A 576,716-nucleotide genomic window follows, 5' to 3' on the forward strand; every position below is an offset into this window, starting at 1 on the left:
ATCCCTGGATTCTGGTCTCTCTAAGCCCAAGGTCTGGACTTTGGCTGGACTTCTTGGGCAATAGGTCCTGCTCTTATCGATGCATCTTGCAAATTTTAAGGACACATTGATTCCAATCAAGTGTTTATTGGTGGACTTAGTCCATCACAAAACTTCAAGACTTGTTGGGTAATACTCATTGTCGAGGAATATTTCAAGGAAGTAAATTTTGAGTAGTATGTCTCCAGAGACAGGCCCAACTGCCTCAACTTAAAGAACTCATTCATCTTCTAAGTTCTATACGTAGGTGGCATATACCCTCCCTGCATTGCTTCCTTTAGTTTTTCCCAAGTTATTGTGCTTTCAGTATGACTGATTGGTCTTTACACCATTGCTTCCACCCTAGCCTAGCTTTTCCCGTGAGCTTGAGCTTGGGAATCATAGCTTGGTTCACAAGTTTTGTTGCGGGTACATTGAAATAGTCCTCCATGGATTCAATCCATATTTTGGCATTAGTTTCAATAGTGTTCCCTTTTCTGTCAAATTTTGGTGGTTTAATTTGTTTGAGAAGAAACTTCTTCTCTTGTGCCTCTACTGGGCTTAATGCGAAAACAAGATTATGGATCTATGCTTGGGGTTGTATTTGGTTACCAATTTAAATTTTTTGTGTTAGGATTGCCTTTACACATCCCTATATAACATAAATCAATGCACACATACTTTCCATTGCTACTATGCAAACATTCGAATGAACATAAATTCTTATTTAACCGTAGGGGAGCATTAAGTCTCAAGCACAATTATTCAGAAATAGTTAGGGTCTGGCTGAGATGATTATCTTTTCAGGTGTTACATTAATGCTAGGTTAATAATTCCCTATTGAATTCAGCTACAGGGATAGAATAGTAATATGGATTGGGGGAATGGATTCTCAGGAAGCAATAAGTCATGGGAAGTTCAAGAAATTTGTGTTTCTGATAGCCATGACATTCATATTGCCCCATTACTTGAATTTTGTCTGTTGGTAAAATTTTAACCACCTCATCATAGATGTAGCGGTTTTGATTTACTTGCTAGTATCCAATATGTAGGGTGGAGTTCACACGAGCCTCATGGAAGATGAATGACTTGATAGTCTTCAAGTCTTCCAACCACTTTAACCTCTTTAGATTGTTTTGAAGATAGGTGAGTCACGTGGCATCTATGTGGCAGTATCGCATGCTCCAAGTCCAACGCCTTTCCACATACAGTAGTGAGGGGTTGTAGAGTCGATTCAAGATTCCCATAAAGTTAGACTGTCTGTGATAGCTTCAAGAGTTCATAGCTATCCTAAACATGATATGAAATACAAGGAACTTGCTCCACGCCTCGTAAGTTTAGAAGCGGTAGCAATCCATAAGTGAGTAAAAAGAAAAACATTTTCTCATGAATACATCGCTTCACTCTTCCCAATTTTCTCCTAATTGTTTTATTTGTTGGTTGGCTCTAATACCAACTATGATGTGCCCATCTATTGGTTGTCCAAGCACGTTTTGGTAGTCCATCAAGAAATGTGAATCTAAGTGTCGCCACCTAGCACTCCCATGGAATGTCACGGGGTTTGTCGCCTAGGGATTCTCGAGTTTTCCTTGCAATGGAATGTTCGCAGTTGAACCCACTAGGATCAACATGAAACTTGAGTCCCTAGTGGTCAAGGTTTCGTGGTCATTCTACTTTATGCAGAGTTACCCAATCCGAAGCAAGTCCATACCCCACTTGGTTCAAGGGGAAGTAGAAATGAGAGGAATGCATCGCTCCACCTCTCTGCCTGTAGGGCATAATCCCATTCCGGTCCCCAAAAATGGTATGAATTCAGGTATTAACCCACACTTCCTAAAGGTCGAATGATGGTAAAATCTTGTGAGAAGCCTCCCAGTTCTTTGGAACCACCCTGCCATAGGAAAGACCTGTCGGGGGTTCTGCCCACCCACTTCCATTTAGTTAGCTAATTAGCCCAATCACATTTATGTGTGACATGTAAAATCAGCTCCCTTAATTAAGCCTCTTAGGGAATAGGGTTCGTTCACATAATCTTATGGCACTGACATGAAAACAAATTCAACTAGGTTCCTTGGAAGTAAACTTAATAATAGCATTTTATCAAAGATACAAGTCTTGTTCAAAAGGAAAAATGTATGCAAACTGTGAGGATGCACTTTATTTCCTCCAAGATTCCACCCTTGCACTAATAACAAGGGCCTCGAGAATCTATCTCGAGCCATGCAGATCGTTTGACTAGGACCCAGAGTCAAGGAATTTATAGTCAGAGCCCCCTGGCATCCAAGCATCCTCCTACTTTCAAACCAGCCTGCAGAGAGACCTCTCATGGCGGGTCGGATCCATGTTCCCGTCACGGCTATTTAGAACCCCTTTGGCTAGGGTTGGCGGCCAACTGGGGGTGGTTTGGCATGCCCTTCAAAAGCTCAACCTAATTCATTATTCTCATTTATTTTGAGTTTGGGGTCACATAATATTTTTACAATTGGTGTTTCTAAATTTACAAGTACAAACAATGGTGCAGGTGAGTGGGACATCTACTAAGTTGGGGTCACTATCTTTGACGCTTAGCGTTTGTCCTTCTTTCCTTGGCGGAAATTTTCAATATCCTCAAGGGGTTAGGAAATACCTTCTTTCCAACCGCACTCATGTGTGATAGGAGTGAGCAATTATGCAATTATATCTATATCCAATAATTCTCGGATGGTAGCTGTCTTAGCTTGCTAGCCTTTAATCTTGTCTTGGAAAAAATGACACTCAAACTATCTTGTATTAGCATCGGGTTGCGTCATCGTTAAATGTGTATGAAGTAACAATAGATTGGCTCAATTACCTTTAATCCATAATTAAGTCAAGTTAAGCCCTATATAGGATTTATCTCATTGAACTGCTTGAGCAACTAAGGTTAGCACTTCACATGCGTGTGTTATAACTATCTTTAAGATGAATCGCTAGTAGTGCAGTTGAAACCGTCCATGATACCATGTAACCTAAATGCAATTCCTTCTTGGGACAATGATGCAATGCGGAGTTCTACTCTTGGGAATTTCATTTCAAAGCACTTACACAAATCACAAATAGAGGCTTGTATTTTTCTTTTGTACAAGGAACACGAAGTCATCAAGCATATTGCATGTGCACATCTCTCTAAAGGATTATAGGAGCCCAACACCTAGCTTATTATTGCAATGACCTAAACATACTGAACCTGTTATTGTAGCACTTGCAATTCTCATGGACTTGATTCAAGATTTTACTCCTACCTTTCCAGTTTAACCAATTTCATGATGCAAAAGTACGATTTTCACTTATTGATGGATATGCTTTATCATCCCAATAAGCCATTTTTCAGTTTCTTTTACCTCTTAAACATGCCAATGCTAATGCATAAATCTAATGCACTACGAGTTCAACAATAAAGTCCTTGATTTCAATGTGCACAAATGCAAAATCTTTTGTGCAAGTTGTTCGTTCTAAATCATGGTAGAGTGCAATAAAAGACCATTTTTCAACATGCCTAATTTGGTGGTTAGTTAAGATAGATTTTTAATAGAACACTTCCCCCTTCTCAATGAAGTAGATCCATGTTTCTTTAAAGAGTTCCCACAAAAATAGGATGTATGGGGTGCACTTGATTACCAAGTGACGCAGTTCCTTGACCCTCAGCTCCATCGGTTGAAGCGGGATTCGTGATCGATTGGACCTTGCTTCGCTTGGGAGGCATCATATAATTTGGCTTTTGCTTTGCGGCTACACACCCAGGCTACAAGAGAGATGTTTCCTCGTGGGAGGACATTGTTTGTGAGAACCCTCTCTAAGAGGGGGGAAAAGACGGCAAGCTTGGAAGGCTTCAAAGAGGGAAAATCTCTCTCTCTCTCTCTCTCTCTCTCTCTCTCTCTCTCTCTCTTTCTCTCTCTCTCTCTCTCTCTCTCTCTCTCTCTCTCTTTCTCTTACTCTCTCCCTCACTCTCTCTCTAGTTAGACAGCATGTGGGAATCACGATCCCCAATCCCCTCCTTCTCTATGCTTAGGGCCTTTAATAATGTCTTGGGGAGGGAAATTAGGTAAGGTATGGAGCCCCCCCCCTATTCCCATTAGGGCGGCTAGCCGCCACTGCCATGCAAGGTATGGGGGAGGGGGAGTAGTTGCTTCCCTCCCCCCACATCATCACGTCCTGCACCAGTCGAAGGCCACTGCAACCCCCCTTCGACCTCACCAGAGCTGGAGCTTCCCCCATGCCTGCACGTCATCAAATGGTAGCCCCCCTACGTCTACCACTTGGAGCTCCCCCACAACCACATATGACTGCTCCCGATGTGGTTGTTTATTATTATTTTTTTCTTATTTTTTTAAAAATTAAAGGGGGGGAATGGAAAATACATGCGGGGTGGGGAAAACAGGGAAAATATTGCATCCTTCCCCCCTTCAAGAATCGCGATGTCCTTATCTCAAAAGGAATTGGGGGTATTGTTGGTTGAGAGTACTCTCGTCAATCCACGTGGCATCTTCTTCTAAAAAGTCCTTCCACTAGATGAGGTACTCCTTGAGGATTCTACTCAATCTCCTTTCTTGAATTTCTAGATTTCTAAGTGGCCAGAGCTCAAGGACTCCTTGGCTTGGCATTACAAATTTTTGATCATTGAGTACATGGTTAGGATTGGATACATATTTCTTTAGTAGGCTAACATGAAATACATTGTGAAATTTTACGTTCTCAAGGAGTTGGAGTTTGTAGGCGTTGGGCCCTAGGCATGGGCACTAGGCATCTGAGGATCATGTAGGGTCTGCAATACCTTGGACTCTGTTTTTAAAATTCTTGTCTAGCTAGATCTGCATAAGCTTTCTACCTATCCTTAGCAACTCTAATATCTTGTCTGATGGCCTTAACCTGCTCATCCATTTCCTCGAGAATTTCCTTAGAAGCTTCTACCCTTAAAGTAGGATCTGAAAATTTCAATGGGGTATGCCCATACAATACTTAAAAAGGTGTCATTTGATTGTTTTATTGGTAGGAAGCATTATAGGTGAACTGTACTAATGGTAGATATTGGATCCATTTCCTGGGTTCGCGACAACAATAAGCTCTAAGGATATCTTCAATGACTTGATTGACCCTCTCTGTTTGGCCATCAGTTTGAGGGTGATAGGCTATATTGAAAAAAGATTTGGGTCCCAATGGCCCTGAATATCCCTCTCCAGAAGTGAGATGTGAAGAGGGAGTCACAGTCACTAATGATCCTTCTAGGCAACCCATGGAGTTTGAGTATCTCCTTGATGAATAGTCTGGCAAAATCTGAAGCTTTATAATTTGTCTTGACTAGAATGAGGTGCGCAACCTTGGTGAGCATGTCTACTATAACCATAATTGAGTTGTAGCCTCCTTGCAATGAAAGTAACCCAACAACAAAGTCCATGCTGATAAATTCCCACTTCACTTGGGGGATGTCGAGAGGTTGTAGCTTCCTAGGCATCTTGACATGTTCGTCCTTAATGCGTTGGCAAGACAAAAATTCCCTGATATATTTGAGTATGTCTCCCTTAAGCCTCCCCCAATGGTAGCTCTTTTTGACCTATTGAGGATCTTGACATATCCGGGATGGCTTGAAAAGGGGGAGTCATGTGCTTCCCAAAGTATTTTATATTTGAGTTTCTTGCTTGGGGGCATGCATAATCTTGTCCTAAAATAGACAAGTCCCTCATTGACAAAGAATTCTTGATGTTTGACCTTAAGTCTGGGGTTCTGGTCCTTTTCCAAAATGTCCTTTATCATCCCCAAATATTCTAGATCATGGCTAGCTTCTTCCTTGGTTAGTTCAAGGATAGGGTTGCTAGGCATTGACACCATAGTTGCCAATAATTTGGCCATTGAGGGTTTCTCCATGATAAGAGAGTTGAGGAACGCCTTGCAACTTAGGGCGTCAGCGACCACGTTCTCTTTGCTCGGTCGATAACTAATCTCAAAATCATACTCCTGCACAACTTCTATCCAACAAAATTGTTTCATGTTGAGGTCGGGTCTGGGTGAAGATCCATTTAAGGCTCTTATGGTCCATGACCAAAGAAAACTTGTTACCAAGAAAGTAATGTCACCAAATTTTGAGGGCATGAATAACTGCTAGGAGCTCTAGGTCATGAGTGGCATAATTCCTTTCATGGGCTTTTAGCTTCCCTGAGATGACCTTCTTGCATTAGAACACAACCCAGTGCAAGTGAGCTAGCATCTGTGACAACTTCAAATTCCTTACTTAAGCCAAGGAGCTTCAGAATTGGTGCTGTCACCAAGCTATGCTTGAGTTGATCAAAACTTTCTTCTTCAGAGGGCATCCACACTATGGAAACTTGGTTTTTCAGTAAATTTGTGAGGGGTGTTGTGATTAAAGTATAGTCCTTAATGAAGATCCTGTACCAACTTGTTAATCCAAGAAAGCTACGCACTTATTTAATAGTAGTTGGTGAAGACCACTCTTGGACATCCTTAACCTTGGTAGGGTCTACAGAGATTCCTTCATTTGACACAATAAATCCAAGATGTTCAATTTTCCTTTTGAGAAAGGCATACTTTTTCTTCTTAACATAGAGCTTATGAGTCCTCATGGTGTCAAGGATGATGCAAACTTGGGATTCATGATCCACCTATTCCTTGGAATAAACCAAGGTGTCATCAAAGAAGACGAGTATGAAATCGTCATCAAGGTATGGTGTAAAAATGTCTTGCATTAGCCTATTAAAGGTGGTAGGGGCATTAGTCAATACAAAGGACATTATTGTGAATTCAAAATGACCATATCTGGTATTGAATGCCGTCTTCAGAATATCCTCATCTTTGACGCAGATTTGATAATACCATGACCTCAAATCAATCTTGGAGAAAAAAATTTCTCCGTGTAGTCGATCGACTAACTCATCTATCCTTGGAATGGGATATTTATTTTTGATGGTCACTTTGGCCGGGCCTCTATAATTGATGCAAAGTCAAAGTGCACCATCCTTCTTCTTTTGGAACAAAACTAGAGCTCCCCAAGGTGAAGTGTGGGGGCGCATGTACCCTTGGTCTAGTAGGTCTTTGAATTGTTCTTTTAACTCAATGGCTTCAGGAATGGACATCTTGTAGGGCCTTTTCTCAAATGGTGCAGCTCCTAGCATTAGCTTAATCTCATGATCCACGTCCCTAGGCAGTGGCAATTTAGTCAATTCTTCTAGGAACGCAACCACATATTCCATTAACCATGATGGTTCTTCATTGGTGTCTCTACCTGATCTTGTTTGTTTAGCTTTATCAAGTAGATGGGTAATCCCTTCCTTATTCCTTGAACTATTCGCATTGCCTTAGCTAATTAGATCTTTGGTTTACCTGTTTCTCCTTCTATTCTAACTAGCTCACCCTTAGGATTCTGAAAGGAGACTTGACCCTTTCCACAATGAATGTGAGCATCATTGGGGATTAGCGGATCCATCCCGAGTAGGCATTCATGGACTCCTAGATTCATTACTCTAAACTTAATAGTTGTGGGCTTGTTTTCGAGTAAGAATTTCACCTTAGTAGTTTGTCTAGTAGTGCAAGTGATTTCTTGCTATTTTTTAGTTCGACAAGCAAAGTGGATGCAGCTACAGTGGTTATTCCTAATCTTCTTACACAGGGTTTTGAAGGAATGAGTAGTGCCACAATCAATCAAGGTTTCAAAATTTTTACAATGGTGGTCCGATGGCATTTGAATCACCAAGAATTGGCGATGTGGTCCCTTCTTATGGAGAGTGGCATGAACGGTTGCCCTCTCAATCTCGGCTTCCATGCACGAATCTTCTTCTTCGTCGAATCCTTTAGTGGTAATATTGGAAGTTTTTGCCTTTCCCAATGTTGTAGGACTACCATGACAAGTAGCCTTGGCTTGGCCTCCGAATTTCCCTTGACGGCGGTCTCCGCGAAGTTTGGGGCATTCCCTTTTGAAGTGCCCAGGCTCATTGAAGTGAAAAAAACGTAGGCTTTGCTCACTTCTTTGAGTGGGAACAAAGCTGCTGATTGCATTTGCTCTCGACTTCTTTTGTTGGCCTTGAGTCTATCCTTGCACCCTTTTGACTTGAGCTTTGGACATCCCTGGATTCTGGTCTATGTAAGCCCAAGGTCTGGACTTTGGCTAGACTTCTTGGCAATATGTCTTGCTCTTATCAATGCATTTTGCAAATTCGAAGGATGAATTGATTCCAACTGAGTGTTTATTGGTGGATTTAGCCCATTAAAAAACTTCGAATCTTGTTGGGGAATACTCATTGTCGGGGCATATTTCAGCAAGGAAATAAGTTTTGAGTAGCATGCCTCCAGTGATAGGCCCAATTGCATCAACATAAAGAACTCATTCATCTTCTCAGTTCCATACGCAAGTGGCATATACCTTTCATGCACTGCTTCCTTTAGTTTTTCCCAAGTTATTGTGCTTTCAGTGAGTTGCTTGGTCTTTACATCATTGCTTCCACCACATCCCAGCTTCACCGGTGAGCTTGAGCTTGACAATCATGGCTTGGTTCACAGGTGCTGTTTCGGGTGCACTGAAATAGTTCTCCATGGATTCAATCCATATTTTGGCATCAGCTTCAACAGTCTTCCCTTTTCCATCAAATTCTGGTTGTTTAATTTGTTTGAGAAGAAACTTCTTCTCTTGTGCCTCTACTAGGCTTAGTGTGAAAACAGGATTCCGAATTTGTGCTTGGGGTTGTATCTAATTACCAGTTTAAACTTTCCATGCTAGGATTGCCTTTACACATCCCTATACAACTTAAATCAATGCGCACATATTTTCCATTGCCACTATGCAACCATTCAAATGAACATAAAATTCTTATTTAACCGTGTGAGAAATGTGGGATCTAGAGCATGGCAAAACTGGAAGCTATGGAGGATGAAATGAGAAGTGTGGACTCATGATGGAGAAGATAAAGACACTGTTCGTTACACAAGTGAATTAGGTTCCAAGATTGAGACTTGGACTCATAAACACAATCTTGTGTATGTGGACAATGACATTGACACTTCACTGAAAAGAAAAGAGTACTATCATTGCATTAAGAAAGGAAGCAAGTACAATGCTTTATAGGAAAGTAGGAAACTGCAGTTTTCACCATTGTGCATATGGGATAAGTTAGCTTGCATATCCTTGACCCTGAGGCTCCATACAAAGAGGCTGTTTAGTGAGTGTGATTGCTGATTCTCAACACCCCTCCTCAATCACAACTAGAAAGGCACAAAGTGTGTAGAGGCTATAATGAGAACCACCTGCAAAGTGTGGGCATACCACAAACATGGAAAAACACCAGAGGCTGTCACAGAAAAGGCTAAGTGTGGGTACCATAAACATGGTGGACATCCAGAGGCTGTAACAGGGGCCTCACAAAGTGTACAGGGACTGTAATGCCAAGTTACATAAGGAGTTTACAAAGCTTATGGCAGGAAGCATTAGGGCAAGGAAGTACAAGGTTTTTAAAACAGTCTATCAGAATTATGAGAGTACAAGGACTGATGAGTCTTGTCCTTCCGATCCTGGTGGTCTTCATCTTGATCTTCTTCTTCCTTTGCTCCATTTTCTTCTTCTTCTTTGACTGTGACTAGATAGGCCTTTTGGGATCTCTTTCTTGCATTGCAGAACTTCTCGGTGTGTCCGGTCCTTTTGCAGAAGTCACAGAAGAGCTGATCCTTCTTGCCTTTGTACCTGTTGCCAACATATAATACATGCTCATCTCTAGAGGTACTTGGTTCTTCTTTGCTTTTAAGTTTATTTTCCTCTTCTAACAGTGATGCTTGGATATCAACAAGTTCAGGATTTGGCATGTTGATTAAAGTTGTTGATACATTATTATATTCAGGAGGCAAACTCTTAAGTAGAACACCGATGCAAACATCTTCATCCATTTTAATGTTGATTCCTGCAAGTTGGGTTAGGAGTCCTTCCATGTAATTGAGTTGTGTGGCAAGTGATGTACTGGACTTCATTTCAAGTCTGAAGAACTCAATTAGGAGACCATACTTTGATGATTTAGATTGTGCACCGAACAGGGTGTCAAGTCTTTTCCATGTATCCTGTGAGGTCTCACAGTTATCCACATGGTGGATATGACTGTCGTCTAGCTCCAGTTTGATAATGGTCTGGGCTCTGTCATCATTATTTTGCCAAGTAGTTGCAAGGTCCGCGTCCCGAGGTTTCTTCTCTTTGCCATTTGTGATGGCCCAGAGACCCTTTTTCATCAAGATGAGCTTGATGCGGGTTTGCCAGGTGTGAAAACCGACTCCTTTGAATCGAGCATTTGGAGAGTCTTTTCCCATGTTAGACTTACGGGAACAGTAGCAAATCAACTTCAGACTTATTATATTTGAGCAGCAGAAGAGTTGGTTGAGAGACACAAGTGTTAAAAAACACTAACTGAGTGTCAATGAATACCAAATCTGCAAAGTCCTTTACTCTTTTTAAATCCAAGTGTAATCTTCCCCTTCTTGATTTGATGCTGATACCTTCAAATCTGAGTGACAGTACTTTAATGAACTTCAGAGAGTATTGCTCAGTGATTAAAATCACTGTTGATAACTTCAGTGAGAGAAACAGTGAAAAATGTCAGAATTTTGAAGCTTTGGCTATGGCTTTTGCATTAGGGTTTCTGGGGGCAGCCTGGTTTTTTGCTGATTACAGAAGCTACAGTGAATCATTTTCAAAACTTTTTTCATCAAAATGAAGCTTGAATGATGGGCTATCAATGCTCTATCATGGTCATCAACATCACGACCTGTAGCGATGGCGGCAGCAGCTCGAACGTTAGCAGGTACAATTTTGACAGATTTCCGCTATTTCCGCAATGCTGGGGTCAGGGCGCAGTAATGTAGTCGATTTTTGCACCAGGATGAAGCGCCTTGAGTAGAGGAACAATCCCTAGAAGAAATCGTGGGCTAAGATGTCCTGTAGAGTAAGATATAGAGGCTCCAAGTGCTGTATGTCCTGTCTGGCTATGGCAGACACAGAGCAGAGATTGACAGTTTAAGCAATGCTGAGCTACAGATGGTCAAATGTCCTAGATTGATGTGATATAGGGAAGCTTTGTGAGTTGGGGAATACTTTTCTAGAAGGAAGCTCCAAGAGATTTGACCTGTGGAGTGAGATATAAGCAGCTCAATCTGACAGGGTGCTGTTGGCTATGGCTACCATGGAAGCTTCAGTGAGAGTAGAGTTGGGAGATGAAGTCATGAGCTGACATTGAGCTAAATTGAGGTTGAGAGGAATCAAGAGAGGCTAGAGAAGCAATGCCATGCCCAACTGGGCTCTGATACCATGTGAGAAATGCGGGATCTAGAGCATGGCAAAACCGGAAGCTATGGAGGATGAAATGAGAAGTGTGGACTCATGATGGAGAAGATAAAGACACTATTTGTTACACAAGTGAATTAGGTTCCAAGATTGAGACTTGGACTCATAAACACAATCTTGTGTATGTGGACAATGACATTGACACTTCACTGAAAAGAAAAGAGTACTATCATTGCATTAAGAAAGGAAGCAAGTATAATGCTTTATAGGAAAGTAGGAAACTGCAGTAGGCACCATTGTGCATATGGGATAAGTTAGCCTGCATATCCTTGACCCTGAGGCTCCATACAAAGAGGCTGTTTAGTGAGTGTGATTGCTGATTCTCAACAAACCGTAGGGAAGCATAAGCCTCAAGTACAATTATTTAGGAATAGTTAGGGTTTGGCAGAGATGACTTTCTTTTCAGGAGTTACATTAATGCCAGGTTAATAATTCCCTATTGGATTCAGCTACAGGGACAGAATAGTAATATGGATTGGGGGAATGTATTCTCAGGAAGAGATAAGTCCTGGGAAGTTCAAGAAATCCATGTTTGTGATAGCCATGACTTCATGTTGCCCCATTACTTTAATTTTGTCTGCTGGTAAAGATTTAACCACTCATCGTAGATGGAGTGGTTTTGAGTTACTTGTTGGCGTCCGATGTGTAGGGTTGAGTTCACACGAGCCTAATTGAAGATGAATAACTTGATAATCTTCAAGTCTTCCAACCACTTTAACCTCTTCAGATTGTTTTGAAGATAGGTGAGTCAGTTGGCATCTTTGTAGCAATATCCCGTGCTCCAAGTCCAATGCCTTTCCACATACAGTAGTGAGGGGTTGTAGAGCCGATCCAAAATTCCCATCATGTCGGACCATCAGTGATAGCTTGAAGAGTTCATAGCTGTCCTAAACATGATATGAAATATGAGGAACCTGCTCCATGCCTCGTAAGTCTAGAAGCGGTAGCAATCCACAAGTGAGTAAAAAGAAAAACATTTTCTAATCAAAACATCACCTCACTCTCACGATTTTCTCCTAATTTCTTTATTCGTTGGTCGGCTCTGATATCAACTGTGACATCACCGGGTTTGTGGCCTAGGGATTCCTAAGTTCTCATCACAACAAAATGTTCGCGGTCGCGAACCCACTAAGATTGACCTAAAACTTGAGTCCATAGTGGTCAAGGTTTCATGGTCATTCTACTTTATGCAGAGTTACCCAATCTAAAGCAAGTCCATACCCCACTTGGTTCAAGGGGAAGTAGAAACGAGAGGAATGCATCACTCCACCTCTCTACCCATAGGGCATAATCCCACTCCGGTCCCCAAAAATGGTATGAATTCAGGTATTAACCCACATTGCGTAAAGGTCGAATGACGCTAAAATCTTGTGAGAAGCCTCCCAATTCTCTGGGACCACCCTGCCATAGGACAGACTCGTCGAGAGTTCCGCCCATCGGCTTCCTTTTAGTTATCTAATTAGCCTTATCACATTTATGTGTGGCATGTAAAAGAAACTTCCTTAATTAAGCCTCTTGGGGAAAAAGGTTTGTTCACATAATCTTATGGCACTGACACAAAAACAAATTCAGACAGGTTCCTTAGAAGTAAACTTAATAATAGCATTTTATCAGAGATACAAGTTTTGTTCAAAAGGAACAATATCTGCAAACCGTAAGGATGCACTTCATTTCCTCCAAGATTCCGCCTTGCACTAGTAACAAGGGCCCTCGAGAATCTATCTCGAGTCACGCAGATCGTTTGAGTAGGATGACTCGGAGGTAGGAAATTTATAGAGGCCAGAGCCCCCCTGGCATCCAAGCGTCCTCCTACATTCAAACCAGCTTGTAGAGAGACCTCTCGTGGCAGGTTCGGTCCATTATCATGTCATAGCTATTTAGAACCCCCTTGGCTAGGGTTGGCGGCCAGCTGGGGGTGGTTTGGCATGCCCTTCAAAAGCTCAACCTGATTCATTATTCCCATTTCTTTTATGATTTTAGGGCCACACAATCTTTTTAAAAGTGGTGTTTCTAAATTTACAAGAACAAAAAATGGTGCATGTGAGTGCTCGATCTGCTAAGGTGGGGTCCCTATCTTTGACACCTAGCATTTGTCCTTCTTGCCTTAGCAGCAATTTCCAATATCCTACGAGGGTTAGGGAATACCTTCTTTCTGACCCCGCTCTTATGTGATAGGAGTGAGCAATTATGCAATTGGATCTATATCTGATAATTCTCGGATGGTAGCCATCTTAGCTTGCTAGCCTTTAATCTAAGGTTCTTGTCTTGGAAAAAATGTCAGAACTATCTTGTATTAACATCGGGTTGCATCACAGTTAAAGGTGATATCTTCAAGGTTGATTTATCTTTATCGAGGCCAGATGTAGAATAGAGACTAGTGAGTGTTTTACTTCTCTCAAGGTCCCCCTATGAAGTAATAATAGATTGGCTCAATTACCTTTAATCCCTAAATAAGTTGAGTTAAGCCCTATATAGGATTTATCTCATTGAACTGATTGAGAAATTAAGGTTAACGCTTCACATGCATGTGTTATAACTATCTTTAAGATGAATCACTAGCAGTGCAGCTAAAACCGTCTGTGATACCATGTAACCTAAATGCAAATCCTTCTTAGGACGATGATGGAACGCATAGTTCTACTCTTGGGAATTTCATTTCAATGCACTTATGCAAATCATAAATAGAGGCTTGTATTTTTCTATTGTACAAGGAGCACAAAGTCATCATGCATAATGCAAGTGCGAGCTACATCTCTCTAAAGGATTATAGGAGCCCAATACCAGCTTATTATTGCAATGACCTAAACATACTTTAACCTATTATTGTAGCATTTGCAATTCTCATGGACTTGATCCAAGCTTTTACTCCTACCTTTCCAATCTAACCAATTTCGTGATGCAAAAAGTATGCTTTTCACTTATTGATGGATTTGCTTTATCGTCTTGATAACCCATTTTTCAGTTTCTTTTACCTCTTAAACATGCCAATGCTAATGTGTAAATCTAATGCACTACGAGTTCAACAATAAAGTCCTTGATTTCAATGTGCACAAATGCAAAATCTTTTGTGCAAGTTGTTCTTTCTAAGTCATGGCAGAGTGCTATAAAACACCATTTTTCAACATGCCTAATTTGGTGGTTATTTAACATAGATTTTTACCAGAACACTTCCCCCTTCCCAATGAAGTTGATCCATGTTTCTTTTAAGAGTTCCTACCAAAGTAGGATTTATGGGGCGCACATGGTTACCAAGTGATGCGGTTCCTTGACCCATAGCTCTATCAATTGAAGTGGGATCCACGCTCGATTGGAGCTTGTCTTGCTTGGGAGGCATCGTTTAATTTGGATTTTGATTTGCAGCTACGCACCTAGGCTACAAGAGAGATGATTCCTTGCGGGAGGAGATTGTTCATGAGAACCCTCTCTAAGAGGGGAAAAAACACGGCAAGCTTGGAAGCCTTCAAAGAGGGAAAATTTCCCTCCCTCTCTCTCCCTTTTCTCTTCCTCTCTATGCTTAAGGCATTTTATAGTGTCTTGGGGAGGGGTGAATTAGGTAAGGTATGGAGCCCTCCTATTCCCATCAGGGCGGTCAAGTGGATGGCCGCCACCATGTAGAGTATGGGGGAGGGAGAGTAATCGTTGCCTTCCCCCCACATCATCCCGTCCTCCACCAATCGATGACCATAGTAGCCCCCCCTTCGACCTTACCAGCAACTGGAGCTCCCCCCATGTCTGCAAGATGTCAAATGGTAGCCTCCCTTTGTGTTTACCACCTGGAGCTCCCCCACACCCACGTATGTCTGCTAGCAGCGTGGTCATTTATTATTATTTTTTCTTTAAAAATTTTTGTTAATTAAAGGGGGGAATGGGAAATACATTTGGGGTGAGTAAAAGGGGAAAAATATTACACTCACTAAGTCAAATGATACATAATTGACTATACTAATTGAGTAGCACTATGATTATGTTGATTGTAGGTAGGTGTAACAAACCAAATGTATTAAGTGATAAGTCAATGTCCATGTGAGTATCATAAAAACTAACAATGTGCTAAGTATAGACATAGATCCATCCAACTAGGCAGTCCATTATCAATTTCTACATGTGTTGAGCTTGCTATCTCAACACTCCCCCTCAAGGTCAATTGTACTCTACAACTCCAATAAGCTTCGAAATTTTGAAGCTTCTCTACACCACCCAATGTAAAAAATATCAACTATGTGATTTTGTGTGCTAACATATACCAAGTCAATCTCTCCTATAAGTATCTTCTCTCTCACAAAGTGGTACTGTATCTCAGTGTGTTTTGTCCAAACATGGAACATTGGTTTCCTAGCTAACTGTATGTTGCTCATGTTGTCACAATGAATAACAATTGGATCATCTCCTTACACATCTAGATCACCCAATAACTTTTTTCATCCATACCATCTCACATGCTGCCATAACAACATCTACGTACTCAGTCTTTGTACTCAATAAAGAAATTGTAGGTTCCTTTTTACTACTCCACCTAATTGCTACACTACCAAGGGAAAAAATGAATTTGCCGCTTAGTAGATCTTGTGTCTACTAGCCAAATTTGCATCTATGTATCTGAACACTTGTATATCCTTAACTTCCTCATAAAAAAAGTCCACAATGCAAAGTGGACTTCACATACCTCAATATGTGTCTAATTGCATCTACATGAGACTTTCTAGGCATATGCATAAACTAGCAAGGCCAACAACATAACTCAAGTTTTACCTTGTGATAGTCATATAAATTAGACTCCGTAGTATCCTCTTGAATATAGTAGGATCTTTTATCTCATCCCCAACATCAGTACTCAAATTCACATTTTTCTCCAATGCCATTAAAAGAGGCTTGCATAATATTTTCATAAAATACTTGGACAATACAACCAAGTCATACTACCTTTGGGACATCCATATACCATCATCACAATACAAGTGAGACTCCTTCCTTCTCTCCCACAATCTTGACAACAGGATCAAGGTGTTGGGTCGTTATGAAAAGAACGGGTACCAAAGGAAAGGATACCCTAATCTTCCAATGACCTATCAATTCCTGAAAATCTATGACCCCAATCCATACTATTACTCAGTTCCTGTAGCTGAATGTAACACAATCTTATTCTCCTCAAATTAATATATCAGCTTATTCCATCACCCCAAGAATAATTGTACTCAAAAGGGCTATGCCCATATGAATGAAATAAGACTTCTTTTTATCAATGATTGTCTTGACTGTGAATATTGATAAAGAAGTAAAGTGATTTGGTCACTTGGCTAAAAGCTGAAGCAGACATATAATGTAATTCCTACTGGGAAGAAAGTTGACTTCGGTCAAATTTAGGGTTATGAATCTAGGTATCCATGAGTGTTTGCTCGGAATGGATTGGCTTAAACCTAATGATGCCCACATTCATTGTGGAAAGGGCCAAGTTTCCTTTTGAAATTCTGAAGGGGAATTGGTCACAACTCAAGGAGAGGCTGGAAAGTCGAAAATTCAATTGGCCAAAGCATCTCGGATAATAAAGGGAGTTGGAAAGGGACTACCTGTCTACTTGATTAAGCTAAATAAGCTAGATCAGAATCAGGAGTCTAGTGAACAACCTTCGTGGGCTAAAGGAGTACGCATACGTATTTCCCGAAGAGTTGACAGAACTTCCTCCTCAAAGGGAAGTTGACCATGAAATCAAGCTAGTGCTAGGAGCTGCACCAGTTGTAAAGAGACCCTATAGAATGTCCATCCCGGAAGCAATTGAGCTGAAGGAGCAACTCAAGCAACTATTAATCAGGGTTCCATCCATCCTAGCAGTTCACCATGGGGAGCTCTAGTGCTGTTCCAAAAGAAGAAAGATGGAATGCTTCGGCTATGTATTGATTACAGAGGGTTGAATCAATCAACCATTAAGAACAAATATCCTATTCCAAGAATAGATGAACTTCTTGACAGTCTTCAAGGTGCAAGGATCTTCTCCAAGATTGATCTCAAGTTTGGATACTATTAGATAAGGATCAAGGAAGAGGATATTCCAAAGACGGCATTCAACACAAGATATGGACACTTTGAGTTCCTAGTCATGTCATTCGGGCTGACAAATACACCTGCCACCTTCAATAGGTTAATGCAGGATATCTTCAGGCCATATCTTGATGACTTCGTACTCATCTTCTTCAACGATACCTTAGTCTACTCCAAACAGGAAGAAGATCATGAACCCCAGCTTCGCATTGTCCTTGAGACAATGAGGGCACACAAGCTTTATGCTAAGAAGAAGAAGTGTGTATTCTTCAAGCGACAGATTGAGTATCTGGGATTCATTGTATCAGCGAAAGGAATCTCAGTAGACTTGACCAAGGTCAGAGACATTCTGGAGTGGACAATACTATCAAATAAATACACAGTTTTCTTAGATTGATAGGATGGTACCAGATCTTTATCAAAAACTATGCTTTGATTGCAGCACCGCTGACCGATCTACTGAAGAAGCAAACATCGATTTTATGGTTAATTGCTGAACAATCTAGCTTTGATAGACTAAAGAAAAGTTTGGTATCAGCACCTATCCTCAAACTTCCGGACCTTAGTAAGGAGTTTGAAGTGATAACTGATGCTAGCACACTTGCCTTATGATGTGTGCTTATGCAAGAGGGTCATCCTGTAGCATACTCTTCAAGGAAATTGAAGATCCATGAGAGGAATTATGCTTCCCACGATCTGGAGTTGTTAGCTGTCATCCATGCTCTCAAGCTTTGGAGACACTACCTGCAGGGTAACAAGTTTACCCTAGTGACAGATCATAAAAGTCTCAAGTGGATATTTACCCAGAATGAGCCCAACATGAGGCAACGTCGATGGATTGAAGTGCTGGAGGAGTATGATTTTGAAATCAAATGCCGGTGTGGAAAGAAGAATGTAGTTGCCGATGCAGTTAGTCGCAAGGCATTTCTAAATTCTCTAATCTTGCAAGATCCATCAACAGCTAGATCTCTAGCCACAAAGCTATCCATGCCAAACAACCCAATACTTAAGCTAGCTAGAAAAGAAGCATGCCATGATCTAGTCTATCAGAAGATGCTAAGGGAGATCCCTATCAAGGATCAAGATCCAAAGCTACAGGCTAAGTATCTAGAATTCTCTATCAACCGTGGACTTGTCTATTATAGAACGAGATTATGTATACCAGCAAGCCATTCACTCAAGCAAAAGATACTTTGGGAAGCTCATGATTCCCTTTTTTCAGGACATCTTGGCTATGCCAAGACCCTCAATGCAGTTAGAAAGAGCTATTATTGGGAAAGACTTAAAGGTGACGTTCTCAAATATGTCACTGAATGTTTGTGTTGTCAACGTATTAAGGCCGAACATGTTAAAATGCCAGGGAAGTTGCAACCACTTGACATTCCCCAAATGAAATGGGGATTCATCAGTATGGACTTTGTTGTTGGCCTGCCCCAAGTTCAGGGAGGATACAACTCCATTATGGTTGTGGTTGATATGCTCACCAAGGTTGCACACCTTATCCCTATTAAGACAAACCATAAAGCCTCAGACATTGGAAGGTTGTTCATCAAGATATTCAAACTGCATTGGTTGCCCAGAAGAATCGTTAGTGATCGTGACTCACTCTTCACATCACACTTCTAGAGAGCTATCTTTGAAGCCATTGGGACTCAACTCTGTTTCAATACATCTTACCATCCTCAAACCGATGGTTAAATGGAGTAAGTCAACCAAGTCATTGAGGATATGCTAAGGGCACATTGTTGCCGCAAACCCAAGAAGTGGATTCAATACTTGCCACTGGTTGAGTTTGCCTACAATGCCTCTTATGAACAAAGCATTCAGATGACCCCTTTTCAAGCATTGTATGGGCACGACTGTCGAAGTCCTTTAAAATTCTCGGATCCAACCCTAAGAATTGAAGCTTCAAAGAAAATGTTGGAAAGATATGGATGACCAAATGAAGTCAATAAGATAGGACATCCAAGCCGCCAAGGATAGACAGAAGGCATACGTGGATTTGAAACGTCAAGATAGAACCTTCACTGAAGGGGATATGGTCTTCATTCGCGTACGCCTAAAGAAATGTTCCCTATCCCTAGGTGAATGCAAGAAGCTAAGTCCAAGGTATTGTGGACCCTACAAGTTTCTCAAGTGCTTAGGGCCTAGTGCTTATAGACTTCAACTCCCTGAGAACCTAAAGGTTCATAATGTATTCCATATCAGTCTACTGAAGAAGTATGTACCTAATCCTAGCCATGTACTTGATGATCAACAAGTTGTAATGCCTAGCTAAGGAGTCCTTGAGCTACGGCCTGACAGGATCTTAGATGTTAGGGAAAGACAATTGAGATCCAAAACCTTGAGAGAATGTCTCATCTAGTGGAAAGATTATCCCGAGGAGGATGCCACCTGGATGGATGAAAGCACTCTCAACTAGCAATATCCCCAGTTCTTCTCGAGATGAGGACATCTTGATTCTTCTAAGGGGGAGAGAATGTAATATTTCCGCTCGAAATATTAAAGAGCTTTGATCACCGCACGCCTGCGCAAAAGCTGTGAAAAGTTATCTCCCACATCGTAAATATTGGCAGCTAAATCCTTACCCCACACGCGCAATAATGAGCCCATCCGCATTGTGCAAATGAGGCGGGGCTTAAAAAACCGCAAAGCCGCGTGAGAACACCCCTCTTGGAAAAAAGGGGCAATTTGGATAATGGGTAAGATTAAGGCAAATTTTTTAATAATCACCCCTCCCCTCAGCCGATGCATGGCAGGGGGAGAGGGAGTGTGTGGAGGTGTGAGTTAAGTGGAGAGAGAAAGTGTGGTGTGTGGGATGCATGAGGGGGGAGGCATGCACCAGCCACGTATGTGGCTACCTCTCCCCCCCCTTAGCATTATAAAACCACCCTTAAGTGTGGGCAGAGGTACCATCGGAGAGAGAAGGAAAGAGACTGCCGTGCTGTTGATGAAGGAAGGAGGAGAAAGAGAAAGGGTTGCTTGCTGTCGTACGTGCCGCTGTTGGCCGTTGCCATCCCACCACCACACACCACCTGCAGCCGTCGGGTGCTGAGAGCAGAGTTTTGATGCTGAGAAGTGCTTAAAAATAGCTAAAAATTACGAATATCAAGGGAAAAATATTCAACGTCGAAGGCGGCGGCTCGACCTAGGATGATTTTAAGCGTCAAAGTGCTTTAAAGGTGCCCGAGCAACACTTGTTGATTTTTGATAATTTTTCAAACTGCCGTGCGGGTTGTCAAGAGTTATCGGCCAATGCGGGATGTCAAGCCGGATGCCCAGGATTTTTCAGAGCTCAATTTGGAGTCCAGACGAGGAAACGGCCAAGAAACCGGGCAAGATTTGAAAAGGTGGACCAAACTTTGGTCAAGTGGTCATGACCTTTGGGGGAGGACATGTAGCATTTGATGTAGCACAAATCGTGGGCAAGAGGAGGCATGAAAAAACGTGGGAAGAATGGTGCCTGTATGTGCCCGAAAAATACGCTCAATCCTTGCTCATGCAATCTCCAGCCTCAATGCAACCTACCCAAGTGATCATTGGCAGTGAATCCCCTCTGGATGCTGATCATTTCACCGCCCTTCGCTCGCGCAATGGTGGCCTGGTTGGGAATCTCTAATTCTAGTCTTTCTCTCTCCTCCCTCTCTCTCCCTTAAGGGGTTGTTCTTATGTGGAAGAAGACAATGAAGAATGATGGAGGAAAGCTTGTCCGAATGAGACCGGATTGCTTCACGGTGGATGAAGATATGACGAATGCTGATTTTGAAGATGCTAGACATTGAATGAGGGCTAACACACAGTCCCATAGCAAAACCGAGATCCCGAGACACAAAGCCTAAGCGGTAATTCAATTTTTATGAAGAAAAAATGAGTTTTTATGCTATTTGGTTGATGAAATATTGTTCCCATGGGCTGATTATGCATTATGTTGTTGTTTGCCATGAGTTTGATCAGTTTATGCTCAGAAAATCAAAAAATCATAAGTGTTATGACTGAAATTAGTGATATAAAACCCGTAAAACACGCGTTTAAGAGGCAAAATGGGGTTTTTTTGCAAAATAAAGGGGAAACATGAGATATAACATCAATAAAACCTGAACTTTTGCTGTCAAAGAACCTAAGGGCCATAGCCCACAATTAATCTTAATTTCTAGTCATTTTTTATTGAGAATAATAGAGGAAAAATACCAAAAAATGGTGGAAAATTAGTTTTAAATGGGAGAAAATTAGGAAACGATAAAAAAAAAATTCTAGAAAATTACATAAGTGTTTGTGCAATGTATAATGAAGGTAGAGCATGAGGTTAGCCTCGGTTTACCCTCATTTCTATGTTTTTGTCCGTATTTATTGCTTTCTCTACAAAGAAATACACATAAAATGACTCTTACACCTATCAACGATTGCAAAACATTAAACGGTAGGGTGAGAGGGGAGTTTGAGCGTCAAAGTACAATCCTAAATCTAATTTATGTGTTGCATCATGGCTATAGGACGTTGTTTTAAAATAAAGGAAAAGGCAGCATGAGCGTAAGGCTCGGTGTCTCTCCTCGTTTCAATACATAAACGTTAGCATGGAAATTATGAGAAGATTGGTTTTGCAGGATGCACAATGCTGATTTTCTATTGTTTGTGCACTAAACCATTCACATTATGCACTATGCATGGTTCGTGGTATCGAAGGAAAAATCTCCTAGACTGCATAGCAATTGTTTTCTTAGGACTTTGACCCACAATTGAGAGTGTGACATTATCCTATTTATTATCCTTTAGCTATTCATTTGAATGGAGCGACCCTTGTAAGGTAGCTTTTGAGGATGTGAAACAGGAGCTAGTAAGAGCACCTGTTTTAAAAGCACCTAAAAGAGGAGAGGTGTTCTATATATTTTCAGCATGCATAGTATCAGCTGTTGTTTAGCCCAAATCTGGGAGGAAAAGTGGTATCATCTGATAGTCTTTGCTAGTCAGAAATTGGGCATTTCAGAGATCAATTTTACCTACATGGAGAAGTTGTGTCTGGCAATGGTCTTTGGGACTAAGAAATTTAGGCACTACATCCTCTATGAAAAGGTAGTGTTCTATACGAAGGCGGAAGGGCTTAGATTGCTTATGAACAAGCTGCAGCCACCTGATCGTTTGGCAAAGTGGTTAATCACTTTGCAGGAGTTCGATTATGAGATTAAGAGTAAGCCACCGAGGTTGCAGGGTATTGTGGAATGCCTTGTGGATTTCGGGGAGCCAAAAGAGACTTTGGCTGAAGGAAGTGATATTGAGGAAATGTTTAAAATTAATACAGCTTCTATCCCATCTTGGTATGCTGCTATTACACACTATCTATCAACAGGAGAGAGGGGAGTTGGTTTGTCAAAGTTTGAAAAGAGGAAAATTAAACAACAGGCTTTGAAGTTTTCCTTGATCGCAAGGACACTATATCGGCAGGGTGTTGATGATATCTACCACCGATGTGTGATGCTTGACGAGGTTCCTTTTATCTTAGAAGAGTGCCATGACTCTGCATGTGGAGAGCACTTCGTGGGACGGTTGACGACGCAGAAAGCTTTAAGAGCCGGATATTGGTGGCCGTCCATCTTCCAAGATTCTTTTGAGTATGTAAAGAAATGTGATACCTGTCAGAGACATGATAGTAGAGAGAATAGGAAACGTCCACTTACGCCCATCATGGCTATCCTTCCATTTGAGAAGTGGGGCATTGATTTTGTGGGTCCTATTACCCCATCGTCTACTACCCAGAAGAGGTATATTATAGTAGCCACTGATTATTTTACAAAATGGTTAGAAGTGCGGGCAATGAGGCAGGACAATGCAAAAGAGATTGCAAATTTCCTTTTAGAGCAGATTATCTGCCGCTTTGGTCCACCGAGAGAATTAGTGTCGGACCGTGGAACCCATTTTTTGAATAAAGTGATCAAAAGCTTGACAGAAGCTTGGCAAATCAAGCACAATAAAATGACTCCTTATAATCCGCAAGCATATGGGCAGGTGGAAATTACTAATAAGCAGCTTGTGGATATCTTGTCTAAAATAGTCTCTGAGAAGAAACGAGACTGGGACAGGAAGTTGTATGTGGCAGTATGGGCGTACAATACAACGTTCAAGCGAGCTACCGGCCATACTCCATTTAAATTGGTTTATGGGGAAGAGTGTGTGTTACCCCTTGAACCGAATTGCCGACCATACGGTTTGCAATTAACCACTCATTAGGAGATGAGGATTCCCTTTTTGAACATTTCACGACCATAGCCCACCTGGATGAGCTGAAGTTGCAGAGCTTATTACACCAGGAGGTAGCTAAATGCCGTATGAAGCAGTTGCATGACCTCAGAGTGAAGAAATATACCTTTAAAAAATGGCAATTAGTCCTCTATTATGATGCGCGTAGGGAGTTGTTTCCAGGGAAGCTGGAACCTAAATGGGATGGCCTCTACAAGATTGTCAGGTTAGGGAAAAATAGGTCTACGGCCCTATTAGCTGATCTACAGGGAGTAGAGTTTAAAAATAAGGTTAATCTTAATAAGATTAAACCTTATTATTTCTAAGTATGCTAATACAAAGAAAATGCATTGCAGGTCCAGACTGGGGATGATTTGAGACTTGCAAAAGAGCTTAAAGCCGATTGATGGGTTGGTTAATTCCTTATTTGGAGCACCCATATCTGGAGCAGAGATACCATCAGGGGAAACTTATTTGGTGGAGCAAAGGATATAAAGTGATTGAGCAAGAAGACAGAACCTTTGTGTGGGAGATCAAAGGCTTCTGCCATCACTGCTTACGACTGTTGACAAGTATCCCTGTTGAGTTCAATGAAGAAGGTGGGATGGAGCCGTCAATTCATCCTCTTAACATGCTAAACTATGATTACCATAATTACGAATAGAGGAGTTCGTGATGGCCGGCTGTGTAAACCCATTATGGATGTATACATTATATTTCGACAGAGCGTCCAGGGGCCCTAATAAAAAAGGGAGTGTTGGAGTAGTAATCCGAGATCCCCGACGAAGAGTTACGATGAAGTTAGCTGCTTATCTCGGGGTAGGATTCACTAACAATATGGTGGAGTATAAAGTCTTGATTATGGGACTGCATATTGCCAAACAAGGTGGTATTCGTCGGTTGTTAGTAAAAGGGGATTCCTAATTGATCCTGAATCAGCTAGATGGGACGTACACAGTGCAGAATCCCATTCTTTGTATGTATCATCGAACTGCTATGACCCTACTTGAGGAGTTTGAGAGAGTGTCTTTTCAGCTGATTCCACGTTACTGGAATCAGTTTGCGGATTCACTGGCAAATCTTGCTTATGAAGAAGACCTTTTCTTTAATTGTGGTCCTGGGTTGGATATTATGATCAATGATGAAACAGGACCCGGTTGCTTGTGGGAAATGTTATCAGAGCATGCGATATATGGCAGACAATGGTTGATGTAGGTGATGCAAACAGTAGCCGAGACCAATCTACCGTTATTATCCTGGACCCATAGGTTGATTAGACAACATGTTCTACGTACGCCTCTTGCTATATTTGTAGGAGGGATGGGTCATAACCTTATGCATTTAGTTTAGGGCTACGAGCCTATTTTTCTTCCTTGGAAAGGAGCTTACTATTGTATATCTATGCTATTCCAGGGAAGGATATGTAGGTGCTATTTTGTTTTATCTCGTTAGGCCAAGAGGGCCCATTTTTGCGAGGTTTTAAATGTTTTATTTCGTTAGGGCAAGAGGGCCGATTAAGTTTTGTATTGAAGTGCTTTATTTCATTAGGCCAAGAGGCCAGTTGTCTATTTAGTGCAGGTACGGTTAATGGTTTCTTGTTTTAGTTTTGTGCTAGACAGGTACGGAAGAAGAGCTTGGAAGGAGCCTTTTGTTACGTAGAAGCTTCTCGTGGCCCTATCTAGGTGATATCTTTCCTTTATGAGTACTGTGGTTTTTATGTTATATGTGTTTGTATACTTGTTAAGGGGTTTTTCGTTTCTTATGGGGGACCGGCGTCCAAGGCATTAAGTACCCAGGGTTAGGTTCAGTATGTTTGAGGGAGGTCTGAGTAGTTGTTGCCTCCTGTAAAGACATTGTCAGGCATTGAAAGACTTGTTTTAGAAGGGAGTCCTAGTGACCCTGTTCTACTAGCCTGCTAGGAAGCCATTCTAGGAGTTCCTGTTAGTTGTGAGTGTTGAGATATCGAGCTCCACTCGTGATATGCCAGGGTGACCATTGTGCATTTATGTCACCGACTTGTTAGTTGCAGATACGGTTGGTATACCGCTCATGAAAAATAGCTAGATGACAGCTATCCTTATCTACTCTAGTTCGTGGTTCAGTTAGTATGCCACCTTAGTTAGTTGAGTTTGGTTTGAGACCCATATATAGGGTTCTTCTATTTCTTTGTATGAGACTTCTTTTTGGCTTACACAACTAAGAAGAGGAAAACTGTTTTTCAGCCTCCACCTGTGTGTGTATTCCCCCATTGTGCAAGCAAGAAAGCTACAAGCGAGACTCCTTTCTTCTCTCCCACAATCGTGACATGGTATCAGAGCTTTGTTCGTGGTAAGGATCTCAAGAAAGAAAGCCAAGTTTGCGGTGTTTTGGTAACAGGACCAGTGTTGCTTTCATTTTTCTGTTTTGGGAGCAAGTCTCTGCAGGTAGCACAGCCGGAAAGTGCAAGAGTGCATTGTCTCAGATTGAGACGCCCTTCGCGGTGTAGCAAGAGGGTAGTATATGCTGCAGGTGTGGGCTTTAGCCCTTGTTTGCTCTGTTTTTTTTATTTGAGGCCATTTTGGGGCCTGTTTTGGAGGCGGAAGTTTTCTACACGCACTCAGAAAAATGTCCTATTTTATGATGTGCGACCACCGTTCTACAGGTCGGTGAAAAGTTACCATAGAAATTGCATCGTATGCCTGTGTGCAGAGACATTGGGAGTTACAGAATCATCCCAGTTGCTTGTTGATGCAAAATCGTCACTAGGAAGTGACTGTGTGGTCAAATACCACTTTCGTCAGTTTTGCAGATTTGCCCTTGTGAGACTGAAGCTGTGTTTTTTACAGTGACAGAATTGTTTGCAGTGTTCTGTAATGGCGTCTGATTCTCTTTCACAGATTGTCACTCAAAAGCTTGATAAGAACAACTTCCAAGCATGGAAGCTTAGAATGACGAATTTCCTTATGGAAAAAGGATATTGGGAATTTGTTGCAGGAAATGAAGAAGAACCAGTTCTTCCTGATGTTCCCAATCAACAGCAAATGCAGGCATTTAAAGGATGGCATGAGAGAGCCAAAAAAGTTATGTACTGGCTGTCTATCAGTATTTCAGACTCTATGATTGTGCATATTCAGGATGCAAGTACGCCAAAGGAGGCATGGGATACTTTGTCAAAAATGTATAGCACAAATACGCAAGCCAGGAAAATGCAGCTCAAGCAAGAGTTGCACAATGTGCAAAGAGAAAGTATGAGCATCAATGACTACCACATGAAGGTGAAGAAGATTGCAGATGCACTTGCTTCCATTGGGTTGCCAGTGGAAGATGATGATTTAGTTTCTGTGACCTTGAATGGTCTAGGAAAGGATTATGCACAGTTCCGAACATCCATTTCCATCCGTGAAAGATTTTCTGATTTTGAGGAGTTGATTGCTCTTCTAATTTCTAAGGAGCAGAGAAATGGTGGTGCATCTTCTTCAGGAGGAACTTCAAAAGAAACTGTCTTCTACTCAAATGCTGGAAGAGGTAGAGGCAGAGGTAGAGGAGGTCGATCTAGAGGCCGTGGTAGAAATCAAAATATGCAGCAAACTCAAGAAAACCAGTCCTATGGAGGAGGACGTGGTAACTCTAGAGGCAGGGGGAGCCAAAGAGGTCATGGTGGATGGCAAAGAGGCCAAAATGCAAACAGCAATGTTGAATGCTACTACTGTGGTAAAATGGGTCATATGGCTAAAGACTGCTATAAAAAGCAAAATGACATCATGAATGGAAAACTGCAACAAGGAAATTATGCATCTTCTAGTAGGCAGGGTGATGACAGAAATGAGCATTTGTTTATGGTGCAGCACATGACCAATTCTATGACAAGTGCAGAAGAAAGCAACAATGTGTGGTATGTTGACTCAGGTGCATCAAACCACATGACAGGTCATACAGAATGGATGCAGGATGCAAGGAAAATGGAAAAACTAGGATTTGTGGAGACTGGTGATGATACTGCACATCCTATTGTGCAGATTGGAAAAATTCCTTTGTCTATGCAGGATGGGAAAAAGAAATACCTGTCGGATGTATTTCATGTCCCGAATATCACCAAGAATCTGGTTTCTGTTGGTCAAATGGTTGAGCAGGGCTTGCAGGTCAGATTTAATCCTCATGGATGCTTTGTTGAGGATATGAAAAATAAAGGTCGCTTGATAGCAAAAGGAAAGAAGAAGGGCAGAATGTTTACATTGGATGTAGACATGCTTGAATTGAGTGCAGCAATGTTTGCACATGGGACCGGTGTAGTTGCAGATATTGATATCTGGCATAAACGCATTGGTCATGTTAATGTACAGCGACTTAAATCAATGCAAGCCCAAAATATTGTTGCAGGGTTTCCTAAATTCAAGGTTGTAGAAATGCATAAGGTATGTGAAGCCTATCAGTTTGGAAAACAGGCAAGGAAACCATTTCCTAGACATGTTCAAGAGAGTAATAAGCCATTGGAATTAATCCACTCTGATGTGTGGACTACTAAAGCTCCATCTCTTGGAAGCTGTCATTATTTTATCACTTTTATTGATGACTATAGCAGGAAAATTTGGGTGTATTTTATGAAAAAGAAAAGTGAAGTTTTTGGGCATTTCAAAACTCTTAAAGCTATGGTTGAAAAAGAAACAGGCCTGCAAATAAAATGCCTAAGGTCAGATGGAGGGGGAGAGTACCTCTCAAATGAGTTTGCAAGGTTCCTGCAGGAGCATGGCATAAAGCAGCAATATTCATGCAGTCATATCCCACAACAAAATGGAATTGCAGAAAGGAAAAATAGGCATATTGGAGAGGTATCTCGTGCCATGCTCAACGAAAAAGACTTGCCAGATTTTTACTGGGCTGAAGCAGTTGCTACAGCAGTCTACATAATGAACAGGACTCCCACTGCAGCAATACATGGCATGACTCCAGAGGAGAGGTATACTGGTAGGAAACCAGATATTTCTCATTTGAAAATTTTTGGTTGCATTGCCTATGTTCATGTGCCAGATGAGTTGAGATCCAAGTTGGATCCAAAATCCGAGAAGTGCATCTTTATTGGTTATTCTCTATAGCAAAAAGGGTATAGATGCTATAACCCTTCTACTCGTAAGTTTACAGTGAGCAGAGATGTTGTTTTTGATGAGATGAGTAGTTGGTATAAACCAATAAATGTGATTGATAATGTAGATGCACAAAATGGTAATGCTGCACAGAATTCACAGCAGCAGTCACAAGATATTAGTGGACCTGGAGCGTCCTCTAGCAGTGGTTCACATTCTTCTCCATGGACAGGCAGATTGAGATCAGGAGAATCTTCTCAAAGCAATGCAGATAGTGGTATGCAGGTATCATGAAAAGGAAAAGAGAAGGTAGATCAGCCCATGTTTGATGTGAATGTAGGCCACTCTTATATGGATGGTGAATCCAGTGGCTCAGAACAGAGCATTGATGATGAGTTGGGTATTCCTTCTATTGTTACACCTGGAGTAAGGAAGACCAGGGATGTTTTGAGAGCACCTGGGGGTGAACCTACTTTGCGCAAGTCTACCAGAGCTAGGTATCCTGTGGATAGGCTGAAATATGATGGATTTATAGCCATTCACTATGCATATATGGTCAAAGTGATACAAGAACCAGAACCCACTTCTTTTGAGCAAGCCATGGGAAAAGAAAAATGGAAGAAAGCCATGGATGAAGAAATGGATGCCTTGGAAGCAAATGCTACATGGGAATTGGTACCTTTGCCTAAAGATAAGAATGCAATTGGTTGTAAGTGGGTTTATAAGGTGAAGCACAATGCAGATGGTTCTGTGAACAGATACAAGGCAAGATTAGTAGTCAAGGGGTATGCACAAACATATGGCATTGATTATGAAGAAACATTCAGTCCGGTTGCAAGGATGGCAACTGTAAGAGCAGTCATTGCTATGGCTGTATCAAAGGGATGGTCTTTACATCAGATGGATGTAAAGAATACCTTCTTGCATGGTGATTTGCAAGAAGATGTCTTTATGGAGCAACCACCAGGTTATGTGCATACTGTTCATCCTGAGTTTGTTTGCAGGTTGAAGAAAGCCTTGTATGGCTTGAAGCAAGCGCCTAGAGCATGGTCTGACAAGATAGGATAGTATCTTGTCACTATTGGCTTTCAGATTTCCAAGGCAGATTTCTCACTTTATGTGAGAAAAATAGAGAAAGGTATTATGCTGCTTGTCATTTATGTTGATGATTTGATTATCACAGGTGATAGTGATGAAGATATCCTTCATGTGAAAATGCTATTGAAGCAGAAGTTTGAGATGAAGGATTTGGGAGAGCTGCGTTATTTCTTGGGCATTGAGGTGATTAGATCACCAAGTGGGATATGGCTCTTGCAGAGGCAGTATGGATTGGACATGCTATCCAAATATGGGATGACAGGCTGTAAGCCTATTTCAGTTCCTTTGGAGCAGAATGTGAAGCTGAGCGCAGATGCATATGAGCTTCTGGAAGACCCTATGTACAGACGCATAGTAGGAAGTTTAATTTATATGACTATTACCAGGCCAGATTTGAGCTATGCTGTTGGATTGGTAAGTCACTTTATGCAGGCTCCAAGGAAACTGCATTTGGATGCGGCTAGATGCATACTCAGGTATGTGAAGTCCACATTGCAGTATGGACTATTTTATGAGACTGGGGTTCAGATACAGTTGCATGGATACACTGATGCTGATTGGGCTGGTAGTATTTCTGATAGACGATCTACCAATGGATATGTGTTCTCTTTTGGGAGTGTTGCAGTCACTTGGAGCAGCAAGAAACAGCCTAGAGTTGCATTGTCAAGCACAGAGACTGAGTACAGGGGTGCAGCAATGGCTGCATGTGAGGTAGCTTGGTTGCATAAGCTACTTTATGATATGCATGAGCCTACAGATGGGCTAATTGTCATTTATTGTGACAACATGAGTAGTATAAACTTGGGAAATAACCCAGTCTATCATGCTAGAACAAAGCATATTGAGGTGCATTATCACTATGTGCGGGAGAGGGCTTTACTAGGTCTTATTGATCTAGTTTATGTCAGCACAGAGGATCAGGTAGCTGACATATTCACGAAGGCATTGGGCGCAGAGAAGCTGCGCAAGTTCAGAGACCTGCTTGGTGTGCAGGAATTGGGATTGAGCTTGAGGGGGAGTGTTGAGATATCGAGCTCCACTTGTGATATGCCAGGGTGACGTTGTGCATTTATGTCACCAACTTGTTAGTTGCAGATGCGGTTGGTATACCGCTCATGAATAATAGCTAGATGACAGCTATCCTTATCTACTCTAGTTCGTGGTTCAATTAGTATGCCACCTTAGTTAGTTGAGTTTGGTTTGAGACCCATATATAGGGTTCTATTTCTTTGTATGAGACTTTATTTTGGCTTACACAACTAAGAAGAGGAAAACTGTTTTTCAGCCTCCACCCGTGTGTGTATTCCCCCATTGTGCAAGCAAGAAAGCTGTAAGTGAGATTCCTTCCTTCTCTCCCACAATTGTGACAGTGAGGCCGTTAGAGAAGCCTGCAGAAAAAAAATAAAGATGATAAAGGAAAAGAAAACTTGAATATCTTAAAGACAACAGAGGTGTGTAAAAAGGGGTTCTAACCCCCTATAAAAATAGAAAAGAAAAGAAAGGAAAATTTATGAGCAGTTGATCATCGCCTTGCGAAGGCCTGGTAGGTTCCTGGGGACAAGTCAGACCCGGGGCCGATGCCTTTTCTTCCTAGGGGTGGCTTCTTGCTAGAAAAGAAGAAATTAAGGAAGGTTGGAGCTAAAATAAAAGTGAGCATCAAAAAAGGATTAAGTGTCGCCTTGCAAGGGCTTGGTAGGTTCTTGGGTGCCGAGTCAGGTCCTGAAGCCGATGCCCTATTCTCCTTGGGTCACTACACTCAGCTCCCTCCTTTTTACATGCCTAAGTATGTCAATAAAATAAAAACCCTAAAAGAAGAAATGTGCTCAAAGAAAATACTTCTTGATCAGAGGCTATAGGAGTCCTTGCCTAATAGGAGCTCCTGGTTGTGTTGTCCTTAGTTAGGTAGGTAGTTCAGACCACTACTTAGGGCAACCTCTTTGATAGTTCTTTCTGGTTTGGCCTGTCAAGATTGTGGGAGAGAAGGAAGGAGTCTCACTTGTAGCTTTCTTGCTTGCACAATGGGGGAATACACACAGAGGTGGAGGCTGAAAACAATTTTCCTCTTCTTAGTTGTGTAAGCCAAAAGAACTCTCATACAAAGAAATAGAAGAACCCTATATATGGGTCTCAAACCAAAGACAACTAACTAAGGTGGCATACTAACTGAGCCACGAACTAGAGTAGATAAGGATAGCTGTCATCTAGCTATTATTCATGGGCGGTGTACCAACCGCATCTATAACTGACAAGTCGGTGACATAAATGCACAATGGTCACCCTGGCATATCACGAGTGGAGCTCGATATCTCAACACTCCCCCTCGAGCTCAATCCCAATTCCTGCACACCAAGCAGGTCTCTGAACTTGCGCAGCTTCTCTGCGCCCAATGCCTTCGTAAATATGTCAACTACCTGATCCTCTGTGCTGACATAAACTAGATCAATAAGACCTAGTAAAACCCTCTCTCGCACATAGTGATAATGCACCTCAATGTGCTTTGTTCTAGCATGATAGATTGGGTTATTTGCCAAGTGTATATTGCTCATGTTGTCACAATAAATGACAATTGGCCCATCTGTAGGCTGATGCATATCATAGAGTAGCTTATGCAACCAAGCTACCTCACATGCAGCCATTGCTGTACCCTGTACTCAGCCTCTGTGCTCGACAAGGCAACTGTAGGCTATTTCTTGCTGCTCCAAGTGACTCCAGCACTCCCAAAAGAGAACACATATCCACTGGTAGATCGTCTATCAGAAATACTACCAGCCCAATCAGCATCAGTGTATCCATGCAACTGTATCTGAACCCCAGTCTCATAAAATAGTCCATACTGCAATGTGGACTTCACATACCTGAGTATGCATCTAGCCGCATCCAAATGCGGTTTCCTTGGAGCCTGCATAAACTGACTTACTAGTCCAACAGCATAGCTCAAATCTGGCCTGGTAATTGTCATATAAATCAAGCTTCCTACTATGCGTCTGTACATAGTAGGGTCTTCCAGAAGCTCACCTGCATCTGCGCTCAGCTTCACATTCTGCTCCAAAGGAACTGAAATAGGCTTACAGCCTGTCATCCCATATTTGGACAGCATGTCCAATCCATACTGCCTTTGCAAGAGCTGTATCCCACTTGGTGATCTAATCACCTCAATGCCCAAGAAATAACGCAGCTCTCCCAAATCCTTCATCTCAAACTTCTGCTTCAATAGCATTTTCACATGAAGGATATCTTCATCACTGTCACCTGTAATAATCAAATCATCAACATAAATGACAAGTAGCATAATACCTTTCTCTGTTTTTCTCACATAAAGTGAGAAATCTGCCTTGAAAATCTAAAAGCCAATAGTGACAAGATACTGTCCTATCTTGTCAGACCATGCTCTAGGTGCTTGCTTCAATCCATACAAGGCTTTCTTCAACCTGCAAACAAATTCAGGATGAACAGCATGCACATAACCTGGTGGCTTCTCTATATAGACCTCTTCTTGCAAATCACTATGCAAGAAGGCATTCTTTACATCCATCTGATGTAAAGACCATCCCTTTGATGCAGCCATAGCAATGATTGCTCTTACGGTTGCCATCCTTGCAACTGGACTGAATGTTTCTTCATAGTCAATGCCATATGTTTGTGCATACCCCTTGACTACTAATCTTGCCTTGTATCTGTTCACAGAACCATCTGCATTGTGCTTCACCTTATAAACCCACTTACAGCCAATTGCATTCTTACCTTTAGGCAAAGGTACCGATTCCCATGTAGCATTTGCTTCCAAGGCATCCATTTCTTCATCCATGGCTTTCTCCCATTTTTCTTTTCCCATGGCTTGCTCAAAAGAAGTGGGTTCTGGTTCCTGTATCACTTTGACCATATATGCATAGTGAATGGCTGTAAATCCATCATATTTCAGCTTATCCACAGGATACCTAGCTCTCGTAGACCTGCACAAAGTAGGTTCACTCCCAGGTGCTCTCAAAACATCCCTGGTCTTCCTTACTCCAGGTGTAACAATAGAAGGAATACCCAACTCATCATCAATGCTCTGTTCTGAGCCACTGGATTCACCATCCACATAAGAGTGACCTGCATTCACATCAAACATGGGCTGATCTACCTTCTCTTTTCCTTTTCGTGATACCTGCATACCACTATTTGCATTGCTTTGAGAAGAATCTCCTGATCTCAATCTGCCTCTCCATGGCGAAGAATGTGAACCACTGCTAGAGGACGCTCCAGGTCCACTAATATTTTGTGACTGCTGCTGTGAATTCTGTGCAGCATTACCATTTTGTGCATCTACATTATCAATCACATTTACTGGTTTATACCAGCTACTCATCTCATCAAAAACAACATCTCTGCTTTTGGATCCAACTTGGATCTCAACTCATCTGGCACATGTACATAGGCAATGCAACCAAAATTTTTCAAATGAGAAATATCTGGTTTCCTACCAGTATACCTCTCCTCTGGAGTCATCCCATGTATTGCTGCAGTGGGAGTCCTGTTCATTATATAGACTGCTGTAGCAACTGCTTCAGCCCAATAAAAATCTGGCAAGTCTTTTTCATTGAGCATGGCACGAGATACCTCTCCAATATGCCTGTTTTTCCTTTCTGCAATTCCATTTTGTTGTGGGGTATTACTGCATGAATATTGCTGCTTTATGCCATGCTCCTGCAGGAACCTTGCAAACTCATTTGAGAGGTACTCTCCCCCTCCATCTGACCTTAGGCATTTTATCTGCAGGCCTGTTTCTTTTTCAACCATAGCTTTAAGAGTTTTGAAATGCCCAAAAACTTCACTTTTCTTTTTCATAAAATACACCCAAACTTTTCTGCTATAGTCATCAATAAAAGTGACAAAATAATGACAGCCTCCAAGAGATGCAGCTTTAGTAGTCCACACATCAGAGTGGATTAATTCCAATGGCTTCTCACTCTCTTGAACATGTCTAGGAAATGGTTTCCTTGCCTGTTTTCCAAACTGACAGGCTTCACATACCTTATGCATTTCTACAACCTTGAATTTAGGCAATCCTGCAACAATGTTTTGGGCCTGCATTGATTTAAGTCGCTGTACATTAACATGACCAATGCGTTTATGCCAGATATCAATATCTGCAACTATACCGGTCCCATATGCAAACATTGCTGCACTCAATTCAGGCATGTCTGCATCCAACGTAAACATTCTGCCCTTCTTCTTTCCTTTTGCTATCAAGCGACCTTTATTTTTCATATCCTCAACAAAGCATCCATGAGGATTAAATCTGACCTGCAAGCCCTGCTCAACCATTTGACCAACAGAAACCAGATTCTTGGTGATATTCGGGACATGAAATACATCGGACAGGTATTTCTTTTTCCCATCCTGCATAGACAAAGGAATTTTTCCAATCTGCACAATAGGATGTGCAGTATCATCACCAGTCTCCACAAATCTTGGTTTTTCCATTTTCCTTGCATCCTCCATCCATTCTGCATGACCTGTCATGTGGTTTGATGCACCTGAGTCAACATACCATACATCATTGCTTTCTTCTGCACTTGTCACAGAATTGTTCATGTGCTGCACCATAAACAAATGCTCATTTCTGTCATCACCCTGTCTACTAGAAGATGCATAATTTCTTTGTTGCAGTTTTCCATTCATGATGTCATTCTGCTTTTTATAGCAGTCTTTAGCCATATGACCCATTTTACCACAGTAGTAGCATTCAACATTACTGTTTGCATTTTGGCCTCTTTGCCATCCACCACGACCTCTTTGGCTCCCCCTGCCTCTAGAGTTACCACGTCCTCCTCCATAGGACTGGTTTTCTTGAGTTTGCTGCATATTCTGATTTCTACCACAGCCTCCAAATCGGCCTCCTCTACCTCGTCCAGCATTTGAGTAGAAGACAGCTTCTTTTGAAGTTCCTCCTAAAGAAGATGCACCACCATTTCTCTGCTCCTCAGAAATTAGAAGAGCAATCAACTCCTCAAAATCAGGAAATCTTTCACGAACTGAAATGGATGTCCGAAACTGTGCATAATCCTTTCCTAGACCATTCAAGGTCACAGAAACTAAATCATCATCTTCCACTGGCGACCCAATGGAAGCAAGTGCATCTGCAATCTTCTTCACCTTCATGTGGTAGTCATTGATGCTCATATTTTCTCTTTGCACATTATGCAACTCTTGCTTGAGCTGCATTTTCCTGGCTTGCGTATTTGTGCTATACATTTTTGACAGAGTATCCCATGCCTCCTTTGGCGTACTTGCATCCTGAATATGCACAATCATAGAGTCTGAAATACTGATAGACAGCCAGTACATAACTTTCCTGGCTCTCTCATGCCATGCTTTAAATGCCTGCATTTGCTGTTGATTGGGAACATCAGGAAGAACTGGTTTTTCTTTATTTCCTGCAACAAATTCCCAATATCCTTTTCCCATAAGGAAATTCGTCATTCTAAACTTCCATGCTTGGAAGTTGTTCTTGTCAAGCTTTTCAGTGACAATCTGTGAAAGAGAGTCAGACGCCATTACAGAACACTGTAAAAAATTCTGTCACTACAAAGAACACAACTTCAGCCTCACAAGGGCTAATCTGCAAAACTGACGAAAGTGGTATATGAACACACAGTCACTTCCTAGTGACGATTTTGCATCAACAGGCAACAGGGATGATTCTGTAACTCCCAATGTCTCTGCGCACAGGTATACGATGCAATTTCTACAGTAACTTTTCATCGACCTGTAGAATAGTGGTCGCACAGCATAAAACTGGGCCTTTTCCTGAGTGCGTGCAGAAAACTTCCGCCTCCAAAACAGGCCCCGAAATGGCCTCAAATCAAAAAAATAGGGTCGCCGAGGGCTTAAGCCCTCGCCCGCAGCATATACTGCCCTCTTGCTTCACCGCGAAGGGCGTCTCAACCTGAGACAATGCACTCTTGCAATTTCCGGCTATGCTACCTGCAGAGATCTGCTCCCAAAACAGAAAATGAAAGCAACACTGCTCCTCTTACCAGAACACCGCGAGCTTGGCTTGCTTTCTTGAGCTCCTTACCATGAACAAGGCTTTGATACCATGTCAAGATTGTGGGAGAGAAGGAAGGAGTCTCACTTGTAGCTTTCTTGCTTGCACAATGGGGAAATACACACAGAGGTGGAGGCTGAAAACAGTTTTCCTCTTCTTAGTTGTGTAAGCCAAAAGAACTCTCATACAAAGAAATAAAAGAACCCTATATATGGGTCTCAAACCAGAGACAACTAACTAAGGTGGCATACTAACTGAGCCACGAACTAGAGTAGATAAGGATAGCTGTCATCTAGCTATTATTCATGGGCGGTGTACCAACCGTATCTACAACTGACAAGTCGGTGACATAAATGCACAATGGTCACCCTGGCATATCACGAGTGGAGCTCGATATCTCAACAGGGCCGTGTTGGAACAGTTGGTTCGTGACTAGATCCGGATCTTTTATCAGATTATGCTAGGCCTACTCCTTGTGGCTATCATGCCTTGGTTTTGTCAGGGGGTAGGGTGAGCATTGTGCTGTGTTTTAGTATGTATCTATTTTGTATCAGCTTGATGCTTCCTTTGGTTGTTTTGTGCAGGTCTATTGTGGGATTCAACGGGATGAGTCACCCTATCCCATGGTCGCCAATGAGAGCGGAGTTTTGATGTCGAGACATGCTTAAAAATAGCTGAAAATTACAAATATCAAGGGAAAAATATTCAACGTCGAAGGCGGCAGCTCCAGCTGGGACGATTTTAAGCGTTAAAGTGTTTTAAAGGCGCCCGAGTGACACTTGTTAATTTTTGATAATTTTTTCGACTACCGTGTGGGTTGTCAAGAGTTATCGGCCAATGCGGGATGTCAAGCCAGACGCCCAGGATTTTTCAGAGCTTAATTCAAAGTCCGGACGGGGAAATGGCCAAGAAACCGGTCAAGATTTGAAGAGGTGGACATTAGAGTGGTCAAATGGGTAAGTGACCCTTGGGGCCAAAATTTCATGCCACATGAAATGTTGGCGTGAAAAAAAACGTGATGAGGAAGAAGAAGGCGTGGATTGTATGGCACCGAAATTTGCGCTTCTTGCTTGATGGATCATGATGGGTGGCTGCAAATAACCCCCTGACCAACATTGGGCCTTGATTACTCTCTGCCTGCTCGTCTTATCGCCGTCCTTCGCCCGTCAAATGGTGGCCTCAATGGAGATCTCTGATTCTATTCTTTCTCTCTCCTCTCTCTCTCTCTCCCTTAAGGGGCTGTTCTTGTGTGGAAGAAGAAACTGAAGAATGATGGAGGAAAGCTTGTCCAGATGAGACCGGATTGCTTCCGGGTGGATGAAGACATGAAGAGTGCTGTTCTTGAAGATGCTCGACATTGAATGAGGGCTGACACGCAGTCCCATAGCAAAACCGAGATCCTGAGACACAAAGCCTAAGCGGTAATTCAATTTTTATCAAAGAACAAAATGAGTTTTAATGCTATTTGGTTGATGAAATATTGTTCCCATGGGCTGATTATGCATTATGTTGTTATTTGCTATGATTTTGATCAGTTTATGCTCATAAAATCAGAAAATTATAAGTGTTATGACTGAAATTAATGGTATAAAACCCGTAAAACACGCGTTTAAGAGGCAAAATGGGGTCTTTTTGCAAAATAAAGGGGAAACATGAGATATAACATCAATAAAAACCTGAAATTTTTCTGTCAAGGAACCTAAGGGCCACAACCCATAATCAATCTTAATTTCTAGTTATTTTTTTATTGAGAAAATAGAGAAAAAATACCAAAAAATGGTGGAAAATGGGTTTTAAATGGGAGAAAATTAGGAAACGATAAAAGGAAAATTCCAGAAATTTACATAAGTGTTTGTGCAATGTATAATGAAGGTAGAGCACGAGGTTAGCCTCGGTTTACCCTCATTTCTATGTTTCTGTCCGTATTTATTGCTTCTCTACAAAGAAATACACATAAAATGACTCTTACACCTATCAACGATTGCAAAACATTAAACGGTAGGGTGAGAGGAGAGTTTGAGCGTCAAAGTACAATCTTAAATCAGATTTATGTGTTGCATCATGGCTATAGGACATTGTTTTAAAATAAAGGAAAAGGCAGCATGAGCGTAAGGCTCGGTGTCTCTCCTCGTTTCAGTACATAAACGTTAGCATGGAAATCCTGAAAAGATTGGTTTTGCATGATGCACAATGCTGATTTTCTATTGTTTGTGCACTAAACCATTCACATTATCCACTATGCATGGTTCATGGTATCGAAGGAAAAATCTCCTGGATTGCATAGCAATTGTTTTCTTAGGACTTTGACCCACGATTGAGAGTGTGAGGTTATCCCTTGCCGTAGGGTAGAGGGTCGGTTTCCTAAGGGACTGTGAAGTGAGGAAGCATGGTATATCTCCTGAAAATACGAGAAATATAAAAGAGAGGAATTTGTGTTCGTTTGTGTTATATGTTTTGCAGCGCATCAAAGGGCCAATCCCTGAGATGTAGGAGAGCTGCAGTGGGGCTTCGACTATTAGTTGGTGGAGTGCCTCCTATGTGTGTGTAACGAGGCGTTATGCCATGTACTTTGGGATCTCCCGCTGAGGAGTTTAAGGGAAATGTTGGACTATAAACTATAAACGCATGAATTAGCTTTAGGGCAGTTTGTCCTTTAGCATTTGATTGACGCTCCTGGTCCGCGAGGTCGTGAGGGTGTTTGTGTGTCATGAGCATGAGGTCGACTAGTGCAATAGCCAGTGCCGGCCCATTTTAGGTCCCATCATCCGCGATGCAGCTAAATTCGTAAAGCACTACAATGAGTGCCAAAGGACCAAAGTGCCTATGCGGAAAGACAAGATGGAGTTGACCACTGTCATAGCCCGACAACCCTTTGAAAAATGGGGCATCAATTTTATTAGACTATCAGTCCTGCGACACAATATTCCCAAGCTCGCTACATCATAGTGGCAATCGATTATCTAACGAAGTGGGCAGAGGCACGAGCCACGAGGAAGAATGATGCTAGAACCACTGCAAAATTCTTGTGGGAGCAGATCATTTCACGGTTTGGCTGTCCAATCGAACTTGTAAGCGACCAAGGCACGCACTTCATTAATGAGGTGATTTCCCACCTACTCTCTACCTTCCTAATAATTCATCGAAAGTCCTCTCCCTATTACCCTCAGGCTAATGGCCAAGCCAAATCCACGAATAAAATCTTAGTCAACGTGCTTACAAAGGTAGTGTCTACTTCAAGAAGTGACTGGGACAACAAGCTAATGGCGGCCTTGTGGGCCTATCACACAGCTTATAAAACGGCTGTAGGACAGACGCCTTTTAGGCTGACATACGGAATTGAAGCCATTTTACCCTTACAATTCTTCATCCCTAGCTTAAGGATAGCAGTCCAGGAGCGTTGGGAGGGAAGAGAGGCTTGGACCAATCGCTTAGTGGATTTAGAGCGCCTAACGGAGACCCGACTCCTCGCCACTCACTCTCTGATTTGTGAGAAGGCAGGACGAAAGATGTGGTTTGACAAGCATGTCAAACAGCGAGACTTTGAACAAGGGGACCTTGTTCTGCTATACTCTGTAAAAGGACATAAACAGAAGATGAAGTTTCGGGGGCTAGGGCCTTTCAGAGTATGCATGATTGGTAGAATAGGGAATGTTGAGTTAGAGACACTTGAAGGAGAAGGAACAGGCTTTTTTAATGGCAGCCACATAAAGAAGTACTATCATCCTTCCCATCCATTACATGAGCCACCCATGCTAGAACCCCCAATGAATGTTTGCATGGCTACTATAACCGACCTTACAGATCAGGATGAAGAAGCAGTGGCACCGGCATATCTACGAATCACAGTCACAGCAAGAGCGATGTATTCTTTCAATGCCTTGATTAATGAAGGTGCCGACTACAACATCTTGACGCATGACGATTGGACACGCATTGGTCAACCGAAACTAAAGCCCACTAATGCCAAACTCACCCCGTTTGGGGGTAATGCTTATTCACTCCTAGGAAAGTGCAAGATAGTCGTTTCTATCGAGTTTGAAAGTTTACCAGCTTTCTTTCATGTGTTTCCTGACACTAAAGGAGCTAGTAATATGTCACTATTAGGTCGTACTTTCAAAAAGCAAACGAACTGTAATGTGGATTACAACCTAAACCACATTCATCTTGCTATAGGCAATGTGTGTATAGTGACGACTTTCAGCAAGGGCTGTCTTGACTCCTCCACCATTACGAAGCCACCAGTAGAAACCCCTATGACCACGCTTCAGCCCAAGTCTAAACAGAAGAAAACTAAGGCCTCATGCCAGGCTCTCGACCCTAGGCCCAAACCCACCAAGAGTTCTCACAAGGCCAAGGAGTCCAAGCTTATATGGGTGCCAAAACGGCAAAGACCACATCCAGGTAGACCACCCAAACGTGATTCTAAATGCCAAAATAATCAGCCATCACAGCCTAAGAGGCAGTCTAGATGCTATCGACGTAGACACACAACCACGCCGCGATGGATCCCCAAAGATCTTTTGCGAGCACAAGGATACTACGAGGGAAACCCCTGGATTTGGGTGCCTAAAAATGGCAAGTTTAAAAGCTCATCTACAAGCAATCTCACCCCAGTGAGGGAGGCTTGCACACATGGTGCCCAGGGCATAGTCAGCAAACCCTTGCCCGCTATGGCTAGTAAGCCCCAGCTCATCTATCGACCAAAGCAAACGCCACCAGCCTTAGACTTACCTAATCCAGAGAACTTAAATACCCACATGACTGCTCACTCAGAACCCAACACAACTCCCATGCCCCCAGAGCTTCCTACAGCGCCTCAAAGTGCTTTAGAGTGCAAAGCCACACCTGTGACACCAATGATGGAGTCACCACTATCTAGTCCATTTACACCATTTCCACCAACAGGTCTTAAACCTTCCTACGTGGTATGACCTTTCCTTTCCTTGGCTAAAGACCTCGCCGTGACTTCTGGGGATGACTTAGTTACCTGCATCAAGATGTTGGACAAAACTTTCACTACATTCACTAGAAGTTATGAGAGGCTAGACCTAGGTCTTCTTGACAAAACACTTGCTTCGGATGTTCGTGCATTACCATGCACTTGGAAAGAATACGAACTTATGACCTGTAAATTCCCCAAAATTGCTGCTGAACTGATAGCAAACGACGAAATCTCAAAGGAGCAAGCTACCCTCAGAAGACTAATCACTTCATATCATAAGCCTCCTCGTTCTGTTCCTGAGTACGACTTGTAAGAGCTCACGCAGATGGCAAGCTCACCTTCCACGTTCTTGCAGCAGTGGTTTGCTCTGAGAATCCAATGGGAGAAAAAAGGTTGCCGGATAATGACCAATGCTGAGCAATGCAGGGCAATTAAAACCATCGAATATGACCCTACTTATATGGCACCTATCTCATTTAGGGTTTTGGCCATCACCCGCAACCAGCATTTAGCAGACCATGTACTCGCTCACCCTTACATTGACCAATTCCTTACGGAAGAGGAATTACATGTTGCAAGCCGCCTTAATACTGGAGATCTCTTTCACGATGTCTTGACCTACATCTCCCAAGTCTCCATCCAACCATCTGCTCTTGATTGTCATGCCCAACTTGAATACAATCCAAGCTTCTATGATTGGTTATTGGCTAAGTAAGTCAATCCACAAAAAACAGCATTTGCCTCGTACTTCCTATGCTAATCCTAGGAAGGATTCCTTGAAAGATCCAAGACGGGGGGGGGAGCAATGGGAGCAAGAGCAGAGCAAAATGAGAGTCAGCAAAATGAGAGTCATGCTATCTAGCAGAATGTTATGATTAATTGAGTTTCAATGGAAGATACTGCAAAGGGAAAACAATAGCAATTGCTGCTTTGAGCCTGTCTCTAAAATTCAAGCCTCTAAGCAAGTATACCAATTTTTGACACATACATTTTTCTCTCAAAATTGAGTTTTGTTAGAAATAAGCCGATTTTTAAGCATTAATGTTGGCATGGTGTGTTGACAGGTAACCACCATGGCAGGACAAGACAAAGGGAGCAAACTCCCATTTTCTGAAGAAGAGATGACCAAGTTTGGCATCAGCGTCGAGACACGAGGATTTAGTCAATTCACCTTCAAGCACACGCTGAACTTGGATGAGGCCATCTTGGAGGAACCTGCAGTCAAAGAATTGGTGGACAGATGCCACCTCCACAAGTATGTGGAAAAGATGGGGCAGTCCGTGGATTATGGCATGTGTGCTGAATTTCTGAGGAACTTTGACAAGGGCAGGAACTATGGCACTGTCACAGTGAGGACAGGGGAGCAGGAAAGAAGAGTTGAAGTGCCCCTCAATGCGACAATCGTAGAGAAGGCCTTGGGGCTCGTACCCAAGAAAGAGAGGCAGCCGAGAAGGGATGTTTATGCCATGCTAGGGGTAAAGAAAGAAGAGGTGTACACCGTGGATGGAATCAGCTTGGCTGACATCCCGGATCCAACAGTGAAATTGCAAGCAAAGATGATCCACACACTCTTCTTGGGCCAAACGTACAATGCATTGATGAACAGGATCGGGGTGCCATTGTTAGAAAGCATCGCAGCAGGAGTCCCTAAGGAGGTAGACTGGAATGGGTTCGTGCAGAAAACCATTCAAAGCTCAATTGCCCTTCTCACTTCAGTGGAAGCACCAGCAGGAGGAGAATCCCCTACCTCAACAACAGGCTCCACAAGGAAGAAACCTGCCTCAAAGGCGGCTACAATTAGATATGGTGGTGTTTTGACAGCCATCATAGATGAAGCAATGAAGGATATTGGAGTCAGGGAAGAGCAAGCTGCACATCAAAGCCCACCGCATCAAAGTCCACCTCACCATGAAGGAGAAGAATCAAGTGAAAGAATGATAAGTGACAAGGGAGAATAGGAAGTGCTTAGGGTCTTGCCGTGACTCTGCATCTGTGGGCAGCAGGCCTTTTCAATCCTATTCCTGGCACGATCTCGGCGAATTTGCTCACTAGCATTTGCATCATGTTCATTAGCTGTGCTGTGTCGAGGGGAGATGTGGGTTGTGTGGTGGTTGCAGTTGTGGTTTCAGTTGTTGTAGGCACAAAAGAGGAAGGAAGTGGATGTAGTAGGGACTTGCCCTTGCCTACCACCACCAGAGCTGCTTCCACACTTGAACTAGCTTCGGCTTTATGACAAGGGCTCACAGGTTTGAGCTCTCCACCCCCGTGGGTCTCTTCCACAGATCTTCGTGTGCCTCTGCCAACTCGGCCAACTACTTCAGTCTCTACTCTTCAACTTCTTCTTCCGCCCTTCTTTTCCTATCCTCTTCTGCCTTCTTTGATTCTTCGCTTATCTTTGCAAGCTCTTCCTCCTCTTTCCTCCTTCTTTCTTCCTCAGCCCTCCTAGACTCTCTTTGAGCCCTCTTGATTTCAGCTCGTTCTTCTTTGCTTAATTCCTCTTTCCTTTCCTTATGTCTCCTGTCCCCTTTCTTTTTTCCTTCTGTTTTGCTTGCTGGAGGCATCAACTGCCACACCCCATACTCCCATGCTTGCCGACACTGACTATGACGTATATGTGGCTGAGCTACTGGCACAACTAGACAAGGCAAAGGAAGAGAAGAAAGTGGCCTTGATGGAGCTAGAAAAAGAAAAAGAAATTTCAGCTGCTCTTAGGCTAGAAGTTTCAAGGCAGGGAGCCGACCGACGAAGAGAAATGAAGGCCCTGCAGGACCAGCTAGTAGCAAAAACAAAGGAAGCCCAGGACAATGAAAGCCGCCTTAGACAAAGGCTAGAAGACGAAGAGCAGAACCTGGTGGTAGAGCAAAGGAGTCTAAAGCTACTAGTGCAGCAATCCAATGATCTACAACAAAAGGTCGCTCAAGTGGAAAAACTAAGACAGGAGGTTCAGGAAGGCGAAGCCAATATACCACAAGAACATACCATGGAGCTCCGTTTGTGGCAGAAGCTAGAAGAACAAAACAAATTAATAAGTGAAATCGAGTTTCTGAAGAGTGAAGGGCCAAGAGTCTCAGCAGCAAAAGCAAAATGGCTACAAGATGAAGTGCAAAGATTACAAGATGCATTGGAGACCTCCCAGGAAGATGTAGAGGCCCTCATGGCCATGGCTTTCAATCAAAAAAGGCTATTCCTTGCTAAGATCCAAAGCCAAGAGCAGCTAGTGCATGAAAAATCAGAAGTACTGGCCGAGGTGCACCAAAGGCTTAGCATTGTAGATCAAGCCAAAGGGATTGCTAAAGAGCAACTGGCTCAGAAGTTAAGAGAAAGGAACCAGTTTGTGGTTTTTAACAAATGAGTAGCAACAGGTAGTGACCACCCTGGTGAGCCACAAGGGGTTCCTGCCATCATGCAAACTAGTACAGAGGGTGTGCCGTTAGACTTGCCCCTCATCTTGATGGCTTGCTCATATGCCTCATGATCTGAGAATGGCAGGTCGACTGTAGCAAGGACATGTATCCAATCTCGCTCATCCTCTGGGCATGGGACATACTTGGTCAAGTGCCCATAAGACTTATTGACTTGAGCATTACCTTTGAGCATCACAGAGATGGCATCCAAGTCGACTGGTGAAATCTTCAAAGTGTCCATCTTTACCCTCACAGCTTTCGTTCTATTTCCTAGGAAGATCAAGACGTTACCCCAATCTTTGATAACTTTGGCATGGCGCATCCAAGGTCGGCCTAATATGATATCGTAGTTCACCCCCTTCATGACTATAAAGTAGAGAGCTTGACACCTGCGATTTTCATTGGCCAGTTTTTAAGTACCCCGAATGGCTTCACTCTCATGCTGTTTGTTGATGTGACATTAAACCGAGTGGTCTCAACACATGGGTTTCCCCAAGTCTGAAGTACTGCGTGGCTCAGCACACTAACCCCGACTCCTGTGTCAACGATCCCCTTTCTCGTTATGTCACCTAAGGCTAGGACCGGTAACACTGCATGCATCTTCGTGCCTTCCCAGAAGGCGTTAATGTGCAAGGATTTTAGCATAAAGTGCAGTGTTAGGCTCGGTATTTGTGTTTTTGCATCATGGTTGTGCAGATCTGCAGCTTGTTCTCGTGAATCCTCAACCCACTACTTGAGGTCTTGCCATAGGGTGAGATGCTGCTTAAGCAGGTCTCCTAGGCTTAACGTCACAGGGATGGTCACTAACATGGTAAGGAGGCTGTTGGCTACTCGTATCTCTCCTAAACTGGATTGTCCTGGCCAATGGCTGTGAGACTGACTTGCGGGCCTGCAGCATCAAGGCTTGGCCTAAGCGATGCTGCTTGTGGTGCAGTCGCATCTCCTGACTTTGGTCGAGGGGGTGAGACTGGCGTGCTTATGCTGGGGAGATCATCGATCTCGTCCTCTAGGATGGGCTCAGCGTCCCTTAAGTGCTCTTGGGCCTCTTTCACCCAGTCCTTCACTTTCTCTATGGCCTCTAGTTGGTGCTTCAGATGTGGGTATTCCCCCACCTTGGCACTTTCCTTTTCAGCCATCATAGGACCTGAAGTTTTTGCCACTACGTCCGTGACCTTCTTTCCAACACGCAGAGTTGTAGCACTCTCAGTTTTTCAGTGGGATCTTAGCTTCCAACCTCTTCTTTCTCCACCTAAAGCTCTTCTTCTCTATTGAGGCTACATCAAGGTTGCTAGGTCCTGGTAGTGATATGCCCGCCTGCTTTGTCTGGGCACGGGTCATGCCCCGCAACAATGGGATAGGTGTGGCCTCCCCATCAAGGTTCTTGACACCAAACAACCCCAATGAGACAAATGGTACGTTGGCTGAACTTAAAGAAGGTTTCTGCTTTGGAAAATTGACGAAGAGATGGGTAATTCCGCACTCAACGCACCTTAGGTCATCTTTCTCTCTGTTCTACTGCTCCCTCTCAAGGCAACCCGATGAGACATGACCTTGGTGACCACAAGTCCAATAGATGATTGAATCCTACGTCTTCCCTCCTAGGCCTCTACCTCGTCCTCTCCCTAATGCCATCACCTGTACTGGTTGATAGTCCATAAGGACTGTATTTCCGTTGTCATCGTGAGATACCTAAGGGTATAAGTAAGTCTCTTCCTCATTTGGCTCTTCAACATAGTGGATTGGAGCATCACTCGGTGGATGGGTCACATAGGGACCAGGCGATTTAGGTATGCCTGTAGGGCTTATGTCCATCCTAGGAATAGTCGGCTTAATGTTATTAGGCACAGGAAGGGCCGATGGGGCTCCCCTTCCGAAGAGTGGCTGCGGTCTGTTCTCTAGGTAAGGCTGGCCGTATGGTTGTGAGTACAAAAGTCTTCTCGGCAATCTGCAATGCGCGATGTCGTGACCGAACCTGCCGCCGCAGGCGCAAGGTCTCGACCTAGGGTCTTGACACTCGGCTGGCAAAGGGTTTCCGCCACAGTATACAAATTGGATGTGTGGGTGCATTGGTCGTCTCAACATGTCTTGTAGCTTGGCTATCTCCATCTTGACATTAGCCAAGTATTGGTTTGTCTCGGTGGTTTCCCCTTATCTTGGGATGATGGGGCTGGTCGTTCACTAGAGGCTGATGCTCTCTCTAAAATTTGCGAGTTGGTTTCTTCTGAGTTGGAGCTCCTGGAGCTCCGCTCTTTCAGCTGATTGTCAACTTTGATGGCTTCCTCGAAAACCCTAGCTAGCGCATCTCGCTACAAGCTCAAGTTGCCTGCCAAAGCCTTATACAGTTCCTCGTTTCAAATTCTGCTAATGAATACAATTGAAACTGCTCTTTCAGTTGGCCGTTCGCCCGTAGGGATTCTCTTGAAGAGACTCCTCACGTGGGTTACATAGTTGCAAATGTCCTCCTTCTCTTTCTGCTTGACATTCATCAGTCGTACTAGCAGGTTGTCAGAGTATCTAAGCTCTGCAAATCTCTTAATAAAGAGATTCTTGAGGCCATTGAAATTGGCTCACTCTGTAGCATCTAAGCTTGTATACCAAGTCCTACCCTTGTCACCTAAGCAGAGCCCAAATGATTGAGAGCGCTCAGTTAGGTCGTTAAGGTTGTTGGCTTCGCAGACTTGCTCGAACTGCTCTACAAAGCTGTATGGATTGCCGTGGGGTTGGTACTTATCAAGCTGCTTTGCGACTATTGGGATTTTAGACTGGCTCTTAGAGCCTTGGGTTGCTCCTAATCTTGCCAACAATGATGTCGCCAATGCCGCGGCACTTTGCTCTGCTGCGGTGTTGTCTAGCAGTCGCTTCATGAGAAGCTTGCTCAGCGTTAAGTCTCTTTCTAGCTCTGGGTACTTGCTTCAAACCATAGCATGCCTTCTATAACCTTGTAATATTCCGTTGTAAGAACCCCCCCTTAAAAATCAATTAAAAACAAAAAAAAATTATGACCCCCCTTGGCAACGCCACCAGTTGGCAGAGGGAGGGGGGAGCTAAACGGGTAGTCCACAGAGGTAGAGGAGGGCATCATGACGGCGAGAGGAAGTTGACATGGCGATGATGGATCTTCCAAGGATGATGGAACCTAAAATGGGCCGGCACTGGCTATGGCACTAGCCCGCCGACCTCATGCATACGATAGACAACCCCACCACACGGCCTCGCGGGCCAAGAGCGTCTGAAACTCACTTTGCACTAAATGCTTATGAAAATTTTGTGTTTTATCCAATATGTAGTCCAACGTTCACCTTCCCTTCTCCTCACAGGGAGATCCCATAACATATAGGCATAATGCCTCGTAATACACACATAGGGAAGCACCTCTCGGCTGATTGCCGCGACTCCACTGTGACTCTCCTATACCTCGGGGATTGACCCCAAGATGCGTCGCTAACACATATAACATTTGCAAAAACTCTAGTCTTTCATAATTCATCGTTCCAGGAGAAATTGATTTGCCTCACAAAACTTTCCCCAACAGAAGCATCCGTCTAAACCTATAGCTTAGGTTTCCTATCCTCTCAGCGTTGGTCAAAGTTTATCAATCAATTGCAATGCATTCTAGGATATACCATGTGGCACGCTTGATGCAAGGTGTATGAAAATTGTGCACAACCATTTCATGATTAAAAAACCAGCCATGTGAAGTTCAAAAACTAGCCCTTTCATGAATTTTGACTAAGCGTTACGTGCTCCGCTGCTTTAGGGACTAGCACCGGAACTTCCGTGCTACTAGTCGCATATATTTAATTATGGAACGATCCCTAAATGCTATTCACAAAGAGGGAAATAAAAATTTGTATCTTTTCAGCAATTAGATTGTCACACAAACTTCATCCCCCTCACCGTTTAGGTGTTGTTGCGGTGCATAGGTGAAAATGGTTGTTTTGTATAATTTTTGTATGTAAAAAACAATAAATACATACTATAACATAAATTGTGAGGCCAAACTGAGTCTTAACCTCATGCTTTAACCTCGCCAAACATTCACGCACATAAATCTTATTTTTCTATATTTTTTGAGTGCAAAAATCCCAATTTTCTCTATTTTTCACTATTTTTCCTATTTATTTTTCATGAAAAATAGGTATTTTCTGATTTTTTTGTATTGGCTCATTATTTTGACTGAAACTTAACATTTTCTCTGATTGTTTTCCATTTCCATCCCTTTCTCCCAACTTAAAATTTTAAAAAAAACCACTAATTTTCATTAAAAATGATATTTTTTGGGTTTTAAAGAATTAATAACGGCTCTAAATCATTACAGGTTCTGTATTTCTGTAATTACAGCCCTCAAACATGATGCAAAAAAAGTTCAAACGAAAATTCATTGCATAAGAACAACATTTAGACCATGAAACAATAAAAACAATCAAATTTCTTTGTAGAATTGAAGCATACCGCGTGTCTTGCGTGTTGCGGGTTTTTTAATAATTATTATGGACAGCCCACAGACCACCGACCAGCAACCATTCTTCAATGATGAACCTATTTCCTTAGCCTCCTCTTCATCTTGAAGCAATCCGATCACAATCAAACAAGCATTCTTCAGCCCCTCTTCTTCTTGATTTCTTGCACATGAATTGCCTCTATGCAAGAGAGAGAGGGAGGAAAGAGAAAGACTGGTTTTTGATCTCTTGACTTAGTGCATCATTCCTCGATCCGTTTGTGGTGATGGAGGGCGAAGGATAGAAGCATCTCAGGGCCAAGAGGATTTCTCCTGCCTCCACCGATCAGAAAATCCATAAAAAAATGGGAGAAAAATGGGGCGCAAAAAACTGACGCCCCCCTCCCCCCCCCAAACATTTCATTTCGTGAGCATTAAGCTCTTTGTTAAGAGCTTTTAAGCTCTTAATCAACTTATCTAGCTCATGCCTTTTGCTTTCACAGTTTCAGCAAGTGGTTTTTTCACTTTTGAAGGGACAAGCGATATCAGATTCGAGATCCGTCTGGACGGGTGGTTCCGTGGCATTGAAATCTACAAAGCTGGGCCTCATCATGCTCTTCCCAGCTTCCAGATCCAATAGCTGCTTCACAAACCTGAACCTTGCGGGGATTGAATGGGGGATCAAATGACCTCGGAATGGAGATCCAAGACTTGCATTGGATTCCTGACATCATTTTGCATCTAGGAAAACTCCAGCTCGGCCATCCGCCACCGTTTGATTTCCATGAAAATAAGCACTAGCGCTTTAGGGACTTGTTGCTTAAAATCGTACTGATTTCCACCGCCGCTTTGACGAAGTCTATTTTTTCCCTAATATAATTTTTGGCTATTTTTAAGCACTTCTCGTCATCAGAAATCATCTGTCATTGGCGACCACGGGAAAGGGTAACTCAGCCCGTCGAATCCCACGAACAAATCTGAACATAAACAACAAAAAGGAGCATCAAGCTGATACAAAAAATACACAACACAACACATCATAACTCATACCCTACCCCCTGACAAAACCAAGGCATGAAATCCACAAGGAGTAGGCCCAGCATAATCTGATAAAAGGCTCGAAGCTAGTCACTAACCAACTACTCCAACACATCCAAGCTTTAAAAAAACTATCAAAGAGGTCGCCCTAAGTGATGGTCTGAACTACCTACCTAACTAAGGACAACTCAACCAGGAGCTTCTACTAGGCGAGAACGCCTATAGCCTGATCAAGAAATAGTTTCTTTTAGCACATTACTCTTTTAACCTCTCATTTTCCATACTCGGACGTATAAAAAGGAAGGAGCTCAGGGTAGTGACCCAAAGAGAATAGGGCATCAGCCTCAGGTCCTATCTCGGTACCCAAAAACCTACCAAACCCTCGCAAGGCGCGACAGTTAATCCTTTTCTAATGCTCACTTTTATTTTCGCTCCAACCTTCTTTTATTTTCTTTTTTTATGGCAAGATGTCACCCCAAGGAAGACAAGGCATCGGCCCTAGGTCCTATCTCGTCCCCAGGAACCTACTAGGCCTTCGCAAGGTGATAAACAATAGCTCAAGGATTTTTCTCTCTTTCCTTGTCTATTTTTATAGGGGTTAAAACCCCTTTTTACACACCTCCGTATATTCATATATTGTCTTTCATATCTTTAGGGTTTTGTCTCTTTCCATCATTATTTTAGTAGGCTTCTCTAACTGCCTCACAACTAACAGGAACTCCTAGAATGACTGCCTAGTAGGTCAACAGAACAGGGTCACTAGAACTCCCATCTAAAACAGGTCTTTCAATGCTTGATAATGCCTTGCAGGAGGCAAGGACTACTCAGAACTCCCTCAAACATATAGAGCCTAAACCTGGGACTTCATGCCTTGATTGCCAGTCCCCCAACAAGAAAGAAAGCCCCCTTCAAGTACACAGATACGTATAACGTGAAAGAACAGGCACTTGTAAAGGAGAGATATCACCTGGGTAGGGCCACGAGAAGCTTCCACACAACAAAGGCTCCGTCCACGCTCTTCTTTGAACCTGTCTAGCACAGGACTAAAACAAGAAACCATTAACTCCACCCGTACTAAACAGACAACTGGCCCTCTTGGCCTAAAGAAATAAAGCATTTCACTGCAAACTAACTGGCCCTCTTGGCCTAAAATGGACAGTTCATTCTAATCCATGAAATATATGATCTCCTTGGCATATATAGCACATCCTATCAAACTAATCAGGATAGCATAGAATAGGAGGAATAGCCTCATGCTACTCATGCGAGTTAGCTAAAAGCTTGATCTATGCTCTTTGTAGATTCACTAGCCCAAGCCTTTCTACTGATATCTCAGTAATAATGGCCATCTCTTCTTAGGTACTATGAGCTGAATGAATGACATCATTAGGTTGATATATCTCATCCCCTTGGTGGTCATTCAAACGGATCGCTTGTTCCAACTTTCCAGTAACTCCTCCTATAGGGAGAATCATGGATTTATGATCATTCAACTCTTCTCTAGTTGGACCATTCCATATGTCACTAATACGATCCAAACTAGACAGAGCTTCAAGCCTAGACCCATCACATAAATGCATCTCAGGGCGGTGGTCCCTATTGTCAGATGTTGCATTATGGCCTTTAGTCGCATCCTCTTGGGAATCCATCAAAGCATGTCCACATGCGATTCCTAGCCCTTCATCTGACACACCAACAGTATTTTTAGGGGTTTTGGGCCTCCAAATCCATCTCATATTCCTTTTCATATTCTTGGACTGCCTCATCTGCCCACATATCATTTTTGAAATATGACACACCTTGAAGCCAATATAAGAAAATTCGAATGTTGTATCCACAAGAAGGGATGACCATTTCCACATGACATTTGACGCTCGCAAGTATCTAAGGATTGCAATAGGGCTTAGTTTACTCTTGACTTGCGAGAGGAATGAACAAAAGTTTCTATTACAATTTCTTAAGGGAGTGAAACCCTAGAGTAAACTTAGAAAGCCCAATAAGGTTCTAAGGAGAAAAATGGTTACCAAATAACCAATTAAAATCCTAGGTTGAATTATTTAAGACCCGCGATCCCAAGACAAGAACCCTGGACTAAAGGCTAGCAAACTAGGTAGCTACCATCCAAAAACTATCTAATATAGATCCAATTGCGTAATCGCTCACTCCTATCACATAGGAGTGAGGTCAGAAAGAGGGTATTCTCTATCCCTTAGAAGATCATCGAGATTGATGCCAAGGCAAGAAAGACCCAAGAAGGGTGAATGCTAGGTGTTCAAATATAAAAACTCCACCTTAGCAGATGTCCTGAGCACTTGCCTTCATTGTTGTTTGTGCTTGTAAATCTAGAATCACTATCTGTGAAAGGAATGTATGACCTAAGCTCATAAAAGAAATTTGAATAATGAATCAAGTTGAATTCATGGAGGGTGCGCCAAGCTACCCCCAGCTGGCCACCAACCCTAGCCAAGGGGGTTCTAAATAACTGTGATGGGAACATGGACGCTTGGATGCCGGGGGGCTCTAGCTTTAAATTCCCTGCCTCTGAGTCCAACTCAAACAATCTACGTGACTCAAGATGGATTCTCAAGGCCCTGTTACTAGTGCAAGGGCAAAAACTTGGAAGAAATAAGGCACATCCTCACGGATTGTGGAAATCATCCTTTTTAAATAAGACTTGTATCTCAGTTAAAATGCAAATATAAATTTTACTTCCAAGGAACTAGTTTGAATTTTTTTTGTGTCAGTACCATAAGTTACGCGAATGAACCATGTTCCCTAAAAGGCTTTATTAAGAAGGCTAATTTGAAATGTTACACATAAGTGTGATAGGACCTAATTAGATAGCTAAAGAATACCTATTGAGGGAAGCGGGTGGGAAAAACCCCCAACAGGTCCGTCCTACGAAAGGTGGTCCCAGAGGACTAGGAGGCTTCTCACAAGATTCTACAATCGTAGGATCTTTAGGTATTTTTAGGTTAGAACCTGATTGATGCTATTTTAGTGGATTGGAATGGGACTATACCCTACAGACAGAGAGGTTGAGCAATGCATCCCTCTCGTTTCCCATTCTCTACATAAAGTAGGATGTCTAGGACTTGACACTAGAATGGTGTCAAGAGACCTTGACTACTAGGAACCCAGATTTCAGGTCAGTCCTAGTGGGTTCATTGCGTTGCGACTCAGGAAACCCTAGGTGACAAACCCTGTGACATTCCATGGGAGTGCTGGGCGGCATCGCTTAGGTTCCGCTAAAAATGTACTTGGGAAGTCAATAGGCGGGCATGTTTACAGTTGGTATTAGAGAAAACCAATGAATAAAACAATCAATATAGGAATAAATCGGGAAGAACGAAGTGATATTTTCAATAGAAAATATTTTTCTTTCTTTCACTCGCTTGTGGATTGTTGCTACTTCTAGACGTACGAGGCATGGAGTAGGTTCCTCATATTTCATATCATGTTTAGGATGGATATAAACTCTTCAAGTTATCTGACATGATGGGGATCTTGGATCAACTCTACAACCCTTCATCTCTATATGTGGAAAGATGTTGGACTTGGAGCATGGGATACTGCTACATAGATGCCAACTGACTTGCCTATCTTCAAAACAATCTGAAGTAGCTAAAATGGTTAGAAGACTTTGAAGATTATCAAGTTATTCATCTTCCATGAGGCTCGTGTAAATTCAATCCTACACATAGGATGTCAGCAAGTAGAACAAAATTGCTATATCTATGAGGAGGTGGTCAAAGTCTTGCCAGCTCACAGAATTAAAGTAATGGGGCGAAACGATTATCATGGCTATAAAAAACGAACATCATGGCTATCAAAAATGGGGATTTCTTGAACTTCCCACGAATTACCATTTCTTGAGAATCCATTCTCCCAATCCATATTACTTTTTTGTCCCTATAGTTGAATCCATTAGGGAATTATTAACCTAGCGTTGATGGATCTATTGAAAAGAAAATCATCCCAACCAATCTCTATCTATTCCCAAATAATTATACTTTAGGCGTAGGCTTCTTTATGGATAACGAATATTTTTATGTTTATTTGATTTGTTGCATCGTATTGATGAAAAATAAACTGCACATTGAGATAAGTTGTGAAGAGATGTGTAAATGCAATCTTAACGTGAAGATTTTAATGGAAAACTAGATACAACCCCAAGCGCAAAACTAAAATCTTGTTTCTGCACTAAGCCCAGCTGAGGCACGAGAGAAGAAGTTTCTTCTCAAACAAATTAAACCACTATAATTTGATGCAAAATGGAAGACTTTTGAAGCTCATGTCAAAGTACGAATTGAATCCATGGAGGATTACTTCAGTGTAGCAGGAACAGCACCTGTAAACTAGGCTATGATTGCCAAGCTCAAGCTTACTGGCGAAGCTAGGCTCTAGTGGAAGCAATGATGTAAAGACCAAGGACGTGCATGCCACTTGCATATAGAACTTAGAAGATGAATGAGTTCTTCAAATTGAAACAGTTGGGCCTATCTTTGGAGGCGTACTACTCAAGATTTGTCTCCTTGTTAAAATATACCTCGACAATGAGTAATCCCCAATAAGTCTTGAAGTTCTGTGATGGGTTGAACCCACCAATGAACACTTTGTTGGAATCAATGTTTCCTTCAAATTTACAAGATGCATTGAGAAGAGCGGGACCTATCACCCAAGAAGTCCATTTGAAGTCCAAGAATAATAGACCTTGGTCTCATAAAGATCAGAATCTAGGGATGTTGAAAGCTCAATTTACAAGGACACAAAGATAGATTCAAGAGGCCAATGGAAGAAACCAAGGGCAAATGCAATCAGAGACTTTGTCCCCACCCAAAGAAGTGACCAAAGCCTCCGATCTTTGGGTGGAGACTTTGTGCCCACCCAAAGAAGTGACCAAAGCCTGTGATGTTTTCACTGCAATGAATCTTGGCACTTCAAAAGGGAGTGTCCCAATCTTGGAGAAAATCGCTATTAAAAAAAATTCAATGGTCAAGTGAGAGCTACCCATAGCAGTGGTCGTGCAACAATGGGAAGGGCAAAAACTTCCAATATCACCACTAAGGGAATCAACAAAGAAGATGACCTGTCCATGGAAGCTGAGATTGAGAGGGCATCAATTCATGCCAATCTCCATAAAATGGGACTGAACCACCAATTTTTGATGATCCAAACACCATCAAATTAACAAGGTAGGAAATTCAAAACCCTGATTGACTATGGCAGCACTCATTCTTTCATCTCACCAGCTTATGCAAAAAGATTAGGGATAACCACTGTACCTACTTTGCTTGTCGGACTAGCAAATGAGCGAGAAATCACTTGCACTAGACAAACTGCTAAGGTGGAATTCCTACTCAAAAACGAGTCCACATCCGTTAAGTTCAAGGTAATGAATCTAGGAGTCCATGAGTGCCTACTCATGATGGATTGGCTAATCCCCAATGATGCTCACATCCATTGTGGAAGGGGTCAAGTCTCCTTTCGAAATCCTAAGGGTGAGCAGGTTACAACTCAAGGAGAAGTAGGTAAACCAAAGATCCAGCTAGCTAAGGCAACACGAATAGTTGAAGGAATAAGAAAAGGATTACCCATCTATCTGATCAAGCTAAAAAAATTGGAACAGGTAGAGGACTCCAATGAAGAACCATCAAGACTAAAAGAGTATGCAGATGTGTTCCCAAAAGAATTCATTGAATTACCACCACCTAGGGAAGTGGATCATGAGATTAAGCTAATACCAAGAGCTGCACTAGTTGCAAAAAGGCCCTAAAAGATGTCCATTTTTGAAGCTATTGAGTTAAAGAAACAACTCAAACAGCTATTGGACCAAGGGTACATACACCCTCGCAGTTCTCCTTGGGGGGCTCCAGTCTTGTTCCAAAAGAAGAAGGATGGTACACTTTGCCTTTGCATTGATTATAGAGGTTTGAACCAAGTAACCATAAAAAATAAATATCCCATTCCAAGGATAGATGAGTTACTCAATCGATTGCAGGGAGCAATAATATTCTCCAAGATTGATTTGAGGTCAAGATATTACCAATTCCACGTCAAGGAAGAGGATATTCCTAAGGCAGTGTTGTTCAATACCAGATATGGTCATTTTGAATTCACAGTAATGTCTTTTGGATTGACTAATGCCCTTGCTACCTTTAACAAGCTAATGCATGATATTTTTAGACCATATCTTGATGATTTTGTACTTGTCTTCTTTGATTATACCTTGGCTTATTCCAAGGAAGAGGAGGACCATAAATCCCAAGTCCGCATCATCCTTGAGACCATGAGGACTCATAATCTCTATGCTAAGAAGAAAAAGTGTGCCTTCCTAAAAAAAGACAAATTGAATATCTTGGATTTACTGTGTCAAATGAAAGAATCTCTGTAGATCCTACCAAGGTTATGTCCAAGAGTGGCATCCACCAACTATTGTTAAGGAACTGTGTAGCTTTCTTAGATTAACAGGTTGGTACAGGATCTTCATTAAGGACTATGCCTTAATCACAACACCCCTCATAAATTTGCTAAAAAAGCAGGTTTCCATAGTGTGGATGCCCACTGAATAATCAAGTATTGATCAACTCAAGCATAGCTTAGTGACAGAACCAATTCTGAAAATCCTTGACTTGAGCAAGGAATTTGAAGTTGTGATGGATTCTAGCTCACTTGCACTAGGCTGTGCACTCATGCAAGAAGGTCATCCTATAGCCTATTCATCAAGGAAGCTAAAAACCCATGAAAGGAATTATGCTACCCATGACCTGGAGCTACTAGCAATTATTCATACTCTCAAACTTTGGTGACACTATTTGCTTGGTAACAAGTTCTCTTTGGTCATGGACCATAAGAACCTCAATATGAGGCAATGTCATTGGATTGAGGTTCTGCAAGAATATGACTTTGAGATCAGGTATCATCTTGGAAAAGTGAATGTATTCACTAATGCCTTGAGTTGCAAAGTGTTCCTCAACTCTCTTATTATGGAGGAACCCTTGATGGTGGAACTATTGGCAACCATGGTGTCAATGCCTAGCAACCCTATCCTTGGATTAGCCAAGGAGGAAGCTAGCCATGACCTAGAATATCTGAAGATGATAAAGGAGATTTTAGAAAAGGACCAAAACCCTAGACTTAAGGTCAAGTATCAAGAAATTATTGTCAATGAGGGACTTGACTATTTCAGGACAAGATTATGCATACCCTCAAGTTTTAAACTCAAATAGAGAATACTTTGGGAAGCACATGACCCCCCCATTTCAAGCCATCCTGGATATGTCAAGACCCTCAACACAGTTAGAAAGAGCTACCATTGGGAAAGACTTAAGGGAGACATTCTCAAATATGTCACACAATGTTTGTCTTACCAATGCATCAAGGCAAAACATGTCAAGATGCGTGGGAAGCTGCAACCTCTTGACATTCCCCAAATGAAGTGGGAATTTATCAGCATGGACTTTGTTGTTCGATTACCTTTAGCTCAAGGAGGATTTAATTCAATTATGGTTATAGTAGATATGCACACCAAGGTTGCACACCTCATTCCAGTCAAGACAAACTATAAAGCTTTAGATATTGCCAGATTGTTCATCAAGGAGATATTCAAACTCCATGGGTTGCCTAGAAGGATCATTAGTGACTACGATTCCCTCTTCACATCTCATTTCTAGAGAGGGATATTTGAGTCCATTGAGACTCAACTCTATTTTAGTATAGCCTATCGCCCTCAAACTGATGGTCAAATGGAGAGGTCAACCAAGTCATTGAAGATATTCTTAGAGCATATTGCTATCGCAAACCCAAGAAATGGATTCAATATCTACCATTGGTAGAGTTTTCCTATAATGCTTCTTACCAACAAAGCATTCAAATGACACCTTTTCAAGCTTTATATGGGCATGATTTTCGCACTCCATTGAAATTTTCAGATCCTATCTTAAGGGTAGAAGCTTCCAAGAAAATGCACGGGAAAATGGATGAGCAAGTCAAGGACATTAGACAAGACATTAGAGCCGCCAAGGATAGACATAAAGCCTATGTAGATCTAAATAGACAAAATCGAATCTTCAAAGAAGGGGATATGGTTTTTATTCATGTACAACCCAAGAAGATTTCCTTATCATTGGGAGAATTTAAGAAACTGAGTCCAAGGTATTGCGGACCCTACAGGGTCCTCAAGTGCCTAGGGCTCACTGCCTACAAACTCCAACTCCTCGAGAACGTAAAGGTTCACAATGTATTTCATGTTAGCCTAGTAAAGAAATATGTATCCAATCCTGGCCATATACTCAATTATCAATAAGTTGTAATGCAAAGCCAAGGACTCCTTGAGTAGATATAATCGTAAACATTTGAGAAAAGAGATTGAGGAGTAGGACCCTCAAAGAGTACCTTTTCTAGTGGAAGGACTATCCAGAAGAAGATGGCACATGGATTGACGAGAGTACTCTCAACCAACAATACCCCCTATTCCTTTTGAGATGAGGACATCTCGATTCCTTAAGGGGGGAAGGATGTAATATTCTACTATAAGGACCTCCCCTTAAAAAATCAATTTTTTAAAAAAATTACAACCCCCTCCTTGGCGACGCTGCCAGTTTGGAGAGGGAGGGGGGAGCTAAACGGGTAGTGGACGAAGGTAGAGGAGGAGATTATAACGGTGAGAGGGAGTTGACATGGTGATGACGGATCTTCCAAGGATCATACGGCATGAAGATGGTGAGAATGACAATTTCGGTGGGGGGAGGGGCACACGTGTGCACCTCCAATCCCCCCAATATTCTTTCCTTCCCCTTAATAGCCACAGGGCCATGGGTTAATTTGGGGATCTTGTGAAGTTAAGGACCCTTGGCACAGCGTTCCACCCCCCAAATTAATACCCATCTTTTCCCTATATAATCCCCCCCTTAAGCAAAAAAAATGATAATTCTCCTATTTTTCACCCCTGCTACTGGTTTGAGAGAGAGAGAGAGAGAGAGAGAGAGAGAAAGAGAGAGAGAGAGAGGGAAGGGTAACCTTGGAGTAAGAGAGCAAGGGGGAGAGAGAGAGAGAGAGAGAGAGAGAGAGAGAGAAGAGACTCAAGGGAAATTCCTTTCTTGGACGAAGCCTCGAGTAGCCTTTCTCCCGATCGCCATTTCCTGAGATCTCTCCATTGACTGCCTCTGTTTGAAAAAGGATTACGAAAGTTAAGGCAAGGCATAGGGAACTCCCACACAAATGAGTGCTTGGAGAGGAGTGAAGGCTGTATTCCAAGCTCTGTAATGGCCCCGAATCGCAAACTCTTGCAAGTAACTAGAACGGTCGCAACTACGAAAGGAGGAGCGAACAAAGATGCCACCACTAACATGAACGGGTGATCGTGTATAAATGCTACTTTGACACTCCAAAACAAGGTACTGCTACCATGTCTAGTACTTTGAACTGAATAGTAAAGCATGGACATCATTAGGAAGAAGTCATACTTCACATCGTGTAACTTGCATAACTCAAAAGGTAGTTATAAAGGCCTAATAACCATGAATTTCCAAGAACAGATTAAGCATCTATGGGTTGTTGTAGTACTAAGCCGAGTATTAGGTTTGCACTTTTGCAAATGCATCATAGATTTCCAATGTATATAAATATTCAGTGTAGGTCAATTGCATCCTGTAGACCATTAGAGTGAATTAACTCGCATTTACGATAAACTCATGTACACTCGCACTTAAATACTTAGGTCACGCTTTATGATTTGCATAAATGAACTAGAAGTAATTCTCATGAATGGGAATCCCGCATCGTATCATCAACTCAAGAAAGGCTTGCATCTAGATTTGCATGGCATCATGGATAGCTTTGGTTGTACTCCATAATAGGGATGCATCTTAAAAGATGGATTTAAGATGCGCATGTGAATTGCTGAACTTAATTGAAAGAACTGGTTTGGTAAATGAAATCCTATATGATAAAGTAAGGCTAGGGTTTATTTCAACTCAGCTAGGATTTAATCATAAAAAGGTCAAATTATTGTTACGATCATATGCTGACTTAGAGTTAAGTAACCACGCTCTTTAGTTTCTATCCTAACGACTAGCAAAGATGAGTCCAAAACACCATTGGAGATATCATTTTTGAAATATGATGCATCTCAAAGCCAATACAAGAAAACTCAAATGTTGTATCCACAAGAAAGGATGACTATTCGCCATGTGGCATTTGATGCTTGCAAGCATCTAAGGATTGCAATAGGGCTTAGTATACTCTTGACTTGTGGGAGGAATGAACGGAAGTTTCTGTTACAAATTCTTAAGGGAGTGAAACCCTAGAGTAAACTTAGAAACCCCAATAAGGTTCTTAGGAGAAAAATGGTTACCAAATAACCAATTAAAATCCTAGATTGAAATATTTAAAACTCTCAATCCCAAGATAAGAACCCTGGACTAAAGGCTAGCAAACTAGAGCAGCTACCATCCGAAAACTATTGGAATATAGATCCAATTGCATAATTGCTAGCTACTATCACATTGGAGTCAAGTCGAAAAGTGGGTATTCTCTATCCCTCATAAGATCATGGAGATTGACACCAAGGCAAGAAAGACCCAAGAAGGGCAAACACTACATTCAAAGATAGGAACTCCACCTTAGCAAATGTCCTAAGCACTCACCTTCATTGTTGTTTGTGCTTGTAAATCTAGAACCACTGTCTATGAAAGGAATGTATGACCCAAGCTCACAAAATAAATTTGAATAATGAATCAAGTTGAATTTATGGAGGGTGCGCCCAGCTACCCCTAGCTGGCTACCAACCCTAGCAAAGGGGGTTCTAATTAATCGTGACGGGAACATGGACCAAACCTGCCACGAGAGTTCTCTCCGTGAATAAGTTTGTATGTAGGAGGACGCTTGGATGCGAGGGGGGATCTAGCCGTAAATTTCCTATCTCTAGGTCCTACTCAAATGATCTAGGTGACTTGAAATGGATTCTCGAGGCCCTATTACTAGTGCAAGGGCAGAAATTTGGAAGATATAAGGTGCATCCTCACAGATTGCAAAATTTGTCCTTTGTGAATAAGACTTGTATCTTAGTTAAAATTCTAATATAAAGTTTACTTCCAAGGAACTTGTCTGAACTATTTTGTCGGTACTATAAGTTATGTGAACGAACCTTGTTCCCTTAAAGTTTTAGTTAAGGAACCTGATTTTAAATGTCACACATAAATGTAATAGGACCTATTTAGATAACTAAAGAATGCCTATTGAGGGAAGTGGGTGGGCGGAACCCCCGACGCGTCCATCCTACGGAAGGGTGATCCCAGAGGTCTGGGACGCTTCTCATAAGGTTCTACAATCATAGGATCTTTAGTTATTATTAGGTTAGAACTTGATTCATGCCATTTTAGGGGACTGGAATGGGACTATACCCTACGGGCAGAGAGGTTGAGCAGTGCATCCCTCTCGTTTCCCATTCTCTTTGAATGAAGTGTGGCATGGGTCTGCTTTGCTTTGGGTATTTCTACGTAAAGTAGGATGTCCAGGACCTGACATTAAAATGGTGTCAGGAGATCTTGACCACTAGGAACCGAGATTTCAGGTCAATCCTAATGGGTTCAACCACGAACATTTTGTCGTGAGGCGATGGACTCAGGAAACCCTAGGCGACAAACCCCATGACATTCCATGGGAGTGTCGGGCGGTGTCACTTAGATTCGTCTCTCATTGGACTGCTAAAAATGTGCTTGGATAGCTGATAGGCATGTACGTTACAAATCTACACACATATGTGGGATGTTCAAAGTCCTCTCGTGACCTGCTAGCTACTCCATATATACCTCTTCTTATAATTCACCATGTAAAAAGGCATTCTTTATATACATTTGCTACACATTCTTAGCTTTGGCTACCAAGGTAATCACACATCTAACAATTACCATCCTAGCAACAAGACTAAATTTCTCTTCATAATCTATGCCATGTGTTTGAGCATAGCCTTTTGCAACTAGCCTAGCCTTATACTTGCTAATAGAATCATCTGCATTATGCTTAATTTTTTACATCCACTTATAACTAATAACTTTCTTACCCTTAGGAAATTGTTTTAGATCCTAAGACTTATTGGCTTCTAATGTAGCCATCTCCTCATCCATGCTACATCCTAATGAGCATGGCCAATAGCATTCTCAAAATAAGTGGGCTCAATATCCTCAACTACCTTTATCATATAATCGTAATGGTGAACCTTCAAAACCAAATCTTTTAACAAGGTAGCTCACCCTACTAGACCTATGTACCAGTGGATCACTTTGTGGAACCTTTACATTACCATGTGCTCTCTGTACACCTGGTGACCTAATTGAAGGAATACCAAGCTCATCATCCAAACTTGATGAATCACTGGAATCTCCATCAAACCCCAAATGACTAGCAGATGCATCATTACCATCAAACACTTTCTTATTCCCTTTTTCTTTACTTACAATACTAGTAAATGCACTTGAAGATGTGGAATTACTCCTTAGTTTGGGACACTAAGGGCTTATTGTAGATGTAGTACCAAATGATATTTCTAGCCACTAAGGCTCTACAACTCTTGCTTTTCTTTCTATACATAACTATCATCATCATCATCATCATCATCATCATCATCCAATGCATCACCATTAGATACATATCAATTTCTCATCTAATTTAAAAAAACATCCTTGCTCACTCTCAACTCATCTATGACAAGGCTATAATAATGATACCCTTTCTGCACTAAAGATATCCCCAATAAAAATAAAATTTTAACCCTTTGGATTAAGATTCTTTTGCAACTCATCTAGCACATGAAATATATAAATACAACCAAACACTTTTAAGTGTGACACATCGATCTTTTGGCCTATAAAGTATTCTTCACGGATTATTCCATGAATTGAAATTGTGGGAGTTTTTTTTATAATATAGACATCAATATGAATACTTTCAAACCGAAAATATTTTAGCAAATTCTTTTCAGCCATCAATGCCTATGCAAATTTTGCAATATGTCTATTTTTCATTTCTACAATCCCATTTTGTTGTGGGGTATTCTTTAATTAAATTGTCTCTTTATTCCATGAGACCTCAATAAGTCACTAAACTCATTAGAGAGATACTCTTCCCCTACATCTAACCTCAAACACTTAAGTTTCAAGCCTCTTTCTATTTCAATAGTAGCCTTAAAAGTTTTGAAGTGCTCAAACATGTCACACTTTTCCTTTATTAAATACACCAATAGCTTTCTTGAACAATCATCAATAAAAGTAACAAAATATTAACTACCACCAAGATACATGTTTTGTGTAGGCTCCCATACATCTGTATACACAATATCAAGTATATTTCTACTCACATATTTATCATGCAAAAAGTATTATCATACATGTTTACCAAACTCAATGCTTCACACACTTTACAAAATTTTCCAACTCTAAAAGAAAACAACCCTATAACCAACCCTTTGGACTATATTAGTTTTAGCCTTTGCACATTTGCATGTCCAATATGTTTATGTCATATTTCAATGTTAGATAATGACTCCTTTGCTTTTAGCATACATAGTGGGATTTCCAGCATCTAAGGTGAATATATGGCCAACTCTACTTTCTTTTGTGACCAACTTGTACCTATCATAAAAGTCTTCCACAAAATAATATTTAACATTGAATTAAACCTGCACCCTTGCTCTATCATTTGGCCAATAGATACTAATTTTTAGTGATAGATAGTACATGTAATACATCTAACAAATTCTTTTCTCAACCATCATGCAAGGACAAGAAAACTTTTCCAATGTGTAAAATTGGGTGGCATGAATCATCACTTGTGTGCACATAATCTGGATTTTGTAAATCTTACATCTCTCTAAACCATTCAACATAGCTAGTTATATCATTAGATGCACTTGGATCAACATACCATATATCATCATGTGTCCCCTTTCTTATAACAGCATTCATCATCTGCATAAAAAACATACGCTCATTTTTGTCATCATTTTGTCATGAAAACAATGCGTAATTTTCTTACTCCAATTTACCACTATGGATATTATCATTCTCAGCATAACACTAGGTGTAATATGACTTTTTTTTCCATAATAATGACAAATAATATCGGAGTTTCTAGAACCTTTGTTCCACCATCCACCTCTTTCTCTAGAGATCCCCTTGCCTCTAAAGTTTCCATGGCCTCCTGAAACCTACATTTCATCAAACTCTTGATTTAACCTATTTTGTTGGTTATCATCAACACTTTCCATACCACGGCCTCTTGAGGAGGATTCAGTATGTCCTCTTTCTAAAGTTGAGTAAAATGCTTGAATCTGTTCACCACGTCTTTCAAATGATTCATCATGCATGTTGATCTCTTTAGTAATTATGAGAGAGACCAACTCATAAAAAACTAGAAACCACTTCTATACATATACAAAAGTGACAAATGATTTCCAGGTCTTCTCATTGTTGAGGCCAACTAAAGTAGATGAAACCAAATCATCATTATCAGGTATTGCATCAATAGTTGCTAAGGCATCTGTAATGCTTTTCACTTTTAAAACATACTCATTTACAATCATTTTCTCTTTTTTCAAAGTAAACAACTCTTGCTTGAGTTGAATCTTCTATGCCTTTATATTTATTGAAAACATGTTCTCAAAAATTATCCAAGGTGCATGTGGAGTTTCTACATTTTTAATATATCCCAACATAGTATTATCAGTAACTATAGATAGCCAATGCATCACCTTTTTGTCTTGCATTCCATTCTTTCCACGCATTTAACTCTTTTGCAGTCATTGCAAGATTATTTAGCTTTGGCTCCTTTTTTTCATCTAATAAAACCTCATAGATATCTTTTCAAATAAGGAATTTTATTATATAAAACTTTAATTATGGATAGTTTTTCTTGTCTAGCTTCTCACTAATGGGGTCTTCTCTACCATTATTGCAAAATTGATACAAAAAAACAAGTAAGTCTTCAGCAATCTTTCACAACAATTGCACAACAACATAGCAAGTAACCTTTTTCACAAATTTCTTGATAAAATATGTAATCTATAACTTGTTAGCATATAAAACTTGTGTCGTCTTCCATGAAAACACCTAATAACTTATAGATTTAAAAATTTTAACTTGTGCTCCCACTTTTGGTCAACACAATTGAAATTGTAGTATATCCTAAAACTGATGTCGGCAACCTTGTAGGTCTAAAACAGGACCTGAAATGGCCTCATATGGACAAAAAAGCAATAGCAAGGCTTGAAGGACTTATTTACAGAATATACATAACTTTTCTTGCACACCAAATCTCACAACAATATGAGATTTTCACTCTACACTACTTTCGATGTCTCCACATGCATTATCCAAGAGAAAGAGTTGAAGAGTGGGAGAGTTTCTTCTTACCCGTTTCTTGCTTGCTCAAATCCTTGTTTCTTTCCCTTTACTTGAGCCTTCAAAATCAGCCTATCTTGGTGGTGTCACTTTAATACTATGTCATGAATCATGTGGTGGGGGGAACTTTCTTGAGTTGCTATGCCAAACACACACCATATGGACACCAAGAAGCTCACTCAAGGATACAACAAGAGAGATGGAGAAAAAAAAAATCTTACTAGTTTCTTCTTCTTCTTTCATGTGCAATACAATGCACACAAAGTACATACAAAATAAAACATAAAAGAAAGTAGCCCACTAAATTAAACAATGCATAACTAACTATACTAATTGATTGGCACTATAACTATACGAGTTGTAGGTAGGTGCAACAAACCAAATATAATAAGTGGTAAGTCAATGGCAATGTGAGGATCATAATGACCACCAACATGCTAAGTGTAGATATGCAGACCCATCTAACATGCATTCCTACATCAATGTTTGCACTCAGGGGGTTCACTATATATATATTCTCTATATAACGTGCATTCATGGCCTATTTATAAATATCCTAACTTGTGAATATTAGTAAAAAAAAGTTGAGGAGATACTAATATAAATATGTAGTCTATAACCGAGTGTTTGCACATGTTGAGCTTGCTATCTCAACATAGAGTAGTCTATCTCATGTGATAACAACAAGGATCTAAAGTAGAAAAGGAAGAAGAAAATGCATAAACTAAAGAAATAGTGAAAGGAAACCCACTAGTATGTGCCAAATACCATTCCAAAAGGAAAAAGAAATCATGGCTATCACTAGGGGGAGGAACTTGCTACCTTGGGGAGATGAGAGTCTCAAGCCTTGCCCATGCCCTTGAATTTTAGAATGTCTAGAAAACTCAAATTGGTGCTACCTATGATAGTGATATAGTAGGTGATTTATACACATGAAGCCTTGGATAAGAGTTGGATAGATTAAAAAATATAAAACCTAGATCTATGGCAATAAGAAGAAGAGGAATATTAGTATAACAAAGTTGAGGAGATACTCAAAATAGTGCGGCATTTTGAGGCACAGCCAAAGCTAGAGAAAGGGCATCTTAGAAATAGACAATAAAGCTTAAATAGAATTTTGCAATGCCACATACATAGAAAGGAGAACCCCCAACTACTTGCCCTTCCATAGAGGTATGGAATGGACTTCAATCTTGACCTCCATGGCAAGTATGACTTTCCATTTATCTGTAACATTAGAGCCATATGGACAAAACACTACCTCAAGTTCCAAGAGTGGCATTTGGTCCCATCCTTTAGGTAGTTTATGGATAGCTTCTCAAATTGCATGGATATAGCCTTTGTCACTACCTACAATTACCTAAAGCTATAGATATTATTATTGAACTAGAAGAGAGCTGCACAGGAGGAGAGGTGGCACCCATTATTTCTTTATGTCAATGTAGAAATAGGTAAGTATGACATGGTTATGCTCATCCTCCTTATGTTTCCAAACTTCTACCTTGTGAAATACACAAGATCTAGAGCATGGCAGATGCGAAAGCTATGGAGGTTGAAAGAGAAAAAAGAAAATCATGAAGACATTGACCCTGACTAGGACAAATTGTTACACAAGTGAATTAGGTTCTAAGATTGAGACTTGGACTCATAAACACAATCTTGTGTATTGACAGTGACATGACACTTTACTGGAAAGAAGAGAGTACTATCATTGCATTAAAAAAAGAGTGCAAGTACAATGCTTTATAGGAATTGAGTGGTGGTACTTTCTCCTACTGTGCATATGGGATTCTGGTCCTGAGCCCTCACTGCTTCTCACAAAGGGACTAAAGTAGGTGTGATTGCAAATATCTCAACACTCCTCCTCAATCACAACCAAAATTACAAAGTGTGTAGAGGCTTTAGTGAAAGCAACACCTGCAAAGTGTGCGCACACCATAAACATGGCAAAAACACTAGAGGCTGTCGCAGAAAAGGTTAAGTGTGGGTATCACAAACATGATGGACATCCAGAGGTTGTAGCAGGGACCTCACAAAGTGTACAGAGGCTGTAGTACAAGGGGATAACTGAGGAGTTTACAAGTTTATTTTTGATGCATTAAGATTAGGAAATACAAAACTAAAAAAGTCTATCTAAATAGAAGGACTGATGAGGTTTGTCCTTCTCCTGGTGGTCCTCTTCTTCTTCTTCTTCTTCTTCCTTTGCTCCATTTTCTTCTTCTGCTTTGACTGGAACTAGATAGGCCTTTTGGGACCTCTTTCTGGCGTGGCAGAACTTCTCGGTGTGTCTGGTCCTTTTGCAGAAGTCACAAAAGAGTTGATCCTTCTTGCCTTTGTACCTGTTGCCAACATATAATGCATGCTCATCTCTAGAGGTACTTGGTTCTTCCTTAGTTTTTAGCTTCTTTTCCTCCTCTAACAGTGATGCCTGAATATCAACAAGTTTAGGATTTGTCATGTTGATTAAAGTTGTTGATACATTACTATATTCAGGAGGCAAACTCTTAAGTAGAACACCGATGCAAACATCTTCTTCCATTTTAATGTTGATTCCTACAAGTTGGGTTAGAAGTCCTTCCATCATGTAATTTAGATGTGCGGCAAGTGATGTGCTGGACTTCATTTCAAGCTTGAAACACTCAATTAGGAGACCATACTTTGATGATTTGGATTGTGCACCGAACAAGGTGTCAAGTCTCTTCCATATATCATGTGAGGTCTCACAGTTATCCACATGGTGGATATAGCTATCGTCTAGCTCTAGTTTGATAATGGCCTGAGCCTTATCATCGTTCTTTTGCCCCCCCGGACCCCTGCCAGGGATGCAATGCGCCTCAAGTTGCTACCAGCTTAACCACTCTGTCTAACCCAAAGATTAGATCCACAACAGTCACCTTTTTGCCATCCGGTCACATAGACCTCATCTGATATACAAGTCAGGACTCAACCAATGTCTGGGCTCACATTTGGCTTCTCCTCATAATGGGGGCCTTACAACTTTGAGCACCATGGATCATTGGTAGCACCTAATGAGGGTGGGGCATTGATCATATCTAACAGGGAGACAGCCATATACCATCATCACATCTGATCACCTCAATGCCAAGGAAGTACCTTAGCTCACCTAAATCCTTCATCTCAAACTTCTTCTTCAAAAAGTCCTTGACTTCAGCAATCCCACTATCACTATCACCTATAATAATCAAGTCATCTACATGGATGACTATGATGACCAAACCTGCATCTCCCTTTCTCACATAAAGTGAGTGATCAACATTAGAAACATAAAAGACAATATTGACAAGATACTCTCTGATCTTGTCGGACCATGCTCTAGGTGCTTGCTTGATCCCATAGAGCGCCTTCTTCAACCTGTACACATACGTGGGATGCTTTAAATCTTCATAACCTACTGGCTGATCCATATACACTTCTTCCTGCAAATCACCATGCAAGAAGGCATTCTTCACATCCATTTGCTGCAACCTCCAACCTTTGGCTGCTGCCAAAGCAATCACACATCTGACAGTTGCCATCCTAGCAACTAGACTGAAGGTTTCATCATAATCTATGCCATATGTCTGGGCATAGCCTTTTGCAACTAGCCTAGCTTTGTACCTACTAATAGAACCATCTGCATTGTGCTTAATCTTATAAACCCACTTACATCCAATAGATTTCTTGCCCTTCGGCAATGATACTAGATCCCAAGTCTTATTGGCCTCTAATGCAGCCATCTCCTCATCCATTGCTGCATCCCAATGAGTATGACCAACAGCATCCTCAAAACAAGTGGGCTCAACATCCTTAACTAGTTTCACCATATAAGCATAATGGTGGTCTACATAACCTTCAAAACCAAATCTTTTAACAGGGTATCTGACCCTGCTAGATCTATGTACCACCGGATCACTCAATGGAGCCTTTTCATTACTATGAGCTCTTTGTACACCTGGTGTCCTGACAGAAGGAATGCCAAGCTCATCATCCAAGCTCTCTGAGCCACTGGAGTCTCCATCAAGAACTGCATCAAAGCTATCTGACACTTTATTCTTTCCTTTGTCTTTACCTGTAGTGCTACTAGATGCACCTGAAGATGTAGAGCTACTCCTTAGTCTCCCAGACCAAGGACTACCAGATGATGTCTCTGGTCTACTAAGAGTTCGTGATTCTTGCTTTTTAGCCTGCACATGAGTGTCATGATCATCATCATCATCCAATGCATCACCACTAGATGCATAACAACTGCTCATTTCATCAAAGATGACATCCCTGCTCACTCTGAACTTACATGTGACAGGGTTATAACAACGATACCCTTTCTGCTCTAAAGAGTATCCAATAAATACACATTTTTATGCCTTTAGATCAAGCTTCTTCCGTAGCTCATCTGGCACATGAACAAGTGCGATACATCAGGCTTCTTGCTAGTAAAGCATTCTTCAGGAGTCATCCCATGAACTGCAGTTGTTGCTTCCTTCTCAGGCTTTCAACCTCAACTCCTCCTCCATTAATAATGCACAAAACTCCTCAAAAGTCAAAGCTTGAGGTCTTACCTGAGTACTAAGGGCAGTTACTAGTCCATCGAACTTTTGTGGACAAATCCGAAGACACCTCCGAGCTAGCTCTTTGCTAGTCTTTTGTATCCTAGCGCCAGCCATCTGGTTGCGCTGATTCTTAATCCGAGTGATGAATGCTTCAACCGTCTCTCCTTCAGCAAACTTCTCCGCTGCTAGTTGATTCTCCAAGTTTTGAATCCTCGTTTGGTTTCGTGTTTCATACTGACTCCTTAGTACATTCCAAGCCTCTGACACTTTGGTTGTATGTTGAATCAAAGTCAGAACACTATCAGAACAGCTTGTAACTAAGGCACACAATGCATCTGCATTCCTTCATTTCCAAGCTCGTAGAAGATTTGCATTCGGAGGAATCATCACACTAGGATTTGATGGGTCAGGGGTAGGCTGTGGTTCTGCGTCAGTCCCCAGCACAGTCTCCAGAAGCTCATAAGAATCAAGGATAGTTGTAATTTTGAACTTCCACAAGGTGTAGTTTGTACCATCTAACTTGCCTTCGCTGAAGGTTGGTGGATGAATCCTCAGTGTTTGAATAGCCGGTACAGCAACACCACCTCCTGCACTGCTTCTTGATGCGCCAGAACCGCTTTTGAAAGTCGACATAGTTTCTCTTTGCTGTTGAAGCCTTTGCCTCTTGCACACTCTCCGATCTCTAGAGCCCCCTGGGCTCTGATACCATGTAAAATATTACACGGCACAGCGAACAGAATCTGAGAAAGAGATAGAGAGTACACAACAGATAAGAGGAGAATCACTAAATTCTTTAACTCCAAACAACTGATACAAAGATGGCTCTGTCCACCCTTGCACTTCCACTGTGTGAAGCTTAGATGGCAATCTAGACAAAAGATAGGTGAAGAGCTTAAGGCTAGCTGGAACAACAACTCTGACTGGGTGAAAGATGAGAGATGGCTGCGAAGGGGTTTAGCTTTTATAGCCTGCGAAGGTCGTTAGGTCCTACCATATGAGCCTCCACTAGTCGGCCAGGGAATATTCTAGGGAATATTCCCTTTACCATCGGGCCGGGGGCGCTGCCCCCGGACCCCTACCAGGGATGCAATGCGCCTCAAGTTGCTACCAGCTTAACTACTCTGTCTAAGCCAAAGATTAGACCCACAACAGGCACCTTTTTGCCATCCGGTCACATAGACCTCATCTGATATACAAGTCAGGACTCAACCAATGTCCGGGCTCACATTTGGCTTCTCCTCATAATGGGGGCCTTACAACTTTGAGCACCATGGATCATTGGTAGCACCTAATGAGGGTGGGGCATTGATCATATCTAACAGGGAGAGCCATATACCATCATCACATCTGATCACCTCAATGCCAACGAAGTACCTTAGCTCACCTAAATCCTTCATCTCAAACTTCTTCTTCAAAAAGTCCTTGACTTCAGCAATCCCACTATCACTATCACCTGTAATAATCAAGTCATCCACATGGATGACTATGATGACCAAACCTGCATCTCCCTTTCTTACATAAAGTGAGTGATCAACATCAGAAACATAAAAGACAATATTGACAAGATACTCTCTAATCTTGTTGGACCATGCTCTAGGTGCTTGCTTGATCCCATAGAGCGCCTTCTTCAACCTGTACACATATGTGGGATGCTTTAAATCTTCAAAACCTACTGGTTGATCCATATACACTTCTTCCTACAAATCACCATGCAAGAAGGCATTCTTCACATCCATTTGCTGCAACCTCCAACCTTTGGCTGCTGCCAAAGCAATCACACATCTGACAGTTGCCATCCTAGCAACTAGACTGAAGGTTTCATCATAATCTATGCCATATGTCTGGGCATAGCCTTTTAAAACTAGCCTAGCTTTGTACCTACTAATAGAACCATCTGCATTGTGCTTAATCTTATAAACCCACTTACATCCAATAGCTTTCTTTCCCTTCGGCAATGATACTAGATCCCAAGTCTTATTGGCCTCTAATGCAGCCATCTCCTCATCCATTGCTGCATCCCAATGAGTATGACCAACAGCATCCTCAAAACAAGTGGGCTCAACATCCTTAACTAGTTTCACCATATAAGCATAATGGTGGGCTGCATAACCTTCAAAACCAAATCTTTTAACAGGGTATCTGAGCCTGCTAGATCTATGTACCACCGGATCACTCAATGGAGCCTTTTCATTACTATGAGCTCTTTGTACACCTGGTGTCCTGACAGAAGGAATGCCAAGCTCATCATCCAAGCTCTCTGAGCCACTGGAGTCTCCATCAAGAACTGCATCAATGCCATCTGACACTTTATTCTTTCCTTTGTCTTTACCTGTAGTGCTACTAGATGCACTTGAAGATGTAGAGCTACTCCTTAGTCTCCCAGACCAAGGACTACCAGATGATGTCTCTGGTCTACTAAGAGTTCGTGATTCTTGCTTTTTAGCCTGCACATGAGTGTCATGATCATCATCATCATCCAATGCATCACCACTAGATGCATAACAACTGCTCATTTCATCAAAGATGACATCCCTGCTCACTCTGAACTTACATGTGACAGGGTTATAACAATGATACCCTTTCTGCTCTAAAGAGTATCCAATAAATACACATTTTTATGCCTTTAGATCAAGCTTCTTCCATAGCTCATCTGGCACATGAACAAGTGCGATACATCAGGCTTCTTGCTAGTAAAGCATTCTTCAGGAGTCATCCCATGAACTGCAGATGTTCATAATATAAACAACAGGAATTCCAACATCCAGAGTAAGCATACGTCCAACTCTACTTCCCCTTGCAACTAACCTGCACTTGTCATTGAAGTCTTCTACAAAGTAGTCCTTTGCATTAAATCTGACTTACAGCCTTTGCTCTACCATCTGACCGACTGACACCAAGTTCTTTGTAATAGATGGCACATGTAATACATCTAAAAGAATCTTTGTCTTACCATCATGCAAGGACAAGGGAACTTTTCCAATGTGTGAAATTGGGTGGCATGAATCATCACTCGTCTGCACATAACCTGCATTTTACAAATCTTGCATTTCTTCAAACCATTCTGCATAGCTGGTCATATGATTGGATGCACCTGAATTAACATACCAAACATCATCATGTGTTCCCTTTCATGTAACAGCATTCAGTATATGCTGCATAACAAACAAATGTTCATTTTTATCTTCATTCTGTCGTGAAGACGATGCATAGTTTCCTTGCTGCAACTTACCACTGCGAATATCATCTTTCTTAGCATAACATTGGGCTCCAATATGACCTGTTTTGCCACAGTAGTGACACACAATACCAGAGTTGTTAGAACCTCTGTTCTACCATCCACCTCTTCCTCTAAAGCTCCCCTTGCCTCTAAAGTTACCACGACCTCCTAAAACCTGCATATCGCTAAATTGCTAATTCAATCTATTTTGCTGGTTGTCATTACCACGTCCTGTACCACGGCCTCTTGAAGAGAACCTGCCACATCCCCTTCCTCAATTGGAGAAGCTTGGACCTGTTCACCACTTTTTTCAGATGTCTCACTCTGCATGTTGATCTCTTTAGTGATCATAAGGGAGAGTAACTCTCCGAAATCTGGAAATGGCTTTCTGACATATACGGAAGTTACAAAAGACTTCCAAGCCTTTTCATTGTTAAGTCCACCCAAGGTAGACGACACCAAATCATCATCATTGGGCACTGCATCAATCTCTGCCAAGGCATCTGCAATGCTCCTTACCTTTAGTGCATACTCATTGATAGACATCTTCCCTTTCTTCAATGTATTCAACTCTTGCTTGAGTTGAATCTTTCGTGCCTTTGTATTTATGAAAAACATACTTTCAAGTATAGTCCAAGCTCCATATGAATTCTCTGCATTTTTTATATGTCCCAGTATATTATTGTCAATTACTGCAGACAACCAATACATGACCTTTTTGTCTTTCGCATTACATTCCTTCCGTGCCTTTGTCTCTTCTGCAGTTGGAGGATCACTTACTTCCGGCTCCTTTTCTTCACCTGAAACAAACTCGTAGAGGCCTTTTCCAATAAGGAAGTTCATGACACGGAACTTCCATGAAGGGTAGTTGTTCTTGTCGAGCTTCTCAATGATGGGGTTTTCACTGTTCTTTTCCATTATCACAAAACTAATACCAAACAGCAAGCAAATCTTCTGCAACCCTCGATCTGTAGTGCACAACAATACACGAGACAGCCTTTTTCACTGTCTACTCAACAATACATGCAATCTGCAACTAGTTTATAGATAAACCTTGTGTTTATTCACTGGTAAACACCTTTGAATTTACAGATCTGAAATTTGTAACCTGTGCACCTGTATACGGCAGACACAGCTAAAATTGTAGGGTATCTCAAACTGTTGTCCGCAACCTTGCGGCTCTAAAATGGGATCTGAAATGACCTCGGATGGACAAAATAGTAGCGGGTAAGTCCTAAAAGGTATAGCTGCAGAATACACAATGCTCTTTGCACACACCAATCTCACTACAATCTAAGATTTTTGCTTTGCCCTACTTCTGGTGCCTCCACAGGCACTATCCAAGAGAAATAGTGGAAGAATGGGAGAGCTTCTTACCCGTGGCTTGCTTGCTCAAACCTTGCTTCTTCTCCTTCACTTCAGCCTTCGAAATCAACCTCTCTCAGTAGTGTGGCTCTGATATCATGTCAAGAATCGCACGGTGGGGGGACTTGCTCAAGATGCTGCGTCAAACACACACAGAATGCATAAGGAGAAGCTCACTCAAGAGACAAGAAGAGAGATGGAGGCCAAAACGTTTTCTTGCTGGTTTCTTCTTCTTCTTCCACACACTTTTCAATATACACAAAGTATAGATAAGATACAACATAAAGGAAAGTGGCCTACTAAGTCAAACAATGTATAACCGACTACACTAGTCGATTGGCACTATAACTATGCCAGTTGTAAATAGGTGTAGCAACCTGAATATAATAAGTAATAAGTCAGTGACCATGTGAGAGTCATAATGACCACCGACGTGCTAAGTGTAGACATATGGACCCATCTAACCAGGCGGTCCATCATTAATGTCTGCATGTGTTGAGCTTGTCATCTCAACAGGTTCAGGTAGGAGGTATTCACCCATTGAAAAATACTTTTTTTTCTTAGGGAGTTGGCTTACAGTGCCCACTGTCAGGGATTGTGCCTCTATTTTCTTGGGAAAGATCTATTTGATAGCTTCATCTCCTAATGTGCCATGTGTTATTTTGAACCAATCTTTTCTTGCTCTTGCTTCAAAAATCCAAGGTCTTCCCAGCAACAAAAGAGGGTATTAGATCCCGTAGAAATTTGTTTTGACCAATAGATATGTCAAACACCAATAATCTTTTCCTCTGAGGGTTGTCTTCAAGTACAGGAGAATGCCTAAAGGTTTGATTTGCTTTGGTCTGCCAATCAGATAAACCATTGCATAGGTTGTGTTCCTTGCAAGCCTAGATGCTTCATTTTTACATCCGTCATTATGTTTAATGATGAGCCTCCATCAATCAATGTGTCTGCTATAAAACATCCTTCAATCCACACACCAATCTCTGGGGTTCAAGGATCCAAGAAGGCGTTAGCTACATCCACTTCCTTCACAGGCTCTACGGCTCTGTTGGACTTGGTTGCTACATAGGAGCAATCCTTAGGCCTCTTCTTCTTGTCAATATGCTTTTGAATTTATTTTGATAGCTAGGAGACCACATCAATAACTTTCAAAATGTTAGGTTTGGTTTAAAAGTATCTGGGTTTTTGATAAAGTCATATTCTTTGAAAGGATCCACAGGATTCTCTAATTGGCTAGGGAATGGGACCACACCTACTTTTGTCTTCTCTTTTTCTTCTAGGAGCAGCATGATGGGACCTGAAATGGGCTGGCACTGGCTATGGCACTAGCCAAACCTCATGCTCATGACACACAAACACCCTCACGGCCTTGCGGACCAGGAGCGTCAATCTAATGCTAAAGGACAACCTGCCCTAAAGCTTAATCTATGCGTTTATAGTTTATAGTCCAACGTTTCCCTTAAACTCCTCAAAGGGAGAACCCTTATACATTGGCAATGCCACGATCACACACACATAGGAGGCACTCCACCGACTAATAGTCGGAGCCCCATTGCAGCTCTCCTACATGGCAGGGATTGGCCCTTTAATGCGCTGCTAAATATATAACACAAACGAGCACAAACTTCTCTCAAGGTACCAATATTTTACGTTCTAGGATGTACCATTCCTCACTATAATTTCCCCTTAGGACCCAACGACTAACCTATAGCTTAGAACATCCTCTCACGCTCATCGTTGGTCACAACCTAAGGAAGACATGTGCCATGCATCCATGAGGTTTTCTGATACCTTTTAATTGTTATGCTTAATGCAAATCGTGTATGGATATGTGCTCAGACAAAAGAAAAATCAGCATCGTGCATGGTGCATAAATCATAAGGCATTCTTTCCATGAATTTCACTAACGTGTGCTGCGTTGAAAGGAGGCACCGAGCCATATGCTCATGCTACCATCCTCTTTATTTAAACCGTTTCCTATATACCAAGTGCAATGCATAAATCAAATCTTTTCTTTATCTTTCAGCGTTTCAGCCCCTCCTCATCTAACTCTTAGCATTTTGCATCATTAATCGGTTAGATAGGGTTTCTATGCATTTTTCCCTTTTAAAAGAACAATAAATACGCACAAAACATGGAAACGAAAACAAACCGAGGCCAAACTCATGATTTTCCATCGTTATATATTGCACAAACACATATATAATTTTCCCTGATTTTCCTCAACCCGTTTCCTATTTTTTCCTAATTTTAAACCAATTTTTCTCATTTTTTGGGCTTTTTTCCCTATTTTTCTTTAATAAATAATGACTGAAAATGAAAACTGATTGTGGGCTGTGGCCCTTGGATTCATTGATAGCAAAAGCTCAGATTTAGTTGGTGTGACATATCATATTTCTCATTTATGTAGCAAAACCCCCAATTTTACCCTTAAAACGCGTGTTTTCCATGTATTTTAACACTAATTCCGGCCATGTAGCCTTATATTTTCTGATTTTCAGGTTGCAAATAGTTGAAACTCATGGCAAACAATAACATAATGAACTTCCATCCCATATGAACAAGGTTTCATAAAACAAATAGCATAAAAAGACCATTTTTCTTCATAAAAATAGCATTATCGATTATTTTCAGGTCTCGGTTTCTTGGTCTTGATTACGGGACTGATTTCCAGCATGCATTTAATGCTCAACATCTTCAAAAATAGCACTCTTCATGTCTTCATCCATCCGGAAGCAATCCGATCTCATCCGGACAAGCTTTCCTCCATCATTCTTTATTGTCTTCTTCCACACAAGAATAGCCCCTTAAGGGAGAGAGAGGGAGGAGAGAGAAAGACTAAAATCAGAATTCTCCATTCAGGCCACCATTGGACGAGTGAAGGACGGCGATATGCTCGGCCCATAGGGGGAATCAAGGCCCAAGGTCTGTTCCATGGGTTATATGCAACCCCCCAATCATGAGAGAGAGGAGAGAGGGCACAAAATTTGGCGTGAAGATGATGGTGCCTCCATCTCCTCCTTCATCTTCTCTCTCCACGTTTTTTGATCTTGTGTGCTTAAAATTTTGAAGGGGGGTCCAAACTCAAAAGGCATGCCCAATTTTGGCCTCCCAAGTGTCCACCTTTTCATATCTTGACCATTTTGTGGCCATTTCCCCGTCCAGGCTCCAAATCGAGCTCTGAAAAATCCTGGGCGTCCGGCTTGACATCCCGCATTGGTTGGCAACTCCTGACAACCCGCACGGTAGTCTGAAAAATTATCAAAAATCAACAAGTGTCACTCGGGTGCCTTTAAAGCACTTGACGCTCAAAATCGTCCTAGCTGGAGCCGTCGTCTTCGACGTTGAATATTTTTCCCTTGATATTTGTAAATTTTAGCTATTTTTAAGCGGTTCTTAGTATCAAAACTCTGCTCTCATTGGCAACCACGGGGTAGGGTGACTTAGTCCATCGAATCCCACAATAGATCTGCACAAAACAACCAAAGGAAGCATCAAGCTGATATAAAATAGATACATATTAAAACACATCACAATGCTCACCCTACCCCCTAACAAAACCAAGGCATGACATCCACAAGGAGTAGGCCTAGCATAATCTGATAGAAGGTCCAAAGCTAGTCACTAACCGACTGCTCCAACACGGCCAAACTAAAAAGAACTATCAAAGTGGTTGCCCTAAGTGGTGGTTTGAACTACCTACCTAACTAAGGACAACACAACTAGGAGCTCCTACTAGGCGAGGACTCCTATAGCCTGATCAAGAAGTATTTTATTTTAGCACATTTCTTCTTTTAGGGTTTTTATTTTTCCATACTCGGGCATGTAAAAAGGAGGGAGCTGAGTGTAGTAACCCAAGGAGAACAGGGCATCTTCCTCAGGTCTTGTCTCGGTACCCAAGAACCTACCAAGCCCTCGCAAGGTGACACTTAATCCTCTTCTGACGTTCACTTTTATTTTCACTCCAACCTTCCTGACTTTCTTCTTTTCCAGCAAGATGCCACCCCTAGGAAGACAAGGTATCGGCCTCGGGTCTGACTCGGCCCCAGGAACCTACCAAGCCCTTGCAAGGTGATGATCAACTGCTTATAAATTTTCCTTTCTTTTCTTTTCTATTTTGGCAGGGGTTAGAACCCCTTTTTACACACCTTTGTATATATTTATTGTCTTTTGGGATATTCAGGGTTTCTTTTCCTTTATCCTCATTTTTCCTTTTTCAACAGGCTTCTCTAACTGCCTCACAACTAACAAGAACTCCTAGAACGGCTGCCTAGTAGGCTAGCAGAATAGGGTCACTAGGACCCCCTTCTAAAACAGGTCTTTCAATGCTTGACAATGTCTTTATAGGAGGCAATGACTACTCAGACCTCCATTCAAACATACTGAACCTAAACCTCGGGACTTCATGCCTTGGATGCCGGTCCCCAACAAGAAAAGAAAATCCCCCAAAAAGTACACAGACACATGTAGCATAAAAACCCGGTACTCATAAAGGAGAGATATCACTTGGATAGGGCCACGAGAAGCTTCCGCACAACAAAAGGCTCCTTCCAAGCTCTTCTTCGAACCTGTCTAGCACAGACCAAAACAAGAAACCATTAACCGCACATGTACGAAACAGAGAACTGGCCCTCTTGGCCTAATGAAATAAAGCACTTCACGACAAAAACTGATCGGCCCTCTTGGCCTAATGAAATCTAGACGTAATATCCAAAGCAGCTAGCCTCCTAGCTTAAAAATAGATAGGTCATTTTAGTCCACGTAGCATATCATAGGTCGACTAAACCCATGCTACTCATGCAAGTTAGCTAAAAGCTTGATCTTGTATTTTTTGATCTTAGGTTTTTTTTTTTTGGTAGAGCTGCAAGTCCAAGCCTTTCCACAAATAACTCATCAATAAGGCCAATCCCTTCTTGGGCACTATGAGCTGAATGAACGGCCTCAATGGGCATGCATGTCCCACATTTATTGTAATCCGAATAAACTGGTCATTCAAGCGACTGAGTGGCTCCTTTGCGAGAAAGAATCATAGCTTTGTACTCATTCGAACCTCCCCTATTTGGGTTTTCACATAAATCAGTGCTGCGACCCAAACTAGGTAGAGCTTCAAGCCTAGGCACAACACATGGGTGTATCCCAAGGCAATGTATATTGTCAGATGTATATCCAGTCTTATCCTCTTGGGGGTTAGACAAAATATATCCGGATGGGATCCTTGGCCTTGCATCCAACACTCCTGCCATACATTTGGAGAATTTGGGTCTCCAAACCCATCTCACATTTCCCTTAATATTCTTGCATTCCCTCAATTTGCTGCACTGGTCTAATGAACTCAATGCAAACTTATCCCTATGGCCAAATGGCCTCACATCCTTATGACCTTTGTGAAGCACAGGTGGACTTTTAGCATTTTTCATCCTCTTTACAAAAGATGTCTTTACTTGCGTACGTCCATACTGCAAATTTTTATCCCTAAGAACCATGCTTTCACTGAAGGGAACAGCATTGACTCGGAAGCATGATTCCGACACCAAAGGTCTCTCAAGAGCCTTACTAGTAACAAAATTAGAACCACAAATAGAATGCTTATCAACACTCATAGGCCCATAGGTTCTATCCATATTGCCATCACAACTACCTCTCGTGGAAGTGTTACAAGCCATAATGGGACTTACATGGCTTGGCACCTGTTCACTGAGAGGCATGTCATTACTACTCATAGGATGGCCATTTTCTGCTTTGAGATTTTGGCCACCAAGGTTCCCCTCATAGGCTGCATTGGTATCAACAAGTGACCTTTCTTGCAGAAATGGTTGGAAGCTAGGATGCACTTGTACTGAGTGGGAAAAACTCCAAAATTTTTCCCAACATCTCTGAATATGCCCCTCATAATCAATGGCATGCATTTTTGCTTCCCTTAACTACTTAGGATTCCGCAGTTCCACTTGGATTTGCATATTAATCTCTAAACTATTCAGAAAGAGCTCACATAGCACATCATCTGGAAGTGCACTGGCTCTTCTTGGCCAAAGCCTAAGAGTACTATCAAAGGCTCTAGCATACTCTTTGACAGAAGGATAAGGCTCCTGTCTAAACTGCATAAGCTGCCCTAAGACCTGAATCATAGGGAGCTTCTTTTCATACTCATCTAGAAATCTATCACAAGACTCCTCAAATGATCTGATTGACCCTCTTGGGAGGCTCCAATACCATTTCCTTGCCTCTCCCTTTAGGGTACTTGGGAATATGAGCATCCGATGGATATCGTCAAACCCACTTGCAATGCAAGTTAGGTCATATTCTCTTAAATGAATCATTGGATCCTCATTTGGCAACCCATAAAACAATGGGAGATCCCTATAAAGAGGAGGGCATTTAGTCCTCTCCTTTGGGATCAAGACTGGGTCATCAAAATCTTTGTATTCCTCTTGACCTAATACCAGCCTGTTAGGGTCTTTAATCTCTTCCATTTCCACCTTTACTGGTGTGGAAGAGTCGCTAATTCCATGAACTTCCCTTTCTGCCAACTCACAAAGTGGTTTAGGGAGTCCAACACTATGCAATAGGGAATCTATCCCATCATTTACTAGTGGTGTTCTAGTGAGCCTATTCTCATTTGCCACCACTTTGCTAGAACTTAGGATAGGTCCTAATGAAGTCTTCCTTACTAACAATGGTTTTCCACACACATGGACATCATCCAATGCTTTATGGATCTTGGCAATCACACTACTGTACCCAACTGCGTCGGGCACTAGCATTGGATGTATCTTTACATCATAATCATCATGTCCTCCTATGTGCATATTAACCATCGTTGTCACAGTCTTTTCTATGACATTATCATCATGAATGATCATAGATGACTGTGTCATCTTAGCACTACTTTCACTTTCCCTTTTCTCTAATCTCCATGGGTTGTTAATCTTAGAGGTAGCTCCATGGGTATTTTCCCATAGTGACCCAAACTCAAGCATGGTATCACTTTCAGGGCAAAGGGTAAAATAGTCAATCACCCGACGTGTCAAAGATCTCACTAGATTGTTCAAGATAGACAAAGTATCCTTTGGGTGTTGGGGATTTCTTGGATTGACCGTCATACTGATAACCAAGGTTTTTATCAGACTAACTTAATATCCACCACTTCAAGGAGGCTATCGACCAATAGAATAAAGCTAACAGGTCCCTTATGAGACCAAGATTCAGAGACCGCCACTTATCGGCAGCTCCAGGCAGATGCACCACTGATGGGACCCGAAATGGGCCGGCACTGGCTATGGCACTAGCCGGACCTCATGCTCATGATACACAAACACCCTCACGGCCTTGTGGACCAGGAGCGTCAATCTAATGCTAAAGGACAACCTGCCCTAAAGCTTAATCTACGCGTTTATAGTTTATAGTCCAACGTTTCCCTTAAACTCCTCAAAGGGAGAACCCTTATACATTGGCAATGTCATGATCACACACACATAGGAGGCACTCCACCGACTAATAGTCGGAGCCCCACTACAGCTCTCCTACATCGCAGGGATTGGCCCTTTGATGCGCTGCTAAACATATAACACAAACGAGCACAAACAACTCTCAAGGTACCAATATTTTAGGTTCTAGGATGTACCATTCCTCACTATCATTTCCCCTTAGGACCCAACGACTAACCTACAGCTTAGAACATCCTCTCACGCTCATTGTTGGTCACAACCTAAGGAAGACAGGTGCCATGCATCTAGGAGGTTTTTCTGATACCTTTTAATTGTTATGCTTAATGCAAATCGTGTATGGCTATGTGCTCAAACAAAAGAAAAATCAGCATCGTGCATGGTGCATAAAGCAAAAGGCATTCTTTCCATGAATTTCACTAACGCGTGTTGCGTTGAAAGGAGGCACCGAGCCATATGCTCATGCTACCATCCTCTTTATTTAAACCGTTTCCTATATACCAAGTGCAATGCATAAATCAAATCTTTTCTTTATCTTTCAGCGTTTCAGCCCCTCCTCATCTAGGAAATGGGAACAAACCAAGGCCAAAATCGTGCTTTGCCATTGTTATACATTGCACAAATACAGATATAATTTTTCCTAATTTTCCTCAGCTCATTTCCTATTTTTCCCTAATTTTAAACCAATTTTTTCCATTTTTTGGGTATTTTTCTCTATTTTTCTTTGATAAATAATGATTGAAAATGAAAACTGATTGTGAGCTATGGCCCTTAGGTTCATTGACAACAAAAGCTCAGATTTAGTTGGTGTGACATATCGTATTTCTCATTTATGTAGCAAACCCCCAATTTTACCCTTAAAACGCGTGTTTTCCATGTATTTTAACACTAATTCCGGCCATGTAGCCTTATATTTTCTGATTTTCAGGTTGCAAACAATTGAAACTCATGGCAAACAATAACATAATGAACTTTCATCCCATATGAACAAAGTTTCATAAAGAAAATAGCATAAAAAGACCATTTTTCTTCATAAAAATAGCATTACCGATTATTTTCAGGTCTCGGTTTCTTGGTCTTGATTACGGTACTGATTTCCAGCATGCATTTAATGCTCAGAATCTTCAAAAATAGCACTCTTCATGTCTTCATCCATCCGGAAGCAATCCGATCTCATCCGGACAAGCTTTCCTCCATCATTCTTCATTGTCTTCTTCCACACAAGAACAACCCCTTAAGGGAGAGAGAGGGAGGAGAGAGGAAGACTAAAATCAGAATTCTCCATTCAGGCCACCATTGACGAGTGAAGGACAGTGATATGCTCAGCCCACAGGGGGGAATCAAGGCCCAAGATCTGTTCCATGGGTTGTATGCTACCCCCCAATCATGAGAGAGAGGAGAGAGGGCACAAAATTTGGCGTGAAGATGATGGTGCCTCCATCTCCTCCTTCATCTTCTCTCTCCACGTTTTTTGATCTTGTGTGCTTAAAATTTTGAAGGGGGGGTCCAAACTCAAAAGGCATGCCCAATTTTGGCCTTCCAAGTGTCCACCTTTTCATATCTTAACCATTTTGTGGCCATTTCCTCGTCCGGGCTCCAAATCGAGCTTTGAAAAATCCTAGGCGTCCTGCTTAACATCCCGCATTGGTTGGCTACTCCTGACAGCCCACACGGTAGTCTGAAAAATTATCAAAAATCAACAAGTGTCACTCGCGTGCCTTTAAAGCACGACGCTTAAAATCGTCCTAGCTGGAGCCGCCGCCTTCGACGTTGAATATTTTTCCCTTGATATTTGTAGTTTTTAGGTATTTTTAAGCACTTCTCGGCATCAAAACTCTGCTCTCACAGCAACATCTACAATTCCTCTCCTTGAGGAGGAACTTGAATATCCTTTATCTCCTAGACATCTGGTTTTGTCTCTACAATTGTCTCTGTAGCTCTCTCTGGCTCTATAGTGCTCTGTAGTACATTGTTCTGTGCTGCACAATTTTGTTTCTCCCTTGAAACGTTGAGCTTCATAGTCTTGGCAAAGAGAATGTTCTCTTTTGAAACTACAGGTTCTCCCTTATTTGCTTGTGTTATTGCAACAGTTTCCAATTCCACCAAATTGGAAGCAAGTTCTTGGGTCTTCTATTGGGTATCAAGAGTAGCTTTCATAGGAGCTATACTTGGGCAGTCTTTTGCAATAATGCCTTCTCCTTTGGATCAACTACATAAGGGCTTGTAGTCCATAGATCTTCTAGGGTTTGGATAGTTTAGTGATATATGTTCATTTTCTCCACATCTATAACACTCCACCTTTGATCTCTAGCCATCATTAGACTGTCATCCTATGTAACTCTGAGAGGTAAACCTCCTTGGACCAAAATGAGAACCAAACTCCCTAGGCTTTTGTCCAATCTTCTAAGTGGCCATTTTGGATTCTAGCAAGTTAAATCTTGCTTCTTCATCTTTATTTCTTCTTTTGCATATCTCCTTCACGGAGTAAATATCCTCTATATGATTCTTCCTCAAATAGTATGAATAGATGGCTCTAGGAATGGTTGGGTGGTTTTCAGGTACATTCAGTGGCTAAATGTCCTGCTTGATGGCACTTTCCAATCCATGCATTAGAACACATCACATCTCTCCCACATCTTGCAGAAGTGGATATATTGGTGGTATTTACCTTCAGCTTCTGTAGTTGTTCTATAATCACATCCATAAGCTCCTTCTTGATGCTTGCGACTGAATTGGATAGGTAGTCCTTTAGATTTTCACCTCTTGGAGTACTTGCAGTAGGGTTTTGAGAAGCTTCTATGATCACCGCATAAACTGGTTGAGTTGAACCAGAGGGTCCTTTGTTTTGGTTCTGATTCAGAGCTCCGGTTGAGACTGGGGGTTGTTGATTCTAGTTGGTAGGATTCCATTGTTGTTAGGTCGCCATTGGGGGAACTGTCTAGGGCCATGGCTATTGTAGTTGAACCTTCATTCAAAGCACTATCATTTGCAATAACCACTGTGGATTCAGTGCATTGTATTGTGGCACTGTTTGCATTGGGGGGTAGGGGTAGGGGTAGGGGTAGGGAACTATCCTTGGGGTTGCATTTGGTAGGTATACCATTCCTGATATGGGAGGAGGTAGGACTCCTCTTCTTGAGGTCATCCACAACCTTGCTTCAAATTCATCATACAGTCTTGCACCTTCCACTACAGCTTGCACATTGACTAGTCTTCTCAATTCCACAAACTTGCAAACTTTTGGTTGTAGGCCTCTTAGGAATGCTCCCTTGCGGATGCCTTCATCCAAGTGATGGTTGGTCCATCTCTTTAGTATGGATTCCATTCGCGAGACATAAGCTTCTACTTGTTCACCAAAGGACTAACTTAGGTTCATGAATTTCTCTCACATCCGCTCTTCAAAACCTTCACGCTTGAATTTAGCGAGGAAGGAACTTTAGGTTGTCACATGTGCCAAAATTCGTGCTGCTTGTCTCTCCTACCATTGAAATGCTGTGTCTTTGAAAGTGGCAGGGAATATTGCGAACCAATGCTCAAGGGATTTGGCATTGTTAGCTACACATGCTACCATAAACTCTGCTACATGAAGATCAAGGTCTTCATTGTACTATCCCTTAAAGATGGAAAATGGATCATCAATATTTCTAGGGCGGATCTGACTAGGAAGGGAACCTTGAGTCACCATAGGGATTTCTATAAAGAGTGCTGCACCCGGCGTCAAAGGAGGCTTCTGCTACTAGCTCATTTTCTGCTTTGATTTTTGCCTTCTCTCTTCTCACATACCGCTCGACTCATTCTAGTGCTTGCCTCCTGATTGTGTCATTCCTCAATGAGTTAGCTCCACCCAATTGGTATGTACTAAATTAGAGCAGAATTAGAGGGGGCTTCAGTATCTGGAGGACTCTCTTGCTAACATTTTTTCTACTTCCTTCTTTTCTACGTCTCTGAATTCAACTTTTAGTTTGCTATAGAGGCAAAGATATTCCGTTCTAAAAGTGTCAAAACTCATTCTTCTGAGGATCATTGTGGTGCCATCATCATAGTAATGCCAACTTTTGATGGTTTCAACATTGTATGTTGTGAAGAACACTCTGTCTACTAGCTTCTAGTGGGTTGCTAATTAGACAAACAGGATATTGTTAGTGCACCATCCATCCCACGTGTCCTGACGTTGAGCATCCATGAACAAATTCCAACTCTTTTCTTTCTTGTTTTTGTGAACTTCCACTGACCATGAACCCTGAAGCTTCTTCACGATCTCCCACTTGATGATGTCTGGAAAATTCTCAATGAATGCCAAATCTCCCATGGATGATCATTCTCACTATTTTTTCACTTCAGTTTGTTCCCAAGCAGTTTGCTACGAAGATGCACATCTCTCTTAGTTCACAGGGAGAGAAAATAGTCCACCACATAGAGCCTGTATCATAATAGTAATATGTTTCTACCATTGTGGAATGAACTTCTTGTAGAAGTGAATTTGGCAAGAAGAATCTCCAATTCTTTGGTAGAAGGAACTTTGCAAGCATCCTTTGAATTATTCTCTTTTAGCAATGCCATTTCCTTCATTTTTAGGCTCTTCTAATGCTTGTTGATGGCAGTTTTCCTCGACTACGCACCAAAAACATGGAGCCCCAAGAGAGACACCAAGAAAACAGGGTTTCTACTACAATAAAATCTATCTTGTACTATTAAAAACCATCTTTTTCATATTTGATATGATCCCAACAAAGAAAAGAACACCATGAACAATAAATCTTCACACAGTTTCATAGAAATAATTCTCCCACGGCTTAACTTTAACAAAATCCATCATGCTTTTCATATTCTTCATAGAATTCTTTGAAAGACTACAAAAACACAAAAGAATACTCCACTTTGAATGGAAAGATATCACATATGATTCATCTTCAAAGATTCCATAACTTTCTCTCACAATCTCTCATAGATAGATACATTGTATTTCATAGAATCGGCTATCTCTGACTCTCTCTCTCTCTCTCTCTCTCTCTCTCTCTCTCTCAATAGTACATCATCTCCTCATACTCAATAATCACTTGCAATAACCCTTCTTTGGTCATGGATACTCCTCCCAAGAGGTGTCTGATATAAAAGGTCACCACAGTGATTGCAGTGACTCTTCATAGCTCACCATTGTCACTTCACTCCAATCTTCTCTCGAGTCTTCAACAACAGCTTCTTCCACTTCCTTGAGCTCTTTTGAACTTGCATTCACCTATTTTCAAGGCTAGAAAACTTTCCCATACTATATCCTCATCCAAAAAAACACTTACAGAGGCGTACATAACAGAACATAATAGGAACAAAGGCTCTACAAAAGCTCAACGGAGGGTTAGAGAAGGTCAATAGAAAGCATCCAGCTCAACTAAAACCAATTAAAACCATCCAATGAGCCTTCAAAAACCTCAAACTTCATCAATCATCACTCTATCTTTCATATAGAAGAAAAACAGAACAAAACAAAAGCTATCAAAACCTCAAGAGAACGTAATAGAATATCAGACTGCCTCATATCTCTAATGAAAAACATCACAAGCTTATCAAAACCATTTCACCCTATCCAAAACACTCTCAAACCACTTCTAAAACAATCAATCATCATGTAAAGTCAACCATTCAACCCACAAAAATAACAAAAATCAACCAAAAAACATGTCATTTCAGCATTGAACAGGGTGGGCCCGCCCACTCTATATTGAGCCAATGTAGCACCATGATTGTGCCCAATCTCCACCACCACCCCTAGCCCCCCGCCACGTTTGCCTAGTCCCTCCTCCCCCTCCCCCTCCCCCCCCCCCCCCCCACCCCAACCGCCCATCCAACCAACCCCCCTGCCCACCCCCTTATCCTCCCTCCCCTTTGGTCCCCTGCCCTACCCCCCTGTAAGCCCCTCCACCCCCCCTTAGCACCCGTTTCTCCCGACACCTTAGTCTCCCCTTCCTACCCCCCATCCCCCCCCCCCCCCCAAGTTTCTACACCACCACCAATTGCCATTGACATCGACTCTGACCCCTTGGGAGGCCCCTTGTCACATGGGTTCATATGTGTATAAGTGTGTTTTTTTTATGTTTCTTTATGAGTTGTTCACATACGCAGAGTTTTTATTGGTAAGTGGGAGTGGTAATAAAGCTATCATTCACACGCAATGTAGTGGATCTTGATACATGCCTTTCAACGATTTTAAATTGCTAAAAACACAAAGAACATTTTTAAAAACCTAAACAAAAATCCAAAAATTCAAATAAACTCCAAAAAATTCCATAAGAATAGCAAAATAATTCCCAAAATTAACTAAATTTTTTCTCATAAATATAAGCTAAAAAGTGAAAATAAAAAATAAAAAATAAAAAATAAAAACCTAATAAAAATTTAAAATTTCCATTAAAAATTCTAAAATATTTAAAAAATAATTGAAATTTTCTTTAAATTAAAAAAATCCAAAAATTTTTCATGACTCATTTTTAATCTTCTGATTATTATTTGCACAAATATAAAATTTAACAACCATTAAATCAAATAAAAATAAAAAATATCTCCAAAATCCCTAAAAATATTTAAAAAATATACATGTGGATTTTGGCATGCTATAAATTTTCACCTTGATGGGATTGTCTATTGGATTGCTTTGAGATTGTGGTTTTCTCTTCATAAGTTGATTTTTATAATGCCATTTGGATTACAGTGCATTCATACATGCTACATGTATTAGAATTTTATTTTCTTTTTGGTGCATCAGAAATCATCTTAAATTGTTAAAAGAAACCAGTTGATTAGTTATTCACGTGCATCCTTACTCAATACACATTAATTTAAATGAATTAAAATAAATCCATCGTTCACATTGCACACATTTCTTCATGTGCTAAACATACATAGTTTTAATTTGTAATAAAATGAAGCAACCGTCACTCTTTCACGCATTAGAAAAAAAGCACTACACAATCTATATTTGGTAAAAAGGAATATGTATTTAGAGACCCATGGAGTCCAAATCAAAGTTTGGGTTCGTTTAATGCACCATAAACACTTAATAATTTTTCTTAAAGGATAAAATGAATCATGATTTTCTTTTTAAGGTTGGTTACCTAATTTAAAAAATCACCCATTGATAATAATTGCTAAAATTTACCTATCATTAAATCAAAATCCATCTTCATTATTGCACACCTCTTATCTAATGAATGAATGAAATACTCCACCCATATTGTCCCGTTTCGGTAAGGTCTTGGTTCAGTTATGTCAAGTGTGGCGTAGTTTGTGGTATTCCTTTTGTTTTGATTATCACACTGATATAGTCTGGGCTATGGTGTGTAGATTTCTTTTTATTTTCTTCCTTGATATGGAGATTAGAATGCCTGTTTGTTTGCATTTCACGAAGCTATCAATCACATATATGGGTAAGTTATGTCAAAATTTTTTAAGGATGTGGTTTGCTTGGGATGGTCTTTTGTGCTGTGGATATAAGAGAGGGGAAATAAAATAATGAGGGTAAAATACCAGTTACACTAACCAGTATAAAAGGTGTAAGGGACTTGATTTTTGAACCATCATTATCATAATACAAGTCTCCTTCATCTTCTCTCTTTCTCAGCTTTTATGCGAGCCTTCTCTCTCTTTCTGTCTTTCTCTCTCCTTTCCTAGTATTTATCCCTGCTTGTCACTCTCTTTCTCTCTCTTCTGCACCTCATCTTCTCTCTTTTCTAAAGTCTCTCTCTTCTCTTTCTTCCTCTCCAGTCCACTCCTTGACAAGTAGTATCAGAGCTTCTCAGGTTCTTGATCCAGTTAGTCATATTTTGTTTAGTTTTCCGTTTTTGGCCACACAAAATCCAAGAACTTTAGATACCTTGGTATAGATACGATGGCAACATTGAAGACAGACAACATTGAAGCCCCAACTAATCCCTAACTTGAAACTAGAATAGATGCTATTGAAGATAATGCTGATGGTGAACCAAGTGAATCACTCGAGTTGAGGCCATCTCTAGAGATAGACATTTACCCATTATCCAATTGCCCCTTTTTCCAAGAGGGGTGTTCTCACGCAGTTTTGCGGTCTTCAAGCCGCGACCCCTTATGGACTGTGCGGGTGGAGTTTATTAATGCGTGAAGGTGGGATATTTAGCCCAAGGTTCTTCTAGTCGCGAGGAAAATATTTTAGGTTGCTTTTGTGCGGGCATGTAGAGGTTAAAATTCATTAATATTTCTTGCAAAAATATTACATTCTCTCACCCTTAGAGGAATCGAGATGTCCTCATCTCGAGAAGAATTGGGGGTATTGTTGGTTGAGAGTACTTTCATCCATCCAAGTGGCATCCTCTTCAGGATAATCTTTCCACTACATGAGATATTCTCTCAAGGTTCTGGATCTCCAATGTCTCTCCCTAACATCTAAGATCCTGTCAGGCCGTAGCTCAAGGACTCCTTGGCTAGGCATTACAACTTGTTGATCATCGAGTACATGGCTAGGGTTAGGTACATACTTCTTTAGTAGGCTGATATGGAATACATTATGAACCTTTAGGTTCTCAGAGAGTTGAAGTCTGTAAGTATTAGGTCCTAAGCACTTGAGGATCTTGTAGGGTCCACAATACCTTGGACTTAACTTTTTGCATTCACCCAAGGATAGGGAACTCTTCTTTGGGCGTACGCGAATGAAGACCATATCTCGAAGGATCTATCTTGACGTTTTAAGTCCGCGTAAGCCTTCTGTCTATCCTTGGCAATTTGGATGTCATGTCTTATTGACTTCATTTGGTCATCCATATCTTCCAGCATCTGCTTTGAAGCTTGAAACCTTAAAGTTGGATCTGAAAAGATCAAAGGACTTCGATAGTCGTGCCCATAAAATGCTTGAAAAGGGGTCATCTGAATGCTTTGTTGGTAGGAGGCATTGTAGGCAAATTCAACCAGTAGCAAGTATTGGATCCACTTTTTGGGTTCACGGTAGCAGTGTGCCCTTAGCATATCCTCAATGACTTGGTTGATTCGCTCTGTTTGGCCATCGGTTTGGGCATGGTATGCTGTACTGAAACAGAGTTGAGTCCCAATGGCTTCGAAGATAGCCCTCTAGAAGAGTGATGTGAAGAGAGATTCACGATCACTAACGATTCTTCTGGGCAACTCATGTAGTTTGAATATCTCCTTGATAAATAATCTTATGATATCTGAGGCTTTATAGATTGTCTTAACAAGAATAAGATGTGCAACTTTGGTAAGCATATCCACCACAACCATAATGGAGTTGTATCCTCCCTGAACTTGGGGTAGGCCAATAACAAAGTCCATACTGATGAATTCCCATTTCATTTGGGGAATGTCAAGTGGTTGCAACTTCCCTGGCATTTTGACATGTTTGGCCTTAATGCGTTGACAAGACAGACACTCGGTGACATATTTGAGAATGTCACCTTTAAGCCTCTCCCAATAATAGCTCTTTCTGACTACATTGAGGGTCTTGGCATAGCCAGGATGTCCTGAAAAAGGGGAGTCATGAGCTTCCCAAAGTATCTTCTGCTTGAGGGACTGGCTTGCCGGAATACGTAATCTCATTCTATAGTAGACAAGTACATTATCAATAGAGAATACTAGATACCTTGCCTGTAGCTTCGGGTCTTGATCCTTGATGGAGATTTCCCTTAGCATCTTCTGATAGGTTGGATCATGGCATGCCTCTTCTCTAGCTAGCTCAAGTATTGGGTTGTTTGGCATGGATACCTTTGTGGCTAGAGATCTAGCTATTGATGGATCTTACAAGATTAGAGAATTTAGAAATGCCTTGCGACTAAGTGCATTGGCAACTACATTCTCCTTTCCAGGCCGGTATTTGATTTCAAAATCATACTCCTCTAACACTTCAATCCAACGACGTTGCCCCATGTTGAGCTCGTTTTGGGTAAAGATCCATTTGAGACTTTTATGATATGTCACTAGGGTAAACTTGTTACCCAGTAGGTAGTGTCTCCAAAGCTTGAGAGCATGGATGACATCTAACAAGTCCAGATCATGGGTAGCATAGTTCCTTTCATGGCTCTTCAATTTCCTCAAAGAGTATGCTACAGGATGACCTTCTTGCATAAGCACACATCCTAAGGCAAGTGTGCTAGCATTAGTTATTACTTCGAACTCCTTACCAAGATCCGGAAGTTTTAGGATAGGTGCTAATACCAAACTTTTCTTTCGTCTATCAAAGCTAGATTGTTCAGCAGTTGACCATACAATCAATGTTTTCTTCTTCAATGCGTCTGTCAGAGGCGCTGCAATGAAAGCATAGTTTTTGATAAAGACCCTATACCCTCCTGTCAATCCAAGAAAACTACGTATTTCTTTGATAGTTGTTGGTATTGGCCATTCTAGAACATCTCTGACCTTAGCTGAATCTACTGAGATTCCTTTCGCAGATACAATGAATCCCAGATATTCAATCTATCGTTTGAAGAATGCACACTTCTTCTTTTTGGCATAAAGCTTGTGTGCCCTCATTGTCTCAAGGACAATGTGAAGCTGGGGTTGATGCCAGGAGGCATATTCCACGGTGGATTCCGTGAGGTTTTACGGTGGATTCCGTAAACTTAGATGACCGGGGCTCATACGCAAAGAGGATTCTTTGTGCGAGAAGTTGATGGGGACGCCTGTCCTTTTCGGGCGTTTCATTAATTTAGTGTGTACATGGGTGATTCCATAGCGGGTGATTCCGCAAAATGCATATTAAATTAATAAACGTTTATGAGTTTAGAGTGCGCACTCGTAATAAATTAAGGTTAGGATTTATTTCTAACCAGTTGATTTATTTATGTAGCTGAAGACTGCTAGGTATTCACTTTTGTCGGTTTAATTGTGTTATTTTACTAACGATTGTGAATGCTTCAGTTGATGTGTAGAGATAGCAGTAGTGGCGGAGGAAAGCATTGGAGTCTAGCGGGTTTTCGACTTTTGGACTATATTTTGATAGGCGCCACGCCTATATTTTGTTATGTCTATTGAGGCATCGATTATTTATTATTATTTTGTATGCGCTTATGCGCCTGGATATGTTATTTCTATTTGGACATTGAGATTGGGCGTGCCAGATTCTATGGGCACCGTCCATTAGCTTTATTTTCCTATTTTTGGTAGAAAGCAAACTCAAAAGCTAAAAGCTTGTCATATTTTTGTAATTGGGCTATTATTGAGCATGAAGATTGGAAATATACATTAAATACATGCTTTGTGAAGCGCTCACACAAGGCATGGGGGAGATTGAACCCAATTTGTCTCTTGTCTCATGTCGTGCTTGCTTTTACATGGGTTTTTGTGCTAAAAAGTAGAGTACTTTGTTCTTGGGGACCTTCCGGGATTCACCACGTGAGCTATCTGCGTCCGATCTGCGCACCAGTGGTATCAGAGCGGAGCAGAGATCAAGAGCTTCCAATCGCTACCAATCTCGGGCGAAGGCGGAGCTCCAGGAACAAACGGCCTCTACAGTCGATCTCGTCGTGAACCGTCGATACAGGCAGACTTCTGGCGATCAAGAACCCCTGTTTCCACTGTCAGATCGCGAAGGACCAGGCTCTATCGGCGGAGGACCACTCATACATTCTCTTCATCAAGTCGTTGCAAACAGAGATAAGCTCTCTTCATAAACAAGTTTATTATTACCTTAAAGCTTAATCTTAAGCTTGAGAAGCTTATAAAGCTTCTAAATTTTCAAATCGACTTGCAAGAGGAGTCCCCGAAAATTCCGGCGGAAAAAACGGACCCCCCCCCCCTCACGATCAAAAACGGCGGCCTGCTAGTCCACCATTAAGCTATTAAGCTTAATTACTAAGTCCAATTAAGCTTAAGACACACTATACTTTGCAAGTTCTACAGGGCAGAGAAGTCAAAATACTCCGGGTCTCGCACTACAGAAGTCAAGTTCAGCAAGTCACTTGTAAACAAGTCCTGCAAGTTTTGCAAATCGCCTAAGTCCAGCAAGTCAACAACTCTGCAAGTCTGTTAAGTCTGCAACTCTGCAAGTCAGACTAAATCAGAACTGACTAACGCTTAAAACTCATAGAAGACTTGTTCGTATGCAAAAACTCTGAACTGGAAAGTTGTTCGCAGCAAGCTGTTCTACCTATCTACAAGTTCGTTCAAGTACTTTCAGCAAACGAAGACAGAAATATTGCAGAATTTCTGAAAATTGAAGAAGAAAATACCCAAAAATACATAGCCTTGTAACCCCAAATTTGAGCTACGCTCATCCCGCTAACTGATTTTGAGTGAGAAAGGTTTGTTGAGTTTTACAAGATGACTACCCCACATATGGATGATCCTATGGCTGAAGACGATCTACACGAGCCTACCATGGAACAAAAGCTGGATCTTATCATGTTGCAATTGGAAGAGGAGCGAAGAGCTAGGCAAGCCTTGCAAGCGCAATTGACAAAGCTACAAGGAGCGTCCACCGATAAAGAAGAACCTCAAGCTGAAGATTTGATTCGCCGTACCATCGACGCCACTCTTGAAGCACAAACCATTCGCAAGGAATCCAAGATAAGTAAACGAAGTTTCAAGTTTCGCACTTTCAATGGCATAAGAGAAGGAAAGACTGTTTTATCATTCATTAGCCAGTTTGATGACTATTTCCATGAGGAAACTTATCCCGAAAAAGATAAAATCAAGTGTGTTACTAATCATCTGATAGACAAAGCATCACTTTGGTGGACTGTAGTCCGCAAGAGCATAGAATGTCCTGCTACATGGGAAGATTTCAAGAAGAAGTTCATGCAAAATTTTCTACCACTGCAATTTCATGAGAAGGCTATCAAGCAATGGGATTTACTTCAACAGCACGATCATGAGCCTATTCCACAGTATACAGAGCGTTTTTGGAATGCACTCCTACAGCTATGCATGCTTGAAGACGTACCAGAGACGACACATAAGCGGAAGTATATGTCTGGACTTCTTGGACATTACTACGCTGAAGTGAACATGTTCAAGCCTGCTACCCTTGAAGATGCCATCTCCTTAGCTCACGACACTGAAGATAAGTTACGCGGAAGAGAGCGACGACCACAGCCATTCCAAGCAAACGGTAATTATGGATCTAAACAATTCAATTCCAATTTCAGAAGGTTTAATCCAGGTCGTTTCTCATCACCATCTTTCCGCAAGAATTGGCCTAAACCACCTGCATTACCATCCACTATCAATTCAAATCCTAAGCCTATTCCACAAGCAAATCCAAATATACCCAGACTCCCAGCCATTGCAAATAATGTGACCAAAGCCAAGCCCATCGTATGCTACAAGTGTCACCAGCCAGGGCATCTCGCAGCAAATTGTCATTCAAAGAAGCCATCAGCACATATCAACTACCTTGGAGCCATGGACGAAGACGAGCATGAGGATATGCCAGATTTCACTGAAGAAGAAGATGATCCTACTACTACTTCCGACACTTTACCAGGTATGCCTACTTCACATTCATTATTGACTATGAAATGTATGGTGCATGGAAAAGAAAGAACTATATTGCATGATGACGGTAGTACCCATGACTTTATTTCAGCAAAATTGGTAAAGGAATTGAAACTGCATACTGTACCTACGCATTATCGTATAAAAGCTGCATTTTTAGGCACTAGGTACAATGGCACACAAGAAGTTCAAGATTTAGAAATTCAAATTGGTCCATATATTGAAAGAAGAAATTTCTTAGTTGTCCCATTACAGTCTAGCGACATTATTCTAGGAATGCCATGGAGACACCAACATAATCCCAATATAGATTATTCCACACACACAATGAATATAAATTTTCAAGGAAAATCTATTACATTATTTGGTATGCATGCATCTCATATGTTTCCACTGCTTTCGCATACTCAAGCAAAACGTGCACTACGCAAGAACACTAAATCATATCTCATTTGGGTGAATGAATTGCACGCAAAAGAAACTCATATGCACCCTCAGCATAAGGAATTTCTTGCATATTTTAAGGACTGTTTTGTAGAAGACCTACCACCAGGTTTACCACCATCACGTCCAGAAGACCATAAGATTGACCTAATACCTGGCACACAACCACCTTGCAAAGCCCCATATAGGCACAATCAAATAGAGCAAAAAGAAATCCAGACTCAAGTTGAAGAATTACTCAATAGAGGTTTAATTCGACCTAGCAGTTCTCCATTCGGTGCACCTGTGCTCTTAGTCAAGAAAAAGAATAATACTTATCGGATGTGTATTGACTACCGAGCATTAAACAAGATCACTGTAAAGAATAGGTATCCTATACCTAGAGTTGATGACCTTATGGACAAACTGCAAGGATCTTCTATATTTAGTAAAATTGACCTTAAGTCTGGATATCATCAGGTGAGGCTAGATAGATCCGACATATTTAAGACTGCATTCAGGACTCAGTTTGGCCATTACGAATTCTTAGTCATGCCATTCGGATTAACTAATGCACCTGCCACTTTCAGTAGAATGATGAACCGTATTTTTCTAAAATATCAGTATTGTGTGATTGTTTTCTTTGATGATATTTTAGTGTTCAGTCAAAGTGAAAAAGAGCATTATGAGCATTTATCATTAGTTTTTCAATTATTGAAAGAAAATCAATTGTTTGCAAATCCTGACAAGAGTGAATTCTTTAAGACAGAAATAGAATATCTAGGTCATATTGTATCAAAAGAAGGAATAAAAGTTGATCCTAAGAAAATTGATGCAATATTGCATTGGCCTATTCCTAAAAATGTACATGAATTACGCTCATTCCTTGGTCTTGCTAGTTTCTATAGGAAGTTTGTACGTAATTTCTCATTACTTGCTTTACCATTGACCAAACTTCTTAAGAAAGGCATTGTTTATCAATGGACTGAAAACCAGCAGAAATCCTTTGACTTACTCAAACGTGCATTAACCAATGCCCCTGTTCTACAATTACCTGACTTTAACAGACCATTCTTTCTAGTTGTGACCGATGCTAGCGGATCAGGAATAGGAGCCGTGCTAATGCAAGACAACCATCCAATAGCATATTCTAGTTCTAAGCTGAAACCCTCTGAGCTTAAATATTCCACTTATGACAAGGAACTCTTAGCAGTTGTCCAAGCATTAAAACAATGGAAGCATTATTTAATGGGTTCAGAATTCATGATAAAGACTGACCAGCAAAGCATTAGACATCTACTTAGCCAACCCCAAATTTCTGACCGCCATATCAAATGGGCTTCATTCATTCAAAGTTTCCATCCTATCATTCAATACCAACCTGGAAAAGAAAATGTAGTTGCTGATGCATTGAGTAGAAGACCTGCAATTCATAATATTTCTATCATATCTTTTGATTCTTTGATTGCTATGAAAGACACATATCACCAAGATATTACTTTTCATTCTGATTGGCAAAAATTAGTTCAAAATAATTTCATTCCTGTTGATTCATTGTCATATAATGATGGATTCATGTTCTTTGAAAAGAGACTGTGTGTTACTATTCCATTCCGATCTTTTATTTTGAATGAAATTCATTGTCCCCCATATCAAGGTCATAGAGGTATCATTTCTACATTACGCATGTTAACTGAAGATTTTTATTGGCCGCATATGGATGCAGATGTATCTAATTTTGTTTCTGAATGTCTGATTTGTCAAAGAATAAAGAGACATCATGGTAAACAGTATGGATTATTAATGCCTTTGTCTATTCCATCTAAACCTTGGGAACATATATCTATGGATTTCATTACTGGTTTACCAAATACTAAATCTAACCATGACATGATTTGGACAATTGTAGATAGATTTAGTAAGCAAGCATATTTCATTGCATGTAAGAAAACTTTAACAGCATCACAAGCAGCACAGTTATTTTTGAAAACTATTTTTACTAACCATGGATTGCCGAAAGTGATTATCTCAGATAGAGATTCTAGATTTTGTAATAATTTTTGGATTACACTGTTTGCAAATCTAGGCACAAAGATTGATTTCTCATCTGCATTTCATCCAGAAACGAATGGACAAACAGAAGCCACAAATAGTACCATTCTAGATCTTTTACGTGCATACACTATCTCTAAACCTCAGACATGGGATACTCATTTACATTTATTACAGTTTGCATATAACAATACACCGCACACATCTACAAAGAAAGCACCTTTTGAAGTTATTTATGGATATAGATTATCTACCCCTGTTGCATCTTTGTCTAATAGAATACAAAGTGCCGATGATATTGCTGTTATGCATAACACTATTTTTGATGAGGTAAAGGATATGATTGCTAAAGCCCAACAATCATATACCAAACAAGCCAACAAGAAAAGACAAGCCATGAATTTCAAAGTTGATGATTATGTTTGGCTTAGAATAGAAAAGCGTAGACTGCAAAGTGTAGATAGACATCCAGTTGTCAAATTAGCTCCTAGATTCTACGGACCATTTAGAATCATTCATAAGATTAATGACAATGCATTCAAGTTAGAATTGCCATCTCATTGGAAAATTCATAATACATTTCATATTAGTTTATTGAGACCATTTAGAGGACAATTACCTATCCACCCTGTCTATGAAAACCCACCTTTACTAGAAGAAGAGACTGAAATACTTGAACCAGAAGCCATTATAGACACTGATTACATGACCACTAGAACTGGCCGAAGGTATTCTAGATATCTAGTGAAATTTAAGAACCATCCTGTAGAGGAAGCACAATGGATGCACGCTAGAGACCTAAATGCTTTCCCCACTCTATTAGCTCCACATTGAGCTAATAGCAATTGAGGTCAATTGCTATCCCACCCCGGGGGTATGATGCCAGGAGGCATATTCCACGGTGGATTCCGTGAGGTTTTACGGTGGATTCCGTAAACTTAGATGACCGGGGCTCATACGCAAAGAGGATTCTTTGTGCGAGAAGTTGATGGGGACGCCTGTCCTTTTCGGGCGTTTCATTAATTTAGTGTGTACATGGGTGATTCCATAGCGGGTGATTCCGCAAAATGCATATTAAATTAATAAACGTTTATGAGTTTAGAGTGCGCACTCGTAATAAATTAAGGTTAGGATTTATTTTTAACCAGTTGATTTATTTATGTAGCTGAAGACTGCTAGGTATTCACTTTTGTCGGTTTAATTGTGTTATTTTACTAACGATTGTGAATGCTTCAGTTGATGTGTAGAGATAGTAGCAGTGGCGGAGGAAAGCATTGGAGTCTAGCGGGTTTTCGACTTTTGGACTATATTTTGATAGGCGCCACGCCTATATTTTGTTATGTCTATTGAGGCATCGATTATTTATTATTATTTTGTATGCGCTTATGCGCCTGGATATGTTATTTCTATTTGGACATTGAGATTGGGCGTGCCAGATTCTATGGGCACCGTCCATTAGCTTTATTTTCCTATTTTTGGTAGAAAGCAAACTCAAAAGCTAAAAGCTTGTCATATTTTTGTAATTGGGCTATTATTGAGCATGAAGATTGGAAATATACATTAAATACATGCTTTGTGAAGCGCTCACACAAGGCATGGGGGAGATTGAACCCAATTTGTCTCTTGTCTCATGTCGTGCTTGCTTTTACATGGGTTTTTGTGCTAAAAAGTAGAGTACTTTGTTCTTGGGGACCTTCCGGGATTCACTACGTGAGCTATCTGCGTCCGATCTGCGCACCAGGGGTTCATGATCTTCTTCCTCTTTGGAGTAGACTAAGGTATCGTCGAAGAAGACGAGTACGAAGTCATCAAGATATGACCTAAAGATATCCTGCATTAACTTGTTGAAGGTGGCAGAAGCATTTGTCAGCTTGAATGACATGACTAGAAACTCAAAGTATCCATATCTTGTGCTGAATGCCGTATTTGGGATATCTTCTTCCTTGATCCTTATATTTGGTAGTATCCAGACCTGAGATTAATCTTGGAGAAGATCTTCATACCTTGAAGACAGTCAAGAAGTTCATCTATTCTTGGAATAGGATACTTGTTCTTAATGGTTGATTGATTCAACCCTCTGTAATCAATACATAGCCGAAGCATTCCATCCTTCTTCTTCTGGAACAGCACTGGAGCTCCCCATGGCAAACTGCTAGGATGGATGTAACCTTGGTCTAACAGTTGCTTGAGTTGCTCCTTCAACTCAATTGCTTCCAGGATGGACATTCTACATGGCCTCTTTGCAATTGGTGCAGCTCCTAGCACTAGCTTGATCTCATGATCAACTTCCCTTTGAGGAGGAAGTTCTGTCAGCTCTTTCGGAAATACATCTGCATACTCCTTTAGCCATGAAGGTTCTTCACTAGACTCCTGATTTTGATCCAACTTATTAAGCTTAATCAAATAGACAAGTAGTCCCTTTCTAACTCCCTTTATTATCCGAGATGCTTTGGCCAATTGAATTTTAGGCTTCCCAGCCTCTCCTTGAGTTGTGACCAATTCCCCTTCAAAATTTCGAAAGGAAACTTGGCCCTTTCCACAGTGAATGTGGACACCATTAGGTTTAAGCCAATCCATTCCGAGTAAATACTCATGGATACTTAGGTTCATAACCCTGAATCTGACCGAAGTCGACTTTCCTCCTAGCAGGAATTCCATCTTAGTAGTTTGCCTGGTACAAGTGACCTCATGACCATTTGCTAATCCCACAAGCAAGGTAGGTGCATCTTTTGTGGCTATTCCTAATCTTCTTGCACAAGCTGGTGAAATAAAGAAATGTGTACTGCCACAATCAATCAAGGTTTTGAAGCCTTTACCTTGATAATTCGATGGTGTCTGAATCACCGAAAACTGGTGATTCGGTCCTTTCTTGTGAAGGGCGGCATGGACTGTTGCCCTCTCAAAGTCTGCTTCCATGGTTGGGTCTTCTTCATCGTGCGTCTCCCTGTTGGCAACACAAGCGGTTCTTCCTGTGCCCCAGGTGGCGGCTCCTTGGCCACGGACGGTCCCTCGGAATGGTCCTTGACGTTGTCCTCCACCAAGCTTGGGACATTGCTTTTTGAAATGACCGGGCTCGTTGCAATGGAAGCAATGGAGGTTGCGGCCATTACCTTGGGTAGGAACAAAATTATTGACATTGTTGGTCCTCGCTTTCTTCCTTTGTCCCTGGTTTTGACCTTGAACTCTCTTCGCCTGGGACCTATACACTCCCTTGTTCTGATCCTTATAAGCCCAAGTCTTGTTATTTCTTGGCCTAGTTTGCACCTCCTATATTATGGGGATAGATCAAATGAGCGCATCTTGAAGATCTATTGGGTGCATTGATTTGAGTCTGATGTTTATGGGTGGGTTTAATCTAGCACAAAACTTCAACATCTGTTGTGTCATATCCATTTGTGGCGCATACTTCAAAAGAGAGACTAACTTTAAGTAGTATGCGCCAAGAGATATACCAAGCTGTTTTAGCTCATAGAACTCGTTCATCTTCTGTGTGCGGTATGCAGGTGGTAAGTATCTTCCTTGCATAGCTCTTTTCAGCTTCTCCCAAGTAACGGACCCTTTCCAGATCCCTTGGTCTCTGCACCATTGCTTCCACCAAGTCTTGCTTCGCTAGTAAGCTTCAACTTGGCGAGCATAGCCTGGTTTGCGGGTGCAGTACCTACAGCTTCGAAGTAATCCTCCATGGATTTGATCCACATATCGGCATCAGTTTGGACGGTCCTTCCCTTTCCATCAAATTCTGGTGGCTTGATTTGCTTGAAAAGGAACTTCTTCTCCTGAATCATGGTCGTACTTGTTGGTGTAGGGGTCAGACTAGGAATCTGCACTTGATGTTGTGCCTGGGCATTGAGATTCTTAATGTTAACAACTTGCTAAACGTTTCTTACATTACATTTCATGCCCAATTCAACACCTAATCACTTAACTTTTTTATCAATACTCAGAGTCAAGACAATCATTGATAAAAAGGGTCTTATTTCATTCATATGGGCATAGCCCTTTCAGAGTACAATTATTCTTGGGGAGATGGAACAACCTGATACATTAATTCAGGGAGAATAAGGTTGTGTTACATTTAGCTATGGGAACTGGGTAATAGTATGGATTGGGGTCATGGATTTTCAAGAATCGATAGGTCATTAGAAGATTAGGGTATCCTTTCCTTTTGTACTTGTTCTTCTCGTAACGTCCCAACACCTTGATTCTATCGACAGGGATTATTCAGTCACTTCCTCGTATACATACGTGTTATGCTTGACCTTCCAACCTCCGACATGTAGGGTTGCATTTGCGTGAGCCTCAACAAAGATGAACAACTTCACAATCTTCAGGTCCTCCAACCACTTGATTCTCTTTAAGTTGGTTGGAAGGTACACAAATCGGTGGGCAGCTATGTAATAAATTCCTGAATCATCCGTCCATCTCCGTTCCATGTACAAGGGTGAAGCATTGTAGATGCGGTCTAGGATATTCATCATATCGATCCTCTATCGATAATCCGAGGCACGCATCGTGGTCATAAAGATGACCTAGAACACCAAGAATCTGTTCCATGCTTCATGACTCTGCAAGACAGCATCAATAAGTAAGGAAATGTTCTTTACAGCAACATTTGCTTTACTTCACCTTATTAAGTTTTCTTATAAAGACAGATTCTTTGTTGGTTTCGCTCTGATACCAACTGTAACGTGTCCACCTATTGGCTCGTAGGACACGTCTTAGCAGCCCATCAGGAAGGGAGTCTAGAAAGTGCCGCTGACACTCCCACGGAATGTCATGGGGTTTGCGATCTAGGTCTTCCCGAGTCTACCACGAAGCGGAAGCATTCCGACCGTTCCCACTTAGGACCCACCTGAATCAGGGTTTTCCCTAGTGGTCAAATTCCTAGAACGGTAGCTAGCATCGAACCCCATGCAAACTACTTTACGCAAAAATGTCAATGTCGAAGCAGATTCATGCTGCACTTGCTTCAAGGAGAATGGGAAACGAGAGGGATGCAAAGCTCAACCTCTCTGTCCATAAGGCATAGTCCCATTCCGTTCCCCTAAAACAACATAAATCGGGACTCTAGTATCCTAGATTCTAAGTAAACATTCATTGCTGTTCATTTCCTTTGAGAAAAGTTCCCGGCCAACCGGGACCACCCATCCGTAGGACGGACCCATGGCCACATCCACCGCACTTTTCTCAGGGTTGCTTTAGTTGTCTAATCACCTACCACATTTAGTTGGACACGCATAAAACAGCTTCCTTAATTAGCCAATTAGACACCGGTTCTTTCACATAATCTTAGCATTGACATAGAAAAACAATGTCAAACAAGTTCCTTTACAACAATTGATCTTATTATCTTTGGAATACATCATATAAATCCAGCCCGTAGGCTATCCATAATCCGCCCGAAGGCAATCTAGCAATCCTCAGGGATTACTAATCCAAGTTTCAACCCGTAGACTAGTATGCGGGCCTCGAGATCCAATCCCGAGTCACGTCGGCCTCTTGTGCAGGACCCGAAAGGCAAGGGATTTAAGGCCAGAGCCCCCTTTGGCACCCAAGCGTCCTCCTGCTCTAAGTAGCGCCCAATGGAGAGACCTCTCGCGGTGGGTTCGGTCCACATTCCCGGCGCAGCTAACAACCCCCTTGGTTAGGGTCAGGCAGACAGTCGGGGGTAACTGATGCTGCCTCTCCCTCCATGCCTTCAACCTAAAGCAATTAATTATTTTCCAACCTTAGATTCTTTGAGCAAAGCAATATAAACAGTGCTCCTAAACTGTACAAACACAATCAATCTAGTGGTCGTTTATTTGGACAACTGCTAAGGAGTGAATCCTTCTCTCTAAATGCATCCAGCATTCGATCCAGGATCAATTGAGACTTGGCAAGATCCCCAAGGGTTTGTTTGTTTACCCTTTTATCCTTGGGTTACGGTTTATACCCTATCAGCCCAAATTAGCAAACACCTTAGGTTCCTTAAGTTAAGGCAGTAAATCCTGAGCAATCCTCGTCGCCCTAACTTGATTAGTCAATTTCTTGCTAGGCAATGCATAACTTCCTTATCTTGGCAAATCAGCCCAAGGAAGGGTGATGTAGCAAGATGTCTACTCATCCTCTTGCAAGTTAGACTTGCACTAGAACCTGCCAACCTTGTTCCAAGGAGTATCAAATCTATCTTGAGATCTCAACACGAAGCCATGCGACATTGCAACTTGTGCACAAGTGTCGCACTTAACTTGTGGGATCATTTCTCCCATCAACGGCATTTCTTGGGTGGTCAAGAATTATGTTTGGCCAAGATGTAGGGTTTGGGCTTACCCAACCCAACGCTAACCTTGCTAGGCCAATAACATTTGGGCCTAGGGTTTCTAGACTCAATCGGAATTTTAATATTAGGTTGATCGATCCTTAGGGTAAATCCTAGATCGTTGTTGCATGGGGATTCATCTGACCCTAATGTTCCGTGAATGTGGGTAGGACCTTTGGGATCAAAAGTCTTGACTTGGCATCCCAAGTGCGATACTAGGTAGAATTTTCAACGTGCTAACCCTACCTAGCACTTTGAAGTGTTCATCGTACCATCTAGTTAAGCTTTTACGAATCCCTTGAGGGTTATAACATCACAAGTGATTTAGCTAAATTGGTCTACTTGTCTTGTGACAAGGAACGATCTTTTCTTAGAGATGCTAAACTTGTTCTAAAGGTGTAAATAGTCGCAAGACATCACATTAAGTGTAAATATGTGATTCATTACTTCTATGCAACTATAAGGTTTGCAAAGACCATTTCATTTCCTTGCTAAAATCATGATGATTGACGATTTGGGAAATAACTTGCATAAAACCTACTTAGATTTACACTAAGAACTTTGCCTACAACCTTTCGTTTAATGCAATTGAATTTTAGGCTTTCATATGACATGCAACCTTTTCTAGATACAACTTCGATAGATGGAGTTCATGCATGACGAATATCATAATATTATTGTTGAATTAACCCATTCTATGGCACTTAACCCATCTTAAAATACAAGCATCTTTGCATGCAACATGCAAGTTCATGGTTTCATTTCCATGCAATGCAACTACTTGGACAATAGCGACAATGATTACGTCATATGAATCTACAAGTAGAAAATTACTATCGAAATGCCTTATGTGCTTTTCTTTTCCATGGTCAATCACAGATGCATTTAAACAATTTCACCTTTTTAAACCTAAGCAATATGTGCTTTGGGATTTGCAACTTGGAAATACAAGCAACCCAATTTCACGACATGCACTAACTCTAGTAAATCGTTCAAGGAGACAATTTCCCAAATGCATTTTAGCTAGGCTACGTGAATTAGAAACATGTGTAAATGCATTCTTTCCATGAAATTTAACGTGCCTAATGCATTGCTTTAATTCAGAATCATTCTTTTAAGAACCTGGGCTTGAGGGCTCGTAGGGATGTTGTATGCTCAGGGAAGAAACTCCTGTGTGAGCACCTTGCATCTTTTGTTTGGGGGCCATCGATGGTCAAAGACTCTTGACTCCGCAAACTCATTTTTTTTCCTTAACCGAACTACGAACTTTCTCCAACCCTTGGCAATCAGCTTCAAGATCTGACTACTTTTCCCCTTGCGCAAGAATTTGGGCTTATGAGCCCGATTTGTGAAATCGGGGAGGCTTGTGGAAACGAGGCTTATGGAAGCCCAACCTTAGAAGCTTTTACTTCAAACAGGATTACATGGAGGGGGGTAATGATTGGAGAGACGACGACGGCCAGGCGAATGATGATGAGGATGATGGTGGTAGTATGGCTCGCGGGCTGCAGCCGCGGCAGGGCGGCGTTTGGCGGCAGGTCTTGTGGCAGTGACCTTCACGGCTGCAGGCAATAGTCCTTCCTTATCTCTCCTCATTTGTGCCTTCCCCCAAGCTTAAGGGGGAGGTTATATAGCCTTTAGGGGGGGGGAGCTCCACACACATGGAGGGCTTTCATGCCTTCCCTCCCTCATGCATCCCACCACTATGACTTCCTCTCACACTCCCTCTCCCCCCTGCCATGCATCCATTGAGGGGAGGGGGTAATTATAATTTTTTTTCCTTAATTTTACCCATTATCCAATTTCCCCTTTTTCCAAGAAGGGTGTTCTCATGTGGCTTTGCGGTCTTCAAGCCGCGACCCCTTATGCACCGTGTGGGTGGAGTTTATTAACACATGAAGGTGGGGTATTTAGCCCAGGGTTCTTCTAGTCATGGGGAGAATATTTTAGGCTGCTTTTGTGCAGGCATGTAGAGGTTAAAATTCATTAATATTTCTTGTGGAAATATTACAAGAGGAAAAGAAGGAGTGAGGAGAAAAAAAGAAAAGAGGAGGGAGAGAGAAGGAGAAGGAGAGGATAAGGAGTGAGGAGAGGAAAAGGAGAGAGGAGAAAAAAGGAGGAGGGAGAGAGAAGGAGGAGAGGATAAGGAGTGAGGAGAGGAAAAGAAGGAGTCAGGAGAAAAAAGAAAAGAGGAGGGAGAGAGAAGGAGAAGGAGAGGATAAGAAGGAGTGAGGAGAGGAAAAGGAGTGAGGAGAAAAAAAGAAAAGAAGAGGGAGAGAAGGAGAAGGAGAGAGGAAAAGAAGGTGTGGGAGAGGGAAGTAGAGGGAGAGTAGTAGAAGAAGAGAAGGAGTAGGAGAGAGGTAGATGAAGAGGAAGTAGAGGGAGAGAAGTAGGAGACGAGAAGGAGGAGGAAGAGAGGTAGAGGAAGAGGAAGAAGAGGGAGAGAAGGAAGAGAGGAGAAGAAGAAGGGAAAGGAGAGAGGTAGAAGAAGAAGAAGAAGAAGAGGTAGAGGGAGAGAGGAGAGAAGTAGTAGAAGAAGGAGAAGAGGAAGGAGCAGAAGGAGAAAGAAGTGGGAGAAGGAGAAGAAGAGAGGGAGAAGGAGAAGAAGAGAGGGAGAGAGAGAGAGAGAGAGAGTAGGAGATTAAGTGAAAATAAGAAGAAAAGAGAGAGGAAGAAAGAAAGAAGTGAGAGTTGGTAACTGCTAGGAGCCACGCCCAAACCACCCTCTCAGTGAAGGACCCCCATCCAGTGGTCTTTTCTACCAAACCTGTCAACCCGAAACCTCTCAAGGTCCAGACTGCCCAATCTCCGCGAGACGAATGGCTCCCAAGAAGAAAGTCGCGGGAAGCATAGGCGCCCAAGCCACCGGTAATGCTGGAGGGGCGAGGTGAACAACCAATGCACACACACAAATCAAATCCAGGTTTTAAGCTCTAAAATTAGATAGGTATTATGTCTCGTGGAAAAGATGAAATGGTTTGCGATGTGCATGGAACAAGAACGATTCTTAGGGTTTTGTTTACTCTAAGAACTAAGTTGTATGCGCGAACGGAAGAGTTTGGAATTCACATAAAATGATAAGGTTATTACCTTACCTCACATGAAATGATAGCTTTTTAACCAGTTCAGTGCATGAATAGTCATTTAGAATTCACGTTTCGCAATCATGGTTAAAAGAAACACATGAAATGTTAATTTTTGTTCATAAGATACACTTGCATCGTTAGACAAAACCCTAGACTTTCATAGATGCAAGTCACATGTGATCCGGTGTATTAGAAATAAGTATTCATTGCTGGGAATAAAGAGAGATAAAAGTCATTTAGGAGGTACAACTATAATAAACGCACAATGTGCACGATGGCTAAGGTTGATTGGGAAATCCTGCATAGAACCGCACTAAGAAAATTGGAAGGATCACATGCATCTAGATTGCATCTTGAAAGTCTAAATGAAAATTCATGTGTTGCCATGTGTGTTAACTAAGCTTTGTTGGAATTAGAGATTAAAAGACCCTTGGTTGGGCTTCGAATAAGGCATGTCCGTTGCCTTGACTGACCAACTAATGCTTGAGTTAGGGACTAAGATACCCTAAGGTAAAACCCAAGGGAAAAGGGCAAGTATAAGTCAACTTACCAAGACCATTTTCTTGCGTATCTTGTTCGAAATTATTGGGATCTCACCAATCGCGAAAAGACCCAAGATCGAGTGAGTGCTGGGAGCATCCGGGAAAAAGGGAGTCACACCTTAGTAGTCAGCCGCACAATCGACCTCCGAAAATTTTCGTACTTGTACTTAGATACATTATTTTATATCTTTGCTCAAGGAACTAATTCAAGGAAAACACTTAATGCTTCAAGTTGAAAGCATGGAGGGAGAGGCATGAATAGTTACCTCCGACTGTCTGCCTGGCCCTATCCAAGCGGGTTGTTAGCCGCGCCATGTATGTGGACCTCAACTGCCGTGAGAGGTCTCTTCGTAGGTGCTACTTGGAGTGGGAGGATGCTTGGGTGCCAGGGGAGGCTCTCGCTGTAAAGATTATTTCCAATTAGGATCATTTGGCAGCCTTATTATCCCAAATTTTCATTCCTCCAAACATTGAAAACATCGCATATGCTCAGTCATAGCTGCTGGTGTGAGAGTTGAGGATTTTGATGAGGTCTATGATATGTAACAGATACTTCCGAATGGATTACAACCAATTATCTAGAGGGGCCACTTTCCCATATTGCTTATGCCATCAGTTATACTAAGATTTCCTGCTAGCCCACCACCTATAAGAATTGGTTTTGTGGAGGCCTTGCATTTTGACATACTCAATTTTGCACGGTTGATTGGGCCCTCGGCAGAAACACAATGGCATGTAAAGGCTACCATAGATTGTGTTCACAAAGGTTTCAAAATGGTGTGGCTTGAAGCTGACATAGAGGTATTGGGTTCCTTTGCAACTGGCTTGTGTTTGTATGTAACGTGCCCGCTTGTCTGCTTGCGGGACACGTCTTAGCAGCCCATTGGGAGGAGTGTCTAGAAGGCTCTGCCTGGCACTCGCTGGGAATGACATAGGGTTTGCAATCTAGGTCTTCCCAAGTCTGCCCCAAGAGGAAGTGTCCAGCTGTTCCCACGTGGGATCGACGTGAGGTCAGGGTTCCTTTCCTATCAGCAAAGTCTCTAGGAAGAAGCTAGCGTCGAGCTCCAGATGTACCACTTGGCGTAGGAACAACGGAGTCAAAGCGGTTTCAAGCTGCACTTGGTTCATGGAGAATGGGAAACAAGAGGGATGCGAAGCTCAACCTCTCTGCCATATGGCATAGCCCCATTCCTTTCCCCTAAAACAGAATGAACCGGAAATTCTACATCTTCTGACACTGGGTCTTCATTCTCTTATCATCTCATCATTTGGGAAAAGTTTGCAGCTAACTGGGACCACCCTTCCGTAGGATGGGACCTAAGTCACGTCCATCGCACTTTCCTTAGTTTGCTTTAGTTATCTAATTACCTAACACATTACGTTTTGACATGTAAAATCAGCTTCCTTAATTAAACAAATTAATCATGGGTTCCTTCACATAACTTAGGCACTGACACAAAAATAATGTCAAGCAAGTTCCTTTTTCTCAAGTATCTATTCTTTATTTATCATAATTTTGGATTACATCCAATATCATGCTCGAAGGCTATCCCAACAATCTACAGGATTGCTGCTCCAAGTTCCACCCATTGACTAGTACACGGGCCTCGAGATCCCATCTCGAGTCATGTTGGCCTCTTGTACGAGATCCGGAGGCAAGGGCTTGTCTTTGTGTATAGATGGGGACAAGAACCTGACTAATCTGAAGTTGTGGTGGTTGGTTGTCCAGTAGAGACTGTTGTCTTTTATACCTATTATCTTTGGGTCTATATGACTTGTCTTGACTAAGAGTCTTTGAAATTTTCCATCTTTTTGGTCTTGAATATTTTTGTCCCTATAGTGCCTATGATATTGCACCTTCAAAATGATTAGCATTACTTGCCTCCTATGTCAAAAGCATCCCAAAGAGAGAGAGGAAGCCTATATTGTCCATAGGGCCAAGCTTGAGCTCTATCTCAAGGAAATATCAAAGGAAGAGTTCAAAATATATTGCTCCTAAAGGGCCAAACTTGAGCACATGGAGAAGCTCTATCTCAAAGAGTTTATTTAAGCTCGAGTGCTCAAGCTTGGAGACATAGATTGGATAGAGTGAATTGAAATAGGCTTGAGCACATGACTAATTTTTATCTCAAAGATATCTTGAAGAAGGGAAAAAAATGTTCTCCATAGGCCCACGCTGTCGAAGGGGTTTTTCTCAAAAGGTCATATCCACCGAGGATCAGAGATAGAAGAAAGTAGAGGATAGGAGATGGAAGAGAAGAAAAAGAATAGACAAGAGGTAAACACGATAAAGACAAAGTACAATGAATCAAATCAATATGTATTGAGAGAACCTAAAATCCCTTATCTGGCACTACTCAGAAGCAATCTCCAAGCATTGGATTTCTTGGAGCTCCCTCGTAGACCAAAAACGTGCATTAAAAAATAAAGCTTCTTCTCTGTTGCTCAAAACCCAAATCTGATGGCTCTATTGGCTCCAAAAGGGGGGTAAGACCCCAAGACACCTGATAAAAAATCTCCCAAATCACTCCTTCTTAATTCGAAGTGTTGTTTGCTACCTGCCAAACACTACGATTGTGACATGCGTGATTTTGACCCTCTTTCTTTTTCATGAAAAATCCAAAACTGGCTAAAAAAGAAACTTGCTTTTTGCATACCATCCTATTCTTGGAAAACTATTCTTTTTTTTCTCTTCCATCTCCTATCCTCTACTTCCTTCTATCTCTGATCCCTGATGGATACGACCTTTCGATAAAAACCCCTCCAACATTGGTGAATGCAATGTGAAAGGTCATCACAAGGAAATACAAGATGGGAGAGCCTTCAAGAACAATTTCCAATTATGTTTTGTAGAAGTTAGTGCAGAATATGAATATGCTTTTGCAGTTACAACAACAACAATAAGTGATGCAAGCTTCTGCTCAAATAGAAACTATTGTGATGAATGCTCTAAAACAAGCACTTGAGCATGAGGAGATGAAGATGTTCAATGGCATGAATGTACTTGCATATGTACATACCTATGCTAAAAGATGGAATTCTTTGGAGTGTCTCAACTTCATGGAGCTGGTATTTTGTACAGATTACTGTATATGAACTAAAAGCATGAATAAATGAATTGTACATGGAGGATGCTGATTGTGTAGCTTTCAAGAAGACACGCATGGAAGAATTTTACATTGAATATACAAATTTGATTATGTGCAAAACTTTTTAGGAGTGGGTTTTACAACCCAATAAGGGTCTTGTCGCTACTCAAAATCTTACAGAATAGGAAGCTCTTGCAAGTCAAAAAATTGAATTGTTTCTACAAGCAGCAGATCATGAGATTCAAGAGAAGCTTGATGATTTGCTAGAGGATCAGAATACAAAGGTAGGCCTTAAGACAGAGTGGAGGCATGTCAATGAAGCTATTACTGTGCTTGTGAAAAAGCATAGAAGAATAGAAAGATTGCATGTCTCTAGCTTTTGCCCATTGTTATGGGCAAAACAATTGATGTATCCAATAAGCCACCCATTTCTGTGGCTAAACCTATGGTTGGACCTATTATTCCCAATGTTAGGAAATATGTATTAGATGAATTGGTCAAAGGCATGTGGAATCTTTAGCTAAAGGTCACAAAATTGGATGAAAAAGGACAAGAGGAAAGAGGACGGGAAATAGCCCCTAAACCAGGGAAAATATGTATGTGGTGTGATAGTTTTCAGGATGAGTGAAAGGATTATGGTGCTTATCAGGAGGCCTTGGCACGATAGCCCATCTTTTGGAAAGATGGCAAGATCCACGCACAAGAAATGGGATTGCCTCTTGCTTTGAATTTTGAAAAGGGAGGCATGCAGAAGTTGTTGGAAAAGTTGGTTATGCGGATGCACATGCCTCTACTTTTGGTCTACAATTGGATAGAATACCTAGCCAAGTGATGGTTGGGGTCCAAAGGCTACAATATGGACACATGCTTTGCATGCAATTGAAAAGAGAAAAGTTACTAATAGTGAAATGTCTCATGTAGGGCAAGACATTCATGACATAACTATTTGGGAATCATCGGTAGATGCATATTCAGTGGATGCCTATTTTAGCAAAAGGGAAAAACATGGATGTACTTGTGAAAGAGAAACAAAAGAGAGATGAAGATAATGTAGGGATATGTAAGACAGTGACAAGAAGAAGTGTGGATCCTCCTAAAATTGCAAATCAGTCACCTCATAAGCATGTTATGGAAGAGATTGGGCAAGATAAAAAATAGGATAGCAAGCAAGAGGGCAAACAGATGGGATATAAGTTGTAGTTTAATATTGAGACAACCATGGATACCTTGGAAGATCCTATAGTGGAATAGTCAACCATTACATCTATAGATTTTCTTAATGAATCTAGAGAGGTTCACAAAATCATGTTTTACTTGATGCAGGGACTCAAAGGAAGATTGGTTACATGTTGGATGCATATGATTTGCAGGATTAAGTTATTGTTTCTGAGACAATTCATAAGCTCGAGGATATGCCTTTAGAGACTATTAGATGTAATGCTCCAAAGTTGGAAAATGTTTCGGATGCTTTGTCAGAGGCCTTGATAGGCAATTCTAAGATGCTTCAAGATATCGATTACTTCACTATTTTTGTTAATGGTCAACATGTGTTGGATGCAATTGATGCTCAATTTATGTTTGATGTGGTACAAATTGTCAGTATAAGTAGATTTCCATGCAATACTAGACTTTGACAGAGCAGGCATGTTGTTATGAATTTGTTGATGGATACATTGATAGCATGTATATGGAGATTCAATAGCCTCTAGTGTATGATACGCACCCAAGGCCTTATAACCCTAGAGGGGATACTAGGTATGGCTCAAGAGTTGTACAAATGTTGACTTTTTTTTATCTATGATGCAAGGGGATGCCTTCTTATATGCATGATAAGAGACAAGTTGATGCTATGGGTATTTGACCTAGGTAGGGCATTGATGGCACATATTGGAGGATCTGAAATTTCAAAGGGGATGGATGTCATGCCACTACGCGGAAACAATGTGAAAAACTCTAAAGTGCATCATCATCCGACTTTCTTATTGATCTAGAGAGTCAGTGTCATTTAAGTCATTAGTGCTAGTGTTTGTGGCATGGATGGTTCAAAAATACTAGATTTTTGGATCATTTTAGCTTATTTTTTATATTATTTATTGTAAATATCCTAAAAAGCTTGGAAAACTTCTAGAATACGGTGGCATGCAAAAAGTAAGTTACTTTTTGAGCCAATTTTGGATTGTTCATGAAAAAGAAAGATGGAAAAAATGGTGCGCGGCACGATCGCAGTTGGCGATCACAGTTGACATTAGGTAGCAAACAACACTCTAAACTGGAAAAAGAAGAAGGAGTGATCTGGGAGATTTTTGATCAAGTGTCATGGGGTTTTACCCCCCTTTCGGAGCCAATGGAGCAATCAAATTTGGGTTTCGAGTAGGTGAAAGAAGCTATTGTTTTGGATGCACGTTTTTTGTCTACAAGGGAGCTCTATGAGATCTAATGCTTGGAGATTGCTTCTAAGTAGTGCCAGACAAGGAACTTCAGGTTCTGTCAATACATATTGATTTGATTCATTGTGCTTTGTCTTTATGATATTTACCTCTTATCTGTTCTTTTTCTTCTCTTCCATGTCCTATTCTCTAATCCTTGGTGGATACGACCTTTCGATAAAAACCCCTCCGACATTAGCTTATATCCTAGTTGTTTTCCCTCTTGCTTGCTTTCCTTTTTTTGCTCCTACCCAATCGCTTCCATAACATACTCAAGAGGTGGTTGATTTGTAGCTTTAGGTTGATCCACACTTCTTCTTGTCACTCCCTTAGATATCCTTGCATTATCTTCATCTCTCTTATGTTTCTCTTCTGCAAATACATCTATGTTTTTCCCTTTTGCTAAATATGCATCCACTGAATATACATCTATCGGTGATTCCCAACCGCTTATGTCACGAGTGTCTTGCCTTGCACAAGACATTTCACTATTAGTAATATTTCTCTTTTCAGCTACATGCAAAGCATGTGTTCATATTGCAGCCTTTGGACCAAGTATTCTATCCAACTGTAGACCAAAAGTAGAAGCATGTACATCCACATAAGCATTTTGAATAGTCAAGTTTTCCAACAAATTCTGCATACCTCTCTTTCCAAAATTCAAAGAAAGAGGAAATCCCATTTCTTTGCATGGATCTTGCCATCTTTCCAAAATATGAGATGTCATACTAAGGCCTCTTGATAAGAAGCACAATCCTTTCTTTCATGCTGCAAATTATCACACCACATACATCTTTTTCCTAGTTTACGGGCTACTGCCAGTCCCCTTTCCTCTTGTTCTTTCTTATCCAATTTTGCAACCTTTGACTCAAGATCCTGCATGCCTTTAACCAATTCTTCATCTAATACATCTTTCACCCTAACATTGGTGGGAACAATCAATACAGCCATAGGTTTAGCCCCACAGAAGTGGGTGGCTTATTGGATACATCAATTGTTTTGTGTGTAACAATGGGAAAGTTAGAGACATGCAATCTTTCTCTTATTCTATGCTTTTTCAGAAGTGCAGTAACGGCTTCCTTGACATGCCTCCACTTTGTTTTAAGACTTGTCTTTGTAGTCTGATCCTCTAGCAAATCATCAAGCTTCTCTTGAAGCTCAAGATTTGTTGCTTGTAGAAATAATTAAATTTTTTGACTTGCAAGAGCTTACTGTTCTGCAAGATCTAACTGTGAGAAATGCGTGATCTAGAGCATGGCAAAGGCGGAAGCTATGGAGGATGGAAGATGAAGCTACTACTCATGTTGACATTGACAAAGAAGACAACTGTTACACAAGTGAATTAGGTTTCAAGATTGAGACTTGAACTCATAAACACAATCTTGTGTAGGACTGACAATGACACAAGGATTTGACACAAAGAGACAAGTACTATTGCATTATCATCATATGAAAGTGATAGTCAAGTACATCATTATATAGGATTGCTTGGTAGCACATTTCATCACTGTGCCTATGGGATCTGTCTCTCTTCCTAGAATGAACTGCATCTTCCTAGCCTAGTTGTTCCATACAAAGGGGCATACATAGGGTGTGATTGGCAGATTCTCAACACCCCTCCTCAATCACAACCTGAAAGTACAAAGTGTGTAGAGGCTTTAGTGAGAGCTACACCTGCAAAGTGTGGGCATACCACAAACATGGCAAAACACCAGAGGCTGTCGCAGAAAAGGCTAAGTGTGGGTAGCATAAACATGGTGAACATCCAGAGGCTGTAACAGGGGCCTCACAAAGTGTACAGAGACTGTAGTACAAGGCTACATGAGGAGTTTTTTTTTCAAGCTTATGAAAGGAACATTAAGGCAAGTACAATGCTTTTAAAACAGAAAATGAGAGACAAGGACCGATAGGCCCTTGTGGTATTTTTCAGCATATGATTTCTCTTTGTCAGCATGGAAAATCTTCTTGTCTTTCATCTTTGGTTCTTCAGCTTTGAATGATGTGGTCTTTTGGTCTTCATGGCTGATCTTCTTATTGTCCTTCTTCCTTTGCTCTTTGATCTTATGGTCTTCTTGGTCTGTTTGGTCTTCTTCGACTTTGCTTGCAACTTTAGTCTTCATGTCCATGTCTTTGTCCCCCTCAAGCAAAGACATCTCATTCTTCATGATGGCCAAGGTAACTGGAGTGTCTTCAAAAACTTTAGATGGAATCATTGATTGCACTTTAGTATGAGCAACTCCATGTCTCTCTGCAAGTAGATCACAAAAATCTTCGATGTAGTGTAGATAAGTCATGTTACTTTTCATAAAGTGTATCCACATATAAATCTTCTTGGTTATCATAGATATGACCAAGAATCTGCTTCAATTCTGTGAGTAAGTGGCAACCAAATTGATCTTCAATGTGTCAAAAAACACAAGTGAAGATAGTGTTAAATCAACACTCTTAAGTATCAAGGGATACTAGAGTTGAAGATGGTGATTTTTTATGCCGATCCTTTGCTTGATGAACCCGTTGTTTGAGTCCCCTCCTTGATGTGTGGCACTGACTTGGTTAACTTGAGAAAATTGGAACTTGAAGTGAAGTTGAAGCTTTGGAGCTCAAGTCTATGAGAGGTCTTCAAATCTTCAATGGGTCTTTAAGTGCTTTAGAGATCTCCCCTCCTTGATTTAATGGACAAATGTTGTTGGAGACTAATCAAATCAGTGAATCAAAGTGGCAGAGGCTTGGGTTGAGTGTCAGGAGAGAGAAAATGAAGAATTTTTTAGTTTGAAGGATTTTGGCTATGGTGGATTTTAGGGTTTCTGAGACAGGGGCCTCGTTTTTCTAACATTGCAGGAGCTATGGTGGACCATTTTCAAAACTTTTTTTATGGAAATGTAGCTTATGTGATGCTCTACCAAAGCCCTAATCTCCTCGTCCAGATCGCGGCCCGTACTGCACGCGCAGAGACGAATTCCGTGAACAGGCGCAGTTTTTACAGATTTTCGCAATTTCCGCAATGATGGGCTCGATGATGAGCAATGTTGGACTGTGATGCATCAGGGAGCTTTGCACGAGTAGAGGAATGTTTCTCCAGAAGGAATCGTGGGCTAAGATGGCCTGTAGAGTAAGATATAGAAGCTCCAAGTGCTGTATGTCCTGTCTGGCTATGGCAGACACAGAGCAGAGATTGACAGTTTAAGCAATGCTGAGCTATGGAGTGGCCAATGTCAAGCTCTTAAGTGATAGAAAGAAGCCTTGGGAGTCAAGGAACAAATGTCTAGAAGAGAGCAGGTTCAGATATGACCTATGGAGAGAGATCCAGAAGCTTCAAGTTGACAGGGTGCTGCTGGCTATGGCTGCCATGGAAGCTTCAGTGAGGATAGAGGTAAGAAATGGAACCATGACCTGGACTTGAGAGCTGACCTGAGGTTAAGAGGGACTGAGAGAGCAGATAAGGGAGTTATGCCATGCCCGACTGGGCTCTGATACCATGTGAGAAATGCGTGATCTAGAGCATGGCAAAGGCGGAAGCTATGGAGGATGGAAGATGAAGCTACTACTCATGTTGACATTGACAAAGAAGACAACTGTTACACAAGTGAATTAGGTTTCAAGATTGAGACTTGAACTCATAAACACAATCTTGTGTAGGACTGACAATGACACAGGGACTTGACACAAAGAGACAAGTACTATTGCATTATCATCATATGAAAGTGATAGTCAAGTACATCATTATATAGGATTGCTTGGTAGCACATTTCATCACTGTGCCTATGGGATCTGTCTCTCTTCCTAGAATGAACTGCATCTTCCTAGCCTAGTTGTTCCATACAAAGGGGCATACATAGGGTGTGATTGGCAGATTCTCAACACTAACTGCTTAAATCGACTTTCAAATTCTCTTAATAATTTTGTAGCCACAAGACCCTTATTGGGTTGTAAAACCCACTCTTGAAAAGTCTTGTGCGTAATCAAATTGGTGTCTTCAACGTAAAATTCTTCCCTAAGTGTCTTCTTGAAAGCTACCCAATCAACATCCTGCATGTACAATTCAGTAATCCGTACTTTCAGTTCATGTACAGTAATCCTACAAAATACTAGCTCCATTTAAGTTGAGCCACTCCAAAGAATTCCATCTTTTGAGCATATGTATGTACATATGCATATACATTCTTGCCATTGAACAAATTCATCTCACGCTCAACTGCTTGCAGAGCATTCATCACAACAGTTTCTCTTTGCGAAGAAGCCTGCATCACCTGTTGTTTTTGTTGTATTTACATAAGCATTTTCATATTATGCAGTGGATATTTACAATCAATAATATTAAAAATATTAAAAATAGGCTAAAATCGTCCAAAAATCTAGTATTTTTGAGCCATCCATGCCAGGACACTAGCGCTAATGACTCAAATGTTGAGATGACAAGCTCAACACATGCGGACATTAATGATGGACCGCCTAGTTAGATGAGTCCACACGTCTACACTTAGCATGTCGATGGTCATTATGACTCTCGCATGGCCACTGACTCATTACTTATTATATTCAAGTTACACCTATTTACAGCTGGCATAGTTATAGTGCCAGTCGACTAGTGTAGTCGGTTATGCATTGTTTGACTTAGTAGGTCATTTTCCTTTATGTTGTATCTTATCTATACTTTGTGTACATTATAAAGTGTGTAGAAGAAGAAGAAGAAACTAGCAAGAAAACGTTTTGGCCTCCATCTCTCTTCTTGTCTCTTGAGTGAGCTTCTCCTTGTGCATTCTGTGTGTGTTCAGCGCAGCATCTTGAGCAAGTCCCCCCACCACACGATTCTTGACATGGTATCAGAGCCGCGCCATTGAGAGAGGCTGATTTCGAAGGCTGAAGTGAAGGAGAAGAAGCAAGGTTCGAGAAAGCAAGCAACAGGTAAGAAGCTCTTCCATTCTCTACTTCTTCTCTTGGACAGTGCGTGTGGAGGCACCGAAAGTAGGGCAGAGCAAAAATCTCAGATTATTACAGTGAGATTTGGTGTGTACGAAGAGCGCTGTGTATTCTGCAGATCAACCCTTTAGGGCTATGTCGTTGCTATTTTGGCCATCCGAGGTCATTTCAGGCCCCATTTTAGACTCGCAAGGTTGCGGACAGTAGTTCGAGGTATCCTGCAATTTCAGCTATGTCTGCCGTATACAGATACACAAGTTACAGATTTCAGATCTGTAAGTTCAAAGGTGTTTATCAGCGAATAAACACAAGGTTTATCTTCAAACAGGTTTTGCAAATTGCATGTATTGTTGAGCAAACAATGAAAATGGCTATTTGGTGTATTGTTGTGCACTACAGGTCGAGGGTTGCAGAAGATTTGCTTGCTGTTTGGTATGGAAAAGGCCTCTACGAGTTCGTTTCAGGTGAAGAAAAGGAGCAAGAGGTGAGTGATCCTCCAACTATAGAAGAGACAAAGGCACGGAAGGAATGGAATGCAAAAGATAAAAAGGTCATGTATTGGCTGTCTACAGTAATTGACAATAATATATTGGGGCATATTAGAAATGTAAAGAATTCATATGCAGCTTGGACCATACTTGAAAGTATGTTTTTCGTAAATACAAAGGCACGAAAGATTCAACTCAAGCAAGAGTTGAATACATTGAAGAAAGGGAAGATGTCTATCAATGAGTATGCACTGAAGGTAAGGAGCATTGCAGATGCCTTGGCAGCGATTGATGCAATGCTCGATGATGATGATTTGGTGTCGTCTATCTTGGGTGGACTTAACAATGAAAAGGTTTGGAAGTCTTTTGCAACTTCCGTATATGTCAGAAAGCCATTTCCAGATTTTGATGAGTTGGTCTCCCTTATGATCACTAAAGAGATCAACATGCAGAGTGAGACATCTGAAAAAAGTGGTGAACAAGTCCAAGCTTTCTACTCCAGTTCAGGAAGGGGACGTGGTAGGTCCTCTTCAAGAGGCCGTGGTACAAGATGTGGTAGTGACAACCAACAAAACAGATTGAATCAGCAATTTGGCGATATGCAGGTTTCAGGAGGTCGTGGTAACTTTAGAGGCAGGGGGAGCTTTAGAGGAAGAGGTGGATGGAAAAACAGAGGTTCTAACAACTCTGGTATTGTATGTCACTACTGTGGCAAAATAGGTCATATTGCAGCCCAATGTTATGCTAAGAAAGATGATATTCACAGTGGTAAGTTGCAGCAAGGAAACTATGCATCGTTTTCACGACAGAATGAAGATAAAAATGAACGTTTGTTTGTTATGTAGCATATGGTGAATGCTGTTACAGGAAAGGGAACACATGATGATGTTTGGTATGTTGATTCAGGTGCACCCAATCATATGACCAACCATGCAGAATGGTTTGGAGAGTTGCAAGATTCACAAAATACATGTTATGTGCAGACGGGTGATGATTCATGCCACCCAATTTCACACATTGGAAAAGTTCCCTTGTCCTTGCATGATGGTAAGACAAAGAGTCTTTCAGATGTATTACATGTGCCATCTATTACAAATAACTTGGTGTCAATCAGTCAGATGGTAGAGCAAGGGCTACAAGTTAGATTTTATGCAAAGGGTTACTTTGTAGAAGACTTCAATGACAAGTGCAGGTTGGTTGCAAAGAGAAGTAGAGTTGGACGTATGTTTACTCTGGATGCTGAAATTCCTACTATGAATACTGCTATGTGTGCTAAAGGAAAAGGTGTTGTTGCAGATATTGAAATTTGGCACAAACGCATTGGACATGCAAATGTACAAAGGCTGAAATTAATGTAGTCCAAAGGGTTTTGCCTACATTTAGAATTGCAGAATTTCATAAGGTATGTGAAGCATGTCAATTTGGTAAGCAGGAAAGACAACCCTTTTCACATGACAGAGATGTAAGCAGAAATATCCTTGATGTTGTGCATACAAATATTTGAGGGCCTACACAAATGTATCTCTTGGAGGCAGTTCATAGTTTGTCACATTCATTGATGATTGTTCTAGAAAGTTGTGGGTATATTTTATGAAGGAAAAGAGTGAAGCATTTGAGCACTTTAGAACTTTCAAGGCTGCAGTTGAAAGAGAAACATGCTTGAAAGTAAAGTGCTTGAGGTTAGATGGAGGGGGAGAGTACCTCTCGAATGAGTTCAGTGATTTTTTGAGGTCTCATGGGATAAAGAGACAGTTCACATGTAGGTATACCCCACATCAAAATGGGGTTGCAGAAAGGAAAAATAGGCATATTGCAGAAGTTGCACGCGCCTTGATGGCTAAAAAGAATATTCCTAAGTATTTTTGGTCTGAGGCTGTTCATACTGATGTTTATATTATGAACAGAACTCCCATAGTTGGAGTTCATGGTATGACCCCCGAAGAATGTTTTATAGGTAAGAAGCCTGATGTCTCACACTTGAAAGTGTTTGGCTATATTGCATATGTTCATGTGCCAGATGAGTTGCAGAAGAAACTGGATCCAAAGGCTGAAAAGTGTGTCTTTCTTGGATACTCTTTAGAGCAAAAAGGGTATCGTTGTTATAACCATGTCACATGTGAGTTCAGAGTAAGCAGGGATGTCATCTTTGATGAAATGAGCAATTGCTATGCATCTAGTGGTGATGCATTGGATGATGATGATGATCATGACACTCATGTGCAGGCTGAAAAGCAAGAATCACAAACTCTTAGTTAACCAGAGACATTATCTAGGAGTCCTTGGTCTGGGAGACTAAGGACTAGCTCTACATCTTCAGGTGCATCTAGTAGCACTACAGGTAAAGAAAAAGGAAAGAATAAAGTGTCAGATGGCATTGATGCAGTTCTTGATGGAGACTCCAGTGGCTCAGAGAGCTTGGATGATGAGCTTGGCATTCCTTCAGTGAGGACTCCAGGTGTGCAAAGAGCACGCGTCAATGCAAAGACTCCATTGAGTGATCCAGTGGTACGCAGGTCTAGCAGGGTGAGATACCCTGTTAACAGATTTGGTTTTGAAGGTTATGCAGCTTACCATTATGCTCATATGGTGAAAGTGATTGAGGATGTTGAGCCCACAAGTGATCTAGGAGTCCTTGGTCTGGGAGACTAAGGACTAGCTCTACATCTTCAGGTGCATCTAGTAGCACTACAGGTAAAGAAAAAGGAAAGAATAAAGTGTCAGATGGCATTGATGCAGTTCTTGATGGAGACTATAGTGGCTCAGAGAGCTTGGATGATGAGCTTGGCATTCCTTCAGTGAGGACTCCAGGTGTGCAGAGAGTACGCGTCAATGCAAAGACTCCATTGAGTGATCTAGTGGTATGCAGGTCTAGCAGGGTGAGATACCCTGTTAACAGATTTGGTTTTGAAGGTTATGCAGCTCACCATTATGCTCATATGGTGAAAGTGATTGAGGATGTTGAGCCCACATGTTTTGAGGAGGCTGTTGGTCATGCTCATTGGGATACAGCAATGGATGAGGAGATGGTTGCATTAGAGGCCAATAAGACTTGGGATCTGGTATCATTGCCAAAGGGCAAGAAAGCTATTGGATGTAAGTGGGTTTATAAGATTAAGGACAATGTAGATGGTTCAATTAGTAGGTACAAAGCTAGGCTGGTTGCAAAAGGCTATGCCCAAACATATGGCATAGATTATGAAGAAACCTTCAATCTAGTTGCTAGGATAGCAATTGTCAGATGTGTGATTGCTTTGGCAACAGCCAAAGGTTGGAGGTTGCAGCAAATGGATGTGAAGAATGCCTTCTTGCATGGTGATTTGCAGGAAGAAGTTTATATGGATCAGCCAGCAGGTTATGAAGATTTAGAGCATCCCACGTATGTGTGCAGGTTAAAGAAGGCGCTCTATGAGCTCAAGAAAGCACCTAGAGCATGTTCTGATAAGATCAAAGAGTATCTTGTCAATATTGGCTTTTATGTTTCTGATGCTGATCACTCACTTTATGTGAGAAAGGGAGATGCAGGTTTGGTCATCATAGTCATCTATGTGGATGACTTGATTATTACAGGTGATAGTGATAGTGGGATTGCTGAAGTCAAGGACTTTTTGAAGAAGAAGTTTGAGATGAAGGATTTAGGTGAGCTAAGGTACTTCCTTGGCATTGAGGTGATCAGATGTGATGATGGTATATGGAAGTCCCAAAGACAGTATGGCTTGGATATGTTGTCCAAGTATGGTATGACAACATGCAAACCACTTTTAGTGCCGTTGGAGTAGAATGTAAAGTTGAGTGCTCATGTTGGGGATGAGATAGAAGACCCTACTATGTTCAGGAGGATAGTGGGGAGTTTGATTTACATGACCATTACAAGGCCAAACTTGAGCTACACTGTTGGTCTTGTGAGTCAGTTTATGCAAGTACTTAGAAATCCACATTTGGATGTAGTCAGACGCATATTGAGATATGTGAAGTCCACATTACATATGGACTTTTCTATGAGACAGGTACAGATGTACAGGTGTTTGGATACACAGATGCAGATTGGGCTAGTAGTATGTCTGATAGAAGATCTACCAATGGATACATGTTCTCTCTTAGTAGTGCAGCAGTTACTTGGAGCAGCAAAAAGCAACCTACAATTGCTTTGTCGAGTACAGAGGCTGAGTATAGAGGTGCTGTTATAGCAGCATGTGAGGTAGTATGGCTACAAAAGTTATTGGCTGATTTAGATGTACAGGTGGAAGGTCCAATTGTCATTTATTGTGACAACATGAGTAGTATACAGTTGGCTAAGAACCCTATGTTCCATGCCAAGACAAAACATATTGAGATACACTACCACTTTGTGAGAGAGAAGGTACTAGTAGGTGAGATTGACTTGGTGTATGTCAGCACACAAGATCAAATAGTTGACATCTTCATTAAGGCATTGGGTACAGAGAAGCTTCAAAAGTTTTGAAGCTTACTTGGAGTTGCAAAGATGCAATTGAGCTTGAGGGGGAGTGTTGAGATGACAAGCTCAACACATGCAGACATTAATGATGGACCGCTTGGTTAGATGGGTCCACACATCTACACTTAGCACATCGATGGTCATTGTGACTCTCACATGGCCACTGACTCATTACTTATTATATTCAGGTTGTTACACCTATTTACAGATGGCATAGTTATAGCGCCAGTCGACTAGTGTAGTCGGTTATGCATTGTTTGACTTAGTAGGCCACTTTCCTTTATGTTGTATCTTATCTATACTTTTTGTACATTGTAAAGTGTGTGGAAGAAGAATAAGAAACTTGCAAGATAATGTTTTGGCCTCCATCTCTCTTCTTGTCTCTTGAATGAGCTTCTCCTTGTGCATTCTGTGTGTGTTCGGCGCAGCATATTGAGCAAGTCCCCCCACCATGCAATTCTTGACATCAAATGACATTGACTCTCTAGATCAATAAGAAAGTTAGATGATGATGCACTCCAGAGTTTTCCACACTGTGTCTATGTAGTAGTGGTATGACATCCATCCCCTCTGAACCCACACATCCTTCGTTATGTGCCACCGATGCACCACTCAGGTAAAATACCCATAGCATCAATTTGTCACTTATCATGCATATAAGAAGGCATCTCCCTAGATCATAGGTCAAAATACTTAGCATCTGCATAACTCTTGAGCCATACCTAGTACCCCCTCTAGGGTCATAAGGCCTTGGGTGTGTATCATCATATAGTAGAGGCTATTGAATCTCCATATACATGGTATCAATGTATCCGTCGACAAATACATAGCAACGTGCCTGCTCTTTCAAAGTCCAATGCATGTAAATCTGCTTATACTGACAATTGTGTACCACATCAAACATAAAATAAGCCTCACTTGCATCCAACACATTCTCACCATCACCAAAAATAGTGAAGCAATCCATAACTTGAAGCATCTTAGAGTTGCCTATCAAGGTCTCTAACAAAGCATCCGAAACATTTTCCAACTATGGAGCATTACATCCAACATCCTCTAAAGGGTGTTGTTTGCTCTCTTCCTTGCTATCTTGTTTTTGCTCCTACCCAATCTCTTCCATAACATACTTGAGAGGTGGTTGATTTGTAGCTTTAGGCTGATCCACACTTCTTCTTGTCACTCCCTTAGATTATCTTCATCTCTCTTTTGTTTCTCTTCCAAAAATACATGTGTGTTTTGCCCTTTTTCTAAATATGCATCCACTAAATATGCATCTATCGGTGATTCCCAACTGGTTATGTCATGAATGTCTTGCCCTGCATGAGACATCTCACTATCAGTGACTTTTCTCTTCTCAGTTGCATGCAAAGAATGTGCCCATATTGTAGCCTTACCATCACTTGGCCAGGTATTCTATCCAACTATAGACCAAAAGTAGAAGCATGTATATCCACATAAGCACTTCGGGCAGCCAAGTTTTCCAACAACTTCAGCATACCTCCCTTTCCAAAATTCAAAGCAAGAGGCAATCCTATTTCTTGTGCATGGATCTTCCAATATTTCCAAAAGATGAGATGCCATACTAAAGCATAAGAAGCACAATTCTCTCTTTCATGTTGCAAACTATCACACCACATACATCTTTTTCTTGGTTTAGGGGCTACTGCCTATCCCCTTTCCTCTTGTTCTTTCTCATCCAATTTTTCAACCTTCAATTGAAGATCCCACATGCCTTTAAATAATTCATCCAATACATCTTTCTCCCTAACATTCGGAACAACAGGTGTAGCCATAGGGTTAGTCACAGAAGTGGGTGGCTTATTGGATACATCAACTATATTGTCCGTAATAGTGGGAAACCTAGATACATGAGATCTTTCTCTTATTTTGTAATATTTTCATGCAATTAAAAGCTATTTAAGTTAGTAAGGTTACTAACTAAAGATTAACTAAGGTAAACTTACCTTAGTTAGTCTTTATTTAGTAACCTTACTAACTTATTAATTGACTAACCAAATCGGTCTTTTGAAACAACAACCTATTGTATTTCATAAATGTGAGTCTTGATTACAAGAGAAATTTTATTGTAGTTACATCTCATGAATATCTTCTAGGTTTTTCTAAGTATCAGATAATTTCCTGGTAGGTTCTAGATCACTTGAGCTTGTACAACTTCATTTCTTGTAAGTTCAAGTTCTCTTTATTGGGGCAATTGACATAGTTATGTCCAATGTTGTGGAACTCGGAGCATCAGCGTTTAGGGTTCTTTGGACATTCCCTTTTGAAATGACCTAACTCCGTGTAATAGAAATAACACAAAGCTTTATCACTTGTGGTCACAAGGTTCTTAGTTGTCCTTGGCAGGAGTTTCTTCTTTAGACCAAATTTTAATAGGATCCTTTTAGCAGATCAAAGTGGTCCTTTATCTCGGAAACTATGTTCCTAGATTGTTCTCTTTTTAGTTCCGTACTGAGCTCCATGGACAATTGGCTTTGCTTGTAATACTAAAGAATACTTCCAAGCTTTGATATTCTGGTAAGACCCAATCTATATTAGTTGAGAAGGAACGACTTAAGAAAAATTCATTGCAAGTTATAATTGTCATTCCTTGCTAGAGTATCTCTAATCATTTGCAAGTTTTAGGATCAAAATAGATGCAACTCATATTACTCATGTTAACTATAGTTACAAAAGTAAAGTTTATTCCAATACAAGTTTTATTTCATGTCGATAAAATTTCTAGGATTTCTAATCATCCTGAAGAGGTGTTGTATGTTCTAGGTCTTCGTCTTCATCTGATTCCTCTATATATCCGTAGATTGCACCTGTGTAGCTTCATTTTCTTGAAGGCTCAATGTCTTCTAACTTAGATCAGGGCAGTCTGCTTGGATGTTTCCTAGCTCATTACAATGGAAGCCTTGATGGTAGGGACATCTCTTACAGATGTGCCTATTTCTCCGCACATATGGCATCTCTTACCCTTGATGGTAGGAACATCTCTTACAGATGTGCCCTATTTCTCCGCATGTATGGCATCTCTTACCCTGATCTCGAGAGTTTTTGCAGATTTGCCCTTGTGAGGCTGAAGCTGTATTCTCTGGAGTGACACAATTTTTTGCAGTATTCTATAATGGCGTCTGATTCTCTTTCACAGTTTGTAACTGAAAAGCTTGACAAGAACAACTTCCAAGCATGGAAGTTTAGAATGACGAATTTCCTTATGGGAAAAGGATATTGGGAATTTGTTGCAGGAAATGAAGAAGAACCAGTTCTTCCTGATGTTCCCAATCAACAGCAAATGCAGGCATTCAAAGCATGGCATGAGAGAGCCAGGAAAGTTATGTACTGGCTGTCTATCAGTATTTCAGACTCTATGATTGTGCATATTCAGGATGCAAGTACGCCAAAGGAGGCATGGGATACTTTGTCAAAAATGTATAGCACAAATACGCAAGCTAGGAAAATGTAGCTCAAGCAAGAGTTGCATAATGTGCAAAGAGAAAGTATGAGCATCAATGACTATCACATTGTCAAGAATCGCGTGGTGGAGGGGGTTGCTCAAGATGCTGCGCCGAACACACACAGAATGCACAAGGAGAAGCTCACTCAAGAGACAAGAAGAGAGATGGAGGCCAAAAAATTTTCTTGCTGATTTCTTCTTCTTCTTCCACACACTTTACAATGTACACAAAGTATAGATAAGATACAACATAAAAGGAAAGTGGCCTACTAAGTCAAACAATGCATAACCGACTACACTAGTCAATTGGCGCTATAACTATGCCAGTTTTAAGTAGGTGTAACAACCTGAATATAATAAGTAATGAGTCAGTGGCCATGTGAGAGTCATAATGACCACCGACGTGCTAAGTGCAGATGTGTGGACCCATCTAACCAGGCGGTCCATCATCAATGTCCGCATGTGTTGAGCTTGTCATCTCAACACTCCCCCTCAAGCTCAACTGCATCTTTGCAACTCCAAGTAAGCTTCGAAACTTTTGAAGCTTCTCTGTACCCAATGCCTTCGTGAAGATGTCAGCTATCTGATCCTGTGTGCTGACATACACCAAGTCAATCTCACCTGCTAGTACCTTCTCTCTCACAAAGTGGTAGTGTACCTCAATATGTTTTGTCCTGGCATGGAACACAGGGTTCCTAGCCAACTGTATACTGCTCATGTTGTCACAATAAATGACAACTGGATCTTCCACCTGGACATCCAAATCAGCCAATAGCTTTTGCAGCCATACTACCTCACATGCTGCAATAGCAGCACCTCTATACTCAGCCTCTGTACTCGACAAAGCAACTGTAGATTGCTTTTTGCTGCTCCATGCAACTGCTGCACTACCAAGAGAGAACATGTATCCGCTGGTAGATCTTCTATCAGACATACTACCAGCCCAATCTGCATCTGTGTATCCAAATACCTGTACATCTGTACCTGCCTCATAGAAAAGTCCATAATGTAATGTGGACTTCACATATCTCAATATGCGTCCGACTGTATCCAAATGTGGCTTTCTAGGTACTTGCATAAACTGACTCACAAGACCAACAGCGTAACTCAAGTCTGGCCTTGTAATGGTCATGTAGATCAAACTCCCCACTATCCTCCTGAACATAGTAGGGTCTTCTATCTCATCCCCAACATCAGCACTCAGCTTTACATTCTGCTCCAACGGGACTGAAAGTGGTTTGCATGCAGTCATACCATACTTGGACAACATATCCAAGCCATACTGTCTTTGGGACAGCCATATACCATCATCACATCTGATCACCTCAATGCCAAGGAAGTACCTTAGCTCACCTAAATCCTTCATCTCAAACTTCATCTTCAAACAACCCTTGACTTCAGCAATCCCACTATCACTATCACCTGTAATAATCAAGTCATCCACATAGATGACTATGATGACCAAACCTGCATCTCCCTTTCTCACATAAAGTGAGTGATCAGCATCAGAAACATAAAAGCCAATATTGACAAGATACTCTCTAATCTTGTCAGACCATGCTCTAGGTGCTTCCTTGAGCCCATAGAGTGCCTTCTTCAACCTGCACACATACGTGGGATGCTCTAAAACTTCATAACCTGATGGCTGATCCATATACACTTCTTCCTGCAAATCACCATGCAAGAAGGCATTCTTTACATCCATTTGCTGCAACCTCCAACCTTTGGCTGCTGCCAAAGCAATCACACATCTGACAGTTGCCATCCTAGCAACTGGACTGAAGGTTTCATCATAATCTATGCCATATGTCTGGGCATAGCCTTTTGCAACCAGCCTAGCTTTGTACCTGCTAATAGAACCATCTGCATTGTGCTTAATCTTATAAACCCACTTACATCCAATAGCTTTCTTTCCCTTTGGCAATGATACTAGATCCCAAGTCTTATTGGCCTCTAATGCAGCCATCTCCTCATCCATTGCTGCATCCCAATGAGCATGACCAACAGCCTCCTCAAAACATGTGGGCTCAACATCCTCAACTAGTTTCACCATATAAGCATAATGGTGAGCTGCATAACCTTCAAAACCAAATCTTTTAACAGGGTATCTCACCCTGCTAGACCTGCGTACCACTGGATCACTCAATGGAGTCTTTGCATTAACGCGTGCTCTCTGCACACCTGGAGTCCTCACTGAAGGAATGCCAAGCTCATCATCCAAGCTCTATGAGCCACTGGAGTCTCCATCAAGAACTGCATCAATGCCTTCTGTCACTTTATTCTTTCCTTTGTCTTTACCTGTAGTGCTACTAGATGCACCTGAAGATGTACAGGTACTCCTTAGTCTCCCAGACCAAGGACTACCAGATGATGTCTCTGGTCCACTAAGAGTCCGTGATTCTTGCCTTTCAGCCTGCACATGAGTGTCATGATCATCATCAACATCCAATGCATCACCACTAGATGCATACCAACTGCTCATTTCATCAAAGATGACATCCATGCTCACTCTGATTTTACATGTGACAAGGTTGTAACAGCGATACCCTTTTTGCTCTAAAGAGTATCTGATGGACCTAAAACCGGGCCGGCACTGGCTCATGCACTAGCCGGACCTCGTCACTATGCGCAAGACAACCCCTCGGCCTCGCGGCCAGGAGCGTCTATCAAAATCTCTGCCTTCCTAAACATTGCGTTTGTAATACGTTGTAGTCCAACTGATCCTAACCCAATATTACTCCTCAGAGGGAGTCCCTTTCACATAGCCAAAAAGGCTCGAATCACATACACATGGGGTTCCTCCTACGGCTGAATGCCGTCAACCCTCTGCGACTCTCCTACACCTTGGGGATTGGCCCCTCGATGCGTCGCTCAACATTTAGACATTTCGCATAAACGTCACTCAAGGTACCCAATAAACGTATCCAGGAATGTACCATTGTCCTTACTTGATTTCCCCTTTAGGATCCCACGACTAGCCTACAACATGGGTATCTCACTGCCTCTCAACGTAGGTCATGTTCCAAAAACAATTGCAATGCATGTCCAGGAGCTGATCACTGATACTTTTAAATTCTTTTTCATGCTCCATGCATTTGGTGGATGTCTAGTGCTCAAACATTTTAAAAACCAGCAACGTGCACAAGTGCAAAACATCTCTTTCATGCTTTTCTTTCTAACCGCTTTGTGCTTCGCTGCAACACCTAGCACCGAAGTGATCTTCGTGCTACTAGGTTTTAATTTTTATCATTATTATTCCGTCCTAGATGCAATGCATAGAAATCAGCAACTTTCCCATCACTTCACATGGCATTTAGACATATTTCAACTTCTCTACCCTTCCCCGTTTAAATATTGCATCGTTGGATAGGTTTATAGGGTATTTTGACATCATTTTATGTATAGAAAGCGGAAAAAACCACACTAGCACAAGAAAATGGGGTTGAACTGAGGCAAATCCTCATGCTTCAGTCCCCACAACCATTCACAAACATTGCTCTTATTTATCCTTATTTTTCGGAACCCAAAATACATTTTTCCCCTATTTTTCATGGTTTTTTCCTATTTTCCCTTATTTTCCTGCATTATTTAATTGCTGGAAATTCAAAACAGGTTATGGGCTGTGGCCCTTAGTTCCTTCTTGCAGAAAAATGAAAGTTTAGTTGATGTTCCTATCCATTTTTTTCCATTTTTATGCCAAAAACCCTCATTTTCCCTTGTTTTTCATGTTTTACGTGTTTTAACATATTATTTTGAACCACAAAATGCATATTTTTCTAATTTTTTGATCATGACCAGCAAGAACTCATAGAAAACAGCATCATGAACAATTATTATCCCACATGAACACCATTTCATCCATCAAAAACCATAAATACTCAAATTTCCTTTGAAAATTTTAAATTACCGCTTATTTGCGTGTTTCGGGTTTTGTATCCATGGCTGTAGATTTGGAAAACAGCAACACTTCATGTCGAGCAACATCACAAATCACCATTCTCAGCCCGTGTAGCAATCCGATCCATGCCGGACAAGCCTCCATCATTCTTTCTTCTTCCTTCTTCTCCCCACATGATCTTGCCTTTAGAAGAGAGAGAGGGAGGAGAGAGAAAGACTAGAATCAGAAATTTCAAACCAGGCCATCATTCGACGGGCGAAGGGCGGCGATAGAGTCAGGATACGGAGGGGAATGAGGGGCCATTGTCAAACAGGGGGGTTGTTTGCAGGCAGGGAGGAGCCATGATCAACATCATGGCGCATTTTTCGGCGCCTTCCTGCTCACGCCCTCTCCACGATTTGTTGCATCTCTCCTCTCCAAAGTTTCATGTGACATTAAAATTTTGGGCTCCCAAGGGTCATGCCCACTTTGGCCAAAAATAAGTCCACCTTTTCAAATCTTGACCGGTTTGTGGCCTTTCCCCCGTCCGGACTCGGAATCGAGCTCTGAAAAATCCTGGGCGTCCGGCTTAGCATCCCGCATGGGCCAGTAGCTTGTGTCAACCCGCACGACTGTCTGAAAAATTATGAAAAATCACCAAGTGTCGCTCGGGCACCTTTAAAGCACTTTGGCGCTTAAAATCGTCCTAGATCGAGCTGCCGCCTTTGACGGTGAATATTTTTCCCTTGATCTTCATAATTTTTAGCTATTTTTAAGCACTTCCCGTCACCTAAATTCCGCTCTCATTGGCGACCACGGGATAGGGCGACTCAGCCCGTCAAATCCACGAACATATCTGCACATAAACAACCAAAGAAGCATCAAACTGATACAAAACAATTATCATCTTGAAACTCAGCACAATGCTCCCCCTACCCCTGGGCAGAACCAAGGCATGACATCCACAAGGAGTGGGCCCAGCATCATCTAATAGAAGATCCGAAGGGAGTCACTAACCAGCTGCTCCAACACAGCCAAACAAAAAAAACTATCAAAGAGGTTGCCCTAAGTGGTAGTCTGAACTACTGACCAACTAAAGACAACACAACTAGGAGCTCCTACAAGGCGAGGGCTCCTATGGCCTGAGCAAAGAGTATTTTCTTTCAGTACATGTCTTCTTTTAGGGTTTCTATTGGATGAACATACTTGGGCATGTAAAAAGGAGGGAGCTGAGCGTAGTGACCCAAGGAGAACAGGGCATCGGCCTCAGGACCTGTCTCGGCACCCAAGAACCTACCAAGCCCTCGCAAGGCGACACGTAATCCTTTTCTAACGCTCACTTTTATTTTCGCTCCAACCTTCCTTGTTTTGATATTATTTTTCCAGCAAGAAGCCACCCCTAGGAAGACAAGGTATCGGCCCCGGGTCTGACTCGTCCCCAGGAACCTACCAGGCCTTCGCAAGGCAATGCTCAACTGCTTATATATTTTTTTATTTCATTTCTTTTCTTTGATAGGGGTTAGAACCCCTTTTTACACACCTTCGTATTTATAGTCATCTTTGAGGATATTCAGGATTTCTTGGCATCATCATTATTAACTTCTAGCAGGCTTCTCTAACTGCCTCACTACTGACAAGAACTCCTAGAACGGCTGCCTAGCAGGCTAGCAGAACAGAGCCACTAGGGCTTCCTTCTAAAACAGGTCTTTCAATGTCTAACAATGTCTTTACAGGAGGCAATGACTACTCCAACCTCCCTCAAACATACTTAGCCTAAACTTGGGACTTCATGCCTTGGTTGCCGGTCCCCAAAAAAAATAAATCCCCTCGACAAGTACAAATACACATATAACAGGAAAGAAAGGTACTCGTAAAGGAGAAATATCACCTGGAGTGGCCACAAGAAGCTTCCATCGCAGCAAAGGCTCCTCCAGGCTCCACAAAATTCCACAACCCGCGAAACCTGTCCAGCACAACACTAAACAAAAACCCAATTAAACGCACCCGCACTAGATAGGGAAATGGCCCTCTTGGCCTAATGAAATGAAACACTTCATTACAAAACTGAATCGGCCCTCTTGGCCTAATGAAATAAAACAATACTATGCATAACATCCACCTGGAAACAACCATGATAGACATCAAAGCATACCATTCCCAGGGGAACAAAGGCTCGTAGCCCTAAACTAGGTGCATTAAATTATGACCTATCCCCCCTGCGTATATCGCAAGAGGTGTTCGCATCACATGTCGTCTAACCAGTCTATGGGTCCAAGATAATAAAGGCAGATGAGTCTCGCTTACCCTCTGCATCACCCAAATCAACCATCGTCTGCCAAAGAGGGCATGTTCAGAAAGCATACCCCACAAACGACCAGGTCCTGTCTCACCATCAATAGATATATCGGGACAAGGGCCACAATTAAAGAAGAGGTCTTCTTCATACGCAAAATTAGCCAAAGAATCGGCAAACTGATTCCAACTCCTCGGGATCAGCTGAAAAGACACTCTATCAAATTGGTCTAGCAGGGCTATGGCAGTATGATGGTACATACAAAGGATGGGGTTTCGTACCATGTACGTCCCATTGAGTTGATTTAAAACCAACTGAGAGTCCCCTTTCACCAATAACTAGCGGATACCACCCTTCTTCGCAATATTCAAACCCATAATCAGGGCTTTGTATTCTGCCATATTATTGGTAAAATTCACCCCGAGATAAGCAGCTAACTTCATGACAATGCGTCGTCGGGGGTCTCGGATGACAACTCCTACACTTCCTTTTTTGCATGGACCCCTGGACGCCCCATCAAAATACAAGGTGTACGTCCATAAAGGGTTTACATATCCCGCCATCCTGAACTCTACTCGTAATTATGGTAATTGAAATTTAGCATATTCAACGGGTGGACTGTAGGCTCCATCCCTCCATCATCATTGAATTCAACAGGGATGCTCGTCAAAATCTGTAGGCAGTGATGGCAGAAGACCTTGATCTCCCAAATAAATGTCCCGCCTTCTTGCTCAATCACCTTGTATCCTTTGCTCCACCAAATGAGCTTTCCCTGATGATACCTCTGTTCCAAATATGGGTGTTCTAAATAAGGGATCTGACGACCCATCAACCTCTATCACGATTTCCTTGCAGATATTTGATCGATCTCGCCTAGACCTGCAAGGCAGTCATAGCATTAGTGCAATCAGAAATAATAAGGTTTAATCTTATTAAGATTAACCTTATTTTTAAATTCTATCCCCTCAAGGTCAGCTAACAACACTGTAGATTTATTCTTTCCTATCCTAACGATCTTATAAGGCCCATCCCATTTGGGTTCTAGCTTGTCTGGGAATAATTCACGTCGTGCGTCATAATACAGAACAAGTTGTCCTTTCTTGAAGGTGTATTTCTTGGCTTTGAGGTCGTGTAGCTGCTTCATTCGGCGCTTCGCCACTTCTTGGTGCAATAAGCTCTGCAACTTAAGCTCATCTAAATGTTCCAGTGTCGTCAAGCGCTCAAAAAGTGCGTCTTCATCGCTCAAAGAATGATTGATGGCAAACCGAATAGTCGGCAGCTCAATTTCTAGAGGCAAGACACACTCCTCCCCATATACTAACTTGAACGGGGTATGGCCAGTGGCTCGTTTGAAGGTCGTATTATAAGCCCACACTGCCACATATAACTTTTTATCCCAATCCCGTTTCTTTTCCGACACAATTTTGGACAGGATGCCCACAAGCTGCTTGTTGGTTCTTTCAACTTGCCCATTGGCTTGCGGGTTATAGGGGGTTGTCTTGTTATGCTTGATTTGCTACAGCTCTGTCAAACCTTTGATCACCTTATTTAGGAAATGGGTTCCGCGGTCCGACACTAATTCTTTCGGCGGACCAAACCGGCATATTATCTGCTCTAAAAGGAAACTAGCAGTTTCTTTAGCATCATCTTTCCTTGTTGCTCGTGCTTCTGACCACTTTGTGAAGTAGTCAGTTGCTACAATGATGTATCGCTTTTGCGTAGTCGATGACGGAGTAATAGGACCCACAAAGTCTATTCCCCACTTCTCAAATGGAAGTATCGCCATAATAGGGGTGAGTGGTCGTTTCCTATTCTCTCGACTATCATGTCGTTGGCAAATATCGCATCGCTTAACATACGCAAACGCATCCTGGAAGATGGCAGGCCACCAATAACCTGCTCTTAAAGCCCTCTGTGCTGTAAGCCGTCCAGCAAAATGGCCACCGCAAGCAGAATCATGGCACTCTTCCAAAATGAATGGCACCTCGTCAGGCATCACACACCGGCGATAGATGTCATCAACCCCTTGCCGATATAATGTACCTGCGATCAATGCAAACTTTAACGCTTGCTGCTTAATTTTCCTTTTCTCAGCCTTAGATAACTCGGATCCCGCCTCCCCCGTTGATAAATAATGCGTTATTGCAGCATACCAGGAGGGAATAGATGCCGTATCTATTTTAAATATCATCTCCATGTCACTACCTTCAACCATAGATTCTTTCAGCTCCCCAAAGTCCACTAGACATTCCACGATGCCTTGCAACCTTGGTGGCTTACTCTTGATTTCATAATCAAATTCCTGCAAAGTGATCAACCACTTCGCTAAACGATCAGGCGGCTGTAACTTATTCATTAACAGTCGAAGTCCCTCCGCCTTCGTATAAAGCACGACTTTCTCATAAAGAATGTAATGCCTAAATTTCTTGGTCCCAAAGACCATCGCTAGACACAGCTTCTCCATATAGGTGTAGTTGATTTCGGATACCCCCAGCTTCCGACTAGCAAAAGCAATCGGGTGGTACCACTTCTCTTCCCAAATTTGGGCTAAACAACAGCTGATACTATACATGGTGGCTGCTGAGAATATATAGAACACCTCACCTCTTTTAGGTGCTTTTAAAACGGGCGCTCTTGCTAGCTCTTGTTTCACGTCCTCGAATGCTACCTTACAAGGGTCACCCCATACAAACGAACAGCTAAAGGACAATAAATTTGTAAGCGGCAACGTTCTTTCTGCTAAGGCGTTAATGAATCTACGGTAGTAACCAACCGAAGACAGAAAGCTATGAACTTCTTTCGGAGTGCGTGGTGGACCCATGGCAATTATAACTTTGACCTTCTCGGGGTCTGTTGCAATTCCTACCGAACTGATCACATGGCCCAGCAATAGCCCATAAGGTACTCCAAAAGCACACTTCCGTGGGTTTAGGGCGATGCAAAATTGTCTGCAGCGCTCAAAGCATTTTCTCAAAATGATCAACTGCCTTTCTCTCACGGTGGCGGCCCCTAAGTCATCAATAAACACCCTCAACTCTTCAGGGGATATGTCACCGAATGTCTTATCGGCTGTTCGTTGCCACGAACCAGGCGCATTGCATAAACCAAAGGCCATCACATGGTACGCAAAAGTACCAAATACAGTGATAAAAGTTGTTTTCAACTTGTCCTCTTCTGCAATTGCCATTTGGTTGTATCCTGCAAAGCAATCCATAAACGAATATATCTCCCTACCCGCTAATTGATCCAAAATCTGGTCAATAAATGGCAATGGGTAGTAGTCCTTAACTGTCTGCTTATTCAGCTCCCTAAAGTCTACACATAAACGGATCTGATTATTCTTCTTCTTTCTAATCACAACTGGCGAACACCATTCCGTGTGTTGCACAGGAAAAATCAAACCCGCTTTTCGAAGCTTCTGTAACTCTTCAAACAGCCCGTCCCTCAATTCGAAAGGCATACGCCTTACTTTCTGCCGTACAGGACGACTGCCCTCTTTCAACGGAATTGTATGAACAGCAAGGCTAGGAGGGATGCCTCTCAACTCATCATAACTCCAGGCAAAGATATCACGGAATTCCTGGATCAAGGCCACATAGTCCTCCCTTTCTGTTGTGCTGAGCATAGAGCCTAATTTGATTGGCCGCGAATCATCAAGCGTACCAAGGTCTAGCTCGATAACATCTGCATCTCTTATACGATCTTGGGTCTCTATCGGCTCGTTCAAAGTGATCTGATAGATGTCCTCTGTGGTGGATCCTTCCTTGGACTCATCACTCGATGATGTCTCACTGCCAGATAAATCTTCTAATGTCTCCAATTCTGTAGAAGATAGAGGAGCTCTCTCACTCTGCGGGGACTCAGGATAAGCATCAACCACCACACGCTGGGCACCTCTGCCGAATATCAATCGACCGGTGGGTATATCTACTTGGCAATCCGCTTGCAAGATCCAAGGTCGTCCGAGTAATACTTGATAACTTGGGCGCCCTGCAAAACGAATCACCCTAAAGTCCAACAGGCATTCTACATTTGCAACAGTGACATGAACCTTAGTAATGCAGCCTTCCGGCTGTCTCAAACTATCATCTGCCATTCTGAGAATTGTGGAAGTATCTTTCTAAATCGCAAGACCCAACCTTTCCATCAGTTCAGAACTCATAATGTTAACAGATGATCCTGTGTCGACAATGGCATAATCTACTAATATCCCATCGACATAGGCTGCAACCCTTGGGCAATGCTTCTCAGCATGCTCAAACCAGTCATCACCAACTCGCGCAATACCCAAAGGTTCTACGATATACCCGGTACGTAGAATCTTTCTAAATTCCTTGCGTACTCCTGGGGAGAGCTTAATAAGCTGTAAAAGATTCACATCCGGCTTGACTTCGCAAAGAGAGCTCGCCAAATCGAATTCATGATAATTTGATAGAGCTCGCTTTTCACGCCAAACCATCCGCTCTTTAGGTCGCTGAGCTGGCTTTATTGCCTCTTTCTTAACTTTCACCTTCTTCTTTGGTGGTTCCTTATCGGCTTTACTCTCTACGGGCTTCAAAGGTCCCCCTTCTAGGGCAGGATCCAAAACTTGCGTTCCTTTGTCGCCTTGTTTAGGGTTTCCGTCGACAGGCTTATCCTTGTCGGCTTCTCTCCCCTTTTGACCTCTTGTAAGGACAACTCGCAAATTAGAGGTTTCAGCATCGTTAACGCGTACAGCCTCAATCAAACTAACCCCACTACCACTTGGTAGCTCCTCCACTGTAGTCTTTGGTCGTTGAAGTATTTGTTTAGGCCCATTTTCTGGCTGGGAATCATTTCCTTGGGCACGATGATTAACAGGCCCTGGTTGCCGACTTCCTCGCTGGAGGGAACTGATCTTACTCCAGCAAGTAGCTGCTAAATGGCCAGATTTTCCGCAAATGTCGCACTTAACATTTGGGCAATTCCTTGGATAGTGCTGCCCACCACACCATTTGCAACTAAACCTCGACGGCGCACCCTCCTCTGGGTATCTACTTCCTATCAAATTTTGTTGTTTTTTAAGGAAGTTGACATCAACGGCTATTTGTCGATACTGCTCCGTAATCATGTCGGTATAATGCTTCATCATGTCCTTAACCTCGCCAAGAACATTGGAAGAACTCGACTCATAGCCTTGGTCATTACCATGTCGCTCCATCGGCCTAACAATTCGATTAGGCACTGGTTGTTGAGCCACAGGCATGGTGTTAGAATTGACCGCCTGGCCTCCACCATTTGGAGCCATTTGACTGCCCGTCGGCATCGACATGCTAGGGGGAGCTGGTAATAAAGGGACATTCTGTATCATGTTCCCTCTCCCATTAGGGTTAGCCATCGCTATCCCTTGGCCACTACTGCCATTGGCTATTGCCATATTGTTTCCCAATACTAAACCCATGTTCGAATTGCCTCTAGAAGCATAGGCTGCTTGTAGTCGGGATTCCACCTCTTGTGCTCGTGTAATGGCAGTATCTATATCCCCCAAGGGGACACTACTCAACTGCAATTGGATATTAAAGTCCAAACCATGTAGGAAATATTGCAATTGGGCAGCTGCGGGGATAGGGATAGAGGTGTCCAACTTACGGAAGACCTCTTTTATCTTCTTCGCATAAGCACGAATATCCTCGTGTGGATCTTGGCGGGTCACGTTGAGTACACGCAACCAATATTGCCCACCCCTTTCAGGGGAAAACTCCCTTCGAAAAGCTCCATAAAATGCATCAATGTTCAATATGGTTCCGGCTTCTAAACCATGATACCATATAGCGGCTCTTCCTTTGAGAGTCATGTTGAAGAACATCATTAAATGTCCTTCCTCTTGAATGCGACAGTTAAACATCAACTTTTGAAACTCCCTAATGTGGAGTTCCGCATCTTCCTCAACTAGCCCATTAAAAATGGGTAGCGGGTAACCTAGAGCCGGCAAATCCGTCGTTCCTGCTGGAATTGCAATAGGCTGCGCCATGACGCGGATTGGATTTGCACTAGGTATAAAGACCGGTGGGGTTACACCTCCCGCAATTGACGTGGACTGACTTATGGCAGGAAGGGGAGCACTAGAGCTTCCACCTTCTCCTAACTTACTGCTTGTGGTCCTAAGGCCACTAGATCCACTCCCTCGTAAGGGTTCAGCACCGCTACACTTAGGGGAATATCTCCTAAAAATTTCAGCACGTCGCCTAGCTCTTTCGTCTCTTTCTTGCTTTTGGATTTCTGCTAGACGATGCTTATCAATAAATAACGGATCAATCTCAGTATCCTTTGGCATAAACTACTAGTTGGTCCTTAAACAACCAGGATTCGAGAACCGCCACTTTTAAGCAGCTCCCGGCAGACGCACCATTGATGGACCTAAAACCGGGCCGGCACTGGCTCATGCACTAGCCGGACCTCGTCACTATGCGCAAGACAACCCCTCGGCCTCGCGGCCAGGAGCGTCTATCAAAATCTCTGCCTTCCTAAACATTGCGTTTGTAATACGTTGTAGTCCAACTGATCCTAACCCAATATTACTCCTCAGAGGGAGTCCCTTTCACATAGCCAAAAAGGCTCGAATCACATACACATGGGGTTCCTCCTACGGCTGAATGCCGTCAACCCTCTGCGACTCTCCTACACCTTGGGGATTGGCCCCTCGATGCGTCGCTCAACATTTAGACATTTCGCACAAACGTCACTCAAGGTACCCAATAAACGTATCCAGGAATGTACCATTGTCCTTACTTGATTTCCCCTTTAGGATCCCACGACTAGCCTACAGCATGGGTATCTCACTGCCTCTCAACGTAGGTCATGTTCCAAAAACAATTGCAATGCATGTCCAGGAGCTGATCACTGATACTTTTAAATTCTTTTTCATGCTCCATGCATTTGGTGGATGTCTAGTGCTCAAACATTTTAAAAACCAGCAACGTGCACAAGTGCAAAACATCTCTTTCATGCTTTTCTTTCTAACCGCTTTGTGCTTCGCTGCAACACCTAGCACCGAAGTGATCTTCGTGCTACTAGGTTTTAATTTTTATCATTATTATTCCGTCCTAGATGCAATGCATAGAAATCAGCAACTTTCCCATCACTTCACACGGCATTTAGACATATTTCAACTTCTCTACCCTTCCCCGTTTAAATATTGCATCGTTGGATAGGTTTATAGGGTATTTTGACATCATTTTATGTATAGAAAGCGGAAAAAACCACACTAGCACAAGAAAATGGGGTTGAACTGAGGCAAATCCTCATGCTTCAGTCCCCACAACCATTCACAAACATTGCTCTTATTTATCCTTATTTTTCGGAACCCAAAATACATTTTTCCCCTATTTTTCATGGTTTTTTCCTATTTTCCCTTATTTTCCTGCATTATTTAATTGCTGGAAATTCAAAACAGGTTATGGGCTGTGGCCCTTAGTTCCTTCTTGCAGAAAAATGAAAGTTTAGTTGATGTTCCTATCCATTTTTTTCCATTTTTATGCCAAAAACCCTCATTTTCCCTTGTTTTTCATGTTTTACGTGTTTTAACATATTATTTTGAACCACAAAATGCATATTTTTCTAATTTTTTGATCATGACCAGCAAGAACTCATAGAAAACAGCATCATGAACAATTATTATCCCACATGAACACCATTTCATCCATCAAAAACCATAAATACTCAAATTTCCTTTGAAAATTTTAAATTACCGCTTATTTGCGTGTTTCGGGTTTTGTATCCATGGCTGTAGATTTGGAAAACAGCAACACTTCATGTCGAGCAACATCACAAATCACCATTCTCAGCCCGTGTAGCAATCCGATCCATGCCGGACAAGCCTCCATCATTCTTTCTTCTTCCTTCTTCTCCCCACATGATCTTGCCTTTAGAAGAGAGAGAGGGAGGAGAGAGAAAGACTAGAATCAGAAATTTCAAACCAGGCCATCATTCGACGGGCGAAGGGCGGCGATAGAGTCAGGATACGGAGGGGAATGAGGGGCCATTGTCAAACAGGGGGGTTGTTTGCAGGCAGGGAGGAGCCATGATCAACATCATGGCGCATTTTTCGGCGCCTTCCTGCTCACGCCCTCTCCACGATTTGTTGCATCTCTCCTCTCCAAAGTTTCATGTGACATTAAAATTTTGGGCTCCCAAGGGTCATGCCCACTTTGGCCAAAAATAAGTCCACCTTTTCAAATCTTGACCGGTTTGTGGCCTTTCCCCCGTCCGGACTCGGAATCGAGCTCTGAAAAATCCTGGGCGTCCGGCTTAGCATCCCGCATGGGCCAGTAGCTTGTGTCAACCCGCACGACTGTCTAAAAAATTATGAAAAATCACCAAGTGTCGCTCGGGCACCTTTAAAGCACTTTGGCGCTTAAAATCGTCCTTGATCGAGCTGCCGCCTTTGACGGTGAATATTTTTCCCTTGATCTTCATAATTTTTAGCTATTTTTAAGCACTTCCCGTCACCTAAATTCCGCTCTCAGTATCCAATAAAGACACACTTTTCAGCCTTTGGATCCAGTTTCTTCCGCAACTCATCTGGCACATGAACATACACAATGCAGCCAAATACTTTCAAGTGTGAAACATCAGGCTTCTTACCTGTAAAACATTCTTCGGGGGTCATACCATGAACTGCAGCTGTGGGAGTTCTGTTCACAATATAAACAGCAGTATGAACAGCCTCAAACCAAAAATGCTTAGGCATATTCTTTTCAGCCATCAAGGCGCGTGCAACTTCTGCAATATGCCTGTTTTTCCTTTCTGCAACCCCATTTTGCTGTGGGGTATACCTGCATGTGAACTGTCTCTTTATCCCATGAGACTTCAGAAAATCACTGAACTCATTTGAGAGATACTCTCCCCCTCCATCTGACCTCAAGCACTTTACTTTCAAGCCTGTTTCTCTTTCAACTACAGCCTTGAAAGTTCTAAAGTGCTCAAAAGCTTCACTCTTTTCCTTCATAAAATATACCCACAACTTTCTAGAACAATCATCAATGAATGTGACGAAGTATGAACTACCTCCAAGAGATACATTTTGTGTAGGCCCCCAAATGTCTGTATGCACAACATCAAGGATATTTCTGCTTACATCTCTGTCATGTGAAAAGGGTTGCCTTGCCTGCTTACCAAACTGACATGCTTCACATACCTTCTGAAATTCAGCCAAACCTGTAACCAACCCTTTGGACTGCATTAATTTCAGCCTTTGTACATTTGCATGTCCAATGCGTTTGTGCCAAATTTCAATGTCTGCAACAACACCTTTTCCTTTGGCATACATAGCAGCATTCATAGTAGGAATTCCAGCATCTAGAGTGAACATACGTCCAACTCTACTTCCCTTTGCTACCAATCTGCACTTGTCATTGAAGTCTTCTACAAAGCAGCCCTTTGCATTAAATCTGACTTGCAGCCCTTGCTCTACCATTTGACCGGCTGACACCAAGTTCTTTGTAATAGATGGCACATGTAATACATCTGAAAGACTCTTTGTCTTACCATCATGCAAGGACAAGGGAACTTTTCCAATGTGTGAAATTGGGTGGCATGAGTCATCACTCGTCTGCACATAACCTGCATTCTGCAAATCCTGCATCTCACCAAACCATTCTGCATGGCTGGTCATATGATTGGATGCACCTGAATCAACATACCAAACATCTTCATGTGTTCCCTTTCCTGTAACAACATTCAGCATATGCTGCATAACGAACAAACGTTCATTTTTGTCTTCATTCTGTCGTGAAGACGATGCATAGTTTCCTTGCTGCAACTTACCACTGTGGATATCATCTTTCTTAGCATAACATTGGGCTGCAATATGACCTGTTTTGCCACAGTAGTGGCACACAATACCAGAGTTGTTAGAACCTCTGTTCTGCCATCCACCTCTTTCTCTAAAGCTCCCCCTGCCTCTAAAGTTACCACGACCTCCTGAAACCTGCATATCGCCAAATTGCTGATTCAATCTGTTTTACTGGTTGTCACTACCACGTCTTGTACCACGGCCTCTTGAAGAGAACCTGCCACGTCCCCTTCCAGAACTGGAGTAGAAAGCTTGGACCTGTTCACCACTTCTTTCAGATGTCTCACTCTGCATGTTGATCTCTTCAGTGATCATAAGGGAGACCAATTCATCAAAATCTGGAAATGGCTTTCTGACATATACGGAAGTTACAAAAGACTTCCAAGCCTTTTCATTATTAAGTCCACCCAAGGTAGACGACACCAAATCATCATCATCGGGCATTGCATCAATCGCTGCCAATGCATCTGCAATGCTTCTTACCTTCAGTGCATACTCATTGATAGACATCTTCCCTTTCTTTAATGTATTCAACTCTTGCTTGAGTTGAATCTTTCGTGCCTTTGTATTTACAGAAAACATACTTTCAAGTATGGTCCAAGCTGCATATGAATTCTCTGCATTTCTAATGTGTCCCAGCATATTATTGTCAATTACTGCAGACAACCAATACATGACCTTTTTATCCTTTGCATTCCATTCTTTCCGTGCCTTTGTCTCTTCTGCAGTTGGAGGATCACTCATCTCTGGCTCCTTTTCTTCACCTGAAACGAACTCGTAGAGGCTTTTTCCAATAAGGAAGTTCGTGACACGGAACTTCCATGAAGGGTAGTTGTTCTTGTCGAGCTTCTCCATGATGGGGCTTCCACTGTTCTCTGCCATTATCACAAAATTAATACCAACAGCAAGCAAATCTTCTGCAACCCTGGACCTGTAGTGCACAACAATACACCAGACAGCCTTTTTCACTGTCTACTCAACAATACATGCAATCTGCAACCTGTTTGCAGATAAACCTTGTGTTTACTCACTGATAAACACCTTTGAACTTACAGATCTGAAATCTGTAACCTGCGCACCCACTTTCGGTCAATACAGTCGAAGTCACAGCGTACCCTGAAACTGCTGTCCGCAACCTTGCGGCTCTAAAACGGGCCCTGAAACGGCCTCAAATGCGCAAAATAACTGCGGGTAAGCCCTAAAGGGCTTATCTGCAGAATATACAGCACTCTTCGCGTACACCAAATCTCACTGCAATCTGAGATTTTTGCTCTGCCCTGCTTCCGGTGCCTCCACAGGCACTATCCAAGAGAAAGAGTTGAGGGATGGGAGAGCTTCTTACCCGTGGCTTGCTTGCTCGAACCTTGCTTCAACCTTCGAAATCAGCCTCTCTCAATGGCGCGGCTCTGATACCATGTCAAGAATCGCGTGGTGGAGGGGGTTGCTCAAGATGCTGCGCCGAACACACACAGAATGCACAAGGAGAAGCTCACTCAAGAGACAAGAAGAGAGATGGAGGCAAAAAAATTTTCTTGCTGATTTCTTCTTCTTCTTCCACACACTTTACAATGTACACAAAGTATAGATAAGATACAACATAAAAGGAAAGTGGCCTACTAAGTCAAACAATGCATAACCGACTACACTAGTCGACTGGCGCTATAACTATGCCAGCTGTAAGTAGGTGTAACAACCTGAATATAATAAGTAATGAGTCAATGGCCATGTGAGAGTCATAATGACCACCGACGTGCTAAGTGTAGACGTGTGGACCCATCTAACCAGGCGGTCCATCATCAATGTCCGCATGTGTTGAGCTTGTCATCTCAATACACATGAAGGTGAAGAAGATTGCAGATGCACTTGCTTCCATTGGGTTGCCAGTGGAAGATGATGATTTAATTTCTGTGACCTTGAATGGTCTAGGAAAGGATTATGCACAGTTTCGGACATCCATTTCAGTTCGTGAAAGATTTCCTGATTTTGAGGAGTTGATTGCTCTTCTAATTTCTGAGGAGCAGAGAAATGGTGGTGCATCTTCTTCAGGAGGAACTTCAAAAGAAACTGTCTTCTACTCAAATGCTGGAAGAGGTAGAGGCAGAGGTAGAGGAGGCCGATTTAGAGGCCGTGGTAGAAATCAGAATATGCAGCAAACTCAGGAAAACCAGTCCTATGGAGGAGAACGTGGTAACTCTAGAAGCAGGGGGAGCCAAAGAGGTAGTGGTGGATGGCAAAGAGGCCAAAATGCAAAGAGTAATGTTGAATGCTACTACTGTGATAAAATGGGTCATATGGCTAAAGACTGCTATAAAAAGCAGAATGACATCATGAATGGAAAATTGCAACAAGGGAATTATGCATCTTCTAGTAGACAGGGTGATGACAGAAATGAGCATTTTTTTATGGTGCAGCACATGAACAATTCTGTGACAAGTGCAGAAGAAAGCAATGATGTATGGTATGTTGACTCAGGTGCATCAAACCACATGACAGGTCATGCAGAATGGATGGAGGATGCAAGAAAAATGGAAAAACTAGGATTTGTGGAGACTGGTGATGATACTGCACATCCTATTGTGCAGATTGGAAAAATTCATTTGTCTATGCAGGATGGGAAAAAGAAATACCTGTCCAATGTATTTCATGTCCCGAATATCACCAAGAATCTAGTTTCTGTTGGTCAAATGGTTGAGCAGGGCTTGCAGGTCAGATTTAATCCTCATGGATGCTTTGTTGAGGATATGAAAAATAAAGGTCGCTTGATAGCAAAAGGAAAGAAGAAGGGCAGAATGTTTACATTGGATGTAGACATGCTTGAATTGAGTGTAGCAATGTTTGCACATGGGACCGGTGTAGTTGCCGATATTGATATCTGGCATAAACGCATTGGTCATGTTAATTACAACGACTTAAATCAATGCAAGCCCAAAATATTGTTGCAGGATTGCCAAAATTCAAGGTTGCAGAAATGCATAAGGTATGTGAAGCCTGTCAGTTTGGAAAATAGGCAAGGAAACCATTTCCTAGACATGTTCAAGAAAGTAAAAAGCCATTGGAATTAATCCACTCTGATGTGTGGACTACTAAAGCTGCATCTCTTGGAGGCTGTCATTATTTTGTCACTTTTATTGATGACTATAGCAGAAAAGTTTGGGTGTATTTTATGAAAAAGAAAAGTGAAGTTTTTGGGCATTTCAAAACTCTTAAAGCTATGGTTGAAAAAGAAATAGGCCTGCAAATAAAATGCCTAAGGTCAGATGGAGGGGGAGAGTACCTCTCAAATGAGTTTGCAAGGTTCCTGCAGGAGTATGGCATAAAGCAGCGATATTGCTTGTCATTTATGTTGATGATTTGATTATCACAGGTGATAGTGATGAAGATATCCTTCATGTGAAAATGCTATTGAAACAGAAGTTTGAGATGAAGGATTTGGGAGAGCTGCGTTATTTCTTGGGCATTGAGGTGATTAGATCACCAAGTGAGATACAGCTCTTGCAGAGGCAGTATGGATTGGATATGCTATCCAAATATGGGATGACAGGCTGTAAGCCTATCTTAGTTCCTTTGGAGCAGAATGTGAAGCTGAGCGCAGATGCAGGTGAGCTTCTGGAAGACCCTACTATGTACAGACGCATAGTAGGAAGCTTGATTTATATGACTATTACCAGGGCAGATTTGAGCTATGATGTTGGACTGGTAAGTCACTTTATGCAGGCTCCAAGGAAACCGCATTTGGATGCGGCTAGACGCATACTCAGGTATGTGAAGTCCACATTGCAGTATGGAGTATTTTATGAGACTGGGGTTCAGATACAGCTGCATGGATACACTGATGCTGATTGGGCTGGTAGTATTTCTGATAGAAGATCTACCAGTGGATATGTGTTCTCTTTTGGGAGTGCTGCAGTCACTTGGAGCAGCAAGAAACAGCCTACAGTTGCCTTGTCGAGCACAGAGGCCGAGTACAAGGGTGCAGCAATGGCTGCATGTGAGGTAGCTTGGTTGCATAAGCTACTTTATGATATGCATCAGCCTACAGATGGGCCAGTTGTCATTTATTGTGACAACATGAGCAGTATACACTTGGCAAATAACCCAGTCTATCATGCTAGAACAAAGCACATTGAGGTGCATTATCACTATGTGCGGGAGAGGGTTTTACTAGATCGTATTGATCTAGTTTATGTCAGCACAGAGGATCAGGTAGCTGACATATTCACGAAGGCATTGGGCGCAGAGAAGATGCGCAAGTTCAGAGACCTACTTGGTGTGCAGGAATTGGGATTGAGCTCGAGGGGGAGTGTTGAGATATCGAGCTCCACTCGTGATATGCCAGGGTGACTGTTGTGCATTTATATCACCGACTTGTCAGTTGTACATGCGGTTGGTACACCGCCCATGAATAATAGCTAGATGACAGCTATCCTTATCTACTCTAGTTCTTGGCTCAGTTAGTATGCCACCTTAGTTAGTTGTCTTTGGTTTGAGACCTATATATAGGGTTCTTCTATTTCTTTGTATGAGTCTTCTTTTTGGCTTACACAACTAAGAAGAAGAAAACTGTTTTCAGCCTCCACCTTTGTGTGTATTCCCCCATTGTGCAAGCAAGACCCTCTCGTGATCCGTTCGGTTTCTACCGGCTAAGTTCAACACCCGTTGCACCTCACACAACTCCACGCTTTGCCTTTCGCTCCTAGCCTGCTGGTCTCTATTGTATTCGACTATGCTTTGTAATGCCTTGTGGGCTAGCTTTCTATCTTCTTCTAAGTCTGTGACGATAGTGACATATGATTTTTTATGCCAATATGTGCTTAGAAATAAGGGGAAAAATAGACTTCGTCGAAGGCGGCAGTGGCAATCAGTATAGTTTTAAGCGACAATGCCCGAAAAGTGCTTAAAAGAGCCACTAGATGGCAGTCAGAGAATTTTCATAATTTTTTGGCATGACAGACAAGACCCTGGGAGATGCCCGGCAGTGGAGGACTTCAAGACGGACGTCCATGATTTTTCGGATCCTGAATCGGGTACCGGACGAGGAAGAGGGAGTGCCCAGGAGGCCAAGCCCTAAAAAGTCAAGTGGAAATAGCCTTTAGAAAGTCCAAAGGTTATGACCTTTGGGGGGAGCCCCCCAAAATTTTCGTGAGAATGGGGGGAGGGGCAATTTTTTTTCACCGCCTTTGCAGAGAGGGTGCCATTCTTCTATTTGTGGAGGAGGGGGGCTATGGCACCTACAAGCAACCCCCCCCACTGATCTTGGCCCTGAGATGCTTCTATCCTTTGCTCTCCATTGCTCCAATCTGCTCTTCCATTGGCTGCCTAGTTGTGGAGATAAAAAACCAGCCTTTCTCTCTCCTCCCTCTCTCTCCTAGAGGCAATTCATGTGCAAGAAATCAAGAGGAAGAGGGACTGAAGATTGCTTGTCCGACTGTGATCGGATTGCTTCAAGATGAAGAGGAGGCTGAGGAAAGAGGTTCAGCACTAAAGAATGGTTCCTAGTCGGTTTGTGGGCTGCCCAGAATAATTATTTAAAAACCCGCAACACATAAGACATGTAGTATGCTCCAATTTTATGAAGAAATTTGCTTGTTTTTGTTGTTTCATGGTCTAAATGTTGTTCATATGTGATGAATTTTTGTTTGAATCTTTTTTGCATCATGTTTGAGGACTGTAACTATAGAAATGCAGAACCCGTAATGATTTAGAGCCATTATTTATTCTTTAAAACCCGCAAAATGTCATTTTTAATGGAAATTAGTGGTTTTTTCGATTTTGAGTTGGAAAATAGGGATGGAAATGGGATAAACTCAAAGAAAATGTTAAGTTTCATTCAAAATAATAAGCCAATACAAATAAGTCAAAAAATACATATTTTCCATGAATAATAAATAGGAAAAAATAGTAAAAAATGAAGAAAATTGGAGTTTTCGCGCTCAAAAAATATGAAAAAATAAGATTTATATGCATGAATATTTGGCGAGGTAAAAGCATGAGGTCAAGCCTCAGTTTGGCCTCGTCCTTTGTGTTATAGTACATGTTTATTGGTTTCTACATACAAAAATGATACAAAACAACCATTTGCACCTATGCACCGTAGCAACACCTAAATAGTGAGGGGGGAGGAAGTTTGTGCGACAATCTAATTTCTAAAAAGATACAAATTTTGATTTCCCTCTTTGTGCATAGCATCTAAGGATCATTCCATAATTAAATATATGCGACTAGTAGCACTGAAGTTCTGGTGCTAGTCCCGAAAGCAGCGCATCACGTAACGCTTAGTTAAAATTCATGAAAGGGCTGTTTTTCGCACCTCACATGGCTGTTTTTTTAAACATAAAGGCATGGGCCATAACTTGATGCATTTAGTTTAGGGCTACGAGCCCTATTTTTTCCCTTGGAATGGAGTGTATTTGTATATATTTAACTTTTTCCAAGGAGGGATTTCTATGAGCTAGTTAGGCCACGAGGGCCAGTTGCTTTAAGTAGTTAATGTCTGATTTCTTTAAGCCAAGAGGGCCAGTTGTTTTCAAGTTTTAATAATCTATCTCTTTAGGCCAAGAGGGCCAGTTAGTTTATAGTGAAATGTGCTATTTCTTTAGGCCAAGAGGGCCCTATCTCTGTTTGGTGCATGCACGTTTAATGTTTTGTTGTTTTAATGATTACGCCATACAGGTTGACAAAGTTGCTGGAGGGAGCCTTTGCTACGAAGAAGATTCTTATGGCCATTCTAGGTGGTTTCGTCCCCTTTTGGAGTTTTTCCCTTAAGAAATTAATGATATATGTGCGGATGAGGGTTTTCTTTCTTGTTGGGGACCCGGAAATCAAGGCATGACATCCCAGGTTTAGGTTAGATATGTCTAGGGGAGGTCTAAGTAGTCATTGCCTCCTACAAGGCATTGCTAGGCATTGAAAGACCTGTTGTTTTAGATGGGAGTTCTAGTGGCCCTGTTCTGCTGACCTGCTAGGTGGCCATTCTAGGAGTTCCTGCTAGTTGTGATGCAATTAGAGAAGCCTACTAAAATAATGATGGAAAGAGACAAAACCCTAAAGATCTGAAAGCCAATTTTTGAATATAGGAAAGTGTGTAAAAAGAGGTTTTACCCCTATAAAAATAGAAAAGGATAGAAAGAAAAATCCTTGAGCTGATGTTCATCGCCTTGCGAAGGCTTGGTAGGTTCCTGGGGACGAGTAAGACCCGCAGCCGATGCCTTGTCTTCCTTGGGGTGACATCTTGCCATAAAATAAAGAAAATAAAGAAGGTTGGAGCGAAAATAAAAGTGAGCATTAGAAAAAGATTAAGTGTCGCCTTGCGAGGGCTTGGTAGGTTCTTGGGTACCGAGATAGGACTTGAGACCCATTTCTTGTTCTCCTTGGGTCACTACACTTAGCTCCCTCCTTTTTACACGCTCGAGTATGGACAATCAGACGCTAAAAGGGAAAAATTGTGCTAAAAAAGATAATGCCTTTTGATCAGGCTATAAGAGTCCTCGCCTAGGGGGAGCTCCCAGTTGAGTTGTCCTTAGTTAGGTAGGTAGTTCAGACCACCACTTAGGGCGACCTCTTTGATAGTTCTTTTTAGCTTGGCTGTGTTGCAGCAGTTGGTTAGCAACTGGCTTTAGACTTTCTGTCAGATTATGTTGGGCCTACTCCTCATGGATTTCATGCCTTGGTTTTGTCAGGGGGTAGGGTATGTTGGGCCTACTCCTCGTGGATTTCATGCCTTGGTTTTGTCAGGGGGTAGGGTATGAGCTGTGATGTGTTGTGTTGTGTATTTTTTGTATCAGCTTGATACTCCTTTTTGTTGTTTATGTGCAAATCTCTTCATGGGATTTGACAGGTTGAGTCGCCCTATCCCGTGGTCACCAATGACAGATGATTTTTGATGCCAAGAAGTTCTTAAAAATAGGCAAAAATTACGAATTTCAAGGGAAAAATAGACCGTCGAAGGCAGCGGTGGGGCAATCAGTACGATTTTAAACAGCAATGCCTAGAAAGTGCTTAAAAGAGCCACTAGACGGCGGTCAAATAATTTTGATAATTTTTTGGCATGACAGAAAAGAACCTGGGAGATGCCCGATAGTGGAGGACTTCAAGACGGACGTCCATGATTTTTTGGATCCTGAATCAAGTACCGGACAAGGAAGAGGGAGTGCCCGGGAGGCCAAGCCCCAAAAAGTTAAGTGGGAATAGCCTTTAGAAAGTTCAAAGGTTATGACCTTTGGGGGCTTCCTTGAGGGAGCCCCCCAAATTTTTTGTGAGAATTGGGGGGGGGGGGGGGTTTTCGCCGCCTACTGTTGCAGAGAGGGCACCATTCTTCTATTTGTGGAGGAGGGGGACTATGGCACCTACAAGCAACCCCCCAACTAATCTTGGCCCTGAGATGCTTCTATCATTCGCTCTCCATTGCTCCAATCCGCTCCTCCATTGGCTATCTGGTTGTGGAGATAAAAAACCAGTCTTTCTCTCTCCTCCCTTTCTCCTGCATTAGAGACAATTCATGTGCAAGAAATCAAGAAGAAGAGGGGATGAAGGTTGCTTGTCCGGTTGTGATCGGATTGCTTCAAGATGAAGAGGAGGCTGAGGAAAGAGGTCCCGCACTGAAGAATGGTTGCTGGTGTCTATGGGCTGCCCAGAATAATTATTAAAAAACCCGCAACATGCAAGATACGCAGTATGCTCCAATTTTATGAAGAAATTTGCTTGTTTTTGTTGTTTCATGGTCCAAATGTTGTTCATATGCGATAATTTTTTTTTTGAATCTTGTCTACATCATGTTTGAGGGTTGTAACTACAGAAATGTAGAACCCGTAATGATTTAGAGTCGTTATTAATTCTTTAAAACCCGCAAAATTTCATTTGTAATGAAAATTAGTGGTTTTTTTTATTTTGAGTTGGGTAAAAAGGGTGGAAATGGGATAAACTCAAAGAAAATGTTAAGTTTCAGTAAAAGTAATAAGGCAATACAAGTAATTCAAAAAATACCTACTTTTCATGAATAATAAATATTAAAAAATAGCCAAAAATAAAGAAAATTGAGATTTTTGTGCTTTAAAAATATGGAAAAATAAGATTTGTGTGTGTGAATGTTTGGCGAAGTTAAAGCATTAGGTCAAGCCTCAGTTTGGTCTCATCCTTTGTGTTATAGTATGTGTTTATTGGTTTCTACATACAAAAATGATACAAAAAAACCATTTACACCTATGCACCGCAGCAATACCTAAACGGTGAGGGGGAAGGAAGTTTGTGCGGCGATCTAATTGCTGAAAAGATACAAATTCTGATTTCCCTCTTTGTGCATAGCATTTAGGGATCGTTCCATAATTAAATATATGCGACTAGTAGCATGCACAATTTATCTCCACTCAATGTGTGTGTTTCTTCCAGTGTACTTGTGCTCAATCAGGCTTTCAGTTTTTCTTAAGTGTACTTCAAGCGAGGAAACTCAAGGTGAGTGCAGTAAATAATCTCTAAGTGTCTTACGCACTTTCGCTTCGTCTTGGGCCTGATAGGCTTTGTTGATCAATTCTCTGGCCGTCTTGACAAGGTTTAGGGTTCTTTTGCTATGTTGCCTTGCTCGGTTTTGGGTCCAATCATGGTTTTATGGCTCAGCGGGTTGCCCCTAGGTCTCTAGGTCTCTAGGTCCCGTGACAGCCTTCTCAAGGTGCTAAGCAGCTGCGCCTTACGATTTTGTCTATTCGGTGCGCCAGAATCAAGTTCTAAGCGTCAGGAGAACTTGTGACAATTTGAGCTGCTGAGCTCTAGTCGGGTCAGGTCAAATTTTTGAAAGTTTGAGACAAATTCATGCTCGGCCCAACTGGTCCAAATTGCCGGGGTCAAGTGGGTGACTCGGACGGGCCGAATCACACTGGTCTAAGGGCCAAAATTTTCATGGGCCGAGGGCCGAGTGCCATCACTCAGATGGGCCGAGGGTCAGGTTGGGTGTCACTGGCCGAGGGCCGAGTCAGATCCTGGGCCAAGGGCCGAACTGGTAAATGGGCCGAGGGCCAATTAGGGTTTCCGGGTCGAGTCGGCCGAATGGCAAGGGCCATGGGCCAAGTCTGGGACTCGGCCCAAAAAAGCTCTCTCAAAAAGGCCGAACGCAGCGCGACGAATGTCGTGCGACGACGATTTCAATCAAATCTCATGATTTAGGCAATCACTCCAAGCACAAACTTCCAGATCCTAACTAAGGTGCCAAAGGAAGTGATTGGTATACCTGAGGTGAGCGGTAGGCTCTCTGATGATGAGATCGAATCGAATCTTTGCGGGCTCTCTCTCTCTCTCTCACTGCAATGGTTGCAAATGAACTCTCCCTTGGCCTCTTGGCTCTTAAACCCCCTCTCGGGTAAGGTTTTGATGCTCCCAATCACTCACTTGCCAACATTAAGCATCCCAAGCAAGCTTTTTGCCATTTTTTGCATGATTTATGCCCTGTATTGCCCTGTTTTGCAATAGTAAACCCTACCCCTTCTCGATTCGATTTTCTAATCCTATCCTACGCTAAATGCAACAATAATCAAAAGAAACAAACTGAAATGATTTTTCCATGTTTTCCAATCATCAAACAAACAAACTAACCCAAAATACTTACTTGTTTTGAAGATCAAAACGCCCAAACTTCCTACTTATCTCAAGCTCCATTTCGAGGATAAATCCCTTACTTCGATGCTTGAGATGAGGCACGCTGTCGAAGGGTTTCAAAAGCAATGTCGCGACTTCAGAAGTCCTTGATTATTTTCAAGATAGAAGATCAAGCATGTGAATAAGCAAAAGCGAAGTAGCAATTGTATTACTGTCAAGATGTTTACAAAATTCAAGATGAATTCAATCTGTTCAGTCCACTGGCTCTAGATCACCCGTTTTAATTCAGGCTTGGTTTAACAAGTTTTTCATATTGAAAGTGCTGTTTGGGAAGACCAGAGTATGCTCCAACATTACATTCCTCTCCCATAGCTTGTCTACCTGAGCTAAAATAGTTACACAAAGCTCTAATCTTCAGAGTATAGCATTAGCCATAGAAGAATCTGCATATTGTGGGCTTTCTGTTAACCTTTAGCGCTCCTCTCTTAGCATATTCTGTTCCTGTAAAGACCTTTCTCTTACTAATTTTTTACAATCAGGCAATATGATGCTCCTGTTCCTGAATCCTATTGTCCCACTGTTAATACTTCTTTGCTCTGTGGCCACATTTCCAGCAAAGCATTCCTTCAATCCAACCTTCTTTTCCAAAGTTCTATTCTTTTATGAACACCCAAAGGAGGGAAACAAAAATATGAGCCATCTGTTCTTTGCTTGAAGCACATGCTTGATTCGGCGACCTCCTTCGAGGGACAGGAAGAAATTGTTAGAAGCAAAGGTACTGCCCGGCCTCTGAGGCTCTTCTGCGCAGCTTCCCTGCAAAGCACTGAACTGGTATGGGGACGTGAGATGAAGATATAGGCATTCCCACGGTTTCGGGTCAGCAAGTAAATGTCCATGGCGCTATTTCGAAGCTGGACAGCCTTTTCCCCCCCAGTTGATGACTTCCTCTTCCGTTTTTTTTCTTCGTCCTTACAACCATTCTGCTCATCTCCTTTCTTCTGATGATTACTTTCTTCGTCCTCAACTCTTGTCTCCTGATGATGTGAAGAGTTTCGAACCCGATGGTGTAGCTCGTTTTATTGTGAAACGATTTTCTCCGTGCATAAGCAGATCCATCATCCATTACCTTTGTTTCCATGCGCATCTCTGTGATGAATGGCTGTCCAAGAATTATGGGATAAGAGCATGAATCCTGCACAAAGAAATGGAAATCCTCCTCTACATCTCCAATAGAAACCCTGACACTGGGACATGCAGCATACACATCACCTGCAATGTTATTGGTGGCTCTCATACGCCACCCATGCTCTACATCCATAGGCCATCTGTTACTCTCATAAACTCCACGAACTATGAGATTAATCTCTGAACCATGATCCACCAATGCAATATAAGGCACCTATTTCTCTCCAATTTTTATCATTGTCTCTGTAGTTGCCCTAGCCCAATGACTCCGCGAAAAGTGACTATGCGGTATCAAGACAGGCTCATCCATTTCAGCATAACGCATAGGCTGAACCCTCTTCTCTACCTACGGAAAAACAGAAGCATTCTCAACCATAACCTCATCCTCATCCTCATCCAACTCTCCAATCAAAACTCCCTGTGTATCAGTAGTAGGCAATGCATCTCTTTTCCTCTTCAGGACCTCTTGAAACTGATCTTGAAACTCTCTTTTTGAGATGCCCAAAACCTCAGAAATAGTGAAAGTCACCTCACTGCCAAGTATCTTGTCATTAAAGATTTTCTTCATGTCTGTGGATGTATCAATATCGGACATCAATCTAAACCCTGGCAGCTTTCTCTCTCTAGGCTCTTGCCTCTTTTCTCTCCTTTGAGCATCTTCCATCTGTCATTCTGGCCCAGGTCTCAAAGACGGTCCTGCAGTAGGTGGAGTAACAAACTCACCCCCTCTAGTCCTTTTAGCTGCACTCGGATTTTCTTCATCCCTCTTATGCTTCTCCTCAACAAGTACATCTTCTCCCTGAGACTTAGCCAAATAAGCATAAATAGAGTACCTGTCAACAGGCGAATCCCAACCTGTCTCAGATCTGATGCTAGAGCCTGCACTAGTCAAAACAGTTTGCTGAATTTTTTCCTTGTTTGCAGTCTCCATAGCATAAGTCCATAGTGGTGATTGATTCTATGATCCTTTCTCAATCTGGACTCCATATGCAGAAGCATCTCCTCTAGCTATCACATAAGAAGTACGCGCAGCCATGTCATCCACTAACTTCTTCATTCCGCCTTTACCAAAGTTGGTAGCAAGCGGAGCTCCTGTTTCAGTCAACCAAATCTTACCATCCTGTCCCCAAAAAACCAAATTCTTCCTCCTTGCATCCTGAAAAGATTCACAATCCCTGCAATGCTGATGGTCCGTACTATCGCACCAAATACATCTCCGATCTCTCCTAGGTGCACTAGGAGCACTCCTAGGTGCAGTAGGAGCACTAGAAGAAATAGTAGGTGCAGTCGAAGCAAACTGATCTTTCAATTTTCCCACCAACTCTGCTTTAACTGACTCCAATGTCAAATCCATTATGCCTTTGATTATATCATCAAGAGAGGTAGGCACCGATGGAGCGGATGGTTTTGGAGCAGAAGGTGCAGGCATCTGTCGTGGAACAGGAGGAATAGGAGGAGTGGAAATAGTAGGCACTGGCATAGGCCAAGAAACTGGCTGAGGAGAAGAAGAAATAACAGGGATAGAAGCAGGCATAGGAGCAGAAGACGGTGTCGGTGTCATAGAACCATTCTGTAGGCGGGTCTTCCATATCCTCCTCTTGGTCAAAGTCGAGACTGCATCCTGGGCATCTTGCCAATCTGTTTTAAGACCCATAGGCTTCGTGCGATCCTCAAGAAGCTCTCCCAATTCTTCCTAAAGAGCAGGATCTGCAGCTTGCAAGAAAAGCTCAACTTTTTCAACATCCAATGCTCTTTGTTCAATGGCATCAAGCTAACTATACCTCTCTTCAAATTCTCGAATCAACTCTGAAGCAGCTAGACCTTTGTTTGGCATGTAGACCCACTCTCGGAATGACCGCCGAGTAGCCATACCAAAGTCCTCAAGGAAATATTCTTCTTTCAGGGCCTTCTTAAAATCTTGCCAATGTGTATTTTGAATAAAAAGATCAGTCACTTTAGCCCTCAAGGCGGGTGTGACAAGACGAAGGAAGTACTTACTCATAAGTCCAGCTGGAACTCCAAAAAACCCCATCTTGATCTCATATGTCTTCAAATATGCTGAAACATTACGGCCATCAAATAGCTTCTTCTCATTCTCAACTGCTTCAATCGCCTTAGTCGCGTTGTTTGCATTCTCCTGCTCCGAATATAGTTGCCTTTGCTGAGACAACTGTTGCTGATGCAATTGCTGCTATTGCTACATATATGTCAAGAATCGCGTGGTGGAGGGGGTTGCTCAAGATGCTGCGCCGAACACACACAGAATGCACAAGGAGAAGCTCACTCAAGAGACAAGAAGAGAGATGGAGGCCAAAACGTTTTCTTGCTGATTTTTTCTTCTTCTTCCACACACTTTACAATGTACACAAAGTATAGATAAGATACAACATAAAAGGAAAGTGGCCTACTAAGTCAAACAATGCATAACCGACTACACTAGTCGACTGGCGCTATAACTATGCCAGCTGTAAATAGGTGTAACGACCTGAATATAATAAGTAATGAGTCAATGGCCATGTGAGAGTCATAATGACCACTGACGTGGTAAGTGTAAACGTGTGGACCCATCTAACCAGGCGGTCCATCATCAATGTCCGCATGTGTTGAGCTTGTCATCTCAACACTCCCCCTCAAGCTCAACTGCATCTCTGCAACTCCAAGTAAGCTTCGAAACTTTTGAAGCTTCTCTGTACCCAATGCCTTCGTGAAGATGTCAGCTATCTGATCCTGTGTGCTGACATACACCAAGTCAATCTCACCTGCTAGTACCTTCTCTCTCACAAAGTGGTAGTGTACCTCAATATGTTTTGTCCTGGCATGGAACACAGGGTTCCTAGCCAACTGTATACTGCTCATGTTGTCACAATAAATGACAACTGGACCTTCCACCTACACATCCAAATCAACCAATAGCTTTTGCAGCCATACTATCTCACATGCTGCAAACAGCAGCACCTCTATACTCAGCCTCTGTACTCGACAAAGCAACTGTAGATTGCTTTTTGCTGCTCCATGCAACTGCTGCACTACCAAGAGAGAACATGTATCCGCTGGTAGATCTTCTATCAGACATACTACCAGCCCAATCTGCATCTGTGTATCCAAATACCTGTACATCTGTACCTGCCTCATAGAAAAGTCCGTAATGTAATGTGGACTTCACATATCTCAATATGCGTCTGACTGCATCCAAATGTGGCTTTCTAGGTACTTGCATAAAATGACTCACAAGACCAACAGCGTAGCTCAAGTCTGGCCTTGTAATGGTCATGTAGATCAAACTCCCCACTATCCTCCTGAACATAGTAGGGTCTTCTATCTCATCCCCAACATCAGCACTCAGCTTTACATTCTGCTCCAACGGGACTGAAAGTGGTTTGCATGCAGTCATACCATACTTGGACAACATATCCAAGCCATACTGTCTTTGGGACAGCCATATACCATCATCACATCTGATCACCTCAATGCCAAGGAAGTACCTTAGCTCACCTAAATCCTTCATCTCAAACTTCATCTTCAAACAGCCCTTGACTTCAGCAATTAATTCCATTATGACTATCACCTGTAATAATCAAGTCATCCACATAGATGACTATGATGACCAAACCTGCATCTCCCTTTCTCACATAAAGTGAGTGATGAGCATCAGAAACATAAAAGCCAATATTGACAAGATACTCTCTAATCTTGTCAGACCATGCTCTAGGTGCTTGCTTGAGCCCATAGAGTGCCTTCTTCAACCTGCACACATACGTGGGATGCTCTAAATCTTCATAACCTGCTGGCTGATCCATATACACTTCTTCCTGCAAATCACCATGCAAGAAGGCATTCTTTACATCCATTTGTTGCAACCTCCAACCTTTGGCTGCTGCCAAAGCAATCACACATCTGACAGTTGCCATCCTAGCAACTGGACTGAAGGTTTCATCATAATCTATGCCATATGTCTGGGCATAGCCTTTTGCAACCAGCCTAGCTTTGTACCTGCTAATAGAACCATCTGCATTGTGCTTAATCTTATAAACCCACTTACATCCAATAGCTTTCTTTCCCTTCGGCAATGATACTAGATCCCAAGTCTTATTGGCCTCTAATGCAGCCATCTCCTCATCCATTGCTGCATCCCAATGAGCATGACCAACAGCCTCCTCAAAACATGTGGGCTCAACATCCTCAACTAGTTTCACCATATAAGCATAATAGTGAGCTGCATAACCTTCAAAACCAAATCTTTTAACAGGGTATCTCACCCTGCTAGACCTGCGTACCACTGGATCACTCAATGGAGTCTTTTCATTAACGCGTGCTCTCTGCACACCTGGAGTCCTCACTGAAGGAATGCCAAGCTCATCATCCAAGCTCTCTGAGCCACTGGAGTCTCCATCAAGAACTGCATCAATGCCTTCTGTCACTTTATTCTTTCCTTTGTCTTTACCTATAGTGCTACTAGATGCACCCGAAGATGTAGAGGTACTCCTTAGTCTCCCAGACCAAGGACTACCAGATGATGTCTCTAGTCCGCTAAGAGTTCGTGATTCTTGCTTTTCAGCCTGCACATGAGTGTCATGATCATCATCATCATCCAATGCATCACCACTAGATGCATACCAACTGCTCATTTCATCAAAGATGACATCCCTGCTCACTCTGAACTTACATGTGACAGGGTTGTAACAGCGATACCCTTTCTGCTCTAAAGAGTATCCAATAAAGACACACTTTTCAGCCTTTGAATCCAGTTTCTTTCGCAACTCATCTGGCACATGAACATACGCAATGCAGCCAAATACTTTCAAGTGTGAAACATCAGGCTTCTTACCTGTAAAACATTCTTCGGGGGTCATACCATGAACTGCAGCTGTGGGAGTTCTGTTCATAATATAAACAGCAGTATGAACAGCCTCAGACCAAAAATGCTTAGGCATATTCTTTTCAGCCATCAAGGCGCGTGCAACTTCTGCAATATGCCTGTTTTTCCTTTCTGCAACCCCATTTTGTTGTGGGGTATACCTGCATGTGAACTGTCTCTTTATCCCATGAGACCTCAAAAAATCACTGAACTCATTTGAGAGGTACTCTCCCCCTCCATCTGACCTCAAGCACTTTACTTTCAAGCCTGTTTCTCTTTCAACTGCAGCCTTGAAAGTTCTAAAGTGCTCAAAAGCTTCACTCTTTTCCTTCATAAAATATACCCACAGCTTTCTAGAACAATCATCAATGAATGTGACAAAGTATGAACTGCCTCCAAGAGATACATTTTGTGTAGGCCCCCAAATGTCTGTATGCACAACATCAAGGATATTTCTGCTTACATCTTTGTCATGTGAAAAGGGCTGTCTTGCCTGCTTACCAAACTGACATGCTTCGCATACCTTATGAAATTCTGCAACTTTAAATGTAGGCAAACCTGTAACCAACCCTTTGGACTGCATTAATTTCAGCCTTTGTACATTTGCATGTCCAATGCGTTTGTGCCAAATTTCAATGTCTGCAACAACATCTTTTCCTTTGGCATACATAGCAGCATTCATAGCAGGAATTCCAGCATCTAGAGTGAATATACGTCCAACTCTACTTCCCTTTGCTACCAACCTGCACTTGTCATTGAAGTCTTCTACAAAGCAGCCCTTTGCATTAAATCTGACTTGCAGCCCTTGCTCTACCATTTGACCGACTGACACCAAGTTCTTTGTAATAGATGGCACATGTAATACATCTGAAAGACTCTTTGTCTTACCATCATGCAAGGACAAGGGAACTTTTCCAATGTGTGAAATTAGGTGGCATGAGTCATCACCCGTCTGCAGATAACCTGCATTCTGCAAATCCTGCATCTCTCCAAACCATTCTGCATGGTTGGTCATATGATTGGATGCACCTGAATCAACATACAAACATCTTCATGTGTTCCCTTTCCTGTAACAGCATTCAGCATATGCTGCATAACAAACAAACGTTCATTTTTGTCTTCATTCTGTCGTGAAGACGATGCATAGTTTCCTTGCTGCAACTTACCACTGCGGATATCATCTCTCTTAGCATAACATTGGGCTGCAATATGACCTGTTTTGCCACAGTAGTGGCACACAATACCAGAGTTGTTAGAACCTCTATTCTGCCATCCACCTCTTCCTCTAAAGCTCCCCCTGCCTCTAAAGTTACCACGACCTCCTGAAACCTGCATATCGCCAAATTGCTGATTCAATCTGTTTTGCTGGTTGTCACTACCACGTCCTGTACCACGGCCTCTTGAGGAGAACCTGCCACGTCCCCTTCCAGAACTGGAGTAGAAAGCTTGGACCTGTTCACCACTTCTTTCAGATGTCTCACTCTGCATGTTGATCTTTCAGTGATCATAAGGGAGACCAATTCATCGAAATCTTAAAATGGCTTTCTGACATATACGGAAGTTACAAAAGACTTTCAAGCCTTTTCATTGTTAAGTCCACCCAAGGTAGACGACACCAAATCATCATCATCGAGCATTGCATCAATCGTTGCCAATGCATCTGCAATGCTTCTTACCTTCAGTGCATACTCATTGATAGACATCTTCCCTTTCTTTAATGTATTCAACTCTTGCTTGAGTTGAATGTTTCGTGCCTTTGTATTTACAGAAAACATACTTTCAAGTATGGTCCAAGCTACATATGAATTCTCTGCATTTCTAATGTGTCCCAGCATATTATTGTCAATTACTGCAGACAACCAATACATGACCTTTTTATCCTTTGCATTCCATTCTTTCCGTGCCTTTGTCTCTTCTGCAGTTGGAGGATCACTCATCTCCGGCTCCTTTTCTTCACCTGAAACGAACTCGTAGAGGCCTTTTCCAATAAGAAAGTTCGTGACACGGAACTTCCATGAAGGGTAGTTGTTCTTGTCAAGCTTCTCAATGATGGGGCTTCCACTGTTCTCTGCCATTATCACAAAATTAATACCAACAGCAAGCAAATCTTCTGCAACCCTGGACCTGTAGTGCACAGCAATATACCAGACAGCCTTTTTCAATGTCTGCTCAACAATACATGCAATCTGCAACCTGTTTGCAGATAAACCTTGTGTTTACTCACTGGTAAACACCTTTGAACTTACAGATCTGAAATCTGTAACCTACGCACCCACTTTCGGTCAATACAGTTGAAGTCACAGCGTACCCTGAAACTGCTGTCCGCAACCTTGCGGCTCTAAAACGGGCCCTGAAACAGCCTCAGATGCCCAAAATAACAGTGAAAAAGCCCTAAAGGGATTATCTGCACAATACACAGCGCTCTTCATGCACACCAAATCTCACTGCAATCTGAGATTTTTGCTCTGCCCTGCTTCCGGTGCCTCCACAGGCACTATCCAAGAGAAAGAGTTGAAGGATGGGAGAGCTTCTTACCCGTGGCTTGCTTACTCGAACCTTGCTTCTTCTCCTTTGCTTCAACCTTCGAAATCAGCCTCTCTCAATGGTGTGGCTCTGATACCATGTCAAGAATCGCGTGGTGGAGGGGGTTGCTCAAGATGCTGCGCCAAACACACACAGAATGCACAAGGAGAAGCTCACTCAAGAGACAAGAAGAGAGATGGAGGCCAAAACGTTTTCTTGTTGATTTTTTCTTCTTCTTCCACACACTTTACAATGTACACAAAGTATAGATAAGATAAAACATAAAAGAAAAGTGGCCTACTAAGTCAAACAATGCATAACCGACTACACTAGTCGACTCGCGCTATAACTATGCCAGCTGTAAATAGGTGTAACGACCTGAATATAATAAGTAATGAGTCAGTGGCCATGTGAGAGTCATAATGACCACTGACGTGCTAAGTGTAAATGTGTGGACCCATCTAACCAGGCAGTCCATCATCAATGTCCGCATGTGTTGAGCTTGTCATCTCAACAATATACAATTGTGTCTGCTGATTTTGAAGCTGCATATACATGGACATATTCTGCAAAATCTGCTTTAGATCATCTGTTGAAGTACTTGACGCAGCAGTCAGTGATGGAGCTGAAGTAGAGGACGCAGCTGGAATTGTAGAAGAGGCTAAAATAGATGTTGAAGTATCTCCCATCCTGAAATTTCTGCGACGCTTTCACGTCAGGTTTACCAAAGATGTCGAAGGGTTTCGAAAGCAATGTCGCGACTTTAGAAGTCCTTGATTATTTTCAAGATAGAAGATCAAGCATGTGAATAAGCAAAAGCGAAGTAGCAATTGTATTACTGTCAAGATGTTTACAAAATTCAAGATGAATTCCAATCTGTTCAGTCCACTGGCTCTAGATCACCCGTTTTAATTCAGGCTTGGTTTAACAAGTTTTTCATATTGAATGTGCTGTTTGGGAAGACCAGAGTATGCTCCAGCATTACATTCCTCTCCCATAGCTTGTCTACCTGAGCTAAAGTAGTTACACAAAGCTCTAATCTTCAGAGTATAGCATTAGCCATAGAAGAATCTGCATATTGTGGGCTTTCTGTTAACCTTTAGCGCTCCTCTCTTAGCATATTCTGTTCCTGTAAAGACCTTTCTCTTACTAATTTTTTACAATCAGGCAATATGATGCTCCTATTCCTGAATCCTATTGTCCCACTGTTAATACTTCTTTGCTGGGCCTCAGTCTGTGGCCACATTTCCATCAAAGCATTCCTTCAATCCAACCTTCTTTTCCCAAAGTTCTATTCTTTTATGAACACCCAAAGGAGGGAAACAAAAATATGAGCCATCTGTTCTTTGCTTGAAGCACATGCTTGATTCGGCGACCTCCTTCGAGGGATAGGAAGAAATTATTAGAAGCAAAGGTACTGCCCAGCCTCTGAGGCTCTTCTGCGCAGCTTCCCTGCAAAGCACTGATGATTGGTATGGGGACGTGAGATGAAGATATAGGCATTCCCACGGTTTCGGGTCAGCAAGCAGACGTCCATGGCGCTATTTCGAAGCTGGACAGCCTTTCCCCCCCCCAGTTGATGACTTCCTCTTCCGTTTTTTTTCTTCATCCTTACAACCATTCTGCTCATCTCCTTTCTCCTGATGATTGCTTTCTTCGTCCTCAACTCTTGTCTCCTGATGATGTGAAGAGTTCTGAACCCGATGGTGTAGCTCGTTTTATTGCGAAACGATTTTCTGATCCTACCCTTCTTCTCCTCTTCTGTTTTTTTTTTTCAGAGCAGACGACGATTCCCCCTAAGATTGCTCCATCTGAGCATAATCTCCGGTATGCTGGTATATTTGGCAACTTTCAAAAGCTAATTGAGGATTCCAGAATTGCCAAAATTCCCCTCCGCCCCCCAAATTTGCCATTCAACACGCAATTTTTTTTCTTTTTAATTTAAAATAGAAAAGCGGCCCCACTCACTGGGAGATGATCCTCTTGCATTTTCTGGTACAGATAGAAGGCGCATTGGGAATTGCCGCACTCCATATGTACCTGCATTCGAGATGCCTAAGAGTACTCATTGGAGTCCATCAGTTGGTTGAACAGTTTCTCAGCATCACATATACTCATGCAGTCTGCAAACATTTGAAGGATATAGTTCCCAAGGACACTGAGGAGCTGAAGCCCCATATGGCAAGCATGCACATACACTTGCCTTGCAAGAGCAAGATTCCTCTGTTTCTTGCAGTCTTGTAAAATACACAAGAAGTCTTCCACATGACGAAGCTCTGCAGCATTGTCTGTATCAGAGGCGACATGTCTATGGATCAGTGCATCATGATTTATTGGTTTGGCACAGACAAACTGCTGATGGAGTACTGAGTCCTGACCTCTTGATTCTTGTAAAAGCTGTAATTCAGAAAAATGCAAAGGCAGCTCCTGTCTGACAACAAGATTGAGCCCTTTGAGCTTTTGAGTTACATCAAGGCAGGCATCGGTGCAGAAACTTAACTGATAATGAGGTGCTTCTACTGTGAGCAATGGTGTGGCCATCCCAGAAATAGTCCCTGAGCAAGCAATTAGGGAACTTTGAAGGCAACACGTTTGATGTCTGCCAGTATCACCTTGGCTCGGAAGGCAAGGCTCAGGATTGCAATTCCCCTCTTATGTGCCCAATCTCTGATCATTACTTGATAATCATTTAGAAAGCTCACACGGGAAAACCCAGGAACTCGATCTTCTCATGTCATAGTGCAAATCCATGAGAGATCAAGTCTATCAGTCCCTTAACTCTCATGAGATTGCAGGAAGCTTGCTCGTTCTCAGGAAGCAGTTCACCAATTCCACCTCATTGCAGAAACCATTCAACCTAAACCTCCATTTTGAATATATCCTGACATTAAAGCATTCCATGACACTTAATTTCTTTCCAGCAAGCCCTTGAAGACTTTATGCGCTTCGTTTAAACTTCCACATTTGACATACATGTCAACTAGAGCATTATTGATTAATTCCTCTTGCTCCAAACCCTCTTCCACGTAGAACAAAAGTATAATCACAACAACTAAATATGTACAAAGTATCAAACCCCACACACAACTTTTAGGTGGATTTCACACCTCTAATGCGCAGCAATACGACAACGCAAGTGCTCAAGCTTGAATTTGTTGGTCTCGACAACGGAACCAAAATGTGGGAGCTTTTGCTTAACCGCCAAGACCCACGGACCACTTATTATTTCAAGCATTCCAAGCAAGCTCTAATGGATATCTCTCACCTAGCCTACGCACCGTCGATCCTATGAGTGTAGTGAGCTTACCTTGATGCCGATATGAGTTGCTTTCTCCCTTGCACACACCGATAGCTTCACGATCCTAGATGCTAGCTCAAGCATCCTCAAGCCTCCTCCATCTCCAAGCTCCATCCACCATAGCCGCACACGCAAGAGAAGAGAAGAGAAGACAAGAAGAAGAAGAGAGCTCTTATTAACCACACACCAAAGAATGAGCTTCCATTCACTTTTTGAACTTTATATACAAGCCCTAAAATCCCATGGACACCCATCCCTTTTTTACATGACCGGCCATTGTGGCAAGGTCCTTTCTCTATTTCCTTCTTCTAGCCTTATGCCTCTAGTCTACACCCGTCTAATATTTTACACTTGGCACAGGAGGGAGCGTGTCGCTCTTTTCCACGAGTTTTTAGAGTTTTTTGAGGTGCCTTTCATTTAAAATTACGCTTTTGGCCCCAACTTAGCTTTAGAGGCCACATGCATGTCTTTGCTCTTTTTCCACCCTTTTTCCACTTTTTCATTCATTTTTCCACCTTCTTGACTTGGGGTTAATAGTGTACAATAGATATCCTAGATATTTCCAAATCTGAATAGCGGAAGAAGATCATAAGAAAACAATGTTCATTACCCCATGGGGATTCTTCTGTTATAGAGTGATGCCTTTTGGTCTGATGAATGCATACGCCATCTTTTCAAAAATGGGTTAGTTGGGTATTTGCCCCTTTCATTGGGAAATCTTTGCGGATGTTTATGGATGACTTTTGTGTGTACAGCTCAAGGGCATTACACTCTAAAAAACTTGATGAAGTTTTTTGCAAACTTGATGAGGATGGTGGTCAGTTGAACCCTGATAAATGTAAGATAGCAAAAACTAGAGTGATATTCTTGGGTCATGAAGTGTCTACTAATGGTATTTCACCTGAGCCTAGTAAATTTGAGGCTTTACTTCTTATGGATTCTCCAAAAACTATAAAAGAACTGAGGATCTTTGTTCAAAAGTTGAGGCATCTATCAAGGTCATTCCATATGCTAGCTAAATATGTATATCCTTCACAGAAAGCAACTCAAAGGGATCCTTTAGTTTGGATGCATGTTGAAGAGGATGCATTCTTGCATATTAAAGAGATGGCTGTGAAGGGGTTTAGCTTTTATAGCCTGCTAAGGCCATTAGGTCGGCCCGACTGACCTATCATATGAGCCTCCACTAGTCGACCAAGGAATATTCTAGGGAATATTCTAGTTAAAAGGGACCCCCCAGCTAAGGGGCCGCTTCGGCGGCCCCCGGACCCCAAAATAGGGGCCCCTTTTAACTCCCTTACCCCGCAACTTGATGCAATGTGCGTCAAGTTTCTACTAGTTTAACCACTTCGTCTAACCTAAAGATTAGACCCACAACGGTCACCTTTTTGCCATCCGATCACATAGACCTCATCTGATATACAAGTCAAGACTCAACCAATGTCCGGGCTCACATTTGGCTTCTCCTCATAATGGGGGCCTTACAACTTTGAGCACCATGGATCATTGGTGGCATCTAATGAGGGTGGGGCATTGATCATATCTAACATGAACTAGTTCTAGTAATTGTTCAAATAGTTAATTTATTTCCAATTGCATTTAGCTAGGTGGATTTGACGTGCATAGATGCTTCCTAGTTCATGAAGTTATCGTGATTAATGCAATACTTTTACGCGAAAGAAAAACTGAAAAAAACACGGGCTTGTGGGCTCGGGGAAATATCGACATGAATGTTAGAAGAAGATCCTCCCACAGACGCACCTTGTGATTTCTTAGGGGCCATCGTAGGCGTGTTTACGGACTTCCGGTTTGCCTTTACCCTTACACGATTGATGAGTTTTCTCCAACCTTGGTAAGCAGCTTCAAGATCTTGCCCTTATTCCTCATACACAGGAGATCCCTTCCAAAGTACGAATCCTTGAAAATATCGGCTTGCAAAATTTGGGCTTATGGAAGGCCTTAGGGGTTGGAGCTTGGGCCTTTTGCGGGAGAGCTGTGGAAATGGAACTTTATGAGGGCTTGCGAGAATTGGGGTTTCACGAGCAGGCTTCTGGGATTTTAAAGCTTGTTTTCGGAAAGGGCCCTTACGAATGGGGCTTGCGGGAAATAACCTTATGGAAAATGGGCTTTTAGGGAAGGCTTTTAACCCCCTGGGATGGAACACGTGTGCACAAGTCCTTAAGCCTTGTTTTTGAGAAGCTTACAAAGCTTCTAGGAAGCTTCTACTTCCCCAGGAAGCATGTGGTCAAAGGGAATGATTAAGGGGTAAAAGAAATGGGAGATGATGTCGAATGGGGGGTTGACTTTGCCAGGGAATTTGGCAGTGGCCTGACGGCTTATGACAGCGCAAGGCGGCACTGCTGGCGGCTGGATTGGGTGGTGACCTCCATGGCTGGGCGGCGTGAACAATAGCTTCCCTCTCTCTCTCCACGACCTCAGCATGGTGTCCTTTGCTTCCTCCTTCTCACCCCCTAAGGGGGGGGGGGTTTTATAGGCCAAGGGGGGGAGAGGGGAGCTCCACCATGTGGCCATCCCTTGGCGATGCCCTCTGCCAAGCTTGGGACACTCCCTCTTGAAGTGTCCAAGCTTGTTGCAATGGAAGAAACATGGGTTGGGATCACTGCTTTGTGTTGGAACAAAGTTGTTGATAGCATTGGCCCTAGCTTTCTTTCTTTGGCCCTGATTCTAACCCTTTGCTCTCTTAGTCTGAGCCTTAGACATGCCCTTATTCTGATCTTTGTAAGGCCAAATTTTGCTGTTCCTTGGTTTGGTCTGTACCTCCTGTATTATTGGAGTAGCTCGAATGAGTGCGTCTTATAGGTCCGTTGGGCACATTGATTCCAATCGAGTGTTTATGGGTGGATTCAACCCAACACAGAATTTTGACACCTGTTGTGTCATATCCATTGGAGGTGCATACTTTAGGAGTGAAACAAACTTCGAATAATATGCTTCAAGGGATAATCCTAGCTGCTTCAAGTCATAGAATTCATTCATCTTTTGTGTGAGGTAGGCAGGTGGTAGATACCTCCCTCACATAGCTTCCTTAAGCTTATCCCAAGTGACTATCCCCTCCAAGATTGCTTGGTCTCTGCACCATTGTTTCCACCAAAGTCTCGCTTTTCTTATAAGCCTAAGTTTGGCGAGCATGGCTTGGTTAGCAGGTGTACTTCTTGCTGCCTCAAAATAGTCCTCCATGGACTCTCAATCTAGATCTCGGTGTCGGCCTGAACAATCCTTCCCTTGCCATCAAACTCGGGTGGCTTAATTTTTTTGAGAAGGAATTTCTTCTCTTCAGCCATAGCTGGACTTAGTGCAGGAGTTGGATTTGGAACCTGCACTTGGGGTTGCGTCTAAACAATAAGAATCTTTATGTTAACATCCTATCATACATTCCCATATTATGTTAATATGACTAGCACAGCTTTAAAGCTAAGTTATTTAATCACTTAACACCTTAGTTAACATTTATGATCTAGATAGACAATTGTAAAAAGTCCTATTTATTCATGAGGGCATAACCCTTTGAGCACATTTATTTGGATAAGTAGGACAGACTGATTGATACATCAGTTTGGGAAAAATAGGATTGTGTTACAATCGGCTACAGGGATGAAATAATAATATGGAGTGGGGTCATGGATTTTTAGGAAACTGTAAGTCATAGGAAGCTTGGGGTATCCCTTCCTTTGATACCCGTTCTTCTCATAGCGCCCTAACACTTTGATTCTATCACAACAGAGATCACCCGGGTCACTTCATCATAGACATACTTGTTCTGCTCGACTTACCGACCGCTAACATGCAAAGTTGCATTTACGCGAGCTTCGACAAAGATGAACAGCTTCACGATCTTTAAATCCTCCATCCACTTGATTCTCCTCAAGTTGGTCTGAAGGTACGCAAGTCGGTGGGCTGCTATGTAGTATATTCCTGAGTCCCCTGTCCATCTCCGTTCCGCATATAGGGGCAAAGGATTATAGATGCAGTCCAGAATATCCATCATGCCAAGCCTCTGATGATAATTCGAAGCATGCATTGCAGTCATGAACATGACCTGGAACACCAAGAACTTGCTCCATGCTTCGTGACTCTGCAACCTAGCATCCATAAGTGAGTAAAGAAATGTTTTCAACAGAAAACACTGCTCTATTTTACTCACCTTTTCCTATTTATCCCCTTATTCCCTTTATTTTCCTCCATTAAGTTCCCTTGTAATCTTTAGATCTCGTTGGTTTGCTCTGATACCAACTGTAACGCGTCCGCTTGTCCCCTTGTGGGACACGTCTTAGCATCCCATCGGGAGGGGATTCTAGAAAGCACCACCTGGCACTCGCAAGGAATGTCACAAGGTTTGTGATCTAGGTCTTCCCGAGTCTGCCCCGAAGCAGAAGTATCCTATCGTTCCCACCTAGGACCGACCTAAAGTTAGGGTTTCTTTCCTATCAGCCAAGTCTCTAGGAAGTAGCTAGCGTCGAGCTCCAGATGACCCACTTTGAGTAGGAACAACAGAGTCAAAGTAGATTTATGCTGCACTTGGTTCATGGAGAATGGGAAACGAGAGGGATGCGAAGCTCAACCTCCCTTCCCATAAGGCATAGTCCCATTCCACTCCCCTAAAACAACATAAATCGGGATTCTAACTCAACTCACTTTAGGTCTTCAGAGTATCATTATCACGTCTTTTGAGAACAGTTCCCAGCTAACTGGGACCACCCTTCTGTAGGATGGACCCAAGTCACGTCCACCGCACTTTCCTTGGGTTGCTTAGTTATCTAATAGGCTACCACATTATGTTTGATATGCAAAGGTAGCTTCCTTAATTAATCAATTTAAACACAGGTTCCTTCATGTAACTTAGGCACTGACACAAAAACAATGTCAAGCCAGTTCCTTTTTCAAATATCTAATCTTTATTTATCATAGTTTTGGAATACATCAAATATCATGCCCGAAGGCTATCCCAACAATCAATAGGATTGCTGCTCCAAGTTTCGCCCGTAGACTAGTACACAGGCCTTGAGATCCCATCTCAAGTCACATCGGCCTCTTGTGTGGGATCTGGAGGCAAGGAATTTATGGCCAGAGCCTCCCCTAGCATCCAAGCATCCTCCCGCTCCAAGCAGTACCTACGGAGAGACCTCTCGCGGCAGGTTCAGTCCATGTACCCGGCAATGGCTAATAACCCCCTTAGATAGGGCCAAGCGGGCAGTTGGAGGTAGTTGAACCTGCCTCTCCCTCCAAGCTATTAACCTGAAGCATTAAGTGTTTGGCCTTGAATTAGTTCCTTGAGCAAAGAAGTTCAAACAATGTACCTAAGTGTACAATCACGATCATTTCATAGGTCTATGACCAACTGCTAAGGTGTGATTCCTTTTTTCCAAATACTCCCAACATTTGTTCCTGGATCGTTCGCGACTTGGAGAGATTCCAAGGGCTTGGAAAGCTAGGTTGCTTGTTTCCCCTTTTTCTTTGGGTTAGGGTTTGTAGGTAGTTCAAGATCTCAAGTAGTCTAAGCTAAGGACAAACAATCCATAGTGTCCTACTAGATTAAGGAGTCTCTTTCAAGTCGAGAGGCCTACATGGTGAGAAGAACCAATAAAAAGTGTGGCTTCAAGATAGTCCCAAAAAAATATATGGGCAAGGAAGATTAGAGATCATATGAGAGCATACATGTTGGTTGTGTACCCAAAAGAGATGAACTCCCTTCAATTAGTTATTGAATCCTCCTAGGTCTTCTTTTCCTCCTTCATTGTGAACAACAACTAGCCTACTACTTTGCTCTTCTCCTCTCCTCTCTCTCCTCTCTATTCTCCTCTTGTGTGCGATTTTAATTTGTGCAATTGGGTCATCAATTTGTGGTTTAAGGATCTATTCAACAACATTGATATTAGAGTAGAGGTTTAATTGGTGGCATCATCATTATTAGTCCATGGGTTCCATACATGCATAAGAATCATCATCATCAAAAATTCCTTCTTTTATCTACCAATTCAAGTCTTTATCCCTCACTTTGTGGTTCCAAACTTCTCTCTCATATTTAACTCGGGATTGCACTCCTCTTCCCAAGACAACAAACATCCTTTACATTCTTAAAATCAAAGGCTTATCTCAAGCCTAGTAATCAAGTTTATATGGGGGGGATTGATTTCATATCTATCCACATAGAAGGGGGAGGTATAAAGTCCCTTTCAATTTTAAATATATATATATATTTTTAAGTGAGAGCAACCAATGTAGATGTACTCTGTGTGATTTAGCCAAATAGGGAGGGGTTTATTGGGATCACATAATGGAGGAAAATATATATCAAATGAGTTCTCTTACTACTCAAGACATCATGGGATCAAGAGATATGTTACATACAGGTATACACCACATCAAAATGGTTGAGAGCGGATTTTAGAACTCGTTTGGAAGTGGAAAAGTGGCCTGAGAGGCAGAAGAGACCAAATTTTCATGCAAAATGAAATAGTTGCAAATCGATGAGCTGGAGTTTTCCTAGGTGGAGTTCGATGCTTGGAATACAATGCAAGTCTCAGTTTGTCGATTGGAGTTTGTTTGACCCCCTATTTAATCCCTGGAAAGTTTGGCATTATGAATTAGCTATGTGATCTGCGAGCCAAAAAGTGTGTGACAGAGGCCAAATTTATAGATTTCGACACTAGGAAGCTGACCATCTAGTCAGTTCATGAATCAAAGCTCGTTTGGGCCTCTGTTCGGCAAAAAACCACTTTGCACAGTGTGAAAACTCAACTTGAACTAGTTTTTTTAAGGCTTTAAGCCTTAAGCCTTGTTTAAAGGCTTATAAATGAAAAGTCATGAATTATGGGGGAGGGGGGTGCCCTTTTTTTCTTGGCGCCCCCATTTTTGCATTAAAAAAATAATTTTGTGATTGTTGGAATTAGGGGAATAAAAGAGGGCAATAATACACTAAATTTCCATTCTCTCCAATGCTTCAATCTGATAGAAAATTGTTGCATTCTATCAAGAGACTAGTTTTTAGTATTTCTCTCTCCTCTCTCCTCTTAGTGTATGTTTCCATTATCTACAGTTGCATGCATTAGAATGTTTGGTGGTATACGTTATGTTCATGTCCCTAATGATTTGAGGAAAAAGATGAAACCAAAGACTATCATAATGCATTTTCCTTGGTATCTAGATAAGAAGAAGGGCAAAAAATTCTATGATCCTATCAATAAAGAGGTCTAAATAAGTAGGGATGTAAGATTCATTGAGTATGAGTTTTGGTATAGACCAAAAACTACATTTGAGATGGATGCTTATGAAAGCAATGATGATGATGCTTATGGGAAGAAATTATATCAAATAATGGTCATATAAATCAAAATATTGAGGATATGTCTAGACCTTAAGACCATGAAGAAAATAGTGGTAGTTATAGTCCATGAGTGATAGGCTAAGGATTGCACAAAAGAAGGTAGAAATTGCATAAGGAAAGAAGCCTATGGGTGAAAGTTCAAAGGATGAGTCTATGGATGATGAGATTGGGATACCACATGTTAGAACTCTAGAGATAAAGAGTGCAAGAAAGTATATATCACCACATACAAGAAAGGTTGAGAAACTGTCTAAGACACCTTAGTTGAGGAGATCGAATAGAGTGATGCACCCAGTTGACAGGTCGATGTATAATGGCTTCATGAATATGCATTATGTATACATGGTATCTTATGTTCAACATGTAGAGCCTACTTGCTTTGAAGAGGTGGTTGAAATAAAAGATTGGAAGGTAGTCATGGATGAGGAAATGGATGCTTTCATAAAGAACAAGACATAGGATCTAATGAGGATCTAATTGAGTTGCCTTATGGCAAAAAGGCAATTGGTTGTAAGTAAGTGTATAAAGTCAAGTGCAAATAGGATGGCTCATTGGAAAGGTACAAAACAAGGTTGGTTTTGTAAAGGGTTATGCACAAACATATGGATTTGACTGTGAGGAGACCTTTACTCGAGTGGTACAAGTTTTATGTAGCAGGGTATTTCAACAAAGCATGATTGATTATTCACTTTATGTCAGAAATATAAAGGATGGAATGGTGGTTATGGTCATCTATGTTGATGATCTTATCATTATAGGTGCTCCATGGAGAGAAAATTCTTAAAAGCATGGGTTGCATAAGGAATTTGACATCAAAGACCTTGTCTTATTGAGGTACTTTCTAGGCATTGAAGTAATTGATACTCCACATGAAGTTTAGTTAATGCAAAGGTGATACTCATTGGAGATGTTAGAGAAGAATGGGATGAAAACATATAAGCTGGTGGATACACCACTGGATCAAAACAAAAAAATGATGGATGAAGGACAATATGTTAAAGATGTTACTATGTTCAAAAAGATGGTTGGTAGCCTATTCTACCTAACGATAAAAAGACAAGACTTGAGTTATTTAGTAGGAGTGATAATCTAGTTCTTGCAAAATCCATACAAGGCACATTTCAATGTAGTGAGCATAGTCTTGAGATATGTGAAGAAGTCAATTAGCTTTGACTTGTTCTATGAGAAAGGGATTAAGTCTAAATTGCTTGGATACACAAATGCAGACTAGGCACAAAGTATCATAGATAGGAGATTTACTAGTGGTTATGATTTTTCATTTAGTTTAGCCATGGTGAGTTGGGGTAGCAAAAAGAAATCCATAATTTCTTTGTCTACTACAAAAGTAGAGTATAGAGGTACAACATTTGCAACATGTGAGTAGACATGGATAAAATTACTATTATGTTGTTGGGACCTAAAATGGACCTAATACTACTAGCTCTGTTAATTGGGCTTCAAAATGCACAAAACAACCTCACATGACCTCATGGCCAAGAGCATCTAGGTACTATAAATGATTTTTATAATTGCTATGTTTATAATTTATGTAATTTTGGATTGTAGTCCAATTAATTACCCCACTTGACTCTAGGAAAAGGAGTTTTTTAGATATAGGTGATCATCTCACCTCAAATTATGTACATAAAGGGCACCCCCCACCTAATTGTTGTGGCCCCAACAACTCTCTTACACCCTAGGGGGATTGGCCCCAAGATGTGCCATTTGAAACATATAGAGCATCATAACATACTCCTCTCTTGATGTTTATCGTTCTAGGAGACTTTTCATAACCTCACATAATCTTTTTCCCAAAGAAAAAATGTGCTATCATATGGCTAGGGATTCTCTTCCACTCCACTTGGGACAACTAGTTTTCTAAACAATTGCTATACATTCGGGAGATTTATTCTAATACCATGCTTATATGCATATGCAATGTATTATGCCACATATTGTTCAAATGATTCTAACTAATAAAACAACCATGTGACTTGTGAAACCATTCTTTTTATGATTTATTCTAGCGTAGTGCTACGTTGGAGAGATAGAATCGACCCCTTTAAATATTTGCTAAAATCCTAAGTGCCTTACTACGATGCACAAACATTTGATTCTTCATTGAAAAGATGTAAATTTTCAATATTTTTTTCATATGTATGCCTTGTATAAATCTATTTTTATATTTTATGTATGATTTTACATAAAACATACCCTTATCCAGCCACATTAATAGAGAAGAAAGCATAGGTTGAGGCTCACCTGCAATGCCTATTTCTCACTACATATTCATGAATGTTTTCTTGAATTTTCCTATTTTTCTAAGCTCAACATCCCATTTTCTCTCATTTTTTTTCTAATTTTCATTATTTTTTTGTAATTACTATTGTCATAATTGATGATTTTTTAATATTTTTCATAAAATAGAGAAATATAGTCATGGTAACTAACATGCATTATTTTTTTCCATATGCACCATTACTTTCATCATATTATCAATTATCATTATATTTCTTGAATTTTTGAGTTTGGGGTGACTTTAATAATTAATTTATACATTATAGTAACCATCAATTTTGAAATTCTAGAATTTCAACACTTAAACATAATACATATTACATTCATATCAAATTTCAGCCCATATATACCCCAATTCCATGATGAAAACAAAAATAGAATCAAGTTTTCTTTGAAACTGAGACTTATCGGGAAACATTCCATAAAATTGCTATTTTTTATGATTTTGGGATTGCTTAGGCAGCCCGCTAATGTTTCAGAACCCCTTTCCCCTCCCCCTCTCAGCCCATATGAGCACTGATTATGGCGAGAGAAATACTAAAAACTAAGCTTTTGATAGAATGCATCATTCTAAACAATTTTACAATGATTGAAGGCAAAGAATTGTAGGATCTCATGGCCAAGAGCATTTCTCATGATTTGAATAAAAAACTGATTTCTCATGCCATGGAGAGGTGCACTTAAAAATTGCACCCCCCTCCAAAATCATGAGTTTTTGAGTTATTTAACTCTCATAATCTTAATGAGTCAATTATCCAATTTAGCCCTTTCGTGTTCACACTACTAGCAAGTGGTTTAGCCCTTTCGTGTTTGCACTGCTAGCAAGTGGTTTAGCTAAAATTGGAGGCCTAAACAAACTTGGATTCAAGATTTGAAAGTGTAGCCACATTATTGGCATTGTTTTCTACTCTCTTGGCCTCTTGGACACTATTTTTGGCTTTTGGATTAGGTAGCTACTTTGTAATGTAAAATTTGGAAAACTTTAAATGGACCATCTAATGATCTCAAATTGAAAAATGTACACTTCCACTGCATTCTAGGCCACCCGCTTTTGCTTAGAAAATCTGGTGCCTCTTCATTTTTATTGCAAATTTCTTCATTTTTGGCTCCTAGTCACACATCTCATATGAGAGATGGATATTGAGATAGATGGTGGAGTTATCATGTATTGTGATAACATTAGTAGTATTAGGTTGGCACTTAATCCAATCTACCATGCAAGGTGAAGCATTTTGAAGTGCACTACTACTTCACCAGAGAGAAGGTTATGGAGGGACTTTGCATATGTCGACACCAATGACCAAGTTGTGAATATCTTTACCAAAGCATTATATAAAGATAAGTTTGAGTACTTTAGAAGTGCACTTGGGATATGATATCGACAAGCTCATTCTGAGCTCGAGGTAGAGTGTTTAGAAACAAGATGCATAAATAAAGTAGAGGTTTTGTATAAAGAGACTTAAACATCAAAATGTATCTATCATTTTAGTAAGATACTTTGTGTGTATCTTGTTGGCAATGGAAGATAGTGAAGAATGAAGATAAATAATAAAAATATTGCTTAAGCCTCCATATCGTCTGCCATTCTCCCTTTCATTTTGGATCCTTATCGATTCTTTTTATTTTACAGATATAAAAATATTATCAATGATTGGAAGGATGCCATCAAATCATAAATTTTCTAGTGAAAGTGTGATTGGGGATTGTTAAAAGCTTTTACTACCATTATCATATACACCTTTGTGCCATTGTTGACATTGCATGTGCTATGCTTCTTACTCCTTGCACTTTTCATTATTGACATTGCATGTGTGGTTCAATGGTTTTTCTAGTGCAAATATATTTTTTACACATGGTGAAATGAAGGGGTTCCTCAAGCTCAAGTCAAGAAAGGAAAAGAAAAAACCTTGTGGAGAGAAGCATGGAGCAAGATGATAGTGTTGATGCGGTGCTAATTGAGACTCATGAATATACTCCCAATCCAGAAGAAAATGAGATAGGTGATGTAGTCGTGGTGCTAGCACTTCCAATGATACAAGGAATGAAGAGTAGGAGGACTTAGATAACGAGATATTTATTCCACAAGCTATAGCAAAACCACATGGTTTTGAAATCCTCAAAGCTGTAACAATCAACCTAGGCAAATCGCCCCTCTAGTTCCTTTACATTGATGTGTATGCAATCAAAGGGTATGGAAAATTAGATAGGGGTTGTCAATACTTGAGTTGGCATTGGTGAATGAGGGTTACATCTTTGATGGGACCTAAAATGGGCCAACACAGGCTATGGCACTAGCCGGACCTCATGCACACTACAACAGACAACCCCACCACATGACCTCGCAGGCCAGGAGCATCTGTAATACACCGATGTACACTAGATAGACTTCATTATGCGTTTGTAGCTGATATGTAGTCCAATGTTTCCCTTCCCTTCTCCTCAGAGGGAGATCCCATAACATATAGGCATAGTGCCTCATAACACATACATAAGGAAGCTCCTCTTGGTTGATTGCCGCGGCTCCACTATGACTCTCCTATACCTCGGGGATTGGCCCCAAGATGTTTCTCTCCAACATATAAGACATAACGCAAAAACTCCACTCTTTTCTTGTTTTGCATGATCCATGAATATATAAATCCTCACTAAACAATCCTAAGAAAAGTGTACAATTGACCTATAGCAAAGGCTCCTTTCCACTCAACGTGTAAGTTATATCCTATGAAGACAATTGCTATGCAATCCAGGACTGATACCATATCATGCATCATGCATAGTGCATATGATCCTAGTGCACAAAAAATATTTAATAAATCAACATTTTGTGATGTGGACAAAACAACCCTGTCATGATTTTTACTAAACGTATGCTTTGATGTATGGAGACTAGCACCGATTTCTCATGCTACTAGCCCCTTAAACTGAATTATTACAATTATAAATGAAATAAAAAATTAGATTTTATAAAAATTCAAACCCTCTCAGCTCTCTTAATCTCTTAACATCACCCTTTCCCTCTAATGTTTAGGTTATGCTGCGTTGCATAGGTGTAGGGTATTATTTTGCATGTATTTTTCGTATAAAATGAAAAAAAAACATGAACTATGACACATAAACAAAGCTGAATTGAAGCCAAAATTCATGCCTAAGATTTTTTATATAGCCACAATCACAAATCATAATTTTCCAGATTTTAATAATGTGAAATCCTATTTTTTTCCATTTTTAGCTATTTTTCTCTATTTATTTGTGCATAAAAATAGATTATTTTCTAATTTATGATTAGTGACTCATCATGATAGCTGAAAGATGTTTTGTCTCAAAATTTTATCCCATACGCATCTCTTTTCCCCACCCAAAACCAATAAAACCTTCATTTTTACTCTAAAAATACACTTTTCAGACAACAATTTAATTATTACGACTATTTATCATTATGGGTCTGCAATTTTTTTATGCATAGATCTCAATCATAATGCCAAAAAGCTCCAATTTTTTTTTTGTTCCATATGAATTCCATTTCAACCATCAAACATAAACAAAAAGCAAATTTCCTTTGTAAAAATAGCGCATACCGCTTATTTGCATGTTGCGGGTTTTTTGATTATTTTTCTAGGTTGCCAACAGACCGACCAACAACAAATCTTCAATTCTGAATATCTTCTCTCAGCCTCCTCTTGATCTTGGAGCAATCCAGGGCAAGTATCCTTCAACCGGTCTTCATTATTCTTCATGTGCATGAACTATCCCTTAAGGGGAGAGATAGGGAGGAGAGAGAAAGTCTAAAAAATGGGATTTTTAAATCCTCCATTAAAACAGGCAATCTTGCAGCCATCTTGTTCCTCTCCCTGCCCTGATCGAGAATCTCTCTCTCTCTCTCTCTCCAAAAACGGGTTTGAATCAAAGAGGCATCGAGCAAAAATGAGGAGGCGCATTGATGCTTCCCTGTGTTTGACAGTTTTTGCATTAGTTTCAAGGCTTTTATTAAGCCTAAGGTTTAAAACATTAAAATAATTGGTTCATCTTTTTGTATTCACACTGTCCGACAAGTGGATATTTCGGTTTTGAGGGGGCAAACGAACTCCAATTTGCAATCCGACTGGACAAGCGACTTCGTGGCCTCAAACTCTATCAACCTGGCCTCTCCCACGCACTTTACAACTTCTTGATTTGGTAGCTGCTTTATAATACTAAACCTTGTGGGGATTAGATGGGGGGTCAAATGTACTCCGATTTGCGAAACGAGACTTGAGTTGGATTCCTGATGTCAAAATTCATCTAGGAAAACTCCAACTCAACCATACACCACCATTTGATTTTTCATGAAAATTGGCTCATTGACTCGTCCTGGCCGTGTTTCCACTTTAAAGTGAGCTCAAACCGGTTCTAGATCGGCTTAAAGTTGGCTCCTAAAATGCAGCTCTCAATCTCCACCAAAGGCTCTTTCAATCTCTCAGTTTCCTTACAAAATGGAACACAACAAGAGATGGATGACATCATTGTTTCCAAGTGGGATAGAAATTGGCAATTGGTTAATGAGAAGTATGAAAAGAAAGAAATGAAGATTGGAGCATCCTAAGAACAAAAAATATTTTGGGTTTGGGAGGGAAATCATAGGATAGTGGCATGGATAGAGAGCATTGATGAGCTATACAAAAAGAACAATGCAAGACATGTGAGAGTGTAATCACAATTGATTTTTCCAAAGTTGAATGATGAGTTGGTTTTGATTACAACATTGCAATGATTTCAACTTGTAAGTCCTTAATGTCTTTGTTTTTCTCTACTTCAATATGTATGGTGTTTTCTTTTACTTTGATATGATTTATGTTTTTCATTGGGCTAAGTGCATGTAATCACAAATTCATACATTGAACAAAGATGCCATTGTTTTCACATACCTCAAGGACTACTTATACCATACACGAACCTTCTTGTAATATCCCCCCCCCCCCGGTGCCTCCCCCATGAGAACCCCCCCTTTTTTTCATTTTTTTATTTTTTAAATTTTTTTAAACTCTCCCTCTCTCTCCCCACCGACAGCATGTCGGGGGGAGAGAGAGAGAGAGGCAGTAAAGAGAAGGAGAGGGGGGCATGCAGCCCCCCAGGTGGAGGGGTGGCGGCCGTGCCGTCTCCCCCCCCCCCCCCCCCCCCCATATACCACCCCCTCCCCATTATAAAGGGGAGCCCCCCCTTGGTGGTCTGACATAGCGCCCCCCCTCGGTGATCCACAGCAGTGCGGCTTGCTCCTCCCTTGCTCCGCCAGGCCGCCAGGATGCCCCTTCCCCCCCCTCCCCCCCCCAATCAGAAGTCAAAAAGGGGGGGGGGGAAGCTTCCTCAAAAGTGCCTTCTTAAGGGTGCTTTACCCACCACTGATCGAGTAAAGGGGTATAGTGGGAGTGGACATTCGAAAGGAACACCAAAGAAATGGGGAAGAACTTATAATAAAATATATATTGTTTCACCAAAAATATTGTTTTTAATGCTTTGGGAAACTAGGAGAAGGAAACAGAATACTAGGAACAAAGGAGCTTTGTATGCAGCATCATGTATATTACTCACATGGATTTATTATAGATCTTCACACATTATTCATAGTAACAAATAAAAAATTAATTAAATAATGAAACACTCAATATTGAGTGAAATTCATCACATAGATTTCATTGTTCATGTTTCAAAGCTTGCTTCTCTCAATCTCTCATGCAGACACATAGTTTTAAGTCTCTAAAATGACTATCTTTAACTCAAATCTCACTCTCCCACATACTCTCAATTATGAATATATCGTATTCCTCATCCAATACCATACAATAATATAATATAATCCCCTCTTGGTTGTGAATACACCTCCTAAGAGGTATATCTAATATGAAGAGGTACTAGAGCCACTATAGTGACCCTTCAAGGCTTGCTACTATCACTATTTCTTCGGTCTTCACTTCAAGTCTTCATCAGCTACATCTTCACTTCTTCAAACTCTTTTAAGAAAATTTAATAAGTAGGATACACACCGACTAGGGTTAGATACCTAGTCACACTGACTGGGGTATATAAGGTGTAAGAGTATCAGATTAGGGCAACAAATTATTTTCAAGAACATACTCTTCACCTTCATCTTTGGCTTCCATGGCTTCCTCCATCCCTCTCTCCTCTTTTTTGTCTTTCTCTCTCCTCTTCTAGTCTTCTTTTCTCTTCTTCTTGCTCTCTTTCTTTCTCTTCAGCTATTCTTCTCTCTCCTCTCAGTTTCATTCATTATAAGTGGTATAAGAGCTTCAAGCTTTAGTCCCTTTCTTATTTCCCATTTCTTCCCTTTGAAATCCCAAAAACCCTAGTTACTCAACTTACAAGTACAGGTACAACAAGAAGGAATGCAATTATCCTTAGCTTTTTGGAGCAAGCAGGAGCTATGGCTGGAAACTAAGACATATCTGGCGGTAAAACGATTAAAACAACAGATTGTCACTTCTTTTCATGAAAATTTTAGAGGTTCCAAACCAAGTTTAGAGTTTCAAGAGTTATAAGAGGGCAAAACCCCATCTACTTTTTAACTCCAACCCTGCTTCTCTCTCCCTCCTGCAAGCTACCATGGCTCCCAGCCCACACAACCTCTACAAACTTGCTCCAGGCACCTCCAAGGCATCAGCCAGTACTTGAACCTGATTCTCTCCATCTCCAGCTCCATTTGAAGTACCTGGGTGACCAGGGAAACCTTGCCACAAGTAGCAAGCAGTAGTATCCCGCAATTTGTGGCACAAATTGTGATGCTGCTCCTAGCCCCATCCTGCCTCCTGCTCCTGCTCGTGGCCTTCCCCTTGGCACTCTTGGCCTTCTAGGGCAAGGGTTGAACCCCCCTCCACAAGATTTGACCCTCCCTTCCCCAACATTGAGGCCTAGGTGGAATCCCCTACTGTACACTACCTGTGGGTAGCCATTACTACTTAGTACAAGCTCTTGATCTAGCCCACAACCTTGGAGCTCAGCCTTCATGAGATCCTTCAAACCCTTTTTCTTTTCCCTACCTAGATTGAAGACATAGAGCTCAGCATGCAGAGATTTCTTATGGGTAGCCATGAAATCTTCACATTAAGCTTCCATCCTTGAAGCTCAAGCTCACAAATAATAAGCACGGGAGCCATCATCATCATTGGGAGCATTCAAATGCTGAAGTCTTCTTCTATGGGAATGCCCCAACCAACTGAACTTGATTGATGGAGAAAACGAGCATCATGATGAGCTATGATTCAACAATCTCACCAAGCATTACAAAGGTATGTCAGTTTGATCTTAATCTCTCAAATTTAGCCACTTGTTGAGCTTAATCCCTTGTTGGAGAGGTTTAAGATTGCATATGCTCAGTAGCTCAATTCCCTTTGCATGCATGCATAATATCTAATCCTAAAAATTCATTGTATTGGCTGACATTAACCACCATTTTGTCTTGTACCCTGGAATAAGACTCAAAGTGAATAATAGCCATTGTAAATTGGGTAAGTAGCAGCAGCCAATGAGTCACTGGACTGCCAAGGTAACCCCTATCCCAACCTTTGTCCATTCCTTGCATCTCATGAAAAGGCCCAATGTCTCCTTTCCAATGCATCTCATGCTAATTTCTTAATTAAAAATGTATGCCATGTATACTCTAGATGAGGAAAAATGATGATGTCAGGCGAGGTATTAAGACAAAAGAGAGGTGACCCTTCCTTACCACTTAAGACCGTGAAGGGGTGCACAACCCGGCCCGAGGGGAACTTTGCCCACCTCTCAGTGATCCGGAGCCTGATACTTGTATGCAAGTGCAGGTATTTTCGCATGATCTCCACTTTCCCTGATGTAATGATCCCCCTTGGATGCTCCATCAATGCTAATGGTACCCGTATATGACATTTGAAGTGCATGCAGTCAGAAGAGATGTATGGCAATGAATCCACTTATGCATTGATGGAAAATAAGATGAGTATGCAATGATGCTTTGGATAATGCTCAGCATGCTCAATATGCTATTTATGTTGCTGATCAGGCCTCTCTAGCTATGCTCCATCCATATATGGCTTTTGCAATGAGAGCCATGCAGTGTTTTTGGTCACAATCCTGTAGGACAATCAAGAAGATCCTATTGCAAAAATTTCTATTTTGATTCTAGGAGTAAACCCTATAGCTCACCTCAAAGAGGGCTTTCTCCCCTCTAGTTTGAATAAAAAACATCCCCAATTGGAGCTACAGTTTGCAAGTTATGCCCATTTTTGTGTACTAGGGTCTATGTGGATAGGGTGCCAACTGCTTTAGGACAGGCATAGTAATACCATTGTACAAAATTCTAATCATTGTTTGTCACAATGGTTAATAGCTCATCTCAAAGAGGACTTTTCCCCCTTTGACCTGAGCCAAAAATCTCATCAATTGGAGTTTCGTACAAAGATTTACACCCTTTTTACTAATAGCAGGTCTTGTGGACTACATCCAAATGGCTAGCCAAAAGGGCAAAAGCAAGGCCCAAGAGGAACTCCAGAGGGAGATTAGAAACTTTCGGACCTCCATGAATGAGGAACCAAGGTCGGCATAGGATTACCATGGTGATATACAAGAGGAAATTCCCAAAACAGACCCGTACACTCTACTCAATCAGACCCTCTATTAGCATGAGCTTTGTCATATGGAACAACATAATGATATGGTTGCCAACCATCGCCAAATGATGTCCAATTTTGATGAAGAGATCGACCTTGAGTAGCTCACTACTCTTGTTGCTCAATTAGTTATTGCTTCATCCCAAGAGAAAGCCAATGACTCTAGGCATGAGTCTAGACATCCTCCACATTAGAAACCATTGCATGGTTCATAGGGTATACTTGGTGTTAAGGGAATCCCCCCTTCTACCTACAAGATTGGTGAACCCTCTCAGGTGCATGATGAGCCCCTATTGAATTCTCCCATCAACCATGTAGCCAACATCACATTGAGGCCTTCTCTCGCCACTCTCCCTAGGAGCCCCCATGCACCCTATATGAATCAGCCCCATCATGGATAATATGGTACCAATGGCCAGCATATGGCAATCATGGTGGACAGCCTGGTTATAATGGACAACATGGAATAAATGCACCACACGGGATGTATGGACAGCAAGGCATGTATGGCCACCACCACAAGATGTACATGCAGCAAGGGTTTCATGGGCAGCATGGCCCTAATGAATTACATGACAAGATCATCCTCACGAAGTACAATGGGAAATTCCCCTCATGATTTGGCCTAGAGGAATGGACGTCCAAGTTGGAGTCCTACTTTAATATCTACCCTCACACTGATGATTAGAAAATTCCTTTTTGCTTCTCTCCACTTGGAAGGATTTTCCCACACATGGTGGCATTATATCAATGGAGAGAATTATCAATTCATTGAATGGGAAGATTTTAAAAGGCATGTGGTCCAAGTTTTTGTGTCTTATGTGGAAAAAGAGTGGTTGGTAAGATGATGGTACACTCTTAACCAACATAACCTCACTGTAAGTGAGTACATAATTCAGTTCATGAACTTGACCGTGTATGTTGTGAAGGAATGAAAGAAAAAGGGGATATGCTTTAAATGCAGAGATAAGTACACTACTGATCGTCATGCCTCCAAATGCCCGTACAAGATAGCTAAGGTCAAGGTTCATAACATGTATGCCATAGAAGATTGGCATAATGATGAGGATGAACTGCCCACCAACTAGTCTGAGCCTACGAAGAATGTTGATTACGAGCAATTCTATGACCTAGAGGATGGGTTTTCCTTCTAGGTTTTCCTTTGATCCAAATGATGATCCATCACGAGTGCTTGATCTAACATCCCACCCATCTACCACTTCCATTTTATCTATCTCCTTGGATGCTTGGAGGGGTTCCCGAAGCCCTAACACCCTTTGCATTCAAGGAAGTATCCATGGAAAACATGTCTTCATCCTTGTGGACAGTGGTAGCACTCCCATTTTTTTCAATAAATCAGCCATTGATAGGTTGAAATCCACCCCTATGGCATTACACCATCCCTTGAAAGTCCAACTAGCCAATGGAGAAGAAGAAATCAGCACACATGTATGTCCCATAGTTCCCTTATGCTTGGCTGAAAATTATGTGGCATTGGTTGATCTATTTGCCCTAGATATGGACCCCATTGATATTTTCTTGGGCTATGATTAGCTGAAACACTTGGGAAATTTTTCTATGGACTTCTCTCAACTCTACATGGAGTTTATGATGCATGGACAACCCATCCACCTAGAGGGAGTTCAAGATCATGCTGATTTTAAGCTCATTACAGCAAAGCAAATCAAAAGGGAGTATAAGAAATGCTCACAAATCTTTGTTTATACTTAATGTACACCTATCATGCGGAAACGAAAGGGTGAATTTGATGGAACATGAACTTCCATAGGAAGTGTATTATTGGCTTTCGCACTTCGGGTGGGGACTCCTACATGTGCCCCTCTTACTCCCGCGTGTGCTCCTCTTGTGTGGTGCTTTGGGGCCATCACAATTGGGGCTAGGGCACATGGAGGGTGTGCTGAAATTCCCTACAGCTGGCAGTCCTTCCCTCCCGCAGGGGAACTCCCTTCGCAGACGAATTGCATCCCTTACGTGATTACACAAGTGAAGCACCCTTAAGAAGGCTCTTTATGGGAGCTTCTAGAAGCTTCTTGGAATCTTTTTTTCTTTTTGGTTTTTGATAGGGGGGACCCTGATAGCATCAAAGATGATAATGATGATGAGGGGGGGTTGCTGTCAGGCGGAGGGGGATGGCGCTACTGTCAAGCAGAGGGGAGGGCGGCATTTGCTGATCACAGGGGGGGAGGGGGGCACTGCCGAAGATGACCAGGGGGGAGGGGGGGCTTCCCCTTATATGGTGGGGGAGGGAGGGCTTCACGAGGGGGGAGACGACCGTTTGACGGTCGTCACCCCTCCACCTAGGGGGTGCATCCACCTTTCTCTCTCTTTACTCCCTCTCTCTCTCTCTCTCCCCAACATGCTATCGGCAGGGAGAGAGAGGGAGAGTAAAAAAATTTGAATAAAATTTAAAATTTTTTAAAGGGGGCGTTCTTATGCACGGGGGGGTACATGAGGGATATTACATCCTCTCCCCCTTAGAGGAATCGAGATGTCCTCATCTCGAGAAGACCTTGGGGTATTGTTGGTTGAGAGTATTTTCATCCATCCACGTGGCATCCTCTTCGGGATAATCTTTCCATTGGATGAGGTATTCTCTCAAGGTCCTTGATCTCAAATTCCTCTCCCTAACATCTAGGATTCTATCAGGCCATAGCTCAAGGACTCCTTGGCTAGGCATTACAACTTTCTGATCATCAAGTACATGATTCAAATTAGGTAGATACTTTTTCAATAGGCTAACGTGGAATACATTATGAATCTTTAGAGTTGCGGGTAGCTGTAGTCTGTAAGCATTAGGCCCTAGGCACTTGATGATCTTATAAGGTCCACAATACCTCAGACTTAGCTTCTTGTACTCTCCCAAGGACAGTGAACTCTTTTTAGGGCGTACACAGATGAAGACCATATCACCTTAGACGAAGGATCTGTCTTGCCGTTTCAAGTCAGCTTAGGCCTTCTATCTATCCTTGGCAGCTTGAATGTCTTGTCTTATTGATTTGATTTGATCATCCATGTCTTCCATCATCTGCCTTGAAGCTTCTACCCTCAAGGTTGGATCCGAGAAGCTCAAAGGGGTACGACAATCATGCCCATACAATGCTTGGAAAGGGGTCATCTGAATACTCTATTGGTAAGAAGCATTATAGGCAAACTCAACCAGGGGTAAGTATTAAATCCACTTTTTGGGTTCACGACAACAGTATGCCCTAAGCATATCTTCAATGACTTGATTGACTCATTATGTTTGTCCATCATTTTGGGAATGGTAAGCTGTGCTGAAACAGAGTTGAGTTCCAATAGCCTCAAAGATAGCCCTCCAGAAGTGTGATGTGAAAAGAGTCACGATCACTAATGATTCGGGGTAACCCATGAAGTTTGAATATTTCCTTGATGAATAATCTTGCAATGTCTGAAGCTTTATAGTTCATCTTGACAGGGATGAGATGTGCGACCTTGATGAGCATATCTACTACAACCAAAATAGAGTTATATCCTCCTTGAACTTAGGGTAAGCCAACAATAAAGTTCATACTAATGAACTCACATTTCATTTGTGGAATGTCAAGTGGTTGCAATTTTCCAGGCATTTTAACATGTTCTACCTTAATGCATTGACATGACAAACATTCCGTGGCATATTTGAGTACGTCTCCCTTGAGCTTTTCCCAATAATAGCTCTTTCTGACCATATTAAGGGTCTTGGCATAACTAGGATGTCCTGAGAAAGGGGAGTCATGGGCTTCCCAAAGTATCTTCTGCTTGAGAGTTTGGCTTGAAGGGATACATAATCTTATCCTAAAGTAGACAAGCCCACTACTAATGGAGAATTCTTGATACTTCATCTTTAGCTTCGAGTCTTGATCCTTGATGGGGATATCCCTTAGCATTTTCTGATAGACTGGGTCATGATATGCCCCTTCTTTTGCTAGCTCAAGAATCGAGTTGTTTAGCATTGATACCTTTGTGGCTAGAGACCTTGCTGTTGATGGATCTTGCAAAATAAGAGAATTTAGAAATGCCTTGCGATTGAGTGCATTGACAACTACATTCTCTTTTCCATGCCTATATTTGATTTCAAAATCATATTCTTCTAGCACTTCGATCCATCGACATTGCCTCATATTGAGCTCATTCTAAGTGAAAATCCATTTAAGACTCTTGTGGTCCGTTACTAAGGAAATTTTGTTACCTAGTAAGTAATATCACCAAAGTTTGAGAGCATGGATGACGGCCAATAGCTCCAGGTCGTGGGTAGCATAATTCCTTTCATGGCTCTTCAATTTTCTTGAAGAATATGCTACGCGATGGCCTTCTTGCATAAGTACACATCCTAAAGCAAGTGAGCTAGCATCAGTTACCACTTCAAACTCCTTACTAGGATCAGGAAGTTTCAGGATGGGTGATGATACTAAGCTTTGCTTTAGTTTGTCAAAGCTGGTCTGTTCAGCAAGTGACCGTACAATTGTTACTTGCTTCTTTAGTAGGTCAGTCAGAGGTGCTACAATCAAAGCATAATCTTTGATGAAAATTCTATACCACCCCGTCAACCCAAGAAAACTTTGTATTTCTTTGACAGAAGTTGGTGTTGGCCATTCTAGAATGTCTCTCACCTTAGTTGGATCTACTGAAATTCCTTTTGCTGATACAATGAATCCCAGATATTCAATCTGTCGCTTAAAAAATGTGCACTTCTTCTTCTTGGCATAAAGCTTGTGTGCTCTCATTGTTTCAAGAACAATGTGAAGCTGGGATTCATGGTCCTTTCCCTATTTTGAGTAGACTAGGGATTAAAAAAGACGAGTATGAAGTCATCAAGATAGGGCCTAAAGATATCTAGCATTAACCTGTTAAAGGTAGCAGGAGCATTCGTCAACCCGAATGACATCATTAAGAATTCAAAGTGTCCATACCTTGTACTGAATGCAGTCTTTGGGATATCTTCTTCTTTGATCCTTATCTGGTAATATCCAGATCTGAGATCTATCTTTGAGAAGATCTTTGCCCCTTGAAGACAGTCAAATAATTCATCTATTCTTGGAATGGGATATTTATTTTTTATGGTTGCTTGATTCAACCCTCTGTAGTCAATGCATAGGCGAAGCGTTCCATCTTCTTCTTTTGGAACAACACTGGAGCTCCCCATGGAGAACTACTAGGACGGATGTAGCCTTGATCTAATAGTTGCTTGAGTTGCGCTTTCAATTTGATAACTTCTGGAATGGACATCTTATACGGCCTCTTTGCAACAATCGGTGCAGCTCTTGGCACAAGTTTGATTTTGTGGTCGACCTCCCTTTGGGAAGGAAGTTCCGTTAGATCTTCAGGGAATACATCTGTGTATTCTTTTAACCATGAAGGTTCTTCTCCAGATTCCTAATTCTAATCTAGCTTATTCAGTTTAATGAGATAGATAGGTAGACCCTTTTGAATACCTTTTATTATCCATGTTGTTTTTGCCAACTGTATTTTTGGCTTACCAACCTCCCCTTTAGAATTTCAGAAGGAGACTTGGCCCTTCCCACAGTGGATGTGGGCATAATTGGGTATTAGCCAATCCATTCTGAGTAAACATTCGTGGACACCTAGGTTCATTACCTTGAATCTCACAGAAGTTGGCACCCAGTAGGAATTTCACCTTAGCAGTTTTCCTAGTACAAGTGACCTCACAACCATTTGCTAATTCCACAAGTAAAGTAGGTGCATCTATTGTGGCTATCCTTAATATTTTTGCACAGATTGGTGAGATGAAGGAATGTGTACTGCCACAGTCAATCAGGGTTTTGAAGCTTTTACCTTGATATTCTGATGGAGTATGAATCACGGAGAATTGGTGATTTAGACCCTTGTGAAGAGTGGCGTGAACCATTGCCCTCTCAATGCCAGCATCCATGGATGGATCATCTTTATTGTCGAGCTCATTGGTGAAAACACTGGAGGTTCTCCATCTAGCCATAACGGTTGTTCCTTGGCCATGAACGGCTTTGTTTTGACCTTGGAATTGCCCTTGGCGATGCCCTCTACCAAGATTGGGACACTCCCTTTTGAAGTGTCCAGGCTCGTTGCAATGAAAGCAACGTGGGTTGGGATCATTGCTTTGTGTTGGAACAAAGTTGTTGGCAGCATTGACCCTAGCTTTCTTTCTTTGGCCCTGATTCTAACCCTGTGCTCTCTTAGTCTGAGCCTTAGACATACCCTTATTCTGATCTTTGTAAGGCCAAATCCTGTTGTTCCTTGGTTTGGTATGTATCTCCTGTATTATTGAGCAGCTCAAATGAGTGCATCTTGTAGGTCCATTGGGCGCATTGATTCCAATTGAGTGTTTATGGGTGGATTCAATCCCACAGAGAATTTTGACACCTGTTGTGTCATATCCATTGGAGGTGCATACTTTAGGAGTGAAACAAACTTCGAATAATATGCTTCAAGGGATAATCCTAGCTGCTTCAAGTCATAGAATTCATTCATCTTTTGTGTGGGGTAGGCAGGTGGCAGATACCTCCCTCGCACATCTTCCTTAAGCTTATCCCAAGTGACTGTCCCCTCCGAGATTTCTTGGTCTCTGCACCATTGTTTCCACCAAAGTCTCGCTTTAACTGTAAGCTTAAGTTTGGTGAGCATGACTTGATTAGCAAGTGCAGTTCTTGCTGCCTCAAAATAGTCCTCCATGGACTCAGTCCAGATCTCGGCGTCGGCTTGAAAAGTCCTTCCCTTGCCATCAAACTCAGGTGGCTTAATTTGTTTGAGAAGGAATTTCTTCTCTTGAGCCACAGCTGGACTTAGTGCAGGAGTTGGATTTGGAACCTGCGCTTGGGGTTGCATCTGAACAATAAGATTATTTACGTTAACATCTTATCATACGTTCTCATTTTACGTTAATATGACTAGCACAACTTTTTAGCTAAGTGATTTAATCACTTAACACCTTAGCTAACATTTATGATCAAGATAGACAATTGTAAGAAGTCTTGTTTATTCATCAAGGCATAACCCCATGAGTACATTTATTTTGGATAAGTAGGACAGGCTGATTGATACATCAGTTTGGAAAAAATAGGATTGTGTTACAATCAGCTACAGGGATAGAATAATAATATGGAGTGGGGTCATGGATTTTCAGGAAATGGTAAGTCATAGGAAGCTTAGGGTATCCTTTCCTTTGATAGCTGTTCTTCTCATAGCGCCCTAACACTTTGATTCTGTCAGCAGAGATCACCCGAGTCACTTCTTCATAGACATACTTGCTCTATTGGACTTGCAATTGCTAATCTGCAAAGTTACGTTTACGCGAGCTTTGATAAAGATGAACAGCTTCATAATCTTTAAACCCTCCATCCACTTGATTCTCTTCAAGTAGGTCTTCCTGAGTCTGCTCCAAAGAGGAAGTATCCGGCCATTCCCACTTAGGACTGACCTAAAGTTAGAGTTTCTTTCCTCAAGTCTCTAGGAAGTAGCTAGCATCGAGCTCCAGATGACCTACTTTGAGTAGAAAAAATAGAGACAAAGTGGATTTATGTTGCACTTGGTTCATGGAGAATGGGAAACGAGAGGGATGCGAAGCTCAACCTCTCTGCCCATAAGGCATAGTCCCATTCCACTCCCCTAAAACAGCATAAATCGGGATTCTAACTCTACTGACTCTAGGTCTTCACAGTTTCATTATCACGTCTTTTGAGAAAATTTCCTAGCTAACCGGGACCACCCTTCCATAGAACGGACCCAAGTCGCATCCACTGCACTTTCCTCGGGTTGCTTAGTTATCTAATTTACCTATCACATTATGTTTGACATGCAAAGGCAGCTTCCTTAATTAATCAATTTAAACACAGGTTCCTTCACGTAACTTGGGCACTGACACAAAAAGAATGTCAAGCAAGTTTCTTTTTCAAATATCTGATCTTTATTTATCATAGTCCTGGAATACATCAAGTATCTTGCCTGAAGGCTATCCTAGCAATCATCAGGATTGCTACTCCAAGTTTCGCCTGTAGACTAGTACACGGGGCTCGAGATCCCATCTCGAGTCATGTTGTCCTCTTGTGCAGGATCCGGAGGCTAGGAATTTACGGCCAGAGCCTCCCCTGGCACCCAAGTGTCCTCCCGCTCCAAGCAGCACCCACGGAGGGGCCTCTCGCGACAGGTTCGGTCCATGCACCCGGTGCGGCTAACAACCCCCTTGGATAGGGCCAAGAAGGCAGTCAGAGGTAACTGAACCTGCCTCTCCCTCCAGGATTTTAACCTGAAGAATTAAGTGTTTTGCCTTGAATTAGTTCCTTGAGCAAAGAAGTTCAAACAATGTACCTAAGTGTACAATCATGATCATTTGAGTGGTCGTTCGTACGACCAACTGCTAAGGTGTGATTCCTTTTTCCCGAATACTTCCAGGATTTGATCCTAGTTCGTTCGCGACTTGGCGAGATTTTGAGGGCTTGGCAAGCTAGGTGGCTTGTTTTCGCTTTTTCTTTGGGCTAGGGTTTGTACCCTACCGACCCCAATTATCCTGACCTTAGGTCTCCTTGTACTATAGTCAATTAGATCTTGGACAACCCTGTCATCCTCGGTTGGTCAGTTTGCTTCTTGGCAATTCACAATTTCCCTAAGTTTGACAAATCAGTCCCCAAGGGAGAGAGTTGTAGTAGGGCAACTACTCAACTTCTTAACGAATATTGCTCGTAATTAAATCTCACCTTAGGTCTCCTTGTACTATAGTCGATTAGATCTTGGACAACCCCGTAATCCTCGGTTGGTCAATTTTCTTCTTTACAATTCACAATTTCCCTAAGTTTGACAAATCGGTCCCCAAGGGAGAGAGCTGTAGTAGGGCGACTACTTGACTTCTTAACGAATATAGCTCGTAATTAAATCCCGCCTCCCTTGGCCTAAGATGCAATAGCAACATCTTATGATTTAGTTGCAGTAGTATCTGACCTTGTAGACTAGTTGCACGAGATAGGTAGTAGTGTCTATCTTGAGGAATTACATCCCTTTGTCGATATTACTAGGATTCGTGTCCTAAGGCCTGGTACCCTCTCATTACTTGCAGCTTAGAATGATCTAAGTACGAGAACATATTGTACCCTATATGCATTTCACCAACTGAAATATAACCCTTTTCCTTTTCATACATTTACTTATGCATGCAAGTTGCTTATGCATGTAGGTTATGCTATGTACAGTTACAATGATATTGAAATAAAAACATAATCTTTTCCTTTCCCATGCAAGTCTTACTTCTGCAGGAGGGGTATTATCAGCTTTCACGCTTCGGGTGGGGACTCCTACTACATGTGCTCCTACGTGTGCTCCTCTTGTGTGGTGCTTTGGGGCCATTGCAATCAGGGCTAGGGCAGGTGGAGGGTGTGCTGAAATTCTCTGCAGCTGGCAATCCTTCCCTCCCACAAGGGAACTCCCTTCGCAGATGAATTGCGTTCCTTACGCGATTTTGCAGGTGAAGCATCCTTAAGAAGGCTCTTTATGGGAGCTTCTAGAAGCTTCTTGGAAGCTTTTTTTCTTTTTGGTTTCTGATAGGGGGACCCTGACAGCGTCAAAGATGATGATGATGATGAGGGGGGGTTGCTATCAGGCGGAGGGGAGGGCGGCGTTTGCTGATCACGAGGGGGGGCGCTGCCGAAGACGACCAAGGGGGGGGGGCTTCCCCTTATATGGTGGGGGAGGGAGGGCTTCACGAGGGGGGAGACGGCCATTTAACAGCCGCCACCCCTCCACCTGGGGGGTACATGCCCCCCTTTCTCTTTCTTTACTCCCTCTCTCTCTCTCTCCCCGACATGCTGTCGATGGGGAGAGAGAGGGAGAGTAAAACAATTTGAATTAAATGTTGAGATGACAAGCTCAACACATGCGGACATTAATGATGGACCGCCTAGTTAGATGGGTCCACATGTCTACACTTAGCACATCGGTGGTCATTATGACTCTCACATGGCCACTGACTCATTACTTATTATATTCACGTTGTTACACCTATTTACAGCTGGCATAGTTATAGCGCCAGTCGACTAGTGTAGTCGATTATGCCTTGTTTGACTTAGTCGGCCATTTTTCTTTATGTTGTATCTTATCTATACTTTGTGTACATTGTAAAGTGTGTGGAAGAAGAAGAAGAAACCAGCAAGAACACGTTTTGGCATCCATCTCTCTTCTTGTCTCTTGAGTGAGCTTCTCCTTGTGCATTTTGTGTGTGTTCGGCGCAGCATCTTGATCAAGTCCCCCCACCACACGATTCGTTACATGGTATCAGAGCTGCACCACTGATTGAGGCTGGTTTTGAAGGCTAAAGCAAAGGAGAGGAGCTAAGGATTCGAGCAAACAAGCAATGTGTAAGAAGCTATTCCATTCTCTACTTCTTCTCTTGGAAAATGCCTGTGGAGGCACCGAAAGCAGGGCAGAGCAAAAATCTCAGATTGCAGTGAGATTTGGTGTACACAAAGAGCACTGTGTATCCTGCAAGGTTGCGGACAGCAGTTTGAGGTATCCTGCAATTTCAGTTGTGTCTGTCGTATATAGGTGCACAGGTTACAGATTTTAGATTTGTAAGTTCAAAGGTGTTTACCAGCGAATAAACACAAGGTTTATTTGCAAACGGGTTGCATATTTCATGTATTGTTGACAGTAGAAAGGGTTGTCTGGTGTATTGCTATGCACTACAGGTCGAGGATTGCAGAAGATTTGCTTGCTCTTTGGTATTAGTTTTGTGATAATGGCAGAGAATAGTGGAAACCCCATCATTGAGAAGCTCGACAATAACAACTACCTTTCATGGAAGTTCTGTGTCACGAACTTCCTTATTGGAAAAGAACTCTACGAGTTTGTTTCAGGTGAAGAAAAGCAGCCGGAGGTGAGTGATCCTCCAACTGCAGAAGAGACAAAGGCACGGAAAGAATGGAATGCAAAAGACAAAAAGGTCATGTATTGGTTGTCTGCAGTAATTGACAATAATATACTGGGACATATTAGAAATGCAGAGAATTCATATGCAGCTTGGACCATACTTGAAAGTATATTTTTTGTAAATACAAAGGCACGAAAGATTCAACTCAAGCAAGATTTGAATACATTGAAGAAAGAAAAGATGTCTATCAATGAGTATGCACTGAAGGCAAGGAGCATTGTAGATGCCTTGGCAGCGATTGATGCAATGCCCGATGATGATGATTTGGTGTCATCTACCTTGGGTGGACTTAACAATTAAAAGGCTTGGAAGTCTTTTGTAGCTTCTGTATATGTCAAAAGTCATTTCCATATTTTGATGAGTTGGTCTCCCTTATGATCACTGAAGAGATCAACATGCAGAGTGAGACATCTGAAAAAAGTGGTGAACAGGTCCAAGCTTTCTACTCTAGTTCAGGAAGGGGATGTGGCAGGTAATCTTCAAGAGGCCGTGGTATAGGAAGTGGTAGTGACAACTAGCAAAACATATTGAATCAGCAATTTGGCAATATGCAAGTTTTAAGAGGTCGTGGTAACTTTAGAGGCAAGGGGAGATTTAGAGGAAGAGGTGGATGGCAGAACAGAGGTTCTAACAACTCTGGTATTGTGTGTCACTACTGTGGCAAAACAAGTCATATTGCAGCCCAATGTTATGCTAAGAAAGATGATATTTGCAATGGTAAGTTGCAGCAAGGATGCATCGTCTTCACGACAGAATGAAGATAAAAATGAACGTCTGTTTGTTATGCAGCATATGTTGAATGCTGTTACAGGAAAGGGAACACATGATGATGTTTGGTATGTTGATTCAGGTGCATCCAATCATATGATCAGCCATGTAGAATGGTTTGGAGAGATGCAAGATTTGCGAAATACAGGTTATGTGCAGACGGGTGATGATTCATGCCACCCAATTTCACACATTGGAAAAGTTCCCTTGTCCTTGCATGATGGTAAGACAAAGAGTCTTTCATATGTATTACATGTGCCATCTATTACAAAGAACTTGGTGTCAGTAGAGCAAGGGCTGCAAGTCAGATTTAATGCAAAGGGCTACTTTTTAGAAGACTTCAATGACAAGTGTAAGTTGGTTGCAAAGGGAAGTAGAGTACAAAGGATTGGTTATAGGTTTGCCTACATTTAGAATTGCAGAATTTCATAAGGTATGCAAAGCATGTCAGCTTGGTATGTAGGCAAGACAACCCTTTTCACATGACAGCGATGTAAGTAGAAATATCCTTGATGTTGTGCATACAGATATTTGGGGGCCTACACAAAATGTATCTCTTGGAGTCAGTTTATACTTTGTCACATTCATTGATGATTGTTCTAGAAAGTTGTGGGTATATTTAATGAAGGAAAAGAGTGAAGTGTTTGAGCACTTTAGAACTTTCAAGGTTGTAGTTGAAAGAGAAACATGCTTGAAAGTAAAGTGCTTGAGGTCAGATGGAGGGGGAGAGTACCTCTTGAATGAGTTCAGTGATATTCTGAGGTCTCATGGGATAAAGAGACATTTCACATGCAGGTATACCCCACAGCAAAATGGGGTTGCAGAAAGGAAAAACAGGCATACTGCAGAAGTTGCACACGCCTTGATGGCTGAAAAGAATATGCCTAAGCATTTTTTGTCTGAGGCTGTTCATACTGCTATTTATATTACGAACAGAACTCCCACAATTGCAGTTCATGGTATGATTCCCGAAGAATGTTTTACAGGTAACAAGTCTGATGTCTCACACTTGAAAGTGTTTGGCTGTATTACATATGTTCATATGCCAGATGAGTTGTGAAAGAAACTGGATCCAAAGGTTGAAAAGTGTGCCTTTGTTGAATACTCTTTAGAGCTAAAAGGGTATTGTTGTTATCACCCTGTTACATGTAAGTTTAGAGTGAGCAAGGATGTCATCTTTGATGAAATGAGCAGTTGGTATGCATCTAGTGGTGATGCATTGGATGATGATGATGATCATGACACTCATGTGCAGGCTGAAAAGCAAGAATCACAGACTCTTAGTGGACCAAAGACATCATCTGGTAGTCCTTGGTCTGGGAGACTAAGAAGTAGCTTACATCTTTAGGTGCATCTAGTAGCACTACAGGTAAAGACAAAGGAAAGAATAAAGTGTCAGATGGTATTGATGCAGTTCTTGATGGAGACTCCAATGGCTCAGAGAGCTTGGATGATGAGCTTGGCATTCCTTCAGTGAGGACTCCAGGTGTGCAGAGAGCACACGTCAATGCAAAGACTCCATTGAGTGATCCAGTGGTACGCAGGTCTAGCAGGGTGAGATACCCTGTTAACAGATTTGGTTTTGAAGGCTATGTAGCTCACCATTATGCTTATATGGTGAAAGTGATTGAGGATGTTGCGCCCACATTTTTTGAGAAGACTGTTGGTCATGCTCATTGGGATGCAGCAAAAAATGGATGAGGAGATGGCTGCATTAGAGGCCAATAAGACTTGGGATCTAGTATCATTGCCGAAGGCCAAGAAAGGGTTTATAAGATTAAGCACAATGCAGATGGTTCTATTAGTAGGTACAAAGCTAGGCTGGTTGCAAAAGGCTATGCCCAGACATATGGCATAGATTATGAAGAAACCTTCAGTCCAATTGCTAGGATGGCAACTGTTAGATGTGTGATTGCTTTGGCAACATCCAAAGGTTGGAGGTTGCAAAAAATGGATGTGAAGAATGCCTTCTTGCATGGTGATTTGCAGGAAGAAGTGTATATGGATCAGCGAGCAAGTTATGAAGATTTAGAGCATCCCATGTATGTGTGCAAGTTGAAGAAGGCATTCTATGGGCTCAAGCAAGCACCTAGAGCATGGTCTGACAAGATCAGAGAGTATCTTGTCAATATTGGCTTTTATGTTTTTGATGCTGATCACTCACTTTATGTGAGAAAGGGAGATGCAGGTTTGGTCATCATAGTCATCTATGTGGATGACTTGATTATTACAGGTGATAGTGATAGTGGGATTGTTGAAGTCAAGCATTTTTTGAAGAAGAAGTTTGAGATGAAGGATTTAGGTGAGCTAAGGTACTTCCTTGGCATTGAGGTAATCAGATGTGATGATGGTATATGGTTGTCCCAAAGACAGTATGGCTTGGATATGTTGTCCAAGTATGGTATGACAGCATGCAAACCACTTTCAGTCTCGTTGGAGTAGAATGTAAAGTTGAGTGCTGATGTTGGGGATGAGATAGAAGACCCTACTATGTTTAGGAGGATAGTGGGGAGTTTGATCTACATGACCATTACAAGGCCAGACTTGAGCTACGCTGTTAGTCTTGTGAGTCAGTTTATGCAAGTACCTAGAAAGCCACATTTGGATGCAGTCAGATGCATATTGAGATATGTGAAGTCCACATTACATTATGGACTTTTCTATGAGGCAGGTACAAATGTACATGTGTTTGGATACACATATGCAAATTGGGCTGGTAGTATGTCTAATAAAAGATCTATTAGTGGATACATGTTCTCTCTTGGTAGTGCAACAGTTATTTGGAGCAACAAAAAGCAATCTACAGTTGCTTTGTCGAGTATAGAGGCTGAGTATAGAGGTGTTGTTGTTGCAACATGTGAGGTAGTATGGCTACAAATTTTATTGGCTTATTTAGATGTGCAGGTGGAAGGTCCAGTTGTCATTTATTGTGACAACATGAGTAGTATACAGTTGGCTAGGAACCTTGTGTTCCATGCCAGGACAAAAGAGGTACACTACCACTTTGTGAGAGAGAAGGTACTAGCAGGTGAGATTGATTTGGTGTATATCAGGGCACAGGATCAGATAGCTGACATCTTCACGAAGGCATTGGGTATAGAGAAGCTTCAAAAGTTTCGAAGCTTACTTGGAGTTGCAGAGATGTAGTTGAGCTTGAGGGGGAGTGTTGAGATGAGAAGCTCAACACATGTGGACATTAATGATGGACCGCCTGGTTAGATTGGTCCACACATCTACACTTAGCACATCGGTGGTCATTATGAATCTCACATGGCCACTAACTCATTACTTATTATATTGAAGTTGTTACACCTATTTACAAACTGGCATAGTTATAACGCGAGTCGACTAGTGTAGTCAGTTATGCATTGTTTGACTTAGTAGGCCATTTTCCTTTATGTTGTATCTTATCTATACTTTGTGTACATTGTAAAGTGTGTGGAAGAAGAAGAAGAAACCAGCAAGAAAACTTTTTGGCATCCATCTCTCTTCTTGTCTCTTGCGTGAGCTTCTCCTTGTGCATTCTGTGTGTGTTCGGCGCAGCATCTTGAGCAAGTCCCCCCACCACGCGATTCGTGACATTAAATTTAAACATTTTTAGGGGGTGCTCTTATGCACGGGGGGGTACGGGAGGGATATTACAGAGATGGGTTTCATTGAACCGAGCTCTTCCCCCTATGCATCCCCTATCCTATTAGTCAAGAAGAAAGATGACTCATTTTGCATGTGCATTGACTATAGAGACTTGAACAAAATCCTTCTCTCTCTTTCCCTTTTCCTCTCCCTCTCCCTCTCAAGGTGATGATCTCTCTCGCTCTCTTTTGAGAAGAATTGTTATCCCATTCCACGGATTGACAATTTGCTGGATGAGTTAAAAGGGGCATGCTTTTTCACTAAGATTGACTTACACTTTGGCTACCATGAGATTCATATGAGGGAGGAAGATGAGGTAAAAATGGATTTTAGGACTGATCGTAGACTTTATCATTTTCTAGTGATGCTTTTTGGGTTGATTAACGCCCCCACCACATTTTAAAGCCTCATGAATAAAATCCTACAACCCTTTCTGTTCAAGTTTGTGCTTGTTTTCTTTGATGACATCCTCATTTATAGCAAGTCATCCAAGGAGCACTTGACACATATTAGAAGGGTGTTTGATATATTTAGAGAGCATTGCCTCTTTGCTAAGGAGAGAAAATGTACCTTTATGTACACATTATGAGCAAAAATGGCATACAAGTTGACCCGAAGAAGGTACAATGTGTTAGAGACTAGCCCACTCCTTCCACCACCACTTCTTTGCGTGGCTGATTCACTCTCTCGAATATTGTGGCTGATTCACTCTCTCGAATATTGTGGCTGATTCACTCTCTCGAATATTGTAGTTTCTAGAATATTGTGGCTGATTCACTCTCTCGAATGTGGGCATGCAGAGTATCCTCTATCTCTAAATTGCATAGTGATTGGGTTGAAGAGCTTCAAGAGGCTTACTTGTTAGATGATCACTTCAACAACATATTCTAGAAACTACAGCATGGGGTCATGGCTGAAAACTCCCAATATCAGCTTAAGCATGGCCTCATTTGGTCCCATGGCAAGATTTTCATCCCACACACCTCCCCCTTCTTGCAGAAGATCATGGAAGAGATGCATTCTTGCCCCACTGCTGGTCACTTGGGTGTTTTCAAAACATATGATAGGAGTGGTCCGAATCCCTCCTTGAATACACAATGGAAGTAGCCTCTAATCTCGTAGTACACCGGGCATCTACATATGTAATGTTATTCTATCTCTGGCTCCAGCTGGCAAAGTTTGGCAAAGGAGAGAATAAGAAAATAATTTTTTTTAAAATACGGGAGAGAGAGAGAGAGAGAGAAAAAAAACAATGAAAATAAGTATTTGGTTATCCCTTCATGGCGGCGGAGACACACATGTAGGGTGGCACTAAAAAATTTACACTAAAGGAACCAAAATGGCACAACGAAACACAAATAGATAGATGCAACATGTCATAGATACAATGGTACATTGTAGGAAGCAAAGACAGGTGTTCACGTGGGTACAAAAAAAGTCCAAAGTATGTAACAACATGAAAATTTTGATTTTTAAAATCACTCTATCGGATTAAGATGCAAAAAAGAAGTGAATAGTGATAAAGCAATAGGATCGATGACCCAAATGAGGTATCTAGTGTCAAAAATGGGTGTTCACATTGAAAAATATCAAAAAACACATTGAAAAATTAAGAATGACAAATCCATATACGAAAACAAAGAGTGGTGAAAAGAAGATGTCTAGTTGGACAAGCCCCATAGGACGGTTATGTCAAAATACAATTTTGAGGGAAAAATATTGTGTTCACATGGAAAAATGACAAAAATACAATTAAAAATTTTCCATAGATATGTGAAAATTAGTAACAACCCATCCGTGTATCAAATTAATGGGCTATAAAAAGAAAAAAGTTGAGGCAAAGGGGAAGGGCAAGGCTTGTTAACAATATTCTGTAAAGGCTAAAGTCAAAGAAGGTCAAAGCAAAGTCAAAGTGCAAGTGTCCACTACTATTTTTTGAACATATCAAAGGGATGAATAGGAGGGTGACATCAAATTCTAGTTTTGGTAAAGTTAGGATGTGTTCACATGAAAAACATGCAAAATAAGAAAATTACAAAAAGGAAAGGGGAAGACCCTTGGGAGAGAGGTGTGACATTATGGATAGGTGGGGTAGGGACTCCAATAGGATTTAGAGAAGAAACATTTTTAATGAGTCAAGTGTAAAGGATATTCACATGGGTGTATGCAAGATAGATGTATAGGGACCCATTCCCATACTTGTGACTGTACCAGATGAGGTGATGACAACCTATACACTAACAAATGGTTGGATCTTGACATCCCCATACTTAAGACATAAGATACACATGTATACAAAAGAGTAGGATTAGAAACACTTGGCATGTTTAACAAGTAGTCGAAGCAAACAATTATTGTGGAACGAGGTATTGTAGTCAATTTTGTAGGAGGCACTACAACTCATCATAACATGTGTATACATGGTAGGGACCATGTAGCAATACTCAAGGAGGTAGCATTATTGATAAAGGTCGATAAGTTGTCATTATCAAAGCATATTACCCTTAGTCTTGCCAAACCCTCATATTGAAGGAAGAGCTTAGTCATTCATCTCAATTACTCATATCACTCAACAGATATTTGAAGGACCCATATCTTAAAGCCAATTTAGAATTTGGCAAGATGGGGAGGCTTAGAGGGATTATGCAAGCATATGCAATTGATGATGTATCTATGCATCATCCCAACCCAAGTGGCATAGGTGGGAGAAGGAAGGCCAAGGAGCCTCATAGTATAGTGCACAAAATAGAGCAACACGTCATGTGATGGTAGTAGGGACCCATCTCGTGTATGTAGTGTAAAATGAGAATGAGTTGGATCACCAATTGCTCTTAACATCCCTCAATCCTCACCTCTCTATTGATTGAAGGAAAAGTCATCAAACTCAACCCCCCCTCTATCTCACACTTTCTTGATAGATACAAGAGGGAAACCTAATTCCTGAAACCCACTAATGTATTCCTCATTGTCACTTGTGTAAATGTTGTATGTATTGTGTGCAATTGATGGTGTAGCAATGCATCCTGCCCTGTGTTGGCATAGAATATAAGAAAGAATGGCCAAGGAGACTTATAGTATCGTGCATATAACAAATTTCACTTTGTGCATTGAGAGGCCCAACCCGTGCATGCAACACTCCATTGACATAGCTCACCGCTCATTGAATTGAAGGAAAAAGATTGGTCACTCAACTCACCCTTTGGCTCACACTCTATTGATAGATACAGAGGGCAACCATACTCACATTCCCATCTTGTTAGGATGATAGCTCACATCACTCAAGGGTTATCCATGAAGATGATATTGGGCTAGTTGATGATAACAAACAATGCCTCTACTAATGAAGCAACATACCCAGGAGATAGCCAATAGACCAAGAACTTAATTTGGATATACTTTCACCTACCAGAGGAGTCAAATGCTCTACAGAGCCACATGACACAATGCACCAAGAGAGGTGGCTTCAGAGCTAGATCCTATAGTTTTTATGCCATCCTTCAAATTTTTTCCAAACGTTCCAAGTGCAAAAGATGATGCTGCAAGGACTTGTCATCTTTGAGGCACTCTTTGATAGCCACTTGCAATGATGGTAGTTTCAATTGCATAGGAAAAATAACATTTGTGTCATATATGAATTGAAAAGATATCTATCATGTAGCCGCCTTATGAGAAGGTAAAGTATGCCCAGAGGGTCTCTGTAAGGTGATTATCCTAGTTGCAACAATGTGTGGCAATTTTTCATGTTAGAATAAAGAAAAGGATATGATTGGTAGCTTTGACTTGCCTCTTGGCTCTAGGATAGTAGGGTGTGGACTTGTAGTTCTTGATCTTGTAGATCTTTATTAGATCCTCTACGGTTTTGTTTAGAAAGTGAGTGCCTTTGTTACTCACAAGCTCTAAGGGGCTGCCAAAATGGATGATGATATTCTCGTATAGAAATACGGCTATATAGTCAAGAGGTAGTGCTATGTTAAGAGGGTAGTATTGTGTGGTCAAGAGGTTAGCAATGTCTGCATACCATGGGGTTACATCCTCTACTAGAAACATAGCTATATTAGGAAGGTTTAGATCATCCTACTCCTCTTAGGAATTTGCAATAATGATCAACCGCCAGGACATTGGAGCAAGTGGGCTTGGTAACCACTTCAAAGTCAAACTCCTAGAATAGGAGGATCCATCTCATTATTCATACTTTGACATTTGTTTTGTTCATCAAGAATGATAATGCTTCATGATCTACATAGAATTTTAATTGGGTTGATAGCAAATAGTGTTGAAACTTTTCCAAGGGAAACACCATTGCTACGAACTCAAGCTCTATCACTGTGTAGTTCCTTTCTGTATGAGTGACTTAATAGATTATATAATAAATGTGCTAATCCATCTTTGAAGCACCTTTTTGGCAGAGGACTACTCCGAGAGCTTTGACTAATGCATTAGTGTATACATGGATTATTTCATTCAATCAGGAGGTAGTAGCATAGGTTCTCTAATGATGCACTGCTTCAAAGTGTTAAAGACTTCTTCATAATCATCTGTCCAAATGAGCTATATGCATCTTTCCTCAAGAGCTTGTGCAAGGGGCTACCTTTGTTGCAAAATGTGCTATAAACCTCATGTAGTATCCCACATGATCAAGCAATCCTCTAAGCTATTTAAGATTGGTTGGTGCTATCATGGCTACAATATTCTCAATGTTTGCTAGATTTTTTGCTATCCCCTATATAGAGATAATGCAGCCCAATATGACTTCCAAAGAGACTCCAAAGTTGCATTTATTAAGGCTAAGGGAGATTCCATACTCTTGGTACTTCTCAAAGCACTGCTCTACGTGTCCCCAATTCTTTCAGAGTACATTGAAGAAATAAAAATCGTCTAAATATGCCTCAATGAAATCATGCTGGTGGTTCTACAATGTGGCCATTATCACTTGCTAGAAGGTAGCTAGGGCATTGCAGAGACGGAATGGCATCACTCTCTAGGTATAGGTCTCCCATTTTATGGTGAAGGCTATCTTGGATTCATCCTCATTGACGATTTGCATCTAATTATATGTAAGCCATCCACGAGAGAGTAAAGCTCATATCTTGCATCTATATCTAAGAGTTGATATGTGAAAGGGATAGGGAAGTGATCTTTCTTTGTCTTGGAATTGAGTTTCAGAAGTCCACACAAATATGCAACTTTCCATTCCTCTAAGGTACAACCACGATGGGAAAAACATAGTCAACTATCCTTGGAGCATTCTATTCTTACTACCTAAGAAAGATTCCTACATAAGATTTCTGCTCACTAAAGGAGATGCATGACAGAAGGAAGGAAGATGAGAAAGCCAAATTCAATCTACTAGAATAAAAGTTGACAACCTAAGATATTGGACCAAATCCTAGAGGACTTGGACTTAATTTTGGCCCAAGGAGGTTCCCCGTCTAAAGTTACAATGGAAGACAAGTTGATGGTGGCCAGATATCAAAAGTGGAGTATTACAAATGTGGAGAAAAGGGTCATATCCTCCCAAAATATCCAAACCCTAGAAGGTCCATGGACTATAAGCCCTTATGTAGTCAATACAAAGAAGAGGGCCACACTGCAAAAGGTTGTCCCAAATCCAGCCCTTGCAAAGGCTAATGCCGCTTATAGCTAGTAGAAATCTTAAGAACTAGCCTCTAACTTGGTGGAATTGGAGATAGCCACAATTACACGTGCCAAGAAAAGAGTACCAACAATTCTAAAAAAGAATGTTCCACCTACAAAAAATGTGAAGTTCAAGCTCCCAAACAAAGCCACAAAGTAGTATATTGCATGACGATACAATGCAAAACAATCGAGTGTCACAAAAGGATACAAAGCTAGTCTAGGACACATAACCAAAGGTCCAAGATATAGGAGGTGGATGTATCTCCAATGATAGAAGAAGTGATGATGTAGCCCTTGCTTGAAGAAAGAGGAAAAATAAAAGTGGGTATAGCTTGACAACTCTCTAGCCAGTAATTGGAGAAGCTCGTAGATACCATAAAGGAATATAACGTGGTGAAGGACGTGGATACCTTGTGCCCTAGTTTCACATTCCGTCAATTGTTGATGTTGTGGAAAAGGATTCAAAAGAATCCTCATGTGAAGATGTGGTCTACGAATTGCTACGATGGTACCAAGAAGGCCCCAGAGCCTATGAAAGAGGTAGAAGTGGCCAATGCCTTCCTAGATCTTGGCACTCCAAGGATTGGCATTTGGATAAGTCTGTTTCACTACAAGTGCATTGATTGATGGAGGTTCCTCAATGAATAAAATGATTGATGAGATGACGAAAGATTTGGGCATCCAAGGCATGTGACAAACTCAATGGCTTATCAAACTAGTGGATTAGAGTAGAATCAAGCCCTTAGGCATCCTCCCATATGTCAAGACCACAGTGCTTGGACAAGACTACTAGCTCACTTACTTGGTGGTAAAGCCCAACTATCATGGAATACCTTATCCTCTATTGTTGAAAATACCATGGCTATTTGAAGCTAGAGTAAGGACTGATTGGTTCAAATGAACTCTAACCCTAGACATGAGACCAAATAAATTAGTATTGAATCTATATGGTGCTAAAAAAGGACAAGGGTCCACCTCCATAAAGATCTCATCTAACTCTTCTAATAAATTAGTATTGAAGCTATATGGTGCTCAAAAAGGACAAGGGTCCACCTCCTTAGAGATCTCATCTAACTCTTCCAACAAAGCTAGAAATGCAAAGAATAGACTATCAAACACATTTTCCCAAAGAAAATGGAAGCACAATCCTGGATAGTGGACACTATAAGCCATCTCTTGAAAGTTGCAAAGGCACCACCAATGGGTGAATACATTTTACATGAATGAGGAATGATTTTTGAAATTACCTCTGATAGTAAGATAGAGGCATGGATGTACTACTCCCATGCTACATGGCCACAACAAAGCTGGAGGCAAAAGCACAAGCAAATACAGAAGCAAAAGGAGAAGTATAAGATGCAATATAGAGATTTTATTTCTCATATAGAGCCCCTTTGGATGTAGAAAAAAAATAGAAGGGGAAGATGATGAAAGTGAAGATCAAGATTTAGACAATGAAGAGGAAGAGTCTATTTGATGAGAAGCATATATAAAGGATGATAGAGTCTCAGAGATCTTGGAAGAAGGTGAATACCCCCTTGTATTGGATGGTATGACGATGGTCCCTTTTAGTCTGTTCAATTGTCCTTAGAGTGTGCAAAAGATATATATAAGAAGTAGATTAAGCAAAATAAGCCTTACTTTCACAGTGGCTCTTGCTGCCCTAATTGTTTATTTTGGAGAGACAATGATGATGATACCCCCTACCAACAGGCATCAAATCTACTAGAGCAGAGAAACATAGAAGATTTGTGTCATGTAACATTCCTACATGCATCCTCTAAGGATGAATCCTCAAATCAAGAAGTGAGTATCCCTCAAACCACAAATCAGAAACAATCCTCATTCCTTTTAACATAAAAAATTATAAGAAAAGTTGCAACCAAGAAAAGAAGATGGTCCCAATGAATTTTCAAAAGAGGAGGCCACTCCCTTGAAGGAGTCTAATCTTTATCCAAAAGTAGTATGAGGCACATTCATAAGAGAAGTGAAAGGTGAAAAACAATTGACTTTGTGGATGTAGATGGCACTGAACATCATCTCAACATGGATAGCAGTCTTCTTGATTAAGAACAAGAAATCCTTTGTGACCTATTGAGAAGGAGAACTTGGATGTGTTTACTTGTTCTTATAAATACCTAAAGGGGATTGATCTCACTATGTGTTAATATCACATAAACTTGGATCATATTGCTAAGGCACTATGGCAATGTCAGAGGTGCATGAATCCTAACTATTCAACCCTAGTCAAGTCAGAGTTGTTGAAGCTCCTAGAAGCTGAGTTCATCTATCATGTGATCACATCAATTAGCTCTTTCTTGATGCTTACAACAACTAATCTACATAAATAGTCCTTGGAGTAAGGTTTTGGGGAGTCTCTATAATCACCACATCGACTAGTTGGGTTGATGTAGATGATCTTACATTCTAACTCTGGATCAAAGCTCTTGTTGGGACTATTTCCTATTGATTCTAGTTGCTAGGGTCCCATTGTTGTTGATTTGCTATTGGAGGAATTATTGGGGGCCACGTCTTTTATGGTTGAGCCATTTTCTTTGGGGCACTATTTGTAACCACTGTGGATTTGGTGCACTGTACTACGATATTGATTGCATTTGAGGGTAGGGGTAGGGATAGTCCCTAGGAGTGCATTTGGTGGATACACCATTCCTAGCATTGGTGAGAGCTCGATTTTAGGACTCGATTTTGACCCGTTCTTGAAGCGTTGGAGCCTATTTTTGGAGCCGAAAAGTGCCAAGAGGCATTAAAGAGCCAATTTGAGAGGTTAGAGACCCTAAAATATAGATACCCTAGGGGAAGAGCTCATTGTGTGAATTTCAAAGGTCGATTGCTACAAGATTAATCATCACTTGAAAGTTGCATGATTGATTGAAGTCATAACTTCTTGAAGACATCAATCTTGTTTGTGATTTTCTAGATTAGATCCTGATTGAATTAAGTGTTGAAAAAGATATAAATTGAGGAGCCCTATACCTCCCCCAAGGATAGGTGTTGAATCCCCATACCAAGAGAGGATGTTTTTACCTTTGCGGAAGCATGGACCGTCGACTTTGATGGCCGAAGGTCTCATAGCAGGGATTGTATTAAGTAGGAGCTGGTTTGTTGAGATATCGAGCTCCACTCGTGATATGCCAAGGTGACCCTTGTGCATTTATGTCACTGACGTGTCAGTTGCAGATGCGGTTGGTACACCGCCCATCAATAATAGCTAGATGACAGCTATCCTTATCTACTCTAGTTCGTGGCTCAATTAGTATGCCACCTTAGTTAGTTGTCTTTGTTTTGAGACCCATATATAGGGTTCTTCTATTTCTTTGTATGAGAGTTCTTTTTGGCTACACAACTAAGAAGAGGAAAATTGTTTTCAGCCTCCACCTCTGTGTGTATTCCCCCATTGTGCAAGCGAGAAAGCTACAAGTGAGACTCCTTCCTTCTCTCCCACAATCTTGACATGGTATCAGAGCCTTGTTCGTGGTAAGGAGCTCAAGAAAGCAAGCCAAGCTCACGGTGTTCTGGTAAGAGGAGCAATGTTGCTTTCATTTTCTGTTTTGGGAGCAGATCTCTGTAGGTAGCACAGCCGGAAATTGCAAGAGTGCATTGTCTCAGGTTGAGACGCCCTTCGCGGTGAAGCAAGAGGGCAGTATATGCTGCGGGAGAGGACTTTAGTCCATGGTGACCCTGTTTTTTTAATTTGAGGCCATTTCGGGGCCTATTTTGGAGGCGGAAGTTTTCTGCACGCACTCAGGAAAAAGCCCTATTTTATGCTGTGCGACCACTGTTCTACAGGTCGATGAAAAGTTACCACAGATATTGCATCGTATGCTCGTGTGCAGAGACATTGGGAGTTATAGAATCATCCTTGGTTCCTGTATATGCAAAATCGTCACTAGGAAGTGACTGTGTGGTCAAATACCACTTTCGCCAGTTTTGCAGATTTGCCCTTGTGAGGCTGAAGCTGTGTTCTTTGCAGTGACAGAATTTTTTGCAGTGTTCTGTAATGGCGTCTGATTCTCTTTCACAGATTGTCACTGAAAAGCTTGACAAGAACAACTTCCAAGCATGGAAGTTTAGAATGACGAATTTCCTTATGGGAAAAGGATATTGGGAATTTGTTGCAGGAAATGAAGAAGAACCAGCTCTTCCTGATGTTCCCAATCAACAGCAAATGCAGGCATTTAAAGCATGGCATGAGAGAGCCAGGAAAGTTATGTACTGGCTGTCTATCAGCATTTCAGACTCTATGATTGTGCATATTCAAGATGCAAGTATGCCAAAGGAGGCGTGGGATACTTTGTCAAAAATGTATAGCACAAATACGCAAGCCAGGAAAATGCAGCTCAAGCAAGAGTTGCACAATGTGCAAAGAGAAAATATGAGCATCAATGACTACCACATGAAGGTGAAGAAGATTGCAGATGCACTTGCTTCCATTGGGTCGCCAGTGGAAGATGATGATTTAGTTTCTGTGACCTTGAATGGTCTAGGAAAGGATTATGCATAGTTCCGAACATCCATTTCCGTCCGTGAAAGATTTCCTGATTTTGAGGAGTTGATTGCTCTTCTAATTTCTGAGGAGCAAAGAAATGGTGGTGCATCTTCTTCAGGAGGAACTTCAAAAGAAACTGTCTTCTACTCAAATGCTGGAAGAGGTAGAGGCAGAGGTAGAGGAGGCCGATTTGGAGGCCGTGATAGAAATCAGAATATGCAGCAAACTCAAGAAAACCAGTCCTATGGAGGAGGACGTGGTAACTCTAGAGGCAGGGGGAGCCAAAGAGGTTGTGGTGGATGCCAAAGAGGCCAAAATGCAGACAGCAATGTTGAATGCTACTACTGTGGTAAAATGCGTCATATGGCTAAAGAGTGCTATAAAAAGCAGAATGACATCATGAATGGAAAACTACAACAAGGAAATTATGCATCTTCTAGTAGACAGGGTGATGACAGAAATGAGCATTTGTTTATGGTGCAGCACATGAACAATTCTGTGACAAGTGCAGAAGAAAGCAACGATGTATGGTATGTTGACTCAGGTGCATCAAACCACATGAAAAGTCATGCAGAATGGATGGAGGATGCAAGGAAAATGGAAAAACCAGGATTTGTGGAGACTGGTGATGATACTGCATATCCTATTGTGCAGATTGGAAAAATTCATTTGTCTATGCAGGATGGGAAAAAGAAATACCTGTACGATGTATTTCATGTCCCGAATATCACCAAGAATCTGGTTTCTGTTGGTCAAATGGTTGAGCAGGGCTTGCAGGTCAGATTTAATCCTCATGGATGCTTTGTTGAGGATATGAAAAATAAAGGTCGCTTGATAGCAAAAGGAAAGAAGAAGGGCAGAATGTTTACGTTGGATGCAGACATGCTTGAATTGAGTGCAGCAATGTTTGCACATGGGACCGGTGTAGTTGCAGATATTGATATCTGGCATAAACGCATTGGTCATGTTAATGTACAGCGACTTAAATCAATGCAGGCCCAAAATATTGTTGCAGGATTGCCTAAATTCAAGGTTGTAGAAATGCATAAGGTATGTGAAGCCTGTCAATTTGGAAAACAGGCAAAGAAACCATTTCCTAGACATGTTCAAGAGAGTGAGAAGCCATTGGAATTAATCCACTCTGATGTGTGGACTACTAAAGCTGCATCTCTTGGAGGCTCTCATTATTTTGTCACTTTTATTGATGACTATAGCAGACAAGTTTGGGTGTATTTTATGAAAAAGAAAAGTGAAGTTTTTGGGCATTTCAAAACTCTTAAAGCTATGGTTGAAAAAGAAACAGTCCTGCAAATAAAATGCCTAAGGTCAGATGGAGGGGGAGAGTATCTCTCAAATGAGTTTGCAAGGTTCTTGCAGGAGCATAGCATAAAGCAGCATGGAATTGCAGAAAGGAAAAATAGGCATATTGGAGAGGTATCTCGTGCCATGCTCAACGAAAAAGACTTGCTAGATTTTTACTGGGCTGAAGCAGTTGCTACAGCAGTCTATATAATGAACAGGACTCCCACTGCAGCAATACATGGGATGACTCCAAAGGAGAGGTATACTGGTAAGAAACCAGATATTTCTCATTTGAAAATTTTTGGTTGCATTGCCTATGTACATTTGCCAGATGAGTTGAGATCCAAGTTGGATCCAAAAGCTGAGAAGTGCATCTTTATTGGTTACTCTCTGTAGCAAAAAGGGTATAGATGCTATAATCCTTCTACTCGTAAGTTTACAATGAGCAGAGATGTTGTTTTTGATGAGATGAGTAGCTGGTATAAACCAGTAAATGTGATTGATGATGTAGATGCACAAAATGGTAATGCTGCACAGAATTCACAGCAGCAGTCACAAAATATTAGTGGACCTGGAGCGTCCTCTAGCATGGTTCACATTCTTCACCATGGACAGGCAGATTGAGATCAGGAGAATCTTCTCAAAGCAATGCAGATAGTGGTATGCAGGTATCACGAAAAGGAAAAGAGAAGGTTGATCAGCCCATGTTTGATGTGAATGCAGGTCACTCTTATGTGGATGGTGAATCCAGTGGCTCAGAACAGAGCATTGATGATGAGTTGGGTATCCCCTCTATTGTTACACCTGGAGTAAGGAAGACCAGGGATGTTTTGAGAGGACCTGGAAGTGAGCCTACTTTGTGTAGGTCTACCAGAGCTAGGTATCCTGTGGATAGGCTAAAATATGATGGATTTACAGCCATTCACTATGCATATATGGTCAAAGTGATACAGGAACCAAAACCCACTTCTTTTGAGCAAGCCATGAGAAAAGAAAAATGGGAGAAAGCCATGGATGAAGAAATGGATGCCTTGGAAGAAAATGCTACATGGGAGTTGGTACCTTTGACTAAAGATAAGAATGCAATTGGCTATAAGTGGGTTTATAAGGTGAAGCACAACGCAGATGGTTCTATGAATAGATACAAGGCAAGATTAGTAGTCAAGGGGTATGCACAAACATATGGCATTGACTATGAAGAAACATTCAGTCCGGTTACAAGGATGGCAACCGTAAGAGCAGTCATTGCTATGGCTACATCAAAGGGATGGTCTTTACATCAGATGGATGTAAAGAATGCCTTCTTGCATAGTGATTTGCAAGAAGAGGTCTATATGGAGCAGCCACCAGGTTATGTGCATGCTGTTCATCCTGAGTTTGTTTGCAGGTTGAAGAAAGCCTTGTATGGCTTGAAGCAAGCACCTAGAGCATGGTCTAACAAGATAGGACAGTATCTTGTCACTATTGGCTTTCAGATTTCCAAGGCAAATTTCTCACTTTATGTGAGAAAAATAGAGAAAGGTATTATGCTACTTGTCATTTATGTTGATGATTTGATTATGACAGGTGACAGTGATGAAGATATCCTTCATGTGAAAATGCTATTGAAGCAAAAGTTTGAGATGAAGGATTTGGGAGAGCTGCGTTATTTCTTGGGCATTGAGGTGATTAGATCACCAAGTGGGATACAGCTCTTGCAGAGGTAGTATGGATTGGACATGCTGTCCAAATATGGGATGACAGGCTGTAAGCCTATTTCAGTTCCTTTGGAGCAGAATGTGAAGCTGAGCGCAGATGCAGGTGAGCTTCTGGAAGACCCTACTATGTACAGACGCATAGTAGGAAGTTTGATTTATATGACTATTACCAGGCCAGATTTGAGCTATGTTGTTGGATTGGTAAGTTAGTTTATGTAGGCTCCAAGGAAACCACATTTGGATGCGGCTAGACGCATACTCAGGTATGTGAAGTCCACATTGCAGTATGGACTATTTTATGAGACTGGGGTTCAAATACAGCTGTATGGATACACTAATGCTGATTGGGCTGGTAGTATTTCTGATAGACGATCTACCAATGGATATGTGTTCTCTTTTGGGAGTGCTGCAGTCACTTGGAGCAGCAAGAAACAGCCTACAGTTGCCTTGTCGAGCACAAAGGCCGAGTACAGGGGTGCAGCAATGGTTGCATGTGAGGTAGCTTGGTTGCATAAGCTACTTTATGATATGCATCAGCCTACAGATGGGCCAGTTGTCATTTATTGTGACAACATGAGTAGTATACACTTGGCAAATAACCCAGTCTATCATGCTAGAACAAAGCACATTGAGGTGCATTATCACTATGTACGGGAGAGGGTTTTACTAGGTCTTATTGGTCTAGTTTATGTCAGCACAGAGGATCAGGTAGCTGACATATTCACGAAGGCATTGGGCGCAGAGAAGCTGTGCAAGTTTAGAGACCTGCTTGGTGTGCAGGAATTGGGATTGAGCTCGAGGGGGAGTGTTGAGATATCGAGCTCCACTCGTGATATGCCACGGTGACCGTTGTGCATTTATGTCACCGACGTGTCAGTTGCAGATGCGGTTGGTACACCGCCCATGAATAATAGCTAGATGATAGCTATCCTTATCTACTCTAGTTCGTGGCTCAGTTAGTATGCCACCTTAGTTAGTTGTCTTTGTTTTGAGACCCATATATAGGGTTCTTCTATTTCTTTGTATGAGAGTTCTTTTTGGCTTACACAACTAAGAAGAGGAAAACTGTTTTCAGCCTCCACCTCTGTGTGTATTCCTCCATTGTGCAAGCAAGAAAGCTACAAGTGAGACTCCTTCCTTCTCTCCCACAATCTTGACATGGTTAAGGTGCCAGGGGAGGCTTTGCTAGTAAATCCTTTATGCACCTAGGAACTACTTGGTCCTCTGTATGGCCCAACTTCTACTTGAGACACCTAAAAACGCTAGCTATAGGTGGATTTGATCTTGGTGATGTGCAGATGTGTCGGATGAGGCAACACATAAAATTGTACATTTTCTCCTATATGGGTGGGGAAACACACATTATGAAACATAATCAATGATTTTTTTTTATTCTAATTGTATGTCCGTGGGTAAATTACACAAACAAACAACTATGCATAAAAGGATTATTTCTAATTAATGAAGCTAGTTTTATATGTTTCATGTAATGTGGTAGGTAATTAGATAACCAAAAACTTCCATATAGGGAAGCAGGTGGATGGATTTCTGACAAATCCACTCCTATGATAGGGTGGTCTCGGTTAGCCGAGAGGTTTTCCCAAAAACAAATGCTAGGAAGAAACTCTAGGAAGGGCCGATTTGCTTACCTACCTAGGGTTTGGTCTTAGAACCCGAACTGTACATTATCTTAGGGGAAAGGTATGGTGTCTGTGCGCGAGCACTGCAAGGAATTTCATAAATCCTTAGTCTGCAAACTGGAAAAAAGTGTTGTATACCATGAACCAAGGGTAATGGCACTTGCTCCTTCCAGACAAGAAGCCTCTGGAAGGACACCTCCAGATGTGAGCTAGTTGATTGATAGGTCACTGCTAGGTCAGTTAGGAACCTTCAGGTCAGTCCTCCATGGGTAATGGCAAGATGCTTCCCCTACAAGGTAGACCATTCTGGTTAGAGTATGGATAGTAACGACTGGAAGGTAAGCTCTAGGCGACTACTAAAAGATTACTTGTCACGTGATAAAGACGGGTATGTTACAACTAGTATTAGAGCAAAAAAAAATCAAAAACTTGGTAATTGAAGCCTGCGATATGAATTGTTTTTCCCTTCCCTTGCTAATATGTGTTTGTTTTTATCCTACCTAGAGAGATGAATATTGGGAGCGGTTCCTAGTCTTCCGAGCAATATTTACATCGGCAATGCATTCTGTGGATCTATGATCCTTGTCCACTATACTGGGAAAGACGTTGGATGATAAGCAATGGATATTGTTATATCGATGCAAACTGTCTTGCCTTCCTTCAGACCAATTTGAAGAGGATAAGATGGATGGAAAACCTCAAAGTCATAAAGGTTTATTTATTCCATGAAGCCAAAGTGAATGCAACTTTATTCACTAGAGACTGGGAGGTTAAACTAAATTGATATGTTTACGAGGAAGCAACAAAGGTCATCCCAGCGGACCGAATTATAGTTGTTGGTCACTCTAAATGCCACAACTACATATTTTCTTCAAAGCCCGATTATTACCCTATGCATGTATCCAAATGCCATGCTTAGATTGTATTAAGGAAATTTTCTCTCCCAAATAACTAGCCATCCCAAAATAAACCATGTATTTTTTCCCTATAACAAAAGAAATTATTTTGTTTATCCATTGAATATGAAATTGGTTACCATTCTAGCAAGTAAGAATTGCAAGTCAGTAGATATATCTGGAATCCATGGTTAGATTCCTTAAGTTAATTTGGAAAACTCTATCATGATGTAACCTTCTTTGAAAATTTAATATAAACTATTTCTATCCTTTTGAAATGATTTCTCTTTTTGAAAAGATACAAGCAAATTGTATGATAACATTCATAGAGCTAACTAGAGAAAATCTTACGATACCACAGGAAGCTATTCCTACCCTTAATGCTACTGAGATCCAAGAAAAGAAGTTCTCACTTAAGCAAATCAAACCACCTGAGTTTGATGGCCAAGGAAAAAACGTCGAGGTTGAAGCAAGAATATGGGTCGAGTCCATGGAAGATTATTTCATTATTTCTAGAATTACCCCAGCTAATCAAGCAATGATTGGCAAGTTAAAGATAATAGGAGAAGCCCAAATTTAGTGGAAACAATGGTGTAAAGAGCAAGGAATCTCCGAAGCGTCTGTTAGTTGGGACGTATTAAAGGATGCACTATGGGGCCGATATCTCTCGTCAGCATACCGCATGCAGAAGATGAATGAATTCTTTGGTCTAAGTAATTTGAAATGACATTGGAAGCCTATTACTCGAAGTTTGTAACACTTCTCAAGTATGTACCATCTATGGATATTGCACAGCAAGTATCCAAGTTTTGTCAGGGATTGGATGATCCCCTAAACACACGGCTTGAAGCAATGCGTCCATCCACCTCCAAGTGCATTGATAAGGGAAAAAGAGATTGTGCAAGAGCTCCAATCCAAACCAAGAAACAATAAGCCTTGGAATAATAAGTTCCAAAATAGAAATATAACTAGGGGCTATGCAAAAAGATCCCAAGGTCAATTCCAATCTGCTAATAGCAAGAAGGCTAAGACATCAATGGTGAAGAACTTTACTGGTGGTAATAAGGATACTTTCAGGTGCTATTATTGTAACGAACGTGGCCACATCCAAAGGTGATGCCCAAAACTTGAATAGAACGAACACCAATGCAAGTTTCGTAATGACCAGAGTCAGAAAGCCACAGCTAGAGAAAGAGTTGCCAGCATAACCCTCAAGGAAGTAGAAGATGATGAAGGTCCCACAGGCTTGGAAACTAACATGGAGAGAGAAAGAATTCACGCCTCTCTCAGCAAGAAGGGACCAAATTGACTGTTCTCAGTGATTCAAATACCATTAACCTATAACGGTAAACCCTTTAAAATTTTTGATTAATTGTGAAAGCACACGTTCATTCATATCACCAAGGTGTGCTAGAAAACTAGGCATAGACACATGCATGCACCTAGGCTGATAGTTGAGTTAGCTGATGGAAAAGAAGTTTCCTCAACACAATAGTCAAGTAAGGTGGAGTTTAATCTGGGTGGCAATCATACCAACATGCAATTTAGAGTGATGAACTTGGGAACCTATGAGTGCCTGTTAGGAATGGACTGGTTAATTCCCAATGACGCTCATATTCATTGTGAAAAGGGCCAAGTCACATTCTTGAATCTTATAGGACAACAAGTGACCACACAGGGAGAAGCAAGGAAACCAATGATTCAATTACCAACATCTTCTCGAATCGCTAAAGGTTTAAGAAAAGGGTCACTTGTATACCTAATTAAATTAAATAAGATTGAACAGGATAAAGATGAATCGTCATGGCTTAGGAAATATGTTGACGTATTTTCTGAAGAATTAACTAAACTTCCACCACAGAGAGAAGTCGACCAAAAAATCAAGCTAGTACTAGGAGCTACACCAGTTGCAAAGTGACCATATCAAATGTCCATTCCGAAAGCCATAGAACTAAAGGAACAACTCAAACAGCTCTTAGATCAGGGATACATTAGACCCAATAACTCACCCTAGGAAGCTCCAACATTATTTCAAAAAAAGGATGGGACTCTCCATCTCTGCATTGATTATCGAGGACTAAATCAGGTAACGATCAAGAATAAGTATCTAATTCCAAGGATCAACGAACTACTTGACCGGCTACAAGGAGCAAATATTCTCTCCAAGATTAATCTCAGGGTATTACCATATCAGAATCAAGCAAGAAGATATCCCAAAAACTGCTTTTAGCACAAGCTACGGTCATTTCGAGTTTATCGTAATGTCATTTGGATTAACAAATGCCCCTCATACCTTCAATAGGTGAATGCAAGATATATTTAAACCTTATCTTGATGATTTTGTCCTTGTATTCTTTGACGACATCTTAACATATTCCAAGGATGAAGGAAGTCACGAGTCACAACTACAGACAGTTCTTGAGACAATGCGGACTCACAAACTATATGCTAAGAAGAAGAAGTGTGCATTCTTCAAGAGGCAAATCGAGTATTTAGGGTTTATAGTTTCAGTAGAGGGAATTTCAATAGATCTAGCCAAGGTCAAGGATGTACAAGATTGGCTGCCACCAACCACCATAAGTGAGATTCATAGCTTTTTGGATTTAACAGGATGGTATCGGGTCTTTATCAAGAACTATGCCTTGATTGCTACACCCCTCACTCACCTACTTAAGAAGCAAGTTGCCATTAAATGGACCCAAGTTGAACAGACTAGCTTTGACAGGCTCAAGCTTAGTCACAGCCCCGATGCTCAAACTATGATCTTAGCAAAGAATTCAAAGTGGTGACCGATGTGAGTTCTCTTGCCTTGGGATGTGTACTCATTCAAGAAGGACATCCAGTAGCATATTCCTCCAAAAAATTGAAAACTCACGAGAGAAATTATGCTACTCATGACCTGGAATTACTTGCAATTATCCACGCTCTTAAGTTATGGAGACATTATTTAGTTGGGAAGAAATTTTCACTGGTAATCGACCATATAAGTCTTAAATGGATCTTCACTTAACCAAATCTAAATATGAGGCAACGTCGGTGGATCGAAGTCTTGCAAGAGTATGATTTTGAGATCAAATATAGGCCACGCAAAGAGAATGTAATTGCAGATGCTTTAAGCCACAAATCATTTCTCAATGCACTTATCTCAGAAGAACCTCTTAGAGCTAAAACACTAACTACAATGATATCAATGCCTAGCAATCCCATCATCGAGCTAGCCAAGGAGAAGGAAAATAATGATCCTAAATATAAAAAAATGTTGAAGGAAATTCAGAATAAAGAGCAAAATTCTAATCTTAAGACAAAGTATCTTAACTTCTCTGTTGATGGAGAACTTGTCTATTTCAGGACAAGATTATGTATTCCTTCAAGTCAAAAACTTAAGAAGAAGATACTATGGGAAGTTCATGATTCCCCATTTTCAAGACATCCTGGCTATGCCAAAACTCTCAATGCAGTTAGGAAAAGCTATCATTGGGAGAAGCTCAAAAGTGACATACTTAAATACATAATTGAATGCTTGAGTTGCCAATGAATAAAAGCCAAACGAGTTAAGCTGCCAGGAAAGCTACAACCACTTAATATTTCTTATGATATTTCTGAGATGAAATGTGAATTCATTAGTATGGATTTTATATTTGGATTACCCTCAGTTCAAGGAGGATACAACTCGATCATGGTAATTGTGGACATGTTGACTAAGGTTACCCACCTTATTACGGTACTAGCTACAAGACCTCAGATATTGCCAAGTTATTTGTCAAAGATATCTTTAGACTTAATCACCTGCCAAAGATAATTATCAGCAATCGTGATTCTCTATTCACTTCGCATTTTTGGAAGGGATTATTTGAAGCTCTGGATACACAACTTTGTTTTAGTACAACTTATCACCCTCAAATTGATGGGTAGATAGAGCGTGTAAATTAGGTCATTGAAGACATACTTAGGGCATATTCTTGCAAAGAACCTAGATGGTGGATACAATATCTACCTTTGGTGGAATTTTCTTACAATGCGTTGTATCATCAGAGCATTTAGATAACCCAATTTCAAGATCTATATGGGCAAGAATGCCTAACTGCGCTAAACTTCTCCGATCCTACCTTGAAGGTTGAAGCTTCTAAGAAGATGCTTGAAGAGATGGACGAACAAGTCAAAACCATCAAGCAAGATATATAAGATGCCAAGTATTGATAGAAAACCTATGCTGACCTAGGGAGAAAAGAGTGAATCTTCCAAGAAGGGGACAAGGTTTTTATCCGTGTACACCCAAAGAGGAGTTCTTTATCCTTGGGAAAATTCAAGAAGCTAAGCCCAGGATACTGTGGACCTTACAAAGTCATAAAGGCTCTTCAACCTAATGCTTATAAGCTACAACTTCTTGAAGCCTTAAAAGTTCATTATGTATTCCATGTCAGTCTCTTGAAGCCCTACATATTTAATCCTGATCATATTCTTGATGATCTAAAAGTTCTAATGCCAAGCCAATGTTTAATTGAACTTCAACCTGATAAAATCTTGCATGTAAAAGAAAGAATCCTTAGGAATAGGACCCTTAGAGAATACCTCATCCAGTGGAAGGATTATCCTCAAGAGAATGCCACTTGGGTCGATGAGGTAACCCTTATGAAAGAATACCCCCAGTTTCTCTCAAGATGAGGACATCTCGATTTCTCTAATGAGGGAAGAATGTAATGTTTCCATTACTTAGTTTCTTTTAATGTGTGTATACATTCCAAAGAAAATTGATTTATGAAACCGACTCTCATTATGAACATAATAATTATTATTAATGAGGTATTATATGCAAATTCATGGAAGAAAGACTTGGGAGAGCCTCCCAAGACTAGCTTATTAAAACTATGTTTGTAGTATAGAACAACAAAAAGCACTAGCCTAGTGGATAGCCACTTGGCAGTTAAGTGCATTTGGGTGATGACATTGCCGAGATGGGTGACCTCTCGGGAAGTTTTTCCTACAAGCTAGTGGGAGCTTCTCGTGTGCAGCCAACGACACCAACAAAGCCTTCGTAGCCCTTTTCCAAGTATGCCAAGGTCTATGCCTTAGTCGCCTATGCCAAGGTCTATGCCTTGGTCACTGCCTTAGTCGTAAGCCTTGGATTGATGGCCGCCTGACGATGCACCAAGTGGTGCTCACCCATAGATTCGTAAATTTTTATCTTCGCGCTACAAAAATGGAGCTCCCTCTCTGATGTCATCAGAAGCGCTAAAAGAAAGTGTTCTCTCTTTGTCATCGATAATGTCATCGAAAAATGCTAAAAAGCAAGCGCCCTCTCTTTTACCCCCCTACAAAACTATAAATTGAGGGCTTGGGGATGACCATGAAGGAGAAGAAAAGAAATCTTAATGAGGATGAGACGCTCTATTCCTCGAGACGAAGACACATCATTCCATTCAACCCAAGAAAGGGGATACGCTAAAGGTCTCTCATCCTCTTCTACTCTAATCCGAGAAGAGAAGACACTGAAGAACTTTATCCTATTCTATCAATCCGATTAGAAGTCATACCTCTACTCTCGTCCCTATTCCATCTACTAGAAAGAGAGAAGTATTGCTCTCCATGAGGCAAGAAGAACCATCCTCGAGGCCTACATCATTCAATCCCGCAATAACCATCATCATCATCGAGAGTTTTACACCCTTGCTAACCGGTATTACTGCCGTGTTCTTCTTCTACGAATCATATTTCCATCATGGCCCCAAGAAAAATAATTCAAAAGTAAAAATTGTGAATGACCCTACTAACATGGAAGCAAGAATTGGAGTTGCGACCACGAGAGTCACCAACGGAGTCATGGGCATGGATAACAACCCTTCACCAATTTCAATACCACAGATTTTTCTAAAAATTTCTATCCAAATTCAATAGAAATAACATAAGTCTCTGAATAAATACTATCTTAGAGAATTCACTTGGTAAATTATTAGAACATCTTATAGGCTAGAAATTGTTAGGGAAACTACGAAATTTTAGAACTCAAGAGAAATCATGAGGAATTTTTCAAGATGGATTTATCAAGAACGAACCCTGAAGAAATTAGTCAAGGATATGGTATAATCTAGAAGATTTTAAGACCGAAAAAATCTCTAAGTTGAAGAAATGGACTTAAGGCCAAGAAACTTGGTTACAAGAATGTCATTATAAACCTTAAACTAAGAGGTTAGAGACCCTAAAATCTAGATATCCTAGGGGAAGAGCTCACTGTGTGAATTTCAAAGGTTGATTGTTAGGAGATTAATCATAATTTGAAAGTTGCATGATTGATTGAAGTCATAACTGCTTGAAGTCATATTCTGGTTAGAGTACAAATGGTGATGGCTCGAAGATAAACTTTGGGCGACTACTAAAACATTACTTGTCACATGATAAAGGTGGGTACGTTACATAGGGAGAGTTTCTAGCCTATTTAAGATAGATATAGATTTACCAAAATATGTGCAATAATGTGATTGAGTGCAATCAGAACTTACCTGATTGAACTTAGGGTGACAAGATGGCTTATAATCAACATGGTGATCTGAGTGCTACATGCAAATCCAAGTGGTGGGTAATCAATTGAGAAAGTGGATGACTCGATCATAACAAAGATGGTGAATTGTCTGCCGCAAGTTATGATGACAATCATGGCCATCAACTCTATATATGCAAGTGCACTTTCCTATCATATTTGTATTCAAGTATATTTGTTATATTCATATATGATTCTTCGCATAAGGTTTGGGCCTATCCTATTAAGTAAAAACTGGATGTTTTTCCTATGTTTCAACACTTTCTTGCTATGGTTGAGAACCATTCTGGGCATAAGCTAAAATACCTATGATTTGACAATGGGGGTAAATATGTCTCTAAGGCATTTGAGCAACCTTGTGATGAGAGGTGTATTAAGCATTAGTTGATAGTTCCATACATCCCACTCTAGAATGGTGTTGTAGAGCACATAAATAGGACTATTTAGGAAAGAGTCTATAGTACGCTTAATCATGGAAGCTTACCACAACACTTTTGATTTGAGGAACTTATTGCTACTATTCATCTCATTAATAGATCCTCATGCACTGCTCTTGGTGGTAGGGTCATAGAGGAGGTCTAGTCTGGTAAATCTCTCTCGTATACACACTTGTGAGTCTTTGGATGTGAGACTTTCTTCCATATTCCTAAAGACAAGTGTAAAAATTTGGATCAAAGTCCATTAAATGCATCTTTCTTGGATATGGTGATGCAGGTGAGATGGGCTATCACTTTTGGGATCTCTAGGCTTGGAAGGTTATCTGCAACTATAATGTTATATTCCATGAGGAAAATATACCTATGAGACTAGAGTAGGTGATTAAGGTACATAGGGTGATCTTTCACAAGGAATCTCCTGTTAAAATATAGTCATCCCTAATTAGATAGCTTATTGTAGCTGTTGATGATGTAGTAGCCCATGGTCCACCTATTGTGCTGGATCATGATGTTAGATAGAGAGGATAAGCTGTACATGTTCCACAACAAGTCTTGAGACACTCCACTAGAGATTCCCATTCTTCTAATCATAATGAGCCCTCTATGGATGAGCTTGTGGTTGCAAACTCTACTAAGCCATTTAGTTATGAGGGGGCTAAGTTTGATTTGTTGCAAAAGAATCATACATGGGACTTCGTTTCCTTGCCTTATGGAAAGCGTGCATTACCATGCAAGTGGATATACAAGTTGAAGAATACCCGTGGTCACCCTAAGCAAGCATATAAAGCTATATTGGTTTCTGAGGATTTTAAGTAGGAAAAGGGAGCTAACTTTGATTATATATTCTTCATTTTGGTCAAGATGATTGACCTATGCTTGGTATTGACCTTAGTTTCTTAGTTGGAATCACATATTTATTAGATCAATATTAAGACAACTTAGTTACATGGGGACCTACATGAGAATAGTTATATGCAACAATCTAATGGTTTTTGAAAAAAAGCAGAGAACACCTACTGTGAAAATTGTAGAAGAGTCTTTATGGGCTTAAACACGCACTTAGGGAATGGTACCATACGTTTGATGTTTTCATGCATTCATAAGGGTATTTCCGTAGTGATATGGATTTATGTCTATACCCAAAGAAGACCCATGATGGGTGATAGCCTTATCATCTTGGTACTTTATGTTGATGGCATATTGCTAGAAGTGCTCATGCTGAGCTAGATGCTTTAAAGACGCATCTCAAGAAGAGCTTTGAGATGAAGGACATAGGGCACATGTCACATATACTTGGTATGTGTATTATGTGCAATCACTCTAAGGGACTTCTCTACTTGTCCCAAGAGGAGTACTTGTGCCAAGGTTCTTAGACAAGAATCACAAGACACCAACTCCTTGAAAATCCTGTAAAGATCATGTTTATGTAACCCATAAGCACATATTCAAAATACTTGTATGGATATCTTTTCATTCCTTTTCCTTTACTATACATATAGTCTCACAACAATATTCATAGAGTACTTGAGTGATTCCATATGTAGAATGGTAAGCCTATTAGCTATCAGTTACCTTCTCATGTGAAGGTTAGTCAAGACAATTATCTCTAGCTAGATGATGAGAGAGCCAAGATGGCCAAGATCTTGTATACATTCGTAGTGGGTAGTTTGATGTATACCATGATAGCCACTCCACCTAACATAACATTTGCAGTGGGAGTTGTGGTATACTATATGGCTACGTCTAGTAGGAGACATAAGGATGTCATGAAGGGTATTAAGAGATACCTTAAAATCACTCCAAATATGTGTATTTGCTATTGTAGCTAGGATACAATAGTCGTGAGTTACACTAGCTTAGATTATGCAAGCCATACATATAGTAGGAAGTCTATCTTTGGGAATGTATTTACCTTTACTAGAGGTGCTATCTCTAGGATGTCCAGGTTGCAAAAATGCACGGCCTTGTCTAGTACAAGATTGAGTACGTATTACAACCATTGACGCTTGCAACAAGGAGACCTTATGGTTAGGCCATCTGGTTTTGGAGAACTTGGTATGATTATGACTTCTACACTACATTCAAATTCAATGAGGGCCATACACTTGACCTATAATCTAGCCTTCCATGTGAAGACAAAGCACATTGAGATGCCCTATTACTTCACCACAAAGGTGGTAGAGGATAACCCCATTGAGCTTGTAAAAACTCTATGGATACGAATCCTGTAGATGTGCTCACTAAAAGTCTCCTAGTGGAACGTTATGCCTTCCTTAGGAAGATAATGGGCATAGGATGAGATGACATCTATTTCTCATCCTATTGTACTTCTATGTACACTTTGTGCTTTGTCACTTTTTTCTTGTTTTCTCCACACTCAAGCACGTTCACCTTTAAGTGGAAGGTTGTTCATCAGGATTAAAGGCTGCTTGTACCTAGCTACTTATATTTACTTATACACTATATTGGAACACTTGCACATTGCAATAGAATAAGGAAAGGCATGTCACACATTGTGATTGCTAGAGTTTCCACATACAAATTTCTCCCTTCCTTTCTTGAATCTCCATATCTCTTCCAATCATAATTGTATGTGTATTATAGGATGTGAAGTTCCCTCATAATTCTTGAAAAGAGGTGCAAAAGCTTATACTCCTTTAAGGCTATTTAAAACATACCAAAAAGCAAGGGGTTATCATAAGCTATCTAGTTCAACTAAAGCCAACCATGGATACATAGTTTCGAATACATGCTAGTTGGCATTCCTTGCTAGAGAGTAGTATATTATTTATGCTAGTGTTTGAGGTATAAGAGAAGTGAAGTAAGAGAGAAAAAGAGGTAAAAGCTACTAATGAAATGATTTAATGCTATATATCTTGACTCCAAGCTTCTTTTCTTGAAGGACAATACTGAGCACATTTGTATTTTAGATTTAACCTTCATGTAGAGAAATAGGGGAATCCTAATATGGATGTCGAGTTGATACAATAATCCATAAGAGTAACACACAACAATTACATAAAATCAAAAACACCTTATAATAAAATACTAAAAAAGCTAATGTTGCACACTTTTTACAAAAGAAACAATGGAATAAAGAGGATCATGGGTTAAATGGCCATAAGAATGAAAGGTTGAATTTGGAAGGTCAATACAAGAATCACAAAGGTCATGATAATGAAAGGTCAAGGGTCTTTACAACAAAAGGTTATAAATACAATAGATATAATTTGGAGGGAAAAGTTCAGCAAAAACCAATACAAATACCATGGCTAGCCTTACTAGAGCAAAAAGATAGGTGATCATTTTATCATACTTCTCTCAACTTTGAAATAGCTACTAGTACATGCTTATTGGTAATAGTTTCTATAATTCTTTGTAAACTATGCATAATGAGTTGAGTTGCATCCAATATATTGTCAAATAAAGTTGTGGCATCAACTTCCAATATTGTCAAGATGATACATTTTGAGTTGTCCATGATACAATGACAACGTTGCATATATCTAAATTTACTAATCTTTATATTAAACATAATTTCCTGAGGTGATACTTTTGGAGCTCTTAAAATTAAACCTCTTTCTAAATTTTTTAATGTGAAAGTAGATAATATTAACCAAAATAGATAGATAAGCATATAAACCATAAAAAGTAAATTGGGCTAAAGCTATAATCTTCTTCACTATTACACGATTTGATCATTTATATATTTCCATCCTTTTTTTAAAAAGCACTACTAATAGCCCAACCCTATGAGACTCAATTGATCCAAACCCAATCTTAAGAAAACAATTATTTTCATGAAATTGAGAAGTGAAATCCAAAAATTTTCATAATTTCCATCAATGTCCATACTAATGCAATCCCAAAAGAGATGCTCAACCAATTTAATGTGTATGTTACAAAGAAGACATAAACAAGAGATATGTCGCTTCTTCTTAAGCTTACCCTTTAGGTAATTGATAAAAAACAATTATTCACAAAAAATTAACATTTAGATGATTGTGCCACAAAGTAATTGGTGTTCTACACCCTCTCATTGCATGTTTTCATGAAGAGATGAGAACTTTTGCTACCTTTTAAGAGCCCTTACATATAGAGAACTTATAGTAAAAAGAAGTGCTTATATTAGCAAAGTGTATAAACATATTTTACTGAACATTCCTTCAATTAATAGATTACCAAAAAAGAACCATGAAAAGAAAGAAAAAATACATTTCATTTATGCAATAAATAAGGGAGGGATAACAAACATGGAAACAAGAAAGCAATTATAATGGAGCATGTGTTTCCATGTTCTATGGTCCATGGATGCACATGTGAACATGACCCTTAAAAATCTCCATCATCCCTCATGAGGTTGGCATACTCAATGAGATTTTTTAGAACTTGCTCTTCCTCCCTACATTAGGTCACCATAAAAATCTCACTATCCCAACCAAAGTAGTTGTAATGAAGAGGATTGTCTACAAGAGGGTTGTTTAAATCTAGTTGGCTAATGGGCTCTGATCTCCTATTCCTCATGGTCTATTAGTATGTTGTGAGAAATACAACATGCATGTATAATCGTACAATGAACACATATCTAGATTATGCATAGACTTACTAAGATATAGCCAAGTTCATTCAGAGTCTATCAAAAGTATGCTCAACCACAATACATATGAATGATTACTAAGATATAGCCAAGTTCGTTTGAGTCTATCAAAAGTATTCTCAACCACAATACATATGAATGACTACGTGTAGTTGAAATTGCGCTTGCCATCACTAGTAAGCTCATCCCTCTACAAAGGTGTAATGAGCCATGGAAGAAGAGGGTAATCACTTCATCAATGATGTACTCCATGATTCACAATTTAGCAAATTTGAAGGGAGCACCAATCAACCTCCCTTTCCCTTGGCAAAGCATGAAGAAAATAGAACTCACAACACTCTTGCAACTTGAGTGGAGCCAATCACTTCAAGGAAATGCATGATTGTGTGAACAATTTCTTGCACTATCATGATACCTATCACATTATAAAAGAATGAAGCCCTTATTATGAATTTTTACATAGGAAGGTTGGAAAGGGAGCACTTAGAAGAGAGAAGAGATCCTTTACTTAAGGAATCATTGCCCTTCTTTAGTATCTTCTTGTTAATATCACTTGAACTAGCATGGATAACTAGTATTCTCAAATTTACGATAAGAGAGACATTGAGTCTAGTGACATTGCAAGGATAAAATTTTGAGAGCACAAGTTCTAGGCCGAGATTTATGGCATGTTCTAGTTGGGGCTTCCATCCATAATGACTGCTAGATGAAAAGACTTATATTCTTGGGGTTCATTGTGTACATAGTAAAACCACATTGACACGAACTGTGAAAATAAGACTAAAAATATTATAGCCTTATTTATCTAGGATGTAAATGCAACTGTTTTTAATCTTCATCTAGTGTAAGGACTGAACACCAACAAAGAGATGAACAAAGATGAGCCCAGGTTGACCATCAATCCAACCATGTGATCTGTAAATAGAAATAAACCATCATTTTGTGGAGGCATTAATTGGGATCAAACTTGTTACATGGGGAGAACAACCCTCACTAAATCCTTGGAAATATAAACATGGCACCTTGCAACTGTCTTAGGCTTTGAAGTGTATCCAATAATGTAAGGTTTGATAAATCTTCCAATTGGTCATATGACTTTTCTTCACATAAACATTTGAGTTGTAATTTTCAAATGTAGTAACCTAACTTTTGGGTTCTCTCATTTCTGTGCCTTCATGGCTTCTCTTAAACCACAAATAAGCAGGTGGATGCTCTGTAAGTGTTCACTTCACTACAACCTCAGTCCATTCAAACTATGAGAATCATTCTTTTGTAGCACTTTCAAACCCATACTGTCAAACTTCCTTTTCGAGGTTCAACTCAAATACATTGCTGCATCCTTGCTGAGCAATGGTGCTTTTATAAATCACATACATATTTCATGGAACCAGTTATGCTTATTCTAGATGATGACAGATATCCTCAAGTTTGTTTGAGTCCTGACATTCTGTTATGCTATCCTGACATACCTTTGCTCCTGTAAATAATCAAAAAATTATTGAAGGACTATATATGTAGCCTAGAAGAATGGGAGAGAGTGCTTCTTGAGTAGTCAGCACAGATAACTGTACAAAACACCTTATAGACGCTCGGCTTAGTAATGCACCTGCATGAAGAAATACCTGTAAGCTAGCTACATATTAACCAGCTCCTAAATAATGGTTTCAGGGGTGTCTCTTTGCGTAATGCATTCCCCTCTCATGAGCAGACCTGATTTACTGAAGTTCCAATGCCCTAAGTTTGTTGCCCCCTTGCCTCGACTTAGACTGACAACATCCACACAGAATTCTAGCACAGTTATTATAACATCCCTGAGATTTCTTTTCCTTTACCTGTTCTTTGATTTGATCACCATCCTCTTCAGCTGCCTCAATACTATGTTGTTTGATCTGCCGTTTTGACACAAGAGAAGATCCAACACCAAAGAGTCTGTTCATTGCAAAGGACTGACTCCTGCTAGCCCCAGCAGGTACTGTTGTATTCCTTTTTCCAGCTTGATCACTGTCTTTCACATTTCTCACAAGCTTACTTACATTGCCGTAGCCTTGAATCCTTTTTGAAACTTCTTCAGGGCGAAGAGGAGAGTTTAAAGCATGTGGTTTCTCAATCAGGTCTTCTGCAGGATCTCTCTGGTCAAGTTGAATGTCTGCAGGCTTGCTTTGGGGAGTGGGAAGAAGTGCCTCTAGTCTGATAAAACTTGTCCTGCATGATGATGAGGACAACAACGACGATGTTGCCTTCGGTGTAGAACTTTCGTATGCTGCAAAGTTATCATCCTTTTGACCAGAATCAGCTTCTACAGTACTTCCTTGTTTGCTTTCTGATGTTTCCAGCTTTTCTTCACAAAAATTAGAGATCTCTTTGGTATGGTTCTTTTTATCTTCTGATTTGGGAGAGTGCAGTGATATGTTTTCATATTGATCAGTTTGCAATTCATGGTTCCTTTTATCTGCTAATTCAGGAGTGCACAATATGATGTCTTCATATTGATCGGTTTGGAAATCATGCATATCTTGGTGATCAAGAGTGTCTGGAAGAATAATGCTGGCATGGTCACTTGCATTTGATGAAATATTTGTGGAGGTAGACCATCGATGCTCATTGTCAGTCACTGTAATCATTCCAGAATCAGATGACTCCTGACCTTCATCTGAAACAGTGCTCTTGTTAGGACTTTTAGGACTCTTGTCAGTCACTGTAATCATTCCAGAATCAGATGACTCTTGGCCTTCATCTGAAACAGTACTCTTGTTAGGACTTTTAGCGGTTTCACATTCGGCCAAAATGAATTCACTGGAGGAACAAGCCTTCTGTTCTTCATCGAAAACTCTATTTCCCATTGCTTCAGTATGATATTGAGATTCATCTGAAGGGCTAATTCTGGACTCTGAAGCCCCAGAACTTGTCAGATGTTCACTTGTATCATGTTCCTGTTCACTTGTTTGAGGTTGTTGCATGACTTGTTGTGAAGCTATGTCTCCTCCCAGCACTGAAGATGGCGTAGACATCCTCCAGGCTTGTAATGAGTGTGACTGTCTTCTTTGAGTAGTGTTTTGGCTGATAGACTGATACAGGTCTGAATATACCTTTTTAGTTGGCTCATGTATTTGTTGAGGATCTGTAAAAAGTTCTGCATGACGGGGCATTTGCTGTGTAATTTGAAGAGGACAATTTGGACTGGGACTTGCAGAAGAACTTTTCCTAGACAAAAAGCCCTCCAATGGAACATTCTGAGATGCTGTATCTGTTGAGCAAACAGATCTATTCCTAGAGTCAGTCTTGTACATGCCCATGTCAGAATGTTCGAGCTCTATGAAATCTGTTTCTGATAGCTTTAATGGATTTATCAGGGGCTCTACAGATCGCAAGCTTGCTTTCATACCATCAGTTTGACTGCAATCTTTTGGAATCTCTGTCTGGGGTGACGAGTTCTTCATATCCTCCTCATTGAGACTACTTTGCAAAAATAGAAATTGTGCCTGATAGTCAGGTTGACTACTTAATTTTACCCGTACATTAGGTGATGCCATCCAACCTAGAATGGCAGAAATGGGCACTCCTAGTTGAGTACTTAGTGCAGTCTCCTTTTTGAAGAAAGATCTCCTCCTTTGTGATAAAGCCTGATCTGATGTAGTATTCATGCCATGCTCTGGATCAATGACCATAAACGAGAAGTTGCCCTCTGCATCAAAACCAGCTGACCCTGGCAGCCATAAGTCTTCTGCTCTATAGTTGGTGAATCTCAAGATGCTATCAGTCTCTGCACAAACTTGAGCTTGGCCCACAGATATGAAGCCTTTCTTCTGAATGTCTTGAAGATGTCCCAGCACATATACTTTATGACCCACATCCAGCTTCTGCCTGGATGCATAATTGGTCTCCAAATGCAGGGGCATTATGTCAGAGCCTACTGCCTCACAAGCCACCAGAGTCAAGTCCAACTCTGCATTTGTGAGAAAAAATCTGTGACATGTTAAAAATTTTCATTATGAGATATCAAAAGCTACAGTATCTGTTCTCCTTATGAATACAGATTTATGATCTGATACATCTGGCCATCAACAATCAAGCTTGTCGTATTTTGCACATAGCTGTCCTTAGCATGCAAAAATCCAACTATATTTATGTACCACTTATCAATACAAATTGGCTGATCCCTTATTTCAAGTGCACTCGGTAGATGATTTTCATAGTTCAACTCGAAATATTTCAGCATGCTCAACATTCAATTCATACTGATATGTAATCTCATTATGACAGGAACAAGACAAGATATTAGCAAATAAAACCATATGCTTTGAGATTTTGCAAAGCCGAATCTCTGTTGGCATCCATTGTTTCTTATGAAGATACAACTGCAGGACAGTACTGTTAAAATGAGCAGACCAAACAGTGAAATGCACCTGTGTGGGACTAGCTGCTTTGCAAGGATGGTCCGGTGAGCTATAGCATTGTTCCCTGTGCTATTTCTCCTGAGACATAGAACAATTTCTGCATAATTGGCAGTTTCCTGATTTGGCAAGTTACAATGAGTAGTCAAGATGAGGTCCTCATGGATGAGGATACCTGTTTTGTGACTGGTTGGCCCCAGGCTAAGGGTGGCAATGCAAAGACCGTATGCTGATTGAATTTTAGCCTTGATAACCTTCTCATCCAATGAATGGGCCGACTCAACTGCTTCCTTTTTATCATTCTCATCATCATCAGGGTGACAATACTGGGCTGCATGTTCCTCTTGACCTGCAATAGCAGGGCAGCATGTGAAGCAGGCTGGCATGCTGTGTTGAGGTGAACCTTGAGCATAATTGTCTATGAATTCCTCCAGCCTGCTGCTGTTGCTCCTGAATACCACAAACCCTACAAAGGCTTATGATATCATTGCCGCTGCTGATGATGATGATGATGAGGTCTGATTATCACAAAACCCTACTCAGCTTATAATATCATTGCTGCTGCTGCTGTCGATGAAGAAGATGATGATAAAGGATGCCTACAACAATGACGACGGCGACGAAGTCTGAGCAGCGTATGTCGCAGTCAGTTTGCTATTCAGGTGAGCTTCAGCCTGTACTGATCGAATAAAGCTCTGATTTTGCCACTGGAGATACCTTTCCTTCTTATTAATTCGTGAACGTGGATGTTGATCCACCCTGACAACAGGAATACTGACTTGAATGTGGAAAAGATCATGCTCTAAGCTGCCAAACGATTGCTGCCCAAGTTATTATTCGTCTCTCGAGGTATATGGATATGTGGCGTTGCACAGAGTTTTTAATTGAGACTTCTTTTCTCAGACTGCTGGCACCTTTCTTCTGCTTGTGATATAGTCTGCTGACCCCTCACGATGCTCTTCTGTATGCTCCCGGATGGGCCTGTCAAAATTCCGATGGAGAAGGCTGATGGGCTGATGTCTGGTGAACAGGATGTCTGAGCGTCGCTGTGTTAGTCCGCGTGGCGTCTCTTCGTCAAACGACCCACACACATTACATGAACCGCCACCTTCCCATACCAATGCTGTGTTGTTTGTTGTTATAATGTTCGAAATTCGCCTGCCTAGGCCGTTAGCCTTATTGGTGCCGGAGTGTGAATTGATATGTTATGTGTTTATCAAAACAATTTGATAATTTGCTTGTGGCTTCGAAAAGTCGCGAACCTCCCCAAAGTCTCTTTGAGACCTCCAAACCTAGACATACTTTGCAAGCCTCCACAAGGCTCTTCAAAGTTCCAGACTGAATGCCCATAGGGATGGAGTGAGAGGTGGGCTTCATAACAAGTGGTTGGTGATCATCTTGAGGGGTCATGCTAGAGGGAAGAGGACTTTATCGTGCTATCATTAAATTTTGGTAATGTCACAAGGCAAAGTGATTCTTATGGCCGTGCATGTCTATCTCTTCATAGCTTTCTCCTTGGCTTATGTGCACTTGAGAGAGCTTATGTTTTTTGCTAGATGTTTCAGTGGTGCTGCTTTCATTGAAGGAGCAACTGCACCCTTACTGAAAATGGTAACTATCCGCAAGTTGGGTAGCTCCAAGTTAATGTGCTACATTTCGAAGTCAATCATACATTTGGTCGATCATTTAAATGGGTGGCCGGCCAACAATGTCTCCTTTCGACTCCTTCTAAGTTAACACATACAATATGATATTTCAGTCTCGAGGATCAACATCACTTGGCACTTTTCTAACAAAGTATAAGGGGTACATACATATGGATCTACCCTTGTGGTAGTCTAGATGAGTAATGGTTGCATAAGGCTAGTTCAGTGAGAATTCAATGACCATGTATCATGACGTTGTCAAGAACTTTTTGCGAAAAATGAAATCTTACTACTATATTATTTTAGCTATAGTTTCGAAAAGCCCTGAACCTCCAGAGGGCTTCCCAAACCTACCCCCTTTTCCAAACCTCCCTTTTTCAATCAAAATCCCCTCCCCTCCTCTCTTTCTCACGTGCAATATCTCATTTTCTCTTCCCCTTCCCTTTTTTCATTCAAGCCTTCTCCCCCTCCCCCTCACCTCCCTTTTTTAAATTAAAACCCCTTGCCCTCTCTCTCACTTATAATCTCTTTCTTTCTTTTCCCCATCCCCTTTTTAATTAAATTCTTTCCCCCTCCCCCTTCTCTCTCTCATATGTAGGGCCTAGGTTTTCTCTTCTCTCTCTCTCTCTCTCTCTCTCTCTCTCTCTCTCTTAGATTAAACTTTTATTTAATCAAACATTTTAAAAGCTTTTTTAAATTTAAAGTTTTTCGAACATAGTTTTTCACACACTTTGAGGAGGAGATAGAATAAGAGAGAGAGAGAGAGAATAATAATAATAAGGATAAAAATAAGAAGACGGAGAGAGAATGAGGAGAAAGAGGAAAAAGAATAGTCTTTTTTTAATTAAACATTTTTCTTCTCCCCCTCCCCCTTCTCTCTCATGCGTAGGGCCTAGGTTCTCTCTCTCTCTCTCTCAGATTAAACTTTTTAATGTAAATGTTTTGTTTAATTAAAATAAGGAAAGAGAGAGAGAGAGAGAGAGAGACAAAGAGCAAAAAAAAGAAGAGGAGAGGAATGGAGGGAGAGAGAGGGGGAACAGAGAAAGAGAAAATATCAAATTTAAGAGAGAGACAGAGAGGAAAAGAAAAAAGGAAAAGAGAGGAGAGAGAGGGAGAGAGACAGAGAGAAGAAAATGAGAGAGAAAATAAGAAGAAGAAGAGAAAGAATTTGAACATAGTGAGAGAATTATAGAGAGAGGAAAGATAAAATTTAAAAGAAAGAAAGAGAATTATAGAGAGAGGAAATATAAAATTTAAGAGAGAGAGAGAGAGAAGAAAAGAAAAAAGGAAAAGAGATGAGAGACAGGGGGAGAGAGACAGAGAGAAGAAAATGAGAGAGAGAAAATAAGAAGAATTATAGAGAGAGAATTATAGAGAAAGAAATTGAACATAGAGAGAGAATTATAGAGAAAGGAAAGATAAAATTTTAAAGAAAGAGAAAGGAAAAAGAAAAGAAAAAAAGAGAAACTTTCTTTTTAATTAAAATAAGGAGAGAGAGAGAAATATACAAAGAGCAAAAAAGAAAGAAGAGGAGACAGAGGGAGAGAGAGGGGGAACAGAGAGAAAGAGAATTATAGAGAGAGAAAATATAAAATTTAAGAAAAATGGAGAGAGAGAAAGAAAAAAGGAAAAGAGAGGAGAGGGGGGACAAAGATAGAGAGAAGAAAATGAGAGAGAAAATAAGAAGAAGAAGAGAGAGAATTTGAACACAGAGAGAATTATAGAGAGAGAAAAGAAAAAAATTTAAAGAGAATAAAAAAAAGAAAAAAAGAGGAGAGAAGAAAAGGAGAGGAGAGGGGAGAGAGAGAGAGAGAGAAGAAGAATAATAAGAAGAAGAAAGAGGAAGAGAGATGGGAAAAAAGAGAAAATAGAAAATTCTTTTTAAAATTTAAATATTTTTTGAGAGAGAAAGGAAGGGAGAGAGAAGGAGAGAGAGAGAGAGAGAGAAAGAGAGAGAAGATAAAATTTAAAAGAGAGAGAATGAGAGAAGAAAAAGATAAAATTTAAAAGAGAGAGAAGGAGAGAAAAAGATAAAATTTAAAAGGAAGAGGGAGAGAAGAAAGAAAGGAAAATTAGGAGAAAGAGGAGAAGAAGAAAAAGGGGCGGAGAGAGAGAGAGAAAGAGAGGAGAAGAAGAGAGAGAATATAAATAAGAGAATTATAGAAAGAGAAAAGATAAGATTTAAAAAGAGAGAGAATAAACAATAGAAGAGAAAGAGAGAAGGAAAAGAGAGGAGAGAGAGAATAAAGCGTAAAGAGATAAAAGAGAGAGAGAGAGAGAGAAAAGAAAAAATTTAAAAAGAGAATGAAGAGAGAGAGAGAAGAATAAAAAAAAGGAAAAAATAGGAGAGGGAGAGAGAAAGAAAAGAGAGGAGAGAGGGGGGAGAATAAAAGGAGAGAGAGAGAGAGAGAGAGTGAACTAGGAGAGAAGAAAAAAAACTAAAATAGAAGGCAAAGAGAGAATTAGACATAGGGAATTCGGGGGGGAGAGAGAGAGAGGAAAAAGAGGCGAGAGAAAGATGAGAAATGGATTGTTAAGCAAAGTTGACGTGCGATAGCACGGTAACTTCACTTGCTGCTTCGAGGCAGCAAAGTTGCCGCGAAGCGGCCTAGCGTTTCGCGTGCACGAAGCGCGCACGGAACACTAGTATACCTTCAACAAGTTGGAATTGTCATATTGTGAGATGAAGCAAGCACACACAAGTTTACAAGATGAATGCTAGAAGTTCAATTTTAAGAGATAAAGCAGGAGGAAAACGATAACGTGATTAACTCCGGAATAAGGAAGGCATTGTTCAAAAAATTGGAATACTTGGAGGTCATGAAGAGTTTGGTCTAAATAAGATTTTGAATGTATAGGTTATTTTGAATTCTTACAAATTATTAAATTAAGGCTATGAGTTGTAGTTTTTTGCGAAAAGCTATGAAAAGCAACCGCAAAACAAAGCTTTCTCAAAAGCTTGAAGACAAATGAAATGGTGGTGAAAGACGTATAAAAGAGGAGGGTGGTATCATCAATTTTTTAGGGGAAGCTGATTGGACATATTTGCTCAAAGGTTCGATTGCATGTTGGAGAAAATATAGAATTTCATAGAGGCATACAAGAAGTTGGTAGCCGAGAGGGATAATGAAGGGTGTTTGCTCTTTGATGAAACAAGGAGTTGGAAATGCTCAAAATATTGATATATGAGTGTTTGGCAGCATTAAAAAAGGAAGACAAAATAGAAGACGAGTGTCTGTGACTTGAACTAAGCCAGCACGAGGCCTCAGGGCGGATGATTCACACGAGCTTTGTATGCTAGGCTAGGAATCTGCGTGCTAGCACCATAAGAAATGACTTCTTCGTCGGCTGCAGCAGATTGTAAATGTGTTTTTTATGAATTGGCCTGGTCGACAAAAGGCACTTAATCTTACCAAACCTTCAAACTACTTGAAGAAACCTTGAAGAAAATCAAAGAGGTGGATTTTTTTTTTCCTCGGGCCATGGAAGTTGATGACGGATACTATTTATAGCAGCTGGAAGTTGTTGTTATGATGGGTATATGTTATCATTTAGCTAGTATATTTTCAGCTTGACATGACAAGGGGATGGCAATGAAGATTTGAAGTATTGTTTGTATAAAACTTTTATTTTCCTTTTTTGTGTTGATGCTCTATGTGAGCTACAAGAGGCATAGCTTTGAAGTCTTTTCTTGTGTTGAGATTAGGGAAAGATTATTGACTTGATGAGTAGTGGTGCACAAATCGGATGCTGTATGCGTACGTAGCAAGCGTCGAAAGATCCCCAAGAACAAAGAACTCTACTTTAAGCTCAAAATCCAAGAGAATAGACTTACACGATATGAAGCAAAAAGACCCATTGGGTACAATCTCCCCCCATGCCTTGTATGAGCGCTCCACAAAGCATGTATTTAATATTTTACTCATCTCCCAGCTCAAAAATAGCCCAAATTTACAATTAGCATGCTTTAGCTTTTGTGTTTGCTTTTGTCTAAATAAAAAATAAAGCAGTTGGGCGTCCTAAGAGTCAGGCTGTGCCCAAATACAATGACCAATAATGAATATTTAAACAATGCATCCATGCGCATACAAAATAATAAATATATATCAAGCACTTCAATAAAAAAGCGCGTCAAAATAAATATTGGCACCACGCCTAAGATGCGCGCCCATCAAAAATGATAATTTTTTCTAAATAACTTGAATACACGCTATCGCCCAATGCTTCCCAGTGCCAATGCCGCCTGCTCTACACATCAACTCAAGCATTCACAATTGTTAGAAAATAATAAAATTAAACTGACAAAAGTGAATATCTAGCAGTCTTCAGCTACAAAATAAATAAATAGGTTGGAACTCTATTCTAACCTTAATTTAATACGAGTGCACACTCTACACTTATAAACATCCATTAATTTAAATATGTATTTTGCAGAATCACCCGCTACGGAATCACCCACATGCACATTAATTTATTATGATGCACGAAAAGGACAGGCATCCCCATCAACTTCTCGCACAAGGAATCCACCTTGTGTGCGAGCCTCGACAAATAAATATAGTTTTACGAAATCCACGCAAAACCTCACGGAATCTACCGTGGTCTCATGGAATCCACCGTGGAATATGCCTCCTGGCATCATACCTCTGGGGTGGGATAGCAGTTGTTCTCAATTGCTATTAGCTCAATGTGGAGCCAACAGTGAGGGGTAAGCACTTAGGTTGCGAGCATGCATCCATTGGGCCTCTTCAACAGAATGATTTTTAAACTTAACCAAATATCTAGAGTATTTACGGCCAGTTTTAGTGGTCATAAAGTCAGTATCTAGAATAGTTTTAGGTCCAAGAATTTTGGTTTCTTCTTCTAACAAATGAGGGTTTTCATAGATAGGGTGTACATGTAATTGGCCTCTAAAAGGTCGTAACAAACTAATGTGAAAAGTATTGTGGATTTTCCAGTGTTGGGGTAGTTCTAATTTAAATGCATTATCATTGATTTTGTGAATGATCTTGAAAGGTCCATAAAATCTAGGAGCTAACTTTACAACAGGGTGTTTCTCAACACTTTGTAATCTTCTCTTTTCAATGCGTAACCAAACATAATCATCAACTTTGAAACTCATAGCTTTTCTTTTCTTATAAGCTTGTTTTGTGTATAATTGCTGGGCTTTCGCAATCATATCTTTGACTTCATAAAAAATAGTAGCATGCATATTGGTAATATCATTAGTAGCTTGAACTTTGTTTGACAATGACGTAATAGGTGTAGGCAATCTATGTCCATTAATGATTTCAAAAGATGCTTTTCGTGTATCTGTATGTGGAGTGTTATTGGATGTAAACTGAAGTAAATGCAAGTGTATATCCCATGTTTGTGGTTTTGAAATTGTGTATGTACGTAAAAGATCGAAGATTATATTGTTTGTAGCTTCTGTTTGTTCATTTGTTTCAGGATGAAATGTAGATAAGAAATCAATCTTTGTTCCTAGATTAACAAACAAAATAGTCCTAAAATTATTGCAAAATCTAGAATCGCGATAAAAAATAATAACTTTTGGTAAACCATGGTTAGTGAAAACAGTTTTCAGAAATAATGGAGCAGCTTGAGATGCAGTTAACGTTTTTTTGCATAAAATGAAATATGCATGTTTGCTAAACCGATCTACAATAGTCCAGATCATATCGTGATTAAGTTGAGTGTTAGGAAAACCAGTAATAAAATCCATTGAAATATGTTCCCATGGTCTTTCAGGAATTGGTAAAGGCATTAACAAACCATACTGCTTACCATGGTGTCGCTTAATTCTTTGACAAATTAAACATTCAGATACAAAGTTAGAAACGTCAAATTCCATCTATGGCCAGTAAAAATCTTCAACCAATGTAGGTAAAGTGGAAATAATACCTCTATGGCCCTGATATGGGGGACAATGAATTTCGTGCAACACAAAGAATACTTAAGTTTAGAGAGTTTGAGTTTGCAGCTAGAGTAGGCTATGGGCTGGGAATCTTACATAAGGACAGCTCCTATTCCATATCCACTAGCATCAATGACTACTAGGAAAAATGGTCTATTAAAGTCAGAGAGTTGCAATATAGGAGCATGTGTTAAGGCATGTTTCAGTAAATCAAAAGACTTTTGCTGATTTAATTCAAACCAATGATACACAATACCTTTCTTTAATAATTTTGTCAAAGGTAATGCAAGCGATGAAAAAAATTTCACAAATTTTGTGTAAAAGCTAGCAAGACCTAAGAAATAACGTAATTCATGCACATTTTTAGGTATTGGCCAATTCAAAATTGCTTCTATCTTTTTAGGATCAACTTTAATACCTTTAGATGAAACAATATGTCATAAGTATTCAATTTGGGTTTGAAAAGATTCACTCTTTTCAAGATTAGCATATAATTGATTCTCTTTTAGTAATTTGAAAACCAAAGATAAATGTTCATAATGCTCATTCTCATTCTTATTGAAAACCAATATATCATCAAAGAAAACAATGACACAATGTTGATGCTTCAAAAATATGTGATTCATCATACGACTGAATGTGACTGGTGCATTAGTTAAACCAAAAGGCATAACAAGGAATTCATAATGTCCAAATTGAGTTCTAAATGTAGTTTTAAAAATATCAGATGTATCCAGTCGTACTTAATGGTATCCAGACTTAAGATCTATTTTGCTAAATATTGCAGCCCCTTGTAGTTTATCCATGAGGTCGTCTACCCTAGGAATCGGTTATCTATTCTTGACAATGATATTATTTAGGACACGATAATCAATGCACATTCTATAGGTATTGTTTTTCTTTTTAACTAATAGGATAGGTGCACCAAATGGATAACTCTTGGGCCTAATGAGTCCTCGGGTTAACAATTCTTCAACTTGAGTTTGAATTTCTTTCTATTCAATTTGATTATGTCGATAAGGTGCTTTACATGGTGGTTGAGAACTTGGAACTAAGTCTATTTTATGATCTTTAGGATGTGTGGGTGGTTAACCAGGTGGTAAATCAGCAGCAAAATAATCTTTAAATTGTGAAAGAAATTATGCGTGCCTAGGATGCATCTTATTTTCCTTAACTTCAATTTCATTTACCCATATTAAGTAGGATTTGCTACATTTTCTCAATGCACGTTTAGCCTGTGTATGACTAAGCAATGAAAAATTATTAAAAGTGTGCATACCATGCATTGTGATTTGTTTTCCATTAGAATAAATCTTAATTGAATGCATGGAATAATCTATATCGGGATTATATTGATGACACCAAGGCATTCCTAAGATAATGTCACTAGATTGCAGAGGCACAACTAAGAAATTTCTACATTCAACATAATCACCAATTTTAATTTCTAAGTATGTACTTCTTATGGTCCATTGTATCTAGTGCCTAGGAATGCATCCTTGATGCGATAATGAGTGGAAACAGCATGTAAATTCAATTCTTTGACCAATTTTGCAGAAATAAAATCGTGTGCGCTTCCATCATCATGTAAAGCAGTTTTTTCTTTACCATGCACAAGACATTTCATCGTTAATAAAGAATGGGGATTTGGCATACCTGGTAAAGTATCTAAAGTAGTGTTGTTATCATCATCGTCTTTTGTGAAATCTGGCATTTCTTCATGGTCTTCATCTTCAGTCACTTCCAAGTAGTTGATGTGAATAGTTGACTTTTTGGATTGACAATTCACTGCTAGATGTCCAAGTTGATGGCACTTATAGTAGACTATGGATTTGGCTTTAGAAACATTATTGGTAATAGCGAAAAGTTTAGGAATGTTGGGATTTGGCTGGAAAGATAGCTTAGGATTTGGATTTGTATTTTGATGGTGGTAAAGTAGGGGGTCGTGTCCAAGATTTACAGAATGAAGATGTAACAAAGCGATTTTGATTGAATCTTCAAAAGTTAGAATTGAATTGCTTTGTATAGAAGTTACCATTGTTTGAGAATTGTTGTGGTCGCTTCTCTCATCCTCGAATTTTGTCTTCAGTATCATGGGCCAAGGAAATCGCATCCTCGAGAGTTGTTGGCTTGAACATGTTCCCTTCCGCATAGAAGTGACCAAGCAAACCAGACATAAACTTGCGCTTATGGGTTGCCTCAGGTATATCTTCGAGCATGCGAAGTTGAAATAAAGCATTCCAGAAACGCTTGGTATATTGTGAGATAGGCTTGTGATCTCTTTGTTACAGAAGATCCCACTGTTTGATTACTTTTTCGTGGAATTGACGTGGAAGAAAATTTTGCAAAATTTTATTATGAAAAATATCACTACAAGGATATGAGGGTATAGCGACGCCATTTAGCGACGAGAAATAGCGACGTACCCAGAGGAAAACAATGCGGGCCAAAACTCGAGCACATAATTTTTTGCGCATTCATAAAAGAGAGAGCGAGAGAAAGAGCAAGCATCTTGCTGAGAGGGAGAGAAAGAGAGAAAGAAGGAGAAAGAAGGCTTCTCACTGCCACCGCCACTGCTGCTGCCGTTCGCGAAGAAGAGGAGGAGGTGTATGGAGGGCGAAGAGGAGCTGCCATCACGAAGAGGGGCCGCCAAACCCTTCTTCGAGCCTTTACGGTGAGTGCATTGTCCATTTTTGCTTTACTTTTGTGTTTTCTATCTCTCTTTTACTTGCTTTTGGTATAATTCGTGTATATTGAGAGAGGGAAAGGAAATGAGAGAGAAAGAGGGAGAGAGACAGGGAGGGAGAGGGAGAGGAATAGGGAGGGAGAGAGAGAGAAAGAGCAGGAGAGGGAGAGGGAGAGGGAGAGGGAGAGGGAGAGGGAGAGAAAACGAGAGAGGGAGAGGGAGTTTTCTCTCTCTCTCTTACTTGTTTTTGGTATAATTCATGTGTATTGAGAGAGGGAGAGGAAATGAGAGAGAAAGAGAGGGAGAGGAAGAGGGAGGGAGAGAAAATGAGGTATAATTCGTGTGTATTGAGTCTCTTTTACTTGTTTTTGATATAATTCGTGTGTATTGAGAGAGGGAGAGAAAATGAGAGAGAAAGAGAGGGAGAGGGAGAGGGAGGGAGAGGAAATGAGATATAATTCGTATGTATTGAGAGAGGGAGAGGAAATGAGAGAGAAAGAGAAAGAGAGGGAGAGGGAGAGGGAGAGGGAGAGGGAGAGGGAGGGATAGAGAAAGAGAGGGAGAGAGAGGGGAGGGAGAGAAAATGAGAGAGGGAGAGGGAGTTTTCTCTCTCTCTCTCTTACTTGTTTTTGGTATAATTCGTGTGTATTGAGAGAGGGAGAGGAAATGAGAGGGAGAGAGGGAGGGAGAGGAAATGAGAGAGGGAGGAAATGGGAGAGGGAGGGAGAGGGAGAGAGAGGGAGAGGAAATGAGAGAGGGAGAGGGAGAGAAAGAGGGAGGGAGACATTAAACATAATAGGGAAATGAGATTGGGAGAGGGAGAGGAAGAGGCAGAGGGAGTGAGGGAAACATTGAAAGAGAGAAAGATAGGGAGAGGAAGAGGGAGGGAGAGAGAAAGAGAGGGGGAGGGAGAGGAAAAGAGAGAAAAATTATTAAACATAATAGGGAAAGAGAGGAAGAGAGGGAGAGGGTAAGGGAGGGAGAAGAAATAATAGAGGGAGAGGAAGATAGCAAAAGAAAATGAGAGGGAGAGGAGAGAGAAAAAAATGAGAGGAGAGGAGAGATAAAAAGAGAGAAAAGATGTTAAACATAATAGGGAAAGAGAGAAAGAGAGGGTGAGGTGAGGGTGAGGGAGGGAGAGGAAATGAGAGAGGAAGAGGAAGAGAGAAAATGAAATGAGAGAGGGAGAGGAGAGAGAAAAAGAGAGAAAAACATTAAAACTATTAGGAAAAGAGAGAAAGAGAGGGTGAGGGTGAGGGAGGGAGAGGAAATGAGAAAGGGAGAGGAAGAGAGAAAAGGAAATGAGAGAGGGAGAGGAGAGAGAGAAAACATTAAACATAATAGGGAAAGAGAGAAAGAGAGGAAGAGGGTGAGGGAGGGAGAGGAAGAGAGAAAAAAAAATGAGAGGGAGAGGAGAGAGAAAAAACATTAAACCTAATAGGGAAAGAGAGAGAGAGAGAGAGGGTGAGGGAGGGAGCGTATACGAGAAAGCGAGAGAAAGAGAGAAAAGGAAATGAGAGAGGGAGAGGAGAGAAAAAATGAGAGAGAGAGAGAGGAGAGAGAAAAAACCCATATACCTAATAGGGAAAGAGAGAAAGAGAGGGAGAGGGTGAGGGAGGGAGAGAAAATGAGAGAGGAAGAAAAAAAGAGAGAAAAGGAAATGAGAGAGGGGGAGGAGAGAGAAAAAAATGAGAGGGCGAGGAGAGAGAGAAAAAGAGAGAAAAAACATTAAACCTAATAGGGAAAGAGAGAAAGAGAGGGTGAGGGTGAGATAGGGAGAGGAAATGAGAGAGGGAGAGGAAGAGTGAAAAGGAAATGAGAGAGGGAGAGGAGAGAGAAAAAAATGAGAGAGGGAGAGGAGAGAGAAAAAGAGAGAAAAAACATTAAACCTCATAGGGAAAGAGAGAAAGAGAGGGTGAGGGTGAGGGAGGGAGAGGAAAAGAGAAAAGGAAATTAATTGTTGTTGTTTGTTATTGTAGTCGTAGTAGTAGAAGTAGTTTTTTTTTTCTTTTCTTGTTTATTGTTATTTAGTTTTCTTGTTTTTGTAGTAGTAGTAGTAGTTTTTTCTTCTTTTCTTGTTTATTGTTATTGTAGTAGTAGTAGTAGTAGTAGTAGTTTTTTTCTTTTTTTCTTCTTTTCTTGTTTATTATAGTGGTCGTAGTCGTGGTAGTGGTAGTGGTAGTGGTAGTGGTAGTGGTAGTGGTAGTGGTAGTGGTAGATGTGGTGGTAGTAGTCGTGGTCGTAGTCGTGGTAGTGGTCGTGGTCATGGTCGTTGTTGTCGTAGTCATAGTCGTGGTCGTGGTCGTGGTCGTGGTCGTGGTCGTGGTCGTGGTCGTAATCGTAGTCGTGGTCGTGGCCGTAGTCGTAGTCGTTGTGATCATGGTCATGGTTGTGGTCGTAGTCGTGGTCGTGGTCTTCATCGTAGTCGTAGCCACGAATGTTAAAGAAAATGAGAAAGGAGGAGGAAGAGAAAAAAAAAGAATGAACGAGAGAGAGGGAATAAACATACAGCATAATAAAGAAAGAGAAAAAGAGAGAGAGATGGAAGGAGAGGAGATAATGAATGGATAAAAAACAAAGAGAGAGTGGTGGCGAGGTCCCATGCAACACCATGAGACGGGAAACACTCCAACATATATATGTTAATTTGTGGGTGGATGGGTGGAGACTGTACATACATTAGTTTTTGCTGAGTTACAAGAGAATAAATCCCTTCTCAAACAATTTAAGAAAGAAAAAAATAATAATAACAAAAACAAATTGTTTGTCATAATGTAGACAAAATGGAAAACGATGAAGGTCTTGTTGTTCAAGATCACAAGGCATATCTTAATCAGTGTGTCCCATGTCCTTGCTCTCAATGCAAGCTGGCAATTAGATGAAAATATCAATTGTCTATAGAACACGTACGACACTTCGGCGAGTTTCAATCTGAGATCATTGATCAAGCGATCTTGGATTTTCAGCAAACGGTAAGAAAAGTTAATATCAATCATGCATTGTACTCGCAAGCTAATTGAATACCATATACAAGAAGATTGGGTGTGACTGGCAAATTTTCTATCCAGGGAGGTGACATCTCGTCCCAAGGAGAAGTGCATCCTTTGCCGCCAATTAGAAGAGTTCGTGGGCATGCGATGGATGGAGTGCCTGAGCCAATCCACCACTTGGAAGGTACTACCCAATCTATACCGTCAATACTAGAGGAGACATGCAGCCTTCTAGACCTACCTACAATCTTGGAGCCTGAGATGGAGGCAATGATCAATGCATTGATTCCCATGGATGTCGAGACTTCTGATCCACTTAGAGAGGAAGCATCCATACCATTACATGATGGGTGCCGAGTATCTTGCCTGAAGACACTGCTTGCACTCCTAAGTGTGCAAGCAAAATATGGGTGGAGCGATGCGAGTTTGATCGAGTTTTTCAGGTACCTTGTACGTACACTTCGTTGATTTCTTTTTGGCACTATCATTAAAAACATTTGTGCTTTTTCAAGGTGTTTTATGACTTTTTTAAGATTATTGAAATATCATATATTACCACCTACAAATACCATGCCTGAGTCTCGTGATGATACACTACATGTTTTACGAAAGCTTGGCATGGACTACAACAAGATCCATGCATGTCGCATACTGTTTCGAGGAGAATACGTGACTATGGAGACATGTCCAAAGTGCGGTGCTCACAAGTATCGATAGGACTTGCAAGGACAAACCATCCCTCAAAAAGTTCTTAGACACTTTCCGCTTATCGCCTACATAAACCACATGTTTCGTACGTCTGGCATGGCGAGCTTGACAACGTGGCATGCGCAGAATAGGTCCACAGATGGAGTTTAACCAATATCAGCGGATTCATTCGCATGGAGCCACATTGACTCTACGTTCCCAGGCTTTGCTCGAGAGCCAAGGAATCTTTGGCTTTGGTCTTGCATCGGTCTGCGCTCAACTTCTTACAGTGTGTGGCCTATAGTCCTTGTCAACTACAATATCTCTCCATGGCTTTCTACGAAGAAAGGACATCTCATCCTTAGCTTACTCGTCCCCGGCCGCTACAAAGTCAAAAATATGGACGTGTATCTTCGTCCATTAGTCGATGAGCTTAAGATTTTATGGGAGGAGGGGGTCACCGTGCAAGATATGAGCAAGCGCGATGGTCGACGGTGCGCCAATATTCGAACCATTCTCATGTGGACGATGCATGACTTTTCGAAATTCGGAGAGTGCTCAGGTAAATATGCTTCCGTCCTCGTTGGTAATATCTATATTTTATCTCGTTCAAGTTTGTATTCACTGGATAGAGATGTTGGAACATGTCTGCTGGTTACCTCAGGTTATCATGCATGTCTTGCGCGGGCCACAGTTAGACTCCCGAAGGTCACGAACCATGAAGAAGATGGTATATCAACGACACGCCGCTTTCTTGCCAGAGGGTCATGAACTCAAGGAAGGTTTTCTTGGACGACCTCCAACATGTATGAATGTCGCAAGCTGGTATGAGCTGAAAATGGTCTACGTGGAGTCACATTCAAACGGAATGCAATGGTTCTCCGTTTTCTACGAGTTGCCATATTGGACCCACTTACAGATCAACCACTTGTTGGATCCCATGCATATTTTCAAGAATGTGGGCAGCTTGCTATGGGACCACATCACAGGAAAGAGAGACACTATAGGGCCATGCATGGATTTGAAGGAGGTAGGCAAGATGAAGGCGCTTTGGCTGCAGTCGAGTGCTGATGGTCACGTGCATCTACCTCGCACTCCTTGGATTTTGTCCACTAAAGAAGAGCGCATTGTGAAGTAAGTAGTCAAGTCTATCTGCACTCCGACGGGTATAATGCGTTCTCTCAGGTCTGCATTTTTTAAAGATGACCAATTATCAGGGCTAAAATCCCATGACTGGCATAAGATATGTCAGGTTTGTACTACGAATGGATTGTAATTGGCATGCGCATTTTGCTATTTGGAGTGTAGCCATTGTTCATAATGCTTTCTCATTTGTGGTAGTTTGTACTACCGATCGCTATCGCAGGATGCCTTACTCCACGCGGCCATTTATAGGTTGTCGACTTTGGTGCAATGGATTTCACAGAAGGAGATTAAGATGTCCTCTATTGAATCTGTGAGACGGGGAGCAGTGGAGATGGTCTGTCATCTCTTTGAGAAATACCTGCTTACCAGCACGCTCACGATACAAATCCACCTTCTTGTGCATCTTGTAGATGAAGAAGTGCAGGACCTGTCCATACGCGATGGATGTTCTTCTTGAAGTGCTTCATGAAAATCCTGAAAGGCTTTGTGCGACAACGAGCTCGGCCAAAAGGTAGCATGGCTAAAGGTTGGTTGGTGTCTGAGGCTCTAGTGCATATTTCACAACGGCTACCAACGGTGGATCTAGACAACAAAATGCTATGGTCAGTGAAGGACAATGATACATTGACCGGAGATGTGGTGGTTGGAAATGGGGTAGAAAAAAGAATGGATGCTGCAATGGAGGAGAAGCTGAATCGCTTTTGTATGTTGCACCATGTCTCTATGGAGACGTGGCTCGCCATGTACCAGATCGCTAGGTAAGATCAAGAGGAAACGCGATCTAAATTTCGATGTAGTACGCGCCATCGACCGATTCGATATCCCGAGGGCATGGAAGAGATGTTGCGGTTCATGTCAACGAGATGGTTGCATGGAGCTTTGACCGCAGCATCTCGCGAAGGGACGGAGGTCTCAATTGAGGAGTGGGAATTCTTGAGGGGATGTAGTCCAAAGGTGATGACATGTTTAGGATTTGACGTATCTATATTTTATATGCAACAACTAATTTGAGTGTTTCAATGTACAGTACAAAATATATAATGCAGCATGGTCACACGGACAACATTTTCGATGGACTGTGGTATCATGGCAAGGTTTGAGCAGGAGAGCCGACGACGAGCAACGGATCCAAACAAGGTTATAGATGAGATGGAGTATTTTGGAAACTTGCAAAGTATTGTTACAGTGGATTACCGTAGCTTCTCCATGATACTATTCGATGTGCAGTGGTTCAAAGTGGTACCTTGAAGGAGCTGGAGCAACAGTTCGATGAGGTCCATCTGGAATTCTCGAAATAGATTCCGAAAAAAAATGGACGGATTTGCACAACACCTTTGTGTTGCCGGCCCATTGTGAACAGGTGCATGAACTCATTTGTTTGTTAATTGTATTACGACATGGTACATATTACAATAGTTTAATCTCTCTTGTACATGTTTGTGAGCAGGTAATTCTCTACCTCAATGGTGGTATGCTATATCTTCAGCTCCCCGAAGTGCGAGAGTATATGATCAAAGCGATGTTCCGAGCATAGATGATGACAATATGCAAATAGAGGGGTCGATATTACAAGGGGTGGAGGCCACCGAAATCTTGGAGCATGTAGAGGAGCCAGCATTGGCTAACAATGATGGAAATACAGGAGAGAACGAGGTGGACTCATCCTTTTGTGGTGACATATCTATCGAGCTTCCAATGTATGCGGAGTTGTGTTAGGAGATTGACATGGGACCATAGGATACTTTATACTTGGAGCATCCACTTACTCAATTCGTTGACTAATTGCTTATAAGGGTATATAAGATATGCATTTTAAGTGAGATCATTTTTTTAGGATTTATATTAACATGCTTTGTATGATTTAATTTGATTATACTAACATCATTTTTTGTCTATGCAGGAGACCTTTTAAGGACGAGTTAAGGGATGAGCGATGAGGAGTTGCAAGATATCTTCACGCGCATGTCTCTAGATCAGATGGCGAGATTCAGAGACATGGTGGACCAGGAGCTGTCTCGGACATTGTCAGGTTGCTCTATTAGATCTACTTTGGCGCGATCAGATGCTTCAGCTTCGAGTAGATGAGGTCGATGCTCCAGACTTGGGCCAGAGGGAGGGAGTGCTTTAGGGTCAAGGGGATGATGTAGAGATACGGAGACAGTGAGTCCACAGTTGGCACGGGATACAAGTGCGACTCCTCGTTCTCGTGGCGGTTCCAGGGAGCGTGGCTGAGGTGGTTGCTGTGGAGGCATGGATGTGGTGTCTCCATCTTGTCGTTCTGCTGGAGTTACGTCACCTCCAAGATTTGTCACACCTGTGGGGATGTCTTCTCCAATTACTCTAGCTTTTGCTCAGCTGTCTGCAGGTGGCACCCCTATGGGTGCTACACCAATAGATACTACCCCCGTTGGTACAACGGATGTACAGGGGTCTCGTGGATATGCCTAGAAACGTGGACGCAGGTGGGAGAGGACCCATCGTAGGCATACCCCTAAGAATAAACGACTTGATGAAGGATCTTGGGAAGTGGTCCTCCATCACCACAGAGTGGTCCTTCGCGATCCAACAGCGTAGCAGGGGGTTCTTCACCACTAGGAACATGCTGCTATTGACGGATTATTGTGAGATTGACTGTAGAGCTCAATCGTTCTAGGAGCTTTGCCTTCGTGAAAGATGGTATCTGATTGGAAGCCCTTGATCTCAGCTTCGCTCTAATACCACTGGTGCGCAAATCGGATGCCATATGCGTACGTAGCGAGCGTCGAAAGGTCCCTAAGAATAAAGAACTCTACTTTAAGCTCAAAATCCAAGAGAATAGACTTACACGACATGAAGCAAAAAGACCCATTGGGTACAATCTCTCCCCATGCCTTGTGTGAGCACTCCACAAAGCATATATTTAATATTTTATTCATCTCCAAGCTCAAAAATAGCCCAAATTTACAATTAGCATGCTTTAGCTTTTGTGTTTTCTTTTGTCTAAATAAAGAATAAATCGGTTGGGTGCCCCAAGAGTCGCTATGCCCAAATATAATAACCAATAATAAATATTTAAATTGTGCACCCATGCATATACAAAATAATAAATACATGTCAAGCACTTCAATAAATAAGTGCATCAAAATAAATATTGGTGCCACGCCTAAGATGCGCACCAATAAAAAATGATAATTTCTTCTAATAACTTGAATACACACTATCGCCCAATGCTTCCTACCACCATCGCCGCCTACTCTACACATCAACTAAAGCATTCACAATTGTTAGAAAGTAATAAAATTAAATCAACAAAAGTGAATACCTAGCAATCTTCAGCTACAAAATAAATAAATAGGTTGGAACTCTGTCCTAACCTTAATTTAATATGAGTGCGCACTCTAAACTCATAAATGTCCATTAATTTAAATATGTATTCTATGGAATCACCCGCTATGGAATCACCCACATGCACATTAAATTAATATGACGCCCAAAAAGGACAGGCGTCCCTGTCAACTTCTCACACAAGGAATCCACCTTGTGTACGAGCCCCGTCAAATAAATATAGTTTTACGGAATTCACCGCAAAACCTCACAGAATCCACCGTGGAATATACCTCCTAGCATCAAGTAGTTTTACATTATGGAGATAGTTTCTAAGTTTGTTTGAGGATAGCATTCAAGTTTTGTGAGATATAGTACCAAGCCATAACATATACCAATACTCATTCCTTCGCTTTGCGTGTCTAGGGTTGTGTGAGGGATTTATTTTCGCTCACCACTCTCGATACATTAGTTTTGGTGCCCCTATCAAGGAGAGTTGGCAAGAGGTTTGATGCTATATTTTGGCAACTTGATTTCTTTCAAAATGGTGACTTTCCACGAGAGATTGGATGAAGATGTATACGCTTGGGTGGATTATATGTAGCAACATATGCATATGTTTGATGTTGCGCGGATGATGAAAATTTGGTGAATTTTTCCTTGCAGGGGTTCAAGGATTATGCATTGGAAGTTGTTAGTTGTGTTCTGGATGATATTCTCAACAATTGGGAAAGTCTCTCTTGGTCTATATAGAGTTTCTTTTTTATTTATCCTACAGGTTCTAGCATGAGTGACTAGTCATCTAAGAATTCCAATGATTATACCAGCTTCAACTCAATGATATTAGAGAGATGGGATGTTATTATGAGGATTATATGGATGCAATGGATCTACTCTAGCGAAAGTTACAAGATTTGGCATTTGGAGTATATCCACAAAGTAATGATGAGTATATTAAGGAGAAGGCATATATGTATATGGATGAGACATTAGGGGAGTTTTCATGCAATATGCAAAACATGGGAAAAGGTGAAGATATGAGAGCTTGTTCATCTTTGCTTGGAAGGGTAGAATATGAGATTTCAAGCTTGGAATAAATAATAATAGCATAAAAGAGGTACTGGTGCAACATGTGTTTATGCATAGAGAGCTATATTTGGAACATGGAACTTTAAATATTCCAATGCATAGACCAAATTCTAAGGATTTGATTCTTAAAGTCTTTATTTTCTTGAACGTGGATTAAGGTTTTCCATTATAGCATTTTTTCATTTGTCGAGACTTTTGATCCGCTTAGAGAGGAAGAATCCATACCATTATATGATGGGTGTCGAGTATCTCGCCTGAAGACACTGCTGCTTCCACTCCTAAGTGTGCAAGCAAAATATGGGTGGAGCGATACGAGTGTGACCGAGTTGTTCAAGTACCTTGTACGTACACTTCGTTGATTTCTTTTCGGTGCTATCATTAAAAACATTTGTGCTTTTTCAAGGTGTTTTATGATTTTTTTTCAGGTTACTGAAATATCATTGGAAAAGCATACCGGAGGGGAGCAAGGACTACATAGTAGCATCCTTGCATGAGGAGTTTTCGGTTCTAGCCACAACAGCAGATAGATTTTCTACGGGTTGCATGATGGACTGCATGCATGCATATATGTCACACAGACGATTAGGCGCATGCAAGGCACTCAAGAGTGGGGCTGTAAAGCCCGAGTGGCTAGACGCGGAGGACTGGCGCCGCGACTGAGGGAGGAGGCTACAGATTCTCCAGGACGTTCGAGTCAGCAGCACGAGGCGACGAGGGCACGCTTAGAGGCCGGAGTGGTCCATCATCTTGGGAGTGGCGGCCATAGGACATATCTGGAGGACTTTGTAAGTTTTTCTTTTGTTTTTCTTGCTTATTTTTTTGCAATATCCTTTGTATTGACAATCATGTTTCTAACAGTTAGTATTTTGTTTTCTTTGCAGCACTCCATTACAAATCGCAATCCGACCGACCTTGAGACTCGATATGCAGAGAGGCACGATCTCATTGCATTGATCGACCGATTGTATAGACGTGGGGGCTGTGTAAGTCACTCATCTTTCTTGTTCGTAGTTACCATGTTTAATTAGAATGCATTATTGTACGGTGGATTGATGTGTAGTTGTTTCTTTTTTTGCAGAGTCCGTGCAATGCTCCTTTGCAGCGAGAAAAGCTTTCGGATGGTGAAGATATGTAGCAAGCCCTTGGATCTGTGGAGCTCACACACCCTTCTTTTTTGGTCACCTGATCTGTGTAGACATTTTCTATGTAGTAGTGATATCTTGTCATGATTGTACTAATCGCTTTCATTATGTGATCATGTATTTATTTCATGTATCAGTGTTATGATTTAAATAAACTTTGTTTTTGTTTACACGAGCATTGTACACAGTGCAGAAACTATTTTGTATGGCCCAAATAAAGCACACAGTGCTATATGTGGCAGGGCAGCTTCTTGCCCTGTCATATAAATTTTTTTTCCCTTGTTACGTCGCTATTAGAGTCACAAGTTTACCTGCACGCGTCGTTATTTACGCCATTATTAGCGTCACAGAGCATCAGTATCAGCGTCGCAGAGCATCACAAATGTGATGTTGATACTGACGCAAATAGTGATGCTAATACCGACTGTTCTATGGCATCGCCAATAACGACGCTTTTTGCGATGACGGGGGTGAATTTTTTATTTACATTTTTGTCACTTTTAACGTCGATATAAGGCCTATATCTTGTAGTGTCTCCCAAGTAGTAGGACAATCAATGCTTTTGTGGACAACAATCCACCATAGCGATGCTCTGTCCACTAAATGATTAGTGACACACTTAATTTTGTCTTTTTCGACATATTGTTCTTCATGGAAATAATCATCAAATTGACTAATAAAAGCAAGAGCACTCTTTCCATTGCGTAACCCATTGAAAGTACAAAATTTGAAATTTATTTTACTTATCTTGGCTTCTTTCTGAATAGATTGTGCTTCAAGTGTCGCATCGATTGTGCATCGTATAACATCTTCAAGTTGCGCTCAATCTTGATCAAGAGTAGATCATTGAAGAGTGGCCAATTGAGCTTGCAAAGTTTGACGTACTCTTCGTTCCTCTTGAAGCTGCATCATAATTAGGTTCAATTTTTGCTCCTGAGATAGAAGACCCTACTATGTTCAGGAGGATAGTAGGGAGTTTGATTTACATGACTATCACAAGGCCAGACTTGAGCTATGCTATTTGTTGGAAGAGAGAGGGAAAGAGACAATGTAATGGAGCAGCAACCTGACCTTCAGGTCGTTCATCATATTCCATTATTTCATAGACTACTAACACAACATAAGTGTATACAATAGTACTAAGGTCCGTAAGACCATTCACACTGGGTCTAAGACCACTGACTTATTTAATGTCCCACACTTGTTGATACAGCTGGACAAGACTAATGTCGGTCATACATACTAGCAGGAGAATAGTATGAGCTTGATATTCTAACACTCCCCCTCAAGCTCAAATCATCTGATGAACTCCAAGTAGTTGTCTAAAACTACTAAACTTATCTTTACCTAAAGACTTGGTAAAGATATCTGCAACTTGTTCATCAGTCTTCAATGCATAAGATCTACTCTCCCTGCAAAAACCATCTCTCTGATAAAATGGTAGTGTATCTCTATGTGTTTTTTCCTGGCATGGTATACTGGATTCATTGCCAGGAGTACACTACTGAGATTGTTGCATAGTAAGGTCACTGGAGCATCCACCTGAATATCCAAATTAGCCATAAGCTTGAGCAGCCATGAAATCTCACATGCTGCCAATGCAGCACCCCTGTACTCTATCTCAGTGCTAGACAATGCAACCGTTGGTTGCTTCTTACTGCTCCAGTTGATCATGCCACTTCCAAGGCCAAAAGCACAACCACTCGTAGATCTGCGATCATATGAGAAACCTGACCAATCCGCATCTATGTATCCAACTAGTTTCAAGGGCTTATCTCTCATATAAAACAACCCATAATCTACAGTGGACTTAACATATCTCATAATTCGCCTAACCGCATCCAAATGTGGCTTCCTGGGCTTCTGCATAGACTGACTTATGAGCCCAACTGCATAACTCAAATCTGGCCTAGTGATGGTCAAGTAGATCAGACTTCCAACCATCTGCCTGTACATAGTCACATCCTGAATTTCAGCTCCAGTGCTAATGTCCAGCTTGACATTCTGATCAAGGGGTGTATCCAATGGTTTGCATTCAGCCATGCCATACTTCTTCAGCATTTCCATGGCATAATGTTTCTGCATCATCCCCATAAACCATTTTCAGCCTTGATTACCTCAATACCCAAAAATTATTTCAATTCACCTAGATCTTTCATGTCAAATTCAGTTTTCAACATCTTCATTACATGCTATATGCCCAAGTCATCATCACCAGTGATTATCAAATCATCAACATATATGACCAACACTACCAAGCCACTATCAGTCTTCTTTGTAAACAGGCTATGATCAGCCCTACCAATAGTAAAACCCAACCTCTGCAAGTAGTTATTGATCCTAGCATGCCAAACTCTCAGAGCTTGCTTCAGCCCATACAGTGCCTTTTTTAGCTTGCATACATAATGCTGAAAATCAGGGTGAACATACCCTTCTGGCTGAACCATATAGATATCCTCTGCTAAGTCACCATTAAGAAATGCATTCTTAACGTCCATTTGCTGTAATTTCCATCCTCTAGCAGTAGCCAAAGCAATCACAGTGCGTATGGTTGCCATTTTGGCGATAGGACTGAATGTTTCCTCATAATCAAGTCCATACTGTTGGGCATACCCCTTAGCAACCAGCCTGGCTTTGTACTTTCCACACTGCCATCTGACTTGCATTTGATTTTGTAGACCCATTTGCAGCCAATGATCTTTTTTCCTTTAGGCAGTGGCACAAGATCCCATGTCTTATTTTCAGCCAAGGCATTCATTTCTTCATCCATAGCTGCACACCAGTTCTCATTTTCCACTGCTTCAGCATATGTACCTGGTTCTTTAATCTCCATCACTTTTGTCATGTAAGCATAATGCTTTGCAGTATAGCCACTATATGTCAACCTGTCAATAGGGTATCTAACCCTCTGTGAGCATCTAAGCTGTGGTGCACTGCTCGATTCCCCTCTCTCATGAGGCGGAATGTACCTGCTCTGCCTTGCGCCAAGCGTATAGACAGTCAAAATACCAAGTTCACTGTCTAAAGTGTCAGTAGACTCATATTCAGAAGTCATCCTACTAGGTGTCATAATCCCAGATACATCCTCAGTAACTTTCTCTTTTCCTTTGTCCGTGACATCATATCTCACCCTCACTGACATACTAGTGTCAGTGGACAGTGAGTTCCTCAATCTCCCTGTCCATGGAGATATTGTCTGACTACTAGTTCCTGTCATAGCAATGCTCTGCTGCATATCAACTGTAGATACATGAGTGGAAGGCATATCCAATGGCACTGTTGCCGGTGATACATACCAAGAACCCATCTCATAAAAAATAATATCCCTGCTCACCAAGGTCTCCCTAGTAGAGGGATCATAGCATTTGTATGCCTTTTTCTCTTGCGAATATCCAATTAAGACACACTTATGCACTTTTGGATCCAGCTTCTTCCTTTTTTCATCTAGAATATGCACATAAGCAAGATAGCCAAAAACCTTCATGTGACTTACATTCGGCTTATAGCCATACAGCTTCTCAAACGGTGTCATCTCATGAATATGTGCAGTGGGAGTCCGATTCAAGATATACATGGCTATCATAACAGCCTCAACCCAATAATAGAGTGGCATCTTCTTCTCATTCATCATGGCACGAGCAGCTTCCATCAAGACCCTATTCTTCCTTTCAGCTACCCCGTTTTGTTGAGGAGTGTAGCTGCAGGTAAGCTACCTACGTATGCCATTTTCAGCCAGAAAGTTGTCAAACTCATTTGACACATACTCTCCACCGCTATCTGACCTCAAGCAAGAGATATAACAGTCAAATTCCTTTTCAACCTGCTTTTTAAACTGTTGAAAAACAACAAACACCTCATCCTTTGTCTTCAGAATGTAAACCCAAGTATAGCGACTGTAATCATCAATGAAGGTAACATAATACATTGAGCCTCCCATGGATGCATTATGGATTGGCCCCCAAACATCAGAGTGCACTAACTGCAACGGACGTGTACTCTGCCTTACATGCCTAACAAATGGCAACCTTGACTACTTAACAAACTGGCAAGCATCACATACATGACCAATATCTGAATATTGGAACTTGGGTAAATCTGTAACAAGCTTTTTTTTTGCATAATTTGCAGCCTTTGCAAATTTACATGCCCCACTCTCTTGTGCCAAATTTCCAAGTCTCTGATAGTGCCAGAACCATGGGCAAACATGGTTGAATTCAGCTCTGGCAAGGTAGCATCAAGTGTAAACATTCTGCCATTCCTGTGACCACGAGCTATTAACTTGCATCCATTACCAAACTCTTCAATAAAGCAACCATGCTTGTTGAATCTAACCTGCAAGTTCTGCTCACAGACAGTAGGTTCTTTGTAATCGAAGGAACATGCAATACATCATGCAAATTTTTATTTTTGCCATCATGAACCACAAGAGGCACTTTGCCTTTATGCTCAATGCTATGCTACGTGTCATCACCTGTGCATACATAGCCATGCCTTTCAGGAACCATATCTGTAAACCAGTCACCGTGAGGGGTCATGTGGTTCGATACCCCTAAATCACTATACCAAAATGCATCATCAGTGGATTTTTTAGCAACTCTGTCTTTTCCATATTGCATGGCAAACAATCTATCTCTTGAAGTATCATCTGCCTGACTAGATGTAGCAAAATGCCCATGTTGTTTGCCTTTTTGATTGCCCTGCTTCTTCCAGCAGTCCTTGGCAATATGCCCATACTTTCCGCAGTAATGACAATCCTTATCCTTGTTCGGATTGTTAGATAGATGCTGTTGTTGCCAGGAGCCTCTACCTCTAGGGCTAGATCTCCCCCTACTTCTAAAGTTTCCACCACCTCTTGCATTCGATATTTGCTGATTGTTATTGCCATAGGATGCATTTTGCTGGCCTCCTCTGCCTAATCCATAGACTCTACCACAGTTTCCACGGCCACGTTGATTGGAATAGAAAACTGCATCCTTGTTTTTAGAACTGCTAGATCCTGCAGCCAAACCAAGCTTAACCTCTTCATGCATAAGCAATGCAACCAACTCATTGAAATCAGGCGTTTCAGCCCGCACAGACACAGAAGTGTCAAAAGACTTATACTTAGGCCCCAAGCCGTTCAAGGACACAGCAAGCATGTCTTCATCTTCAACCTGTGAACCAATAGATGCCAGCTGATCCGCAATGGTCTTAACCTCTGTGACATAATCGTGTATAGATGTGCTCTTCCTCTCCATGTTGTTGAACTTTTGCTTCAACTGTATCTTCCTGGCACTTGTGGTTGTGCCATAATACTTGACCAAAATGTCCCATGCATCCTTACGAGAGCTACAGTTCATTATCTGCATTACCATGGCATCTGAGATACATAAAGAGAGCCAATGCAAGACTCTACGAGCTCTTTCTGTCCGAGCTCGGTGTAATCGTCTCTGATCAGTCATAGGTCGATCTGGGAGCTCAGGTTCAGCTTCTGCTCTAGTCACCAACTCCCAATAGCCTTTCCCTATTAAGAAGTTCTCCATGCAGAACTTCCATATGGCATAATTGTTACTGTCAAGCTTTTCCCCCACTATCTGGGTTATGTTGTTAGTCCTTTCTGCATTTTCCATGTTGTACCAGACACTATTTAGTCACTGCCTGACTTCCTGCAAGCCAACAAGTCACTCTGACCAACCTCAATCCTTGACTATTTATGACAGTTTTTTGCAACTATTCTCTGCAAAAAACTCGGGTATTTCAGCCCTTTACAACCTCAAAAACATCCACAAACATGTGGTATAACCCGTAGGTACATCAGTTAGTATATAAACTTTGTAGGTGTTGTAACTCTGTGTCATGCAAGCTTATTGCAGTAAAGAGAATACGGAGTGTGAAACCTGTAATTTTTCAGTAAACCAGTAGTGATTTTACTGTCAAAAACCACTTTAAAACATGTCATACATGCTCCAAACTTTCCTAGACATTTGCTAGTATATGTAGGCAACTAGTCATAGTCATATGGGCATAAAACAGTGCATATCCAGCAAGTACAAGTGACCTAAATCTTCTCACAGATTGTATACAGCCAATAAATTGTCAAACCAAGATGTATTTCAGCCCAAGAGATCCTCAAGCCACTTCATACATATGCCACTGTGTGTAGGGATCAATACATAACCATACGGGCATTCGCAGACTCTCTGTCTTCAAGAAGTAATGTCAAAAAGTACATGGATTGTTTATGACTAGCCAATACACTATCAAAGCATTTATTGTCTGATTCAGATTTCAGTTTTTAAGAGCCTTCAATGCTCATCTCAATGCTCACAGCATTCAACAATCATATCCCATACCATACAACTCCCTGTAGGTAACAAAAGGCATGTATTTCTTCAAGGCAATGAGTATATGATGATGACAGTTTTATGACAGTTTTCAGCCTGTCATGAAATTTCAAATCTAAATATTTTATCAGTAAAATGCAACCCAAATGCATTAAACTCAGTACATATGCTTCCTGAATGAACCCTCACTTCAGTAGAGCTCACAATGCTCATCAAATGGCTTCAATGCTTCAAAGAGTGATCAGTGTATGCTACCCTGTTTCAGTTTACAGCCATTAAAAATTCCAGATCTGAATATTTTTGCCACCAAGACTTCAGCTCATAAGCATACCAACCAATACATATGTCTGCATAAGCATATCTATGCTCAAATCTCATGTCGGAGATACATACATGCTGTGTATTCCCTGTTTGTAACAGACCTGGACTGTATTTCAGATCTGAAGCTCACTCTTCCAGCTCGTACATCAGCTCCAGACCAAGCAATGGCTTATCAAGGCATCAAAGGACCTTCCAAGAAGCATTTTCACTAGGTAGTGATTGATATCTTCATTAGCATCAGAAAATGATCATTCAAGATCAGGCGCAAACACGCCAGCAGCCCTGGGGATTTCAACAGCAGGTATACTCCACAAGGATAGTTGATGCTTGCTCTTGAGTGCTCAATGAAGCCTCTACAATGCTTCAAACAGGCCAGGACAACCCTCTTGTATAATGACAACCCAAAATGACAAAATGCATACATTCACAGATACAATGACAGCCTGCACACTGTCAGCCTGCTTCTCTTCAACCATTGCCCTGAGTCTTCAGGTTGCAGGTCTTTCTCATAGCTTCATGCCTTCAAGAGCCCATCCATGATGGCTCTGATACCATATTGGAAGAGAGAGGGAGAGAGAAAATGTAATGGAGCAGCAACCCGACCTTTAGGTCGTTCATCATATTCCATTATTTCATAGACTACTGACATAACATAAGTGTATACAATAGTACTAAGGTCCGTAGGACCATTCACACTGGGTCTAAGACCACCGACTTATTTAATGTCCCACACTTGCTGATACAGCTAGACAAGACTAATGTCGATCATACATACTACCAAGAGAATAGTATGAGCTTGATATTCTAACACTATTGGCCTTGTTGGTCAGTTTATGCAGATGCCTAGAAAGCCTCATTTTGGATGCAGTTAGACGTATATCGAGGTATGTGAATTCCACTTTACATTATGGAATTTTTAATGAGGTAGGTAAGAACGTACATGTCTTTGGATACACAGATGCAGATTGGGCTGGTAGCATGTCAGATAGAAGATCTACAAGTGGATTCATGTTTTCCCTTGGTAGTGCAGTAGTTACATGGAGTAGCAAAAAGCAGCCTATAGTTGCTTTATCAAGTACAGAGGCTGAGTATAGAGGTGCTGCTATGGCAGCATGCCATGAGGTGGTATGGATGGAAAAGTTATTAGGTGATTTGGACGTGCAGGGAGATGGTCCAATTGTCATTCATTGTGACAACATGAGCAGCATACAGCTAGCTAGGAATACACTGTTCCATGCTTGGACAAAACACATTGAGGTGCACTACCACTTTGTGAGAGAGAAGGTACTTGCAAGAGAGATTGACTTGGTATATGTCAGCACAGAGGATCCGATAGTTAACATTTTCATAAAGGCATTGGGTGCAAAGAAGCTTCGGAAGTTCTGAATCTTACTTGGAGTTGCAGAGATATAATTGAGCTTGAGGGGGAGTGTTGAGATGACAAGCTCAACACGTGCGGACAATGATGATGGACCGCCTGGCTAGATGAGTCCCCACGTCTACGCTTAGCATGTTGGTGGTCATTATCATACTCACATGGCCACTGACTTATCACTTATTATATTTAGTTTGTTACACCTACCTACATCTGGCAAAGATATAACATCAATCGATTAGTGTAGTCGGTTATGCACTGTTTGACTTAGAAGGCCACTTTCCTTTATGTTGTATCTTATCTATACTTTGTGTACATTGTATAGTGTGTGGAAGAAGAAGAAGAAACTAGCAAGAAAACGTTTTGGTCTCCATCTCTCTTCTGGTATTCTTGAGTGAGCTTCCTCTTGTGTATACAGTGTATGTTTGGCGTAGCTGCTCAAGCACATCCCCCATCACAAGATTCTTAATAAATGTTATCGTGTCAATTCTTGCATTGTTTGGAAAAATAACAATTGGTTTTGTTGGTTGATCAAACAATATCCTAAATGCTTTTACATTCAACTGATTGTTGGATTGTCATTTTGATGATTATCCCAAGTCCTTGTGATTGATGGTAAATTCATGGAAGGGGTCTGTGATGACAAATTGCCTTCGGAATAAAGGAATGTTTTTCTGGAAGATGAAATTAGGGCTAAAATTAGGGCTAACTGCCTTAACTGTGCTTGATTCCTGGATGATTTAATTAAGGAAAGGTTCTTTGCACGGGTGGATCATCTCCATGATCTCACCGCGCATCAACCCGAAAAAGGCACTGCTTGATTCATGGGCCAAAGGTCGAGTGGTGAAAATGCCAACCACGGGAATAATGTTTCACTCCTAGGCAGCTTGTGGGTTAGGTGGAGCTTTGGACACCCCTTACTAAGTTTGGAATGGAGCTGAAGACCTCCGTGGCCCCAACATCTATGGCATTGGAAAATCCTATTCTAGATAAAGGATGGAAATTGTGGTACCATGTGATTTGGACCAGCTACTTCTGCAGGACAGAAGGGACATATAATTTCTCCTATATGGGCAGGAGACAAATATTAACTTGAAGATAAGTTAAGGAACTTGTTTGAACTTGTTTGTCAAAAGGACTGCTTGCTCTACATTCGTGTCTGTGATATAAATTATGCAAATGAACCCTGTTCCCTAAAAGTCTAAATTAAGGAAGCTGATTTTAAATGTCACACATAATTGTAGTAGGACCTAATTAAATAACTAAAGAATTCCTAATGAGGGAAGCGGGTGGAGAAAGCCCTCGACGGGTCCCCGCCTTATGGCAGGGTGGTCCCAGAGAACTGGGAGGCTTCTCATAAGGTTTTATCGACGTCGACCCTTAGAAATTGTTAGGTTAGAACCCTGATTCATGCTATTTTAGGGGAACCAAAACGGGGCCATGCTCTACGCTAGAGAGATTGAGTGCGCATCTATCTCGTTTTCCATTCTCTTTGAATCAAGTGCAGCATGGATCTGCTTCGACTTGGATATCTGTGCATAAATTAGGATGTCCAAGACCAAGGCTAGAATGCTATTAGGAGACCTTGACCACTAGGAACCCAAATTTTAGGTCGATCCTAGTGGGTTTTGACCGCGAAAGCAACCGCAAACATTCCATTGTGAGGCAGACTCGAGAAGCCCTAAGTGATAAACCCTGTTACATTCCATGGGAGTACGCGACATCGCTTAGATTCGTCTCTCGATGGTGGACCGCTAAAGACTTGCCTAGATAGCCGATAGGCAGGCATGTTACACAAGTTCCCACAACATGTGATTCTTGACATAGTATCAGAGTGGCATCATTGAGAGAGGATAGTTTTGAAGTTTGAAATAAAGGAGAAGAAGCAAGGATTTGACCAAGCAGGAAATGGGTAAGGAGCTCTCTCATTCTTTCACTCTTTCTCTTGGATAGTGCATGTAGAGGCATCAGAAGCAGGGCAAAGCAAAAATCTTAGATTTTTGTAAGATTTGGTGTGCAAGTAAAGTATTGCATATTTTGTAATTAGTCCTTTCGGGCTATCCCACTACTTTTTTGGCCATCTGAGTCCATTTCGGGCCCCATTTTAGAGCTACAAGGTGGTAGACAACAATTTTAGGATATACTTTTGGCAATGTCAACCCCAAAAGTGGATACATAGGTTATAGATTTCAAATCTATAAGTTCTAAGGTATTTGACAAGAAGCAAACATAAGTTTTATCTTCAAATAGGTTGCAGCTTACATGTACTATTAAAGTAATCAGTGAAAAGGTTGCTTGGTGTATTAGTGTGTACTTGCCGTGAAAGGTTGTAGAAGACTTGCTTGTTGTTTTGTATCATTATTGGAATAATGGTAGAGAACAATGGAAACCCCATCATTGAGAAGGTAGAAAAGAATAACTACACATCATGAAAGTTCCGTTGATGAACTTTCTTATTGGAAAAGTCCTTTATAAGTTTGTTTCAAGTGAAGAAAAGGAGCTAAAGATGAGTTAACCTGCAACTAGAGATGAATTAAAGACATGGAAATAATGGAATGCAAAGGACAAAAAGGTGATACTGATAAAACTATGTTGGGGCATATCAGAAATGCAAAAACTTCACATGTAGCTTGGATATCTCTTGAGAATATATTTTTAGCAAATATAGAGGCATGGAAAACTCAAGCAAGAGTTGAATACTTTGAAAGAGAAAAAATATCTATCAATGAGTACGTTTTGAAGGTGAGGAGCATTGCAGATACTTTGGTAGTGATTAATGCAATGCCTGATGATGATGATTTGGTTTCATCAACTTTGTGTGGCCTTAATAATGTAAAGGCTTGAAAATCATTTGTCATTTTTGTATATGTACGGAAGCTATTTCCAAATTTTGATGGGTTGGTCTCTCTCATGATCACTAAAGAAATTAATATGCAGAGTGAACGTGTCCAAGCTTTTTACTCAATTCCAAACTTTTTACTCAAGTTTAGGAAGGAGATGTGGTATATCCTCTTCAAGAGGCCATGGTATGGGACACACTCATGATAATTAGCAGAACATATTAAATTAGTAATTCAGTGAAGTGCAAGTTTTAGGAGGCCGTGGAAACTTTAGAGACAGGGGGAGCTCTAGAGGAAGAGGTGGATGATAGAATAGAGGCTCTAGCAATTCTGGCATTGTTTGCCATTATTGTGACAAGACATGTCATATTGTAACCCATTGTTATACTAAGAAGAATGATATCTACAGTCGTAAATTGCAATAAGGAAACTATATATCATCTTCACAATAGAATGAAGATAAAAATGAGCATCTATTCCTTATGCAGCATATAATAAATGCTATTACAAGAAAGGAGATACATAATGATGTATGGTATGTTGATTTAGGTGCATCTAATCATATGACCAATCATGCTAAATGGTTTCAAGAAATGTAATATTTACAAAATCCAAGTTATGTGCAAATGGGTGATGATTCACGTGTAATGATTCATACCACCCAATTTCACACATTGAAAAGGTTCCCTTGTCCTTGCACGATGGCTAGACAAAGAGTTTATCAGAAATATTACATGTATCATCAATCATAAAGAATTTAGTGTCTGTTGGACAAATGGTAGAGCAAGGGTTGCATGTTTGATTTAATGCAAAAGGTTGTTTTATAGAAAAATTTAATGATAAGTGCGGGTTGGTCACAAAAGGAAGTGTTGGCCGCATGTTCACTTTAGATACTGGAACTCCTACTATGAATGCTGCTATATATGCTAAAGAAAAATGAGTGATTGTAGACATTGAAATTGTAACGTACCCACTTGATCTCTTGACGGATAACGTTTTAGTAGTCGCCCAGAGTTTACATCCTTATTGCACATTACGCCTAGAGTTTTAGTACTCACCCAGAGTTTACATCCTTAGTGAGTTCCAGCCCAAATGCATCTAGTGGTGATGTGTTGGAGGAGGATGATGATCATGATAGTCATTTGCAAAAAGAAAAGAAAGAGTTACAAAGCCTTAGTGGAACAGAAACATCATCTGGTACTACATAACACCATATTAGAGGATTTGGGAATCTCTCAAGTCCCACTTTCAAATAAGGGGTAAAGATTTGGCCATGTGGCTAAATCTGAGCCCATGCTTCAAAGTGGGACTTGGAAAGATAACCTATATAATAATTAGGATAGACTCCACTTTCAAGTAAGGAGACAAGATTCGATCATATGGCCAAATATTAACTATATTGGAAATTTTCAAACTATATGATGATTCCCGAATTCCCTAATAGTATTATGCATGTCTAGCTAGCCCTTAGTCTGAGAGACTAAGGAATGGCCTCACACCTTCAAGCACATCTACAAGTGTTGTAGGTATTTAAGACAAATAAAAGAAGAAAATCTCGGATAATAATGATGCATCTACTAGTCTTTTGGAATTTGATGGAGATACCAGTGGTTCAAAGAGTTTGGATGATGAGCTTGGTATTCCTTTAGTTAGGACACTAGGTGTACAGAGAGCACATGATAATGTAAAGGCTTCATTGATTGATCCGGTGGTATGTAGGTATACTAGGGTCAAATATCTTGTTTAAAGATTTGGTTTTGAAGATTATGACTGAGTGATCCAGTGGTATGCAGGTCTACCAAGGTCGAATACCTTGTTGAAAGATCTGGTTTTGAAGGTTATGCATCTCATTATTATACTTATATGGTGAAGGTGGTTGAGGATATTGAGACTACTTGTTTTGAGGATGATGTTGGTCATGCTCATTAGAATGCAACAATGGATTAAGAAATAGTTGTACTAGAAGCGAATAAGACTTGGGATCTGGTATCATTTCCTAAGGGCAAGAAATCTATTGGCTATAAGTGGGTTTACAAAATGAAGCATAATGTGGATGGTTTTGTTAGTAGTAGATATAAGGCTAGATTGGTTGCGAAAGGTTATGCTCAAACATATGGCATAGATTATGAATGGACATCTAGTCTAGTTGCTAGGATGGTAACTATTAAATGCATGACTATTTTGGAAGATATCCAGAGGTTAGGATTTGTGGAAAATGAATGTCAAGAAATCCTTCTTGCATGGTGAATTGCAAGAAGAGGTGTATATGGATTAGTTACTAGTAGGTTATGAGAATTTAGAGCATGCCATATATATGTGTAGGTTAAAGAAAGTGCTCTATAGGTTGAAGCAAGCGCCTAAACGAGAGTATATTGTCAACATTGGCTTTTATGTCTCTGATATTGATCACTCACTTTATGTGAGAAAGGGAGATGCAAACTTGGTCAGCATAGTTGTAACGTGTCCCCTGTCCACTTGTAGGACACATCTTAGCAGCCCATCAGGAAGGGAGTCTAGAAAGCGCCGCCCAGCACTCACAAGGAATGTCACGAGGTTTGCAATCTAGGTCTTCCCGAGTCTACCATGAAGCGGCACCTGGCCATTCCCGCTTAGGACCGACCTGAATCAGGGTTTTCCTAATAGTCAAGTTCCTAGGAGGTAGCTAGCATCGAGCCCCAGATGATCAGTTTACGCAGAAACATCAAGGTCGAAGAGGGTTTATACTGCACTTGGTTCAAGGAGAATGGGAAACGAGAGGGATGCGAAGCTCGACCTCTCTGCCCATAAGGCATAGTCCCATTCCATTCCCCTAAAATAGCATAAATCGAGACTCTAGCTCTATAGATTCTAGGTCATTGTTACCTTGCTGTCAATTTCCTTTGAGAAAAGTTCTCGACCAACCGGGACCACCCTTCTGTAGAACGGACCCAGGGTCACATCCACCGCACTTTACTCGGGTTGCTTTAGTTATCTAATTACCTATCACATTTAGTTTGACAAGCAAAAATAGCTTCCTTAATTAACCAATTAAACACCAGTTCCTTCACGTAACTTAAGCATTGACACAGAAAATCAATGTCAAACAAGTTCCTTTTTCAACATTTGAATTGAAGTCTTTGGAATACATCAAATAACCTGCCTGAAGGCTATTCCAGCAATCCTCAGGGATCCCTATTCCAAGTTCCACCCGTTGACTAGTATGCGGGCCTCGAGATCCGATCTCGAGTCACGTCGGCCTCTTGTGCAGGATCTAGAGGCAAGGGATTTACGGCGAGAGCCTCCCCTGGCACCCAAGCATCCTCATGCTCCAAGTAGCACCCACAGAGAGACCTCTCACGGCAGGTTTGGTCCACGTACCCGATGCGGCTAACAACCCCCTTGGATAGGGTCAGGCAGACAGTCGGAGGTAATTGGTACTGCCTCTCCCTCCAAGATTTCAACCTAAAGCATTAGTTATTTTTTGTGAATTAGTTCCTTGAGCAAAGAAGTACAAACAGTGTACCTAAGTGTACAATCACGAGCATTCCAGTGGTCGTTTGTACAGCCAATTGCTAAGGTGTGATTCCTTCTCCCCGAATGCTCCCAACATTTGATCCTGGATCAATCACGACTTGGCAAGATCCCAAGGGTTTCGTAAGCTGGAGTTGCTTGTTTACCCTCTTTCCTTGGGTTAGGCTTTATACCCTATTGACCCAAATTGTCAATACCTTAGGTTTCCTTATATTAAGGTCAATAAATCTTGAGCAACCTCGTCGCCCTAACTTGGTTGGTCAACTACTTTCTTGGCAATTCGTAACTCCCCTAGCTTGGAAAATTAGTCTCAAGGAAGAGTGATGTGGCAGGATGACTACTTATCCTCTAGAAAATTAGACTTGTACTTAGAACTCGCCAAACTTGGTCTAAGGAGTGGCAATACTATTTTGTGATTTAGACACAAAAGCATATGGCGTTACCGCTTGTTGCACGAGATAGGTGTCAGTATCTAACTTGTGGGATTGTTTTTCTCATCACACGGTATCCCTTGATCAAGAATACCTTTGATCAAGATGTAGGACTTGGGAGTCCTATTGACCCAATCCAAAACCCTAATCCTACTACGCCGATAAACGTTGTGGCCCTAGGGTCCCTAAATTCCTTGCGGAGGTTTAGCATTTGGTCAACTGATCCTTAGGGTGAGAACCCTAGATCATTCTTGCACAGGTGATTAGATAATCCTAACATTTCGAGAATGTGGGTAGGACCTTTGAGATTGGAAACATTAAATCGGCATCCCAAGTGCGATACTAGGCAGAATTTTAACATAACTTAACCAAATCTAGCACATTGAGGTGTTCATCGTATGCTAACTATTCACACCTTTATGAATCTCATGTGAGTTACACAATTACATGGAATTTACCTAATTGATCTAATTGTCTTACGATTAGAGGTGATATTTCCCTTAGAGATGCAAACACTTTCTTCTAAACTTGCAAGCACTTTCCCTAAAAGGTGTAGGTAACTACAAGATGCATGAGACATATCATTCCATGCAAATATGCAATTTCAAAACCATAAACCTTTTGCCTTTATGCAACTATAGGATATACAGTGACCCTTCTTTTCCTTGCCCTATATTATAATGATTGACATTTAGAGCTAATTCTTATAAACCCTACGTTTTATGCATCAAATTCAAGCTTTAGTATTTTAATGAAGATGCATCTTTTCCCCAAATTCGAACTTTGATAAAAGAACTCCATGCATGGATGCACCATTCTTTCATGACCATATATATGCCAATGAATACATCATTGATTTAATCCTTCTTTTATCGCTTATCTCAACCTAAAAATGTAGCTATCAATACATGCGAATTGCATAAAATATGTTACATTGTCAAAGCTCATAAATCTTTTCCTTTTAATGCAACTATTTAGACATCATCTAGTGACCGTCTACGTTTATCTTATACACGAGACACAACCAAGAATTTATTACATAAGTGTGTTATGTGTGATATGCCCTATCTTTTGCATGATGCAACAAGGATGCAGTCTTAGCACAATTTCATGTTTTAACTTATGCATCCTACATTCAAAAATGCGACTACCCTTGACTATGGAAGTACAAGCAAATGAAATACTCGTCATGCAACTAAACTTGTAAATCGGATGAGTATATAAATTTTCCAATGCATTTAAATTTCCTATGTGAATTAAAATCATGCTTTATGCATCCTTTCCATGCGAAAATATTTTTCGGAACTTGGGCATTCAATATCGGGGCATTGTCCACTCTCGTACTTTGGGTGGAAGCTCCCGTGTGTGCTCCTCTCGACTTTTGCTTAGGAGCCATTGACGAAGTAAACTTCGACTCAGCGAACTTCTCCCTTGGCTCTCTTACGCGTTACGAAGTCACTACTACCCAAGATTTCCTTCCCTGCACATGAAATGGGCCTTGCAAAACATGGTTTAATAAAAACCGGGAAGCACGGCTGAACTAGGCCTAGAGAAGCTTCAATAGAAGCTTCCCAAGCTTCTGGAAGAAACATGGAGATGACGTGGAGAAGATGATTGGAGATGATGATGGAGATGATGATGATGATGATGATGATGATGATGATGAAGACAACAGGGGGCGGGAGCAGCCTGCGATGACGGTGGCAGCTCCTCTCGACGGTGGCAGCAACACTTCACAGCAAGCAGCACAATCCCTATGGGGTTAAGGTAGGGGGGTAGCACGACCCCCTCCCAAGCTTGGGAGGGGGGTTTATATGGGGTTAAGGTAGGGGGGTAGCCACACAAGTGGCAGGTTGCATGCCCTCCTCCCCATGCCCCTCCAAGACTCAAGCTCCACACATACTCCCTCTCCCCGCCATGCAATGGCTGAAGGGAAGGGAGTTTAAAAGAATTTTCAATTAATTCATTATCTTTTTTTGTCCCTTGAAGGGGTGTTCTCGTGGTGGGCTACGATTATTAGCCACGATCTCTTATGCACAACGTGGGTTGGTGTTTGTTAGTGCACGAAGATGGAGCACTTAGCCCCAAGTTTTTTTTTTGTTGCGGAAGATTACTTCAAAATGTTTTTGCGCAGGCCTAGGGTCGTTAATATTTTGTTGCAGAAATATTACATTCTCTCCCCCTTAGAGGAATCGAGATGTCCTCATCTCGAGAAGATCTGGGGGTATTGTTGGTTGAGAGTACGTTCATCCATCTAGGTGGCATCCTCTTCGGGGTAATCTTTCCACTGCATGAGGTATTCTCTCAAGGTCCTGGATCTCAAATGCCTTTCCCTAACATCTAAGATCCTGTCAGGCCGTAGCTCAAGGACTCCTTGGCTGGGCATTACAATTTGTTGATCATCAAGCACGTGACTAGGGTTAGGCACATACTTTTTCAATAGATTGATATGGAATACATTATGAACTTTTAGGTTTTCAGGGAGTTGCAGTCTATAAGCATTAGGCCCTAGGCACTTGAGAATCTTGTAGGGTCCACAATACCTTGGACTTAGCTTTTTGCATTCACCCAAGGACAGGGAACTCTTCTTTGGACGTACGCGAATGAAGACCATATCACCTTCAACGAAGGATCTGTCTTGACATTTCAAGTCTGCGTAGGCCTTCTGTCTGTCCTTGGCGGCTTGGATGTCCTGTCTTATTGATTTGATTTGGTCATCCATGTCTTCCAGCATTTGCTTTGAAGCTTCAACCCTCAAGGTTGGATCCGAAAAGCTCAAAGGACTACGACAATCGTGCACCATACAATGCTTGAAAAGAGGTCATCTGAATGCTTTCTTGGTAAGAAGCATTGTAGGCAAATTCAACCAGTGGGAAATATTGAATCCACTTTTTGGGTTCGCGACAGCAGTGTGCCCTAAGCATATCTTCAATGACTTGCTTGATTCGTTCTGTTTGACCATCAGTTTGGGGATGGTAAGCTGTACTCAAATAGAGTTGAGTCCCAATGGCCTCGAAGATAGCCCTCTAGAAGTGTGATGTGAAGAGGGAGTCACGATCACTAATGATTCTTCTAGGCAACCCATGCAGTTTGAATATCTCCTTGCTGAATAACCTTGTGATGTTTGAGGCTTTATAGTTTGTCTTAGTAGGGATAAGATGTGCAACCTTGGTGAGCATATCTACCACGACCATAATGGAGTTGTAACCTCCCTGAACTTGGGGCAGGCCAACCACAAAGTCCATACTAATGAATTTCCATTTCATTTAAGGAATGTCAAGTGGTTGCAATTTCCCTGGCATTTTGACATGTTTAGCCTTAATGCGTTGACAAGACAAACATTCTGTGACATATTTGAGAACATCACCTTTGAGCCTATCCCAATAATAGCTCTTCTTGACCGCATTAAGGGTCTTGGCATAGCCAGGATGTCCTGAGAAAGGGGAGTCATGGGCTTCCCAAAGTATCTTTTGCTTGAGTGATTGGCTTGCCAGAATACATAATCATGTCCTATAGTAGACAAGTCCACTATTGATAGAGAATTCTTGATACTTTGTTTGTAGTTTCGGGTCTTGATCTTTGATGGGAATCTCCCTTAGCAATTTTTGATAGGTTGGGTCATGACATGCCTCTTCTCTAGCTAGCTCAAGAATTGGGTTGTTTTGCATTGATACCTTTGTGGCTAGAGATCTCGCTCTGATGATGAATCTTGCAAAATCAGAGAATTTAGAAATGCCTTGCGACTGAGTGCATCGGCAAATACATTCTCCTTTCTAGGCCAATATTTCTAGGCAAATACATTCTCCTTTCTAGGCAAATACATTCTCCTTTCTAGGCCAATATTTGATTTCGAAGTCATATTCTTCCAGTACTTCAATCCATCGGCGTTGCCTCATATTGAGCTCAATCTGGGTGAAATTTGTTACCCAGCAAGTAGTGTCTCCAAAGTTTGAGAGCATGTATGACAACCAACAGCTCCAGATCGTGGGTAGCATAGTTTCTTTCATGACTCTTTAGTTTCTGTGAAGAGTATGCTACGCGATGACCTTCTTGTAAGAGCACACATCCTACGGCGAGTGCGCTAGCGTCAGTTATCACTTCAAACTTCTTACTAAGATCAGGAAGTTTTAGGATGGGTGCTGATACCAACTAAGCTTTGCTTTAGTTTGTCAAAGCTAGTCTCTTTAGCAGGTGACCATACAATTGATACTTGCTAGTAGATCAGTCAAAGGCGCTGCAATCAAAGCATAGAATGGAAGCAATGGAGGTTGCGGCCATTACCTTGTATAGGAACAAAACTTTTGACAGTGTTGGCCCTAGTTTTCTTCCTTTGTCCTTGATTTCGGCCCTATGCTCTCTTAGCCTGAGAGCTATACACCTCCCTATTCTGATCCTTGTAAGACCAAGTCCTGTTATTATCAAGATTGTAGGAGAGAAGGAAGGAGTCTCACTTGTAGCTTTCTCACTTACACAATGGGGGAATACACACAAAGATGGAGGTTGAAAACAATTTTCCTCTTCTTAGTTGTGTAAGCCAAAAAGAACTCTAGTACAAAGAAATAGAAGAACCCTATATATGGGTCTCAAACCAAACTCAACTAACTAAGGTGGCATACTAACTGAGCCACGAACTAGAGTAGATAAGGATAGCTATCATCTAGCTATTATTCATGGGCAGTGTACCAACCGCATCTGCAGCTAACAAGTCAGTGACATAAATGCACAACGGTCACCCTGGCATATCACGAGTGGAGCTCGATATCTCAACTCTCCACCTCGAGCTCAATCCCAATTCCTGCACACCAAGAAGGTCTCTAAATTTGCATAGCTTCTCTGCGCTCAATGCCTTCGTAAATATGTCAGCTACCTTATCCTCTGTGCTGACATAAACTAGATCAATAAGACCTAGTAAAACCCTCTCCCGCACATAGTGATAATGCACCTTAATGTGCTTTGTTCTAGCATGATAGATTGGGTTATTTTCCAAGTGTATACTACTCATGTTGTCACAATAAATGACAACTGGCCCATCTATAGGCTGATGCATATCATAAAGTAGCTTATGCAACCAAGTTACCTCACATGCAGCCATTGCTGCGCCCCTATACTCAGCCTCTGTGCTCGACAAGGCAAACGTAGGCTGTTTCTTGCTGCTCCAAGTGACTGCAGCACTCCCAAAAGAGAATACATATCCACTGGTAGATCGTCTATCAGAAATACTACCAGCCCAATCAGCATCAGTGTATCCATGCAACTGTATCTGAACCCCAGACTCATAAAGTAGTCCATACTGCAATGTGGACTTCACATACCTGAGTATGCATCTAGCCGCATCCAAATGTGGTTTCCTTGGAGCCTACATAAACTGACTTACCAATCCAATAGCATAGCTCAAATCTGGCCTGGTAATAGTCATATAAATCAAACTTCCTACTATGCGTCTGTACATAGTAGGGTCTTCCAAAAGCTCACCTGCATTTGCGCTCAGCTTCACATTCTGCTCCAAAGGAACTGAAATAGGCTTACAGCCTGTCATCCCATATTTGGACAGCATGTCCAATCCATACTGCCTCTGCAAGAGCTGTATCCCACTTGGTGATCTAATCACCTCAATGCCCAAGAAATAATGCAGCTCTCCCAAATCCTTCATCTCAAACTTCTGCTTCAATAGCATTTTCACATGAAGGATATCTTCATCACTGTCACCTGTCATAATCAAATCATCAACATAAATGACAAGTAGCATAATACCTTTCTCTGTTTCTCTCACATAAAGTGAGAAATCTGCCTTGAAAATCTGAAAGCCAATAGTGACAATATACTATTCTATCTTGTCAGACCATGCTCTAGGTGCTTGCTTCAAGCCATACAAGGCTTTCTTCAACCTGCAAACAAACTCAGGATGAACAGCATGCACATAACCTAGTGGCTACTCCATATAGACCTCTTCTTGCAAATCACCATGCAAGAAGGCATTCTTTACATCCATCTGATGTAAAGACCATCCCTTTGATGCAGCCATAGCAATGACTACTCTTACGGTTGCCATCCTTGCAACCGGACTGAATGTTTCTTCATAATCAATGCCATATGTTTGTGCATATCCCTTGACTACTAATCTTGCATTGTATCTATTCACAGAACTATCTACATTGTGTTTCACCTTATAAACTAACTTACAACCAATTGCATTCTTATCTTTAGGCAAAGGTACCAATTCCCATGTAGTATTTGCTTCCAAGGTATCCATTTCTTCATCCATGGCTTTCTTCCATTTTTCTTTTCCCATGGCTTGTTCAAAAGAAGTGGGTTCTGGTTCCTATATCACTTTGACCATATAGGCATAGTGAATGGCTATAAATCCATCATATTTCAGCCTATCCTTAGGATACCTAGCTCTGGTAGACCTGCGCAAAGTAGGTTCACTCCCAGGTGCTCTCAAAACATCCCTAGTCTTCCTTACTCCAGGTGTAACAATAGAAGGAATTCCCAACACAACATCAATGCTTTGTTCTGAGCCACTAGATTCACCATCCACATAAGAGTGACCTGCATTCACATCAAACATGGTTTGATCTACCTTCTCTTTTCCTTTTCGTGATACCTGCATACCACTATCTGCATTGCTTTGAGAAGATTCTCCTGATCTCAATCTACCTGTCCATGACGAAGAATGTGAACCACTGCTAGAGGATGCTCCAGGTCCACTAATATCTTGTGAGACTGCTGCTGTGAATTCTGTGCAGCATTACCATTTTGTGCATTTACATTATCAATCACATTTACTGGTTTATACCAGCTACTCATCTCATCAAAAACAACATCTCTGCTCACTGTAAACTTACAAGTAGAAGGGTTGTAGCATCTATACCCTTTTTGCTGTAGAGAGTAACCAATAAAGATGCACTTCTCAGCTTTTGGATCCAACTTGGATCTCAACTTATCTGGCACATGAACATAGGCAATGCAACCAAAAATTTTCAAATAAGAAATATCTAGTTTCCTACCAGTATACCTCTCCAGTAGAGTCATGCCATGTATTGCTGCGGTGGGAGTCCTGTTCATTATGTAGACTGCTGTAGAAACTGCCTCAGCCCAGTAAAAATCTGGCAAGTCTTTTTCATTGAGCATGGCACGAGATACCTCTCCAATATGCCTGTTTTTTCTCTCTGCAATTCCATTTTGCTGTGGGGTATGACTACATGAATATTGTTGCTTTATGCCATGCTCCTACAAGAACCTTGCAAACTCATTTGAGAGGTACTCTCCCCCTCCATCTGACCTTAGGCATTTTATTTGCAGGCCTGTTTCTTTTTCAACCATAGCTTTAAGAGTTTTGAAATGCTCAAAAACTTTACTTTTCTTTTTCATAAAATACACCCAAACTTTTCTGCTATAGTCATCAATAAAAGTGACAAAATAATGACAGCCTCCAATAGATGCAGCTTTAGTAGTCCACACATCAGAGTGGATTAATTCCAATGGCTTTTTACTCTCTTGAACATGTCTAGGAAATGGTTTCCTTGCCTGTTTTCCAAATTGACAGGCTTCACATACCTTATGCATTTCTACAACCCTGAATTTAGGCAATCCTGCAACAATATTTTGGGCTTGCATTGATTTAAGTCGTTGTACATTAACATGACCAATGCGTTTATGCCAGATATCAATATCTGCAACTACACCGGTCCCATTGCAAACATTGCTGCACTCAATTCAGGCATGTCTGCATCCAACGTAAACATTCTGCCCTTCTTCTTTCCTTTTGCTATCAAGCGACCTTTATTTTTCATATCCTCAACAAAGCATCCATGAGAATTAAATCTGACCTGCAAGCCCTGCTCAACCATTTGACCCAACATAAACCAGGTTCTTGGTGATATTCGGAACATGAAATACATCCAACAGGTATTTCTTTTTCCCATCCTGCATAGACAAAGGAAATTTTCCAATCTGCACAATAGGATGTGCAATATCATCACCAGTCTCCACAAATCCTGGTTTTTCCATTTTCATTGCATCCTGCATCCATTCTGCATGACCTGTCATGTGGTTTGATGCACCTGAGTCAACATACCACACATCGTTGCTTTCTTCTGCACTTGTCACAGAATTGGTCATGTGCTGCACCATAAAAAAATGCTCATTTCTGTCATCACCCTGTCTACTAGAAGATGCATAATTTCCTTGTTGCAATTTTCCATTCATGATGTTATTCTTCTTTTTATAGCAGTCTTTAGCCATATGACCCATTTTACCACAGTGGTAGCATTCAACATTGCTATTTGCATTTTGGCCTCTTTGCCATCCACCACGACCTCTTTGGCTCCCCCTGCCTCTAGAGTTACCACGTCCTCCTCCATAGGACTGGTTTTCTTGAGTTTGCTACATATTTTGATTTCTACCACGGCCTCCAGATCGGCCTCCTCTACCTCTGCCTCTACCTCTTCCAGCGTTTGAGTAGAAGACAGCTTCTTTTGAAGTTCCTCCTGAAGAAGATGCACCACCATTTCTCTGCTCCTCAGAAATTAGAAGAGCAATCAACTCCTCAAAATCAGGAAATCTTTCACGGATGGAAATTGATGTTTGGAACTGTGCATAATCCTTTCCTAGACCATTCAAGGTCACAGAAACTAAATCATCATCTTCCACTGGCGACCCAATGGAAGCAAGTGCATCTGCAATCTTCTTCACCTTCATGTGGTAGTCATTGATGCTCATACTTTCTCTTTGCACATTGTGCAACTCTTGCTTGAGCTGCATTTTCCTGGCTTGCGTATTTGTGCTATACATTTTTGACAAAGTATCCCATGCCTCCTTTGGCGTACTTGCATCCTGAATATGCACAATTATAGAGTCTGAAATGCTAATAGATAGCTAGTACATAACTTTCCTGGCTCTCTCATGCCATCCTTTAAATGCCTGCATTTGTTGTTGATTGGGAACAGCAGGAAGAACTGGTTCTTGTTCATTTCCTGCAATGAATTCCTAGTATCCTTTTCCCATAAGGAAATTCGTCATTCTAAACTTCCATGCTTGGAAGTTGTTCTTGTCAAGCTTTTCAGTGACAATCTGTGAAAGAGAATCAGACGCCATTACAGAACACTGCAAAAGATTCTGTCACTGCAAAAAACACAGCTTCAGCCTCACAAGGGCAAATCTGCAAAACTGAGGAAAGTGGTATTTGACCACACAGTCACTTCCTAGTGACGATTTTGCATCAACAGGCAACAAGGATGATTCTATAACTCCCAATGTCTCTGTGCACAAGCATACGATGCAATTTCTATAGTAACTTTTCACCGACCTGTAGAATAGTGGTCGCACAGCAAAAAATAGGGCCTTTTCCTGAGTGCGTGCAGAAAACTTCCGCCTCCAAAACAGGCACCGAAATGGCCTCGAATTGTTGAGATGACAAGCTCAACACATGCGGATATTGATGATGGACCGCCTGGTTAGATGGGTCCACACGTCTACACTTAGCACGTCGATGGTCATTATGACTCTCACATGGCCACTGACTCATTACTTATTATATTCAGGTTGTTACACATATTTACAACAACTCGCATAGTTATAGCGCCAGTCGACTAGTGTAGTCGGTTATGCATTGTTTGACTTAGTAGGCCACTTTCCTTTATGTTGTATCTTATCTATACTTTGTGTACATTGAAAAGTGTGTGGAAGAAGAAGAAGAAATCAGCAAGAAAACGTTTTGACCTCCATCTCTCTTCTTGTCTCTTGAGTGAGCTTCTCCTTGTGCATTCTGTGTGTGTTCGGTGCAGCATCTTGTGCAAGTCCCCCCACCACGCGATTCTTGACATGGTATCAAAGCAGCGTCACTGAGAGAGGCTGATTTCGAAGGCTGAAGTGAAGGAAAAGAAGCAAGGTTTGAGCAAGCAAGCCACGGGTAAGAAGCTCTCTCATTTTTCCACTCTCTCTCTTGGATAGTGCCTGTGGAGGCACCGGAAGCAGGGCATCAAAAATCTCAGATTGCAGTGAGATTTGGTGTTGCTTGAAGAGGGCTGTGTATTCTGCAGATAAACCTTTTAGGGCTTTACCGCAGTTATTTTGGGCATCTGAGGCCATTTCAGGCCCCGTTTTAGAGCCGCAAGGTTGCGGACAGCAGTTTCAGGGTACACTGTGACTTCGACTGTATTGACCGAAAGTAGGTGCATAGGTTACAGATTTCAGATCTGTAAGTTCAAAGGTGTTTACCAGCGAGTAAACACAAGGTTTATCTACAAACTGGCTGCAAATTGCATGTATTGTTGAGCAGACAGTGAAAAAGGTTATCTGGTGTATTGTTAAGCACTACAGGTCGAGGGTTGGAGAAAATTGGCTTGTTGTTGGTATTAATTTTGTGATAATGGCAAAGAACAGTGGAAGCCCCATCATTGAGAAGATTGACAAGAACAACTACCCTTCATGGAAGTTCCGTGTCACGAACTTCCTTATTGGAAAAGGCCTCTATGAGTTTGTTTCAGGTAAAGAAAAGGAGCCGGAGGTGAGTGATCCTCCAACTGCAGAAGAGACAAAGGCACGGAAGGAATGGAATGCAAAAGATAAAAAGGTCATGTATTGGTTGTCTGCAGTAATTGACAATAATATGTTGGGATACATTAGAAATGCAGAGAATTCATATGCAGCTTGGACCATACTTGAAAGTATGTTTTCTGTAAATACAAAGGCATGAAAGATTCAACTCAAGCAAGATTGAATACATTGAAGAAAGGGAAGATGTCTATCAATGAGTATGCATTGAAGATAAGGAGAATTGCAGATGCATTGGCAGTGATTGATGCAATGCCCGATGATGATGATTTGGTGTCGTCTACCTTGGGTGGACTTAACAATGAAAAGGCTTGGAAGTCTTTTGTAACTTCCGTATATGTCAGAAAGCCATTTTCAGATTTCGATGAGTTGGTCTCTCTTATGATCACTAAAGAGATCAACATGCAGAGTGAGACATCTGAAAGAAGTGGTGAACAGGTCCATGCTTTCTACTCCAGTTCAGGAAGGGAACGTGGCAGGTTCTCTTCAAGAGGCCGTGGTACAGGACGTGGTAGTGACAACCAGCAAAACAGATTGAATCAGCAATTTGGAGATATGCAGGTTTTAGGAGGTCGTGGTAACTTTAGAGGTAGGGGGAGCTTTAGAGGAAGAGGTGGATGGCAGAACAGAGGTTCTAACAACTCTGGTATTGTGTGTCACTACTGTGGCAAAACGGGCCATATTGCAGCCCAATGTTATGCTAAGAAAGATTATATCCGCAGTGGTAAGTTGTAGCAAAGAAACTATGCATCATCTTCACGACAGAATGAAGACAAAAATGAACGTCTATTTGTTATGCAGCATATGCTGAATGCTATTACAGGAAAGGGAACACATGACGATGTTTGGTATGTTGATTCAGGTGCATCCAATCATATGACCAGCCATGCAGAATGGTTTGGAGAGATGCAGGATTTGTAAAATGCAGGTTATGTGTAGACGGGTGATGATTCATGCCACCCAATTTTACACATTGGAAAAGTTTCCTTGTCCTTGCATGATGGTAAGACAAAGAGTCTTTCAGATGTATTACATGTTCCATCTATTACAAAGAACTTGGTGTCAGTTGGTCAAATGGTAGAGCAAGGGCTGCAAGTGAGATTTAATGCAAAGGGCTGCTTTGTAGAAGACTTCAATGACAAGTGCAGGTTAATTGCAAAGGGAAGTAGAGTTGGAAGTATGTTTACTTTGGATGCTGGAATTCCTACTATGAATGCTGCTATGTATGCTAAAGGAAAAGGTGTTGTTGCAGACATTGAAATTTGGCACAAATGCATTAGACATGCAAATGTACAAAGGCTAAAATTAATGTAGTCCAAAGGGTTGGTTACAAGTTTGCCTACATTTAGAGTTGCAGAATTTCATAAGGTATGCGAAGCATGTCAGTTTGGGCAAGACAACCCTGACAGAGATGTAAGCAGAAATATCCTTGATGTTGTGCATACAGACATTTGTAGGCCTACACAAAATGTATCTCTTGGAGGCAATTCATACTTTGTCACATTCATTGATGATTGTTCTAGAAAGCTGTGAGTATATTTTATGAAGGAAAAGAGTGAAGCGTTTGAGCACTTTAGAACTTTCAAGGTTGCAGTTGAAAGAGAAACAGGCTTGAAAGTAAAGTGTTTGAGGTCAGATGGAGGGGGAGAGTACCTCTTGAATGAGTTCAGTGATTTTTTGAGGTCTCATGGGATAAAGAGACAGTTCACATGCAGGTATACCCCACAGCAAAATGGGGTTGCAGAAAGGAAAAATAGGCATATTGCAGAAGTTGCATGTGCCTTGATGGGTGAAAAGAATATGCCTAAGCATTTTTGGTCTGGGGCTGTTCATATTGCTGTTTATATTATGAACAGAACTCCCACAGCTGCAGTTCATGGTATGACTCCTAAAGAATGCTTTACTAGCAAGAAGCCTGATGTATCGCACTTGAAAGTGTTTGGCTGTATTGCGTATGTTCATGTGCCAGATGAGTTACGGAAGAAACTGGATCCAAAGGCTGAAAAGTGTGTCTTTATTGGATATTCTTTAGAGCAGAAAGGGTATCGTTGTTATAACCCTGTCACATGTAAGTTCAGAGTGAGCAGGGATGTCATCTTTGATGAAATGAGTAGTTGGTATGCATCTAGTGGCATTGGATGATGATGATGATGATCATGACACTCATGTGTAGGCTGAAAAGCAAGAATCACAGACTCTTAGTGGACCAGAGACATCATCTGGTAGTCCTTGGTCTGGGAGACAAAGGAGTAGATATACATCTTCAGGTGCATCTAGTAGCACTACAGGTAAAGACAAAGGAAAGAGTAAAGTGTCAGAATGCATTGATGCAGTTCTTGATGGAGACTCTAGTGGCTCAGAGAGCTTGGATGATGAGCTTGGCATTCCTTCAGTGAGGACTCCAGGTATGCAGAGAGCACGCGTCAATGCAAAGACTCCATTGAGTGATCCAGTGGTACGCAGGTCTAGCAGGGTGAGATATCCTGTTAAAAGATTTGGTTTTGAAGGTTATGCAACTCACCATTATGCTTATATGGTGGAACTAGTTGAGGATGTTGAGCCCAATTGTTTTGAGGATGTTGTTGGTCATGCTCATTGGGATGCAGCAATGGATGAGGAGATGGCTGCATTAGAGGCCAATAAGACTTGGGATCTAGTATCATTGCCGAAGGGCAAGAAAGCCATTGGATGTAAGTGGGTTTATAAGATTAAGCACAATGCAGATGGTTCTATTAGTAGGTACAAAGCTAGGCTGGTTGCAAAAGGCTATGCCCAGACATATGGCATAAATTATGATGAAACCTTCAATCCAGTTGCTAGGATGGCAACTGTCAGATGTGTGATTGCTTTGGCAGTAGCCAAAGGTTGGAGGTTGCAGCAAATGGATGTGAAGAATGTCTTCTTGCATGGTGATTTGCAGGAAGAAGTATATATGGATCAGCCAGTAGGTTATGAAGATTTAGAGCATCCCACGTATGTGTGCAGGTTGAAGAAGGCACTCTATGGGCTCAAGCAAGCACCTAGAGCATGGTCTGACAAGATCAGAGAGTATCTTGTCAATATTGGCTTTTATGTTTCTGATGCTGATCACTCACTTTATGTGAGAAAGGGAGATACAGGTTTGGTCATCATAGTCATCTATGTGGATGACTTGATTATTACAGGTGATAGTGATAATGGGATTGCTGAAGTCAAGGATTTTTTGAAGAAGAAGTTTGAGATGAAGGATCTAGGTGAGCTAAGGTACTTCCTTGGCATTGAGGTGATCAGATGTGATGATGGTATATGGCTATCCCAAAGATAGTATCGCTTGGATATATTGTCCAAGTATGGTTTGACAGCATGCAAACCACTTTCAATCCCATTGGAGCAGAATGTAAAGTTGAGTGCTGATGTTGGGGATGAGATAGAAGACCCTACAATGTTCAGGAGGATAGTGGGGAGTTGATCTACATGACCATTACAAGGCCAGATTTGAGCTACATTGTTGGTCTTGTGAGTCAGTTTATGCAAGTACCTAGAAAGCCACATTTGGATGCAGTCAGACACATATTGAGATATGTGAAGTCCACATTACATTATGGACTTTTCTATAAGGCAGGTACAGATGTACAGGTGTTTGGATACACAGATGCAGATTGGGCTGGTAGTATGTCTGATAGAAGATCTACCAGCGGATACATGTTCTCTCTTGGTAGTGCAGCAGTTGCTTGGAGCAGCAAAAAGCAATCTACAGTTGGTTTGTCGAGTACAGAGGCTGAGTATAGAGGTGCTGCTGTTGCAGCATGTGAGGTAGTATGGCTACAAAAGTTAATGGCTGATTTGGATGTGCAGGTGGAAGGTCCAATTGTCATTTATTGTGACAACATGAGTAGTATACAGTCGGCTAGGAACCCTGTGTTCCATGCTAGGACAAAACATATTGAGGTACACTATCACTTTGTGAGAGAGAAGGTACTAGTTAGTGAGATTGACTTGGTGTATGTCAGCACACAGGATCAGATAGCTGACATATTCACAAAGGCATTGGGTACAGAGAAGCTTCAAAAGTTTCGAAGCTTACTTGGAGTTGCAGAGATGCAGTTGAGCTTGGGGGGAGTGTTGAGATGACAAGCTCAACACATGCGGACATTGATGATGGTCCGCGTGGTTAGATGGGTCCACACATCTACACTTAGCACGTCGGTGGTCATTATGACTCTCACATGGCCACTGACTCATTACTTATTATATTCAAGTTGTTACACCTATTTACAGCTAGCATAGTTATAGCACCAGTCGACTAGTGTAGTCGGTTATGCATTGTTTGACTTAGTAGGCTACTTTCTTTTATGTTGTATCTTATCTATACTTTGTGTACATTGAAAAGTGTGTGGAAGAAGAAGAAGAAATCAGCAAGAAAACGTTTTGGCCTCCATCTCTCTTCTTGTCTCTTGAGTGAGCTTCTCCTTGTGCATTCCGTGTGTGTTCGGCGCAGTATCTTGTGCAAGTCCCCCCACCATGCGATTCTTGACACGAATCAAAAAAACAAGGCAACACCGCGAAGGGTCTCTCAATCTGAGACAATGCACTCTTACACTTTCCGACTGTGCTACCTGCAGAGACTTGCTCCCAAACTCAAAAAATGAAAGCAACACTAGTCCTCTTACTACAACACCGCGAACTTGGTTTGCTTTCTTGAGCTCCTTACCACGAACCAGGCTCTGATACCATGTCAAGATTTGGGAGAGAAGGAAGGAGTCTCACTTGTAGCTTTCTCACTTACACAATGGGGGAATACACACAAAGGTGGAGGCTGAAAACAATTTTCCTCTTCTTAGTTGTGTAAGCCAAAAAGAACTCTAGTACAAAGAAATAGAAGAACCCTATATATGGGTCTCAAACCAAACTCAACAAATTAAGGTGGCATACTAATAATTGAGCCATGAACTAGAGTAGATAAGGATAGCTGTCATCTAGCTATTATTCATGGGCGGTGTACCAACCGCATCTGCAGCTAACAAGTCGGTGATATAAATGCACAATGGTCACCTTGGCATATCACGAGTGGAGCTCGATATCTCAACAGTTATTCCTTGGCTTGGTCTACACCTCCTGTATTACCGGTGCGGCTCAAATGAGCATGTCTTGTAGATCCGTTGATACATTGATTCCAAGCGGGTGTTTATGGGTGGATTTAACCTAGCACGAAACTTTGACACCTGTTGTGTCATATCCATTTGGAGCACATACTTTAAGAGAGAGACAAACTTTGAATAATATGCATCCAAGGATAGTCCAAGTTGCTTTAATTCATAGAATTCATTCATCTTCTATGTGTGGTAGGCAGGTGGCAGATATCTCCCTCACACAGCTTTTTTAAGCTTCTCCCAAGTAACTCACCCTTCTGAGATCCCTTGGTCTCTGCACCATTTTTTCCACCAAAGTCTTGCTTCGTCGGTAAGCTTTAGTTTGGTGAGCATCACTTGGTTAGCAGGTGCAGTTCCTACAGCCTTGAAATAATCCTCCATGGATTCGATCCAGACCTCGACATCAGTTTGGACAGTGGTCCTTCCCTTACCATCAAATTTAGGTGGCTTGATTTGTTTGAGAAGGAAATTCTTCTCTTGAATTACAGCCGTACTTAGTGTAGGGGTCGGGCTAGAAATCTGCACTTGAGGTTGTGCCTAGGAAATAAGATTATTTACGTTAAAAACTTGTTAAACGTTTCTCACATTACATTAATATGCCCAGTTCAACTTTTAGCCAGGTGACCTAATCACTTATCTCCTTTACCAACACTTACAGCCAAGACAATCAGTTATTAAAAAAAATCTTATTCATTCATGTGGGCATAGCCCTTTCGAGTACATTTATTTTGGGAAGGTAGAACAAGCTGATACATCAGTTTGGGAAAAATAGGAATGTGTTACATTCACCTACGAGGACTAAGTAATAATATGGAGTGGGGTCATGGATTTTCAGGAATTGATAGGTCATAGGAAGCTTGGGGTATCCCTTCCTTTGATACCCATTCTTCTCATGATGTCCCAGCACCTTGATTCTGTCGACATGGAATTATTCGAGTCACTTCCTTGTACACATACTTGTTCTGCTTGACCTTCCAACCACCGACATGTAGGGTTGCGTTTGCGTGAGCCTCGACAAAGATGAACAGCTTCACGATCTTTAAATTCTCCATCCACTTGATTCTCTTCAAGTTGGTCTGAAGGTACGCAAGTCGGTGGGCCGCTATGTAATATATTCCTGATTCACCCATCCATCTCCGCTCCATGTACACGGGTGAAGGATTGTAGATAGGGTCTAGAATATTCATCATGCCTAGCCTCCTCGATAATCTGAAGCATGCATTGTAGTCATAAACATGGCCTGGAACACCAAGAATTTGTTCCATACTTCGCGACTCTGCAAGCCAGCATCCATAAGTAAGTAAGAAATTTGTAATGTCAACATTGCTATACTTTCCCTCATTAATTTTCCTTGTAAATATTAGATCCCGTTGGTTTTCTCTGATACCAACTGTAACGTGTCCCCCTGTCCGCTTGTAGGACACGTCTTAGCAGCCCATCGGGAAGGGAGTCTAGAAAGCGCCGCCCGACACTCACAAGGAATGTCACGGGGTTTGCGATCTAGGTCTTCATGAGTCTGCCACGAAGGGAAAGCACCTAGCCGCTCCCACTTAGGACCGACCTGAATCAGGCTTTTCCTAGGAGGTAGCTAGCATCGAGCCCCAGACGGATCACTTTACGCAGAAACATCAGGGTCAAAGCGGGTTTATACTGCACTTGGTTCAAGGATAATGGGAAACGAGAGGGATGCGAAGCTCGATCTCTCTGCCCGTAAGGCATAGTCCCATTCCGTTCCCCTAAAACAACATAAACCGGGACTCTAGCTCTATAGATTCTAGGTCATTGTTACCTTGCTTTCAATTTCCTTTGAGAAAAGTTCCCGACCAGCTCGAACCACCCTTCCATAGGATGCACCGAGGGTCACATCCACCACACTTTCCTCGGGTTGCTTTAGTTATCTAAGTTTGACAAGCAAAAACAACTTCCTTAATTAACCAATTAAATACTGGTTCCTTCACGTAACTTAACTTCTGACACAGAAAATCAATGTCAAACAAGTTCGTTTTTCAACATTTGATCTTTATTTATCAAAGTCTTTGGAATACATCAAATAACCTGCCTAAAGGCTATTCCAGAAATCCTCAAGGATTTTTATTCCAAGTTCCACCCGTTGACTAGTATGTGGGCCTCGAGATCCCATCTCGAGTCACGTCGGCCTCTTGTGCATGATCCAGAGGCAAGGGATTTACAGCCAGAGCCTCCTCTGGCACCCAAGTGTCCTTCTGCTCCAAGTAGCACCCACGGAGAGACCTCTTGCGGGGGTTTGGTCCATGTACTCGGCGCGGCTAACAACCCCCTCGGATAGGGTTAGGCAGATAGTCAGAGGTAACTGGTACTGCCTCTCCCTCCAGGATTTCAACCTAAAGCATTAGTTATTTTTCCTGAATTAGTTCCTTGAGCAAAGAAGTACAAACAGTGCACCTAAGTGTACAATCACGAGCATTCCAGTGGTCCTTTGTACGGCCAACTGCTAAGGTGTGATTCCTTCTCCCCAAATGCTTCCAGCATTCGATCCTAGATCAATCGCGACTTGGCAAGATCCCAAGGGTTTCGTAAGCTGAGTTTCTTGTTTACCCTCTTTCCTTGGGTTAGGGTTTATACCGTATTGACCCAAATTGTTAATACCTTAGGTTTCCTTATATTAAGGTCAATAAATCTTGAGCAACCTCATCGCCCTAACTTGGTTGCTCAACTGCTTTCTTGGCAATTCGTAACTCCCCTAGCTTGGCAAATTAGTCCCAAGGAAGAGTGATGTAGCAGGATGACTACTCATCCTCTAGAAAATTAGACTTGTACTTAGAACTCGCCAAACTTGGTCTAAGGAGTGGCAATACTATTTTGTGATTTAGACACAAAAGCATATGGCGTTACCGCTTGTTGCACGAGGTGTCAACACCTAACTTGTGGGATTGTTTTTCTCATCACACGATATCCCTTGATCAAGAATGCCTTTAATCAAGATGTAGGGCTTGGGAGTCCTATTGACCCAATCCAAAACCCTAACCCTACTAGGCCGATAAACGTTTTGGCCCTAGGGTCCCTAGATTCCTTGCGGCGGTCTCAACTAATCCTTAGGATGAGAACCCTAGATCATTCTTGCACGGGTGATTAGATAATCCTAACATTTTGAGAATGTGGGTAGGACCTTTGATATTGGAAACATTAAATCGGCATCCCAAGTGTGATACTAGGCAGAATTTTAACATAACTTAACCAAACCCAGCACATTGAGGTGTTCATCGTATGCTAACTATTCACGCCTTTATGAATCTCATGTGAGTTACACAATTACATGTGATTTACCTAATTGATCTAATTGTCTTACGATTAGAGGTGATATTTCCCTTAGAGATGCAAACACTTTCTTCTAAACTTGCAAGCACTTTCCCTAAAAGGTGTAGGTAACTACAAGATGCATGAGACGTATCATTCCATGCAAATATGCAATTTCAAAACCATAAACCTTTTGCCTTTATGCAACTATAGGATCTACAGTGACCCTTCTTTTCCTTGCCCTATATTATATCAATTGAGATTTAGAGCTAATTCTTATAAACCCTACTTTTTATGATCAAATTCAAGCTTTAGTATTTTAATGAAGATGCATCTTTTCCCCAAATTCGAACTTTGATAAAAGAACTCCATGCATGGATGCACCATTCTTTCATGACCATATGCCAATGAATACATCATTGATTTAATCCTTCTTTTATCGCTTATCTCAACCTAAAAATGTAGCTATCAATGCATGCAAATTTCATAAAATATGTTACATTGTCAAAGCTCATAAATCTTTTCCTTTTAATGCAACCATTTAGACATCATCTAGTGACTGTCTATGTTTATCTTATACACGAGACACAACCAGGAATTTATTACATAAGTGTGTTATGTGTGATATGCCCTATCCTTTGCGTGATAGTTACACTCTACGTTGGGTTAAGTGCTAAAGGAAGGATTAAATCTATGATGGATTCATGGAATCAATGCCATATGTTTGTGCATACCCCTTGACTATTAATCTTGCCTTGTATCTGTTCACAGAACCATCTGCATTGTGCTTCACCTTATAAACCCACTTACAGCCAATTGCATTCTTACCTTTAGGCAAAGGTACTAACTCCCATGTAGCATTTGCTTCCAAGGCATCCATTTCTTCATCCATGGCTTTCTCCCATTTTTCTTTTCCCATGGCTTGCTCAAAAGAAGTGGGTTCTGGTTCCTGTATCACTTTGACCATATATGCATAGTGAATGGCTGTAAATCCATCATATTTCATCCTATCCACAGGATACCTAGCTCTCGTAGACCTGCGCAAAGTAGGTTCACTCCCAGGTGCTCTCAAAACATCCCTGGTCTTCCTTACTCCAAGTGTAACAATAGAAGGAATACCCAACTCATCATCAATGCTCTGTTCTGAGCCACTGGATTCACCATCCACATAAGAGTGACCTGCATTCACATCAAACATGGGCTGATCTACCTTCTCTTTTCCTTTTCGTGATACCTGAATACCACTATCTGCATTGCTTTGAGAAGATTCTCCTGATCGCAATCTACCTGTCCATGGCAAAGAATGTGAACCACTGCTAGAGGACGCTCCAGGTCCACTAATATTTTGTGACTGCTGCTGTGAATTCTGTGCAGCATTACCATTTTGTGCATCTACATCATCAATCACATTTACTGGTTTATACCAGCTACTCATCTCATCAAAAACAACATCTTTGCTCACTGTAAACTTACGAGTAGAAGGGTTATAGCATCTATACTTGGATCCAACTTGGATCTCAACTTTTGGATCCAACTTGGATCTCAACTCATCTGGCACATGTACATAGGCAATGCAACCAAAAATTTTCAAATGAGAAATATCTGGTTTCCTACCAATATACCTCTCCTCTGGAGTCATCCCATGTATTGCTGTAGTGGGAGTCCTGTTCATTATATAGACTGCCGTAGCAACTGCTTCAGCCCAGTAAAAATCTGGCAAGTCTTTTTCGTTGAGCATGGCACGAGATACCTCTCCAATATGCCTGTTTTTCCTTTCTGCAACTCCATTTTGTTGTGGGGTATGATTGCATGAATATTGTTGCTTTATGCCATTTGACCAACAGAAACCAGATTCTTGGTGATATTCGGGACATGAAATACATCGGACAGGTATTTCATTTTCCCATCCTGCATAGACAAAGGAATTTTTCCAATCTGCACAATAGGATGTGCAGTATCATCACCAATCTCCACAAATCCTGGTTTTTCCATTTTCCTTGCATCCTCCATCCATTCTGCATGACCTATCATGTGGTTTGATGCAACTGAGTCAACATACCACACTTCGTTGCTTTCTTCTGCACTTGTCACAGAATTGTTCATGTGTTGCACCATAAACAAATGTTCATTTCTGTCATCACCCTGTCTACTAGAAGATGCATAATTTCCTTGTTGCAGTTTTCCATTCATGATGTCATTCTGCTTTTTATAGCAGTCTTTAGCCATATGACCCATTTTACCACAGTAGTAGCATTCAACATTACTGTTTGCATTTTGGCCTCTTTGCCATCCACCACGACCTCTTTGGCTCCCCCTGCCTCTAGAGTTACCACGTCCTCCTCCATAGGACTGGTTTTCTTGAGTTTGCTGCATATTCTGATTTCTACCACGGCCTCCAAATGGGCCTCCTCTACCTCTACCTCTACCTCTTCCAGCATTTGAGTAGAAGACAGCTTCTTTTAAAGTTCCTCCTGAAGAAGATGCACCACCATTTCTCTGCTCCTCATAAATTAGAATAGCAATCAACTCCTCAAAATCAGGAAATCTTTCAAGAACTGAAATGGATGTCCGAAACTGTGCATAATCCTTTCCTAGACCATTCAAGGTCACAGAAACTAAATCATCATCTTCCACTGGCGACCCAATGGAAGCAAGTGCATCTGCGATCTTCTTCACCTTCATGTGGTAGTCATTGATGCTCATATTTTCTCTTTGCACATTGTGCAACTCTTGCTTGAGTTGCATTTTTCTCGCTTGCGTATTTGTGCTATACATTTTTGACAGAGTATCCCATGCCTCCTTTGGCGTACTTGTATCCTGAATATGCACAATCATAGAGTCTGAAATGCTGATAGACAGCCAGTACATAACTTTCCTGGCTCTCTCATGCCATGCTTTAAATGCCTGCATTTGCTATTGATTAGGAACATCAGGAAGAACTGGTTCTTCTTCATTTCCTGCAACAAATTCCCAATATCCTTTTCCCATAAGGAAATTCGTCATTCTAAACTTCCATGCTTGGAACTTGTCAAGCTTTTCAGTGACAATCTGTGAAAGAGAATCAGACGCCATTACAGAACACTGCAAAAAATTCTGTCACTGCAAAGAACACAACTTCAGCCTCACAAGGGCAAATCTGCAAAACTGACGAAAGTGGTATTTGACCACACAGTCACTTTCTAGTGACGATTTTGCATCAACAGACAACAGGGATGATTCTGTAACTCCCAATGTCTCTGCGCACAGGCATACGATGCAATTTCTACAATAACTTTTCACCAACCTGTAGAACAGTGGCTGCACAGCATAAAACTGGGCCTTTTCCTGAGTGCGTGCAGAAAACTTCTGCCTCCAATACAGGCCCCGAAATGGCCTCAAATCAAAAAAACAGGGTCGCCCAGGGCTAAAGCCCTGTCCCGCAACATATGCTGCCCTCTTGCTTCACCGCGAAGGGCGTCTCAACCTGAGACAATGCACTCTTGCAATTTCCGGCTGTGCTACTTGCAGAGATCTGCTCCCAAAACAGAAAATGAAAGCAACACTGCTTCTCTTACCAGAACACCGCGAGCTTGGCTTGCTTTCTTGAGCTCCTTACCACGAACAAGGCTCTGATACCATGTCAAGATTGTCGGAGAGAAGGAAGGAGTCTCACTTGTAGCTTTCTTGCTTGCACAATGGGGGAATACACACAAGGGTGGAGGCTGAAAACAGTTTTCCTCTTCTTAGTTGTGTAAGCCAAAAGAACTCAAGTACAAAGAAATAGAAGAACCCTATATATGGGTCTCAAACCAAACTCAACTAACTAAGGTGGCATACTAACTGAGCCACGAACTAGAGTAGATAAGGATAGCTATCATCTAGCTATTATTCATGGGCGGTGTACCAACCGCATCTGCAACTGACAAGTCGGTGACATAAATGCATAACGGTCACCCTGGCATATCACGAGTGGAGCTCGATATCTCAACAGCTTGAGTGGTGGAGGGGCATGGGGAGGGGAAGCATGCTACCTACCACTTGTGTGGCTACCCCCCCTTCAACCCTATATATGAACCCCCCTCCCCAAGCTTGAAGGAGGAGGATTGTGTGCTGCTGCCACTGCCCTGTGGAGCTGCCCGCTGCCATCCAACTGTTGCCACCACTGCCTGCTGCTGCACCACCACCATCATCATCATCATCATCATCATCATTATCATCATCGTCCTCATTATCTTCTTCATCTCCAACGTCATCCTCTCCATCATCCTCTCCATCATCCTCTCTAATCATCCTCTCCACATCATCTCCCTATTCTTCCAAAACCTTGGAAGCTTCTATTGAAGCTTCCCTAGGCCTAGTTCACCCCGCCTCTGGTTTTTTAAAAATCGTGTCTTGCAAGGCCTGTGTCCTGTGCAGAGAAGAAGGTCTCGACAATAACATCTCCGAAACTCATAAGTGGTGCCAAGGGGGAGTTCGCTGAGTTGAAATCCACTGCGTCAATGGCTCTTAAGCAAAAGTCGAGAGGAGCACACGCGGGAGCTTCCACCCAAAGTACGAGAGTGGACAACACCCCGATAATGATAGCCCAGGTTCCGAATATTATTCCCGCATGGAAAGGATGCATAAAGCATGTTTTGAATTCACGTAGGGAAACTTGAATTCATCGTAAAATTTATGTACTCGTTCGATTTACAAAGTTTAGTTGCATGACGAGTACTTGCATTTTCTTGCATCTTCATGGTCAAGGGTGGTCGCATAAGTTGAAAGATGGATTTATGCAAAGGCATCCTTGTTGCATCACGCAAAGGAGAGGGCATATAATACATAATGCACTTATGTAATAATTCCCTAGTTGTGACTCGTGTATAAGATAATCGTAGACGCCCATTAAATGATGTCCGAGTAGTTGCAATGCACGAAAAAGATTTATGAACCTTGCAAATTGCATGAGATGATAGTTACACTCTAGGTTGGGTTAAGTGCTATAAAAGAAGGATTAAATCTATGATGGATTCATGGCATTTGATCATGAAAGAATGACACACCCGTGCATGGAGTTCTTTTATCAAAGTTTGAATTTGGGAAAGGATGCATCTTCATATTAAAGCTTGAATTCAATGCATTAAACGTAGGGTTTATAAGAATAGTTCTGAATGTAAATCAACGTCACATAAGGCAAGGAAAAGAAAAGATCACTATAGATCCTATAGTTGAAAAAAGGTCTATGGTCTTGAATTTACATATTCGCATGGAATGATGCATCTCACCTTTCTTGCAGTTACTTACATCTTTTAGGGGAAAGTACTTGCAAATTTAGAAGAAAGTAATTGCATCTGTAAAAGGAAGATCATCTTAAATCATGGGATGGTTAGATCAACTAAGTAATTCGCGTATAATTGAGTAGCTTACATGAGAATCATAAAGGTATGATTAGTTATCATATGACGATCACCTCAATGTGCTAGGTAGGGTTAAGCTATGATAAAATTCTACCTAGTATCGCACTTGGGATGCCGATTTAATACTTCCAATCTTAAAGGTCCTACCCACATCCACGAAATGTTAGGATTATTTAATCACCGTGCAAGAATGATCTAGGGTTCTCACCCCTAAGGCTCAGTTAACCAAATGCTAGACTCTCGCAAGGAATTTAGGGACCCTAGCACCAAAACGTTTATCGGTCTAGTAGGGTTAGGGTTTTGGATTGAGTCAATAGGACTCCAAAACCCTACATCTTGATCAAAGGTATTGTTGACCAAGGAATACAGTGTGATGAGAAAATAATCCCACAAGTTAGGTGCTGACACCTATCTCGTGCAGCAAGCTGCAACATCGTATGGTCTTGTGTCTAAATCACGAAATAGTATTGCCACTCCTTAGACCAAGTTTGGTGAGTTCTAAGTACAAGTCTAATTTTCTAGATGATAAGTAGTCATCCTCCTACATCACTCTTCCTTGGACTTATCTGCCAAGCTAGGGGAGTTATAAATTTTCCAAGAAAGCAGTTGACCAACCAAGTTATGGCAACGAGGTTGCCCAAGATTTATTGACCTGAATATAAGGAAACCTAAGGTATTGACAATTTGGGTCAACAAGGTATAAACCCTAACCCAAGGAAAGAGGGTAAACAAGCAACTCAGATTACAAAACCCTTGGGATCTTGCCAAGTCGCGATTGATCCAAGATCAAATGCTGGAAGCATTCGAGAAGAAGGAATCACACCTTAGCAGTTGGCCATACAAACGACCACTAGAATGTTCGTGATTGTACACTTAGGTGCACTGTTTGTACTTCTTTGCTCAAGGAACTAATTTAAGAAAAACAACTAATGCTTTAGGATAAAAGCCTGGAGGGAGAGGCAGTACCAGTTACCTCCAACTATCTGCCTGACCCTATCCAAGGGGGTTGTTAGCCACGCCAAGCACGTGGACTGAACCCGCCACAAGAGGTCTCTCTGTGGATGCTACTTGGAGCAGGAGGACGCTTGGGTGCCAAGGGAGGCTCTGGCCATAAATCCCTTGCCTCCGAATCCTGCACAAGAGGCCGACATGACTCGAGATGGGATCTTGAGGCCCGCATACTAGTTAACAGGTGGAACTTGGAACAACGATCCCTGAGGATTGCTGGAAAAGCCTTTGGGTAGGTTATTTGATGTATTCCAAATACTGATAAATAAAGATCAAATGTTGAAAAAGGAACTTGCTTGACATTGCTTTTCTGTGTCAGTGCCTAAGTTACGTGAAGGAACCAGTGATTAAATGGCTAATTAAGGAAGTTGTTTTTGCTTGTCAAACTAAATGTGGTAGGTAATTAGATAACTAAAGCAACCCGAGGAAAGTGCGGTGGACGTGACTCTAGGTCCGTCCTATGGAAGGGTGGTCCCGGTTGTTGGCAGGGAACTTTTCTCAAAGAGATTGACAGCGAGGTAACAATGATCTAGAATCTATAGAGCTAGAGTCCCGATTTATGTTGTTTTAGGGGAACGGAATGGGACTATGCCTTACGGGTAGAGAGGTCGAGCTTCGCATCCCTCTCGTTTCCCATTCTTCTTGAACCAAGTGTAGTATAAATCTGCTTCGACTCTGATGTTTCTGCGCAAAGGGGCTCGCATGGGGCTCGATGATAGCTACCTCCTAGGAACTTGACCATTAGGAAATCCTTGATTCAGGTCAGTCCTAAGTGGGGACGGTCGAAATGCTTTCGCTTTGTGGCAGACTCGAAAAGACCTAGATCGCAAACCCCATGACATTCCTTGTGAGTGTCGGGTGGCGCTTTCTAGACTCTCTTCCCGATGGGTTGCTAATATGTTTCCTACAAGTGGACAGGGGGACACGTTACAAGCACGATCCCTTCCCAAGCTTGGGAGGGGGAGTTTATATGGGGTTAAGGTAAGGGGGGGGGAAGCCACACAAATGGTTTGTTGCAGGCCCTCCTCCCCATGCCCCTCCATGACTCAAGCTCCACACACACTCCCTCTCCCCACCATGCAATGGCTGAAGGGGAGGGAGTTTAAAAAATTTTACAATTAATTCATTATCTTTTTTTGTCCCTTGGAGGGGTGTTCCTACGGTGGGCTACGGTTATTAGCCACGGTCTCCTATGCACAACGCCAGCTGGTGTTTGTTAGTGCACGAAGATGGATCACTTAGCCCCAAGTTTTTTTTTTGTTGTGGAAGATTACTTCAAATTGTTTTTATGCGGGGTCTAGGGTCCTTAATATTTCGTTGTGAAAATATTACAATAGTCATCTATCTAGATGACTTGATTATTACAGAGGTGATAGTGATAGTTGGATTGTTGAAGTTAAGGACATTTTGAAGAAGACATTTGAGATGAAGGATTTAGGTGAGCTGAGATACTTTCTTGGTATTGAGGTGATCAAATGTGATGATGGTATATGGCTATCTCAAAGGCAATATGGCTTGGATATGTTATCCAAGTATGGTATGATAGCATATAGGCCTCTTTCAGTGCCATTAGAGAAAAATGTGAAGTTGAGTGCTAATTTTGGGGATGATAGAAGATTGTACTATGTTTAGGATGATAGTATGATGTTTGACTTACATGACCATCACAAGGCCAGAATTGAGCTGTACTCTAGGTCTTGTCAATTAGTTTATGCAGATACATAGAAAGCCTCATTTGGATACAATTAGATACAGTTAGATGCATATTGAGGTATGTGAAATCAACTTTACATTATGAAGTTTTTAATGAGGCAGGTAAGGATGTACATGTATTTGGATACACATATGCAAGTTAGGATGGTAGCATGTCTCATAGAAGTTCTACCAGCAGATTCATGTTTTCCCTTGGTAGTACATTAGTTACATAGAGCAACAAAGAAATCTATAGTTGCTTTATCAAGTACAGAGGTTGAGTATAGAGGTGCTGCTATGGTAACATGTGAGGTGGTGTGGTTTCAAAAATTATTTGATGATCTAGATGTGCAGGGAGATTGTCCAATTATCATTCACTCTAAAACAACATGAATAGCATATAGCTAGCTAGGAACCTAGTGTTCCACACTAAGACAAAACACCTTGAGATACACTACCACTTTGTGAGAAAGAAGGTACTTGTAGGTGAGATTGACATGGTATATGTTAGCACACAGAATCAAATACCTCATATTTTCACAAAGGCATCGGGTGAATAGAAGCTTTGAAAGTTTCAAAACTTACTTGGAGTTCTAGATATGCAATTGAGCTTGAGGGGGAGTGTTGAGATGGCAAGCTCAACACATGTGGATATTGATGATGGACCGCCTAGTTAGATGGTTTGCATGTCTACACTTAGCACACATTGGTGGTCATTGTGATCCTCACATGGCTAGTTACTTATCACTTATTATATTAAGTTTGTTGCATCTACCTATAGCTAGCATAGTCATAGCGCCAGTCGATTAGTATAGTTAGTTATGCATTATTTGACTTAGTAGGCCACTTTCCTTTATGTTTTATCTTATCTATACTTTGTGTATATTTTATTGAGTGAGAAATAAGAATAACAAATCAAAAAGAAAATGTTTTCGCCTCCATCTCTCTTCTTGTATTCTTCAATGAGCTTCTTCTTGTGTGTATGGTGTGTATGTGATGCAATAGCTCAAGCAACTTCCGCTACCATGAAATTCTTGATAGTGCAGTGATGAAATCCATCATAGTATGTATCCATTTCCCCTCAAGTATAGACAATGACAATTAAAAATCCCCTAGCTTGGGAGTGTTGTCCTTCTTTTGTTGGCAAGGTTCATCTGGATACAAAGTTCTGACATCCTTTCATTGGCCTTTCTAGTGGAAAATCTTTTCAATTCTATCATATGTCTTTAAGATGAGATAGGCAAAGAATGCATATTTTCCATTATCTTCTATGTAAAAGGAGAGATACAAGGACTACAGTCTAGCCATGTGACCAAATGAGTCCATTTTTGAGTTGATAGTAGTTCTCTTTAATGATACCTTTTTTTAACTTTTGAAAGATAGGGTTGAAGTCATCATTAAGTAAGCAAGCCTCGTGAAGCTCATATATCCAATCACTTTGAAGTTCAAAAATAGATTATACTTTGGATGCTCACATACAAGAGAGTGAATTAGCCATAACATTATCCTTTCTTAGTATTAATGATCTCAATATCATAATCGTGTAAGGTTTCCACTCACCTTCTTTTCTTAAAGTCAAGTTTGGCTATGATAGAAATTATTTGAGCACTCAGTGAACACTTTTCACTCTAAATAGCTACCATAGAGATAATGATGCTACTTCTTAATAGCATGAATGATGGCTAAAATTTCCTAGTCCATTGACATGCATTTGTCTCTCTATTTTATCCAATTTTCAACTCTTAAATGCAATGACACCATGTCCTTGTGACAAGACAACACCTATATCCCTTCTACTAGCATTACAGTGGATAGTGAATTCTTTGGAGAAGTATGGGAAAACAATTATGGGGGCAAGAGTAAGCAGTTCCTTCAATTGTTAGTGAAAGCTACGATCAATTAGAGCATCCCAAAAGAAGGCCTCCTTTTTCAACATATCAATCAAAGGTGCTATGATTGTTGCACAGTGGCAAATAAGTCTCTAATATAACAAAGAAAGACACATTCTGAATGACCCATCTTTCTTCTTGGTGACTAATAGGACTAGGGATGCATAAGGAGAAGAACTCGACTCAATGAGCCCCATCTAAAGAAACTCTTTGACTTTGTTTGCAACTTCTTCATATTCACACTTTGAGATAGAGCCTATAAGGTGGCTTATTCACTGGCTTTGAATGGGGCTCCAAGTCAATGGGGTGGTCAACCTATCTCTAAGGTGGGTGGGCTATAGGCATTTGGAATAAATCCTTGTACTCATCCAAGAGATCTTTCAATGGTGAATTATTAGAGTTGATGTTGTGGACTGATTTGTAATTTCTTTGTTCAAATGCAATACAAATATTTGTGACTACTTCTTGCATTCCCTTTTAAGTTTCTTGGTTGTAATAAGCTAAAATTCTGTATTATTGCACATTCCCTCTAAGTGTATAAGCTCTCCATGCATAATAAAATCCATGTAAAGCTGAGAGAAATCCATAGCAAATTTTTGAGTCGGTAAGGGTATTTTTGTCATGCTATTGTAGTGGATGGGGTAGAATTGTGGTGGGCTGAGGGTTTGGCTGAGGGTGGGCAAGGAGAGTGGAGTTGGCATCAAAGTTTGGCTCATCTAGTTTTTTGGGCAAATATGGGAGCTTGGAGTAAGAGTTGGTCATGATAGCCTAGAGTTTCCAAAAATTTTCCCATCAGAGTTGAGTCACTCCGCTTCATAGTCACATTGGAATTCTTTAATTATGACTAGGGAAAGGAAAGTCATGTCATTAAGGTTCTCTCCTACAATCACACATGCTTGGAAAGATCATTCTCCTACTCCAACTATTGTGGTTTTCTCCTAATATCATCAAAAAAGGCTAGCTATGATTTTTGGCATGCCTCCATGAAGTTAATACAAAAAGAGAACTTTGATATTTCCAAAAATGTAAATACTTGATGCTCAAAATAGAAGCATAGTCTCTTATCTAGATTGGAAATGAGATGATCTAATGAAAGGCATATCATTAGTAAATCCCAAGACGCAAGAACAAGAGCTATGACTTAATAACATGAAAAACCTATGCTTATAAGACCATGGCTTAGACAAACATTTATGCACAAGTAATTTATCATGTTGCATGTTAGATTGAGAGGAATATTTTTTATATTTGTGGATTCCAATAAAAAATTTAACTAATAAAAGTTAATTTTTGGATGCACGCACTATATCTCCCTTAAGATCAAATGCACTCAATCCTCTTTAAGGGAGTTGGATTACCACTCCAAATTTCTAGGACCAACACTCACCACCACAAGAGGTCTCTCTATGATGATGACTTGTCATATGCTAAGAGACACCAAGGTGCTAGGAGGTTCTAGTTTTAATTTCTTGGGCATGCTAGGACTAGGTTACCCCTACAAGTCTCAATCTCTGAAGGCCTTGATGCTAGTTGAGGGTGGACTTGGTGGGTTTATTTTGGCCTTTGATGGAGTCCTAATATGAACTAGAACATCTATTGAAATAAGAATAAAGATAATAAAGTTGAATAAATATTTTATTTTTCACATGGATTTGTTCCCTTGTATTGGTGTGTGTGCTTAACTTACATAAATGAATACAATTTAATTGATTGATTAATAAATTTGTTTTTTATATGTCAAACTAAATTATGTTAGGATAAACAAAAAGCTTTAAAAAATCCTCAAAGGAAGCGGGTGGTTAGATCCTCGAGGAATCTTTCCTATGGTAGGGTGTATTGGGTTAATTGAGAGGATTATGTAAAAACCCAAATTTTAGATTAGGACAAGCTAAGAATAGCCAAATGCTAATTCTCCTAGTGTGCCGTCCTAAATCTCAACCATTGCCATTTTAGGGGATCAGAGTTGAGACTATATCTTATGAGTAGAGGGGTCGATACACATTCATTCCCTCTCTTTTTTCATTCTCCTTGAACCAACCTCAAAAATGCTAGAAAAAAATGTAGATAGGAGGAAATGGTATTAATTTGGACCCCATTTCAAGTTGATCCTTATGGGGTTGAGGCTGAGCTTTTCCTATCATGGTAGATTCAAGTGGGTTCAAGATAACATATATTTGATTATTCTACGGAGCTCCAAATGGCAATTACCTTCATGATGGACTACCAAAAAAATGTGCCATTGGAATTTGTTAAAGTAAAAATAGCCACACTCATTATCATGGTAATTTGCATTAAAGATGCCATGAGTATCTAGATCAAACACATAGATGATGTCTTTTTCATCCCATGCAAAATACACTAGTAAGCATGGTATCAACACCCTACTTTCAAAGTCATATGCTTGTGAGTACTCCAATTGGCCCTTTCAATAGCAATGCTTGACATAAACCATGTCTTCATAAACTTCTTCTTGATCATGTAGATACTTGTTTCCAAGCTACTTCACATGATTCTCATGTTTTGTAAGGACTTCATGCATTCAAGTATCAAAATCAAAATTCCCTCAATCTAACTTTCCATCCTTAGTTGCATATGTAGACCAAAAAAGTACCATCTCCTCTTTTGACCTCATCTCCTCATCAATATAGTTAAAGGGCTATTCATATCCCATTTTCAACATTTCTTTCTCATCAAGCATTAATCCCCCTTTCTCCATTGTGCACCCTTTCTTGTTTCCTTTGCTATTACATATATATCCATATAACTTTCCAATATGAGCACCTTACCAAACATTGGAAAAAAAACCCTTCATTTTTCTTACCTTGGAATTCCTTGATAGAAACATCCTTTAGTGCCTCTTCCAACATGACCATAGAACTAGCATCCTCCACAACATTCTTTGATGCATGATCCACTCAAGGGATACATTCATAAGAGATGTCCATGTTGATGTCTTTATTCACAATTCCACTTTGTACTCAACATTACTTTCATTGTTCGTACTAACTTCATCAAACAAATCTTCAAGCACCTCATCATTTACAAACCCAAAAGTATTGCCACAAATTACCATGAAAATCTCCATCAACACAACTAGAACATCACACAAACATCACCAAACTCATAAAAGACATCCAAACCCTCTCTTATTTCCATCGCTGCAAATAACAATGGTACATGGAGAAAGACAATCTTCCTCCACAGTGAAACAAGTATCCCCACCACTAATGTACACCCCTCCCTCTCATCTGCATGGATGCATGTCTTCTCCACTACATACTGAACACTATTTTTCAAATATTCCTCGTAATTTATATCTAGTACCATAAGGGATATAATGTATCTTTGTAATATTGACAATAGAAACACATATTTGTTATATCATTGAGACAGAAATGGTACAAATGTTCAAAATGCTTGCATGACTTATTAGTAATACAAGAACCTAAAGCATGAAAAAAGAAGGAACTCTTTAAAAACTACGATATGCTTAACCAATTACCAAGAATTTCGTTCATCACATAGATAATCACTTCTAGGGCATAGTCTTGAAGTCCCTGGTAGAGCAAAATTTGCCTATCCCTCAACATCCATGATGTTGATTATGCATGCATATTTTTGCATATCCAATCCACACATTCATATCTTCATAAACATCTCCATGAAAAAATATATTCATCTTTGCAATTCAAGAACTCCCTAACCTAGAACCAAAGCCAATTTTGGCATTCCCCAATAGGGCACCAGAAAAGATGACGGTGCAAGAATAGAAAAAACTATCTCTACCACACACCTCATGGCATACTGGAGCATACATGATGGTTTTATGACTTTGTGCTAGGCTCAATAGGTGTGGATTTTCTAGCCACCATGATCCTCCTATCAATCTATGATAATGAAAAATGACAAGCCAATCCAAAAAGCCTACCCCAGTTCCACCACCCAACCTCCAAATAAAGCAACAAAATCCACTACCCATGTAGCACCAAATATACCATCTCACCAAAGTGCAAAAATAGCATATGCAAAGTTATACCATAGAGTACTATGAGCTTTACTGCATCCAACATGTACTAAGAGATAATAATTGAGAGTGGAGTTTTGAGCCCAGGATGTGCCTAAAATTTGCCAAAAAATCCAGAATTTAGGGGAAAAATATTCAACATCGAAGGCGGTGGTTGCAGCTAGGACGATTTTAAGCACCAAGTGAAAGACGGCTTTTAAAAGGCGCCCGAGCGACACTTGTGGATTTTTGATAATTTTTTCGACTGCCATGCGGGATGCTAGGAGCTTCTAGCCAGTGCAGGATGACGAGACGGACGCGCAGGATTTTTCAGAGGCTGAAACGGAGCCCGAACGCGACAGAGGCCAAAAATTGGCCAAGATTCGAAGAGGTGGACAAAATTTCAGACCAAAGAGGGGTGCCCTTTGGGACCTTGGACCCGCCCCCCCCTCAATTTTTTTGTCGTGTATGAAGAGATGGTGACGTCTACACGCCGTGCGAAGAAATCAGAAACCCCCCCCCAACATAACTCGAATTCTGGGCTGTAAGCAATCCACACAACAGAGATTGGGCATCAACTTCTCCCTCTTGCCTGATTCTATCGCCGATCTTCGGGCGAGATATGGCTGTTTGGATGAAGAGATCAGAATCTAGTCTTTCTCTCTCCTCCCTCTCTCTCTTCCCTATGGGTTGTTCATGTGCATCATCTTGAAGGAGGAACCGGGAAGGGAGAATGAAGGAAATGGTGATGGAGATTGATAGAGATGCTGAAGATTGAATTGCAGCATTGGATTGAGAGCAATGGAGGCTTCGTCTGCTGGTTATGCAGTCATTTCAGGCGTCCCAAGTTACGTAAAAATACGGTATGACCATTTTTATGAAGAAAAATGAAGGATTTTTTATAGTTTATGATGATAATTATGTTCTTATTGGATGAGAATTTGTTTGAGAGCTGGTTGCATCATGAAAAATTGTTGGTTATCAAGAAATTTTGATTTTTCAATGATTTACATGCTCTATTTAATTCCCATAAACCCGAAATGCGGTTTAGAAGCGGTAAAATGGTAGTTTTTCTGTTTCAGGTGGATAAAAGGTGTTCCCATGGGGAGAAAATGGAGGATAAATTGAATCTTAGTATGCTGAAGTGATTGGAACAAGAAAACTAAAAAAATAGCATATTTTATTGCCAAATAAATCAAGAAAATGAAAAAAATAAGGGGAAAAATAGAAATACGGCTCACAAAAATAAAGAAAAATATAATGATTGTTTGTGGATGTATGTAGTGGCAAAGCATGAGGCTTAGCCTCAGTTTGCCCTATCTCTTTGTCAAAGTTTGTGATTTATCACTTTTTATACATCAAAACATGACAAAATGAACCTCTACACCTATGCAATGAAAGCAATACCTAAACGTAGGGGGTTAGGATGTTTGAATGGTATGATTTGCATGCTGATTATTGCTAATTTTTTGATGCATATCATGACATAGAGTTCGTGCTATTTTAATTAAGAGGATAGTAGCACGAGCATTGTCTCGGTGCTATTCTTACATCGCCGCAACGAGTTAGTGAATGAGCATTGGAAAGCCTGGTTGTGCACCACGTTTTTTTTATTTAAAATGATGTTTGAGCACTTTAGGAGCATCCACTTTTGCATGTGCATGTCGATCATGGTATCAGAATACAAAAGACTGGATGCATAGCACCTGTTTTCGATGACAATGACCAACACTTGAGTGTGGAAAGGCATCCTAAGGCGTAGGATAGATGTTCGTTTCTTGGGGGATTATTTGGTAAGGACACATGGTATCTCCTGGATTACTTTCAAAATGAAAGAGTGGAGTTTATTCATTTGTTCTATATGTTGAGCAGTGCATCAAGGGGCTAATCCCTGCGATGTAGGAGAGCTGCAGTGGGGCCGCGGTGATTCCACCCAGAGGTTGCCTCCCATGTATGTGATTATCGTGGTATTTATTGCCAATATGTATGGGTTCTCCCTCTCTCGAGTTTATAGAAAGGGAAATGTTGGACTACAAAACTATAAATGCATAGATTAGGCTTTAGGACAGATAGTCCTTTAGCAGTAGATAGACGCTCCTGGCCCGTGAGGCCATGAGGGTGTGTTTGTCTGTTATGAGCATGAGGTCTGGCTAGTGCCATAGCCAGTGCCGGCCCATTTGAGGTCCCATCAGTGGTGCGTCTGTCGGGAGCTGCCAACAAGTGGTGGTTCTCGAATCTAGGTTTTTTAGGGACCAATAAATTGGTTTATGTCCTCTGACAAGGACCGTCAAGCCGAAATACAAAAAGCAGAATGTGCTGAGAGGGCTAGACGGTGGTTGGAGATTGTAAGTTGTTATTCTCCTCAAAGGAGTATCCCGATATGCATAAGAGGCAGCGGTCTTAGTAACCCAACTGTTGCACATAGTCCTTTAGGTGCAGGAGAAAGCGCAAGTTCTTCCTCTCTTCAACCAAGTCAACCCACTTCAAGTGGGGGTGTGATCTCATCAGTTCAAACTCCTATTGTCAATCCGATTGTTGTCATGGCACAACCCATTGCAATTCCTACAGGGACACCCGGATCTGCCAGCTTTAGGAGTTCCTTTGCCCATTTTGAATGGGTTAGCCGAAGAAGATGCGGAGTTTCACATTGTGAATTCCAAAGATTAATGTTTAATTACCTTATCCAAGATGAGGGACATCTTATGATGTTCTTTAACATTACATTAAAAGGAAGGGTTGCAGTATGGTATCATAGCATAGAGATTGGAACCATCACTACAATCGACCAATTTTATGTAGCTTTCCGAGGAGAATATGCCCCTGAAAGAGGTGGCCAATACTGGTTGCGTGTTTTGAATGTAACACGCCAAGATCCCCATGAGAATGTGAAAGCCTATGCCAAGAAGCTTAAGGAAGTGTTTCATAAGTTACAAACTTACATTCCTATTCTGTCGGCTACCCAATTGCAATACTTCTTGCATGGATTGGATTTCAATATTCAGGTACAATTGAGCAGTGTGGCCTTGGCTGATATAGACACTGCCATCATGTGGGCAGAAGGAGTAGAGTCACGATTACAAACAGCCTACTCCTCTCGAGTATATCTTAATGTGGGTCTAGTACCTGGAGGCAATTTATCATTGATGAATGGAAGTCAAGGGATGCCTATGAATAACCCTAATGGGAGAGGAAGCATGGTTCAAAATGTACCTTTGCTGCCAACTCCTCCCAGTGTGACTATGCCTATGGCTAATCAGTTGGCTCCACCAAATGTTGGAGGCCAAGCTTCGAACCCTAATGTTGTTCTTGTGAGTCAACAACCAATGCCCAATCAAATTGTTAGGCCAATGGAACGATGAATAGATGATCAAGGCTACGAGTTGAGTGCATCTCATGTCCTTGGCAAAGCTAAGGATATGATGAAACACTACACCGACATGATTTCTGAACAATATCGGCAAATAACTGTTGACATCAATTTCCTGAAGAAGCAGCAGAATCTGATAGGGAGTCGATGCCCTGAAGAGGGTGGGCCCTCAAGATTCAGCTGTAAGTGGTGTGGCAGACAACATTTCCCTAGAAACTATCCAAATGTTAAATGTGATATTTGTGGGAAGTCGGGCCACTTAGCCGCTACCTGTTGGAGTAAGATTAGTTCTCTCCAACAAGGGAGTAAAAAGCCAGGTCCAGTTAATCATAGAGTGCAAGGTAGTAACCTCCATCAAAATGATGGACCAAGACAAATACTGCAAAGGGGAAAGACTACTATAGAGGAGTTGCCACAAGGCAATGGAATCAGCCTTATCGAGGCTGTATGCGTCAATGGCACTGAAACCTCTAACCTACGAGCCGTGACAAGAGGCCAAAAGGCTAAAGAGGGTGATAAAGATCATGCAAAACCGGTCGAGGAAAACTCTAAGCAAGGGGATAAGGGGACGCAAGTCCTGAATCCTGGCATGGAAGATGGACCTCTAAGGCCTGTTGACAGAAAAGTCGATCCTAAGAAGGATAAGGAAGTGCCAAGAAAGAATACAAGAGCCAAAAAAGAAGCACCAAAGCCGGTCCCGAGACCAAAAGAGAGAATGGTTTGGCGAGAAAAGAGAGCTTTGGCTACCTATCATGATTTTGATTTAGAAAGTTCTCTTTGCGAAGTCAAACCAGATGTAAACCTCTTACAGCTGATTAAATTATCTCCAGGAGTATGCAAGGAATTCAAGAAGATCCTGTGTATTGGGTATATTGTAGAACCTTTGGGCGTAGCACGAGTAGGTGAAGATTGGTTTGAACATGCTGAAAGGAATTGCCCTAGGGTTCCAACATATGTGGATGGAATACTAGTGGAGCATGCTATCATAGACACTAGGTCCTCCATCAATATCATGAATTCAGAGTTGATGGAGAGGTTGGGTCTAGGCATCCAAAAAGATATCTCCACCCTTCTTAGAATGGCTGATGATAGTCTAAGGCAACCAGAAGGTTGTGTTACTAAAGTCCATGTTACAGTTGCAAGTGTAGAATGCTTCTTGGACTTTAGGGTAATAAGATTTGCAGGACGTCCTAGCTATCAAGTCTTGCTAGGAAGGCCTTGGATCTTACGAACAGACTGTCAAGTCGATATACCCGCCGGTCGAGTGGTTCTGGGTAGAGGTACTAATCGAGTAATAGTCGATGCTTACCCTAAGTCTCCTCAGAGTGAAAGAGCTCCTTTATCCTCCACTGAATTAGAGATAGCTGATGATCCATCTGGTAGTGAGACATCATCTAGTGATGAATCTAAAGAGGAGTCCACTACAGAGGATATTTATCAGATAACTCTAAATGAGCCGATAGAGCCGCAAGTTAGGATAAGAGACGTGGATGTGATTGAGTTGGACCTTGGCACGCCGAATGATTCACGGCCAATTAAATTAGGTTCCATGCTCAGTTCAACAGAAAGGGAGGACTATGTGTCCTTGATTCAAGAATTCCATGACATCTTTGCTTGGAGTTATGACGAGCTAAGAGGCATTCCTCCCAGCCTGGCTGTTCATACTATTCCTGTAAAAGAAGGCAGTCATCTTGTATATCAGAAAGTAAGGCGAATGCCTTTTGAATTGAGGGACGGGCTGTTTGAGGAGTTACAGAAGTTAAGGAAAGCTGGTTTAATCTTCCCTATACAGCACAAAGAATGGTGTTCACCAGTTGTCATCAGGAAGAAGAAAAACAACCAGATCCGACTATGTGTAGATTTTAGAGAGCTGAATAAGCAGACGGTTAAGGATTACTACCCGTTGCCATTTATTGACTAGATTTTGGATCAATTAGCGGGTAGGGAAATATATTCATTTATGGATTTCTTTGCAGGATACAACCAGATGGCAATTGCAGAGAAGAGGACAAGTTAAAAATGACTTTTATTACTGTCTTTGGTACTTTTGCATACCATGTGATGGCCTTTGGATTGTGCAATGCACCTGGATCATGGCAACGAACAGCAGACAAGACCTTTAGTGACATCTCCCCAGATGAGTTGAAAGTATTTATCGATGACCTGGGGGCAGCCACTGTAAGGGAAAGGATGTTGATTATCTTAAGAAAGTGCTTTGAGCGCTGCAAACAATTTTGTATCGCTCTTAATCCATCGAAGTGTGTTTTTGGAGTGCCTTATGGGCTATTGCTAGGCCATGAGGTCAGTTCAGTAGGGATCGCAATTGACCCTGAAAACATCAAGGTTATAGTTGCTATGAGTCCACCACGCACTCCGAAAGAGGTACATAGCTTTCTATCATCGATAGGGTACTATCGGAGGTTTATAAATGCCTTGGCAGAAAGGACGTTGCCATTAACAAACTTATTGTCCTTTAGCTGTCTATTTTTATGGAGCGACCCTTGTAAGGTAGCTTTCGAGGATGTGAAACAGGAGCTAGTACAAGCACCAGTTTTAAAAGCACCTAAAAGAAGCGAGGTATTTTACATATTTTCAACAGCCATCATGCATAGTATCAGCTCTGCTGTTTAGCCCAAATCTGGGAGGAAAAGTGGTATCATCCGATAGCTTTTGCTAGTCGAAAATTGGGCATATCAGAAATTAACTACACCTACATGGAGAAGTTGTGCCTTGCGATGGTCTTTGCGACTAAAAAATTCAGGCACTACATCCTCTATGAGAAGGTAGTTTTCTATACGAAGGCGAAAGCGCTTAGATTGCTTATGAACAAGCTGCAACCGCCTAATCGTCTGGCAAAGTGGTTAATCACTTTACAGGAGTTCGATTATGAGATTAAGAGTAAGCCACCGAGGTTGCAGGGTATTGTGGAATGCCTTGGGGATTTCAGGGAGCCGAAAGAGACTTTGGCTGAAGGAAGTGATATTGAAGAAATGTTTAAAATTGATATAGCTTCTATCCCATCCTGATATGCTTCTATCACGTATTATCTATCAACGAGAGAGACTGGAGCTGGTTTATCAAAATCTGAAAAGAGAAAAATCAGACAACAAGCTTTGAAGTTCTCCTTGATCGCAGGAACACTATATCGGCAGGGTGTTGATGATATCTATCGTCGATGTGTGATGCCTGACGAGGTTCCTTTCATCTTGGAAGAGTTCCATGACTCTGCATGTGGAGGGCACTTCGCTGGACAGTGGATGGCACAGAAAGCTTTAAGAGTTGGATATTGGTGGCCATCCATCTTCCAAGATTCCTTTGAGTACGTCAAGAGATGTGATACATGTCAAAGACATGACAACAGAGAGAATAGGAAGCGCCCACTTACGACTATTATGGCTATCCTTCCATTTGAGAAGTGGGGCATTGACTTTGTGGGTCCTATCACCCCATGGTCTACTACTCAGAAGAGGTACATTATAGTAGCAACTGATTATTTTACAAAATGGTCAGAAGCGCGGGCGACGAGGCAGGACAATGCAAAAGAGATTGCAAGTTTCCTTTTAGAGCAGATTATCTGCCGTTTTGGTCCACCGAAGGAACTAGTGCCGGACCGTGGAACTCACTTTTTGAATAAAGTGATCAAAATCCTAACTGAAGCTTGGCAAATCAAGCACAAAAAAAAGACCCCCTATAATCTGCAAGCCAATGGGCAAGTCGAAAGTACTAATAAGCAGCTTGTGGGTATCTTGTCTAAAATAGTGTTGGAGAAGAAACGAGACTGGGACAGGAAGTTGTATGTGGCAGTATGGGCATACAATACAACGTTCAAGCGAGCTACCGGCCATACTCCATTTAAATTGGTTTATGGGAAAGAGTGTGTGTTACCCCTCGAAATCGAGTTTCCAACCATACGGTTTGCAATTAATCACTCTTTGGGAGACGAGGATTCACTCTTTGAATGTTTCACGACCATAGTCCACCTGGATGAGCTGAAATTGCAAAGCTTATTACACCAGGAGGTAGCTAAACGTCGGATGAAGCAGTTGCACAACCTTAAAGAAAATAAGTATACCTTTAAAAAAGGGCAATTAGTTCTGTATTACGATGTGCGTAAGGAGCTGTTTCCAGGGAAGTTGGAACCTAGATGGGATGGCCCCTACAAGATTGTCATGATAGGGAAAAATAGGTCTACTGCTCTACTAGCTGATCTGTAGGGAGTAGAATTTAAAAATAAGGTTCATCTTAATAAGATTAAACCTTATTATTTCTAAGTATTCTAACACGAAGAAATGCATTATAGGTCCATGCTGGGGCTGATTAGGGACCTGCAAAAGAGCTTAAAGCTGGTTGATGGGGTGATTAATTCCTTATTTGGAGCACCCATATCTGAAGCAGAGATACAATCAGGGGAAATTTATCTGGTGGAGCAAAGGATACAAAGTGATTGAGCAAGAAGAGGGAACCTTTGTGTGGGAGATCAAAGTCTTCTGCCATCACTGCTTACGAATGTTGACAAGTATCCCTGTTGAGTTTAATGAAGAAGGTGGGATGGAGCCGTCAGTTCATCCTATAAACATGCTAAATTTTGACTATCATAATTACGAATAGAGGAGTTCATGATGGCAGGCTGTGTAAACCCATTGTGGATGTACACATTATATTTTGACGGGGCGTCCAGGGGCCCTAATAAAAAAGGGAGTGTTGGAGTAGTAATCTGAGATCCCCGACGTAGAGTTACGATGAAGTTAGCGGCTTATCTCGGGGTAGGATTCACTAACAACATGGCGAAGTATAAAGCCTTGATTATGGGACTGCATATTACCAAGCAAGGTGGTATTCGGCGATTGTTATTAAAAGGGGATTCCCAGTTGATCTTGAATCAGCTAGATGGGACATACACAATGCGGAATCCCATCCTTTATATGTATCATCGAACTGCCATGACCCTACTTGAATCAGCTAGATGGGACATACACAATGCGGAATCCCATCCTTTATATGTATCATCGAACTGCCATGACCCTACTTGAGGAGTTTGAGAGAGTGTCTCTTCAGCTGATTCCACGTTACTGGAATCAGTTTGCGGATTCACTGGAAAATCTTGCTTATGAAGAAGACTTTTTCTTCAACTGTGGTCCTAGTTTGGATATTGCTATCAATAATGAGACAGGACCTGGTCGCTTGTGGGGAATGTTATCAGAGCATACAATATATGGCAGGCGATGGTTGATATGGGTGATGCAAAGAGTAGCCGAGACCCATCTACCATTGTTATCTTGGACCCATAGGCTGATTAGACAACATATTATGTGTACACCTCTTGTTATATATGCAGGAGGGATGGGTCATAATCTTATGCATTTAGTTTAGGGCTACGACCCCTATTTTTCCTCCTTGGAAAGGAACATATTATTGTATATCTGTACTACTTCGAGGAGGGATATGTAGGTGCTATGCTGTTTTATTTCATTAGGCCAAGAGGGCCAGTTTCGCGAGGTTTTAGTGCTCTATTTCATTAGGCCAAGAGAGCCGATCAGTTTTTTGTAGAGAAATGCTTTATTTCATTAGGCCAAGAGGGCCAGTTGTCTGTTTAGTACAGGTGCGGTTAATGGTTTCTTGTTTTAGTTCTGTGCTAGACAGGTTTAAAGAAGAGCTTGGAAGGAGCCTATGTCGGTGGAGACTTCTTGTGGCCCTATCCAGGTGATATCTCTCCTTTACGAGTACTGTGTTTTTATGCTATATGTGTTTGTGTACTTGTCGGGGATTTTCTTTTCCTGTTGGGGACCGGAGTCCAAGGCATGAAGTCCCAGGTTTAGGTTAGGTATGTTTGAGGGAGGTTTGAGTAGTCATTGCCTCCTGTAAAGACATTGCCAGGCATCGAAAGACCTGTTTCAGAAGGCAGTTCTAGTGACGCTGTTATGCTCGCCTGCTAGGCAGCCGTTCTAGGGGTTCTTGTTAGTTGTGAGGCAATTAGAGAAGCTTGTCGAAGGAAAAATGATGATGATAGAGAGGAAAAAACCCTGAATATCTCAAAGAAAATAAATATATACAAAGGTGTGTAAAAAGGGGTTCTAACCCCTATAAAAATAGAAAAGAAAAGAAAGGAAAATCTATGAGCAGTTGATCATCGCCTTAATTAGGCCTGGTAGGTTCCTGGGGACAAGTGGTAGGTTCCTGGGGACGAGTCAGACCCGACCCAAGGCCGATACCTTGTCTTCCTAGGGGTGGTGTCTCGCTGGAAAAGAAGAAAGTAAGGAAGGTTGGAATGAAAATAAAAGTGAGCGTCAGAAAAGGATTAAGTGTCGCCTCACAAGGGCTCGGTAGGTTCTTGGGTGCCGAGACAGGACCTGAGACTAATGCCCTATTCTCCTTAGGTCACTACGCTCAGCTCCCTCCTTTTTACATGCCCGAGTATGGAAAAATAAAAACCTAAAAGAAGACATATGCTAAAAGAAAATACTTCTTGATCAGGCTATAGGATTCCTCGCCTAGTAGGAGCTCCTGGTTGTGTTGTCCTTAGTTAGGTCGGTAGTTCAGACCACCACTTAGGGCGACCTCTTTGATAGTTCTTTTTAGTTTGGCCGTGTTGGAGCAGTCGGTTAGTGACTAGCTTCGGACCTTCTATCAGATTATGTTAGGCCTACTCCTCGTGGATTTCATGCCTTGGTTTTGTCAGGGGGTAGGGTGAGCATTGTGCTGTGTTTTAATATGTATCTATTTTGTATCATCTTGATGCTTCTTTTGGTTGTTTTGTGTAGATCTCTTATGGGATTCGATAGGCTGAGTCGCCCTATCCCGTGGTTGCCAATGAGAGTGGATTTTTGAGCCCGGGATGTGCCTAAAATTTGCCAAAAAAATCCAAAATTTAGGGGAAAAAATTCAGCATCGAAGGCAGCGGCTGCAGCTAGGACGCTTTTAAGTACCAAGTAAAGGACGGCTTTTAAAAGGCACCCGAGCGACACTTGTGGATTTTTGATCATTTTTTAGACTACCGTGCGGGATGCTAGGAGTTGCCAGTCAATGCGGGATGATGAGACGGATGCGTAGGATTTTTCAGAGGGGCTAAAACAGAGCTCGAACGCGACAGAGGCCAAAAATTGGCCAAGATTCGAAGAGGTGGACAAAATTTTAGACCAAAGGGAGGTGCCCTTTGAGACCTTGGACCCCCCCCCCCCTCAATTTTTTCGTGGTGTATGAAGAGATGACGACGTCTGCAGGCCGCGTGAAAAAATCGGACCCCCCCCCCCATAACTCGAATTCGGGGCTGTAAGCAACCCATGCAACAGAGATTGGGCATCAACTTCTCCCTCTTGCCTGAATCTATCACCGGTCTTCACGCAAGATATGGCTGTCTGGATGAACAGATCAGAATCTAGTATTTCTCTCTCCTCCCTCTCTCTCTTCCCTATGGGCTGTTCATGTGCATCATCTAGAAGGAGGAACCGAGAAGGGAGAATGAAGGAAATGGTGACGGAGATTGATAGAGATGCTGAAGATTGAAGTGTAGCATTGGATTGAGAGCAATGGAGGCTCCATCTGTTGGTTATACAGTCATTTAAGGCGTCTCGGGTTACGTAAAAACATAGTATGACCATTTTTATGAAGAAAAATGAAGGATTTTTTATAGTTTATGATGATAATTATGTTCTTATTGGATGAAAATTTGTTTGAGTGCTGGTTTCATCATGATTAATTGCTGGTTATCAAAAAATTTTGATTTTGCAATGATTTACATGCTCTATTTAATTCCCGTAAATCCAAAATGTGGTTTTTAAGCGGTAAAATGGTAGTTTTTTCGTTTTGGGTGGATAAAAGGTGTTCCCATAGGGGAAAACGAAAGATAAATTGAATGTTAGTATGCTGAAGTGATTGGAACAAGAAAACTCAGAAAATAGCATATTTTATTTCCAAATAAATCAAGAAAATGGAAAAAATAAGGGGAAAAATAGAAATACTGCTCACAAAAATAAGGAAAAATATAATGATTATTTGTGGATGTATGGTAGTGGCAAAGCATGAGTTTTAGCCTCAGTTTGCCCTATCTCTTTGTCAAATTTTGTGATTTATCGCTTTTTATACATCAAAAAATGACAAAATAAACCTCTACACCTATGCAACAAAAGCAATACCTAAACGTAGGGGGTTAGGATGTCTGAATGGTGTGATTTGCGTGCTGATTATTGCTAATTTTTTGATGCATATCATGACATAGAGTTTGTGGTATTTTAATTAAGAGGATAGTAGCACGAGCGTTGTCTCGATGCTATTCTTACATCGCCGCAACGAGTTAGTGAATGAGCATTGGAAAGAATGGTTGTGCACCACGTGTTTCTGATTTGAAATGATGTTTGAGAACTTTAGGAGCATCCACTTTTGCATGTGCATGTCGATCATGGTATCAGAATACAAAAGACTAGATGCATAGCACATGTTTTCGATGAAAATGACCCACGCTTGAGTGTGGAAAGGCATCCTAAGCTGTAGAATAGACGTTCGTTTCTTGGGGGATTATTTGGTAAGGACACACGGTATCTCCTGGATTACTTTCAAAATGAAAGAGTGGAGTTTTTTTGTTTGTTCTATATGTTGAGTAGTGCATCAGAGGGCTAATCCCTGCGATGTAGGAGAGCTGCAGTGGGGCCGCGCTGATTCCACCGAGAGATTGCCTCCCATGTATGTGATTATCGTGGTATTTATTGCCAATATGTATGGGTTCTCCCTCTGTGGAGTTTATAGAAAGGGAAACGTTGGACTACAAAACTATAAACACATAGATTAGGCTTTAGGAGAGATAGTCCTTTAGTAGCAGATAGACGCTCCTGGCCCGTGAGGCCGTGAGGGTGTATTTGTCTGTTATGAGCATGAGGTCCGGCTAGTTCCATAGCAAGTGCTGGCCCATTTGAGGTCCCATCAATAATGTAGCCACCATATATTTCATGAGGCATTCGTGCCATCCAAGTATCACACTACAATATCTATACCTCATATGCATGTCACATGGGTACATTGAGGTGTCCATCAAAATCTAAGAGAACTCACAAACCATTTAAGCATCCATGCCATGAAGCTCTGAACCATGTAGCACCATAAACTCCTCTCTTATAGAAACATATCATCAATATGGACAAGGTACATGAACATATAACTATATCATAAATTCAAAGGCTCCTAAGAGATCTCCACATCTTCTTTTTGCATGAAAAGAGATGAGATATCGAAGAGTTAACCATTGATATTACACTACTTTTTGCACTATATCATCCTTTCTAATGTTTTTTCATGGTAGATCTATTGCTCTAAAGTCCACCATCACATATGCATGTTAAATTTGCACAATATACCACTCTTTGCATTCTTAAATTTTTTTATAGATTATGCCATTCATATGGCCAACTTTTATGGTTTTAAAATTGAACCTTCTCCTAAAGCTCTAGCAAGCTTGCATTACTATAGTCAAAAAATAGTTGTTCATGCACATGGCTTCCACTACTAGAAGAAGGGATGGACTAGAATTTATGTAGTCATGGATTGGCTCACCAAAGCAGCCCACTTTATCCCCACCAAGACACAATATACCGCATCTCAAGTAGCCAACTAGTTTATGGAGCATGTCTTTAAGTTGCATGGGCTTCTAGGGGTCATTGTCATGATAGAGATGCCAAATTCATGAGCGATTTTTGGCAAAAAACTTTCAGTTCCATGGGGACAAAATTAGCTCCATCTACAACATAGCATCCCTATACAGATTGCCAAACTGAGACGGTAAATAAGAGGCTTGAGATATATTTGAGGCATTTTTTTCATGATCTATAGCGTGTATGGGATTTGTGGCTCCCTTTGGTTGAGTCTTCTTATAATAACTCCACTCATTCTAGCATTGGAACATCCTTGTTTGAGGCTGTTGAGAATCTGCCAATCACACCCTATGTATGCCCCTTTGTATGGAACAATTAGGCTAGGAAGATGCAGTTCATTCTAGGAAGAGAGACAGATCCCATAGGCACAGTGATGAAATGTGCTACCAAGCAATCCTATATAATGATGTACTTGACTATCACTTTCATATGATGATAATGCAATAGTACTTGTCTCTTTTTGTCAAGTCTCTGTGTCATTGTCAGTCCTACACAAGATTGTGTTTATGAGTTCAAGTCTCAATCTTGAAACCTAATTCACTTGTGTAACAGTTGTCTTCTTTGTCAATGTCAACATGAGCAGTATCTTCATCTTCCATCCTCCATAGCTTCCGCCTTTGCCATGCTCTAGATCCCGCATTTCTCACATGGTATCAGAGCCTAGTTGGGCATGGCATTACTTCTCCAGCCTCTCTTGATTCCTCTCAACCTCAATCTAGCTCAATGTCAGCTCATGACTTCATCTCCCAACTCTACTCTCACTGAAGCTTCCATGGCAGCCATAGCCAGCATCACCCTGTCAGATTGAGCTGCTTATATCTCACTCCACAGGTCAAATCTCTTGGAGCTTCCTTCTAGAAAAGTATTCCCCAACTCACAAAGCTTCCTTGTATCATATCAATCCATGAGATTTGGCCATCTGAAGCTCAGCATTGTGAAAATTCTCAATCTCTGCTCTGTGTCTACCATAGCCAGACAGGACCTACCTCACTTGGAGCTTCAATAACTTCTCAATCAGGCCACTTCAGCTCTTGATTCCTTCTAGGGGATTGTTCCTCTACTCAAGACGCTTCACCTTGGCACATAAATTGACTACATTGCTGCGCCCTAACCCCGGCATTGCACAAATTCGTCATCGCTGTCTTGAACTGTGCGGAATCTGTTCGAGCTTCCTGCGCGTGCCATACTGCCTGCGATCTTGATGATTTTCATAGGGCTTTGATAGCCCATGAAGTAAGCTTCCTAGGCATGTAAAAATTTTTGAAAATGATCAAGTATAGCTCCTGCAATCTGAGAAAAACCAGGCCCTGTCTCAAAAACCCTAAAATCCACCATAGCCAAAATCATTCAAACTAAAAAATTCTTCATTTTCTCTCTCCTGACACTCAACCCAAGCCTCTGTCACTCTGATCCACTGTGTTACTGAAGTTCCCAGCAAGAAAAAGATTCAAGAAGATAAGCATCAACAAAATCAAAGCATCAAGAATCATCATCAAGTTCAACCATAGTATCTTTTGATACTACATAGTGTGTTTTCACACTGCCATTGCTGGAAGGTTCCAAAAATTTTAAGCTGATTCCATCATGGAATTGCCAAGCATGAAGTCTCTTGGGTGGTTACCTGTTATAAAGAGTAACATTACTCTTGTTGCCCATTTACATTGCATGCAAGACTTGGCTATCTTAACTGCAGAAAGACATGGAGTTGTCTACATCAAAGTTCAATCAATGAATCCATCAGAAGATTTTGAAGACATTTCCACTACCTCAAAGAGGATACCTTTGCTTGAGGGGGACATCGACATGAAGACTAAAGTTGCAAGCAAAGTCAAAGAAGAACCAGACCAAGAAGACAATAAGATCAAAGAGCAAAGGAAGAAGGACAATAAGAAGATCATCCATGAAGACCAAAAGACCACATCATTCAAAGCTGAAGAACCAAAGATGAAAGACAAGAAGATTTTCCATGCTGACAAAGAGAAATCATATGCTGAAAAAGACCACAAGGGCCTATCGGTCCTTGTCTCTCATTTTCTGTTTTAAAAGCATTGTACCTGCCTTAAAGTTCCTTCATAAGCTTGAAAAAAACTCCTCATGTAGCCTTGTACTACAGCCTCTGTACACTTTGTGAGGCCCCTGTTACAGCCTCTGGATGTCCACCATGTTTATGGTACCCACACTTAGCCTTTTCTGCGACAGCCTCTGGTGTTTTGCCATGTTTGTGGTATGCCCACACTTTGCAGGTACTGCTCTCACTAAAGCCTCTACACACTTTGTACTTTCAGGTTGTGATTGAGGAGGGGTGTTGAGAATCTACCAATCACACCCTATGTATGCCCCTTTGTATGGAACAACTAGGCTAGGAAGATGCAGTTCATTCTAGGAAGAGAGACAGATCCCATAGGCACAGTGATGAAATGTGCTACCAAGCAATCCTATATAATGATGTACTTGACTATCACTTTCATATGATGATAATGCAATAGTACTTGTCTCTTTCTGTCAAGTCTCTGTGTCATTGTCAGTCCTACACAAGATTGTGTTTATGAGTTCAAGTCTCAATCTTGAAACCTAATTCACTTGTGTAACAGTTGTCTTCTTTGTCAATGTCAACATGAGTAGTATCTTCATCTTCCATCCTCCATAGCTTCCGCCTTTGCCATGCTCTAGATCCCGCATTTCTCACAGAGGCCATGTATGAGTATAGGGTGCCCCTTGCTATGGTTATATTCAGTGAGAAGTTGAACCCTCATGGAAGAGAAGAATTGAACCGCATGCAAGCGCTACTTTAGCAATGTAAGTTGAATCTTAGGAAGGCCCCCAAGAAGACATGAAGCTCTATGCTAATGAAAAAAGATGTGGCCCTAAGTTTCAAGAAAGTGAGTTGGTTCTCCTAAAGATACCCAAGTCTTGATACTCCACACTAAAGTACGGATCTAGCAACAAGTAGTTGGCACACTACTATTATGACCTTACAAGATAGTGAAGAGAGTGGATGCCTTGGCATGTCATCTCCAACTCCCTTGTTCCACTAAGATACACAATATTTTTTATGTGAGTCAGCTGAACCTTTCTCATAAAGACTATGTGGAGGAGCTACCACCCATAGATGAATAGGTCATCATCCTATACACTTTTGAGACAATCATTGCATAAAGAGAAAAGGAACTAGGGACTATCCATCCATTAAAGTAATTGATTAAATGGTAGGATTTACCTTTGGAAGAAGCCTCTTGGAGGCTAATAAAAAATCTTACAAGAGTTCCCCCACCTAAAGGATGAAATTTTGGTTGAAAACTAGCTCATTTTGGCCCAGTTTGGCTCATAGACTACTTGTATATAGCACACTATCTTAGAGTAATTTTTACCCTACCCTAATGACAGTCATGTGTAACCTATTTGGGCTGAAAGTACACTTCATGAGATTCATTTTGACATGTCACAGGTCTTAATCAATATGGCTTGTAGAAAGTTATGATAGTTTTCTCCAAGAGGCTTGCTTTTGAGAGCATGCTATCCACTATTTGTCAAAACCCTAACTATCAAGAATTGGTGGCCTAACTCATAAACTATTAATTAATACATATTGCACATATCCATATACATCCATATGCCCAAATTCCACATGATATATGTATATTACCCTTATAATGTTGAATAGAGTGGTACACTATATCCCCACTGTGAGCCACACCAATAAGTCTGTTTTTTGTTTTTTAGGGAAAAAACCTTAGGGGTCAAGATGGAATATAAAACAAGTCTGATAGATGGTAGGATACATAGGGTTAGCACCGAATATCTGATTATATCGATGGGGTATTTAAGGTGTTAAGAGAATCAGCTAGGGCATTAGTATTAATAATCAAGTCTCTCTTTTCCTTCCTTCCAACTTTCATGGCTTCCCTTCTCTTTCTCTCTCTTTTCTTGTCTTTCTCTCTGTTCTCCTAGTATTTCTCTCTTATTCTCTCACTTTCTCCCTCTTTCTCTCACCTCTCTATGGTTCTCTTTCTTATATCACCACTCTCCTCACTCTTCTCATTCCACTTAGTCTTTCTCCTTTGTCGAATGATGACTTAGCATACATCATCCAAGTGTGATGAAGTACGAGTGAAATTTATTAAACTTTGTAGTGAAAAAGAAATATTTTTTGATATTAAGATAGCTTAGTTTTGTATCAAAATGCCAAAAATGACAAAAATTTTGTTAGATGACTTATCTAGGAGGTCATTCCCATTCACATTCCATAGTGTCCACAAGACAACTCATTTGGCTTTTTTTTGGGGCATTTTGGGACAAACTAAGCAATCCAACCCTTTAAACAATAATTCTCTTTCATTGAAAATTTTTAACCATATTTTTATCATATTTCATACTACGAAAATATTAATACATGTACCACCTAATACGGGTTGGTAAAACACTACATTCAAAATTACAAAAAAAAAAATCAAGAGATAGATTACAAGAAAAATATATTTGTATTATACCAAAGAGTACAAGGGGATTTTTCTAAAAACAAGGCTTTACTTGGTATTATGAGCTCAACACAAGCTTTAGGCCATTTTGAGACACTTGACTTTTTCGTGGGCTTGCTTTTGTCTCTTCTTGGTCTCCAATATAGTAACTTAATCTTGACACTCTCCTCCCACATGGTTGCCTACTTGGCCCCTATGGCTTTTCCAATATCCATGGCTTGTAGTATCCTTCCACATATGTGCATATTAAATACATGCTTCACCAACTCCTTTTTCACAACAAGAATTATTTTGTGAGCATCCAAAGTGATGGTGGAAGAATAGAGTAATTTTGACAAGGCCTTTAAGATAGAGGGTTGAGTCTACATGTTTGGGGTGAGAGTAACATGTACAATGGCTATGCCACCATTCAAGATTTGACCAATGTAGCCTTATCAAGGCATCCTTTCTGAACCCTCCCTAACCATCCTTGAAAAGTCATTGTGGATCATAGCCTAGATTGACAATAAGTTGGCTCAAAATAGTATTCATTGTAAAAAATATATCTAAATGGACTATTGATGCACCTACTTCCTGCTCAGCATTAGTTGCAACCTTCGAGGGTTTGGTCAAGTCCAAACTTGACTTAGGCCCATTGATCTAAGATGAGGGGAGGCTTAATGCTCTTCTAGGGGCACCTATCCTACCACCAAGCTAGCTTGCACTACGTAAAACTCTTGGGTTCCAACCATGGCATGTTGTACCAAGTTGATGGCATCTCCAAGAGCCATGACTATGCCTTGTACTGATGCCAGGAGGCATATTTCACGGTGGATTCCATGCCACGGTGGATTCCGTGAGGCTTTACGGTGGATTACGTAAACTTTGATGACCGGGGCTCACACACAAAGTGGATTCTTTGTGCGAGAAGTTGATGGGGACGTCTGTCCTTTTCGGGCGTTTCATTAATTTAGTGTGTACATGGGTGATTCCATAGTGGGTGATTCCGCAAAATACATATTAAATTAATAGACGTTTATGAGTTTAGAGTGCGCACTCGTAATAAATTAAGGTTAGGATTTATTTCTAACCAGTTGATTTATTTATGTAGCTGAAGACTGCTAGGTATTCACTTTTGTCGATTTAATTGTATTATTTTACTAACGATTGTGAATGCTTCAGTTGATGTGTAGAGATAGCAGCAGTGGCGGAGGAAAGCATTGGAGGATAGCGAGTATTCGATTTATGGATTATATTCTGATAGGCGCCACGCCTATATTTTGTCATGCCTATTTATTGAGGCATCGATTATTTATTATTATTTTGTATGCGCATGGACGCACGGTTATGTTATTTCTACTTGGACATTGTATTAGGCGTGCCAGACTCTTTGGGCACCGTCCATTAGCTTTATTCCTATTTTTTTGTAAAAGCAAACTCAAAAGCTAAAAGCTTGTTATATTTTTGTAAATTGGGCTATTATTGAGCATGAAGATGAAATATACATAAAATACATGCTTTGTGAAGCGCTCACACAAGGCGTGGGGGGAGATTGCACCCAATTGGTCTCTTGCTCTTGTCGTTCATGCTTTTTACCTTGTAACTTGTGCAAAAAGTAGAGTTCATTGTTCTTGGGGACCTTCCGGCATTCACTATGCGAGCATACAGCGTCCGATCTGCGCACCAGTGGTATCAAAGCAGAGCTGAGATCAAGAGCTTCCAATCGCTACCCATCTCGTGCGAAGGCGGAGCTCCTGGAACGATCAGGCTCTACGGTCAATCTCGTCACGAACTGTCGATACAGGCAGACTTCTGGCGATCAAGAACCCCTGTTTCTGTTATTGGATCGTGAAGGACCGGGCTACAGAGGCGGAGGACCACTTCCAAATCTCCTTCATCAAGTCGTGGGAAAAAAAAAACAGTGAGAAATCTCTATAGCTAATTCTTTTCATAAGCTTAATAGTGAAGCTTAAAAGCCTTAAGAAGCTTAAAAGCTTCGAATTTGGTCCGCGAGGTCTCTGAGGACCTCCGATTTTTTCACGACGGCATAAAAAAACGCCTCCCCCCCCCACGATCTGCGTTGTTTTCTATTGATTAAGTCTTAAACTTAATCAATTAAGCTTAGTCCTCTAAGGCAAATCAATCCTGCAAGTCACAAACTCCAGGTCACACACAGTCAGTCAGATTTGGCAAGTCTATCAAGTTGAAGTACTGCAAGTTCCATAAATCGACTAAGTTTTGCAAGTCTGTAACTCTGCAAGTCACATAAGTCTGCAACACTGCAAGTCAAACTAGTCAAGTGGAGTCAGAACTGACTTGTGCTCAAAACTCCTAGAAGGACTGTTCCTGCGCAGAAACTCCGAACTGCAAAGTTGTTCATTGGAAGGTACTCTACCCATACGCAGGTTTGCTGAAGCATTTTTAGCATACGAAGAAGGATAAATCGCAGATTTTCCGAAGATTGAGAAAGCTATACCCAAAAACACATAAGCCTTGTATTCCCGAGCTTGAGCTACGCTCATCCCGCTAACTTGATTTTGAGTGAGAAAGGTCTTTTGAGTTTTGCAGGATGACAGAACCACATATGGATGATCTTATGCTGCAGAGAGTAACCAATAAAGATGCACTTCTCAGCTTTTGGATCCAACTTGGATCTCAACTCATCTGGCACATGTACATAGGCAATGCAACCAAAAATTTTCAAATGAGAAATATCTGGTTTCCTACCAGTATACCTCTCCTCTGGAGTCATCCCATGTATTGCTGCAGTGGGAGTCCTGTTCATTATGTAGACTGCTGTAGCAACTGCTTCAGCCCAATAAAAATCTGGTAGGTCTTTTTCATGCTGTGGGGTATGACTGCATGAATATTGCTGCTTTATGCCATGCTCCTGCAAGAACCTTGCAAACTCATTTGAGAGGTACTCTCCCCCTCCATCTGACCTTAGGCATTTTATCTGCAGGCATGTTTCTTTTTCAACCATAGCTTTAAGAGTTTTGAAATGCCCAAAAACTTCACTTTTCTTTTTCATAAAATACACCCAAACTTTTCTGCTATAGTCATCAATAAAAGTGACAAAATAATGACAGCCTCCAAGAGATGCAGCTTTAGTAGTCCACACATCAGAGTGGATTAATTCCAATGGCTTCTTACTCTCTTGAACATGTCTAGGAAATGGTTTCCTTGCCTGTTTTCCAAACTGACAGGCTTCACATACCTTATGCATTTCTGCAACCTTGAATTTTGGCAATCCTGCAACAATGTTTTGGGCCTGCATTGATTTAAGTCGCTGTACATTAACATGACCAATGCGTTTATGCCAGATATCAATATCTGCAACTACACCGGTCCCATGTGCAAACATTGCTGCACTCAATTCAGGCATGTCTGCATCCAATGTAAACATTCTGCCCTTCTTCTTTCCTTTTGCTATCAAGTGACCTTTATTTTTCATATCCTCAACAAAGCATCCATGAGGATTAAATCTGACCTGCAAGCCCTGCTCAACCATTTGACCAACAAAAACCAGATTCTTGGTGATATTCGGGACATGAAATACATCGGACAGGTATTTCTTTTTTCCATCCTGCATAGACAAAGGAATTTTTTCAATCTGCACAATAGGATGTGCAGTATCATCACCAGTCTCCACAAAATCCTGGTTTTTTCATTTTCCTTGCATCCTCCATCCATTCTGCATGACCTGTCATGTGGTTTGATGCACCTGAGTCAACATACCATACATCATTGCTTTCTTCTGCACTTGTCACAGAATTGTTCATGTGCTGCGCCATGAACAAATGCTCATTTCTGTCATCACCCTATCTACTAGAAGATGCATAATTCCCTTGTTGCAGTTTTCCATTCATGATGTCATTCTGCTTTTTATAGCAGTCTTTAGCCATATGGCCCATTTTACCACAGTAGTAGCATTCAACATTACTGTTTGTATTTTGGCCTCTTTGCCATCCACCACGACCTCTTTGGCTTCCCCTGCCTCTAGAGTTACCACGTCCTCCTCCATAGGACTGGTTTTCTTGAGTTTGCTGCATATTTTGATTTCTACCACGGCCTCCAGATCGGCCTCCTCTACCTCTGCCTCTACCTCTTCCAGCATTTGAGTAGAAGACAGCTTCTTTTGAAGTTCCTCTTGAAGAAGATGCACCACCATTTCTCTGCTCCTCAGAAATTAGAAGAGCAATCAACTCCTCAAAATCAGGAAATCTTTCACGGACGGAAATGGATGTTTGGAACTGCGCATAATCCTTTCCTAGACCATTCAAGGTCACAGAAACTAAATCATCATCTTCCACTAGCGACCCAATGGAAGCAAGTGCATCTGCAATCTTCTTCACCTTCATGTGGTAGTCATTGATGCTCATATTTTCTCTTTGCACATTATGCAACTCTTGCTTGAGCTGCATTTTCCTGGCTTGCGTATTTGTGCTATACATTTTTGACAAAGTATCCCATGCCTCCTTTGGCGTACTTGCATCCTGGATATGCACAATCATAGAGTCTGAAATGCTGATAGACAGCCAATACATAACTTTCCTGGCTCTCTCATGCCATGCTTTAAATGCCTGCATTTGTTGTTGATTGGGAACATCAGGAAGAACTGGTTCTTCTTCATTTCCTGCAACAAATTCCCAATATCCTTTTCCCATAAGGAAATTCGTCATTCTAAACTTCCATGCTTGGAAGTTGTTCTTGTCAAGCTTTTCAGTGACAATCTGTGAAAGAGAATCAGACGCCATTACAGAACACTGCAAAAAATTATGTCACTGCAGAAAACACAGCTTCAGCCTCACAAGGGCAAATCTGCAAAACTGATGAAAGTGGTATTTAACCACACAGTCACTTCCTAGTGACGATTTTGCATCAACAAGCAACCAAGATGATTCTGTAACTCCCAATGTCTCTGTGCACAGGCATACGATGCAATTTCTACAGTAACTTTTCACCGACCTGTAAAATAGTGGCTGCACAGCATAAAACAGGGCCTTTTCCTGAGTGCGTGCAGAAAACGTCCGTCTCCAAAACAGGCCCCGAAATGGCCTCAAATCAAAAAAACAGGGTCGCCTCGGGCTAAAGCCCTTTCCCGCACCATATACTGCCCTCTTGCTTCACCGCGAAGGGCGTCTCAACCTGAGACAATGCACTCTTGCAATTTCTGGCTATGCTACTTGCAGAGATCTGCTCCCAAAACAGAAAATGAAAGCAACACTGCTCCTCTTACCAGAACACCGCGAGCTTGGCTTTCTTTCTTGAGCTCCTTACCACGAACAAGGCTCTGATACCATGTCAAGATTATGGGAGAGAAGGAAGGAGTCTCACTTGAAGCTTTCTTGCTTGCACAATAGGGGAATACACACAGAGATGGAGGCTGAAAACAGTTTTCCTCTTCTTAGTTGTGTAAGCCAAAAAAAACTCTAATACAAAGAAATAGAAGAACCCTATATATGGATCTCAAACCAAACTCAACTAACTAAGGTGGCATACTAGCTGAGCCACGAACTAGAGTAGATAAGGATAGCTGTCATGTAGCTATTATTCATGGGCGGTGTACCAACCGCATCTGAAGTGGCTGAAGGCGACCTACCTGAGCCTACAATGGAGCAAAAGCTGGACTTAATCATGATGCAATTGGAAGAAGAACGAAGGGCTAGGCAAGTATTGCAAGCTCAATTGGCAAATTTACAAAGAGCGTCTACAGACAAAGAAGAACCTCAAGCTGAAGATCTTATTCGACGTACCATCGACGCAACTCTTGAAGCTCAAACCATCCGCAAGGAATCAAAGATAAGTTAACGAAGTTTCAAATTCCGTACTTTCAATGGCATACGAGAAGGAAAAACTGTTCTATCATTCATTAGTCAGATTGATGACTATTTCCATGAGGAAACCTATGCAGAAAAAGATAAAATCAAGTGTCACTAATCATTTAGTAGACAGAGCATCTCTTTGGTGGACTGTAGTACGCAAGAGCATAGATTGTCCTGATACTTGGGAGAATTTGAAGAAGAAGTTCATGCAGAATTTCCTTCCACCATAATTTCATGAGAAAGCTATCAAGCAATGGGATCTTCTCCAGCAATGGGATCGTGAGCCTATTCCTCAGTATACATAGCGTTTTTGGAATGCATTACTCCAGTTATGCATGCTTGAAGAGGTACCTGAAGCGACACATAAGCGCAAGTATATGTCTGGACTCCTTGGGCATTACTACACTGAAGTTAACATGTTCAAGCCTGCTACTCTTGAAGACGCCATTTCACTAGCTCACGACATTGAAGATAAGCTACGAGGTAGAGACAGATGACCACAGCAATTCCAAGCCAATGGTAATTATGGATCTAAGCAATTCAATTCCAATTTTAGAAGATTTAATCCAGGTCGTTTCTCTTCATCATCTTTCCGTAAAAATTGGGCAAAACCACCTGCATTACCATCCAATGTCAATCAAAACCCTAAGCCTATTCCACAGCCAAATCCTAATGTACCTAGACTTCTCGCCATTGCAAACAATGTAACCAAAGCCAAGTCAATAGTATGCTATAAATGCCACCAGCCTGGACATCTAGCAGCAAATTGTCATTCAAAGAAGCCACCTGCCCATATTAACTACCTTGGAGCAATGGACGAAGACGAACATGAAGATATGCCTGATTTCACTGAAGATGAGGACGATACTACTACTACTTCCGATACTTTACCAAATATGCCTACTCCACATTCATTATTGACTATGAAATGTTTGGTGCATGGAAAGGAAAAGACTATTTTGCATGATGACGGTAGTACTCATGATTTTATTTCAGCAAAATTAGTAAAAAAAATTGAAATTATAGACTGTACCTACGCATTATCGCATCAAAGCTGCATTTTTAGGCACTAGGTATAATGGTACACAGGAAGTGCAAGACTTAGAGATACAAATTGGTCAATACACTGAAATAAGAAATTTTCTAGTTGTTCCATTACAGTCGAGTAACATTATTTTAGGTATGCCTTGGCGTCACCAGCATAACCCAGATATAGACTATTCCACACACTCGATGAATATTAATTTTCAAGGAAAATCTATTACATTATATGGTATGCATGCATCTAATGTCTTTCCACTGCTTTCACATACTCAAGCTAAACGTGCATTACGCAAGAGTAGTAAATCCTATTTCATTTGGGTGAATGAATTGCAAGTAAAAGATAGTCATATGCACCCTAGGCATAAAGAATTTCTTGCATATTTTAAGGATTGTTTTGCAGAAGACCTACCACCTAGTTTACCTCCTTCACGTCCAGAAGACCATAAGATAGATTTGATCCCTGGCACACAACCACCTTGCAAAGCACCATATAGGCATAACTAGATAGAGCAAAAAGAAATTCAGAGTCAAGTTGAGGAATTACTAAATAGAGGATTGATTCAACCTAGCAGTTTTCCATTCGGTGCACCTGTTCTGTTAGTCAAGAAAAAGAATAATACCTATCGTATGTGCATTGACTATCGAGCTTTAAATAAGATCACTGTAAAGAATAGGTATCCTATTCCTAGAGTTGATGACCTTATGGACAAACTGCAAGGATCTGCTATATTTAGTAAAATAGACCTTAAGTCTGGTTATCATCAGGTGAGACTAGATAAGTCTGACATATTCAAGACTGCATTTAGAACAGAGTTTGGTCATTACAAATTTTTAGTGATGCCATTTGGATTGACTAATGCACCTGCTACATTTAGTAGAATGATGAACCGTATATTTCTGAAATATTAGTATTGTGTAATTGTCTTCTTTGATGATATTTTGGTGTTTAGTCAAAATGAGAAAGAACGTTATGAGCATTTGTCATTGGTTTTTCAGTTATTGAAAGAAAATCAACTGTATGCAAATCCTGAAAAGAGTGAATTCTTTAAAACAAAAATTGAGTATTTAGGTCATATTGTATCCTTTGATGGAATTGAAGTTGATCCTAAGAAAATTGATGCAATATTGAATTGGCCTGTACCTAAAAATGTGCATGAGTTACGCTCATTCCTTGGTCTTGCTAGTTTCTATAGGAAGTTTGTACGTAATTTTTCATTACTTGCATTACCATTAACCAAACTTCTGAAGAAAGGAATTGTTTATCATTGGTCCGAAAATCAACAGAAATCCTTTGACTTACTGAAACATGCATTAACCCATGCCCCTGTTCTACAGTTGCCTGATTTTAATAGACCATTCTTTCTAGTAGTGACCGATACTAGTGGATCAGGAATAGGAGCTGTACTTATACAAGACAATCATCCTATAGCCTGTTCTAGTTGTAAGCTGAAACCTTCTGAGCTGAAATATTCCACATATGACAAACAACTATTAGCAGTTGTACAAGCATTAAGACAGTGGAAACACTACTTAATGGGTTCAGAATTTATGATTAAGACCGATCAGCAAAGTATTAGACATTTACTTAGCCAACCTCAAATCTTTGACCAACATATCAAATGGGCCTCCTTTATTCAAAGTTTTCATCCTATCATTCAATACCAACTTGGAAAAAAAAAATGTAGTGGCTGATGCATTGAGTAGAAGACCTGCCATTCATAATATTTCTATCATATCTTTTGATTCTTTGATTGCTATGAAAGATACATATCATCAGGATATTACTTTTCATGCTGATTGGAATAAATTAGTTCAAAATAACTTGATTCCTATTGATTCATTGTCATATAATGATGGATTTATGTTTTATGAAAAGAGATTGTGTGTTACAATTCCATTCCGATCTTTTGTTTTGAATGAAATTCATTGTCCCCCATATCAAGGTCATAGAGGTATCATATCTACCTTACGTACGTTAACTGAAGATTTTTATTGGCCGCATATGGATGCTGATGTATCTAACTTTGTTTCTGAATGTTTGATTTGTCAAAGAGTTAAGAGACATCATGGAAAACAGTATGGATTACTTATGCCTTTGTCTATTCCATCTAAACCTTGGGAACAAATTTCTATGGATTTCATTACTGGTTTACCTAATACTAAATCTAACCATGATATGATTTGGACAGTTGTAGATAGATTTAGTAAACAAGCATATTTCATTCCATGTAAGAAAACTTTAACAGCATCACAAGCAGCACAGTTGTTTTTGAAAACTGTTTTTACTAACTATGGATTGCCAAAAGTTATTATTTCAGATCGTGATTCCAGATTTTGTAACAACTTTTGGATTACTATGTTTACTAACCTAGACACAAAGATTGATTTCTCATCTGCATTTCATCCAGAAACTAATGGACAAACAGAAGCCACTAACATCACAATTCTAGATCTTTTACGTGCATATACTATTTCTAAACCACAGACATGGGACACCCATTTGCATTTATTACAGTTTGCATATAACAATACACCACACACATCTACAAAGAAAACACCGTTTGAAGTGATTTATGGATATAGATTATCTACACCTGTTGCATCTTTGTCAAATAGAATTCAAAGTGCTGATGATATTGCTAGTATGCATAATAGTATTTTTTATGAGGTTAAAGATATGATTGCTAAAGCCCAGCAATCATATACCAAACAAGCCAACAAGAAAAGACAAGCAATGAATTTCAAAGTTGATGATTATGTTTGGCTGAGAATAGAAAAACGTCGACTGCAAAGGGTAGATAGACACCCAGTTGTCAAATTAGCCCCTAGATTCTATGGACCATTTCGAATCATTCATAAAATTAATGATAATGCATTCAAGTTAGAATTACCACCTCATTGGAAAATTCACAACACATTTCACATTAGTTTATTGAGACCATTTAGAGGCCAATTACCTGTACACCCTATTTATGAAAACCCACCTTTATTACAGGAAGAGACTGAAATACTTGAACCAGAAGCTATTATAGACACTGACTTTATGACTACTAGAACTGACCGAAGGTATTCTAGATATCTAGTTAAATTTAAGAACCATCCTGTACAGGAAGCACAATGGATGCACGCTAGAGAATTAAATGCTTTCCCCACTCTGTTAGCTCCACATTGAGCTAATAGCAATTGAGGTCAATTGCTATCCCACCCCGGGGGTATGATGCCAGGAGGCATATTTCACGGTGGATTCCGTGCCACGGTGGATTCCGTGAGACTTTACGGTGGATTCCGTAAACTTTGATGACCGAGGCTCATACACAAAGTGGATTCTTTGTGCGAGAAGTTGATGGGGACGCCTGTCCTTTTCGGGCGTTTCATTAATTTAGTGTGTACATGGGTGATTCCATAGTGGGTGATTCCGCAAAATACATATTAAATTAATATACGTTTATGAGTTTAGAGTGCGCACTCGTAATAAATTAAGGTTAGGATTTATTTCTAACCAGTTTATTTATTTATGTAGCTGAAGACTGCTAGGTATTCACTTTTGTCGGTTTAATTGTATTATTTTACTAACGATTGTGAATGCTTCAGTTGATGTGTAGAGATAGCAGCAGTGGCGGAGGAAAGCATTGGAGGATAGCGAGTATTCGATTTATGGATTATATTCTGATAGGTGCCACACCTATATTTTGTCATGCCTATTTATTGAGGCATCGATTATTTATTATTATTTTGTATGCGCATGGGCGCATGGTTATGTTATTTCTACTTGGACATTGTATTGGGCGTGCCAGACTCTTTGGGCACCGTCCATTAGCTTTATTCCTATTTTTTTGTAAAAGCAAACTCAAAAGCTAAAAGCTTGTTATATTTTTGTAAATTGGGCTATTATTGAGCATGAAGATGAAATATACATAAAATACATGCTTTGTGAAGCGCTCACACAAGGCATGGGGGGAGATTGCACCCAATTGGTCTCTTGCTCTTGTCGTTCATGTTTTTACCTTGTAACTTGTGCAAAAAGTAGAGTTCATTGTTCTTGGGGACTTTCCGGCATTCACTACGCGAGCATACAGCATCCGATCCGCGCACCATGTACGTCTTCAAAATGGAAGAAAGAGAGAAGTTGGGTGTAATGTGGCTATCACTAGTAGAAGCTAGGGGCTATGTGGCTATGTCTATGTGATCATGGAAAGATGAGAATATTTGTGGAATAATGGAGGTAAGAGAATGACCATGGAAGAAAGAGAGAAGATAAGTGCTATGTGGCTATGCTTGGGAGAAGTTGGGGAATGTGTGGCTATGGCTATATAAGCATATAAAGCCAAGAAGATTTGTGGAATGGAGTTAAGAGAATGACCAAACTAGAAGAATTTATTGCATAATGAAACCAAAAATTGTTTTTTTTTTAAATATGCATGACATAAGGATAGGTTTGGTGGGGGGGATCCCTTTTTTTAGGGGAAATTTTCAAATTTTAGGCCACCTTTTTGGATATCCAATGGGACCCACCTAACATGGGGTGGTAAAAGGAGGGGAGAGGGGATAAAGGGGACAAGCCTATAAGTGCTAAGGACAAGGGAAAAAAGAAAGTGGATAAAATGTACACATCATTGTCTCTCTCATTTGTCCACCTCAAATCTCTTATTCATTAGTAGAGTCATTAACTTTTAAGTTCAAGGGTCCTATTTGAGTCCATATCCCCCTAATGATGGTAAGAATGTTTCCAAAGACTTACAAATCTATATAGGGAATATGGATTTCTTTAGGATTCCTCCATACAAGATGAGACAAGTACTTTATGTGACTTGTCATCCATGAGCAATGCATAAACAAGATTTGTGCAAAATATGTTGCATAATAAGAATGTAAGAAAGTGCAAAAAGAGGAGTTTTTCATCAAATACACATGTTTGATGACTAGGATACTTTCATGATGTAGGTTATGAATACCAATAAAGTTCTTGCTACTTCTACATAGCTTTTACACATAGTTTAAGCATAGATTTGACCAATTGGATACTATAGAGAAATAGACTCTAGAATTTGGGAAGATAGAATTGTTTCGACAGGTCACAACTTTGTACTTGAGCTTGGAAGAGCTTCTTAAGGACAAAAAATTTGCGTAGAGTTTAAAAAAAGAGTGTGTAATATTTCCACTCAATAAAAGTTAGTTGGCTAGTTTTGAAACTTAGCTAGTCAATTAATAAATTAGTAAGATTACTAACTAAAGACTGACTAAAGTAAAAAACTAACTAACATTAATAATTAAGGATTTTTATTTAATTCAAAATATGTTTAAAAAGAATCGAGAGTCATAAATTTGATATTTTTCTTAGATTGACAAGGACCATAGCCACCCTTCATGTAAGTTACAATGTGAACGAGACTTATCAGCTATATTAATCACTAGTATTAATGTGTATAGTTTGAATGGTCTAAAAATATTAGATTTTGGGCAAAACTAGTATATTTTCAATATTTAAAATGTTATCTTAAAAAAGATTTGGAGACTTCTAGAGCTGGATGTCATTTAAAAGAAAAGACAAGTGATGTTTTAGTTATTTTTGGAGATTTTATCAAAAGAAAAAAATAAAGAGAGGGATTTGCAAAATCGTGCGCGTCGCGATCGCAGTCTACAAACAGAAAACAACACTTCAAACAGAGAAAAGAAGGAGTGAACTAAGAGATTTCTAAAAAAGTTTCTTGGAGTCTTACCATCCTTTTCAAACCCAATGGAACCATTAGATTTATGATCTAAGCATCAGATCATTGATCTTTCCAAGATCCCCCTCCATAAAGAGCTCCACTTCTCAGCCACAAGTCCTCTTCTCTAATTCACTATAAATATGAGGCATAGGGAGGCACAAAAACATAAGGAGACCTCGAGAGGCTGTAAGAGAGAGGTAGAGAGAAGGATACCCCTCCAAGAGATTGTGAGAGAGAGCTTGAGAGAGAGAGACAGAGAGAGAGAGAGAGAGAAGAGTTACCTCGAAAGGCTGCAAGGGAGAGAGTTAGCTCAATTCCCTCTATTCCGATCCTTGACTTAGCCAGCTTCCCTTACGCTCTCCCATCTTGAATCTATTCCGCCTTCTTAATCCCTTGAGTCTACTTGTGGATGATGGCCCCCAAGTGAAGAATGTCATGTGCGGATGGCAATCCCATTACCAACAGAGAAGCTTCAGGTGAAGGCATCACTGTCAATCCAAGTGCGGTACCGGTTGAGGTAATGTATTTTCAAATTGATAGATGCTTGCCTTGATTCTCATATGAGATACATTAGGCCCATACTATGGTGCACGAATATAGATCATTTCATCTCACATATTCAAAAGATGGAGTTTGCGAAGTGCATGTATCAAGGGAAGTTAATTGCACCTAGTTGCATATGGCTTATTCGTTGATAGAGCAATTACAAGGAAGAATTAGTCAAGGGTTATGAAAGATATAGTCATTAAAAAAACGACATTAAAAGATTGTGCATACAAGTGCTAGGTTAAAGCATAGTCAAGGGTTATAAATAGCATAATTGCTAAAAGAATATGACATTAAGAATCATGAATAGAAAGTACTAGTTTAGATAATTCAAAAGTACTTAGCCTAAGAGCCCAAATATTAAGAAGAACTAGATTCTAGCTCAAGGCAAGGCTTGTTGGAGTCTAATTACTTGAGATAATCTCACACTTATCTTATCAAGTATTTACATGTTATAGCTATAACATATTTTGATATATGAGGATAATTTCCTATTTGCCTCATGACTTGACTAAGAGCTAATACAAGAAATTAATCATAAGGGTTCAAACTAAGATATCTTGAGATCTGTCCAATAACGATGACTTTTGCCAATCCCAATTCAAGTTTGGGTTATCAATTAAGGTAAGTGACCTATAGAACATACATCATGAATAGTGTTTGAACTCTTAACATATGCCCTAGCCGAAGCACGTAGTCGGAGGTAACTGAACATGCATCTCCCTCCAGGCTTTTAACCTAAAGCATTAATGCTTTTCCTTGAATTCGTTCCTTGAGCAAAGAAATTCAAACAATGTACCTAAGCGTACAATCATGATCATTTCAGTGGTCGTTCGTACGATCAACTGCTAAGGTGTGATTCCTTTTTCCCGAATGCTCCTAGCATTCGGTCCTAGATTGGTCGCGACTTCATGAGATTCCAGGGGCTTGGCAAGCTAGGTTGCTTGTTTTCCCTTTTTCTTTGGGTTAGGGTTTGTACCCTACCGACCCTAATTATCCTTACCTTAGGTCTCCTTGTAAGGTAGATCATGGACAACCCCATCGTCCTCGATTGGTCAACTTGCTGGTTATCTCCTAGATCCCTTGAAGTACCTATGTACCTTTATCTTTGATCTTAATTGATCAAGATTGTCTATCCCCTTGACCATGGTTGGTCAAGATAGTTCTGTTTAGAACAGTTCCTACTCCGTCTTAGGTATAATCTTCTTAAGCCCTCTTAATAATGCTCACATGCACTAAGCTTTTACCTATCCCTCTTGAAGTCACCAAAGACTTTGACATGGGACTCATGGATCTCAGTCCCATTTGGTAAATTACAAACACGTTGAATTTTCCCAACAAATTTAATGCATGCAACATAATGCCATGCCTTCATTTGAATACTTACAATTTTGATATAATCCATACGATATTTTATGCCACGCATGCGAAGGTACTTTCTATGCATGCAATCTTAACATTATCCTCTATGTAACTATTTACATGATCTATAACCTTCTTGAATGATCGGATCTTTATAACTTTATGTGATCATTGTATGAGTATAGCTGCACTTTAATATTTTCTGTAGTTTATTACATGTACCTTAGAATCCATCTTGCGATTATGGAGAAGCACTTTGCTTCTTTTGATGTCCTCTGAAATGTATTTTGCAAGAACTTGTGCAAGGAGCAATGCACTTTATGCAAGAATTCATGCAAGAATTATTTTTTTGGGTAATTTACGATGCAATTACCTAATCGATTTCACCTATTGTGATGTCATCTTACAACGAAATTTATCTTGTTTGTTACAAACATCACAACTAAATTCATACCAAGGCAATTACCCATCAATCACGCAATCAATGTGATGCATGTGAATATGATTTTCATCATGATAACTATAATCTATGATTTAATAATAGAGCAACCTGGGTTTGGAGTGAAGTCTTGATTCCAATGGTGTTTACACCTAATGATAGACCATTCGTGGTTGCGGTGCCGTCTTGATTTGAACCACCATCCACACTTGCAGGGTTTCCGGCCATCCTTGTGGATCTACGCTTCGGGGCCATACTCGAAGACGCGTGTACGAGTGATAGAATTATCGCACTTTCCTATGCAACTATAAGTAAATTCTTGCAGTCTCTCCTTGAGTAGAGAAAAGATAATGAAAGGGGGGTGTATTTTCGGCAATATTAGAGGGGGCGCATGACCTCTCTTTAAGGGGGGAAAGAAGAATCCTCCAAAAGCTTCCCGCCTCGCTCTCTCTCTCTCTCGCTCTCTCTCTCTCTCTCTCTCTCTCTCTCTCTCTCTCTCTCTCTCTCTGTGCACTGATGATGAGGGGGGAGGGGCTGAAATCACGGCCAGGGGGGGCGGTACCTGCTGAAGACCACGGGGGAGGGGGGGCTGCTGCAGACGACAAGGAGGGGCTACTGCAAACGACCGGGGGGCTGCTGTCCACGAGGGAGGGGAGGGATCCCCTTTTAAAGTGGGGGGAGGGGTGGTTTATGGGGGGGGGAGACGGCCGTTGACGGCCGCCAACCCTCCACTTGAGGGGCTGCATGTCCCCTCTCTCTCTTTACTCACACACACACTCTCTCTCTCTCCCCAACATGCTGTCAGCGGGGAGAGAGAGGGAGAGTAAAAAAAATTATACTAAATTTTTTTAAAAATCTTTTAAAGGGGGGGTTCTCATGGGGGGAGGCACGGGGGGGGGGGGGGGGGGGGAGGGGGTTTACATCCTCTCCCTCTTAGAGGAATCGAGATGTCCTCATCTCGAGAAGACCTAGGGGTATTGTTGGTTGAGAGTATTTTTTTCCATCCAGGTGGCATCCTCTTCTAGATAATCTTTCCATTGAACGAGGTATTCTCTCAAGGCCCTTGACCTCAAATGCCTCTCCCTGACATCTAGGACTCTATCATGCCATATCTCAAGGACTTATAGGCTAGGCATTACAATTTTTTGATCATCAAGTACATGATTTGGATTAGGTAGATACTTTTTCAATAGGCTAATGTGGAATACATTATGAACCTTTAGGGTTGCGAGCAATTGTAGTCTGTAAGAATTAGGCCCTATGCACTTGGTGATCTTATAAGGTCCACAATACCTCGGACTTAGCTTCTTGTACTCTCCCAAGGATATTGAACTCTTTTTAGGGCGTACACGGATGAAGACCATATCACCTTCGACGAAGGATCTGTCTTGCCATTTCAAGTCAGCTTAGGCCTTCTGTCTATCCTTGGTAGCTTGAATGTCTTGTCTTTTTTATTTGATTTGATCATCCATGTCTTCCAGCATCTGTCTTGAAGCTTCTACCCTCAAAGTTGAATCCAAGCAGTTCAAAGGGGTACGACAATCATGCCCATACAATGCTTGGAAAGGGGTCATCTGAATACTCTGTTGGTAAGAAGCATTCTAGGCAAACTCAACCAAGGATAAGTATTGAATCCACTTTTTGGGTTCACGACAGCAATATGCCCTAAGCATATCTTCAATGACTTGATTGACTCGTTCTGTTTGACCATCAGTTTGGGGATGGTATGTTGTATTGAAACAGAGTTGAGTTCCAATAGCCTCAAAGATAGCCCTCCAGAAGTGTGATGTGAAAAGAGAATCACAATCATTAATGATTCTTCTGGGTAACCCATGAAGTTTGAATATTTCCTTGATGAATAATCTTGCGATGTCTGAAGCTTTATAGTTTGTCTTGATAGGGATGAGATGTGCAACCTTGGTGACCATATCTACTACAACCAAAATAGAGTTATATCCTCCCTGAACTTGGGGTAAGCCAACAATAAAGTCCATACTAATGAACTCCCATTTCATTTGTGGAATGTCAAGTGGTTGCAATTTCCCACGCATTTTAACATGTTTTCCTTTCGTGACAAATTTGAGTACGTCTCCCTTGAGTCTTTCCCAATAATAGCTCTTTCTGATCGCATTAAGGGTCTTGGCATAACCAGGATGCCCTGAGAAAGGGGAGTCATGGGCTTCCCAAAGTATCTTCTGCTTGAGAGTTTGGCTTGCAGGGATACATAATCTTGTCCTAAAGTAGACAAGTCCACTACTAATGGAGAATTCTTGATACTTCGTCTTTAGCTTCGGGTTGATCCTTGATGGGGATCTCCCTTAGTATTTTCTGATAGACTGGGTCATGATATGCCCCTTTTTTTGCTAGCTCAAGAATCGAGTTGTTGGGCATTGATACCTTTGTGGCTAGTGACCTTGCTATTGATGGATCTTGCAAAATGAGAGAATTTAGAAACGCCTTACGACTGAGTGCATCGGCAACTACATTCTCTTTTCCAGGCCTATATTTGATTTCAAAATCATATTCTTCCAGCACTTCGATCCATCGATGTTGCCTCATATTGAGCTCATTCTGGGTGAAAATCCATTTAAGACTATTGTGGTCCATTACTAAGGAAAATTTGTTACCTAGCAAGTAATGTCTCCAAAGTTTGAGAGCATGGATGACAGCCAATAGCTCCAGGTTGTGGGTAGCATAATTCCTTTCATGGCTCTTCAATTTTCTTGAAGAATATGCTATGGGATGACCTTCTTGCATAAGTACACATCCTAAAGAAAGTGCGCTAGCATCAGTTACCGCTTCAAACTCCTTACTAAGATCAGGAAGTTTCAGGATAGGTGTTGATACTAAGCTTTGCTTTAGTTTGTCAAAGCTGGTCTGTTCAGCACAGGTGACCATACAATTGCTACTTGCTTCTTTAGTAGATCAGTCATCAGAGGTGCTGCAATCAAAGCATAATCTTTGATGAAAATTCTGTACCACCCTGTCAACCCAAGAAAACTTTGTATTTCTTCGACAGAAGTTGGTGTTGGCCATTCCAAAAGGTCTCTAACCTTAGCTAGATCTATTGAAATTCCTTCTGCTGATACAATGAATCCCAGATATTCAATCTGTCACTTGAAAAATACGCACTTCTTCCTCTTGGCATAAAGCTTGTGTGCTCTCATTGTTTCAAGAACAATGTGAAGCTGGGGTTCATGATCCTTTCCATGTTTTGAGTAGACTAGGGTATCTTCAAAAAAGACGAGTACGAAGTCATCAAGATAGGGCCTAAAGATATCCTGCATTAACCTGTTGAAGGTAGCAGGAGCATTCGTCAGCCCGAATGACATCAATAAGAATTCAAAGTGTCCATACCTTGTTGTGAATGCAGTCTTCAGAATGTCTTCTTCTTTGATCCTTATCTGATAATATCGAGATCTGAGATCTATCTTTGAGAATATCTTTGCCCCTTGAAGACGGTCAAGTAATTCATTTATTCTTGGAATGGGGTATTTATTTTTTATAGTTTCTTGATTCAACCCTCTGTAGTCAATGCATAGGCGAAGCGTTCCATCTTTCTTCTTTTGGAACAACACTGGAGCTCCCCATGGTGAACTGCTAGGACCGATGTAACCTTGGTCTGACAGTTGCTTGAGTTTCTCTTTCAGTTTGATAGCTTCCGGGATGGACATTTTATATGGCCTCTTTGCGATCGGTACACCTCCTAGCACAAGTTTGAGATTTTGTGGTCGACTTCTCTTTGGGGAGGAAGTTCCGTTAAATCCTCAGGGAATACATCTGCCTATTCCTTTAACCATGAAGGTTCTTCTCCAAATTCCTGATTCTGATCTAGCTTATTCAGTTTAATCAGATAGACAGGTAGACCCTTTTGAACACCTTTTATTATCTGTGCTGCTTTTGCCAACTGTATTTTTGGCTTACCGGCCTCACCTTGAGAGTCATGACTAGTTTCCCTTCAGAATTTCGAAAGGAGACTAGGCCCTTCCCACAGTGGATGCGGGCATCATTGGATATTAGCCAATCCATTCCGAGTAAACATTCATGGACACCTAGGTTCATTACCCTGAATCTCACAAAAGTTGGCTTCCCACCCAGTAGGAATTTCACCTTAGCAGTTTGCCTAGTACAAGTGACCTCATGACCATTTGCTAATTCCACAAGTAAAGTAGGTGCATCTATTGTGGCTATCCCTAATCTTTTTGCACAGATTGGTGAAATGAAGGAGTGTGTACTGCCACAGTCAATCAAGGTTTTGAAGCTTTTACCTTGATATTCTGATGGAGTTTGAATCACCGAGAATTGGAGATTTGGACCCTTCTTGTGAAGAGTGGCGTGAACTGTTGCCCTCTCAATGTTAGCATCCATGGATGGATCTTCTTCATTGTCCAGCTCCTTCTTGGAAACACTGGAGGTTCTCCCTCTAGTCATAGCGGTGGTTCCTTGGCCATAAGCGGCTCTATTTTGACCTTGGAATTTCCCCTGGCGATGTCCTCTGCCAAGCTTGGGACACTCCCTCTTGAAGTGTCCGGGCTCGTTGCAATGGAAGCAACATGGGTTGCGATCATTGCTTTGTGTTAGAACAAAGTTGTTGACAGCACTGGCCCTATATTTCTTTCTTTGGCCCTGGTTCTGACCCTGTGCTCTCTTAGTCTGAGTTTTAGACATGCCCTTATTCTGATCTTTGTAAGGCCAAATTTTGTTGTTCCTTGGTTTGGTCTGCACCTCTTGTATTATTGGAGCAGCTCGAATGAGTGCGTCTTGTAGGTCCGTTGGGCGCATTGATTCCAATCGAGTGTTTATGGGTGGATTCAACCCAACACAGAATTTTGACACCTATTGTGTCATATCCATTGGGGGGTGCATACTTTAGGAGTGAAACGAACTTCAAATAATATGCTTCCAGGGATAATCCTAGCTGCTTCAAGTCATAGAATTCATTCATCTTTTGGGTGCGGTAGGTAGGTGGCAAATACCTCCCTCGCACAGCTTCCTTAATCTTATCCCAAGTGACTGTCCCCTCCAAGATTGCTTGGTCTCTGCACCATTGTTTCCACCAAAGTCTTGCTTCGCCTGTAAGCTTAAGTTTGGTGAGCATGGCTTGGTTAGCAGGTGTAGTTCCTGCTACCTCAAAATAGTCCTCCATGGACTCAATCTAGATCTCAACATCAGCTTGAACAGTCCTTCCCTTGCCATCAAACTCGGGTGGCTTAATCTGTTTGAGAAGGAATTTCTTCTCTTGAACCATAGCTGGACTTAGTGCAAGAGTCAGATTTGGAACCTACGCTTGGGGTTGCATCTAAACAATAAGATTCTTTATGTTAACATTTTGTCATATGTTCCCATATTATGTTAATATGACTAGCACAACTTTTTAGCTAAGTGATTTAATCACTTAATACCCCAGTTAACATTTATGATCAAGATAGACAAGTGTAAAAAGTCTTATTTATTCATGAGGTCACATCCCTTTGAGTACATTTATTTGGATAAGTAGGACAGGCGGATTGATACATCAGTTTGGGAAAATAGGATTGTGTTACAATCGGCTACATGGATGGAATAATAATATGGAGTGGGGTCATGGATTTTCAGGAAACGGTAAGTCATAGGAAGCTTGGGGTATCCCTTCCTTTGATACCCGTTCTTCTCATAGCACCCTAACACTTTGATTTTGTCAGCAACGATTACCCGGGTCACTTCTTCATAGACATACTTGTTCTGCTTGACTTGCCAACCGCTAACATGCAAAATTGTGTTTACACGAGCTTCAACAAAGATGAACAGCTTCACGATCTTTAATTCCTCCATCCACTTGATTCTCTTCAAGTTGGTCTGAAGGTACGGGAGTTGGTGGGCTGCTATGTAGTATATTCCTAAGTCTCCCGTCCATCTCCGCTCCGCATATAGGGGTGAAGGATTATAGATGCAGTCCTAAATATCCATCATGCCAAGCCTCTGACGATAATTCGAAGTATGCATTGCACTCATGAACATGACCTGGAACACCAAGAACTTGCTCCATTCTTTGTGACTCTGCAACCCAGCATCCATAAATGAGTAAAGAAATGTTTTCAATAGAAAACACTGTTCTATTCTACTCACCTTCCCCTGTTTATCCTCTTATTCCCTTTATTTTCCTCCATTAAGTTCCCTTAAAATCTTTAGATCTCGTTCGTTTGCTCTGGTACCAACTGTAATGTGTACGTTCGTCCACTTGTGGGACATGTCTTAGCAGCCCATCGGGAAGAGAGTCTAGAATGCACCACCTGGCACTCGCAAGGAATGTCACAGGTTTTGCGATCTAGGTCTTCCCGAGTCTGCCACGAATAGAAGTATCCGGCCCTTCCCACTTAGGACTGACCTGAAGTCAAGGTTTCTTTCCTATCAGCAAAGTCTCTAGGAAGTAGCTAGCGTCAAGCTCTAGATGACCCACTTTGAGTAGGAACAACAGAGTCGAAGCGGATTTATGATGCACTTGGTACATGGAGAATGGAAAATGAGAGGGTTGCAAAGCTCAACCTCTGTACCCATAAGACGTAGTCCCATTCCACTTCCCTAAAACAGCATAAATCGGGATTCTAACTCTATTGACATGAGGTCTTCACAGTTTTGTTATCACATCTTTTGAGAAAAAATCCCAGCTAACCGGAACCACCATTCCGTAGGACGGACCCAAGTCACATACACCGCACTTTCCTCGAGTTGCTTAGTTATCTAATTACCTATCACATTATGTTTGACATGTAAAAGCAACTTCCTTAATTAATCAATTTAAACACAGGTTCCTTCACGTAACTTAGGCACTGACACAAAAACAATGTCAAGCAAGTTCCTTTTTCAAATATCTAATCTTTATTTATCATGATCCCGGAATACATCAAGTATCATGCCCGAAGGCTAACCCAGCAATCAACAGGATTGCTGCTCCAAGTTTCGCCCGTAGACTAGTACATGGGCCTCGAGATCCCATCTCGAGTCACGTTAGCCTCGTGTGCAGAATCCGGAGGCAAGGAATTTATAGCTAGAGCCTGTCCTAGCACCCAAGCATCCTCCCGCTCTAAGCAGCACCCACGAGAGACCTCTCACGGTGGGTTCGGTCCATATACCTAGCGTGGCTAACAACCTTCTTGGATAGGGCCAGGCAGGCAGTCGGAGGTAACTAAACCTGTCTCTCCCTCCAGGATTTTAACCTGAAGCATTAAGTGTTTTTCCTTGAATTAGTTCCTTGAGCAAAGAAGTTCAAACAATGTATCTAAGTGTACAATCACGATCATTCCAGTGGTCGTTCATACGACCAACTGCTAAGGTGTGATTCCTTTTTCCTAAATGCTCCTAGCATTCGGTCCTGGATTGTTCGCAAATTGGTGAGACTCCAGGGGCTTGGCAAGCTAGGTTACTTGTTTCCCCTTTTTCTTCGAGTGAGGGTTTGTACCCTATCGACCCTAATTATCCTTACCTTAGGTCTCCTTGTAAGGTAGATCATGGACAACCCCGTCGTCCTCGGTTGGTCAACTTGCTGGTTATCTCCTAGGTCCCTTGAAGTACCTATGTACCTTTATCTTTGATCTTAATTGATCAAGATTGTCTATCCCCTTGACCATGGTTGGTCAAGATGGTTCTGTTTAGAACAGTTCCTACTCCGTCTTAGGTATAATCTTCTTAAGCCCTCTTAAAAATGCTCACATGCACTAAGCTTTTACCTATCCCTCTTGAAGTCACCAAGGACTTTGACATGGGACTCATGGATCTCAGTCCCATTTGGTAAATTACAAACACGTTGAATTTTCCCAATAACTTTAATGCATGCAATGTAATGCCATGCCTTCATTTCAATGCTTACAATTTTGATATAATCCATACAATATTTTATGCCATGCATGCGAATGTACTTTCTATGCATGCAATCTTAACATTATCCTCTATGTAATTATTTACACAATCTATAACCTTTTTGAATGATCTAATCTTTATAACTTTATGTGATCATTGTTGTTGAGATATCGAGCTCCACTCGTGATATGCTAGGGTGACCATTGTGCATTTATGTCACCGACTTGTTAGCTGCAGATGCGGTTAGTACACCGCCCATGAATAATAGCTAGATGACAGCTACCCTTATCTACTCTAGTTCGTGGCTCAGTTAGTATGCCACCTTAGTTAGTTGAGTTTGGTTTTTGAGACCCATATATAGGGTTCTTCTATTTCTCTGTATCTGAGTTCTTTTTGGCTTACACAACTAAGAAGAGGAAAACTGTTTTTTAGTCTCCACCTTTGTGTGGATTCCCCCATTGTGTAAGTGAGAAAGCTACAAGTGAGACTCTTTCCTTCTCTCCCACAATCTTGACATGGTATCAGAGTTTGGTTCGTGGTAAGGAGCTCAAGAAAGCAAACCAAGTTCGCGGTGTTCTGGTAAGAGGACCAATGTTGCTTTCATTTTTCGAGTTTGGGAGCAAGTCTCTGCAGGTAGCACAGCCGAAAAGTGCAAGAGTGCATTGTCTCAGATTGAGACACCTTTCGCGGTGTAGCAAGAGGACAGTATGTGCTGCGGGGAAAGCTCACTACAAGATATAGACCTTATACCGACGTTTAAAGCGACGAAAATACAAACAACAAAATTTGCCCCCGTCGTCACAAAAAGCATCGTTATTGACGACGCCATAGAAACATTGCTATTGGCGTCGCTATATGCGTCCCTATATGCATCGCTATCTGCGTCGCATTTGTGACGCATATAGCGACGCAAATAGCGACGCATATAGCGATGCAACCAGTAAATTTGCGACGCACATAGCGAGGCCAATAGTGACGCGAGCAGTAAATTTGCGACGCAAATAGCGACGGTAACAGGGGGAAAAAAATTTGTGGCAGGGCAGCATATAGCACTGTGTGATGTATGAGAGCCATACAAAATAGCTTCTGCACTACTGCATACAAAGCACTTGTAAACAAAAAGAATGTATACTGAAATCATAAAACTGATACATGAAATAAATACATGATCGCATAAAATGCGATTGGTACAATCATGAAAGGATATCACTAATACATAGAAAATGTCTACATAGATCAGGCGACTAAAAACTAAAGGTGTGTGAGCTCCAAGGATCCAAGGGCGAGCTATAAATCCTCGTCCCCCGAAAGCTCGTCCCGCCGCAAAGGAGCATCGAACAGATTCTGTAGAAAAAGAAACAACATATCAATCCACCATACAATAACGCATTCAAATATCTCATGGTAACTACGGACAAGAAAGATGAGTGACTTACAGGGCCGCCGCATCTATACAATCGGTCGATCAATGCATTGAGACCGTGCATCTCTGCATATCGAGTCTCAAGGCCTTGCGGATCGCGATTTGTAATGGAGTGCTGCAAAGAAAACAAAATGCTAACTGTTAGAAACATGATTGTCAGTACAAAGAATATTTCAAAAAAACAAATAAGCAAAACAAAAGAGAAACTTACAAAGTCCTCCAAATATGTCCTGTGGTGGCTGCCACTCCCAAGATGATGGACCACTCCGGCCTCGAGTCATGCCCTCGCCGCCTCCCGCTGCTGACTCCAACGTCCTGGCGAATCTGTAGCCTCCTCCCTCAGTCGGCGCCAGTCGTCTGCATCTAACCACTCGGGCTTTGCAGCCCCACTCTTGATTGCCTTGCGTGCGTCAGATCGTCTATGTGACATGTATGCACGCATGCAATCCATCATCCAGCCCGTAGAGAATCTATCTACAGTGGCTGGCATCGGAAACTCCTCGTGCAAGGATGCTACTATGTAGTCCTTGCTCCCCTCCGGTATGTTCTTCCAATGATCCAAGACGTTGTGTCGAAAAACTTGTTGGCACAACTCTCTCATGCGAGCCATCACCCTCCTCCCCTCATCATTCATGATGATGGCTCCTGACCTACTATCAACCAGGTATCCATAACCCCTAGGAGTTTGCCTAAGATGGGTCCTCTCCCATCTCCGTCCACGCTCCTCGGCATATCCAGGAGACCCCTGTACATCCGGTGTATCGACGGGGGTAACCTCTCTCGGAGTGGCACTCAAAGGGGTGCCACCAAAGGGGGTGCCACCAAAAGGGGTGCCACCAAAAGGGGTGCCACCTGCTGACGGCTACGCAAAAGCTGGAGTAATTGGAGTAGAAGTCCCCACAGGTGTGACAAATCCTGGAGGTGACGCAGCTCCAACTGAATGACGAGACGGAGACACCACATTCGTGTCTCCACAGCAGCACCCCCTGATCCTGATGCAGTCCCTCCCTCTGGCCCAAGTCGTGAGCATCGAGATCGTCTGCTCAAAGCTGAAGCATCTGGTCGCGTTGAAGCAGATCTAGCAGAGCGCCCTGATGAAGAACGAGATAGCTCCTGGTCTGCCATCTCTCTGAATCTCGCGAGCTGGTCTGGAGACATGCGTGCCATCATGTCCTGAAACTCCTCATCGCTCATCCCTCGACTCATCTTGAAAATGTCACCTGCACAGATAAAAAACGGTGTTAGAATATACATGGATGTTATTGTAGTCCATGCCAAGCTTCCGTAAAACATGTTGTGCATCATCACGAGACTCAGGCATGGTATTTGCAGGTGGTAATATATGATATTTCAATAACCTGAAAAAAATCATAAAACACCTTGAAAAAGCACAAATGTTTGCAATAATACTGTAAAAAATAAAAATCAATGAAGCCTATGTGCAAGGTACCTGAATAACTCAGTCACACTCGTATCGCTCCAACCGTATTTTGCTTGCACACTTAAGAGTGCAAGCAATGTCTTCAACCGAGATACTCGGCACCCATCATATAATGGTATGGATGCTTCCTCTCTAAGCGGGTCAGATGTCTCAACATCCATGGGAATCAATGCATCGATCATTGCCTCCATCTCAGGCTCCAAGATTGTAGGTAGGTCGGGAAGGTTGTCTGTCTCCTCTGGCATTGACGGTATAGATGGGCCTTGCGAGTGGTGGATTGGCTCCTGCAATCCATCCATCGCACGTCCACGAACTCTTCTAATTGGCCGCAAAGGGTGCACTCCCTCTTGTGTCGAGACATCACCCCCTGGATAGAAAATTTGCCAACAAGACCCAATCTTATTGTGTATGGTTTTCAATTAGCTTGCGAGTACAATGCATGATTAATATTAACTTCAAATTACCGTTTGCTGAAAATCCGCAATCGCCTGATCAATGATCTCAGATTGAAACTCACCAAATCGTCGTACGTGTTCTATAGACAATCGGTGTTTTCGTCTAATTGCCAACTTGCATTGAGAGCAAGAACATGGGACACACTGATTAAGATATGTCTCGTGATCTTGAACAATAAGACCTTCTTCGTTTTCCATCTTATCTACATTACAGCAAACGAGGCTTAAATGGATAGCTTTATGGAGATGTACGTCAAGTTGCAAGTTGACCATAAATCTTGCATTGTACATAGTAGTTGAGAGATTTTTTGATGTTATATCTCGGCCTTGTATCATGCTCAAGGATTTGTTTGTCCCGGTAGATAATTATTCGTTATTGTAAAAAACTGCACTAGAGGGCTTTGAGTATAAGTAATCCATTTATGAGCATCATTGAGGATCTCTTAGTCTAATAATAAATCAGTCTCAACAAAAATGACTAGTTGGCATGATTTCTAATTTTTTATGCCTATAAAGTTAATACAAAAACAATGAATTATGCATATCACAATTAGATCCCCTACTAGGACATTATGAAGGACATGACCAATTTTAAGCCATCTTAAAGAGTCACCAATGTACGTGGCCCATGGCAAAGCACATTGCATACCATTATCGATAAGTCTATTGTCATGCATCTTAAATCTCCTAATTAAACTTTATAAACGGTATGACTAAATTTTAGCCCCCTTAAGGAGTCGATGTAATGGTACCCATAAAAAAAGTAAAGTGGATACCATTACCATAATCATGGATATGCTATCATTCCAATATATGTTATCTTTCTCTTTCTCTCCCTCTCCCTCCCTCTCTTTCTCTTTCTCTCGTATTTCCTCTCCCTCTCATAATATATCTTAACACTCTCCAAAAGCAAAAGGGAGAGGGAGAGAGAGAATGCACTCTCCCTCCCTCTCCCTCTCCCTCTCCCTCTTTCATTTCCTTCCCCTCCCTCTCCCTCTCTCTCCCTCTCCCTCTCTTTCTCTCTTTCTCTCTCATTTCCTCTCCTAAACAAGCAAAAAAGAAAGTGATTCAAACATTAAACAAGCAAGAGGGAGAGTGAGAGAGAGAATGAACTCTCCCTCCCTCTCCCTCTCCCTCTCTTTCTCTTTCTCTCCCTCTCTCATTTCCTTCCCCTCCCTCTCCCTCTCCCTCTCTTTCTCTCCCTCTCTTTCTCTCTCATTTCCTAAACAAGCAAAAAATAAAGTGATTTAAACATTAAACAAGCAAAAGGGAGAGGGAAAGAGACAATGCACTCTCCCTCTCTTTCTCTTTCTCTCCCTCTCTCATTTCCTTCCCCTCCCTCTCCCTCTCCCTCTCTTTCTCTCCCTCTCTTTCTCTCCCTCTCTTTCTCTCTCATTTCCTCTCCTAAACAAGCAAAAAATAAAGTGATTTAAACATTAAACAAGCAAAAGGGAGAGGGAGAGAGAGAATGCACTCTCCCTCCCTCTCCCTCTCTTTCTCTTTCTCTCCCTCTCTCATTTCCTCCCCCTCCCTCTCCCTCTCCCTCTCTTTCTCTTTCTCTTTCTCTTTCTCTTTCTCTTTCTCTTTCTCTTTCTCTTTCTCTCCCTCTCTCTCCCTCTCCCTCTCCCTCTCTTTCTCTCTTACTCTCTCGTTTCCTCTCCTAAACAAGCAAAAAAGAAAGTGATTTAAACATTAAACAAGCAAAAGGGAGAGGGAGAGAGAGAATGCACTCTCCCTCTCCCTCCCTCTCCCTCTCTTTCTCTTTCTCTCCCTCTCTCATTTCCTCCCCCTCCCTCTCCCTCTCCCTCTCCCTCTCCCTCTCCCTCTCCCTCTCTTTCTCTTTCTCTTTCTCTCCCTCTCTCTCCCTCTCCCTCTTTTTCTCTCTCATTTCCTCTCCTAAACAAGCAAAAGAGAGTGATTTAAACCTTAAACAAGCAAAAGAAAGAGAGAGGGAGTCTCACCGATGAGATATGGTGACCGTGGGATGGCTCCTCTTTGCGATGAAGGCTCCTCCTCTCCTTCCCGAACAACGGCGGCGGCGGCGGCAAGTCTTCTTCCTCTCCTTCTCTCATGACGGTCGCTCTCTCCCTCGCTCTCGCTCTCAAAACTCACAAGCCGCAAACGCGAAATGAAAACCGCGCTCGGTTTCGACCGCTTTTTTTCCCTGTGGAGCATCGCTATTTGCGTCGCTATTTGCGTCGCAAATGCGATGCAAATAGCAACGCTATTAGCCACGCCAATAGCGACGCCGCTATCCACCGTCGCTAATCGGTGTCGCTACTAGCTTAAATCCTTGTAGTGGCTTTAGCCCTAGGTTGCCCTGTTTTTTTTATTCGAGGCCATTTCGGGGCCTGTTTTGGAGGCGAAAGTTTTCCGCACGCACTCAGGAAAAGGCCCTGTCTTTTGCTATGCGATCATTGTTCTATAGGTCGGTGAAAAGTTACCACAGAAATTTCATCGTATGCTTGTGCACAGAGACATTGGAGCTACAGAATCATCATTGTTGCCTATTGATGCAAAATCATCACTAGGAAGTGACTGTGTGGTCAAATACCAATTTCATCAGTTTTGCAGATTTGCCCTTGTGAGGCTGAAGTTGTGTTTTTTTGCAGTGATAGAATATTTTGCAGTGTACTGTAATGGCGTCTGATTCTCTTTCATAGATTGTCACTGAAAAGCTTGACAAGAACAACTTCCAAGCATGGAAGTTTAGAATGACGAATTTTCTTATGGAAAAAGGATATTGGGAATTCGTTACATGAAATGAAGAAGAACCAGTTCTTCCTGATGTTCCCAATCAACAGCAAATGCATGCATTTAAAGAATAGCATGACAGAGCCAGAAAAGTTATGTACTGGCTGTCTATCAGACTCTATGATTGTGCATATTCAGGATATAAGTATGCAAAGGAGACATGGGATACTTTGTCAAAAATGTATAGCACAAATACGTAAGCCAGGAAAATGCAACTCAAGCAAGAGTTACACAATGTGCAAAGAGAAAGTATGAGCATCAATGACTACCACATGAAGGTGAAGAAGATTGTAGATGCACTTGCTTCCATTGGGTCGCCAGTGGAAGATGATGATTTAGTGTCTGTGACCTTGAATGGTCTAGGAAAGGATTATGTACAGTTCCGAACATCCATTTTCATCCGTGAAAGATTTCTTGATTTTGAGGAGTTGATTGCTCTTCTAATTTCTGAGGAGCAGAGAAATGGTGGTGCATCTTCTTTAGGAGGAACTTCAAAAGAAACTGTCTTCTACTCAAATGCTAGAAGAGGTAGAGGCAGAGGTAGAGGAGGCTCATCTGGAGGCCGTGGTAGAAATCAGAATATGCAGCAAACTCAAGAAAACTAGTCCTATGGAGGAGGACATGGTAACTCTAGAGGCAGGGGGAGCCAAAGAGGTCGTGGTGGATGGCAAAGATGCCAAAATACAAACAGCAATGTTGAATGCTACTACTGTGGTAAAATGGGTCATATGGCTAAAGACTGCTATAAAAAGCAAAATGACATCATGAATGAAAAATTGCAATAAGGGAATTATGTATCTTCTAGTAGACAGAGTGATGACAGAAATGAGCATTTGTTTATGGTGCATCACATGAACAATTCTGTGACAAGTGCAGAAGAAAGCAACGAAGTGTGGTATGTTGACTCAGGTGCGTCAAACCACATGACAGGTCATGCAGAATGGATGCAGGATGCAAGGAAAATGGAAAAACTAGGATTTGTGGAGACTGGTGATGATATTGCATATCCTATCATGCGGATTGGAAAAATTCATTTGTCTATGCAGAATGGGAAAAAGAAATACATGTCAGATGTATTTCATGTCCCGAATATCACCAAGAATCTGGTTTCTGTTGGTCAAATGGTTGAGCAGGGCTTGCAAATCAGATTTAATCCTAATGGATGCTTTGTTGAGGATATTAAAAATAAAGGTCGCTTGATAGCAAAAGGAAAAAAGAAGGGCAGAATGTTTACGTTGGATGCAGACATGCCTGAATTGAGTGCAGCAATGTTTGCACATGGGACCGGTGTAGTTGCAGATATTGATATCTGGCGTAAACGCATTGGTCATGTTAATGTACAGTGACTTAAATCAATGCAGACCCAAAATATTGTTGCAGGATTGCCTAAATTAAAGGTTGCAGAAATGCATAAGGTATGTGAAGCATGTCAATTTGGAAAACAGGCAAGGAAACCATTTCCTAGACATGTTCAAGAGAGTAAGAAGCCATTGGAATTAATCAACTCTGATGTGTGGACTACTAAAGTTGCATCTATTGGAGGCTGTCATTATTTTGTCACTTTTATTGATGACTATAGCAGAAAAGTTTGGGTGAATTTTATGAAAAAGAAAAGTGAAGTGTTTGGGCATTTCAAAACTCTTAAAGCTATGGTTGAAAAAGAAACAGGCCTGCAAATAAAATGCCTAAGGTCAGATGGAGGGGGAGAGTACCTCTCAAATGAGTTTGCAAGGTTCCTGCAGGAGCATGGCATAAAGCAGCAATATTCATGCAGTCATACCCCACCACAAAATGGAATTGCAGAAAAGAAAAACAAGCATATTGGAGAGGTATCTCATGCCATGCTCAACGAAAAAGACTTGCTAGATTTTTACTGGGCTGAAGCAGTTGCTACAGAAGTCTACATAATGAACAGGACTCCCACTGTAGCAATACATGGGATGACTCCAAAGGAGAGGTATACTGGTAGAAAACCAGATATTTCTCATTTGAAAATTTTTGGTTGCATTGCCTATGTACATGTGCCAGATGAGTTGAGATCCAAGTTGGATCCAAAAGCTGAGAAGTGCATCTTTATTGGTTACTCTCTGCAGCAAAAAGGATATAGATGCTATAACCCTTCTACTCGTAAGTTTACAGTGAGCAGAGATGTTGTTTTTGATGAGATGAGTAGCTGGTATAAACCAGTAAATGTGCTTGATGATGTAGATGCACAAAATGGTAATGCTGCACAGAATTCACAGCAGCAGTCACAAAATATTAGTGGACCTGGAGCATCCTCTAGCACTGGTTCACATTCTTCGCCATGGACAGGCAGATTGAGATCAGGAGAATCTCTCAAAGCAATGCAGATAGTGGTATGCAGGTTTCACAAAAAGGAAAAGAGAAGGTAGATCATTCCATGTTTGATGTGAATGCAGGTCACTCTTATGTAGATGGTGAATCCAATGGCTCAGAACAGAGCATTGATGATGAGTTGGGTATTCCTTCTATTGTTATACCTGGAGTAAGGAAGACCAGGGATGTTTTGAGAGTACCTGGGAGTGAACCTACTTTGCGCAGGTCTACTAGAGCTAGGTATCCTATGGATAGACTGAAATATGATGGATTTACAACCATTCACTATGCCTATATGGTCAAAATGATACAGGAACCAGAACCCACTTCTTTTGAGCAAGCCATGGGAAAAGAAAAATGGGAGAAAGCCATGGATGAAGAAATGGGTGCCTTGGAAGCAAATGCTACATGGAAATTGGTACCTTTGCCTAAAGATAAGAATGCAATTGGTTGTAAGTGGGTTTATAAGGTGAAGCACAATGTAGATGGTTCTGTGAACAGATACAAGGCAAGATTAGTAGTCAAGGGGTATGCACAAAGATATGGCATTGATTATGAAGAAACATTCAGTCCAGTTGCAAGGATGGCAACCGTAAGAGCAGTCATTGCTATGGCTACATCAAAGGGATGGTCTTTACATCAGATGGATATAAAGAATACCTTCTTGTATGGTGATTTGCAAGAAGAGGTCTATATGGAGCAGCCACCAGGTTATGTGCATGCTATTCATCCTGAGTTTGTTTGCAGGTTGAAAAAAGCCTTGTATGGCTTGAAGCAAGCACCTAGAGCATGGTCTGACAAGATAGGACAGTATCTTGTCACTATTGGCTTTCAGATTTCCAAGGCAGATTTCTCACTTTATGTGAGAAAAACAAAGAAAAGTATTATGCTACTTGTCATTTATGTTGATGATTTGATTATGACAGGTGATAGTGATGAAGATATCCTTCATGTGAAAATGCTATTGAAGCAGAAGTTTGAGATGAAGGATTTGGGAGAGCTGCGTTATTTCTTGGACATTGAGGTGATTAGATCACCAAGTGGGATATGGCTCTTGCGGAGGCAGTATGGATTGGACATGCTGTCCAAATATGGGATGACAGACTGTAAGCCTATTTCAGTTTCTTTGGAGCAGAATGTGAAGCTGAGCGCAAATGCAGGTGAGCTTCTGGAAGACCCTACTATGTACAGACGCATATTGATTTATATGACTATTACCAGGCCAGATTTGAGCTATGCTGTTGGATTGGTAAGTCAATTTATGCAAGCTCCAAGGAAACCGCATTTGGATGTTGCTAGACGCATACTCAGGTATGTGAAGTCCACATTGCAGTATGGACTATTTTATGAGACTGGGGTTTAGATACAGTTGCATGGATACACTGATGCTGATTGGGCTGGTAGTATTTCTGATAAACGATCTACCAGTGGATATGTGTTCTCTTTTGGGAGTGCTGCAGTCACTTGGAGCAGCAAGAAACAGCCTACAGTTGCCTTGTCGAGCACAGAGGCTGAGTACAAGGGTGCAGCAATGGCTGCATGTGAGGTAGCTTGGTTGCATAAGCTACTTTATGATATGCATCAGCCTACATATGGGCCAGTTGTCATTTATTGTGACAACATGAGCAGTATACACTTGGCAAATAACCCAGTCTATCATGCTAGAACAAAGCACATTGAGGTGCATTATCACTATGTGCGGGAGAGGGTTTTACTAGGTCTTATTGATCTAGTTTATGTCAGCACACAGGATCACGTAGCTGACATATTTACAAAGACATTGGGCGCAGAGAAGCTGCGCAAGTTCAGAGACCTGCTTGGAATGCAAGAATTGGGATTGAGCTCGAGGGGGAGTGTTGAGATATCGAGCTCCACTTGTGATATGGCAGGGTGACCGTTGTGCATTTATGTCACCGACTTGTTAGCTCTGCAGATGCGGTTGGTATACCGCCCATGAATAATAGCTAGATGACAGCTATCCTTATCTACTCTAGTTTGTGGCTCAGTTAGTATGCCACCTTAGTTAGTTGAGTTTGGTTTTTGAGACCCATATATAGGGTTCTTCTATTTCTATGTGTCTGAGTTCTTTTTGGCTTACACAACTAAGAAGAGGAAAACTGTTTTCAGTCTCCACCTTTGTATGTATTCCCCCATTGTGTAAGTGAGAAAGCTACAAGTGAGACTCTTTCCTTCTCTCCCACAATCTTGACAATTGTATGAGTCTAGCTGCACTTTAATCTTTTCTACAGTTTATTACATGTACCTTAGAATCCATCTTGCGATATGGAGAAGCACTTTGCTTCTTTTGATGTCCTCTGAAATGTATCTTGCAAGAACTTGTGCAAGGAGCAATGCACTTTATGCAAGAATTTATGCAAGAATTATTTTTTTGGGTAATTTACGATGCAATTATCTAATCGATTTCACCTATTGTGATGTCATCTTACAACGAAATTTATCTTGTTTTTTACAAACATCACAACTAAATTCATACCAAGGCAATTACCCATCAATCGCGCAATCAATGTGATGCATGTGAATATGATTTTCATCATTATAATTATAATCTATGATTTAATAACAGAGCAACCTGGGTTTCGAGTGAAGTCTTGATTCCAGTGGTGTTTACGCCTGATGATAGACCATTTGTGGTTGCGGTGCCGTCTTGATTCGAACCACCATCCACACTTGCAGGGTTTCCAGCCATCCTTGTGGATCTACGCTTCGGGGCCATACTCAAAGACGCGTGTACGAGTGATAGAATTCTCACACTCTCCTATGCAACTATAAGTAAATTCTTGCAGCCTCTCCTTGAGTGGAGAAAAGATAATGAAAGGGGGGTGTATTTTTGGCAATATTAGAGGGGGCGTATGACCTCTCTTTAAGGGGGGGAAAGAAGAATCCTCCAAAAGCTTCCCTCTCTCTCTCTCTCTCTCTCTCTCTCTCTCTCTCTCTCTCTCTCTCTCTCTCTCTCTCTCTCTCTCTCTCTCTCTCTCTCTCTCTCTCTCTCATTCTCTGTGCGATGATGATGGGGGGGCTGAAATCACGGCCAAGGGGAGTGGCGCCTACTACTGATGACCAGCGAGGGGGGAGGCTGCTACAAACGACAAGGGGGGGGCCTGCTATCCATGAGGGAGGGGAGGGCTCCCCTTTTAGAGTGGGGGGAGGGGTGGTTTATTGGGGGGGAGACAGTCGTTGACAGCCGCCACCCCTCCACCTGGGGGGCTGCATGCCCCCCTCTCTCTCTTTACTCACTCTCTCTCCCCGGCATGCTGTCAACGAGGAGAGAGAGGAGAGTAAAAAAATTTCTTTTAAAGGGGGAGTGGGGGGGGAGGGGGATATTACAATTAAGAGCTTTCTAATCAAGTGTCTTGGGGTTTCACCCCCTTTCGGAGCCAATGGAACCATTAGATTTATGATCTGAGCATCAGATCATTGATCTTTCCAAGATCCCCCTCCACAAAGAGCTACACTTCTCAACCACAAGCCCTCTTCTCTAATTCACTATACATATGAGGCATGGGGAGGCACAAAAACATAGAAAGACCCCGAGAGGCTGCAAGAGAGAGGTAGAGAGAAGGATACCCCTCCAAGAGATTGTGAGAGAGAGCTTGAGAGAGAGAGAGAGAGAGAGAGAGAGAAGAGTTACCTTGAGAGGCTGCAAGGGAGAGAGTTAGCTCAATTCCCTCTATTCCGATTCTCGACTTAGCCAACTTCCCTTACACTCTCCCATCTCGAATCTATTCCGCCTTCTTAATCCCTTGAGTCCACTTGTGGACGATGGGCCCCAAGCGAAGAATGTTACGTGCGGATGGCAATCCCATTACTAACAACAAAGCTTCAAGCGAAGGCATCACTGTCAATCCAACTACGGTACCGATCGTAAGTAATGTATTTTCAAATTGATAGATGCTTGCATTGATTTCTATATGAGATACGTTAGGCCCATACTATGGTGCACGAGTATAGATCATTTCATCTCACGTATTCAAAAGATGGAGTTTGGAAAGCGCATGTATCGAGGGAAGTTAATTGCACCTAGTTGCATATGGCTTATTTGGTTGATAGAGCAATTACAAGGAAGAATTAGTCAAGGGTTATGAAGGATATAGTAAATAAAAGAATGACATTAAAGATTTGCATACAAGTGCTAGGTTAAAGCATAGTCAAGGGTTATAAAAAACATAATTGGTAAAATAATATGACATTCAGAATCATGAATAGAAAGTACTAGTTTAGATACTTCAAAAGTACTTAGCCTAAGAACCCAAATATTAAGAAGAACTAGATTCTAGCTCAAGGCAAGGCCTGTTGGAGTCTAATTACTTGAGATAATCTCACACTTATCTTATCAGGTATTTACACGTTATGGCTATAACATATTTTGATATACGAGGATAATTTCCTATTTGCCTCATGACTTGACTAAGAGCTAGTACAAGAAATTAATCACAAGGGTTAAAACTAAGATGTCTTGAGATCCGTCCGATAACAATGACTTTGGCCAATCCCAATTCAGGGTTGTGTTATTAATCAAGGTAAATGACCTATAAAACTTACATCATGAATAGTGTTTGAACCCTTAACATATGGCCTAGCCGAAGGAAGGAAGTGTTGAGAAACATTTTTGCATAGTGTTGCTCTTAGATCCCAAGGGGGAGAGCAAATATACGATGGAAATGTTATATCATCTATTCTTGCATTGTTTGAAAATAATGCAATTGGTTTTGTTGGTTGATCAAAAAACATCCTAAATTCTTTTACATTCAACTGGTTGTTAGTTGTTGTTTGGATGATTATTGCAAGTGCTTGTGATTTATGGTAAATGCATGGCAAGGGTCTGTGATGACAAGTCACCATGGGAATAAAGGAATGTTTTCTTGGAAAATGATATTAGGGCTGAATGCCTTGTTTGTGCTTGATTCTTAAAGGATTTAATTAAGGAAGGATATTTTGCACGGGTGGATCACCTCCATGATTGCACCGTGAATTAACGCAAAGAGGGCACTGCTCAATTCATGGGCCGAAGGTCCACTGGTGAAAATGTTAAGACTCAAGCTCATTAGTCTTCTGTCAGTTGTTTACCTTAGTGAATAAGGTTAAGTTAGTTTTGAGAGAGAGTGGTAGACCATGACAAAGGCATAGGCATTAAGGGTAGCAGACATGCTCCCTGTCATCCATTCCTTTTAACACACAGTCCCACACTAAAGTCAACTGTGTGTACAACACACATACTAAGATCAACTGACCTAGATCTAATCATGGTTAAGTCAATGTGACTTAACCTTATTCACTAAGGTAAACAACTGACAGAAGACTAATGAGCTTGAGTCTCAACACTCCCCCTCAAGCTCAAGTAGGATACTTCACTCCAAGTAACTCTCTAAAATGCACAAACTTATCTTTACCCAATGACTTGGTAAAGATATCTGCAACTTGGTCTTCTGTCCTCACATGGACCAAATCAGTGTCACCTGCAATCACTTTTTCCCTAATGAAGTGATAGTGTACCTCAATGTGCTTAGTCCTAGCATGATAGACAGGATTACTGGTTAGGAGCACACTACTCATGTTGTCACAATAGAGTGTGACAGGCCTGACTTCCTGCATGCCCAAATCATCAAGAAGCTTCATGAGCCATGCTGCCTCACATGCAGCTAGTGCAGCACCTCTATACTCTGCCTCAGTACTAGAGAGTGCAACTGTAGGTTGCTTCTTACTGCTCCAGCTGACCATACTACTACCAAGGGAAAATGCATACCCACTAGTAGATCTCCTATCATAGGTACTTCCTGCCCAGTCAGCATCTGTATATCCTGTAAGCTCCAAAGGCTTACCATGCTCATAGAATAGACCATAATCTAATGTAGCCTTTACATATCTCAAGATCCTCCTCACTGCATCCAAGTGCGGCTTCATAGGCTTTTGCATGAACTGACTAATCAGTCCAACTAAATAGGTAAGATTCAGTCTAGAAATGGTAAGGTAAATCAAGCTACCCACCATTTGTCTATACATAGTGACATTCTCAATCTCATGTCCAACATTTGCAAGTAGCTTAACATTTTGTTCCAATGGAGTGCTCAATGCTTTGCAATCCAACATACCATACTTGGTTAACATATCATGTGCATACTGCTTCTGCAACAACCAAGTACCATGAGGTGTAGAGACAACCTCAATCCCAAGAAAATACTTCAGATCTCCCAAATCTTTGACCTGAAATTTAGCATGTAACATTTCCTTGATCTCTCCAATTCCTATGACATCATCACCTGTAATGATCAAGTCATCCACATAGATGACTAATACTACATAACCAGATCTTGTCTTCTTTGTGAATAGGCTATGATCAGCCTTGCCCATAGTAAAACCAAGTTTTTGTAAGCATGCACTTATCTTAGCATTCCAAGCTCTAGGTGCTTGCTTCAGCCCACATAATGCTTTCTTCAATCTACACACATATGTAGGAAAATCTAGATGTGCATAGCCCTCGAGCTGATCCATGTATACTTCCTCAACCAAATCACCATTGAGAAAAGCATTCTTCACATCCATCTGATACATACTCCATCCTTTAGATGCTTCCAAAGCAATCACTATCCTCACGGTTGCCATTTTAGCAATAGGACTAAATGTTTCCTCATGATCAAGACCATATAGTTGTGCATACCCTTTTGCCACAAGTCTTGCCTTGTACCTTTCCAATGTGCCATCTCATTTTCATTTCACTTTGTATACCCATTTGCAACCAATAGCCATTTTTCCTTCAGGAAAATCAACCAAATCCCAAGTGTCATTTTCAGCCAATGCTGAATATTCCTCATCCATTGCCTTTCACCAATGATTATCCAAAATAGCTTCAGAAAACTTTGTGGGTTCCTTGAAGCTAGTGACTTTTGCCATATATGCATAGTGCCTCACTGTGTAGCCACTGTATGTAAGTCTATCCACAGGCTTCCTGACTCTTTCTGATCTCCTAAACTGAGGTGCAGTATGAGACTCTCCTCTCTCATGAGGTGGTATATATCTATGTCTCACACCAGGAGCCACAACTGATGGAATACCAAACTCACTATCCAAGCTGTCAGTACCAGGTGAATCATAACCACAAGTGAGTGGCCTTGTAACATCATCAAGTTTTCCTTTGCCTTTATCCACATCTCTCCCCCTCATTGACATACCCGTGTCAATGGAAAAAGATGCTGAAGTCCTCAATCTACCTGTCCAAGGACTAACTGATGTAGTAGCATCTTTAGAAGGCCTAGAAATTTCTGCACTTTCATTTGTACCTGCATGTACATAAGGCTCGTGAAAACCATACTCATCATTCATCACAGTGATCTTCTTCTCATGCCATGATTTCAACTCATCAAATACCACATCTCTTGAGACCAATGTCTCATGAGTAGAAGGATTGTAGCATTTGTACGCTTTCCTATCTTGTGCATACCCAAAAAAGATGGCCTTTTCTGCCTTTGGATCGAGCTTCTTCCTCTTTTCATCTGGAACATGTACATATGCCAAGCATCCAAAAACCTTAAGATGGCTGATGTCCGGCTTTATCCCATAAAGCCTCTCATAAGGAGTCACCTCATGTATACCTACTGTTGGTGTATGATTCATGACATACACTGCAGTCATTACAGCCTCTGCCCAATATACATTTGGTAGGATTTTCTCATTCAACATGGCTCTAGCCGATTCCATGATCACCCTGTTTTTCCTCTCTACCACACCATTTTGTTTTGGTGTGTATCTGCATGTCAATTGCCTTTTAATTCCATGAGCTGCCAAGAAGTGATCAAAGTCTTTAGAAACATATTCTCCACCACTATCAGATCTCAAGCATGAGATGTAGCAAGCCAATTCTTTCTCCACATGTCTCTTAAAATCCTGAAAAGCATCCATGACATCACTCTTATGCTTTAGCACATACAACCATGTGTACCTACTATAGTCATCTATGAATGACACATAGTAACATGATCCCCCAAGAGATGCATTCTATGAGGGTCCCCATACATCAGAATGCACAAGCTGTAATGGTCTAGTAGTAGTGCTTACATGCCTCATAAATGGAAGCCTTGATTGCTTTCCAAATTGACAAGACTGACATACATGTCCCAATTCCACATGCTTGAACTTAGGAAGTCCAAGTACAACTTGCTTATGCTGCATATTCTTCAACTTTTGAACATTTACATGTCCAATCCTTTTATGCCATATCTCAATGTCCCATATTGTAGCATTTTCATGTGAGTACATAGCAACATTCAATGCTAGAATTTTCGTATCCAATGTAAACATCCTGCCATTTCTTTTGCCTCTAGCAATGAGTTTGCATCCTTGACCGTACTCTTCAATGTAGCATCCATCTCTATTGAATCTAACTTGTAGATTTTGTTCAGCCATCTGTCCCACAGAAAGCAAGTTTTTGGTTATGGAGGGTACATGTAATACATCATAGAGACTCTTTTTCCTGTCACCATGCATCATCAAGGGAACAGTACATGTATGCATAATGTCATGTTGTGTATCATCCCCTGTGCAAACATATCCATGAGCACCTTCTACCAATGTGTCAAACCACTCTCCATAAGGAGTCATGTGGTTACATGCCCCTGAGTCTATATACCATACATCATCTGCTTTTTCGTGTACAAGCAACCCTTTCTTCACATGTTGCATTGCAAACAACCTATCATCCTCCTGCATACCACTAGAAGAAGCATAATTACCATGTTGCTTCCCTCTTGCTCTCTAATCATTCTACTTTTTGTAGCAATCCTTAGCTACATGCACGTATTTGCCACAATAATGGCAATTCTTATTTGCATTTGATTGCTGTCCATGACTCATTTGAGGCTATTGCCAAGTGCCTCTTCCTCTAGATGAATAACCTCCTCTTCCACGAGCATTTGAGGCACCTCTATTTGCTTGAGGCTGCCTATTTTGCTATCCAGTAGCTTGTTGTCCACGGGCTGCATATGCATTTCCAGCACCTCTTCCTCGAAAATTTGATCTTCCTCTTCCACCTCTACCCCTTTGATTTGAGTAGAAGACGCTGTCCCTATTGTTTTTAGACCCACTGGAACTTGTATTAAGTCCAAGTTTCACTTCTTCATGCAAAAGAAGTGCTACAAGTTCATCAAAGTCAGGCTGCTCCTGACGCACTGAAATGGAAGTATCAAACTGCTTATATTCCTGTCCAAGTCCACGGAGGGTAGTAGCTACCAAATCATCATCCTCAACTTCAGCTCCAATTTAGCCTAGTTGTTCTGCAATGGATCTGATCTCACTGACATAGTCCTCAATAGACCTTCCATTCATGGATGTGGCTGAATTTTTGCTTCAGTTGTGTCTTTCTTGCATGAGTGACATGCCCATAATTCTTCATCAATAAGTCCCAAGCAGCTTTTGGGGAAGTACAATTTGCAATTTGCATAGCCTTTATGTCTGACACACATAGTGACAACCAATGCAAGACCTTGCTGGCCTTTTCCAACCAAGTCCTATGTGTCTTCAACTGATCCTGTGTTGGAGGTCTATCTTCCGGTAGCTTGGGCTCATCTTCAAGACATGTGACTAGGTCCCAATAGCCTCTTCCAATTAAAAAATTAGACATCCTGAATTTCCATAGAACGAAATTGTTGTAGTCTAGCTTTTCACCAACTATCTGAGTGATAGTATCCTTCTCTCCTGTGTATGCCATTTTAAAACCTTAAGCTTTGCAAAACCAGTCAATTTTCCAAAATGCCACATGCAATATACTTCAATGACCTATAGTGCAACCAGTTTTTACTGTAAAACTGCAGCAATAACCACTATTGCATTTTTAGACAGTACATGTGCTTCTGTTTCCATTCAACTACAGTTACAATGCATCAACAACTTTGCATAACCAATAGATTTTAGTTCACAACAATATCATACATTCTGAACTTATTCCAGTTCAGCTCATTTCAGACTCCAATTGCACAACATAAGTATCACTGCTCATACATTTTCCAACCTCCACTCTCAGCAATGGCTACCATTAATCACTACTAGTGCATAAGAGAGCATCAAGTACAGATATTAAAGTTTCACTTGATACATTCACTGTTGCTCTGCAGAATTTGTCTCCAACAAAGCTTTTACATGCATCAACAATGGGTATGTATCCAATGCACCTGTAGGTATTATCTATTATGGCAAATCTGAACCATCTCCACCACTGACAAGCTTAGGATTATGTGCAAGGATTTGCAAGTATCCATATTTGAAGTGTCAAACTGAGCACTGTTCAGTCAAGCATACATGACATGTACATTCTGGGTTAGTAGCCACACTGAGAGCCATGGAAAAACTGCAATTCTTTCTTGCTCTACATTTCTCTATTTATGCCTTAGCACCTCTTTACAAGTGCAACTGAATAAATCGTGAACTTGTCATCCGTTTATTAGCAACATTGTACTACTTCTGCTATCACAGAGACTATTGAAATGGAGATCCAATCTTCAAAAAGCATTCTGAATGGCAATACAGAAGGTGTACAAAATCCAATCTCGAGCATTCATATATCCCAACTCTTAAAGCTTGGTAAAACTGGTTCTTATGATGTCCAATTACAATTGAAGACAAAGACACATGTGCCTATTCTTTTCTTGTAATGCTGCTATGTTGAGCACCACAGATTTCCAAGACACAGAAAATTTCATTTAGTTATGGCATCCTTCTTTGCCTGCAATATCCTACTTCCAATCAATGACACAGAGGCAAAACATTCATCCTAGAGTGAAATGGACAATCCTTCAGTGAAGAACCCTTTCCGTGAGCTTTGCAAAGGTTCTTAACAATTGCATGACTGAGGAAGATTCACAGCTTCTTCTGGAAAATAGTTTCCATGCACGGGCTGTTTTCTTGAAGCAAGAGATGGCTTCTTCCTGTATTGCTTGAATGAACATTTATTCACACTTTCCAAATCCTTTTGTGCATTCTCGACTTGATTGCAGAGCTAGAGTTGTGGTATATTGTGCGAATCCGAGTTGTGGTTTATTGTTGGAATCTATTGCCTCTGCATTTGTCGTTAGTTTAGCCTGCATGATATGAGTGATCCTGTAATTTGTATGAAATCGGATGTTTTGCTTCATTAGTCATTGTTCTGTTGCCTATGGATTGGCTTTATCTGGATTAACAATTGAACAGAGAACCAACGGATGACATTACAAAGTGGAGAATTGCCAGGTTTTTTATGCCAAGGCGTGCAGCAGATATCGTTGGTATGAACAGCTGATTGCCTTGTTATTTTCAAGCTGGGGTGCCTTGCCAGGCCTACATTTTCTGCATTCGGTCCAGCTTAGCTAGAGCTTCTACGGCTCCCTGTCCTGCGTCGGAATGGTAGAATATTTGGTACGTTGGGGTTTGATCAGCAGGTTTCCCTCTGTCGCGCACATACGGTTCTATCATTTGGCTTCATGGAGCCATGCTTCTTCCTTACAGCTCTGATACCATATTCACATTTTGAGAGAGAGAGGTAGACCATGACAAAGGCACAGGCACTAAGGGTAGCAGACATGCTCCCTGTCATCCACTCCTTTTAACACACAGTCGCACACTAAAGTCAGCTGTGTGTACAACACACATACTAAGATCAATTGACCTAGATCTAATCATGGTTAAGTCAATGTGACTTAACCTTATTCACTAAGGTAAACAACTGACAAAAGACTAATGATCTTGAGTCTCAACAGAAAAGGCCAACCACGGGAATGATGTTTCACTCGACAGCTTGCGGGTCAGTTGGAGCTCTCGACACCCCTTACTAGGTCTATAATGGAGTTGAAGACCTCCGTGGCCCCCAACATCTAGGCATGTTGGGAGATCCTATTCTAGATAAATGATTGAATTTGTGGTGCCATGAGATTTGGACGAGTTACTTCTGCAAGGTAGAAGAGATACTTTTGTTGGATAGAAGGGATACATAATTTCTCATGTATGGGTAGGAGTTAAAGATTAACTTGAAGATAAGTTAAGGAACTTGTTTGAACTTGTTTGTCAATAGATTGCTTGCTCTGCTTTCGTATCTGTGCTATAAGTTATGCGAACGAACCATGTTCCCTAAAAGGCTTAATTAATGAAGCTAACTTTAAGTGTCACACATAAATTTGGTAGGACCTAATTAAGAAACTAAAGCTATTAAGGAAAGCAGGTGGGTGGAACCCCCGATAGGTCCATCCTACGATAGGGTGGTCCCACAGAACTAGGAGGCTTCTCACAAGATTTTACCGTCGTTCGACCTTTAGATATTGTTAGGTTAGAGCCGATTCATGACGTTTTAGGGGACCGGAATGTTGAGATATCGAGCTCCACTCGTGATATGCCAGGGTGACCGTTGTGCATTTATGTCACCGACGTGTCAGTTACAGATGCGGTTGGTACACCGCCCATGAATAATAGCTACATGATAGCTATCCTTATCTACTCTAGTTCGTGGCTCAGTTAGTATGCCACCTTAGTTAGTTGTCTTTGGTTTGAAACCCATATATAGGGTTCTTCTATTTCTTTGTATGAGAGTTTTTTTGGCTTACACAACTAAGAAGAGAAAAATTGTTTTCAGCCTCCACCTTTGTGTGTATTCCCCCATTGTGCAAGCAAGAAAGCTACAAGTGAGACTCCTTCCTTCTCTCCCACAATCTTGACATGGTATCAGAGCCTTGTTCGTGGTAAGGAGCTCAAGAAAGCAAGCCAAGCTCGCGGTGTTCTGGTAAGAGGAGTAGTGTTGCTTTCATTTTCTGTTTTGGGAGCAGATCTCTGCAGGTAGCACAGTCGGAAATTGCAAGAGTACATTGTCTCAGGTTGAGATGCCCTTCGCGGTGAAGCAAGAGGGCAATATATGCTGCGGGAAAGAAATAAGCCTGTCGACGGAAACCCTAAACAAGGCGACAAAGGAACGCAAGTTTTGGATCCTGCCATGGAAGGGGGACCTTTGAAGCCCGTAGAAAGTAAAGCCGATAAGGAACCACCAAAGAAGAAGGTGAAAGTTAAGAAAGAGGCAATAAAGCCAGTTCAGTGACCTAAAGAGCGGATGGTTTGGCGTGAAAAGCGAGCTCTATCAAACTATCATGAATTCGATTTGGCGGGCTCTCTTTGTGAAGTCAAGCCGGATGTGAACCTCTTACAGCTTATTAAGCTTTCCCCAGGAGTACGCAAGAAATTTAGAAAGATCCTACATACCGGGTATATTGTAGAACCTTTGGGTATTGCGCGAGTTGGTGATGACTGGTTCGAGCATGCTGAGAAGCATTGCCCAAGGGTTGCAGCCTATGTCGATGGGATATTAGTAGATTATGCCATTGTCGACACGGGATCATCTGTAACATTATGAGTTCTGAACTGATGGAAAGGTTGGGTCTTGCGATTCAGAAAGATACCTCCACAATTCTCAGAATGGCAGATGATAGTTTGAGACAGCCGGAAGGCTGCATTACTAAGGTCCATGTTACTGTTGCAAATGCAGAATGCATGTTGGACTTTAGGGTGATTCGTTTTGCAGGCCGCCCAAGATATCAAGTATTACTTGGACGACCTTGGATCTTGCAAGCGGACTGCCAAGTAGATATACCCGCCGGTCGACTGATATTCGGTAGAGGTGCCCAGCGTGTGGTAGTTGATGCTTATCCTGAGTCTCCGCAGAGTGAGAGAGCTCCTCTATCTTCTACAGAATTAGAGACATTAGAAGATTTATCTACCAGTGAGACATCATCGAGTGATGAGTCTAAAGAGGGATCCACCACAGAGGACATCTATCAGATCACTTTGAACGAGCCGATAGAGGGCCAAGATCGTATAAGAGATGCAGATGTTATCGAGCTAGACCTTGGTACGCTTGATGATTCGCGGCCAATCAAATTAGGTTCTATGCTCAGTACAGCAGAAAGGGAGGACTATGTGGCCTTGATCCAGGAATTCCGTGATATCTTTGCCTGGAGTTATGATGAGTTGAGAGGCATTCCTCCTAGTCTTGCTGTTCATACAATTCCGTTGAAAGAGGGCAGTCGTCCTATACGGCAGAAAGTAAGGCGTATGCCTTTCGAATTGAGGGACGGCCTGTTTGAAGAGTTACAGAAGCTTCGAGAAGCGGGTTTGATTTTTCCTGTGCAACACACGGAATGGTGTTCGCCAGTTGTGATTAGAAAAAAGAAGAATAATCAAATCTGTTTATGTGTAGACTTTAGAGAGCTGAATAAGCAGACAGTTAAGGACTACTACCCGTTGCCATTTATTGACCAGATTTTGGATCAATTAGCGGGTAGGGAGATATATTCGTTTATGGATTGCTTTGCAGGATATAACCAAATGGCAATTGCAGAAGAGGACAAGTTGAAAACAACTTTCATTACTGTATTTGGTACTTTTGCGTACCATGTGATGGCCTTTGGTTTATGCAATGCGCCTGGTTCGTGGCAACGAACAGCAGATAAGACATTCGGTGACATATCCCCTGAAGAGTTGAAGGTGTTTATTGATGACTTAGGGGCTGCCACCTTGAGAGAAAGGCAGTTGATCATTCTAAGAAAATGCTTTGAGCGCTGTAGAAAATTTTGCATCGCCCTAAACCCACGGAAGTGTGTTTTTGGAGTACCTTATGGGCTATTGCTGGGTCATGTGGTCAGTTCGGTAGGAATTGCGACAGACCCCGAGAAGGTTAAAGTTATAGTTGCCATGGGTCCACCACGCACTCCGAAGGAGGTGCATAGCTTTCTGTCTTCGGTTGGTTACTACCGTAGATTCATCAACGCCTTAGCAGAAAGAGCGTTGCCGCTTACAAATTTATTGTCCTTTAGCTGTTCGTTTGTATGGGGTGACCCTTGTAAGGTAGCATTTGAGGATGTGAAACAAGAGCTAGCAAGAGCGCCCGTTTTAAAAGCACCTAAAAGAGGTGAGGTGTTTTATATATTTTCAGCAGCCACGATGTATAGTATCAGCTGCTGTTTAGCCCAAATTTGGGAGGAGAAGTGGTACCACCCGATTGCTTTTGCTAGTCGGAAGCTGGGGGTATCCAAAATCAATTACACCTACATGGAGAAGCTGTGTCTAGCGATGGTCTTTGGGGCCAAGAAGTTCAGGCATTACATTCTCTATGAGAAAGTCGTGCTTTATACGAAGGCGGAGGGACTTCGACTATTGATGAATAAGTTACAGCCGCCTGATCGTTTAGCGAAGTGGTTAATCACTTTGCAGGAATTTGATTATGAAATCAAGAGTAAGCCACCAAGGTTGCAAGGCATCGTGGAATGTCTTATGGACTTTGGGGAACCGAAAGAAGCTGTGGCTGAAGGTAGTGACATGGAGTTGTTACTTAAGATAGATACGGCATCTATTCCCTCCTGGTATGCTGCAATAACGCATTATTTATCAACAGGAGAGGCGGGATCCGAATTATCTAAAGCTGAGAGAAGGAAAATTAAGCAGCAAGCGTTAAAGTTTGCCTTGATCGCAGGTACATTATACCGGCAAGGGGTTGATGATATCTATCGCCGATGTGTGATGCCTGACGAGGTACCATTCATTTTGGAAGAGTGCCATGATTCTGCTTGCGGCGGCCATTTTGCTGGACGGCTTACAGCACAAAAGGCTTTGAGAGCAGGTTATTGGTGGCCTGCCATCTTCCAGGATGCGTTTGCGTATGTTAAGCGATGCGATATTTGCCAACGGCATGATAGTCGAGAGAATAGGAAACGACCACTCACCCCTATTATGGCGATACTTCCATTTGAGAAGTGGGGAATAGACTTTTGGGTCCTATTACTCCGTCGTCGACTACGCAAAAGAGGTACATCATTGTCGCAACTGACTACTTCACAAAGTGGTCAGAAGCACGTGCAACAAGGAAAGATGATGCTAAAGAAACTGCTAGTTTCCTTTTAGAGCAGATAATATGCCGGTTTGGTCCGCCGAAAGAATTAGTGTCGGACCGCGGAACCCATTTCCTGAATAAGGTGATCAAAGGTTTGACAGAGATGTGGCAAATCAAGCATAACAAGACAACCCCATATAATCCACAAGCCAATGGTCAGGTTGAAAGTACCAACAAGCAGCTTGTGGGCATCCTGTCCAAAATTGTGTCGGAAAAGAAACGGGATTGGGATAAAAAGTTATACGTGGCAGTGTGGGCCTATAATACGACTTTCAAACGAGCCACTGGCCATACCCCGTTCAAGTTAGTATATGGGGAGGAGTGTGTCTTGCCTTTAGAGATTGAGCTGCCAACTATTCGGTTTGCGATCAATCATTCTTTGAGCGATAAAGACGCACTTTTTGAGCGCTTGACGACACTGGCACATTTAGATGAGCTTAAGTTGCAGAGCTTATTGCACCAAGAAGTGGCGAAGCGCCGAATGAAGCAGCTACACGACCTCAAAGCCAAGAAATACACCTTCAAGAAAGGACAGCTTGTTCTGTATTATGACGCATGACGAGAATTATTTCCAGGCAAGCTAGAACCCAAATGGGATGGGCCCTATAGGATTGTTAGGATAGGAAAGAATAAATCTACAGTGTTGTTAGCTGACCTTGAGGGGATAGAATTTAAAAATAAGGTTAATCTTAATAATATTAAACCTTATTATTTCTGACTGCACTAATGCTATGACTGCCTTGCAGGTCTAGGAGAGATCAATCAAACATCTGCAAGGAAATCGTGATAAAGGTTGATGGGTCGTCTGATCCCTTATTTAGAACACCCATTTTTAGAACAGAGGTATCATCAGGGAAAACTCATTTGGTGGAGCAAAGGATACAAGGTGATTGAGCAAGAAGGCGGGACATTTATTTGGGAGATCAAGGTCTTCTGCCATCACTGCCTACAAATTTTGACAAGTATCCCTGTTGAATTCAATGATGATGGAGGGATGGAGCCTACAATCCACCCGTTGAATATGCTGAATTTCGATTACCATAATTACGAGTAGAGTTCAAGATGGTGGGATATGTAAACCCTTTATGGACGTACACCTTGTACTTTGATGGGGCGTCCAGGGGTCCATGCAAAAAAGGAAGTGTAGGAGTTGTCATCCGAGACCCCCGACGACGCATTGTCATGAAGTTAGCTGTTTATCTCGGGGTGAATTTTACCAATAATATGGCCGAATACAAAGCCCTGATAATGGGTTTGAATATTGCAAAGAAGGGTGGTATCCGTCAATTATTGGTGAAAGGGGACTCTCAGTTGGTTTTAAATCAACTCAATGGGACGTACATGGTACGGAACCCCATCCTTTGTATGTACCATCATACTGCCTTAGCCCTGCTAGACGAATTCGATAGAGTGTCTTTTCAGCTGATTCCACGGAACTGGAATCAGTTTGCCGATTCATTGGCTAATTTTGCGTATGAAGAAGACCTCTTCTTTAATTGTGGCCCCTGTCCCGATATATCTATTGATGGTGAGACAGGACCTGGTCGTTTGTGGGGTATGCTTTCTAAACATGCCCTCTTTGGCAGACGATGGTTGCTTTGGGTGATGCAAAGGGTAAGCGAGACTCATCTGCCTTTATTATCATGTACCCACAGAATGGTTAGTCGACATGTGATGCGAACACCTCTTGCGGTATACGCAGGAGGGATAGGTCATAATCTCATGCACCTAGTTTAGGGCTACGAGCCTTTGTTCCCCTGGGAATGGTATGCTTTGATGTCTATCATGGTTGTTTCCAGGAGGATGTTATGCATAGTATTGTTTGATTTCATTAGGCCAAGTGGGCCGATTCAGTTTTCTAGCAAAGACATGTATGATTTCATTAGGCCAAGAGGGCCATTTCCCTGTCTAGTGCGGGTGCGTTTAATTGGGTTTTTGTTTTAGTGTTGTGCTGGACAGATTTCGTGGTTCGTGGACTTTGGTGAAGCTTGGAGGGAGCCTTTGTCGCGGCATCGATGGAAACTTCTTGTGGCCAATCCAGGTGATACCTCTCCTTTATGAGTATCTTTCTTTCCTGTTATATTTGTATTTGTACTTGTCAAGGGGGTACATTTTGTTGGGGACCGGCAACCAAGGCATGAAGTCCCAGGTTTAGGCTAAGTATGTTTGAGGGAGGTCGGAGTAGTCATTGCCTCCTGTAAAGACATTGTCAGGCATCGAAAGACCTGTTTTAGAAGGCAGCCCTAATGGCCCTGTTCTGCTAGCCTGCTAGGCAGCCGTTCTAGGAGTCCTTGTTAGTAGTGAGGCAGTTAGGGAAGCCTGACAGAAGATAACAATGATGATGCCAGAAACTCTGTACATCTCAAAAGATGAATATAAATGCGAAGGTGTGTAAAAAGGGGTTCTAACCCCTATCACAGAAAAGTAAAGAAATGAAAGGATATAAGCAGTTGATCATTGCCTTGCGAGGGCCTGGCAGGTTCCTGGGGACGAGTCAGACCCGGGGCCGATACCTTGTCTTCCTAGGGGTGGCTTCTTGCTGGAAAAATAATGATAAAACAAGGATGGTTGGAGCGAAAATAAAAGTGAGCGTTAGAAAATGATTAAGTGTCGCCTTGCGAGGGCTTGGTAGGTTCTTGGGTGCCGAGACAGGTCCTGAGACCGATGCCCTGTTCTCCTTGGGTCACTACGCTCAGCTCCCTCCTTTTTACATGCCCAAGTCTGTTCATCCAATATAAACTCTAAAAGAAGACATGTACTGAAAGAAAATACTCTTTGATCAGGCTATAGGAGTCCTCGCCTTGCAGGAGCTCCTAGTGGGATTGTCTTTAGTTGGTCAGTAGTGCAGACTACCACTTAGGGCAACCTCTTTGATATGTTTTTTTTAGTTTGGCTATGTTGGAGCAGCTGGTTAGTGACTCACTTCGGATCTTCTATTAGATGATGCTAGGCCTATTCCTTGTGGATGTCATGCCTTGGTTCTGTCCAGGGGTAGGGGGAGCATTGTGCTGAGTTTTATTATATATTTGTTTTGTATCAGTTTGATGCTTCTTTGGTTGTTTATGTGCAAATATGTTCGTGGGTTCGACGGACTGAGTCGTCCTATCCCGTGGTCGCCAATGAAGGATGGATTTTAGGCCCCGGAACGTGCCTAAAAATAGGAGAAAAATGTGGAAATGCGGGGGAAAATGCTCAACCACAAAGGCGGCAGCTCGACCTAGGACGATTTTAAGCATTAAGTGCTTGACGGGCGCCCGTACGACACTTCGAGAATTTTCATAATTTTTCCGTGCGCCTGTGCCAGTCAGTGGAGCTGCCGGTCAGTGTGGGATGTCGAGACAAGTTCATAGAAATTTTCAGACTGACGATCGGAGTCCGTACGGGGAAGATGGCCCGAAACCGGCCGGGGTGCCCAAAAGGGGGCCCAAATTGGGAAATTCCAAAAGGTGTAAGAGAGGGGGGGTGACCTTTGGCACCCCCCCCCTTCAAAAAACGTGATGTAGGGGGGGGGGGGGGGGGCGCTGTTTTTCAGCCGCCGAAAAAAACGCGCCCCCCCAATCATGATGAGGCTTGACACACAAGCCATGAAGATGATCATGCCAGGCTTCTGCATCAATCCTACGCTCCGTATCGCCGGTCTCCGCTCCCGCAATGGTGGACTGTAGAGAGAGAGAGAGAAAATCAGTCTTTCTCTCTCCTCCTTCTCTCTCCTCTTAACCCCCGTTCGTGCATGAAAGAGTAGAATGGAAATGGATGGCCGGATGGATGCCGATTCTTGACGAGACTGAAGGGCAATGCCAAATCATTGTAGATTGCTGATTCCAAGCAGAATTCATGGTTGGAAATCAATCGTGGGACGTGCCAAATTTAATGGAAAAACCCGCAAGACACGGTAATAATTGTTTTTACAAAGAAAATGGCCTTTTGATGCAAATTTGGTTGATAAAAATGTGTTCATATGGATTGAGTTTTGAGTATGTCGTGCTTTGAGTTGTTTTCTGGCTGTTCATCATTTAAAAATCAGAAAAAACATGTGGGGGATAGCAGAAAATGGAAAACCGAGACACGAAAAACCATAAAAATGAAGGAAAATAGGGTTTTTTGGGCTAAAAATGATGCAATAAATTAATCCACACCTACTAAAATTCTTTTTCTGCTGAAATGAACTAAGGGCCATAGCCCATAAACTGAACTTAATTTTCAGCAATTAAAAAATGGGAGAAAATGGGAAAAATTGCAAGAAAATGGTGGAAAAACCCTAAAAAATAGGGAAAAATTATATTTTGGGCTTCGAAAAATTAGGAAAATTATGAGTAATGTCCGTGAATGTATAGTGAGGCTGAGGCATGAAGATTTGCTTCAGATCAGCCTTGCTTCCGTGTTTTAGTTTGGTTTTGTCCGCTTTTGATATGAACTTTAATGGAAAAAGCCGTAAAATGCCATGCAACGAAGCATACAATCGTTAGAAAGAAACCATGAAAGGGATGTTTTTGCACTTGTGCACGATACTGTTTTGCTAAATGTTTGAGCACTAGGCATCCACCAAATGCATGCAGCATGACAAAGAATTTAAAAGTATCATCAGCTCCTGGACATGCATTGCAATTGGTTTATGAGGACATGACCTACGTTGAGAGGCAGTGAGATACCCATGCTGTAGGCTAGTCGTGGGATCCTAAAGGGGAAATCAAGTAAGGACAATGGTACATTCCTGGACACGTTTATTTGGTACCTTGAGCGACGTTTGTGCGGAATGTCTAAGTGTTGAGCGACGCATCGAGGGGCCAATCCCCAAGGTGTAGGAGAGTCGCAGAGGGTTGACGGCATTCAGCCATAGGAGGAACCCCATGTGTATGTGATTCGAGGCTTTTGGCTATGTGAAAGGGACTCCCTCTGAGGAGTAGTGGGCTAGGATCAGTTGGACTACAACGTATTACAAACGCAATGTTCAGGAAGGCAGAGATTTTGATAGACGCTCCTGGCCGTGAGGCCGAGGGGTTGTCTTGTGCGTAGTGACGAGGTCCGGCTAGTGCATGAGCCAGTGCAGGCCCGTTTTTTGGTCCGTCAACTCTCTGCAGCAAAAAGGATATAGATGCTATAACCCTTCTACTCTTAAGTTTACAGTGAGCAGAGATGTTGTTTTTGATGAGATGAGTAGCTGGTATAAACCAGTAAATGTGATTGATGATGTAGATGCACAAAATGGTAATGCTGCACAGAATTCACAGCAGGAGTCACAAAATATTAGTGGACCTGGAGCATCCTCTAGCAGTGGTTCACATTCTTCGCCATGGACAGGCAGATTGAGATCAGGAGAATCTCCTCAAAGCAATGCAGATAGTGGTATGCAGGTTTCACGAAAAGGAAAAGAGAAGGTAGATCAGCCCATGTTTGATGTGAATGCAGGTCACTCTTATGTGGATGGTGAATCCAGTGGCTCAGAACAGAGCATTGATGATGAGTTGGGTATCCCCTCTATTGTTACACCTAGAGTAAGGAAGACCAGGGATGTTTTGAGAGCATCTGAAAGTGAGCCTACTTTGCGTAGGTCTACCAGAGCTAGGTATCCTGTGGATGGGCTGAAATATGATGGATTTACAGCCATTCACTATGCATATATGGTCAAAGTGATACAGGAACCAGAACCCACTTCTTTTGAGCAAGCCATGGGAAAAGAAAAATGGGAGAAAGCCATGGATGAAGAAATGGATGCCTTGGAAGCAAATGCTACATGGAAATTAGTACCTTTGCCTAAAGGTAAGAATGCAATTGGCTGTAAGTGGGTTTATAAGGTGAAGCACAATGCAGATGGTTCTGTGAACAGATACAAGGCAAGATTAGTAGTCAAGGGGTATGCACAAACACATGGCATTGACTATGAAGAAACATTCAGTCCGGTTGCAAGGATGGCAACCGTAAGAGCAGTCATTGCTATGGTTGCATCAAAGGGATGGTATTTACATCAGATGGATGTAAAGAATGCCTTCTTGCATGGTGAGTTGCAAGAAGAGGTCTATATGGAGTAGCCACCAGGTTATGTGCATGCTGTTCATCCTGAGTTTGTTTGCAGGTTGAAGAAAGCCTTGTATGGCTTGAAGCAAGCACCTAGAGCATGGTCTGACAAGATAGGACAGTATCTTGTCACTATTGGCTTTCAGATTTCCAAGGCAGATTTCTCACTTTATGTGAGAAAAACAGAGGAAGGTATTATGCTACTTGTCATTTATGTTGATGATTTGATTATGACAGGTGACAGTGATGAAGATATCCTTCATGTGAAAATGCTATTGAAGCAGAAGTTTGAGATGAAGGATTTGGGAGAGCTGCGTTATTTCTTGGGCATTGAGGAGATTAGATCACCAAGTGGGATATAGCTCTTGCAGAGGCAGAATGGATTGGACATGCTGTCCAAATATGGGATGACAGGCTGTAAGCCTATTTCAGTTCCTTTGAAGCAGAATGTGAAGTTGAGCACAGATGTAGGTGAGCTTCTAGAAGACCCTACTATGTACAGACGCATAGTAGGAAGTTTGATTTATATGACTATTACCAGGCCAGATTTGAGCTATGCTGTTGGATTGGTAAGTCAGTTTATGCAGGCTCCAAGGAAACCGCATTTGGATGTGGCTAGACGCATACTCAGGTATGTGAAATCCACATTGCAGTATGGACTATTTTATGAGACTGGGGTTCAGATACAGTTGCATGGATACACTGATGCTGATTGGGCTGGTAGTATTTCTGATAGACGATCTACCAGTGGATATGTGTTTTCTTTTGGGAGTGCTGCAGTTACTTGGAGCAGCAAGAAACAGCCTACAGTTGCCTTGTCCAGCACAGAGGCTGAGTACAGGGGTGCAGCAATGGCTGCATGTGAGGTAGCTTGGTTGCATAAGCTACTTTATGATATGCATCAGCCTACAGATGGGCCAGTTGTCATTTATTGTGACAACATAGCAGTATACACTTGGCAAATAACCCAGTCTATCATGCTAGAACAAAGCACATTGAGGTGCATTATCACTATGTGCGGGAGAGGGTTTTACTAGGTCTTATTGATCTAGTTTATGTCAGCACAGAGGATTAGGTAGCTGACATATTCACAAAGGCATTGGGCGCAGAGAAGCTGTGCAAGTTCAAAGACCTACTTGGTGTGCAGGAATTGGGATTGAGCTCGAGGGGGAGTGTTGAGATATCGAGCTCCACTCGTGATATGCCAGGGTGACCGTTGTGCATTTATGTCACCGACGTGTCAGTTACAGATGCGGTTGGTACACCGCCCATGAATAATAGCTACATGATAGCTATCCTTATCTACTCTAGTTCGTGGCTCAGTTAGTATGCCACCTTAGTTAGTTGTCTTTGGTTTGAAACCCATATATAGGGTTCTTCTATTTCTTTGTATGAGAGTTTTTTTGGCTTACACAACTAAGAAGAGGAAAACTGTTCTCAGCCTCCACCTTTGTGTGTATTCCCCCATTGTGCAAGCAAGAAAGCTACAAGTGAGACTCCTTCCTTCTCTCCCACAATCTTGACACGGAATGGGACTATACCCTACGAGCAAAGAGGTTGAGCGGCGCATCCCTCTCGTTTCCCATTCTCTTTGAACCAAGTGCCACTAGGAGCCCAAATTTTAGGTCGATCCTAGTGGGTTCGGCCGTGAACGTTCCATTGCGAGGCGGATTCAGGAAACCCTAGGTGACCAAACTCGTAACATTCCATGGGAGTGCCAGGCAGTGACTCTTAGATTCGTTTCTCGATAGACCGCTAAAAGCGTGCCTAGACAGCCAATGGGCGGGGACCTTAAAGAGTGGTAGGATGTCAAGGATGTTGTCTCCATGATTGTTAAGAGACAAAGAAGGTGGGCTATGATACATGTTGGGCCTATGCATTCGGCCTCTAGTAAGTTCGAGTTCATGTAGGAAAGTAGCATATTTCTACAATCACTCCAATAAAAGAAGATGTAATGGATAAACTAGTTAAGGGTATGCACCATTTACATTTGAAATTTGCAAGGATGGAAGAAAAGTGTTGATCTACTATACAAAGAGCCTTGATTTGGGAAGGCTTTGTATGACTATGTCTCTGGTATGACAATATTGAGCATGAGTCTAGGAATTATGAGAATTATAGGAATGCATTAGAAAATAATTTTATTTTATTTAAATATTGTATTATTTTCTTGCACGAAATAGGCCTACCGCTCAATCCATATTTTGAAAAGGGTGGAATGAAAAAGTTGGTTGATGATATGGATGTATGAAATGCTTATGATGTAATGGAAGCTACTACTTTTGGTATATATATTGAGAAAGACAATGTATGTGTTGCTATGTTTGGTAAGAAAGTTGAAATTTGATCTCATGCCATGTATGCTATAGAGAAGGAAAAAATCCCTAGGGCTGAATTGAATGATGCAAGGTAGGGTATCCAAGAGATGATAAGTTGGGGTGTTGTAATGGACTCCTTTTCTATCTATCCACATCTTGCTAGGTCACATAATACATATGTTATTGTGGAAGAAAAGAAAAAGAGGGATGATGGCAATTCTAATATATAGAGGGTCACTAGAGGGAATGGTAGACTTGACTTGGATTAGCCATCACTCTAGCTAGGCCTACACCTTAGCATACCATGGAGGATGTTGCAAAAGAGAAAAAGTAGAAGCATGAAAATCCAAAGGGGAAAAAATCCGAGTACAAATTGTAGTCAGATGTTGAGACAACCACATTGATCTAAAGAAGTTATTGAGAAATGCATCTTGAATAGTAGAAATAACTCTAGCAAAGATTATTGGCATTTCCAAGAGAGAGTCCCATGCGGAAATAATTAATATTATCAAGAGAGAGAGGTAATTTGTTGTAGATCCAACACATGCTATGATATAGGGTGAAGAAGAGCTTGGATTACAAGGCACCTAGGTACTCCATGATGATGATGCAAGTGATGTAATTAAAATTGTTGATATTGAAAATGACATTGTTGATGGTATGTAATCTTGAAATACTTTGTTCATTGCATTCATAATGTATGGAATGTAAGATCCTTGCTCTTAATTTCTAATGGATAGCTAGAGTATACATCTCTCAATGAGTCTACTACTCTCCCAACAAAGGCCTCTACAAACTCATCAACAATAGAATCTGCTCCTACATTCATGACGGTCACTTTATTTGACCTATTACATATCCTGCATGAACCTCAAACTCTTATTTTTCTTGGGCATAGTGAACTACTTGTTTGAGTAAGGAGCTAAGGAAGGCTCCAAAATCCCCATCTTAATCTTTTTATTGTAGAGATCAATCAACTTGTGTGAATGAGCCTTTGGCACTGGAATTAGCTTCGATAAGTTCCACAATACATGTGGATAGTAAAAATAACCATAGATGCAACAATTCTTGGATCCATTAGCCAATTTCTTGTGGTTGAAATGCAAGAGACCTTAGCATGTCTAGACAATATCTCCTCAAAACATCACTTCCATATAGGAAAAAGAAACTCATCACATCCAATTCTCTACACTTTGAGATAATTCGCAATAAACTTTTGATCAATCTTATTTAGATCCCTCAAATTTAGCTAACGAGAAGCCAACCCAATCATTTTCCAACTATCTAGAGGAAATGGCAATCCAACATGTTTTAGTTTCTTACCCACAATCTTATACTTTGTATCAACCTTAACTTAGCCCTATCATCTAAGAATAGACTTTCTTGCATCAAAAAATCTACTATCACCCTATAGATGTCCAAAGAGCATGCATGTATCATGCTATTTTTAGATTTTTGCTCACATTGTAGTGTAGTTAAATTTTCATCTTCTGTACTCACAATAACCTATTATACATTCCAAAAATAAATTCATCAACTACTAATAGGCCATTCCCTTTCATAATATTTTTAGTCCCAAAAACATATTACCTTACATTTGTATTCACAGTCTTAACCCTCTAAAAACATAGGTAACTCCCTATTGAAATTTCAATGATTCCTATAGGAAAATAATTCAAGCCTCCTATATGAGATGTGAGATTTTTCCATCTACGACCGTTGTACTCCAGCTATACAATGGTACTAATTAAAAACCCCTCTCTTTGAAATCTTTTACATCGATAGTAAAGGATAATCTATCAATATACCTCAATTCCTAATATGATTAACACAAATAGTCAATCAGTAAATAACACTCCTACCATCTTGACTCTTGATCCGTGCATAGGCTAATCCATTATCTAAAACTTTGGTCTCCATAATATAACAATGATGTATAGATGTCTAATAAGGATAATGGGATAGGAAGAGGGATCTTGCACAAAAAAGTGCTACTCATCCTAGATATCTCCAATAGTAATATTGGCATTCAAAGAAGCTACATACAAATCTCCTCATAAATTGGTGGCAACCCTCATATTCCATCCACAATCAACATCTATTAGACATTGTTTATTCTCATACAAGTTCTTGACCATGACATTGAGTTTTGAACCATGATCAATGAGAGCAATACAAGGGTTTTCAATATCCCCAACCTTGATAACTATCTCAGTAGTCACACGAGCCTAATGATACATGTTTAGTGGCTCGTAGTTTTTGAGAATCAAGCTCATGATCAGTATCACTGACATGACCCCAACCTTATCTAGACAGCTGTCATCTTAGCTATCAATCTACATGAGCCTAATGATACATGTTTAGTGGCTCATAGTTTTTGAGAATCAAGCTCATGATCAGTATCATTGACATGACCCCAACCTTATCTAGACAGCTGTCATCTTAGCTATCACTCTACATGTGTGTTGTAATAACTAATTTGGTTAGAGTCAACTATAGTTAGTGGTACGGTCAGTTAGTGACCTAGTGTGTTTATCAGTTATGTGTGGTTAGACTTTAGGAAGCATTATGGAAGAATGAGAAGAAGAGAACAAGAGAGTTCACTACTCTCTCTTATAGCTCCATGTCTTTGTCTCTCTCTCCCTCTAAATCTTGAACATGGTATTAGAGCCTGAACGCCTGAAGCCTGAAGCCTTGGTAGTGGCCATTTGACATCAAGACATCATATCTAAAGAAAACGTCATCAAAGGAGATTGTGCCTTCAGCCCATTTTTTTTTGCAGACGCTATATCTTGTTACATAAATGGATTTTGGAGAAACGGCCAATTAAACTGAACCGTTTTGATGTGGTCTACAACTTTGCAGAAGAAATTTTTTTCAAATTCCTCACAAATTTTGAAATATTCAGCACAAACGTGTGTAGACTGGTTGTTTACTGCAGTAAACAACAGGTGGTTCCAGGGCATTGGTGGCTTTTATCCTAACAATGTATATGCCCTTATTATCATGCATTTGAGCATGATATTGGAGTGTTAAATGCTTAATTTTGGAGCTTATTTGCAAGCTGGAAACAGTGAACTCGTTGATGTCCTGAATTTGGGAACAATATACCTACAGGGTTGAAGTATTTGTGATGCTTATTTGCTACTGACAAATGCTTGGATCATACCACTTGAGTGGTAGACACTTTTTGGGGTACTGTGAGTGCTAAAAGTATAAAGGTTGGACTGATTTGTTGCTGGTTATACCAGGGTATTGACTGGTTATTGTCTGCATAAGAAGGATACCTATCATCTTTACTTGACATACATGCAATATATTCTAAGTGGTTGGACATGTATCAACTGTTGCATAGAGTGGCAAAACTGAATTAGATGTTTTGGGGTTGTGTTAACCCTCAAACAAACATGGTGAAAAATCTAGGAAATCTAAAGCAGAAGACAAGGCCAAGACAAACGCGGAATGGAGGACAAAGGCACGACAAGAAAAATTGGGAAACACAAGAAGTGTGAAAAAACCCTAAATCAAGGAGAGGCGCATAGGAAAAAGCACAAGTCAAACCTTTTGTAAAAGAGCGCAAGGTGCACCATGATTTATTTTAAGAGCACCAAGCTCTAACCTGTGTAAATTGTAAAGGTAGATAAGCAGTAGGAAGGAATATAGGAAGACAAGAGAACAATGGGAAAAAGGGCCTAGGCCACAATCGGACATGTAAAAAAATGGGATAAGGGGATGACTGCCCAAAAGAGATTTAGGGTTTTGTATATAAAGTTCAAAAAGTGAATGAGAGCTCATTCTTTTGGTGTGTGGCAACAAGAGACTCACCTTCTTCTCTTATTCTCTTCTCTTTGCTTGTTTGTGTATGCTTGAGGGAGGGAGTATGAGACTGTGAGGGAGTGAGTGTGTGAGGGTGAGGGATCAAGGAGGTGAAGCTCTCTATCATCTCCTCTCTTCTTCTTCTCTCCTTTCTCTTCTCTTCTCTTGTCTCGCATGCAGCTATGGAGGATGGAGCTTGGACGTGGAGCCTTGAGGATGTTTGAGCTTGCATCAAGAATTATGGAGCTATCAGAGTGCTTGAGAGAGGAAGTAGCTCGATCGGGCATCGAGGTAAGCTCACTACAGTTGTAGAGAGGGATAACGTGTTGGCTATGTGAGAGGTAGCCATTAGTGCTTGCTTGAAATGCTTGAACAATAAGCGGTCTATGGGTCTTGGTGGTTGTGAGCTTGAGCTCACCTCTATATTTTGGTTTTGTTGCCAGGACCAACGGATTCAAGCTTGAGCCCTTGCATGCTTCAAATCGAGCATCGAAGTAAGGGTTTCATCCCCGAAATAGAGCTTGAGATAGATAGGAGGTTTGGGTCTTTAATCCGTGCTAAAATTAAGTATTTTTTGTCTTTGATGGTTAGTTTAGTAGGAGAAAATAGTTCAGTACTTTGCTTTCTATTTTTTTTGCATTTAGAGTATGTTAAGGTTAGAAAATCGATTGGAAAAGTGTAGGGTTTGTTGCTATAAAACAAGCCAAACGGGGCACAGATCTCAGAAAATCGAGAAGAAGGAGAGCTGAAGGGGGTTAAGACCAACAAGCGTTGGGGCAGGAGTGGCAAGAACATTGTGAAGGAGGGTTTTAATAGCTAGAAGACTAGGGGGAGCTCATTTGAAACCCTGGTTTTTTGAGAGAGAGAGAGAGAGAGAGAGAAAGAGAGCTTCATTTTGTGGACCTATTCAATCGCATCATCGACAAGTTTATTTCCCATTATAGGTATCCCCACACCTTCTCCTTCATGTGTAGGTAGCATATGGAGGTGCTCAACTAGTGTGAAGGCCATAATTGCTTGGCAAGGTATATTTTTCATCGACTCAGAAAAAACATGTCGCATTCGGCCCGTCTGAGTGACGACAATTCTGGTCTGATTCCCAGAATCGAGCCTCGGCCCAATCCCATTCGGCCCTCAGCCCACTTGACTCGAATAAGTCAAAATTCAGCTCTCGGCCCACTCGACTCGGACACATCAAAATTTAGCCCTCAACCCACTTGACTCAGACACATCAAAATTCGGTCCTTGGCCAATTTTGTATTCAACCCTCGGCCCAATTGACTTGGACTGAGTTTTTTGACTAAGTTTGATTTTTCTTGAATTTTTTGACAGCTGGACCAGACCACCTAGACACCAGCTGTACAAATATGCAATGACCATACAGACACTCGAGACACCTTTCTAGCATCAAGGAACAAAGGGATCACTGAGACTCAGGCATAGAGGCGACATAGTCGACCATCTAAGCAATCCAACACGGTAGCAGCATTGAGTGGAGTTGTAGAGCACTAACAAACCATGATTGAGCATATGAATAGCAAAGAATCTTATAAACTCATGGGGATGGCCAAAAACCGAGCGTACAAGTCTATCAGGAAAAACCCATGACGAGAGCGCTAGAGTCGTCTAGGCACTTGTTTTCTCACTCACCCTAATTTCCAACCCTCAAAGCACAATTGTGAAGAGATAAAAGCCTAATTTTTCACAATGCACAGAAAAGAGCACATGCACATACACATGCGCACGGAGTGAGGGTAAGTTGAGGACTCATTGTTATTAACAAGGAACACACCCAAACTTAAGTACTTGAAGGAACCCACTAGTAAGAGAAGACCCAAAGACATAGAAGGGTGATCGAATTCTCAAAAGCAAGACCCAAGCAAAGGACACAGCCAAAAATCTGAATGCAACAAGGACAGAAAATATCGTGGAAGTGGATCTACCCAACCTTATCGACTTGATCGATAACTTGGCAAAATGGAAAGTCCTAGACATGGAAGAGGGTAACTCAGGCCGTAGAAGCAATGAGGAGCTTAACCTAGGAGACTTTCTTGAGGTTGTCCAATAGTTAGTAAACAAATACGATACTCAAACACCCAGCTAGAGTATCACGGTAGGCCTATAGAGGACATCATAACATATATTGAGGAGAGAAAGCTAGCACGTAGGGCTCTGCAAGGCCTAGTCGTGTACAACTAGGATCAACAAACTAGGAACTTACACCAAAGCTTAGAAATGAAAGAGATCTAGAGAGTGCTAGCCTGAGTGGGAAAAACTCGGTCAGATAGTGAGAGAGCGCTAGAAGGAGATCTCACACTAAGCAAGCTCCTAACAAAGCCACTACTAGATAACACGATCGCAAAACAAAGCACTTCAGCATTGGCAACATCGCTGCTGACAGGGTTGGGAGTTAACCAAGGCTCTAAGAGCCAATTGAAAATCCCAGTGGTAGCAAAGCAACTGAAAACCAAGCAACCAATGACCCATATAGCTTTGTGGAGTAGTTTGAGTAGGTCTACGAGGCCAACAGCCTCACTGATCCTACTCAACACTCCCAAGCCCTCGAACTATGCTTAGGAAACAAGGGTTGGACCTGGTACACAAGTCTAGATGTTGCAAAGCGTAGTGATTTAAATAGCTTGAAAAATATCTTCATTAAGAGATTTTCTGAACTTGGATACTCCGATAACCTATTTAGAGCGACTCATGAACGTCAAGCAAAAAGAGAAAGAGGATATTTGAGATTATGTGACCCATGTGACGAGCCTCTTCAAGATAATTCCCATGGGCAAGAGACCAATTGAAAGGGCAGTATCCATGGTATTCATCAACGAATATGAAGCGAAGAGCTCTACAAAGCCTTGGCTGACAACTCAAGCTTGCTGTGAGATGCACTGGAAAGGGTCTTTGAAGAAGCTATTAGAGTCGATGACCAGCTCAAGAAAGAGGCTCCAGAGGCTTGAATTAAGGAGAGTCCAGTGCCAGGAGTTTTGAGAGAACCTCAACGTCGAGTGAAAGAGCAAACCCAAGCATGCTAGATAAAGGGAAGGGCACTGTTTAAGGACAAGAGCTAGTAAAGATTAGGATGGACATAGCCAAACTACAGGAGATGATGAGATGGCCAATGCGCCCACATGTTCAATGTGTGCATTGTGATGGAAACCACTTGCTGGCTGAGTGTCAGGACCCTAGCTCATGACCTTGTGCTGATTGTGGTAGGTTCAGCCATGACACTATGCATTGTCAATTACCTCAGAGGCTCCCATACCCCCAGCCTTACGGTCAACCCTACCTTGCAAATAGGCCACCGAAACTCCTTGGAAGGGGAGCGCCATTGGCTCTCATGGCACTTAATGATGCTAAACTGACCATCCCTAGAATGGAAATAAATCCTACAGGCATCCCTAGACCACCTGGACCCTACGTGACCCACCCACTGAGTGATACTCAAGTCCACTATGTGATCGAGCCTAGCAACGACGAGCCTTATGTAAACCCATATGTGTCATACATGAGGAAGGAAACACTATTCTCATGGACTATCGACCAGTACCGGTGATGGCATTAGGTAGAGGGAGAGGCAGAGGCCTAGGAGGGTAAGCCCAAGAACCAAGGACTTGCGGTCACCCATGACATATTTCTTCGCACTTCCCTAAGAGGGAGCAAGCAAATAGAGATAAGGCTAACTTGAGATGCACTGAGTGTGGAATCACTCATCTCTTTGTCAATTTCCCTAGATAGAGGCCATCCTCTAGCTCGATAAACAATCCATCTGTTCCATTGGGGTTGTTTGGTGTCGCGACACTCGAAGGGGAGGCCACACCTATCCCATTACATGTCATGACCTGTGCACAGATGAAGCAGGCCGGCATATTATTGCCAGGGCCTAGCAACCTTGATGCAACCTCACTTGGAAAAAAGAGTCAGAGATGAAGGAACAAAAGACCAAATGCTAAGGTCACCCTCAAAACTGAAAGTGTCACGACACTGCCGGTTGGAGAAAAAGTCATTGACATGCAGAGGAAGAAATGTCGGCCCCATGGACAATTGAAAGAGGAAGTGCTAAGGTCGGGGAGCACCCCAACCCAAAGTGCCAACTTGAAGCCATCAAGAAGGTGAAAGAGTGGGTGAAGGAGGCCCATGAAGACCTAAAGGACGCTGAGCACATACTAGAAGACGAGATCAATGATCTCTCAAGCATAAGCATGCCAATCTCTCTCCCACGACCCAGATTAGGGGAGGCTATGGCACCACAAGCTATGGCACCACAAGCTGGGCCACCCAAACAAAGTATAAATGCTCCAGGCCACCAAACCATTCAAGGCCATTGGCCAAGAACCGTGGAGTTAGAAGAGAGCCAAGTGGCTAGCAACCTCCTCAACACACTGGTGACCACCCTTGTAACTCTAAGCTTAGGTGACTTGCTTAGGCAACACCCAACTCTATGGCTGGAGCTAAAGCAATGGGTTGAAGAACCAAATGAGCCAATTACCACAGACTTGCTTGAGCATGATGCAAAAACTCAAATATCGAGTCTTACCGGTTGTGCCACTTGGATAAGACCTTTTGTCTTATCGAAAAACCGTCACTCAGACTAAACTTGGGAATTGGACTACCTTAGTCTGTCCGGACTATCATCAGATCAAACATACCCAATCAGACTCGGACCGTTCAACTCCCAGAGTCGGGGAGCACCGTCAGATTCTAATAATCAAACATCTGAGAATCGAATAGAAAATTGTTAAAATCAAACAAGTGAACAGAATACAAAGTTGACACATCTAACCCCTTAAACAAACCCAAAGACCATATAGACCGAAAGCACATCATAGATCTATCACCGGGCTGAAATCTAGAGCAAGCAGCTCAAAACTTGGCTAGTCCTTCAAATCACGCATGGTATATAGCGTACCAGCCCTACAAGCCGCCAGGGGACTCCTTGCCCCGGAACCTCATAGAGGGGGCGCCCCCTTTGCACCTCCCCCAAGTAGGCTAGAGAGAAAACACCTTAGTCCGATCGGTCCGATCAGACATACCCAATCGGACTCGAACCGTTTGACTCCCAGAGTCGGGGATCACCGTCAGATTCTGATAATTAGACCTCTAAGAATCGAATAGAAAATTGTTAAAATCAAATAGGTGAACAGAATACAAAGTTGACACATCTAAACCCTTAAACCGACCCAAAGACCATATAGAGCCGAAACAAATCATAGACCTATCATTGTGCTGAAATCTAGAGCAAGCAGCTTAAAACTTGGCTGGTCCTTCAAATCACGCATGGTATTTAGCATACGGGCCCTATAGGCCAAGGGACTGCCTCCCCCTTTCCCTAGACCCCTGCTACAAAGTGGGCGCCCCCTCCACACCTCCCCCAAGTAGGCTAGAGAGAAAACATGCACTGTGACAGGTCCTTCAAATTAGATCCTAGTGTAGTAATGGCTCTACACAAGCATAGATTCTCACTTGCAAAACATGCACTCCATGCCTAAATCCCTACATGTCAATGCCTTTTGGGAAGGCACAGAAATTCATGCAGTCTTACCAGTCCTAGCTTTGGGGGATGTCACAAGAAAGGGAATGGTAGACACAGGGGCAAGAGTGAGTGTGCTAAACCATGCAATACTCCAAACTTGGGGTAACCCACCAGTCAAGACTATAGGTTCAACGTCGTCACACTAACTAACAAAATGAAGGTGGAACCATGTGGAGTGTTGAAAAATTGGCTAGTGAAGATTGCAGAAATCCAATTTTCGGTTGACTTTATAGTCATGAAGGGAGTGAACTACGACATCCTACTAGGCTAACCCTAGATGCGCAACGCGAGGGTCATAGAAGATTGGGGCAATGGTCTCATCTTCTTAGGCAATCAAACAAAGCATGTGAGAGTAGAGAGGGACACTTGGAAAACTATGGTGGTTGACCTAGATGACATCTCCACCATGCTGAAGGGTGAGGGATAGATTAGGAGATCCTACGGGGCCCTTACCAAGTATATCCCATTCCCTGAGGACGAGCGAGACTGGATGCATGTTCTTGCTACCATTGACCTACTCTTATCAGACACTGAGTATGAACAAGCCACCAAGGCAACTGGTAAGCTCAAGGACACACCTTCAATGTCAATCTGCATGATGACTGGAAGCCTACATGGAAGACCCAACCCTGTTGCATTCCAAGTCCCAAACAATAGACAAGAGCTCATGGAGATCCTAGGGTACTTGACCAACAAGTTGGCTAGCAATCCAACAATGAATCTTAAGCCACTCCAAGACCTTTATGGATGAGCTTGAATGGTGATGGTCCAAGGTACATGATTTAAACTTGAAGTACAATTGGGCCTTAATCCTCAACCAACAAGAAGAGAATTGTCAACCAGGAAAACGATGAGCAACCGAACAAAGACAGCTCTGATGATGAATATGAGGACTCTTGTTCCTTCAGTGATGAGAGCGAAAGGGAAATTGATACCATAGAATACAACATTGGGAGACATATAATCAAAAAAATATGAGTAGACTCCAAACCACATAAACAAAGTGCTCTTAGAGTAGAGAAAGGAGTCAGACACAAGGACTACGATCAAACTTGGTTGAAGCACACCGGAGCAATTGACTATGAGCAGGTAGGCCTAGCCCAACTAAGTGATGCACCACTGCTACGAATGGACTCACCCTCCGAGCTACGACCACCAAGAGGGAGCTCCTCTTCTACCGAAAATGGAGAGTTTGATTCCGAATCAGAAGTCAGCACAAATAGTGACCTTGAAATGTCTCGGCCTCTTGAGACTAGACGCACTAAGGGGGACCTACCCGTCCACCTACAATGCCAACAATTAAAGGAGGAACGACATGCGTGGAACAAAGAAACATGGATGAATGAACAATAAAAACCACAAGACTTTCCAAAATGATTCACAAAGTTCAAAAAGGGAGATATGATGGTGATCTTGCTAGGAGCCAAACAATAGGGGCAAGCAAGCAAACCAATTAAGAGACCCGCCAAGGTCGAGGTAAATTTAGCCAAGGAGGGGGAGACCCCACAACCTACCTTTATAGCAGATGACTTGGTTGAGCAAGATGAAGAAAGTCTCATAAATCTCTTGCCAGAGTATATAGACGTCTTTTCTTGGTCCCTAGAAGAGCTTAAATAAGTAGACCCGAGTGTGGTGACTCACAACATACCCATGACACCTAATACAGCAGTTGCCAAGCAGTGATCGTACCCCATGAATTCAAAGCACATTCACACTATTAAGGAGGAAATTGAAAAACTAATGAGAGTGGGATTCATCTACAAAATTGAACACACAGCCTGGGTCTTGCCCATAGTCATTGTACTAAAGAAGAATGGGAAGATTCGAGTGTGTGCTAATTACAAGAAGGTAAATGCACCTACCAAGAGAGATAACTACCCACTGCCTACACCAAGCACATGCTCAAGAGAGTAGCTAGCAAAGAGTCCTACAACATTTTGGACGATTTCTCTGGATACAATCAGGTGCAAGTGCATTCTAACAATAGGCATAAGACTGCACTCACCACTAAATGGGGAGTCTTTGCCTACATAGCATGCCTTTTGGATTGACTAACACGCCAACCACTTTCCAACGACTAATGTGTACAATATTCAAAGACATGCTGAGGAAGGAGTTAGAGGTCTTTGTGGATGACTTGTGTGTTCACTCTACTTGGCAAGAACACTTAAATAGGCTCTGAGCAGTCTTTGAACGATGTCGGCTATACCGCCTCTCATTGAACCCCTTGAAGTGCTAGTTCTGGGTGAAGCATGGATATATCCTAGGACACGTGGTGTCAAATAATGGCATTGCCACAGATTCCTTAAATATCAAGGTCATTGTCAATCTTCCACCCCAATTGATTTCAAGGGTGTTCAATTCTTTTTAGGACATATAGGGTATTATCGACGGTTTGTGTTAAACTATGCATTGATTGCTAGACCCCTATACAAGCTGTTGATTATATTCGAATGGACCAAGGAATGCCAACACGCACATGAGGAACTAAAAAATGCTCTAACCACAGCACCAATACTATGAGCCCCAAATTGGACACTCACATTTCACGTGCACATCGATGCTTCAAAATTCGCCATAGGATCTATGTTGTGCCAACTTGGTAAACACAATCTGTACTACTTGGTGAGCTTTGCTAGCAGACAACTCACTGAGACCGAAATGAATTACTCGACCATGGAGTGAGAGAGCTTGGCCATGGTGTTTTCTGTAAAGAAATTTTGACATTATTTTTTGACTACGCCCTTTACATTCTTTGTTGAACATCAAGCATTATTGTACCTGGTTAACAAACCATGCACTACAGGGCGCATTGCTAGATGGCTTCTTCTACTTTTGGAGTTTGATTTCTCTGTAATGGTGCGTAAGGAAAAAAAACATTACATGGCTAACCATCTATCTCGCATCCCCATGGGAGAAGCAGTTGGACAAGGCATTGTGGACGAACTGCCAGACGCACATCTATTCTTTTTATCTAGTGAAAAGGATTTTTTTAGAGCTAACATGATGCCATATTGGGCAAATGACATAGTTCAAGTGCTTGAACACAAACTATCGCAATGATCGATAGAAAAGGCCTGACTTAGGCAGCTTATCCTGAAAATCTAACCCTATCAATTGATAGCTTGCCAACTTTACAAGCTGGGACAAGATGGATTACTACGCAAATGTGTGTGTGATCATGAGATGCATGATGTACTGACAGAGGCACACTATGGAATCACAGGAGGACATTTCAACGGAGACATGATAGCTTGCAAAGTGTTGCAGTCCCAACTATGGTGGCCTACCCTCTTCCAAGATGCAACACGATTTGTGAAGCATTGTGATGAGTGCCCATGAACTAAAGTCCCTATCCATAAAGATCACATGGAACTAACCCCAATTATCACACACCAACCTTTCGAAAAATGGGGGATTGACTTCATCAAACCCATTAGTCCTGCAGCACAATATTCACAGGCTAAATACATCATTATGACCATCAACTATCTAACCAAATGGGTAGAAGCACGAGCTATGAGAAAGAATGATGCTAGGACCACTGCTAAGTTCCTATGGAGCAAGTAATCTCATGATTTGGCTGCCCCATGGAGCTAGTCAGTGACCAAGGCACACACTTCATCAATGAAGTAATGGCTCATCTCTTGTCCTCCTTCCTAATCATTCATTGAAAATCCTCACCATATTACCCACAGGCAAACAATCAAGCTGAATCAACAAATAAAATCCTAGTAAACATCCTGGCCAAGGTTGTCTCTTCTTCACGTAGTGATTGGGATAGCAAATTGATGGCGGCCTTGTGGGCCTATCGCACGGCTTACAAGATGGCTGTAGGACAAACCCCCTTTAGATTGACATATGGTATAGAGGCAATCCTTCCCTTGGAATTCTTCGTACCAAGCCTCAAGATCGCCCTTCAAGAAAGATGGGATGGGGGCATGGACGGAACACTTGATTGAACTTGAACGCTTAACAAAAACCTGGTTTCTAGCCACCCGTGCACTCATATGCTGCAACCTAGGAATAGAAATCCACGGCCTTGCCAGGCTAATGATCCACACTCAAAATCTAGGAAGCCAAGATGAAACTATAAACATCAACATACAGTCAAGCCATGATGAGTCCCCAAGGTCTTATTGCGCACATAAGGCTACTATGCAGGTAACACCTGGATTTGGCTATCTAAAGCCGGAAAAACCAAAGGCCTTACTCTAATTCCACCCTCAAGCTTGACCACACAAAACATCATGCCAAAGACACTCAGAGCACAAGAGAATCAAGCTGTTAAGTCCATAGAGCCTCTAAAGTCTAGCTCAAAAGGGCCTAAACCAATCTATCATCCAAATCATAGCCTGCTACTAGCAAAATGCTCAACTCTAGCGTTGATGATACCCCTCACATCTCAAATGCATCTAGTAGCATGACAATTGCAACATTGCAAGCGTAAAGCATACCATTTCTGCAAGAAGGAGGAATCGTGGTCGGTAAACTGTTTCAGCTTCTCGATTTCTTGGTTTGTGGCCATGATTGTATTCTTGCTATACGACAAAATGAGATGCTGCTTGATTTCTTGCTCCTAGGATATCTCAGTTGCAATTAACTCTTGAGCTAATTTGGAAGCCTTAACAAATACAAATTCTGAGCAAGGGAGTGTTTGTACTTCCATTGTTATAGGTTCTTCCAAGATGCCGATCGTAGCGCTTAGCCAAGGTCATGAAAGTAGCGTCCAAGCATCGGAGGAAAGTAACCAAGTCATCCCTCGTATTTCTAGCTAAGTCCACGGCTAAGGTTAGAATTGATCATCGCTCATAAGAGTTCCGAAGACTGATGGGTGATTGAGGCTTAAAAAGACTAGAGAGTTCAATAGCTAATAGTCCCAGTTTGGATTGCTCTTTAGGTTGGAGCTTGGCCTCATATTCGATGGGTTTGGTGGGTGAGGAATTGACAATAAAATTTGAAAGCAATAGACTTAGACTACTTGGAACACCATATTGGGGAATATGGGAATTTTTCATAAGTTTGGGACATGTGGTCAAATCTTTGGATTTGTCATAACTTGAACACTATAACTCCAAATCGAGCGTTCTATAGCTCAATAGATTCCATTTTTCAAGCGCTTTTCAATGATAGGTCACATTATATGTTTTTGAGAAACTTATGGGCATGTTATCCATGTGCCACCTTTTTAGTATTCCAAAAATGGGAATTGGGAGATTCCCAAACTCACTAATATTGTGTTTTGGAGGAAAAAGTCTAATTTTGTACTAAAAATAAGTTAATCTACCAAGCATGAAGTCTTTTCTTTCAGTGAGTAACTATTTGGAAAAGCACTAATGGCAAACCATGGCTTATGATAGGAGTTGAAGATGTCACAGCAAGACCCAACCCATCGCCTATCCTTCACAGAAGTGGAAAGAGAGAAGTACCGCATATCCCTTGAAAATCGGGCATACAACCAACTCAGATTTAGGAGCATCCACAACATTGAAGGGGTGGTGACCAATGAGGAAGCCATCAGGAGGATCTTGGATCAGTGCAACCTCACCATGTATATCAAAAAGTTTACCACAATAGATGTGGGGAATTCCTAAGGATGTATGAACCTGATAAGGAGAGTGGGACAGTTTCCTTGGCAAGTAGGGAAGAAATCAAACAGGTGTAGGTCTCGCTCAGCAAGGGCTTAGTGTAGAAGGCATTGGGGTTGGAACCAAAGGTGGAGAAGAGGCATAAAAGAGATGTCTATGCCATGCTGGGGGTGAAGAAGGAAAGTGTCTTAACAAATGATGGCATAAGTATCGAGGACATTTCCCACACGCAGGTCAGAGATTGTAAGAAAAGGTGATCCACGCCCTCTTCTCTAGCCTAAGATACAATTCGCTCATGCATAGGATCAGTGTGCCCATGCTAGAGAGCGTGGTGGCTCATTCATTTGACAACACCTAAAAACATGCCATCTATTGCAATAATTTTTTGGCAAATTTGTATATAAGTGACATCCTATTACCAACTTTTTGGAAAAAGCATGGAAGAAGAGCAAAGACACCAGGCGACCTCTAAAAGCTAAGCCGAGACCAAAGGTGCAATTTTAAATGAAAGGCGCCTCAAAAAACTTGGAAAACTCTTGCAAAAGAGCGCCAAGTTCCCTCCTGTGCCAATTGTAAAATATTAGACGGGCATAGGCTAGAGGCGTAAGACTAGAAGAGGGAAATGGAAAAAAGACCTTGCCACAATGGCCGGTCATGTAAAAAAGGGGATGGGTGCCCATGGGATTTTAGGGTTTGTATATAAAGTTCAAAAAGTGAATGGAAGCTTATTCTTTGGTGTGTGGCTTACAAGAGCTCTCTTCTTCTTCTCTTCTCCTCTTCTTCTTGCTTGTGTGTGCTCTTGAGAGAGGGAGTGTGAGAGTGTGAGAGAGTGAGCGTGTGGGAGTGAGGGATCAAGAGGGTGAAGCTCTTCACCACCTTCTCTTCTCTTCTTCTCTTCTCTTCTCTTCTCTTTTCTCGCGCGCGCGGCTATGGAGGATGGAGCTTGGAGATGGAGGAGGCTTGAGGATGCTTGAGCTAGCATCAAGAATCGTGGAGCTACCGAGGTGTGCGAGGAAGAAGGCTACTCACATAGGCATCAAGGTAAGCTCACTACACTTGTAGGATCGACGGCGCTTCGACTAGGTGAGAGATAGCCATTAGAGCTCGCTTGAAACGCTTGAAGCAATAACCGGTCCGTGGGTCTTGGCGGTTGAGCATGAGCTCCCACTACAAAGTCCTAAATTAAGGAGAAAGACACACGAGAAAAAGCGCAAGTCAATACTTTTGTAAAAGAGCGTAAGGTACACCATGATCTATTTTAAGAGTGCCAGGTTTTAACCCGTGCAATTTGTAATGGTAGACGGGCGGTAGGAAGAAAGCTAGGAAGATAGGAGGAGAATGGGAAAAAGGGCCGGCCATGTAAAAAAGTGAATAAGGGGATGACCACCCAAAGGGATTTAGGGTTTTGTATATAAAATTAAAAAGTGAATGAAAAGCTCATTCTTGTGTGTGGCCAAAAGTAGCTCTCTTCTTCTTGCTTGCTTGAGCTTGTGCTTGAGAGAGAGAGTGTGTGAGAGCGTGAGGGAGTGAGTGTGTGAAGGTGAAGGACCATGGTGGAGAAGCTCTCCATCTTCTCCTCTCTTCTTCTCTTCTCTTGCTCGCGGCGATGGAGCTTGGAGTGTGGAGCTTGAGGATGGAGCTTGCTTGAAGCTTGCACTTGGATCATGGAGCTACCAGAGTGCTTGGGAGATGAGGCAACTCAATCAGGCATGGAGGTAAGCTCACTACACTCATAGAGATGGATAGCATGTCAGCTATGTGAGAGGTAGCCATTAGTGCTTGGCTTGGAACACTTGAAACAATAAGCTATCCGTGGGTCTTGCCTTTATGTTTTGTGACTATCTTTTGAGTGGATTATGCAACCATATTAGAGGGCTATAAGTATCCTACAAGAGAGGCTTTGCTTATCATTTCTCTTTGTGGCTTACTTCATGGTGCAAGCCTATGAGTAAGCCATAATCTTTCTCACTAGATATGTCAGTTTTTGGATAAGGAATTTGACACCATAAATCATGTATGGGTTCGAGTCATGGCTGTGCCAAGCCGGGCTGTGCCAAGTGTTAGCCATGATAGTTTCACACTTTATGTATTATGCCCTTAGCATGGTTTTACCTTAGTCATGTTAGTTCTATATGTAAAGCAACCCTTAGATGCCTCATGAAGTGTAGTTTTGCATGCAGTTGTAAAAACGTGACTTGATGAGGCACACTGTGTCATTCTCATTTTTGGGCTCTTCTCTAATGTTCACGACCTGTGTATGATGGATTCTCATTATTTTACAACAGATCTGACAATTGGCACCATCATTTATTGTATTTCTATTCTATTCCTAGCATGTCCTCAATGTTCATAGATTTTTTAAAAAATTGATTAAATTAAATGATTGATTTTTTTATTTTTATTACATGCAACAATGAAGAGAAAAGGGTAGTCTATCCGTGCAAGTAAGAACCTTGAATATCCTTAAATTAGTATATCTTGAAGAGGGAATTGCAACTTATAATAACCTTAGGATATGGAAATGAATTGTTTGTTATAAGAACTAGTCACATTTATCCCTTAAAGGATAGAACTAATAGAAGTAAAGATAGATGCCTTGCTCATGTATGCTAAAGTATTGTATGGTAACATGTTTTATTATCTAGGAGAAAATCTTATAACCTTTGAAAAGTATGAAGAGAGTTAGGAAGTATCACATTCTAGACACTACTAGGAAAACTATGATATATTTCTCTATATGATTGCACTTTAGGATATATAAATCATGGATTGTATATTTTCTTATGGGATATTCAAAGAAACATGTTTTGGTTTTGATGAAATGTTTTTAAGATAAGCTTGTTGCTCAAAAAAGAGATGTTTCCCTAGTTGGGAATAGGCTTATTCCCTTAATTGTAGATTTTGGAAAAGGCTCCTGAGTAGATTCTTAGATACATCCTAGGTCTCCCCCAAGACTAGTGGCCGAGCCCATCACCAAGGCACTAGATTCATCTGCAATGGGTGCTAGGATCAACCCTAGATGCAAGCGGTCTCTTTATAGGAAGGACATTAGGCTATGAGGTGAGAAGGGTGCTAGGGGGCTCTGGCTGTAAATTCATTCATTGTCAATGACCAATCTAACCCTTGCCAGCTTGGGATGGTCTTCCCAAAATGCTCTAATGCTAGATAAGGGAAAATTGGTGGATTGTGCTTGGATACGAGTCCCGATGTGAGGGATTTCATTGCACCTCAAAGAATGTGTGGATAGCTATACTACTTGCAATTATTTTTTCAAAATACTATTTGAAATTGTATTTGTATCCTTACCTGATTTACACAAAGGAACATAGTTTTAAAGGGCTAATTAAGGAATCTTATTACTATATGTCAAATTAAATGTGCTAGGAATAATTAGCAAACTAAAGAAAACCCTACAGGAAAGTAGGTGGCTAGATCCTTAACAAGTCTTACCAAATGCAAGGTTGTCTCAATTCACCTGTCAGAGGCTTCCATCACAATTCAAGTGCTAGATTAGGAAAATTTAGGAAGGGCCAAATGTTGACTATCCTAGCATGTTGTCATTAGAATCCAATCAATTCTATTTTAGGGGGTTAGATTTGGGACTTTACCCTATGGGTAGAGGGGTTGAAATGCATCGCTTTGCCTTGTTTCTCACTCTCTTTAAACCAAGTGTGGCAATTGTTCACTTTGGCCTAAGGGATGAGAGCAATATAGTCACCTCAAAAGCTAATGCTAGATGGCTGATAACAGTATATAGAATATAACTAATTTAGATTCTTGTTTTCATGTCAATCCTTGTGGGATTAAGGTGAAACATCCCTCACAAGGTAGACTCAAGTAGCTCAAGGTTACAAATGTCTAGTTATTCTATCTTGATTTGGGCAGTAGTCTTCTTAATTACTTCTTGATGGGCTACCAAAATACGTGCTATCAGCATTCATTCAGGTAGGCACATTACAAGATTACTTGCACTTTGCCCTCTAAATTTGATAGGTAAAGAGTGCTTACCTCTATCCATAAAGCATTCACCTTGCTTGTATGTTCCCCTCTCTCCTAGCTCCATTGCCATGTGGAATCTTACATCCATTCCTAGGTAGCCATGTCCTTTAGTGGGATTTTGTTAAGTTGGGTGAATGTGTTACTATAGATATGGCTATAAGGAGGAATTTCGGCCTTATAAGTTTCTGGCTTTCCCAACTTTGACTCCCTTCTTGCTCAAGGATGCCCCCTTTTCCTTGCTACTAGAGTTCCTTCCTTTGGAAGATTTGACTTCATGCCAACCATCATTCTTGCCTTATTGATCATGATTGATTTCCTTGGTGTTCTCAGTCTTCTAATTGGACTTTGCCATTTTCACCCAAGCTGCCTTCTTCCAATCCTAATCTTGCAACTCACCTTCCTCTTGAGTATTAGGACATTGTTTATGGAAGTGACCCCATTCCCTCTACAGGAAAAACATGCCCCAAAAAATTTACCCCATGTGAGGAAGAGTTTAAGCTACCCTACATAAGGGATATTGATTTGAAGCAATTCATGTTTCCCTTCTTTTGTAACCCACAAGAGGCAAACTTTGTTTTGGAATGGCTTGGCCAAGAGAGGGATCTATAAAGTCTTCCCCAATCCTCCTACAATGTTCCATAGATAGGTGGGAAGTTCCAAAATCTCAGCCTAAATTGGGCATTGCTTCATAAGCTAATCTTTACCACCTTCAAGGTCTTCCAGGCCATGACATATATGAGGTTTGATCCCCAAAAATAGATACCTTGGGATAGGACTCTCTACATGGCTTCTTCTTAATTAAACACCACCTCAAAGAACCTACAATCTTCTTAGTAGATTTGTTCCATTGTGCTTGAGCTACTAGGATGGTGTTGAACCATCTTTCAACATCCATCACCTTTGATTGTCTTCCCCTAAAGAAGACTAGGGCAACTCTCTTATTGAACTAGAGTCATTGTTATAGACTTTGTTGGAGTCAATGGTGACCTTCCTAGAAGTGCATTCCAACTTCTCATCCATAGTCCTTGTAAGTGATTCAACCACCCGGAAATCAAAGACCAAGGGATAATTAGCTTCCAAAGGAAGCATGAGGATCTTCTTCACTTCTACTCAATGCTCTTCTCCTTGCTCTATGAGTCATCTAGGGACACATCATTTTGCACTCCTTCATTTTCATCTCTCTTCCTCTTATGGGAAAGGTAACTCCCATTTGGCTCCTAGTTGTCAAAACATGTGCTCTCTTCCTCTATGGCATCATCTTGCTCCTTCTCCACTATAAGGGCCTTTTGAGTTAAGCTCCATGATGTTAGTTGCATGGAGACTCTAGTCTGACATGCCTTAATGATATGTCAAGTGTAATAAAGAGTGATAAAGTAGCTTAATGTAGGTTAATTATCATTAGTGACATTCGTACCCCTCAAAAACCCTCAATCAACATGCATTTTTAAACAATGGTGACTCACAGAGCTCTAAGATTTCTTAGTGTTGATACATTAACACAGTATTAGTGAGTTTGGGAATCTCCCAATTCCCATTTTTTGAATACTAAAAAGGTGGCACCCGAATAACATGCCCATAAGTCTCTCAAAACCATATGATCTGACCTATCATTGGAAAGCGCTTGAAAAATGGAATCTATTGAGCTATATAGTTCTTGATTTGGAATTATAGTGTTCAAGTTATGACGAATCCAAAGATTTGACCGCATATCCCAAACTTATGGGAAATTTCCATATTCCCCAATATGGTGTTCATTGCACAATGTAGTGATAACTAATATGAATGTGTCTTTTGATATAATTTCATTTTCTTGGAAAAAAATAAGTTACCAAGAAGCTATACAAAATGAGAAATTTACAAATAAAGAGACTTAAGATACTCAAGGAGCATCACTACTTGTACAAATGTGCATCCACATGTGAGTATGCATGCATAGATGTATCCACATAGAAATGTATGAATGAATGCATGTGTTTAATTTTATTTTACAAAGAGAATCTCGCTTATCTCGGTTTATATTGGTTTCGTGTGTGTACATATGCGTGTGCGTGTGCGTATGCACGCGTGTGTGCGTGTGTGCGTGTGTGTGTGTGTGTGTGTGTGTGTGTGTGTGTGTGTGTGTGTGTGTGTGTGTGTGTGTGTGTGTGTGTGTGTGTGTGTGTGTGTGTGTGTGTGTGTGTGTGTGTGTGTGTGTGTGTGTGTGTGTGTGTGTGTGTGTGTGTGTGTGCGCACGCGTGCGTGTGTGTGTGTGTGCATGCGCGTGCACATGTGTCTGCATGCATGTGTGCCTACATGCATGTGCACATATGTAAATATGTATCCACATATGTATGTATATATGTATAAAAGAATTAATGTAGTTTATTTTATTTTATAGGGAGAAGCCACTTCTCTTGGTATATGTTGATTTCATGAAGGTGCTTTTGTAGAGTCATGTTCATAGGGGATACATATTATGGCATGACCAAGAATGATGCTACTTTGGTACTATCAACTTAGTGTAAGGCATTTGCATATTCCTTATGGAGACATTTTTCAAGGACTACTTCCATTCACATCTTAAATGAATTATTTTCTTGGACTTGGTGTTATTCTTATTTAAACAAGAGGGCCTTGATGCCTTTTCTTGAAGGTTCCAACAAAAAGCTTTTATGTCACATCAGAGCATCTTTAGGCATGATTAGAGGATGCTCAAACTTTTAGTTCTTGAAGGCATTAGGGTGTGCATATGTTCCCATGTGTTTGCTTACAAGCAAAACATTTCCAAAGAATGTATGCCAGCTCATTGTTGCACAAGTAAAGGACTTGTACTTCAGTTGAAATGTTCACATTGAACGATGTCACCTGACATCTTATATTTTTTGAAAGAAAGTTGATGGTGAACTCTTTAAACAAGACATGGGAATGAGCTGGATATGAAGTGAAAGAGCATACCTCCAAAACTAGTAAAGTTGATGGGAATGAAACATGGTACAAAACCATGGCTAGGTTTGTTTGGGAAAGAAATGTGGACATGGGAATGTGGATATAAGATGGAGCTATAGGTTGTATAAAGCAAGACTAGATGTGGAGGCACTAAGAACAAGCTAAAAAGTTGCCAAACTTTTTGAGTATGGGAACATGGTTGGAGTTTAAACATAGGGAATGAAACTAAAATAGCATAGCTCAACATATTGTGGTTGGAAAAGACTTCTACATGTAAGGTTTAAGATTTGGTGTAGAGGATATGAAGGCACAATTTAAGTTTATATAAGTTGAAAATGGCTTTATCCCATGGGATAAAGCTTGATAGCATGTATCGGGAAAGCACTTGAAATTTGAAGAGAAATTGTTGTTAGATATGAAGGCAACATCAAGGAATGGGATCTAAGCTAGATGCTTGTGCTTGATGTATATCCACCTTTTCACATGGGAAATGACTTGGTATATTGACATTTCTACATTGGGAATATTAATCCAAGAAAAGGATGAAGCAAAAGTTTAAAAAGAATAGATATAGGTAGGTGTGGAAGAGAATGTAGCCCTTCAAGTAGGACTTACTATAAAGTGTGTTATCTAGAGAGGGACATCATGCATAGGTAAAGTGGATAGCTTAGACAAGGTATCGTGGATTTTACAGTTTCAATCGCATGGTAAATATCCTAATGAGGAAGTTACGAAATACATTTTCAAGGGAAACATTTGGTTCTGTATATAATAAGTGAGTGCTAAATACTCGCCGAGGTGGAAGCAATTGGTAGTTGATATGATAAAGGGAGTTAGGCAAGGATGGGAGGGGAGTTAGAAAGTAGTTGTGCTCCTCCTTACACATAAACACTTATGGGAACAAGAAAATACTAGTTTTTGAGTTTCGATGGGAGTCCAAGCCCTTTAAAGGTCGTTCTTTTCTTCGGAGTCGGATGCACCAATTGCCAGGGATTGGGATAGCACATTCCTCATTAAATAAGTGCTAAAAGCAAGGTGCACATCCCTTAGGGTGCGTGCCTCTGGCACATGGCTTCATGTAGGAGTTTGTCATATGAGTTGTAAGAAGTACTTGAAAATTTACAAACATAAGGGGGGAAACAGAGGGGCCTAGGCTTAAGAGGCTAATGATTGACTTTATTTTGTGCTTGATAGGTTGAAGGGTGATGGTGGCTATTGGCTAAATAATTTCAAGGTACTGGTAAGGTGGGCAGAAGGGTCCATCATGACGTTGACAAGCATCCACGTGGAGGGGTGCAATTGGTTTGGCGGCCAGGAGGGCCCCTCCCTCCCCCTTCAATGTTGAGAAAGGGAGAGAGGGCCCCGGATTAAGTGTGTTCTTTCCTTGCTCTTCTTTACGAATCCTGATAACGAAGGCATCCTTATCTACTCGAATGAACGCTGTCCGCTAGTCTTCACCGATTTTATGAATCTTTCTTTAATCCTCACGGAAAATTATTGGCACCTTAGTATAAAAAATGCAGTCCTCTCACGAATATCACTCCCTTCCATATGAATATGAATTTCGTAAATTAGGCTACTTCCATAACTATACAAGTATTATCAATATCAGCTCTAACGGACAATCCTTTTTAAAATAAAGAAGTATATTGTGATCACGCTTCCATTTTCCTTTATTTGACATGTATCGAGTTCACATTCCTTATGTTGACATCCTTTGTCTTATCTTGGATGTTCCCTTATGGCTTAGATTTAATTCTTTGCAGTCCATATATTTTCATTCCCTTGTTTGTTTACACGTTTACATTGGAAAAGCTCACATATTTAATTCATTGTATGTTCATAAGTTTAGTTTAGATTGGCAAAGTTGACAGGTGGAAACTTACATCAAGTACATTTTGAAAGGTGGAACATTATAAGCATAGATACACTTTGGATTATCTGGATGCACACAAAACTATGCTCTCTTTTTCACCTTTACTTCTATTCAAATTTCAGATGTCCTGCCTAAAATTGGTTGGTAATGTGCATATGAAAGATAGTTATGGGGACATGCAACTTGAAAAAATAACTCATAAATGTTGATCATTACAATAAGGTGCAAGTGTTTGTTTCTAAATAATGAGGCAAACATTAAGAGGATTTAGCAAAGACTTTCCTCAAGAAGACTAAACCATTTAAGAGATCCGACGTGAGAGTATTGCTTTTCTTATGTTATAGTGCTTTCAATTTGACATCTTGCATGGGTCTCATAAGAAAATAAAAAATGTGTTTCTCCTCTATCATATATCTTCTTCTTTGAGCTTCAAGGACTACGTAGACATGTATAGGTAGGTTTCTAGGCCTAGACCTTTGGTACCCTTTATTTTCAAGAAAACTTCAAAGTCATATTAAAAAGAGAAAAAAGGGGTTACATAGCTTTTTCTCCAAAAGCATAATCCTAGGCCAATTCCACATATATCATAAAATTTTGATAGAAAGCCATAATTTCTAGATAAGTAGTTTCTATTAGGGGCAACGCGAACCCTTTTGCAAATGTTATCTATGTTAAACTCAACTTTGAATGCCTATGTGATCTCAACTCATCTTTTGACTTGTCTTTCCTTCTTTTCTATTTGGTCTTATGCATCCACTAGCTTCTCTAAATTGAATTCCACATAGCCACAAATCTAACTTGAAGAAAATTTGTTGCTAGGTCAATCGAAACATTGTTAAAAGCACCTCGATTCTTGGGAATCCAAGTATTTCAAAGACAAAGATTCCCTAGCCGAATCCAAATTGGGGGGGGAGGGTGTTGTTCTATAAATTTTCTCTTATACGATTTTCTTTCAAGTGAGGGTTGTGGAGTAAGTAGGGGAGATAACAAACTACATCAAGTTCAAACTATTCTTGTTAGCTTTAGAACCAAGAAACAAATGTGGGATGGATTGAGTTTATATGGAACATCTCTAACATCTGCTTAATCCTATTCCAAACTTATGAGATTTTTCACTAGTCCAAGGAGCCTTTGATAGGGTTAACCACAATAGATAGCTCACTTTTTGTTGAATACATTCAATCCATAAGAGGGAAAACCAGTACTCTCAATGATGTACAAACTAATATTAAGTTTTGTTGTGAGTTTGGTTGTTTCAATTGGAAGGTCAACGACATGGGAAAGTGTTTTATTCCCATACCAACATATGCCTTGAGGGTCAAATGGCATGTTCAAGCTGATTGTGGTTTGCAAATGGGATCCAAGCAAGCTTTCCTTTCTGTAATGAGGTTAAGATGTGAGACCAAGGTTTGATATATCTCGTTGAGGGTATTATTAGAGATTTGTGCTTTTAGGGCAAAGTCTCGTGAATCTTTCTAGTACTTTAGCCCGTTCTTCCATAGTCAATAGGCATAGTTAAGCTAGGTCAAGGCTAACCAAAATAATGGAAGCTGCTAAACCAGATTGAGTCATTGCTTCTCCATAGCAAGGAGAAGTTAGAAATTGGAGATAAGCCAATTAGGTTTTGTAAGGTTGTCAAGATGACCAAATCAATTTAACTAGTTGTGAGCGATCCTTTATTATGTAGCCCCCATATGTCTAAATGTGATAGTTTGAGCTCTTATTTTCTTTCATGTGGTTGCTTCTTTTACCTCAAAGGTAGAGAAAATGTGATGAAGGAAGATTATGTCAAGAATCATGTGGTGGGGGACTTTGCTTGAGTTGCTGCGCCAAACACACACTGTATACACAAGGGGAAGCTCACTCAACAACACAAGAAGAGAGATGGAGGCCAAAATGTTTTCTTGCTGATTTTTTCTTCTTCTTCCACACACTATACAATATACACAAAGTATAGATAAGATAGAAGGTAGGAGGGTTCACATGAACGTTCAAGGGCCCTACAGTCTTGACTATGTGAACACTCCATGTGAACATAGGTGTCTCTACCCATGATGAACTTATGGCATTTGAACCTATGACCTTTAAGGTTGTGGCACAAGTTTCCCCACTAATGCCATCACTTTGGGGACATAATGTTTTTGATTGATTGTTATATGCTAAGAGTTTGCAATGAAGCTTATGTAATATGTAACAAAATGAGTTGTTTTTATATGTTACATAGCATGGCAGTACCAATTCAGAATACTCAAGTGAGCAAGTAAAAAGTTTCATGATACTTAGTTTGATGAAAATACAAATTTTTGTTAGGTCTATTTTGTGGAGTTTAGTATCATGTGCTAATCATTGCATAATAGTGACATTTAGATGTGTATCTATATAGCATTGTCAAATTGTGTTAGGTGGATATATAGAGAATTAATCTACTTTGTGTTTCTAATAAGTAGATGATTAGTAGTTCAAGTTAAAAAAATCAGTAGGGATAGTTATTCGAATATGTTGCCCTTAATAGGATAGAACCCAACCTAATATTGCTTTAGGGTAATGAGTATGCTACAATGGAGGGGATGATGCTTACTACTTAGCTTCCCCTAAATCACAACTACCATAGCACTTTGGTTACCAACATGGAACATGATAGGGGATGCCCAATCAACACATGAATCAATAACAAGTCATCGAAAGACACATGGACTCAACTATCAGTTGTGGAGGTTGCCTTATTCTCACCTTCACATGTAGAATTGGCCACTATAGATTGCATTTTGCTTAGTCATGATATACATGAAGTAACAATGCATACAATAATTCATTAATGTGTGTTAAGTGAAAAGATATATATTAGAGGAAGGTTCAACTTGGAAAATGAAAGCACAATTCAATCATAATCTGTACTTAATCAAAAGGAGGGGAGGGTAGTATGACCAGATGCCAAGAAGGCATAACCCCAAAGAAAATATCTTATGTTATGGAATGTTCTAGGGTGCACATATTTGACTTTTTGTGAAGGAAGTACCTGTCATTGTTGATGGTAAGTTATTCTATCAATTGAGCTCATCACTTGTAAGAGAGGAGCCATCTGCAAAATTCACATCTCATGCATGGATTGGTGAGGGACCCCTTCTTATATCCACATTTCACACCTTTGCATAAGACTAATCATACTCACATTTTCGTCATAGAGATTCCAATAGATCACTCTTCAATATTTTAAATGAGAGAGTGTCAATCTCAAGAATTCTACTTAGAGCATTAGCTACAACATTATATTGGCCCTTGCAATACCATAGTGTGAAGTCAAACTCTTGATGAAAGTTAGCTTATCTAGCCTATCTTCGTTTCTAATCCTTTCGAGTAGTAAATTAATTGATAAATTCTAGATCAAATACTACCTTAAATGTAGCACCATATAAATAAAGGTGCCACTTTTTCAAAACATGGACAATTGCATAAAGCTCATGTTCATAAGCAAAATAATTTTACTAAGCCTTATCTAGATTTTTACTTTCAAAAGGCACATGTCTACCGTCTTGGAGCACTAGATCCCAAATAGCTCTAGTACTAGCATCAAATTTCACTATAAATGTTTGTGTTGATCCACTATAGCTAGCATTGGAGTAGTAGCAATAGCTACTTTGAGTTTATCAAAATTGCATTGTTGTTCCTTACCCAAGAGGTAATTCAAGTTTGAGCTTTCAATTGTTTCATCATAGGAATAGCTATTTTAGCATAATCTTTGAGAAATCTATCGTAAAATTGTGCCAAACCAAAATGAATATTTGTAATGTGTCTAGATTTGTAGGATGAGGCCACTATGTGATAGTCTAGACCTTGTCCAGATCTTTAGCCTAATATATTTCTCAAATATTATATGGCAAAGGCAATTAATTTTCATCTTTAAAAATCCACATTTACTTTTCTTCGTAGAGATTCTATTCTTTCTCAATAGCTCAAAGATGAAGTGAAGGTGCTCCCAATGTTGTTCTTCAAAATGACTATAAATAAAGATATCATTGAGAAAAACACCAACATTTTTTTTTAGCTATGGACATATGACACTATCTATAAGTGTCATCAATGTGGCAAGAGAATTAATTAGGTTAAAGGGTATAACAAAAAACTCATAATGGGTAAAATGCATTCAAAAGGGCCATTTTAGGTACATGCTTTGTGTGTATTTAAACTTGATCGTACCATGATCTCAAGTGAATCTTGGTGAAGTATCGTGCTCCTTTAAGTTGATCAAACAACTCATCCACATGAGCAAGCGGATACTTATTCTTTATTGTGATTGCATTTAGACCATGAGAGTCTATGCATATATGCATTGATCCATCCTTAGTCTTCATCAACAATATTGGGGAAGCCCATGGAGAAGAACTAGGTCGAATAAATCCTCATTGGGGATAATTTATCAATTGCTTCCCCATTCGTTAGCTTCACTAGCACTAATTCTATATGGTGGTTGACTACTAGGTTTATTTTCTAATAGAAGATCAATAGTATGCATTACAATACAATTACGAGGTAAGCCTAGAGGCAAATTAAGAGGCAATACAACATTGTTTGCCTTAATTATTTGAGCATAGCTTATCATGTATGAGTCATGTACATGTGGTATAGAATGAGAAGAAAAGTTATGGAGGCTATGAGTCATGTACATGTGGTATATATGCTGTTTGCATTCACCATAGGATAGATAATAATTGAGAATGAAATAAGAGTGAAAAAATAGCATGAGAGAATAAAACACCAAAAGCTTGCATGACACAAGATTGGGTACAATCTTCCCCCATACATGGGTGAGTATCGTCCCCATGCATGTATTTATAATATTAGAATATGCTTTTGTACCCATAGCACATTGAAAGCATCCTTTTTGTGTTTCTTACTTTTTCTCACTTTGCATGATTTGGTTTTGTGCAAATAAATCAAAACACACTCTATTCTAATAGTTTTACAAAAATAGAATTTTTGTCTTATCTAATAAATACATAACAAATAAATCTATTGCACATGTCTGCATACAAAGTCCTTATGATAATAGGTGCATACAAAATATAATACTTCCGATAATATTTTTTCATGCTATAAATCACACAAATTCCATACACAAAAATGCATACTCCAAAAATAATAATTCTACTTACTCTATCTAATTATTTTCTCACCACAACACAACATACATTAGTATCCTTCCATTTATCTACTAGGTAATATAATGCAACCAGTATCGCATGTACCCTCATGCAATAAATCACAAATCATGCGATAGATAAACAAATCTATAATAAATTTTGGTAAAAATTCGTGATAAATACAATTCCATAATATTTCTTAGGAATTAAAAAGAAAAATTCCTCAATTGATAAAGAAAAAAAGCAAGGGTGGCCAACCACAAGCAAGGGCTACCTATTGCTAACGAATCTATACTATATACTACTGCTACCTATTGTGGTGGATCTACATTATAAAAATACATGGATTCAAGAGGAAACATTGTGTGCTACAACAAATCATGGGATATTTAATGTGATTTTGTGAGTCATAGGCATTAATTAGATTATCATAGTGTGCAACTAGCACACTGATTTTTGTATCCATTATGATTCTTCTATAGAATGATTTCTACATTTAACTAGATATCTATGATATTGATTACTTGTTCGAGTTGTTATGTGATCATAATCAAGGATTATTTCAGGAATTAAAGTTTTAATATTAGCCTCTAACAAAGGTGGATCATCAACTATAGGAGTAACTAGAGGGATTCCCTTAAGTGGTTTCAACAAACTGATATGAAAGGAATTATGTATTTTTTAGTGAGAAGGAATGCCTAATATAAATGCATTCTCATTAATCTTAGATGTATTAAGAAGGCTTGCGATAAAGCCCATAGAAATGCACTCCCATGGGCCATTAGGAACCAACAAAGACTAAAACAAACCATAAATCTTCCCATGTTGATGCTTAATTCACTAGCATACAATGCATTTAGATACAACTTTGTTATGTCATGCTTCTTCATAGCAAGCCAATAAAAATACTCTTTACATGCAATTATTGTGGATTCTATATCTCTATGTCCCATATATGTAGATTGATGCATTTTAGTCATAGAAAGATGTCTACAAAGCAGAGTAACTTGCAATTTTCATTGATAAGATAAAAATCAATTTGCATAAGAGTAATAATCAAAGTTACTGGTGTTAGTATTTTGGAAATTTTACCAAATAAAAGAGAAATCTAGATAAATAACATATGTAGGAATCATTGCATCAAAGGTTTGAATTTCAACAATAGAAATATGATTTAGATACATATATTTGATTTTATCAAATCCAAGCATATGATGTGATGCAATACTTTCGTGTGATGTATGACTTAGTACATCTGCAATACACTAGTATGATGTGGATGATATTGAATCATAGGGTGAAAGTTTTGAATGAAGGAACCCTATTTAATGTGTCAGTTAGAAATTAAGGATTGATTCAATAAATGTTTTATGGCTTGTTGATCAACCTTTAAAAGAACATAAGATCCCATTAGATAATATTTCCAATCATCCAAATCATGAACTACATCTAATAATTCTTTATTGTGCATACTACAATTTTGTTATTGTGAAGGTTTTAGTTTGCAGCCTTCATAAGCGATGGGATGGTAATTTTTCATTAAAATAACACCTACGCCTAAGCCAATAGCATCAATAATGACTAGAAAGAAAGGCTGAGAAAGTTAGGCAACTAAAGTATAGGTGTATGGGTGAAAATGTATTTCTAAGTTTCAAAAGTTTTTTTTACTGACTAGGGCCCCAATAGAAAGCAATATTCTTACGCAGCAATATGGTCAAAGGCAAAGCAATCAAGGAAAATTTTCTAACAAATTTACATAAAACTTAACTAATCCTAGGAAAGATCTAACTTTATGCACACTCTTGGGATAAGGCCAATCTTTAGTGGTTTGAGTTTTCTTAGAATCAACAAGAATATCCTTAGCAAAAACTATATGACCCAAATATTCAATTTGATGTTGAGAGAACAAACTTTTATTAGGATTAGCATACAAGTTATTTTTGTGTAGTAAATCAAATTCAATGCAAAGGTGTTTCTTATGTTTCTTTTCTGGTTTACTAAAGACAAGTATATCATCAAAGAAAACAATGACAAATCCTTAATAATCTAAAAAATTTATATTCAATGTTCGAGCAAACATACCTGGTACATTAGGAATACCAAAAGACATAACAATAAATTCATGGTGTCCAAATTGTGTCCTAAATATAGTCTTAAATACATCAAATGAATCCATGAGAATTTGATGATATCTTGATTCAAGATCTATTTTGCTAGAAATGTCAATTCCTTTAAGTTTATCAAATAGATCATTAGCTCTAGGAATCGGATATCAATTAGTAGTAGTGACTTTATTTAAAGCTCTATAGTTAGTGAACATCCTGTATGTTTGATTCGTCTTTTCGATCAACAAAACAAGTGGACCAAAAAGAGAGGAACTAGGACAAATTAAACCTATTTCTAATCATTCAATCGCTTTTCTTTGAATTTCTTTTTGATGCACAGGGCTATGTCTATATGGAGCTTTGTGTGGTAGGGTAGCACCAGGAAACAATTCAATTTTGTGATCTAATTCTCCTCATGATAGTGGCAACTCTCATGGATAATCATCCAAAAAACAGTGTTTATATGAATCTAGAAACTTTTTTTATATGGATGTCATTTAAGTAGAAGTATCAATCCATCTACCTCTTTCTCTGGAGCTCCCCCTACCTCTAAAGTTTCTAGAGCCTTTTGAAACCTACATTTTACCAAATTGCTGATTTAACTTGTTTTGTTGATTATCATTAGCACATCCCATCTCTGGCCTCTTGAGGAGGATCTATCACATTCCCTTCTTAAACTTGAGTAAAATGCTTGGACATGTTCACTACTTTTTTCAAATGATTCACCCTGCACATTGATCTCTTTGGTGATCATGAGAGAGACCGACTCATCAAAAGTGATGAAAACTGCTTTCACACACACACACACACACACACACACACACACACACACACACACACACACACACACACACATATAAGTGATAAATAATTTCCAAACCTTCTCATTATTAAGGTCACTCAAAGCTCACTCAAAGTAGATGAAACCAAATTGTCATAATCAAGCATTACATCAATAGCTTCTACACTATCAGCAATGCTTTTCACTTTCAAAATATACTCATTTACAGATATCTTTCCTTTCTTTAAAGTATTCAACTCTTGCTTGAGTTGAATCTTCTGTGCCTTTATATTTATTGAAAACATAATCTCAAAGATTGTCCAAGTTGCATGTGAAGTTTGTGCATTTCCGATATGTCCCAATATAGTGTTGTTAAATGAGTAGGGATATCAATACATCACCTTTTTATCCTTTGCATTTAATTCTTTCCATGGCTTTAATTTATTTGTAATCGCAAAGTTAGTTAGTTTTGGCTTCTTTTCTTCATCTAAAATGAACTCATAAAGGTATCTTTCAATAAGGAAGTTTCTCACACAGAACTTCCACAATGGGAAGTTTCTGAGAGTGGTGACTCCATATTTTCCATATTTACTTCATCGATGTTGGAAGGACCTGACATGATGGAAATAATTTAATGTGCAAGGAATAGCTTTGAAGAAAACACACTGCATAGGAATAGGTATCTAAAGATCCTGCATGGTAGATAAAATAAACCACATGTGAGAAGCCTTTTATAGAACCCACAAAGTAAACACTTGTGTGTGAAAAAAAGTATATAAAAAGTTCTTCCCACAGAAACAAGGATTTGGAAAGATAGTTGCGGGCTTTAAAAGGGAACTCCACATGGAAATAAGGTCTTATAAGTATGGCTCTTGAGAGATAGACAATTGTCAATGTGATCTAGGAGCAATGTCATCTTCAAGAGGCATACTTGAGATGCCCAATGCTTGTTTGGATACTAGTTGCTTTAAAAGATCCAATATCTTTGTAATATTTTCATTGAGAGTAGTAAAATTTTTCCTTAGTGTCACTGTACGAGCCACTAGAGAACCAAAATCTATCCCATCAATTAGTTGAAATGCATATAAATCATCTAGATCATTCATGATTTCATCCTCATGCATGTTTGTAGAAAGGCTCATCATGTTGTGAATGCAATGGTGAGGACATGAATGGACCAATATCAAGGCTTAATATGATGCTTAGCTACCTTATAATTAAGTGTGCTTCCATGATGATAATATTGAGATGGGTGACCTCCCAAAGAAGTCTTTCCTTCAAGCAAATAGTTGTGCCTTACAAGTAGCCAACAATGCCAACAAAGCCTTCATAGCCTCATGGACAAGTATACCAAGAAATATGCCTTGGTTGCTACCTTGATCATAAGCTATAAGAGAGCAATGCTACATGGTTTGCAATGTGACAACCATGTATGATTGTAGGGGTAGAGTAGCTTGGCTATCAATGGGTCTCACATGCTCTTTGATCTTTTGCCACAACCTCTCTTTGATACTATTCTCATGCATCCATGGGTGCCTTACCTTCATAAAGCATAGAACTTAGGAAAAGCTTAGTTAACCTCCAATCACTCAAGACGATAGCCCATTTTAGAACTATACAAATATCTTTAGGTTGATCCATGGACTCTATTTTTAAACAGACTTTTAGTAATTAATCCATTAACACCAATTTCCTATCCTTCGACCCTTTGGTGCATATACCCTTGTGCCCTAATGTAGGCCATACCTTCACTCTTTAACCCCATCAACACTTTAGCTGTCGCTTGCTATTAGTGCTAGGGTTAAGCTATCCTAGGGACCATGTCCACTCAAGTCCCTTGTCTTGATGATAGTTATCCTCTAGCCCCACTATTATTTGAAATAACATTTGAGGCATTAGAATGACTGGTAAAGGATGAGGTGGAAAAAGGGAGCTTGAAAGGTTTAGACATGATCCTCAATAAATTCATAGATGATATCAATATAATCATTAAGAACAATGAAACAATTAGGTTCTTTTGAAAAAAATTGTTTTTGTTTTTGGTTTTTTTTTTTTTTGCATAATGAGTTTGCTTTGAATCAATGATCAAATAAACTAATAATAACAACATTGCTTGGAGTAAGCAAATTGTATATGATCTTAGATATTGTTTAGATCCTAGGGAAAGGAGAGCCTAGAATAAAGCATGGATGTAATTTACTATTTTGGATACAAAAATAATAACAACACCCAACATTAGCAACATACAATAAAATAACCTATGCTCCAAGCACACAAGTGATATATTATTATACAAATACCAAAGATAATTCATTGTACTCCATCTAACACTTCCCTTGGTGAATCATAATTTCCATGATTTTCTCTAATTCTTCAATCTAAATATTTATCCACTATCAACACAAAACACTTTTCTGTTTGACATCCATCTTGCACAAGGCAACACATTCACATGTGCAATAGATCATGATTGTGTCATGAATTGGAAAAAATTAAAGGTATAAAAAATTATGTCACTTTAAATCAATAATCAAATAAATTACTAATCTTAATAGTAAACCTATTTTAATATCCTCCGTAATGTACATCTCTTCTTGGAAACCCTGTAATAGTGACACCAAATCCTTGGAGTCCCTAGCAAGGAATTTCCTTTAGATAGGTAATGATGAGTAGTTCAAACTACCTTAAATGGTACGGAATGACTACACACTACCTAAAAGGTATGATGAACTATGGATGCATAACTTGGAAAACCTTTCTAATGGACTACTAGCCAAATGGGTTCTTAGGAGTTTCCATCACAAAGAAGACTAGGTAATCTGTTTGAGATGGCAAGCTCAACACGTGCGGACATTGATGATGGACCGCTTGGCTAGATGAGTCCACACGTCTGCACTTAGCATGTTGGTGGTCATTATGATACTCATATGGCCACGGACTTATCACTTATTATATTTAGTTTATTACACCTACCTACAGCTGGCAAAGATATAATGCCAATCGACTAGTCTAGTCGGTTATGCACTGTTTGACTTAGAAGGCCACTTTCCTTTATGTTGTATCTTATCTATACTTTGTGTATATTGTATAGTGTGTGGAAGAAGAAGAAAAAATCAGCAAGAAAACATTTTGGCTTCCATCTCTCTTCTTGTGTTGTTGAGTGAGCTTCCTCTTGTGTATACAGTGTGTGTTTGGCGCAGCAGCTCAAGCAAAGTCCCCTACCACACGATTCTTGACATGGTATCAGAGTCGCACCACTAAGAGAGGCTAATTTTGAAGGCTGAAGTGAAGGAGAAGAAGCAAGGTTTGAGCAAGTAAGTAACGGGTAAGAAGCTCTCCCATTATTCCACTCTCTCTCTTGGATAGTGCTTGTGGAGGCATCAAAAGTAGGGTCGAGCAAAAATCTCAAATTGTTGTGAGATTTGGTTGTATTGACCGAAAGTGGGTTTTAGAGCCAAAAGTGAGATTTGTGGCTATACACTGTGATTTCGGCTGTATTGACCGAAAGTGGGTGCACGGTTTACAGATTGCGAATCTGTAATTTTTGAGGTGTTTGTAGGAAGCAAACATAAGGTTTATTTGCAAAAAACAGGTTGCAGCCTGTTTGCAAATTACATGTACTATTGAGCAATCAATGAAAAAGGTTACTTGGTGTAGTGCTATGCACGTGTTGTGAAAGATTGTAGAAGACTAGCTTGCTGTGTTGTATCCTTGTTTGTGATAATGGCAGAGAACAGTGGAAATCCCATTATTGAGAAGCTCAACAAGAACAACTACCCTTCATGGAAGTTTCGTGTGACGAACTTCCTCATTGGAAAGGGCCTTTATGAGTTTGCTTTAGGTGAAGAAAAGGAGCCAGAGCTAGGTATCCCTCCGATTGTTGCAGATGAATTAAAAGCATGGAAAGAATGGAATGCGAAAAATAAAAAGGTGATGTACTAGTTATTTGCATTCATTGATAATACGATGTTGGGACACATCAAGAATGCAGAAAATTCAAATGTAGCTTGGATAATTTTTGAGAACATGTTTTCAGTAAATACAAAGGCACGAAAGATTCAACATAAGCAAGAGATGAATGCCTTGAAGAGAGGAAAAATGTCTGTCAATGAGTATGTATTGAAGGTGAGGAGCATTGCAGATGCTTTAGTAGTGATTGATGCAATGCCTGATGATGATGACTTGGTTTCATCCACTTTGAGTGGCCTTAACAATGAGAAGGTATGGAAATCATTTGTTACTTCAGTATATGTACAGAAGCCATTTCCAGATTTTGATGATTTGATCTCTCTCATGATTACCGAAGAGATAAATATACAAGGTGACTCATCTGAAAAAATGGTGAACAAGTTCAAGCATTTTACTCAAGTTCAGGAAGGGGATATGGTAGATCCTCTTCGAGAGGCCGTGGTATGGGACGTGCTGGCGATAACCAACAAAACAGGTTCAATCAACAATTTGGTGAAATGCAGGTTTCAGGAGGCCGAGGAAACTTTAGAGGTAGGGGGAGCTTTAGAGGAAGAGGTGGATGGCATAATAGAGGTTCTGGAAATTCTGCTATTGTTTGCCATTATTGTGGCAAAACATGCCATATTGTAGCCCATTGCTATGCAAAGAAGGATGATATTCGTAGTGGTAGATTGCAGTAAGGAAACTATGCATCGTCTTCACGACAGAATGAAGACAAAAATGAGGGTTTGTTTGTTATGCAACATATGATGAATGCAGTTACAGGAAAGGGGACACATGATGATGTATGGTATGTCAATTCAGGTGCATCTAATCATATGACCAGTCATGTTGAATGGTTTGGAGAGATGCAGGACTTACAAAATCTAGGTTATGTGCAGATGGGTGATGATTCATGCCACCCAATTTCACACATTGGAAAGGTTCCCTTGTCCTTGTATGATGGCTAGACAAAGAGTCTGAGAGATGTATTACATGTGTCATCAATTACAAAGAATCTAGTATTTGTTGGCCAAATGGTAGAGCAGGGGTTGCAAGTCCGATTCAATGCAAAATGTTATTTTGTAGAAGACTTTAATGATAAGAGGTTGGTCGCAAAAGGAAGTAGAGTTGGCCGAATGTTCACTTTAGATGCTGGAATTCTTGCGATGGATGCTGTTATGTATGCTAAAGGAAAAGGAGTAGTTGCAGATATTGAAATATGGCATAAACATATTGGACATGAAAATGTGCAAAGGCTGAAATTAATGCAGTCTAGAGGATTGGTTACAGGGTTGCCTTCTTTTAGAGTTGCAGAATTGCATAAAGTTTGTGAAGCATGCCAATTTGGTAAGCAGACAAGACAATCCTTCTCGCATGACAGAGAAGTGAGTAGAAAAATACTTGATGTAGTGCATACATATGTTTGGGGATCTACACAGAATGTATCTCTTGGTGGCAGCAAATACTTTGTCATATTTATTGATGATTGTTCAAGGAAGTTATGGATATACTTCATGAAGGAAAAAAGTGATGTTGTGTTTGAGCACTTCAAATCTTTTAAGGCAGCTGTTGAAACAAAAACAGGCTTAAAAGTAAAGTGCTTGAGATTAGATAGAGGGGGAGAGCACCTCTCTAATGAGTTTAGTGGCTTCTTGAGGACCCATGGGATAAAGAGGCAATTTACTTGCAGGTATACCCCACAACAAAATGGGGTTGCAGAAAGAAAGAAGTTGCACAAGCATTAATGGCTGAAAAGAATATGCCTAAACATTTTTGGTTTGAGGCTGTCCATACTGCTGTCTACACTATGAACAGAACTCCCACAGCTGCAGTTCATGGGATGACTCGTGAAGAATGCTTTACTGGCAAGAAGGCCGATGTATCACACTTGAAGGTATTTGGATGTGTTGCATATGTTCATGTGCCAGATGAGCTACGGAAGAAGCTTGATTCGAAGGCAGAAAAATGTATTTTTATTGGATACTCTTTAGAGCAGAAAGGATATCGTTGTTATAACCCTGTCACAGGTGAGTTCAGAGTGAGCAGGGATGTTATCTTTGATGAGATGGGCCAGAAACATCATCTGGTATTATACTTACAATGAGCCCTTGGTCTGGGAGACTAAGGAGTAGCCCCACATCTTCAGGTGGATCTATAAGTGTTGCAAGGAAGGACAAAGGAAAGACGAAAGTGCTCAATAGTAATGATGTATCTACTAGTCATTTGGGATTTGACGGAGATTCCAGTGGTTCAGAGAGTTTCGATGATGAGCTTGGTATTCCTTCAGCCAGGATACTAGGCGTACAGAGAGCTCATAGTAATGTAAAGGCTCCATTGAGTGATCCAATGAAACGCAGATCTCGCAAGGTCAGATACCCTGTTAAAAGATTTGGTTTTGAAGGTTATGCAGCTCACTATTATGCTTATATGGTGAAACTAGTTGAGGATGTTGAGCCCACTTGTTTTGAGGATGATGTTGGTCATGCTCATTAGGATGCAGTAATGGATGAGGAGATGGTGAGAAGCTAATAAGACTTGGGATTTGGTACCCTTACCTAAGGGTAAGAAAGCTATTGGCTATAAGTGGGTTTACAAAGTCAAGAATAATGCAGATGGTTCACTTAGCAAGTATAAGGCTAGGTTGGTTGCAAAAGGCTATGCTCAAACATATGGCATAGATTATGAAGAGACATTCAGTCCAATTGCTAGGATGGCAACTGTTAGGTATGTGATTGCCTTGGCAGCAGCCAAAGGTTGGAGTTTGCAGGAAATGGATGTTAAGAATGCCTTCCTGCATGGTGAATTGAAAGAAGAAGTGTATATGGAGCAGCCAGCAGGTTATGAGGTTTTAGAGCATCCCACATATGTGTGCAGGTTAAAGAAGGCGCTCTATGGGCTGAAGCAAGCACCTAGAGCATGGTCTGATAAGATTGGAGATTATCTTGTCAATATTGGATTTTGTGTTTTTGATGCTGATTACTCACTTTATATGAGAAAGGGAGATGCAGGTTTGGTCATCATAGTCATCTATGTGGATGACTTGATTATTACAGGTGGCAGTGACAATGGGATTGCTGAAGTTAAGGACTTCTTGAAGAAGAAGTTTGAGATGAAAGATTTGGGTAAGCTGAGATACTTTCTTGGTATTGAGGTGATTAGATGTGATGATGGTATATGGCTATCCCAAAGGCAGTATGGCTTGGATATGTTATCCAAGTATGGTATAATAGCATGTAAGCCTCTTTCAGTACCATTGGAGCAAAATGTGAAGTTGAGTGATGATGTTGGGGATGAGATAGAAGACCCTACTATGTTCAGGAGGATAGTAGGGAGTTTGATTTACATGACTATCACAAGGCCAGACTTGAGCTATGCTGTTGGCCTTGTCAGTCAGTTTATGCAGATGCCTAGAAAGCCTCATTTGGATGCAATTAGATGTATATTGAGGTATGTGAAGTCCACTTTACATTATGGACTTTTTTATGAGGCAGCTAAGAACGTACAGGTCTTTGGATATACAGATGCAGATTGGGCTGGTAGTATGTCAGACAGAAGATCTATGTTAACCCAAGTCAAGAAGGCGGAAAAATGAATGAAAAAGCGAAAAAATGATGGAAAAAGAGCAAAGACACGCAAGCGGCCTCTAAAGCTAAGTTGGGACCAAAAGCGTAATTTTAAATAAAAGGTGCCTCAAAAAACTCCAAAAACTCGTGTAAAAGAGCGCTAGGCTCCTTCCTGTACCAATTGTAAAATATTAGATGGGTGTAGACTTGAGGCCATGAAGCAAGAAGAGGGAATTAGAAAAAGGGACCTTGCCACAATGGCCAGTCATGTAAAAAGGGATGGGCGCCCATGGAAATTTAGGGTTTTGTATATAAAGTTCAAAAAGTGAATGAGAGCTCATTCTTTGGTGTGTGGCTAACAAGAGTTCTCTTCTTCTTGTTCTCTTCTTCTCTTCTCCTTGCTTGTGTGTGCTCTTGAGAGAGGGAGAGTGAGAGTGTGAGAGAGTGAGTGTGTGGGAGTGAGGGATCAAGAGGGTGAAGCTCTTCACCATCTCCTCTCCTCTCCTCTCCTCTCCTCTTCTCTTCTCTTCTCTTCTCTTCTCTTCTCTTCTCTTCTCTTCTCTTCTCTTTTCTCGCGCGCATGGCTATGGTGGATGGAGCTTGGAGATAGAGGATGCTTGAGCTAGCATCTAGGATCATGGAGCTACCAATGTGTGTGAGAGAGGAGGCAACTCATATCGGCATCAAGGTAAGCTCATTACACTCGTAGGATCGACGGCACGTCGGCTAGGTGAGAGATAGCCATTAGAGCTTGCTTGAAATGCTTGAAACAATAAGCGGTCCGTGGGTCTTGGCGGTTGAGCGTGAGCTCCCTCTACAATCTACAAGTGGATTCATGTTTTCCCTTGGTAGTGCAGCAGTTACATGGAGCAGCAAAAAGCAACCTACAGTTGTTTTATTGAGTACAGAGGCTAAGTATAGAGGTGCTGCTAAGGTGAGGTGGTATGGCTACAAAAGTTATTAGGTGATTTGAACGTGCAGGGAGATGGTCCAGTTGTCATTCATTGTGACAACATGAGTAGCATACAGCTAGCTAGGAATCCAATGTTCCATGCTAGGATAAAACACATTGAGGTGCACTACCACTTTGTGAGAGAGAAGGTACTTGCAGGAGAGATTGACTTGGTATATGTCAGCACACAAGATCAGATAGCTGACATTTTCACAAAGGCATTGGATGCAAAGAAGCTTCGAAAGTTTTGAAGCTTACTTGGAGTTGCAGAGATAGAATTGAGCTTGAAGGGGAGTGTTGAGATGGCAAGCTCAACACGTGCAGACATTGATGATGGACTGCCTGGCTAGACGAGTCCGCACATCTACACTTAGCACGTTGGTGGTCATTATGATACTCACATGGCCACTGACTTATCACTTATTATATTTAGTTTGTTACACCTACCTATAGTTGGCAAAGATATAACACCAGTCAACTAGTCTAGTCGGTTATGCATTGTTTGACTTAGAAGGCCACTTTCCTTTATTTTGGAAAAGGATGCAACTCAATCAAATTCAAAGATAAGCTCACTACATTTTTTTGTAGAAGAGCATACAGGCCATGTGAGAGATAGCTATAACTCTTTGCGTGAAACACTTTAAATAATAAGCAGTCCTTGGGTCTTGGTAGTGTGCTCACAAAAGTGGTGATATTTTGGTTCCGTTTTTGGGACAAAAAAATTCAAGCTTGAGTGCTTACATGCTTCAAATTGAGTGACAAAGTAGGAGTTCATCTCTGAAATGAGTCTTGGTTGTAGGTAGAAAGTGAGGGAGTCGGAGACTATTCGATCTCTCTTGTGGATTGGTTTAGGTTTAGAAAGATTTATGTGCATTGGTTAAAGTAGAAGAAGTGTATTTTGATCAAGTTTGAAACATTAAGGTTTGCAAAATAAGGAAAAAAAGAAGGAAAGATACTGGCAAGTGACTCAAGGAGGAGGATCTCAATTTTGATCAAGCTTGATTGGCTTGAAGATTATCCTCGATTTTAATAGGAGATGCAAGAGTTGTTTCATGACTAATATTATGTACAATATCTCACTTACAAAAGAGTGGCAAATTTGTCCTACCTAGGATGGGACCATGATTGAGAGTTTTCCTACAAGGGAGAACTATTGACTTGGTCTTTTGCCTTGAAATTGCTCAAGTACTCTCTTGTTCCCTTCACACCCTCCTATGAAGTTGAGCAATTCATCCTATAAGATGTTCTTATTCCACATCCCACAAGATTCCCAAGTCAAGTTGGTTTGGGATATATCCAATAGTCACTCTTTTTCCATTTTCTTATCATTCAATTGTCATAGGCAAAGGTTAGTTTCATAATCCATTGCACCCACAACCAAAAGTAATCATTTAAGCCAATCAATCATTCATAATGAGCTTTCCTTTAGCTTTTGACATAAGTGAAGGAACATAGTTATATCATTAATTGCATCATTTCCATTTTTATTTTTGTGTCTTATTTTTTCCCCAATCTTGACTAATTTTGTATGTAAGCTAGCTAACTCTAACCTAGGAATCATGCATTTTTCTTCACTAATGTTTGCCTAACTTTTACTAGCTCTACGCCAATTATATCTACTTTTTCATCTCTAATTTCTAGCTACCTTAATGGTTTTTTTGGCTATATGCTCTTACAATTTAATACTAAGCAGCTAGTAATCTCCATTCAATGTTTCTATCACTATTGAATGTTCTTACTTAATTTTCAGCCACAATTTTTGAACCTAACTCACATTATTCATCTCTCCTTGATTAAGTTATATCACCACTATCCCTTGGGTCTTGACTTCAACTTCTAGTAATTCCTCCTCTACCATAGCTCTTTTCTGAGATCACATCTACGATTAGGGGCCATCTCCTCTCTTGCTTCCTTATTACAACTTTTAGATCACTCCTTTAGAGCTTGAAAACTCCTTTCATTGATAGGTGATCCACTTCTTCATGGCTTCAAGCAAAAAAAAAAGAAGAAGTTTCATCACAAACTCAAGTACATAGTATTTTGATAATTTCTTATGGTTTTGGGCCTTTGAAATAAATTGTGAAGAGCTTAGGAGAAAGGGGGCTATGTCAATAAGTGGGGAAGACTAACAAGGGATAGGGGGGAATATGATAAGCTTATGAATAAAATTGTGATAAGTTTGTAAATTTTAATGGAAGCTTTCTTCATGAGCATGCAATGAAAGATAAGAATATTTTGCAAATGGCTTTGATTTGGAAGAGGGGTGATGAAGAATATAATGAAGATGAAGGCAAAGAGGAGATGGGTAAAATAAACCTCTCTCCCTCCCAAGAATGGAACTTGCATTACATTGTGATAAAGAGGAAGATGTCATAAGTTAAGCAAAGATGGTGTTAGGAGTTTTTTTTCTTTTGGGGGGTGGGGGGGAGGGGTGGGAGGCATACATGATACCAAAATCCTAAAAAAAGTAAGGTGCTTTACTCTCAATTTGGAATATCTTATATTATGACTACTAGTTTTATACTTTCATTTACCTTACATATAAGTTCCTAAAATCATAAAGTCTTGGGAATTTATATTTATCCTTTCATTTATTTATTTTTAATTAGTGTCTATTTTTAGGTGTTGTAAAATTATAGAGTGCTTGCACTTTTGAGATGATCAAGGTTCCACAACTTATTTCCCTCAATTCTTGAATCATAAGTCTCCTAATTTATTCTCTATTTTCTCATCTTTAGTTATGATCTTGGTATTATTTTTGCAGTACATTCTCAAGCTATGGTTTTTAAACTCCACATAATTTCCAACAAAGCAAAATATTCTTCTTTGTACTTGTTTAGTAATCCCATGATGCTTAATTCACTTGGATCTTAACACAAGTAATGGGTATTTTAAGTCCTTCCCCCTTGATGTCCTCATCTTGAGAGAAACTAAGGGTATTATTGTACAATACTATCTTCCCTTACCCATGTGGTATCATGCTCTAGAGACTCCTTCCATAGTGTATGTTGTTCTCAAAGAATGTGAGACCTAAAAGGCTTCTCACTAGTATCTCAATCCTTTGTAGTTGCATTTATTCATCATACAGGATACAATTAAGGTTAGGTACATAAGGTTTAACTAGACATGATTCAACTAATGACATAAGATTTAAGTATATTGACATGAAATGCATAGGATGGAGCTCCCTAATATTAATTATTCAATTGGATGAATCCTTGCTCAATCAATTTGATGCCAGGAGGCATATTTCACGGTGGATTCCGTGCCATGCTGGATTCCGTGAGGTTTTACAGTGGATTTCGTAAACTTTGATTACCGGGGCTCATACACAAAGTGGATTCTTTGTGGGAAAAGTCGATGGGGATGCCTATCCTTTTCGGGCGTTTCGTTAATTTAGTGTGTACATGGGTGATTCCATAGCAGGTGATTCCGCAAAATACATATTAAATTAATAAACGTTTATGAGTTTAGAGTGCGCACTCGTGATAAATTAAGGTTAGGATTGATTTCTAACCAATTGATTTATTTATGTAGCTGAAGACTGCTAGGTATTCACTTTTGTCGGTTTAATTGTATTATTTTACTAACAATTGTGAATGCTTCAGTTTATGTGTAGAGATAGCAGCAGTGGCGGACGAAAGCATTGGAGGATAGCATGTATTGGAGTTATTACCTATATTTTGATTGGCACATACCTTAGGCATGGCGGCTATATTTTGTCGTGCCTATTTATCAAGGCGTTGGATATTTATTTATTATTTTTATGCGCATGGACACATGATTATGATACTTGTATTTGGACATCGTATTGGGTATGCTTGACTTCTTGGGCGCCCGCCCATTAACTTTCACTAAAGCAAACTCAAAATCCAAAAGTGTGCTATTTTGTAGTTTGGGCTATTATTTGAGCTCGAAGATGATTAATACATAAAATGCATGCTTTGTGGAGCTCTCACACAAGGCATGCGGGGAGATTGCACCCAATTGGTCTCTTATTCATGTCGTGCATGCTTTCTACCTTGAGTTTTGTGCAAAAAGTAGAGCTCTTTTGTTCTTGGGGACCTTCCGACGCTCACTACGCGCGCTTACGGCATTCGATCTGTGCACCACTGGTATCAGAGCGAAGCTGAGATCGAGAGCTTCCAATCGTTACCCATCTTGCGCGAAGGCAGAGCTCCTAGAATGATCGATCTCTACAGTGAGTTTTATCGTGAACGGTCGATACGGGTGGATTCCTGGCGGTCAAGAACCTCTGTCTACAGCCTCTGATCGCGAAGGACCGGCCTGAGGAAGCAAAGGACCACTCCTACATCTCTCACTACAAGTCATTTTTTTTTCCACAGTCACAGTAAGCCTCTTCCATAACTAAAAGTTATTAAGCTTTAAAATAAAGCTTAGTAAGTTTTATAAGAAGCTTAAGAAGCTTCAATCTGAAAATCGACGGCAGCCGGGTCTTCAGCGTGATTTTCGGCGATGAAAACGGCCCCCCCTAAAATTCGTCGACAGTTATCAGTTATTTCCAAGCTTAATCATCTAAGCTACAAGTCACTAATCTTCTAAGTCTTCAAAGTCTGCAAGTTCTGCAAGTTCAAATTTACCTACTCTGCAAGTCCTGCAAGTCCACAGAGATCAAAATCGATTTACCTCAATTACTCCTATAAGGACTGTTCCTACGCAGAAGCACAGAACTACAAAATTGTTCCTTGGAAGACTCTATTCACATACGCAGACTTGATGAACTAGTTTCAGCACATACAAAAGGTTATACGCAGTTAGATTATGAACACTGCAATCGCAAAAGTCGAAGACCGTAAAATCCAAACAAACATCTATAAGCCTTGTATACCCGACTTTGAGCTACGCTCATCCCTCTAATTGGACTTTGAGAGTGTGAGGTCTTTTGGATTTTTACAGGATGACGGAACAAAATATGGACGATTTAATGGCTGAAGGCGATCTTCCTAAACCTACGATGGAACAAAAATTGGATTTAATTATGATGCAGCTTGATGAAGAACGAAGAGCCCGACAAGCTTTGCAAGTTCAATTGGCCGATTTGCAACAATCTACTACTGACAAAGATGGACCGCAACCCAAAGATCTTATCCGACGTACCATCGATGCGACACTCGAAGCTCAATCCATCTGCAAAGAAACAAAGATAAGTAAAAGAAATTTCAAATTTCGTACTTTCAATAGAACTCGAGATGGAAAGACTGTACTTGCATTTATCAGTCAATTTGATGATTACTTTCATGAAGAGACATACATTGAAAAAGACAAAATTAAATGTGTCACTAATCATTTAGTCGATCGAGCATCTCTTTGGTGGATCGTGGTTCGCAAGAGCATTGATTGTCCCACTACCTGGGAGAGTTTCAAAAAGAAGTTTCTGTAGAATTTCTTTCCTCCCCAATTCTATGAAAAAGCCATAAAGCAATGGGATCTTCTTCAGCAAAGAGATCGTGAGCTATTTCTCAGTACACCGAACGTTTTTGGAATGCCCTACTGCAACTCCGAATGTTAGAAGACATACTTGAAGCGACTCACAAGTGCAAGTTTATGTCTGGATTACTTGGACATTACTACGCTGAAGTCAATATGTTCAAGCCTGCAACCCTTGAAGATGCAATTTCTTTGGCTCATGATACTAAAGACAAGATTCGCGGAAGAGACAAGCGTCCACAACAATTTCAAGCAAATAGTAACCATGGTTCTAAGCAATTCAATTCAAATTTTAGAAGATTCAATCAAAATCATTTTCCTTCATCATCTTTCCGTAAGTCTTGGACAAAACCACCTGCTTTGCCATCAAATACCAATCAAAAACCTAATCTATCCTCACAGCCAAATCCTAATATTCCTAGACTTCTTGCCATTGCCAACAATGTATCTAAAGCCAAACCTATAGTTTGTTACAAATGCCATCAACTTGGACATTTAGCAACCAATTGTCAATCGAAAAAGCCACATGTCCATATCAATTATCTTGGCACAATGAAAGATGAAGAACGTGAGGAAATGCCTGACTTTACGGAAGATGAAGACGACATTGCTACTCCCTCAGATACTTTGCCAAGTATGCCAACTCCACATTATTTGTTGACAATGAAATGTTTAGTGCATGGTAAAGAAAAGATTATTTTGCATGATGATGGTAGTACACATGATTTTATTTCTACAAAGTTAGTGAAAGAATTGAAATTACAAACTGTTTCTACACAAAGCAGCATTCTTAGGCACAAGGTATAATGGAACACAAGAGGTGCATGACTTAGAAATTAAAATTGGTGAATATACTGAACGTAGAAATTTCCTAGTTGTACCTTTGCAGTCTAGTGATATTATCCTAGGTATGCCTTGGCGTCATCAGTATAATTTTGACATAGATTATTCCACGCATTCAATTAAAATTCATTTTCAAGGAAAACAAATTACATTGCATGGTATGCATGCATCTAATAATTTTCCACTGTTTACTCATACTCAAGCTAAACGTGCATTACGTAAAAGTAGTAAATCTTATTTAATTTGGGTGAATGAACTTCAAGCTAAAGAAAAGCATATGTATCCTAGGCATAAAGAATTCCTTGCACAATTTAAAGATTGTTTTGCTGAAGCTTTACCACCTGGACTACCTCCTTCACGTCCTGAAGATCACAAAATAGATTTAATTCCTAGTACACAACCACCATGTAAAGCACCATATAGGCATAACCAGATTGAACAGAAAGAAATTCAAAATCAAGTAGAGGAATTATTAAACAGAGGATTAATTAGACCTAGTAGTTCTCCATTTGGCGCACCTGTTTTATTGGTAAAGAAGAATAATAATACTTATCGCATGTGCATAGATTATCATGCCCTGAATAAAATTACTATAAAGAATAGATATCCAATTCCTAGGGTAGATGATCTTATGGATAAACTACAAGGTTCTGCCATATTCAGTATGATAGATCTAAAATATGGTTATCATCAAGTGAGATTAGATAAATCTGATATATTCAAAACTGCATTTAGAACACAATTTGGACATTATGAATTTCTAATGATACCTTTTGGATTGACTAATGCACCCGTTACATTTAGTCGAATGATGAACCGTATATTTTTGAAATATCAGCATTGTGTTATAGTATTCTTTGATGATATATTGGTATTCAGTAAAAATGAGAAAGAGCATTATGAACATCTGTCTTTAGTTTTCAAGTTGTTGAAAGATAATCAATTGTATGCTAATCCAAAAAAGAGTGAATTCTTTCAAACAGAAATTGAATATCTAGGTCATATTGTGTCATCAGAAGGTATTAAGGTTGAACCTAAGAAGATAGAAGCAATATTAAACTGGCCCATACCTAAAAATGTGCATGAGTTACGTTCTTTTCTAGGTCTTGCTAGTTTTTACATGAAGTTTGTGCGAAATTTTTCATTACTTGCCTTGCCTTTGACTAAACTTTTAAAGAAAGGTATTATTTATCATTGGTCTGATAATCAACAAAAATATTTTAATTTATTGAAACATGCATTAATACATGCTCCTGTATTACAACTACCTGATTTCAATAGACCATTCTTTTTAGTAGTTACTGATGCTAGCGGATCTGGAATAGGAGCTGTACTTATGCAAGATAATCATCCCATAGCCTATTCTAGCTGTAAATTGAAACCATCTGAACTTAAATATTTCACTTATGATAAAGAATTGTTAGTTGTTGTATAAGCCTTACGTCAATGGAAACATTACTTAATGGGTTCTGAGTTTATGATTAAGACTGGCCAACAAAGCATTAGACATCTCCTTAGTCAACCCCAAATCTCTGACCAACATATCAAATCGGCAGCTTTCATTCAGAGTTTTCATCCCCTTATCCAATATCAACCAGGAAAAGAGAATGTAGTAGTTGGTGCTTTAAGTAGAAGACCGACCATTCATAATATTTCTGTCATATCATTTGATTCCCTTATCCCTATGAAAGATACTTATCATCATGACATTACTTTTCAAGCTGATTGGAATAAATTAGTTGGAAATAACTGGATTCCTATTGATTCACTGTCTTACAATGATGGATTCATGTTTTATGAAAAGAGATTATGTGTTACAATTCCATTTAGATCTTTTGTTTTGAATGAGATTCATTGTCCTCCATATCAAGGTCATAGAGGTATTATATCTACTTTGCGTACATTGAGTGAAGATTTTTATTGGCCATATATGGACATTGATGTATCTAATTTTGTTTCTGAATGTTTAGTTTGTCAAAGAGTTAAGAGACATCATGGTAAACGGTATGGTTTACTAATGCCTTTATCTATTCCATCAAGACCATGGGAACAAATTTCTATGGATTTTATTACTGGTTTACCTAACACTAAAGCTAACCATGATATGATTTGGACTGTTGTAGACAGATTTAGCAAACAAGCATATTTCATTCCATGCAAAAAAACTTTAACAGCATCTCAAGCAGCTCAGTCGTTTTTTAAAACTGTTTTCACTAATCATGGTTTACCAAAAGTTATTATTTCTGATCGTGATTCTAGATTCTGTAATAATTTTTGGATTACTTTGTTTGCTAACTTAGGAACAAAGATTGATTTATCATCTGCATTTCATCCTGAAACAAATGGACAAACAGAAGCTACTAACAATACTATTTTAGATCTTTTACGTGCTTACACTATTTCAAAACCACATACATGGGATACACATCTACATTTACTTCAGTTTGCATATAACAATACTCCACACACAGCTACAAAGAAAGCACCGTTTGAAGTGATTTATGGTTATAGATTGCCTACACCTATTGCATCTTTATCAAATAAAATTCAGAGTGCTGATGATATTGCTAACATGCACGCTACTATTTTTGATGAAGTTAAAGATATGATTCCCAAAGCCCAACAATCATATACAAAGCAAGCAAATAAGAAAATACAGGCCATTAATTTCAAAGTTGATGACTATGTTTGGTTAAGAATAGAAAAACGTAGATTACAAAGTGTAGATAAACACCCAGTTGTGAAATTAGCACCTAGATTCTATGGACCATTTAAGATCATTCACAAAATCAATGACAATGCATTTAAGTTAGAACTACCACCACATTGGAAAATTCACAACACCTTTCATATTAGTTTATTACGACCCTTTAGAGGCCAATTACCTGTACACCCTGTCTATGAAAACCCACCTTTGCTAAATGAAGAGACTGAAATCTTTGAGCCTGAAGCTATTATAGATACTGACTTTATGACCACTAGAACTGGCCGTAGATATTCTAGATATTTGGTCAAGTTTAAAAACCATCCTGTTGAAGAAGCCCAATGGATGCACGCTAGAGACTTAAATGCTTTCCCCACTCTGTTAGCTCCAAATTGAGCTAATAGCAATTGAGGACAATTGCTATCCTACCCCGGGGGTATGATGCCACGAGGCATATTTCACGGTGGATTCCGTGCCACGGTGAATTCCGTGAGGTTTTACGGTGGATTCCGTAAACTTTGATTACCGGGGCTCATACACAAAGTGGATTCTTTGTGCGAGAAGTCGATGGGGACGCCTATCCTTTTCGTTAATTTAGTGTGTACATGGGTGATTCCATAGCAGGTAATTCTGCAAAATACATATTAAATTAATAAACGTTTATGAGTTTAGAGTGCGCACTCGTAATAAATTAAGGTTAGGATTGATTTCTAACCAATTGATTTATTTATGTAGCTGAAGACTGCTAGGTATTCACTTTTGTCGGTTTAATTGTATTATTTTACTAACGATTGTGAATGCTTCAGTTGATGTGTAGAGATAGCAACAATGGCGGACGAAAGCATTGGAGGATAGCGTGTATTCGAGTTATCACCTATATTTTGACTGGCGCATATCTTAGGCATGGCGCCTATATTTTATCGTGCCTATTTATCAAGGCGTTGGATATTTATTTATTATTTTTATGCGCATGGGCACACGATTATGATACTTGTATTTGGACATTGTATTGGGTATGCCTGACTTCTTGGGCGCCCGCCCATTAGCTTTATTTCTATTTAGCACTAAAGCAAACTCAAAAGCCAAAAGCGTGCTATTTTGTAGTTTGGGCTATTATTTGAGCTTGAAGATAATTAATACATAAAATACATGCTTTGTGGAGCGCTCACACAAGGCATGGGGGGAGATTGCATCCAATTGGTCTCTTGTTCATGTCGTGCATGCTTTCTACCTTGAGTTTTGTGCAAAAAGTAGAGTTCTTTTGTTCTTGGGGACCTTCCGATACTCACTACGTGCACTTACGGCATTCGATCTGTGCACCACAATTATCTTAGCTACTCCTTGAGTTCTATGGCTTTTAGCACAAGCATCTTGTAAGGTCTTTTAACATTGTTTCAACTCTAAAGATTAGCTCAATTCCATGATCACTTCCCCATTAGGGAGTAACTTTGTCCACTCTTTAGGAAATAGATCATGAAAGTTGTTTGTCCGCGATGGTTCCTAGCCTTTCATTGGTTCATCTATCTTTTTTAGTTGAATCAAATACATGAGTTGGACTTCCTAATCCCTTTTTGAATGTGACTAGCTTTGGCTAATTGAAGTTTTCAACACTACATCTTTCTCCCTACAAGTGCCAATTTAGTGCCTAGAAACTTACCTCCATCTTCCTGTCACCTCCTACTTTTTCGAAATCATGTTTTTGGTATTCAACCAATTTATTATTTTATGCAAAAAATGACAAATCAGGGGCATGGTGTATAGCTGATTGAAATTGTTTTGTGTGAATCCCAAATAAGTAAGATGAAAACTATTAATTATTTTCTAAAACAAATATGCTCTCAAAGACACTTGTGAGTCAAAAAAATATAAATCTTTTAATCTTTCTTTAATGTATACAATCATAGGTTAATATCAATGTGAAAAAAAAGATGGGAAACTTCTTAATAAGCTAATGTGTTTTGTGGTATTTACTTCACTATGACTAAAGAGGGTCCATTTTCCTATAAATCTAGTGTCATTATGACCACATATTGTAGCCAATTGTTTGCCCTTAGTTTTAAGCAAGCATAATAACTATAATTTGGTAAAGGCACAAGTACATCTTATTTGGACATGAAAACCTTGTACAAATTTTTTATAACATTATCATCCTTGATGCATAATAGCACATTTAATGTAATGATGTAATCTATTCCATGTTACAAAAAGCAACTTTATCTTGCACTTTAGAAACACTTACCACTTCATGGTCTATCATAGTACTCACTATTGTAAGTGTGATCTCTCTCTCTCTCTCTATATGTGTGCGTGCGTGCGTGCGTGCGTGCGTGCGTGCGTGTGTGTGTGTGTGTGTGTGTGAACACACACATACAAATGCTATCCAATTTTTAATGTTTTATACTTCTTGCAACAAAAAGCAAATCATAAAGAATAGAAGCCTACTACGCAATAGGGACCTTTTTGTAACTTGGCATGTCATTTTTTGTGAATATTGTGTAATGAGTTTCATTCAAGGTTCATCTATTCAAAACACATATTATATTTGTAAATCAACCCAAAAGAAGTGTTTTTGGAAAAATATTGTGGGAGGCTAGGTTGGATTTCACAAATTAGCATATTCATCAATGTCTAGAAATGTGGTTATGTGCTTAAAAACGTTATTGGCGCACCACATCATCATCATCATCCCATTTCCTCTCTCTCACGAGAGCCAAACACTTCAGGGTGATTTTTTATCCTCGCAGTGAGGTCAACAACATTGGCATTTAAGCAAGTGTGTTCAATTGTTTTTGCAAGTTTCCAACAATGTAATTTTATAAAATCTCTATTTAGACCTTTGAATCATATATAAGTTGGTTTACAAAGTATTTTTTGGCTTTAAAAAAACAACTTTACAATTCCTTGTCTTACAATAAGGGCTTAAACATTTAAAAGGCCTATGCAGAACTCTATTAAAATGATTACAATGACTTATAGTCACCCAAAAGCCAACTAAAACACTATCTTATTCCTAGTTTCCCATGTCATTTGCAACATGAGCTTTCTCAAGATATTCTAACTCAATCAAAAACCATATTCATTTTGCCCTTCACACTTGGCAAAGCTTAATTCAGAGTAAGCATATTATGAGACCATGCCTTCACTATCCACTTCTCAATTTATTGCCCAATATATCTACATTCCCCAAAAACATGATAAATTGTTTCCTCTCACATATGACAAAAATGGAATATTTTTGGCATATGTGCCCATTTTGAGATTTTTTTACAAAGAGGAAGCTTAATTATCAAAATCCTCCTGAGAATAGTTAACCCTAGGATAGGGTGTACACTTCCACATCTTTTCAATCAATACTTGTAGTTTTGTGTTAATAGCCAAGATATGGTTACAATATAAAAATAAAAGCTTGTGCTAAGACCAACTAATTAGTTTTTACACAAATGTAGCAAATGATAACGTTGAACATGTCAAGTATTGCCTTAAGAATGCAAATAAGACCATCACAACATAAAACATCTAATTTTGTCTTAACAACCACCATAGAGATAGTACACTAGCAATTATCACTTTAAATGTACCAACCCCACTACATTAGAATATCAAATTCTAAGACATTTCCATATCTTCCCATGTCCTTAACATATGTTGAATTTTCTTGATAGAAGTATAAAAATCAACTAGAATAGTACTCAAGTGTGCTTGCTTTACATAGCTTTTATTTGTAATTTCAAATTATGTGACACATATATTGGTACTAAGAAGTAACATCATCTACAAGCTATGACCCGTAATTTTATTTAAAGCACAATAACAATATGTTGGTAAACTTTCTAGTCAAGAATTAATACATTGGTATTTCACATCAAGGACAAGTATTTTGTAAAGGGTATCAAGCCAACATTGGCAACTACAAAGTGTGATGGTAACTAGCACAAAGATATTTGCATGCATCCTCATTATGGGAATAGCTATATTCTTAGAGGTAGCTAGGTTATGTCTCACACTTAATCATCCAACTTTAGTTCCTAGTTTAGAAGCGAATAGTTATGCATTAGTGCTCATGTTTAATAAACGAGAGCAAACCTAAGAGCCACAACTATCGCTATTTCTTGTAGGAAACTAGTGGCGACAAAGAATGGCCTACAAAATGAATTGATTTCTTGATGAGAGACAATGTCATGGAGGTTGTTGCTTCTAATGCAAGTTTTTGGATTTTGGGCTACAATGATCTAATCACACAATGAATGGCCTACCTTGTTGTTAACACTATAATTAGTATCTTTTCTTAATATGTGTTCATATGGTAAAACGAGTGAGGTAAAGAGGAGTTGGATGGGTCCACATTGGAGATGTACTAAAGAGTGGAATATTCAGATGCTTGTTTTAAGTATGTTATGGTTATGCAAAGAAATAGTTATTAAGAGGGCCCATAAAACAAGACTTCCCACCAAAACTTGGAGTGACATTCTAGACAATTCCAAGCATATCCATTCTTTAAGGGAATGAGTGCATTGCTATTGGCATCTATTCACATGGTTTTCCTCTTCACCTTTTGATAATTGAATGGGAGCATATCATATTTTCTCCTTTTCCATTTGTATATGTGCATGTACTTTTGTTTTCTCCTTTCAAATTCTCATTTTTTGCAATAGTTTTGCAATCTTCAAAAGCACTTGTACATGTAATATATCAACATCTAGCGTATGTGGATTTCAACTTTGATTCAAAGGAACATCCTCAATCACTCTTTGAGATTGATTTAAAAGTAGACATGTATATTTCCATAAGGTGTAAATAGAAAACTTGCTAGAAATGTCTTATACCACCAAAAAAAAAAAAGCAGCCTAACCCAAAATGCTTGGTCGAATTTGCTATCAATATGCAATTCTTCCTCTATGAGGAGTTTGTTTAATAGAGGGTGATCTAGGACTAATTAAGGGAGTTTAACACTATATAAAATTATGAATACTTGGAGGCAAGTGAGAGCTACGTACACTGGATCATTTGTGGAGTCCCATACATCTCATCTTTTCTTAATAAGTCGAACCCACTTTGTTCTTCTACCTTTTATTCTAGTGCTTTGGCTTCTTTCCTTGTCCCTCCTAATTCTCAATGTGGAAAGAGAAAATCAAGCAAAGTTCCTTAGCTTTATCTAGGGGTATAGGGCTTAGTTGTTTGAAGGGTATGTAAGATTATGCTTTTGACTTCCTTTTGTTGCACATCTACTAGCTCTTCATTCTTCCTTTTAAGGTCTATTTTAGTGGTTTTAGAAATTACAAGGCTAGTGTTGTCATATTTCCCACTCTTGTTTAGGTGACCAAGATTGCTTGGACTTAGGAGAATTTGAGTGTTCAATTGATTGGAAACTACCTTTGGTTGTTGCTCATCAACATTTAAAGTTTTGACCATCTCTGGTGTGCAGATCGGACGCAGATAGCTCACGTGGTGAATCCCGGAAGGTCCCCAAGAACAAAGTACTCTACTTTTTAGCACAAAAACCCATGTAAAAGCAAGCACGACATGAGACAAGAGACAAATTGGGTTCAATCTCCCCCATGCCTTGTGTGAGCGCTTCACAAAGCATGTATTTAATGTATATTTCCAATCTTTATGCTCAAAAATAGCCCAATTACAAAAATATGACAAGCTTTTAGCTTTTGAGTTTGCTTTCTACCAAAAATAGGAAAATAAAGCTAATGGACGGTGCCCATAGAGTCTGGCACGCCCAATCTCAATGTCCAAATAGAAATAACATATCCAGGCGCATAAGCGCATACAAAATAATAATAAATAATCGATGTCTCTATAGACATAATCAAAATATAGGCGTGGCGCCTATCAAAATATAGTCCAAAAGTCGAAAACCCGCTAGACTCCAATGCTTTCCTCCGCCACTGCTGCTATCTCTACACATCAACTGAAGCATTCACAATCGTTAGTAAAATAACACAATTAAACCGACAAAAGTGAATACCTAGCAGTCTTCAGCTACATAAATAAATCAACTGGTTAGAAATAAATCCTAACCTTAATTTATTACGAGTGCGCACTCTAAACTCATAAACGTTTATTAATTTAATATGCATTTTGCGGAATCACCCGCTATGGAATCACCCATGTACACACTAAATTAATGAAACGCCCGAAAAGGACAGGCGTCCCCATCAACTTCTCGCACAAAGAATTCTCTTTGCGTATGAGGCCCGGTCATCTAAGTTTACGGAATCCACCGTAAAATCTCACGGAATCCACCGTGGAATACAGACTTGCAGAGTTGTTGACTTGCTGGACTTAGCCGACTTGCAGAACTTAGGCCGACTTGATGAACTTGCAGGACTTGATTCCAATCGACTTGCAGAACTTGACTTCTGGTGCGCAGGACCCGGAGTTTAGTGACTTTGATTATCCTGTGTGACTTGAAGAAGCTTATAGTCTTAAGCTTATGGGACTTATGGCTTACCAAGCCAATTTGGATTTTCGTGTATCGGAGTATGTTGGCGACGGATTCGTTCGTGACGAATTTATACTGACGCCGCCGAAACGATTTTTTGTGGGTTAAGCTTTATTAAAGCTTAAGACTAAGCTTTATAACTTTTGATTTTTAAGCTTTTAGGCTTGATGAAACTTAGCTCTGATTTTTGACGACTTGAAGAAGAGAATTGATGAGTGGTCCTCCGCCGACAGAGAGTGGTCCTTCGCGATCTGACAGTGGAAGGGTCCTTCGCGATCTGACAGTGGAAATAGAGGTTCTTGATCGCCAGAAGTCTGCCTGTATCGACGGTTCACGACGAGATTGACTATAGAAGCCGTTTGTTCCTGGAGCTCCGCCTTCGCCCGAGATTGGTAGCGATTGGAAGCCCTTGATCTCTGCTCAGCTCTGATACCACTGGTGCGCAGATCGGACGCAGATAGCTCATGTGGTGAATCCCGGAAGGTCCCCAAGAACAAAGTACTCTACTTTTTAGCACAAAAACCCATGTAAAAGCAAGCACGACATGAGACAAGAGACAAATTGGGTTCAATCTCCCCCATGCCTTGTGTGAGCGCTTCACAAAGCATGTATTTAATGTATATTTCCAATCTTTATGCTCAAAAATAGCCCAATTACAAAAATATGACAAGCTTTTAGCTTTTGAGTTTGCTTTCTACCAAAAATAGGAAAATAAAGCTAATGGACGGTGCCCATAGAGTCTGGCACGCCCAATCTCAATGTCCAAATAGAAATAACATATCCAGGCGCATAAGCGCATACAAAATAATAATAAATAATCGATGTCTCTATAGACATAATCAAAATATAGGCGTGGCGCCTATCAAAATATAGTCCAAAAGTCGAAAACCCGCTAGACTCCAATGCTTTCCTCCGCCACTGCTGCTATCTCTACACATCAACTGAAGCATTCACAATCGTTAGTAAAATAACACAATTAAACCAACAAAAGTGAATACCTAGCAGTCTTCAGCTACATAAATAAATCAACTGGTTAGAAATAAATCCTAACCTTAATTTATTATGAGTGCGCACTCTAAACTCATAAACGTTTATTAATTTAATATGCATTTTGCGGAATCACCCGCTATGGAATCACCCATGTACACACTAAATTAATGAAACGCCCGAAAAGGACAGGCGTCCCCATCAACTTCTCGCACAAAGAATTCTCTTTGCGTATGAGCCCCGGTCATCTAAGTTTACGGAATCCACCGTAAAACCTCACGGAATCCACCGTGGAATATGCCTCCTGGCATCAATCTCCTTCTCATGTTTTTTGTCCTTGGACTAAGCAATGTTGGGAAGGTTCCAAGGTTCTTTTCCTTCCTTTTGGGTAGATGACTTTTGGACTCCTTTGATATCTCTTGTAAGTTAATAATAACTTCAACTAATTGCACTTTGGGTGTTGTAGTCTCTAGGGTCTTCTTTCGATAGATGAGAACTTTTTTTTCCTTAGCTAACTCCAGCCCACAAAGTACTCTCCAAAGAGCATTCTACCTCTTCCCCTTCAAAATGAGTAAGTGTAATTAGTTCCCTCATACCCATAACCATGGCTAAAATACAAATTAATTATTAAGCATAACTAATCTACCATAGCAATCATTTGTTAACACAATCAAAATCAATAAAATGTCCAGTATAGTAGACTAATGAGCTACAGTACAGTAGATCAATGAGTTATGGTTTTTTTGGGTTTTTTAAACCTGTTTTCCATGGTCTTTAACTTTTACTTGACCTAATCTACTTCAATTATTATGCCAACTTTGAATTGGTTCCTCACTAATCTAGTTTTCTACTCTAACCTTTTCTAGCCATACATTTTTTAGATTAAGCATAGTGTAAAAATGGGATATTAATGCTTCCCCTCTCAATCCAATCTGAAGTGTGTAAGCCTCGCATTCTGTCATAGGGTGGGAGTGCAAGCATCTTAAAGTGATTGATTTTGTCTGCATCTTGACAATGGAATCAAACACGTTGAGCTTCACTTGGACAAACTCCTATTATTTCAAGAGCTTCAATGCTCTTGGACTCAACCACCTCTCACATCATTAGTTCACAATCCAATCTCATAGCCATCTACTCTCTTCTTCTTATCCCAAGAAATCGAGAAAGAAACAACCAAGAGTTCATAGTAGATACACCTTCTCATCTTCACCCATTGTAGTCCAAATGCCTTTGAAGACTTGATACTTGTGTCACAATTCAAGTGTGCCTTCTTTGATCGGTTTTGCTACTCTATTTACAACTAATCCATCCCTCAAATGCTTTATTCAAGAGAGGAAATGTAGAGAAGAAGGTGATATCCCAACCTTAACCTCAAACTCCACTTCTCGAAAGAAGAAGTGAGAGAATAGAAGAACACAAGTAAGGGAGAAGATTCACTCTTCAAGTCCCTCACTTGCATCCTCACTCTCACACTTTTACTCACACTATCAACGTGATGCACAAGAAAGATAAGATGGAAGTAAGAAGAAGGTAGCTCTCAAAGTTGCATACACAATAATGATATGCTTTGTCACTTTTGGGCTTTTATACATGGGTTTGGAATTAGGATTCCCTTCATAAGTTGGGCACCCTTCCCACTTGTTGGGTGCGTGATCTATCCTTTTTCGTTCATGTCTATACCTTATATTGATTGGACTAATCTATCTAAAAACAAATAGAAAACTTGTGACTACAACCTCATATGGCTACTAAAAGTCTCTCTATATACTTCAAGCTATTTTACAAGTTGCACATTGTCGGAGGAGCTTTAGTTGAAAGGTCATATCCACTGGGGGTCAAAGAGAGAAGGAAGTAGAGAATAGGAGATAGAAGAGAAGAAAAAGAATAGGCAAGGGATTCAAATCTGCCAAAGCATTTACACAATATAAAGATAAATCTCAATGAATCAAAGCACTATGTATTGATAGAACCTAATAAGATAAACAAAATCCTTATCTAGGACTACTCGAAAGCAATCTCCAAGCATTAAATATCGTGGAGCTCCATGGTAGACCAAAAACTAGCATGTTCCCTACTGCTCAGATGGCAAATGTGACACTTTTGTTGGCTTCAAAAGGGGGGTAAAACCTTAGGACACCTACTTCGAATTCTCCTAGATCGCTCTTTCTTCTTCTTCAATGTCAGAGAGATTTTTGTTGCCTGAAAACTGCGATCGCATGCCTCGCAAATTCAGAAGCCCCTTCTTTTTCCATGAGATCTCCCAAACTGGTTGAAAAGCGACTTTCTTTTTACATGTCATCCTATTCTAGAAGTTTTCTACATCTTTTTAGGATATTTACAAGAAATAATATCCAAAATATCAAAAATAGGCTAAGATTGTTCAAAAATCTTGTATTTTTGAACCATCCATACTATGGACACTAACACTAATGACTAATATAGCATTGACTCTCTAGATGAATAGGAAACCCAGATGATGATGCACTCAAAGGTTTTCCACAGTATCCACGTGGCATGACAATGCGAGTGAGCCCATCTCTTGGATTAATATTACAAAAATAAGAGTGCAACCATAAATAGTTGGAATAAATTAATGTTACACATTGTAGATGTCAATGCCTAAATTAATATAATGTTATTTGAAAAGTAATCCTTCCTATTTATTTTCAGCATATTGCACTTCTACTTGACTTGAATTAGTCTTCTCTATTTGCAATTCAACATACATAAAGGATAAAAGGGATGCAAGCAGTTGATAAAAGAAGGTAGATAAGCTCAGATGATCATGACTCTTTCAACAGTAAGGTCATAATACAAGTTATCTTGCTTAGCAAGTTGGCATCCCAAATACCTAATCTCTTCCCAATTGGAGAAAAGCATTTAAGTCTTGGAAGTGCTCACATCAAGCCTAATAATTCACAAAATATATTGTAAGTATCCATTAGGGATGAAACCAATTGTTGATTTACTTGTATCACCTTTGAATTTTCATAAGCAAATAACTAAGTAAGGAGTAACAACTAAGGAGGGTGACTCCATGAATAGTGCTATCTCTCAACTTAAGACCCAAAATACTTAACAAGGGCTCCATCAAAACCACAAATAGTAGTGAAGATACACGGCCGCAAGCCTACATGACTGACTCGCTTGAAGATGACCCCTATAATATGATACCCATTAATGACAATCCTAATTGAGGCATTTGGAAATAATGCCGAAATCATCTTGCAAAACAAAGGATCAAACCCGAAGGCCTACAAGGCATGGATATTAAATGAATAGCTTACTATGTCATAACCTTTATCTAGGTCCATGTTTATGAGAAATTGGCAAACATCACTTAAGCCATGATTAGATAGAGAGCCATGATTTCATCCCTTATTTTCCTCCCATTTAGAAACCATATTGATTGGGTTGTAGAGTCCTTGGCAACATATGCTTAATTCTTAAAGCAAGAGCCTTAGGGGAAATCTCATGAGATGTTTAACATTGTGAGGGGTCTCTGTTGCCCTAGTATCACTCTATCAACAAATTTAAAGATGAGCTTTGCAAGACCTTCATTTGCTTATCGAGAAATGGACAAGGTGACCCAAAATGAGTCAATGAGACTACATAAATCATGACCATATGCATCACAATTGAGAGGAATAACTTTGCTACATCTAGTTTGACAAACTTTCCTTTTTCATGTCCTTGAGAACAAAGAATAGCTATTCTTCAGTGAAGAACATATCCAAATCCTCAATTTCCCTCTAGGTCAATATATTCTATCTATATAATTACAAAATGATGGTTGGAGAACATCTTCACAATCTCTTCATTAGAGGACACCAAATTACCTTACTCATCCCAAATAAATGAGATTGTATCACACTATTGTTTAGCTTTGAGCAGATTGAAGAAATATTGGTGGGCATCTCTCCTTCTAGCTCCCATCTCGCCCTCAGGTGGGATCCTTACAACATTATCACTGACTGGTTTCCTTTATTTTAATCTAATTTTCACAAAACACATTGCAAAGAATCTCATCATCATCAACCCATGGCTATATAAGAAATCACAACACTTCAAAATTTTATAGTTATAGTAAAGGCCCTTCTTGTAGCAGTAGATCTAACACAACCATGCCTCTTAGATAGAGACCTACTACCTTTATCTGCCTTCCCAATTGAGAATAGGTCTAGAAGTAGGGTAACTTCTTTCTATGTCTCCTTGGATTTCTAAAAAAGAAATGAGATGTTCAACTTTTTTTTTTTGGGGGGGGAGGGGGGGGGGTGTGCTTTTGAGGTCCTATTGTTAGAAACCACTTTAAAGCATACAATCAAAGGCAAATTACCTAAGCTTAAAACTTCATGCAATAAAAGGTGGTTAGGATTGGTGGCTAGCAAGCAGCTTCCCTTGTCCATGCAGCACTAGTCAAGTCGCAAATTGTGCTGCCATGTCTATTGTGCTAGGAAAAGGAGGGACTAGAATGATTGTGGCCATACCCTCTAGATAATGCCAACTAAGTTATAGATCTTCTTATTCCTTGATCATGCATGTAACCCTATGAGACCTGTCATCTCCCTTATTGTCATATTCCATCACATGTAAGAATGGTATTATGATGGGTAATCTTGTCCTTTAGGATCTCCTAGCATCTAACTCTATTAGGAGAAACATTGGAGGCATACACACAAAAGATCTCCAACTTCTAATCATTGATTCGACATGCAATAGACAACCTTCTTTATCAATCCATAAAGCTAATTTCTAAGATCACTTTTGACAAAAAGGGCAATACCACCCTTGCCCCCTTCTACATGCACCCACAAAGCAAGTGAATTCTACGAAGAATTAAGGTAGATAATCTTGCCCAATTCGATTGCCTAGAGGGCAATAATATTTGGCTTACTATGTTTATTGAGGGCCAAACAAGATTTTTTGTTTCTTATATGCTTAGAGGGCACAAATATTCCAAGATGTGAGCCTGGTTTATTAAATTGTCAACTCATTAGCAAAATCCACAAATCCTCAAAACTCTCATCTAATGTAGCATTGATTTTCCTTCTCAATAAGGGGGATTATCCTTCTACTTATTTGATTAAGCCTTTATTTTCTCTTCACATTATGCTTATGTGGATTTCCTTTCTCCTTAACCTTTGCCATTTGCCCCCTTATATTAGCATTTGCTTATCATCCAACTGTCCCATATGATTAAGCACATGCGAGTTATTGTTGGAAGGAGGAAACTCATTTCCTTATCCACTTTGTCTACCATAATTGGGCTCTACTATTGTGTTGAAGATAGGTGTTACCTGGATGGCTCACCTTATTCTTTCTTCTCTTCAGGCTTTTGCACTAGGCTAATTTCCTTGGGTACATATTGGCAAAGTGACTTCACTCCCTACACACATAGCATGTATCAAGGAAATCTAAGAGCCTAACCTCCATGACTATCTCCAAATTGTTTGCATGAAAAAGCTTCGAACTGTCTAGTGACTCCTTTCAACAATTTCATAACATGCATGCTTAAGTGCTTGATTGCTTGCAACATTCTTGAAGTCGAAGAAGGGATATACAAGACTTTCTCTAGGACTTCCATTTTGGTGGCTCTTATCTGTGATGCATGTGCTGCAAGGTAACATGCACCATCTATACATCGAATAACACTATTTCTACGACTTTTGTCACCAAAATATACTTGCATGTTTCCTAGCTCAACATATAAACAATATGAATGTAGATATCCATAAAATAAACATGGTGTTAGGGAATGGCCAGACTCTTGAATGCCTAGCAAGTACACGCAACCATATTTCTAGTAAGTAAAGAGGTAAAAGAATTTGTCACACGATGTTCAATTTACTCACAAGACTCCCAGAAAGTCTATTAAGAGTTGTTGTTACATTAGGCTTGCTAGAATCAAGCAGGACTCCCAGAAAGTCCTGCTTGATTCTAGCAGCATTTGTCTGTGTTTGCAGCAAATGGTCAAACCTCCTCAGTGATTCTTTTTTCAAAGGCCTCTTGTTGAAAATTGATCATTATATGATGACAAGGTCCTCAACTTGAGAGGTACCTTATCACATATTGCTATATACTTTTGTGTGGATATCCATACTTTTTCTCTAACAAAATAGGCATTTTAGGCAATCAAAACTCAAATGTTATCCCAAAATTTTCAATTCTAGGCAATCATTATGATTTTGGGGGCTCAAAAATGACCCTAGATTTTGCTTGAAAAGCAAAAATTTGCAAAAAGCCATTGCTCATCACTAGCATCATTGAATTCCTCTTGAAAGATTCGTTGACAAGTGGTCTCTATTCCATTTTGTTAGCACTGATGTAGCTCTACGAAACCTTTATTTTTTGTTTGATTTTACTGCCACTGAGGGTTTGTGTAAATGCTACTTCTGTGTTACAAGGTGGGAGTGGCGTTAATCCATGCCCACTATCCCCACCTCCTGAATAGGGCACGACATGGCTGTGAAGAAGAGCTAGGTGTGGCACCACCCGTGGGGGGCTCAAGGGGGTGGGGGGGGGGGTGCAGGTGGGACAAGGGCGGTTAGATAATAGGCAACGTGCACACACAAGGCCTGTTACGTAGGCTAGTAAAGGTTGAAATAATAATATAAAACCATTGATTTGGAAATTGGTACCGTTTGGGGCGGGGGCGGGGCCGGGGCGGGGCCGGGGCGGGGTGGGACCCGCCTTTATGCTGTGTCACGCATTCGCTGGCAGCTTTGGATTCCGACAAAAGCGAAAGAGAAGACGAAATGGCATCCGTCCATCCAATCCACAAATTTCCATTATTTATTAATTACCATTTACAGCCACACAACTCAAATTTGGTCGGCCGAGCTGGCCCACCTCCCTCCTTTTTAGTCCCACCTACGTCTCCACTTTTCGCTGCTGTAAAGACTTCCATCCGAAGTAAAACAAGTGATCATGTATTATTATAAGGCCTCCGGCCGGCCTATTGAAATACACATTAAATATGGGATGGTAAGGTAAATTTCATATTTTTATTTAAAAATAGATAAATATGTAGAAAATTAGTATCTAAATAGAAATTGTCATAATTGACACGTCGCTTATATGAGAGAGAGAGAGAGGGGTGATGAGGTCTAGAATCTAGATTCTAAATATATATCCATAAGAATAAATGCAGGAGCCTTGCTACTTTTTTGGAGTTTTTAAATATTAATTTCCTTTATATCCAGGCTCCAGCGTAGCGGTCATAGCCAGGGCCCAGGACACAAAGGGAAGGATTTAAATGAGATATAAGAAAAAAGTCCACATATGTTGTCACATACTCAAATTTCAAAATTCATGGGCTCGCCAATCTTGCACGTTTTCAACCCACCAATGAGGAACGTTAACCTTGCCAGCACTTTGTTAAAATTATGTTTTCCACCTATGTTCAAATAATGTTTTTCACCCATGCTAGTAGGAGGAATGGAGGATTAAGAAAACCCCACTCCCCTTGTTTGCGCTGAGTGTGACTATTTGCTTGTATGGGCTTGTGGCGTCTCCTTCCACCCATTGGCCCTGGGTGCATCTTGGCCCTTAGCTAAAACTCTTCAATCCCCCATTGAAAAACGAATGTTGATGCCTCTTTAGGGAGGGCGAGGCCAAAATCACTTCTATAAGATAGTCTATGCATCTAGACATGTGGGGTGGTGATTTGCACCATGCATGAACATTGTTTAAAAGTTTCCTAGGGCCCCCGATTGACCCCCGATAGATAGGTCACTTGGAGGGATTACTATGTGGGTTGCTTGCGCTCTCATTTTCAAATCCCAATTGAGCGACTTGGGGGGTCTAACACCGACACACAGGATTGATGGGTTTGTTCATTAAAAACCAACAAAATAAATATAGCACAGTTTTTAAAAAAAGCAATGCCTCCCACCTTTACAGTTAGTCTTTTATAAAGAAACTAATTTAACATTAACACACTCACAATTTTTTGGACATGAATAGATTTTTTAATATGCTTTAGGGGATGCGGGACACTTCAAGATCTTGTTGTTGGCAGGAAACTTTTTAGCAAAGACCTTCCACAATAATAGAGCTTAAAAGAAGCTTATTGAAATCACTCCTTTTTGTCATTCGCAAGTAGGTTTACCCCAAGGCACCCTACTACATCATGTCACCCCATGATCTAAAAGATTGAACTTACAAGTGATCTCTTGTTTAGGTATAACTGGCACAAAGCCTTCATTGGATCACTTTTAGCAACATTGCCTATGTGACTCTATTCTCTTTCCACATCAATCCCTTGATGATGACAAACCTTCCCATTTGCACCTAGGTCACTTGGCATTTGAGATGCACTCTTTCACCATGACCCATCATGATTTTTGAGAATGGAGCAACTTTCACAACAAACATCATGGGAAGTGATAGTAACATATTTGCCACACGTTTTTGCTAAAACTAAGAGGTTTGAACTTAGTTTCTTAACCATGCCTTCCATCGTTGAGACCTAATCAATGAAACTTTTAATTTGGGGAAATCCAAAGGCCTAGAAGGCACCCTTGGTAGCTAAGATACCCCCCCCCCCCCCCCCCCCCCCCCCCCCCACCCTTTTATGAGGGATTACCTCTAGCTCTCCCTCATCATGTGATGTTGAGTTGTGTTGGATATGCATTGATAGCTCCACCCTCACCCATGACATGGCCCTTTATTGTGCCTCCCGCTTACCTTGTAAATGCTTCCTTGCTATGAATATGAGCTTTTGCCCTCAAGATGGGCCATTCTGCAAACTTTTGAGTGTTCTTTGAGTTCTCTTGTGCATTCCGTGTTGTGTTGAGCTGGTGACGTTGCAATGCAGTGCAGTGCAATGCAGTGCGTCTAGTGCTTGTTGGGAGCTTGGACGAGGTCATGGGAGTGCCCTATGCGGGATGAAGAAGAAACCCATGCACATTACCTCAATCTTCATTCTAGAGCTTGAGACACATGCAAAGTGATATCTTTGCATTTTTAAAAAATGTATAAAATGAAAACATTGAAGTCGATGAAACTTTTCTATCAATATTATAATGAAGAGAAATCAATTTTCATTAGAATAATTGAAATTTTGAATACAGGATTTGAAACTCTAGCCATGACGATACACTAAAGGATGTTTTTTTTGTAAACACTAGTGGTGATGGCACTATAACATGGCAGTTGCCTATGTAAGATCACATACAATGGTAGCGGGTGAGGTTGTACCATGAGCATGAGTCTAAAGCACCATCCTTTCACTCACACACACACACACACACACACCATTGTCCCCACAAGCCACCTAGCTTTTAATAAAATGCATAACATAATTACATTGACATGATGCATTATCAAGTTCATCTTCAACCACTTTATGATTGTAAAATGCTATTTTTAATGAGAAGATGGATTGGCATGCGCATCTCATTGCCCAACATCGTCACTAGGAGTGCACTCAAGACCAAGCCCTCTAGTGCCCTAGGCTAAAGCCAATCTAAGTTTTTTCATGGACCAAGTTTGTTTCATCTTAAATCTAATTCAACTTTTTGAAAAGAAAACAACTATATGCAATTCATGGAGGATGAAGAAATGCCTCTTAAAAATATATAGTTCTTAGGGTTAAGGATTGAATCAAGGTAGAATATACGAATATTTAAGCTCCCTCCAATAGCATCACCAGGTTCCATAGGAGTGATAAAACACGTTAATCACATATTGGACGTGAATAGATATGTTTTGTTGGGGAAGTGGAACCCGTGGTTTGAACTCACACGCCCAAAACACTCAAACCACTAGGCTATGATTCCATTGGCACCTTCATCACATCTTGAAATGAGAAAATTGGCAACAACATTATTAAAATATAAAGGGTTGTTACCTTATTGATGCACCTCCCTAGTCATTCCTTCTATAGATAGGTAAGGGTGGTGCCATGCATGAGGTACTTGCTACACACTCTTGAAGTCTCAAAAGTAAAGCTAGCCTTCCTTTGACTTTCATTTCTTTTATAGGGTCACTTTACTTGCTAGAGACTTCAAGAAAGCTTAGAAATTCCCTATGTAACACTGCTCTAAACTTCAATAGTAAATGTTTTCGAAACAAATTCCCTATGTAACACTACTCTAAACTTCAATAGTAAATGTTTTCGAAACCCTCTGCACATGGTTTGCAACCAACCCTAGTTACTACAATGGTTGTTCAAATGTTTGGATATTTACTAAGATAAAGAGCCATTAGGTTGTGGGTTTTGAAGTCTTAGCTAGGTGTGTTTCTTTATTGGGCATCTATGTTCACATGGTGACGCTTGTGAAAGTTTGGGCTATCATGCTACCTCATCTAAGCATTGTTCATTTGGCTTTTGCAAGCTATATCTAATCAGCACATGGATCTACCAACATGGCTCTTTCCCACTCTCTTGGCTAATATTTTGAGAGGCACCTTCTCTTGTGGTGTGTGTGTCTTACCTCAGGAAACAAATAGCCCTTGCATTGTTCTTCATGATCCATTTTGGTCACAAGATTAGATGAGCACTTAATTATGCTTTGTAAAGCTTTCAATTACTTTAAGTAATCCCTTCTTTCTTCTTTACCCAGTGGAACACCAACAACCCAACAAGAAAAAGGACACACAAGAATTTTGGGGGGGGTGGGGGCCGGGACTCACCTTTTCAAAGGGAAAATTTGAAGTGAATGTGATGGTTTTGAGGGGGTCCCACAGGCTCAAAATTAGAAAGCATGAATATAAAAGCGGGGAGGGAAAAATATTGAAAAATTAAATAAAACATCCAAAAATACAAGTGGATTATTCACCTTTGGAGCAACTTGAAAGGAGTAAAGCAAAGAGTAAAAATAGCATCAGGTGGGTTATGATGGATGGTCACATGGGGATGGTAGCTTTATGTGTTGTCTTGGGACCCCTCCTTCTTCTTTCATAAATAGTGTGTGGAGTGACCCCCTCTGCAAGAGGCCTGATACCATCACTCTTCTTCATGCAGAATATAATGCTGTGTTAGCAAAGAAGCCCTCAGCTTAGCTTAATTGTATAGGATCATGTCTTACAGAACAGAGAGACAGACCGTGAGGCTATAGACAGATATATAGACTCTTGCACACAGCAGCCCTCTTCCTACTAACTACTTCGAGGCCCTAACACGAAGAAGACGCGGCTATGGCTAAAGAAGGTGGTAAGGACTTGGAGCCTGCAGTAGCTCACAAGGACTACTCTGACCCCCCGCCAGCCCCTTTCATTGATGCCAATGAGTTCTCCCTCTGGTCCTTCTACAGGGCTTGCATTGCTGAGTTCATTGCCACCCTCCTGTTCCTTTACATCACCATAGCTACTGTTATTGGAGCCTCCGAGGCCAAGAGCTGTGGGGGTGTGGGCATCCTTGGGATTGCTTGGGCCTTTGGGGGCATGATCTTTATCCTTGTTTATTGCACTGCCGGTATCTCAGGTAAAAGAAAGCAACAGAGCTTCTCTTGAGAGAGAGAGAGAGAGAGCGCTGGCCATATTCGGCTTACTGTGAGTACGCATATGGTTGAATTTCGCTAAGAGTTGTGCTGAAGAAAGTATGATTTTAGTACTAAAAATACTTTACCATAGACAATTGTGAGTGGGCTTGTGTGCACCCTTCGGCAGCCGAAAGTTGAATTACTAGGGCTAGAACAGCTCAAATTATTAGGCAATTTACCTTAATTTTTACTTAAGTAGTACTAGAACAGTTCAAAATACTGGACAAAGCTTAATTTCTACTTAAATAGGACTAGAACAGCTTAAGTTACTGGGCAGAGCTTAATTTCTACTTAAATAGGACTAGAACAGCTTAAGATACTCGGCAAAGCTTAATTTCTACTTAAGTACGGCTAGAACAGCCTAAATTACTGGGCAAAGCTTATATTTTCTACTTGAGTAGTACTAGAACAGCTTAAATTCTTAGGCAAAGCTGCCAATTTCACTAGTTCACTGGCCGTCTTCGAAGCCCCAGTCGCCCGTCGCTTGATGCTAGCTCGGAATTATATTACCTCAATTTAGCCAAATACAGTGTATGCCACCATATATTGACGCTTCTGTCAACTTCCTCTCATCAATGCTTCAGGCTTGAGTGATAATTGCAACGACTCATGTGCACATCCCCATCTTATCGAGTTTAATGAAGCTGCAGGGCATTAGAAATTTGATATCCAAGGTATTTGCAAACCTGCGCATGGTCCGGTGCAGTTCTTGAGGTTTATATCAGCTTCACCTGACTCAGTGGTGCAGCAGAAACCCGTGTGCATGATAGGTCCAAGCTCTGGTTTTCTTTGGCCATTTGTCTCGTCTCGTAGGCTTTCGAAAAGTCTTGTATCGGGGGGGATTTGTGAAAACCAACCCTTTCCTTCTAACTTGAAGGCTGATCAGATTGTCCTTGATAGGTAACACACTTGGTAAGCTGAATCCTTGGCTAATTACATAAAAAGTTCCCACGGGGAAAAAGAGGCTGTTTTTCCTCCATTTTCCCTACAGTATTCAACATTGTGAGCTTCTCCGAGGGAGGGACTGCATAACTGCACCTAGCTAGGTATGCATTCCCTCCCCTGCAGGAGCTCACAATGTTATCGTAATTTTGCAATGTTGGAATTATAGTGGGAATTTGTCTAGAACTTCTTGTGCAAGAAGTAACACAGCATCAGTGAAAACCAACAAAGTATTAATCCTCCTACCTTTGTACATGCAGGTGGTCACATCAACCCAGCAGTGACATTTGGCTTGTTCTTGGCAAGGAAGGTGTCACTCCCGCGTGCATTCTTCTACATGGTAGCCCAGTGCCTGGGAGCTATTTGTGGAGCTGGTCTGGTAAAGGCCTTTCAGAAGAGCTTCTATGTGGAGTCAAAAGGAGGGGCAAACATGGTAGCTCCTGGCTACTCTAAGGGAACTGGCCTGGCAGCTGAGATCATAGGCACCTTTGTGCTTGTGTACACAGTCTTCTCTGCAACAGATCCTAAGAGGAATGCAAGGGATTCTCATGTTCCTGTGAGTGGCCTCAACTGAGCTGAACTTGGGGTTCATGAAACCAGTAATTACGCTTAATGGGGTGCTTAGTGAGTTATAACTTACCTCAAAGTTTTGGGGGTTCCAAACAAGGTAAATGAAGCTTAATTTGGGGCTAACATAGACTGATTTAACTTCACGTGAGTGAAGATGCCTAGAAATGCTTGCATTCCTCTGAATGGGCTGCCAATGGACTCAAACAAGCTAGAATTTGGGGTCAAGCTAGTCTAATTTCATTTCAATGTCGAACAGCGTGAAGCTGACCTAGGAATTGTTAAAATTGGGAGGCTGGGAAGGTTGAAATTGCAAGTTGGTTGAAATTTTTTTTGAGTCCTTACTGTCTGTGTGTAGGTTCTTGCACCACTTCCCATAGGGTTTGCAGTGTTCATGGTCCACCTTGCAACCATTCCCATCACAGGAACTGGCATCAACCCTGCCAGGAGCTTTGGAGCAGCAGTGATCTACGGCCACAAGAAGAGCTGGGATGAACATGTGAGCATCAATCTTCATGACTTTGTTTTAGCTTTTACCATCTTGAGATATGAATGATTAGTGGGTTGGTTCAAGGTTCGTGGTTGGTGAGCTGATGCTTCCTTTGCAGGTCTTGGTTCAAATTTCATGTTTTTGAGTTAAGAAGTCTTTTTAGAGGTCATGTGGATGACTGCTTAGCTATTGTAGTTCAGAAGTTTTATGGTTTACCATGATGATGATGATAATGGTGATGATACAGTGGATCTTCTGGGTTGGACCGTTCATTGGAGCTGCATTGGCTGCAGCATACCACCAGTATGTCCTGCGCGCCGGAGCATACAAGGCCTTTGGCTCATTCCGCAGCCAAGCAAGCAACCTCTAGCGCTCTCTCTCTCTCTCTCTCTCTCTCTCTCTCTCTCTCTCTCTCTCTCTCCATCTTAATCACAATTCTTCTCTCATTCTGCCCCCCTTGTTGTTTATTTCAATTTCCCCCCTCTGGTGTTCCTGCTTAGATTCTCTACATTATTGTACACCTTCTCTAGTCTCCTGTCCTTGGTTTGCCTTTTTGTCAAATAACTTTACTTTCCCTATAGCATTCCCTTTAGAAGATGACAAAAGTGTGCCTTGATGAGATGATTTGAATTTGTGGGCATCAATGTGAAACCCTTGTGGTAGAAGACATCCTCTGGAGTCTGGAACTGCTCCTCTCCATATGCAAATGAATGCTATATTCTCCTATCCACCCTGTGTTGTCTGGAAATACAAAAAGCCTTTTTGCTCTTTTGTATGTATGCACTCAATCATGCATCTCACTTTTGTAAACAATTCATTCAAGCTTTGATAATGTTTGGAACTATTCTACTGTGTGGTACCTGTTTCATGGAATACAATACTGCGGGGGATAAGGAGTGTGTGCACTGAAGGGATGAATATGTACTAATGCATCATGATCGCGAAATAAGAAGAGTTGGGTAGGCAGCTTACATCGGAGATGTAATTTGTGTATGCCAAGACGAGGTTTATTTAATGTTAGCATAAAGTAAGCACCTTCGAGTGGCCTACGTCAAAACATCTTGTCGCGCATTTGCCCTTTATATTCGGTATGGGCCAGCCATGCCGAGTACAGAACAATCACAAATTCGATCGATGAAAGGAAAGTAGCTACTAGCCAGCACAAATTCGATTGATGAACGGTGTGAATAACATAAAAAGCTTGATTACCCAACAATGGGTAGATAGTACGTCACAAATCCGATTGGGTAAAAGGATTAACGCACAGCAAACATCATTAAACCAAATGGATTATGCCTTGCCTTCAATCATCCGATAATGCTTTCATGCGGACAATACGCACCCGAAAGCGTTTGTTGTCACTGCCTAATACGTCGAGGCGGCATCTTCGACAATTAGCGGACCTTCCACCAATCCCTAACATTTAACACGGTGGGATGGTTCATGCGGACGATGAAGGTTCTTTAGTGGTTCTAGTAGTTAATTCATATTCTATGATCTTAGGAAGGAGAGTTTAGTAAGACCGGATTTGGACTAGTCCTATACATGGCGAGTATCCGAATTCACATTTCAAGATGGTCGCTTTACTAAGGCTAAATTCATAAATTCTATCAAAGCAAACAATGATGAGCATGTAAGGGCCAGAATCTAAAGCCAAAGCTCGAAGACAATTCAAGCAATTAAATTTATATCCTAGAACCCTTGACCGTAATGGTGTGTACATGGGAGCCAGTTTCACACCCACACAATTAGTAATTTTAAAATTGTGAGCAATAATGGTGTGTACGTGGGAGCCAGTGGGATTAATAAGAGACGTGGTCAACAGGCCTCAACACCAAAAGTTGCAATCATCGGAATACTCGAGCACAATGTCTAATAGTAAGAGGTCGAGTAGGCAAGATGTAAAAGATCTTGTGTGACATAAGATGGATGTACATCAATAAACCTTTGATTTTTACTATAGTTTAACTTGATTATTTGATTTTGCATTATTATTAGCAATGGATGATATGGTAATAGCATTTTGAGATCATTAGCTGGATGGTAGCTAGTTATAGCTTGCACTGGTTTGGTGGCATAGGATGAGATCTGATGTGATAAATCTGGGTTGAAGGTTTGTTGCCAAATTGTTGGTTTCTTATTGAACATTTTGTGAATTTAGCTAAAGATTGGTATTGGGGCACAAGCGTGAGGATTGGATGGGTACTTGTAAAATGCTGATGACTTTAGGCTCACGTGAATTGGCCATTAGGAGATTTGGAATTATTCTTTGATAAAAGCAAAAAAATTAAAATTAAAAAAAATTCCCCTCTCCTCCAGCCGACTGTCGAGCTGGAGGAAGAGGGGATTAGAAAGGTAGGCAAGCTCCTTGCTAGAGCTTGCCAGAGCAATGATACATGCCCATCGACACGCAAGGGGTGGAAGGATCTTATCCCCTCCCCTATATAATTGAGGGGCCGCAAGCTGAAAAGGGGACGGGCCAGAGATGGGGATGAAGACGGAATGCTGCTGCCATGGCGCTGTGCCAAAAGTGAGAGGGTGAGAGAGGGAAGAGCTGAGTCGTTGCGCCAATGGTAGCCTGTGTGGAAGGAGGAGGGAAGAGTGACGCAACGCCAGTCGGCCTTTGGCGTCCCAGTCTGTGCCCCCCCAGCTCTCGTCCCAGTCTTCATGCCGCCAAATCACCGTTTGAGCTTCCCCCTCCCACGTGGCAGAAGCTTTAGAAGCTTCCTGGGGGGGGAAGCTTCTAAAGGGCTAGATAAGCCCCCCTTCCCCCTTAAGCCCTTCCTTGGCTTTGGGAACCAACCCCCCCTTCCCCCCCCCCTTGAACTTCAAAATCCAAATCATCATCATGGCCTCGGATGATATCCCGTAAGGAAAAAGTAGCCCGTGAGATAAAAGATAAGGAGGGAAAGTAGAGGGAGTGAAAAGAAGGAGTAAAGGAGGAAGAGTGGGAAAAAGATAAAAGATAGGGAAGGCAAGTAGAGGATAAGGAAGTGAAGTAAAATATAAGGAAGGGAAGTAGGGAGGAGTGAAGGAAAAAAGGGAGTAGTGTGAAAGAAGTAGAGGGTGAGGAAAAGATAAAGAAGAGTAAGAAAGGAGTAAAGGAGTTAGAAAAGAGAAGGAATAGAGGAAGTGCAAGGAAGGAGAATAAGTGCCTTCTATTCCTTTACCCCAAGTCAAAGTCCTCCAAGGGTCCCTATGGTTGCAAAACCACACTCACCCATAAACTTTTTTTCCAAAGAGACGGTGGAATTCCAGAAGAAAGAGAAAAAGGCTATCTCACATTCGAACTACGATGCCGCCTAAGAAAGTCCAAGGTGTAGCTGCGGGAGGGTCATCTCCTGGTATCCATGTGGATATCTCACCCCAAAACCAGGTTTTTCTTCTTGGCTTTAATTCGGTTTTAAGTCGATCATGCAAAGAGAAATTGTTAGGGATAGGATATATTTGTCCGAGTTATTTATAATGAAGGATTTTAGCTTATTTAAATGAATGATAATGTATAGAACTTAGTTTCCTTCGAATTGCATCAAGCATTATAAATTACGAGCAAGATTATCCATTTACTATAGTAGTATATTTTAGTTAAATCCTAAATTAAGGATTGTCATGCTAGCAATAGTTGTCGATATTACCATGATCGCCTTTGTGTCCCAAAAGGATTAGAAGAAGTGAAGGCCAAGATCTTATGGGAAGCACATGACAACCCCATTGTAGGACATACGGGGTATGCCAAGACACTCAACTCAGTTCATAAAAGCTATCATTGGCCATGATTAAAAAGGGATGTATTAAAATATATAACTCAGTGCTTGACTTGTCAAAGAGTCAAGGTAGAAAGGATCAAGATGCCTACAGAGTTATAACCCTTGGACATTCCACAAATGAAATGCGAGTCAATAACTATGGACTTTGTTGTTGGATTACCTACTGGTGCTAGTGGATATGATTCCATCATGGTAGTGGTTGATAGATTGACAAAAGTTGCACACTTGATCCTAGTCAAAACAACCTATAAGTCATCTGACATTGCTCAAGTCTTTATCAAAGAAGTATTTAAATTACATGGATTGCCAAAGAGCATAATCAGTGAAACCAAGACTCCAGCTTCACCTCTAGTCCTATTCCAACCAATTGAAACGCAGCTATGCTTCAATACTGCTTATCATCCTCAAACCGATGGCCAAGTTGAGAGGGTGAACCAGACCATTGAAGATATTCTAAGGTCTTATTGTGGCAAAGAACTAAGACTATGGATTGAACATCTACGTTTGGTGGAGTTTGCTTATAACATTGCCTTTCAACAAACAATCAAGATGTTGCTATTTTAAGCCTTGTATGGGAAAAGAATGTCATACACCTCTAAACTTTCCAGATCCCACTCTCAAGGTAGAGGCTTCTAAGGCTATTCTTGAAGAAATGGACCAACAAATCCAATTGATCCAACATGACATTCAAGCAGCTCAAGATCGGCAAAAATCCTATGCAGAAATCAAAGTAATGAGAAGGCAAGCCTACAAGCTCAAATTGCCACCCCATCTCAAGATTCACAATGTATTTCATGTACGACTACTGAAACCTTATGTACCAAACCCCAATCATGTGCTTAATGATGACCAAATAGTCACGCCTGCCCAAGGAGTTTTGGAAATGCAACCCAAGAAGATTCTAGATACAAGTGATGGGACCTAAAATGGGCCGGCACTAGCTAAGGCACTAGCCAGACCTCATGCCCTCTCAACAGACAACCCCACCTCACGGCCTTACAGGCCAGGAGCGTCTATCGAGGGATACACTGTCCTAAACACTAATCACTTCGCATTTATAGTTTGTAATCCAATAGACTTTCCCTTTCCCGTCTCCTCAGAAGGAGATTATATATATATCGGCATTAAATGCCACATATCATAGACACAAGGGCACCCCATCGGCTGATTGCCGTAGCCCTACTGCAGCTCTCCTACATCTTGGGGATTGGCCCCTCGATGCGCTGCTTCCACACATAGACACATTTGAAACAAACTCCCCTCTTAGTGCTAATATATTTAACGTTCCAGGAATGCACTTATCCTCACTTATCCGTCCCCTTGGACCCACCGTCTAGACCTACAATTGGGTTGCTCACTCTCTCTACGTGGGTCAAGTCCTAAAGAAACCAAGTGCTATGCATCCAGGGGCTTGTAATTGATACAATTTAACGATGCTTGATGAAAATGTGTATATGATTAAGTGCTCAAACAATTGAAAAAATAGCCTCGTGCATTGTGCAAATCCATTCTTTCCATGTTTCCATGCACTAACGCATAATTACTGTAATGAGAGGTTTCAAGTTAATGAGTCATTAGGCTAGTGATTGGGTCATTCTAGTTTGAATTTCTAGCTCCCTCCAATTTCCCATGAATCTCTCACCTACCTCCATAGCCACCCACCTTCAGTGGAGGACTTGAATCTCTCTTCCCATGCCATTTCAGCTTGTGCTTCCTTCTGGAAAAATCTTCCTTGACTCAGGACGCTCCTCCCTATCATCTCATGGCTTGACATTGTCGCCTCTCAACTCCAGCATTGCACCTACAACGAATCCTTTCCCAGATCTGTGCCATTTCTGTTTGTACTGTTCAATCCATCTGCACATGCTACGACGCTGACAATCTTCCTAGGGCTTTTGAAGACTCATACCTAGGCTCTCTCCCTCTTCGAGGGTTTTCCAAATAGCCACCTCTATGAGCTGGGATCAGGGAAAAATCAAGCCCATGTCTAAAAACCCTAAAGGGCAGCCATAGCCATCAAACTTCAAGCTTCTATTTCACTTCATTTTTCCCCTATACCACTCAAGCCACAGTGTTACCACTCAAATATCATTGGATTTGGCATATACTCTCACAAAAAATCATTGAGGAGAGGAGATCTTGGTGCTATTTATTTTTTTGCAAGATTGAAGCATAATCAAGCATAGTGTCTCTTGACACTAACCTAGTGACTCTTGTCACTATGTCATCTAACACAATCAGCTTTTTCTCTTATCAAACCTAAGTTTTTTTTGCTACTTCAGTATCAAATCAAGGAGGGGATGACTCGGACCATGGACTTCCAAGACCTTGAAGATCCCAAGTTCAAAGGGCATATTGGTCACCTAGACACCTAATATCTCTTGATGCTAATCACCTAGTGTTTCATGGCACTTGTGCTCAACTCTTTTGCTGTTTAAATCTAAAATTTTTGGAGCTTATTTGCTATTGATCTTGCAACCTCAACATGGGCAAAGACTCTCGATTCAACGGTGTTGAATTCCATACATGGCAAACTAGGATCAAACTGATCCTGATGAAGAAAGGCTTGTGGTCAAACACAAGCGGTCAAGAGAAGAAACCAAGGGAAGCTACACACACAGTCATATGGGATAAAAATAATGATAAGGCTCAAGCTATTATCAAGCTCAAACTTGATGAGTGTTACATTCATCATGTTGATGATTGTGAAACCTCTCACGCGACATGGGATCAATTAGAAACCCTGTTTTGAGCTCATTCAAAATCCCCCAAATATGGCCTACTGATTGAATTTTTTAGGCTTGACATGAAAACTAGTATCTCACTTGCAACTCATTTGAATTATATGGAAAGCTTGTTGACACAACTTGCAGGAATAAACTTGAAGATGGATGAAGACATTTGCATTGGAGTGTTTCTCAAGAGTCTTCCACCTAAGTTTGATAATGTGTCTACCACATTAATCAACATGCCAAAGTTGAAGCTTGTGGATATCAAAGCCTCTATCCTGGAAGAGGAAAAGAAGATCAAGAGCAAGGGAGAAATAAGCATCCCAAGAGATACCAACAACTCCTCTATGTGAAAAGGAACAAGAGCATAGTCTATGATTTTTGTAAGAAACCTGGGCATATTGAGAAATTTTTCCATGCTAAGAAAAGGTCTCAAAGAGCATATCTTGCTACAATCAAAGAAGATGAAGACAACAATGCAGAAGAAGTCACCCAAGAACAAAAGGATAGGACTCACTAGTCCCTCTTTTGTAGCTCATTTTTCGATAGACTTTTTTAAGTTTAAAATATGGACTTGCCTAATGTTCCCAACATAAGCTCCTATACTCCTCATGTAACCTCTGCACAGTACAACCTCTACACACTTTAGTGAGTCCTTGTAACAGCCTCTAGCTTTGTATGCTTGGTTCTCTCCATATCTAGACTTAGCAAGTTCTACTCATGATAGCCTCTATATACTTTGTGTCTTTCTTGGTTGTGATTGAGGAGGGGTGTTGAGAAATGTGAAATCACATCCACCATAGCCTCTTTGTAAGGAACAAACAAGGCAAAGAAACACATTGCAAATAAAGCCTTAGACTAGGTCATGTATGCATGGTTTATTAAAACCACAGTTGGTGAATACCACAGTCACTTTCCACCTTTCTTCACCTACCAATACCACCTATTGTAAGCCTATAAAAGGCACTCATCCCCACACTTATTTCATCATTCATTATCATTCAGTTGTACTTGCATTACGCTTGTATAATATCAGTTATTCTTCTTTGTCAATGTTTATGCCTCATTATAATTGTCTATTTTCTCATCAGTGATCCTCCTTAGCATGCATCCTCAATATTTTAACAAAACCAAGATGATTGGATGCAAAGAGATGCAACTACAAGGATGGAGATTCTAATCCATTGTGGAGATTGACAAATGCAACTAGTAAGAACAACATCCACTACAAAAGGTATTTAGGAGTTCTTCAAAAATACCTATGAACACATAGGTATTTGGGAGTTCTTCAAAAATACCTATGAACACACAAATATTGTATTTCAAAAAGTTAGCCATATGTTTTAGTCATTTCTGAAGAACTACAAGATATGTTTCTTCTCTCCTCTTTGCTTCTATCCTAGAAAGCTTTCATCGCCACTCAAATATCCACCAATGAACTCAAGCTTCAACCTCTCATCAATAGAATCAAGCAAGAACAACTCATGAGGGATACTCTTTTCACTTCCTCTACCTAAGAAACCAAAGCTCTAACTAGAACTTCCTATAATCCAAAATATCTCCACAAAAGGCCTCAGAACCTTCAACAAAAGCCCAAAATCTCTCCTTGTTCCAACTTCAAAGAAATCCTTGGTAATCCTTGTCATCATAAACCCAATTTTCATAATGCATCTCAATCTTCTTCCATTCCTAGAAATCCTCACTACCACTTCATATGCAATATCTGTAAAAAACAATATCATATATAGAAAGATTATTTTAAAAAAATGTGTTTAATAAGAATCACTCGAAAGGGAAAGCTCACTTTGTTTTACTATTGGAAACTATGACACAAAAGATCAATCAGACACCATCATCAACCTAGCTACAAGTATTGGGTACCTTATCAAGACTCCAAGCAAGAATACACTTGGTTCCTAGACTCTGGAGCTACTCATCATATGACCTTCCAAAAAGAATGGATGGTGAGATTCAAGGAGATGTCCTCTCCACTCAATGTATCCATGGATGACAACAGCATCTCGCAAGCTAAAGAATATAACACCATCCAAGTGGAGCTTTGATCCAACCACACACTTAAGGTGCACAAGGTTTATTATGTTCCAAAAATCAAGAAGAATTGTCTTAGCATCAGTGAGCTCACTTCTCAAGCCTTTCCCACTTCTCACTTCTTTAAGGACCATTGTATCCCCCAACTAATTCATGTTCTATCAAACTCACATCCCAAATTAGGGAGGCATTATACTCTTGGTTACTCAATCCTTAGACCTTCTGCTAATGCTTCTACTAATTTTGCATCATTATCCTCCACAAGGTCATCTCAAGACTCTCTTCTATGGCACTTTCCACTTGGTCATGTCTCTCAACATATCCTCCAACAACTTGTCCATAAAAGGCTTGTCATGGGCATCCCTCTCTCTCTCTCTTGTCATCCCTTTTGTCAAGCTTGTACTATTAGCAAAGCCACTCATGGTCCTCACTCTAAATCTCACTCTATTACATCTCATCCCCTTTTAACTCATACACTCGACATTTGTGGTCCTATCAATCCTGCTTCTCTCACAGGAGCAAAATACTTCAAATTAGTGTTAATAGATAATTATTCCAGATATATTAGGGTATATTTTCTTACAAAGAAGTCACAAGTGTTTTCAAAGTTTCAAGAGCACAAAGGAGGAATGGAGGATAAGCATGAGTTATGAATTAAGGTTCTATAGATGACTAATGGAGGATACCTCAAATGAGTTTCAGGATTATTGCAAAGCTTTTGGAATTCATCGTGAAGTCACCGTACCATATTATCCACAACAAAATGGAGTCACTAAATGGAAGAGCCATACCCTTTTACATGCAACAAGAGCCATGCTCTCTGTGGCCCATCTTAACAAATAATTGTGGCCTTGGAAGTCTCCACTCCAAAGGAAATTGTGACAAAGAGAATCCATTTGTTGTAGACGCGCATGATGCAAGCTAGAAAATTGTGCATAACGAGTAGATAAGATTGTGAAGGATTAGTTTACTAGCAATGATCCCTTTTTGGAAGACTTTTCACCGTTCTAATGTTTTTCTTAGTTTTTCCATTACCATCTCTATTTAAGAGTGATACCAAAGCCCATAGGTATACCTTATAGTCTAAATATTTGATCTTCTTAGATTATGTTCCTTGCTCTTCAAATTTATTAGTTTTTGACACATGGCATTTTCATTTTCGAGCACAAGCTCCAAGCTTCTTTTGGAGTTTGATATGGATGATTGTGAGCCCATTTCATACCCCATCAACCCTTAAGTCCAAGTTTGGCTAATGTGGGTGTCATGTTGGATCATTGATCTAGCTTATTCATACTAGGCTACACATGTCTTTTGTCATTGCATTATTGCCTTCTTTTATGAAGACTCATTCTCAAGCTCACTAGTGAGATGCTTTGCATGTGTTGTGATATTTACAAGGGACTCAATCCAATGGGATTATTTATGGAGATGGTGCCACTCCTATCAAAAGAATAGATCTAGAGCATGGCTATGGTGGCTTGAAGAGATAGAGTGAACTCATGAAGACATAGAGTTGAAGATAGAATGTCACACAAGTGAATTAGGTTCCAAGATTGAGACTTGGACTCATAAACACAGTCTTGTGTGGTTGTTGGACAATGACTCAAACTCTCAATTGAAAGGACAAAAGTACCATCATTTTACATTACTCATATTGCAAGTACAATGCTTTATAGTAGTTGGGCTATTTGTAAGGTGCCCGCCCATCGACTGTCTAGGCAGGCTTTGAGCGGTCTATCAAGAAATGAATCGAAGCATTGCTGCCCGGCACTCCCAGGGAATGTTCCTAGTTTTGTCACCTTTCTAGGGTTTCCCGAATCTGCCTCGCAATGGAATGTTCACATCCGAACCCACTAGGATCGACCTAAAATCTGGACTCCTAGTGGCCAAGGTCTCCTAACAACATTCTAGCGTCGAATCCTAGACATCCTACTTTACCAGAGATATCCAATCTGAAGTAGACCCATGTCACACTTGGTTCAAAGAGAATGGGAAACGAGAGGGATGCACTGCTCAACCTCTCTGCCCGTAAGGCATAGTCCCATTCCAGTCCTGTAAAACGACATGAATCAGGGTTCTAATCTAACAATTCCTAAGGGTCATCGGACGTTGGTAAAACCTTGTGAGAAGCCTCCTAGTTCTCTGGGACAACCCTACCGTAGGACAGACCCATCGGGGCATTCCGTCCACCCGCTTCCCTCAATAGCTTTAGTTTTCTAATTAAGTCCTACCACATTTATGTGTGACATTTAAAATCAGCTTCATTAATTAAGCCTTTTAGAAACAGGGTTTATTCACATACTTACAACACATACATGAAACAGAGCAAGCAATCCTTTGGCAAACAAGTTCCTTAACTTATCTTCAAGTTAATCTTTGTCTCCCGCCCATATAGGAGAAATTATGTATCCCTTCTATCCAACAGAAGTAATTGGTCCAAATCACATGGCACCACAAATTCCATATCTTTTCGACCCAGCGAAAGATACACAAAATTCCACGAGGATATTCTGCCCACCAAGATTCCACCCTTGTAACTAGTATTTAGGGTTCCAGGATCCCATCCTGGGTCACGAAGGGGCTCGTCAAATTCTAGGAACAATACAAGATTTACAGCCAGAGCCCCCTCTGGCACCTACATTTCCTACTATCCGAGACTATCCCTACTGACAGACCTTTTTCCTACGGAGCCAGTCCAAGCCTCTCGTAGCGATAATCATGACCCCCTTGGGGTAGAGTCTCGGCGCTAGCTTGGGGGTAGCCTAGCGCAGTCCTTCCTTTTATTCTGTTTGACAATAATTTCAATCAGAGTTCTAGATTCTAGCAAACACAAACAGTCATTTCAAATGTATATCAATTGATGCAATGACAATCACCCCATCATGCAATTCACAGCTCTACGTAGCCAAGATAGACCTTATCCTAAGGTAACCTTACATTCTAATGAGGATTCTCCTCCCCATAAAGAAGTGTTGAGTACATCTCTTATAACATGTTAAGCAAGGCATGAATTTCCCGTTTGGGCTATCTTACCCAACATAAGCGATATTCCTTAAAGAAATATATTGTGTCAATAACTCAATGAGATGACCTATAGGACTCTTAAATAGACAATCAATTTTTATAACCATCTCTAGTCAACTCTTAATCTTGTCGCATTTGACCATAACTATATTGAATGCGCATAAAGACATATGTACAATAACCTTTGGCAATTAATTCTAACATGATTCTATGACTTAGAATCTCAATTAACCTAGCTGCAAATCATAGTGATTAATTGTTTGTGCTTGTACTAATAAGTTTTCTAGATGAGTTATCAATTTGTGTAAGTGAAGAATATGGAAGCTAATATCTTATGTAATTATCTTATATAGCAAAATAATAATCTAGTAATGAATAACCTGGTTTGGGAGCATGACGACATTAGGAATTTCGTCTTTATTCACGCTTGTATTAGCCACACTTGATGTTCCGTTGGTAGTGGCAACTCCCACAACCTCGGGCACTCCCGTATCATTGGTAATACCCGTTGCTTAACCGATTGCGTTGGTCCCCATGGTTTTTTCACTTCATTGCTTTGGAGCCATCGTCCATGAGTGGTTCGAGAGATAGGAAAGGTGGAATAGATTCGAGATGAGAGCGCATAAGAGAATATGGCTTAGTTGAAGATCGAGACAAGGGAATTGAGCTCTCTCTCACTCTCTCAAGCTTTCTTTCACAATCTCTTGGAGGGGTATCTTCTCTCTACCTCTCTCTCGCAGCCTCTCGGGGTCTCCTTATGTTCTCTTATGCCTCCCCATGCCTCATATTTATAGTGAATTAGAGAAGAGGGCTTGTGGCTAAGAAGTGGAGCTCTTTATGAAGGGGGATCTTGGAAAGATCAGTGATCTGATGCTCAGATCATAAATCCGATGATTTCATTGGCTCCAAAAGAGGGGTAAAACTTCAAGACACTTGCTTAGAAAGCTCTCAGTTCACTCTTTCTTCTTTTCTCTGTTTGAATTGCTATTTTCTATCTGTAGATTGCGATCGCGGCACACACGATTTCGCCAGTCACTTTTCTTTATTTTTCTTTTTATAAAATCTCCAAAACTAACTAAAACATCACTTGTCCATTCTTTTAAATGACATACAATTCTAGAAATCTCCATATCTTTTTTCTTATAATATCTAAAATAAACTATTTTTGCCCAAAATCTAATATTTTTTGGACCATCCAAACTATACACATTAATACTAGTGATTAATATAGCTCATAAGTCTTGTTCACGTTGTAGCTTACATGAAGGGTGGCTACGGTCCTTGTCAATTCGAGAAAAATATCGAATTTACAACTCTTGATTTTTCTTTAAAAATATTTTTAATTAAATTAAAATCCTTAATTATTAATGTTAGTTAGTTTTTACCTTAGTTAGCTTTTGGTTAGTAACCTTACTAACTTATTAATTGATTAACTAACTTCCGAACTAACCAACTAACTTTTATTGTGTGGAAATATTACATTGTTCCACTCTCCTCACTGTGCATATGGGATTCATCATTCAGGACATCTCTTCCCAAAGCATACATCATTTGTCATTTCTCAACAGCCCCCCTCAGATGATGAGTTCCTATACTTGCTGGCTTTTGCTCCCCCTACATGATAACATGGCCTAGGAGACTAGCTCATAGGCAGCCTAGTCAAGTTAAAGCTTGAAACTTTACATATTTGGTTAGGGTTTTGTTTTACAAAGAAAATCCACTATGGAAAAACATAAGATCCACTATGGGAAAGATAATTTCTTCAAAACAGTCTGTCAGAGTTGTTATTGTTGGTGGAAGCATCTTCTTCTTCTTCTTCTCTTTCATTCATGAATTGATTTTGGTGGTTACCATTCTGCGTATGTTGTGCTCTTTTACGGTGGAAACATTCACTGGCTACATGACCAGTTTTACCACAATAATGACATGTTATCCGATCTTTGTTGTCAATGTTGAATCCTTGACCTCTTCCTTTGGGTCCAATAGCTCCTTTGGTGTATAAGAGATTTTCCCCAGATGATGGGACACCATCTTTTGCATTCTTGTTCTTCCGTTTATTCTCTTCATCAAGAAGAGAGTGCTCAATATATTTAAGTGAGAAATTTGGAACATTACTTAGGGTGGACACAAGATTCTCATATGGATCCTTATTTACACTTGCAAGCAATACAACTATTGCTTCATCTTCATCAATGTTCTTCTTAAGAGTTGCAAGCTGGCTTTTTAGGCTCTTAAACTTGTTAATGTTTATGGTCATGGAAGCATTGTCTTTTATATCTAGTTTATAAAATTACATGAATAATTTTACCTTTGAATTCTTTGCTTGGGTACCAAACATCCAATCAAGTTCCTCCCAAGCAATTCTAGCATCTCTAATGCTAGAGATATGATGTAGCATATCATCACTTAGTCCCCATGCAATGATGCCTAGAGCCTTGTTATTCATCTTTTTCCACTTCTTTGTCTTGAGGTGGTCTTCTTCAATGAACCTGTATTCATCATCTTCCTTCTTGTTATCTCCATCATCCTCAAACAAGTCCCACAAGTCCTTTCACATAAGGTGGTACATAGTCTTCTCTTTCTAGGTATGAAAGCCTTCTCCTTTGAACTTGGATATCTGCTCAAGTTCAAACATTTTGAAGGAGGTCTTACCACGAGTGTACTCAAGCAATGTCTATCCTTTTACAATGATATTGAAGCTTACAAGAGATTTAATCAGTTGGGCATTTCACATTAAAATTCTTAGTGTTTGTCATTGCAAGACTGAAGTAAAATCAACAATTGAATTGTTCTTGGATGTGTCAAGAAACACAGGTGCCAAGAAGCACTAGGTTAGTATCAAGAGATATTAGCTTGATTTCAGGCTTGATGTTGCCTGATTTCAGGTGGTTTTCTTGATCTTCAAGTGGACTGCTTGAATTCAGGTGAGTTGCTCCTGATATTCTTCTTGAAGTTTGCACTTGCTGGAACTGATCAGATCTAAATGACAGAAGCTCCAGTTGACTAAGAAGGATGAAAAAATGAAGAAATTTTGAGCTTGAAATTTAAGGCTATGGAGTCTCTGGTTTAGGGTTTTCTGGCTGACTAGTTTTTTGTTTGTTGCATCTTGTAGGAGAAGAATTTCTTGAAAATATTTTATGGGGAGAGAGCCTGGATATGGAGCTTTGAAAGCCCTATAGTAGCAGAGTGAGCTGCGACATGCAAGAGCTGAATCGACAATATGAACGGCAACAGGTGTAGAATTTCAGCGAGTTGGGTTTTTTGGAAATGCTAGAGCTGGAAGCGTGTAATATCAACCTTTGATGTGATCCAATGATGCATCCTAAGCAAGGGAACAATTCTCTAGAAGAAATCTAGCTGAGATAGGCTCTCATTGGGAAGATCTAAGAGCTCCAAGTAGGGCAGGTGCAGTTTGGCTATGGCAGCCATGAAAGCTGGAATGAAGGTAGAGATGAAAATGAGGTCGTAAACTAGCATTGAGCTGGACTGAAGTTAATATAGCTTGAGAGAGTAGAGAGGAAAGCTAGATTGAGCTAGGCCATGCTCAACTGAGCTCTGATACCATGTCAAAAGAATGGATCTAGAGCATGGCTATGGTGGCTTGAAGAGATAGAGTGAACTCATGAAGACATAGAGTTGAAGATAAAATGTCACACAAGTGAATTAGGTTTCAAGATTGAGACTTGGACTCATAAACACAGTCTTGTGTGGTTAGATAATGACTCAGACTCTCAATTGAAAGGACAAAAGTACCATCATATTACATTACTCATCTTGCAAGTGCAATGCTTTATAGTAGTTGAGTTGTTCCACTCTCCTCACTATGCATATGGATTCACGACATCTCTTCCTAGAGCATACATCATTTGACATTTCTCAATAACTCCTGCTAGATGGAGTAACTCAAAGGGCAAGTGATATGGAGTGTCAATGCTCTAGTGTAGGTTTTTCTTTCTCCCTTGGATCGAGAGCTATCTTCTAAAGTAGGAAGAAGCAACCTACCATGGCCTTGTTTTCTATAGAGATTGAGTACCATGCACTTTGTTCTACAAATCAAGAGGCAATCCATCTCCATCCCTTTATTGTTGGAGATTCATTTTCCATAGTTATAACCCACACAACTACGCATGGGTAACCAAAGTGCCTTAGATCTAGCAAAGCACCATGTGTTTCATGCTTGCACAAAACACATTGAGATTCAGTATGACTTTGCAAGAGTAGATAGTGGATTCTAAGTTAGTAGAGGTGCATGGTTCCATGAAGGAGAGGATAATACAATGGATCTCTTCACGAAACCTCTTCCACATGCCTCTATGTTTCATCCCATGAGGTCCTTAGGTCTTCAGAAACTCCCAAGAACTAAGATGGGATGTTGGCATGTCATTTTGTCAATCAATCATCTCTTGGTTGTGACTTCTATCAAAGTCCAAAAAAGACGTCGAAGCTCGAACTATTTCTATTCATTCAGTTCGTGTACATTTCTTCTTCAATTAGTGTCAAGGGTGTTCACATGTTTGCAGCCATTTATCCAGTTTTCTTGGGGATAACATAGCTTCTGCATCATGATTTCTACCATGTCAATCTTTTTTGTCAGTTAGTTTGACTAGTTGGTTAAATTTAATAGTTTGACTACATCTATTGCCCCCCTCCCCCCAACTAGTTGATCGACTAGTTTTAACCATTTATGGCTATATATATGGATGCCTTTAGCTTTGGGATAAATAATCTCTTTCTTTTGCAGGTTGCACACTTTTACATTCATCTGTATCTTTGTCTCCAATGCTAGCATTATCTTCTACTTGATTTGGTACCCTTATTGATGCTTTGGGCTACATGCAAGGACTGATTAGCCATCATTGTATTCAACATTCATTTCAAACTTAGTGCAGATTTCCCTTTCTTTCATTCTATCTTTCTCTTCTCCTTTCTTTCCATGTTCATGTCTCTCTTTCGTTGCACGCTCTCACAAAAATAACCAAACTATGTATTAACAAGTTCAAACTAGCTCCTCGACAAACCCATAGAGCCTCCAAAGGGCTTTTGGCTACCTATCAATACCAACTCAGTTCAACCCCAAAACTAGAAATATTCCATTATTATGATTGATACAGCATGGCCACACAACTCCTCAATCAATATGACATCTTTAAATCCCAAAGAATCTAAGCATTGCTGGTAAGATATGAAATAGTCAAGCTCATCAGCATACTACAAATGCCCAATAAAATACCATGTGATCCTCATGAATAGCCCTCTCTCAAACTCTGAATAAAGGAGGTTTTGGCCTACTTTGACTATGAAATTGGTTCTAGCATGGAGATTCATACATAAAGAAGACCATCAGTCTATATTATGCTAGCTACTTATACTCCAATCTAGCTAGTTTGTTGTTGTAGTACTGTAACGTGTCCGTTAGTATCATCTAGGACACATCTTAGCAGTCCATCGAAAAGGATGTCTAGAAAACTCCGCCTGGCACTCCCATGGAATGTTACGGGTTTTGCGATCTAGGTTTTCCCGCGTCTGCCACGTAGCGGAAGTATCCTAGCCGTTCCCACTTAGGATCGACCGGAATTAGGGTTTTCCTGATTGGTCATTAGCTAACAGCAACTAGTGTCAGACCCGAGCGAACTACTTTACGCAGAAACGCCAGGTCCGAAGCAAATTCACACTGCACTTGGTTCAAGGAGAATGGGAAACGAGAGGGATGCAAGGCTCAACCTCTCTGCCATAAGGCATAGTCCCATTCCGTTCCCCTAAAACAGCGTAAATCGGGTAAGACATAACTCTAGGTCATCGCTCTCGTTATTCGTTTTGATGATGATGATCATCCTGCTGTTCTTCGAGATTTTTGAGAAAAGTTCCCGGCTAACCGGGACCACCCAACCGTAGGACGGACCCATGGCCCATCCTCCGCACTTTCCTCGGTTTTTTTTAGTTATATAATTATCTAACACATTAATTTGACATATAACAATCAGCTTCTTTAATTAATCCTGTTAAGCACTGGTTCCTTCACGTAACCTTATCATGTGACATAGAAAAACAATATCAAGCAAGTTCTTTTTTTTAAACATTTCATCAATTTATCTTTGAAATACAAGGAGTTCCGCCCGTAGGCTTGTCCATAGTCCACCCGAAGGCTATCCAGTGATTCCCAGGGATCACTATTCCAAGCTTCCGCCCGTAAACTAGTATGCGGGTCTCGAGATCCAATCCCGAGTCACGTTAGCCTCTTGTGCAGCACCCGGAAGGCGAGGGATTTATGGCCAGAGCCCCCCCTGGCACCCAAGCATCCTCCTACTCCAAGTAGAGCTCAACAGAGAGACCTCTCGCGGCAGGTTCAGCCCACGTTCCCGGCGCCGTGAACAACCCCCTTGGTTAGGGTTAGGTAGGTAGTCGGGGGTAACTGAAACTGCCTCTTCCTTCAGCTTTTAACCTGAAGTATAGGTACTCATTTAATTTGTAATTCATAATTCAAACAGAGCCCTAAAATCTCTAGCAAGCACAAACATTTCCATTAATCAACCGTGTTGTTTGGCAAACTCCTAAGGAAGTGTTCTTTCCTTTTGAGTGTATCAGCACTCGTTCCCAAGGTGTCTTATAAATTGGCAAGATCCTTTACATTCCGGTGTAGGGCGTACCTTATTAACCCAACTTGGTCAACCCTAAAGTTCCTTAGATATGCTAGTTTCTGGTTTACAACTTTCCTTATTTAGAAGGATATCCAAAAATACGTCCTTTTGCAAGATAACTTGCGTAGGGATCTGCCATCCTTGATGAGGGTCTTTACCCTTTCTCCTTGTGAATCAATCACAAGACTAAATGATTTCGTACTTGCTGCGCAAGTCCTGCGATGGAGTAATCCGTTTTAGATCCTTTAAGCTGACGTATGTTGGCCTAGGGTTTCTTTTTAAGGATCTCGGGGACAGCCCTAGTTCTTTATCTTTACGAATTTGTTTGACCCTACAATAAGGAAAATAGTCAAGTGCTTAGGGTATGAATATTTCTATGTTTAGATTGGTTTGGGTAACTTTTGGAAGGTAATATTAATCGTCTTGTCACAATTTTGCTATCCTTGTGACAATTTACTTTTGAGTCAATATAGTTCAATTTAAACTTCCTTTTTCCTTGCAGATGAACTCATGCCAAATAACAAACATTTCCCTTTCTACGATGTGCAATTAGCAATGATAACTTCCTAGTAATTTGAGCAACGAAAGAAACCTTTCATGAATTTAATCATTTACAATGATTCGTTGCAAAAGGAATAAGACTAATGGTGCAAGATATAATTTCTATATCTTTAGGATTTAACTAAAATATACTACTATAGTAAATGGATAATCTTGCTCGTAATTTATAATGCTTGATGCAATTCGAAGGAAACTAAGTTCTATACATTATCATTCATTTAAATAAGCTAAAATCCTTCATTATAAATAACTCGGACAAATATATCCTATCCCTAACCATTTCTCTTTGCATGATCGACTTAAAACCGAATTAAAGCCAAGAAGAAAAACCTGGTTTTGGGGTGAGATATCCACATGGATACCGGGAGATGACCCTCCCGCAGCTACACCTTGGACTTTCTTAGACGGCATCGTAGTTCGAATGTGAGATAGCCTTTTTCTCTTTCTTCTGGAATTCCACCGTCTCTTTGGAAAAAAAGTTTATGGGTGAGTGTGGTTTTGCAACCACAGGGACCCTTGGAGGACTTTGACTTGGGGTAAAGGAATAGAAGGCACTTATTCTCCTTCCTTGCCCTTCCTCTATTCCTTCTCTTTTCCAACTCCTTTACTCCTTTCTTACTCTTCTTTATCTTTTCCTCACCCTCTACTTCTTTCACACTACTCCCTTTTTTCCTTCACTCCTCCCTACTTCCCTTTCTTATATTTTACTTCACTTCCTTATCCTCTACTTGCCTTCCCTATCTTTTATCTTTTTCCCACTCTTCCTCCTTCACTCCTTCTTTTCACTCCCTCTACTTTCCCTCCCTATCTTTTATCTCACGGGCTACTTTTTCCTTACGGGATATCATCCGAGGCCATGATGATGATTTGGATTTTGAAGTTCAAGGGGGGGGGGGGGATAATAATAATGGGGATTAAGAAAAAGCTTAGGGGGTTGCGGAAATAAAAGAGTTATGAGGGGGTGAAAAGGGTTAAAAAGGGTTGTAAGGGGGTGAAAAGGGGCTTAGGGGAATAAAACACGAGGGGCGCGGGGGGGGGGGGGGGGGGTTTGGTTCCCAAAGCCAAGGAAGGGCTTAAGGGGGAAAGGGAGCTTATCTAGCCCTTTAGAAGCTTCCCCCCAGGAAGCTTCTAAAGCTTATGCCACGTGGGAGGGGGAAGCTCAAGCGGTGATTTGGCAGCGTGAAGACTGGGACGAGAGCTGGGGGGCGCAGACTGGGACGCCAGAGGCCGACTGACATTGTGTCACTCTTCCCTCCTCCTTCCACACAGGCTACTGTTGGCGCAATGACTCAGCTCTTCCCTCTCTCACCCTCTCACTTTTGGCACAGCGTCATGGCAGCAGCATTCCGTCTTCATCCCCATCTCTGGCCCATCCCCTTTTCAGCCTGCGGCCCCTCAATTATATAGGGGAGGGGATAAGATCCTCCCCCCCCCTTGCGTGTCGATGGGCATGTATCATTGCCTTGGCAAGCTCCAGCAAGGAGCTTGCCTACCTTTCTAATCCCCTCTTCCTCCAGCTCGACAGTTGGTTGGAGGAGAGGGGAATTTTTTTTAATTTTAATTTTTTTGCTTTTATCAAAGAATAATTCCAAATCTCCTAATGGCCAGTTCACGTGAGCCTAAAGTCATCGGCATTTTACATTCTCTCCCCCTTAGAGAAACCGAGATGTCCTCATCTCAAGATAAACTAGGAATATTGATGGTTGAGAGTGCCTTCATCTATCCAAGTGGCATCCTCTTCGGGGTAATCTTTCCACTTGACGAGGCATTCTCTCAGGGTTTTGGACCTTAATTGTCTCTCCCTAACATCCAAGATCCCATCAGGCCTTAGTTCAAGGACTCCTTGACTAGGCATTACAATTTGTTAGTCATCAAGTATATGATTAGGGCTGGGTATATATTTTTTCAATAGGCTGATATGGAATACATTGTGAACCTTTTGGTTCTCAGGGAGTTGCAATCTATAAGAATTGGGTCCTAGGCATTTGAGGATTTTGTACGGCCCACAATACCTTGGACTTAGCTTCTTGCATTCTCCTAGGGATAGAGAACTCTTTTTAGGGCACATACGAATGAAGACCATGTCTCCTTCTTCGAAGACTCTATCTTGACGTTTCAAATCTGCGTATGCCTTTTGTCTATCCTTGGCCGCTTGTATGTCTTGTCTTATTGACTTTATTTGATCATCCATCTCTTCCAACATCTGTCTTGACGCTTCAACTCTTAGGGTTGGATCAGAAAAGTTTAGGGGACTTCTGCAATCGTGGCCATATAATGCTTGAAAAGGGGTCATTTGAATGCTCTGCTGGTAAGAAGCATTGTAGGCAAATTCAACCAAAGGCAAGTATTGAATCCACCTCTTCGGATCTCGACAGCAGTATGCCCTAAGCATATCTTCGATGATTTGATTTACTTGCTCTGTTTGGCCATCCATATGGGGATGGTAAGCGGTGCTAAAACAGAGTTGAGTCCCAATAGCTTCAAAGATAGCTCTCCAGAAGTGTGATGTGAAGAGAGAATCTCGATCACTAATGATTCTTCTAGGTAACCCATGTAGCTTGAATATCTCCTTGATAAACAATCTTGCAATGTCGGAGGCTTTATAGTTTGTCTTTACTGGAATCAGGTGTGCAACCTTGGTAAGCATGTCAACCACAACCATTATGGAATTGTATCCTCCTTGGACTTGGGGTAAGCCCACAACAAAATCCATACTGATGAATTCCCATTTCATTTGGGGAATGTCAAGCGGTTGCAGTTTCCCTGGCATCATGACATGTTCGACTTTGATACTTTGGCAAGACAAACACTCAGTGACATACTTGAGAACGTCACCTTTAAGCCTCTACCAATGATAGCTCTTTCTAACCGCATTAAGAGTCTTAGCATAGCTAGGATGTCCTGCGAAAGGAGAATCATGAGCTTCCCATAATATCTTCTGCTTAAGTGACTGGCTTGCTGGTATACACAGCCTTGTTCTGTAGTAGACAAGTCCATTATCAATGGAAAATTCCTAATACTTAGCTTGCAACTTCTGATTCTGCTCCTTGGTAGATATTTCCTTTATCATTGTTTGGTAGGCCAAATCATGGCATGCTTCTTCTCTAGCTAGTTCAAGTATAGGGTTGTTTGGCATAGATACTTTTGTAGCCAGAGATCTGGCCGTTGATGGATTCTGCAAGATTAGGGAATTTAGGAATGCCTTGCGGCTGAGTGCATCGGCAACTACATTCTCCTTCCCTGGTCGGTACTTGATTTCAAAATCATATTCCTCCAATACTTCAATCCACCGACGTTGCCTCATGTTGAGCTCGTTCTGGGTAAAAATCCATTTGAGACTCTTATGATCTGTTACTAGAGTAAACTTGTTACCCAACATGTAGTGTCTCCAAAGCTTTAGAGAATGGATGACATCTAGTAATTCCAGATCATGCGTGGCATAATTCTTTTCATGATTCTTCACTTTCCTTGAAGAGTATGCTACTGGATGACCTTCCTGCATAAATACACACCCCAAGGCCAGAATGCTAGCATCAGTTACTACCTCGAACTCCTTATTGAGGTCAAGAAGTTTTAGAATAGGTGCTGATACCAAACTTTGCTTCAATTTGTCGAAGCTATTTTGTTCGGAAGTTGACTATGTAATGGAAGTCTGCTTCTTTAGTAAGTCTGTAAGAGGTGCTGCAATCAAAGCATAGTTTTTGATGAAGACCCTATACCATCCTGTCAATCCAAGAAAGCTACGTATCTCTTTGACGGATATTGGTATTGGCCATTCAAGCACATCTCTGACCTTGGCTGGGTCTACTGATATTCCTTCTGATGATATTATGAATCCCAGATATTAAATCTGACTCTTGAAGAATGCACACTTCTTTATTTTTGCATACAGCTTATGAGACCTCATTGTCTCAAGGACAATCCGAAGTTGAGGTTCATGATCTTCTTCCTGTTTAGAATAGACTAAAGTGTCATCGAAGAAGACAAGTACGAAATCATCAAGATATGGTCTAAAGATATCTTGCATTAATCTATTAAAGGTGGCAGGTGCATTTGTAAGCCCGAATGACATAACCAGGAATTCAAAGTGCCCATATCTTGTATTGAAGGCCGTCTTTGGAATATCTTCTTCCTTGATCCTTATCTGATAGTAACCTGACCTGAGATCAATCTTGAAGAAGATCTTTGCACCTTGAAGACGATCGAGAAGCTCATCTATTCTAGGAATAGGATACTTGTTCTTGACTGTTGATAGGCCGGATGTAACCCTGATCTAACAGTTGCTTGAGTTGTTCCTTCAACTCAATTGCTTCCGGTATGGACATTCTATAAGGTCTCTTTGCAATTGGTGCAGCTCCAGGCACTAGCCTAATCTCATGATCTACTTCTCTTTGAGGCGGAAGTTCAATCAATTCCTCAGGGAATACGTCAGCGTATTCCTTTAGCCAAGAAGGTCCTTCATGAGATTCTTGCTTTTGATCTAACTTGTTAAGTTTGATCAGGTAAACGGGTAATCCTTTTCTGACTCCTTTTATAATCCGAGATACTTTGGCTAATTGGATTCTTGGCACTCCTGCCTCACCTTGAGTTGTGACAAATTCCCTTTCAGAGTTTCGAAAGGAAACTTGACCCTTTCCACATTGGATGTGGGCGTCATTGGGCTTAAGCCAATCTATCCCGAGTCGACACTCATGGATACCTAAATTCATGAATCTGAATTTGACTGAAGTCTTCTTTCCTCCCAGAAAGAATTCCACCTTAGCAGTTTGCCTGGTACAAGTTACCTCACGACCGTTTGCCAATTCCACAAGCAGGGTAGGTGCTTCTACTGTGGTTATTTCTAAACTTTTTGCACATGCTGGTGAGATAAAGGAATGTGTACTGCCACAATCAATCAAGGTTTTGAAACCTTTACCTTGATAGTCCGACGGTGTCTGAATCACCGAGAACTGGCGATTCGGCCCTTTCTTGTGTAAAGCGGCATGGACTGTCGCTTTTCGAATTCAGCTTCCATAGTCGGATCTTCCTCTTCTTCTTCTTCGCATCTTTGCCTATTGGCAATGCAAGCGGTTCTTCCTCTTCCACGGGTAACGGCTCCTTGTCCGCGGCCTGCACCTTGGAAAGGCATTTGACGATGTCCTCCGCTGAGCTTGGGACATTGCGTCTTGAAGTGACCGGGTTCGTTGCAATGGAAACATCGGAGGTTTCGGTCATTGCTTTGAGTAGGAACAAAGTTGTTGACGCTATTTGTCCTTGCTTTCTTCCTTTGTCCCTGATTATGACCTTGAACTCTCTTCATTTGAGATCTGAATGCTCCTCTGTTCGGGTCACTATAGGACCAAGTTTTGTTACCCTTGGTCTAGCTTGCACCTCCTGAATTATAGGCGCCGCTCGAATGAGTGCATCATGAAGATCTAATGGACGCATAGATTCGAGACGGGTATTTACAGGTGGATTTAAGCCCGCACAAAATTTGGACACCTGCTGCGTCATGTCCATCTGTGGCGCATACTTTAAAAGTGAGACGAATTTAGAGTAGTATGCGTCAAGAGTGAGTCCTAGCTGTTTTAGCTCGTAAAACTCATTCATTTTCTGCGTACGATATGCAGGTGGTAAATATCTTCCCTGCACGGCTTTCTTCAACTTCTCCCAGGTAACAGACCCCTCTAAAATCCCTTGATCCCTGCACCATTGCTTCCACCAAAGTCTAGCTTCGCCGGCGAGTTTTAACTTGGCGAGCATGGCTTGATTGGTAGGTGCAGTACCAGCTGCTTCAAAGTAATCCTCCATGGATTCAATCCAAATTTTAGCATCAGCCTGGATGAATCTGCCTCTCCCGTCAAACTCGGGTGGCTTTATCTGCTTGAGGAGGAACTTCTTCTCCTGGGTCACAGCAGTACTTGATGTAGGAGGCGAATTTGGAACCTGTACCTGGGATTGTGCATGGATAAAGGTTTTCTTAACGTTATTATATGATAATTGACGTTAGCTTATCTTTCATTTTTAGTTCAACTATCTCGTAAACAATGTAGCTACTTAACTGTTTAATAACTCTTATGCACAGCCAGATATTGATAAAAATAAGTCTTTATTTGTATTTACATGGGCATAGCCTTTTTGAATACAACGTTTCGTGTGATAATAGGCCAATCATTACATTCAGGTTGGGGAGAACAACGTTGTATTGCATTTGTCTACAGGAACTGTGTAATAGTAGGGTTTTGGGTCATGGATCTTTAGGAATCGATAGTTCATTGGAAGTTCAGGATACCCTTTCCGTTGGAATCCATACTTCTCATGGCGGCCCAACACTTTAATCCTGTCGGCTGGGATTACACGGGTTACTTCCTCATATACATATGAGTTCATTTCAACCCTCCGACCTTGAATATGTCAAGTCGAATTTACGTGAGCTTCCACAAAAATGAACAGCTTCACGACTTTCAAATCTTCCAACCACTTGATCCTTTTTAGGTTGGTCTGTAGATAAGCAAACCGGTGGGCGGCTATATAGTAGATTCCTGAAGACCCCGTCCATCTTCGTTCTATGTATAAAGGTGATGGATTATAAATCTGCTCCAGGATGTTCATCATCCCAATTCTTTGTCTATAAAGGGGAGAATGCATTGCAGTCATAAACATGACCCGAAATACCAAAAACTTGTTTCACGCTTCATGATTCTGCAAGACAGCATTGAAGATGAGAAAATGTTTGGACAGCAACAATTTCTTTACTTCATTTTATTAAGATCTCATAAAAACAATTCCGTTGTTGGTCGGCTCTGATACCAACTGTAACGTGTCCGTTAGTATCATCTAGGACACGTCTTAGCAGTCCACCGGAAAGGATGTCTAGAAAACTCCGTCCGGCACTCCCATGGAATGTTACGGGTTTTGCGATCTAGGTTTTCCCGCGTCTGCCACGTAGCGGAAGTATCCTGGCCGTTCCCACTTAGGATCGATCGGAATTAGGGTTTCCTGATTGGTCATTAGCTAACAGCAACTAGCGTCAGACCCGAGCGAACTACTTTACGCAGAAACGCCAGGTCCGAAGCGGATTCACGCTGCACTTGGTTCAAGGAGAATGGGAAACAAGAGGGATGCAAGGCTCAACCTCTCTGCCATAAGGCATAGTCCCATTCCGTTCCCCTTAAACAACGTAAATCGGGTAAGACGTAACTCTAGGTCATCGCTCTCGTTATTCGTTTTGATGATGATGATCATCCCGCTGTTCTTCGAGATTTTTGAGAAAAGTTCCCGGCTAACCGAGACCACCCAACCGTAGGACGGACCCATGGCCCATCCTCCGCACTTTCCTCGGTTTGTTTTAGTTATGTAATTATCTAACACCTTAATTTGACATATAACAATCAGCTTCTTTAATTAATCCTGTTAAGCGCTGGTTCCTTCACGTAACCTTATCATGTGACATAGAAAAACAATATCAAGCAAGTTCTTTTTTTTAAACATTTCATCAATTTATCTTTGAAATACAAGGAGTTCCGCCCGTAGGCTTGTCCATAGTCCGCCCGAAGGCTATCCAGTGATTCCCAGGGATCACTATTCCAAACTTCCGCCCATAAACTAGTATGTGGGCCTCGAGATCCAATCCCGAGTCACGTTAGCCTCTTGTGTAGGACCCAGAAGGCGAGGGATTTACGGCCAGAGCCCCCCCTGGCACCCAAGCGTCCTCCTACTCCAAGTAGAGCTCAACGGAGAGACCTCTCGCGGTGGGTTTGGTCCACGTTCTCGGCGCGGTGAACAACCCCCTTGGTTAGGGTTAGACAGGTAGTCGGGGGTAACTGAAACTGTCTCTTCCTTCAGCTTTTAACCTGAAGTATAAGTACTCATTTAATTTGTAATTCATAATTCAAACAGAGCCCTAAAATCTCTAGCAAGCACAAACATTTCCATTAATCAACCGTGTTGTTTGGCAAACTGCTAAGGAAGTGTTCTTTCATTTTGAGTGTATCAGCAGTCATTCCCAAGGTGTCTTGTAAATTGGCAAGATCCTTTACATTCTGGTGTAGGGCGTACCTTATTAACCCAACTTGGTCAACCCTAAAGTTCCTTAGATATGCTAGTTTCTGGTTTACAACTTTCCTTATTTAGAAGGATATCCAAAAATACATCCTTTTGCAAGATAACTTGCGTAGGGATCTGCCATCCTTGATGAGGGTCTTTACCCTTTCTCCTTGTGAATCAATCACAAGACTAAATGATTTCGTACTTGCTGCGCAAGTCCTGCGATGGAGTAATCCGTTTTAGATCCTTTAAGCTGACGTATGTCGGCCTAGGGTTTCTTTTTAAGGATCTGAGGGACAGCCCTAGTTCTTTATCTTTACGAATTTGTTTGACCCTACAATAAGGAAAATAGTCAAGTGCTTAGGGTATGAATATTTCTATGTTTAGATTGGTTTGGATAACTTTTGGAAGGTAATATTAATCGTCTTGTCACAGTTTTGCTATCCTTGTGACAATTTACTTTTCAGTCAATATAGTTCAATTTAAACTTCCTTTTTCCTTGCAGATGAACTCATGCCAAATAACAAACATTTCCCTTGCTATGATGTACAATTAGCAATGATAACTTCCTAGTAATTTGAGCAACGAAAGAAACCTTTCATGAATTTAATCATTTACCTTTCTTTGTCAAAGCTTCCTCCTTGAAGTACCTTAGCCATGAGTCCTTCACATTCCTTATCCTGAGAAATAGCTTGGTGTACAAGCTCAAGTACAGGGTCATCACGTATGGATACGGTTCTTAAGCTTTGAACTTTGACAATGCTCTTTAAGAAAGGCTTTTTGGCTTAAGGCATGTACAACAACGTTGTCCTTCCCTGGATAATATTTGATTTCAAAATAAAGCTCTTGCAAGATCTCTATCCATCTTCTTTGCCTCATGTTTAGGTTAGCTTGGGTGAAGATCCACTTAAGAATTTTATGATCTGTCAACTAAAGTGAATTTCCTTCCCAATAGATAGTGTCTTCATAGTTTCAAGGCATGGATTACTATGAGTAACTCAAGGTCATGAGTGGCATAGTTGGACTAGTAGGGCTTCAATTTTCTGTAAATATAGGCCACTGGTCTTCCTTCTTGTACTAGAACCCCACCGATTGCAAGTCCACTTGCATCAGTTGATCACCTCAAACGGTTGACTGAAGTCAGGGAGTTTTAGTACAAGTACAGTGGTTACAACTTCTTTAAGCTTATCAAAGCTTTCTTGATGTCAATGATCCAAATGATTGATGTATTTTTCTTCAAAAGATTTATCAAGGGTGTAGCAATGAGGGAATAATCTTTGATGAAGATTTGGTACTATCCTGTTAGTCCCTCAAAAATCATCGGATTTCTTTTACTGTCTTAAGTATTGGCCATTCTAGGATATCTTTTACTTTGGTAGGGTCTACTCAGATTCCATTAGCAGAAACAATGTATCCAAGATATTCAATTTTGTTAGGTAGAAATATGCATTTACTCATCTTGGCATAGAGTTGATTTTCACAGTGTTACTGTAAAAAATTACATAGTCTGAGAAAGAGATAGAGAGTACACAACAGATAAGAGGAGAATCAGTAAATTCTTTAGCTCCAAACAACTAATACAAAGATGGCTCTATCCACCCGTGCACTTCCACTCTGTGAAGCTTAGATGGCGATCTAGATAGAAGATAGGTGAAGAGCTTAAGGCTAGCTGGAACAATAACTCTGACTGGGTGAAAGATGAATGATAGATGGCTGTGAAGGGATTTAGCTTTTATAGCCTGCGAAGGCCGTTAATATTCTCTTTACCATCGGGCCGCAAATGCGCCTCGAGTTGCTACCAGAGCTGAACCACTCCGTCTAACCCAAAGATTAGACCCATAATGGTCACCTTTTTGCCATCCGATCACATAGACCTCATCTGATATACAAGTCAGGACTCAACCAATATCCGGCCTCACATTTGGCTTCTCCTCATAATGGGGGCCTTACAACTTTGAGCACCATGGATCATTGGTGGCACCTAATGAGGGTGGGGCATTGATCATATCTAACACCCCCCTCAATGTCCACCCATAGGTGAACTATCTCCTCGGCCCAATGCCGAGTCTCTGAAGATGAACCCAGATCCTTTGTAAGTGCTTTGGTGAAGATATCTGCTCCATTCTCCTTTGTTGGACAATACACCAGTTCCACTATCCCATGCTCCATCAAATCATGCACATAGTGATACTGGATCTCTATATGTTTGGTGCGTGCATGAAACATTGGATTTTTGGCAATGGCGATGCAACTATGATTGTCACATGTCAGCACAGTTGGTTCTTCATCCTGAACTCCCATATGCCATAGAATCCTTCTCAACCATACTGCTTCACATGCAACAAAACAAGTTGCCTTGTACTCTGCTTCGGTAGAAGACAATGCCACTGTTGGCTACTTTTTACTAATCCAAGAGAAAATTCCTGAACCCAAAGAGAAACAATAACCAGAAACTGACTTCCTGGAATCACTGTCTCCCGCCCAATCTGAGTCATAGTTCCCCACAAGAGGAGTTCCGAAACTGTATGTGATACCATAATCAAGAGTTTCCTTCAAGTATTTGAGCACCCGCATCCTAGCCTTCCAATGACTCTCATGAGGTTTGTTTGAGAACCTTCTCAAAACACCAACAACAAAACTAATATCTGGTCTGGTGTTACACAAGTAGATCCCAACCTCCTATACCTCCCAATGTCTGCTAGTACTGATGTATCCTCGACGGATAACTTTGCATTCACCTCCATAGGTGTAGCTATCTCCTTGCACTCGATCATGCCAAATGCCTTCAAGATCTCCCATGCATACTTCTTCTGAGAGATGAAGATCTTTCCTGGCTCTTGCCAGACTTCAATCCCCAAACAATAGTGTAGCAAGCCCAAGTTTGTCATTTCAAACTCAGAACTCAAAGCCTTTCGAGTTTAGTTGATCATATCTTCATAGTCACCTGTAATAAGAAGGTCGTCCACATATAGGACAATCACTACAGAATTTTTACCATCCCTGTAAACATACAAGTTAGCATCTGAGGCACATCTTTTGAAGTTTAGGTTTAAAAAGAACTTATCTATCCGCTGGTACCATGCTCTGGGGGCTTGTTTCAGACCATACAATGCCTTCTTCAGCTTACACACTTTGTTCTCAGAATGGGGGCCTCAAACCCTGAGCCACGTACACCTCCTCCTTGAGGTGACCATTTAAGAACGCTGACTTAACATCCATTTGGTACACTGGCCACTTCTTGTGGGCAGCCACTGCAAGTATCGTGCGAATAGTGGTCATTCTGGCAGTTGGGGAAAATGACTCTTGAAATGAAATCCTTCAACTTGTGAAAATCCTTGGGCAACCAGTCTAGCTTTGTACTTTTCTAAAGTACCATCAGCCTTGTTCTTTACCTTCCAGATCCATTTGGTGCCAATAACCTTCCGCTTTGTTGGTCGATCCACTAGCTCCCAAGTGTCATTCTTGTAAAAATTACACGGCACAATGAATAGAATCTGAGAAAGAGATAGAGAGTACACAACAGATAAGAGGATAATCAGTAAATTATTTAGCTCCAAACAACTGATACAAAGATGGCTCTGTCCACCCGTGCGCTTCCACTGTGTGAAGCTTCGATGACGATCTAGACAGAAGATAGGTGAAGAGCTTAAGGCTAGCTGGAACAACAACTCTGACCGGGTGAAAGATGAATGATCAATGGCTGTGACGGGGTTTAGCTTTTATAGGCCGCGAAGGTCGTTAGGTCGGCCTGGCCGACCTACCATATGATCCTCCACTAGTCGGCTAGGGAATATTCCCTTTACCACGGACCGGGGGCGTTGCCCCCGGGCCCTCGCCAAGGGGGCTGCTGGCCCCCCTGGGACACCCTAGCTAGGGGCCTCTTCCACGACCCCCGGACTCCAAAATAGGGGCCCCTTTTAACTCCCTTACCCCGCAACTCGATGCAATGCACCTCGAGTTGCTACCAGCTTAACCACTCTGTCTAACCAAAGATTAGACCCACAATGGTCACCTTTTTGCCATCCGATCACATAGACATCATCTGATATACAAGTCAGGACTCAACCAATGTCTCGGCTCACATTTGGCTTCTCCTCATAATGGGGGCCTTACAACTTTGAGCACCATGGATCATTGGTAGCACCTAATGAGGGTGGGGCATTGATCATATCTAACACCCCCCTCAATGTCCACCCATAGGTGAACTATCTCCTCGGCCCAATGTCGAGTCTCTGAAGATGAACTTGAAGCAGATCCTTTGTAAGTGCTTTGGTGAAGATATCTGCTCCATTCTCCTTTGTTGGACAATACACCAGTTCCACTATCCCATGCTCCATCAAATCATACACATAGTGATACTGGATCTCTATATGTTTGGTGCGTGCATGAAACATTGGATTTTTGGCAATGGCGATGCAACTATGATTGTCACATGTCAGCACAGTTGGTTCTTCATCCTGAACTCCCATATGCCATAGAATCCTTCTCAACCATACTGCTTCACATGCAACAAAACAAGTTGCCTTGTACTCTGCTTCGGTAGAAGACAATGCCACTGTTGGCTACTTTTTACTAATCCAAGAGAAAATTCCTGAACCCAAAGAGAAACAATAACCAGAAACTGACTTCCTGGAATCACTGTCTCCCGCCCAATCTGAGTCATAGTTCCCTACAAGAGGAGTTCCGAAACTGTATGTGATACCATAATCAAGAGTTTCCTTCAAGTATTTGAGCACCCGCATCCTAGCCTTCCAATGACTCTCATGAGGTTTGTTTGAGAACCTTCTCAAAACACCAACAACAAAACTAATATCTGGTCTGGTGTTACACAAGTAGATCCCAACCTCCTATACCTCCCAATGTCTGCTAGTACTGATGTATCCTCGACGGATAACTTTGCATTCACCTCCATAGGTGTAGCTATCTCCTTGCACTCGATCATGCCAAATGCCTTCAAGATCTCCCATGCATACTTCTTCTGAGAGATGAAGATCTTTCCTGGCTCTTGCCAGACTTCAATCCCCAAACAATAGTGTAGCAAGCCCAAGTTTGTCATTTCAAACTCAGAACTCAAAGCCTTTCGAGTTTAGTTGATCATATCTTCATAGTCACCTGTAATAAGAAGGTCGTCCACATATAGGACAATCACTACAGACTTTTTACCATCCCTGTAAACATACAAGTTAGCATCTGAGGCACATCTTTTGAAGTTTAGGTTTAAAAAGAACTTATCTATCCGCTGGTACCATGCTCTGGGGGCTTGTTTCAGACCATACAATGCCTTCTTCAGCTTACACACTTTGTTCTCAGAATGGGGGCCTCAAACCCTGAGCCACGTACACCTCCTCCTTGAGGTGACCATTTAAGAACGCTGACTTAACATCCATTTGGTACACTGGCCACTTCTTGTGGGCAGCCACTGCAAGTATCGTGTGAATAGTGGTCATTCTGGCAGTTGGGGAAAATGACTCTTGAAATGAAATCCTTCAACTTGTGAAAATCCTTGGGCAACCAGTCTAGCTTTGTACTTTTCTAAAGTACCATCAACCTTGTTCTTTACCTTCCAGATCCATTTGGTGCCAATAACCTTCCGCTTTGTTGGTCGATCCACTAGCTCCCAAGTGTCATTCTTGTAAAAATTACACGGCACAATGAACAGAATCTGAGAAAGAGATAGAGAGTACACAACAGATAAGAGGATAATCAGTAAATTCTTTAGCTCCAAACAACTGATACAAAGATGGCTCTGTCCACCCGTGCGCTTCCACTGTGTGAAGCTTCGATGACGATCTAGACAGAAGATAGGTGAAGAGCTTAAGGCTAGCTGGAACAACAACTCTGACCGGGTGAAAGATGAATGATCGATGGCTGTGAAGGGGTTTAGCTTTTATAGCCCGCGAAGGTCGTTAGGTCGGCCTGGCCGACCTACCATATGATCCTCCACTAGTCGGCTAGGGAATATTCCCTTTACCACGGGCCGGGGGCATTGCCCCCGGACCCCGCCAAGGGGGCTGCTGGCCCCCCTGGGACACCCTAGCTAGGGGCCTCTTCCACGACCCCCGGACTCCAAAATAGGGGCCCCTTTTAACTCCCTTACCCCGCAACTCGATGCAATGCACCTCGAGTTGCTACCAGCTTAACCACTCTGTCTAACCAAAGATTAGACCCACAATGGTCACCTTTTTGCCATCCGATCACATAGACATCATCTGATATACAAGTCAGGACTCAACCAATGTCTCGGCTCACATTTGGCTTCTCCTCATAATGGGGGCCTTACAACTTTGAGCACCATGGATCATTGGTAGCACCTAATGAGGGTGGGGCATTGATCATATCTAACACCCCCCTCAATGTCCACCCATAGGTGAACTATCTCCTCGGCCCAATGCTGAGTCTCTGAAGATGAACTTGAAGCAGATCCTTTGTAAGTGCTTTGGTGAAGATATCTGCTCCATTCTCCTTTGTTGGACAATACACCAGTTCCACTATCCCATGCTCCATCAAATCATGCACATAGTGATACTGGATCTCTATATGTTTGGTGCGTGCATGAAACATTGGATTTTTGGCAATGGCGATGCAACTATGATTGTCACATGTCAGCACAGTTGGTTCTTCATCCTGAACTCCCATATGCCATAGAATCCTTCTCAACCATACTGCTTCACATGCAACAAAACAAGTTGCCTTGTACTCTGCTTCGGTAGAAGACAATGCCACTGTTGGCTACTTTTTACTAATCCAAGAGAAAATTCCTGAACCCAAAGAGAAACAATAACCTGAAACTGACTTCCTGGAATCACTGTCTCCCGCCCAATCTGAGTCATAGTTCCCCACAAGAGGAGTTCCGAAACTGTATGTGATACCATAGTCAAGAGTTTCCTTCAAGTATTTGAGCACCCGCATCCTAGCCTTCCAATGACTCTCATGAGGTTTGTTTGAGAACCTTCTCAAAACACCAACAGCAAAACTGATATCTGGTCTGGTGTTACACAAGTAGATCCCAACCTCCTATACCTCCCAATGTCTGCTAGTACTGATGTATCCTCGACGGATAACTTTGCATTCACCTCCATAGGTGTAGCTATCTCCTTGCACTCGATCATGCCAAATGCCTTCAAGATCTCCCATGCATACTTCTTCTGAGAGATGAAGATCTTTCCTGGCTCTTGCCAGACTTCAATCCCCAAACAATAGTGTAGCAAGCCCAAGTTTGTCATTTCAAACTCAGAACTCAAAGCCTTTCGAGTTTAGTTGATCATATCTTCATAGTCACCTGTAATAAGAAGGTCGTCCACATATAGGACAATCACTACATACTTTTTACCATCCCTGTAAACATACAAGTTAGCATCTGAGGCACATCTTTTGAAGTTTAGGTTTAAAAAGAACTTATCTATCCGCTGGTACCATGCTCTGGGGGCTTGTTTCAGACCATACAATGCCTTCTTCAGCTTACACACTTTGTTCTCAGAATGGGGGCCTCAAACCCTGAGCCACGTACACCTCCTCCTTGAGGTGACCATTTAAGAACGCTGACTTAACATCCATTTGGTACACTGGCCACTTCTTGTGGGCAGCCACTGCAAGTACTGTGCAAATAGTGGTCATTCTGGCAGTTGGAGCAAATGACTCTTGAAAATCAAACCCTTCAACTTGTGAAAATCCTTGGGCAACTAGTCTAGCTTTGTACTTTTCTAAGGTATCATTAGCCTTGTACTTTACCTTCCAGATCCACTTGGTGCCAATAACCTTCCGCTTTGCTGGTCGATCCACTAGCTTCCAAGTGTCATTCTTCATTATAATGTCATACTCCGCCTGCATAGGAGCCTTCCATGATGGATCTGCAAGTGCTTCTTCTAAGTCAGTTTGCTCCTTTACTTCTCTCATAATCTCAACCATCAAGGCCATATTGACTATGTGAGCAGAAGCCCTCCTTTGCTCCTCTATTCTCTCAGACCTCCTTGGTTCGTCTGCCTTCTCCTCAATAGATGCAGGCCTAGGATTATTGTGGTCATAGAGCTGCTTCACCCAGCGCGGAAATGGCTTTTTCAGTGGGGTGATGTCAGGTTGGTGAACTTTTTCCTTGTCATCTGAAGATGATGCTTCCTTCTCCTTAAGGATAGGGTTAGCTCTCGGGACAGGTTCATAGTGGACTACTTCTTCGCTTGATGATAAAGTGGAAGAACTTGCCTTCTCCTCCTCCACTCTATGCGGCTCCTCCTTGAACACCACATCACGGCTCGCGATGATCTTCTTTGCCTCTTGGTCATATAATTTGTAAGCCTTCTGCTCATCACTATAACCCAAGAAGATACATTTTCTACTTTTTGGTTTTAACTTGTTTCTCTTCTCATATGGAACATGTGCATAACATTCACATCCAAAAATTTTGAAATGTGAGATAGATGGTTTCTTACCAATGTAAGCCTCATGAGGTGTTTTTCCCTTAAGAGCCTTTGTGTAGCTCCGATTTAGAATGTAGACTGCAGTATTAACAGCTTCAGCCCAAAAATGGTTAGGCAATCCCTTGCCCTTTAGCATGCATCTTGCCATCTCCACAATGGTGTGATTCCTGTGTTCCACAACACCGTTCTGCTGAGGTGTGTGAGGCGTCGTCAATTGATGCTTGATCCCTTTGCTCTTGCAAAAGCCTTCAAACTCCTTTGAGTTGAACTCACCACCACCATCTGTTCTAAATTTCTTCACACTTTTCCCTGTTTCATTCTCAACAAGTTTTATCCATTCTTTAAACTTACCAAAAGCTTGAGCCTTGTCACGAAGGAAGTACACCCACATCTTCCTACTGTAGTCGTCGAGAATCAACATAAAATAAGAAGATCCCCCCAAGGCCTATGTAGGCATCTTACCACACAAGTCAGCATGCACCAACTCTAGAGGAGCTTGTGCTCTATTCTTTCTTTCTTGTGGAAATTCCTTTCTTTGTTGCTTGCCCATCATACAAGCTTCACATGGTTCCTTCAATTTAGTTATTGTAGGTAGGTGAGCAACCATACCTTGCTTTTGCATCTCCTTCAACACTGCAAATCCGATGTGTCCAAACCCTTCATGCCAAAGCTTACTTGTTCCCACTCCAGCGGTGGCTGTAAGAGCAGTTAGCTCGTACAAGTTGTTCTATCTTTCTCCTTTGCCAACAATTGTGCCAGCACGATCAAGAATTTCTGCACCTGTCTTCTTGAACCTCACTTCATGACCAAGATCAGTTATGGCAGCAAACTGATAAGAGATTTCTCCTGATTTCGGGAACATACAACACATTTGAAAGATTTTTGACTTCACCATTTGCAGCAACAAAAGAAATAGTACATATGCCCGCAGCAAGGCATTTAGCATCATTTCCAACCTTCATAGTGATGGATTCTTGTAGAGGCTGCATAGAACTATATAGACCTTTCTTGTTGGTCATGTGACGGGAGGCCCCACTATCCAACACCCATGAGTCAGTGGTAGATTCTTCTTGCGCTGAGGAGCACACTTCCTCAATGGTCTCCATGAATAACTCCAACTCTGCTTCAGCTGTATTGGCTGTCTCTTTCCCTTTACTTTTAAGCGTACCATTCTTTTCATCTGCCTTCTTGACACGACAATATGCAATTGCATGTCCTTTCTTCTTGCAATAGAAGCACTCTCCTTGAAACTTCTTCTTGCCACCCTTATTCTTTTTGTCACCATCATTTTTGGTGGAGAAACCACCTTTGCCTTTTGCATTGGCAGAGAATGCAGCATCTCCATTGTTGCTTCCTTCTCGGGCTTTCAGCCTCAACTCCTCCTCCATAAATAATTCACAAAACTCCTCAAAAGTCAAAGCTTGAGGTCTCACCTGAGTATTAAGGGCAGTTACTAGTCCATCAAACTTTTGTGGACAAATCCAAAGACACCTCCGAGCTAGCTCTTCACTAGTCTTTTGTATCCTAGCGCCAGCCATCTGGTCACGCAGATTCTTAATCCGAGTGATGAATGCTTCAATCGTCTCTCCTTTAGCAAACTTCTCTGCTGCTAGTTGATTCTCCAAGTTTTGAATCCTTGTTTGGTTTCGTGTTTCATACTGACTCCTTAGTACATTCCAAGCATCTGACGCTTTGGTTGTATGCTGAATCAAAGTCAGAACACTGTCAGAATAGCTTGTAACTAAGGCACACAATGCATCTGCATTCCTTCGTTTCCAAGCTCATAGAAAATCTGCATTCGAAAGAATCATCACACTAGAATTTGATGGGTCGGGCGTAGGCTGTGGTTCTACGTCAGTCCCCAGCACAGTCTCCAGAAGCTCATAAGAATCAAGGATAGTTGTAATTTTGAACTTCCACAAGGTGTAGTTTGTACCATCTAACTTGCCTTCGCTGAAGGTTGGTGGACGAATCCTCAGTGTTTGAATAGCCGGTACAGCAGCACCATCTCCTACACCGCTTTCTGATGCGCCAGAACCGCTTCCGGAAGTCGACATAGTTTCTCTTTGCTGTTGAAGCCTTTGCCTCTTGCACACTCTTCGATCTCTAGAGCCCCCTGGGCTCTGATACCATGTAAAAATTACACGGCGCAGCGAACAGAATCTGAGAAAGAGATAGAGAGTACACAACAGATAAGAGGAGAATCAGTAAATTCTTTAGCTCCAAACAACTGATACAAAGATGGCTCTGTCCACCTGTGCGCTTCCACTGTGTGAAGCTTCGATGGCGATCTAGACAGAAGATAGGTGAAGAGCTTAAGGCTAGCTGGAACAACAACTTTGACTGGGTGAAAGATGAATGATCGATGGCTGTGAAGGGGTTTAGCTTTTATAGCCCGCGAAGATCGTTAGGTCGGCCTGACCGACCTACCATATGAGCCTCCACTAGTCGGCCATGGAATATTCCAGAGAATATTTCCTTTACCATCGGGCCATGGGCGCTACCCCCGGACCGCTGCCAAGGGGGCCACTGGCCCCATTGGGACCCCCCAGCCAGGGGCCGCTTCCGCGGCGCCCGTACCCCAAAATAGGGGTCCCTTTTAACTCCCTTACCCCGCAACTCGATGCAATGCACCTCGAGTTGCTACCAGCTTAACCACTCTGTCTAACCCAAAGATTAGACCCACAACGGTCACCTTTTTTCCATCCGGTCACATAGACCTCATTTGATATACAAGTCAGGACTCAACCAATGTCCGGGCTCACATTTGGCTTCTCCTCATAATGGGGGCCTTACAACTTTGAGCACCATGGATCATTGGTAGCACCTAATGAGGGTGGGGCATTGATCATATCTAACAATTCTTCATTATGCTGTCATAATCCGCTTGCATAGCAGCCTTCCATGATGGATTTGCAAGTGCTTCTTCTAAGTCATGTTGGAATATCAAGCTCATTTAGTGTGTGTTGACCGACATGAGCTGGACACAGCTAGTCTAGCCATAGTAGTTAGATACATTAAATAAGTCGGTGCCTTTGGTGTGAATGGTCTTATGACCGTAGGTTGTATCTTTCACTATTGAGTGTGGTATAAATAATAGAGTGTGAGAGAGGAAGCGAGTTGCTTCACTCTGTCTGTCATCTATCTGCCTCTTTGAATCTGAACATGGTATCAGAGCTTCATCCATGAGGCTGTGGGAGAATGGGTATGACAACTTGCAGTGCAAAGGAGATGGAAGTAAGGAATCAGGAAAAATCGTGGACTGCCTCCTGAAACTTGTGTTTGAAAATCGTGGACTGTCTCCTGAAATCTGTGTCCTGAAATCGTGGACTGCAACCTGTGTCTGAAAATCGTGGACTGCCTCCTGAATGGACAGCAACCTGTATCTAAAAATCTGCGCCTGCTGATCTGAATGGATAGCAACCTGTATCTGAAAATCTGCGCTTGCTGATCTGAGTGAATAGCAACCTGTCAATCTTCAGTGGAGCACCTGGACAAGATTCATAGAGCATGTATGCTCACTATTGAAGGTATTTGAAGTGTGCAAGGAGTAAATGCTTGTGTGGGAGCTCTGTTATGAGTTGGAGTGACAAACACAGACCTGTAATCATTTCTGAACTGCTATAAACATGAATGGACAGCATGCATTCAGTCATTACTGACACACAAGAGCCTTGTACTACACTCAGAAAGCATCTTTGGAGCACAAGAATGTGTCAAAGCATGTATACATTGGATCAAATGTCTTGGAGCTGAGATCTCTTGCTCAGAATACTCAGATCTGAAAATCTGAAAACTGTCATACACAGTCAATGACAGAATACTCAGATCTGAAAATCTGAAAACTGTCATACACAGTCAATGACAGAATACTCAGATCTGAAAATCTGAAAACTGTCATACACAGTCAATGACAGAATACTCAGATCTGAAAATCAATGATAGGCTGAAAACTGTCATACACAGTCAATGACAGAATACTCAGATCTGAAAATCAATGACAAGCTGAAAACTGTCATACACAGTCAATGACAAGTACTGTGCATTACTGAAGCAATACAGGTCATCTTGGGGGTTCCATCATCTATATGAACTGGCCTATACATGCTAATGCATGGAGAATTGAAGCAAGCAATGAGCATCATTGAAAACTGAATTTTGAAGCTGAAGTAAATGTAGTTACACTGTCCTGGCTAATTACAATTTTGGAGCCGCTTGGAGCTTGGTATGCTGAATTCTGGTTGACTGCAACCTGAAACTGAATTTGTTGACACACTCAGTTTTGGACTTGAAATTGCTGCTGGTTACTCACAGTTTACAGTTTTCAGACTGCATGTATGTACCCTGGCAGTGAGGTTACATAAGCTTAAGCTGAAGCAAACACATAGCTTATGTATTGACAGTTATATCTACAGTTGAGACCACTTGTTTGTGGGTTGTTTTGGGGTGTCAGTGGGCTGAAATACTCTGGTTTTTTTTACTGCAATTAATTGCAGAAAATTGTCATAAACAGTTCCGGGCTGAAGTTGAACTGTTAAGAAAATCTTGGTTTGCAGGTAGTCAGGCAAGGTCTGTAACATGGCAAATGCTGATAGAACTGATAATGTAACCCAGATTGTGGGAGAAAAGCTTGATAGCAACAACTATGCAATATGGAAGTTCCGCATGGAGAACTTTCTGATAGGCAAAGGATACTGGGACTTAGTGACAGGTGTTGAGGCTGAACCTGAAGTTCCAGATAGGAATCCTACAGCTGATCAAAGACGAGCACATCGAGCTTGGACGGAAAGAGCTCGTAGAGTTTTACATTGGCTGTCATTATGTATATCGGATGCTATGGTGATGCAGATCATGAACTGTAAATCCCCAGCAGATGCATGGAACATATTGGTCAGGTACTATGGCACAACTACAAGTGCCAGGAAGATACAACTGAAGCAAAAATTCAACAACATAGAGAGGAAGAATAGATCCATACAGGACTATGTCACGGAGATTAAAACCTTAGCAGATCAGCTCGCATCTGTTGGCTCACAGGTAGAAGATGAGGATATGGTTGCAGTGACCTTAAATGGCTTGGGTCCGGAGTATAAGTCTTTTGACACTTCAGTATCTGTGCGGGCTGAGATGCCTGATTTTAATGAGCTGGTTGCATTATTGATTCATGAAGAGGTGAAGCTTGGCTTAGCTATAGGGTCAAGCAGCTCTAAGAATAAGGATGCAGTTTTTTATTCGAATCAGCGTGGTCATGGTAGCCGTGGTAGAGGCTATGGATCTGGCAGAGGAGGCCAGCAGAATGCATCCTATAGTAATAGCAATCAGCAGTCATCAAATGCAAGAGGTAGTGGCAGCTTTCGAGGTAGGGGGAGATCGAACTCCCGTGGCAGAGGCTCATGGCAACAGCAGCGTCAGTCAGACAATCCAAATAAGGACAAGGATTGTCACTACTGCGGAAAGTATGGGCATATTGCAAAGGATTGCTGGAAGAAGCAGGGAAATCAGAAGGGCAAGCAGCATGGACATTATGCTACGTCCAGTCAGGCAGATGACTCTGGTGATAGACTGTTTGCCATGCAATATGTCAAAGATAAGGCTGCTCAAAAATCATCTGATGATGTAGTGTGGTACATTGACTCGGGGGCGTCGAATCACATGACCCCTCATGGTGATTGGTTCACGGATATGGTGGCTGAAAAGCATGGCTATGTATGCACAGGTGATGACACGCAGCATAGCATTGAGCATAAAGGCAAAGTGCCTCTGGTTGTACATGATGGCAGGAAGAAGAATCTTCATGATGTTTTGCATGTTCCTTCGATTACGAAGAACCTATTGTTTGTGGGTCAAATGACAGAGCAGAACTTGCAGGTTCGCTTCAATAAGCATGGCTGCTTTATTGAAGAGTTTGGCAATGGATGCAAGTTGATCGCGAAAGGCCACAGAAATGGAAGAATGTTCACTCTTGATGCTACACTGCCAGAGCTGAATTCCGCTATGTTTGCTCAGGGTTCTGGCACTATCAGGGACTTAGAGATTTGGCACAAGAGAGTGGGGCATGTCAATTTGCAGAGGCTGCAGACCATGCAGAAGAAGCAACTGGTAACAGGGCTACCTAGATTCCAATATTCAGATATTGGTCATGTCTGCGAGGCTTGCCAGTTTGGTAAGCAGTCACGATTGCCGTTTGTCAGGCATGTAAGACAGAGTACACGACCACTGCAGTTAGTGCACTCTGATGTTTGGGGACCAGCTCATAATGCATCTATGGGGGGTTCCAGATACTATGTATCCTTCATTGATGACTACAGTCGATATACCTGGCTTTACATATTGAAAACAAAAGATGAGGTCTTTGCTGTTTTTCAAAAATTTAAGGCACAGGTTGAGAAGGAATTTGAGTGTTACATCTCTTGCTTGAGATCTGATAGCGGTGGGGAGTATGTCTCCAATGAATTTGTTGATTTTTTGGCTGAAAATGGCATTCGTAGGCAGCTAACCTGCAGCTACACTCCGCAGCAAAACGGAGTAGCTGAAAGGAAGAACAGGGTTCTAATGGAAGCTGCCAGGGCCATGATGAATGAGAAGCATATGCCGCTTTACTATTGGGCAGAGTTTGTTGTGACAGCCGCATATATTCTGAACAGGACTCCCACTGCAGGCATTCATGACATGACACGGTTTGAGAGGCTCTATGGCTATAAGCCGGATGTAAGACACATGAAGGTCTTTGGCTGTCTTGCTTATGTGCACATTCCAGATGAGAAGAGGAAAAAGCTGGATCCCAAAGTGCATAAGAGTGTGTTCATTGGATACTCGCAGGAGAAGAAGGCATACAAATGTTATGATCCCTCTACCAGGGAGACTTTGGTAAGCAGGGATGTCATCTTTGATGAGCTGGGCTCTTGGTATGTCTCACCAGTTGCAGTGCTATCTGATCTGTCTTCCACTCATGTCTCTACAGTTGATATGCAGCAGAGCACTGCTATGACAGGCCCTATCAGTCAGACAGTATCCCCATGGACAGGGAGATTGAGGAGCTCACCGTCCACTGACACAGGTATGTCAGTGAGGGGGAGACATGATGTCTTGGACAGCAAAGGAAAAGAGAAAGTTAGTGAGGATGGTATGATGACACCTGGCAGAATGACTTCGGGCTATGAGTCTAGTGATACTTTAGACAGCGAACTTGGTATTCCGACTGTCTATACGCCTGGCACGAGGCAGAACAGGTACATTCCGCCTCATGAGAGAGGTGAATCGAGTAGTGCACCACAGCCTAGATGATCGCAGAGGGTCAGATACCCTGTTGACAGGTTGACGTACTCTGGTTATTCTGCAAAGCATTATGCATACATGACAAAAGTGATGGAGATCAAAGAACCAGGTACTTATGCTGAAGCTGCAAAGGATGAAAACTGGTGCATGGCTATGGACGAAGAGATGAAAGCCTTGGTTGAAAATCAGACTTGGGATTTGGTACCACTGCCTGAAGGGAAAAAGCCTATTGGCTGCAAATGGGTGTATAAAATCAAATGTAAGTCTGATGGCAGTGTAGAAAGGTACAAAGCAAGGCTGGTCGCTAAAGGATATGCTCAGCAGTATGGCTTGGATTATGATGAAACATTCAGCCCGGTTGCAAAAATGGCAACCATACGAACTGTTATTGCCTTGGCTGCTGCAAAAGGCTGGAAATTGCAGCAGATGGATGTTAAGAATGCATTCCTCAATGGTGATTTAACAGAGGATGTATACATGGTTCAGCCGGAAGGGTATGAGCACCCTGATTTTCAGCATTATGTGTGTAGGCTGAAAAAGGCACTGTATGGGCTGAAGCAGGCTCCGAGAGCCTGGCATGCTAGGATCAGCAGTTACTTGCAGAGTCTTGGATTTGTTGTTGGCAGGGCTGATCACAGCCTGTTTACAAAGAAGACTGATAGTGGCTTGGTAGTGCTGGTCATATATGTTGATGACTTGATAATCACTGGAAATGATGACATGGGAATTCAGCATGCTATGAAGATGCTGAAATCTGAATTTGACATGAAAGATCTGGGAGATTTGAAGTATTTCTTGGGTATTGAGGTCGTACCAGCTGAAAATGGCTTATGGCTGATGCAGAAGCACTATGCCATGGAAATGCTTAAGAAGTATGGCATGGCTGAATGCAAACCACTGGATACACCTCTGGACCAGAATGTAAAGCTAGACATGAACACTGGGGCTGAAGTAGAAGATGTGACTATGTATAGGCAGATGGTCGGCAGTCTGATTTACTTGACCATCACTAGGCCTGACTTGAGCTATGCAATAGGGTTGATAAGCCAGTTTATGCAAAAGCCGAGAAAGCCACACTTGGATGCAGTTAGACGCATCATGAGGTATGTTAAGTCCACTGTAGATTATGGGCTGTTCTATGTCAGAGATAAGCCCTTGATACTGATTGGATACATAGATGCAGATTGGGCAGGATGCTCAACTGACAGACGATCTACGAGTGGCTATGCCTTTGGCTTTGGTAGCAGCATGATCAGTTGGAGCAGCAAGAAGCAGCCTACGGTTGCTTTATCTAGTACTGAGGCAGAGTACAGGGGGGCTGCATTGGCAGCATGTGAGATTGCTTGGCTGCTCAAGCTTATGGCTGACTTGGATATTCAGGTTGATGCTCCAGTAAAACTGTTATGTGATAATCTGAGTAGTGTACTCCTGGCCATGAATCCAGTTTACCATGCTAGGACAAAACACATAGAGGTACACTACCACTTTATTCGTGAGATGGTTCTTGTAGGAAAGGTTGATCTTATGCATGTGAGGACTGATGAGCAGGTAGCAGATATCTTTACCAAGTCTCTGGGTAAAGATAAGTTCTGTGGTTTTAGACAGCTACTTGGAGTACATATGTTGTCTTGAGCTTGAGGGGGAGTGTTAGAATATCAAGCTCATTTAGTGTGTGTTGACCGACATGAGCTGGACACAGCTAGTCTAGCCATAGTAGTTAGATACATTAAATAAGTCGGTGCCTTTGGTGTGAATGGTCTTATGACCGTAGGTTGTATCTTTCACTATTGAGTGTGGTATAAATAATAGAGTGTGAGAGAGGAAGCGAGTTGCTTCACTCTGTCTGTCATCTATCTGCCTCTTTGAATCTGAACAAGTCAGTTGGCTCCTTTACTTCTCTCATAATCTCAACCATCAAGGCCATATTGACTATGTGAGCAGAAGTCGTCCTTTGCTCCTCTATTCTCTAAGACCTCCTTGGTCCGTCTGCCTTCTCCTCAACAGATGCAGGCATTGGATTATTGTGGTCATAGAGCTGCTTCACCCAGTACGGCAATGGCTTTTCCGGTGGGGTGATGTCAGGCTGGTGAACTTTTTCCTCATCATCTGAATATAATGCTTCCTCCTTCTTAAGGATAGGGACAACTCTCGGGACAGGTTCATAGTGGACTACTTCTTCGCTTGATGATAAAGTGGAAGAACTTGCCTTCTCCTCCTCCACTGTATGCGGCTCCTCCTTGAACACCACATCACGGCTCGCAATGATCTTCTTTGCCTCTTGGTCATATAATTTGTAAGCCTTCTGCTCATCACTATAACCCAAGAAGATACATTTTCTACTTAACTTGTTTCTCTTCTCATCTGGAACATGTGCATAACATTCACATTCAAAAATTTTGAAATGTGAGACAGATGGTTTCTTACCAGTGTAAGCCTCATGAGGTATTTTTTCCTTAAGAGCCTTTGTGTAGCTCCGATTTAGAATGTAGACTGCAGTATTAACACCTTCAGCCCAAAAATGGTTAGGCAATCCCTTGCCCTTTAGCATGCATCTTGCCATCTCGACAATGGTGCGATTCCTGCATTCCACAACACCGTTCTACTGAGGTGTGTGAGGTGTTGTCAATTGACACTTGATCCCTTTGCTCTTGCAAAAGTCTTCAAACTCCTTTGAGTTGAACTCACCACCACCATCTGTTCTAAATTTCTTCACGATTTTCCCTGTTTCATTCTCAACAAGTTTTAGCCATTCTTTAAACTTACCAAAAGCTTGAGCCTTATCATGAAGGAAGTACACCCACATCTTCCTACTGTAGTCGTCGACAATCAACATAAAATAAGAAGATCCCCCCAAGGCCTGTGTAGGCATCTTACCACACAAGTCAGCATGCACCAACTCTAGAGGAGCTTGTGCTCTATTCTTGATTTCTTATGGAAATGCCTTTCTCTATTGCTTGCCCATCATACAAGCTTCACATGGTTCCTTCAATTCAATAAATGCCTTTCTCTATTGCTTGCCCATCATACAAGCTTCACATGGTTCCTTCAATTCAATTATTGTAGGTAGGTGAGCAACCATACCTTGCTTTTGCATCTCCTTCAACACTGCAAATCCGATGTGTCCAAACCTTTCATGCCAAAGCTTACTTGTGCCCACTTGTAAGAGCACTTAGCTCATACAGGTTGTTCCTTCTTTCTCCTTTGCCAACAATTGTACCAGCACTATCAAGAATTTTTGCACCTATCTTCTTGAACCTCACTTCATGACCAAGATCAATTATGGCAGCAAACTGATAAGAGATTTCTCCTGATTTCGGGAACATATAACACATTTGAAAGATTTTTGACTTCACCATTTGCAGCAACAAAAGAAATAGTACCTGTGCTCGTAGCAGGGCATTTAGCATCATTTCCAATTGTCACAGTGATGGATTCTTGCAGAGACTACATAGAACTGTATAGACCTTTCTTGTTGGTCATGTGACGGGAGGCCCCACTATGCAACACCCATGAGTCAGTGGTAGATTCTTCTTGCGCCGAGGAGCACACTTCCTCAATAGTCACCATGAATAATTCCAACTCTGCTTCAGTTGTATTGGCTGTCTCTTTCCCTTTACTTTTAAGGGTACCATTGTTTTCATCTGCCTTCTTGACATGACAATCTACAATTGCATGTCCTTTCTTCTTGCAGTACAAGCACTCTCCTTGAAACTTCTTCTTGCTACCCTTCTTTTTTTTGTCGCCATCATTTTTGGTGGAGGAACCACCTTTGCCTTTTGCATTGGCAGAGAATGCAGCATCTCCATTGTTGCTTCCTTCTCGGGCTTTCAGCCTCAACTCCTCCTCCATCAATAATGCACAAAACTCCTCAAAAGTCAAAGCTTGAGGTCTCACCTGAGTATTAAGGGCAGTTACTAGTCCATCAAACTTTTGTGGACAAATCCAAAGACACCTCCGAGCTAGCTCTTCACTAGTCTTTTGTATCCTAGTGCCAGCCATCTGGTCACGCAGATTCTTAATCCGAGTGATGAATGCTTCAATCGTCTCTCCTTTAGCAAACTTCTCTGCTGCTAGTTGATTCTCCAAGTTTTGAATCCTTGTTTGGTTTCGTGTTTCATACTGACTCCTTAGTACATTCCAAGCATCTGACGCTTTGGTTGTATGCTGAATCAAAGTCAGAACACTGTCAGAAAAGCTTGTAACTAAGGCACACAATGCATCTGCATTCCTTCGTTTCCAAGCTCATGGAAGATCTGCATTCGGAGGAATCATCACACTAGAATTTGATGGGTCGGGGGTAGGCTGTGGTTCTGTGTTAGTCCCCAACACAGTCTCCAAAAGCTCATAAGAATCAAGGATAGTTGTGATTTTGAACTTCCACAAGGTGTAGTTTGTACCATTTAACTTGCCTTTACTGAAGGTTGGTGGACGAATCCTTAGTGTTTGAATAGCCGGTACAGCAGCACCACCTCCTGCACGGCTTCCTGATGCGCCAGAACCGCTTCCAAAAGTTGACATAATTTCTCTTTGCTGTTGAAGCCTTTTCCTCTTGCACACTCTTCGATCTCTAGAGCTTGCGAAGGCTATTATCTAAAACTCTATCTAACCCAAAGATTAGACCCACAACGGTCACCTTTTTTCCATCCGGTCACATAGACATCATCTGATATACAAGTCAGGACTCAACCAATGTCCGGGCTCACATTTGGCTTCTCCTCATAATGGGGGCCTTACAACTTTGAGCACCATGGATCATTGGTGGCACCTAATGAGGGTGAAGCATTGATCATATCTAACAGTTACTAGGGTGATCTTTAAGTGACATTCATGTTGCTCTATTGATTTGGAGTACACTAGTATATCATCAAAGAATACTAGCACAAAATAATCTAGATATAGTTAAAAGATGTCTTGCATTAGACAGTTGAATGTGGCTAGGGTATTAGTCAATCCAAATGGCATGACCAAAATTTCATAATGACCATACCTAGTGTTGAAGGCAATCTTTGGGATATCTTGTTCCTTCATTTGGATGTGATAGTATCCATCTTGGAAAAAACCTTGGCTCCATGTAGGCGATCTAAGAGTTCATCTATCCTGGGTATGGAGTACTTGTTCTTGACCGTAACCTGGTTCAGTCCTCTGAAGACAATGCAGAGTCTAAGTGTTCCATCCTTCTTTTTTTGGAAGAGGATAGGCCCTCCCCAAGGTGAATTACTTGGGCGGATAAATCCTTGCTCAATCAGTTGCCTTAGTTGATCAATAGATTCAGGGATAGACATTTTGTATGGTTATTTTGACTCCAAGAACCAATTCTATTTCATGATCAACCTCACGATTTGGAGGTACTTGAGTTAGTTCTTTTGGAAAGACATCCTTGAAGTCATTGATCTAGGAAGGTTGAGTGCCTTCATTAGTCTTTTTCACCTTATTCAACCGGATCATGTAGATTTGTTGACCTTTCTTCAATCCTTTCCTAAGTTGGCTTGTCTTGGCTAGTTGTGGACTCTCGTTCTTCCAACTTTTCCATATGCCTTTACAGTTTCTCCTTCCAAGTCTTGTTGTATGGCTGTCTAACTCAAATTGAATTTTCCCTATAGCTTTAGTTGAGGCGATTTCCTTCTTGCTAACCAAGTCTACTATCATTTTCCTTATCCCCATGGATTCTAGATGCAATCTTTTAACTATTTTGGGTGCAAGAAAGGAATGAGTACTACCACAATCAATCAAGATTATAAATGACGTACCCTTGTAAGTAGCTGGACATTGAATTACTGAACATTAGTGGTCCTCTCCTTTCCTTTCCATGACACCATGAATGGATCCTCTTTCAATTTCTTCGCCTAATGTGCATTCCTTGGGCTGTCCAATCATGGTATTTACCCGGGCACCGGTTGCTCTTCCACATCCATGGCCTAAGTTGTTGGTTGTCATTCCCTTGGCCTCTTCCACCAATCTGGTTTAGGTTAGGATTTTGAGGACAATTAGGACAATTCGCCCTTAGGTGTCTAGTCCTTCCGCACTGGTAGCATTACATGTTGCCTATCCCATTTGATCCTTGGGTGATTGCATTAGCTCTACCGTTCCCTCTGGCATTGGCCATGTCGACACCATGGTTTGGATAGTCTATTCCATAGTTGTTTATTGGGTGGTTCCTTTGGCCATTTCGAGTGATTTCCTTGGCCATAGTCTTTGCTCGCATAAGAGCATCTTCGAGAGTCATTGGTCTCATTGATTCAAGGCGAGTATCCAAGGGTGGATTTAGTCCTTGGTAGAACCTTGCAATCTGTTGTTAAGGCATTGTCATTGGGGGTGTATATTTTCACAAACTCACAAACTTAGAATAGTATCCTTCCAATGTTATGTTTAATTGTCATAAGTTGTAGAATTCATTCATCTTGATTGATTCAAAAGATGGGGAAACATAATGTCATTTCACAGATTCTTTGATTTGCTCTCAAGTTTGGGAAGCTTCTGTTACCCCTTTACCTCAGCAAAACTGTTTTTACCAAAGCTTAGCTTTGCCAGTAAGATGAAGAGGAGTAGTCATGGAAAGATTTGTAGCAGTAGTTTCAAGGGCTAGGAAATAGTCATCCATAGCTGCAATCCAAGCTTCTGCATCTTGTTGCACCTTGGGTCCTTCATCCCTAAACCTAGGTGGTGGTGTTTGCTTGAGAAGAAACTTCTTCTCTTGGAGTTCCTTGTATGTTTCATCAATTCACACTAGTTGGCGATTCTGATTACCACACAAGCTGAATGTTAGATTTGATTTTCCAAGAGTTAAAGTACCAAATCTCTCTTAGTTAACTGTAGAAAATAAGGTAATCTTTATTTATCAAAAGAAGAAATACAATGGAGATTAGTCATGGACTTCCTGTAATGGTACATTTACAAAGTAATGGGGTTTCTTATCTGTCTTTAAGGATTTATAAATTGAGAGTAAAGGAGGGTATCCTCTGAGACAGAGTAGCCATTTCGGGCATGTCTCCCATGGACTACTATACAATTAAGAGGTATAATTTGGATGACTTGTTCATACACCCAATGATGTAGGGTTATTGTCTCCCCATTAATTGTCATAGTATCATTAACCCTATGCCCTTCAAATAAGAAACATTGAACTGGTTTTAGTTCTTCAAGCCACCAAATTCTCTTGAGGTTGGTCTTGAGGTTCCCTTCATGATTTGGGTTGATCGTGAAGAAGTTGCGACCTCTTCTCCATGCCATTCCTCTAAACCAACCCCGTTGGATTTGGATGTAATGAGGGTTTGTCATATTCTCAAGAATTCTCATCGTGGATTCTCGAAACTCAATGTTCGAGGTTTGGCAAGCAGTAGTGGAATACATGATCTCAAAAATTAATCACATAAAGTGTACTTCATCATTAACATGTCAAAGCAACTCAATTATCATCATAAGCTCATAACTCACACTCTTCAAAAATATAAATGAGACTTTATATTTATGAAAAGTATTTGCAAAGATATATTGATCATACTATGATCTACCAATACACCATCTCATGGATCCTTTCCTCATGAAAAGTATCATGGTCTATACTCTCATAGCTTGGTGGATTGTCATGTACATGGCAAACAACATAATATGGTGGCTCTTGGGGGTAACCAAAACATCTCATATTCAAAGAGTTTATTGTTCATAATATAAATCATGGGATTCTTATGATCACAGAAGAACTTTACTAGGATTTATATGAGGAATTTGCATACATAATTCAGTCATTGTTACCCAACAACCAACTTAGTTACATAAGTTCTTTTGTATTTAGCATACAATTTTTTAGTTGTACCATATATATTGATAAAAAAAAAAGTCTATGGGAACCTACAACTTGGTCAGCTGGAAGTAATTGACAGACTGCAGGATAAATCACATTGATTCAAGTGGAAAATATGGTTAGAACTCAAGAAAAATGCCAAAAGTCCATTAGGTTCATGGGGGACCTGAAGTAATGAACTAAAGTGACCTGTAAGTGTGAAGTGGAGCTGTGCAGGATGCAGCCCGCATTTTTTGGCGCAAAATGCGGGCCTGCATACCTGCAACATGTGGAGAAGACTGGGAGCTATGGTGCATGCTTTGAAGCATGCAAATTGAAGACAAACTGGAGCTGAAGATGAAGATACAAACAAGAAAGGTGAGAGCTCCTCTTACCTGTCCATTTGGTCTGACGAAAATGAATGATATGATAGTCTATAAAAGGGGAAAATCTGAGAGAAAAGTATTCAGCCTGCTCTTATGTACGTCTTCTCTCATTTTATTTACCTTATTCATGGTCCAATGAAGCCCGACTTGTACCCAAGTACTTGAGTGACTTTGGGGCAAGCAAAGGGGGAGGATTTTGAAGGTGTATGGGCTGTTATGGGCTGAAAAAAAACCAGTCATAAACAGGGCAGCCCACTGTTCTTATCCATTTTGATGAGCAAACAAGTGATCCATGTGGTTGTAATAGAAGAAAATGACCTCTTATCAACAGGGTTTTACTCATTATTGATTAGAGGAGCTTATTCTTGAATTTATGTACACTTTTTGAGCTTGATTATGGGCTGGAATTTTCTATTTTAAAATAGGGCTGAAGTTAAAATTATGCTCCATCAATGCATTTCATGTACTATTGGTCCATGTCTTGAATGTACTTGAGTCTACCATCAAAATACTAGTTTCTTGGAGTTGTAATCCGTCTATGTACATGAGATAAAAGCCATTTGATCTTGCATTTAGTATATGCATTTGGATTAAAAATCTGAGAATATCCTTCATGTAATGGCTTATTTTTCCAAATGCATTTGATGTAATCAAGATAGTGACATTCATTCCATTCCTGTATGCTAAATACACAGAAAAAGCTTGATATCTTCTTCTTCAACTACGTCATTTCTAAAACCCGAATCTTATCAAAATCCATTCTTTTTCCCTTCTCCAAACCTTGAATCCCACACTCTTCTTCTGCTCTAAGCCCCAGTGGTAGACCTTCAACCCCTAACACGACGACAGTGGTGAACCCGACGTGAAGGTCCGCTGCGGAAGAGGAAGTACAATGGGAGAATCATCAAGTTCGGGAGGAGATGCCTTGTGTCAGTTGGTTTATCTAATGCAAGAAAGCCAACAACAACAATTGCAATTTCAGCAGTAGTTGCAATTGCAACAACAACAAAGACAAGAAGAAGAGCGGAATGATGCCGCCACGCCATTAAAGCTTTGGAAGCAATTGGGCAAGAGCTCAAGCAATTTAATGGGCAAAATGTGTCCTCTTTTATCCGCCTCTATACTGACAAGATGGTCTTCTTTGGAGTTCCTCATCATGCCTGGAGTCGATATTTTGCCCGTTTGGCCATGCATGGTCTCCAGGACCGAATTCATGGTCTTTTTCAAAAAGACGCGGGATGGTCCGCATTCAAGAAGGCTCTTCAAGAAGAATTTTTTCTTGAAGATTCTAGTCTTATGACAAAGAATGTTTTCACTGAATGGGTTGGAAGGCCCAATAAGGGTCTAACTGCCATTGGTCTTCATCGCGAATTTGAAAGCAAATTTGCTCAACTAGATCCTGACAATCAGCAAGGTATGGAAAGCCAGAAGATTGAATTATTTCTAAAGGTTGCAGATCCTTTCCTTCAAGAGAAGCTAACTGATCGACTTGAAGATCTTGACTCTGAGACGGGATTGAAGACTGCTTGGAGTGATGTCACTGAAGCAGTTAATATGATTGCTCGAAGAGAGCAGTTGCGCCTAAGATGGGGATCAACCCCTGCACCAACTGAATCCATGAAGGAGCCTCTTCCTGTTTCTCGACCTCTTGTCTCTATGGCCGAGCAACCAAGAAATTCTGCGGTTCCATCTCCAAAGAAGGATGTCATGGACGAGCTAATTAAAAGCATGCGAGATCTCCATCTTAATCTAACAGAGATTAATTCCAAAGTGGAAAGGCTTGATGTGAAAGTGGAAGAAAGGGGACGGTCAACTACCCAAAGACCTATACGAGAAGGCTTCAAAAGACGCTGTATCTAGTGTGATAGCCTACAGCATGATAGGAGGGAGTGCGGTGCATTCCGTGAAGCTGAAGCACAAAAATTAGTCTTTTGGAAGGATGTAAAATTCATGTAACCGAAACCGGGCTTCCTCTTGAGCCGAATTTCGGCAACGGTGGCATGAAGAAAAGATTGGAGGATTTGGCAACAAGAACAGCCTATGCAGCTGTTGATGCAGCAACCTATGGGCTACAAATTGAGCCAACTAATGAAATTGTTAAAGCATGTAAAACTGATGCAAAATCTAAAGTGTGGATGCATGCCTTAGATCGCATGGAGCGGCAAGGCAACCAAAGATGATTTAACTGCTGCCAGTCTCAATGCATCCGAGGAAGAATCGGATGGACCGAGCCAGTTGATTCATTTTCAGCTTTTGCTCGGTTAGCTAAAATTAATAATCATGAAGCCATGATAGAAGAAAAGAGAAGAAGATGTTGCCGATCCTTCTTCTTCAGGGCCAACTAAATGCGTGACAAGAAGTAAACCAGACCAGCAGAAGGCTGCTGAAAATCCACCACCGCGAGAGCTTGATATGGGAGATGCCCCTCAAGAAAAGAAGACAGAAGGAAAAAGAAAAAGCAAATATCCCAGTTACAAGTTGCAGTCTAACATAGAGACTGCAACGGATCTTAAGCGGATCCTAGAAGAAAGGATTCTTGGAAGTAGAATTGAATTTACATTAGGTGAAATTCTCAGAATTGCAAAATGAGGATTTCATGATGTAATAATTGATGTAATTAAATGAAAAAGACAATATGTTGGTGAGGAAACTGAAGATTCCGTGCCTTTTTTGCAAGCACTTCATGTGTATTTGCAGGATGAAGAGAAGATGAAAACTCAAGGGATTCGATTGGAGGCAATCAAAGAATTGATTGTAGCCATAGAAGCCAAAAATGAAGACATCTATGAAGAAGAAACTGAAGAAGCTATTATGGTGGGAACTTCTGAATCCAAAGTGCAGCCCATGCATAAGAAAGAAGTTCATCTTCACAACATGCAAGAAGAAAGTGATGCTCACTTTATTCCTAGTAGTCACTACTCCCGTACCCATTGGGCAAGGGCGACCACTGAAACCGTTGTTAAGATTGGAGAAAAAGAGACTCCATTCATTGCCCTTATAGACTATGGCTCGAAGATTAATGTCATGTCAAGAAGTCTCTATGAGAATGGCCGATGGCCCATTGATGTGGACCCAGGATGGTGCATGAAAGCAGCCAATAACTCTTCTGGCGATCTTTATGCAACATGCCCTTATGTACAAGTTGCTATTGGTAATGTAAAAGATGAATTTCATTTCTTTGTTCAAGATTCCTGCAACTATCCTATCATTCTTGGACAACCTTTTATTTTTGAGTCTCGTTTAGAGACAAAGGCCCTTGATGATGGTTCATCATATGCTCAGATAAGAAGTAAGGATAATGACAAAGCTGTCCAATTCTTGACTATATGTGTAAATCATCACCAGAATAGAGATCGATTGAGAGATCATCCTGTTCCTCCTAATGCCGGAGAATGTAAGGGTTTTCGGGTAGCACTGCTATAAGTGGAGGCTATGGCAGTGTATCATGTTATAAAAAATTTCCTCCACATATAAGGGAGGCAAGGCCAAAAGCTGACTTGCAGGTTTTTATGGCCAATAGTGTGGGCTATTATAAACAGTTTTCAACTATGAATAGGGCTGAAAGAAAGCATCTATGCCATGCGGAACAAGAACTGAAGCAAATTGATGTTTTGCCTAAAGATGAAAAATTTTCAGGGCTATTTTATGGGCTGATTTATAATGATACAATGGCTGAAATATATGCAGCTGCTCATGCAGAAAATCAAGTTGAAAATCAGTCCATACAGGTATGCACATTGGATATGTATGACATAATTCAAGAATTTGCAGATTATGAAGCTTTTGGACAGCCAAACAAGGATGAGGTAAGAGTAGAAACAAATTATAAGACAGTTGATAAAAAGGTCAAGCCGGTGGCTACTACTCTACTACCCAAAAGCAAAGGACTGGCAGAAAGGGTATCCAAACAGCCAAGCCTTTGTGATCCCAAAGATATTGGTCACCAATTTATAGCAGAAAGTCTACAAGAGTTGAAAATTGGCAAAGACTCTTTTCTCTTGCCAGCTGAAAAGTAAATCTTCATGCAGATGTTAAAGAATCATGGCAAAGCTTTTTCATTTCAGCCACATGAAATTGGCTGTGTAGATTCAAGTGTTGTGGCACCAATGGTGATTTTTACATTCCCACACGTTCCTTGGAATCTTAAACCAATTCCGGTACCAAGGGATTATTTGCCTAAGTTATTGGAGATTTTTAATGAAAAGATAAAAATGCGAATATTGGAGCCATCTTCAACTCCATATTCCAACCGATGGTTTACCGTGTCTAAGAAGAATGGATCTTTGCAATTCATTCAAGATTTACAGCCTGTCAATAAAGTCACTATTAGAAATGTTGGTTAGGGGCCAATTGTTGATGAATTTGTTGAAGCTTTTGCAGGTAGAGAAATTCATTCCATGGGAGATTTATATTCAGGCTATAACCAATTTCAGCTTGCTTTGGAAAGCCGAGACATTACCACAATGAAGGTGCCTCTTGGCTTAGTCCGCATGTGTACTCTACCTCAAGGGGCTACGAATTCAGTAGCTCACATGATGAATGCCATGCATAAAGTGTTGAGAGATTATATTCCTCAATTAACTCTTCCTTTCCTTGATGATGTAGCAATCAAAGGATGTGAAGTTCATGAGAAGAATGAAGAACTCAATGAACTTGGATGTCGCAAGTTTGTTTCCGATCATATTAATGATTGTGCTCAAATCTTGTCTAAATAAGAAGAAGTCCATCTTACTCTTTTAGGTGCTAAATCTGTTTTTGGAGTCGAAGATGTTCTTGTGGTAGGGCATATGTGTAGTCCATATGGCCAAAAGCCTTCTCCAACCAAGATTGATGCTATCAGCAAAATGCGAGAAATATGCACAAATAATTTGGAGATTAGAAGATTTCTTGGTGCATGTGTCTTCTACCTTATTTGGATCCCACATTTTGCTCATGTTGCTGAAAATCTTTATCAACTGCTAAGAAAAGGCCAAAGGTTTATATGGGAAAAAGAACATACTCAAGCTATTCGAAAACTGAAGAAATTGCTGATTTCAGCCCCCACCTTAAAGAGGGCTAATTACTCTAATGGACATCCTATTATACTCAGTGAACACAAGTCCTATTGGAATAGGATGGGCAGTCGGTCAAGATGACCTTGAAGGCAACATATATGCAATTCGCTTTGGAATGAAGGTTCTTAATGAACGACAAAGAAGGTATGCTCAAATTAAAAGAGAACTTTGGGGAGTAGTAACTACATTGAAATGTGACCGGGAGTACTTGATGGGCGCACATCTAATAGTTGAAACAGATTGCCTTCCACTCTTGGGTATGATTACCAATTGTTCCACTCTCGACGTAGCTATGCTAAGATGGATAGCCTATATTAAATCCTTAAATTCTGATTTGAAACATATTGCAGGAAGAGATAATCCAGTTGCTGACATGCTTTCGCGTGCCAGATATAAGGATGAAGAAGAAATGATGGATGAGGAAGAATCAGAGTCTACATTTGCTAAAAATGATGCTGTAGATGCAGGTTCAAATCTGAAAACAGCAAGTACAGCTGTACCTAATGATGGTTCAGCTGTCAAAAATGCAGGTACAACATTAATTACAGCAAGTACAACAAGTTCAGCTGGTAAAATAAATTTTACGCTATTCAAGACAATGATTGGGTACTTGTCTATGATAGCAGCTTGGACAATCAATATAGTGCTCATAGAAAGTTAGCCAAGTGATGGTTTGGACCATATGTAGTAAAAGTAGTACATAATAATGCTACTTACTCTTTGGGTTAAATGGATGGAACCATGGTAAAATTACCAATAGCCAGGAAACGTATCAAGCTCTTCAAACGAAGAGAATCTTCAACTTATGAGCTTGATTACTTGGATATAAGCCATCTACTTGAAGACAAGCAGGAAGAAAAAGACTTAGCGGATGAAGATGAAGATATATTAGAAGAAGACCCTCCTTAAACCTGTAATCTTGTGAAATGGCACATGCTGGAGGATGTGCAGGTTAGGAGGGGGTGAATGTCAAAGAGTTTATTGTTCATAATATAAGTCATGGGATTCTTATGATCACAGAAGGACTTTACTAGGATTTATATGAGGAATTTGCATACACAATTTAGTCATTGTTACCCAACAACCAACTTAGTTACATAAGTTCTTTTGTATTTAGCATACAATTTTTCAGTTGTACCATATATATTGATTTAAAAAAAAGTCTATGGGAACCTACAACTTGGTCAGCTGGAAGTAATTGATAGACTGCAGGATAAATCACATTGATTCAAGTGGAAAATATGGTTAGAACTCAAGAAAAATGCCAAAAGTCCACTAGGTTCATGGGGGACCTGAAGTAATAAACTAAAGTGACCTGTAAGTGTGAAGTGGAGCTGTGCAGGATGCAGCCCGCATTTTTTGGCGCAAAATGCGGGCCTGCATACCTGCAACATGTGGAGAAGACTGGGAGCTATGGTGCATGCTTTGAAGCATGCAAATTGAAGACAAACTGGAGCTGAAGATGAAGATACAAATAAGAAAGGTGAGAGCTCCTCTTACCTGTCCATTTGGTCTGACGAAAATGAATGATATGATAGTCTATAAAAGGGGAAAATCTAAGAGAAAAGTATTCAGCCTGCTCTTATGTACGTCTTCTCTCATTTTATTTACCTTATTCATGGTCCAATGAAGCCCGACTTGTACCCAAGTACTTGAGTGACTTTGGGGCAAGCAAAGGGGGAGGATTTTGAAGGTGTATGGGCTGTTATGGGCTGAAAAAAACCAGTCATAAACAGGGCAGCCCATTGTTCTTATTCATTTTGATGAGCAAACAAGTGATCCATGTGGTTGTAATAGAAGAAAATGACCTCTTATCAACAGGGCTTTACTCATTATTGATTAGAGGAGCTTATTCTTGAATTTATGTACACTTTTTGAGCTTGATTATGGGCTGGAATTTTCTATTTTAAAATAGGGCTGAAGTTAAAATTATGCTCCATCAATGCATTTCATGTACTATTGGTCCATGTCTTGAATGTACTTGAGTCTACCATCAAAATACTAGTTTCTTGGAGTTGTAATCCGTCTATGTACATGAGATAAAAGCCATTTGAGCTTGCATTTAGTATATGCATTTGGATTAAAAATCTGAGAATATCCTTCATGTAATGGCTTATTTTTCCAAATGCATTTGATGTAATCAAGATAGTGACATTCATTCCATTCCTGTATGCTAAATACACAGAAAAATCTTGATATCTTCTTCTTCAACTACGTCATTTCTAAAACCCGAATCTTATCAAAATCCATTCTTTTTCCCTTCTCCAAACCTTGAATCCCACACTCTTCTTCTGCTCTAAGCCCCAGTGGTAGACCTTGAACCCCTAACACGACGATAGTGGTGAACCCGACGTGAAGGTCCGCTGCGGAAGAGGAAGTACAATGGGAGAATCATCAAGTTCGGGAGGAGATGCCTTGTGTCAGCTGGTTCATCTAATGCAAGAAAGCCAACAACAACAATTGCAATTTCAGCAGCAGTTGCAATTGCAACAACAACAGAGACAAGAAGAAGAGCGGAATGATGCCGCCGCGCCATTAAAGCTTTGGAAGCAATTGGGCAAGAGCTCAAGCAATTTAATGGGCAAAATGTGTCCTCTTTTATCCGCCTCTATACTGACAAGATGGTCTTCTTTGGAGTTCCTCATCATTCCTGGAGCCGATATTTTGCCCATTTGGCCATGCATGGTCTCCAAGACCGAATTCATGGTCTTTTCCAAAAAGACACGGGATGGTCTGCATTCAAGAAGGCTCTTCGAGAAGAATTTTTTCTTGAAGATTCTGGTCTTATGACAAAGAATGTTTTCATTGAATGGGTCGAAAGGCCCAATAAGGGTCTAACTGCCATTGGTCTTCATCGTGAATTTGAAAGCAAATTTGCTCAACTAGATCCTGACAATCAGCAAGGTATGGAAAGCTAGAAGATTGAATTATTTCTAAAGGCTGCAGATCCTTTCCTTCAAGAGAAGCTAACTGATCGACTTGAAGATCCTAACTCTGAGACAGGATTGAAGACTGCTTGGAGTGATGTCACTGAAGCAGTTAATATGATTGCTCGAAGAGAGCGGTTGCGCCTAAGATGGGGATCAACCCCTGCACCAACTGAAGAAGGAGCCTCTTCCTGTTTCTCGACCTCTTGTCTCTATGGTCGAGCAACCAAGAAATTCTGCGGTTCCATCTCCAAAGAAGGATGTCATGGACGAGCTAATTAAAAGCATGCGAGATCTCCATCTTAATCTAACAGAGATTAATTCCAAAGTGGAAAGGCTTGATGTGAAAGTGGAAGAAAGGGGACGGTCAACTGCCCAAAGACCCATACGAGAAGGCTTCAAAAGACGCTGTATCTGGTATGATAGCGTACAGCATGATAGGAGGGAGTGCGGTGCATTCCGTGAAGCTCAAGCACAAAAATTAGTCTTTTGGAAGGATGTAAAATTCATGTAACCGAAACCGGGCTTCCTCTTGAGCCGAATTTCGACAACGGTGGCATGAAGAAAAGATTGGAGGATTTGGCAACAAGAACAGCCTATGCAGCTGTTGATGCAGCAACCTATGGGCTACAAATTGAGCCAACTAATGAAATTGTTAAAGCATGTAAAATTGATGCAAAATCTAAAGTGTGGATGCAGGCCTTAGATCGCATGGAGCGGCAAGGCAACCAAAGATGATTTAACTGCTGCCAGTCTCAATGCATCTGAGGAAGAATCGGATGGACCGAGCCAGTTGATTCATTTTCAGCTTTTGCTCGGTTAGCTAAAATTAATAATCATGAAGCCATGATAGAAGAAAAGAGAAGAAGATGTTGCCGATCCTTCTTCTTCAGGGCCAACTAAATGCGTGACAAGAAGTAAACCAGACCAGCAGAAGGCTGCTGAAAATCCACCACCGCGAGAGCTTGATATGGGAGATGCCCCTCAAGAAAAGAAGACAGAAGGAAAAAGAAAAAGCAAATATCCCAGTTACAAGTTGCAGTCTGACATAGAGACTGCAACGGATCTTAAGCGGATCCTAGAAGAAAGGATTCTTGGAAGTAGAATTGAATTTACATTAGGTGAAATTCTCAGAATTGCAAAATGAGGATTTCATGATGTAATAATTGATATAATTAAACGAAAAAGACAATATGTTGGTGAGGAAACTGAAGATTCCGTGCCTTTTTTGCAAGCACTTCATGTGTATTTGCAGGATGAAGAGAAGATGAAAACTCAAGGGATTCGATTGGAGGCAATCAAAGAATTGATTGTAGCCATAGAAGCCAAAAATGAAGACATCTATGAAGAAGAAACTGAAGAAGCTATTATGGTGGGAACTTCTGAATCCAAAGTGCAGCCCATGCATAAGAAAGAAGTTCATCTTCACAACATGCAAGAAGAAAGTGATGCTCACTTTATTCCTAGTAGTCACTACTCCCGTACCCATTGGGCAAGGGCGACCACTGAAACCGTTGTTAAGATTGGAGAAAAAGAGACTCCATTCATTGCCCTTATAGACTATGGCTCGAAGATTAATGTCATGTCAAGAAGTCTCTATGAGAATGGCCGATGGCCCATTGATGTGGACCCAGGATGGTGCATGAAAGCAGCCAATAACTCTTCTGGCGATCTTTATGCAACATGCCCTTATGTACAAGTTGCTATTGGTAATGTAAAAGATGAATTTCATTTCTTTGTTCAAGATTCCTGCAACTATCCTATCATTCTTGGACAACCTTTTATTTTTGAGTCTCGTTTAGAGACAAAGGCCCTTGATGATGGTTCATCATATGCTTAGATAAGAAGTAAGGATAATGACAAAGCTGTCCAATTCTTGACTGTATGTGTAAATCATCACCAGAATAGAGATCGATTGAGAGATCATCCTGTTCCTCCTAATGCCGGAGAATTTAAGGGTTTTCGGGTAGCACTGCTATAAGTGGAGGCTATGGCAGTGCATCATGTTATAAAAAATTGCCTCAACATATAAGGGAGGCAAGGCCAAAAGCTGACTTGCAGGTTTTTATGGCCAATAGTGTGGGCTATTATAAACAGTTTTCAACTATGAACAGGGCTGAAAGAAAGCATCTATGCCATGTGGAACAAGAACTGAAGCAAATTGATGTTTTGCCTAAAGATGAAAAAATTTTAGGGCTATTTTATGGGCTGATTTATAATGATACAATGGCTGAAATATATGCAGCTGCTCATGCAGAAAATCAAGTTGAAAATCAGTCCATACAGGTACGCACATTGGATATGTATGACATAATTCAAGAATTTGCAGATTATGAAGCTTTTGGACAGCCAAACAAGGATGAGGTAAGAGTAGAAACAAATTATAAGACAGTTGATAAAAAGGTCAAGCCAGTGGCTACTACTCTACCACCCGAAAGCGAAGGACTGGTAGAAAGGGTATCCAAACAGCCAAGCCTTCGTGATCCCAAAGATATTGGTCACCAATTTATAGCAGAAAGTCTACAAGAGTTGAAAATTGGAGAAGACTCTTTTCTCTTGCCAGCTGAAAAGCAAATCTTCATGCAGATGTTAAAGAATCATGGCAAAGCTTTTTCATTTCAGCCACATGAAATTGGCTATGTAGATTCAAGTGTTGTGGCACCAATGGTGATTTTTACATTCCCACACGTTCCTTGGAATCTTAAACCAATTCTGGTACCAAGGGATTATTTGCCTAAGTTATTGGAGCTTTTAAATGAAAAGATAAAAATGCGAATATTGGAGCCATCTTCAGCTCCATATTCCAACTGATGGTTTACCGTGCCTAAGAAGAATGGATCTTTGCAATTCATTCAAGATTTACAGCCTGTCAATAAAGTCACTATTAGAAATGTTGGTTCGGGGCCAATTGTTGATGAATTTGTTGAAGCTTTTGTAGGTAGAGCAATTCATTCCATGGGAGATTTATATTCAGGCTATGACCAATTTCAGCTTGCTTTGGAAAGCCGAGACATTACCATAATGAAGATGCCTCTTGGCTTAGTCTGCATGTGTACTCTACCTCAAGGGGCTACGAATTCAGTAGCTCACATGATGAATGCCATGCAGAAAGTGTTGAGAGATTATATTCCTCAATTAACTCTTCCTTTCCTTGATGATGTAGCAATCAAAGGATGTGAAGTTCATGAGAAGAATGAAGAACTCAATGAACTTGGATGTCGCAAGTTTGTTTCCGATCATATTAATGATTGTGCTCAAATCTTGTCTAAATAAGAAGAAGTCCATCTTACTCTTTTAGGTGCTAAATTTGTTTTTGATGTACAGTACTTCCTCTAGCATATGCTTTTCTAAGTATATACATATATCTATGACCCAATTCAATTTCTAAGTAACACTTCATTACACTAATAGATATTCCATGATGTGTGGGAGATTCATGGAGCCTGTGATATGGAGGGCATTTGTCAAGAGAAGGCTAAGGAGGGCAAACATTGAGCTTGCAAGTACATCGAGACCATCTCCAAGGTGCATATATACAGGTGCAAGGTAGACCCATGAAGATTAGGGCCATTCTTCTAATGATCTTGACTCAAATACAAAGGTTGATAGTGATGACTCAGAGGACAATGATAACAACATAGTTTGAGTCATACTTTGATGTATTAGCCAGTTGATTGGCAGCTTGAGTTGTGATTTGTTTTATTATCTTAGCAATTTATGTGTTAGTTTTTTAGATTCCTATTTTTATATTTACATACATGTATTAGGGTTAACAATATGATATAGTTCTATCGATTATTATTATTTATTTGATTTAATCTCACAAATCATAGTTAGAAAAATATAATCGTGTCAGTAATCTCTCATGCTTGCATTCTCAAACTACAATGTGTATTTATTGAGTCTACCCATCAAGTAGTGTGTGGGGATCAAGAGAGAGAGAGAGAGAGAGAGAGAGAGAGAGAGAGAGAGAGAGAGAGAGAGAGAGAGAGAGAGAGAGAGAGAGAGAGAGAGAGAGAGAGAGAGAGAGAGAGAGAGAGAGAGAGAGAGAGTGTGTGTGTGTGTGTGTGTGTGAGTAAGTAAGAGGAAATCAAAGATTGAGTTGAAGTGATAGGAAGTGAGAAAGAGAGTGAGTGAGTGAGACAAAGAGATAAAGAGAGAGCAAGAGTGTCAGACCAAGGACATATTTGTGGCATATGGAATGACATCACTAATGGCATCACATAAGCAATGAATAGAAGTGATGTATGTAGCAAAATTTTTTGTCATCATTGTTGTGACAAAAGTTGGTGCAATACTTCCACGCAATTAAAAATTTGTTGGTTAGTTCGAAAGTTAGTTAGTCAATTAAAAAGTTAGTAAGGTTACTAACTAAAGACTAACTAAAGTAAAAACTAGCTAACATTAATAACTAATTTTTATTTAATTAAAATATTATTTTTAAAAAAGAGTCATAATCCGCAATTAAAAATTTGTTGGTTAGTTCGAAAGTTAGTTAGTCAATTAAAAAGTTAGTAAGGTTACTAACTAAAGACTAACTAAAGTAAAAACTAGCTAACATTAATAACTAATTTTTATTTAATTAAAATATTATTTTTAAAAAAGAGTCATAATCCGACATTTCTCTCGGATTGACAAGGATTATAGCCAGCCAACGAGAGTTATGAGTCATATTAATCACCAGTGTTAATGTGTATAGTATGGAAGGTCCAAAAATATTAGTTTTTTGGGCAAAACTAGCATATTTTAGATATTAGTTATTGTAAATATCCTAAAAAACTTTGGAGATTTCTAGAACAGGATGTCATGTGAAAAAAACAAGTAGTTTTTTCAGCTTGTTTTGGAGATTTAATACAAAAAAAGAAGGATTGGCGAAATCGCACATGTCGTGATTGCAATTTACAAGTAGTGAATAGCACTTTGAATAGGGAGAAGAAGAAGGAGTGATCTAGAAGATTTCTAATCAAGTGTCTTGGGGTTTTACCCCCCTTTTGGAGCCAAGGGAACTATCAGATTTATAATTTGAGCATTAGATCCCTGATTTTTCCAAGATCCCTTCCACAAAGAGCTCTTCTTCTCAACCACAACCCTTCTTCTCTAATTCAAATATAAATATGAGCCATGGGGAGCATTTTAGGAAGCACAAGGAGACCCCGAGAAGCTGCAAGAGAAAGGTAGAGAGAGGGAGCTAGAAGGATACCCCTCTAAGAGATTACGAGAAGAAGCTTGAGAGAGAGAGAGAGAGAGAGAGAGAGAGAGAGAGAGAGAGAGAGGAGTTACCCCAAGAGGCTGTGAGGGAGAGAGTGAGCTCATTCCCCCTATCTTGGTCTTCGACTTAGCCATCTTCTCTTATGCTCTCCCATCTCAAATTCATTCCTCCTTCTTTATCTCTCGAATCCACTTGCGGATGATGGCCCCCAAGCAAAGAATGTCGTGTGCGGGTGGCAATCCCACAACCAGGTGAGGGTATCACTGTCAATAGAACTACGATACCAGATATAAGTAATAAATTTCCAAATTGTTAGATGATTGCTTTGATTCCCGAATGAGATACATTAGGTCCGGTACTATGCCACATGAGAGTAGGTCATTGAAAGGGATACATTCCACCTTTATAATTGTAGGATGCATATTCAAGTGCAAGAGTTAAAACTATAAAAAAGAAAATTACACTCATCCATGTATGATAAACACATCTACAATTAAGTGGCGGATGAAAATGTTATTGCGTCTATTCTTACATTGTTTGGAAAAATGCAATTGGTTTTGTTGGTTGATCTAACAATATCCTAAATGCTTTTACATTCATCTAATTGTTGGATTGTCGTTTGGATTATTATTCCAAATGCTTGTGATTTATGGTGGGGGTCTGTGATGACAAGTTTCCATGAGGATAAATGAATGTTTTCTTGGAAGATGATTTTAGGGTTGACTGCCTTGACTGTGCTTGATTCGTAAATGAAATAATTAAGGAAAGATTCTTTGCATGAGTGGATCATCTCCATGATCGCACTACGGATAAACCCAAAAAGGGCACTACTCGATTCATGGGTTGAAGGTCAAGTGGTGAAAAACGCCAACCACGGAAATGATGTTTCACTCCTAGGCAGCATGCAGGTCTCAGGGAGGCTCTCCACATCCCCTACCTAGACCAGAATGGAGTTGAAGATCTCTGTGGCCCAACGTCTGTGCATGTTGGAAGATCCTATTCTAGATAAAGGATGGAATTTGTGGTGCCATGTGATTTGAACCATTTACTTCTGTAGGGCAGAAGGAATATATAATTTCTCCTATATGGGCAGGAGACAAAGATTAACTTGAAGATAAGTTAGGTTGAACTTGTTTTTCAAAAGGACTACTTGCTCTGTATTCGTATTTGTGCTATAAATTACATGAACGAACCATGTTCTCTAAAAGGCTTAGTTAAGGAAGTTGATTTTAAATGTCGCACATAATTGTGGTAGGACCTAATTAAATAACTAAATAACGCCTATCTAGGGCAGCGGGTGGGTGGAACCCCTAACGGGTTCGCCTTAGGGCAGGGTGGCCCTAGAAAACTAGGAGGCTTCTCACAAGGTTTTATTGATGTTTGACCTTAGAAATTATTAGATTAGAACCTCGATTCATGCCATTTTAGGGGATTGGAATGGGACTTTACCCTATGGGTAGAGAGGTTGAGCGACGCATCCCTCCCATTTCCCATTCTCTTTGAACTAAGTGTGGCATGGATCTACTTTAGCTTGGGTATCTCTAGATAAAGTAGGATATCCAAGACTCGATGCTAGAATGTTTTCATGAGACTTTGACCACTAGGGACTCAAATTTTATATCAATCCTAGTGGTTTCGGTCGCGAATGTTTAGTTGTGAGGGGGAGAAATCCTAGGCGACAAACCCTGTAACATTCCATGGGAGTGCCGGTAACGTCGCTTAGATTCTTCTCTCAATGGACCGCTAAAAACATGCCTGGGCAAACATGTTATAATTGTCGTCATTACAAGTATTGAATTGTATTAGTGTATTATGTGTACAACTAGGTATGTGTGTGTATCGATGGGTCATACACCTTTGAGTATAGTGGATGGCTATGTCCAAGTGAATATGTACATGCCTTATTGTCTATATGAACAAGTTGTGACCAGTTTGAATGCACAAGGGGCCCATTTTATGCACTAATTCTTACATAGAAGTGGATGTGTACAAGTGTGTCTAAGTATATGAGTGAATGACTAGAAATGAGTGTTATCACAAGTGGACAAGTATGTGTGTTTTTGTGTGAGCATCGAGTACATGTCTATGAGTGATTGAGTGTATGTATTAGTGCATGCATGATGATGCATGTGCAAGTGTGTGTGTGTGTGTGTGTGTGTGTGTGTGTGGGTGATGTGCATGAGTATACACAATGAGTTTTTGTGTGTGTTATGACTTGGAGCACTTGTCTTGATGTTACAACAATTGTCCACTCATGATAAGGTGATTATTATTGCCACTCAAGGTGATAGAAGTCTAGGGCTTGATGTGCTTGAGATGCTTCCTTGCTCGGGGTGCTCATTGTTGAGAATAGAAAATGGTGCTTGATATAGAGGCTTGCCCATAAGAGGCTTTGTATGAGAGATATGAAAAAAATGTATGCTCTAAATGCTCTAGGAAGAGATGTCCAAAATCCCATATGCACAGTGAGTATAATGGTACTATCCAAAAAGCTATATAAGCATTTACTTAACACTCATTTCAATGTAATGGTACTTTTAGTTTAAGTCACTCAAGATTGTGTTTATGAGTCCAAGCTAATCTATCTTGGAACCTAATTCACTTGAGTTACAATTCTGATAATGTATCGTGTGCTTGACTTGCATCCACCATAGCCGATCTAGTTCTAGGTCCGCGTTTCTCAACACTCATGCATATAACTACTTGTCGGTATGGTGGTCATGGTCATACTTGGGGTGATGACTTGGGATACTTGAGCTTGACGTGATGCCCTCAAGGTAAAAGGCCTCAAGGTGATAGCATGTTCACCACTTGAGGTGGTGTGATTGATAGTTGGCTTATGGCAATGGAAGTGAAATTGAACTTAAGGTCAGATAGTGAAGTTGATTGACTATGGATAGTCTGTGAGTGATAGAGGGTCAAATCCAAAGGTCAAACAACTGACTCGCCATGCTCTTATGGTTGAGTACTTTAGTACAAAAAGTTAGTGCTTGTAGTGTGTGAAGTCAACCTATGTGACTCAAATCCTTGGAGCATGCCTTTGATGTAAGTAAGAAGAGATTGGACTAGAAGTAAGTGGTGCTTTGTCTTGACATGGGTGAGATAGTGGTCTTTGGGGTGGGTGAGGTAAGGTGTGTGAATTTTGGACACTTGAGGTAGATGGATAGCTAGAGCTTGAGGCATGGTAGTAACTAGGGGTAGATGAGAAGGTATGGTGGTAGTGGCGGGCAATAGAGTAAGATTGAGTTAGATATTGTAGCTTGGATTAGGTCAAGAAATACTTGTCAACTCAGGGTACCAAGTTGAATTTTTTTAAAGGTGTTTCATATCCAACTCAAGGTAATCATCAATGGGTCAAACATGAAGTAAGCAAGCCTCATTCGAGATTGTAGAGGTAAATGCTAGCTTGAATCTACTTAAGATAGCCACTAGGCCTATGCTCAAGGCAAATGAAGTATGATCCCCCAACCTACACAAATCAAGTTGAAAGAAGTGGAATAAGTTGCTCAAGTTACATTTAGATCAAATTTGAATTAGGTAGGTTTATAGAGTTGGTCAATAATTCTCAAGTCACATTAAAAAATGTATAACAATTTTGCATAATTTTGAATATTCATCCCTCATGCAACCTCCAAAACCTGCAATTTTTAGTCCACATCCTTTTGATATGATAGAGGACCCAAAAATTGTTAAGCTATCGTTTTGTTAATCAGTTATCTCCTAGTTGTGAGCTCCATTGGAGTTTGAGGAAGACATTGGATTCCTAACTATTTTTGTTCATTTTTTTTGTGTGCATTCCTTCTTTAGTTAGTATCGGGGGTCTTCATACTATGTTTGTAGCCATTTATCTAACTCTACTAGGGGCAACACAACCTATGTATGAAATTTTCTACCATGTAAATAGTTTTCACTAAATAGTTTGGTTGGTCGGCCAGTTTCAACCATTTATAGCTATGAATATAGATTCCTTCAACTTTGGGGTAAACTATATCTTTCTTTTATAGGTTGCACACTCTGATGTTCATCTCCATCTCTGTCTCTAGTGCTACTATCATGTTTAGCCTGATACAATGCCCTCACTACTAACACTTTGGGTTACATGCAAGGAGGAATGATTAGTCCATCATTGTATTCAACATTCTTCAATTTTAGTGAAGATTTATCTTCCTTTCTTGTTGACTTTGTCTCTATGTTTGTTTTTCTTTCATTGCACACGCACATGGTATCATCACCTAAGTGAGGACATAGATGTTCTAAATAGAGAAGGCACGCTATTACCCTTTTTCTTAAAAAAATCAACCTACTATTTGTTGTAGAAAATGTAGATTTTCTACTTCCTCAAGTGCTTTCAACAAAAGCAAGACATCTACATCTCATCTTTTCTAGGTACAATTGATCATTCTCTCTATTTAGGCCATTCTATTGCAAAATATAGTAGATTTAGTGTTTTTGCAAGTCTAAATACATGGAATATCACTAGTTCAACAGTTTTGATTACTCAAATGAGGAGTCTGTTCATACTCCCTCTAATAGGCCTCATGAACCTTGTGAAAATCAAGATCAAAGTCCCACTTCAAATGAGAGACATTAATTAATTAATAAGTCTCAAAAATTGAACCATCCTTCCCCTCCCTCCTCTCTCCATGTCTTCCATAGGGCCCATCCTTTTTCCCTTAGGATTCCTATCATGGGATCTTCTATTTATGTGCCGATTCTCCCTTCTCTACCCAAAGAGGATTGGTTGGATGGATGTAAATACTCCCTTTGGTCCTACAACGTGGAGCGTATACTTGACACATTTTATCTTTGTTCTTCTATGACTATCCCTATTCCTTATCCTATGGAGGATCTAGCAGTTGGTTCTATCAAGCCCTTAGGGATAGAATCAATGATTGAACCCAATATTTTCTTTTTAGGAGCCTATAGGATTCTATCCTTATTCACGTGTAGATGTTGTCAAAAATGGCAGAAGTGTGGACAAATCTTTCTTCTCTCTACCATCAAAAGACTTTTTCCCATCATACCACCTTGGTAATGAAGCTTCAAATGCTTTGGGAGGGACTCTCCTTCTACAAAGGATCGAATCAAAAAAATGGAGGATATGAGCGATGAACTTGCATCCCTTGGATGGATGATATCTTTGAAGGATATAGCAATGGTTCTTCTTACCCAAATTTCATCTCCTAAGTAAGTTGATTTCCACACCAACCTTCTTGCATCCACTTTATGAGAGACGCTTCTTTGGGAGGAGCTAGCCCCACTTGTCTTAGAGCATGATGAGAATCTTAAAGAGATAGGAGCCAATATATTTGGCTATACTAAGGCTTTTACTGCAAGTGTAAGTGGGGGAAAACAAGAAGGGGAACAAGAAGGTAAACAATAAGAAACAAGATTACAAGAAGGATGAGAAGAAGTCCAAGTTCAACTACCCACACTCTAGAAAGGGCACTCATGTGAAGGAGAACTGCTAGCAAAAGTATAGCCATTTGAAGTTTAATGAAGGTTTGAATGATTTGAAGGTTACCTTTGCTACTACGAGAGTTTATCTTTGTGCATTTATTTGAGGTTTAAGATACATCCCTTGCTTTCTCCACACTAAGGAGAAGCCATGGCTCATTTTGACAATGAGATCTCTTCACATATGATGTACTTGTAGGTTTGGCTTTAGGATTTACATTCTAGAGGGCATTCCATCACCATTAGTGACAACTCCTTTCTTTCAATTTGTGGAGTGGGGACTTCCCTTGTTTGAAATAGATATCCTTCACCGTCTAAAGTTCTTTATCTACTTGATTTAGGTTTTAACCTTCTTTCTGCCCATTGTTGTTTGACACAACTAGGTACATAGTGTCAGAGTTGTTGTTCCAGCTAGCCTTAAGCTCTTCACCTATCTTCTGTCTAGATCTCCATCTAAGCTTCACACAGTGGAAGCGCACGGGTGGACAGCCATCTTTGTATCAATTGTTTGAAGTTAAAGAATTTACTCATTCTCCTCTTATCTGTTGTGTACTCTCTATCTCTTTCTTAGATTCTGTTCGCTGCGCCGTGTAATATTTTACATGATATCAGAGCCCAGAGGGCTCTAGAGATCGGAGAGCGTGCAAGAGGCAAAGGCTTCAACAGCAAAGAGAAACTATGTCGACTTCCGAAAGCGGTGGGAGGTGGTGCTGCTGTACCGGCTATTCAAACACTGAGGATTTGTCCACCAACCTTCAGTGAAGGCAAGTTAGATGGTACAAACTACACCTTGTGGAAGTTCAAAATTACAACTATCCTTGATTCTTATGAGCTTCTGGAGACTGTGCTGGGGACTGACGCAAAACCACAGCCTACCCCTGACCCATCAAATCCTAGTGTGATGATTCCTCCGAATGCAGATCTTCTACGAGCTTGGAAACAAAGGAATGCAAATGCATTGTGTGCCTTAGTTACAAGTTGTTCTGACAGTGTTTTGACTTTGATTCAGCATACAACCAAAGCATCAGAGGCTTGGAATGTACTAAGGAGTCAGTATGAAACACGAAACCAAACAAGGATTCAAAACTTGGAGAATCAACTAGCAGCGGAGAAGTTTGTTGAAGGAGAGACGGTTGAAGCATTCATCACTCAGATTAAGAATCTGTGCGACCAGATGACTGGCGCTGGGATACAAAAGACTAGCGAAGAGCTAGCTCGGAGGTGTCTTCGGATTTGTCCACAAAAGTTTGATGGACTAGTAACTGCCCTTAATACTTAGGTGAGACCTCAAGCTTTGACTTTTGAGGAGTTTTGTGCATTATTAATGGAGGAGGAGTTGAGGCTGAAAGCCCGAGAAGGAAGCAACAATGGAGATGCTGCATTCTCTGCCAATGCAAAAGGCAAAGGTGTCTCCTCCACCAAAAATGATGGTAACAAAAAGAAGAAGGGCAGCAAGAAGAAGTTTCAAGGAGAGTGCTTCTACTGCAAGAAGAAAGGACATGCAATTGCAGATTGTCTTGTCAAGAAGGCAGATGAAAAGAATGGTACCCTTAAAAGTAAAGGGAAAGAGACAACCAATACGGCTAAAGCAGAGTTGGAATTATTCATGGCGACCATTGAGGAAGTGTGCTCCTCGGCGCAAGAAGAATCTACCACTGACTCATGGGTGTTGGATAGTGGAGCCTCCCGTCACATGACCAACAAGAAAGGTCTATACAATTCTATGCAGTCTCTACTAGAATCCATCACTGTGATGGTTGGAAATGATGCTAAATGCCTTGCTGTGGGCACAGGTACTATTTCTTTTGTTGCTGCAAATGGTGAAGTCAAAAAGCTTTCAAATGTATTGTATGTTCCCGAAATCAAGAGAAATCTCTTATCAGTTTGCTGCCATAACTGATCTTGGTCATGAAGTGAGGTTCAAGAAGACAGGTGGTGCAGAAATTATTGATAGTGCTGGCACAATTGTTGGCAAAGGAGAAAGAAGAAACAACCTGTATGAGCTAAGTGCTCTTACAGCCACCGCTGGAGTGGGCACAAGTAAGCTTTGGCATGAAAGGTTTGGACACATTGGATTTGCAGTATTGAAGGAGATGCAAAAGCAAGGTATGGTTGCTCACCTACCTACAATAACTGAATTGAAGGAACCATGTGAAGCTTGTATGATGGGCAAGCAACAGAGAAAGGCATTTCCACAAGAAAACAAGAATAGAGCACAGGCTCCTCTAGAGTTGGTGCATGCTGACTTGTGTGGTAAGATGCCTACACAGGCCTTGGGGGGATCTTCTTATTTTATGTTGATTGTCAACGACTATAGTAGGAAGATGTGGGTGTACTTCCTTCGTGATAAGGCTCAAGCTTTTGATAAGTTTAAAGAATGGCTAATACTTGTTGAGAATGAAACAGGGAAAAGTGTGAAGAAATTTAGAACAGATGGTGGTGGTGAGTTCAACTCAAAGGAGTTTTAAGGCTTTTGCAAGAGCAAAGGGATCAAGCGTCAATTGACGACGCCTCATACACCTTAGCAGAACGGTGTTGTGGAACGCAAGAATCGCACCATTGTGGAGATGGCAAGATGCATGCTAAAGGGCAAGGGATTGCCTAACCATTTTTGGGCTGAAGCTCTTAATATTGCAGTCTACATTATAAATCGGAGCTATACAAAGGCTCTCAAGGGAAAAACACCTCATGAGGCTTACACTGGTAAGAAACCATCTGTCTCACATTTCAAAATTTTTGGATGTGAATGTTATGCACATGTTCCAGATGAGAAGAGAAACAAGTTACAACCAAAAAGTAGAAAATGTATCTTCTTGGGTTATAGTGATGAGCAGAAGGCTTACAAATTATATGATCAAGAGGCAAAGAAGATCATTGCGAGCCGTGATGTGGTGTTCAAGGAGGAGCCGCATACAGTGGAGGAGGAGAAGGCAAGTTCTTCCACTTTATCATCAAGCGAAGAAGTAGTCCACTATGAACCTGTCCCGAGAGCTATCCCTATCCTTAAGGAGGAGGAAGCATCATCTTCAGATGATGAGGAAAAAGTTCACCAACCTGACATCACCCCACCGGAAAAGCCATTGCCGTGTTGGGTGAAGCATCTCTATGACCACAATAATCCTATGCCTGCATCTGTTGAGGAGAAGGCAGATGGACCAAGGTCTCAGAGAATAGAGGAGCAAAGAAGGGCTTCTGCTCACATAGTCAATATGGCCTTGATGGTTGAGATTATGAGAGAAGTAAAGGAGCCAACTGACTTAGAAGAAGCACTTGCAGATCCATCATGGAAGGCTGCTATGCAAGCGGAGTATGACAGCATAATGAAGAATGACACTTGGGAGCTAGTGGATCGACCATCAAAGCAGAAGGTTATTGGCACCAAGTGGATCTGGAAGGTAAAGTACAAGGCTGATGGTACCTTAGAAAAGTACAAAGCTAGAATGGTTGCCCAAGGATTTTCACAAATTGAAGGGTTTGATTTTCAAGAGTCATTTGCCCCAACTGCCAGAATGACCACTATTCGCACGGTACTTGCAGTGGTTGCCCACAAGAAGTGGCCAGTGTACCAAATGGATGTTAAGTCAGCATTCTTAAATGGTGACCTCAAGGAGGAGGTGTACGTGGCTCAGCCACCAGGGTTTGAGGCCCCCCATTCTGAGAACAAAGTGTGTAAACTGAAGAAGGCATTGTATGGGCTGAAACAAGCCCCCAGAGCATGGTACCAGCGGATAGATAGGTTCTTTTTAAATCTAAACTTCAAAAGATGTGCCTCAGATGCTAACTTATATGTTTACAGGGATGGTAAAAAGTCTGTAGTGATTGTCCTATATGTGGACGACCTTCTTATTACAGGTGACTATGAAGATATGATCAACCAAACTCGAAAGGCTTTGAGTTCTAAGTTTGAAATGACAGACTTGGGCTTGCTGCACTATTGTTTGGGGATTGAAGTCTAGCAAGAGCCAGGAAAGATCTTCATCTCTCAGAAGAAGTATGCATGGGAGATCTTGAAGGCATTTGGCATGACCGAGTGCAAGGAGATAGCTACACCTATGGAGGTGAATGCAAAGTTATCCGTCGAGGATACATCAGCACTATCAGACATTGGGAGGTATAGGAGGTTGGTTGGCAGTCTAATCTACTTGTGTAACACCAGACCAGATATTAGTTTTGGTGTTGGTGTTTTGAGCAGGTTCTCAAACAAACCTCATGAGAGTCATTGGAAGGCTGGGATGCGGGTGCTCATATACTTGAAGAAAACTCTTGACTATGGTATCACATACAGTTTTGGAACTTCTCTTGTGGGGAACTGTGACTCAGATTGGGCAGGAGACATTGATTCCAGGAAGTCAGTTTCTGGTTATTGTTTCTCTTTGGGTTTAGGAATTTTCTCTTGGATTAGTAAGAAGCAACCAATAGTAGCATTGTCTTCTACCGAAGCAGAGTACAAGGCAGCTTGTTTTGCTACATGTGAGGCCGTATGGTTGAGAAGGATTCTATGGCATATGGGAGTGCAGGATGAAGAACCAACTGTGCTGAGATGTGACAATCATAGTTGCATCGCCATTGCCAAAAATCCAGTGTTTCATGCATGCACCAAACATATAGAGATCCAGTATCACTATGTGCGTGATTTGATGGAGGATGGGATAGTGGAATTGGTCTACTATCCAACAGAGGAGAATGGAGCAGATATCTTCACCAAAGCACTTACAAAGGATCTGCTTCAAGTTCATCTTCAGAGACTCGGCATTGGGCCGAGGAGATAGTTCACCTATGGGTGGACATTAAGGGGGGGTGTTAGATATGATCAATGCCCCACCCTCATTAGGTGCTACCAATGATCCATGGTGCTCAAAGTTGTAAGGCCCCCATTATGAGGAGAAGCCAAATGTGAGCCCGGACATTGGTTGAGTCCTGACTTGTATATCAAATGAGGTCTATGTGACCGGATGGCAAAAAGGTGGCTGTTGTGGGTCTAATCTTTGGGTTAGACGGAGTGGTTAAGCTGGTAGCAACTTGAGGCGCATTTGCATCGAGTTGCAATGTAAGGGAGTTAAAAGGGGCCCCTATTGTGGGGTCCGGGGGCCGCGGAAGCGGCCCCTAGCTGGGGGGTCCTAGGGGAGCCAGTGGCCCCCCTGGCGGGGGTCCGAGGGCAGCACCCTCAGCCCGATGGTAAAGGGAATATTCCCTGGAATATTCCCTGGCCGACTAGTGGAGGATCATATGGTAGGTCCGACCTAACGATCTTCGTGGGCTATAAAAGCTAAACCCCTTCGCAGCCATCTTTCACTCATCTTTCACCCAGTCAAAGTTGTTGTTCCAACTAGCCTTAAGCTCTTCACCTATCTTCTATCTAGATCGCCATCTAAGCTTCACACAGTGGAAGCGCACGGGTGGACAAAGCCATCTTTGTATCCGTTGTTTGAAGTTAAAGACTTTATTGATTCTCCTCTTATCTGTTGTGTACTCTCTATCTCTTTCTCAGATTCTGTTCACTGCGCCGTGTAATATTTTACAGATATCAACTATTTGATCCTGTGTGCTGACATACACCAAGTCAATCTCACCTGCTAGTACCTTCTCTCTCACAAAGTGGTAGTCTACCTCAATATGTTTTGTCCTGGCATGGAACACAGGGTTCCTAGCCAACTATATACTGCTCATGTTGTCACAATAAATGACAACTGGACCCTCCACCTGCACATCCAAATCAACCAATAACTTTTGTAGCCATACTACCTCACATGCTGCAACAGCAGCACCTCTATACTTAGCCTCTGTACTCGACAAAGCAACTGTAGATTGCTTTTTGCTGCTCCAAGCAACTGCTACACTACCAAGAGAGAACATGTATCCGTTGGTAGATCTTCTATCACACATACTACCAGCCCAATCTACGTCTGTGTATCCAAACACATGTATATCTGTACCTGCCTCATAGAAAAGTCCATAATGTAATGTGGACTTCACATATCTCAATATGCGTCTGACTACATCCAAATGTGGCTTTCTAGGTACTTGCATAAACAGACTCACAAGAAAAAAAACGTAGCTCAAGTCTGGCCTTGTAATGGTCATGTAGATCAAACTCTCCACTATCCTCCTGAACATAGTAGGGTCTTCTATCTCATCCCCAACATCATCACTCAACTTTACATTCTGCTCCAACGGGACTGAAAGTGGTTTGCATGCTATCATACCATACTTGGACAACATATCCAAGCCATATTTTCTTTGGGACAGCCATATACCATCATCACATCTGATCACCTCAATGCCAAGGAAGTACCTTAGCTCACCTAAATCTTTCATCTCAAATTTCTTCTTCAAAAAATCCTTGACTTCAGCAATCCCACTATCACTATCACCTGTAATAATCAAGTCATCCACATAGATGACAATTATGACCAAACTTGCATCTCCCTTTCTCACATAAAGTGAGTGATCAGCATCAGAAACATAAAAGCCAATATTGACAAGATGCTCTCTGATCTTGTCTGACCATGCTCTAGGTGCTTGCTTGAGCCCATAGAGTGCCTTCTTCAACCTACACACATATGTGGGATGCTCTAAATCTTCATAACCTGCTCGCTAATCCATATACACTTCTTCCTGCAAATCACCATGCAAGAAGGCATTCTTCACATCCATTTGTTGCAACCTCCAACCTTTGGCTGTTGTCAAAGCAATCACACATCTGACAGTTTCCATCCTAGCAACTGGACTGAAGGTTTCATCATAATCTATGCCATATGTCTGGGTATAGCCTTTTGCAACCAACCTAGCTTTGTACCTACTAATAGAACCATCTGTATTGTGCTTAATCTTCTAAACCCACTTACATCCAATGGCTTTCTTGCCCTTCGGCAATGATACTAGATCCCAAGTCTTATTGGCCTCTAGTGCAGCCATCTCCTCATCCATTGCTGCATCCCAATGAGCATGACCAATAGCCTCCTCCAAACATGTGGGCTCAACATCCTCAACTAGTTTCACCATATAAGCATAATGGTGAGCTACATAACCTTCAAAACCAAATCTCTTAACAGGATATCTGACCCTGCTAGATTTGGTTTCTGCACACCTAGAGTCCTCACTGAAGGAATGCGAAGCTCATCATCCAAGATCTCTGAGCCACTAGAGTCTCCACTCAAGAACTGCATCAATGCCTTCTGACACTTTATTCTTTCCTTTGTCTTTACATGTAGTGCTACTAGATGCACCCGAAGATGTAGAGGTACTCCTTAGTCTCCCAGACCAAGGACTACCAGATGATGTCTCTTGTCCACTAAGAGTCCGTGATTCTTGATTTTCAGCCTACACATGAGTGTCATGATCATCATCATCATCCAATGCATCACCACTAGATGCATACCAACTACTCATTTCATCAAAGATGACATCTCTGCTCACTCTGAACTTACATGTGACAGGGTTGTAACATCGATACCCTTTCTACTCTAAAGAGTATCCAATAAAGACACACTTTTCAGCCTTTGGATCCAGTTTCTTTCGCAACTCATCTGGCACATGAACATACGCAATGCAACCAAACACTTTCAAGTGTGAAACATCAGGCTTCTTACCTGTAAAACATTCTTCGGGGGTCATACCATGAACTGCACCTGTGGGAGTTCTGTTCATAATATAAACAACAGTATGAACAGCCTTAGACCAAAAATGCTTAGGCATATTCTTTTCAGCCATCAAGGCGCGTGCAACTTCTGCAATATGCTTGTTTTTTCTTTCTGCAACCCCATTTTGCTATGGGGTATACCTGCATGTGAACTGTCTCTTTATCCTATGAGACCTTAGAAAATCACTGAACTCATTTGAGAGGTACTCTCCCACTCCATCTGACCTCAAGCACTTTACTTTCAAGCCTGTTTCTCTTTCAACTGTAGCCTTGAAAGTTCTAAAGTGCTCAAATGCTTCACTCTTTTCCTTCATAAAATATACCCACAGCTTTCTAGAACAATCATCAATAAATGTGACAAAGTATGAACTGCCTCCAAGAGGTACATTTTGTGTAGGCCCCCAAATGTTTGTATGCACAACATCAAGGATATTTCTTCTTACATCTCTATCATGTGAAAAGGGTTGTCTTGCCTGCTTACCAAACTGACATGCTTCACATACCTTATGAAATTCTGCAACTCTAAATGTAGGCAAAACCCTTTGGATTGCATTAATTTTAGCCTTTGTACATTTGCATGTCCAATGTGTTTGTGCCAAATTTCAATGTCTGCAACAACATCTTTTCCTTTAGCATACATAGCAGCATTCATAGTAGGAATTCTAGCATCCAGAGTAAACATACGTCCAACTCTACTTCCCTTTGCAACTAACCTGCACTTGTCATTGAAGTCTTCTACAAAGCAGCCCTTTGCATTAAATCTGACTTGCAGCCCTTGCTCTACCATCTGACCCACTGACACCAAGTTCTTTGTAATAGATGGCACATCTAATACATCTGAAAGACTCTTTGTCTTACCATCATGCAAGGACAAGGGAACTTTTCCAATGTGTGAAATTGGGTGGCATGAATCATCACCCGTCTGCACATAGCTTGCATTTTGCAAATCATGCATCTCTCCAAACCATTCTGCATGGTTGGTCATATGATTGGATGCACCTGAATCAACATACCAAACATCATCATGTGTTTCCTTTCTTGTAATAGCATTCAGCACATGCTGCATAACAAAAAAACGTTCATTTTTGTCTTCATTCTGTCATGAAGACAATGCATAGTTTCCTTGCTGCAACTTACCACTGCGAATATCATCTTTCGTAGCATAACATTGGTTTGCAATATGACTTGTTTTGCCACAGTAGTGACAGACAATACCAGAATTGTATAACCTCTATTCTGCCATCCACCTCTTCCTCTAAAGCTCCCCCTGCCTCTAAAGTTACCACGACCGCCTAAAACCTGCATATCGCCAAATTGCTGATTCAATCTGTTTTGCTGGTTGTCACTACCACGTCCTGTACCACGGCCTCTTGTAGAGAACCTGCCACGTCCCCTTCCTGAACTGGAGTAGAAAGCTTGGACCTGTTCACCACTTCTTTCAGATGTCTCACTCTGCATGTTGATCTCTTCAATGATCATAAGGGAGACCAACTCATCGAAATATGGAAATGGCTTTCTGACATATACGGAAGTTACAAAAGACTTCCAAACCTTTTCATTGTTAAGTCCACCCAAGGTAGACGACACCAAATCATCATCATCGGGCATTGCATCAATTGCTGCCAATGCATTTGCAATGCTCCTTACCTTCAGTGCATAGTTATTGATAGACATCTTCCCTTTCTTCAATGTATTCAACTCTTGCTTGAGTTGAATCTTTCGTGCCTTTGTATTTACAGAAAATATACTTTCAAGTATGGTCCAAGCTGCATATGAATTCTCTGCATTTCTAATGTGTCCCAGCATATTATTGTCAATTACTGTAGAAAACCAATACATGACCTTTTTATCTTTTGTATTCCATTCCTTCAGTGCCTTTGTCTCTTTTGCAGTTGGAGGATCACTCACCTCCGGCTCCTTTTCTTCACCTGAAACAAACTCGTAGAGGCCTTTTCCAATAAGGAAATTCGTGACACGGAACTTCCATGAAGGGTAGTTGTTCTTGTCAAGTTTCTCAATGATGAGGCTTCCATTGTTTTCTGCCATTATCATAAAACTGATACCAAACAGCAAGCAAATCTTATGCAACCCTCAACCTGTAGTGCACAGCAATACACCAGATAGCCTTTTTCAGTGTCTGCTCAACAATACATGCAATCTGCAACCTGTTTGCAGATAAACCTTGTGTTTACTCACAGGTAAACACCTTTGAACTTACAGATCTGAAATCTATAACATGCGCACCCACTTTCAGTCAATACAGTCGAAGTCACAATGTACCCTGAAACTGTTGTCCGCAACCTTGCGGCTCTAAAATGGGCCCTGAAACGGCCTTAGATGCCCAAAATAACTGCGAAAAAGCCTTAAAGGGCCTATCTGCTGAATACACAACGCTCTTTGCGCACACCAAATCTCATTGCAATCTGAGATTTTTGCTGTACCCTGCTTCTGGTGCCTCCACAGGCACTATCCAAGAGAAAGAGTGGAAGGATGGGAGAGCTTCTTACCCGTGGCTTGCTTGCTCGAACCTTGCTTCTTCTCCTTCACTTCAGCCTTCGAAATCAGCCTCTCTCAGTGGTGTGGCTCTGATACCATGTCAAGCATCGCGTGGTGGGGGGACTTGCTCAAGATGTTGCACCGATAACGCACACAATGCACAAGGAGAAGCTGACTCAAGAGACAAGAAGAGAGATAGAGGCCAAAACGTTTTCTTGCTGATTTCTTCTTCTTCTTCCACACACTTTACAATGTACACAAAGTATAGATAAGATACAACATAAAGGAAAGTGGCTTGTAAATAGGTGTAACAACCTGAATATAATAAGTAATGAGTCAGTGGCCATGTGTGAGCCATAATGACCACCGACGTGCTAAGTGTAGACATGTGGACCCATCTAACCAGGCGGTCCATCATCAATGTCCGCATGTGTTGAGCTTGTCATCTCAACACATAGGTGTTGTTTACCTACGATGTTGTGACCATTGAGGATGCTTCTATGGGTTCTATTCATTAGACAATACATAGGAGGGTAGGCTTTATAAACTAATTGCCCTTGTTGTGATGTCTCTTCATCATAAGCTTGGCTTGCTTTGGCATGCTCATTATGGGTACCTAGATTTGACTCCATTAAGTAGGCTTCTCGGAAGAATTTGGTTGAGGGACTTATAGATTTTCCTCCCCTTCACACTTTATGTCCTAGTTTCTTATGGGGCAAGTAAAATAGGTAGCCTCATCCACATGTTGCTTCTTGCAAGGCTACTACTTTGCTTGAGTTGGTATACGCCAATGTGCAAACCTATGGGCATGGTGTCCAGTAGGAAGGCCAAATATTTAATGCTTATTATTGATGGCTTTAGTAAGTACATGTGGCCATTTTTTTTGGAGTACAAGAGTGAGGGATACTCCAACTTTGTGATTGGAAGGTGTTTGTGGAAATGCAAACTTCTTTCAAAGTTGGTAGTGTACAAGTAGATCATGGAGGAGAGTTTTGGTCCAAAGTTTTTGACACATTTTGTAAAGAGCATGGGATTTGGATAGAGTATTCTTATCCAAAAACACCACATGAGAGTAATGTGGCAAAGTATGCTAATTGTACCATGCTTGAGATTCAATATTAGAGCATCAAGGTCTTCCTCATTTGGTTTGGGGTGAGGCAATTGCTATAGCAACACATTTCTACAACCAATCTCTAACTTTGGCTTTATAGGACATGATTCCATATGAGGTTTGATTTGGGAAAAAAAAATTACATGTCTCATTTTCACATCTTTGGGTGTGATGCCTATGTCCATGTGGGCAAGAATAAATGAGGCAATCTCAATCCAAAGTCAAAGAAGTTTGTATTTGTTGGTTATAGCATGGCCATAAAGACTATAGGCTCTATGACCCGTGAAGGATCCTTTCGGTCCTTCATTGAGTATTCCTACTTCATCGAGGAAGGAGATGAGGGGGATGTACCTTGGGTGAGTCCCTATCCCAAATAGGTATACTTTATGTACCAAAGGCCTCAAAGAGACCCTCATATTGATTTTTATTCCTTGATGGTACAAATAGCTTATACAAGGTGCATGCATTTCTCACTTTCTTGCCACCCTGACATGTCCATGTAGATCAGCCCAGGATGCATACCTGATAGGGTAGTTCACTTTGTGTGAACAATGCCCTTATGTCTTGTAGTTTATATGATCATAAGCCTAATACTCTTGATGAGACTCTTGCACACCAGGTAGGAGAAGCTCAATTCCATCAAGTATAATCAAACTTGGTTGTGATGCCTATGTCCATGTGGACAAGAAGAAATGAGAAAATTTTCTTCATTGGTTATAGCATGGCCACAAGGACTATAGGCAATATGACTTGACAAAATTAACAAATGATCCAATTGATGATACTTTTATTGCATATGGTTCTTCATCATCAACATGACCCCCCTAACTATCAACACCTCCCCTTCCTTCTAGGTTAAGGATTGGCATCCATCCTTCATCTTCAACTTTTTCCTCTCCATACCCTCCTTCACCCCCATCAGCTCCCCTTCCACCCTTGATGGATCCTTTTGTTCCTTCTTCATTGAGCATTCCAACTTCAACAAGGAAGAAGATGAGGGGGGTGTACCTTGGGGGAATGAGTCCCTATCCTAGATAGGTATAATTTATGTACCGAAGGCTTCTAGAGACACCCCCATAGCGATTGTTATTCCTCAGTGATACAAGTAGCTTATACAAGATGTAGATGTTTCTCACTTTCTTGCCACCATGATAGGTCCATGTAGATCAATCAAGACACATGCCTTTATGTCTTGTATTATATAGGATCATAAACCTAGTACTCTTGATAAGGCCTTTCACATGATGTATAGTGTCATGCTATGTAGAAGGAGCTCAATTCCATCAAATGTAATCAAACTTGGTTCCACATCCATTGAAGCAGAAGGTGATTGGTGTGAAGTGGGTCTATAAGACCAAATCTATGGTAGATTGCACCTTAGACAAACACAAAGCTAGGATTGTTGCCAACAAGGGATTTTCATAGAGGTTAGGTTTTGTTAAAAATCCTAATGTGGGGTTTATCATGGTGTATACAAAATGATGTGATGCATTTGTTAGCAGTGTGTGTCATGTGGTCATCTCCTAGCTATGAGCCTCAAACAAATGAGGACATTAGAAGCTCTTACATTGTCTTTGTCTATCATTTTATGTGTTTTAGGCACTTTAGATGGGGGCACATTAGTGCATTTCTTTTTGTGCACTTTTGGCTATTTTTTAGTGGTTTGACCACATTTAGGGGTTTCTCTCTTTTTTGCCCATATATAGGCACACTACTCCCCCTTTCATTATCCATTATTATCCATCATTGATCCTTTGTGATCAAACAACCCTCCTCATTCTCTCATCCCCTTGCCACCGTTTAGCACCCACATTGATGTGTAGAGTTACATGTTGGGGCTAACTATTGTAGCATTGTACCTTCCACCACCATTGTAGGTACATTGTTCCTTCTCTCTCTTTGTCTCCTTCTTCTCTCCATGTTCACTTTCCTCTTTTTGTTGCACACTCTCACATGTTATGAGAGGCATATGTGGGAGCTAGAGATCTTGATGAGGAGGGTGTTGTCTATTAGGAAACTTGTCGAGTGCCTTCTACACGTGTTACAGATCTTGTGTTTGGAGACAAACGAGGCAGGACGGCCTACATCCATCCCTTCACTATTGCATTTACTGGGGTAGATTTTTATTTTTTGCCTTGGATAGCCTTTGGCAGGCTGCATGGCTTCAATCTACACCTAGCTGGCTTCTACCAAGCTAAGTGACTTGTTTTTTGCCCATTCAAGTCTATGTTCCTGAAGGCAAATCCCCTATCTATTGCATTTTTGGGTCTACTGGAATAGGCCCTATATCACCTACATTTTTATGTAGACAACCCCCGTCACACTTACTACAAGAATAGGCCCTACATTGCTTTTGTTTTCTACACCAAGCCCTCCCTCCCCCCCGAATTTTCATTTGATACTAGGCAGCCTCCCTTCTACTAGGAAATAGCCTTTAAGACTGGGTGGCAACTCTTCTCAGATGGGTGGTACTATTGTCTATTGGACGGCATGTTTATAAGCAGAGAATATCCTTTCTCTACTGGATCTCAAATTGGTTGGTCTTTTTTGACCATGGTAACTTCTTTTTTGGTGTTGGGTGGCCTCTTTTTCAGGCCAATAGTAGGTAGATTTGCACTATTGTAGGTATACCATTTTTGGGCACTCTTGATACATTATCAACCCTTAGGTTAGTTGGGTTACAAATGTAAGACATGTTTTCCTCTACGTTTAGTACTCCCTCTCTTTGCCAGGCATTATGTGTTCCCTTCGATATCAGATATTCCCCATCTACCTTGCCCCAATCAATCTTCTTTTGTATCGTGGCCCCATAGGCATCAATTATCCCAAGGACACTGTCACCTTTATTCCAATGGTAGCATCTTCTTTATTTTCTTGTAGATATTTCCTGAAGGAAAAGTATGGCCAAATTTTATGCTATGGGGATTGTGTGGTTTGGGATCATTCAGACTAACCAGCATCTTATTATTATTTCCTCATTATATTCTTTTGAGGACTCTAGTCCCCGATTAGCATCTATGGCATCTCTTGAGAAGGTGTTAGTCCTACCCTATCTCTCCATATCCAACAAGCTAGATGGGATGAACTATACTCTATGGTTGCGCCACATGGAGTGTCTCCTAGATGATTATGACCTTTGGGATTTTGTTACAGTCCCCATATCCCAAACTATTGTGGATCCTCCTAATGGTGTGACCACAAATTTGATAGCTTTATGGGATTGGTTGAATGTCAAAGCCCACTCTTTTCTCTTATTGAGTTGTTGTGCGATTCTATGCTCATGCATGTTTGATGTATTTATACCAATGCAAAGATTTTGAGGAGATTGGCATCTCTCCTCTAGATCTAGGCATTTGGCCATTTCTTATCTCTTGATTTGAAGCTATGATAGCACTTTTTCTCACAAATTTCCCTATGACGAGGGATCACATCCTTAGGATGGAGGAGATTCGGGATGAGATTTTATCACTTCGTACATATATTTATTTGGAGGACCTAGCTATGAGGCTTCTTTCACATCTTCCATCACCAACCTATGATGTATTCTACAAAAGTCTTCTCACTTCCCGTAGCCTAGGAGACTCTCACTTGGGAGGAGCTAGTTCTACTGGTGCTTGAGCAGGATGCACATCATAATGAGAAAATTTCTTGTAGGTCCCATGCATATGGCCATTCTTATGCGGTTTTATCTATAGATACAGGACAAGCCAAGTAGAAAAAAGGTAAGAGGAAGAAGATGGAGTCATCTTTTAACTTTGATGCATTTTTTGTGGGGAATCATAGAGGATATCCCATGATCCTCATTATGGGAAGACCTCATACCTTGAGGAGAAGTGTGAGAGGATATACCCTCACCTTCATCTAGGACACCGGAGGTGGATCTACATCATCAGATCCTTCGTCCACCTCTACTTCATCACCCACTATTACCACTAAGTTCGTGTTTCTACACATTTATCAGGTGGAGGAGCCTTCTTTGACTATCTCTTCCTCTTAGTAGACTTGGCTCATTGCTAGTGGTGCCTCGAGTCTTATGAATCCTCAAGGAGATTTGGTATAGGTTCTTTGTCTATCAAATGGTATCATCACTACTCGTGACATTTCTTCAATGCCTATTAGTGGTGCTGACACCTTGTCTCTATTGTCAAACCATCCATCCATGTTCGTTTTTGAGGCCTTATATGTTTTGAACTTTCACTTTAGTCTCCTCTTAGTTTGTAAACTTCCTTGACTCCAGACCCTCATTGTCTTCATCGAGCTAGCCATGTTTGTTCAGGATTCTTCTATAGGAGCCACTTTTGTGTAGGTTGGCAAGAGAGAGGGCTATATATGCTCCATTTCTCTTTCATTGTGATGCAAGGCCCTCCAAGGAAATTTTCTATTGCTGCATGCATTCCTGATTGTGCACCCTTTATCCCATAGGATCTATTTGATCCCGCACCATCTCGGTTTGTGGTTCTCTTGTACCTTCCATCCCTTTTAGAGGGGGATGATATTGGTGATGTAGTTGTGGATTTCATGACCCTTTGTGTTTCAGAGGGGGACTTCCCAAGATTGTGAGGAGTTGCTTCAAGGTTTCTAGTCTACTTTGAGCCTTTGTTTTATGCGGCTACCCCTTTTCTTTGTCATTGAGCCACCATTCTATGTTGCTTGGCCCTTGATCCCTAGTGTTTCTTATGTAGCTTATGGCACCCTTGATAGTTCCTCGCTATCATCTCATAGTTGGGTTAGAGGAGGCTTGGCTCACCCATCCCTGACTAGAGTTTTCTAATGTGACTTATTAGAGGCCACTCCATTCCTCTTGCCCTTTGGTGGCCTTTTGTTTGGTTAGATTTTTCTATGAAGATGGGATCTTGCACCTTGGCTAGCTTTCTGCATTGATAGACTATATTGGCATTGGCACTCTTCTTAGCACCCTTGGATCCGCATCTCCTTTGGCCTTCCGACACATCTAGGATCTAAGAGGGGGTGTTAGTAGTCATGTGTGACTTGTGTGGACATATCCTACATGTGAACCTTAATCTGAGTCAGATGAGGACATTAGGAGCCCTGACTTTGTCTTTCTCTATCGTTTTATGTGTTTTAGAAACTTTAGAGGGAGGGCATGTTAGTGCATTTCTTTTTTTGCACTTTTGGCTATTTTTTAGTGGTTTGACTACTTTTAGGATATTTTCTCTTTTTTCCATATTTAGGTAGCTTACTCTCCTACTTTCATTATCCATTATCCATCATTGATCCTTCGTGATTAGCCAACCCTCCTCATTCTTTCATCCCCCTACTATTGTCCAATGCCCACATTGATGCGTAGAGCTACATCTTAGGGCTCACTATTGTAGCCTTATACCTTTAGCCATTGTAGTCATATGGTTCCTTCTCTCTCCTACTTCCTCTTTGTCTCCTTCTCTCCATGTTCACTTTCCTCTTTCCATTGTGCACTCTCATAATATTATGATAAAGATTATAATAGACAAGGAACATAATTGCTATAGAGAGAATGCACACTCAACAATTTCTTACTATACATTGCATACACCAGTTGCTTTTTATAGAGAACATGAGGCCTCATTTATGTAGCCTCACAATTTTCATGTGTGTCTCTATGTGACATACTATGTTATGGCCTCTTAAGTCCATAACAGAAACACAAAAAACAAAACTCTACTCAAAACAACACTATTATTGTAGATGACCTTCTAAATCTATTTATAGACATATTGAACATTTAATTTTTAGGATTGATGTACAACCATTAAATACACATTATAATCATTCTTAGAACACTTTCCTCTTGAGAAATACCTATAAGATTACTATCATCACAGCTATTCTTGAATAAATAACTTGACACACATAGCAATAGTTTTCAAGAGACAAAGATAGATTGGTAGAATCAGACATAAGCAACCATATCTAGGTGGTATCCTAAAGATTTTTATATTTTTAATGATCAAGGTTTTGAAAATATACAATTGCTAATGCTTAGGATAATCACCATGATTTCAAGTAAAACCACATGACATCCAATGCCATTTTATATATGCTAATCCCATGAACCTACATGCATATAAGTACTAAAGTAGAAAGTACTAAGGTGAATGAAGCAATTCAATCCCTAACACTTGGCATAGGCCAATAGATGACTAGGACACTTAGGAACCAAACCCACCAAGATGGAGCTAAATGATCTTAAGTATAAAAACTAAATAACATAAGATTGACCCAAAGAGCATAATTATACCTTGCGAGAGGCCTTGCAACTTGTGACAAGCCAAACTGAGCAGCAGTGATGAGTAGAGCCCATCTAGGAAACTTAAAGCCCTCAAGTATAGTTGTATAACTAGTCCTAAGTGCCAACAAAATGTAGCTAGTGTTTGTGATGAAGCCAAAAAAAAGCACAACTCGTACAAAAACTAAAGACTATGCCTAAATACATAAGGTGTGATAGCCATGCATTAAGAAAGTTCCATAACTAGCTTGTGATGAGTAGTAACAAATATAAAAGACTCATGGTCCACAGCTCTAAGCTCTTCCTTAATTTCATGAAGTACCTCTTGCAACATCCATGTCATCCTTGTCTACAAAATTAAATTATTTTTGTTGTAAAAGCAACATATTCATCACTTTTCCTCTTGGAATCTAAAGCATTCTCCAACCTTTTAGTCAATTACAAATATTTACTTTCCAAGTCATGAACCTTATGATTCAATGTGTCATTTTCTTGCAATAAGGACTCATTATCCTTGGAAACAAACACAACACTGAGCATTGCATACGAACCTAGAGATAACACTAGTAAATCCCTCCAGTAGCACATCTCATGCATTTTTTACATCACCCAACAAATCATTTTTCATATCATGCACTTCATATTTTAAAATCATACATCCATCTACATCACTATCAAGATTTTGCAATATCTACCTTTTAACTTCATGCAGAAGCTGAAGCCTCTCATATAAGAGCTTATACTGAACATGCAAGTCAACATACATGTCCTTAAAACTCTCCATTTCAGCAACACATTTGGTTCTAAGTTCATGAATCCACTTTTCCAAGAAAGCTAATGACATCTTGCCCTTGTCAACAACCACCTTCTACATCTCTACAATCTTTTCAACATATGCTTTGATTCTAATGCATCAAACTCAACATGCTTTTCATGTAACTACTTAGCCAAAATTTCAAATTTCTATTACTCATTAAGAAGTTGAACCTAGAGGTTCTTAACCAATGCCATAGTCCAAGCACCCTGCTTATCCACCTGTTGGAGATAATTTTTCATTCTCTTGAAGGGACCTAGAATAGGCCCCGACATTGGCTCCATATGGCACTAGCCTGTTGGGCCTCTACTACACACCCAAACTACCTTGCACAACCTCACGGCTAGGAGCATCTAGGGGGTATACCACCCTAACCTCTAATGTAGAGCTTTGCATTTGTATGGATTGTAATCCAATGCATAATCCTTCCCACACTCCTTAGAGGGATTCCCTACACATATTGGTGTAATACACCATGTAAGCACATACAAAGGGAGTGCCCCTTGACTGATTGCCACGGCCCCACTAATGCTCTTCTACACCTCGAGGATTGGCCCCAAGATGCGCAACACCACATACATGTCATGAATCGTGTGGTGGGGGGACTTGCTCAAGATGTTGCACGGAACACACACACAATGCACAAGGAGAAGCTCACTCAAGAGACAAGAAGAGAGATGGAGGCCAAAACTTTTTCTTGCTGGTTTCTTCTTCTTCTTCCACACACTTTACAATGTACACAAAGTATATATAAGATACAACATAAAGGAAAGTGGCCTACTAAGTCAAACAATGCACAACTGACTACACTAGTCGACTGGCGCTATAACTATGCCCTGTAAATAGGTATAACAACCTAAATATAATAAGTAATGAGTCAGTGGCCATGTGAGAGTCATAATGACCACCGACGTGCTAAGTGTAGACGTATGGACCCATCTAACCAGGCGGTCCATCATTAATGCCCGCATGTGTTGAGCTTGTCATCTCAACAATACATAGAACACATATGACACATGCTCCATTCTTTTAATGAGTCATTTCAAGAAATACAATAGATTCCTCACTGAATATTTCCCAAAGGAAATGAACCACTAATCGTACATCTTAGGGTACCTCATCTCCTCAATATGGGTCATTGCTCATGAAAACAATTGGTATGCATCCATGATGATACCATGTGTTGTATGCAATGCAATTGTGTATGATTTATATTGCTCAAACATTTTTTTCCATCAACGGCTAACATTGTGAAGGTGCAAAATTTTTCTTTTTATGCCTTTACTCTAAACCTAATTGTTGCATTGTATAGGGCCAACACCGAGCATGTTCATGCTACTGGACCCTCTTAATTTTCACAACCACATGTCTTATATGCCATGCATCAGGAAAAAATTAGAATTCATCATATTTTCAACCCTTAACAACCCCCTTCCCCCTACCACTTAAGGTTGTGCATTCCATAAGGGTGGTAGATTTAGAGTGCTTTTTTTGTATTTTTTCTTAATAAATGTAGTAAATACCCACTATAAAGATAGGACTCAACGGAGGCTAAACTCATGCCTCAACCTTATCATACATTCACAAACACAAATGTGATTTATTTTAGACAAAAAAAGTAAAAAAAATATTTTCTCTATTTATTTATTGATAAATAAATTTTTTCATTTACTAATTTAGATTGATTAATCTTATTGAGAATTATTTTTATATCACATTCCATCCCATAGAAACACCATATACACAACAAAACCCAAAAAACTCATGATTTTCTTAAAATCACAATGTTGTGGATTTTGCGTGTTCATATAGGAAAATTATTAGATGACTCATTTTTCTTGATTTCCTTAACATTTCTAAATAGATCACAACATTGACAACCAAATACAACCATTTTTAACCATTTATCGCGATGGAATTTGTCATAGAACAATTAAATTTATGACTTACTCATAGAACTGCATCTTATATCATATGCATATTGTGATTGGAGGCCCACTGACCAACCTCGATCTATGCTCCTCTATGCTCCAACTGTCAAGATTGTGGGAGAGAAGGAAGGAGTCTCACTTGTAGCTTTCTTGCTTGCACAATGGGGGAATACACACAGAGGTGGAGGCTGAAAACTGTTTTCCTCTTCTTAGTTGTGTAAGCCAAAAAGAACTCTCATACAAAGAAATAGAAGAACCCTATATATGGGTCTCAAACCAAAGACAACTAACTAAGGTGGCATACTAACTAAGCCACGAACTAGAGTAGATAAGGATAGCTGTCGTCTAGCTATTATTCATGGGCGGTGTACCAACCGCATCTGCAACTGACAAGTCGGTGACATAAATACACAATGGTCACCCTAGCATATCACGAGTGGAGCTTGATATCTCAACACCAACATCATCCCACGATCCATATCTTGTATCTCATCCCACCCCCCTCTCTCATAAATCATGCATAGGAACACACATCAAGAGGAGAGAGGAGAGAGGAGAGAGGAGAGAGGAGAGAGGAGAGAGGAGCGATGAGAGAGGAAGACTAGAAATTCAATTTTTCATTTAGTGCATCATATGACACGCAGAGACACACAATTTAAAGTGAAAATTTTGTGGATCTCATGTCTCCCACTGGTCTTATTGATTCTTTCTACTCCGAAATATCGCAAATGATTAAATCTATGGGGCACAAAAAATTTACGTGCCTTGCTCCCAAATCGTCATGTTTTTCCCAATTGTTAAGTTTTTAAGCCTTATCAAAATAACTAGTTCACACTTTTCATGTTCACACTACTCGGCAATTGGTTTTGCCTCCGTTTGTTGAGGATGCAAATGGCCTCGGAATCAAAATTTGATTGGATGGATGGCTTCGTGGTATTGAAATCTATCAACCTGGCCTCCATTATGCATTTTTCGAAACCTGGATCACATAGCTTCTTTAGAATGTGAAACCTTACGGGGATTAAATGGGGACTCAAGCAGATGATTGATTCTCTCTCGAAACTTGTGTTGCATTCCTGGCATTGAAATCTACTTAGGAAAACTCCAACTCGACCATCTGCACCCGTTTCATTTTCCATGAAAATTTAGTCTTTTACACCTCCCGATCACTTTTGCACTTCAAAACAGGTCCCAAAATCCAGCTCTCATTGGCGACCACAAGATAGGGCAACTTAGCCTATTGAATCCCACAAACTGATTTGCACTAAACAACAACCATAAAAAGCATCAAGCTACCACAAAACAGAATATACAACTCGCACCCTATCCCTTGACAAAATCAAGGCATGAAAATCCTCAAGGGATAGGCCCAGCATAACCTGACAAAAATCCAGAGTGAGCCACTCACCAATTGCTCCAACACAAACTAGCTAAAAAGAACCATCAAAGAAGTTATCCTAGGTGGTGGCTTGAACTATAGACACAACTAAGGACCATTAGACTAGGAACTTCTACTAGGCAAGGACTCCTCCTATAGCCCAATCAGCATATATTTTATTTTAATAAATTTTTTCTTTCAAGATTTCCATACTCAAGCATGTAAAAAGGAGGGAGTTGAGCATAGTGACCCAAGGAGAATAGGGTATCGGCCTCATGTCTTGACTCGGTATCCAAGAAACTACAAAGCCCTCACAAGGCGACACTCCAATCTTTTTCTCTTGTGCTCACTTTTGTTTTCGCTCCAACCTTCCTTAGTATTTCTTTCCAGCTAGAGACCACCCCTAAGAAGACAAGATATCAGCCCCAGGGGTCTAACTCATCCCTAGGAACCTATGAAGCCCTCCTAAGGTGATGATCAACTGCCCTTTAGATTTTTCTCTCTTTTCTTCTATTTTAGGGGTTACAACCCCTAAAAAGGGGTTACAACCCCTTTTTACACACCTCAATATTTTTATATTTTAAGTATATTCAAAATTTTCTTTTCTTTTAATTTCGGCAAGCTTCTCTAACTGCCACACACTAGTAGAGACTCCTATAATAGGTGGCTTGCAGGCTAGTAGAACAAGGTCACTAGGACTTCCTTCTAAAAATAGGTCTTTCAATGCCTGACAATGTCTTTAACAGGAGGTAGACAACTACTCAAACCTCCCCCAGATATACCTAACCTAACCCTAGGACTTCATGCCTTGATTGCCAACCCCCAAGAAACAAACAATTCTCCCCAAGTTTATAAATACATATAGTATAAAAAGAAAGTACTCATAAATGAAGAACATCACCTGGACTTGGCCTTGCTAAATCTATATAGCATAGTACTAAAACAAAACCATTAACCACACCCGCACTAGACAGACACATGGCCCTTTTGGCCTAATGAAATAATGCCTAAAACGACCATTTGGCAACGTATTGATTTAACAAACCCTTGGTCTAGACATAACTCTACTGAAGCATAAGACTGACAAGATCGAGGTTAAGGGCTCCTCAGGCCCTATAATAAATGCATCAAGTTGTTGACTAACCCCCTGCATAAATAGCAAGGGGTGTTTAACAAATATGACAATAAACAAACCTATGCATCCATGAGAGAATAGGAAGGTGCTCAATTGCTACCTGACTCATAACCCAAACAAGCCATCGATGGCCAAAATAGGACGTGTTAGCAAGAAGGCCCCAAATTAGTCTTGGGCTTATGCTAGAAAGTAATTATAAGAGCCCCTCCACAATTGGAAAAAACATCTTCAACAAAAGCATAATTGGCCATGGAATCTGCAAAGTGATTCCACTAGTGTTTAGGAACTAGCTAACAAGTCACCATCTCAAAATAATGCAACATATCTAAGGCTGCATGATGGTGCATCCATAGAATTGGATCCTACACACTATAGGTCCCATTCAATTGGATCACTAACTGTGAGTCACCTTTCACCAATAATCGACAGATACCACCACATCGGGCTACATTCAATCCCATAATCAAGGCCTTTTATTCTATCATAGTATTAGTAAAAGAGTATCCTAAATATACTCCCACTTTCATAACAATCCTACGTCGAGGATCGTTAATAAGACCACACCAATACTCTCATGTTTAGCGGGCCCTCTAGAAGTTCCGTCAAAATACAAAGTATAGACCCAATCTTCATTGATAAGCCACACTATACTAATTAGCTCACTTGTACTAATGATAATCAAAGTCAAGCTGAGAGAGAGGATATATGACATATACATTTCCTCCTTTCTTGCTAAACTTGATAGGAACATTAGTCAGAATTCTATGACAGTGGTGGTAGTAGACCTTAATATCCCACATGAAGGATCAATTTTTCCACTCAATAACTTGATAACCTTTACTCCACAAGATCACTCAACCTTGGTAATAACATTGCTCTAAATAAGGATGCTCAAGATAAGGAATGATTCTTTCCATCTCGATCATCTTGGTACCTACTACAAGTAAAAGATAAATCATGAGGACCTGCACAAGCACCAAGTCCAACGTCAGCCCTTATATGTAGTAAGGTTTCAACTTACTAAAGTTTAAAAATTTTTAAAAACTCTACCCCCTACAAATCTACTAAAAGGGTTGTAGAGCCATTCTTTCCTATATTGACAATTTAATATGGCTCATTCCATTTGGGTTCTAGTTTACCAGGAAATAGCTCTTCGGGACAATGAGCATCATAGTATAGCACCAGCTAACCCTTCACAAATTTATATTTCTTAGCTTGAAATTCGTGAAGTGTTTTCATTCTCCTCTTCCCTACCTATTGATATAATAGAGCCTGCAATCAAATTTCATCAAGATGCGCAAAAGAAATAAATCTTTCTTGCAATGCTTTTGCCTCACCCAAGGAATGATTGAGAGTAAATCACATAGTGGGTAGCTCTATTTCCAATGGTAAGACACACTCTTCCCCATATACCAGCTTGAACGGGCTATGGCCTATAGTTCTCTTAAATGTTGTATTGTAAGCCCAAACTACCACACATACAATTTCTTCTCCCAACCTCACTTACTTTCATACACTATCTTGGATAATATCCCTACAAGATGTTTATTCATACTCTCAACTTGACCATTTTCTTGCGGATTATATGAGGTATTTTTATTGTGTTTAATCTTTAGAGGTTCCGTCAAGGCTACTATAACCTTAGTTAGGAAATGTGTCCCTCAACCAGACACTATCTCCTTAGGTTGACCAAAATGACAAACAATCTACTCCATAATAAAACTAGTTGTATCCTTAGTGCTATCCTTCATCATTGCTCGAGCTTCCTTCAAACCACTTTGTAAAGTAGTACATCGCTACAATAATATAATGCTTTTGCATAGTCGATGAAGTTTATATTGGTCCAACAAAATTGATATCCCATTTTTCGAAGGGTAATGTAACTAAAATAGGTTTTAGCTATTGCTGCTTACAATTCTCCTTGGCATCATATCTTTGACAGATATCACAACGCTTATCATAATTGAAAGCATCTTGAAAAATTGATGGTCACCAATATCCAACATGGATAGCTTTCTAGGTAGTAAGCCATCCAATAAAATGTCCCATACATGCTGAATCATAGCATTCCTCTCAACAAGAATAAATGGTACCTCATCAAGTACCACACATCAGTGATAAATCTTGTCCACACCTTTTCGATACAAGGCACTCGATATAATCAAAAAGTGTAGTGATTGCTGCTTCTTCTTTCTCTTTTATGACTTTGATAGAGTAGCCCCAACCTCTCCTATAGATAGATAATTTGTTATAGTTGCATACCAAGAAGGGATGGAAGATGTATCAATTTTGAATAGACCTTGGGTGTCACTTCCTTAAGCCAAAATTTCCTTGGGCTCCCCAAAATCCACATGACATTCCACAATGCCTTGCAAATTTGGTGGCTTACTCCTAATCTCATAATCAAACTCCTATAAAGTGATTAATCACTTTGCTAAATGGTCAAGCAACTGCAACTTATTCATCAATAGTCTAAGTCCCTTTGCCTTTGTAAAAAATACCACCTTCTCATAGAGAATATAGTGCATAAATTTCTTTGTCGTGAAAACCATTGTAAGGCACAATTTCTCCATATGAGTATAGTTGACTTTAGATATCCCCACGAGAGCTATGGCGGGAGAGCAAGAGCAAGAAAGAGAGAGACAAGAAATGGGAACTTCAAGAGTCACAATGTGTGTCCGGGCCTTCCTTTATTCAAACTATCACTAAAAAAATAAAGAATAAAGTGATGGTGATGGGTGCCCGCCACCTGCAGTATGTAGTGGTGGTGACTATTAGTGTAGTAATGCATAGGCCGCTAGGCGGAGGCGCCTTTATCCCCAACAACCTTCCACTTAAAGGCGAATCTAACCTAGTGAGGAGTGAAAAGAAAAAAAAAAGACAATACAACATATACACATGTACAACAGGATGAGGAAAGATGTCATTTCATCCCACGCCCATCAACCTCTTAAGGAAGGCAAAGCGCTTTCTAGAGAGGCTTTTCATGAGTAGTTCTACAAGATTCTTGTCAGTCAAGATCTTGACAAGGTCAATAGACTTGTCCTCAATGGCCCCATGTATGAAGTGATACCTCACCTCAATGTGTTTCGTCTTCGCATGGAAGACTGGATTCTTGGCTAACTGAATAGCACTCATAGAATTCGAATGCAGTGTAGGGATAGCATCAATACCAAGGTCAGCAACCAAACGACCCAACCAAATGGCCTCCTTGCAAGCCTCAGTGTGGCTACAACATACTCAGCCTTTGTAGTAGAAAGGGCTGTGCATTTCTACACCCTGGACATCCAAGAAAGAGCACCTCCAGCATAGGTGAATACATAGCCAGAAGTGGACTTCCTACTGTCAACATGTCCTACATAATCAAAGTCAGTGTACCCCACGACTCCTGTATCCTGGCTGCCATAGCATATGCACATATTTGCAGTGCCCTTCAGTTACCTCATGATACCCTTCACGGCATCCCAATTGCTAGGTGTAGCCATATAGAGTGCCACAACACCAACTGCAAATGTAATATTTGGACGAGTGGTGATCATAGCATACATAAGACTACCCACTACAGATGCATAGGGAATCTTGGCCATCTCAGCCCTCTGCTCATCTGCCTGTGGACAATCAGCCTGTGATACCTTCACATAAGAAGGCAATGGACAGCCAATAGGTTTTATGTCCTGCATACGGAAGCGCTCAAGGACTTTATGAATGTACTCCCTCTATGACAAGTAGAGGATTCCATGATGCATGTCGCATCTAATGCTCATACCAAGTATGTGAGAGGCATGTCCCAGATCTTTCATCTCAAACTCTTTTTGAGTTGAGCCTTAAGAGCATCTAGCTCATCATGAGCTTTCCCTGCTACTATCAGCATATCATCCACATAGAGTATCAAAATCAATAAAGGCATCAAACTTATGATACTACTCCCTAAGTGCATGTTTCAAGCCATAAAGACTTTTCTTCAATTTGCACACTAGGTGCTCCCTGCCAGGTTCTGCAAAGCCCTTAGGCTGCTCCATATAAATCTTATTATGCAAGTTTCCATGTAAGAAATCTATCTTGACATCCATCTGGTATAAATCTAAGTCAAGCTGAGCAACGAAAGTCGAGACTAAGCGCAGGGTGGTCATCTTAACCACATGAGAAAAGACCTCATCAAAGTCCACACCATGCTCCTACTTAAAACCCTTTAGCCTTGTATGCCGACTTGGGGTGTCCAGAGGTACTTTTTAGCTTGTACATCCACTTGCATGGCAAAGCCTTCTTGCCCTTAGGCAACGAAACCAAATCCCAAGTCTCATTCTTATGCAAGGAGTCTATCTCAGACTACATAGCCCTCTCGCAAGAGTGACTGTCACCCCTCCGCATAGCCTCATCATAAGTGAAAGGCTCTCCTGCATCTGTAACCAAGACATAATGCATCGAGGGCTGAAATCTATCAGGTGGACGTCTGTCTCTAGTAGACCGTCTCACGGTAGGCTCTGTTACCTATCCAACACCCTGACCATGAGCATCTACTACAGCTATAGGCTGTCCAACTGGCTGTGTGGGAGCTCTTGGCTCCTCTTGAAATATGACCCTGCGGATCTCAACAACTCTCTTAGGCTGCCGATGCATCTTGTCTTCATCGAAGACTACATCATGAATGCCGATGACTTTTCATGCCTGCGGATCCCAGAGACAATAACCCATCTCGCCTGCATTCCCATAACCAAGGAAAATGCATTTGACACTCTTAGGATCCAGCTTACTTCTCTTGTCCCTGGGTACATGGCAAAATGCCTCACATCCAAAGACACGGAGATGCGCATAAGAGGGAGGTTTTCCATTCCATACCTCCTTTGCAACCTGGAAATCCAAACCACTAGAAGGTGATCTATTTATGACATGCACAGCTGTACTAACTGCCTTAGCCCTGAAGCTCTATGGTAGGCCTGCATGGCTAAGCATACTGCGTACACGCTCTTGGATGATTCTATTCATCCACTTAGCCAAACCATTCTAGGGGGGTGTACTACTCAAAAGCACGTGAGATGTACTCACCCCATTATTTGTTCTTAGGCATTTTAGGCTATACCCAGACTGGTTCTCAACTAATGCAAGCCATCTCTGAAACATAGCCAAGACATTGGATTTCAGCTTAATGGGATAAGCCCAAAATTTTCATGAAAAATCATCTATTAACGTAACAAAATACTTTGCATCACCATAGAGACTGACAAGGCATGGGCCCACAGATATCCGAATGTACCAATGCCAAGGGCTCACTCATGCCAAGGCATGGGCCCACAGATATCCAAATGTATCAATGCCAAGGGCTCACTCATGCGTGGCCTACCAGACTTCTTGTGCGTAGACCTAGTCTGCCTGCCATAAAGACAATGCTCACATGAATCAAAACATGCATAATCAAGGGGCGGTAAGTACTGCAAACCAGAAAGCATTTTCATTCCCTTCAAAGACATATGGGCCAAACGGGCATGCCAAAGAGATACATGTGGGATAGAACCCACAGACAAAACATGATCAAGGTAAGAAGCGGATACAATCAAGGGATAGAGGCTGCCAGCCTTGGCACCTCTCGCAATCACAAGTCTACCACGAGTGATCTTCCATGCAGAGTCTCCAAACGATACATGATAACCTGCGTCATCAAGCTGTCCAGCTGACATGAGACAGCGTGTCAAAGCAGGTACATGACATACATCCTGCATAACAAAACTACTGCTAGAGGGAAGTTGTAGCCTAACATCACCAATTCCCACAATGTCAAGAGAGTTGTCATCACCCAAGCACATAGAACCCGAAACAGTACGGTATGAATGAAACCACTCTCGGCAAGGTGTCACATGAAAGGATGCACCTGAGTCCAAGAGCCAACACTGTGTATACATAGAGTGTATCTCTATCATCTGCGAAGCACTAGAAGAAGCTGCAAGGATATAATCATCATCAACATCCTCAAGCTGCATAACATTGATCTCTTCAATTTTAACACTGGACTTTATAGGCACTATGCTACGATTAGAAGACTTATCTTGCACTTTGTCTTTCCCCTTATCTTTGCGCCTTTCATTGCGCAGTTCATGGCATTGTGGTCTAATATGGCTCTTTTTTCCACAATGGTGACAAGTAACATCTGCATTCCTGCCACGGGATTTGCTACGTGACTTCCCACGAGACTTGGACCGGGATTTCTGAGAATCCCGTCCATGGCCACTGCCATGCTTTCCCTGTCCATCATTCCTGCCTCTAACTGTCATAGCATGCGACACATGAGAGGCATCCAAATTCTTAGGGTGAACCTCTTCTTGTAGAAGAGCACTCTCAACACCAGATAATTTCAAGGTAGCAGTAGATGCACATAATGCAGTGTGGAATACATCCCATGACTCATTAAGAGTACCAAGCAAGAAAAGAGGAGTGACATCCTCTGTAAAAGTGATGTCCTTTGAAGTCAAGTTCTTGAGTATAGCATGGAACTGGCTCAAGTGAGCAGACATAGTCACTTTCTCCTTCATGCACAGATCCAAAAGCTGCTTCAGCCAATACATCTGACTCGCTGGACTTTTCTTGTCATAGAGATTCTTGATTTTATCCCACAACTGCCATGCGCTCTGTTCTTCCTCAAATAAATTGTAATGAACCTATTCTGTGAGAGATAATACAATAGTGGACTTGCATAACTCATCAAGCTCAAGCCATTCCTCATCTGACATAGTTGTAGGCGGATGCCCGCTCAACCTCAAAGGTTTGATCTGCCATTTCTGAACCAACACTGCCAAATCTAGCTCAACCTCAAAGGTTTGATCTGCCATTTCTGAACCAACACTGCCAAATCTAGCTCTTCCAATAAGAGTAATTCGTACCATCAAGCTTAATTATGTTGAAAATAGCATGATTAGTGGACGAACTTGCCATAATGCAGGCTAGAAGACTGTAGACAGTTTAAAACTGCTTGTTGTTTACTCTAGAAAATGACCAAAAAATCACCAAAATCGATAGAAAATGGCGAGAAAAGTGTAACCAAAGCTGCTGCTCACCACCAAGTACTAGTGAAAGTACATCATTTCAGAATATTTCAGCATGAAAAATCCATGTTAGTCCAGAGTTATATGCTTGCTATAATAAATGATAGCAGGGTACTGTGAGAGGCAATTGCTGACCAAATCACTGCACCAAGTCAAGAAATGATAGCCGAGACATGAGCAGCCATAAATGGGCATAAATCATTACCAAACAGTCATCAAAACCCTGAGAAAATACCCAAACATGTCACCAAAGCATCTGTTAGTGAGTAGGCATACCCCCTGGACAATAGGGCAAAGTATACATAACATTGGAAAGATCTGACACCAGTAGGTGTATGCCCACAAGAGTGCAAATCCCAAGCTCAGGTCAAAAGCAACTCCAAGATATCAGTGCATGAACCATGCAACATTTAAGTGTAAGAGATTCCAAAGTCTCAAGTATCTGCAAAATGCTCTAATAGCATAAACCTCCTACTCAATGTCAATCAAGCATACAAGATACTGTCAAGAATCGCGTGGTGGGGGGACTTGCTCAAGATGCTGCGTCGAACACACATAGAATGCACAAGGAGAAGCTCACTCAAGAGACAAGAAGAGAGATGGAGGCCAAAACGTTTTCTTGTTGATTTCTTCTTCTTCTTCACACTTTTTTACAATGTACACAAAGTATAGATAAGATAAAACATAAAGGAAAGTGGCCTACTAAGTCAAACAATGCATAACCGACTACACTAGTCGACTGGCGCTATAACTATGCCAGATGTAAATAGGTGTAACAACTTGAATATAATAAGTAATGAGTCATAATGACCACCAACGTGCTAAGTGTAGACGTGTGGACCCATCTAACCAGGCGGCCCATCATCAATGTCCACATGTGTTGAGCTTGTCATCTCAACAAATACTCCCACTGGCACAAAAGATAGATAAACAAGCTCAACAGCTCAATCAAACCAAGTTAGAGTACCAAAGACAGATAACCAAGATAATGCCTCAATAGCATCCCAAGAGCATGACATCTATAGAGTGATTGTAGATAGTATCCATGAGCAAGACATACATCCCAATAAAGATCTCTGACAACCAAAGTGACATCCAATACAAAATTTCCAGAATAGAAAATGAGAATCCAAGCCAAGTCTTCACAGAGCACTAAAGCTCAATAGGTACATGGTACACTGTACCAAAACAAATGCATCAAACTGTAGGCGTCGAGTAAGCATGTACCCAAAGAGCATATAACTGTCAAAGCACTGACCACTGTCAAGCATAGACCGATGTCAATAAGTGCGGGCTGAAATAAGCTCAAGCTTTCAAAAGCATCCGGATCAATGACAAGCTCGATGATCAATACATCATGGCATAACCCAAGGCATACACCCAGAACCAATAGGCATATGTCAAAGCATGAAATATAGCTTCAGTCCAAGAGTATTCAGCATGCATTTACTGTTATAAACTATGTATTTCCATCCCCACAATCAGGCCAAAATCATAGCATTACATATAGCTTCAATCCCCCAATCAATCGGGATGTAATAGGCATCAAGCAGGTTATATAGTAATGCCCAAACAAGCATAGGCATACAAATACATGCTGTCTCAGACCTAAAAATTGTTGTGGAATATTTTGTCAATCATAATTTTGCAAATCCAACATCACCATCGCGTCTAGAGCATGCCAAAACCCCAACTTAGACTCTTACCTTTCCTGAATCGGGTTCCGAATGCCCGAGATATGACAAAAATAGTGATTTTTGGGCCAAATTTTGAAACAGGTGCAAAAAAAACGTGAGCTAACTAAGGGGGTCTGCTATTCCATGTGTCAACAATGGGACCCAAAGGGGACACAAATGGGGGCCAAAGAAGGCCTACACCAAGCCTCAGCAAGCCTTGATAGGCCGAAAGCAAGATCCAGGTGAAGGAAGCTCCAAGAGGTGTGAGCTATGGCTACCCACAACATGTGAAAACCCTATTTACCTAGACCTATGGATTGAAGTAAAGCTCTAAAATAATGAAGCAATACCTCAGTGTCAATGCCCTGATGGTGCTTCAATAGGTCGGGAAGAAGCTCGGGAAGCCGGGGAGTGACGGAAGCTCAAGAGAATGAGCTATAGTTGTCGGGAAGGAGACCCAATGCAAGTGGGGAGTCAATGGGAAGCTGAGAATGCTACGAGCCAAGCTCAAGAGTTAGAAGCCATGCTCTGATACCAGTTGAAAGGAGAGAAGGATCGAAGCTTGCACTCGAGAGCAAGAGCAAGAAAGAGAGAGACAAGAAATGGGAACTCCAATACTCACAAAGTGTGACTGGGCCTTCCTTTATTCAAACTGTCACTAAAAGAATAAAGAATAAAGAGATGGTGACGGGCGCCCGCCACCTACAGTGTGTAGTGGCAGTGACTGTCAGTGTAGTAATGCACATGCGGTTAGGCGGAAGTGCCTTTACCCCCAACAGCAAGTAGCACTGCTATTGCCTCATCCTCATCAATGTTCTTTTTAAGAGTTGCTAGGTGAGTTTTAAGACTCTTGAACTTATTGATGTGTACAATCTTAGATGAACTGCCTTTTACATACAACTTATAAAATTACATAAGTAATTTTACCTTTGAGTTCTTTGCTTGTATACCAAAGATCTTGTCAAGTTCTTCCCATGCCTTCTTTGCATCCATGATGCCAGAAATATGATGTAATACATCATCGGATAGACCTAGGCAATAATACCTAGAGCTTTGTTGTTCATCTTCTTCCATGCCTTTGTTTTAGGTTGGTCTTTTGTAGCATCTTCCTCTTTAGCATTGTCATTTGCATCATTTTCCTCAAAGAGATCCTAGAGGTCTTCACTCATGAGATGGTACATGGTCTTCTCCTTCCACGCATGAAAGCCATTCCCATTAAACTTTGCTATTTACTCAACCTCTGCCATTTTGACCAGCAACAATCAGCTTCAAATAACCAGCAAAGAAGTTGTATCTCAATGTGTCAAGAGACATAGGATGATTAGTGTTTTAGAACACTGCATGAGTATCAAGGAGATACTACCTTGGAGCTCAATGTTGGGCATTGATGCTTAATCTTCTTCTTGAAACTTTTTTTTGTTGGCTTAGAGAGGAAATATTACTAGAATCTGAGTAGATTTAAGTGGCAAAGGCTTCAGTGAGGAGGAATAGTAAGAAAAAATCAAGGTTGCCAAGTTTTTTCAAGTTTATGGCTATGGTTTCCTCCAGGGTTTTAGATAGCCGACTGTTCTTTCGATTGTTGTACCTTGTAGTGTGGATCATTCAGTGAAATATATGATGAGTAGATGGCCCATATAGTAAGCTTCAATTGCCCTATGCTCGCACATAGAATGGCAGACTACATGGGTGGCGAGAGTAGCATGACCGAGTTCTAGCGCGCAGACAAGACAACGATGTCCAATTCTCATAATGCCAACTGTTGGAGCGTGCAATCTCAACCTCTGACATAATGCAATGATGCACCGTGAGTAGGAGAAGAAATGTTTAGAAGAAGATTTTTAATGATATGGCTTAGATGAGGAGATTGAAGAGCTCCAACAGAGATATGTGTTGTTTGGCTATGGTTGCCAAACAGTGAGTATGAAGCTCAAGTGAAGAAATGGGGTCAAGCACTTGGACTAAGCTAGGGGTAGATGAGGAGAAGCTGGAAGAGTAGAGATAGAAGCTAAGCCATGCTTGACTGGCTCTGATACCATGTGGTAAAACATGGATCTAGAGCAACACACTTATTATGGAGGACATAAGTTAGTAAGAAGACTCATAGCGACATAGACAAGAAGAAAAACTATTACTCAAGTGAATTAGGTTCTAAGATGAAGACTTGGACTCATAAAAACAATCTTGAGTTGACCATGACAGAGACACAAAATGAAGTACAAAGTACAAATAGCATATTTGAAAAGTGAACCAAGTACATGCTTTTATAGCTTTTTAGCTTCTCCACTCTCCTCAATGTGCATATGGATTCAGGACATCTCTTCTAGAGCATACATGATTTGTTATTTCTCAACAAGAAGGTGGAAAGTAAGTGGACAATCACTTCATTAATGAATTGAGGGCCTTGGTCACTAACTAGTTCAATGGGGCAACCGAATTGTGAGATCACTTGCCCCCAAAGGAACTTGGTCGTAGTTCTAGCATCATTCTTTCTCGTGGCTTGAGCTTTGGCCCATTTTGTAAGGTAGTCCATTGCCACAATCATGTATTTGTCTTGGGAGTATTACGCCGCGAGTCTAATTGACCCAATGAAGTCAATGCCCATTTTTCAAATGGTTGGCATTCCATGACTAGGGTTAACTCCATCTTGTCTTTACGAATAGGAACCTTACTCCTTTAACACTTATCACAATGCTTTACGAATTTACCAACATCACGGAATAGAGTGGGCCACTATAGTTGGGATTGTAGCACCTTGCGGGCTATAGTATCTCCATTGAAGTGTCCTCCAACAATTCCACCATGCACTTTAATCAGCACATCATGCATTTCATGCTCATATACACATCTCCACAATGGCCATTTTGTCCTAACCTATAGAGTTGGCCGAAAAACAATTGATAGGGTTGAATCTTAAGGATAAGATGCCTTAGCCTAGCCTTCTCAATAGATCTCTTTGGTAGTCCATGCTCTAGGATCTAGACTATGTCATCAGTCTAGTAAGGCATCAAGTTGGCTTTGAATAAATCTTTTTTGTTGGACATGCTAAAAAGTTATGCATCGGGTAGGTAATCTATAATGCCTTGTCCAACAACCTCTCTTATGGTTATGCAGGACATGTGATTTGCCTTAATGTTGATTGCCTTTTCATATGACCATAGAAAATTCAAACTCTAAAAGTAAAAGTAACCATCGAGCTATGCAACTTGTAGAGTGATCTAGCAATCAATGCATAGTTCAAAACAAAGTGCCGATAGTATCCTGTGTGTCCTAGGAAAGCACTGAACTCCCTTATAGTTGGTTGGTGCCAGTAGCAAGTTGACAATAACCTTGATCTTAGAGAAGTTAGTGGCAATGCCATTCTTGGACATTATGTGCCCTAAGATACATCCATGTTTCACTCAAAACTGGAACTTTAGGGGGTTCAAAGAGAGACAATAAAGGCTACATCATTCAAAGATTACGCGAAGCTTATCTAGGTATTCATGCATAGATCGTCAACAAATAATTCTAGCTCCCGCCTAAGCATGTCATTGAAGATGGCGCACATTAAATGCCGGAAGGTAGCAAGTGCATTCATTAGCCCAAATGGCATGATTATGTATGCAAACACACCCCACTCCATGGCAAATGCTATCTTATGCCTGTTGTCATGGGGTGTACTTGAACTTAGTTGTGACTTGAGAAGCCATCTAGGAAATTGTAGGCCTCTTTTCTTGCTACTCTCTCAAGCATGTGCTCCGTGTAAGGCAATGGATAATTATCTCTCTTAGTTGCAGCAATGAATTTCTTGTAGTTCACACACACTTGGATTTTCCTGTTCTTCTTCAAGTCGATCACAATGGGTGACACCAATTCCATGTGCTCAATCTCGTATATAAGTCCTACCTTCAATAAGTTATCAATTTCTTCCTTCATAGCATGAGCATGCTTTGGATTCATTGGGTAAGGTCATTGTTTTACTAGTGTTGCATCAGGAGTGATTGGGATGTTATATGTCATAACCCTCAAATCGACTCCTTTGAGTTTGTCTAAGGACCAGGCAAACATGTCTATGTACTCATGAAAGAGAGCAACAAGATCAGCCTCCTCTTGCTTGGCTAGGTCATCAGCTATAGACATGGTTCAAGGCTTCTTCCCTTCCTCTGCTAAGTCAACTTCCTTGACTTTGGCAAGTCCTTTTATCGGTTCACTTGTTTGTCATTGTCTCTTTGTGCCCAATAAGATCACTACCCTGTCTCCTTTCTTGAATTTAGTGAAGTGCTTTGGTAGGTCTCAGGGTTTCTTTTGTTGTTTGACTTTTGACCCTTTTGATTGTCCTCTATTTTCCTCCTTTAACTGTCTACGCCTTAGGTGGACTAGCAAGTCCCCTTTGGTGTATCTGGTTTTAGGTGGTTGGGGTATCTTTGGATCACTCTCAAAGCTTACCTCTAATTCTGAGTTGAATTCACAACCCTTGCTAAAGGATGGAGTTTCCCCTGGTGGTCGCAGCTCTTAGATCGACTTCATCCACCTATAATAAATCATCTATATAATGAGCATTCAAAGGGTATTAAGAAATACCCTTTCTTTACATGCTATAAGGCCTTAAAATGACCCATTTTACTTTACTAAACTTACAGTTTTTTTTTAAATTCTAATTAAAAAACAATTTTGTAAATATAATCCTATAAATTTTACTAAATGTAATACCCTTTCTTTTGAACTCATGTGGTATCTTACATGTTCTATAAGATGGACTCCTCGAGCACACTAATGATAGGGTCTTATCCCTTGGAGTTTGAGGTGCGGTGGCTTTATGGGACTCACAAGTTGTCCGGGTAACCTGCTTATCATCTTCTTCCTCATTCAAAAATGGTAGTTCGATGGTGGCTAGTAGTGCATCCAATCCCACTCATCTGCGGGGCAAGGAATGTACCTCGTCAATCGTTCATACGAGTTCCTGGTGTTAACTGTCAGACGAACAAGGTGGAAAATTTGGAAAAGCTAAAGCAGAAGAAAAAGGCCAAGGCAAAGTGAAAGGAAGACAAAGGCATGCCAAGAAAAATCTAGAGACACAAGAAGTGCAGAAAAGTCCTAAATAATGGAAAAAGACACACAACGAAAAGCGCAAGTCAATACTTTTGTAAAAGAGCGCAAGCGCATCATGATTTAATTTAAGGAGCGCCGGGCTCTCACCCATGCAATTTGTAAATGTAGGCGGGCGGTGGAAAGGAAGCTAGGAAGATAGAAGGACAATGGGAAAAAGGGAGTTAGGCCACGGCCAGCCATGTAAAAAAGGGGATACGGGGATGACCGCTCAAAAGAGATTTAGGGTTTTGTATATAAAGTTGAAAAGGAAATGAGAAGCTCATTCTTGTGTGTGGCCAAAAGTGGTTCTCCTCTTCTTCTTCTTCTTCTTCTTCTTCTTCTTCTTCTTCTTCTTCTTCTTCTTCTTCTTCTTTTTCTTCTTCTTCTTGCTTGCTTGAGCTTGTGCTTGAGAGAGGAGTGTGAGAGTGTGAGGGAGTTCATCAGTAATACCAATGTGCCTAACCAAAGAGCCTTCTTGCAAGCCTCTGTGGTGGTGGCTGCAACGTACTCAGCCTCGATAGGAGAGGGGGTTGTGCATTTTTGCACCCTGAACATCCAATCAACATCACCTCTAGCAAAGATGAAGACATAGCCAGAGGTGGAATTTCTATAGTTTGCATATCCTGCATAATCAAAGTCGATGTACCCCACAACTCCTATATCCTCGCCACCATAATATATGCATATAGTTTTTGTGCCCTTCACATACCTCATGATACCCTTGACGGCATCCCAATACCATATGCCAAGTGTAGCCATATAGCGTGCCACAACTCCCATTGCAAATGATATGTCAAAATGAGTGGCTATCATTGCATACATCAAACTACCCATGGCATAGATGCATAAGGGATCTTGGCCATCTCAACCTTCTACTCATCAAACTATAGACAATCCGCTTGACTAACCTCCTTATGAGAAGGTTGAGGGTATTCAATAGGCTTACCATTTAGCATATGAATCCACTCAAGGACTTTCTGGATATACTTCTTCTGTGAGTGATAGAAAAGGAGCCCCTTAGAGTGATTGCACGTGATGCACATCCCAAGAATATGCAAGGCTTGTCCCATGTCCTTCATCTCAAAGCTCTTCTTGAGTTGAATTTTCAAGGCATCCAACTCATCATGAGCTCTCCCAATAATAAGCATATTATCCACATAGACTACTAAAATCATAAGGCTGCCATCATGAGCCTTCTTCCTATATAAACACGGGTCCATAGCACTATGACTATATCCCTATGAATGCATAAAAGCATCAAAATTGTGGTACCATTCCCTAGGTGCCTGATTAGGCCATAAAGGGTCTTTCTAAACTTACACACTAGGTGTTCCATGCATTTTTCTTTAAAGCCCAGGCTGTTGCATATAGATCTCATCATGCTGTCATGGGAATGTTTGCCCATGAATGGAAAAATAACATTTTTTGTTGTTTCTCAACCACTCTAGAACTTTCTAGAGAGTTCACAAAATAAGTTGTTCTTCCTACTTCAATCACTCTTATCCTTCACTTCTATTTTCATTCCAACATAATATTCCATACTTTGGTCTTTCTGCCTTGAGTCATATGTTCCCACCTTGAATAAAGACAATGTCATGACTACCTTGAAGTTAAAACCCACTCTAATTTGCTTCTTTGACCACAAGTTGTGATAAGTCATGTAAATTAACAAGCATAAAACATAATGTAAGACTAGGTTATTGGAACTCTAGCCCTTTGATTCTGCCTTGTAAGCTTCTTTGTCACTATGCTTGAATGGGAAAACTACTCTCTTAAGCTTCTTATAATTCTCAAAAGTATATATGGTCAACCTAGTGCACACATGACATTGTGTAAATGACTTGATATGACTTATGAGACTTTAAAACCTTTGCGTATTAAGCTTGTGGTAGAGGAGGATTAGCCTGCTTTTTCCGCCATGATTTTTGGGCAATTTGAAGACAGGTCAAGGCACCATGGATGGAGGAGGGAGAGAGGAATCTAAGCTACCACACAAAGGAGGAGGTCACGCCATGCAACCACAAGCAACATAAGAAGACTCAACTTGACATGTAAGTACCTCTCTTTCCATGTATTGACGGAAATAGAAGGCCACTCTTGGCTGTGAGAAACAGGGAAAATGTGTATAAAGAGGAGGGCAACAACACATTCATGGGGGATTCATGCTCATTGAAGAAGAAAGAAGGAAGCTTTGAACATTGTTTGTGTCTATGTCTATGAAGTAGCAACTCTCTCCTATCAAGTGAGCCTCTTGTTCCACTTCTTGATCTATATTATCAAGGCATGTGGGTTGTACTTAAAGGCCCAAGCTTGCTTTTTTATGGGCTGAATCTCTATTTTACAAAGCACCTCTTGCATGGTTCAAGTGGTACATGTATTTGTGAAGAAGAAGAGAAGGGCAATGTCTTATGTACGTACCTCTTGATGTAGACTCTCTTCTCTATCAAGAAGAGATCTTTGGGAGACATAAAGCTCTGATTTTGGATTGTCATATGCAGCCCAACACTCTTTTTTTTGGGCTAAATCATGTCTCATTGATGCTCCATTTCTATTCTTATGGTTTATGAAGAGAACATGCTTTGCTTTCATTTGTAATTGCTACATCTAATCACTCTTGCCTTGAAAAGACATTGAAAGTACTCTTTGGGAGATTATTTGTGTCATCTTAGATTATCCTTGGTAGCCCAAAATAGGGTATTAATGGGCTGAAGCTTTATTTGTAATCCTCTTCTTTAATCTTGGAAAAACATGGGCTGTTCTTGGTTCTTTTGAGTAACTACAAGTTATACTCTTCGTAAGAAATTTTTGAAGGACATCTTTTGGCACTGTTATGTGATACTTTTGGTCTCTTCTTCTCAGCCTAAAACAAGGTATTTCAGGGCTGAAACCTATAAACACAGATTCTTCTTCATCTACAATCATTGCAAGTACAAACTAAACTTGTGATTCCCTCTACATAGTATCTTACTTCCTCTTCATTCAAGGGAGGTTTCAAAGAAGTCTTTTGGTGATTTCTTGCCATGCTTTGGAATTAATCTTGGCTCTCCATAACAGTCATTCCATAGGCTGAAGCTTTTATGCAGCTGCTTTATTCGTGTTATGTTGATCAAAGCCATGAATCTCATGATTTTTTCATGAAAAACTAGCAACAATGATTCTATTTCCATAACCGTGAATCATTCAAAGGCTGATATAGGCAATCTTCATCTTGAATCTCTATGTTCATTGTACTAATCAGTTGAAAAGAGAAAGTGTCTTAAAGATCTTCTCCATGCCTAGGCTAAAATAGGCAGCTATATTCATAGGCAAGGAAGGGCAAGACTCTTCTTGTATCAATTGAAGTTGTACTCCTGTTTACAAATCATCCATCTTTGTGAACATAAGTTTCAAGCTCTTTCATTGTGTTAACCCATTTATTCAACTGTCTTATGTATAACCTGTCTTTCCAAGATAAGCCAAAGTATATGGTGAAATGCGGTTGTGAAGTTTCTCTTGAACCTATAAACATTCACTTGAATCCTACTTATCTCTTGAAGACACATCTCCATCTATCTTGTCCAGTTTTCTTGCCAAACCCCTATGGTGACCTTCAACCCTACGCACTGTGACAATGCAAGTCCCCATGTAAAAATGCCATCTTTACATCTATTTGATAATCAACCAATGCTAGTACCAAGTACAGGGTCATCATTTTGAGCACAAGAGAAAAAACTTCATCGAAATCAACACCATATTGTTGCTTCAAACCCTTAGCTACTAATCTAGCCTTATAAGCGGGATTGGGTGTCCCTAGGGATACTTTTTAGCTTGTATATCCACTTGCATGGTAGTACCTTTTTGCCACTAGTCAAATGAACCAAATCCTTATGGTTAGTCTGTAAGGAGTCAAAATCCGATTGTATAGCCCTATCCCATACGTGACTATCATATTTGTGCATGGCCTTATCATAAGAGAGAGGATCACCTACATCAGTCGCCATAACATAATCCATGGAGGGCATAAAGCACTTAGTGACATCTAGCTCTAGTAGAGCATTTCAAAGCAAGCTGACCCTGCACAATAGGGGCTTGGGCCACTAGAGCATCAGCTTGTTGTAGGGCATCTATCTAGCTATATGGAAGCAGGAGGCTCCTCCTGAAAGATCACCCTGTGTAACTCAACCACATGCTTATGTATATTTTCCTCATGGAAAATGATAGCATGGCTGTGGATAACCTTGCAATCTTGTGGATCCCATACTAGGTGATAGCCCATCTCACCTACATCCCCCTAACCAAGAAAGATGCATTTCATGGACTTAGGATCTAGCTTATTGCACTTGTCCTTGGGAACATGGCATAATGTCTCACAACCAAAGACGTGCAAATGAGCATATGATGGAGGTTTTCTAGTCCATACCTCCTCTACAACCCAACAATCAAGAGTAGTGCAAGGGGACATGTTAATCAAGTGTACTACAGTAGAGTAACTGCCTTAGCCCAAAAGTGCTTGGGTAAAGCTGCCTAGCTAAGCATACTATGGACTCTCTCTCGAATCATCTTGTTCATGCATTTGGAAATTCCATTCTAGGGGCAGGTTTTGGGGGTGGTCAACTGATGCTTAATATCCCATTGATCCCAAAACTACTCAAAATATTTTGAAAAATAATCACCCCCATTATTTGACATTAGGCATTTCAGCCTATACCCAAAGTGGTTCTCATCAAGATCAAGTCAAGGCTAAAAGATAAACAAAAAGTCCAATTTTTACTTGATAGGGAAAGCTCAAACCTTATATGAGTAATCATCAATGAATGTGATAAACTACTTTGCACCACCTAGCAACAGACATGGTATGGGACCACTTACATCCGAATGAACAAGAGCCAAAGGCTCACCCATGTACTTCATGCCAGACTTCTTATGCGTACTATGTGTCTGCCAACCATATAAACAATAATCACAAGACTCAAAACACTTATAGTCTAGGGGTGAAAGATATTGTAAACTAGTAAGCATTTTCATTCCTTTCAAAGACATGTGCTTGAGGCGACGATGCTAAAGAGATACATGTGGAATCACATCCATAGCCAACTGACCCAAATACAAGCAAAGGATAGAGGGTACTAGACTTAGCACCATGTGCAATAACAAGATTTCCATGGGTAATCTTCCATGAGGAATCACCAAATGAGACAACATAACTTGCATCATCCAAGGTGATAGTAGAGATAAGGCTCTTCGCGAGATTCGGTACATGATGTACATCATGAAGAGTGAACATGCTCTCCGAACCAAAATGCAAGTGGACATCACTAATACCAACTATCCCCAATTCCAAGTCATTACTCAAATGGACAGATCCAATCATACCATGATAGGAGTGAAACCACACTCTATGGGCAGTCACAAGAAAAAAAGCCCCTGAATCTATCAACCAACAATGAGTATATCCTGACAAAGCACCGGTCAACTGTGAAGCATCCAAAGAAAAGGCTGTCAAGATAAGATCATCAGTTACATCAGGCTACTGCACCGCATTAATCTCCTCAATGTTGACATTAGACTTGCTAGACACAATGTTGCAATCATCATTCTTCTCTTGCACTTTACCCTTTCCCTTTTCCTTACACTTGTCTTTGCACATTTTATAGCATTGTGGCCGAATATGACCTACTTTCCCACAAGAATGACAAGTAAGATTGAACTTACGGCCACAGGACTTATTGCGAGATTGTCCATGTGTCCTAGACTGAGACTTGTTACATCCTCTACCATGGCGATTTCCATCTTGCAAGCCTCTCATAATCAATGCATGGGATGTACGGGAAACATCCATATTCTTTCTATTCACCTCTTCTATCAAGAGGGCACTTTCAACATCCTATAATTTCAAACCATCCTTAGTGCAAAGAGCCATATAGAAAGTATCCCATAACTCAGGTGGAGTACCAAGTAGAAATAAAGGATGCAAAGTATCCTTGAACTCAATCTCTTGTTGTGAAGCTAAATGGCTGATGATATAGTGAAACTCATTTAAGTGTGTAGATATAGAAGTCCCTTCCTTCATGCGAAGATCCATCAATTGTTTCAGCCAATACATTTGAGATGTAGGACACTACTTATCATAAAGATTCTTAATCTGTGTGTCCAAAGCTCATATGTAGTCTAATTTTCAGTTACAACATTATAGTGAAGCTACTTAGAGAGTGATAAAATGATTGTGGACTTGCATAGCTCATCTAGTTCATCCCAATCCTCGGCTGTAATGTTTTTGTGTTTGGCGCCCTCATTTTGAGTGGTCTAACCTATAATTTTTGTACTAATAACTGTAATATCTAGGTCTTTTAATAGCTATAATTGGTCACATCCAATTTCTCAATATTAAAGATAGCACTATCTTGCGAGAATCACTAGCCATAATGAGACCAAGCAAGTATATAGAAGGGCAAGTTGGGCTGCTATAATACCCTACAAATCAGTCCCAAAACCACTATTAAATCAAGTGGGAGTTAGGAGATATTGCCAAAGTAATGAGCTATCCACAAATTGTAAGAAAAAACTATCAAGTCTAAGTGATTGCCCTAAAATAGAATGCATAGAATTGAAATGATAGGTTGTTGTAATAAATTGCAACAATATGCCAACAACCAACTGTGAGCAACTAAGGAAAAAGCTAGAAATAACTGGCACTAAAAACTATCACAACTGTAGTATGTCAAAAACCATGCATGCAATATGCATAGATATCATGCACATGGTAGGTCTCAAAGGTAAATTAAGAGAACTACTAGATGCATAACCCACTAAGAAAAGCTCAATACGTAAACTAAAAGCACATAAATACCACTTGCAACACCTTGACAAACATAAGTACTAGGTCCAAGCCAAGAGATCAAATCAACCCATGATAGGGTATTTGCATCCAATAAATATCAAGAGAGCTTGTCCCACTACCTTACTGTAATAAGCTCAAGCTCAACTACATAAACCAAATGCTCTGTAGTACATCCAAGTGCCAATGTGGCTTACTACATAAATCCGAGTAGCCCCCATTGAAGCAAAAGTCGAATTCCAAATGAGGAAGCAACACTCAAAACATCATGCGAATGACATCGAAGTATCCAAGGTCCATAGAGTATACATTCGAAAGCATTGAACCTAAGCAGTCTGCAAGACTTTGATTGTAGTGTCCAAGTAGCATCCAAGGATAGGAATGATAGCCAATGTCAAAGTATCCACTCTCCAATCTCAGCTTAGGAGCATATCATAAATATATCCATAATCATACATGATAACCAAAGTGTCGGTACATCCAATATGTGGTACATGAGTAGCTTCAAAGCACAATAAGCATAATCTTTATTATACAGCTACTTGTTGTCTGCTATGAATAGTAGGGATATGACAGTCAAAGTTGAGTGAATGCGAGCTCAAGCGAAGCCCAAAAGCATTCTAAGACATGTGTCAAGCATCCCCAAGTGTCAAAATATTCAGACATCAATACTAAGTCTCGAAAGCATCAAGTGACAAGATGCATATGCTTTTCCTAGATAAATGACATTCAATGCTATTATTATGACAATGAAATCTCTAAGAAAACTGAGCCAAATGTGTGCTCAAATTAGACCAAAATTATAACCATACTATCCAGGCACCAAAATCGTATCCTCAAAGCATCAAATATACATTATGGAATTTAATGTTTGGCATCCAAACTAGAATAGTTCTGTTTTGTGTGAAATAGAGAGTAGAAAACTACACAGAATCAACTCTAAGAGTATGCAAATTTGTACCTCTCATTGTGCTCTTCATTTCTAGCTATAGAATGTCTAAATTCAATACTGCATGCAAAAGTTATGGCCAAAATACGACAATGCTGGCAAACTGCCATAACTGTCCATGAATTCTATAACATGCTCTGTATCCAAAAAAAAATGGATAAATTTGTTGTTCTCATCATAATAAGCACTCAACAAGGCTCAACTAAGCATTGGGAAGCTCCTCAACAAGCGCGAAGCAAGCTGGAACAAGTTGGAAAAAGGAAAGACTTAATGCATACCTCAAGAGAAAGAAATAGTGCTTGCCATGAAACCTTGAGTTGAAGCTTTGAATTGGGGTGGAAGTAAAGGACGAAGAAGCTCCTTAAATGGTTGGCTCTGATAACAATTGAAGGGAGTGAGTGTGGAGTGGGAGCATGCGAGTAAAAGCAAGAGCTATGGTGGAATGAGCAAGAACGAGAGAGCGAGAGACACAAGATGTGGAAACTCCAACAGTCACAATGTGTGACATGCCTTCCCTTTATTCAAATATCACTGAAAGAATAAAGAATAAACTGACAGTGATGGGTGTTCGCCACCTGTAGTGTACATGTGTGTGGGTACAATTAGTGTAGTAATACACATGTGGCTAGGCATAAGTGCCTTTACACCCAACACTCACACTCTTGCTCTAATACCAACTAAATATTATATATATATGCAAAACAAAAGGAACAATGGTATAAGAGATGGAGCTCAAGCAATCTTCATCTTCATTCCTCTCTTCTTTTCATTGTTAATTGAATACACACAAAGTATCTCCCAAAAGTGATAGATACCTTTTGACCTTCTAAGTTCCTTCACACACATCTTCTACTTTATTTATGCATATATAGGATATAGACGTAGCGTATGTCTATTTCTCAATCATTTTTCCATTTCCGTAGAAGGCAAACAAGGATATCATCATTATATAACATAAGGAAACATCATGGTCTGTGTTTTTTGCTAAGAGGAAGGAAATCCTTTATGGAGTTCTTGAGAGAAGAAAACTCGACATTTTAGCCTTGTAGAAGATTAAAGTGGATGCCACAACCACTAAGGTTGGATGGGAGATCATTCCTGTGATTTCGGTCTACGCATCCAATGCATTTGCGAGAAGGGTGGCATAATGGGAGTTCATGTAAAGGATGATAGATGACTACTCCATGCTGCTTCTAGGAGATTGGAATATGACAGAAAGAAAAAGTTACCATTCCTATGAAGCCTCACACATGGGCAAGGAGGAGAGTGACCAATTAAAAATGCTTGTGAACACTCACCAACTTAAGGACTTGATTGTGGCAACGGGCTCATTGTGTGTCCACCTAACACAATACACAAGGGGCCAAAACTGGAGAGCATCCATGCTTGATAGAGCCTCCGCCAATTGTGACGCATGGTGGTTGTTCTCAGACTATCGTATGGAGGTCCTAAGTAGTTATGTGCCATTGGACCATGCACCTCTTCAAGTCACATTCAAGATAACACTCTTGAGAGCTATAGATAATGGAAACCCCCATCCCCCCTCAGGCTCAATACATCCTTTCTTAATGACCAGGAATTTGTGTGATTTCATTTTCTTCATAACAACTTGGCCCGATATTGCAAGTCTATTAGCTTGCATGTGTGAACAATGGCCATTATATGCATGTCAATGGACATGCGCATGGCACGTTTCTAAGTGCATGTATTTACACTTTTTTAATTAATATAACCTCATTGAAAAAGAAGCCATAAAGTTAGGGACCTAGTTCAAATAGATTCAAGCTCTAATGAATAGATTTCCCTGAAGGGAAACATTGTGCAGATCAAAATAGGCATCACCTTTGTGTGCCTTGTGCAGAAGCCATGATGAATCAATTTAAGAATTACTATGGGAATGTCAAGAAGTGAGGGGCCTCTTTCTTGAGGAAACAAATGAGATGCGCAAGCATTCATGGCACAATCAATGTTAAAAGTGTAATGTTCGGCGATCTTGGTCAATTGAATGAAGGCTCGACCAACTTGTGAAGTATCCTTCACGTATTAAGACATGGTTCATATAATAAGGCTTTCGATAGGGTTTGAGCTGTGTCTTCTTTGAAGACTTAAAGGATGTAGTGCGGGATGTCGAGACGAGCTCACAGAAATTTTCAGACTGACGATCGGAGTCTGTATGCGGAAACTGGACAGGAACTAAGCATATCAAAATGCACTACCATTTTATTAGAGAGAAGGTTATGGATAGAGAGATAGAGTAAGTACATGTCAAAACTATTGGGGGTGAGTGTGTGAGGGTGAGGGACTGGGGAGGAGAAGCTCTCCATCTTCTCCTCTCTTCTTCTCTTCTCTTCTCTTCTCTTGTCTTGATCGCGGTCAAGAAGCCCTATGGGTCCTTGACCAAGTACATCCCATGCCCAGAGGATGAGCAGGACTGGATGCATGTCCTTGCTACAATTGACAGGTGTGAAACGGCTTATATAAGACTGCTTATAAGGCTATGCTATGGCTAAGGCTTGTATGACATCGATGCTTTTGTAGCGTGCCCCATGTTATGTGTGGGTTAGAAGTAATCGGTAAAACATACTTCTCATTATATATTTTCGCATTATGAAAACGGACCAAGGCCTGTCGTTAGGCTAAGTGATCACAGTGTTCAGAATGAATTGGGATTTTCTAGAGCAACAAACGTGACATCCAGGTCTGCAGCAGATTTTCTTCGGAGCTCCATTTCTTCTGCGTATGAACGTGTGTATCATGGTGCTCATTCAGGTATTTCTCGAGCTGCACGCTGCTCTCACATGGAGGAGCCATCAACGCCATTACCACAGGGTAAGCACTCTCTCTTGATCATCCATCAATGCCGCACACGCAAATCTACTACTGACTTGTATCTTGGCATGCCATGAAGCCATCGTCTTGATCATTTGTCTGATTTTCGAACATTTTGCTTTGTTCAGAACCTTCCTTGCAGCTACAGGTGAACGTCAGGCCGACATCACTGCAGACACCATTAAAGCACCAAATTAGAACGACTGGCCTTATGGAACGGCGTACATTTGATGGTACATATGACCCGGGGCTGATCATGGCTACACTTGACAAGGAACTAGCCGAAGCAAAGGAGCAACATCAGAGCCTGGGAGAGCGATGCAATCAGATTTTAGAGCTAATGCTAGCGTTTGAACAATACCGCCTGTGTGCAGAGAGAGAAAATCTTCAGCTTCGAGCTCTCAATATCGAGTTGTCTAAGCTTTTTCATCGGCGAAAGGAAATGCATGTCAATTCTATGAGGCAACTTTCCTTTCCTGCATCAGACAATTGCAGAGTTGCTTCGCCAAGCAGACAGATGGATAGCTACCTGGTCAATGAACCATACATTGGCCAGGCAGACCATGAGATCATAACCAAGCCCGATTCAATAAGGCCATTGACAATGCCTTCAAGTCCCGTGCAAGCTGCTGATTACATTGCAAGCCAGCTTTCTGATCTTTCTATTGATTCAAGCAAGCCTTTCGAAACGAGCTTTGAAGAGATGGCTGGCCATGCTTATGGAGGAGGAAGAAACCGCCCTTGCCTCATTTACATAACGTCCCCTGTCATGCATAAAGATTTATTTGCTGGCAGTGAATCACGTGATGCGAGTCATTCTTCTTGGGACAAAATGTGCAAGTCTAGCAGTGATCTTTCGGAGCAGGTTGATTCACCTTTAAAGCCGTCTAACATCAGCACAGAGAGTTCAGCTTTGTCAGCAGATTATCCCCGAGCATCGAAGTCATCTCAAGATTTGAGAACTCCTCTGCACAGCTCGCCACCGACTGACCTTTCTTCGACTAGCACCTTCTACAATAAGCATACTCCATCACCAGAAGCAAGCAGCAAAGACTCAAATTCAAACCACGGCTATGGGAGCAGCAACAGCAGCTCTTGCACTCCGACAGGTCCTCTCCCTAAAAGCATTTCCATTCGAGTAAAAGGCATGGCCTTGAAACCGAAAACAGAGAGCAGAACCTCTAGTTCTGATTCTGCAACAGGCCGAAACACCCGATCATTTCTTCCATCTCCACTTCGTCCACATCGCCTTCAGCTTGAAGTGAGTATAAAACTGTGCCTTCTTGAATTACAGAAATGCTTGTAACTAACGCAAAAATAGGACAGTCTAACTGGTCCCTGTATTTCCATTCATCTTAGAGCACAAGACAAGGATTGCCTAAGGTCGCAGAACAAGTGCGGATTTATTCAGGATAATAAGTTACACAAGTGTAAACGCCTCGTGTTTGCTGATTAAATGAGCTTGCTTACATGAAATCCATAACAGAGAGCTGGCAGTTTGCTACTAGCTGCATCAGTAACTTTTCACCACTAGTACAAATGATGTCGATCCTGTTAAGCATTGCGCGATTGTATTTGTTTGCAGAGTCCTAAATCTGGAATAAAAAACAGCAGCGAATGTGCTACTATGGCAGGAGAGGCTGAGTACGAGGCATATGAACAGGGGACTTACAAGACAGAGCTGTGTAACAAGGGGCTCGAGTGTCCTTATGGAAGCAGGTGCCAATTTGCTCATGGTTTGGAGGAGCTTCGGCCAGTGATGCGTCACCGGCTCTACAAGACCCACCCCTGTCGGATGTTTATGGCCGGTCGGCCTTGCTCTTATGGTCATCGTTGCCATTTCCGGCATTCTCTCAGACCTGCAGACCACACGTCTATGGGAACTGGTCAACCTGTGATGCTTTTGCAAGACCATAAAATTAAGCAGACTTGATCATACGCATTGGAAGCAAAATATGAGAACAGCGCTCTGCAGCAGCTGGGGCAACAATCCCTTAACGACTTGGTGTTTATAGACAGATTATAATTACACATACTTGGAATTCGATGCGACCATGGAACAGAAACCAGAACTCAATTAGACATGGTGTTTATAGACAGATTATAAATACCCATACTTGGAATTCGATGCGACCATGGAACAGAAATCAGAACTCAATTAGACTAGATCATAGGAATCGGGAAGAAATTATCAGGGCAGCACTTTCTTAATTACTTGATGTTTATAGACTAATTACAATATCCATGCTTGGATTGATGCAACCATGGAACAGAACAGATTTGGAAGGAGATTGTTTTTGCGATTGCTAGAGATAGGGCAACAGATTCTTAATTGATGACTCGGTTAATTACAATTTACGAGCACCATGCTTGGGTTGATGCAACCATGGAACATAAATTGGAAAAGGAAAATGCTTGCTTAGATCATAGGAATTGGAAGGAAAGTATCACTGCAACACATTCTTAGTGACTCGATGTTTGTAGGCTAATTAGAATTTCTGTGCTTTCGGTTTGATGCAAGAGAGGCGCAGAACTCACACTCAGAAGGTTCCTAGAAGGAAAGTACTATGTATGTATATATATATATATATACAATTTCTATGCTTTCGGTTTGATGCAAGAGAGGCGCAGAACTCACACTCAGAAGGTTCCTAGAAGGAAAGTACTATGTAAATATATATATATATATATATATATAAAATTGTTTTTTACCTTCCCAATTCTCAATGGCTTAGTGTTAATACACAGCAAGCTAGGTTAAAGCGGCGAATAAAGTGATGCCCCCTTAAAAAAATGCACATTACTTCAATTGAGTGATAATTTTGTAAAAAAAGATGTTGCTTTTTAAATTATTTAATATTGTGATATACATATTTTTAAAAATTATAGATGAGCTTACCATGAATTAAACAATTGAGCCATGTAAATTTTTTATATTTTGGATTTTATTAAACCTTAAAGCAATGCACCCTTGAGTATAACTCCATTGGCCTCTCAAACTCTATTACTCTTTTATGAACCCTTCGCTTATAACTAGGGCTACTTGAAAAAAAAATCAAAATGCACAATGTTTTTTCTTTGAATCCCATATGACATAAATAGTTTGACCATTAAAAAACATTTAGGGAACCAACTTGGAAAAAAAGTTATAATGGAGGATTGTTAGATGATACTTTGTTGGTCCCTTTACCCTAGTTAGAATTTCAAGTACCATGCAGAGTTGGAATTTGGATGTAAGCACGTAATTGAAAAGATGCACACAAGGTGTTATTCCAACGTTTCTAAAGGGTACAATATCAGGTTGGAATTTGGACACAAGCATGGAGTTAAAAAGATGCACACGAGGTGTCTTTCCAAGGTATCTAAAGGGGGATGTTAACTACACACTTGTATGTGAAGTATACACTTCTTATCACATAATAATGCCTTGCAAATATAAAATTTAAGATCTTTTGCTACAAGGGTGTAGATACTATGCGGCTTGGTGAAGTTTCTTAGGTCTTCTCTTTGAGTTTGTTTCCTTGCTCATAAATAAGAGCTTCCATTGAGTTGAGTTTTCTATCTGACACATTTCTCAAGATTGCTACCACATGATTATATCATTTGTTAGGTTTATCTACACTATTAAGTAGCACATCAATAACTTCACCTTCTTCAATATCTTCATTAATAGAAGATAATTGCACCTTCAAGCTTTAAATTTTTTAAATCCAAGGAATCGTAATTTTTTACATCTAGCTTCAAAATTTCCATTAAAAGATTTATCTTTGAGTTCTTTGCTTGGAAGCCGAAGGTGTTATCTAGCTTTCCCCAAGCTTCTTTTGCTTTTATAATCCCCAATATGTGATAAAGGACGTTATCAAACAAGTCCCATGCTCTTATCTCGAGTGCTTCATTATTTTTCCTTTTCTGCATTGGATCATTAAGAGGTTGGGATTCTTCAAATATTTTCCAAATATCTTTTCTCATTAGATGGTATATGTTTTTCATTTTCTAGGTGCGAAAACCATTCCTATTGAATTTTTTTACTACTTCTATTTCAATTATTCTAGGAATGGAGAGGTCGTATTGGTGATAATAAGAGCTCTTATTGTTGACTTACATGGAAATGTCTAACTCTGCACAAAGGAAGGAAAATATTTCAAAAATTACAAGCATATGTATTAATGCATAGAAATCTTTCCATTTATAGTATCATATTTTGGAATAACAAGTGTCTCTTTGGAGGTTCGGAACTACTTGTACTCCTCACCTAAACCATCCAAGCATGTGGCCACTGTATCATCATCATCAACCTATACTTTAATAGATCCAAGAGTTTCAACAATCCTCTTAATCTTCAATGCATAGTCATTGATAGATAGATTGCCACCCTTGACATTGTCGAACTTAAACTTTAACCGTAACTTTTTAGCTTTGATATTTGTGCCAAATAGCTTAACTAGGTTAATTCACACTTCTGCAAGAATTTCTACATCCTGTAATGCCCAATCATATTATCTAAAGTAGTGATAGAAAACAAATACATCACTTTTTGAGCACCTTGGTTCCATCTCTTAAATGCCTTGGGGCTTGCTCATAGCCATATCATTTTCCTCCAGTAACTCTGGAACCTCAATATTATCTCTTTCAATGTAGACCAATAACCTTTAATCATAGGAAAATTAGTTAATCTGAACTTCCAAGCATGCTTGGGGAAGTTACTATATGTATATCCTCTACATCACGTGTGTTCGAGGCCCATTTATAAATATCCTTATCTATGAATTTTTTCTAAATAAAACACAACCCTTTTCTATTCAATTTGTAAATAGCCCCTATATATTACATCCTTCTATATATATATATATATATATATATATATATATATATATATATATATATATATATATATATATATATATATATATATATATATATATATATGGTATTTTAAAAATATATTATTTTGAACCCACGTGATGCACACATATATTCATGAGTAACTTACCTGAGTAAGCATGGAAGTTATGCTTGTCAAGCTTGTCTAATTAAACCCTCAAACATTGTGTAGTGAACCCAAACATTTGCTCATATCAATAATCTACTACTTCAAATAAATTATCACTTGTATTGATCTCAGTACATAATCATATGCTAAGCAACATCTATAATATTAGATAGTCTACAAATATTGTTTGTCACACCCAACACATGCAACCTATTTGCGAAACGACATAGTTTGCAAATTTTCTAAACCTTACTAGATTCTCATATGAATAGCCTTAAATTCTCGAACAAAGGTCAAGATGCACACATCACATGAATTAGACTACACAGTCTGGTGCGCAGATCGGACGCAGGTAGCTCACGTAGTGAATTTCCAAAGGTCCCCAAGAACAAAGCACTCTACTTTTTAGCACAAAAACCAATGTAAAAACAAGCACGACATGAGACAAGAGACAAATTGGGTTGAATCTCCCCCATGCCTTGTGTGAGCGCTTCACAAAGCATGTATTTAATGTATATTTCCAATCTTTATGCTCAAAAATAGCCCAATTACAAAAATATGACAAGCTTTTAGCTTTTGAGTTTGCTTTCTACCAAAAATAGGAAAATAAAGCTAATGGACGGTGCCCAAAGAGTCTGGCACGCCCAATCTCAATGTCCAAATAAAAATAACATATCCAGGCGCATAAGCGCATACAAAATAATAATAAATAATCGATGTCTCTATAGACATAATCAAAATATAGGCGTGGCGCCTATCAAAATATAGTCCAAAGGTCGAAAACCCGCTAGACTCCAATGCTTTCCTCCGCCACTACTGCTATCTCTACACATCAACTGAAGCATTCACAATCGTTAGTAAAATAACACAATTAAACCGACAAAAGTGAATACCTAGCAGTCTTCAGCTACATAAATAAATCAACTGGTTAGAAATAAATCCTAACCTTAATTTATTACGAGTGCGCACTCTAAACTCATAAACGTTTATTAATTTAATATGCATTTTGCGGAATCACCCGCTATGGAATCACCCATGTACACACTAAATTAATGAAACGCCCGAAAAGGACAGGCGTCCCCATCAACTTCTCGCACAAAGAATCCTCTTTGCGTATGAGCCCCGGTCATCTAAGTTTACGGAATCCACCGTAAAACCTCACGGAATCCACCGTGGAATATGCCTCCTGGCATCATACCCCCGGGGTGGGATAGCAATTGACCTCAATTGCTATTAGCTCAATGTGGAGCTAACAGAGTGGGGAAAGCATTTAGGTCTCTAGCGTGCATCCATTGTGCTTCTTCTACAGGATGGTTCTTAAATTTCACTAGATATCTAGAATACCTTCGGCCAGTTCTAGTGGTCATGTAGTCAGTATCTATGATGGCTTCTGGTTCAAGTATTTCAGTCTCTTCTTCTAGTAAAGGTGGGTTTTCATAGACAGGGTGGATAGGTAATTGTCCTCTAAATGGTCTCAATAAACTAATATGGAAGGTATTATGAATTTTCCAATGTGATGGCAGTTCTAACTTGAATGCATTGTCATTAATCTTATGAATGATTCTAAATGGTCCGTAGAATCTAGGGGCTAATTTGACAACTGGATGTCTATCTACACTTTGCAGTCTACGCTTTTCTATTCTAAGCCAAACATAATCATCAATTTTGAAATTCATGGCTTGTCTTTTCTTGTTGGCTTGTTTGGTATATGATTGTTGGGCTTTAGCAATCATATCCTTTACCTCATCAAAAATAGTGTTATGCATAACAGCAATATCATCGGCACTTTGTATTCTATTAGACAAAGATGCAACAGGTGTAGATAATCTATGTCCATAAATAACTTCAAAAGGTGCTTTCTTTGTAGATGTGTGCGGTGTATTATTGTAAGCAAACTGTAATAAATGCAAATGAGTATCCCATGTTTGAGGTTTAGAGATAGTGTATGCGCGTAAAAGATCTAAAATAGTGCTATTTGTGGCTTCTGTTTGTCCATTTGTTTCTGGATGAAATGCAGATGAGAAATCAATCTTTGTGCCTAGATTTGCAAACAGTGTAATCCAAAAATTATTACAAAATCTAGAATCTCTATCTGAAATAATCACTTTCGGCAATCCATGGTTAGTAAAAATAGTTTTCAAAAATAACTGTGCTGCTTGTGATGCTGTTAAAGTTTTCTTACATGCAATGAAATATGCTTGCTTACTAAATCTATCTACAATTGTCCAAATCATGTCATGGTTAAATTTAGTATTTGGTAAGCTAGTAATGAAATCCATAGATATATGTTCCCAAGGTTTAGATGGAATAGATAAAGGCATTAATAACCCATACTGTTTACCATGATGTCTTTTTATTCTTTGACAAATCAGACATTGAGAAACAAAATGAGACACATCTGCATCCATATGCGGCCAATAAAAATCTTCAGTTAACATGCGTAATGTAGAAATGATACCTCTATGACCTTGATATGGGGGACAATGAATTTCATTTAAAACAAAAGATCGGAATGGAATAGTAACACACAGTCTCTTTTCAAAGAACATGAATCCATCATTATATGACAATGAATCAACAGGAATGAAATTATTTTGAACTAATTTTTGCCAATTAGAATGAAAAGTAATATCCTGGTGATATGTGTCTTTCATAGCAATCAAAGAATCAAAAGATATGATAGAAATGTTATGAATTGCAGGTCTTCTACTTAATGCATCAGCAACTACATTTTCTTTTCCAGGTTGGTATTGAATAATAGGATGGAAACTTTGAATGAATGAAGCCCATTTGATATGGCGGTCAGAAATTTGGGGTTGGCTAAGTAGATGTCTAATGCTTTGCTGGTCGGTCTTTATCATGAATTCTGAACCCATTAATTAATGCTTCCATTGTTTCAATGCTTGTACAACTGCTAAGAGTTCCTTGTCATAAGTGGAATATTTGAGCTCAGAGGGTTTCAGCTTAGAACTAGAATATGCTATTGGATGGTTATCTTGCATTAACACGGCTCCTATTCCTGATCCGCTAGCATCAGTCACAACTAAAAAGAATGGTCTGTTAAAGTCAGGCAATTGTAGGACAGGGGCATTGGTCAATGCACGTTTGAGTAAATCAAAGGATTTCTGCTAGTTTTCAGTCCATTGATAAACAATACCTTTCTTAAGAAGTTTGGTCAGTGGTAAAGCAAGTAATGAGAAATTACGTACAAACTTCCTATAGAAACTAGCAAGACCAAGGAATGAGCGTAATTCATGTACATTTTTAGGAATAGGCCAATGCAATATTGCGTCAATTTTCTTAGGATCAACTTTTATTCCTTCTTCTGATACAATATGACCTAAATATTCTATTTCTGTCTTAAAGAATTCACTCTTGTCAGGATTTGCAAACAATTGATTTTCTTTCAGTAATTGAAAAACTAATGATAAATGCTCATAATGCTCTTTTTCACTTTGACTGAATACTAAAATATCATCAAAGAAAAAAATCACACAATATTGATATTTTAGAAAAATACGATTCATCATTCTACTGAAAGTGGCAGGTGCATTAGTTAATCCGAATGGCATAACTAAGAATTCGTAATGGCCAAACTGTGTCCTGAATGCAGTCTTAAATATGTCGGATCTATCTAGCCTCACCTGATGATATCCAGATTTAAGGTCAATTTTACTAAATATAGAAGATCCTTGCAGTTTATCCATAAGGTCATCAACTCTAGGTATAGGATACCTATTCTTTACAGTGATCTTGTTTAATGCTCGGTAGTCAATACACATCCGATAAGTATTATTCTTTTTCTTGACTAAGAGCACAGGTGCACCGAATGGAGAACTGCTAGGTCGAATTAAGCCTCTATTTAGTAATTCTTCTACTTGACTCTGGATTTCTTTTTGCTCTATTTGATTGTGCCTATATGGGGCTTTGCAAGGTGGTTGTGTGCCAGGTATTAAGTCAATCTTATGGTCTTCTGGACGTGATGGAGGTAAACCTGGTGGTAGGTCTTCTGCAAAACAATCCTTAAAATATGCAAGAAATTCCTTATGCCTAGGGTGCATATGAGTTTCTTTTGCGTGCAATTCATTTACCCAAATGAGATATGATTTAGTATTCTTGCGTAGTGCACGTTTTGCTTGAGTATGCGAAAGCAGTGGAAACATATGAGATGCATGCATACCAAATAATGTAATAGATTTTCCTTGAAAATTAATATTCATTGTGTGCGTAGAATAATCTATATTGGGATTATGTTGGTGTCTCCATGGCATTCCTAGGATAATGTCGCTAGACTGTAATGGGACAACTAAGAAATTTCTTCTTTCAATATATGGACCAATTTGAATTTCTAGATCTTGAACTTCTTGTGTGCCATTGTACCTAGTGCCTAAAAATGCAGCTTTTATGCGATAATGCGTAGGTACTGTATGCAATTTCAATTCCTTTACCAATTTTGCTGAAATAAAATCATGCGTACTACCATCATCATGCAATATAATTCTTTCTTTTCCATGCACCATACATTTCATAGTCAACAATGAATGTAAAGTAGGCATACCTGGTAAAGTGTCGGAAGTAGTAGTAGGATCATCTTCTTCTTCAGTGAAATCCGGCATATCCTCATGCTCGTCTTCGTCCATAGCTCCAAGGTAGTTGATATGTGCTGATGGCTTCTTTGAATGACAATTTGCTGCGAGATGGCCTGGCTGGTGACACTTGTAGCATACGATGGGCTTGGCTTTGGTCACATTATTTGCAATGGCTGGGAGTCTGGGTATATTTGGATTTGCTTGTTGGATAGGCTTAGGATTTGGATTGATAGTGGATGGTAATGCGGGTGGTTTAGGCCAATTCTTGCGGAAAGATGGTGATGAAAAACGACCTGGATTAAACCTTCTGAAATTTGAATTGAATTGTTTAGATCCATAATTACCGTTTGCTTGGAATGGCTGTGGTCGCCGATCTCTTCCACGTAACTTATCTTCAGTGTCGTGAGCTAAGGAGATGGCATCTTCAAGGGTAGCAGGCTTGAACATATTCACCTCAGCGTAGTAATGTCCAAGAAGTCCAGACATGTACTTCCGCTTATGGGTCGTCTCTGGTACGTCTTCAAGCATGCGTAGCTATAGGAGTGCATTCCAAAAACGCTCTGTATACTGTGGTATAGGCTCACGGTCGCGCTGTTGGAGTAAATCCCATTGCTTGATAGCCTTCTCATGAAATTGCGGTGGTAGAAAATTTTGCATGAACTTCTTCTTGAAATCTTCCCATGAAGCAGGACATTCTATGCTCTTGCGGACGACAGTCCACCAAAGTGATGCTCTATCTATCAGATGATTAGTAACACACTTGATTTTATCTTTCTCAGGATAAGTTTCCTCATGGAAATAGTCATCAAACTGGCTAATGAATGATAAAACTGTCTTTCCTTCTCTTATGCCATTGAAAGTGCGAAACTTGAAACTTCGTTTACTTATCTTGGATTCCTTGCGAATGGTTTGTGCTTCAAGAGTGGCGTCGATGGTACGGCGAATCAGATCTTCAGCTTGAGGTTCTTCTTTATCAGTGGACGCTCCTTGTAGCTTTGTCAATTGCGCTTGCAAGGCTTGCCTAGCTCTTCGCTCTTCGTCCAATTGCAACATGATAAGATCCAGCTTTTGTTCCATGGTAGGCTCGGGTAGGTCGTCTTCAGCCATAGGATCATCCATATGTGGGGAAGTCATCCTGTAAAACTCAACAAACCTTTCTCACTCAAAATCAGTTAGCGGGATGAGCGTAGCTCAAATTTGGGGTTACAAGGCTATGTATTTTTGGGTATTTTCTTCTTCAATTTTCAGAAATTCTGAAATATTTATGTCTCCGTTTGCTGAAAGTACTTCAACGAACTTGCAGATAGGTAAAACAGCTTGCTGCGAACAACTTTCCAGTTCTGAGTTTTTGCAAACGAACAAGTCTTCTAGGAGTTTCGAGCGTTAATCAGTTTTGATTTAGTCTGACTTGCAGAGTTACAGACTTAACAGACTTGCAGGGTTGTTGACTTGCTGAACTTAGCTGATTTGTAGGACTTGCAGTACTTGATTAGTGTCGACTTGCGAAACTTGACTTCTGATGCGCAGGACCCGAAGTTTACAGACTTCTCTGCCTTCACTGACTTGCAGAATATGGTGTGTCTTAACCTTAATTGAACTTAGTAATTAAGCTTAATAGCTTAATTGTTGACCACAGAAGCCGCCGTTTTTGATCGTGAAGGGGGGGGGGGGGGGCGTTTTTCTTCACGCGGATTTTTCGGAATCCCTCCTCTTGGCCACGTTTTGACGATTTGAAGCTTTTTAAGCTTCTCAAGCTTTGTATTAAGCTTTTACACTAAGCTTTTTTTGAAAATAGAGATATGGCTCTTACTGGTTTATCAGGACTTGTTCATGAAGATGAGGGAGTGGTCCTCCGCCGACAAAGAGTGGTCCTTCGCGATCTGAGAGTGGAAATAGGGGTTCTTGATCGCCAGAAGTCTGCCTGTATTGACGGTTCGCGACGAGATTGACTGTAGAGGCCGTTTGTTCCTGGAGCTCCGCCTTCGCCCGAGATTGGTAGCGATTGGAAGCCCTTGATCTCTGCTCCGCTCTGATACCACTGATGCGCAGATCGGACGCAGGTAGCTCATGTAGTGAATTCCCAAAGGTCCCCAAGAACAAAGCACTCTACTTTTTAGCACAAAAACCAATGTAAAAACAAGCACGACATGAGACAAGAGACAAATTGGGTTGAATCTCCCCCATGCCTTGTGTGAGCGCTTCACAAAGCATGTATTTAATGTATATTTCCAATCTTTATGCTCAAAAATAGCCCAATTACAAAAATATGACAAGCTTTTAGCTTTTGAGTTTGCTTTCTACCAAAAATAGGAAAATAAAGCTAATGGACGGTGCCCAAAGAGTCTGGCACGCCCAATCTCAATGTCCAAATAAAAATAACATATCCAGGCGCATAAGCGCATACAAAATAATAATAAATAATCGATGTCTCTATAGACATAATCAAAATATAGGCGTGGCGCCTATCAAAATATAGTCCAAAGGTCGAAAACCCGCTAGACTCCAATGCTTTCCTCCGCCACTGCTGCTATCTCTACACATCAACTGAAGCATTCACAATCGTTAGTAAAATAACACAATTAAACCGACAAAAGTGAATACCTAGCAGTCTTCAGCTACATAAATAAATCAACTGGTTAGAAATAAATCCTAACCTTAATTTATTACGAGTGCGCACTCTAAACTCATAAACGTTTATTAATTTAATATGCATTTTGCGGAATCACCCGCTATGGAATCACCCATGTACACACTAAATTAATGAAACGCCCGAAAAGGACAGGCGTCCCCATCAACTTCTCGCACAAAGAATCCTCTTTGCGTATGAGCCCCGGTCATCTAAGTTTACGGAATCCACCGTAAAACCTCACGGAATCCACCGTGGAATATGCCTCCTGGCATCACAGTCATAAGCCAAAGGTTTGCAACGATCCCTTGCACTCCAAGCTCACAAAGATGGCTCGCCAATAATCAGAGATCATATGAGAGAGATCTCTATATATGTACTTCATAGCAAGGCTTTTTTGTAGACTCTTGTACTTGTGGCTCACAACGTCTCACTTAGATGTTGATTTGATTCTATGAAAAGATGGGAGGAGAGAGAGGGAGCTTAAGCTTTTGCAACATATGCAACACACAGAATGCACACAAAATAGGAAGTTGAAAACCCTAGTCTTTATTATTGTTATTATTATTATTGTTATTATTCACTATAACATTCTACCAAGAATAAAGAGAGAGTATAATATACATAATATATAAGCAGTCCATAATGTGAACACGGTAAGCAGAAAGATGACTAGATAGATATCCCATAACTCAGGTAAGTGGAGGAGCTATAAAGTATTAGTGGAATGATATGTTGATGTAGGTACCAACCACATCAGTGATATGAATACAGACTCAATTTCGAGCCTTGTAATAATTGCCATGTCATCACCCTACTTAAAAAAGAGGAGCCCATAGAGAACTATATCTATTATACTGCTAAACTATATCATATAATATATCATTGGAAAGGTCTTGTGATGAGATAATTTTGACACACCAACCTTTGACAAATTTAGAGTTTATATGCTCAAGTTATGGTCTCTTGACCAAAAAGCAACCTCAAAAGTTATTGTAACAGTAGCCTCACCCTCATTTGTTCTTATGGAATACTACTTACGATCCCAAAGAGCTTAGAAGTGGCCAAAAGTGAGTCCAAATCTCCCCTAATGTGACTATTAGCTCATGTTGAACTTGACATCTCAACATTATATTCACTTTTCTATCCATCACGTCCTTTCTCAAGTCATAATCTTCATCTCCCTCTCCTAAAGGAATATCCATGTTTTGATAATGCTTTTTAGGTGGTCCAGGTTTTGTTTCCTACTCCTCTCCCTTCTTTGCCTTACCTTTTTATTCCTATCTAGCTTTACTCATTTCTAGTTTTGCCTTTTCTATACCTCTCCATCTTTCTATAGTCAGCATCACATCTACAATTTTATTATCTAGTGTTTTGTTTTATACTAGAATGTAGTTTAAGACATTTTTTTCTTTCTCTTCCTCTGTTAGTCGTTGAAAAGTAGAAGGCTCCATGAATTTCTATCTCATAATCATTTTGTCAATTTAGCATAATTTTTAGGAAGTGGGTACATGTATGCCCATGCTGTAGGTGGTTGTGAACAATTTGGACTTACATACCCAACCTCACCACATGAATAACATATCGCAGGTCTTCTAGCATATCCTCTCTCATTTCCTCCCCTTTCTCTCTTTTGGTTTCTATGTTTGGGTTGACCAATTTGTTCTCCCTTTTCTCTTCCCTACTAGGGCCTCCATGTAAGTGCTCTTATTTTGGAGTTTCCCAATTAATTGATCTTCTGCTTCAATAGCTAATAGAGCTCCATATCTCCTCACAATTGGAAGTTCTACCCATTAGTTTCCCATGTTTTTTCTTTTTATTTTTCGCAAGCAATCCTCATTCTTTTAACTCTTCAATATTCCTTTCCTTTTCAACAACAATTCTTACTACCTCCTCTTTCCCATGCTTTCTCTTTGAATTTAAATCTTTGTTTATCTTCTTTTGTTTTCTCAAGTGGTCCCTTCTCTTTCAATTTTTGATTTTCCTTTCCTTTTCCACAACAATTTACTTCCTCCTTAGATGTATCTAGTTCTTTTGTTTCCAAATTTTTCCTCAGCTCTTCTTGAAGTCTCTCTATGAAACATTTTACTTTTAAGCACATTAGAAGCTTTTTCCTCAATCTCAAAAGACATCTTCCACTGGCCCTAGCGTCTCTCAGCAAGCACGTTCACATAATATTGCCCTTCCTTATTTGGAATACTTCTACATTTTTCCAAAGTTCTTTAGAGGTTTCAATTCCCTTAAATCTATTTAGAAAGGCTTGTTTTATAGCCCCATACTCTAGTGGTATTGGAGATCTTTGTTGGTCTTATATTTTTATAGTATATACACATAGAGAAACCCCACATTATCTTCACACCACCTTTGTTCAAGAAAACCTAGAAGCATGTACTCATGGGAAATTCCCAATGAGAACATCAGAGATGTCCACAATCCAATGCCTCATGGGTTCCATCTAATTCGTTCTAGAGCCAATACCAATGCTAAAAAGTACATAGAGATGCATCATGAGTATTGTAAACATGTTGATGCTCGAACACTTAAAAAACCTCTAAGAAGGGCATAATTCCATAAGCCCTCCTTGGGTCTTTGAAAAAAAACATTCATCTTTACATTTACCTATCTTATGCATTATTGCACCCATCAAGAAATGATGATTGGGAAACAAGACCACCTAATTAAGCCCTCATGTGATTCTTGAAGAATTTCAATTGAGAATCATCTATACAATTCAGGCACCCAAAGTTGCACGTTAAAAATGGATGGAGTTGCACCTAGCCTAGCTAAGGTGTCACTATGCTCTATGCAATGATACAAACACAAAGTTCCCCTAAACATTAATTCCTTTACACTAAATACTTGCCTCTTAAGAGGGAGAAAGAGGGAAGATGCCCACTCTCCTAAAGCACACACTCACTCTAGATTAAAATTGGTTGTTTGATGATTGATGAAAGGAACAACCCATGCTTACAATTGATGTTGACTTTCTTGACCCCCAAACTCACCCAACCACCTCCTTCACTCAACCCAAAATTCATAATAGGTGGCAAAACTCCCCATTATGTATGTGCAAGGAATGGTGCATGTACAATGAAATGTGCTCTCTCAAGTGCGCTTGCATTTAATAGTGCATATAGTTGCAGTAGGCCCTATGCCATGCAAGTGCTCAATGATAGTACATACATGCATCAACCCAAACCCATGGCATGGAAATAAATTGAGAACTAAGGAGATGACCCCAATGTGGAATGAGTCAAAAAGTTTCTCTTGACGTGCACATGAACGAAACCCCTATGATGTGCAAGTTTAAAGAAAAAGGGATTTGTTGGATCTCCACAACGTTTGACAACTTGAAGTCGTTCCAAGATTTGGCGGCAAAACAAACACCCTTGCTACCAAAAAACATCAAACACATAATGAATAATGAAATCAAAGCAATAGCAAACAATCTAGAATAAATTTTAGAAAAAAATTCTAGGCTATGCAAACACAAAATAATCAATCACACAAACAAACAAACAACAACTCCTATCTACATTGTTTTATTTTAGGGGGTCTTTGTAATTCTTGACAAATCGTAACATCAAGGGGTTTTCAAGTTTCATGAAAAGTCCTAACATCATCCTCCAAATGGAAATGTTCCTTCTATTTATTATATTATGATTATTGATTGTTATAACCTTCATTCTATTTGAAAGTTATGGCATGGGATGATAAGGTTAAGTGGGAGAAGGCTGTGAAGTACTCTCTTATTATCAAGATTTCCACTTAGGAGTTGATCCCATTTCTGAAAGCTAAGAAAGCTTAACATACATGGATTCACAAGATGGAGACCACTCCAGAAGATATATTGCCTAGGTAAAAGAAAGGGTGGTGACAAAAGGGTTCGAGCAAGAGAAGGGCATTGATTTTGATGAGGTATTTTCATCAATGGTGAAGATGGCTACTCTTCATGCACTTCTTACTTTGGTTACCCAAGATAACCTAAAGCTTAGTGAAATAGAAGACAATATTTCTACACGGGAATCTTAATGGGACATATATATGCCATAGTTGAAGGGTCTCAATGTGTAAAGTAAGGAACACATAATATATAAACACTAGTAAAGTGTAATGTATCTACCTAAATGAACATCAATAGCACGTATTTTAGTAGCTCATCAAGAAGTAATCAAAACTACTATTTCCTGAAACTCAATAGAATAGCTGGACATTCTTAATCCTAAACTACTTGAGTCTACTTCATAGGGGAAGCTTTGCCTACACCTCACAAGGATCAACTTGCAAATGGAAACCTAATATAAATATTTTAGTCTCCTATCATGTCATGAATCGTGTGGTGTGGGGACTTGCTCAAGATGTTGCGCCGAACACACACAGAATGCACAAGGAGAAGCTCACTCCAGAGACAAGAAGAGATGAAGGCCAAAAACGTTTTCTTGCTGGTTTCTTCTTCTTCTTCAACACACTTTACAATGTACACAAAGTATAAATAAGATACAACATAAAGGAAAGTGGCCTACTAAGTCAAACAATGCATAACTGACAATACTAGTCGACTAGCGCTATAACTATGCTAGGTGTTGTAAATAGGTGTAACAACCTGAATATAATAAGTAATGAGTCAGTGGCCATGTGAGAGTCATAATGACCACTGATGTGCTAAGTGTAGATGTGTGGACCCATCTAACCAGGAGGTCCATCATTAATGTCTGCATGTGTTGAGCTTGTCATCTCAACACTCCCCCTCAAGCCCAACTACATCTTTGCAACTCCAAGTAAGCTTCGAAACTTTTGAAGCTTCTCTGTACCCAATGCCTTCGTGAAGATGTCAAGTATCTGATCATGTCTGCTGACATACACCAAGTCAATCTCACCTATTAGTACCTTCTCTCTCACAAAGTGGTAGTGTACCTCAATATGTTTTGTCCTGGCATGGAACACAGGGTTCCTAGCCAATTGTATACTACTCATGTTGTCACATTAAATGACAACTGGACCTACCACCTACACATCTAAATCAGCCAATAACTTTTGCAGCCATACAACCTCACATGCTGCAACAGCAGCACCTCTATACTCAGCCTCTGTACTCGACAAAGCAATTGTAGATTGCTTTTTGCTGCTCCAAGTAACTGCTACACTACCAAGAGAGAACATGTATCCGTTGGTAGATCTTCTATCAGGGATACTACCAGCCGGATCTGCATCTGTGTATCCAAATACCTGTACATCTGTACCTGCCTCATAGAAAATTTCGTAATGTAATGTGGACTTCACATATCTCAATATGCGTCTGACTGCATCCAAATGTGGCTTTCTAAGTACTTGCATAAACTGACTCACAAGGCCAACAGCATAGCTCAAGTTTGGCCTTATAATGGTCATGTAGATCAAACTCCCCACTATCCTCCTAAACATAGTAGGGTCTTCTATCTCATCCCCAACATCAACACTCAACTTTACATTCTGCTCCAACAGGACTGAAAGTGGTTTGCATGCTGTCATATCATACTTGGACAACATATCCAAGCCATACTATCTTTGGGACAACCATATACCATCATCACATCTGATCACCTCAATGCCAAGGAAGTTCCTTAGCTCACCTAAATCCTTCATCTCAAACTTCTTCTTCAAAAAGTCCTTGACTTCAACAATCCCACTATCACTATCACTTGTAATAATCAAGTCATCCACATAGATGACTATGATGACCAAACTTGCATCTATCTTTCTCACATAAAGTGAGTGATTAGCATCAGAAACATAAAAGCCAATATTGACAAGATACTCTCTGATCTTGTCAGACCATGCTCTAGGTGCTTGCTTGAGCCCATAGAGTGCCTT

General features: G+C 40.8%; 3 protein-coding genes across 6 annotated transcripts; 2 read left to right on the top strand and 1 right to left on the bottom strand.

Annotated features, from left to right (window-relative positions):
• Positions 1–227,361: 227,361 nt before the first annotated feature.
• LOC148038740 (uncharacterized) lies at positions 227,362–231,445 on the bottom strand. Of its 4 annotated transcripts, none has more exons than XM_087674590.1 (3): positions 230,958–231,445; positions 228,387–230,517; positions 227,362–228,031 (listed from the first exon to the last, which is right to left on the bottom strand). In XM_087674590.1, exons 1-3 carry the CDS (start codon positions 231,329–231,331, stop codon positions 228,005–228,007), a joined length of 2,532 nt encoding a protein of 843 aa, XP_087530716.1. In that variant the 5' UTR covers positions 231,332–231,445; the 3' UTR covers positions 227,362–228,004. The 4 variants fall into 4 exon arrangements, with proteins under 4 accessions (XP_087530716.1, XP_087530717.1, XP_087530715.1 ...); XM_087674591.1 differs by having other exon boundaries at positions 227,362–228,160; XM_087674592.1 differs by having other exon boundaries at positions 227,363–230,497; positions 230,958–231,026; positions 231,121–231,248.
• Positions 231,446–439,718: 208,273 nt separating this feature from the next.
• Positions 439,719–443,123, top strand: LOC148038741 (putative aquaporin PIP2-8). Its single transcript, XM_087674593.1, has 4 exons — positions 439,719–440,222; positions 441,483–441,778; positions 442,148–442,288; positions 442,527–443,123. Exons 1-4 carry the CDS (start codon positions 439,937–439,939, stop codon positions 442,647–442,649), a joined length of 846 nt encoding a protein of 281 aa, XP_087530719.1. The 5' UTR covers positions 439,719–439,936; the 3' UTR covers positions 442,650–443,123.
• Positions 443,124–558,372: 115,249 nt separating this feature from the next.
• Positions 558,373–561,199, top strand: LOC148038742 (uncharacterized). Its single transcript, XM_087675464.1, has 3 exons — positions 558,373–558,661; positions 558,790–559,922; positions 560,247–561,199. The coding sequence occupies exons 1-3, from the start codon at positions 558,631–558,633 to the stop codon at positions 560,592–560,594; spliced, it is 1,512 nt and encodes a 503-aa protein (XP_087531590.1). The 5' UTR covers positions 558,373–558,630; the 3' UTR covers positions 560,595–561,199.
• The last annotated feature ends 15,517 nt before the right edge of the window (positions 561,200–576,716 follow it).

Source organism: Lygodium microphyllum, chromosome 3 (genome assembly GCF_053477565.2).
Source record: "Lygodium microphyllum isolate KBCC chromosome 3, Lygodium_microphyllum_v1.1.10, whole genome shotgun sequence".
Classification (NCBI taxonomy): Eukaryota; Viridiplantae; Streptophyta; class Polypodiopsida; order Schizaeales; family Lygodiaceae; genus Lygodium; species Lygodium microphyllum.

Bases quoted from the DNA above. Each gene is read 5' to 3' on its own strand.
- LOC148038740 (XM_087674589.1), bottom strand. From the start codon at position 231,331: ATGCCAGCCTGCTTCACATGCTGCCCTGCTATTGCAGGTCAAGAGGAA. The intron at 230,518-230,957 runs GTGCATTTCACT...AACATGTCACAG, and splicing joins AAGCAGCTAGTCCCACACAG to ATTTTTTCTCACAAATGCAG.
- LOC148038741 (XM_087674593.1), top strand. From the start codon at position 439,937: ATGGCTAAAGAAGGTGGTAAGGACTTGGAGCCTGCAGTAGCTCACAAG. The intron at 440,223-441,482 runs GTAAAAGAAAGC...TTGTACATGCAG, and splicing joins TTGCACTGCCGGTATCTCAG to GTGGTCACATCAACCCAGCA. The intron at 442,289-442,526 runs GTGAGCATCAAT...GTGATGATACAG, and splicing joins AGAAGAGCTGGGATGAACAT to TGGATCTTCTGGGTTGGACC.
- LOC148038742 (XM_087675464.1), top strand. From the start codon at position 558,631: ATGGAGGAGCCATCAACGCCATTACCACAGG. The intron at 558,662-558,789 runs GTAAGCACTCTC...TGCTTTGTTCAG, and splicing joins ATCAACGCCATTACCACAGG to AACCTTCCTTGCAGCTACAG. The intron at 559,923-560,246 runs GTGAGTATAAAA...ATTTGTTTGCAG, and splicing joins CACATCGCCTTCAGCTTGAA to AGTCCTAAATCTGGAATAAA.